This window comes from Chaetodon trifascialis, chromosome 3, assembly GCF_039877785.1.
Source record: "Chaetodon trifascialis isolate fChaTrf1 chromosome 3, fChaTrf1.hap1, whole genome shotgun sequence".
Classification (NCBI taxonomy): domain Eukaryota; kingdom Metazoa; phylum Chordata; class Actinopteri; order Chaetodontiformes; family Chaetodontidae; genus Chaetodon; species Chaetodon trifascialis.
The window spans coordinates 12,437,105-13,012,548 of record NC_092058.1 but is presented as its reverse complement, the minus strand read 5'-3'; the positions used below and the strand labels follow the sequence as shown (position 1 = coordinate 13,012,548).

General features: G+C 42.4%; 32 protein-coding genes and 1 non-coding gene across 41 annotated transcripts in view; 9 read left to right on the top strand and 24 right to left on the bottom strand.

Annotated features, from left to right (window-relative positions):
• glyctk (glycerate kinase) overlaps positions 1–3,392 on the top strand; it is a 4,878-nt gene extending 1,486 nt beyond the window's left edge. The window contains exons 3-6 of one of the 2 annotated variants that reach the window (XM_070959438.1): positions 533–919; positions 1,006–1,157; positions 1,243–1,418; positions 1,512–3,392. In XM_070959438.1, the coding sequence (XP_070815539.1) occupies positions 564–919; positions 1,006–1,157; positions 1,243–1,418; positions 1,512–2,396 (1,569 nt within the window). In that variant the 5' untranslated portion in view covers positions 533–563 and the 3' untranslated portion in view covers positions 2,397–3,392. Of the gene's footprint in view, positions 1–418; positions 920–1,005; positions 1,158–1,242; positions 1,419–1,511 lie in introns of those variants that run through there. The other variant, XM_070959436.1, reaches the window with a different exon arrangement.
• tcta (T cell leukemia translocation altered) lies at positions 3,127–5,573 on the bottom strand. Its single transcript, XM_070959439.1, has 3 exons — positions 4,342–5,573; positions 4,200–4,251; positions 3,127–3,994 (listed from the first exon to the last, which is right to left on the bottom strand). The coding sequence occupies exons 1-3, from the start codon at positions 4,550–4,552 to the stop codon at positions 3,952–3,954; spliced, it is 306 nt and encodes a 101-aa protein (XP_070815540.1). The 5' UTR covers positions 4,553–5,573; the 3' UTR covers positions 3,127–3,951.
• A 55-nt stretch (positions 5,574–5,628) lies between these two features.
• Positions 5,629–11,650, top strand: mon1bb (MON1 secretory trafficking family member Bb). Its single transcript, XM_070959663.1, has 6 exons — positions 5,629–5,785; positions 6,343–6,437; positions 6,527–7,108; positions 7,397–8,189; positions 9,351–9,498; positions 10,059–11,650. Exons 2-6 carry the CDS (start codon positions 6,359–6,361, stop codon positions 10,284–10,286), a joined length of 1,830 nt encoding a protein of 609 aa, XP_070815764.1. The 5' UTR covers positions 5,629–5,785; positions 6,343–6,358; the 3' UTR covers positions 10,287–11,650.
• Positions 11,651–12,267: 617 nt separating this feature from the next.
• On the bottom strand, positions 12,268–22,099 carry brpf3a (bromodomain and PHD finger containing, 3a). 2 transcript variants are annotated; one of them, XM_070958779.1, is made up of 13 exons: positions 21,753–22,099; positions 18,897–20,423; positions 18,451–18,607; positions 17,377–17,508; positions 17,109–17,237; positions 16,685–16,997; positions 16,229–16,582; positions 15,319–15,873; positions 15,184–15,241; positions 14,624–14,712; positions 14,354–14,451; positions 14,043–14,197; positions 12,268–13,946 (listed from the first exon to the last, which is right to left on the bottom strand). In XM_070958779.1, the coding sequence occupies exons 2-13, from the start codon at positions 20,402–20,404 to the stop codon at positions 13,763–13,765; spliced, it is 3,732 nt and encodes a 1,243-aa protein (XP_070814880.1). In that variant the 5' UTR covers positions 20,405–20,423; positions 21,753–22,099; the 3' UTR covers positions 12,268–13,762. The 2 variants fall into 2 exon arrangements, with proteins under 2 accessions (XP_070814880.1, XP_070814879.1); XM_070958778.1 differs by having other exon boundaries at positions 14,354–14,427; positions 21,753–22,089.
• A 2,223-nt stretch (positions 22,100–24,322) lies between these two features.
• On the top strand, positions 24,323–29,711 carry LOC139328910 (glutamate receptor U1). The gene is made up of 10 exons (XM_070958987.1): positions 24,323–24,523; positions 24,696–24,781; positions 26,648–26,679; positions 26,778–26,957; positions 27,150–27,373; positions 27,551–27,648; positions 27,791–28,008; positions 28,081–28,300; positions 28,527–28,771; positions 29,121–29,711. The coding sequence occupies exons 2-10, from the start codon at positions 24,697–24,699 to the stop codon at positions 29,223–29,225; spliced, it is 1,407 nt and encodes a 468-aa protein (XP_070815088.1). The 5' UTR covers positions 24,323–24,523; position 24,696; the 3' UTR covers positions 29,226–29,711.
• Positions 29,540–40,218, bottom strand: plch2b (phospholipase C, eta 2b). Its single transcript, XM_070957622.1, has 20 exons — positions 39,582–40,218; positions 38,543–38,689; positions 37,912–38,155; positions 37,617–37,746; positions 35,975–36,145; positions 35,123–35,216; positions 34,802–35,005; positions 34,574–34,694; positions 34,316–34,487; positions 34,082–34,228; positions 33,812–33,895; positions 33,543–33,637; positions 32,729–32,817; positions 32,443–32,628; positions 32,249–32,356; positions 32,052–32,176; positions 31,859–31,943; positions 31,637–31,783; positions 31,160–31,239; positions 29,540–31,077 (listed from the first exon to the last, which is right to left on the bottom strand). The coding sequence occupies exons 1-20, from the start codon at positions 39,931–39,933 to the stop codon at positions 29,974–29,976; spliced, it is 3,885 nt and encodes a 1,294-aa protein (XP_070813723.1). The 5' UTR covers positions 39,934–40,218; the 3' UTR covers positions 29,540–29,973.
• An 8,739-nt stretch (positions 40,219–48,957) lies between these two features.
• skib (v-ski avian sarcoma viral oncogene homolog b) lies at positions 48,958–82,058 on the bottom strand. Its single transcript, XM_070958853.1, has 7 exons — positions 80,622–82,058; positions 53,396–53,509; positions 53,053–53,156; positions 52,705–52,949; positions 51,554–51,828; positions 51,216–51,446; positions 48,958–51,090 (listed from the first exon to the last, which is right to left on the bottom strand). Exons 1-7 carry the CDS (start codon positions 81,513–81,515, stop codon positions 50,869–50,871), a joined length of 2,085 nt encoding a protein of 694 aa, XP_070814954.1. The 5' UTR covers positions 81,516–82,058; the 3' UTR covers positions 48,958–50,868.
• A 2,660-nt stretch (positions 82,059–84,718) lies between these two features.
• Positions 84,719–93,083, bottom strand: tmem51b (transmembrane protein 51b). Its single transcript, XM_070959317.1, has 3 exons — positions 92,917–93,083; positions 86,080–86,512; positions 84,719–85,172 (listed from the first exon to the last, which is right to left on the bottom strand). Exons 2-3 carry the CDS (start codon positions 86,496–86,498, stop codon positions 84,719–84,721), a joined length of 873 nt encoding a protein of 290 aa, XP_070815418.1. The 5' UTR covers positions 86,499–86,512; positions 92,917–93,083.
• A 1,221-nt stretch (positions 93,084–94,304) lies between these two features.
• On the bottom strand, positions 94,305–99,560 carry LOC139328512 (kazrin-A-like). The gene is made up of 7 exons (XM_070958231.1): positions 99,336–99,560; positions 99,112–99,230; positions 98,670–98,901; positions 98,347–98,448; positions 97,406–97,572; positions 97,188–97,284; positions 94,305–96,023 (listed from the first exon to the last, which is right to left on the bottom strand). Exons 1-7 carry the CDS (start codon positions 99,435–99,437, stop codon positions 95,862–95,864), a joined length of 981 nt encoding a protein of 326 aa, XP_070814332.1. The 5' UTR covers positions 99,438–99,560; the 3' UTR covers positions 94,305–95,861.
• Positions 99,561–100,592: 1,032 nt separating this feature from the next.
• kaznb (kazrin, periplakin interacting protein b) lies at positions 100,593–206,342 on the bottom strand. The gene is made up of 11 exons (XM_070958230.1): positions 206,204–206,342; positions 205,988–206,083; positions 186,574–186,731; positions 161,941–162,148; positions 126,312–126,419; positions 109,818–110,009; positions 107,498–107,634; positions 106,548–106,718; positions 104,784–104,964; positions 104,474–104,607; positions 100,593–102,340 (listed from the first exon to the last, which is right to left on the bottom strand). Exons 2-11 carry the CDS (start codon positions 206,061–206,063, stop codon positions 102,170–102,172), a joined length of 1,536 nt encoding a protein of 511 aa, XP_070814331.1. The 5' UTR covers positions 206,064–206,083; positions 206,204–206,342; the 3' UTR covers positions 100,593–102,169.
• A 6,872-nt stretch (positions 206,343–213,214) lies between these two features.
• prdm2b (PR domain containing 2, with ZNF domain b) lies at positions 213,215–224,790 on the bottom strand. The gene is made up of 7 exons (XM_070958863.1): positions 224,673–224,790; positions 223,484–223,587; positions 222,890–223,042; positions 221,844–221,970; positions 219,094–219,198; positions 214,421–218,952; positions 213,215–213,504 (listed from the first exon to the last, which is right to left on the bottom strand). Exons 1-7 carry the CDS (start codon positions 224,785–224,787, stop codon positions 213,487–213,489), a joined length of 5,154 nt encoding a protein of 1,717 aa, XP_070814964.1. The 5' UTR covers positions 224,788–224,790; the 3' UTR covers positions 213,215–213,486.
• A 14,791-nt stretch (positions 224,791–239,581) lies between these two features.
• On the bottom strand, positions 239,582–309,784 carry foxj3 (forkhead box J3). Its single transcript, XM_070958643.1, has 12 exons — positions 309,527–309,784; positions 279,731–280,233; positions 257,734–257,808; positions 254,672–254,755; positions 252,997–253,098; positions 248,511–248,639; positions 246,107–246,281; positions 243,606–244,091; positions 242,902–243,003; positions 242,150–242,341; positions 240,309–240,407; positions 239,582–240,217 (listed from the first exon to the last, which is right to left on the bottom strand). Exons 2-12 carry the CDS (start codon positions 280,049–280,051, stop codon positions 240,105–240,107), a joined length of 1,878 nt encoding a protein of 625 aa, XP_070814744.1. The 5' UTR covers positions 280,052–280,233; positions 309,527–309,784; the 3' UTR covers positions 239,582–240,104.
• Positions 309,785–313,867: 4,083 nt separating this feature from the next.
• ppcs (phosphopantothenoylcysteine synthetase) lies at positions 313,868–316,543 on the top strand. The gene is made up of 4 exons (XM_070959775.1): positions 313,868–313,961; positions 314,835–315,357; positions 315,442–315,545; positions 315,810–316,543. The coding sequence occupies exons 2-4, from the start codon at positions 314,838–314,840 to the stop codon at positions 316,134–316,136; spliced, it is 951 nt and encodes a 316-aa protein (XP_070815876.1). The 5' UTR covers positions 313,868–313,961; positions 314,835–314,837; the 3' UTR covers positions 316,137–316,543.
• utp3 (UTP3 small subunit processome component) lies at positions 316,404–322,711 on the bottom strand. Its single transcript, XM_070959774.1, has 16 exons — positions 322,517–322,711; positions 322,092–322,179; positions 321,105–321,161; positions 320,962–321,018; positions 320,765–320,876; positions 320,614–320,682; positions 320,396–320,517; positions 320,129–320,284; positions 319,966–320,037; positions 318,540–318,580; positions 318,356–318,452; positions 317,997–318,134; positions 317,754–317,890; positions 317,613–317,679; positions 316,835–316,942; positions 316,404–316,698 (listed from the first exon to the last, which is right to left on the bottom strand). The coding sequence occupies exons 1-16, from the start codon at positions 322,531–322,533 to the stop codon at positions 316,609–316,611; spliced, it is 1,428 nt and encodes a 475-aa protein (XP_070815875.1). The 5' UTR covers positions 322,534–322,711; the 3' UTR covers positions 316,404–316,608.
• A 913-nt stretch (positions 322,712–323,624) lies between these two features.
• fam83e (family with sequence similarity 83 member E) lies at positions 323,625–329,060 on the bottom strand. Its single transcript, XM_070957610.1, has 9 exons — positions 328,278–329,060; positions 327,692–327,838; positions 326,381–326,505; positions 325,870–326,298; positions 325,568–325,624; positions 325,415–325,465; positions 325,100–325,334; positions 324,806–325,021; positions 323,625–324,032 (listed from the first exon to the last, which is right to left on the bottom strand). Exons 1-9 carry the CDS (start codon positions 328,743–328,745, stop codon positions 323,838–323,840), a joined length of 1,923 nt encoding a protein of 640 aa, XP_070813711.1. The 5' UTR covers positions 328,746–329,060; the 3' UTR covers positions 323,625–323,837.
• An 847-nt stretch (positions 329,061–329,907) lies between these two features.
• On the bottom strand, positions 329,908–333,750 carry LOC139329185 (epithelial membrane protein 3-like). The gene is made up of 5 exons (XM_070959370.1): positions 333,630–333,750; positions 332,095–332,186; positions 331,812–331,914; positions 331,522–331,662; positions 329,908–330,592 (listed from the first exon to the last, which is right to left on the bottom strand). The coding sequence occupies exons 2-5, from the start codon at positions 332,170–332,172 to the stop codon at positions 330,417–330,419; spliced, it is 498 nt and encodes a 165-aa protein (XP_070815471.1). The 5' UTR covers positions 332,173–332,186; positions 333,630–333,750; the 3' UTR covers positions 329,908–330,416.
• A 1,427-nt stretch (positions 333,751–335,177) lies between these two features.
• Positions 335,178–344,285, top strand: LOC139329144 (coiled-coil domain-containing protein 30). Its single transcript, XM_070959308.1, is given in 22 exon segments — positions 335,178–335,473; positions 336,425–336,601; positions 336,711–336,831; positions 337,069–337,280; positions 337,780–337,881; positions 338,132–338,203; positions 338,328–338,493; positions 338,811–338,882; positions 339,390–339,505; positions 340,292–340,396; positions 340,459–340,489; positions 340,662–340,729; positions 340,891–341,007; positions 341,200–341,292; positions 341,436–341,533; positions 341,638–341,767; positions 341,932–342,044; positions 342,296–342,437; positions 342,838–342,974; positions 343,058–343,175; positions 343,896–343,957; positions 344,050–344,285. Coding segments are annotated over 22 exon segments (2,469 nt in total). The 5' UTR covers positions 335,178–335,458; the 3' UTR covers positions 344,252–344,285.
• A 2,029-nt stretch (positions 344,286–346,314) lies between these two features.
• LOC139327687 (alpha-1,3-galactosyltransferase 2-like) lies at positions 346,315–347,686 on the bottom strand. The gene is made up of 3 exons (XM_070957598.1): positions 347,613–347,686; positions 347,158–347,295; positions 346,315–346,999 (listed from the first exon to the last, which is right to left on the bottom strand). The coding sequence occupies exons 1-3, from the start codon at positions 347,684–347,686 to the stop codon at positions 346,315–346,317; spliced, it is 897 nt and encodes a 298-aa protein (XP_070813699.1).
• Positions 347,687–353,535: 5,849 nt separating this feature from the next.
• znf362a (zinc finger protein 362a) lies at positions 353,536–365,805 on the bottom strand. 4 transcript variants are annotated; one of them, XM_070959685.1, is made up of 9 exons: positions 365,593–365,805; positions 361,983–362,046; positions 359,651–359,891; positions 359,314–359,439; positions 356,952–357,279; positions 355,941–356,165; positions 355,226–355,304; positions 354,978–355,136; positions 353,536–354,890 (listed from the first exon to the last, which is right to left on the bottom strand). In XM_070959685.1, the coding sequence occupies exons 2-9, from the start codon at positions 362,043–362,045 to the stop codon at positions 354,771–354,773; spliced, it is 1,341 nt and encodes a 446-aa protein (XP_070815786.1). In that variant the 5' UTR covers position 362,046; positions 365,593–365,805; the 3' UTR covers positions 353,536–354,770. The 4 variants fall into 4 exon arrangements, with proteins under 4 accessions (XP_070815786.1, XP_070815784.1, XP_070815785.1 ...); XM_070959683.1 differs by lacking the exon at positions 365,593–365,805 and adding an exon at positions 364,970–365,336; XM_070959684.1 differs by lacking the exon at positions 365,593–365,805 and adding an exon at positions 364,970–365,336 and having other exon boundaries at positions 359,651–359,858.
• trnag-gcc (transfer RNA glycine (anticodon GCC)) lies at positions 358,691–358,761 on the bottom strand. Its single transcript has one exon. It is a non-coding gene; the product is annotated as a tRNA-Gly (tRNA).
• A 3,935-nt stretch (positions 365,806–369,740) lies between the features above and the next one.
• On the top strand, positions 369,741–372,813 carry LOC139329388 (uncharacterized). Its single transcript, XM_070959687.1, has 3 exons — positions 369,741–369,758; positions 370,344–370,493; positions 371,037–372,813. The coding sequence occupies exons 2-3, from the start codon at positions 370,346–370,348 to the stop codon at positions 372,143–372,145; spliced, it is 1,257 nt and encodes a 418-aa protein (XP_070815788.1). The 5' UTR covers positions 369,741–369,758; positions 370,344–370,345; the 3' UTR covers positions 372,146–372,813.
• Positions 372,814–377,701: 4,888 nt separating this feature from the next.
• On the bottom strand, positions 377,702–412,259 carry trim62.1 (tripartite motif containing 62, tandem duplicate 1). Of its 2 annotated transcripts, none has more exons than XM_070959022.1 (6): positions 412,202–412,259; positions 410,639–411,194; positions 389,543–389,638; positions 385,558–385,919; positions 384,252–384,367; positions 377,702–380,740 (listed from the first exon to the last, which is right to left on the bottom strand). In XM_070959022.1, the coding sequence occupies exons 2-6, from the start codon at positions 411,044–411,046 to the stop codon at positions 380,190–380,192; spliced, it is 1,533 nt and encodes a 510-aa protein (XP_070815123.1). In that variant the 5' UTR covers positions 411,047–411,194; positions 412,202–412,259; the 3' UTR covers positions 377,702–380,189. The 2 variants fall into 2 exon arrangements, with proteins under 2 accessions (XP_070815123.1, XP_070815124.1); XM_070959023.1 differs by having other exon boundaries at positions 385,663–385,919.
• Positions 412,260–413,105: 846 nt separating this feature from the next.
• miip (migration and invasion inhibitory protein) lies at positions 413,106–428,105 on the bottom strand. Of its 2 annotated transcripts, none has more exons than XM_070959865.1 (16): positions 427,737–428,105; positions 426,904–427,103; positions 426,060–426,165; positions 425,855–425,966; positions 425,669–425,748; positions 425,449–425,575; positions 424,894–424,990; positions 424,671–424,790; positions 418,997–419,102; positions 415,638–415,763; positions 415,359–415,517; positions 414,983–415,076; positions 414,611–414,900; positions 414,406–414,489; positions 414,157–414,215; positions 413,106–414,056 (listed from the first exon to the last, which is right to left on the bottom strand). In XM_070959865.1, exons 1-16 carry the CDS (start codon positions 427,969–427,971, stop codon positions 413,526–413,528), a joined length of 2,526 nt encoding a protein of 841 aa, XP_070815966.1. In that variant the 5' UTR covers positions 427,972–428,105; the 3' UTR covers positions 413,106–413,525. The 2 variants fall into 2 exon arrangements, with proteins under 2 accessions (XP_070815966.1, XP_070815968.1); XM_070959867.1 differs by having other exon boundaries at positions 426,060–426,162.
• A 12,067-nt stretch (positions 428,106–440,172) lies between these two features.
• Positions 440,173–457,633, top strand: mmel1 (membrane metallo-endopeptidase-like 1). The gene is made up of 24 exons (XM_070958227.1): positions 440,173–440,321; positions 444,525–444,699; positions 445,181–445,219; positions 445,486–445,545; positions 445,676–445,837; positions 445,930–446,010; positions 447,001–447,096; positions 447,636–447,754; positions 448,305–448,370; positions 448,704–448,838; positions 449,085–449,174; positions 449,600–449,736; positions 449,829–449,922; positions 450,015–450,143; positions 450,723–450,821; positions 450,912–450,995; positions 451,071–451,174; positions 451,943–452,001; positions 452,144–452,263; positions 452,440–452,573; positions 452,717–452,782; positions 452,917–453,012; positions 453,953–454,029; positions 454,831–457,633. The coding sequence occupies exons 2-24, from the start codon at positions 444,543–444,545 to the stop codon at positions 454,928–454,930; spliced, it is 2,304 nt and encodes a 767-aa protein (XP_070814328.1). The 5' UTR covers positions 440,173–440,321; positions 444,525–444,542; the 3' UTR covers positions 454,931–457,633.
• A 1,382-nt stretch (positions 457,634–459,015) lies between these two features.
• prxl2b (peroxiredoxin like 2B) lies at positions 459,016–466,211 on the bottom strand. The gene is made up of 7 exons (XM_070959189.1): positions 466,019–466,211; positions 465,413–465,617; positions 464,960–465,011; positions 464,487–464,550; positions 464,288–464,363; positions 463,029–463,147; positions 459,016–459,380 (listed from the first exon to the last, which is right to left on the bottom strand). The coding sequence occupies exons 1-7, from the start codon at positions 466,076–466,078 to the stop codon at positions 459,354–459,356; spliced, it is 603 nt and encodes a 200-aa protein (XP_070815290.1). The 5' UTR covers positions 466,079–466,211; the 3' UTR covers positions 459,016–459,353.
• Positions 466,212–468,565: 2,354 nt separating this feature from the next.
• Positions 468,566–475,213, top strand: slc45a1 (solute carrier family 45 member 1). Of its 2 annotated transcripts, XM_070958739.1 has the most exons (10): positions 468,566–468,770; positions 469,391–469,833; positions 469,947–470,039; positions 470,260–470,484; positions 470,641–471,542; positions 471,635–471,788; positions 471,886–472,062; positions 472,198–472,403; positions 472,940–473,165; positions 474,408–475,213. In XM_070958739.1, the coding sequence occupies exons 2-10, from the start codon at positions 469,413–469,415 to the stop codon at positions 474,434–474,436; spliced, it is 2,433 nt and encodes an 810-aa protein (XP_070814840.1). In that variant the 5' UTR covers positions 468,566–468,770; positions 469,391–469,412; the 3' UTR covers positions 474,437–475,213. The 2 variants fall into 2 exon arrangements, with proteins under 2 accessions (XP_070814840.1, XP_070814839.1); XM_070958738.1 differs by lacking the exon at positions 474,408–475,213 and having other exon boundaries at positions 472,940–473,357.
• Positions 475,214–475,533: 320 nt separating this feature from the next.
• LOC139328748 (prothymosin alpha) lies at positions 475,534–478,214 on the bottom strand. The gene is made up of 5 exons (XM_070958740.1): positions 478,014–478,214; positions 477,304–477,378; positions 476,846–476,909; positions 476,579–476,652; positions 475,534–476,465 (listed from the first exon to the last, which is right to left on the bottom strand). Exons 1-5 carry the CDS (start codon positions 478,062–478,064, stop codon positions 476,394–476,396), a joined length of 336 nt encoding a protein of 111 aa, XP_070814841.1. The 5' UTR covers positions 478,065–478,214; the 3' UTR covers positions 475,534–476,393.
• Positions 478,215–488,383: 10,169 nt separating this feature from the next.
• Positions 488,384–494,048, bottom strand: odad1 (outer dynein arm docking complex subunit 1). The gene is made up of 15 exons (XM_070959206.1): positions 493,940–494,048; positions 493,070–493,148; positions 492,887–492,983; positions 492,607–492,796; positions 492,376–492,501; positions 492,126–492,239; positions 491,964–492,031; positions 491,686–491,873; positions 490,881–491,015; positions 490,503–490,585; positions 489,997–490,165; positions 489,286–489,449; positions 489,086–489,189; positions 488,909–488,999; positions 488,384–488,811 (listed from the first exon to the last, which is right to left on the bottom strand). The coding sequence occupies exons 2-15, from the start codon at positions 493,134–493,136 to the stop codon at positions 488,707–488,709; spliced, it is 1,701 nt and encodes a 566-aa protein (XP_070815307.1). The 5' UTR covers positions 493,137–493,148; positions 493,940–494,048; the 3' UTR covers positions 488,384–488,706.
• Positions 494,049–495,536: 1,488 nt separating this feature from the next.
• On the bottom strand, positions 495,537–499,695 carry tas1r3 (taste receptor, type 1, member 3). The gene is made up of 8 exons (XM_070959592.1): positions 499,493–499,695; positions 499,056–499,362; positions 498,446–498,802; positions 497,917–498,330; positions 497,594–497,797; positions 497,332–497,452; positions 496,218–496,588; positions 495,537–496,130 (listed from the first exon to the last, which is right to left on the bottom strand). The coding sequence occupies exons 1-8, from the start codon at positions 499,693–499,695 to the stop codon at positions 495,537–495,539; spliced, it is 2,571 nt and encodes an 856-aa protein (XP_070815693.1).
• A 31,485-nt stretch (positions 499,696–531,180) lies between these two features.
• On the top strand, positions 531,181–537,749 carry errfi1a (ERBB receptor feedback inhibitor 1a). The gene is made up of 4 exons (XM_070959830.1): positions 531,181–531,366; positions 533,950–534,155; positions 534,327–534,409; positions 534,670–537,749. The coding sequence occupies exons 2-4, from the start codon at positions 534,004–534,006 to the stop codon at positions 535,782–535,784; spliced, it is 1,350 nt and encodes a 449-aa protein (XP_070815931.1). The 5' UTR covers positions 531,181–531,366; positions 533,950–534,003; the 3' UTR covers positions 535,785–537,749.
• Positions 537,750–541,483: 3,734 nt separating this feature from the next.
• On the bottom strand, positions 541,484–543,705 carry LOC139327683 (uncharacterized). Its single transcript, XM_070957583.1, has 9 exons — positions 543,471–543,705; positions 543,211–543,335; positions 542,977–543,041; positions 542,672–542,871; positions 542,350–542,515; positions 542,052–542,219; positions 541,854–541,924; positions 541,654–541,736; positions 541,484–541,525 (listed from the first exon to the last, which is right to left on the bottom strand). The coding sequence occupies exons 1-9, from the start codon at positions 543,703–543,705 to the stop codon at positions 541,484–541,486; spliced, it is 1,155 nt and encodes a 384-aa protein (XP_070813684.1).
• A 131-nt stretch (positions 543,706–543,836) lies between these two features.
• On the bottom strand, positions 543,837–550,470 carry LOC139352141 (uncharacterized). The gene is made up of 5 exons (XM_070957571.1): positions 549,837–550,470; positions 546,942–547,100; positions 545,706–545,837; positions 544,204–544,301; positions 543,837–543,851 (listed from the first exon to the last, which is right to left on the bottom strand). Exons 1-5 carry the CDS (start codon positions 550,468–550,470, stop codon positions 543,837–543,839), a joined length of 1,038 nt encoding a protein of 345 aa, XP_070813672.1.
• Positions 550,471–561,970: 11,500 nt separating this feature from the next.
• Positions 561,971–564,427, bottom strand: mrps16 (mitochondrial ribosomal protein S16). The gene is made up of 4 exons (XM_070958951.1): positions 564,265–564,427; positions 563,996–564,026; positions 562,819–563,085; positions 561,971–562,343 (listed from the first exon to the last, which is right to left on the bottom strand). Exons 2-4 carry the CDS (start codon positions 564,006–564,008, stop codon positions 562,207–562,209), a joined length of 417 nt encoding a protein of 138 aa, XP_070815052.1. The 5' UTR covers positions 564,009–564,026; positions 564,265–564,427; the 3' UTR covers positions 561,971–562,206.
• Between the last annotated feature and the right edge of the window lie 11,017 nt (positions 564,428–575,444).

Genomic DNA, 575,444 nt, shown 5'->3' with positions numbered 1-575,444 from the left:
TACCAGCGCTGAACTAACTTCTGGTATCGCTGATTCCCCCTTTGTGTTCATCCAGTACGGGGAGGGGAGGATAATCAAACAGCCTCAGAGACACAGCTGGGTGGTCAGTGGCTTGATGTGTCCTGTGGTCCATTCAAGTCAATCATTACACAGAGGGTACACAACTCAAGTCAGTATCTGACAGATTTTTGCGAGACTGCCTGACTGCTGAGCTGGAACTCACACAACAGGCTTCACAGGAATCCACAGGCTTTATATCCCCATTGCAACCTTGGCAGGTAGGCAGCCTCACGAGTCTTGAGAAAACTCAGTTTTAGAGGGACATGGAAGAAAGCTGCCATGGGCTGTTTGTTACTTTATTGCAAATCTCACAGACATTTTCATCTTTTCAGTTCACTCTGCTTTTTGGTAACATTGTGCCAGCACCTCACCTTGATATAATGTTGTTTTTTTAACAGCACTCACTACATCATGCAGTCTATGTGTTTGTGGCAACTGTCTCTCTAAACTATGTCTGTATGTTATCTTTCAGGCAATTTCTGCTCAGACCCACTGAACTGTCCATGGCCCGTGTTCTCTCCCTGTTCCGGCCTCAGCCTTTTCTGGCTCTTTTGGGTAGGAGAAAACCTACGTTATGCAAAATGTCAATGGACTCACGGGCACGTGGGGTCTTTGCAGCTGCAGTGGAAGCTGTGCAGCCAGACACTGTGGTCCGGCAGAGTATAGAGCGCAAGGAGGATTCAGTAATTATTGATGGTCATAAATTCACACTCAGACACAACCTGCACTTGGTGGGCTTTGGAAAAGCTGTGCTGGGTATGGCTGCAGAGGCAGAGAGGATTTTGGGGGATCACTTAGTGAAAGGAGTAATAAGCGTGCCACATGGGATTCAGCAGACATTACAGCAGCATGGGAAAGAGTAAGCAAACGCCTTAGGATGTAAACAACTCAAAGTATTACATGAACAAATAAGCAGCACACTAAAACTTTTCACTTTCATCATAGCCATCTGTTGTTAAAAGAAAACAGTCGCATCAAAGTAATGGAGGGAGCAAAACACAACTTGCCTGACGCTGATGCCCAGGAGGCCGCTGAAAAGATTAAGCAGTTAGCCAGTGAACTGACGGACAAAGACCTGCTACTTGTCCTAATTTCAGGTAAATCTTCTCTTGTTGCTTCTTCTCTTCAAAATCAGACCTTAAAATGTACATCTCTAATACAAGGTGGTGAAACTGTGTCTAGGTGGAGGCTCTGCCCTGTTGCCTGCGCCCATCCCACCAATCTCGCTGCAAGAGAAACTAGATGTCACCCGCAGACTTGCAGCTGCTGGAGCCACCATTCAAGAGCTGAACACTGTGAGACGAGCTTTGTCTTTCTTGAAGGGCGGAGGACTTGCGCAGTGTGCTCACCCTGCTCAGGTAATGTACTTTCCTTTAAAGCTTTTATCGAAGCACAGAACTCATTCTGGCTTTATACTGCTGAATATCACTCCTTTAATCACTTCTTCACAGGTCATTGCACTGATATTATCCGATGTAATTGGGGACCCTCTAGACTTGATAGCCAGTGGTCCCACAGTGCGGAGTGAGGTGTGGCCTGAAGAAGTTTTGTCAGTCCTCGAACGTTACAAGCTGTTGAACTCTATACCAGCCTCAGTAAAGGATGTCCTTGGGAAACCTTGTGCCCGGGAGAGTAAGGATGAATCTAGTCCATCAGGACATGCTCTCAACGCTGTAATTGGTTCCAACGGCCTTGCCCTCAAGTGTGCAGGTCGCCGTGCTCGAGAGCTAGGTTTCCGCCCTGTTGTGCTGGCACTAGGAGTGTGTGGCGATGTGAGGTCAGTCTCCAGACTTTACGGCCTCCTGGCGCGCTTTGCCTGTTCTCGAGTGGAACCTCCTCCAGAGATCGCTGCAGAGATGCTGAGGCTTGGGCCCGAAGTAGGTGTGGAGAGCTGGGACCTCTGCCGTACCATGCAGGTTCTGGATGAAGGGCGTACAGAGGGATGGGGCGCCACATGCGTGTTAGCTGGAGGTGAACCCACAGTACAGCTGACAGGCACGGGTCGAGGTGGTCGAAACCAGGAGCTGGCTCTGCGAGTGGGACTGGAGCTGAGAGGCCTGGAGCTACCACCTAATGGTCCTGTCTTCCTGAGTGGTGGAACTGATGGTCAGGATGGACCCACTGAAGCAGCAGGAGCCATCACTGATGGGGGGTTATATGAAGAGGCACAAGCACAGGGGCTGGACATTGACAACTTCCTAACCAACAATGATTCATACACTTTTTTTTCTCGTCTTTCTGCTGGACAATGCTTACTCATACCAGGCCTAACCTGCACCAATGTGATGGATGTGCACATGCTACTTATTCCACCAATTCCCATAAACATAAGTTAATTCCAGAGCGCACAAAATGATCCAAGTTGGGTGGATCTGACTTGGCGACATAGTACCTGTTTTTGTAACTTTACACAGACATTCTTGCTCAAATCTGCGAAACTCTTTGTGAATACATGAAAGAACGACTGGTATTTGTTAAATTCTAAAACCACAAAGTATAAATGTGGTGGAATAAAGAAGGTGTCGCCAGTTTTGTTATCAGCATTAAGATTTCAGCAGGGAACAAAACCCTAATAAATAGTGGACTTGGACTCTTTCTCTTTTTTTTTGTCATCGACTCTATATTTCTAAATACAACAAATTTAATATCAATCAAGCTATTTGCTCTAAACTTGCAGTTGTATTATCCTCCAGCTTTACTGCTGGTCTCTTCATGTACTTCATGGTAAAATTTTCAGATAATTTTGTCATTAAGTCATTAACCATTTCAGTAAAGACACACTGCAGTTAACGTATTGCAGACGTCTCTTTACCATTTCCACATTATGATAACTTCTCAGTTATAACAGCCAAGAATTACCAAGAAATTTACTTGCTGTTGGTCCTTTCAAATACACACTGTAAAATCATCTTCACATCTCGATCACACACGTGGTTTTCATTCAAAACGTGCACTTTAAGTGTGTCACAAACAAGGTAAATGTGCTTGTCATCAGTTATTTTATAATGCTACCCTACTTTGACCAGTTTGTAGAGATTTCTTTTCACTTTGACAGTTTACGGTGAGTCAGCATTGAACAAAATGAATGAAACATGAAGAAGTCAAAGGAGGTGAATATGTTATATGTATCCCCTATTAATGCATTTAAAAATTCACAGAAAAATCATGGACTGTGTAAGACATGAACTGCTTTTCATGCATCTGTATTCCAACAAACCATATGCATCGTTTATGAAACAGCAGTGACAGAAAGGACACTGTCCAGTGCAAAATATCTTCCTAATCATAACTAAGCACATGCACATCATTCACTTCTTCCTGTTGATGTGATTTAGGGTCACCATAAAAAAAAAAAATCCATCCACGATCCTGCGTGTCCTGGCTTGAAAAACACTTTCTTTTCCTTTCATACGTCATTCAAATAAAGTCCAATTATGTTTCTTTCTCGTGGTCAGAATGGATAATTTCATGTCTGCTGCCAAAACAATGTTCTTAAAGCATCTTTAATTTACACACGTTCATCAATATTTTTCCACATTTGTACTGAAACCTCTTTAAAGAAAAAAAACAAAAAAACATGGCAAAACAAAGCTGACCATGAAGTCAGGGGCATCATCATTTAGGTATTTATGCAGAGTGCGGTTCTACTCAATGACCAATGCTGACAGGTCAAAATAAATCTCTCACAGCACTACATTGTTGGTTCGGTGGACATCAGCGTGTCACTTGGTGTGCATGAAAAATAACATGTTTCTGCTGGCAGTCAACAGAAGGCGCATGCATCTCAAATTCACTGAAGATGCTTTATTATCAGCAGAACCAGTGTCTCTGGGAGATGCAAACTGTAAGCTCTCACTTGAACAAAGTCCGAAGTCCAAGGCCATTGTCCTGTTAATCTCGATGAGTCTTCAGGGTTTCTCCTGCTCGACTTTCCCTGCAAGAACAACAGAATGTCATTACTAATAGACAAAGTGCATTTAGGTAAAACATCTATAATGCTACCACACACTTTTTACTGAGCTGTGATTAGTGATAGATTAGCTTTACATGTGGCAGCTTCAGCTAACAACATAATGACACTGCATCCAGTCAATTGAGCTGGGGAGGGGTTGAAGCGACATGGATGCTCGGACACCTACCATCCACTCAGGTGAGGTGTTGCGTCAGGTGTGCCTCCGTTCTGTCCAGTCCCTGAACAGCAACACCAGAAGACAGACATGAAGCGAACGTGGCTAGCACTACATTAGCACGTGATACAGATATGGTCTGATCAAAACTCACCCTGTCGGTAATACATATCGTTCACTGTGTTCCCGTAGACTTTCCACGCAAAGTGAATGGCGATAAGACTAAAAATCAACCAGCTGAGTAATATTTTGAATATGGAGACTCTCATGTCGTTGGCAAGCCAGTCGTCAACAAATTCCGAGAGGAACGACAAGCAGCTGTCAGCGATGCGGGACAAAAACTCAAAATCCCACGGCTCCTCCATAACGTCCGCTTATTCAGCTCTACTAAAATCAACGGGGTGAACTCTTTAACCGATGGATGATATATAAAAAACACCACTTTGGCTATGTAACGTATGACATCCTGGCCGCCATATCTTTACAATATTTACATCACTGGCGAGGAATGAAGAATCGGAGATGACGTGTTTTACGTAGTTTACGTAACACAGAAATATTTCCTGTTTAGCTAAACTATTCATCTAATTACTGATGTATTATCACATTAATGTGTCTACAATACACCCCATTATTTGTAACGTTTTGCAGTTTCAAACGAACGCCACTACCAACGCAGAATAGTAGCTAACTAAGCTGGTTGCCCCGTTGGTGAGCTCAGTACTCCCGCAACGTTTCCCTACGCACAATTTGGGGGAAAAATCTAAACGTTGTATTTTAACTGCTGTTCAGCACTGGGTTCCATCTTCAGCTACATTTTCGTAATCCCGCAGACGTCTACTGTCTGTCAGGGGTGATAGACTACGCGCCCGGAATGAATTTTACGCTTAAATACAGCATTTCCACACTAGCTATAGCAGGCCGGGGACGGAGCCACTGCAGCTAAAGTGCGTGAGCCGAGTAAACAACTGCTCGTTTCGGATATATGGTAGACCTCTGTTACATGACAAAATCCCACTGAAAATCAAACTGGCTGCTGGATAAGAGATTAAGAATAACTTGGTTATCCTGTAAGGAACACTGTGAGACTGAACACACTAGCGTACTGAGTGATGAGAGCATTAATGTGCCTGCTTGCTCCAAGCTATATTAGATATATCAAATGTCGCTTAAAAGCCAAGCAGTCATCCCTGTTTTATATTTTTATTCTAAAAAGCGATCGTGTATGTTTGCTAGTGACGGTGTTAAATATATCTGGAAAAAAAAAAAAAATAATAATAATAATAAAAAATAAAAAAAATCACTAAAACAGCCCAAAACAATTTATATAGAGAGAAATTCCCCAGCTAAAATTTTACGTATCCGGTCTCACGCATTGCTGTGTATAACGTAAGATGAGGGGGCGGGACTATCAGTAGCCACCGAGCAGTCTGATTGGCCATTTGAACTTGTCATCAGAGATTCCGGATGTCTGCTGTGGTAAGAGGAAAATTTGTTTTCTGCTTCTCATTCTTGACAGCTTGTTTGCAGCCGGGCAGCCGATGAAAGTTGATGTAGCGAATTAGATATTCAACCCAACGCTTCGACGGTGCAAAATCGTAAGTATCATTCTTTGTCTTTATCTGTCTAATTTTAGTTGACCACGATTGCTTACACGCTGACTGTTAAGCCGAGGCCATGAAATTGATCTCTGTGTGTCTGTGTGTTGCTAGCAGGCAATGTTAGCCATGTAACTACAGTCAACATTTACAGAGTTGCATCGGAATTCACCGTCAGACACTTATCAGAATGGAAAAATAAGCTTTCTTGACCGCGAGCAAGTTAGCACACATGCTAACATGAGCCTTATAAGAAACTTATATAAAGAAATAATTAATCAAACGTTAGCTCCGTAGCTCTGGCGGTCAAATAACAGTTACCTCTTTGTCGTGTATCTGTAGTATCAAATTAACCTTGTTATCTTGGGATTGTAATTCTTCTCTGTTACCCTCTGTTATCATGTGACCTGACCATTAGTCCAGTATGAGTGCTCTTATTCATCAGACATTGAGTTGCACATTGTGTCAAGGTTCAAGCTACAACCACTGAAATACACTTGTTATTAAGCTGTTTGTCCTGAATTGTTAGGTTATAGTGTGCTTTTTTTTGTCTGCAGTGACTGGCATGGTATCATGGAGAGAGACAGTCATCAAGAAGGAGAGGCAGAGGGAGTGAAGATTTGTGATCCACCCTCTGAGAGCAATCTACCAGGTAAATTATTTAATCTTTCATTAAATTCAAAGCTTTAGCTCTCCTGTCTTCATCTTAATTTTTATAATGGGATTTTGTTTCCACCTTAGCTGACACCTTGGCTACTTCTCTCTCCCTCTTGGGGAATCACATGTTTCCTGATCGAGTGGAGAGAAATGACAGTATCAGTGTTAACAAAGAGGAGCCTGCAGCTTCACTCCCCTCAGCCATCACAGCGGAAGAGCAGAGTCTGGATGCGGACCCCCATTCTAACCAGGTAACAAAGCTAGATGCTGACGAGTGTCGGAACAACGCGTCCACCCCGTCGTGTGACAGAGAGACTGAGGATGCGAGCGCTGACAATGACCAGGGCGACTCTGGGGAGTTTGTCGTGACAATGCTGGCCAAGGCCAAGCTGGAGGAGCAAGGCATAGGCGTGAAAGGAAGGTCATCTCCCTTGCTGGAGGCAGGCACCCAGGAATCTCCTGCCTTTATGTCTCATCGTGATGAGGATGTGACGGCGGACAGCTGGAGGCAGCACAGGAAGCATGTTTTTGTGCTAAGTGAAGCAGGCAAACCCATCTATTCCCGATATGGCAGTGAAGAGGCTCTTTCATCTACAATGGGAGTCATGATGGCACTGGTTTCCTTTGTTCAAAGCGGAGATAATATCATCCGCTCAGTCTATTCAGGTGAGAGCATTAGAGAGATTTTTTTCTTTTGAACTTTTCTAACGTTTTTGTGAATATCATTTCCTATTTGCATAAATGACAGTCAGTGTGGAAATATCACAGAGGAGTGTGTGAGTAAGCAGTAAATGGGCAAGTTCATGATTAGCAATTGACAAAAAAATACAATGAGCATGGAGAAGTATGGTATTTATGTGAAGCACAACATTTTATTTTGGAGCTATCAGTCATTGCTCGTATGCATTCAGGGTATTATCCTTAGTGTTTGATGTGTTTTCTTTCTTTCATCAGAGGAGCACACCGTGGTGTTCTTGCAGAAGGGGCCCCTTGTGCTGGTGTGTGTCTCCAGCAGTCGTCAGTCTGAGCGGCAGCTGCGTGGAGAGCTCCTCTATGTGTACTATCAGATCATCAGCATGCTCACCCAGGCCAGCATATCCCGCATCTTTGAACACAAGAAAAACTATGACCTGAGGAGACTCCTGGCAGGCTCAGAGAAGATCCTGGACGGTCTTCTTAACTTGGTGGATTCTGACCCCAGCTTCTTGCTAGCAGCAGTGCACTGCTTGCCTTTAGCTTCCTCTCTCAGGGACTCTCTCAGCCAGATACTGCAGAAAGCGATCACCCCCAATCTGGTTTTCTCCATCCTCATTGCCAAGAACCAGCTGCTCACCATCGTCCAAGAAAAGACAGTCATCGAGGACACCAGGCTGGAGCCCGCTGACGTCCACCTCCTGCTCAACCTCATCGGAGCCTCCTCTGCCTTTCAGGCTGGAGAGATCTGGACTCCCATCTGCCTCCCCCTCTTCAATCCTGACTGTTACTTTTATGCATACATTTCTTACCTGGACCCTCCAGAATGCACTGTTTGTCTGTTGCTGCTCTCGACAGATAAGGAGGCTTTCTATGCTGTAGCTGAGTGCAAGAGGAAGATAGAGGAGGCCATGGTGGCTCATAACTCACTGAGCCTCATTGCCAAAGTGCAGTCATACAGCGTGAGCCAGGTGGGCGTCTCAGACCTCAGACACTTCATGTACAAGCCCTTTGATGTGCCAGACAACTACCGCCAGCTCACTCAGTTCACCAGGTGTGTGTTTGTGTATCTGTCATTATTCATGCACTTTGTGTGTGAAACCTCATCCAGAACATGGTCCAGACCAAACAGTCAAACCTTGATCTGATGAAAAGAGCAGGTGTCAGCCCAGTTCAAATTGAACCATAGTTTGGTTTGTTGCTAATGCGAAAACTTTTTTTTTGGATGCTTGTGACTTTCAGACCAATCACAGGAAGTTCTGGCGGGCTTTCTTCTGAACCGGAAAAAGGAAAAACAAAGCAACAAAACAAAATGAGCCGTGTTAGCACATGGGGAGAGGAGGAGAGCAGATGTTTAATTGACATTTAATCCGGCAACTTTATAAGAGGGAAAACCTGATACTTTTCAGTGATTTTCCAAGAGGATGAGAGAGAGAGGAATTGAATTGGCAACACGGCAACGTCAGATGCACATCTGTCTGCAAACCAATCAGTGGCCAGTATAGGGAGACGCCGCTCATGTTGATGATGGGGACAGTCTGAACCAGATCAATCAAACAAAACGCGAACCTTGATTCACACCTTGGTTTGGATTTTCAGATGTGAAAAGGACCTTAGTCTCAAGAAACAATAAATCTTTTACATGGAGGCCGTGGCTTGTGCACAGTATAAATACCTTTTCACAAGAGAAACTATAAATTTACTCTAAGAAAAAAAAAAACCATTATAGTGAGATCGGTATTAACAAATTAAAGTGTCCCGTTTTTATATTGTGTGCTTCAAAATGCAGAGGGTTTCTGAAATGGAGCTAGAGAGAAGGCACAGAGTAATAAAAAAATTCAAGTAGTCTTCCACTAATCCTGCAATTAACTTCACTTGTCTCCTAATGAGCTGAACTAAAAGCATTAGTGGCCTATTACATAAGCTGGCAGCCAATCAAAACCTTGAGAAGGAAAGAAAAATGATACAAATAATCACAGCACTGCACTTTAATAATCATTTTATTGACTTCTTAGAAGTACCATTATGTAGCACTGTTCACAATAATGTTCGAAAGCTAAAAGTGTCCCAGTGGATCTGTGTCTCAGTATCAAAAATCAATAGTTTTATTGATGAAATAGCCACAGTCCTTATGTTTCTGTACAGCACTGACTCTTTGTTTATGTTTGCCTTCTCCACCTGTAACCTTTACTCTGTGGTTTGTTGTTGCGTGTAGCCCAGAGATGGAGGCACCTTACAGCAGTGAAGAGGAGAAGATGAGACTGCTGGACCTTTATCGTTATATGCACAGTCGCATCCACAGCACCTCACGACCCCTCAAACTCATCTACCACGTCGCTGAGAGGGAAACTCTGCTAGCCTGGGTATGTAGCAGGGTTTACTTATTGTTACTACAGTGTACAACCTCTAAATACTGAATCCTTTGGGATGTTTTGGGAAATGCCTTTCTTTGTTTTTTTGCTTAGAGTGAGGTGAGAAGGTCAATATTGTGCTCACACATTCAGTATGAAGCTGGAGCAAGGGCATAGTTAGCTTAGCAGAAACAGTGGAAACAAGGGGACAGCTAGCCTGGCTATGTCAAAGGTCAAGATCTGCCAGCACCTCTAAAGCTCACTAATTAAAAGGTGATGTGTATATAGTCACTGTACACGGTCGAGAAACAGTCTAACACATAACTCACAGTAAAACCACAAATTGTAGTTTTTATACAGGTTAAAACTTTGGACATGGCCAGGCTAGCTGTCCCCTTGTTTCTGCCGTTTATGCTAAGCTAAACTAACTATGCCATGCAGGAAAGCAAATAAGCGCATTTCCCAAAATGTATTCTTAAGCTCATGCGGGCAGTGCCTAGTTGTTTCAGCGTCTTTTAGTATCAGCTACGATGTGTCCTTACCTAAAATGTCCATGTCCCTCTCTGCTGTAGGTCACCAGTAAATTTGAGCTGTACACCTGCTTCAGTCCTCTGGTGACCAAGGCGTGCGCCATCACTGCTATCACTAAGCTTCTGAGGTGGATTAAGAAGGAGGAGGACCGCCTCTTCATCAGATACCCCCCAAAGTATTCGACCACCCCAAATCCCAGCAAGAGCTCTCGAGGCGGCAAGTCTGACCAGCAAGACTCCACAGATAACGGCTTCTTATCTCTTCTATAGGACTGTCCTCGTGCTACTATGGTTGCTCTGCCTCATTCAACAATAGTTTGTACACTGGTTCCAAGATATTTTTGAACCCTCTTTTGACACTTGTTGGACTTGACAGACTTTGACTACTGGAATCAAACACTACGTTTTACACTATTTAAGAAGGAACGACCTCTTTCGAACTAGTATTATTTCTTTACCTTAACAAGAAAGCATGTCATTGCATCACTGCTTTCGATCAGAAAGAGTCAGGGCAAAACAGCATTAGTGCGTTTTAAATTAAACTGTGGTAGAAAATACTTGCAATGATATTTAAATGTTTTTATATTGTTTTATTACTGCAACAAGAGAGAAATTTTCCTCACGGACAGTGAATGTATCACACAGATGACAGTTCCTTCATATGCTATAACTATTCATCGCTTGCATAACTTAAGATGAGGAGTAAAATTTACTCAGACTAAATCTCACATAAAAATTTCTTTCAAGACATCCCAAAGTCACAAAACAGGATATGCAAGAAATGAAAGTATTTTGTTTTTTGGGCTCAACATAAACTGGAATAACAACTGGAACTGCCACAACAGGGATGGGCCGCCGTTTGCCATGCAGGGCCACGAACAAACAATATGTCCTCTATGAATCTGGTGACACGTCCCTGCGACTGGACTTGAAAACATGGTGTCGTTTCACATCTCACCAGTGTTTCCACTCAAATTGAAGTGATCAGGTTTCATTCATGTTGCATTTTGTGCAGAAGACGAGCCGAGAATCCCCGCCTGTCGCACCTGATCGCCTCACACTGCTGTCATCGTTAGTGTTTTCATTGTCAGGGGTCAAACCTCATCTGTTAAGCTAAGATGCCACTGAGCTCCTGCGATGTTTTCGTGCAGATACTTCTCGTACAATTGTCGGTCGACACTTTATGTAGTGACTTCAGGCGACTTCTCTTTTTGGATAATAGTTTTGTAAAGATGGTCTAAACACAGTAGCCTCATCCTTGTGTCCTTCGAGGAGTTTCCTGTCAATTCAAGTCTTAAGAGTTTGTCAGTAGTATTATGAAATAAATCCCAGGTTGCACATATCTATGCTTGTCCCATTGAAGTAGAGATGTTGTGAATAAGTTCATTTTTTCATCTACCAGGAAATGACAGAGTAGCATTAACGCTTGATTTTGCGGGTCTGTAATTTCTGTAATAATTATGGGAAAAGTAGAGGCAGTTGGTAGACTTCCAATTAATTGCTTGTGTAACCTTGTCGTCAGTGTGCTGAACATACAATTCTAGGAAACTTGTCCGCAGGCGAGCATTCAGTCGAACAGATATGAAGAATAACATTTGCAGTAATGAATAAATATTGACTTCAGTGGAGCCGTGCTTTTGATGAATTGTTCTATTCTTTCTGGGAAACATCTGGGAACATTATCAGGAATTAAGAGACCCATAAAATCAAGCATTACCAACATAAAAAGAGACTCTTACAGCCTGATGTCTGTGATCAGGGTCACTTGTGGATAACTTCAGGATGTGACCTGAAGGCCGACGGCTGATGGCCTAAACACCTGATTTATACAATATGGTCTCTTGATATTTCCAGAAATTACAAGTTAAATATGATCACATAAACACTGACGAGCACAGGAGGGATTTTGGTAGAATTTTGCCATTGAGAGGACACACATTCAAAAGACAACTGGAGGCTGTGTTTCACGGCCACATTTGAAGCACTGAAGTGGTTCAGGCAGTTTAACAGTTCTGGATGGATGAAGTGCGGGTACAGGTGCAGGATAAAAGCAGCATGCAAAAATTTATCAATGCAGTATCTCAGAGGTCTTTCTAAGAAGACGTGAATTGTTGCATAATTAAATTTTTTCAAGGTTGCGATATTCAGCGCAGATTATCTTGGGTCATCCTTGAAATGTGGACACCTCAAACCAAAGGTGGGACCTCCGGTCGTCTCCGCTGAGCTGGTGAAGAACGACGTACGCGAGCGCTTGTTTCAAACAGCATTTATTCTTGTGTGAGAAAATATTGTCTCAGGCAGATTATAGATCTTGCGGGACAATTCAAATGACAAGATCAAAAATCTCCTGCACCACCCAAGAAAAACCAAAAAAACAAAACAAAACTCGTAGACTACTGCGCTCACTGCTGCCTACGGAGCTCAGGTCTTGTGGCACCATCACTTCTAGAGAATATGTTCTGACATGTTGGTGATTACCATCACTATTACAAAGAGCTACTTAGCATCATACATAAATCTTTTCAATAGTTCACTTTTTAAATAACACTCTCGACTGCCACAAATTATAAATTAAAATCTAAATTTGATTTTTGCATTCCTTAAATTACTTCATGTAAGCCAATATAAACATACATTTACATATTTACAAAACTATACACATGCACCTTTACTACACTGAGGTTGTATTCATATACTGTATGTATATACTGTACACACACACACACACACGCACGCACACATTTTTGCCACATACGTGGCTCCCGGAGTCACCAATCCTACAAGTTTTTTTCCTTTTATAGACCGATTGTGCTTTTCGAGTCATTTCAGCCGGATTTGCAAACAGTTGCAAGCTCTTCACAGACCGATTGCAGTAGCCTTTGTCTGAACCACAAAACAATCAGTTTCACCTCCATAGTGGCTTCACATCTTACGAACCAAGTAGCTGCACCGGGTACTCCGACATTCTCGTATGATAATACAGTTTCACAATATGGAAAAATCAGTTAAGACCTCCAAAGTCCCACCGACAGCACGTCATAGCTGGACTAACAGTAAGAGAATATTTGCATTGATGGCCCGCCGACCCAAACGTGTCAGTATTCCTCCTCACTTCAAGTCCTTCGCTGAGTAAAAGTAAAAAGATATTACAGGAGTTAAACATAGAGCCAGTTATGCCCCACTTAGTTTCAAATTGATTTCTGAATACAATTCTAAATTTGATTCAATTGAAGGAGAATATGACGGAAAGTTTGATGCCTTTTAAATGTATATGGGAACAAAAGTTAAAAAAGTTGTTTGTTTTTTTTTTAAACAGCCAAACTTCTGATTTTTATTAGCAGCTGGAGTCCAGATATGACGCGAGCACTGAATGGGACTTTCACACTTCATTAAACACAGTGACATATCGATGGCAAATACAATCTAAATATGTTTTGAATCAAGACAATCCCTTTGATGATTGAATATTTACACTTTTCTCACGCACGTCTTGGCTCACTTTGGCCTAAAATAAAAACTTTATATGATCAACACATAGCAACAGTGGTTGTGTAAAATCTTTTTTTTTTTTTAAATCACATGAGTGAATGAACAAAAACGTCTTCTCGAGCACTTTTTCCTCTCCATTTTAAAAATCTGAGTGCTTTATACAGAAACCCTTCAAATGCCATCACCTTTTAAGAGCATTGATGAAGCTTCTATACATACAACCAGGCTGCCTGTTTAAGATGATAAAATCTAAAATTTTATATAAAATTGGAGGGAGTGAAGTTTAGATTTCCTCTGACGTGGTTTAAATGCACCATGGCCCGGTCATACGCAGTGTGTACGGACTTGCGGACGCTGGGCTTCTTGCCTTCCATTAAGCGCAGCTTGTCCACAGTGTCGTCCATCCCCATCGGCAGCAGTTTGTTCCGAGGGAGCCACTGCCTGAAAACCAAGAGGGACAACTTTCACACTGACCGAGACCACTCCCCGTTGTTTTAAAATTCAGCAAGAGCTTCAGCCTGCCTGTCTGAGTCTTACCACGTTCTTTTGGTGTCAAAGAAGAGCACCAAGAAGAGCTTTTTCCCCTCTTCCGTTTCCCTCCACTCGCCCAGTTTGAGCACCTCCACAGGAGGCACTGGAATGGGGATGCCGTTGTGAAGGAGCCCTTCCTGGGGCATGTCTGGGTCAACAATCTGTAACAATGAATGATGTCAGTTACAGCTGGCTGAATTATCGTTGCCTTCTATGGGATTCAATGAGGCCTTTTTCTGTGTGTCAGTCCTCAGACTTTGCACTACCAGCCAAAGAAATGCTACAGTGTGTGCACCATAGATGGAAAACATCCTCACCATTGCTGGGTATGATGGATATCCTCTGCATTTGGCCCAAACTAGGTCCAGAGGTGCGAGCTCAGTCTCACTATCTAAAGACAGAAGTGTAGACTTTCCTGTGAACAGGATATTCCAATATATCCAATTAATCTGTGTTCATGAAAGCTCCTGAGCCCAAATTGAGAATTTAATGGCATTTTGGTGCTAATGCTTACATTACGCATCCAATAAAAGCCATAAAAACTGAGGCATTTCACTCTATATTGATTGCCTTCTCATGATACACACCAGACCCAGAGATGTCTCCATTCTCACTGCTGGGAACTTTAGCCAGTGCAGGTTTACCGCGACTGCGCTTGGGTGGGGAGACACTGCAGCTGTAAACGAGAGGGGAGAAAAGCAAGAGAGGCGGGTGATTTTTCAGGTACAGAACATTGTGTGAGTAGACTACGACCGCACATCAGCACCTGAGAGTTTCAAAGACAATGGGCCTCACGCAAGAACATCTTCGTCTTCTCACTGTAAGCTTCTATTATTTGGATCTTAGTAGTATCATGATTGTATAAAGGATACTACATTCTGTTCTGATTTACATTTTAGTGTCCCAAATTTTCTAGAATCAGGATTTTATAGTTTAATTAAATCATATTTAAAAATTCATCCAAATTCATTCTTCAGTAAGGGCGTCTGCACACTCCTGAATTTCAGTCTTACCTGCAAGAAAATGACTGAAAAAACTGGTGAATGCGATAAATTGCCTTAAATTGCTCGTTCGTGCCACTGAGACAGTGACGTACTGTAACGGCGCTCTTGCATCAGGCCCATCGCCTCTGTGACTCCACACTCACTTTAGCTTTTGGTCGTCGTCATCATGTTCTGCAGAGGTGTGCTTTCCATTTGTCAGTCCTGGTGAAAACACAAATGAAATAGTGACGTATGTGGATTCTCTAGAATGTCCACAATCTCTCTGTGACTGTCCTCACCTCCTTCTCTGAGCGGTGGAGGAAGTTTGTCTGCTTCACTTTCGGAGCTGTGGCCTCTGGACCTCAGGTGGTGTGAGGAAGGAGAGGGGGGTGTCGGGGAAGCGTTGGGGGTGGGAGGTAAGGTGGTGATGTTGGTCACACTGGGTGAATTGGGGCTGGCAGGAGTGCTGTCCAACCCGTTAGTTTTGTCCTCGGATGTTTTCCCATTTTCCTGCGATGGGGACTTGTTTTTTGCCATTCGCGCCCCATTTTTAGCTTTCTTAAACAAAACAGACGTGCGACGCCCAACTCCAACCAAAGGTGGAGTCGGGGGTGTTCCCAGCGGAGTAACCTCGTGAACAGCCTCTGGCTGTGAAGATGGCGTTTCACCAACTTCGGCCTCGTCTTCCCCTTGGCTTTTGCTTCCGCTGCGGGACGACCTCTGACGCTTGTAGGACCGTCCGGGTGACCTTCGCCCTCCAGTGACGATTCCCAGGACCGGGGGCTCGAGAGGAGCGTCTCCTGGCAGCGGCGAGGACACTGGGCAGGTAAGTTCTAGCACAGGTGGAGAGTCGTCTGGATCAAAGAGGATGATAAATTCAGCTGAAATGATCAGGTGATTAATCTAATAAGCATTTTATTGATTTAAAAATGTAAAAACTTCTTAAAATTTGAGGATTTGCTGCTTTTCTCTGTTAAATATCTTTGTAAACTGAAGATCTTTGAGTTTTGGACAATCAGACAAACAAGACACATGAAAACATCACATTAAAAATTGTAATTGTAATTTTTCACAATTTGGCATCCCACAGTTAAAATAATTAATAGATAAATCAGAAATAACGTACCAATAATGTCATTACTGGCTAAGTGATAATAGTTTTGGCCAAAGGTCAAAGTAATTATATAATAGAGTAAAAATCGTCTTCACCTGTCCCAGCGTTGGACACTGCTGTCAAAGGTCCATTATCAATAACATTTGTCTTCTCCTTTTTCTTTTCCCTTTTCTTTTCCTTCTCCTCCTCTTCTTCCTCCTCCTCCTCCTCTTCTTCCTCCTCTTTTCCGTCCTCCTCCTTGTCATTACCATTCACAGACTGAGAGTTTTGCTGCTGCTGGTTCATCTTCTGTCTGAGAGTGTTGATCTCTCGGCGCAGCAGCCGGATGCGTTTGGTTCGTCCGCCACTGGTCTTCATGGATGCAACCATGTCCAGTTTGTCCAGTAAGGCCTTCAGCTGTTCGTCTGTGGTTAAGTGCACTCTGTTGTCTGGATTCAAGAGAGAGTCGACTGTAGAGAGTACAAAGAGAGAAACAAAAAGGAGGGGAAAAGGCAAATGAGATATGAGGGTTATGCTCACCAGCAAATAGCTAGATCCCAATCTCAACTCACCGTCGTCCCACGAACAGTGGTAGAAGCCATGCTTGTTCAGAGTTTCTGGGAGGTGCATCCCGGTGCTGGGGTCCAGGCCGATGCTCTGAGACTGCCTGTGGGCGTGACGGAGAATGGCTCCACCCACCTCCCGCAGTTGTAAGGCTGCCTTGTGAAACATGGTGTCCTTGGAGTTGTACTTGAGGCAGTTGGAGATCACGAGGTCAAAGTCCTTCTCCAGGTCGCCGATGGAGCAGTAGGCGTGTCCCTCCAGTTTGGTCCGCATGGTGGAGAAGTCCATGGGTTGGGAAATGAACTCCAGGTAATCTGGGACCTCAGTGAATCATGAAAATAAGACTGTTAGCCAAGTCAATGCAAAACCAAAGCAAATCCACTGCTGCTGCATGAAAAATGTGTATTCAGGCTGTTTTCTAACTGCACCAACCTCGGACAGATTGACCGGCTGAGAGAAGATCTTCGCTGTGTCCTTCTCCTGCAGTTGGTCCAAGGTGGACCGCAAAAGCACCAACGCAGGGGTCAGCTTTAATTCAAGGGCAGCCTGTTGAATTTTCATCTGCAGAGCGGTGACGTAGACACACAGGGGAGAGCAGAGGAAACGCAAGGTCACTCTTAAAGGTTAAAAATGAATGATGGAGGAGAGATGAATGACAATACTGATACACTAAATAATTCTGGCTTCCTCTGTAACGCGCCTGCTCTCTCTTTAGCCTCTCTCTCTTGCGGATGAGCTCCACCAAAAGTCGCGCTCTTTCCAGGTCTTGCCTCAACTTCTGCCAGTATCGTAGCTCCTCTCTTGCAGCACACAGCTTCTCATCAGGCTCCGTCTGAACACAAACGAACACAGAAGAAATCAGACTTCTGATTCAGATTTACAATCCACCGTAATTAGCATTTTCCAGAGCTTTTTTTTTTTTTAATTGTTTTTGAGACCCAAGTGTGCTCCTGGACACATTGCAGGGCAGGTTAAATAAAAATAATAATAAAATGAAATAATCTCATTATATAACCAAATTCAAGTTGATACACAATGCTACCATGTTCACATTACTGTTAAAATGCTGTCATAAATATCTTTCACAATCCCCTTCATTAACTCTAATCATCCACAGTAAATCTTCTTTTAACCTGCATCACATCGAAACAGCTTCAGGCCTCCCTTGCCATTTTAAATGAGATTAAAACCAATATCCACAACCTTTTAGCCATGTCGCCCTCTGCAGTTGTCAGACGTCTACAGCAAAGATGACAGAGCTGTGAAGGACTGCGTGAATCAGCCGTTGCAAAGTGTGATATCTGGGCTTATGTTTTGATTTCAGTGTGTGAGAATACAAACATGGTGTGAAGCGGTTTGTTTCAGTGACTTGGCTGAACAGACTTTATGGGTTCTGTGACAGCCTGACACTCCACTCACTGTAAATGTGCTGGGTTTAATATATATATTATGTATTTGACAGTATATATAGAACTTAAGTCAATCTCTGTGTGGATACCAGCTCTAAACAAGTCCAAAATATGAGCACAGTCACATGTGGGAAGGATGGTAATTCCACAGGTGCTTGGCCTGAAGTCATGTGTTACAATGCAACAAACACTTTAAGTGCTGACAGTCATTCCAGTAACTCAAAACACACACATGCAGAGGCCCTGCGTAGGAATATACTGACTATTGTGCTCCGTATGCTATAGTTATTTCTTTACCAGAGGATTTATTATATCTCTAATTTTCATTGTAGCGCACACACACTGTACATCAACTCTCTCCACACCTGCTCTGCAGTCTTGTGGGCCTGTAGGTGGGAATGAAGTCGGCGTATTAAAGGCATCCCATTTCGTGACTGTCGTTTCAGTAGCCAGTAGTTATGAAGCCTCTGCATGAACTGATTCTTCCTCTGGACTTCAACTCCTGTGCAGATCTTGTTCAGCCTGTGGACATGTAAAAGCTGTACATTAAAAGCTGCGTGGTAATACTGGTGGTCATAAAAACACCACTAACTTATGACCTTAAGATAAACTAGTTTTACTTATTTCAAGTTTCAGTGCACGTAAAAATATACTCCCATTGCACTGGATCAAAACCTGATTAGAGATGGCAAAGGTGTTTCTTATGTATCCTTGGAGTGACATTAATCATCTGTTGTATGGCAATAAACTCTACAGTATATTCATTTGATGTGCTGGGTATGTAAATTCAGACAGTATGCAAATGTCACACCTGTGAGAGGGGATCTGAGGCACGAGCAGCACAGGCACAGTTGAGCGACGCGTCGACCCACCAGACCCCTTCGTATTCTTCTTCTTCTGGCCCTTGGTAGCCTTCTTGGCTGGCGGTGAGGGGGGGCTTTGAGTGTAGGACCTCTGACCCCGGTTACCCCTGCCCCCCACCAGTCTCCCTTCCACAGACTCGTCTCCAGACCCGTCCCGCCGAGACCCAATTGGAGAATGATGCTCACAGAAAGCAGTCTTCTTCACAGAGAAGGTGGTGCCGTTGACACCGGTCTCCCGGACTGGATCTATCTTCATGAACAGGCCGGCCTTCTGGGCGCATGTGACATGAAAGGCCCTGTAACAGTTGGCTTTGTGGCACTGAATGGATGCTCCCCTGCCTTTCTGCTTACACAGATAGCAGGTGAGCTTCCAGCGAGCAGTAGGGATGTTCTTGACCCCCTCAACAGGCTCCAAAAACACCGTGTTGGCAAAGCACACCTCCGGGATCCATATGGCACAGACCACGTGGGCCCAACGTCCATCACTTGTCTGTTTGAAGGCACCTCCTCGGTTGGGACAGAGCACACAGTCTACAGGACGGGAGGGGGACTGGAGGCAGCAGCGGCACAGCCACTGACCCTCAGGTACATAGGGCACACCGTAACACTCCTGGTGGACGGCCAGATTGCAGATGTCGCAGAACAGGATGACGTTGCTGTTGAGACATTCGTCATCCAGGCAGACGCAGCAGAAAGCGTCCTCATCGACGGCACTCTGAGACAGTGCCTGGCTGCGGGACTCCAGGATGGATTCCCTCTCCAGGCGGTCGATCAGCAGTTCAAAAGTGTCAGGAGATACGGAGGCATGGCCGTCGGTCACCCTCTTTTGGTTCACCATCTCCAGCCAGGCCAGGTCCTCCTCGTCCATGTCGTACTCAGCCACGCTGTCCTGCTCCTCCAGTGATTTTTCTATGTAACAATAATAGGCTGCTGGGAGAGGAGGCGCCTCTGAGGGGCAAACTGAGCTCAGCATACGAAAGGTGGGCTCAGGCAGAGGGCTCTGGTGGGCCGGGTGCTGGAGGGAATTAGTAGGTCCCGTGTGCTGTTGCGAGCCAGACCGCTGGTTCTGGTGAGCCGCGTTTTTACCACTCCTCCTGTTTTTAGTGTTTGAGGGTTTCCTCCACGATCTGGTTTTACTCTGCGTTTGTTCACTGTTCTCCTTGTTGCTGTTGCACTCCGCAATGTCCTGGGCCATCATCTCATCCTCAGTAATAACCGGAAGAGAGTCCGTGATGTTAATCCGATGGAGCCTTCCATCTAGGTCCACTTCCACTATCTTCTGCGCCTGAGCATACGTCAAAGTCTCCCTGGATGGAGAGAGCTGCAGTCTGTACGGCGAGGGGGGCCGCAGCTGGCCAGACGATCCCCTGCCCCTTCCTCTCCCTCTGCCTCGACCCCTACCCATGTTGAGACTGCTAAAAACTGTGTCACATTCCCGCCTCCTCACCTTCGGCATGGGAGTGTACACCACCACCCTAACAGACACAAAGGAAGAAAAAGATTTAATGCAGTGATTCTCATTTCTGCATTAACACTTTATTTTTTGTGTTATTACCTGTTTTGTCATTAAGTTATTGTGTATGTTGTTTGTACTTCATACCATGTAACCATGTTGGTTAACACAATCTGAGATATGAATCTGACCTTATTAGGAAATCACTGTTTTGTTACCAGGTTAATACAACACCATGTTGACGCCCACAGCAAATGTTAAATTAATAATTAAATGAACTTTAATCGGCAGTGTTTGTGGTATTATTGTGCAATTAAACACCTACATAATGCCATAAAAAATGAAGGCTATCACCACTTACCCACTAACTGACAGGCAAAATAAAGTGTAGTTATTTTTTTCTGATACCCGGGTGTTTCAGATTATCATTTTAGTGCTGTGGCTCCTAATGTGTGTGCATTAATTCAGGCAACCCTCCCAAAAAAATAATAATAATAATAATAACACTGGGATAAGACAAAGAAGGCAAAACTAAAAAACATTTTATAACCCATTAATACTTAATATATTGGTTACAAAAATCTGTTATACATCCTATTTCATGTTTTATTAGTGTGCCTATCATTAATTTCTTGTTTCTTTCTTGTCATCATACTCCTTTACTGCTGCCAATATAGAGTGTCATCTTATTTTGCATTATTGATAAGATCTCCTATCTTTTTCTCAATCCTAGACACAACAGTCACTACGTGAAAGGGGTCAACTCTGGTGCTGCTATAACACAAACACAGCATGTTACCTCAAGTACTCTTGCTGCACAAACACTACTACAGTAAGTTGTACTGCTTGCATGCGTGCACCTCAGCTGTCTCTCCATTGGTCCGATCTGGAATCTGTAACGTTGCAATATTTCTCCGGGGCCAATCAAATGCCAGTATCCTCTATTTTTTTCTCTGTTGCTGTGCATAGTTAGGTTGAAGAGCGCTAAATACCAACCCGAGTATCTAACATCTGTCAGCCATTTTAAGCGCACAACAGTGGAGACAGCATTTGGGCTGCAAGTTGATTAGCAGCCCAATTACACATGCCAACAGCAACCAGAAAGCAGACGCACTGTATGCACCGTGCCTAAACGCATATAATACCTGCATGTATACATTAGATCACGACACTGCAAATGTGCAACGCTTCGGGTATTGCTTTGTGCTCTAGACCCCTGCAAAAAGACTGTCTCTTGCTGATGTGATAACGTTAACGTTACCCGGTCGGACAGGGCACACAGAAGTCGTTCAACAAAACGACAGATTTTCTACGCAACGCCGAAAATGCGGAACATTACAGGGAGGTTTACCTTGTAAAATCGTCCTCTGCAGTGCGAGTGCCAAACAGAAGAGCTGCACCTAGCTAAATGTCAGCTAGTGACAGACTACAACCGAGGCGGACATGCTAGCCGTTAGCTTAGCTAGCCGGTAAATTCAGGAGCGACAGCGTCATCTTCAGCACTTCAGTTCTCCGCCGTGACTTCGTTCAAACACACAAACTCGACCCGGTTTCATAGTTATGATTTAAACCTTTCAAACGATGCTGGTTCGCAACTTGAAGACAGCAAAATCCCGAAGAAATCAAATTAATGTTCCTTGGATGAGGCTAAATATTCAGTCAAGATGGCTTGAAAAATACGCCCCTTTGGAAAAAACCACCTCAGCCAATTGTAGGTCGCCGCTTCACCTCGCACTCAACGCGCACCGATTTGTCATTGGTCGTTGCGATAAACCGGATCCATCGAGCTCAATTTGGAGCTCACAACAGAAAAACCGGTGAGAAAAACAACAAGACATATATTGCGCGCCTTATGGCCTCGTCTTTATTTCCCATGCACCCCATAACATACATGTTAGGACACCTGCTTTTTATGGGAAACCTGTATTCTTTTTTAAAAGCTTTCAAATTAACTAATCCAATATCCAAATATAATGACCACAGAACAAAAGGAAACTAATTAAATGCTCATATACAGATTAGGCATAGTTATAGTGCAATTACAATTTAGGTTTACAATCTTGCATGCATTATAATACAATAAAGTATTTGAGATTTTAGAAAAGCACAAGTCCAATTCAATTCAAGTAATATTTAATTTATTAACCATTTTTTGTTAACTGTTCAATCATATTGTCTGTAAATTCTGTTCATAATTTCATTTGAAGTAGTTTACGAACAGTCTCAAAGTCTTTTTACTGGTTGTTGTTTTTTTTGTTTTTTTTTAGAGCTTTCAGTCATTTCATACAGTCTTCAATAGCAGATGGACATCCAAACTCAGTATGTTATGATTTCATCAACAGCACTTCTCATGAAAAGCATGAAAGTTCATTATTTCATTGAGCCTACCTTAAAAAGCTTTGCAGTGGACCTGGAATTTGGATTGTTATGTCAAACTGCTATCTCCAATGGTCAGCAATGAACTTCATGCTTGTTGACATCTGATATGATTTAATCACTGGTGAAGACCATATGATACGGCTGAAAGCCCTGGAAAAAACATTAAAAGAGGGCCTTGAATTGGATTGATTTTGTCAAACATGTAGATTTAGTTTCATCACCTAATTTGATTTAATAGTAAACTAATAGAACAATAATTAATTAAAATCATGTATTGTATGATTTACTACATTATGATTCAATACTATATAATCCAGTAGGCATGAAGAATTCTTTGAAACCGCATTTAGACCATAAAGATGGGAGATCACATGTATAAAAAGAATATAATTTCAAAGATAATTAAGTAAATGTAATGCAGTATTTCTCTGACTCTGTTAAATTCTTTATACTTCCATCAGCTGAGGTAACAAAATGACTCCATTAGAATAAGTGTAGCTAATCTTCCAACCTTCTTCGGTTCTGTTCTAGATTTGACAGTAATGTTCTGGGTTTCAGGCCAATCAAAGCCGACAATGTTTTTTGCTAAATTAAGTTCATCCACTGGCAGGAGTCGATGCACTTACTTCAAATTACAGGATGGTCATATGCCAGTGCTGAGACCCAATAATTTGACCATGCCAGCAGGCTTTTGTTGAATTCACTTCTACATTATTCCTCACTTTATAGTCTCCATGATCTACCTCAAACTGTGAAACGAGCTGATCGCTGGCTGACTCAGCTCTTTAGGTTACCAGTTTCCCCACAGGTGCTATAAAATGTCTGCTGAACACACACACGGTGACTAATCCAGTCCCCTGTCTCACTTTAGATGTCATTACAGTAGCTTTTCAGATATTAACTGAGCATATTGGAACTTGAATTTATAACAACATTTATAATCCATGACAAAATCATTTGTGAAATACTAAATTGTTATATATTATGTTGTTATATATTAGATCTCACTACCAGAATGTTTTTTAACCAAATAGCTTATTGATTCATATGTTGTTGATAAAATACAACCTTGTTAGTATTCCTGTCATTTAGTTTGCTTGAAAGAAAAAAAAATCATTCTCATGTGGACAAGAGTCATCCAGAGAGCCAATCTGACAAAGAAAATTGTATCAAATATTGATTTTGGAGCTGCACAGAAGAAGCTCCTGGCTGCCTGTGAGCGTTAAGCAGGCTGCTTGTTTTTATCTGAGCCCATGCCAAAATAAAATATTCTTAGTTATTCAGCTAAGCTAATTAACTAGCCTCCAACATCTCCCCGAGGACACATTTGAGCTATTTTCTCACAAAGATAACATTTTTTATGTTTCGCTCTCTGCAGGAGTTTGTGCTTTCTCTCTGTGTTGCAACATTTTGATTATTCGTCAGGGCCTCACAAAGTTTTAGCCGGTCAGTCATTTCTATGCAAAGATTTTTTTTCCTTTTTAAAATGCTAATGAAGAGCAGAGAGAAAACTGTAACTCCACATATTGTTTGTCCACAGAAGAAGCTATATGTTTGCACTTCATGCTGCTCCTCTCCACCCCTTCAAAACTCATCCACTTTCTCCACCCACAAAAACTTTGTTGGCATCTTAACACATTTGAATCTGAAAAACTTCAGTTCACGCTGCATCACAGTCGAGCTCACTGGGGTCTGTCTGAAGTCTGACACCATTCCAGCGCTCACATCTTGGACTCTTGTCAGGTAGTAAGGACATCCGTCGTATGCATTCTCCCGACTGATCTGTTTCACTCTTTAATGTGTTGATTTGATTTATATTTTTGCGTTTGTATCAAGAAAGGTATAAATATACATTTATTTTTATCTGTGTGATTCATCCGATGCACAACCAACCACTAATTTTATGACCTTTTAGGATGCGAATCAGGAGAATCATGATGCTGTTTGGCTTCTTTGTACTGTCTGTTGGGTTTTTCCTGGACATGGGAGCATGCACTGCAGGTAAGGAACTTTCTTTCTTTTCTTTTTTTTTTTTTTACAGTTTGTACTGGCAGCAGAAATAATACTAACACACCAAATCTAATATAGCAGATTTGACCAGGCTTGTTTGGGAACATGGACCAATTTTTAACCTCAAACCTTGTTGAAGGTGGCTTAGCATGCACCGAAGAAGAAGTTGGTCTGATTGACAACATTAGAAAATTTGGTTTTGTCTCTGTACAACTGAAGTTTGACCCGGTCACTGCATTTGTCATTCAGTGTGGTGGCAACTTGCTTTTTTTCCCTGCCAAATTCTCCATGTTTTCACTGCTGGATTTGATAGAAATTTCTCAGGCCTGACAAGACATAAATACATAAACAGTTCGGATCAATATCAAAGTGTAGCGCCGCATCCTGTCCAAAACAGAAATAGAAAGAACAGAAAGGGAAGCAAGCCAGTTGACACACTCACAAAAAAACGGTAATAAATCAACTGTATGGAGCAAACAAAAGCTCTATGTTTCAGAGGCCAAAAAGTGACAGGGGCTTGAAGAGCTTGTATACGTGTCATCTTTTGAAAAGGAGGATCTGATGGTTGTCAGGATCACCCTGTGGTGATGGATCCCCAGGGCCTTGGCCTGAATCGAGGCTTTTGATAGTCTTTGACTTCCCTCCCATCTCACAGTGCCGTGGCATTGACACTCTTTGAATTCAAAAACTGCGCTAAATAGATTGTGGTTTGCGAATCGTTCCGGATCTCTAGGATACCGGAAACCAGCTGCGACTAAAAGGTCAATACATGTGCCCCTGAATTCACCTCAGACATCTCTGCATGCCGGAGTAAAGTCTGAAGATGGTCACTGCACAAAGGGGCCTTTCATTCAGATAAATTTAGGGTGGACATCAACTGTGGAAAACATTTATCAGTCAAAATATAACAGAAGTCAGTTGCTGTTTTACAGTACTCTAATGTATGGATATTATTTGTTGTCCACTCATATCTTTCTGACTTTTCATAGTCAAGACAAATTGATCTCATGGCTCCCAAAGTGGGAATCAAGGCAGCCTGAGGTAACTTGAGGATGAACCAATGATGCCTTGATGCGTTTATTTAAATCATTTATTGTACATTTTTAATAATATTTCACCACATAATACAGAACAAGGCAACATTAACATAATCCGCACCTTACATTACATTTTCAAACATACCAAATCAGATGAACTAAGTAATAAAAATCAGATTAATGAGAATAAATGTCTACAGCTATGCTATCTGCTTTGTGGGGCTATATATAAGCGTGACGATGCTTTAAGCTAAATGCTAACATCAGGAAAGTCAAGGGATTCATCCTCTTGGAAGCATATTCATGCAGTAGATGTTGAGATTTTTCACTGGATAAAAGGAAACTACGACCTGCAGGTGAAAGTCAGAGGATCACCAAAGTCACTATGAGACATCCTCTGGGAACCATGAATGTCTTTACAAATTTTCATCTTAATCGATCCATTTATTGTTGAGATATCTTAGTCTGGACCGATGTAATGGACTGACACTGCATTCCCAAGAGCTGTGCCTTAAATCGAACCATTGTGGACTTGTGACCCCTCATCATGGGTTATGGCTGTGAGCAGATGAACCAGAGAGACATTTTTTTCTTCTTAATTTTGCCTCATTTAAAGGGTTTTTGGAGGCCTGCAGGAGTACAAATTTCCAGCATTTCACAAGAAAAAAATACACAAAACAAGAACAACATGTAACTGATCTTCCTTTCTCCTCCCTTTAATCATCTGGTGACCGTCAGATTTATCTTTTTACTGATTCATTGAACTGTGTCTAAAAGTTATCACACTAACATGTTCCTTACTTTTTCCTCTCAACATCAGTGCAATCAGAGCTGAGAATCACAACAATTAAGGTAGTTCATTTGTTTCTTTCAAGCCTTTCACAAAACTAAACGCACAATTTAATATAAAATACATTTCATTCATTATCTTTTGACATATTTCCTTTAAGCAAGAGCCATACACAATGTCCAAAGGCACACAGCTGGAGGGCTTTTGCATGGACCTGCTTTCTGAGGTCGCCAAGAAACTGGGCTTCAAGTACAGAGTGCAGCTGGTGAAAGATGGCTCATACGGCAGACAGGATGAGAGCGGGAACTGGAATGGGATGATTGGAGAGGTGGTGAGAGGCGTGAGTACATGCAAACTGACATTTGGAGGGGTGAAAGGACAGCAAACCACGCTGCAGAAGCTTGAATTACCCAGCTGGCATCTGTGACTCACAACTGATGCATTCAAAATAAGTGAATATGTGGTGTGAACAATATCAGCAATTAAAATCTCTTGAATTCTCTTAAAGTAAGTTTTTATTCATTCCCCACAGGAGGCAGACCTTGCGATTGCTCCGCTGACTCTCACTGCAGCTCGGGAGAAAGTGGTGGCGATGACCAAACCATTCATGCAGACAGGTGTCAGCATCCTGCTCAGGAAGGACATCTCTGAGGGAGCTGGCTTCTTTGATTTCCTGACCCCCTTTTCAGCTGAGACTTGGGTCGGCATACTCATTGCCTACCTGGGGACTGCTGCTTGCATCTTTATAGTTACCAGGTCGGTGATGCAAGTTGTTTGATTTCTCTTTAATGTGATGATTATGATTTATCTCTTGGAGTTTACTGATGTGCTGTGGATTTAAATATGAATTTATAGTATAGTCAGAGTTCTGCTGGCAGTGCAGTCCCTGTGAGTGGGGTCACATTAATAAGTCAGATTTTTATGCAAATTCAGGCTCAGCCCATTTGAGTGGAGTCAGCCTCAGACTGAGCAGAACAGATTCAGCTTCCTCCACAGCCTGTGGTACACAGCTGGAGCTCTGACTCTACAAGGTAAACAGCAAAACCTGACACCTTGTATGCCACCAAATAGAGAGGAGAATCTTTAAGCTCAATGAAATTTGCTAATTTGTTTCTGTTATGGACATTTTCTGTGTCTTTTTTCCTTTATACTGAGCTCTCCTTGTGTTGTCAGGTGCTGGCCCTCATCCCAGAGCTCTGTCAGGACGCGTCACCTGCTGCAGTTGGTGGTTATTTACCATCGTCCTCCTGGCTTGTTATTTCTCCAACCTCAGCTCCTCTAAGACCTCTGACGCCACTCACCTGACGGTGAAAGGGTTCGATGACTTGGCCAATCAGGACGTGATTGAGTATGGCTGTTTGGCTGGCTCCTCCACCCTCGCCTTCTTCAAGGTAGACATTAGATCATTTACGGACCCCTACATCTCACTGCTGTTTCTCTAATTTTTTTTGTGCTCCATCCAGAATTCAAACAATCCAGTGTACCGCAGAATCTACGAACACATGGAGAGGACGAAGAGTTTTGTATCATCTATGGACGAAGGGGTCCGCCGTGCAAAAGAGGGAAACTTTGCCTTTCTTGGAGAGTCTGTGTCATTGGACTTGGCAGTCGCACGCCATTGTGAACTGGTCAGAGCACATGAAGTCGTTGGCATGAGGGGATACAGCATTGCTGCTGCCCTTGGTGAGGCTATTCATTTTGAAAACTCAATGAAATGAAAGATTAAACCTATTGATCTCCATGTGTATGAACTGTCTTTGTCACGTCTCTTTGATGTATCTTCGTCTTTGTCACGCCATGTGCTTTGCTCTGACGCCAAAGATGAATTTTCTTGTGAGAGTGGACAATAAAGATGTGCTCTCTATTATCTATTCTTTTCAATTCTGTTCTATTCTTCAATTTCCTCAAGGCTCACCCATCATAAAGAACCTCAGTGTGGCAATCCTACAGCTGAGCGAAGCAGGGGAGCTGGCTTACCTGCGAAGCAAGTGGTGGGCCAGCAGCTGCGTAGCAGACAAGGCCAAGTCTTCAGCTGTGCAGCCACACAGCCTCAAGGGGATGTTTCTGGTTCTCTCTCTGGGCTTGGGGCTGGGAGCACTGCTGGCTGTCCTGGAGCTCACCTCCAAGAGCCGCAGAAGCGCAGCTGAGCAGAGGGTATGTGCAAGTGCAGTCACAAATCACATCACTTCTGTCAGGCGAAAAAAAAAAAACCATCCCCAAAGTGTCAGCTTTTCAAACAAAAACGAGACAACCCTTTCTTTTGCTCCACATTGCACAATTGTGTTTATTCAATAAGATTTTGAACTGTGTCATAAGCCTGTAGGCTGCCTGTTTGCTCAGCCATTTAAAGACAACACAATCTGTTTGTTTTCACATCAGCTGAGACGACAACGCTCAGTCACGCTCACTCAGCCACACGAGCATGTTTACGTTAAATTTGTCAGCATATATTCACAAACTGATTTGTGTCACTGCTGCTTCTATTCATGTGTCCCTCCCACAGAAATCCTGCTGCACCATACTGACTGAAGAGCTGAGTCTGCGTTTGAGGGCCAGCGATGCAAACAAACCTCAGGAAAATGTAGACAAGGATAAAGAAAAGGCATAGACGCATCCTGGAAACTGTGATTCCTTTAACTTTTAGTTGTTTTGGTTTGATAGCTGTTCATATTTGACAGAAACATTAATTCAATTGTAGGTTTTCTTACTTGTAAATATACATCAGTTAAAACATATTGAAGCTAGGAATAAAAAAACCCTCACATTTTATTAAAATAATCAATTTATTGATTTTAAAGTAAGAATGCTACAGTTTCAATGAAAAAGCAAATATGATAGTTTAGATATTATAAAAAATAATTATTGAAATGATCAGTGTTTACACTTAAAAACAGATATTTTGACTAACAAATAGTTTTCTAAGTTTACTGTTACTTTTTGATGTATGACTCTGCATCATGCTGTTTTGTACAGTTGGCAAAGGCATCACATGATGTCAACAATTTCTTTTCAAAAACTATTTCATGCATACAAACTGTGATGATTGTAAACATTACAGCAGGCCTAAAATAATAAAAACTGTCTAATTGTGTAATTCTTTGTCATGTCTCCCCGTTTATCTAGAAAGAAAATCATAAGTTCTCATCATCGTCCTCCCACACCTCGTTTTTGTGGTTATTACTCTTTTGCTTCATCTTCTGAAGGACATCGCTGTCGGTGGAGTCACAGATCTTAAATGTGGTCTAATGCAAGAAAAAGAAAAAAAAAAAAAAAGCCAAACAAAAGCCATGATTCAATACAACCGCTCAGCTTTTGTACCTGCAGTTCTTTTTATTCCACAAATGTGAGTCACTCATCTATGACTCATCATTTAGAAAGAGCGGCGATTTGCAGCGGATTTCTCTCATCCTCTGGTCGAAAAGGGCCTTCATCTCCCTCTGCAGGGTGCCCTCGCGTTGTTCTGCTCCGGCCGGCACGCAGGAGGGCACAAACTCCAGGCTGTCAGTGCTGCCGTCACTGCTGCTGGATGTGCTGTCAGAGAGGCAGAGGCCATTGGGTATGGGCCTCACCTGCCTGCTGTAGCTGCTGCTGTTCTGTGCTCTCTGTGTCTGCCAGTTGAAAGCAGGCTTGCGGTTCACCATCGGTGTCTGAGAAGAGGTAGTCTGTTTTCGAGGGCAGCTGCGTGAGCGCGCCTTAGTTCGCATTGGTGTGGATGGTCGGGGGGTGGCTGGAGCCTCTAAGGTCCGTCTCACCCTGGCAGGAGATGATGGGGGGATGAGTGGAGGGGATTTGGCTGCAAGCTGGAGTAGAGGGTGTGGCACGGGCTGAGGCTGAGGGGGTACGTCAGTCTGAGTTTCTGGTGGATGCTCAGGCTCAGTGGTTACGTCCTTGTCTGGCTGTGGCTCTGTTGGTAATTCCTCAGATTGTTCACGCTGCTCTGGTTCAGATGTCTGAACTGTCTCCTGCTCAGCACAGTTTGACTCTGGTGGTTCATCAGGTTCATTCTCCAACTCTTCCTGAATTGGATTTTGGCTGTCAGGAGCAGGACCATCAGGACAAGAAGCCTGGGGAAAGGTCTCAAGGTCAAAGCTATCTGCTTTCGCACAGGGAGCAAGCCACATGTGGTGGGAGTCAGTGGAGGACATCCGGCTGAAGATCCCTCTCCTTGTCTCTGGTGGTTCATGAATTTTAACTCTGTGAGCTCGCCTCACTGGCTCACTCATGGCCCCTTTGTGGATGGCAGCCTTGGCTGCAGGCCCTTGTACCAGAGGAGACATTTCCCCATTCCTGCTGTCCTGAGAGATGGCATCCAGATCCTTGCGGAAGCACAGAGCACGTCCGTCTTCTGAGGACAGGACAGAGAAGTCCAGAGAAGGCTGCCTTTGCTGACCCTTCATATGCTTCTGGGCTGCTTTTTGGATGTGTTTTCTGGCAGCTTGTACCGCATTTGTGGGTTTGATCTGTTTCACAAAGGACACCAAAGGTTTTAAGACAGAGTTGAAGCTGATATTCGGTGTGTGAGCTGTATTTAGAGTAGCTTACCTTTCCGGTTATATCATTGATAGCCACATGAACAAAGATGGACGACGCTGCCATTCCCTCCAGATATACATGCCGATAACCTAGAAGTTTTGCACAAAAAAATCATGTTAACCTAAATTTCATTCATGCCAAAGGAATAGTTTGATATTTTAGGACATTAGGCTTATTTACTTTATTGCCGGGAGTTTGCTAATTGATATCTTATGGCTTGTTCGTTTGATCTGCACAAATGTAAAATTTACAAAAGGTTATGTGTGGGACCATGTCTTGGCTGATAGAACGTGTTAAGTAGTGAATTATAGAGGTGCTGTTAGGCAGATTTTGTTATTTTTGGAACAAGCCAGGTCAGGTGTATCTCCCTGTTTCCAGTACCTATGCTAAGATGCTGGCTGGCTGTAACCGTCTGCAAACTGAACTTTTTTTCTTCATCGAACTTCAAAACTTGCACACACAGGGTTTGCATATCATGTGACCCACCTGGCATCATACTGGTGAAAGCAACAGTCCTCTGTCCAATGAAATCTCGTCCAATAGGATCATGATCCCACACCTGGAAACGCACTAGGGCGATCTGTGGCATTTGAATGCTGAAGACGAGGGTCTCCTCCCACATTGGGTTGAATCCTGAATGACAGTAGAAGGGAAGTTACAGTTGGATGTTATGAGATTTGTATTGCAATATGCATTTTGTGTACATACCATTATCATCCACCACCCTGGTCTGCTGCTTGGAACAATCAATCGGTAGACCGATTATCTCAACCTCAACAAAGGGATCGATTATCTGGAAATGCAAAAGCATGAGCAAACGCAGCATTTTAATGATGAGTCCTTTTAAAAGGTTTGTCAGGTGTATCAGTAATGGATTGTATCTTCAGTGTGTTGTTCTCACCTCTCCTCTGTCCCCAAACATGGAGTCTTTGGGTTTAGGAAGCTGTTGTCCACTGATGATCTTCAGCACTAACTGAGTCTTCCTGTGTCCCGGTAGAGGATCCTCCAACACGGGGTTAAAGGCAGCTGAGAAAAAACACGAAAAGTGACTAACCCCACACAAAGGGCCATTGGCATAATCTGCACATGTACACATACCTTTACGCATGCACTTAGGCTTCAAAATATATCCACAGTTTCCATTCGTTGAAAACTTGGCTCGGTTCAGCTCAAGCATACGGCCCTCTGTTTGATAATTCAGCGCAACTAGAATGAAAAATCAACACTTAGATAAACAAAAGGTTGATAAACGTGTTTCTCTGAAAGAAATACAGGCTCAGCGACGGTCGTACCCATGTGGCATCCTGCATTCCAGTATGGCTGTGGGTTGAAGTTGCTGGAGTCCACCCTGTAGTTGGACGGATAGACTCTCAGAAGTTGCCGTTGGTTGAAACGGACCAACTCACCCGGTTTCAGCTGTAAGATCTGGTTCATAACAGTCTCGTTGAGGGATGATACTTGCCAGCTGTTCGCAAACCCTAGCATTCAGAATTTTTTTTTATTCAACTGTAAGATTATTTGTGTGATAAGAAAATACAAAGACTTCAGGTTTGATGTAGAGAACTGAAGAACCTTTACCTTGTGTTTCTATGTCATGCACACGGACAGATTTCGTGTACTTGACCAAGTCAGACAGAGCTCGGGACAACCTCATTGTTTTCCTCTTTCTGAAGGAAGAGTTACAGACATACAGTTCAAGTGTAAACACTGAAACTAAGACCCTCTTTACACCCGGCGTCAACATGCATCTTGGGTGATCTGATCACAAGTGGACAGCCGAGAAAACATCACCATCCACACCTGTGCGTCTCCAAGGTGTTACTTACTGCCTGCGTCACTTCCACCTGACGGTCAAAGGGCCTTGTGCACAGTTAATACATGTTGCTTTGTTTGTTTCATATGGGCTAACAGCTAGCGAATTAAACTAAACTGTGTCAAGAACTAATATACATGTATGGGCTTTTCTGTCTGTTGAGACTGACAGGACAAAGTATCTTCCAGCTTGCAGATAAGCGCAGGACAAGATGAAAATTAACTTGTACTCCATGTGCATCAGTGCACCTCTCCATTTTTTTCCAGCGTTGGTGCGCTGTAAATAAAACAAGCACCACGTCCTGCACTGATGACGTATGTTCCTGTAACGTCCTTGTCAGGAACACATCAGGACACATTAGTGTTTACACTACAAATGACGTGGTCACATGAGTCCCAGACCACCTCTGCACGTGGTTTGAGTGATCCGATCACAATGCGTCTTGGTTGTCATTTACACTTGTATTTAGCGCTGTCCACTTGATGATCCAATCACCTGAGATGCATGTTTATGCCAGGTGTAACCAGGGTCTAAGAGAATTAAACAGCTGAAACTACTTAATTCAATTAGTAGCCTTACTTGGGATGGTAAACAATTTGTGTCCTCTCCCTGCTGCTGTGGTCTGACTCGCCATCAGATGCCGCCTTATTTTTCACTCTGACTCTCTTTTTCCTCTGAAAAAAAGGGCAATCATCTCCATGTTGACGCGTTTTTTTAGATGCTTCTTTCCTCTACACAACCCGTACAAACCAGTCAAATGTATTGTTTGCACTTGTTCTGGTGGTGGGGAAAGGGTACAAGTAGATGGGACGTGTACAAATAGGTTGAGAAAATGAGTAAAGGCTGACCTTTCGTTTGAAGCTCCTCATGATCGATCTGCCAAGTCGCCTCTTCTTTTTGGTCGGATTGGCAAAGGTAAGACCACTCCCATCCTAAAATAGTCAAACAGAACACGTAATTACACTCTATCTATCTATCTATCTATCTATCTATCTATCTATCTATCTATCTATCTATCTATCTATCTATCTATCTATCTATCTATCTATCTATCTATCTATCTATCTATCTATCTATCTATCTATCCATCCATCCATCCATCCATCCATCCATCCATCCATCCATCCATCCATCCATCTCATTTGATTTGCCTGTGCACTATCATCATCGTCATCATCTTCTTCCTCTTCCTCGTCACCAGTGTCTTCATCAGACACGTCACCCTCCTCTGCATCAGGATCAAGGTTTGCTGGCAGCTTTTTTCCCTAGAAAGCGACAGTTAATGATTGAATATTATATGTCCATGTGTGCTGTATATCAGTAGTATTTTGTCAGAGTCTCAACCATTTTACCTTCACTAACACTTTCCCTTTGAGGATCTCAGGGGAGGGCAGCTTCTTGCATTCATGTACGTTGACACTGGACAGATCCAGTTTGTCTTGTAGCACTTCTTTCAGATACTCAGCCATCTTCTTCTGCTGAGGCACAGTGCAGTGGTTCTCTATGGACAAGATCACTGGGTACCTGGAGGGGGAATGGGGGAGAGCTACTGAACCAGCAAGACACACAGGTGTGAAAGCCTAATAAAACACATCAGTATCAGCACTCACTGTGATTTTGTGAAGGCATATTTATTAATTGTTTCTATGACATCTTTGAAGAGAATTTTGGATGTCAAGGTATAGCCGTGATGAATAATTGGCTCCCCGTCAGGCCCATCCCAGCAGTCCACTGAGAGAAGAGAAAGAAAGAACAAGAGTCAACAGTGAGTCACCTTGTGCGCAGTGTCATAAAATCACAGTGAAGAGAGCTGAAGTTCTTGTATTGCAGGCTTTTACCCTCCACACAGCGACAGCCTGCCTGGAGAACATAGGCGTACATTTCCACTCGAGACTGAGAGAGCAGCTGGTCTCCTGTCAGGTAGGTGTTGTGTGAGGTGGAAATGAAGTAGTTATTCAGAGGCTGCGTCATGTCCTGGTTCACCTGGTTGTGCTCGGGGTTGAATATATCACCTGCAGGACTCCTCATGAAGTTTGTAAAGCCTGAAGGGACAAAGTGTCAGACCAGGTGTGTTATTTGAATGCTGATGATGTGTCTGGTCCAAGTGACATATGTGATGTTATTGATGCACATGTTCATAACAAGCAAATTCCCCATACCGTCAATACCCAACACCATTCGCTGCAGGTTCTCAGGACATGGCTCAAACTTAGCCACTATGTCAGCTAGATGCTCTCTGGCCAGACCTCGCATCTGCAAATCAGACAATATCAGAACGTCATTTTTGGTTTAACTGATTCAGTATTTCACACATATGTTGCAACAGCTGAATGTTTTTATTGTGAATTAGCAGCAGGAGGAAAAATTATATTAAGTTCTTTTTCATGAAGACTTAAAGGTCCAGTGTGTGAGATTTAGGGGGATGTATTGGCAGAAACTGAATAGTCATGAGTATGTTTTCATTGGTGTATATCACATAAACATGAGAATTTTAGTGTTTTTGTCAGCTTAGAATGAGCTCTTTAAATCCTCAGAGGGAGTGGGTCTCCTCCACTCCTCCACAGAGTCTGCCATGTTGCACCGCCATGTTTCAACAGTAGCCCAGAATGGACAAATGTCTATAGTTTTATCCGTTTTATTCAAACTTAGGTTATATTCATCTGAATTTTTTTCCTTGTACTGTTTTAAAATCCTGGCAAACAATGAGATCAGCTTGATAAAATTACAGACGTGCATGTATTGTTTCTCAGGAACGTGTGACGGCGACTTGAATCCTGTGTTGGAACAGCGGACTCCGCCACCAATTTACACTACTGCAAAGAGACTTAATTACAGAATGTAAATACAGTGAATGTCAATTGTTGAAAACTGCTGACCATGAATAGTGTCAGAAATGTCATCTAATTGAATGAAAATTTGAATAATTTATGAATACGATAAATACACACAATTGGGGAAACCTTCCTTCTAACGTGAAAGATTGACGTGAATCATTTTATATTTTGTTGTACCTTCTGTTCATTTTCCAGAAAGCGTGCAAGGTCATGAAGATCCATGACTTCTTTCTGATTGCTGTAGGAGATCAGTATCAGGTAGAGGTCTCTGCGTGTGGAAATCATCTTGTAGAACGAACAGAACTCTTCAAAGCCCAGAGAGCCCTGATTCTCGTCGGTGTCTGCATCCTACAGATAACAGCAAAACTATTTTAAGAGCAAGAAATAACTCTCTGTGTGTGTGATTTGAGATAACCGCCCCGACACAGAAAATGTGTACCACCATAGACCCATCTGAAGGACATATCTCTACCACCATCAAACATGATGGAGCCTGTTCACAGAGACTATCACCATCAGGAGGGGAGGACAGTGAACTGCTGAACTACAGCAATATTGCAGTGCAACTAAAGCCATCTGTTCAGCTGTGGCCATATGGCCTTCCTGTGGCAGTCTCCTGCACTGTCCTGCCAAAATACTGTATATACATATTTGTCTTCTAGCTCCATTTCCATGCTTTTGTCTTGCTGCCTCTCTGACTGAAATGATGTGAGGATCACATGAAGAATAGGAATCTTGAGGAAACATCCAAGGATTTTACACCTTTAACCACTTTTTTTCAGGCTCATTTCTTCTTCTACCAGTTTTCACACTGAGAAAGGCCATCTGCCCACAACATAGGTGCAAGTCATTTAATTACAGACCTGTCCTACTGTTGCTTTATATTTTTTCTGGCACAGACATTCTCTGCGACTAGAAGATGACTCCTGCTGATTATCAGAATTTCCCCTCACACCATCATGAAGCTGATAAATGCAGCTTTGAGTGAAATGTCTCACTAACCACTGGATGGATTGCCATGAAATTAATTTCTACATCTTCCCTTCAGCATGAAATCTAACAACCTTGATGAGCCTTTAAGTTTTCCTCTAGCGCCACCATCAGGTGTAAACTTCAGTTTGTCATACTGTAAACTTAAAGGAACAATGTGCAAGAATTGACCATCTGTCAAAGGTCAAACAAATAGGGACATGATATCACCAGAGTAGCTGATGGCATGCTGTAAATGCTAGCTCCTGTTGCCTAGTTCATTTTTTGAACATTGTAAACTAAAATTCAGGCCATATCTTACATGTTGTTCCTTTAAGCATTTGTTTAATTGAGAATGTAGATGTTATGTAGTTTATGACCAAATATCTGCAAAAATAATGACAATCCCATCAGTCGCAGTTGTAGTTTTGTACTAATTACCAAACATGAGCTAATATGCTCGACAAAGATGGAGAAGATGGTAAACATTATTCCTGCTAAACACCAGGTTAGCATTGTCATTTGGAGCATGTTATCATGTTGACAACATTTAGCACGTAGCACTGCTGTTGCTAACTACAGCTCCATAGAGCTGCTAGCATGGCTTTTAGCCTAGTTAGTTTAGTTTTCAGCCACTACATATTACTAAAATCAAGCCATCAATCAAGCCATTTGTGCAATCCCATTGAAGCTTAACACAAATGTGATTTATGTTTTGTCGCCCTGTAGCTACAACAGATTGAATTTGTGGTGATACTAGTTTATCAAACATACAAAGGTACAGAGATAGGTCTTGCATATTAAGCCTATGCCAACTTTCTTAATTAAACTTTGTGGATTTAAGTCTTACTTGAAACATCTGCCTGACTTTCTGCTTGGGTAAATTCACATTTAATTTGTGGAGCAGCTGGTGAACCTCTCCAATGCTCAAGGTGCCATCCCCGTTTTTGTCGGCCTCAGAGAAAGTCTGCTGTAACCACGTGAGGCTGCAGTTAAAGAAGAAACTTCACGTGTGTTCAGTCACATTATTCTCAACTTCTTGAACAAATGGATGAGTTAACCTCCACTTAATGTGTAGTGATTTCTTTATAAAAAATTGTTGTTTAGAGATCAAACATGCGCAACAGAGGCTGGATAAAGGATATTGATCTCGGGTCCTCTGTCTCCGTGCCAAACTGTCTTCATCGCTGATACCAGCCATGAGGTATTTCAGCCCAGTGACCCAGGTGCGGGCCTCTTCTGCGTTGGTGGAGACCAGGTCCAGGGACTTCACACGCTCCCCGTAGTAAATACTGAAGCAGCAGTTTGGATCAAAGCGGTTGTCTGCATACCTCCTGAACATCTCTGACTTCTTCCCCTCGCAGACCTCTTGGATGGAATCAATAGTTACTGAAACAGATGATCAGGAAATGTAGTGAGGGTCATTCAGAGATATCCATCATTCTAAATAAAGTGTTTTATTTTGATAAGTGGTGCCGATGATTGTTGATAGACTATAATACTGTTAATACAACAAATGTTTATGTGCACATGTTGCTTGGAAAAAGACATCAAGTGGGGTTAAAACCAAGCGTGATAGGTCGTAGGTGTGATGTGATGTGAGCTATTAATTATAATTACACCAATAGATGGATGTGCAAGCCTCACTTAAACAGGAAAATCAATTTATTTGTTAATTATGACAGTAATTGGTTTTACAATCGTCAGTCTCTTGCCATGTGATCACTGCAAAGTGCTGGAAAATAGATATTGAAAACTCGCTTGATGATGGCTCACTTTTGGCCTTGTCGTGTTTCCTGGAGGGCCGCCACCGGATGCAGGACTTGTGCTCGTCCAGGTAAAAGAATCGGACCAGTCCTTTCTTCTTCCCCTTCAGTTTGGTCATCTGAGTGCCAGCCTGCATGGTGCACATACACCTCTCCACTGCAGAGGAGCACAAGGAGACACAAATGCACCATGCTGGTGCCTAAGAGTGTCCGTCTTTCAATCTGATTTGTCAAATGTGATTATAGTGGCATATTTTGCTGAGACAGCTTGTTGTATAAGAAATACAGCTGTTCATGTGTTGTGATTGTGTGAGGGAAGACACGATGACAACACCAAAGGAATCCCCAAAGCAGCTGAGACAAACAGAGGTTTACCATCAAGCACTTGTTTATGAGATTATGGGCTGCGTCACACAGGGATTTAAGTAGCCGTATATGTGCTAATGAGGGAAATTAAGGGAAACATAGACAACCCTGAAATGATCTCTGTCTAACACGCAAACCCATCAATTATCTGTTGCCTCACAGTGATTCAAATTATTTCTCTTGACCTTTCTTTGCTGACATTTCTTGCCGTTCTTAAATGGCGTGTGTGTAGCGCTTGTACTAAAATAGCATGTCAGAGCCAAGAATTTTCCTGTCACATTCAGGTCATAGTGAAGTTGTGTGATTGTTTTGTGTGCTGATAGCAGGTAACCTTTGTTTGTAATCTGAAGCTCAGATACATGTGACGCAACTTGGCACATCATTCAGGCTAATCCTAGAGGATTGTCTACTGTCCATATGCCTGTTATCTACTCACAGGCTTCCCTGCGTCTCTGTTTTGTTGTGTAGAAAATTCATGCATTTTAGAGGCAAGAAAATAGCTTCAAACCCTCATGTCCTGGCTGTAAAATATAATATTAATATCATATTTGTCCTGTATAGAAGAATGGTTTGGAAATCTCCTCTTCAGCCTCTTGTAGGCACTTCTGCTAAACAACTTTCATTCTGCAGTGATTTGCGTGTTTGAAAGCAGCATTATTTAATGAGCCCTGAGTGAATCTTACCTATCTGACCCAGCCTCCATTTAGGCTGTGCGACCACACTCCCACCAATCCAGAAAAACTCCTCTGCGAGTCTGGAAATGGATGCTTTCTGCCAGAGTTTTGGAGAGCTCATAATGGATGGGGTGGAGGAATTCAAGGGACTTGAGGCCTGTTTTGCCTGATGAAAGGAGCCCTTGGCAAGCGAGGGGGAGAACATTCCTGCTGACAGAGATCCTAAAGACTGAAAGGTGGCCTTCTTGGGTGACATAGAGGAAAGCGTTGGGCTGCCGCTCAGCCCTGGAGACAGAGGTGCCATTGCTGGGGTGCTGGTCATCCCTGAACTGTGCATTTGAGTCCAGCTCTCCTGTCCCATTCACACTGCATGAACCCACCTCCCCGTCGCACTGCTGGGCTCCTCAGCAAAGTTTGTTTCTAGCACGGCTTCTCTCATGCAGATTTTGTGTCAGCATATCCTCTTCTTCCAGTTAAAGTCTTCCCACATGGGATGAGGGAACATTTTTCCCATCCTGATGGCTCATTCCTCATCATCCTATGTCCAGTGATCCGGTGTAGCTGCCATAGGTTCTTCTGTATTTATTTTTTTGCACTGGGAGAAGACTCGCAGAGAAAGAGAGTACAACATGTGTCAGTCACTAAATCTTCCTCAAGCTGTAATCCTGTAGTGAGGCTTCAGCCTTGCTTTCATGGAGGGATTTTCACGCAACCAGTAAGCCTCTGAGGAAAGAGGGTGGGATAGAAAAGGTGCAAAATATTCCTTGAGCTATACTTTTGGCAGTCATAATCATTAAATAATATAGAAATTCTAGTTAATTAAATGGACTGCTTTTAGGACAGACATTATCATGATTTTAGTTTATAGTCACAATAGTGCATTTGGATATTAGGCTTGAAGAGTCCACCCCTCAATGGTGTGCAATGATTCCCCCCTAGAGGTAAGTGTGTGACATACAATAAATGTATATGTACTGTATGCATATATGTCTTGTTACAAGGGGATCGGCAAATATGTAAGATAAAACAGAGCAGAGTTACTCCCAAAAAAGGGCAGATATTTGTGACTTCACTTTAAAGACCCCGCATACTCATATACTTTAATTTTTGCATGAACAGAACAGACTTCCTCACTCTATTTCTTCTGCTTTACGTTTTGTTACACCTATTAGGGTAGGACAACAGTTTATATCAGTCTGCTGACATAATATAATTCCTAGTTTAGCTCCATCTAATTTCAGCCTGCATGAGCAGAGATCTAATCAGCCAGTACAAGTGAAAACACCTGTGGGGCACTCTGAAGCCATCATCTGGAAAAGGTAGCAGTGTTACTAAACAACAGCTAATAAATACCAGGTGAGCCAGCTGACTGCTCAGACGCATCAATTTGGCTGCTGTCCCAACACAAAATTGTTTGTAAGAGAGGCCTTTTTCACAAGAACTTATGTTACAGAATAAAAACCATATGAAAACAATGAAGTTAATGATGGTTGAATCCATTTAACTGCCTCAGTTTCTGGGTTGTGGTGTTGTGCATGCTGGCTCACTGCCACACTGTCATGGTTTACTGGGACTCTTACACAACAGAGCCATTTTAATGTTATCAGTGACACCTGTGCTTTTCCTACTATGACAAGTCAGCATGTTGGCTGTGAAAATAGCTATTTAAAATCAGCACACATCAAGAACCAATGCTTTCAACACAAAATGAACAACTTCACTTCTTAGAAGACTTTTGATTGCATAAGAAATGCTTCACACCTTGTTTTGTTAAATTTTGTCTATTTTGGTCATTTGCAACTTATAAAACTCAACAACACATGTAAATAAATAATAAATCAAATAATCATAAGTAATTTTTTTTTTTTAAAAAGCAACAAATCAATGTTATACCGACTGAAAAAGTGAGATATACCCAAAAGTCCCAAAGTGTTCATACCTCACTTTTACATTCATTAATCATTTTATTTTTGAATCTATTTAGTGTATTGCACAGTTTAATTTCCTTTTCCAAACTGTTTCACAGATTAGCTCTTTTAACTGTTTCCATCTTTATTTTGATAACATGCAAATTCTTCTGGACTTCTTGGATTTGTGATTGTTTGGGGTTCCCCAAGCCTCCACACAGTAACCAATGTATGGAAATATTAGCAAACAGAAGAATTATGTTTTTGTTTTGCAATATTGCAATGGACTTCACATTTTTGCCTTTAAAAGATTCATGTGGTTGCCAGTAGAGTTTTTTTTTTGATAACTAAGCATTATAAATTTGGTTTTAATTACATTTAATGAAAGAAAAAAGTTTCCTCTGCATGCAGAAGCTTCTCAAAAACAAACTTTCACAACTTGTTGCAAATATCATTAATCAGCAACATAAAATTTGGACCCAGCACTGAACCCTGTGGAACCCCTCACATGACCCTCAGCAATTCAGATTAATCATTGTTCATTTCTACAACCTGAGATTACCAAGATAGTTACAAGCCATGAGTGTGTGAGCATCTGACCCGGGATCTACCTACCTGGGTCCGACCCGGAACTTTCCCGGATTGGTCTAGAACTTACCCGGTACGACCCGGGTCCGACCCGGGACCAGACCCGGATCCGACCGGAAAGAGAGAGGTGTTTCATGTTATGATTGGGCGAGATGAGTTCCGTCAAGTGTCAGTGAATTTAATAACCTATGTTCCACAGACCAAGTTGTGTCGAGGGCTGGTCGGTGGTTATGCACAAACTCTTGCGCTGACTTTTTTGTTTGTTTGTTTGTTTGTTTTTCGTATGCATTATGCCGGCTAGACCAAAGCGAAAGCACCCAAATAGCACGTCGGCCCACCGGGAAAATGCCCGCTATGTCAGATGTTCGGTCCATCCCTGGCCTCCACTGAGAAACCCGAGCCGGTAACATCTGAAAGGCCCAATCCCGGAATTCCCACAGACCCCCTAAGCACTTCAGCAGACCACCACACAGACACGGTAAAGTAACCGGCAGGAGAAGACGACAGACTAATATGTCGGACATTATCTTATCATGGTTGAATTTTGCGCACGAGGCTACGCGCTGTTGCTTTGTTTTACCTTTGTTTTTATGTCAGCCGCACAATATGAAAACTACAATTTCAGAAATTTCCTCAAGGAGGAGCTCATGTCCCTCACGGCTGGCTTTGGACTATTACGCAGCAGAGAGGTGGACGGAATCGATCCATTATTTGGAATTGAGTTTGCGCTTGCACCGGCTTCTTAGGGACAGCGTGAGATACTGCATGCTGCACTGTAGCAGCAGCAGCACACATGAAGAACCGTCCTTTGCAGGAAACCGGGATCTCCGCGTCTACTGACACGTTAATGATGAGAGTCCTGTCAGAAGAAGTGCAGAGCGCACTTCCCCGCGCTGCAGTTCCCTGTCCCCGGCAGACAGATCCTACAGGTATCTGCACTTTGCGCACTTCAGGGTCAGACACTCTGTTTAAGGACACCTTATATCAATACATCATACCCGTATCTTCATCATCACCCCTGACAAATGTTTTTAAAACTAAAATTATTTAAATTCTACACAGAACATACTGTACAGCACTGGTACCGGTCCGTGGCCCATTTGGTACCGGGCCGCACAGAAAGACACACACTAATGATGATAATAGTAATAATAATAACAACAACAACCCGGGCCGGGATCCGACCCGGGATCCGATCCGGGACACAGACACACTAATAATAATAATAGCAACAACCCGGGCTGGATCCGACCCGGGACACACACTGATGATAATAATAATGATGATAACAGCTGGGCCAGTCAGCTTGAATTAAAGGCATGATCTGGGATCGGGATCTGACCCGACACACACACACACACACACACACACACACACACACACACACACACACACACACACACACACACACACCAATAATAATTAATAATTAATAATTAATAGTATTAACAACCCGGCTGGGATCCGAACCGGGACACACACTGATGATAATAATGATGGTAACAGCTGGGTCGAGTCAGCTTGAATTAAAGGTATGAATCAGTTTTTCAGCATCTGACCCGGGATCCGACTCGGTACCTACCTGGGTCCGACCCGGAACTTTCCCGGATCGGTCTAGAACTTACACGGGTTGGTCCCAGCAATGTCCCGGGAAATTCCCGGGTCGGTCCCGGGTAAGTTCCGGGTCGGTCCCGGTAAAGTCCCGGGAAATTTCCGGGTCGGTCCCGGGTAAATTCCGGGTCGGTCCGGGAAAGTCCCGGGAAATTTCCGGGTCAGTCCCGGGAAAGTTACCCGGTCCGACCCGGGACCAGACCCGGATCCGACCAGGACAAGCACACACTAATAATAATAATAATAATAATAATAATAATAATAATAATAATAATAATAATAATAATGCGGGCCGGGATCCGACCCGGGACACATACACACACAACATTAATGATAAGAGAGAGAGAGAGAGAGAGAGAGAGAGAGAAAGAGAGAGAGAGAGAGAGAGGTGTTTCATGATATGATTGGGCGAGATGAGTTCCGTCAAGTGTCAGTGAATTTAATAACCTATGGGCCGCAGACCAGCGTGTGTCGAGGGCTGGTTGGTGGTTATGAACAAACTCTTGCGCTGACTTTTTTTGCCGTATGCATTATGCCGGCTAGACCAAAGCGAAAGGGGTTGGTGTTTAACGATGTGATGGGGCCGCTGATCGACTGTCTGGTATTATGGGCTGGTCAGACGAATATTTAATATAAATAAAAAGTGGCCGACTATCGGCCCAAATAGCACATCAGCTCACCGGGAAAATGCCCGCTATGTCAGATGGTCAGTCCGTCCCTGACCTCCACTGAGAAACCCGAGCCGGTAACATCTGAAAGGCCCAATCCCGGAATTCCCACAGACCCCTAAGCGCTTCAGCAGACCACCACACAGGCACGGTAAAGTTACCAGCAGGAGAAGACGACAGAGGAAGCAGACTAATATGTCGGACATTATCTTATCGTGGTTGAATTTCGCGCACGAGGCTACGCGCTGTTGCTTTGTTTTACCTTTGTTTTTATGTCAGCCGCACAATATGAAAACTACAATTTCAGAAATTTCCCCAAGGAGGAGCTCATGCCCCTCACGACTGCGTATGGATTGGCGTTGGACTATTACGCAGCAGAGAGGTGGACGGAATCGATCCATTATTTGGAATTGAGTTTGCGCTTGCACCGGCTTCTTAGGGACAGCGTGAGATACTGCATGCTGCACTGTAGCAGCAGCAGCACACATGAAGAACCGTTCTTTGCAGGAAACCGGGATCTCCGCGTCTACTGGTACGTTATGATGAGAGCGTCCTGTCAGAAGAAGTGCAGAGCGCACTTCCCCGCGCTGCAGTTCCCTGTCCCCGGCAGACAGATCCTGGAGGACTTCAGAAGAAGGCCCCCCTACAGCAGGGGCGGACTGGGACAAGAAATCGGCCCTGGCATTTTGGACCAGACTGGCCCGCCACATCTGATAACGTGCACCTTTTCGGTCTTTTGGGTCTCTTGAATGTGTATACCAACTGTGCAACTCTTTAAAACCACGTACCTTAAGCCATGCAATGAGTTAACGGAAATCAGTGAGAGTGGACACATTAAATATTTCCAAAAAGTATAATTTATTAACACTACAAAAAAAGTATATTTCACCACTCCATCACAGTAATGGATGTTTAAGCAGAATTCATCCTATTGGGTGTACCTATGTGTTTCAAGGAGGAAGAAAAAAAGAAAGAATAGAGATGAGAAATGATGGATCACATGCTAACTCTTCCAAGAGTAGTACTCAATAAACTGTGAAGTGACCCAGACCAAAAGGATGAATGTAGCTGAACTCCTGAATGAACTTTGAACTCTGTGTGTGTGTATGTTTGAGAGAGAAAGAGAGAGAGAGATTTAATTATTGGTCAGTCTTCAAGATAAAAACAGCAGTGTAGAAACTGAAAACTTAAGAGGGATGATGACACATGAATGAGGGAGAGGGCTACATATACAATGTCTTAAAAATACCTGCGTATACAGGTATTACAAACTAACTAGAATACAAACTAACCTGGCCATAGAACATTAGCCAAAAAGATGTTATTGACGTTTTGTCATTGTCAGATTACCAAGGGGTTGGGTTGCGTTACTCAAGTGTTCTGAAAGCAGTCCAGCTTACTGCAGGATTTACAGCATATCCCTGTGCAATGTCGCCACCACCACTGTCACGGTCACTGCCACGGGAGCTGATGAAGGCCCTGCTGTTGCAAACATAGCAGAATTTTTTGCGCATCTGCAGCGTTGGCTTGAAGAGCCAGCTTCTTCTTGTCTCGCAGTCTCTGCACCTCCTTTTCGTTTTCTCTTCATTCTCACAGATCCTGACAGAGTACGTTACCGACGAAAAAGAGGGGAAGTGTTTCATGATATGATTGGGTGAGATGAGCCCTGTCACGTGTCAGTGAAGAAAATAACCTATCGGCCGCAGACCAGCGTGTGTCGAGGGGCAGTCGGTGTTTACAAACAAACTCTTGCGCTGACTTTTTTTTTTTTTTCTTGCCGAATGCATTGCGCCGCAGGGCCAAAGCGAAAGGGTGTTTAACGATGTGATTGGGCCAGCCGAGTGTCAGTCGGGCCAGCCCATTGTCAGTCTGGCCGCTGATCAACTCTTTGTATGGGCCGGTCAGACCAATATTAAAAAAAAAAAAAAAAAAAAAAAAAAAGTTTTTCAGCATCTGACCCGGGATCCGACCTGGTACCTACCCGGGACCGACCCGGAACTTTCCCGGATCGGTCTAGAACTTACCCGGGTTGGTCCCGGCAATGTCCCGGGAAATTTCCGGGTCGGTCCCGGGTAAATTCCGGGTCAGTCCCGGGAAAATTACCCGGGTCCGACCCAGGATTGAACACATCTACATTACATCCCCACATATGAAAACCATCTAGTTGCCATTCGTCTTATCATACATATCATTGAATGTGTCAAGACAGGATCATGGATTTCTATAGAAAACAGCTTATCCACACTCCACATTTATTTCTACTGGCACACGTCATGATTTTCTATTGTTGCTGACATTCTTCCTGCTGTTTTTGAGCAGAATCATTGAAATAATTACTCATGAACAAGGCGACTCCTCTTCACTTTGTGTTTGTTCTATTGATTGTAAATAGCTTGTAGCCCTCAAGTTCCACATCTGCTCCTTTCTCTTTGCTGAGCCAAATCTCTGATACTGGAGCCACATTGTCTCACGCGTGGTGAATTGTCTGACAGAGTTGTGGATTTTTGTAAAATCACAATAAAAGCTTCTATTGTTGAAATGTATGTATCTTCCATTATTACATTGCTTTTGATTTGTTCAGTGTTTCGAACAGTTTGTGCTCTATTAAGTCAAAAATATTCAAGTTCAGCTGTTCGTAGTTCTCACGTCTTGTTATCCACACAGTCTGATGATACCATTTCTCCAAACTCACTTGTCAACCATGCCTTTGAATCAGTATCAGTCATTGTCTGTTCAAATATTTCCACGCAGAAATAGTCTCGTCTTTGCCTTTCGAGGTACATTTTATGAAAAATCTATCATCCTTCCAATCCATAGTCAGTTACGCTTTATGCTCAGTGAGCTGAGTTCAAGTAAACGCTCATTTTAAATGAGTAATGTTCAGTTGTTTCTTTGGTGTGCTGCTCTCACAGGAGTTGTCATCATACTTGTCCAATTCTGCAATCTCCCCGATGGCCAGCACTTTGCCTCCTCTGGTGACCCACTCGGCTTTATGAACACCTTGCAGTTTGCTGCCCACGTTGATTGGATCTTGTTCTTTTTTCTCAGGAAGTGTGCAATGCCAACATTTTTCTTTCACATAAATGTTGGATCCCTTCAGCTTTCTCCCTTGTCTGAGCAGTATGTTTCTTTATTTTCTTTTTGTTATTTAATGCAGGATTCTCCCCTTTGTTTGGTCAGGGGAGAGATGATGGCACCCCTCTGTCCACAGATATGAAATTGTAAGTGAGATTGTGTAAATGTAACTCCATCAGATTGTATAACTCCTTGTTATACCATGGTCTGGGTGAATACTCGATTCTGATTGGCTGCAGGGTGTCCGTTAAAAAGTGTTGTAGGACACCTATAAAAGGTCAAATAGCCTGATTGTTCTAAATTATTGCGCCGGCTCAAACGCTAGTTGGATTCTGTGCTTTCTATCTTGTAAAGTCGCTGTGTGACTTCAGTTTGGAAAGGAACTGATGCTTTGATTTATCCTTATTCAATAAAGAAACATCATGTTACTCTTTGATGTGTATTTATATTTATATTGAATGTGTATTTTATATATAGTCTGTGGGAAATTGTCAATCTGATGATTGCAACATCGTCTAAAATCATCATTTATCTACAATGATTGAAATTAATTAAAATTGAAATTAATGATGCTTATGTTTTGTGTTAATGTTTAAATAATGACCGTGGATCTAGTTGAATGTGATAATGTGTAGTGGTCAGTGGAATAACTATTGGTTTCTGTTTGTGATGACTGCTGACTGAGATAAGGGATGTGATTAAATAGATCCTGGAACTCAGCCTGGTCTGGAGCAGGCTAGCTCCACAGAATAAATCTCCATGGTAACTTATCCCATAACATATCCCACTTTCCGCTATCCTGCTTTTGTGCAACCGGATCTCGGATGAGCCAGGTTAACCAACATATCCCGGCTTAATCTCTTATCCTAGTTTTGTGCAACGGCCCCTGGTGTTTAATGTCTTTGCAGTGACTGCAGACCACTCTGTCCCCTTCAAAGTCATCAAATAAGCACGTTCTATTAAAAAAGTGACTCTCTCATACATTTATATGAACTTTTTACACATTTTCCAGTCACAATAGTAGCCTTGTGTGCAAAAAGAAGTGTTTTTATCCTCATCTGTTGAGATAACAAGCTGCAAGCATTCAGATCTGTGAGGCTGTACATACACAGCAGTGCTTTGAGCTCAATACTCATGTCAGCATGAGTTCAAACCGGTTCAGGGTGTACCCTGCCTCTGGCCCGTTGACAGCTGGGATAGGCTCCAGCCCCCCCACAACCCCAAAAAGGGATAGTCGGGTATAGACAATGGATGGACTCTCTTATTTTACCATGATCGTTTGCCAACATTTGCTAAAAAGCACTAAACACAGGGCTGATGGGAATGATCAGAATTTTGCAGGGAAGCCTATGTGGTTATAAACCACCTGATGGTGGCGCTAGATGAAAAGTCAGCGGATCACCAACGTTTTTAGGATTCATCATCTGGGAACCACGAATGTTTGCAGCTAATTTGATGGCAATGTATCCCCCCCGCCAACGCACACGCACACATACTGTGTTAAAAAGAAAAAAAAAAACACTTCATTGAACACCGTAGGATTGATTTCGATTTTAATGGATATTATACAAGTTTTCCGAAGGAAAAGAAAACATTGAAACAAGAGGCAAGTGAACCCCCGCTTCCAAACCAAAACTACAACAGCATCAGCTAACAAAATGGATATTGCTATTACACTGTACCCAACAAATACTGAGCGAGGGTATCATAATGATAAGACATAAAAGTGTTTCTTGTCTAAAATATACGAGAGCACCTAAGGATGAAACCACAAGGTGTTGCTTCTACTCTATCTGACGAGGGAGCTGGAGGTGCAGAGATTTCAAATCCATTTTCAGTTTTTGGTCTGTGGTGTAATATATACTCTATAATTCAAATAATAAAGATCTTTTCAAAATAAACAAAATCAAGGGGCAAATCTTAATATTCTGTTGGTGTGTCAAACCTAGAAAAACTCCTGTCACGACCGCTGATGGTTTCATTCTCCTTGTTTAAACCAACATCCATCCATTCTGCTAAATGCCCTGTGATTGCAATGATACTCAGGGACACAACTACGTAATTGCAGGTTTGCAAATCCAATATAACCTCTTTTTGGTTTCAAGTAAGAGCAAAAAATAATATTCATAATCAATTTAAGTCTGGAGCAAGCAAACATACCAACAAATATCTTATTTACAATATCATTGTATTTACATCAGAGGATAATGAAGGAAAGTGTGTTTAAATTCAAAGTTCATGTTAACTTGTGTTTTGAAAAATGTAACAGGGAGTACAATGCACAATGCAAGGTTCTTTTCTTTAAAAAGTGCAATTCCTTTTTTTTTAAGTAAAAAAATATATATCCATATTTTGTATATATGTAGAAATGTTGTTCATATAAACAGCATTTGTTGATTTAAGAGCCCTAACACCAGTGACTAAAAATGAATGCTTTCTTTTGATAGGCAGCAAATTATCATAGAATATAAATTATTTTACAATACTCAATAGAAAATCAGAAGTACCGCGTTTCAACAAAAACAGACAGATATTGAAGTTTTTTTTTGTTTTGTTTTTTTCTTTTAGGAGGGCATTTGTAGACTTATCTGCACTAACATGGGCAAGAATATTTGCTATATTTATCACATGGTTTGGTTGCGAAAACATTACTGGAAAACAATATTCAAACAACAAATAAAGTTGCATCATAATATTAAAAAGTAACACTTCCATAAAATATCTAAGCATAAAACAGTGGTGGACCTGAAGGCAGCCCACCTGTAACCTCTAATACTTCAGGTTTATAAAATACAAAAGGTAGACAAGCTGGTATACATGCGTACTTGTTTGTATATGGATGTTTTTTCTTGCCTGTGGAATAACAGTGCTGCGCAAGCAATATTTCTTAAAAAGTACATCCTCTACACAGTTATAAAAAGCAAGCTGATATTAAAAGTAAATAGTGGTAAACTGGTGTCTCTTGTTTCCAGTGGTCTGCAATGACACCTTTGAGTGTACCAATATTTTGTGGCACCAAGAGTTTCATCATCTGCTCATGTTTCACCAGGCGCAACATGTTTCTTCCCTTCATATTCAAGTAGTGTTATGTGGCTATATTTGCACATCTTAGAATAGCTTATACCAAAATAAAATCCTTGGACAGCGTCAGGTGTCTAACCGAGGGCTCTGATGTCACTGGAGAGATGTGTTCATCACTGAAGAAGTCTTTCTTAATTTCACGCTCTACAACATGCTCAGAGATCATGCTACTTTCCAGTTCATTTCATAAAATTCATATATTGTCATAATAATATTGATTTATGTCATATCATATTATATATGACAGAGTTTTCCTCTACAAAACTGACTTTTGCTGAGTTTCTTTTCCCTAACAGGAGGTGCAACAAAGTCCTGAACCATGCTCCTTTATACTGAGTCTTTTTCTCCAGTTGTGAATGTGCAACTTTAGGATCCATTGGTGTGCTGTGTGGTCTGTCTGTGTGCGTCTGTGTTCGCATCCTTGGGGTCTCCAGGATGGCTGCTGTCGGCCTGCATCGCCAGCTGGGTTTGCAGGTCTTTAACGACGCTCTCCAGGCTCTGCCGAGCTTCTCTCTCGTGCTGGAGTTCCTGTCTCAGCTGCTCACGATCAGCTTCTGCCTGCTGTAGCTGCACATGCAACTCTTCAATCTGCACAAAACAGGTCGACACAACAGTCAGTGTACATCAAACACAAATGAAGGACAGGATTTCAAAATCACAAGCTACATATGCGCGGTTTTGAGGACTATGGGCATCTTACGAGGACATCTCACCTGAGTGGAATACTTGACCCTGAGACGTTCAGCCTCACAGCCTTTGTCGCAAACTCGCAGCTGTCTCTCCCTCTCCAGCTCTCTCTTTAGCCGCCCACATGACTCCTCCGCGTCCCTCATCTTCCTCTCCCAGTCCACACGAAGGCGTTCAATCTCCTTTCGCAGGTTGCGCTTGGCTTCGATGGCCTCACGAAGACGGCCTTTCTTTGCCACCCTCACAAACTCCAATTCCTGTAAAAACATCACAATTGTTCCAAACTGTGTTCCTAATATTCATTCAGAGATTACTGTCATTTCATCTCCACCACATTGTATCTCACAAGAACAGGATGTGATACCTGCTGAAGGCTGCGTTTAGCTTGCACAGCGGCCGCCAGCTTCTCCTCCTGCTTCACTCTCACCCTGACGATCTCCTGCAGGACTTTCTCCCGGGCCTCTTTGGTGTCCATGCCTCCGTACAGCATCTGTCTCAGGGTGTCTAACTCTGGGCAAGCGGTCCCTGACAGCCAGGCAGGTGCCTCCTGAGGTCGAGCAACACTCTGAGAGGTCAGAGTCTGAGACATGCTGGTACAGGCTGACGGAGGAGAAGCCAGGGAGGAAGCTGGCACTGGACCTGAGGGAGAGAGAGTTAATTATTATTACAGAATGTGAACGTTGGCTGTTATTGTGATGAAGATGTTAGCACTGCGAGACACAACCGGATATATGGAAACTAATAGATTATGTATGTCCACCTTGCTTCTCTAAAATTTTTCAGTCTGATGTCCCCCCACAGCCCAGTTTCACGTTTACTCTTGTACTAATGCACTTACATACGCAGGACCTGGATATTTAAATTGTTTATTTTTTATATTGAACCATTTGAACCGTTTCATTACTTTGATCCATTAACTGTTTCAACATGTTGGTTTAGCTAACTATGTCAATGGTTTAGCCATGACTTTCAATTGGCTATTTATTGTAACAAAAATGTATAAAAAAAAAAAATTTTTTAATTTGCTGAGCTATTCCACAATCTCTCCGTGTACTGTTACAAGTTGGGAATTACTGTGATAAAGCATACACACGGGACATTTTTCATATCTGTATGCATCAACAAAAAAACGTGAAACCAAAACTAAAACTTAATTTCTGCAGCTTCTGATGCAAAAAAATAAAAAAACTATAATATATACATACACACACATATATATTATTAATTATAATGCATATAATATTAAGTAGAAGAATTGTATGTTTTTTTGTGGCTGCAAAACAGCAAAATCTGCAGACAACTTTTATCTCAAATGTATTTCTTCCTTTAAACACCAGGTGGCGGAGCTGCACAGGAATCGTCCTCAAGCTGCTCTTGCATGGCTTCTTTCCAGCAAGGCTCACTGTGTAATACAAGTTGTAACTGTAAAATCGGTGTCTTATATCAACTGACTCTTGTAGTGTTCAATTTGTTTCTCTGGATTATTCTATGCTCCAGCTGACGGGTGGTACTCACGATCATCACAGTCATCCACATCAATCTCTCCATCTGTGTCCATGTCGTCGGGTCGGTTGGCGGTACTAGGGGGGGCCGGTTTTGCTGCAGGTTGTGTATCTCCATTATGCAGCTCCTGTAGCGGTCTGGAAATGGCTGCAGGCCCCCTGCCAGGAGCGTGGCTGTCCCTGGGATGGACTGGAGGGGCCAGAGGAGCTACTGTCAGATTGGGAGCCGCCAAAGTCTCGAGACTCTTTGAGTAGGACCTGTGGAGGCAGTGCAGGTACATTTAAAGAATTGAACTGGTTGATTTAACACATATCATCTCTTTAAAACTGAAACTATCGCGGCTTTCCTCGGATGACTCACCTCTCCACCTCATTCTGAGTAGCTGGTTTCTCTTTTTCTGCTGCTTTAGGAGACCAGGGGCGGAAAGCAGAGGGCCTCTGTTTCAGTTGGACCTGCTTCAGGTCCTGGAAGAACAAACAAAACAACAAGCCTGGTTAAAGTCACAGTAAACTGCCACTGAGCATTAAACCATGACGAATACACTCTAAGGCCCCTCTTCATTTAACAAGGCAGAATGACGAGAGGTCGTACATTGATGATAATGTGATGTTTCAATAGGACAATGGCTTTTATGTCATCCTTTTGACCTTTGAGCTTAACAGCAAATCCGGTTTCACACTAGCAACAGGCGCAGCGTACAAACCTTGTGTGCAGACTTTGACAGCGATTGTAACCAGTCAGGTTTCCTGTCTTTGTCAGCTGCTGGAGATTGTAATTTGTTGAATTTGGACCTCTTGACTGGGACCGGGCTGGGAGACTGAAGAGAGAAGAGAGAATAGACGGTTAATCATCACGATCCCTGCAGAGATAAAGTGCAGATATTACATCATGGAGTACAGCGGATATTTCAAGAGCCCACAACTTCTAAAAAAGCTACTGTATGACTGTAAATGGCATTATTCATAAGCAACACACAGATTTGTCAGAACATGACGTGACCTTTTACACAGCAGAGAGTCACAGAAAGACAAAAAAAAAAAAAAAGACAAACAGAGAAGAAGCCACAGAGAAACAAGGAGGATAGAAGATGCATCTGTGTAAGCGTTCAGTCTCTGAGCTTGGCATGTCTGCATGTTTGTGTGTGTGTGTGTGTGTGTGTGTGTGTGTGTGTGTGTGTGTGTGTGTGTGTGTGTGTGTGTGTGTGTGTGTGTGTGTGTGTGTGAGCAGAGCTTTGAGCTGAGCAGACACTCAAGCTGGTCTGGCTGGCAGCCAGTAGGGCTACATTGCTCCCTGCCAGGCAGAAGAGGCGCCATCAGGTGGAGCAGATCGACTCCCCGAACCACAGAAATATTGCAATATAGAGACAGAGGGAGACAGAGAGGGAGACGAATTAAAGTAATTGCACTCAGATCTGACAGACGATTGAGTTGAAGTGTTCAGAGGGAGTTGCATGTTAACGCAGCGCTCCCGAGTCATGAAATGTTCGAGCTTAGAAAACCCGAGGAGGGAAGCATCTGCCTTGTTAAGAGCCATAAAAATCTGAATCTCCAGAGCCCCCGATTGTATATATTGTCTGTGTGTGTGGCAAGCTGCTGGACCATTTGTTGAGATAGCTAACCTCCGCAGCCCTCAGGTCTGCACTTGTCAGACAGAGGATATGTTTACCTGGGCAGGCGCAGAGGCCAGCACAGACCTGCCTGCTACTCTCTTACTCACTACTATGACATTCTGCCTGCAGGAATGGCAAACACTCCCATCTCCTCGTCTGCATGTGCGATTCAAGAGACATTATCGCTCCGTCTACCTTCAAAATCCTCAATGGAAAACACTCCAGCAGGGTTGCGTGTAGTTGCGAAACCTTAATCGCCGCTCGCTGTAATCACCTCAAGATGGAAATTAATGACAAACCTCATTTAGCATTAAGCGAGAAGCCCGGCTGGTAATGAATCACGTCTCACAGCTTTTCTCCACCAAGCCAGACGCTGCATAAGTGTGTGTGTGTGTGTGTTTGTGTGTGCGCAGCTATGAGTGGGTGTCGGGACGCCTGGGGAGGTGGGTGGGTGCGGGTGTAGACATGCATATGTGCGTATGTGGGAGTGTATGTGTGTCGGTGTGTGTGTAGGAGTGTGTGTGTGTCTGGTACAGTGTGCTCATGGGTGGAGGTGTTAGTCAAGTCTGGTACTGTACTAACTACTAACTATGGATACCGAAGTATCTGAGACAAAAGCAACAAAATTAAGCAGAAAACAGCAAAACATAAAATTTGTTGATAGGTCTACAAGAGTTTTAATAATCATTTAAATTTGTTGTCAGGTTGGATGGTTGGTTGGTGCAATTTCAAGACGTCACATTGGGCATTTTTCACTGTTTTCTGCCATTTTATAGATTAAAGTAAAAAATGAGTACCTTAAGACCCCTCAGATCTCCTGACCAATCGTTACTCTTCATTCCACACTCCTCATTATTAAACTTTGGCCCTCATGATCATATATCTTCTCCTTTATTGATATCTTAAAACCTGTCTGAAGACCCATCTCCTCTCTTTAGCGTTTGAAAGCCATTATGAGGATATAACTGCTTTGAATTATTCATTGGCTCTCTGTGAAATATGCCTTTTGAATATTCTCACTTGTATCCACAACTATTGACCGTTACTGTTATCTTTGTGTATTTATCTGATTTTGTATTTGTCTTCTCTCTGCGCAGCACATTGGTCAATGTTTGCTGCTACTATTTGAACAGTGGTGAAATGTAACTAAGCATGTTTACTCAAGTACTGTACCTGAGTAAATGTACACAAATTCAAGGTACTTGCGCTTTACTCAAGTTTTTACATTTTTCCATTTTTTAATTCACCACATCTCACCAACAAATGTACTTTTTACTATACTGCATTTATCCATAGTTACTTTCAGATTACAATTTTTCATCCCCTTTCTGTCCAGGGAAAGCCACGTATTTGGTGGTTTGGAAAACCCATGAAGAGTATTCTCCTCCTTCATAAACTACATTAACTATTTAAAAAGCCTCTTGGATTAGCTGTAAAACACATCGTGACAAAGCTGAAAACAGGCTGTTTTTAGAGATTCGTGGTTCTCACAGGACGGCGGCGCCACAAACATATAGTGATCTTGCAGAATATGCTGCATTGCTGTAGATTAAACTATCCCTCAACATATGAAGTAACTAAAATGAGCTCAACCTTAAACATCTATAGCAGTAAAATGCACATGCACATGAATGCAGCAGTAATGTTAACCCAATAACATCATATATATAGTGAAACACTGACAGGGGCCATTTTACTGCACAATGAATACTTTTACATTTGATACATTTTTTCTGATAAAATGTACATACTTTTACTTATGTAAGGTTTTGAATGCAGGGCTGTCTTGAGTACTTTCACAGTGCGGTTTGCTATTTTTACTTAAGTAAAGGCTTTGAGTACTTCTTCCACCGCCGTCTATGAAGCAGCATGTAAAGACTTAATAAATGGTTTAGATGTAGATGTGAGGATTTATGAACGTATCGTTCAAATGCTAAATATGATGTCTTGAAGTGAAGTCTTACCAATTAATCCATAACTAAAACAAAAGTTTATCATGCCGCCATCTCACTCTCTCTCACTGCTCTGACGCTTCATGCTGTTGGTTTTTTCATGAGATGAACACCACGTTTGTCTGGACACTCCTGTCATCCCTCCCTGACTCATAACTCTTTTCACCTGTCTAACCTGTAACCATAAAAAAACACACACCCATTCACACACACACGCACAGACACACACACAGACACGCACGCACATCGTGCTGTTCGGTTTTGCTTCTGTAGGTTAATTCTTTTAACCCAGACCTCCTGCTGACTGCGTCCCGCTCAGCAATGGTGACTCGACCCCTCACCTGCCTGACTCAAGGCCCGTGGTTTTCTAAGAACTGCTGCCCTGCTGTAATCAGACTCTGTAATTACTGACGTGACTGTTGTTTTCCCGACAAAGGATGTCTGCCTGTCTGGTACTATTTCTACCCTGAGGTTTGCAGCTCCAGGAAGGCTATGAGCGCTAGACATAATAGAGTCAGAAAACAGACACTCCCAGACACCACAAGGGACCTGCTGGCTAAATCTGACACTGACCTCACAGGAGAGCAGCCGCACGGGCTTAACTCACCACCACATCATAGACATAGCATGGCCACGGAGTCATAACACCCTCCTTGCACATCCTACTGCCTAGCAGGTCCCACCAAGCCAGATGATAGGACATCCCTCTCTCTCCCTCTCTCTCTCTCAGTGGTAGGAGAGGGAGACTTCCTCTGAGGAGTTTGCTTTGGCCGAGTCCCCTGTGGGAACTGAGTCTTGAGTGGGAGGGGGGTGGGCCAGGGGAGTGGGGCCACAGAGGAAGCACTGAGCTGAAGGAATGTATACTTGAAGGCCAAGTACAGCCTCTCCTTTAAGACTCCATTCAAGCATTGCCCTTTTCAACTTGCTATTGTATGATATTTCTTTCAGGCGCTGTAATGAGGGAGCGTTTCAAAGCAAACCTGTAGGCTAAACAGGGTCTAATAGCAGCTGGGCAAGAGCAGAAATGCTTTATTTTTTAATTAGTACCATATAATGGCATGACAATGCCAGGATAAGCCCCAGCTATTTTCAGGCTGGCATGGGAGATAATCACAGAGAAACACAACACATCGCAAACATATCAATATCTATTCTAAGAGCAGAGCGTTTGACCTGCTTGAAGAATAACTTGTCAATATTGAGCTAACTGGAGCGTGATGGGGATTGAACTGTTATTTCACTTGAACATGGAGCTAATCGACAATATTTGTTCACTGAGCCCTGATGTAGAAAGTCTGTGACCGAACTAGGGCTGCCGTTTGTTGTTATGCAGGCTTAGTTTAACAGCGATGTTTTCAACTTGTTGAGGTGGAAGTGAACTTCAATTGTCAACTTCAAATGGCCTGGGGAGACGACGACTCAATGTGGGGGGTCTTCAATCAGTCTTCTGGCTGCTGTGTTCGTTGCCTCGCCAGACTTTTTGTCAGAGATATAAGAAGCTGGTGTGCACATATTCACCCCTTGCAACGAGTTGAATCAGAAGCTTGATACCACTCTCACATCTGTACAGTAAAAATGAAGCTACAACCGGAAACTGGAAACAGCTGGCCAAAACTAAACAAATCAGATATAACATGTCCATTAGTGAGCTTCAGAGGTACAGTGGGTGGACTTTGTTCCCTCTGGACAGAGCCAGGCTAGCTGTTTCCCCTTGTTTCCAGTCTTTATGCTAAGCTAAGCTAACTGGCTGCTGCACACATGAGAGTGGTGTCAATCTTGTCACGCAACTATTCCTCTTCTAACTTCACCCACCTTTGTGTATTCTCGCCATGTTGACAAGTCTTTAAAATGCTCATGTTTTTGACGCGGGGAAGCCGATGACAGCTGGCTAAGCATCATTTACGGCGCTAAGAAGACTCAAATGAAACGATCGAGGAATGAAACATGGGGCAGCACTCATCTGGCGAGACAAAAATAGTTTCCCCAGCTGAACTTCCTCGGGCAACAGTCATACAATACCAACGCATGCTGCATGATAGCATGGTATTAAGAAAAGTGCACAGCAACAAGACACAACAGTTTCAGATTACAGCCTCCTTTCCCCTCCTAAACCCCTGAATGTAATCCGCAGATCGACATGTGCTTAGTGGGGCGCTGTCTCACTCAAGGGCACACCAACTGGCACAGCTCACTCGGGTAACGGCCTTAGTTGGAAGTGAGAGAATACTAGTTTTAGTAATCTGATCCCTGTAGTTTGGTGTGGATATTCACAGGGATGCCTCGAGCTTTCTATTCAACTCTCACTGCATAAATTGTGCGACGGTCCCTTGATTTATATAAAGCCCTGTGGTCACCTCGTAACAGCTGGGGGAAAATTATTGGTGTCTGCCCAGAATATCCCTGAAACTTCATCCCTGCACCACACAGACACAGCACAAGCTCCCATTTCCCCTCGTTAAATCTTAGCTTAATTTATCAATTTATTCTGTCTCCGTCGTGTCCAGTTTGAGCACATATTGTTTATGTACTGAGCCATGACAGTAGGGACACACAAAGAGAGCTGCAGGGCTTGGCATAAGGTCGGCATTACAGTAAAGCTTATTGGATTGTCCTAATTGTCTTTGGGATTGAGACTTGATGAGGTCTGAGGCGGACGCAGGGCGAGCTGCTGTCGCTAAAGGTGGAAAATATCCCATCAGGTCTGCACGGCTGGCTCGACACATACAAAACAGAGCGTTAAAGCAGCGTTCTGCTGTGTTTGTCCGCCATTCATAAAGTGAGCTGTGTGGAAAATGAATGCCACACGAGATCCAGTGACCCCAGTGGAACCAGCTAGGGTATTTCCAACATAACATTTTCATATATGCTTCTATTTTTTTCAACTTGTCATTTCTTCGTTTTGTAATGTAGTTGGCATTTCTGTCTGTGCTCGGTTTACGTCTATTGCACAGATGCCTGTCCTGGAAGTTTTTTTGTTTATAATTGAGTCGTTTAAGCTGATGTGGAGGAGGTATTCAGGTCCTTTATTTCAGTAAAAGTAGAAGTACTCACTTCATAACAATAGCCTGTGTAGCAGTGTATCATTAGCGTTATCAGCAAATTTCACCTATTTCATGTACTGCTGACGAGCTCCTCTGCACAAATGCACCATGTTTCTTCATTTGGGTGGTAACTGAATTGGAAATATCAAGGTAAGTTCAGTAAAGTACTGCAGTAAATGTGCTTGGTTACATTTCACCACTTGCTTCAGGTATTAATTATTAAAAAGTGTGCGGTTAAAGTAAGAGTGTTTTTCCATTTCCCATGCAAATCACATTGCTTTAGGTATTTTTTTAAAATTAAGTTTCTTTTTTTTTCAATTTCAATGTGCATTATCCCCTGATCACAGGACAATTCTTGAAAAAAATTGACATTAGATTCCTGATATCATATATCACTAAGTTTTTTTTGGCCACTTTTGAAGATTTTTAGGGCTAAAATATAGACAGGCTGAGTTGATGGAGACTTTATGCAGAGACATACTGTACATGTATTAAACTGTGTTTAATTTACTTCCCTCAGCATGTCCAAATGTGAATCTATTGAGATGAGCTAAACTCTCTGTAATCTTTTGATGACATGTTTCATTTCTAGTTTCTGCATCATGAAAAAACCTGTTCCTGGGTGAAGTGAATTCCCTGCGAGTGCATGAAAAGATCATCTCGCTGGTGAGAGCAAACAAAAAGAAAGATTACTGTACTACTGCGCGGCGAGAAATGAATTCCAATTCAGGTCCAAACATGGCAACCGTAACAACACGGACATGCCCGCCTGCCTTTCTTAGAGTATGTTGACAGCGGAGTCCAAATCACTCTCTCTCTCTCTCAGAGGATGACCTCGCAGTACAAAGGGCTCATAAGTTATTTCAACAGACACCAAAACCCTCGACTAAAAGACACAAAACAGACATCACCGCAGATTATACATTATTAGCATGAGCATGTTTGGTATGGTTGTTAGGTAAAGTTATCTTAGGAAATGAAACGTGCTCTGTGACTGGTGTAATTTTAGATGCACATGGTGACAAATTCAGCAGATAGTTGTCTGAGCCCCCCGCTGCAATATTGGAATAAGAGAATTAAACATCAGGCCACATGATCTGCAGGAAGACACAAGGCTGCGTCTGCAAACCAATAAAGGCAGAAATATACACACACTCTCCTGCACACTCACAGGGACATACCCCATACACACACACACACACACAAAGAGACGTGCACGCACAATGCTTTTATGCTTCTATTCACATTTAGCACACTTATAACGTAGGAGCAGCTGCAGTGCTAACCAGGAAGCTGGAGGGGATGAAGGTTAACGAGAAAGACAGAGAAAGAGAGGAAGAGCAAAGACAGACTATAGCTGACCTGCCTTCACAGGGTTTCATTTAGCGCTCCTGAAGGGTAAAATGAATTCTTACTTGAAACGTATTCATGCAACTTTCAGGAAGATCGTGAATAAAAGAAGAGAGGGTTTGCAAATTTGTAAGGAAATTAGATTTATACGCCAATTACTACTTTGGTTTTGGTCGATTCTGCATACAAAACAACTCCTTGTAATAAAGTAGGTTGATTTCTTCAGGCTTGAAGCCAAACAAATAAAATATTTAGTCATGTAAGTATGACTGCTTTTCTGCCTTTTTTTTTGCATCCTTTATTCAACAGTATCCTTTGCTCAAAGAATGAGCTCTGACCAGCCAGTTTTTGCCGCAACACCACTGGAATACACAGTAATGCAGATTGCCTGTGTGCTCTTGCACATAGACTCTTGTGAGAAAGTCCTTGTCGGGGTGACTAAAATGGTTTCCAGATAGGAATGAGCAAGAATATTTCCCACACCTAAAATAGAGAAATTCTCAATGCATTCCAGCTGTTTCCTGTGTCCTTCCAAAATTGCAAACCAGTCAATATCCTTCAAATTTCCTTCAGTTTAATGCAGCAGTGCAGCAGAAAAACATTTGTGTGGCCGTATCCTGACTTCAATACATGTGTGCGTGCCTTCACAGAACTTGATCTCTGTTGTGCAGCAGTGCCAACGCCATCTTTGCCATGCAAGCTTAATCCCTTGGCACTACACTGACACTCATCTGATTCTCTGCAGCTGATGCATCTATATGTATTTAAAGGATCTGTAGCTTACCTTTACTTGAAGTCATAATATGGGACACAATTATGATTCATACAGTTTAAAGTGATTCTATCATTCAAGGCTGTAAACATCAGCAAAGTGGCTTCCGCACAAACCGTGATGAGTAACGTCAACATTTGCACCTCTCAGCTACAACGTAACCAATACAGCTCTGGTTCAGCAGCAACACATCAGTGCCAGATTATTTGCTGCCATTGAGGAACAAGGAATTGATTTCAAAAATAAAATGAACACTGCTCAGTTTACTTTGATGAGATCAATAAGCAAATCTGACAAACAGATATTTGATTTTGGTTTAATCTGCAAAGTAATTCTTGCATTGTGAAAGAGGGACTGTAAATAAATAGGCCTATTTCATGACAGGGAGATGGCTCGTTTGGCTGTGTTGAAACCCATCACTGCAATTTAATTTCAACACAGACACATTTATATATACTTTCACAAGAAGTGGAACAAACTGTGTTTCAAGCTACAGCAACTACCACATGTCTGCAGCTATTAAAAGCGAATTTAAAGAGTTAAGTGACGGGGATGTGCACGAGAAAGATTAAAATAGAAGCAGCAGAGGGTGAGATATTTTAGTCCATAGTACGAGGAAAGACTAAATCCTTCATTTCCCATAATGCAATTCAAGAGCAACTTTCATTGGACCCTCTTTGTCTGTAAAACGCCCTCATGTTTTACACTCCATGCCCTTGGCTCCTACTGCAGTTTTCCATCTCATCATCAGGGTTATTTTTTTTTACTTTTTAAGGCTGAAAAATACTCTACATGAAGTGACATGACCTACAAAAAAAAAACAAAACTTCAGGAATAAAAGAAGAAAACGGATTTTATGTCTGAACACAGAAGTGTTGGAGTTTGTGGACACGACTGAAAATCGGTGCTTTCTCGAAGCGACTCTGAGACAGTCGTGTATGTTAACAAACCATCCTCTCATCAGAGGTCTCCAGGCTGGAAACCTTGGTCTGTCACTGATAAGCTCATCCCTGGCCGTACGCGGCGAAGTGTGTGCCGCCGTTCTCGCTGTTAACACGCTCCCCCTCTGCTCTACACCAAGACAGCAAGTCCAGTGTCTGACTGGCTGGGTTTTAATCCTGCAGATTAATACTAATGCCATGGCAAAGAAGGCAGAAAGACGATTAAAATGTCACTGGATAACCTCTCTACAACCCAAACAGTAACAGCTCCAAATACACAGACCATTATATCACCCGCAGTACCTGGTACTGGACGACTCCTCTGCGCCTCCCTCACAGGGCAGAGGCGGTGAAGAAGTCAGGACAGGAGGAGGCCTGAGGGAGACTGAGGGAGGGGAGGGAGAGCAACTGCATGGGTCTGGACTGCTAGTCACAGCAGTCTGGACTGCAGGGTCTAGACCTCCAGAGTCTGAGAGATTGACAGGCCAGATGGACAGTCAGATCTCCATGTTAACAACTGAGTACAGGGAATAAAACAGACCACCATAGTCAATACAATGACCCTCGACCCAGGACCTCAGACAAGATGTTATCTCAGGAAAAATCACAATATATCTTGTGATACTGGACTCTTTCTGGTCTGTGATTTAATTTTTTAAATATGCAGGCCGGCGTGAATCAAAATCCCTGCTGGGTAATGAGAAAATTAATTTTCCACACGTGATCCTCACGGGGGATTTATGTGGCCACCATTTTGCTGTTTTCTCATCCAGTTTTATCAACTAGACGAGAGCTGCAAATAATTCTTTTTTATTACTGATTACTTATTATGACAGTTAGTTTCTTGATTAGCGGTACAACAGTGCTAACGTCATTAAATTACTTATTTTGTCCTGCTAACAGTCCAAAACCCCAAAATATTCAGTTTCAATCAATCAGTTTACAATCACATAAGACAAAGAAGAGCAGCAATCTAGAAGCTGCAAATGGAGAAAGCTTTGCTTGGAAAATTACTTATTAATGATTAATCAATTATCAAAATAGTTGCTGATTATAGTTTGAGCCCCCAACCAGACCCTCTTTCTGTTTCTGCCTCATGAGCACATATTGCAGACCAAATATGTGAAACAGTTTCCGCGGATGTTGAGCTTTAAATAATTTAATTTGAGTAACAGTAACCTCAGCCCAGTTACACACGGCTAATTTCAGCCATAAACCAATCAGCAACAACCGTGTAACCAATGAGCCATCGAGGGACTCTCAGCAGTCAGCTGAGCTGCGGTTTCTGCCACCGTGCCATATGACCCCCCCCCCCCACCCCAGAGTAGCTGGCGGAGGGGAGGGCAGGTGGCAGGTTTATTTGGAAAGATGAAAATGGGATGAATACCAGAGGTTAAGAGGTGTGAGAGGACAGGACGGGGGCAGAGGAGGATCTAGGGGAGGAGGTCATAAAAGCTGTGAGAGGTTGAGTTGAAGTTAGGGTCAGTGCTCACTCAGGGTCCCATGTGATGTCACCTCACCAACACAGTATACGTCCTGAGAACTGCTCTGGAGCTAATTGGCTGAACCGAAGTAATAAATCCTGCTGAAATTTATAGATACCGTTCTGGTCATTCTGTTGAAATGCTGCCTCTCTGGTCACCAGGTTAGAAAACCTAATCTGTGCTCCACCGCTGTTCACTCAAACAATGAAGTGCTATTAAAGTTAATGCTACAGACACATAATGTGGCTTTTAGAGACATTCTTTTGATTTAATTAGCTTTGAACTTCAAATTTAGCGCACAGGCTCGAAAACTCATAGCATTTTATGCTGGATCATAGCCTTTTATGCTGCACCACTACATGCTGTAAGAGGCATTTTTCTAATGCTAGAAAGCAAGACCAGAGTGCTGCACTATTTGAAAAGTGCTAATGGGTCCATTCAGAAAGGCAGGAAACAGTAAGAATAAAAAGACCTCACATTAAAACGCAATAAGGAGCCTTGACGTAACTGAAGAGAATCACAGCTCCAGGAGAAATACCAAGGAAACCAGTGGGTTTTATAAGTGTTCAACCAATTAACTGTCAACACATTTTCAAAACTACACCAGGACTTATTGCCTCTGAAAATGTTCCTCTCTGGCAGAGCAACAATCTGACTCAAATGTACGAGGGCCTCACAGTGCGAGTGTGTGTATACAGTAATATTTGACAGAGATCAAATGGCACTTCACTTGTTTCCACTTGTTCAAGGAATTGTCTGTAAGGGAAATAGGGGATAAAACACCCACAACATCCGTTCCTAAGATCACACATTCCATCCTTAAACACTGGTTTTGTTTCCCTCCTCCATTCATAGGAAAACATATCTTCTTACAGAAGTAATTAGGTGAGAGGGCTCGAGCCTGGCAGCTCCCATAAAACGAATATGAGCGCTCTAAAATGGAGGGCTGAGAGGGGCGGGTGGTGGACCGCAGCACCTCATGAATTCTGCAATTTGCCGTCTGTTTCTTGACTCTGAAAAATTCTTGGAAATGTCTTTTCCTGGATGATTTTATTGCACAAGAGCCTGTGTTTTTCTCCATGGCAACCACATAACAGTAGAGCCCAACTAAGCTCTGACTCAACAAACAGAACTCCACAAAATACCCATTTCAGCGCCAGGGTTTTCCCCCCTCGCCCAGCTTTCCTGCAAAACCCTGGCCGAGACGGCTTTAAAACAGAGGCCGAATGATCGCACTGACCATGAACGAAGACGCATGCTGGGATTAATCAGGCCACATATGTGACACGCTGCAGAAGATATGTGCAGGAAAACCTGACGAGCCTCAGGTGCTGCATGGGCTCAGGCTTTTAGCGAGCCAGAGCCATGACAAGTACAGTACAGTAGGACAGGCAGCAGCTGGGCACCGTTAACCTGAGGGAGCTTCGCTTGAAGCAACAGCAGGTTCAGAACAAATACACCGGACAGAGCATTACATAAAAGTCTGTCTCTCCCTTTGTGGGCTGAGCTGTGGACGCAGGCGCTTTGTGGCCCTAACGTAGCTGCTAAAGGGGAAGGCCGGCCAGGGATTAGTGTTGCAGGCAGGCACAGGCCTGAGAGGAGGGCATGATGTGTGTAACTATGTAATCTCCACAGCAGGTTGGACGCTGACTATATATCCTACAACAGACTAATTACACTGCAAAAAAAAAAGCAAACTATCTTGTTCTGCAAATGCAAAAACTCTGGTAAAACTGTGCATAATCTCTGTCTTTATCCCGACGCTCATGCTTTAAAAAGTCAGTTTATTCCTGGCCGTCATTTACTGTAAAGACAATGTTATTTGAAGGAGACTGAAGGAGAAGTCGTCCTCCCACCACCTGTCCTTGAATCATTCTCATCACTTAGCGCGCCAGAAGAGGATTTAGTTCGCTGCTTTCTCATTGGTGAACTGTCAACCTTCTTGTCTTGACTAGTTAAGGCCATTCCTAAGAAAACAGGACATGTCTGCTAAACTGTAACTTAAGACTACAGTGAGCTAGGCCGCAGTTTCAGCTGCTGTCGAGCAGCTGTAAGGCTGTAAGGGTGTGTGGTTGCTCTCAGTCTTACGAGGCTTTCACAGGCTTCACCCTTGCAAAAACACAGAATCAAACAAAATTATCCTTTATTTGTTGCATATAAGGTCATTGCAAAGGGGCATGGGAGGCTGCCAACTTTTCCCTTTGCTTGTCCCGCACTCCCCGTCCACCTCGTAGTGAGCACAGAGGAGTATGCCGCAGGGAGGGGAGGCCCTACACAGGAACTCAATAATAACTTTCAGCAGTCTAGCCAGGAGGCTGGAAGCCCAGACTGCGGCTGTTCCCTCCTGTCCTCGTTCCTCCCTCCGCACAGCCCAACGCTCCTCCCTTCACCCCCCTCCTCCTGCTGGCCTGTGTCTGCTCCACAGGACTGATGCATTCTGCAGACAGGCCAGCGCTCTTAAAGAGACACAGGCCACATTTTTATCCCCTGAATCACTGCAGTGGACGGAACCACTAAAGCAAGAGCACAGTCCCTCGTTTCCAGCCTCTCAATCAAGGGCCTGTGCTTTATTTCACTCCTTCTCTTAAAGCTCGAGGCTGTGACATGACGCAAAATGTGGGCGAATAAACAGGCCGAAGTATGTTGAGGGGCACTCAGTGAATCCCTGGCTGGAGTCTTTCACTGTGGTTGCCTTTGAAGGTGCCTTTGATGCTTTCTCTAAAGTTTGTCAAGTACAATCAATGTTCTTGGCAGTGTTGGTATATTTAATACTATTGTCATGATAATTTTTGGAGGCACTCCAATAAGCCCAATAATAAGGACTTTCAAATGACACCGCCACCACTGAGGTTGCTGCTTTGAAATTGCCCCTGGTGTTACACTAGATTAAACTGAGGTACCCACCTAAAGGGTATCATACAAACTAAGGACTCTGAGTAACAGTAATACTAATCATCGATTTAGCTGCGGATTCAAATTTCTGTTCACGTCTCGATTAATCATTTTGTCTAAAAAAAATAAAATAAAATCTCAGAAAACAGAATTTGCAGGAGCCCAAAGAGCACCGATTATTTTGAATAAAACCCCCAAAATATTTTGTTTATTATAATATTAGATAAGGAAAAGTGACAAATTCTCACATTTTGGACATTCTGGAAGCATCAACGACAGATTTTCCGCTGTGCGACTCATTTATTAAGTCTTTGCAGCTCTAATCGAGGCACGTAGCATCGCTTTTAATCCACTCCTGCTGGCTTTTTCTTTATCAGTAAACCTACAATAAGAAGTGAGAGGTTGTCCTCTGTGTGTATAATATAATATTGCAAATCTTAAATCTTCTACATAATGGAGTAAGAAAACAGGCTGTTACATGAACTTCACTATTTTTTTTCTCTTTTTGCTCTTGCTGAACGTAAATCCCTACCTTCCACTGTCTATTCCTCCTTTTTATTAGATGAACAGATAAAATAGCGTGTGACTGAGCATGTTGAGCTCTATACCACAGCAAGGAAATGATTAAAAATTTATTAGAGTTGAGTGACACAGAAACCTACAAGGGCGTGCCTGCCAAACACGCTCTCATTCTTTTGCTGTCAGCACTTTTTCTCTCTTCATATACAAATTGTGCAAAGCGGCAGAGGGTCTAAAAACCCAACCCAAGACTGGCAAGAGAATGAGGCCAATACAACAAATTTATATAACAAACACATTGAATTTTACTGTTATTTTGAATGTTACGCAACTATTAAATGTACACAAGAGGACATGGCAGCGCTTTACTACATTAAAGTGGGTAAAACAGACCTCCGTAATCTTCCATTACCTAAATATCTTGAAGAGGCTAAAGGGTTAACACATCTCAGCTGCAGCATAACAAAAGATGAAATCTCTATGGGAGGTATCAGTGCCAGAGTCAGCAGAGCAGCCCAGTCCTCTGCAATGATAACCCCATTCTGGAAAACCTATAAGGCTGAGCATCCAGCTTCAGATGGACCAGACAGCTCCAGCTCAGGCTCTTAAAACTGGGAAAGAAATCTTCCAGGAGAACATAACTGAGCCTCTCAGGAGTGTCTTCATCACTGAAATCTCCATGAAGAATCTCACTGGCCTCAAACTCCACTTTTTTTTTTTCCATGGCTTAACTATGCTGTTACCCCCACTTAAGTCTGATGTGCAAACAAAATAAAGCCGCCACCTGACTGACTGTAAGGTTGTTTCTGGACAAAAAGAGAGCCTGGGTCTGTCGTCGCACAAAACAGCTTACTGTTCGTTACTCTGTGGTGTGCAGGGCGCTTTGAGAGGGTGACGCATACCCAAACAACACCAAGCCATTGAATCACCAGTGTTTACGCAGCCACATAATTCTGCACCATCTGTAGGACTCAGGTCTGATCTTCTACATAGCATAACAAGCTGACGGCAATGCAACAACAAAGGGGACACACACTCACTGTGCTACCGTCCTCTGAAACACTTGTAAAATGCAGCGAGCTCATTAAATCAAAACAAAGATCTCTTGCCCAGAATATATCTTTATTCACAGCAGCGATAACAGCTTCACGGTGACATCCTCCCCTTTGCCCTCGAACTCTGAACCAGCCGTCACCTCCTTCACCTTACAAGGCAGATGCAGGATGAAAAAGAAGGCAATGAACTTCTGACCTGTCATTCAGACTGCGGAGGAAGCTTTGCAGCTCGGGGGCAACCAGAGTCCACCATCCACCCTGTCTCTCCTCCCTTCAATGTCTCTCCCTACCATCCCATAAACCCCCACTAAAAACCTCCTGCTCCCCCTTTTATGGCTGCCAGATGGTGGGGAGGCCTCCTCGCCTCTGGACTTGCCTCTCCAGTCTAGTAAAACCAGTTGACCTCAGCAACATAAAAACTGCTATTTATGAAAAGCCTTGGAACAAAACACACAAACATCCTGCCACTGAAACAATCAAATGCCATCTCATCTCCCAAAGACCCCTTTTTACAAGACGAGAGCGGGACAGCAGAGACACCAATGGATGTGTACCCCTGCTCTGGGGTGGTGGTGAGGTCCAGATGTAGCGACTACACCCAGGTACTTTTTTTTTTCTCTGTGTGAAGGGGTTTTATTTGCGTGCCTTGGGTGTGAGCACAGGACTTTGGCAGCGTCTAAATTTCTCCCTGAGAAACGGAGAAGCAAAACAAACAGAGCAGTCTGCATTCAGGTCGAAGCTGAACCGCAGAACCACAGTCTGGCCTGCGGTTCACAACATACTGTTCCAGCACTGACTTCACCTAAAACAAACACTCTCAAGACACGTCCACCTCAGCCAGAGGGAGAGGAATCTGAGAAAAAGTTCAGATTTGAACTCCATTAACAAATCCTTTCTCTCAAACAACTTCTTCCACCACTTCTCTGACCGATGTTTTCACCAAGTGCCGGGCAAACTCAAGTCTTTTCACTCACTTGTCACTTGTGTAGGAGTTGTGCCCTTTGACGGCATGCTCGGACTGAGTCCAAGGTTTGTGAGTGTGCAGAACTGGGTGGGAAACAGGGTTAAAAGGCCAAAGATCGCCTTGTTATAAAAGAGTGGCCCAATCAATGGCTTCCTTTTACTGCAAATCAATTTAAGTGATTATCTGCTCTTCCAATAACAACTTTCTTCCCCCTCTGCTCACCTCGGACGTCCCCCCTTTTTTCTTCTTCCTTTATTTGTTCTACCGGTTGGAATCTACCATTTATGTCCTGCAATTCAACCTGACCTCCAGGCAACCCCTTGCATGGCTGCCTAAGCCATTAAGGTAGCTGTGACGGTGGGTTATTAGTGTGATAAAAGTTTACTGTCCCTCCAGCCACTCTGCACGGCTGCTGTTTAACGCCTCCGAGGAACAAGTCTATGGGACCTTTCACGCAGCAGATTGGCCATGAGGGCATTTGGTCAGTAGGCCAGCACACAAAACACACTTAAGAGTGAAACCTTTAAGTCAGACGGGCGACACGAGCAGCCAGGGGAATAAAGGACGACAAACAAAGTGTAAGAAGCACCGAGCAAACCAGCCTGCATCCAAGTCAGGATGATGAATCAAACTAGAGCATCCCCTGTGTGTCGGCTTTGTGGAAATATGTAGACAAGAGGGCTTAGGGGGGTGGTGGTTGTCTGTGCTATGTTTTTTCCTGTGCGGCAGAAGTTGTGGGCAGCCGAGCTAACTGCAGCCTCAGCACTTCTCTCCATATTCTCCTGTTTCAAGCCAAGAGAGAGAACAAAGGCAGAGAGCTAAGCTGCTGCAGAGGTAATGAGGACAGAGGCATGCAGCACAGGAGTGTGTGCCCTCAATAACGAGTGCTGCTGCAGTCTGTGATGGAGTCCTGTTGGACGGCAGAAATGAAAATCCATGCAGCTGCTGCTCGCAGCCACTCTGCCTGTAGTCTACCCACAGACAGTAACTGACTGACTGCAGCCCACCCCTTTTTACACTGCAGCTCTGTCTACCACAAAATGGAAACCACAGTGTGACTGGAATTTGCTTGGAGACACATTGAGATCCATGTAGTGAGACAGTAAAACTCCATTAAAGCTGTTTATTCCACTGAGATCCTTTAGCAATAAATTAAAGAGTGGCAAACTGTTTTAACTGTTGAAGTCATTGCAAACTGAACAGCGGTTTCATTACATTACAGAGGAAAAGACGTAGATGGCTCCAGCGCCATGGAATAAAAACTGTTGCCATAAAAAGTAGTCAACGTGACTGAGTAATTAATTCATACAAAGCGGATACTAATAATGCGCTGTCAAGAAATCATCGAAAACGTGTCAGATGGCAGAGCTGAGTTTTCACAAATGACACAAACTCAGATTCCTGAGAATGACAAACACTGCGAGCTGTGGTGTGAAGTATTTGGAGAAGAATGGCGCAGCAGGGCACACGATTGAGGAAATCCACATTATTGCTGAAGGAGAATCCCAATTAAACTTGAGGACACACCCTTCATCCACAGCGTGTGCCTCTGTACCCGACTCTCCGGCTCACCAGTTGGAATCAATAATGTGATTAAGAGGGAAAAAGCGTGTGAAGGGAGGAATTTTACAGCAAAAATAAAACTTGGAACAGAAGTAGAGAAACTCCAAAAGGAGAAACATGTCCATCAAGAGTTCATTATACACTTAATATTCTTCTGTAAGCCCAAACAACGCTCGGTCGTTTACTGCAGTTTCAAAGCGTCATGAATGACATGTTCAGCTCTGCTTTGCTGCTCTGTTTCGCAACAGAAAACATCTAGAACCAAGCAGTGCTGCCAAAACATGTAAACATCTTACATGCTCAAAAAAGTAACTAATTATAGCAGTAAGATATCTAACGGGTAAATATGTATATTCCAACATTATTTACCCCAAATGTCTTTAATTTGGAAGTCGGAGGCATTCCACAGAGAGGCTGTTTTGGCAGCTCTTGGCTGTAAAGCTGTGTCAGTGCTGGTCCATGCCAGCCCCACCCCATTAAGGCCGAACCCTGCACATCATGTGTTTCCACTTTACCGATAGGGTGGAAATGACCTCAACGCAGTAAAAGATGACAGGGGTGCTAGCGCTGTTCACCAGATGTGAGCAGAACGAGAGAGAGAGAAAGAGGAGGAGGAGGAGGAGGAGGAAGGGGAGAGAAAACCATTCGCCTGAAGAATTTACTGCAAACCCCTGAGGAACCCTGTGATTGAGGGTTCAAGCCGAGCTCCAGAGGTTCCTGGTGTATCTCAGCGGCACTCAGGGAGCACGTACCCTCCTGGCCTGGCCAGACGCACAACCGCACGCACACATGCATGCACGCACACGCAGGCGGCCATGAACGTACGCATGCACGTCCCAAAACTCTCATTCCACTGCACCTGCTTGCAACACAAAAGCCACTTCCTCCCACTGTGTCCGGCCAAGCCCCTTTATCCCATTTAGTACAGCCTGCACCACAACAAAGGCAGAGAAATTAGGGAGCTGCGTTGATGATAGGGCGACTAATCTCTTTGGAGGGACTCATTATATCAGCAGCCTGTACAGTTCGGCAGCTGAAAAGGGTGAATTAAAAATGGACATGCAGAGATGGGCGTCTTTGTGAAGATGAGTGCACCAACAATGCCCCGCCATTACCTCTGGAATAATTCATACATTCCATATGGGCCAGATGCCCCGACCAGACGATCAACTTTGCATTTGATTTAACACATTCAATTGATACAAGGTCACAAGTGAGTTGATTATCTCCAAAATATTGCTTGTTTTGTGAGATGGCCATATTCTCTCGCTCCAAACAGATCATGTGATCTGCATATTTTTATGCTCTTAAGGGGCCTCACCAGATCATAACAGGTCGCATGACCTTGCACTAAAACACACACTCCTGTGCAGCAGATTAAGGCTGTTGGCGCCAAAAGGAGAGGTGATTACTTAGTTTTTGATGATAATCTGAAAAGCAGCTTGACGTTTTTTAAGATGATGTGTGTACTCGCTTCTCTCTTGACACAGGCCATACACTGCTTAAGACACAAGGCCTATAATAGTACCCTCATTATAGGATAAAGGGTGGGCCTGCTCTATTTCAGGCCATGGCCATCTGTGTCTGCGCTCGTCGACGGGTTGGAAATAAAGCCAGACGCTTGTCAACGCCACAAGCACAAGGGAGGCAGGCGGCCCTGCTGGGCAGCCGGCACAGCGAGCACATTGCAGGGCAACCCTGTAACTATTAGACACCTGCAAAAAGGGGGAGCGGGGGGGCGAGGAAAGAGGTGTCCGCAGCATGTGAGCAACTGTGGCCCATCTGTACGCCTGTCTTCATAAATGTAGACCCTGCTACACTGATGCAGAGAGAAAGAGCAGAGAGTGAGAGCGAGGTGGGGCAGACGGCTAACACTTAGAGAAACGAAAGCAGGATGCATTTACAGAGATAAAGTCCACTCTGCTTTTCAGTGAAGTAATAAACAAGACTAACAAGGTCAAAGAGGGAGAAAGGTCCACCTGACCAGATGATGCTGTGGCAAACAGTGACCATGACAGATCCTGGGGTGACTGTAATACTGAATAAATAACTTTCCCCCCCTCACTGCAATAGAGGACAGCTGTGCTGAATTCATTTGATACGGGTGCCTGCTGACAATGCTGCATTGCTCCGTCTCTGCAAGAAAGCATGTCGAGCTGGTTTGAAGAGCACACAGGGGCTTGCAGCTTTTCACCGACGCTGAATGATTGTTCTGCCATACAACCCAAAAGCTCTGACCCCGGCCAAAACAAAGCTAAGAGAAATAAAACACGTTTGGAGGGTCGCCTCGGAGCTTTACGGTACGTGCAGGCGAGGACGCGTCAGAGATAAGACACAGTGCTCCTAGATCAGATTTTGAGATGCAATGTCCTGGCGGCGCAGCAGATACATGAGATGATAGGAGTCGGTAATGGCACACAGCAAAAGAGGATCTAGCCGAAAATGTGGATCCCACTCATTTGTTCATTTTGCGGGCTCTTGAAATGAGCCTGGAGAAGGAGATGGTTACGAGGTCATCCTGACAAAGAAGCAGCTCCTCTCCTATCTATCTATCTATCTATCTATCTATCTATCTATCTATCTATCTATCTATCTATCTATCTATCTATCTATCTATCTATCTATCTATCTATCTATCTATCTATCTATCTATCTATCTATCTATCTATCTATCTATTAACCGCAGATAGATGGTGTGTTTTCATGTCTTCAAACGAGACAAGCAGCCCTCACACCCCTGGAACAGTACAGTGATACATGTGCGGCGTATGTAGGCCAGTCTGAATACAGACTGATACAGCATGTGCTCACTACAGTGGAGGTGGAGATCTAAGTATAATGCAGTGTGAGGGGGAGTGCAGTAGGAGATCTCAGTGGAGGAGAGCCTGCGTCTGTGTGTCTGTGTGTGTGTGTGTGTGTGTGTGTGTGTGTGTGTCCTACAGGGTCGAGGAGGTGTCAAATGGAGGAGGTGAGTGATGGTGGCGGGGCAGAGGAGGTGTCAGACAAGGAGGTCTCAGTGATGGAGAGGGGAGCTTTATACAGTGCTGACCTGTGGGAGAAGTGCGTGTGATGCAGAGTGGAGGAGGAGGAGTTGGAGAAAGGAAAGCGGCAGCAGGAGGAGGAGGAGGAGAGACTCAACGAGTCACAGTGTGGAGGTCACACTGAAAGAGGATGGGCAGTTGAATGGAGGAGGGTGAGGTCTCTGTACTGTAAAAGGTCTATGCACTGTGAGGTCTGTGCGTACATATGTGTGTGTATGTGTGTCTGCGTGTGTGTGTGTGTTCTGGCGCGCTTCTTTGAGCCCACCAGCCAGAGAGCACGAAGTTCTTATTTAGCTCAGGAAGAGCAGCTCTGCTTAGCAACCACAGCCGCCCTCCAATCACAAGCGTACGGAGCAGACTCCAACTGAGGACGAGTGTGTGGAGTCTGACAGGGGCCTCTAAATGTTGAGGTACACGCCTTCCCACGCGCACAAACACACACAAAACGGGTCTTTAATGCAAACTATTTCAACAGAATCGAGCTTTTATGTCACCAGCAGACGAAGACAAAAAGCACGTTCTCTGCGTCTCCTCCGCTTCGCCGTCCCCTGAACCCAGCAGAGAATTCAAAGTTAATCTAAACCGTCCTAATCCAAAATATTAATTATGCATATCCCAAAGAGCAAGGCAGTCGTGTAAATCCCTAAAACATTCATTCTCCTTTTCCCGCAGCCGCACACAGCACTGTGCAGCAACTTGGCACCGCACCAGTTGCAAGTGAACCGATAGCGGCCCCGATTGTGATCTGCTAGCCATCAAAACAGGAGGCACGAACAAGATTTGGACCAAATGCTGTCTGAACACTGAGCAGTCTGTTTGGTTTAGCTGCGTGAGCTAATCCTTATGATAGCTTTGGAGGTGGTCGGTGGGCGGATTGTAGGCGAGAGCAGCATGCCGATTTGTCATATGGCTCCAGCAGGGCCTTCTTCTGCTCTGGCTGGAGCTCCATTAGCACATCTCCAATGTGGTCTAACAGTTATGCAGCTTAGAGCTGCCGGTCATTAAGTACAGACAGAGAGAATTTTTAAGGGGATAAATATTGCAATCCTGCTCGTGTCTCTGGCCTCTGAAGTCTCAACAGACAAGCACTTGAATTGGTATGTGCCTCTGCACTGTTGGTTTCTCTGTGTAACATACAGTGCTCTCTGCAGTATATCTAATTCATGCTCTAATTACAAAATTCCAGAGGGACTGGTTATAAACTGTGAGGATGCTTCGAGTGGGCCAAGAGAGGGAGGAGAGAGTCCATGGCTGACATTCAGTCTGTCTGAGTCTATCTATGTTTCTGAAGATGCTGTCCAGAGAAGACGACGGTTTTGATGTGCACTGTGGTCTCTGCATTCCAGGGGTTATGTAGGATTATCAGAGTTTAACCCCGCACATACACACCACCACCACCACCACCACCCCCACCGCTGACTGCAGCAGCTTAGTAGCTCAGCCAGCAGCAGATGCAGACTCCAGGATTTCCTGTCTCTGCACCAGATGGGCCTGACTCTTAATCACAGAGCTGGAAATCAGGAGGTGATCGAGGAGGAATTGATGATGATTGTGGAATAACACTAACCCAATACCGGCATCTGTTCTGCCACTAACGGACCGACTGACTGACTGGCTTGTTGACTGCAGTCACAGCCAGTGCTCATCTCCTCCCTCGTCTCATCATCACTGATCAACACTAATCATCCTCCTCCCTCACTCCATGAGTTATACAAGAAGTCTTTCACACATTAGCACTGTGCTGTGTCATCGAGGTTTAGAGAATGGAGCAAAACATGGTCCCCGTGAGATGATCAGAAATAGAGCCAGGCAATACACTATATTGGTATAATACTGATACTGCAAAACATGACACTAGTATTGTCTGATATTCCAGGGATTCTTTGTCCCTCCATTTAAATGGTTGCACGAAATAAAGTCATAACATCTTCCCTCTTGAAGTGCCTCTAAAAATCCATTTTTATGGAAAGACTTTTTTACTATCCAATTCTAACTTGCACAGACACGCATATGCATAGACACAGTGCATACATGTGTGCATTTACCTTTGTGTTTGTGCAGGCATATCCTGTATTTGCACAGTATACTGGTGGTACATACTTTCCAAACTTTGCTCTTGTCTCTGCTATTTGACTTTGTAACCACTGATTTTCATAAACTCTATATAAAGAAACTGACTTAAATTACAAGCTGACTAAACATCATTATTTACTTTTCTCACAAACGTAGAGTGTAAATATCTTCTTAAAGACACAAAAGTCATCCCAAAAATGGAGTGGTGAACTGTAACCAAGTACACTTCCTAAAGTAATGCACTCGAATACAGTTCTCAGGTGCTTTACTTGAGTATTTCCATTATACTCAGAGGGAAATAATGTGCTTTTGTTTTTATATTGTTGTACTCCTGCTTCTTGCACTGCTGCAAACGGTAATCACATTATCTTTATGGAGGAACCAGTGAAGGAATGTAACAAAGTACATTGATTCAAGTACTATGCTTAAGTACACATTTGAAGTACTTGTGCTTTACTTGAGTATTTCCACTCTATGCACCTTCATACTTGTACTCCACTACATCTCAGAGGCAAATATGGTACTTTTTAATCCACTACATTAGACTGCAGCTTTGGTTACTAGTTACTTTTCAGATTACAATTTTCATATCCTTTAAGTGAAAATCACACAATGATCTCTGTCTACGTTTTACACAGCATCCCAGCTTTTTTGGAATCAGGGTTGTACTTCTTTCACTCAAGTAAGGTTTTCACTGCAGGACTTTTACTTGTAGTGAAGTATTTTCACACTGTGGTTTTGCGAGTTTTACTTAAGTAAAGGATCTGAATCCGTCGTCCGACACTGGAAGAATTAAGTCAAAAGTATTTGCCAATAATGGCCATTTAAAAAAAAAAGAAGGTAACATGGTTAAAGTTTTGATAGAGCATGATTGCACATGCCATTAAAATCACATTTGAAATAATCAATTTGACTGAACAAACATTTCAATAACTAATTTTGTTAGATTTTAATTAGAATTTGCCCAGAATCATTATTTAGAACAACAGATGTTTGTGGGAGGATAAGATCATATAATTACAGAATGATTCTGCTGAAAGCCGATAAACACTAATATTGAACTATTGCCCAGCCTTATCTCTATCAGACATGCAGACACCACTGCAGGCTCCAATCTGTCTTTGAGCACGTAGCCAAGAAACCGATGACAGGGCAAACTCATGAGCGTGGAGTTCCCACCCTGGGAGAGGCTGGAGGTTACAGACCTATCCACACAGCACCTACAGAAACAAGCCACTAACAAAGAGAAATGGCTGCACTTCACAGCCTCTGAAAGCCTGGCCCTCAAACAAAGGAGGCAGCAGGTCTTTAGCACACATCACCCATGACAGAACCCCAGCTGACACCCTTTTAACATGGGGTCACCCCTGGCAGAATGAAGGCCACAACCCCTGGGAGCTCCTTTGCCTTGACACGCCGTCCCTGCTTTGGTCAAAACACTCTGTCCAGCAGTCACTGCGAAGACGGGGTCTTCTTGGGGGGAGGCTGGTCAGTGGGGAGTTGGGGGTTGAGGGGGGTTTGAGAGTCAGGCCGCTGCTCTCAAAAGAATGATGTTTCCAAAAGAAGGATAAGTGGGAGAAGGCAAATCAAACACAAGCAGAAACTACCAGAAACAGAAATATGGTGCAGCAAGAGTGAGATTAAAAAAAATATGCTGAATCTGAAGCGAATGTGACTGTCTCGACGTGTATCTGGATCATGTGGGTGGGTCGGGTATTAGCTGACTGGGTCATCGCTGGGCAGACAGGCCCATCAGGGACCAAAGAGATGCACCATGTCAGCTTTCAGGGCTTCCCAGAGGTCAGCAGACAGATGGGAATGGAAATGAGCCGGCAGAGAGCTCATTTTAATCTGGCTCGGCACAGCTGATCCAGTCATTACACTCGCCTGTTTACATGCAAACACACTCGAATACATAAAGACGCCCACATGCAAGTGCAGACAAACAGCTACCTGATAAAGAAAGGGGTATTTTCAATTCCTTCATTGACTTTTAATAACAGCTGATAACTGAAAACACACAAGCTTTTGCCCTTCGACGCACACTTGATTGGTTTGCCCCAGGTTTGAGGCTAATTTCACCGAGTGAGGAGAACAATGGGATGAGAAATGGCATACATTGGCCTCAGTTGAATGGCTTTAATATCCATTCCATTAAGTAGGGTCTACACGGTTCTCCAGAACCCCCGTTTACTCTCCACTCAGTCAGATGATTGATTGCGCTGCCCTTTTTTTTAATGCTCAACGTATTTGACTTTGAAAGGGGAAAAAAACAAGTTTTTGCAATTCCAATCCTCTTTCTTGAAGATTTTCATGCTAATCAGAAAAGTTAACATTTGAATTATTACACGCAAGGTTCAACACAATGAAACAAGTCATTTCCATTGGACTCAGAATTCAAGTTGCCATGAAATTTATATTTTTTGCCATTGCGTCAGCAAAATAATCACGCAGGATATGAAATAAAGTGCACCGTAAGCAGCACAAAATGGTGATGTTTCATTGGAAGCTGCAGCTGAGAGTAATGTTTGTTATCTGTCCGCTGTATATCCCTCCATCCTTTATCAGACAGCCATCTGGCCAGTGGACTGGACACAAGGCCATGTGATTGGATGGTGTGAAAAGATTGGGGGGAGGCTGGGTCAGTGTCTTTGGGGAAAAGGTCAGGGGTTATGGCCCTTTGACAACACATGTCAAGGCCTGGCTCACACACACCCTGCATCTTCTGAATGAGAGTCTGCAGCCTCCTCTCAGCAATCTGCCCTCATCTGCACATTAGGCAAAGGGCTAAATGACCAAATGCTGGATTTGATGCAAAACAGACACAATGGTTCACTGGTCTCATTCCCTCCTCTGATCCGGCTTCTGCTTTTTGAGGCTGCGCTGCGATGTTTCGCTCTCTGCATTCACAGCCTATCGAGAAAAATCTGGAATAACTCGAAATCACACTTCCCTCCGGCAAACACTTCAAAACTGTTCTTTAAAAGAAAGAAGAAAAAAAAAACATGCTACATCAGCAATTATCTTCACAGCAGTGTCTTCCAGCAGGGCTGTATCTGCACCAGCCACCACGTACAGGAGATGAGGTGGGAGTCTAGACAGATGATACGGGCAGAGGAGGTAACCTTCCAGGCTCTCTCTTATTAATAAAGCGCTCTGACATCAGAGGGAGGCTGAGGCAGACCGATAACATTGAGTTTTTGTTTCATGGGTAAGCCGAGCCAAGCGCGGTCTGCGAGCCCCCGTCCGGCCTTTCAGCAGCTTGGCCTGTCAGGCTGATGTATGGGAGAGCGCTGGTGTGCAGCTCCCTGAGGACCAGGCCTGTCTGCTAACTGGGACACGACTGACAGTGAACCACAGCAAACACGCACTGCCCCCTCTGCCACGCTGCCTCCATGATGCTCTGCCCCTGAGTATATCACACTCGCTGAAAGGCTGTCAGCGCACGACTCACCGTTTTTGAGGAAATATATAACTCACAGGCGATACGTCAAGACCTGCTGACAATTAGCCACAGGTGCAAGTCAATTTCTCTTTTTTTTGTGCAGGCACTTCTTGACCGGACTAAGATTTTGTCAGGAGCCTGTGTCCAATTTGTGGGAAAACATGACATAAATCAGCTGTGGATTCACCTTGGCGTGATTATTTCTAACCCGAGAGCCAAAACTAAAAAAGATGTAATCCCCATAATCTCATCTTTTCCATCACTGATAACCTTCCTCCTGCCGCTATTTCAGGCGTGTTTCTATAAGCCAAAGACGTTCTCCCTGAGTGTTTTTTTTTTTTTTTTTTGTAAAGAGAGTGCTGAGGTTTCCCTGTGAGACATCTCCTGGCTCCTGCTCGGGCTGGAGCAGCACCATGGTGATGCATACAGAGATGTCCACTCATTAGCAGAGTCCCACACAACAGCTGCTCTGTGACGAAGGCACAGCCACCTCGTCTCCTGGCCCTTTGTCCATACTAAACATCTCTGACCCACGCAAGGAGCCCGGACAGCCACACACGCGCACACACACACACACACACACACACACACACACACACACACACACACACACACACACTCATATCTTATCCTGACCAGCCACAACCCCATCTCTCCCTCACACGCATTTCCATATCCCAAACCTCATTAAACTCTTATCCCCTTCCCCACCTCGTGGCACTATAATAGCCTCCCCTGCCCCCCTCTCCCCTCTCACACTAATAAAATATATCATCGGGACTCCATTTATCATAATGCAGATGCCCTTGGGTAACCCTGGGGGGTGGACCTGGGATTTTAGAGGATGGGGGGATGCTCAGGGGTGTCAGCTGATAGTTAGAGGCTTCACTGTCACCTCTTCCTGACATATAGAAGGTGAGTGAGGGGCTTTATGTGAGGTGCAGGGGCAGAGGAGGCAGACACAGGAAGATGTGATGTGACATGTAGTTTGCATTATAACCCTGTTGGGGGTGCCTAATAAGACCGGCAGCACTTGGAAAAGATAAAAAACAATCAATCAAAGAAGACAGTGGCAGGCCTAATGAGAAGGAAGCCTCCTCTAAATGAATGTTAATGAATGCAGATGCTGTGGTAGGCCCAAGGCTGTTGAAACACACACATACAAACAACAGAAAACTCAAAGACAATACGTGATGCTGAAGAACAAGGTGAAAGAGAGCAGACTTACTCTGCAGGATATACTGGACCGCTTGCTCGTCAGATCGTATTTTCCTTTTAACTCTTTCAGCAGCTGCTCCAGGTGACTCTTCTCCTCTTTTCCGGTGTAGTCCGGGTCTAAGAGCACGTAAGCCCGCCAGTTGGCGGAGTCGAACCCCCAGTGGACTGTCCGGTTCTCGAGTCTCTTGTGACTGTGGACCACAAACTTGTGAGGTGGGAACATGAGTCTGCAGTCCATGCACTGGATGCAGGCGGCACTGGGGCCGGCGTACAGTTCCGGGACAAACAAACCTTTACACCGGCCGAAACATTCGTGATAGACTTTGAAGCTCTTCTCGGTTCGCTCCAACTCCAGGGAGCCTAACTCCTTGTTGCAGTGAGGAGGGTAAGTGCCACCGTAGATGAGAGCGTTGCAGAGGCGCTCAGCATCCGTCTGAGTGATCAGCCCGCAGGACGGAGCCGAGAAGGGCAGGATACCCACCACTTTGAGGATCTCCAGCTGGTCCGCCGTGCACCTGGAGCAGTAGATGTGCAGGTCATCGCACACCGAGTTGATCTGCTGGAGGGAGAAATCTCTCAGGACGCTGTTGAGGATCTGCGGCAGGCAGAGACGCTTTTCGCCGCCGACCACGAAGCACGAGATGGGCTCCCGCTCCAGGACCGTCTCGCATCTCTCCGTGGAGCGGTCGGACGGGATAAAAAGCGGACCGGACATTACCGGAGGTGTCTGAGCCGGCAGGGTGAGCATCATCTCCGCGGATTTACCATCTTTACCGAAGAGCGCGTCCTGGTGCCACCGAGCGGAGAACGCCGCCGGTCCGCCGAGAGAGCGCATGGAACTCAGATGAAACTGCTTCAGAGTTTGCTGAAGTCCGGGATGGGGCTGAAAGCTCGCGCCCTCCATGTTCGTTGCGGGCTTGAAAAGAGATTTCACAACTCAAAATGAAAGCTGAAATTGACTTATCGGATCGGGCGTGCTCAGCATCCGGCTACACGCTCAACAACGCGCATTTCCATGTCACCGGAGAAGCTTCCCAGCGCGTCCATTCAGAAAACTGGCTGCTGAATTCACAGGGGCTGTTCCCGTAAGCAGACGCGATTAAAGTCGACAACTCCTTGACTCAAAAGTCGTACTATCCAACGCACAATCACCGGTTACTGTGTTTCTTTGCGCTCCTGCGGTTTTACGCACTCCTAATGTGCGCTCGAAATATGCCTCGTCTGCTCAGTCTGGCGTACTCTCAGTCTGTCTCCCCACTCACTCAATGTGTGAGTCTCTCTCTCTCTCTCTCTCTCTCTCTCTCTCTCTCTCTCTCTCTCTCTCTCTCTCTCTCTCTCTGTTTGTTTGTGTCTGGTTCAGTCATTGAATCCCAGCCAGGAATGTGACTGACTCCCCGGGCTGGCTCTTCTCTCAGCCAGCTGTCCCTCCCTCTGCTACATGGCAGCTGCACATTAAAAAAAGAAAAAAAAAAAGAAAAAAAAAATCCCTCTGAAGCGAGGGGAGGGTGGAGCTTAGGAAAATAGAGTTGACACTGGAAATATAAAAATAAACTTGAACACGTCAAATGTTTAAGCCTCGCGGATACGCACGCTTGTCTTCATTTAGGGAACTGTTTTGAATGTGTAAATTTAAGCTGAAATGTAAAACATACGGTATATTTGCCAATGAAGATTAACCTGAAGCGGTAGACACAGGCAGTGCTGTGGGGGGCAAGTACGTACATTAATAGTCAATAGTGTATTTAAGTAAATATTCGAGGTACTTGTAGGCAAATATATCCAACTTATGCTTCCATAGACTACATTTCAGGGGGAATTACTGTATTTTCACTCTTCTGCATTTATTTGGCAACTTAAGTTCCAAAAGTACTTTACAGATTAAGATTTAACATACAAAGCAAAAGATAATCTTATCAAATATGTTGCAATGACATAGATAAAACTATCAAACAGTATATGAATCAGTTAAAATTAGCTCCACCTCCACCCACTACAACGGTAAAATGCCACTTGCACTTGAATGCATCGCCGTTGATGATCTAATGATATGTGTGATAGTATGACACTAACAGGATAATTTTTATTTAGTGAATACTTGTTTACTTTACTTTTGCTCTTTGAAGTTACTTTTCTTGATAATTTTTATTTACTTTCGCCTGAGGAACATTTTCACTATAGGACCTTCACTCAAAAATGACGTTAATGTCAGTGGCTGATTTGAATTCGTCCTCCACCAAAGAAAACATTGATCAAGACATTTTTTCGGGTTAATTCCACAACCTTAATAAACATAAAGCAAAACCCCAAGTTATCAGGGCAATGAAGTTTTTCCTACATTAACTAAATAGGCTATACATATGCAACCTATCAGGTATACACTATATTTTCTGGGTACTACACCTCAGCTGTCATTATTTTCGAACTTTTTCAAACACATTTAATTATCTCTATTTATTTATGAGTGTGTGTGTGTGTGTGTGTGTGTGTGTGTGTGTGTGTGTGTGTGTGTGTGTGTGTGTGTGTGTGTTATTCTGTGCATTCAATGTGTGTAAAATCAAATCACAAATAAGTATTATTGTACTCATAACTTCCAGCAGTTCTTGTTTGCAATTCAAATCCATTTTGGGTAAAATTATGAAGCCAGCAAATAAATAATGTTATTAAATTTCAATGAATTATGCTTCTAAGGGTTGTAACACCATTCACCATCACACCATTGATTACACCTGGCCTCACTCATACACTGACGGTTATTTTCTACTTAAGGCCACAACTTGCTTCTCCTGAAAAGCAAATAGCCTGTTAGATGCAAATGCACATAATTTGAAAAATCCTTCTTTTGTCTTTTACCTTTTCTAACCACTGGAGGGCGCTGAATATGAAGCAATGTGCGTAAAGACACATGGAGACTGATGAAAAAAGCAAAGATGGAAAAATAAAGAACAAACTAAACGTCTAGTTCTATTTTATTAACTGTAAAAACAAAGTCAATATTTATCTCTTCAAGAATAAATACAGCATGCAATCCAGAAAATCATCAGAAATTGGAGTGATAACTTTTAATTTTGTGTTTGAGTGGCACCAGAAGAGGTTCACAGGTGACACACGGCCTTTAGGTTTAGTTTGTATTTAATAGATGAACTTGCTTCTACTAATCTTGGCATCTTCAATGATGTCTGAGGAATAAACTCATTTGACATGATCCTGAATGAAATAGAAAACATTTATTTAACAATTTCTTTTTTTCCAAATATTACAAAATAGTTTAAACATCTAAACACCTTTAAAAATCCTATGAAGCAATGCATTTTTAATAGTGTCAAATCCCATACCAGAACATCTGAATCCTGACTGCTGGTTTTATTATTAGAGATTATAATTGATCCCAGTGTTACCAGTAGTGGACAATTCACATTGAACATACATACAGAAGCCATTTTCATTTTAAAGAACCAGTTTGTTTAAGACGATAGATTTAAAAACAACATGGAAAAAGCATTAAACAGATATTACATCAAACATTTTTGGCCTCAGTGCATTTTCTTCAGTTCTAAATCACAAAAACATTGTTCTACATCTGATGCCCGGTGCTTCATACCACTTTAAAATCCCCCAGGTAATTAATTCCCCTTTTCCCCCTTTGAAACTCAACATATAGTTTAAATCTTTCCACAATTAATCGAACAACTCATCTGAATCAACATACAGCGACAGCATTAATCCTCGATAAGGTGAAAAATATTCAGAGTTTGTCCATTACAGCACACAATTGACAATTAAATAAAAGTGAAAGGCTGTCACATGTTTGAAATAAGTTATGACGTGATGTTTAAAACAAAATCTCAACTGACAGCTGATCCTTTCACGCAGACTGAAGTACGCATTGTAACAGAATAAATATGCCAATCACAAGCTTCAGTGACAAAGAGATTCACTCCAAACGTTGTCACTTCAGGAGTGTGTTGCATGTCCTCCATCACTCTGCTTGGAGCCACATTTAACCTACTTAATGCCAACTTTGAAAGTAGGATCTCAAAAGTGTTATCATTAGTCCACTTAACACAGAGATATTTTTATTCATCAGGAGCAGGCAATAAGTGAGAGACACTACCCTAATTCAGGCATCTTATTGTCATACTGCGGTGGCGGAGTGATGGGTTCAATGGCCACTGGATTCTGTGTGGGACTGCGGATCTGGAGGCGGAAGTCCTTCAGGTGCAGTTTGTCTGACTTGATCCTCCTCACCCGCAGGGGCCGCAGTAGACGGCTGGCCCGGCTGCTGCTGCGGGCGGGCAGGCTTGGGTTTGATGTGAGGCCGGGAGGGTCGGCAGGGGCCTCTGCGGCAGGTGGAGTGGAAGCTGGTGTGGGATCATTAAGAGGGGTGTCCTCGGTGGGGTTGCTAGTGGGCTCCGCTCCCTCATTTTCCACGGCAGCTATGATGTCCTCGTAGGACGGCAGCTGGGAGGTGCTTTGGCGAAGGTTGCTCTGGCGGACGGGGTAGTCGGTGCTGCCGACGACCTCCTCGTAGCTGGGCACGTTGAATGTGGTCGTGTCTGCAGCTCTGCAAAAGGAGAACCTCGGTGAACCTCGGACAAGACACATCAGAAATAATCAATCCTGCAATAGCTCATTTTTCCCACTGTCCACTCCGGAGAAGCACAAAAGCTGTGAATGCAGCAATGACACGTGATCTCTTTTTACATTGATACTGTATGATGGAGGCGTTAGCAAACAGTTGCATAGTCAAACATTCACCAGACACACAGCAACATGATCATTCAGCTGGAGTCATGTTAAAGCCATCTGATGAATGCAAGTCCAATATTCTTTTTCTTAGCTCTGTTTTTGGTCTCCACCATGTCTCTGAGGGAAACATGTGGCTTTTCAGTTGCTAAATGCTCCATTATGTTCACTAGCTATGTCTGCTGTTTGGTGCCGAACAGGTTGTGAACAGTCGGTTTATCAGAACTTGTTGGTTGAAAACAGCTGTGATAAAAAGGGTACTGTGAGAGCTGTGAGACTGAACAAAAAATGGCCACTTTAGCTACTCTGCTCCGTATAATATCTCCTTATATATCTCATATATCTCTTGCTATGTGATGATTTGCTTGACGCTTTTTCTATGTGGGCATTATGACAGTGAGCAGGGCCACATGATTGCTTAGATGAATATTAATTTTTAATATCAAGTTAGGTGACAACAATTTGGGCTGTCTCATGAAGCAGGATTACTAATTTAGTTCGATCACTGCATTGAGTTAAATTAGCTCAGTTTACACAAATCTATGCTTGAGTCTACGACCAGATGGCACCAGAGAAATCCTACACTAAGTGACTTTAAATATGGCAGTTAAGCAAAGCAATAACTCTGTGTACCATACATTTCCAAACATTTTAGATTGGAGTTACACTGGAAACTGACAACACCTAAGAAAAAGTATAAACCAGAGATGAAAGTCATCACTCACGGCTCCTCCCCCGCCACGTGGTCCATGAAGAGGGCTCCTGTTGCCGCTGGCTGGTCACGCTGGTTACGTGCGTTCCTCTTGCTCCTCATGCCGAGGCAAATGGATAAAAGCAGCATAGCCACCCCAACTCCAACCAACACCATAGCCACTGTTGAAGACTTTGTCTTGCCCTTGTGCTCCTCCTCATCCTCATCATCATTATGGGGCACTGTGGTGTGGTTGCTCGACGTAGTCTGGGAGCCGCCGGAGCCCTCTCCGTCCATCGGTATCACAGTCCACACAATCATGACAATACCCAGGGCGATGAGTCCCACTCCCAGGGCGCACAGGGCATAGTGAGCGCCTGAGCCGCTGCCCGCTGAGCTGGAGGATCTGTTGGGACGGTTGTTGCCGCCACATATACCCCGACTGGAACACATCCCTGCAGGACAAACTGCAAGAGAAAACCCACCAAAACAGTGAGAAGAGAGATAAGGAGACATAACTTAATGGTGATAATGAAAACCTTGTGGGGAAACAGTGAATGGTGCTTCCAAGATTAGGAGAATGAAGGTGTAGTTACAATAATCTCTCAGGTTTACTGTAATATATTAAATATACTCAATACATTAAAAAAACCCCAGCCGAAGCTTAATTTCCGAATGGGGATTCAGGCAGGCAGAGAAGTAGATTTAAAGTCACATGCAGGGCTACAAATAATTATTTTCAGTTACTCTAATGTGTAGTTTCTCAATCGGTTTGTTTTTATTTGAGGATGTGTTTTTTTTGGGGGGGGGGGGGTCACAAGGCATTCTGGATTTAATGGGTGTAAGAAAAACTTTTTTTTAAAAACATAAATGAGGCCTGTGTCTTAGCATGTTATTCATTTCTGAGAAGAAAACTGAATGCAATTGTTATTTTGAAAGGTTACATTATTGTTTTTAGATATTATAACTTCATAACAATCTCACAGGGAAAGAGCACGGTGAAGACACACATGCACAAGCTACACACATCCACGCAGGCTTCGCTCTCTGCTGAACAGCCAAAGAGCTAACCGAACAATGACCAAGCATCAGGAAGAAGAAAACACTGAAAATGTCAAGAATGAAGTCTATTAAGTCAATTTTCACAGGGCATAATCTGCTCAAAAGAATCAAAAAAAGAATCCAAACGGCTTGTTTTACACAATCTCCCTGCATTTATTGAGTTCACTGTTTGAGTTAATTGTTCATGAAATGTCCCTAAAATATGCCACTTAGTCAGTTTACTTTAAGGGGTCCCTTAAGGAAAAAGGTTGGGAACAACTCAACTAATCGACGAATCGGCCATTTCAGCATAGTCACATGGTTACCTTTAACATGGACCTCTCTCTAACCGTCCAAATCACATTAGTTTGTCATTCTGTGTTCATGTCAAGTCGAGCCCCAAACGAAAAATTTGTCTCTGAGAGCTTTTCAATCAGTACAACCGACGACAGCCTCCTTCAGCAGTCTCACTCCCTCCACCTCTCAGCCTCCGTCTGCGTGACAGCTTTCAGTTTGAGCATGAGAACTGAGTCTTTCAATACGTTCATTAAAACGCTGTGTAATTCAGGCGCTGTCGGGGTGGATGTTATCTCTGGGACGGTCTATCAGGCCGGCACAGATACGCGAGCAGAGCCAAATCCCCAAAATAAGGAGCATTTTATTGCTGCAACAGATAGCTGCATCTGTGAATAAATTAGTTACTTTATGGTTTGTATACTCTTAAAACAGAAAAAAAGCGCAGAGTCTGCTAAATCTTCGAGCAGCGGGGGTGAGAGAGCAGGAGAGCAGGTTAACGAGAAAACATGGAGCGTGGTGAGAAAACTGGTTATGAGAAAACAACAAGTGCAATGGGAGGTCCACACATGTCTTAACATGACAAACACGAAGCTGAGCGAGCGACAGTACTTCTGAGAGGAATGACTCACGCTCAGAGGAATGGAGTGACAAAAATGGTCATGGTGATGATATTTGGCAGCGTAGCTGCAGTCCATGCAAGTATATTACTCATTCATTGCATTCACTGTGAAACATACAGTAAAAGACAATGGAGCAGATTGGAAGGGAGATACTTTAGACCCAGACACACAGGGGGTCCACAGGCTAGCATGAATGGGTTTTTTGTTTGGGTTGAGACTGTGTTAGAGAGGTGGTGATTCATTAAGCAGTATTCAACTGTTCCAGTTGAATACTGTTCCAGTTGAATACTTTTTTGAGGGCTGAAGACTAAGCAGAAATGGAATTTGGGAGGGTCCTGACCTGCCAGTTCAGGTACCACCACTGCCTCATCTGAAATGTGCTCTACTGAAGTGTCAGGTGAAGACTTGGGTGAACGAAAGTCACTGTCAAGGGTTTTGAAACATGCAAATAATGACATCTTGCAGGAAGTGTCTGTTAAAAAACAATCAGTGGACTGCGGCTGTAAAGGTCCTGCATCTGGTCAACACCTGGTCAGCAACGATGTATAGGTTGTGCTGTTGTGTTCACAAGATGCCACATTAGAACTGAAGGTGCTGCTGTGAACCAAGTCAACACTGTACTGTTCAAACAAAATTCTGACACACAACATAACGAGTTATTACACGACGAGACAACATTTTCCTCTCCTTAACTATTCACTGTTTGCGGTCATATGCACGTGCTGCTGTCATTCATTTCTGTCACCTGTGAGCTTCAATGTTTGAAGCATTCTGTGCCCTGAAACGGCCTCCACCATCAGTATCACTGCGGTCCTGAGCCAAAAATGATAAACGTTCATCGTTCATGTTCATCCATACAAATCCATCATGATCATATCAATATGATACATAATTTTGTGGTCTTAACCTAAGCGGGGTGACAATTACCACAAAATTCAAAGAAAAACATCAAAATATGTCCATCTTGATCCTTTCTGTGATGATCAGTATTAAACCTAAACCTTTTTACAACGATAGAGTTTTTTATACATTAACAAAGACATGTTCATGGGATAGTGAAGGGCAGGAAACGCTGTTTAAACTACAACTTCTATTACCTTTGCATTTCAATGCTGAGCTCCTATAGTGTTCACATTTGAACTGAGCAACATGAAGAATTAAAATGAAAGTTATCTATGCAGCACCTTCTGAACACAGTGCAGCTCAGAGGGCTGAAAACAAACGCATGAAAGCAGAACAAAAGTATTTGGAATGTCTTGAATAACTGTGTAACAATACAAATAATCTTTAACAATTGAAAGTGCTGAATCCCTCACAGTCATGATGCCTGACAAAGGTCTGTGGCCAACACGTCTACGTCAATAAACTGTGCAGAATTCAACAGCACCATTTGCATGACTTAATTTTCCCATGCATCTTTCCAACACGGGGTGCATTAGACAACAATGAATTTAAACAGCTTAGACATGGCAGCTGAAAATAACAGACACCTCATTACAACCCAGCCCAAAGAAGGCGATTTTCCAACCTGAGCAGATATCATGGCATACCGTGTATCAATGTGAAGACCCTCTCCACATATTGGCTACATTTGTTTACCGTGTTGCTCATTCTTGCTTCCCATTGCATAATACTTAGTAAAACGCAGTTCTACGTAGGGGTTAAAGGTCAAACATGTCACGACATATTACGATAAATGAAGCTACAGAGATGCTTCGGTGAACAAATCCTGCAGATGTAAGGGAAATGTGCTCGTTTGTTACAGAACCCAGCAAAATTATCATTATTTTCGACTGTTTTCAGTGAAAATGAAACATAAAAATTACCATTCCCACTGAAGCTGTGACTCATATCACAAAATATTCATTATTTGTTTTTTAAACTCTTGATTGCAGACTTATCTAAGACTAAAGTCTGTTTTCGGTCACCTCCTTTGATTGCAGGGCAGAATAATATGTGAACGCCCACTTTACGGCAAATATTTGATTTGACACAGATGATAAATGACACAGAGGGTTCGCTGAAAATACAAGAAATATGCTGTTCAAACCAAAGTATGACGCTTTGAGTTGAGTCTTTTGAACCTCTGTTCCAAAGCGGTTAAACTGCATCAAACTATTGTTGCTTTTGTTAAAACAAACATTTGTGCACAAGCGTTCGCAAAAAAACAGTCATATGGTTTTATCACAGAGCCATTCCAGTATGCTCATAAAACAGATCAAAGGCTCAAAGACCAGTGAAAGTGAAAGTTACTGCATACACAGCATCAGTTCAAGTTAGTAAATCAGAGAAAACCGCTTGGATCCATAATCATCAGGACCCCCCTTGCTGCTCTATTCTCAGCACAGGATGGACACAGGTGACCAATGCTGACACATGAACTGGTGTACTTTTATGATTTAAAGGCACAAAGGCTTTCAAGCATGTCACCACATTGCATAAACACTAATTAATTAGGCCAACCCTTCATACAAAAAAAAAAAGAAAAGAAAAACACACCCTGCAATTTAGCTTCAGTCACTTTGTCCAGACAAAGTAATGATGGGATGGGCAGGAAATATATACTGTACATACAAAAATAAACCACAGGAGTCCTGAATGCTCTATGTATGTATGGAGCCATTAAACAATTCAATCAGTTTTCCTCCTCTTCTGTTTAACTTTTAACATATAACTTTGCACCACCTCAGCTTTTACTCAAACTCATCACTTTTACAGTGAAATGCTGGCCTGCAAACTCTGTCTCTGTCACAAAGGATGACACTTAGCAATATGATGCATACTGCTAAATCTGAGCTGAGCATGAAACTCCTCCTCCTTAATTAACTAACTAAATACAGCAGTGATGGGGATAACTTGATATTACCGTCTATCAATTTTCGGTGGAATCATAATGTGGCGAGAGGATCACTGTTTTTCTTTTCTTAAAAAATGTTGCCTGAATGAACGATTTCATGCGAACTGTAAGTCAACACTAGAAAAATAACTTCTTGAGGTTGACAGAACAATCTCACCTCTAGAGGCGCTCCGTATTTTGGACTATTGCATTTACCATTATTATGACTCCAATCCCAATCATTTCATGAGCATTTACAGCACTTTTACTGATGTTATTATCTAAAGTGGAAACAGACAACTCCTCATCCCCCCCAGCGTTTCCATGTGGTCTTACTGTTGGAAATGAAAGACGACCTGATGGCTTTCTGCCTCCCTCAGAGCCCAGTAACTCCAAAAACACTGAATAAACAGCATTTGTTTCCAATTTGCCCGAAGAAATGATCAAACCACTTTGGAAAGGAGAGAAAGGAAAGAAGGATGTAGACTGAAGCTGTAAAGACAAAGTGCCATAATTTTCAATGGAGTAATAACATAGTTTGAGTAACTACAGCAGGGGTTGGCGAGAGGGAGTAGAAAAAAACATGAAGAGAAAAAAGCTTAAGTTTATTCATTCATTCAGTCTATAACAGAGACATGGAAGCAGATGGAAACGGTAACAGCCTTCACTTTCCTGGGAGATCATAGCCGGTGGCGGCAGAATTACACAGTGAAAGCAAGGCTTATATGGAAGCATTGCAAACACAGATGGTGTCATTATTATATAGCCATTTCACTGTGCAACCACCATTTACTTCATAATGATAAGTTAAAGCAAAAAAACCCAAAAACTTGTCTATTTCCAGTTTAAGTGACACATTTACATAAGTTGCTTATCCCTTTGCCTCGGGGCAATTTTAGTTCCTTCCTGCTGTGGAAAGTGTAACAGCAAAGTGGAGAGTCTGACAAAGTGAAACTGGGTGTTTCACTGTGCTGTTGGTGCAGATTAACGAAGATTTATTGGAAGACAAACCAGCCTGCTTATTACTCACAGACAAAAGTGACTGGAGAAAACTGACCACCCGCCCATGCTGCATACGTGTCGTACTGTAAGATACTACTGGGAAAATATTCTGACTGATATCGTGATGCTGATTGCAGACAGCAAGACGAGAGTATGAGATGTTGCGCAGAGGTACAGGGATGCACTGAGCTGATACACTCTGATCATCAGCTCTGACATGACTGATCCACGTTTAAAGGGCTTTCTTTGTCACTGCCATTAGACTGCCATGAGTCACATTCATTAATCCATCGACTGAGTTTTTAGTGCTACACTGATCCCTGGCCTCAGGTTAACTTACATAAAAAATGATTCCAGTGACACAGATTTTAAATGTGTGAAAAGGGGAGCACTGCTGTACCAGTGAGAGGAGAGAAAACAGCTTTATCAGTACCCTGTTTCAGTGCAGATGTTTCAATCTCAGATACATGCTGATTCCTGTCATTTAGGCACCCTAAATGTACTGTATTACCATCATTATCAAGGCCAAAACAATGTGGCGGGATGGCATGATGGAGCTGTTTTCTGCGCGCTGACCTCCTGTGCGTTTCTAATGGCTGCTTTTCTTCCTGTGCAATGAGACACACATCTTGAGCCTTTCTGCAGTGTGCTGGACGGTGTGCATGGGTGTGTCCTGTTAAACATCAGCACACTTCCACCATTACAAAAAGAAAAAAAAGGTAGCCTCGCCTATTACAGTCACAGGTCTAACTTATGCCTCTGTCAGCCTGTTGTGTGGGGATGGGTATATTAAATGCCATTAAATATTACTGACGCAGGAAAAGAGGTTCAAAATGTGTGAGTGTGTCCGTCCTTCAGCCGGAGTGCAGCCAGCGCTTTCATTGTTTGTAAAGTAGGAATGGACCTCAGAGGGAGGACCGGCCCCCTCACAGGAGCCCCGTCTGAGCTCAAACCCGCACACAGCCCCGATTAAACACCTCACAGAGAGACATTTACGGCCCATCTGCCGGCCCTGCTTTCACTCATAACTGGGCTTGGTTTCGCTCTGGAGTAGGAGATCTGGAGGAGGCCTTACCTTTTCACCGCTCACTGCCCAAGGACTTCCCTCTTCATCGGTAAGTTACCTGAATCGCGCAGGTGTTTTCAGGAAGATCACGGGGAAAAAGAGGTAGACGGCATAGACGCGACAACAGGACGCCTTGTTCACCTGAAGTTTCTGTTTGTAAAAAGCACACAAAGCGCTTTTTTGCTACCGGGACAGATATCAGAATTGTTCAGGGGAACTTTGCTCGGGTTCCAGCGGCGGGGACACCTCCTCTCTGCGGCTGGTAAAGTGCGTCTGTGACCTGTTTTCCGCTTGGTCCTAGCGCGGCTCAGGTGAGCTTCCTGTGAGGACAAACGAGCGGGGCGAGGACACACCCGGAAACACGGTTAACGCTGTGGTTGGCTTTCAATTGGTCAGAAAAGGGGACCAATGCAGGACTGCATGATAAAATCCTCAATTTACTGTACTTTTATCTTGATTTATTCAGAATCTCTCCAACAGAAAAAATATTGTTATTGTTATCATGGCTGGAACGATTATTTTATCGATAAATCAGTTTGGTCTATGAACGTGAGAAAACAATGGAAAAATGTCCATGAAACATATTCCAGAGCAGAGGGGACATCTTCAATTTGTGAAGAGTTTCTTTTCCCAGAAATTCAGTTTACTATCACATAAGACAAATAAATGGAGCAAATTCTCACTCTATTATTTAAACTGTCAAATGGTTTTAATCCATCCATCCATCCATTATCTATACCGCCTATCCCTTTCGGGGTTGCGGGGGGCTGGAGCCTATCCCAGCTACAATGGGCGAGAGGCAGGGTACACCCTGAACCGGTCGCCAGCCGATTGCAGGGCCACATGTAATGACAAACAAACATTCACACTCACACTCACACCTACGGACAATTTAGAGTCATCAATTAACCTAATGAGCATGTTTTTGGTCTGTGGGAGGAAGCCGGAGTACCCGGAGAGAACCCACGCATGCACGGGAAGAACATGCAAACTTAACACAGAAAGGCCCCTGACCCGGGGATTGAACCGGCAACCTTCTTGCTGTGAGGCACGCACACTACCTGCTGCGCCACCGTGCAGCCCATGGTTTTAATCAATTATCTGAATAGTTGTCGACTAGTTTTCATTAGCCGCATGGCATTTCAGCACCACTGATGATTGATTAAATGTTGTTAAATTAAAAATAAATGCAATCCCCTTTGCAAACAGGGTCTTTGATAGTCATGTGCAGCAGAGGAAACTGTTCAGGGTTTAGCTGAAATTGGAAAGGCCTTATAGGATCATCACAATCTCACCTTAAGGTGCACTCAGCAGCTGTTCTGGAGCTGTCAGTCGTGTCCCACAGTCTTCCTCAGCAGATGAAGTTGGCCAGTAGTAGCAGGTGTACAGTAGATGCTCATATCGAAATGTTCAATTTTTATTTCCCCACCTCAGTCTAATCCATCATGTACATGCAGCCCTTAAACTGTTCAGACAAGTAGAAATTTGAATACACATTTCTATGACAACCTGGCAAACTGCTGAGGAAGATCATGTGATTCTTTCCAGAGTCTTCATTGGATAATAGCTTAAGGCTAAGCTGATAAATTTTTTTCATCATGTGTTAATGTGAGAACAGATATTTCAATGCATTTGTCCTGATAAACAACAATAACAGGCATGTTTTGTATCTGGAAGTTGACAATAATTGCACATTTAATGTTGCCACACATGAGAAGCTCTGACAGGTGGGTGAAGAGAGACAGCAACTGTCAAATGAACACAAACATCTGAGTTTCTGTTTCTGTACAGGTTTGAACTGATCTAATCTTCCCGCTTAAACAACTTTGCTTTTGGTGACTGAAGGAGACGCCCAGAGAGAGGCAGACAAACCTGTTTTCTACTGTTTGGGTTGACCTCAGACTTTCAGCTGCGCACCATGTGTGTTTTCATGCTCAGGAACAGCAAAGTGTATCCAACTGTGAGTTATAAAACATGATTAAACTGTACAAAATATACCTTTACATTCTCTCCATTGAGCTCATAATATAAGTAGCAGTATTGGCTTTTTTTCAGTGCTTACAGTATAAACGTGTGGAATCCATTTGCTTGAATTTTTCACATTGTCAGTCTCAAACTCAGCTGGGTGTTTTATCTGCGGATCACCTACACAGGATGATTTTTTTCAATATCAGTATTTACAGTCAGATGAAAAGCGAAGTGCTTTAAATAAATGATTGTGTAGCACTAATGAGAGGTTTTACCAGAAGTACAGAATTAATGTCAAAGATTGTCATGTGTGCTCGAAGGGGCAGTACCATAAAGGTTGTACCTCTTGGTCATTGTTGTGACATGTTTAGCTCAGTCACATGTCCAAATTTCATCCATTATAATGTTGTCTTAAACTAAGGTCTATTAGAGGAATAATAACAACATTCAGAGGAGATATTAGCCAAAAACAACATCAGACATCAGTTCAGCTCCCCTCAGAAGAAGAATAGCAGATATGTGGCAGTTAAAAGTACATTTTTTTTTTCACTTCACCTCAAGCAGAATGAATCATGTGCTTACATGTGCAACAGCGAAAGGTAATTAACTGACACGTTAGAAACAGTTGAAAAAGAAGATCAGTAAACATCAGTGCTGCAAGACCTATTTCATATAAGGCATCAAAGGAGAACAACACCGTGTTCAGTTATATTTGTTGGTTATTCTTTAAAATAAAAAATCATCTTCCTCTTCATTATATTTACAACAGCTCCACCAGGTCTCTGTTCAGAGGATGTGTTATTCTTATATTGGCCAAAATAGTAATATGTTTGAATGATTAAATTAAGTGGTGTATGCCTTTAAATCAACTTCCTCTTCAGTCCGGCATTGCTGAGCGTAGGTCACTCTCAGGAGCAAACCGCTATTATACAATTACAATGTAAACAATAGTGACAAGGTGAGCAATGTCGATGGCTGAGGCCGGTTCACACGTTGGTGATTTCAACACTCTTGTAGGTGTGCACTGGGCTGCCTTTGGCCCGGGGAATGGCCTGAACTCTGGCCTCTCTGGGCAGAGAGCCGCAGCTGCCGTGGAAGCCCAGACCTCGCTCCACAGAGTGGCTGTTCGCACGTAACCTCAGGGGACTCTGGGAAAATGAAAATGTGTCAAACAGAGAGTGCGGTTTCTTTTAGGACTGCGAATCCATAATAAGACATTGACCTTTTTGAAAAGAGAAAATCAAACACAATCGGCTGAGAATACAGGGAAACTATTCAATTTCATGTTCCTGCACATACAACATAAAAACAACTTTTCAACATACACACAAGATTATATATTCACATTGTAACATCAACCAATCAAACAGATTTCTGAACACTGTGATCCATCTAAATTCCTCTAATTAAACTTTCTCTCCCTATTCAACATCATGTTTGACTCTTTTGTGTGACTGCTGCCTGTGTAACACCTCGACATCTCTTTACACAAAGAATCCAGTCACACTAAAGAAACAAGACTATCGAAAATGACCAATTATAAGAGCAGCGTAATCCAGAATAAAAGAATTATTCAGCCGCGGAGCAGCGTGATTGTGTCAGGCTTCATAACTACGGACTTTGAAGAGTTTTATTATGTAGAATAAGAGTGAATGAGAAGAATAAGAAAATCACACATGAGAAAAGTGCAGCACTGCATTTCAGCTGTTATTTGACAGGTTCAGACAGGCAAGTGGAGAGAGGGGTACAGCCAGAATCAACCCAGGGACACTGGACTTAAATATGGGACATGTCTCGGAACACTAGTCCACGAAGACACCCCCAGAAAGACATAGAAGTACAGTATATGTAGGCACAATGTCTGGTGATCCTGCGTAAAATCAATGTCTGCAATAGCCAACCAAGCACTGGCCAGTCTCCCCACAGTCTGAAACTTTGTCTAACTGTGTTTTGCCACATGTGCAAATGTTGAAATATGAAGCAATATGTTCCAGTAATTTATGATTATTTACACCTTCCTCAGGAGAATACTCCACATCTGGTGGGGAGACAACATAAACAACGTGGACACGTGGAAGAGAACAAACTGTATGCCACTGACGCATAAATTCGAAGGAGAAAGTGGAGTTGGATTAGACTCAGAAAATCTGCCGCATGTCCAGGCAGACCTGTCTGAGAAGGCTCAACTGGGGAGATCTAGAAAGAACCGGCCAGTGAGGTGAAGAGCATTTGTCAATGGCATGCGCTCCCTAGAGGAGCAAAAGGCTTAAGTAAAGCAATTATGTTGCATAAATCTGAGTGTGACATAATACCTTGACTGATCTTCTCATAGACATCCTCTCCTCAGCAAAGCGGTTAACAGCCACAGGTGAAGAGGAGCCAACAATCTCGCTGCTCTGCTCTGCACTGCTGAGAACACATATTCATTTATGTGCAAGACGTTAAATAACCACATTTACTTTTGCGGGACTCACAAGAACATGTCGCACTTAAAGACAAAAAAGGTCGAAGGGTAATTTTTAATCTGCACCTGTGAGGGACGGCGAGTGATTTCATCTCTTCATACAGGTGCCGGTGCAGCATGTGTTTGTTGCTGGGGATCCCAAGAGCTTTGGCCATGGCGTCTGTGTCAAAGGACGGGTCCAGAGCCATCACAGCTCCATGAATGCCTTTACCCTGAAGACTGTCTGCAAACTCCTGAAGAGCACAACACAAACGAATTCAAAAAGACTACAACAATAACTGTTTGTCTCCAGAGTCCTTGCTGCAGTGCCAAGGCACCAAAGCTCTCATTATTTCTGAGGCCTTTCCATTACACAGTTCCAGCTCTACTCGACTCGGTTCTACTCTACTTGGTTTGGTTGAGTTTCCATTACAATTGAGTACTTCATAGTACCTCCTCAACGTAGGCGGGGTCGTCATACCACGGCTGCGCTAATCTGCCATGACGTCAATTTGTACGCGACCCAAACAGAGCCGACAAACAATGGAGGACATCGAGGCGATGTTGTATTTGCTACTCGGTTTGTGGTCTGGAAAAGTCTGGACCTCGTCGACGGACCACGGTGATATTTTACGAGCAGCCATTTCCCTCGAGTGAGAATAAAGAATAAAGTCAGCGGTTGCTGTTGCCTGGCGTTACAATGGAGGGGGCGGGATTGTTTTTCCGGTGTTGGACGTCGCAGACCAGTGACGACACTCTCCGGCCAATCAGTGGCCGACAGGCTGTTGACGTCACACATATAGTATCGCTTCTACTCGCTTGGAACCTCGCCAGAGCAGGTATTAAAAATAGTATCGGGTACCAGGTACTAGGTCCCTAATGGAAACACAAAACAACCGGGTAGAGTAGAGTCGAGTTGAGTCGAGCCGCACTAGTGGAAATGGACACCAGTTGGGGGGGTATCTAGTTGCAGTCTGCCCTGGAAATCTCCTGAGCAAAGGTAATACCATCACTGACCTCCCACCCACCTTGAGGTCTATGTCTCTGATCCACTTCATTACTCTGTGACATGTCCAAACAATGGGGTCCCGGTCTTGGTGCTCACATTTTGCCCGTCGCAGCTGCAGGGCCTGCAGAAAACATAACACAAAGTTAACTGCGCAAGATCTTATAAGGCACAGAGAGAGGTCAGGGAAGGATGAGAGCTTGCTGAGATAATCCAGCAGCAAGGATTCTGTGTGCCTCAAGTGACGGTGCATAATAATGGACATCACATGCAGTTTTGTCCAGTCCAGTCAAACTTCGTGCATTGATTTCATCACCTCGTGTTAATGTTAACCTAGAATCTGACCTCTTTGTCAAAGCTGAGAATCTGCAGGAGCTGGATTCCCAGGAGTAGACTGGTCTGGTGGTACTGGTCACTGATGTTGAGGTATCTCTCTAGGTCTCTGCGGCTCAGAGAGTTCAGCACTCGCCCGTCCACTAAATGAGTCTGGAAGCTCTGGGAGTACTGGGGCAACCCCACGTCACTCAGCCATGACGTTGCGACCCAGTGATGGTCCATCTCTGATGCTTTTGATAGTCTAGAAGATGATGAGACGCCACCGATCAGTTTAGATGTTCTCAGATCCTTAATTGAGTAAAAGCAGCAACATCACACTATGAAAATAACTAATTACAAGCTAAAATCCTGCATTAAAAATATGACATAAAGTGTTATTGGCTACACGTAATTAAAGAGTAAAAAGTGTCAGAATAACAGTTTTGTGTGTGTCTTGGTAGCTGCTGCTCACCCTTGGTCCCCTTCAGCTCTTCTGTAATCCTCAATGGCCAGTCTTAATTTCCTGCGATGAATGGGGTTACTGATACCCAGACCCAGCTCTAAATCCTCATCAGTCAGGCCAAGCAGTACCTAAAGAACAGAAATCCATCATGAACACGCCCATCTGTGAAAATCATAGCCCTTCTCTCAAGCACAAAACAAACAGCAAAAGAACCACTTGTGCCAAAGGTGTACCTTGCCACTTTTGACGTTTTCAGAGCAGGCTCGGGTGTACATGGGCATTCCCATGACAACCTCCAGCCAGGCCTGGACTGCACCTGCCCTCCACAGCGACATGCATGTGTTTCGAGTGAGCTCCGCCTGCTGGAGGCGGTCCAGCTGCTCCTCTCCGTCAGACAGGCTCTGCTGTGTGAGGCTGTCAGAGTCTGGATTGGTCAGGAGAAGTTATGGTGCGGCATACAGGAGGGGGTTCAGGGTCAGAGGGATATGGAAATCAAAAAAATGACTTGTCTGGAGATGGATTAACATCAAAAGCAGAGGGTGTTTGCGCTAAAAATACATATACCTCCACATCAGGGTAACAACACGTAGCAGCAATTTAGATGCTACACTTAAAATATCAGAATCTCTTTAACACAAATACAACTTTCTGGCTTGTGTTTACTAATATAAAACAAGTCACCAGTTATCAATCAACTAGATGAAAAGTTTCAAGCCCTTCTTTTGTCCCCAAATGGGCATAAAATATTTTGAAATTGCACTATATGACCAGTAGATGGAGCCATATTAACACACTGGAGCTACACTTCCTGTGTCTGTGAACGGACTGTGGTGCAGTAGATGGAAAAAGCTAACAAGGTCTATTTTTAAAAAAAATAAGCAAAACTACATGGTTGAGTGCATCTAAACCTGAAATAGTGTTGAAATTCAGAAAATATACAACCCATTCATTTCTTCTCATGAGAGCGTCGCAGCCCGGTCAGTTTAAAATGACAACACCGTGTTTAGTGAAGCTGTTAAAAAACTTCAGTAGCTATCTGATGATTATGAGGGGACTTAAGACCATTAGGATAATGTATTAGAGACACAGGGATTATTCATAAAACATCATGCTCCTGCACATTAACCGCCCATCTCAACAACAGGAAAACACTGATTCATACTGAACCGACGAATCCAGGATGAACCCTGTGTGTTTACCCGATTCGTCCCCACATGCTGACAAAAATGCTGCATGCAAAGTCCACCATCTCTTTCAAAAGAGTTTCCACAAAAAAAAAAGGACACAAACTTGAATTTGTCCAATGGACTTGAGTGATATGAATAATCCCCCGAGTGCAGAAACAGACAGCTGGTAATCACAGATGAGGAGTTACTCACTGGCAGGAGAGAATTGCCATTAGAAATGGCAGGAGGAGAGGGAGAGACACGTTAGACTGGGACACAAGAACAAGATTACTCATGGAACAGAAAACTGCCACATAGGATGTATTCAGTTACTAGTTTTATTTTTAAAATAAGATTTCATTTCAATTATAATTCATTTTGAAAATGCTAGAACTTCCTCAACATCTGGCTGCAACAGCTGCAGCAGATAAATATTTGAAGTTAACTCTGGTTTGTCTGTCTTTTTTTTTTTTTTAAATAAAATACTTCAATAGATTTAATCTTTTATGCAACATCTCCTAAATTACAAAGCATTTAACATAGAATTATTAGAGCCACATTTGCAAGAAATGAGGAGGGATTCTACAGAAAGCAAAACAAAAACAGCAAAAAAAAGTCAAAATAAAAGGGACCGTGCATTCAAAATGCAAGGAGAGATAACTCGGTAAAGGGAAACACAGGAGCAACACAGGATTGCGGAGATTATTAATTTGACTGGCAATGAATGGACATCTAATCAAAGCAACACAGAGGGATCATGCACGTGTTTAATGCGCATTCCTTCGTCACATGTTGGCACATGTTAGATAGCTCTCAGTAAGAAATGAGTCAGACGCAGACAATGTTAGGAGGCTCGTGCTAACAGTGACAGAATGATACGCAGATTTCCTAAAGATGAGTGTTTAACCTTTGGCACTTGCACATGGTTTCGACAGCAGATGAGAAGTGTGCCTGAATATGCATCACTGTTCATTTTTTGTTTGTGCATTCAGGTCTGTGCAATTACATTTTTTAAGGAAGACTGACTCTAAAGCCCTCGTTGGCCAGTTGTTAATTATAGTAACTCAGTATATCGCTTTCTAGCATAAAATGGATGAGGAGGCCTTCAAAATGAACAATGAAAAACTACCTGCTGCCCACGTTGTCAACTGTTTTATCAGAAAATCCTGTGAGGCAGCAATTATAAAGTAAACATGATGACAAAGTATTGTTTTTCATATCAGCAAGCAATTTGAAACAACAAAATTACGCCAATTAAACTCCAAGAGATAAAGTGTTGGAGGCTGATCAGGTGATATCTCCTCTTTCATCATAAGAAACGGGCCAAGTAGGATTGGGAATAAGAAGAAACTATGAAATCAATGTTGCAAAGCATGATAGAAGCAACTGTAAAGTAACAAAAGCCAAATGACATTTACAGTAAAAACACTAGTTTCACAATAACTTCTATTTACATATGAACAGCAGTCCTTCAAGTCTCCAGTTATAAAAAAACATAAAACATTAAGACATTTGGAAGATAATACAGCATAAACATGTCTACACATAATAATAACCCCATGTATATATATTTATATGCATGTAAACATATATACATATGCATACATGTACATCTATAAATATATATCTAATTTACAAACATACAATTTAAGGGTAATATACTGTACATTTATGGGGATAGCAGTCTCTTGTAGGCTTTTCTTTTCAAATTTAACCCCCTCCCCCCTCCAGACAATCCCACACACAAAACACTCTTTACACACAGTTAAAGCCAGGTGGATATCCAAATTTAACACACAACACACTCACACACACACACGCACACACACACACACACACACACACACACACACACACACACACACACACACACACACACACACACGTTCACACTCTCAGCATCACCAGTCGGCATCCTCCTCTATGTAATAATCAGGGGTGGCTGTACCATCAAACAGGCCAGGATCCAGTGACTTGCGCTGCTTGCCCCGAGCAAACACCCGTGACAGGGATCCCAGAGTCATCTTCTCCTTCTTCTTCTTACGCTTCTGGTCCTCCAGGTCCTCCATGGACTGAACAGGGCAGAGGAGACAGGAAGCTTGGGTTTGTCCTCTATTACAGCTGAGTTAAAGCAGTAGTTCAACATTTTGGGACACATGCTTATTTACTTTCTTGCTCAGAGTCAGGTGAGACGGTTGATACTCTCATGATAGAATGGTAAATATGAAGCTACTACCTACAGCCATTTAGCTTAGCTTAGCATAAAGACTGGAAACAGGTGGAACAGCTAGCCTGACTCTATCAGAAGGTGACAAAATCTAGCTACCGCTCAGATCAGGGGCGGACTGGGACAAAAAATCGGCCCTGGCATTTTGGACCATACCAGCCCACCACATTCGATAACGCACAACTTTTCAGCCTTTTCGGTCTCTTGAATGTGTATACCAACTCTGCAGCTCTTTAAAGCCACGCACCTTAAGCCATGCAATGAGTTAACAGGAATCAGTGAGAGTGGACACATTAAATACTTCCAAAAAGTCTAATTTATTAACACTACAAAAAAAGTACACTCCACCACTCCATCACAGCAATGGATGTTTGAGCAGAATTCATCGTATTGGGTGTACCTATGTGTTTCAGGGAGGAAGAAAAGAGAAAGAGAAAGAATAGAGATGAGAAATGATGGATCAGATGCTAACTCTTCCAAGAGTAGTACTCAATAAATTGTGAACTAACCCAGTCCAAAAGGATGAATGTAGCTGAACTCCTGAATGAACTTTGAACTAAATAAATAAAAATAGCAGTGTAGAAACTGAAAACTGAAGAGGGATGATGACACATGAATGAGGGAGAGGGAAAGAGATATAACAGACATGGTTGATTGATCTGATTATCACTGTTTTCCAGACAGTGCTGAATAAAGAAGGCCTGTGAACTTGGGCAAATCCTTAAAAAAAAGACATCATCCTTTATGCGTGTGACAGATAGAAAGAGAATGAGAGGATCATCTGTGCATTTTCCATTACATTAACTGTGAACTTACCAAGGAAAAGGTCATCCCCTAAAGGACTCCTATAACAAACTAATGAAGGCATCCTGTGTGTGTGTGTGTGTGTGTGTGTGTGTGTGTGTGTGTGTGTGTGTGTGTGTGTGTGTGTGTGTTAGAGAGAGAGAGAGAGAGAGAGAGAGGTTATGAACAAACTCTTGCGCTGACTTTTTTTTTTTTTTTTTTCGTATGCATTATGCCGGCTAGACCAAAGCGAAAGGGGTTGGTGTTTAACGATGTGATGGGGCCGCTGATCGACTGTCTGGTATTATGGGCTGGTCAGACGAATATTTAATATAAATAAAAAGTGGCCGACTATCGGCCCAAATAGCACGTCGGCCCACCGGGAAAATGCCCGCTATGCCAGATGGTCAGTCGGTCCCTGGCTCAGATTTTAAGCCTCTGCAATAATGAACTGCATATTGGTTTTGTTGATTCAGTGTAAAAAATTGATGCATAAACAATTTTAAATATTGTAATATGAACAATGAATGTCAACAAATAGGTGCTATCTATAACTCCAAGTGGGCAGATGTGGGAAAGTGGGCCCCTGAACACAGACATGTAAAAAAAAACCTGATGCAGCTGCATTGTTTGTTGTTGTTTTATGTCTCTTTGCAGTTGTTTTTAACATCTTTGTGATCATTTTCTGTCCTTTTACAACAAGATGTGAGCAGTCACTTCATGCAGAGGTTCTGGTCCCCGGGCCCTATAGGCCTGTGCCTGGTAGTACCTGGTACCTTGTAACTAATCCATCCATCTGTAGATCTAGTACAAAAAGTTCCAGGTCAGAGGTGCTGGTAGGTGGGTTTTGTTACCGTTTGACAGAGTCTGGCTCACTGTCTCCTCCTGTTTAACTGGCAGCTGGCTGTAGCTTCACAACTTGCAAACAGATATGACAGTGGTGTCAATCTTTTCATCTAACTCTCAGCAAGCAAACAGATAAGCATGTTTCCCAAAATGTCAGACTATTACTGTACTTACACGTGACTTAAATGCAAAATAACATCAGCACCATCACCAAGCAGGCAGGCTGACACCCAGCAGGCCGACAGAACAGAGGGACAGACACAAACAGGAGAGGACAAAGAGGAGGGAGGTACTTATAGAGAAGTGTGGAGGTGTGATTACTTGGTCGAGGGGGCCAGGCAGCTCTTACATTGCAGAGGGAGTGGGTCCGGTGACGGGGTGAGTTGATGTCGCTGGGAGTGGATGAGCGATCCCCGTCGGCCGCCGAGGCGTCGGAGATAACAGAGGGTTGGCGAGAGTGGCAGGGGCTGATCCTGACCACAGCTGGATGTACCACACACACACAATACATACACACATATATATTCACACAAGTTGAGAATATGCCACGGTAAGTTCGAGAAACCTCCAGGAAACCCTCTGTTAGTATGTTGAGTCTGTAAAAGCAACACCAAGCAGCAGCGCGGGCACTGAGAGGCAGAGCGGATAAGAGAGCCTACCCTGTCTGTCCGTGGTGTGTCCGTGGTAGAGGGTTTGTTGGCTCTGACGGATGGCGGCAGTGAGCGGCAGGTCGGCCTGCATCACCCACTCCTGACTGCCATTCACCACGGGCTCTGTAGGCATGGCCAGTGAGTGGCGCTTCGGTACGTCTTTCGTCAGAGTGGCCAGAGACTGCTTCGCCTGGGAAACACACAGGAAACAGAAACTGAGAATGAGCTGACATAAACTGAAGAAACCTCCATCAATACACATGTTTTCATCTTAATTATTTTTGATTTGTGCTTTCTTATCTCTGTATTATAGCTACAGCAGGCATAATTATTTCATCACAATCTTGATTGAAATAAGTAATTTGACCATTGCGTGCCATTAACAACACTTAAAGGTCCAGTGTGTAGGATTTAGTGGCGTCTAGCGATGAGGTTGCAGACCGCATCACCCTCACCTATGGCAGCAAAAGGCACATTCTAGAATAGTGTTTGGTTTGTCCATTGTGGGCTACTGTAGAAGTGCAGTGTGAGGTGGACGGTTTTGCATTGTGCATACTTTCAGTTTCCTTTGTTCATGGAATTTGACATACAAATAAACATATGACTGTGACTCATGTAAGCACTGCAGGCATGCATGAACTCTATACAGGATGTTGACATGTGAAGGATAAGATGGCCGTTCTATTTTTCTTATTGCCAACAAATGCAGTGAAAAGACCAAAGCAAACAAGTGATCCTGCAGGTACCATCTGTGTAGCCAAAGCCTGATAGAGCTTATTACTTACAGAGCTCCATTGTTGTTCAAAAACTGAAGTTATTTTGAGTCGGTGCCACATTCACTGCCCTGCTGCTGTGAATGCTCACAAAGTAACGAATGTGTATTCATCCGCCACTGAATGTAGTTCCCAACAATACAGTTGGCTGAATGATGTTTGCTAAAAACTGCAGTGCCTGGCTGTTTTAGGACAATACTTGGTAAAAGGACAATACTTTTAAAAAAGCAAACAAAAAAAAACTGTATTTCAAGACTTGAGGAAAGTATTGAGCGATGGACAAACACATTATTGGCTTTGGTCTTTTCATGGGATTGTTGACAACAAAATATATTGAATAACAGCAGATTTACCCTTTGAAGTGGGCCAACAGCCAATTTTTTTGGACATCATCTTAAAAACTGTCCATTTCTACTTATTTGATGTTTTCCACAGGATTTTATTATTGGAAGCCTCTGAAAGGGCATTCAGTCATCATCCATTTAATGGCAGGGGAAACAGTTGGAAACAATAAGATTTTAAATAGAGACGAGAGACGAGAGACGAAGAGGCAAGAAGAATGAGAAGGTAGAAATATATTTTGTGGCTTGGTTGCTTGACAGCGATGCAGCTCTGGCACTGATGTACCAACAAATCTGATCTGTGATGCAGCTTGATGTGAGGATCTGTGGGTGGTTGTGACTTGCCAAGGGAGGAGAGAGATTAATGACACACAGACTGACAACTGCACCTCCGAGGGACGAACACAGCAACACAGAAAAAAGGCATGAATTTCTTCCTCAGCCCAGAGGAAGAACTGATGCTTTGAGAGCAGGAAGGGATGAGGATATGTAGCAGAGCAGCTTACTGCGGGTGTTTGAACTGACATGAATACAGCAGCAGGATTGCTAAACCCACACCCTGTTTGCATTTATGACACACACGCCAGATAACGACGCTAAGGTGACCATCGTGCTCATTCAACAAAGTTGTGACTGTATCCATGTGCAGGGTGACTCACCATGGTGAGCTCAGCCTCCAGCTCTTTGACCCTGTTCTCCTTCATGTCCATCTGAGATCGCAGGATGTTGGCCTGTTCAGTGGCTTCTTTGGTCTGCCTCCTCAGGTCCCACTTCTCCCTCTCCAGCATGTCCTTCTCCTTTGCCAGGGCTTTCACTGCATCCTCGCTCTCCTGAAGAACAGACAAACACACACAAACAAGGACATGGTTAATCCCTGCCAAACACACTCTGAATGATGAATGGAGCTCCACATTTGAGTCAGGGAGCATTTCACAGCTACTTTGTGTTATAATCAATGTCAGAACTACTATGAGACAAATGATTTTAGGGCTGGCAGTAAGAAACTGCTGCTGCAGTATTGGTTCTAAATTCAAGACATTGCCTGACTGATACTGGATTTCTGAGGCAGATACTGGTATCAATAGTTGCGAGTTTTTAAGAACTTTGATACTGACATATCAGCCCAAGGCTTTTATTTCACATCAAATTAATAAACTTATAAGTGTTCCTTTAATTTGTTTTTACTAACACTTTACACTTTCCCCCTATCCCCCTATTTAGCATTTATAAGCAGTATATAAATTAAATTAAGGGTTTATAATGTTTTTGTGCACAGATATAAAGACATTCCAAGTGTTTCCAAATGATATTGTCTCCTATGACGACATATATCATATAACTGTGTCATTATTTGTTTATACACCAGCGCTCACGTGTACATTATGGGTGCCTACAGTAAATTAGAGTACAAATACATCATACTGCATTATAAACAATATATCAAACATTACATACTGCTTGTAACTTTTTTCAGTGTTCTGTGGTGGCAAAATTAAATCACATCAAACATATCTTTTCTGCACTGACATTTCTTATTAGCCAGCATTTTTACTGATAAATACACAGATGCAATAAGCCCACACTGATCAACGGGCCGGGCCGGTGTTACCTTTCGGTGTTGGTCATAGTTGCGTATGAATTCTCTCAGCTGCTCTTCTCTGCTCTCCAGTGTTGCGTACAGCTGCTGCATCTGACTCACCAAGTCTGCCTTCTCCACTTTTAGACGCTTACGGTCAGCTTTCATGGCTGCAACACACAGAGAGACACATTCAGACGCGGCATATTACACGAGTAAAAACAAGGATCATTTTAAACAGCAGTTCTGCTGTCAGACTGAGGAAGACAAACAATATGTCAGAGAGAGTGGCCGCCTGGAAATCAGAAACAAGGCTTTGCCATTGCAGCAGGGAGCCACTAGGTGACACTGTGTCTTCTGTTAACGAGCGGCTACAGCTGGTGTTTTTCTTTGCTTTTCTTTTTTTTCCCAAAGAAAATGATGTAATCATCTCAAGAGATAAGTGGCACAGTGGCACTTATTCATTCATACATGGAACTGTTTCGACTGACATGCGGAGACTCGGCTGGCTCACGGCCGTGAAGACCATTTGGATCTGATTTCTTTCATCTTCATTCTCTCCCAGGGATAACAGCCATGATGCAACTGGTGAGGCTCATTGGAAGGAAAAATAATAGCAATGCTTTCCTCAGAGTCCTCGCTCAACAGAGGGGCAAGACTGGAACCTGTACTTTTCATAACTACACACATATATCACTCAGGAAGCATTCCTCCTGTCAACGCTCAGCCTCGTCATATTTTACTCTCAACTTTCAAACCTGTTTAGCAGCAGTTACACAACACAGTTTCAGAGCTTGCAGTTTACCACCTGCGACTCCCAGAGCAGAGCAGAGCAGAGCAGAGCAGAGCAGAGCAGAGCAGAGCAGAGAACCTCGCAAAGCAGTCCTGTTTATCTAAACTAAATGCATAGTTTTGCTTTTCCCTCCTATTTTTGGTTGCAAGCAATTATCCTTAATGTAGGACTGACTTTCCTTTACTTGTCTCCCAAAGATGGGACCTGTTGAGTTGCATAATGGCTGGGTTTGTTTTCATACAAGAAATGAAAACAATCCAGCACTCCATAATCAGCACAGCATTCCCGTCCATATCAACACCACATTAATATTTCAGACGAAAGCTTCTCTTCCATGATTGATGGATGTTAATTAAAATGAGGTGAACCTGGAGTCTACTTGGCTGCTCATCAGGGACGACGCCCATTTCTGAGACTGAATAGTGTTGAAACACATGCCCACACTGTATACTGTGTCTTCTCTCTGGAAATCACACTGCTGCCATTTGTGCGCACACGTCCCACACCTCAGGCACATACAAGAGAAAACACCTGCTGGACAGAAATGAACCCTGGTATTAATTTGAAAGACACTGCCACACAGTATCTTCTTTTTATTGGCACAACCTATCGTTTTTCTAAGATCACTGTGGGCTCATGTCATGTGAACTAAACTGGAACAGCGCACACGGTCGAGAGAATGAAGTTTAATTTATTTTTGAAGCAAAGATTTTCATGCGTTCACAAAAAGGCCTCTGGTGGTTTACCACTTAATGCTGAAACTGGATGTCATGTCAGGCTGCAGGAAGAAGGGCGGGTTTTTGTAATAGTGTTTTCAACAAATATGAAAATGTACATCATTTTGTTTTAGATTTTGCTTTTTTTCACAGGCAACAATACTGAAAACTGACACTGTCCTTGTAAAGCTGGTTCAGGAAAACATCTGCGGCATGAGTTTGATTTGCAAAATATGTGAAAATGAGTGAAATAGGTTTTAAAATTTGTTCAACAAGAACAAGACGTTGCAAAATGATGTGTTTGATACTAGTTGACGCATATCTCAGCACTCACTGAATTCAGAGAGACCGAGGGGGGAGCTGCTAGAAGTGGGACATTTGAAGGAGGCAGACCTAGTGGCCATATTTAGAGGGTAAATATTGAACATGTAACTATGAGGATGCATGAACTTCAATATGAAACACTTAAGTTAGCCACCTACTTGGAGAAAGCCAGAAAATCACGATGACCTTTCAGCTTGTAGCATTTCTTTTCTTTCATTTACTATTTGGCCGAGAATTTCTTTCAAAATGTGTCCATAAACATGTGATTTGACAGTAAACAGAAGTACATAATACGTTAGAAGTGATGCGTACTCTATATGTGTAACCAGAAGAGGTCTTGTTTGGATGTTTCATGCAATCCCATGTGGGAAATGTTTGAGATAGAACACATTCTTAAAGGGTGAAAATTCCCACTAAAAGCTCGGACAGCTGTGTTTGCTGTGTATCCGAGGAAGCTGTTGGAAAGAAGGGACTCTGGTGGATTAGGTGAGATGACAAGACCCCCGTGTTGACTCCTGACCTTGTAAGGCCTCCTTGGCACGGTCCAGCTCCTGCTCCTTGTCCCCCAGCTGCACACGGAGCTCTGTGGCTGAGAGCACATTGGCGGAGCAGCCTCCCTGGGTCTCCTCCAGGTCCTTACTCAACATGTCCTTCATTTGCCTGAGCAGGTGGACCTCCTCTTGAAGCTGGGCCACCTCCTCCCGCAACAACACTGAGGGAGAAGGAGAGAACGAGTTAGGGGAATTTAGAGTATGCAGAGGAGGAGGAACGAGGAACCTGAGAGTGCAGAGAATATGAAAGAGGAAAAAGACACAAGAGAGGAGATAAAAAGTAAGCGGGAAATGAAGGAAGTAGTATTAACATCTGGAATTAAAGCGAGAGAGCTTGATTGTGCAGCACATGATAAAAAAATCTAGGCTCCAATCAACACATCAAAGCCTCTCAAGACTCACTGCTCCTCCTCAGCTGTGGCCGCAGGTGTTTAAGGATTGAGATAAATGCTGAGTGACAGACTCCGGCAAGGGTTGTGGGCAAGTGAGAGACAGCAGTCTGATAAAACTTAATAAAATATCAGTGACACACGCTCCTGCCGTGCTCCTCGGTGCTGTGTTTTCCATCTGCTGTGAAACGCCTCCCAACCCTCAGGGTAAACAGCCAAGCAAACAGAAGCAGGAAGTTAAGGAGAGGACACAGCCAACTGAGAAGTGAACTAATGGCCAGAATGAGGACAGACAGGATGAAACAGATTAGAAGATGTCTTTCATGGTTTGAATTTTAGTCCATTGAGGGGAATCTATATCAGTACCAAAGGAACAACATGTAATAATGATTCATAGAGGGTCTGTCTCAGAAGGATGGAAATGTCTCATGAGAACAGAGACTAAAGACATACAAGCAGCCTGTGATGACACATTTGTAATTCAACAGCTAAAGCTATATGATACCTCAGTATCATACAACCTCAATTCCACACTGTAATGCTGTGCAAAACATTAATAAAAACAGAATGCAATCATTTGCAAATGAGCTGTGTTTACTGACAACAGTTTTACACCGTAGTAATAACCTTTATACAATCATGTGTTTACAAAGTGTTGAACCTCGCTCATCCTCACTTGTGAAAGACTGAGCCTTTCCAGGATGCCCAAACATGATACTATCACCTGTAACCAATGAACCTGTTTACCTGTGGAATGAACCAAACAGGTGTTTTTGAAGCATTCCACATCTTTCACAGCCTTTAGTCGCTCCTGTTCAAACTTGTTTTAAACATGTTGCTGCACCAAATTCTGAATAAACAGATATTTACAAAAATCAATGAAGTGGATAAGTTGTGTGTGTGTGTGTGTGTGTGTGTGTGTGTGTGTGTGTGTGTGTGTGTGTGTGTGCGTGTGTGTGTGTGTGTGTGTGTGTGTGTTTTCCATACTACTGGGCCCATCAACCCATTTCACTTTGAAACTGATTTCCATTGCTGGTGTTTTGGAAACTGCATATTGTCTCCCCTTCATTCCATTACTCACACGTAACACACTGGACACACAAGCTACACTGCACTCCCTGTTCTCCACCCACATGACCCCAGAAACAGCTGGCGGAGATCTGCGCTCACACACATGATAAGTGCACACCTCTAGTTTTGCATGTATTTGGTCATAAACCAAACTATTGGAGAAATCTAAATTTTACCTGAGGATGGTGCTGAATAAAGACACAGGGAGTCACCAAAGATCACAAAGACAGTGGATGCACCACATTTACACAATCCATCCAACAGTTGTTGAGACAATTTCACTCTTAAGCACCACTGACAACGTAAGGGTGACGCTAGAGCAAAAGTCAGGGGATCACCATAATCAGTGGGCTTCATCCTCTGGGGGCCATGAATGCCTGCACAAGATTTCATGACAATCCGTCTAATACTTATCGAGATATTTCAGTCTGGACCGAAGAGGGGAACTGAGGAAGCGACCAACAAACCTCGAGCCAGGCTGCTAGCAAGGCTGAAAAATACGAGTAAAAAGTAGAGTGCTCCCTTAATTTTATGCAGATCCCTATAAGACTATGTAAAATTCAAGAGCAAGCGTGCATGCAACAAAGTGTGTGTGTGTTAGTGCATGTGTGTGTGTCTCAGAGAGAAAAAGAAAGAAGGTCTCTGCAGGCCTGCAGCCAGACGTTGAGGGGCTGCAGCAGCTCCGATAAGAGAGGAAGGGACAGTCCATCGGTCTCTGTCGACTCAGGACTATGGAAGCACACTGAGCAGCTCTGTGCTGCATGTGACAGAAAGAGTTTGTTTCTCCAACAGAGCAATCTTTCATGGCCTTCTCGCAGCCTAAATCTGCTTATTCATCTGTTTACCTACAGGCTCTCCTATATTTGTCGCGGGGAGCCCAGCTGCTGCGCATGGTGCCACTGGACACAAGTGTGCATTTTTGAGGTGCTTTGCTATCTGTAACTCTAAACAGGCTGTTTGAATTATCAGCTGCTCTTGCTGTGATGTGAAGCTTGTCGGTCGCTGTCAACGCTGTGGCCAAAGCAGTTGTGTTTAGCAAAGAATTTTTCACTTCCAGTAATTCTCAAATGAATCAAATTGAGCCCTTTTCCCTTGTTTATGGAGAATCTATAAATATCTTAGCGGCATAATATGACACAGCATCACACGTACAACATTGTTTCATACACAGTCTGCTGTAAGTCAATTAAAAACCGTGTTCGAATTGTGTCTTGAGAAGCATTTACAGCGGATTTAGTGAGATGTGTATAATTCACAGAGAAATCAGGAACATAATTCTCCAAAACCCAATTTAGCGTTAATTCCCAGTATTATCCCCCCACCCAGTAACATACGCAGACCCACAAACAGACACACACAGGCTAAAATTCACACAAACACACTCACACACTGTTTCCCCTCTCAGGCGCTTGCCTCAATTTGTTGGTTGAAATCAAAACTTCCCTGAATATGTCTGGGAAATGTGTGGAGGGACACAAAAGCTGCTTCACTGACTGGACTTAAAGCTGCATCAATGGCACTGAATGACACACACCATCTACCTACAGATAATTTACCTCCGCACGCACTGTGTCGCGGGATCTAAAAAGCACTTCAAATTGACAGGGTTCACATAAACCATGCACCGCAGTGCGTGTGCTGTTATCGCTCAGCTCTGACCCTTGAGTGGTTGTGCAGTGAGCTTGGCCAAGCTATCAGTCCTCCCACAGAAGGAGAGAAGCCCACTCTTCTTCTTCGTATTCAGCAGTGGTCCATTCAATTAACTTCTCCTCCAAGCCTCCCATTAGTGTCCATCAAAGCTGGCCAGGACCAGGCCATCACTCCCTGTCCCTTTTACCTCGCATGGCAGAGCTGTCACAAGCCAGCACACGCACACACACACACACACACACACACACACACACACACACACACACAGAGCGAGGGAGGTGTGCACAGAGGCTGTTGGTGTGTGATTTGGCTCGAAAGAAAGCAGAGGCATCGTTCTCTGCTTGGAAAGGTGAAGTGGAGGCTGGAAATGTGTGGATTGGTGATCAAAGACTTGAACTAGTCTCCTGTGAACCGTATGCAGGATTAAAGTGGACCCCATTATATACATGAATGCTCAAAGATGCTTAAAGTGAGCTGTGTTGGAATATTGAGTTTGGATGAGAAGTTAAATTTAAAGATTCCATCCACACATATAACGTTTAAATGGCACCTACTCCTTCCCCCTCATTGAAAATTCCAGAAAATATGAAAACACAGATGTTTTTAATTCCACAAGTTTAATTGCTGGACACACTATGTCTCCCACTTCACTGGTAAGTCCATTGTGAGTGTGTTTGTGCACTGGAGGCTTCAGGTTCACATCACTTGTGTGTATGCTGAATGTTGGAACAGGATTTGCCTCCAAACTATTTGCGATGCCACAGATCATGCACCTGGGCCTGCCTCTTAAAATCAGATTTTTAATTAGCACAGAGAAAATGCACACTTCTGCACATATATGATTCTGCACAGTGAAGCTCAAACATTCAACTGTAGGAACAAGAAGAAAAAGCACATTTTGACTGGGAGGGGACTGTAAAGTTATTGCTCTTGTTGCAAAAAAAAAAAAAAAAAAAAATCCATTTTATTTCAAAAGCAGTTTCAGAATAACTTCTCTTAGTGCATCCAAATTGGTCTTGATTAGCTCTCATCACGAAACAATCATTTTCTAATTTTACAGCAGGTGAACAGAAAAACTCTTGCTGCCTGATCTGAACCAGTGACAGGTTTCTTACATTTAGAGTGCTGCAAGCTTTTCAGACTATGACGCCTTCAGTCTCATATTAATTCAGCAGTTTGAGGCTTAAAGGCTCAGTTCAACCAAATAACAAAAAATATTTGTCAATATCATACATTTTCTTCCTATTCTCTGTCATCTGGCTACCCTTGCAAATATTTTTGGTTTTATGCACAGGGCTGCAGCTAATGATCATCATTACTTTCATTTAAGTAATGATGAATATTTTATTTAGTCCAAGGTAACATCTAAAAATGTCCAAAACCCAAAAAGTTTACGAAGAAATAAAACTGAGAAAACCAGTCAGATATTGATAAGTGACAGTATTTGGAATATTTGCTTTAAAAATTACTTAAATGATGAATTAATTGTTAAAATAGCTGCTGATTATTTTTTTCTGATGATCACCTAATTGATTATTCAAATAACTGTTGAAGCATTAAAAAAATCTTCAGCATCTCTCTCTACAAATAATGTCCCAGTCACTCTGGACAGTCCACACACCTCACTGTCAACAGTGTGGACAGGGAGGAGGTCATCCTGCCGACATGCTGCTCTGTGGATTATCTGTCAGAAAATGAAAAATGAAAACTGTTTCTGCTGAACTCTTTAAATATATATTTCCAACAGTGTGAGTTCCACAAACAGCAGAAATTTCAGAAACAAGAATCTTAAAACCTGGACAAACAAAACTAAAAGTATCTGAAGTGATTGTGATTGTGATTTAGGTGAAACTCGCCGTTTAACTTAACTACGATTCCCTACATGATGAAAAACACTCGCTCAGTGGACCATAACCTATTTGAAAGCAGAAACCATGAAAATAACAAGGAGCGATTGAGAAAGGTGTCAGAAATCTCCTCAGTGACAGCAGCCAAGTGTTCTGCCCTGAGGAGAAACAACGTGCGTGGCTGGCACTTTTCCACCTCAGTCTCTCGACAATTCAAATCTGTGTAATTTTCGTCAGTACAGTGATTCCGCTCAGCTATTTCTGTCCGAGACAAAGCCAGGGGGCGGCGATGCTGCCTCTCCCTCTCCCCTCTAATCTCTCAGGTACAGTAACTGATAGTTGGATAACAAGGTCATTCACTATTTTACATCTTTACTACTGTATGTAGACACACAGCGCTGTCATAACTGTCTTCTTACAGAAGACTCCTGTGAACAACCGAATCATATTAACACTGTCTTGTTGGAGGAGTCAAGAGCATAAATATGAACACAATGAAATACCTGCTGAGCCTTCATAAGGCCTTAACAAATGATCGACCCGTGGCCTTTTTCAAACAGCTGCTCCACTTCTTTCCTCTCGTTGTAGTTTCCTCACAGATCTCATCTTATAACATACACACGTTCATCACAGTCGCATTGCTGTCTCCAAACCCAACCCAAACCTGACACACTTAAAATAAGCTGAAGCACTGAGTTTGTGTTACCCTGTCATGCAATTGTTGTTACCGTGGTTACAGCTTGCCTGTTTACCCTGATTACACATGTGTGGGCACCTTGTAAAAAATCCTCAAAGGGCATTGTCTTATAAAGGCCATAGGCAGATTGCTTTAACACACACACACACACACACACACACACACACACACACACACACACACACACACACACACACACACACACACACACACACACACACACACACACACACACACACGCACGCACGCACGCACACACACACACGCACACATTGCGCAATGTCATCAGCAGTTCTAAAAAGAAATTTGAATCATGCTGCTGATTGCATCGCGTCAAGTAAGCTAGAGGGACATCGTTTCAAAATTTTAGTCTGAATCGACTGATCCTAACAGGCTCGGGTCAGACATCCATCCTCTAATCTACATGCACAGCGTCTGTATGACAGGCAGGTCAAGGTAAGACAGGAGGGCTGCTCGGGCTGGTTTAACAGCTTCCATGTAGCAAACGTGTTGGCAAACCGCTGTCCAAGATATGATGATGAAAACTGCTGTCAGTGTGCTGCCTAACATAAGCTTCACCATGTTTGATCCGGTGTGATCTCCCTGAGCTTCCATTACACCGTATAACAAGCTCTGCATGCCATAAAAACAACAAAACACAGAGAGGTTTTCGTCTGCAGGATTAGTATAGAACGTTATCATAATCAGTAACATGTTTAAATATAGTGCAGTATTGGGAAAAAGAGCCTGAAGGAGTTTTTGTTTTGCTCCTGAAGACTTCTCACTCACTCTTTCCTTCTTCTCTTTTGGCTCCTGTGGTATTGGTGCAGAGCTATAATATGCTATGCTATGAGGTGGAGAGGAGCTGTGTGTATGTGAGGGGGATGTTCAGGGGAATTGGAGTTAAAGGATGAAAACAGTAATGGCTCTCTACAGAAAGTGCTGAGAGATTTTCTGCCGTAGCATTGCAGGGGGTGCAGCTAATACAGCAGGACATCAAAGCGATGCCATTTAATGGCGCATTTCTCACGCAAATTACTATGCAGCAAATAATTAAATCAGCAAACATGCTATATTAAAGTTTTCTTTAAACTAAATTACAAGCAATATGGCAAATGTTCACTGGGGAAAAAGCCGGCAGTACAACAAAAGCTTTTCTGCTACTTGCTGATATGAGCAGAGCTCTTTTAAAACAACAAGGTGTGTCTTCAAAATTCTTCATCAAAGCCTCAGAATAAAATACTCTCCCATAAGCTCCTCGTATTGATAAACTTTACCGAGAGTGAACCAATGAAAACATCAGAACTTCTCTCCTGCACAGTGGCTTCCTGTGAAATGGGAAACATTACGTAAGCGCGTACCTGCAATGCAGTTGATTGTGTTGACTCAAACTGTCAGCCTCCCGCAGGGGAGGCGAGGAAGCACCGTGTGTCTGTATCCACTTGTGAACTAAATGATATGATGACCACTGGCCCAAATTAGCTCCTGCTTATGTTTACCTGAGTGACACATTAAGTCACATCTTCCTGACGTTCATACCTCAGTGACTAATTTCTTCTTGAACATGGTTGAGTCCTTATGAACTTCCTACTCTGCAATAACACATATTACTACGTCGTGATCAGCATATTTTTTACTAAATTAATGTCAGCTTTTTATGTTGAGTTCTGCACAGGAAAACCAGCATTAAAGATGGCAGCCAGACCAAGTAACACCAATGAAGATATACCAACAACTGCAAGAAAAGCGCGGTACAGCTCATTCTCTTAATTCCTTTATAAGATTTACAAGTAAAATTCACTTACTGTTAATTGAACAGCATCATTGTCAAATGATTAGAGGCACCAGAGGATCCGCAGACTATGAAAATGCTCGTCTTCTACATGGTTCATCTACACTGTATATTGCACATTAGATTGCTCTGCAATTGCATCTGCAGGTCTATCACACTTTCATCTAATGGATTAAAATTCTGTCAGCTCATTAAGTGATGAAACTAATCAAGGTTAAACACTTTCTAATTCATCGAATACAGACAAGAGTTTAGGAAACTGAGTGGATGATGCAGAAAGGCCAATCAAAAGCCACTACAGCAGTTCATCACTGTGCAGTTTGGAAAACAAACACCAGAAGGCAAACAGCAGCTTTGGCATCATATATGTAAAATTATCTAATCAGTCATAAGCATATCATCATGTTAGTCCGTGGAGTGAAGTGTCTTCCCCTGTTGCTGCAGGATTACTTGATTTGGGTTTGTGTGGGCGTGCATGTGTATGTGCATACTTTTTCCTGAGCGTGTGTGCGTGTGCTGACAGCTGGCTATTTCTGCAATGTATTATGAGAGGAGCATATGTCTGCTGAGCTCTGGCCTCCACTAATTACAGTATAAAGATCAGTTGAGATTACTGTGGGAGAAGACAGCGGTCTGCTTCGGCTCTTGATTAAACTCATCATGCAGGTAACACTGTCGCCTTGACTGGCAGGAAAAGCGGAGCGTGGATTGACTGAAATAAAATCCATTGAGGGGCTGAAACGCATCCGTTTCCTTTTGCTGCCGTGCATCATTGGAAGTGCAACATACTTATTTGTGAGTGCTGACGACTTCATTTGCTAATTTTGGACTAAAAGAAATCAAGTTATGTATAGATGCAGAGTCTTTGACAAGCACATCCTCATATGACACTCTGTCTGTCTCATTTACAATGCACAGGAGAGCATATGTTTAATAGACTATAGGAACCACTTATTTGAAGATACGCACTAATGTCTCATACCTTATCTTTGTTTTTAGCCATGCTAGCAAGGCCCCAGGGATGGCTACTGTATGTTGATCTGTCAGTCCACCAGACTAAAAATATCCCACTTTCGAAGGATTGACACAGAACTTGGTGCAGACATTTGTGGTGCCTAGAGGATGAATCCCAATGTTTTTTGATGATCCCCTGACTTTTCCTCTTGTGCCACCATGATGTTTTTAATTTTATGGTATTAGTTGAAGGATGAAATCTAAAAGATCTACCATCAAATGAACAAACAAATATTTGCAAAGATACTGGCATTCCCATCAGCCTCAGATATACTTTGTTTTCAGTGCTCATTAGCAAATATTCTATTATTCTAATATTATATTTTTAGCATGCTAAAAATAACATGGCAAACCTTAAACCTGCTAAACATCAGCATACTGTATTAGCATCGTCACTCGGATTAAGTATTTACTAGCATTAGCATTTAGCTCAAAGCAGCGCTGTGCCTGTACAGCCTGACAGAGCTGCTAGCATAATTGTAGACTGATAGTCTTCTGACAAAAACAGGAAGCCAATCTAACAAATATATATATAAAAAAAACACAACTCTTCTCTACAACTAATCCAACTTTTGTGAAACTGAAAAGTTTTCTTGCAAGACCTCATATTGGAAAAATGTCTGTTTGGAGTTGCCCCAAGAAGACACATCCTGTGATCCTGGAGCACCCAGTTTACAATTTAAGACAAAAGGACAAGCCAGATACTCGATTTATGAAAGAATACCATCAAATCAGCATCAAACCTAAATCTGACAGAAAGACAGAAAAGAGGCAAAGAGAGAGAAAAGAAGACAGCCTGAGAGGCTTCACAAAGGCTTCCCTGCTGAGTCTCAAATCACAGCGAGGTTGGGTCAGTGGGTGGCAGAGGTAAGCCACAGCAATAAGGAGCTTTTCTGAAATCACTGGCAGGAATATATTTAACATCTCTATTGTTAATTTGTACTATAGTCACAGGTAGAACTTGCGCTGTAATGAAACAGAGGTTGAATGGACCTACGTGGCTTGTATAGTTTCCGATTCAACATACTTAGACAACTACAAAGAGCCGTAAAGACATTGACAAGCCTCCATCTCATACACCGGGAGATTGAAAAGAACACTGAGCAAACACTTAATTCCTGATGCCTCGACATGCCGAGACTCCGAGCACTGTATTTTCTGCATCCTGAAAAGGCCTTGCATGTAAGGGTCAGGTCAATTTCCTTCTCAGGGTATAACACTGCCTCTCTATAATACATATGGGCATAAATAATGCATGTTGCTGGCTCTCAAACTTACCGGAGTATTCACTCCTTAATAGTAATTCATCATGGTGTACTGCAGATGAAACATCTCTCTCTGGTTCAATACATCTATAAAATTCTAATATATATGTTGATGGTATTATTATTTTTCCCTGAGGCTATACAAAAATGCTAGTATGGTTGAAGTGTGTGTGTCCTGCATATTATTTGTTTATCTGTACATATTTGCTGATGTGTGTGCACACTGCATCTATGTGATTTTGCAAGTGTACTTGGTGGAAAGTGTATCCGTGCGAGTTTACAGTATCTATTGGGAGCAGCTTCCATTAATTAATTGCCTGTGGGTTTACATTACAACTGAGGTCAGTGCAAGGATGCCAAGTGCAGATAGCTGTAATTGATTCACACGTTTATTATGTGCAGATTAGGCACGCTGCCAAGGATGTGCCACTGGAAGAGCACCGAGAACTTGGACATGGCTGTTTAGATTTCCAAAACGGCTGTCGAGAGCTGCATTTTGCTTGACACCAGTAACATGCGCTCACGGGTTTGGTTTACATGCAGTGAATGAGCCAGTGATTAAGCAAATTAACCTGGCTGACATGACGGCTCTGAACGGGAAACAGCACTTTGACTTATTACTTTGACTTGTTAACAGAACCATGATAATGAGATGATTTTGTTCAGCATCGGATGTCTGTCAGTCGTGACTGACAGCCATGATCGCTGCGAAGCTCCACCCTCTCATTTCAGTGACATGTCTCAGGAAATCAAAGCGCTCAAGCTGGTTTGCCTCATGTATTGAGTCCTCAAACACTTCAACTGACTTACTACAGCCTGTGTCGGGTGTGAGGCTGATATTTCATGATTGAGTTTAAAGGGATAACTCAACATTTTGGGAAATACATTTTCCTGCTGAAAGTCAGACGGGAAGATCAATGCGACTCTTTAACTTGTACGGTAAATATGTAGCTGGAGCCAAGTTAGCTTTGAAATGGCTAACCTGCCACTGTCTAAGAGAAATAAAATCCACCTACTAACACCTCTAAAGCTCACTAATAAACAGGTTATATCTTGTTTACTTAATCCTTACAAAAGCCGAAGTGTCGAAGCATGACGTGGTTTTCGCAGGGGCTTATGTGTTGGACTACTTCTTGGTGCGGAGAAATAACCTCCTGAAGTCACTGTTTAATACATTAATAAGATTTGTTTTACCTTTGGATACAGTCATTCTAGACGAGTCTCCTTGTTTCCAGTCTTTATGCTAAGCTAAGCTAAATGGCTGTATCTTCATATTCAACATGCAGACATGAGTCATAAGTGGTATCAATCTTCTCATATAACTCCATCCACTGCATAAAGCTATTCCCAGAAAGCTGAACTATTCATTTAATTACTCAGAGTGTATGATGTTAATTCCACATTAATAAGTCTGAACAAATGAATATATTTGGAATATTTGTAACCATGTAAAGCAGGAAGAAATGTCTCAAAAGGTTGACCAGAGAGCCCTCAAACTCTTGCAGATTTCACAGTGGGATAGTCCTGAGCTCTTGTGGATTTAGCAGGAGCATGTGTCAAAGTCTGTAAGTCCATAAAGGCGAACACTGGAATTGGGCTTTAGTGTCTACATAACACTGGCTGATCAGAGCAATCAGCGAAGTGGTCGAGGTCCACGATGTCGAGCAACTTGTGTAAGCCACAGAGGAACAAAATGCCACAGGGCCTGTTGTCCTTGTTTTGAATGTGTAGCGGGGACTAAACATCTGTCAGAAACAGTAGGATCTGGTCTGTGGAGATCTGGAAATCTACACAATTTGATACACGACCTCCCTCATGTCCCGGAGCATTGCAGAATAATCCCCAAGCTGCAGGAGGCACCTGCTCTGCAGTTGGAGCTGCTACTGAAGCGTGTGTGGGAAACTTTAAAAACCTCACTGAAGAGTTTAAATCGTGTGAAATTTGGTAATAAATACCTGTTCTGAGCTCATTAATATTCTTCATCTTACATGATGATGATGATTAAGTAATGGTCCTCGATTAGCTCAGAGTAGCTACAGCTCACACAGAGACTGGAGAAAAGAGTATTAAAAAACAAAGACAACGATGTGCAACATGTTGTCTCTTATGTTCCTGTTGAAGGACTTAAGAACAAAACTGAGATGGTACCATCTGTTTGTTGCAGCGCAATCTGTCAAACTCATCATTTCTGCAGTTTTGAGCGGTGATCTCAGCGTGCATCAGGCGCAGTAGGAGTCACTCAAAACACAGTGAGATCGAACTCAACTCTATACATTCATAAATCACCATGACACACATGAGTACATGTGAGTGTGTAGATACACACAAACCTGCTCATGACATCCAAGCAGAAAGTAAAGATTCTCAAAGACAATTATCTCTCCCTGCGGATTCAGCAGACTTCAAATAGCTACAGTGTCTCCGAACATCCTCAATAAATCAACCAGAATGCATCTTCACACACTGGATAATATGTCTGCTTCCCACATTAATCCAAACACAAGAGCCAAAGTATATATTATTGTCCCTCAGTGATAGTTTCTCTCAGATTATTCAAGCTTTAGTATGTCTGCTGAGCTACTGAGGTCTAATACTGCACTGTATCTGACCAAAATACCCCTCCATTCATTTACAATGCTTATAGAAGATTAACAGATTACCATGTTATCCATATGAACATGTCGTATTTAGGTCAGCGTTTAGTTCATATACATCTTAATGAACAATAAGACTGGGATATGGAATAGATTTAAATAAATCAGCACTTACAGCGAAAGGCTTTGTCAAAGAATCGATGTACAAAAATAAAACATGTAAAATAATCCTCAGTAAGATCACTGATTATTGTTGTACACATATACATTACATCATGGTGACAGTACTAACAACACCATATACTGTGAAACTAAGAGCAGTAACACTCCTGTATTCATGATTTTACTGAAATGCAGTAATAGAATACTCCAAAAATACTCAACAGTTACATTATTATATGCTGTATATGTCATAACAGACTTCTATTATTGACACATTAACTTATTCTGTGAGCAGTGTTACAATGTTGCAGCCGATTGAGGTTGCACTATTTTTGACTGCTTCACACTGAAGATGAAACCATTAATTATTAGAGTAATCCATTAATCAGTTAATTAGTTGATTGCCAGAAACCTAATTGCCAGCTGTTACTGGAGAGTAGTATATTTTTCTGACTTTGTAAACAAAATGGAAAAAAATGATCTGGTTTGAGCTTTCAAATGCCGATAATTTGTGGTTCTTCTATCATTAAATGAAATGAAATGGAATATCTCTGGGTATGAGTTTATTTGCCCAAGAAAACAAGACTGTTTGAAGACATCAGCATGTGCTCGGGGAAATGGGCATTTTGTCACTATTTGCTGACTTTTTATAGACTAAACAATTCATTGACAAGTTGAGGACGTAACTGATTAATCAGTAATGAATGTAATAGTTTGTCACAGCCCTACTTCATATGCGGTTGGCTGGTTTAATCATAACAATGCATTATGTTTCATAAACTGAAATGCAGTGTGGTAGAAGTGTAAAGTGGCACCTTGAAGATGGACTTACGTGCAGTACTTGAATAAATGTACTTTCACCACTGCGTGTGTATCACAAACTCTTTCCATGACCAACATGAGGAGTTTCTTAACGAAGCATTTGGGTCATAACACTCAAATTACTCTCACACAATCAATGCAGGCGATTGCACACATACACACACGTGAACCTGAGCCTGCTCACACACCTCCAACTTTTACGGCCTATTCCTGCAGCACACACGAGCAAAGTCTTTCCACCCCTCTCTCTTCCTTTCCATCTGTCACTCACCGGCCTTCCCCTCCTCCTCCTCCTTCTCGGACCTCATGTCCTCCTTGGCACAGGCTCCGCTCGGCTCCACTGTCAACTGTGGTGTGAGCTCTCATAGCAGGTGGAAAAAAAAACGAAAACAGACACACATGTATGCGTACAGACCAGTGCACACACCATTCAAACCAATGCACGAAATGCACCACCACAGACGGCCGCTCCCAGCCCTGCTCGCTGAGGCTCCACCCAGACAGGTTACTAGGAAGTCGTCCCCTGAGAGCCACTCAGCTGCATTTCCTGATCCTTTTCTTCCTTCCTGTCCTCTGTCTGCTTTCTTCTCTCCCACTTTCTGTGTACCTGTTTAGTGACACGCCCTGTGGCAGATAGGACAACTTTCACCCCACGCCCACTCCTGCTTTTCATCTTTTCCCCTCCAGTGTACAGGCGAGGTGGAGGGGGAGGGGAATGCAAACTGCACCTCAGGTAATAAACCAGGTGAGTCAGTGGAGCTCTTACTCCATCTGATGGCCGAGAGCTAGCAGAGGACAGCGTGTGCACGTGTGTACGCTCGGCGACTGAACAGAGAACAATACACCCGTTTGTATGAAAGCTGTGCACTCCCTCTGAGCCCACAGCGCCTTTGTAGCCAGCATGAGTTTACATTACTCACTTCCTGAATCTGAATGTGTGTTTTGGCCGGAGGAGGCAGGAATGTAAACTCTGAATAAAAATGCTGCTTGTGTAAACTTCAATATACAAGCCTCAAAAAATGGATCACGACAGCACGATGACGTGATATGAAGTTCATGCTCCTCACCCAGCTGCCTTAGCTCTACACACTGAGATTGGCTCTCCCATGTTATCTTTAACCCTCCGGGGATTTTTGCATGGACTTCTTCTTCTGGTGCTGAGTAAGGACAGACCGTGTCAGGTTAAGATGGAACTTGGATGTGTGTGGACACAGTTACAGAGTAAATAAGGTTAAGGCTGGTCCACTTTGTCTGGCAGGGCTCTTTAGGCCTGAACCCCTGAGGCGGGTACAGGTGGTATGGGGAAAGCAGATATGGCTGCAGCTGAATTAATTCAGCCTGCAGAGCTCAGCTAGATATAAACTTATAATGGAATTTTTGGTTTACGAGCACTTGAGCAACATATCAAGCATACTAAAGCGCAAGTTTAAGCATAATGTGTGTGTGGGGGTCTTCTGTGCAAGAGTTTAAACCTCTTGCATTGAAAGACGTGACAGCAGTTCAGAGTAAGCATGCCATTTGTCCTGCCTGTCAGAGGTTGACGCTCGGCGTTTTGGCTCCGTCCAAAGATCAGATGTGCTCTAACCAGATACTTGTCACATGAGGCAATGGATCTGTCAATCACAGGCTGACACCTCAAGGATTACTGCCAGGCTCATTTCTCTCTGACTGATCAGCTCTGAGACAAAAGACTGAAACGATAGCTTTGCTACGGGTGCAATTAACACCTCATTGGAATGCGCGTATTGCAAGTGTTTTTCTGTGCTGGCCTTCGCTGTCGTATTACATCTATAAATGGAGCCGAAATATTAGACTCTGACAACTTTTACATTTGCTAATTATCCCCACTTAGATTCAAATCTGAACCCATCTGAAAGAGTGACAGCATTTCACATAAATAGGAAAATTCTGACCAAATGCAGCACTTCATAATTCCAAGGTCACGCTGCAGCCTGCCTCTCAGCCACACTGAATCGTATTCACGACATTGCTTTTATCCTGACAGTTCTTCAGTCTGAAATTTTCCACTCCTCACTGTCCTTATTCTTCGGCTTAACTCCCTGTATCACTATGTCATTCATTTGCTTTGCTCACATTAAAGCCAGAAGAAATCCTAAAAGCCTTCTTTTTCTGCCCTCCGCTCTCCTCCACTGCATTGCTCTCCCCTCTCTCTCAGCTGCACACGGTTTGACCTGTCAGTCTGCATTATCAGTGCTGGGGAGTGTTGATAGAGAGCCGGGACGGAGCGGCATTAAAATATTAGCTAGCCTTGAGAGAGAAGACGAGGTGGAAAAAAAAAGAGGAGCGGGGAAGGCAGTGACGGGCAAGGAGGGCGAATGAGTGACTGAGGTCACTGCTGTCACTGTCCATTGTTGATGGAAATGACGTGAGGCTTGTCTAATAGCTGCTGAGTCGCTCCGTCAGCCTCAAGTGGCTAGATTGGGTAGAAAGATTGGAATTGCAATTACAGCTCTCTGGTTTGGGTATCCGTGTGAGAACAATAGAGAATAACAGCAGTCATTACGATGAGAAAAAGAAATGGATACAAGGCTCATAGATTAAGCAACTATACATGCGATCAATAGACTTTACGATCAATACCTTTTGTGGTGCGTGTTATTACAGGTTGGTCAGTTTGATTACAACACAACAGAGATTGAGGGAGACTATTATCCCGAGCCACACAGGCCTCTCTTTAAAACATTTTATTTCTCAAACTGATGACAGTGATTGGCGAAAATAAGAGGCCTTGCTGCGACACAGTGATTGCACATTACAATACAACTGCAGTGTGATAAACTTAAATAAAGCTCCACTCAGATTAAAGCAATTTGCAAAGTAAAATGCTGTGCTCTGGTAAGAAGTCAATCTACTCTCACAGACTCACGCCAGCGCCTCTGCACTAAGTGCTGGGTGACAAAGCGGGTTATTTAGCTGTGATAAATCAAAGGCTGCAGTGAACGGTGAGGCCCTCGTGGCCAGGTACCAAGAACTGTTATCTGATTGTTCTCACACTCTTAGCCTGCACAGGCCTCTGGTCCAGTGTTAACCTCCCAGTCAAGCTGACAGCTCTGTGTCTTTTAACTGCCAGGATAAATCACTGTGCGCACTTCCTGCTGTCACCAAGGCAACACCTTGTATTTTTCGAGCAATGCCGTACCTTTGCCTAGAGAGCAGTCTGGAGTGCCAAAGTCCATCAGGCTGGATATCTCTGTCGGGTAGCACATGTCTGTCACCACTGTCTTCTGTCTGTGATGCACCGACGGATCTGCAGGGGAGAGACATGAACAATGAATGTAAGTTCACAGTCAAATGCTTCTTCTTTCATCAGAACTTCTTCACATTCACATAAACGGGTTGCTCTGCCGTCTTGGGCTCATACTAACGCAGTGTGTGCACGGTCGTGCAGATGTGGCACGCCTGTTAGATCAGCTGATTCGCTCTGACATGGTGTCACACAGCTTTCAGGCACATTTCAAACATCTCCTACAAATCACGGCAGTTGTGAATTGCCGTTTCAGAGCAATAATAACACACAAGCTGGATTTTCAATCATGTGTGCACATTCCTTTATTTTACAATGCTCGGCAAACTTCAGACTCCTTTTTGCCTTTTAGGTCAGCTGCTTTTTCCTCTTTCACACCTTTTCCCTTTTTTCCATCTCTTCTCCCCTCAAATAAAATCCATCCATTCACGTGATTCCATTATACCCCACTGACCCATTTTTGTGCTCTAAACATTCAGCTAATGACACTGATCAAGGACTTCTGTGAGCTCCGGTGACTGAGGCTCATCTACTCAACATCCCCCCCCCCTCTCACTTTGAGATTTCTTTGCAGGGTTCAAGAAGAAAATGAAGAAAATCACCAAGGTTCCTCTGTCCACTGTTTACCCTCCATCTCTTTTTCTAAACGTTTCACCGCTGTGTGTACCGCAGAGTGATTTTATAGGGCAGATACCACAGAATTACAAGAGGAATTATTCCCTCTTGAAGAGGGCTTCAGCCCTGCAATCGACTGGCGACCGGTTCAGGGTGTACCCCGCCTCTCGCCCATTGTAGCTAGGATAGGCTCCAGCCCCCCGCAACCCCGAAAGGGATAGGCGGTATAGATAATGGATGGATGGATGGAAGAGGGCTTCAGATCCTGGTATTCATCTGAAATCTTCAAACTGAAAGTGATCGTATACATCCTTCTGAGGCTCTAAATGTTAGAGTCCATGCCGGCGTGACAGACCTCTTCTGCATGTGCAATGCCGTGTTTAAATTAAACATATTTTCTCCCTTAACCATGAATCTCTTCCATGAGCACAGCAATTGGCATCTACCCTCAGGTGCCTTCTGAGTGGGACCATCTGCACAACCGCTCTTCCTCAACAATGATCTCAGCTTGCCTCCTAATCTGCATATTTTGACAGTTTCAATTTCATGACCGTATGGTATTTATCTAGATCACTGACCTTCCCCTCCCTGCTCCCCTCCTCCCTCCTCCTGACCTGTCGATAACTATTTAGGCATTGTTAAGCTGACCTTTTCCTTGATCTTTAATATGGAGATTTGACAGCGGGCAGGCTTGTGCTCAGTCCACTCTAAGGCTGCTTTACTTAGCACCAACGATAATGAGAGCGAGAGACAGAGAGGACAAGGCCGCTGGCAGTGGGACAAATTCACAGACAATGTATTCCAGCTCTTAGCTGAGGGTGTTGCGCTCTTAAAAGTAGATGTTAATACATACATTTTATGGCTATAAACAATTTGGGGAGTAATTGTTTAAAAATGTTGTCACTGCTAAATCAGCAGCCTGTCAAATGAGAAAAATGAACAGTGTCCCTTAATTATTACCATGTATTTGGATATGCGTGCTTCCCCTTGGTGCTCCGACATACTGGTTTAAACAACCTCCCATTCCCAAGGGGTTTTAGTAGCCAGGGTCCATTGTATTTCAAAGGGAAAACAGCCTGCCTGTGTCTGTGTCAGGGCTGTAAAGTAAGTGAATGTGATCTGCAGAGGTTTATCCTGAGGAGTGAGCCCTGTATCTGCCACCTCATTTCTGCCTGGTAGAACCTCTGCTGTGGGAGGTTAAAGGTTATGGAAATGATGAGGCCAAGCTGTGCAGGTCTATCTGTAATCTGACTGACTAAAGCAGGCAACACAAACAACAGGCTAACAACCAATACCAAAACCATCTGCAGGACTACAAACGTCTTTTACAGTTATTTCACGTCTCCATCTCTCAGTGAAATGATCTGATGGGACGGGAGCCAATTTTGCTCGGTATGCTCATAATAAACGGTAACCTACTATTAAAGTCAGTTGAAATGAAGCAAAATGGTTTTCTGATACATTCTGAAATGTCCTTTAGCCCGGAAACCTCTGGAGGGGTGAGCTGTTAGTGTGTTTGACTGACGTTTGAGCCGGTGGTCTAATATTGTGAGCTTCCCTCTCAGGCTGAAATACCAGCCAAAGAAATGGGCTTTAAATTGATGTGCCCCCTTCTGTCAGATGGGATATATCTATCAAAATGGACTCCCTTAAAAGTAACGTAGGGCACTTTGTATTTCTAGATTGATATCATCTTCTCTGATGGAGAACTCCACCACAAGATCTACTTTAATAGCGCTTTCACAGCAGACATTTTGACATGTCATAGGAAAAACACGCGTGTATTTAATAACATTAATGAAGGCTCCACTTAGACGAGGTCCTGGGATTGTGCATTCTAGCTCACTGGAAAAGCACATTAATACTTAATGGAAAAGAGCAATCACGAATGCTATTCATTCCACCTGTGCTCTTCTTGCTATAAGTCAAACAGCTAAATCTATATGATTTAAAAAAAAAAGAAGATTTCGAATGGCTATATGCAAATAAGGTCTCCATCTACAGTAGATGCATGGACCCCTTGAGGACCTCAGTGAGGTAAAAATGATTAAATAGAAATTTCTCCCTTTTGGTTATTATTTTCCAGCGAAGAGAAAACAAGATATATCAGATCTCTGTTACTGTAGAAAGAAATATGCATTTTTATATCAGTTGGACTGCAAGGTATTATTATAAATCTTAAATTAAAGAGGCTTCTTTGCAGAAGACAGGGGAAAAACACAGCACTGACAACCTCACAAGGGAAAACACCTACTAGTTATTAATGAGAATATGCTGAGAGTGTGTGACTGCAGAAACACCCCCCGGTGTGGTGGGAAGTCAGAGAGGCTATTCAAACATCAGACACAACTTCCCTCCCTAACTAACGCTCAGCTGAGGGATGCAGACATGTATGGGACATGATGGAAATAGGAGACAAATGCTCAGTGGGAGTCAGAGTGGGTATTCAAGCAGCAACAGGGACCAACTATCAATGGTGTGCAGACAGCTCGTCATTGCCCACCCTCAGCAAACCTTTAATTACACTGGCATTCAGTCCGTCACGCAGGCGGCAGACGCATTCATTCCTGTGTCAGTCATTGCACCGGAAAGGAGCATCACCACGCTCCTGTGGAGTCACAACAGACTGAAACGCAGCCCTGCTGAGTGCACGGCTGTAACAACGCTCAACACAAGGCTATATGCGTCGCATCAGTCTGAGACAAACCTGCATGGGTACCACTTACTGATAATTTACAATGGCTAGAAACATGCTGCCATCATCAGGTCGTGAATTGTGTGTAAAAGAGCAGGCTAGCTTTGAGAGGTGATTGGCGCTCAGAGCAGTCCCGGCAGAACAGAAGGTCACTGTAGTGTTCATTGTTTCCGCATATCCTCATCCACTAAAAGGGTATTGGTCTTTTTCAGGGGAGGGGAGCTCGAGAGCTGATTGAGGGTTGTGGTGCAGATTACAATACAGCAATTCAAAGCCTCGGCAACAGATACTGTGGGGATTTTTTTTAATTGCTTATTTTATATACTCAGCAGAGAGTGATGACAAAAAAAAGGAAAGCATTGGAACAAAAAGCTGAAGTAACACTGGGACCAAAAAGGGAGTTGAAACATTTTATGGGGAAAATGTCTTAATCCTAAAATGTAAAGCCATGAAGAATTTAACCATTTTCTGGGGTGCACAGTAATTATTCCCCATGGGGAAGACAATAACCATCGTGTTAAAATTTCTATTATTTCCCCTCATGCATTTAAATTGACACAACATAATGTGCGAAGAATTTGAAACACTATCTAAATGGAATTTCACAGCAGTGCTGCCAGTGAATGAATTAACAAAGCTAAATGATGAGATGCCTTTTGGGTTTCTAACCTTTGGCACAAGAGTGAGCCAGAAAACCTCGTCTGGTTACATAAGACAACGGGATTGAGTTTGGTTGAGATATTCAGTGTGTGAATATTTCACAAGGGGAGACTGCTCATGCGTGACTCCAACGCTCAAAGGTCCCTTCTGGTATTATCAGGCACACACACATGGGGCTCATTGAAATCCCAGCATACTGAAAGCTGACAAGGCACTCCCGCTTCACTCCGCCTCTCCACTGGCAGGTGTCATTAACATGGCACAGATGGAAATGATTAATTGGAAGTAAATCTCCTTCATGATGGAGCTAAACATGAAATCAGAACAAATGCAATGAAAATAATGTGTAAAACCAGAAAATGGCCAATTGAAGCCTCCATAAACACGGGCTGTAAACATGTCAAATAATTATTTAACAACAGCAGTGAAATACTTCGGGGGGAAATTATTCAACACACCCTTTACACCATAAGAAAAGCAACAGATAAATTTCTCCTCAGGGACAGACTGAAAGTGGAACTATATGCTATATATCGAAGGTCGGGCTGACACATTTCTATTATACAACCCAAACACGGAGCCAAAACTCTGCAGCAAAATGTCATTTCTCTAACATTTTACTTTGCCTGGAGCTGAAAACTTACTGTCTATTAATCTGTGTTTATAATCATACGTGACGTAGTGAATCAATACACCCACTGCTCACAGAACATTAGGCCTGAAAGGCTGCTCCAAGGCTGCTGTGATCCATAGCCCCTGGATGCTGTCTGTGTGCTGCCGTTAAGAGCACAACGGCAGCCTGGCCCGAGGAAACATGCACTGAAAAAAGCCCCTTCAGGGACACATCCATTACATCAATGAGGAGAAATTGCTTGGGAAGATGAGTGTCCAGGTTTAGTGGTGTTATGTTTGGTGTTCTTCAGCTGAGCAGTCTGCGGTTTTGTTGCATCTCTCTCGCTCTAATGATTTCTGAGTGAAAGGACAAAATGAGGGAAGGATTTTAAAAAGCGAAATGTAGAGAGCTGGAGGATGCTGAGAGGTATTTTCAAATCTGGGGAAGTCCTGTTCAGTGCTGTTAAACTGCAACTAGAGAACGCTCTGTATAGCACTTACTGCAGAGGTGGGTGAGAGGAAAACATATTCTGTGAGGACATACATTTTTCCAGTATCTCAGGATATATTACTCCTTTGTGACTAAAATTCTGTTTTTTGTTTGTTTTATGGCAGTTGTGGATTTTTGCATCAATGTGTGCAGTGAAGTTTAGTGATTTGTCAGTTATTTAATTCACTGGGTTAGAATAAAGCAGACTTTCCCATCTGTTTATTTCATCCATAAGGGGCTCGCAGAAAATGAGAGGGGTGGTGAGGGGGCTGAACCTTATTACATTTACATTTATTCAGATGCTGTTGTCAAAAATGACTCGGGCACTCTCTACGGTTATTAATGCTTTCTTTAACCCTCCTATTTAGAAAAAAACAGAACATCTTCCTCTTAATATCCTGAGGAAACTTCGAATGTGCGTCACCTGTGCAAACATTAATTAAACCTTGATACAGACACACAACAGCACATGGCAAAGTCCACCTTTATGAGCAATGGCACAAATGAAAGCTGACTTTTCAGTGTTATGCATTTATGTAACTGCTATGTATTATGAAACTATTCACTGTCTTTTGCCTTCTGCCCGAATCATTTTCATAAACTAAAATCAGAAGACACCCCTTCTAAGTCGTTCACGTGTCAGCCACACCTATTGATGATAGGTGCAGAAATACCAGCACATAGCCATGAAATCTCCACTAACAAACATTTAGACTCCAGAACGAGTGTTAAAGAGCTCAGTGACTTTAAAGCTGCTCTATATGGCTGCACCACCATAGTAATGCCAGTGGTTTCAGAATAGGCTGTCCAATAAGCTCATAGAGGTGCAATGTCAGGTGTCCACTGACTTTTGGCCATATAGTGTATAATGCCAAAAATTACACAGATGATAATAAAAGCTTTTACCCTTATCACACAGTTGTAACAGGTCAATGCAATTGAATTACATTTAAAATAAATTATGTCAGAAGAAAAGCCATGATTTTACAGTAGAACGCTACACTCATGTCAACTGAAAGGAGAAATTTGTGAGTGCTGCTGTGAAGGCATATCATTTTTGCTGGATATCTCAAATATTATGCCTCTGAATGAGTATCATTTGAATCACTAATTTCATATCTCACGCCACACCTGCTAAAAACAATATCAGCATTGCAGTGCTCAAGCCTGTGATTAAACTGAGCTATGTTGTTATGCTGAAACCAAAACAGCTGAAGGGCTCCAGAGGGCAGAAATTACCTCCGTTGATTATTCATAACAATACCATCAGGAAAACAAGGTTATGGGATGATGCCTAACCTTGGAGTCACAATGGGGTGATGTAGTTATGCATCATCCCATATGACTGGTATGATGATCTATGCGGGCTGATGAATAATCACAGTGGGGTTGACCTGCCAAACTGGAATAGAAAGGGAGTAGAGCTTAACGCTAAGCAATCTGTGTACAAGTATAAAATAAAATCGCATCATCCTTCATGCTGACTTCCTTATAGATGCAGACATTGGACATATGTAGGACAGTACGTCAACCATTTATAATCATTATCATTGTGGCTCAACCAGTGAAAAATGTGGAATCCATTATGGCCTACATAATACATGTTTCTGTAACCCTGGAGGATTAGCCACTGTCAGTGGTACACTTGATAATCCAACACAGCCTCTTTGAACAGCAGCATAGTGAGCTCAAGGTTCAGTTGGAGTCTGAAATGTGCAAATGTGGTTGTCCTCCGCCACAGTCCTGGGGAACAATTTTAGAACTTCAGGTTGGATTTCTCCCTTTATATCAGCACCCCGCTTTGGTTTTGTTGCCTGATACCGTCCAACAGGGACACTAGACAGAAAAGCTGCTCGAGTGAATACCAGATATTTTCATAATAAAAATCTTAAATATAGCATATTTCCAAATGCATAAGCAAAGAAGACTGTACGATAGTGTTGCCATGGGAGAGGTAGAATAATAGGCTGTTAAAATAAATAGAAAGAAATAACCGAAAGGAGGAGATACATCAATACCATGTCTAAATTGTTATAAATGCTACGACAATTTATGCCCCATATACACTAAGATACACACAAAATCCCTCTCTTTCTCACACACACTCACATACACACGTGTGAGCTTGTGCACACACTCGCACGCACACACAGGGCACGCACGCACACGCACACGCACACGCACACACACACACAGACTTTATGGCTCATCTGGTTGATACTGTGGGTCACAGCTAGGGCATCATCTGCCCTGCCATAACCCAAAGGCTTTGCCGGACCAGAACAGCTAGATGAGGACGGATTTAAAGTGAAGATTAAGCAGAAAAATCTGCCTGGAAGAAATCCAGCACTGACACAACTAAAAAAAAAAAGTCCTCCAGCTCCTTGTGCCAACGCCTTTCCTGCCTTTGGTAAAAGCTGCGATGATGGCAGCAGTGGGCCTGGCTCGGATCTTTAATATTGTCCAAGTGTACGGGGACATTTGGAAAATGTGAGACTTTTTGCTGACCTCTATCTCCTTATAGGTCTGGGAATTGATTTGCGCTCTTTTCACACATGCGAGTCAAGCCACACCCATCCCAGCTGGCTCTGCAGGATCCAGGAGGGACCCTGTTCTCTCTGGACAGCAGGACTGGGACAGAGGACGGGCTGTGCACCATTTGCCTTTCTCTAAAAGACACAGGAGGGGTAGTGCCAGCTGCAAGTAGAGAAGATTCAGCTATGTTTAGCTTTTTGTAAACCGGCCCATATTTTCCCTCTCCTGCCTTCACAACCAAAAGGTGAATTAGGAGTTTCTTTGTGAGGCAAAGACGAGTTTGGGAGGAAAGAGGAATAACAGCTCCAAAAACATCACCATAATGAAAGACTGAAGGGATCCAGTGGGAGAGCAGTACTCCTTCTCCGGGGGAAACCGACACTACTCATCAAGCCGAATAATACAACACAGTAACGCAGCCCTTGGAGTCAGTGGTGGGCGTAACACACAGAGCACACCGATTTTCTGTCGGGACTGCTACAGTATAATAGCTATAGTAGTATGTGAGCCATAGTTTGAAGTGCTGACCAAGAGAGAAGCTGAGTAAAGATGTGAATAATAGAACTAAGACTACCATGTTCCCTGGGCCTAGACAAGCCAACTACTGATGGAAGGATGGGAATCACCCACGCAGAAAGCCGCACTGCCAGCTCTACCAGCTAACATACTGTCTTCAAACAGAATTGAATATCACCTGCAACGTACAACAACTCAATACAGTGAAGCTTAACTCCAAGGTAGCGACTAATAACAGTCAAATCAGATGGCAGTATGATTTATTGATTTTCAAAAAGGCGCTATTGTGGTGTGACATATCTTGCTGTTGTTATAAGCAGTCCTTGCCTGCTGGAGTTGCCACTACTGTCTATTACAGTTGCTAATTGCAGGAGAAAAGCAGAAAGAACACAAATGCCACGCTGTGCTCCTGGCATCAAGTATGATATGAAAAAAAAAAAAAAGCCACAAGTGCTCCGCTGCTATCTTGGAACCAGCAACAAAGTCAAGAGCTATTAGTCAAAATTTGTTCTCCTGCTGTAATGATCCTCAAACTGGCAGGCACACAATGATCCTGGGAGTCTGAGAGATGTGAAAAAATGTGTTTACAGTAAACAGATTTACTAGCAGGTCAGCAATCTTTGTGAAGCACAAAGTTATATATATATGAATAATGAATTTATCAAGTAAACCCCCTTTAAAATGAATACATAAAATGAATGAATCCCCCTTATTTGGTATGAAAACTGCTCAGGTAATGAATGCATGAATGTCTGATTCAGACACAGTATGCTGACTTTCCCTGAGGGAAAACTCCAAGGGTTGATTTCACTGTAGATTATCTCCAATTATGAAGAGCCAAGTAATTAAATATACAGCACAAGGAAAAGAGAAAAATAATAAATAATTAAGTACATATGCTTATGCAAAACACACACACACGGCAGCACAAAAAACAAGGAATCTCATCCAATCCACTCATCCCCAACAGTGCTTTCTCAAGAGGCTCTGGAGACATCGTGCACACCCACTGCAGTCAGCACTGTGTTATCTTTATGTTAAGTGCCTTGACTGCCATGGGAAAAAATGAATGTTTATAATGATTTAGCTAATACTGAGGAACCCTAAGTGTTCCACCAGAAGGTAAAGGCTGCAATTTAGCACAACAGGGCCATCACACCTAAAGTGCAAATTCAACAGTGTGCAATGCCAAATATTTCCTAAATCAGGCTGTGTGAGCCGTAGCTGTCTACATATTTGCCGAAGTTTATTTAAATTGAACAATGGCCCGAAGTGAAAGCTAGAGCGGCTATCATAGTACTGTGGGGAAGAATGGAGGAAAAGTCAGTTTTGTGCATTTCTGACTCTCTGATCCTTCAATCAAACTTCTCAAGCCTGACAAAGTATCATAAAGGGTGAGAATACCAAGTTAGAAGAGGCATATTCGGGTCATTTACGATCAAATTAGCAATTTAGCTAGCTGCTTCGCTGCGTCACTCTGCCCAACATCTCATGTAACCTTCTCACTCTTGCGTGATGGTCTAAAACCATGGTGCTGGGTCACATGCCAGAGGAAGAAGAGTGTCCTGTGTTTCACAGTCCCACTTTACAGCACACCTCACAGGCTTCTACGGCTAATAAGGGAAAATCACTACAATATACTGCATATCCACAATAAACAACGCGCGCAGAAAATACATTCAAAACACTCGATGATTTCGCACTGCAGTGAACTGGACCCGGTCAGAGACGGAGGAGGTTTTAGAAACACTGAGAGCATTGCAGGAATCCTTCACACCGCTAGTCATTACTCATATTACTACACTTGAATTACGTAAGCTTATAGAGAAGGGATGTATGAGTGTGAGAAATAAAAACGTAAAGTCACTGTGTTATCCTTAGAGCAAGAAATACATCACACAGAATTACAATCGTCTGGTGAGGTGATGGATTACCCATTGTGGTGGCAAGTTTTACAGTAATGGTGGAAAATTCAGCAAATGAAAAATGACCCAGTAAGCTATCCACGCCGTGACTTCTACTCACAGCTAGTGTTACAATATATTCTAAAGCCTTTAAGGTCAGTGCCTTCCTCTTGCAATACCTTACAGTTCTATAAGAACCTGAATCAGCTTTTCACTCAGCAGCAGCACCGCTCAGAATGACTAATGTCTCAGTGCGGGCCCAATCTCGAGGAGTTGACCACTTACTCCTCTGCCGCCGCATCAAAGAGCAGCAAAGGGACGAGCTCCGTGTTCCTGCAGAGCATCCACACCTCCTCTCCTTCCTGTCAATGTTTCAGCCTATATGAGGCTGTAATTAGTGGGATAGCAGTGGAAGTGCTAATTAGCATCTCAGCTAAGTTTTAACTTAACCACAGTGTTTCATGCACATGTCATACACACACACACACACACACACACACACACACACACACACACACACACACACACACACACACACACACACACACACAAACACATACACACAAACACATACACACTACAAACTGGCTCTCTCTTCCTCACATGCACTTCACACATCTACCAATTACTGAAGATTTCATACCTGCAGCTCCAGTATTAACGTTGGGTTATTCATAATGGTGACCTCTAGTCAGGGTCATAGAGTTTCTTGAAATAAATAATGTCCTCATTTTCTCTACTAATATTGCCCCTTTGCTTTTAGATAAAATGAAATATGGCAGGTGTTCTGCTTTCGTGCAATTATCTGAACTTTGGAAGAACCCAGACTGAAGTAGCTTGTTCTTAATGCTGGCTGCAGCTAATTTGTGGAACAAAATGTGGAATGGTAATGCTTGGTCATTACACAAAGACCATTTTCTTGCAAATATATGCACTCTTTTTACAGCTGAGGTTCAAGCAACCACATCAGGCATTGACACGTGGTAAGACTTCATACTGAAAGCAATCCACTGCTGAACCTGAACCTGCTTTCAATATACTACATGTACATTTACGTTATGTGTATGTCGGCTATTTTGCATTAGGTGTACGTGTAAGTGCTGTACATGCTTGATACATGCATTACATAGCTTTTCTAAAGTGTTTTATATGAATGAATGTTGCAGGATTCATTATTCTAATGTTGATATTTTTATTGAAGGAAGCACTAAATTTAGAAATATTCCCAATAGTGTTGCTCAATATTTGCTTTATCGTAATTAGATGACTAAGAAAAGTGCATAAGTCATGCACTGTATCTATGGTATTTTACTGTGTACTTAAAGGCCATGCACACATGTGGTGAAGCTATGTGGACATATACAGGCTGTGTTTGATGGACACCTGCCTGACTCTTAGCTTTATTGCACCTGCGGGGGCGGATAACTGACACCTTTGAGTAATTCCCTGCATAGTTCTGCCTACGATCTGAACAGAGCTCTAATTGACCAAAGTAAGTGAAAACACCTGTGGGGGTGTGCGAGGCCTTTCTATCTGTTCTCTAAATGTCATCTTGTTATTTACTGTAATGGAATGGTACAACGTTTGTTGTATGGCAGCTCTGTGCAACCACGCTTCAGATCCAAATAGGTTTAACTTTGCCAGGAAAATAGGAGCAGGAATACACATCCCACTGTATGATGATGATTTTTTTAGAAGTCCTGTCTCTGTTGGCGTCCTCGCAATCTTTTCTCAACCAACTAGTCTGACCAGCATAGAAATTGTCTGATTCTCATGTATCTTATCATTAAACTTTACAGTCCTGGATTGAGAGTTATTTAAATACCCATAAGCTACTCAGCAGTTCGTATCTGATTTCTTCCTCACACATTCCTTGTTGCTAGCTGATATAACGTAGCCAATAACACTGTGGAAACAGAAATCTCATTAGGGAGAAAGGCCAGCCTGGAAACTGAAGCTAACTTCCAGCAATAGCTGTGGAATTCGAGGAGAAAAGCAATTTACAGACCCAGTATAGGTCATTTGTGGGAGATGAAAATGTGTGAATAAAACTGAAGTAGTCTAATGTGAAACTTTTATGTCCAAGTTGAAAGTACTCTTGTCTGATGTAACTATGTCTCAGTGGAAGACAGCACAACTTCCCCAGCAGCTGTCAGGACAGCGGTCTGATGCAAGCTGGTGTTGAAGATTTCTGTTCAAAACCCAGATAAATCCATTTTTTGGGGGGGGGGGGAAACCACTACAGAATTTTCATATGATATGGAGAATATGGTCTGTGAAGTCATTCTTGTATCATTACCCTGATGACTTTAGAGTAGTAGAGTTTGCAGATGGCGCTTTTCATCCTCATTCTGGTTGTTTCCCAGCACTCCTGCTGCAGGCTGCAATGATAATTACTGATAGGAAGCAGGGTAGGCAGCAGTCCAAAAAGCCCCCCCACCTGTCCAGGATGCTGACCTTTTGTGTGATACTGCATGTAAAGTGCAAACAATTGCCCACCGGCTGAGTGGTCCACTGAGTGATTGATATCATCTCATTAGCTGTAGGAGTTGAAACTGCTGAGAGCGACGCGGGCACTTTTTCTCCATATGTCAGTGTGTAAAGTCTTTACCCTCCCTGCCTTTTCGCATGTCGCCGCCAAACACTGCAACTGAGAGTCCAACAGCCTACCTCCCCCCTCCCTGCCCTCTCCTCCTGCATCCTCCTTCATCAATCAACTTCTTCCCAAAGTTTTAAAACCCCCAAATCCCTCAACTCATCTAGTTCTTTCTCTCTTAGGATTTTTTTCCTCATGATTATTAAGATTCCTCTCCTGTCCCTGCACTGTAACTCCTGCTGTGATAGATATTCTCTCTCTCCCTCTCCCTGTCTGCCACTGTTTCTCCCTCTGCCTTTAATGTCCCTCCGCCACCTCCCCCCGGTTGGTTCTGCGTCACTGATCACCATTCGTTCGATCCACCGAGGCTTCTTCCCAGGAGAGTAACTGCAGTAATAAGAGCAGAGAGGCTCTGAGATGCATACTGCCGGCGCCCCGCAGGGCAGCTCCTAACAGAGAGCTGTGAAGTCAGGAACACTTAAACGTAGTCAAACAGTAAGAGCAGAAAGAAAGTCCAACAGAAAAGAAATAGATTTATAAACATTAAATTCCGTTTTTGACAAATCATCGTGACAGCAGCGACTGCTCACTGACACCACTGCAGAGTATCAGCATGGCGGAGTCACTGCCATCAGAAACACTGAAACAACAATACTTTTCTGTTCCTGCGTCTCCCTGAGGCAGTGCACTCTCCAGGGACAGAGCGGGATTGACTGGAGACCTTCATCGGCTCCCTCTTCCTCCACAGTGTTGTCTGGTTAATTAACGAACAGTCAGCTCAGATTCTTGAGGCACCATTTTGTTTCCTATTTGCACCACATTTCTGTATGCAGACCTCCCAAGACACTCCTCAGCATCTGGCCAACCTCATACAATAACCATCTTTTCACTTTGAAGAGTCAAAGAAAGCTGCTATTTCAACACTGGAGATCAATTTACCATGAAAGTTACTGCGTGAGATTTGTCTGGGGGAAAGTATGCTTACTCTTGTGTGGAGCAGAAGATTACTTTAGAATTCACAGACAGGAAAATGTGTCTGAACTGCCTAAAGGAAATGGCACAACTTATATCAAACTGGAAAATGTGAAATGTAATTTTATGGGTCAGTGCTGCTCCTGTCTCACCACAAGTTAAATGTTTCTCTGTAATAATTCAGTTTAGTTACAATGTGGATTGTATTTTGGAGTTTCGGCCATTAATCTTATTGGTTATGATAACGTTTTCATAAGTGTTCCCGGATCCATTTCCGTTCAGCCTTTATTTAAAGTCCAAAGGCCTTTATTTACGCTCAGAAAGAAACATTAAGAAACAGGAGTCCTGTTTTATGTATGGCAAGAATTTGAATTAGTATCGAAAAACAAAACCACCACAAAAACCCACACAAACAGAGAAAGCAAAGGATATGAGGAAAGAGTCAAAACCAACCAAAAACCAATGTACACCCGATCTTAATCATGTTCACAGTGAGCCACGATTATAAAAACTTATGAGTTATCATAATTGTATCACTTTCTTATTCTTATTTTCTTGACATTTTATACATTCATTTAAACTCTCAAAGTCTGTTTTTTCTCTAAATTGAATCTCCACACAATGATCGACAGCCTGTTTCAATGCCAGGAGCACAAAGTCCCTTTATTTAAACAACTTGCTTCGCTTAAAGATCATAACATTTATGAATATTGACTCCAAACATGCCAGAATGTGCCAAAAAAAAAAAAAAAAAAATCACCAATTTAAGCCTGATTGTGTGTTGTGATGTAACCTCTGCTGGGCATCAAAGCCCCTAAATTGCCAGAGACAATAGTGAGGACATGTCTTGGTGTCCTTGATGTTAAGATACGGCCCTGACTGCAAATTATTCCAGGTGGATGGAGCACCGTATCTGAAAGCAAACAGTATATTTACTGTTGGAATCTGCAGCTGAAGCCAGTCTGCAGCACAGCTTTAATAAACTCCAAATCGTCTGGTGAGAGGTGAAGATAAGATATCAATAGAAGGTCAGCGGCGGTATGCATTAGGGCTGCAACTATAAATTGCTTTCATATTTACCCTATTGATTATTTTACTTGCTAACCAGACAGCCCGTCCTGTCTCGTAATACCACGTTGTACCTAAGGAGGCAATAGTGAGTCACTGTAGTGTCCAGTCTGCCCTCAAGTCCACCATGAGATGAAGAAACAGCACTGCCCTGAGACCAAGACCTGAGACCAAGTTTAACAGCAAAGAAAAGAAGTGACAGAAATAGAAAACAAAATTATCATCGGTGTTGCTTTCCACGACTGCCGACAGCTCTTGGAGAGTAAAGGGATGAAGTTTGATACTGAGCTCACAAGGTTTCATCTAACAGCTGACAATGCTAACATAGGCTATTTAGTGATAGCTTATAGAGGTGTGCATTTCCATCCATCCATCCATTATCTATACCGCCTATCCCTTTCGGGGTTGCGGGGGGCTTCACACAGAAAGGCCCCGCCTGACCCGGGGATCGAACCGGCGACCTTCTTGCTGTGAGGCACGCGCACTACCTGCTACGCCACCGTGCAGCCCTGTGCATTTCCCTGTTTCTTATGATATCAGAGGACACCTTAACTTTCTACCCCATTTTTCTCGAGCATGAATTTGAGAGGTGGCCAAGTCTTACAAACAGCTCCTTTAATGGTTTCAGCTCTGGTTCGAATAACCCAAACTATGGATGAATGAAGCTTTTTTGTGTCAAATTTAAGTCACAATTAATTTCATCTGATACTGTTTTCTGTTGATTGTTGAACAGGTCACACTTTAATGTGAACAGTATCCTAGAACCAAACAAAATACTGAAGTTTCTCCTCTCAGATTGACTGGAAGCCACTGGAGAGGACTTCACGTCCATTGTTACTCCTTGGCATGCCGTTCTACCAGGGTTGCTAAGAAACAGCTGTGCCGGCAGCCTTTGGCTTAAACTTTAATCCTCTCTCTAAAGGAAATGTAGAGGAACACCAGAGAAAGTGGAGCATCTGAATAATATGGTTGGTTGTGTAGATGATTCAGAAGACATTTTAAGAAAACATTCCATATGATACAAACTGCCTGTAACATCATTTGCATCTCCATTGTTCTTCGTGGAGCGTCTGAATATTTTTTCTGAAAACAGCAGAAACACATTGTAAGTGAACATTTTACTGAAATAAAAGTGTCATCACCTCTGCGACTTGCCAGGTACGTTAATTAACAGCATTTCTTCATTATGTTAATAGAAAGCAGAATTCAATCAGAATGTTTCCCTCGAAACATGTTTGCTGTTGCAAATTAGTAATATAAAAAGAATTCCTAGGAGACAGGGCTGCGATCACTAGACAAGACATGTGTCAAGATGTTTAAAGGTGACACTGAGCAGTGTCCTGTCCTGACACGGCTGTTATGACAGATATAAACCATCTTCTACGTTGAAGAGAAAAGACAAAAATGTAAGCTAAAAAACATAACTTCCTCTTTCTGTGGAGCTGATAAAGCCTCTCAGATGAAGCAAGTTCTGCAGACCGTGTAGTCTAGCTGCTCTTCTGTATAACAAAACAATAAATAAAAGACATAAAATATAAATAAACGGGTAAAATACACCATAAAAATGCCACAAGTGCATATAATTTGAAGGCGTAATTAAAAAAAAAAAAGAAAAAATAATTCTGCTTAATCTTCTCAAGCAAGTCTCTCCAGCACCTAAGTGCTCTGAAATAACAAAGTCAGTGGGTGGTTGGCCCTTCTTAAATTAACCATCCTTCATCTCCGTACCTGGTTCTGGCCTAGAAATGTCAGAGCAGCTGGCGGCTGTTGGATCACCAGGACTGAAGCTAAACAGGCTAATTTAGTGCTTAAGAATGTCATGAAATGGCAAAGTCACCAAATGCACAAAAGAAGAATATTTAAATGGGTGTAGTGAGCTCATTGTAACAGGGCAACAGAGCTGACAGACTCAAAATAATTGATAGTGTAAGTTTAGCTAATTGCTGGATTGCTTGATCAAGAAGCTGTTGGATCCACAGACAGAAGAAGCACAAAAAAGCCTCAGAAGACTCCTAGTTTATTGTGTCACACTGTTGTATCAGTACACTGAGCAGCGCCGGATAATGATTCACACTGATCCACTTCCTGTTTCATGTTGTGGCTGTGCCCTGTGTGACACAAACCTAATTAATTTGAAATGTATCATCCAATCATGTGCATTCGCCCATGCACAAACACACACATATACACACACAGGCATTGTCCCCTAGAATGGAAAAGAGGTCTTCGGTATCAGATGTCCATACATTGCTGATCACAAGGTTAAGTGATAGCAAAGTATGTGCTTAACCATGCATATCCCATTACGAGGCTGTAGAAACACAACCTCATAAATCAAGCGACTTCACCGCAGCTGTGTGACACTCACAGAGGTCAGAGGTGGACAGCAGCTGGCGCATCGCTGCATTTCTGACCCTGATATGAAAAGTAATACATTGCTGCTGTACCTTCATTCATCTCAGGTCCATGCAGTTCCCATGGTATGCAGCTGGGACGCAGCATCCTCTCAGGCCTCAACATGAAGGAAAAATCCATATCTGTCCTTCCTCCCTTGCATTCTCTCTTTCAGTACCTTCCCGCTGTTCTTGCAGCATCGGCTTACTGTTCTGAGGATCTCAGATGATGGATGGGACACAGATTATCATGGGGATCAGTCCCCGCCCTCCCATTATTTCCATCCCCCATCTACCCTCTTTACATGGCAAAGCTGACCCTGTGCCACCCTGTGATGGTCTTGCCCACCCCCTGATCCCAGTCTACTAGCAAACCCAGTAAGGCAGATGGGACATTCCTGTACAGGCCAGAGACACAGATGACGGCAGGCTTAGAGTCATATAAGCCGGGACCTTCACCTTCCAGCTGTGTAATCAGACAGTTTAAGTAGACTGAATTAGAAAGCTAATACTTGATAGTGACACAGAAACATATGTAAGGCCCGACACAATCTTGATTTAATCCTTTGATATCGGCAGTATTAAAGGATCGCATCCACTCCACTTAGAACATACAGTATAGCAGCAACAATGCCTGCCAACCAGCACATTTGCACATAAAAATGTGACACTCTTGTAGTCACAGTTTGCAATTTAACAACCAATTCAGTATCTCACACCACTGTCGGAGAAATCAGATGCCATCAATATGCTGTCTCCCGTGAGAGTACTTAACCAGCACTGTGCAAGGGCAGACATCAGATAAGTCAGCATGATATGTGCTGAAACATTGTAAACACTGTGAGAGATACTGCATCTCCCTGTGTTTACAGTATAGACACACCTTCACACGTTCTCCCATTTATATCTAATTATTCTGTTGGGCATTTTGACTGGAAACGCTTCAAATTCCTTAAACTCTTTTTAAAATGATAAGTCAACTTATTACACCGCTTACATGTTTACTCACATTTCAGCTGCAATCATCTCTTTCTTCTGAACTGACGTTTCACCTCCTTTCAGTGAAAAAAAAAAAAAGCCCACAACTTCCACTGTTCGTGCACAATTTGCTTCAATTACTTCCAGAGCTCGCAATTCAGCTGAGACGTTCACTGACACCGTCTTTTAGCGTATAAACTCCGACTGGCAATTCACATGAAACTTCCAACACACTTCTACACACTGATTGACATTTCAGCTCCTTTCGGCACTTTCACTTCAAATCATACTTCGAGACTGTCCTAGCCCTCTAGCGGTTGTAGTAATTATGACATGAGCAAAGGTGGAGATCAGGTATTGAGCGACGAAGTCCATGTACGAAAGAGGTCGAGGTGAACGGACGGGTCAACAAGCCTTGTTTCCCTGCTTCCAACAAACAATCGATGTATTTTTTATAAGCATGAGCCTTCTTTAACCATAAAGCAACTGAAAGGAGCTTTCTTTTTTGGGTTGAGTTTGGCGGCCCCTGTGACAAAAGCGGTAGTGTTGATCTGGCGAGCTCGTGCATTTTGTTTTGTTTTTTGAACACAGCTGTCTGCAGGATGCATAGAGATGAGGTAATGTATCTATTTGTGGCTATATAGGATGAATGACTGATGATAATGAAACAAAGCAAGCTTTGTTTTAGCACCGTTCATACACCCACAGTAGGTTACGAGTAAGCCTACAAATAACAGATTTGGCTTCTCTGTAATGGAAATGTTGTTATCAACATTCCCCATGTTACATACCTGTCTGAGAGGACAAGGGCCTCTTCAGGATCAGTGTTAAATCCTTTTACATCCTGCAGTTTTCTCCATCTATTGAATGATCGACCAAGGTTGACTTATGTTTTCGCCCTTGCTCCATCACTGTCCCTTTTAGCTTTTTTGTTCATTGCTCAATTCTTTTTTGTTTTTTCTTCGCTGATCCTTCCCCAGTATCACCCATAACCACAAAATATAACATAAAAAATTAAATCCTCTGAAGAAAAATCTATTCCTGCTTCCTTTTAACTGGCTAATGTGCTACTCACTGTGAGACGAGCTCCTTCTGGTCTGTGCGCTGTAAATCGTTTCATCTGATTCGTAGGGAACCAGACCCAATTACAGGCCTTAAGAATATCTACTTAGAAATAGCCAATCTTCTAGCTGTCTTGTTTGCTTACATAGGTCATATAGAAGCATCTGTATTAAGACTGTTTCATAATAAACAACAGTAGGCAAACAATAGATTTAATCATTTAATTTGTTGCTTCCACTTCACCAAGCACTCACACTTAAATTGACACTTCAACTCCTTTCAGGCGCTCCATGTTAACTTTCACATCAGCTTCTTCTGGTAATTGCACTATAATTGCCACTTAAACTTTAACTTCTTTCAGAATTTCAACTGAATGTCAGGATGTCAATTATAAATTTTCAGCAGCGAGCACATGCAAATGAGGCCCTCTCTTGTTAAAACAGACGGGTTCCAATGAGAAAAATAAGTAACGTTTGAGCATACAGAGAGCTCGGTCATTTATGAGAGCGAGCACATAGAGATCTAAACAATGAGGCTTTGGATTTGTAGCAACTCTCACCAACCGCGGTTTCTGTCAGCTACATGAGGAAAGACAAGAGCTGTGTCTGGAGGAGAGAACCAATTAGTCCTCTCTCCGTGGCTTGTCACCTGACAGTCTGCTCATCCACAGCCTGATAGAGGAGCCTCTCCAGCCTGCTCATTCAAACCAATTAGGGTCTGGAGGTGTATTACCACACACTCATTACCTGTCTCTCAGAGTGCTGTGCTGCTCTTCACATCGTAGCTCATTGGCCTGTTGAAAGTCTCAGAGTTTTACCCTTTCATATCATGTCTGTTCCATGTCATCTCTCTTTCAATTTTTTTTAGTTGTGCCATCCCCTCTTTATTGTCTCTTTCTTTTTATCTCTCTGTTACACAAATAAATACGCACAAAAATACCCTCCCAGACCTACAGAGACTGTGCCTGTGAATGATTAGAAATCACTTTGGGCAAACATATGTTACAGTTCAAGTTACAGTGAGGGCAAAGACGAGGAAAATTAAAGATGAGCGTGTTCATGAACATATGGAAATTAAAACTATGGAAATGCCCTACAGCGCAGAGTGAGACTTCAAAACATCCATAAATGCACAGACACTGACAAAAGGCTTGCTTCTCAACATTTCCCCTGTCTGCTGGCACACAGAACAATAAAACAAAGCGCTCAAATGATGGCACAAAGGGCCAAACTCATGTCACAGGCGGAGTGTTATGGTCTTGCTTAAGCTGTCCAAACAGTTTATACGCGTGAGATGGATGACATATTTGGAACAATTCACAATTCCCACATTCTCTCTTGCAAAACACGCTACAAACTATGTAACCATAAACCTCTGAGCAATGAGCTTTAATTTCGGAGCAGCACAGAGATGGTTGGAATTCCCCCCACGATGGTAGTGGTGCTGGGAAAAGCAAAGAAGGAGAGATTATTCCACTACAACAGCTTAGGGGAACAGGAGTGTGCGACAAAAACACACTCTCACTTTCACAACAGCACCTTATGGTCATTTCCGAATCAGAGGAAGACTTATGATCACAGCGCTGTAGGTCTATTAAGTAAAACCAGCCTTAATAATTATTGTACAGCTCTCCTGCTCCAGGTATCTCGTACCTTTTCATTTATTCATAAAGGCAGCGCAGTGTAAGTACCCTACTGGGCCTGTGTTAACTCGTTGAAAGGTCACAACATGACTAATAAGGAAAAGTTGCATCGATTAACAGGAATTAATGGTCACTTCTTGAGCTCAATAGTGAATACCAGGTCCTCTAATTGAGTCCAGATGGAGCAGCCAGTGAGTCCATTCAGCCAAGCAGAGAGCCTGTAGAGGGCCCCATTGGTCCTGCTGTTCGACATGTTGAGATTTACTTTCTGTGGCTTATTTTTATTGAACTGAACTCTAACTTCATTTGTCTTGCTCAGCTACAAGCAACATATTGTAACCATGAGGTGTGAGCCAGTGGCACATACAGTAACGCCTGTTTTGACAGTTTGCTTCTCCTTATGCGAGGTTGGATTTACACTGTGAAAGGTGTGCTTCAACAACTGTGTGAATCTTTCACACCTGGTCAGTGGGGGAAAGTAAGGGCATTTACTTACTGTAAGTATTACTATGTTTCATTTTAGGGTGAAATATTGTACTTTTTTACTCCATGACCATTGATTGTCATCAGTTTGAGAGCTTACATACAAAACATGATCATGTTTTAAATACCTAAAAGTGTTTAAAGTTGTTCATATTTGCTTCCCCTCAGCCAACAACAACATTCAAGTGCTGCTTACATGTTGACGCTTAATACAAATGAATACAACAATATAATAATATAGCACTCGCAGGAACCATTGTGCATAATGAGTACTTTAACTTTTAATACTTCAAGTGCATTGTTGCCAGTATACTCTTTTATTTGTAATGGAGCATTTTCAGCCTAGTTCTGCAGGTATGATCCTCTGATTGCGGCATATGCATGCAGGAAATGAACACATGAGAGACAACAAGGAGACTCACAATGTTCAAGTACTCTCCGAAGCTAACTGGCTAACAGCAGGATGACAGAAGCGCTCTGGCTACCAGCTCGGCCCTTTTCTCTTGTTCTAGAACAGCAGTTGTGTTTAACACACCTGTAAATTATTCCCACAGTCCTGCCGCCTCCCCTTTCTGCCAATCCCCTCCTCTGCAGTAATAACACCATAATGACACCACTGTTAGTACAGTGCTGAGGTAGTGTGCTTTATGGACTGACCTCAAAATCAATTCAGCAGCACACAGGGTCTATTAATGGAGCAAGGTCTGAAACTCCTCCTCTTCTCTCCTCTCTTCTCTCCTCTCCTAACCTCCTTTCTCATAACCTACGATATTTATCCCATTGCCTCTCCTCACCTCTTCTAGTTTTTGCTGCAGGACCTGGCTGCGGACAGTAAATTACATGCACCCAGCCCTTCTCATTCAGACCAGTCTTTTGACAGAGCAGTGGACGTTCTGCAGCCCTGTGGCACACATTAACCTCATAAAGGGAAAGTAATAGAGCCTGTCTCAGCTGACACACAATAGCCACGAAAAAAATGCATCATAGCAGCAGTGCCTGCCTCAGACAAGACCCACAGGTAAACTCAGCTCAGTAAAACACACAGGTAAGGCAGGTGTCTTGTATCCCTCCAGAGCAGATGCATTTGATGGTTCAAATGGGTAACGCCATGAAATAAACTGCTTTAGTTCGGCTCTCATTAGAGTCCCTGGTGCGCATGATTTGGAAATAAGGAGGGTTTGTGGCAGGGATGGAACAGAAGCATACTTGGGGGTTTGGGAGCACATTCCTGGACGGCGAGAAGAGCAGAGTCTCTTGCAGCGGTTAATTAGGGGAGTCTGTGGGAAACCCCTGAATCTGAAACCCGCCTCCAAAAACCCACACCGTTTCAAGTAATGGCAGCCATATTGAATGGAACTCATTGTTTGGCGGCCAGAACGGAAGATTCCATCACTTACTGTACGTCCAGTCGTCTGAGCTGTCATCCCAGCCATGAGAGGGCCAATACCAGAGAGTGACTGTGGTAATAATACCAGACGATGGAGGAGGGACAAGTACAAGGATGATAGAGGTTAAAGGGGAAATCCACCAATTTTACATGTCAAAGCGGTTACAAGGAGTACTACACACCCTGTGAAAACAGCTGCACAGCGTCCTCTTTGGCTCTGGAGGCTCTGTCAAGTCCAACTTTACTGACAAAAGGCAAAAATGAGCTGTGAGCCCCTATTGGTTAGTGTTTCAAATATTTTGTCCACCCTATTTATTTAGACAAAATATTAGAAACTACTCCAATTATAACTCACACTAAACACTATGGCCTTCAGAATGACCATTAAGTTGAAACAACACCTCTATATGACCTTCTTGAAGGAGGGATTTATTGCAGCGTTGCTTTATTAGACTACGTTAGTTTTAGCCGAGGGTACATAATGAACTGGGAACTGAGTTGATACAGCACGATTTTAATTTGGATTTTTTGTTGTGGTGTTAATGAGGACCCCAGGAAGACTAGCAACCGCTTTGTGGAAGCTAATGGGGATCCATAAAAGAATAAAGAATGAGTGTGTTTTGCCTTGATCCTCCTCCCCCAAAAAACAACAAGCGCTTCTAAAGGCTGCGCTGAGCCGAACGTGCGCACGGGTCATTTGGAGAGGTATTTAAGCATAGCATTATTGTGTTTTTCTTCACCAATCATCTTGTTTTGGCACATTAGGAAGGTGTGAGTGAAGTTGATGTGTATGTTTGGAGAACCATAATCGTTTCATTGATTCATATCCTGCCTCAGATGTCAGTTAGTTTGTAGTAAGTGATTCAGCACACATTTACTGAGAAATATGAACGATGACATCAACAGATACAGTAAAGGCATTAAAACAAGATTTGATGCAGGCCCTCAAAAGATGTCAGATGTCAGCGTTGACATTAGATAAAAATGCAGAGTCACCTAAAGGCACTCATCATTTCATAATTTACTGTGATTTAGTGGTCAATATTACCACACAAAATAATTACATTAAATTTATTAAACAAATGTCTAAGTCACAATCTATCACTGAATGAGGTAACACAATGGTGACAGAGCAGATGGCCTACTGATGAAAGTACTGCAATATATATTTATTCGCTATTAGCTATTACAAACTCTGATGTGTGTCTCATCATTCCCGGACGAAATACTGCATTAAGTCACTGCTAATGCAAACTGAACATTTACTGCTGCAGCTTCACATTAACAGCATTTAACTGGCGAAACACAAGCTGCCTTTTATTGTGAAGTAGTCACAGGAAATGCAATGTGTTCGTCTGTGAGCTTTGCACTTACTGCTACCATTCATCAAAAATGTGTCTATAAAACATGGTAATGGCCATTCTCAGCATTTTTGACAGCCGATGGGTTTGAAATATTGCAGGGAGTAATGGAACAAGAAGGAGCAGCCTCAGTCAGCTGTTAAATGAAGGGCTGCAGGCTGCACACCTCCAACTTCGCAGCAAGGTAACTCCTTTGACGGAGCCCTGCTGTCTGCAGACTCATGCTGTGCAGCATTAAATCAGATCACAGTTGCTCATGTTATTTCCTTAAAACACCAGCTTTGCATGGGTATTTACCAAGCAGGGAGGGCCTGGCTTATAATACAGCCCACTTGCTTTATGGGTAATATAGAAACAGCATATTCAGAGCTGGACCTATACGAGAAGCTACAAGTCAAAATATCTCAGCCTCTGCTGCAACATGCAATACTAGGTACAAATGTTGGCAGTGTTCATACATGAATAATAGCATCTAAAAATCTGTTTTAGCCAGGACACAAGTGTTAACATTGATGTTGCTGTTGTATTGTTGTGGTGAAAAATAGCAAGATATAAAACACTGATAGCGAGAAAAAAGCATAGATATCAACGCACAGGGTAACTGGTGTCTAAAGGCTGAAACAAACAGTAACATGATGATGTGTCACACAAAGAGCTATTAAGTTTTTCACTGCATTAACGACACACTCTTGTTACTCTGATGACAACCTTAAGCACGTACTTTTAATAATAAAAGACACTGAACAGATCTTTTAAACCAAAAAATCAAATGTTGAGAGTGACCCATCAGATGAGAAAATGAGTAGCATTCACACAATAAAGTGAATCACTGCAGCACGGAGCCCTACAGATTAATTTGCCTTATTCTATGCATGAAAAATGAAATAATGTGGATACAAATGATGAGTCTAACTCAGCAGCAGCCTGCTGGGAATGTAAATGCGCTTTTCTATATACTTGGTTTACCCTATTAGTCATAATGGGAGCCAGATACAGAACAGCTTAAAAGAAATGCTGAACAGAACAGAAACTGCTCATTGGTTTAATTCTTATTTTTAGTGCAGTTTGCATATTTCTGGATCAAACGACCCATGGCAGTTTCACTGAGTAGCCTATGCAGAGATGTATAGTCAATTTAGAATTATAGTTCCATCATTTTAAATGGCTTGGCAGGTTTATTTTTGGTGTGTTTTTATTGAAGATGAAGATATATCCCAATTCTAATGGGAGCAATTAATCCATGCATATTGTGAGATTAACACATGGTAGGCAATCAGATCCTTTTATGTGGAAAATTGAGGTTGAAAACAAATGCTTTTTAGACAAAAGAAAGCAATCTCTCTGGCCATTGATCTGACTGCCTGCTAGCTGTGAGCAACTTTAAAAGGCCTGGTGATAAAGATGCCTCTTTGAATTGCCTCCTCTACAACAGGAATGCACAAACATGCTTCGAACAACACACGTAAACTTTGAGAAACACAGCCCTGTCTCCTGGGATGTGGAAGACATATGGCTTGAGCTAAAATTTAACCAGACACTTATTGCAAATGATAAACAAATTTATAGGAATGCATATACAAGAGCTTCTCAACAGAGCCCCGGTGTGTTTGTGTGTGCATATGCCTGAGCACACAGGGTACAGTAATTGGCGACCTGATAAATATTTGTGCAGAACCTCCTCAGCAGGAGAAAACAGAAAGGCATGCTTTCAACACTAATGCCTTCAGGCTGCAGACCAAAAATAATTCAGGGATGGAGCCCACTTACATGCTTCATGTCAACATTTCAGGGGCCTGGAGAGATGATGATGATGATGATGCGTCAACAGAAACATTAAAATGTAATGGGCTGTTTTGGAATAACTGGTTGTGGGTTTTCACCTAGGGGAGGACTTGATAAAATAAAAGGCATAAATAAAAGAAATTTGCACAAGAAAGAAAAGCAAACAATAAAGAAGGTGAAGTCACAGGTTTGGGTCAATAACGGCTTCACAACAAGTAGCTTTAATCCAAACAGAAACAACCAGATAAAGTTTTGTCACATCCCATCCAACTTTAACGGTGCTTTGTCAGGAGTATATAATCTCATTTGTGAAATCCGTGTTCTCCCTAATGATGAATTCAAACACTGAATTGATTCATTTTAGAATAATTGGAAATAACCTGAGCAGCGGTGCTCAGTGGAATGCCACTACAGTAAACAGTGAGAGCCATCTGTCGCTCTCTGAGAGAAACAGCATGGAGACGGAAACTCAGCCACAACTAAAACATATATTCTGACTAGGGTAGCAACTAATGATGATCTTTTATTGTCCATTAATCTAGTTTTTCATTTCTTTACAATCTGTTATCATTTACTCAACAAAATGCCCAAATTCCCAAACATCTGTTAAGTATCTGTAAAAAAAATCCTTTTCCAAAACCCAAAGATCTTCGGTTAGCTCTCACAGAAGACAAAGAAAACAAGTTAGCACTCACGTTTAGAGAAGATATAAACTGTGAATATCTTGACATAGCTGCTTAAACAATGACCAAAACAAATAATCGGCTATCAAAATTGTTGCTCGTTAATTTTCAGTCGCTATCAAATGAAATGCTTTTTGATTTCAGCTCTAATATCTAACAGAGCTTTGTGAGCCAAATGAACTGGCGGGACAGATGAGGGATAAGACAACATCCTGACTTGACAGACTGCATATGTAGGCCCTACAGTACGTACTATGTTTGGTTTCAATTAATAATTATTGAAGACTCAAGTGACAGTTTGACCTCCAACTCCTTCTGCACATCCTGAAAATGAAAACGCAAAGTGCTTCCGAGAGTATTTCCCAATGTTCAGGATGCTTTCAGCCCATCATTCATGTAAGAGGCCTGCGTGAGCACGTGACTCGCAGAAGAGGCGATGAGTTCTGCTTATCCTCCGCTCTACTGGAATGTCATGCTTTGAGTCCCCTGGATACAGGGAGGTGTTCTGCACTTCCTCAAAACTCATTTTCCTCCATGCCTCGTCCATTCTCTTCTGGGAGTGGGTTTATACTGCAACCAAGGCAACAATATGTACCAGCAACAAAAAAAAAAAGTCTCCGCTGCTAAGGCAATGAGGCATTTTAATAGGATGAGCTGTTGAGGAGGCAACCAGGCTTCCTCTCTCTGTCTCACTGACTGTCTCTTCCTTTGCACTTGTGAGTTGCACTTGTTTGAAGTTTGGACTCAACAGGGATTTGAATGATTTTAGGTGAAAATGAAGGGTTAGATGTGTAGAGAGGAGGCACAGGGGAGATGGGGGAGCTGGGTTCTTAAAAGTCTGATCATTATCTGCGCCTCCTGTTGCGAAGCAGGCACCACAACACCCAGGCAGTGGCCTTGAAACACCCCACTTGGGAGAATTATACTAAACACTCTGTCAGAGCTCATTTTTTGTCTCGTCGCAGACGCACAGTAAATCTTTTTCACTCCCGAGCCCAGTGTGTGTCATTAATGGAGACATATATCCTCCATCACATGAGAGTCTGCTGTTTCAGGCTTCAGTCAGACACCCTATCATCAGACCTCAACGTAACTCCATCCAAGCTTACGGTGTCTTGTACCACCTCAGCCAGAGTCGAGGAAATCCTCTTAAGTGAGTTGCTTGTTGCAAGTACCCCAATTCTGAACCTACAGTCTGATCCTCTCCAGATGCACATGATGCAGATGAAACCTCCTGTAGGTCCATAAAACACAACCAAGACGCAATACTTCACCCAGTCCATAACACAAATTCTCTACTCTGACATATGGTGGTGATAAATACAAGAAACCCACTGAAGACATGCAGAGTTCTTATGGTCTAATTCCCTACAGTCCATTTCCTTTTCTGATGGAAAAAACAATAGAGTACTTTGCTGCATGCAAAGTTATGATGAGGGGCCCACGTGAAGGGAAATGGGGGAGAAGAGGACTATAAGAGGGAGCAATAATAGTGAGGGATATCCTCATTAGCCAATTCCTCTCTCGACTCCCCAGCCAATAAAAGCCAGTCTCATAATGTGCTCTTAACCCAAGTCATGACCTAGACATAGGAAATCCATATTTAAATGGCATCCTCATCAAAAATCATCTGGGAAACAAAGACGGTTCTGAGCCAGTGGGAGGGAAATAGTTAAATGAGCACTTTGGCTTTCATGAATCTAATTGGCATACAGAGGCATACCAGTCTCACTGATAGGAATAATATCATCTCAGAGGCAGAGTGTCAACCCGGAAAGCAATTCAATGCTTAGTGTCATGGTTAAAGTACTCCTCAGTTCTCCTTGAATTGGCTTTCACTTACTTGCTCTGTGAAGTTTCATTCAGATAAAGCTCGCCTGGAAAATTTAAGTGCAGAGGAATGTCGGTTTGAGATGTAACCTGTCTTTGAATTGGCATCTTTCTTGCAGCTCCCTTTCCTGGTTCTGCTCCACTGCCTGTCTGCCCATATACCTGCCTGCCCGCCTTTCTGCAGGCTCATTCTGTCTGAGGAGGCAGTTTGCATCGGGGGCCGCACGGTGATGGCACCGCAGCCATCTGCCACCCAAACTGAAGGAGTGCCATAACCAGCTGGTGTCCGAGGCAGCACTTCTGTCACCTCTGCTAATAGACCTAAGACACACAGAGGTCAGCTGTCATCTGTCAACTCTGACCCTGAATGAATGCTGCAACATGAAATCAGAAGCACACCACGATGCCCTCCTGGTGAACCACAACCTTGGAAAGATTTCAGAGGGATTTAAACAATACGGGCCAGCTTCCTCTGCCCCTGTATGGACATGAAAGTGGATACGTACCGCCCAGCTGTACTCGCTGCACTCTGCGCAGCCAAATTCAGGAGTGGAAACTCTTTCACAAGTCAAAGTCCACGGGACTTCTGCACCCGCTGACTGCCTCTGTGGCTCTGTCAGTTCATTACTGGAGATTGCATTCCATTACAAAGCAAAACAAATAACCAGTCATTATTTATTTATGGCCATTACCAACCACTATAGAACAAATGCCGCCAATGTGCCAGTAAGTTCCTCTAAGCTCAGGTCAGTTATTAAGTGCAGATCGACTCAACTAAAATTCTACAGAATACAGAAGACAAAATAAATCAAACACTGTAAAAGGACCTTGGTTGTGAAGTTCCTAATTGCAAACACTGCAACAAACATGGGCTACATTACTGAAGGTTGTAAAGCAATTAGCAGTATTTATTTGCTCTTTACACTATATGCATCAGTCATATCTCTTTGAGCTGGTCTCAGTTTTCTTTTTCTGTCTGTTTGTTTTGATTTATCATATTTTTTCATCTTTCCTTAATCTATTAATCCAGTTACACGCTCAATACAATGATTAAACGTTCTATATTAATCTACAGCTAATCTCAGCTGTGTTCCAAAAAGCAATGTCATAAAAATGTTGTGAATTCCTAATTTGCAAGTGAGCACTGTGGGCTATTAGTATACCATCATTTGAAAGGATAATGAGGAACTGTTAGATCCCTGCCACTGTCTGTGGAAACATCACTGCAGCGTGCATCTTCTCCAAATGTAAGAGCAAATCCTCCCACCCCCCCGGCACTGATATTTTCATCTGGTTCTGGAACCCCAGGAGTCCTTGCCATACCATGATTAGTTCTTTTACTGGAGGAAGTCTAGTGAGGAAGAGGAAGAGTGAGGGAGAAATGTGAGGGGAGTGAGGGGCTGCCTCTCCCTAGCTATTGTTTGGACACAGTTCCTCTCACGCTGCATTGACCACAGACAGGGCGTGGCAGAGGGAGGCCAGGCGGGGAATGGGGGTGGGGGGTGGTATTCGGGTGGTGATGGATACAGGGGGAAGGTTACAGTGCATTGCATACTTTCTCTGCGTGTGGACAGGGAACAGGAAGGCGGGTGGTCCCTGGAGAGCGTTACAGAAAGGGAAAGAGCTGGAGTGGGTGGGATTTTGCCCCTGTAGTTTGGCGCTCTGTTCCCAGCCCCGCTCATGTGCACGATGAAGTAATGAGAGACCCGGGGCCTCTGACAAACTCAGGCCAGATGGGGAGAGGATTCTTCCCCGCAATTACTCTGCAGCAAAGAGCATTAGAGCCAACGCAGCTTCTCCTCTACAGAGAAAAGATAATCACTGGGTCTTTTAGGAGAATACTTAATCAACACTGTTTTACAGCACACTGTACAGGATGTCTTTAAATTTTTCAGCTGTGTCATCTTCCTCTACCCCTGACTACAGTATCCGAGTACACCTCTGTGCCTCAGTAGCACGTACAATAGCGTTGCAAAGTTGCTGATCCTGGAAGTACTTTTTAAAAATCCATTGGAAAGCTTCCTTTGAAAGATGTTTTCAATGTGCCTCGACTGAAGAAACATAAAAAAAAGTTGTGCATTTTTCTTTGTAAACACAAGCTAACCCTAACCTTAACCCTAACCCTTTTTTTTTGTCACACTCAACAAAACTGTTCTCTCTGAGTATAGCAAAAAGCCTTTAATATTTAATGGCTGACACACCAAACAATCTGACAATATCATATGGCCAACAGTGCTAATTCTTTAAATTTGTTTATCATTTTCTCTCTGGCACGCTGTGTAAAACATAAATAAAACAGAATGTGATCATTTGCTAATCCTTTGTGACATAAACTCAACTGAAAAAAGTATAAAGTCAATAGTCAGTAAGTCTGACCTCATCAGCTTCATTGATTATTCTAAATATTTGCATATTCTGAATTTGATGCAGCAACACGTTTCAAACAAGTTGGGACGGGAGCCACAAAAGACTGTGAAAGATGTTGAACGCTTTAAAAACACCTGTTTGGATCATTCCACAGGTAAACAGGCTCAATGGTAACAGGTCATAGTATCATGGTTGGGTATGAAAGGGGCATCCTGGAAAGGCTCAGTCGATCACAAGCGAGGATGGAGCGAGGTTCACCACTTTGTGAACACATGAATGTGTAAAGGATTTTACGGCATGAGCTCAGCTTCATAAAACTGTTGTCAGTAAATACAGTTTCCCAACCTTTTTTGGAATCAGGGCTGGACAAGAATAACAATGAAGAAGAATTTTACAGGCAAGAATCAGAACTGTGGCTTATTTAAAACACAGTGCAACTGGAAACAAGCGCACAGCTATGGTTGCCAAATTCATCCAAAACTGACCCCTAATCCAAAAGTGCATATTCACATTTCCCTAAGGGGATTAATAAAGTAGTTCCTCTTCTTAAACTGCTGAATGTTTCATTGGGTTTTAAAGGATAACCTTTAGCTTCCGCTCACTCTTTTGGCAGCACACATAACAGAATTGTCTGCTCTGAATTGTCTCCCTCATTGGGGTGGTAACTTTTCTATCTTATATCGAGGCTTCTCTGACTGAACCAGACACTTTAAAACACAGTTGCTCATCTTTTGTTCAGCCTAGCGAATTTCGTCCCATCTAAGTCCTGGAAGTTCTCCAACTGCAAGTCACCAACATTGCCAAAAATCACTTTTACTTCCATAACCCTCAATGTCCCAAATAACTTCTCCCACCACGTAAAGCTACGATTCTCACTTTAAGGCCCTTATTTTCCCTTGACCGCCGCCAACTGTGATGCTTTGGTAAATTCATACACGTATCACTACTGTCTCCCCTTGTGTTCAGCACACAGTTCCTAGCATCACCCTTCATGCTGTATGACTCTCCAAACAGCTGCTTCATGGTTGTGTTTTAGAGAGGTTTATGGATTAGTATTGGCAGACTCCCATGAGTCCGTGATGAGCACTTTCTCACCGACCAACTGCAGGGCACTGATCTAACAAGAGCATAAATAATGTAATATCCCATAAGGTTAGCTTACATTGATTTTAGAGGACAACATATTTTCATACAGACTCTGATCCCTCAAACAAATTGAGTGCAAGCTGGATTTTTTTATTTTTTTTTGCTCACAAGTCAGATGGACATGAGGTATGGCAGCAATGCAGTCGATTGGTCAATGTCGTTTAAGAATGTTAAACAAGGCCTTGACATCAATGCGATGGATTAAGAGGAAGGACCAATAATAAAGGGGTGTCATCGCCCCGGCAATGAATACATTACTGTCAGTGGCTTGAATAAAAAGAGGCAGGTTGTTTGTAACAGTCAGCCAACGACCTTTCCATCATCATGCTCTAAAACAAAGATAAGACAGAGAATGGGGGAAACAGAGATACAGTATGCTGAGAAAAATTACAGAAAATGCACAAGAGCCAAATAGAAAAACTGGAAGTTGTCAGGTGGTTTAATCTCTTGCTCCTCGCAATTAGTTTAGTAAGAAGGACAGACTCCAAGGCCAACAGGAACAGCAGGCTGAAGTGCTGCGTTTATAGCTTTATTGGACATCTGTCAGATGTTATTGAAGCTCCACAGGGAAAGAGCACGAATTCTGACATTTTGGCACAGTACAATATATTTACAGGAAGTCACTTCATGCATATTAAAAAGCGTTGTCTGTGCGGCTGCTTTGATCCTGCACAGGGCAGAGCCAACAAATGGACTAACAAACAGCCTGGCCTTGAGAGGGATACACACCTAAAGAACACTTAATCTCCCTAAGCCACTGGACGCTGACGCTGGTTCATCACACACCAAACCGCCTAACCCGATGGATCTCTCAGACGAATCATCTTAAACTTAAAATCTTAAAAAAAACATCCTTAAGCTAGGCGTTTCTCAGCCTCATCCCTCTTTATGCAGGCGAGGTGAGGGCCCGGCTGTCTTAGTTTGTCAGTTTGAGGGAGAAGAGAGTGGTGGAGGACTGTGTGGCTGTGTTTGGTTTGATCAGTCACCTGACTTCTGGCCTGGTCTCTGGGAACAGGAAGTATGACATCACTGCTCTGACATTCAGGAATGTGGGAATGTCAGGCTGCCTGTTCACACTGCTGGAACGAAGCAGAGCAAGCAGGATGGACACAACAGATAACTCACTGCAGCTGCATTATTCCAACAATAAAGACTAAACACTGAGGCTGTTTTCAGACCAAGTTCAGCCCTGTGGGGCCAAAAATGCTAGCACCCGTTTGAATGAGGCCACTCCTTTGACGCAGGATGGTCCAGCAAATAAGTTGAACCTCACCCAACTTTTGCTGCAGTGCAATGCAGGGCGATGCATGGGTCAATCAAATGCATGCAAGCTTCTAGATGTAGCCTGCTATCCCCAGAGATTTAATGATTGCCGTCAAAAACATTCATCTGTTATTCAATCTGAACATGCTGGATCATATTTTAATGTCACACTGGTACCCAAAACATGCCCCCAACAACTATAACAGTAATAAAGTCCATACAGACATTTCAAAACGTAGCTTTCTCATTGTGGCTTGGGCATTTTTGTCCAGACAAAAACGCAGTTTACAGTAAGGTCACTGAAAATGCACCTGTCAGAGAGGGTGAAGATATTCAGGCTTGTGATGACTCTGTCTTCTGCTTTGTTTACATGAGATCTTGGGCTTGTGTGGACAGGATTTTTTGGAGAACGAAGGAGAAGTACCCTTGTACGTGTGGACTTGGCATAAGAGCGGAGAACCTCCGGTTACTTCACCATCCCCACATCTTGTGATTTACTTACTTTTAACAGCACACAAACATACACAAGTGACGCAAGCTGCCTTGCTTTGTGGGTACCTGGAGACTAAAAGGTATATCGACTGCGCAGCAGATGAGGGCCAAATCAACCGTGGTCGATATTTGAATACCTTGAACGAGAGCTTCCAATTTGGACAATATAAACATAACTAGACACTCATGGGGGTTCCTTTATTGTTAATGAGAGCAGTGGCTGAAAAGCAGAAGCGGTGACAACCTGTATTCGACTCTAATTATTTTCAGCCATTGTTGTTGTGATTTGCTCACTGTGTGCTGCTCACCTTGGATCACATCCTGGTTAACTGCTCCACTGTGCTGCAGGACTTGCAAGACAATTTAAAAAGGAATTTATGGATCCAAAAATCACTGTATGCTACGTTTCCCGTAATGTAACTTGACATCATTATTAAGTGTTATTTTCTCAGCAGACCTTTTAGAACTGATCATCGTGTGTGAAATCAGTGGAGTGCCCCATTAATTGCATCTTGAGGACACACCGCATTAATTCCTGAGAACGTGCACAACCACCGCTGTGGGGGAACGCCGGATCAGCCTCGTCCCCATGATTCACATGACAAAGGCGCAGTTAAAAACAAGTACATCAGTGCTCTAAGGCCAGATTTCACATACATCAGCCTTTAGGGCTAGCAGCTGATATGAGGAATCACCTGCTGCTAAACTGCATATGCTCAATACAGGAAGCCTTTTAATGGACCCTGAGAGCAAGCTGCTTGGTAGGGTATGATCTCAATCACCCCCAGGCCTCTAAACATATCCAAGCCAACTGCAGAACACAGACACCTTGAGACCAAAGACCCGCAACATGGGGTCTTTTTCCAGTTGCCTCTCAACTACTTCAGCAAGCCAAACTTTCAGTATGTGCAGGTGATGAAAAGATTAATCTGTCATTATCTCACATGCTGCTGTAAGCTTTCAGCTTGCCATGGCTAATTAGTTGCTCAATAAATTGATCTGATCATAAACATTTTCTGTTCCGTTCACACATCAGGGCAACAGGCACGCAAGATCACAGGGACTTTCCCCTCCACACTGTTGTTCCAATCATGAAATAAAACCCATCATTAATGAAATCAAGATGTCAGCTATATAAAAGTAGTGAGAAGGTTTAATTAGACACAGGCCATCGTCTTACACAAGCTGAAGCAAACATAAAAAAGCTATAAAGGTTGCAAGTAAGCCTATTTAGGCATGAAACAGCTAAATATAGACAGTGTTTTTAATTAGTCTTTAGGTTATTACTTAAAGGAAAAGTGAAATTCAAAAGTATCTGGTTTCATGACATTTTTAGCTAATGAACCCAGAACGCGACAGTTTGAGTGGTCTCATCAAAACTTCAGGTTAAAGCTCATTTCTCGTTCAACACATCTCTCTCCCTGTTAAGTGATGGTGCCATGGTGTCGCAAGCCCCCGTCAGAGCTGTTGGCATACAGTTCCTGGGCCTAGAGCTCAGTTTTGAGACTCTGTGCCAGACTCGGGGAGAGAGCTGAGAAGGAGCCAGAGCTGGAGGGAGCGCAGCCCCAGAGGAGTCCAGCTGCTGCCTGGGAAACCAAACGTGGACCGGCTCTGGCCCTCGTTCTCTATAACCTCAACCCCTCCCCTCTAATAACAACACTCAGTCTGCCTCTTGTTCTCTTTTCCCTTTTCAATCTACTGCCTGTTCCACTGTCATGGTGTGGAGTTCGGGGATGAATAAATCAGTGGAGGAACGGTGGGATGATACGAGCCAAGCCGCTGCACATTCCCAGAATACTTGCCACTTTTAATTTCAAAACACTCACACATGTTCATGTTCTCACTCTCACACACATACAGAGGCAGGGGATTAGGTGTGAGTGTGCACAGAATCACACACACACACACACACACACACACACACACACACACACACACACACACACACACACACACACACACACCCACATACATGCACATGGTCTCACTCACCCCGGTAGTTGAGGCTGTCATCGTGGTGGTTGTGCTGGTGGTGGTTCTCCACAGCAGGGGGGCTGCTGGCACCCAGCTCTGCCAGTCTGCGGCTGGTGGCAGAGAGCTCGGACCGGAGGTTGGTCACTTCCTGACTGGCAGACTGGATGGCCCCATCAATCCTCTGTGCCAGCTGTTTGTTGTCTTCCATCATTTTAAGGATTTTCCCCTGAGGACCAAATCCACACAGAGCAGCATGATGTCAAGTGGAGCATTAGAGGGGGTGAAGCTAAGACCCTTTCCTCTTCCTCCTCTTATCCCCTTCTTCTCTTCCTCCTCCTCCACCTGTGCTTCTTCCCTCACAGTTTACTTCGCACATATAAAAAAAAAAGAAGCCAAAAACGCCGGTCCCTCTTCTGTTCTCCGCTGAGCAGCACAGAGATGTTGTCTACCTGTTACTGCATAAAGAATAACGTCTGTGTGGCCGAGCACTACACAGTCAGAGAAAGCATGTGTGTGTGTGTGAGTGCAGGGCAAAGAAGAAAGAGAGTGAGCGCAGGAGAAAGAGGAAGAGGAAGGGAGAATGCAAAGAGAGCAGAGAGAAAGAGAAAGACAGAAGAGGAAAAGAGATGCAGCCCAGCAGGCGGAGGGGAAAGTGAGCGCTCCCGCCGAGGAGAATGTGCTGTGAGCAGCTGCTCTCAGAGAGGACCCAACACACACTGAGATGACATGCAGCCTTTTAAATGGATTGTACCATGTGCTGGAGGACCAGGGGAGAGCAGGGGGGACGCAGTTGGACTGAGCTGCTCTCCAGCAACTCTCTAACTACAGAGTGTGTTGTGTATCCCACACCCTATGGAGTCTGTAATGAGTTCGCAATCGGGTCTGTAATGGGGGGAAAGTAGAGATTGTTTCTCTTTACTTCTTCCTCTCTCCACGTCCCTGCACTCAAAGCTTGGCAGTCGTATTGAGCCCTTTGACAAGCACTTGTCAAGCCCTGTATATCTTTTCCCTCCTGCTCCCACAGTCCCTTCCTCCCTCTCACTCACACACCCGCTGTCTCTTTGTCTCTCCCACCCCCTCTTTTTTCACCCTTTATATATTCATCTCTTTGTCCTGGGAACGTTCACCCCCACATCGGTGGAAGGGGAAGGGGGCTGGCTCAAGGCGCCCAAGGGGAAAACATTTCAACTCCGAGAGCAAACTTAGCAGAGGACAGAGGCACAGCCCTCTAATGGGCTAAACACAAAGAGGAGAGGCCCGGAGAATTACAATTGAGCTGTGGCGAGAACATGGTGGAGCTTTACTTTGATCAAAAACAGTTGGAAGGATTATATTTCAGCTTATCCATGGGCCCAGAAAACAAACACCACCACCATCAATTCTTATCTGTACAGCTGTAAAATTCCATCACACACAAAAGGTTAGAGACGGGGGGGTAGGCCGTTCATCTTAACTTAAAACAATCCCGGATATTGCTGAGCCATCACAACTTCGAATCTGCATTTGACATTTCATTTCCCAAGTAAGAAAACACATCCTGTCGCCTGCAAGAAACTGAGGCAGATGAGTGATACATCACTCAGATGCTGTCATCTGAGGCCCTAGTGATAACAGCTCAATGCTCATTGGTATTCACACAATGGCAGACAGAGACAAACAAAGATGGGACCGCAAGCAAGCGAGACTGATGAGCGAATGAGACACACGACTTGTTGGTTAGGCTGGTAGTTTGTTCACCACGCCTTGCTGTACGATGGAGTCCGTACAGCGACAGCATTACAGATCAGATGACGTCTATGACCATCAGCCCATTAGTGTGACCTCGGGGACAATGTTCCAGCTTTGGCCTCAACTTTAATCTCAGCTGTCAGAGATAATAGAGATGAAAACAAGAATGCATCATGGATTTTTCTGAAACAATATATGTCAAGTAAAGATCTCTGTAACAGCATGTCCAGGCATGCACTAAATTATTGTATTTCCTAAAATTACAAACACTGAATTGTGATCTAAGTGCTGAAATGATTAATCAAGTAATTAGTCAGTCAACAGACTAATATGACTAATATGTTTTATATTGTTGTAAATTAAATATCTTTTTGGGTTATGGACTGTGCATCAGACAAAACAAGCAATTTGAAGATGTCACCTTGTTCTCTAGGAAACTGTGAAGGCATTTTTTACCATTAACTGGCATCTTATAGACAAAAAACTCACATCATGTTAACATGCTCACAATGGCTATGCTAACTTACTGATGTTTACCATGTTCATCATTTGAGTCTAGCATCCTAGCTAACATTTCCTAATTAGCACAAAACACAAAGCACAACTGAAGCTAATGGAAATGTCATTAGTTTCGTGGTTCATAAAACAAAGTGTTGGACAAATTAAAATGTTGACATTATGATGGTGCTAGATGAGCAGTCCAGAAATCACTGATGTTATTATCAGCAGCTGGGCAACGTGGATCTCTGTACCAATTAAACAGCAATCCATCCAATAATTGTTGAGGAATTTCACAAAAAGTCAAAAATGTCAATGATGACCAAAGACTACAGGGTTCATCCTCAGGAGACCTTGATTGTCTGTACAAATTTTCATGGCAAGCCATCAGTCCAATGGCTGTCCAGATATTTCAGCCTGGACCAAAGTGGTGGAGCGACCGACCGACTGAGAGCCACGCTGTTAGCATCATTAGCTGCAGCTGTAGATGAAAGGTGATAACCTCTCGTGCACCACTTGAACAGACACGGTATCATAACAATGCTTCTCCTGTTGAATGCCTCTGTTTGTTCCTCCTTAATCGATCTGTGACTTCTATCAGCATCTTTGCTGGTCAGCTCACAACCAGTCATACACAAACATCACATGTATTACAGTTACTGTGGAAGACTTCTACACCAGGAGTGGTTTGGTTCTGTTTGGTCACATCACATGTTAGCAGATCATTATCACCGTCTAGACAGTCACATCATTGTCCCCGATTAGTGCGCTGGCCCTGATTTGTAGCTGATTAGCAAAGGACAAATGTAGCACAGCCTGCAGCACAAGGCAGGGATGAGATCTGTCTCAACTTCTTTCCACAGAAGGATCCTGCTTTTCCAAACTTAAACACTTAACTTCAACAAAATGAAGGCTTCCTTCATGTGGAACCACAACCACAGTCTGCTTTGAGCCGTGAGAGACAGGGCTTTCATACGCTCAACTGTGGAATGCAAGAAAATTAATGATTTTTCAGGTCAAGGGTCGGGACGTGTCCCAGATACACATCAATAACCAGAGAAATAGTTTGAGGATACATAATCGTGTGCGTGTCCAAAACACACAAAGTCCTCCCCTGTCTCCCCAACTGGACTGAAAGCATGTACAGTAAGGCCATGACAGAGACCTTAGGCCAGTGCAGGGACTTGGCTGACTCCCTTAAATAAACCAGTTCTCCCATCAGTGCTCCTATGGATTTGGTTCACTTTTCCAAACTCGGCCGAGTGTTTGCGCTGTTAGTTTGCTCACTTGTTTGATGCTATTAATGGGAAGTTTAATTAAGTGTGCCAAGGGTGTGCAGTTAAAAAGAGCTATTGATAAACAGTCACCATGACTGTCTGCCTGGGTTAATTGAATATCGACTAATCCTCCGCACACTGAAATGCTTTCCATTTTTTCCCAATAGCAAAGTGATATAATGCCCTGCTCAACTATTTATACAGGTCTTATCAGGGGGCCTGGGGAAAATATCCACTCCACTCCACTAGACCTACTAATGTCCATCAAATACATCAAATAGTATGAGAAAAAGAAGGCTCTATGAGTTCATAGGAGGAGCTGGGTCAGGTGTAAAATTAGAGAAACTAGAGAAAAATTAACTCAGCTCTCAAAAACAGAAAAAAGCAATAAGAAGGGGTAAATATTACTTAAAACAAGCAAAACTATCTGCCAACAGAACAGGACATGTTCACTTATCAAGATTTTTAAAACAAGTACTAAAATCTAGTCTAAAAGAACCTACAGTTAGCTTAAAAGTAGTGCAGCCGGACTAAAAACAAGCACATTTATCTGGATACAAAGAAATTGTAGCTTAGACAAACAGTTTTGTTCTTATCAGTGTTGATCAATCAGCTTTGTTATTCTGAAAGTTTCAGCATTAAGTTGCTAAGAACCAGTAATAAAATCTCAGTAAGAAGTTATAATATCACATTACGATAATTGAGAGCAAGTGAGAAGCACTAACATAAAAATAAATAAATCTTATCAGGAAAAAAAACAAGCATTTATTGTCTTGAGTGAAGATATTTCATCTTACTTAGATTTCACTTTTGCAGGGCAGGAGATGTGTTACGTCACCTGAATGATGTGTTTATTACAAGTGAGCCACAAAGAAATCAGCAACAATGTTTCATAGAATAATTTCCACCTGAGTGACGATGTGAGAGCAGGAAGATCCATCACAGTGTGAGGGAATGCTTGACTCACACACCTCAGCGCTGTGCTGGTCAAGGACTCTTCCTGGAGGCACACAGCGCAGAGTTAAGGCTTTCACATCCACAGCTGCACATTTGGTGAGGAGCGATGCTTGAAAGAGAAATCGAATTGTTGAAACTAAGACGTGTGGTGCAACCAGGCTCACTCAAGGGAAACTCCCATGAGTGAGTGCAGACTGCAGGGTCTAAACGCAGAGTAACACCTCAAGTTGTGGCTGTCTGTTAGGACTGAAGCAGAAACGCACGAGTTACAGGGTAACTACAAACTTAGCCACGTGATACTGAAGCCACAATGTCATAACTGTACTCCGATGCAGATTTACTCCAAGATAAAAAGACAGGAAGCTAGAAGACGGTGTCCTTACATACTGCATGTTCACCTCACCTTAATTACATTACATCAACTCTTAATTTAAGGGGTAACGCAACTCTGACTTCTATTACCAGCTTATAAAGTTAACATGTGTTAGCAGACAGCTCATGAAGCATGTCTCCTTTCTCTATCTGGTCTTGTGAAATAAATACTTTTTATTTGATTTCCAAACAAAACCTCATCCTTAATGATTAAGACAGATCTGAAATTGAAATATTTGGGGTTCATTCCATGGTCAGGTAATAACAGGCCTCTTTGCTTAATTGGCACTGGGAACGACAGAAATTCCTCCACTAGGAACGAGGCCCCTTCACCAGGCAGGAATCATCTCCGGAGGGCTTCATCACAGCCCACTGCTGACGTTATGGCTCTTTATATATTCCAGCGAGATGCTTTAGAAACATGTCTTAGCCTCCATATACAGTCGAGCTGCTCTGAATCCAAAGCCTTCACTGGAAGCACTTCTGAATTTCTAAATCGCTGTATGTCAAAATGTTCAGTCTGCTGGGGACTGAAACACAACAGCAGGTTTCACGACATTTTATTCTGGAAATAAAGGCTGTCTGGATATACACAGCAAACTGTCTGCCAACATCAAAGAGTACAAGAGCTTGCCTTCTTTACTTGTAGACAGGTTAATTGGCACCGCATTCGGATTTTGCTTTTGTCTGTGCACCATGGGTGAAATGCGTGCATGTGTGCGTGTAACCAAGCAAATTAAAAAAACAGAAGTAAAGCGTGAAAAGCCAGAGAGTTTGAGCGTCCTTATCAAAGTTACATATTAGAACAAGTGTTTTCTGTGCCACTGCACTCCCTCTTGCTTTCTTTTGCTGACAATCGTGACAAACAAGACACTTCGGACAGAACTGGCCTTTGCTGGTCGATTTGAATATAGCACCGCTTTCCCTCAGCAGAAAGGCAGACCTGACACATTCGTACATGTGCTAACACGGTGATTGATTTCATGGACTAAAGGAAAGAAAATGTGCTGATTTAACATGAAAAAGGTCATCAAGCATGAATTTCTTGACAGCGACAGAAAAAAGACAGAAAGCAGAGTTTCTGTCGCTGTGGTGAATGTTCACACAGAATGCAGATTTATAAAATGCAAATGTCACAGTTGGAGGAAAAAATTTGGTATTTATGTCTGTGCAAGTGACGGGAATAGAAAGCCTTTCGCCCCGAGTGGCGACACCCAGGAACAGAGGGTCATTGATGGAGTAAACAGTGAATGGCAGCGAGCGGAAACTCAACTCTTTTGCTTTGTCTGTGTTCTCTCTCCCCTTCTCTGCCCGTTTCGATCTCTTTCTAACTCTCTTGCTTCTCTAGCTTTCAAGTTAGTTTGTTTGTTGTTTGTTTGTTAGATCTAATGTCCATGACGTGGAACATTTGACAATATAGAAATCAGCTGAGTGCAAAAGCGCTCAGAGGCAAGTAGGGAAAAATAATTTTTCTAAATCTGATCTAAACTGGTTTCTCTCCTGTTTATGACTTAAGAACAGGTGAGTTCAAGTCTTAGTTCCTTAAATTAAACAATTAAATGAAACAAAACACGGGAGAGAAAACAGTTTAGATCAAACTTAAAAAAATGGATCAGCAGAGATATTTTCTCCCTTGCCTCTCAGGGCTTTGATTTCACCACACAGCAAAAATTAAAGCTGCTTTAATCAGCATTTTTACATTAACAGTGGGCCACATGATTGTGTGTAATCTGAAAAGTGTCTCTTACAGTGACGAACCCGCAGGGAATTATCACTTTACTCAGTTCCTCAACTCAATATTCTGGTTTGAATCCCCATAACTTCCAGTTTTGCTTCACTCTCACTACTCTCAACAGTGTTGTTTTCGGCAGCAGCACGCAGCGGTTTCCAGTGAAAAATCTCTGATAAACCCACTTATGCTACCTGCCCAGCACCAAGCAGCAAACAACATTAGCAACTAGCTGGTAATCAACATTTAGCAGCTAAAGAGCCAGTTATTTCCTTCAAATCAGAGCTGAAATAAAGGGAATAAGGGACATGCATTCATCAGGTAGTTGGAAAAAGGACCCCAGCTGAATGTTGAAAAGTGTTGGCTGGTTGTGGAAAACAATTTCATAAGGTGATGATATGCCAGTGTTGAGTTCACCGCTTGTTTCTGCTGCTAGATAATGCAGGTTTAATAAACAAGACAATTGAGTGGGGACAGTCATGCAGAACAAAACACCAACAAACAGGTTAAAAGTTTAAAAGTAAAAGACAAACAGCAGATTCAGTTTCAATAAGTAATTAAAAATTGCAAAGGAGCTGGGAGCAAAGCGTAGTTTGTGAAAGAGGTAAAAGAAAATGCATTAAGTGCTCTTGAATAACTGCTGGAACAATTTGCTGCACACATTTTTGGTCTAGAGCACCTCCCTGAAGTTAAAAGGGTGCAAAGAGTATAAAGGATCACTTATAATCTGGTCCTTGTGTTTAAATTATTCTCATCTAGTTGCATGTGGGGCTTCAAAGTCAGAGAAACTAACTTATTGAGTATTAATAACAACGAAACAAGGCACTTGATCATAAGGAGTTCTTGTCATCCTTTTAAAGTGAGCTATCAAACGCACCTGTCGACAGTCCAGTCAGCTTCTGACGTCGCTGTAAGTACCGTGGTCTTTAATCTCTGAGTGCTCATTGATAGCAGGGTGCTATCAACAGGTTGCTGAGCAGTAGAAAGCAGCAGCAGCGCCACTGCAGCTTAAACTCAGGTTTAAAGGTAAACTCCTACCCCAGACGCTGGCCTATAGAGGCCGAGATAAGCCCGGGAGAGAAGCACCTATTATCTGTTGTCAAACTCAGCACGTCTGCCACCCAAAGGCCTCACCAAGTTGCACTCCAACGCCTTGCAGCCATGTCCTTCTCCCATCTCTGATAGCCTGGGTCATAATAAACAGTTTGACAGCCTCTCCACTTGGAGATAACAGTCGACAGGGTTGCGGATGAAACACGGTGCCAGATGCCTTGATGAGTATCAAGATAAAGGCTTGTCTGCAGGACTCCGGGGGGAATCGAAGGCAGAGAGGATGCAGGGATGAGGGAGGGGGGCTATGATGAACTTCAAGACCTGGGGGATGGGAAATATACATCTGATGACGGAAAATATAACTGCAAAAAATGACATTCCTCCACCGTTTCACATGCCTTCCCTCCACCGAGACCCATTTCTCTTCCTGCCTCATTTCCCCCTGATGTCTCTTCTGCTCCCTGCTGGCTGTTTTTTGACAATGCAGCTCCTCCCGGTGGTGCTAAGAGACCATTGCCTGGCCTCAGCCCATTATGTCTGCTCAATTCCAGTCATATTTTAGTCTTGAATGTGTAGACATGCAGAGCCGAATGCGGCAGTCATCAATCGTGACATGTAGATCGTGGCCAGATCACATACAGAGCCGGCGTTGATACAAAAGGTGCATGTTTTGCACACTGCATTACACACTCAGCTACTTTGCTGCTGCCTAATTGAGTTCCTCACCCCTGTCATCGTTCTCTGCTCTCTTCTGCAGGAGGAACAATTACACGGTGATGCTGAGAGAATGGGAATTGTGCCTATAGCTCGCAGGGGAGATGAGAAAGCTAGCTGACACTTTTATAACTATCAACATAATTAAAGTGTCATTTGAATGAGTCCAAGTAACATGGACTCATTGGAGTAGCTATCATGGCAGCTGTATCACAGTCCTGATCCTACAAAACTACAGGTTACAATGATTGACCAGCTGTTCAACAGAGCAAAGGAGCTGTCTGTGGATAATGCTGCTGCAGAGGATATCTCTCAAGGTAAAACATTTTCTACAACACACAGGGAACTTCATTCATCGCCAACCTTTCCTCAATCCATCTCTCTCTTTCTTTTCTCAGCACAGCAGGGTGATTTTCACAGGGCAACTGCAGTGGAAATCACTCTGACAGAGCTCTCCCTGTTGATTTATGATATACGTTTAGTTATTTATTGGCTAATCATGGCAGACTGCTGAGAGCAGGTAAGAGTACACCTCCCTAGACAACTGGGCAAGCCTCGGATGAAGAGATGAAGGGGCCGGGCCGCTGTTGAGCTGCTCTCTGTGAATAGCTCAGAGTTTAGGAGATGTTTCATTTTGGGCTAAACAATTCATTTCCAATTAATATAAGAAATGGAAATCATTTAAAGGAAAAGTCTGACATTTTGCTTTCTTGCTCAGAGTTAAAGGAGATGATTGATAGAAACATGGGGAAACAGTTAGCCTGGCTCTGTCCAGAAGTAATACAATCCATAACCAGCAACTCCAAAGCTCACAAATAAACACATTATATCTCATTTGCTCATATTAAGGGTACAGACATGAGGATAGTATTGATCCTCTCAAGAAAGTGTATTCACCAAAATGTCAAACTATTCCCTTCAGTGACCAAAGCTGATGAACAGCATGTAGCAAGCGATCCCATGCAGGCCATAAACGCTGCAGTCTGCAGAGAAAACACTCTGCATTTTAACAAACAGGAATTTTCTGCACCAAAGCAGACCACTCCCAGGTACACTGTAGCACTGCAGGCAAATAACTGACAGGTTTAGGGAGAAAAAAGCTGTGCAGTACTGAAGACAGAATAATCCATATCTGACGGAGAGCGGTTTCGGTACAGTGTATTGATAAGGAGCTTATCCCCTTGTCGGCGTGTGTAAAGGCACATCTGCTGAGCCTATTGATTAAGAGACTCATCTCACTATCGTTCGTTCCCACTCTCGAGGACAGTTCCAATGAATAATAACACTAGAGACAATAATCACTCCATCATGGCTTTATCGCTGTCCTCACACATCTGCTTTGCTTCTTATCAAAAATGCATATTGCAAATAGTTGCACTTGTCCAGCTACTCTCCCAGGAATGTCTTAAAGCTTGACAGTTTTTGCACAAGAGAAGAATCTCAGAGAGAATCGAAACATCTTAGAAAACGGCAATATAATAGAAAAATTCCTTTTCTTTTGTTCAAGATACAATAGCAATCTTGTGGCACCCAAGAGAATTTAAAAATGTTCCCAAGACCCACAAGTCGCTATGTAATGGGAATTACTTTCTTTATTTGCTAAAGCTAATACTACAAGATATGAAACTTGTTGGAACATGTTGAAAAATGAGCAACAAGGGAAGCGGAGAGGAAGATAAATAAGGCAGAGAAATTGAGGGGCACTGAGACAGTGTGAGGGAGACAAGGTTGGAGCCAAAAACATGTGAAGTTGCGAAGTCATTTATTATATTTCAACATTTATCTCTCCGAGAGAGAGCCGAGTTATCAGAAGGACTAAATTGAAAGACATTCAAGCGTGCAGTAGAGAGTCAGTAAAAGGAACACTGACGACCAGACCGGCAAAATCTCTCTCAGTATTCTGGGCTTAGCATACTGTTCTGCATAGAAAGCCTTTCATGCACATATATGCACCACACACACACACACACACACACACACACACACACACACACACACACACACACACACACACACACATACACCTGTACTTGCATACATATGCACACAGAGATAGCTCAAACATTAAAATGCAAAAGCAATTAAACGCAAGTCACAACAGTGCTGAGGAAGTGCCAACCTGACAGTAGGACTTTGATTATTTTAATTAGAGCAATATGGCTGACTCATCTGTGAATATAATTGAAGGAAAAGGAGGATCATTTTCCAGACTGCAAACCTGTTTTAGACTGTGACTACAGTTAGGAGGGTACGACTGCTTTACATATGCTTTAGTGCAAAAGGCCAAAGCACTTATGCAAATGTGTTTGGAGAAACAAACTGTGCTGATGAGATACTTTTGTATTGTGTCTTTTATTTAATGGCTCCAACTTATTCTAATTGTAAATGTATGTGATTTAAATTTGTTTAATAAGCTGGCTCCTGCAGGAGCTGAGAGTTGCATTAATCTGCATGCTAAATTAGTTTGTCTGAATCCAAAACTTGTCTGGCTCAGGGAGTTGAGCTCTTGTAAGGGATTATAACAGGGCATTAATACTAAGATCCATGGAAAGCAAAACAATGTAATGTTCCTTTCTGTTTCTAAAAGTTTGCATGTGGGCAAACTAATTACCACAGTATCATTTTACAGTTGTTCTGAATAGATAAACCACGCTCCAGAGTATGTACCCAAGCAGTTTCCTGCAGACATGCCCCTGTGTGTTTACCGTCCTCGGTGTTTAAAGCGTTTCTAGTTGTAATTTGTTAGTACATCTAATACAACTTTGTTTGTATGTGTGTCTGCTGTCTTTGCATGTGAGATTCTGTCAGGGAGACAAACACACAGTCAAATGAAATAAAGAGGGAGTGAAGCAGGAAGGTGGAGGACAAAAAGAGTATTTGTTGATCACTATAGCTTAAAGCCACAATCAAAAGGCAGTTTGTTTGCAGAGGATAACAATCAGGCCGTAAAAACCGCCTTTCATTAGACAAGCCTTTGAAAGCTTAATGGTCACCCTGCTTCTCCCTGAAGAGACACCCCATGCTTAAAGATACACCACAGATGGGGTGGAGAGTACAGTGAAGAGCTTTTACACTTAAATACACAGACACACAATTGGTAACCTCTGTTTGCAATTGCATCACTTTGGATAAATATACAGAATGTTCTCCGCACTTACATTGCTGAAATGCTTAACTCTCGTTCTGATGTCAAACAATGCGATGGAACAGACATCATGCATCACGCAGTAAAAACTCACCTATTGCATATTTGCAAAACAGGTGTATTATTCATAGAATTGCTGAGCTGTTGTTGAGGCTCATTTTCCGCTCTACTGTAATATTTTTACCTCATATTTTCCTTTTCTCCCATCCCTCTCTAACCATACCACTAAACTGTTTTGCCGTATCGATTTTGAAATAAATGTTACTGCTGCCTGGATTATGTTCCCCAAGAATGTTTTTCCAGTTCTGTATCACACAGACTGTTGGGAGGTAGCTGGCGTGGATGCAGGGTGTACAGAGAGCACCAGAGATGAGTGTCATCTCTGTCATGTCTCAGACTTCCAGTCAGTGTCAACATTTCAAATAACAAATAACCTCAAAAACGTTAACCATGCTTACTTCATGACAAGTGGATGTTGATAACAAGACTGCAGCCATGCCAGCAGCTGTCTGAGGCTGCACAGTGGTGTTTTGAGCTAAATGCTAATGTCAGCATGCTAACATGCCCAGTGACAATGGTAACATGTTCGTGTTTAGCATGTTCACCATCATAGTTTAGTTTGTTAGCATGTGCTAATTAGCACCGAAAACAAGGTGCAGCTGAGGCTAACAGGGAGGCCATTAGTTTTTGCAGGAATGTGCTCATGAAACACAGTAATGGATAATTAAAATGTGCCACTAGTGAAAAAGTTAGGGGATCATTAATGTCATTGGGATTCATTCTCTGAGGGCCATGAATGTCTGTGTGTCTGAGCATCCAATAATTGTTGCCATAATATGGCATAAAATGGTAGAGAGACCAACAGAACCATCCATAGAAATGTGTGACAGCTAAAACATGATGCAGGAAACATTACAACATGTTTACAGTTTTAAATCATTAGAATATAAATGTACTTTTCAGGGTACAGTTGAAACTATACTCTGATCGAGAGCAACTATTTCTGCAACTATTTTGATAATAGATAAAATAATAATTTGCTGGAGCTTCTCAGATGTGAGAATTTAATCTTTCGTTTGTCATATGTCAACTGAATATCTCTGGATTGTGGACCAATTCCACTGCTTGCATAAAGCCAAAATATCTGTGCTTTAAAATGTAAATGCACGCTCTGACTTCAGTGTTATTCCAGGATTTGAATGTTTGACACGGTTTGATGTGAAACTAAAAGAAACTAAACTACTAAAACTAAAGGAAGCAGCAAGTTGGAGGGATTTTGTTTAGAGCAACAGCTCTCAAGCTGTTCCAGAGAAACAAGTTTCATTACATTTTTCATGCTCCAGATCAAACATGGCTTTAGCATGCTGCCATGCATGTTAAACAGGGACAATTGAACTGATTTCAGCATAACTGCAAACCTGCTGAGCTCCACTTTACAGGAACCAGGGAAGGTTTTTGGAAACATGAATAAAAATGTGAATGTCCAGACTAAAAAATGACTTGCACAGTCCGTTAAATAGCATTCTGGGTTTAAAAAAAAAAAAAAGTATATATATATATATATATATATATATATATATATATATAATTTTTAGGACTGTCATTGTCAGTTGCCACACAGAAAAGGAAACCTTTTCTAATGCTGTGAGTGACATTTTAATTCATCTTTAAACAATGAAATTAAGTGAATTTAGACCTCAGAAGTGACTCCGAGGGTGATTTACACAGTATAACAGAAATATTAAACCTCACCTGGCCTCCAAAGAATAATAATTACAGCTTTTTCCAAAAGCACCTGCCTGGCAGTTTATGTCAGGGTTGCAAGAGGACAAGCATCACATTAAAATATCTTCTGTGAAGTTCATTAAAATACCATCTGTCCCCCCAAAAAATCACAAAGATTCATGACAGAGCAGAACTGTTCTCCAGGGAATGGTAAAAAAAAAAAAATAAATAAATTTAAGATTCAGTAATCTGGCAACAGCAGTATTACGATGCATGATTATGCATGCTGATAGGCTTTCAGCTGAGATCCCTGGAAACACGTTCACACTGAAGCAGCCAAACTGCAATAAGTGGAGCATCCAGGCAGAGCAAAGCGCTGCAACCAGCCGGCACCACACACTAACAAATTCATACATGAAGAACCGCAGGAGAGCGTAAGAGGATTGAGAGTAGGAGTCGAGGAGAGCAATACTCATGAATACAAACAAGGCTGGGAAAGAACAGTCGCACATTAAGAACATGATTCATTACACAAGACGACGTTCACAGCACAATCAAACCAACTGCTTCCAGTTTTAATATAAGGCTTATAGAAACACACTGAAATTGGGTTTTCAAAATGAACATTTGTGTTTGACATTTCTGATCCAATTTCCTGCACTTACACAGTAAATTCTTCCGTTTTAATATTTATGCATTTAGCATTCCCTTTTGTCCCCAGGAAGCGCTGAGATGAAGTGGAGGAGTGTTAATATATGATATGAATATGTTAAACTGAGTGAGAAGCATGTGGATTAGGGCCAATATACAGCATCATGCATCCGGAGCTCACACTGAGCACGTGCTACATATTTGTCCATACAGAAACCCACATTAAATAAATAAACATTTAAATGAAGTGTATAAGAGAGTCCGAAGGAGAATCCCCACAGATTTAAGCATTCAAGTCTGCATTTAGACTTTCAGGTGTTACCGTTGCATCTCGTAGCATTGGGAAACACAGGTGATAAGATGCACAGCTTACTGTTGCAGCACAGAAAAATTGTGCACCTGAGGAAACTTAATTATCTACAGTCGACTTTGTGATATGGAGATGAGACTTATTTGCCTTGCTCTGCATAGCAGAGTGTTACCCTGCTACATACCCACTTTCCCTCAACCTGCTCTACTGTTCAAAACATCTGCACCTTAAAACACTTGTTTAGTCTAAATTCTGTCATCACGCTGAAAATATTTTGCTAGTTTCTATGGCAAATTAACATTTTTTGAGAGTTTGCTGGATTCAAATGTCACTTTCCTAATTGTGTTGTAAGCAATCGGCCTCACTCTGTCTTCTTTCACAACACTAATGCTCATTACCATAAAATTCCCAGACTAAACATCTCATTAAGATGATTGGTTTTTGTCCTCACAGTCAGAAAACACACGATACCAGCAATGGAAACAAACATACAAGAATATACAAAGAGATTAAGCCATTGGAAGCAGACCGTTCACTAGTCTTGCAGTGTCTGCATGACATGTGCATGTAAAGCTGTGGTTCACAAAGGGCCTGCAGTGGCCCTCTGCAGACATCACAGACACCTAAAGAAGCTGAGACCATGATATTTTGGCTGATAATTCAATAAATCTGCATAAACATTTAGTGTAAATACTGGTGTGAGTACAGTAAACTTGTTAAATTCATAGAGAGATGAAAATTATTCTGTCACCAATTTAACTTACAACAAAATTACAAAACTTGTTTTCATGTATTTTTATGTTAAAATGCCATCAACACCCAGTGGAATGGCTTATCTTCATAGTCTTCAGCCAAAAAGTGTAAAATAAAACTCCAGTCTATTGGATTGCCCTTCAGCCTCTACCATCAAAAATGACACCCCATTAATGGAACATTGTGGCTTTGCATTATTCCTTTCCAGTAAACCCATTCTACAAGAAATATATTGAACTGCATCAGAGGAATGCTTTTAGCGTATATAATGATCGATTGCACAGAATTAGCAGAGCGAAAAGGGAAGACCACTGAACCAAAACTGGGCAGACAGGAAAGCACCGACCTCAGAGAGCACAATATCGCCCCAGACATCAAGCAAAGTTGAGCAAACACAACTGGTAATTCCAACAAACCAAAACAAACTTGGCCATGTCTGATGGGTTTTAGCACTTTGACTTAAACTAAAGGGAGATTTCTTTTTGTTTGACCACCTGATGGCGAACTCTTCGCAGGGCAGCAGGACAGTGAACCAGTCCCTCTGGACCCACGAGACAAGTGTAACGATGGGCCTAATCCTGAGGACCAGTACTGATGTCTGGTGGTCTATAACACTCGGGCTTGATTTACATGGTGGGATTACACCCAGATAGCCTCTTTGTTTAATGGCATTAGACCAGATTACATGACCAGATTACAGGATTGTATGGGGGAGACCATGAACACTGTGTGGTGTACCATCAGAGGGCGCTTCAAGATCCATATGATGTGATTTCATGTATTGTTTCTGGTTATTATATTTTCAGTTACTGCATTTGCATTGTTTAATAGCATTTTTTTACGCCCAAGGCTCATAAATCCAAAACATGTCAGGTTTCACTATGCAGAGCCTGCTCTCTTAAAGTTAGGTCTCCTACTTATAATTGCTTTCACACTACCTCTTAAAGAGCCTCTTTCCCCAAATTTCTTATTCTAATCTGTTATGATACTTCCTTTATCTTTGGATTTGTTTATGTTCAAACAACAATATGAGCAAAACGGATTTAAACATCACATTTTATGCCAAAAGCTAATTTGATTCTGATTGTACTCTGTCGTGAAACTGAAGTTAGTTGACAGCAAACTGAAGGAATCCGAAAGGAAGGCAGACAGATGAAGATATTTGGTTGGAAAATCAAAGATTACTGACAAATACACAGTCAGATGTGTGTTTGTGTAGCTACAGAGATTAAATAATTGGGCAAAACATTATGAGCTAAATTATGAGCTAAAAATGGATAAATCGCGGGATCTTAATTAGACTACAAAAATACAAATTCTACATTTTTGCAGAATAGAATAAAGACACTTAATCACAACGCCAAACTGTCTCCCAAAGGTGCATCATATCAGGACGAATCAAAGTTAGAAAGAGTAAAAGAGGATGTTTTCAAAGGAACAAGAGAACTAATGGAGCTCCAAAACAGTCGAATCATCAGTGGCCAAATGAAGGTTGCAGCCAAGTCAAAAAACCTGGAAGTGTGTGCTAAAAAAAATTTAAAAAATGGTCATGTGTGAAGCAGCTCTGGGCCAGATGCCCACCTGGCCTGACTCCTCAGAGCGATTGCTTCTGGCAGGGAATCAGATAGAGGGAAGAGTCATTTATATTTCCTGCACCTCCCCACAAGCTGTGGAGGCAGGGAGCATTTAAATCTCGTCTAAGGTCAACAGGGAACTCAATGGCTTTGATAACAAGCATCCCATCTTTGATTCCACACTCCTCTCGCCTCCGAGAAATTCTGCCTTTGATGAGGGGTTGTGCGAGAAGGATTTAAAGTAAACAAGATGAGGTGGACAACGGCGAATAACTGTGTTTAGGACACTGAGGTGACGTGGAAAAAGGTGAGATAAGGGAAACAAAAGGCATGCCAATGTCGCTCCATGACACATTAATGTCCCCACTCGTGTGTGCTGTGTACACAGACGCTGATGTTTTCTCATGAATTATTCACATGTCAGTCCGGTGGAGGCGACTCCAGCAGCCACACCACAAGGGAGCTCAGCTGAGGCTGACTGCTAAATAATGGACTAATAGATCAGTTTGCGCTTTCTTTTCTCCGCATGAGTCAAAACAGAGTAAAGCGAGAGGTGGGCTCACATATCTGATGTGAAAGTCTCTCCGGGAACTTTAAGCTGTCTGTGGTTGGCATACAAAGTCACAGGAGGACAGGTAGCCGCCTCCACGCTGACTCCTCCATAAGCAAACCAATCCTAGACATTTATCCGCATCAGCCAGACACAAACAACCCCACAACAAAAGGGCTGCAAAGAGTACAAACACTGTCTGTCACTCAAGAGGAGATTGACAGGGAGACGGGCCCTTTCATATCACCCAAACTCCCACTGAAATTGAGGTGAACACCTTTGATCTGAGGTAAGATGCGTGTAGTGATCCAGATCAGCTTTGTGACAGTGCTCGGGGGTTTCCATAGAAACCTGCCCCCCACCCCTGAACATGGCAGACTTAAACATCCCGAACCGCATCAACAGATGGTTTCCAGTGAGACTGAACGATGATGAAGTCTCACAATCTGGCATGCATCATTTCACCTGACGGAGGCCATATTGCCATCTTAAAAATATCCAGAGTGAGCGATACCTCCTTTATTTACAGAACCAGCGTTTGTTTGATTGGATGAGAGATTACCGTGTGCACAGAATGATGTGACAGGCTTTGGGAACGACACAAAAATGAATGCGTCATAGCGTTTCAACAACAATCTCATCTGTCATGCCGTACCAGGAAACATAAATCCACGCTGTCATTTTATCCCTGCACTCAGGTTTGCCTAATCATCAGCCATGACAGACGTGTTCTAAAATCTCTTGTGCCGTCAGCGTCAATATGGTCATTTTTAAGTGGACTCATTAATCTTTTTTGTTCCCCTGGTGTTTCTGAGTGGGTAGAAACGTGGAAACCGGTGGGAGACAAGTATCAGCTGAAAGTGCGGTTGTTAAAAAAGAGCAAGCCCAGCTCTTTGAAAGTCCAGCCCACTTCAGCTCACACTGTAACACAAAGGATGTAACATTGGAAAAGATGACAAGGATTAGAGGTGGACTGATTTCCATACAATAGAGCAAGAAGAAAACAAATCTCAAAATGAAGCCTGAGAGGAAAGCTGTGGTTTTCCTCCAACACGTTCAGGCAATAACGGCTAATTCAAACATCCAGATACTTACAGAACAAAGACAGCAGCACACAAAGAGGATCCCACAAAAGATAACCCACCTGCTGCAGGCATCGAGACTCAAAGGGGGTGAACAGAAATAACAGAAATCATGGATCGATTTCAGGATAGGGCCGACATTTTTGCCTCAGTCCCTGGACCAACTCTGTCCTACTTTTCTCTGAGTGCATCCCTGTTTCTCTTTCTCTTTCTCAAATAGTTTATTAGTTCATTAGGTACCAGATCTGAACTGATCCATTTTCTCACTAACAACTGCAGGACAACCCAAACCACACTGGATCATTAATCTAGCCTCCCAATCTATTTTACTTTGAGCTCAGGCTCATATTGCTCCTTTAATTCTTCTGTGGTCAATAATGAATTAAGGTAGATCTGCCAACATTGTAATTGAAATGACTAAATTGGCAGCCTGCTGCTCCGCCACAATCAGCTATGATTTCTGGCTCATTTGAAACTTTTTCAGTTTCACTGCTCCACATAGGCTGCTGAGCTTTCTCGTGAACCCAGTGACTCTATATAAAGATTATGCCCCTTTCAGACTGTGAGGCTGCAAAGTAGGAGAAAAAGATAAACTGCCAGTTGAAGTACACATTGCAATGCTGAGTATGAAGTATGCTGTATGAATTATAAATGTTAATATAAATAAATAAATAAGGTAGTTTTTCACTTGACTTAATCTGAGGAAAAGGAAGTTTGCAGTGAAGGTGATAACGAGACTTAGTCTACAGCCGCACAAGCGGCTCTGTGAGATAAGACATAGAGGTGCTTTGAACTAAATGCTAACAGCAGCATGCTAACATTGCTCAAAATGAGGACGTTAACATGCTCATGTGGAGCAAGTATAATGTTTACCATGTTCACCATCTTAGTTTAGTCTGTTAGCTGTGACCCATTGGAAAGGTATGAACTGACTATTTATTTCTCCTGAACAAGGAAGTGGAAGTGTGTGTGTGGACACTGTTGGGCACAGACTACTCCCTGCCTCTCCCTTACCCCCCTAAAGTTAGCCTGAGAGGACGAAGCCTTTACGAAACAGACCGTTAGTTACATATCATAACTCCAGATTCTGTGAATATGGGTGTAGCTCTCTAGGATGTGGGCACCACCAGTTTATTATACTTGTTGAAGAAGAAGTTGTTTTTCAGAGCTGATTGTCCAGCCTCAGTCCAACTTACACACATGGTGAGACCGAGCTGGGGCCCACGTGGTAAATGGACATTGACTAAAAGTCGAGCGCTGACCCCAAGAGTGATAGTAGGCTGTGCCCATACTCATAGACTCTGGAGTTACAGTATGTAATTAACATTGGTGCAGAATCGTTTTGAAAGAGCAATAGTCAATACGGAAACACCAACAATCAAGCTTTAGGTGTATGGGGCCCTGTTTTGCTCCACTCAAACCAAAAACTAAATATCCCTCATGGCTGCACTAAAGGAAAGGTCAGAAAGATGCATCACCTGGGGACCAAGAATGTCTGTAGACAAATTTAATGGCTATCCCTCCACTAGTTGTTGAGATACTTCAGTCAGGACCAGCGACAGACTGTCATTACCATCCCTGGAGCCAAGCTGCTAGCAAGGCTAAGAAGCCAGGTTTTCACTTGATTTACACAGTAAAATGTGATAAAAAGAGGGGGAAGAGAGGTGAGCAGGGTCTGCTGATTGTTCCATTTCCAAATTTTCAATCAATATTATTATTACTTAACTCGAATCTAAGCTAACGTCCAGTCCACCAGTCAGAACCAGTCAGTTCTTCTCTACCGAGGACGTCGTCTCAGTGTTCAGGTAAAGCACTTCTATTTGAACAGAGTTTCTGAGGTCCTGTTCTGTTTGCGGTGACTGACCTGCACAGCTGAGTATTTGCTGTGAACTGATCCACTCTCCCAGGGCGGGAAGGGGACTCCAACTTTTAATAAATAGACGGGTATTTCTGTGCATTTTTAGAGAATAACAGTGAGCAATGTCTCCTCTGTAACGCCATCATCAGGCCGCTTTTGTAGCCCAGCTGACTCCTCGACCAAAGTAGCTAATGCAGTGCAACGTTCCACTACATCAATTCACAGCTTCCACACCCACTGAAATGCATTTGATTAGTCACCCCAGCACGGCAACGGGGACATAAATAATTCATCTGTGCAAGTGACAAATGAGGCAATCAATTCTGGGACAGCATTCAAAGAGAAACTATTCAAATCCCCTCTAAATTAATTTTCTGCCTTTTAGTGGCCATGCACTTGAAATTTTAATGCTGAATTCATCAGATGATGTTTTTACTCTGACTTCTATAAACTAAAACACTTGGTGTCAGAGAATGCTTTCAAAAGATATACGTAATGTAGAAAACATCAAGGTTTCTTGACTGACAGTAAGCCGAGGAGAGTTTGCTATTCTTTCAGATCAGCAGTAAAAGTCTCACCAGTGGCAGCACTAAATACTGGACATCAGAGCATACTGGTAAGCTTCCTAGTCTGAATTGTTCAGAGAATAGCAGGCGCTTTGAAACGGGAGACCAGACATTAAAAGAGTAGAAGAGATGGAGGGTTGGACTCATTTCATATTCCATCTGACAGCAGAAACACTACTCTCCATGAATGCAAAACCCTCTGGATGAGATGAGCTCCTCTATGTGGGATGAGCTCACACTTGACTTTGACCTCTGGGACTCAGAGAACAAAGAAATCTGATACATAATCTGACCACAATTATTTTGGCCGTCTATTGTAGCCCGAGTGAAGATAAGGAGCCAGAAAGCTCAATCCTGCTGCTCAGATAAGGTGAATTAAGCACAGAGACAAGGGTCGGAGAATTGAATCTGAATCCAGTATCAAATGCAGTTATTGAATCTAAATCCTTTCATAACCCTTATTGTGTCTAATTAGGTTTAGCTTCCAACATTTACAAGTAAATAAAATTATAAACAACTAAAACTCAAAGGTCTCTAATCGGTTTTTGTTGTGTGAGAAGGCAAAAATGAAAGAATCCGTCATTTGTCAGTGCTTTCTAGAATCTGTTTCCTCATCTGACGCCCCTGCTGGCGAGACAGCATAATTTATCTGTTCCTTCCAAAAATTCATCCGTTGTATGATGTGACAACGTTGTAATTAAGGTTTGGTTTAGGCACAAAAACAACTTCAGGTTTCAGTGGCAGCGAGTCAGCAGGTATTAATGTATGAAAGCAGAAGTATCTTACCTGCTTTTCAGATCCATTAAGTTGATCATCTTAAAATACTGATAATAAGCTGTCCACTTGTAGCTGTAGTGTAGTGTTAGTGATGTTTCTCTTCCAACCCTTTTGTTAAATTATTCTACTGTTAGCATACTGTGTATCTTGCATACATCTCCTGCTGTACTACATGGCAAAATTGTGATATTATGCTGTGCTGCTAGCATGTATTTAAACACTCACCATGTCCTTGATAGTTTGAGAATCTGTAATTTTGCAGCATTTATCTGCACTTTCCTCCGAGTTTTTTTTTTTTTTATTTCATTGTGCTCCCACTCAGCTCCAACTTTTCTCTTACTCACCTTCTTTCTGCATTTTCTCTCCACATCCTCCATCATACTCAGACATGCACAAACTACACATTGAGAGCGGAGTTGGGGGCTACAGTTCTGAGTGACCGTTGACATGCCATGTTAATTTCTCTTTAATTTACCAATTTCATTTTGCATTTTTAAGACTGATCTGACACTTTGGAACAATCAGCTGGCCAGGCCACTGGGAACTCTTCCAGTGCTTCCAATGGCTTTGTTGCCTGTGCACCAACCAGCCAACAGACAAATTAGCTGTTGGAGAATTAGCATTAATTAGCTACATCTGATATGGCGTAATATGACCTGATATGTCTGATGTTTGTCATTTGAAATGAGAAGCCTGCCATCCAAATATTTTTTACACTACTTAGAGCGAGGAGAGATAAAAGGTGTGTTAAAGACTTGTTAGTATATTAGCTTAGTGGATGCAGACATTTTGCTAATGCTAGTGTGGTGGTGGATTTGTGTTTCCTCTCTTCTTACCCCTCAGACCACACAGCTGTTTTCTACAATTCCTAACCTACCAGAGTGCCAACCACTTACCTCTGCTGCACCTAACCATAAGTCAACAACAGGGGAAACACTGTTTGTAGAAGATTGAAACAGCAGTCAGGGGGGAACAGACTTCAACACAAGACCGGATCCAAAATAGAACAAGCTATCAGAACCCAACCCTGGCAGAGACTCCCAGTTTGGGACAAAGAGTCTCTCTTTTGGAGTTGGTTGTAGCCACAGAGTAAACAAACGCATTGCTACAGCAGCTGTCAGTCACACGTCAGTATCCCCTGCTGATCTGTTTTGTCCTCTGACAGTTGAGAGCAACAAGCCCCCCCCACCACCACCACCACCTGACAGAGGCCTCCATTTGACACTCCTTCCAGGAAAAAAAAAAAACTGTATGTAAAGCTTGTGTATGTGTACCATCTGACACAAACAAGGCCAACAGGCAGACAAATCTGTCATGCTGACTGGTGTCTGAGCGCTTCACTTAACACTGAACTACCGGTAAAACTTTTTTTTTTCAACTACAACTTCTGGGGGAGATAATCGGCACTCCATCTGCAGCTGAGGTTCCCGCTCATCCATCACCTCCCAACGCTATATTCCTGAGTAACAAAAAAAAGTGACTGCAGGCTAACAATCTTTCACTCCAGCTTGCATAAACTGAGCTGAGGTGAAGGCAATGGCCTTTTGTTGAATTACCTTCCCTTTAATCAATGACACTGTGTCGGAGAAAATATCTCCAGGAGAATGGCGGGGGGACTCCATATCCATCATGATGCTGCTAATGGATGACCCAAATGCATCACTGTGTCAAGATTCATCAGACATTCATCAAAATGTAGAGAGGGATATAAATAAAAGGACAAATGGTAGCAACATAACAAGGATGAATTATCATCTCATCTGAAGCAGAGAAGATTGTATTATTTTTTTCTTAAAGGGAAACTTGTGGAAACGCATGTTTTGCTTTACTCTTAAGACTAAACGAGTGCAGAAATCTCTGCATGTCATTCTAATCCAGGATTAACAGGAAACAACGCTGCTCAGTTCAGCAGTCAGATGTTCATAACGCTGCTGCGATTGCCAAAGTTTTCAGTGTTGGACTGTTTGAGCTGTGGGCGAGGGAAAATATTTCACTTCAGTTAACACTGTGGATTCAACCTCGAGTCACACCTTCACACTGACACGCTGTGGGGAAGGAGACATGTCGGCACATCTCTGCGTTTCCTCACTTCATTGGAAAGTTTGAAGTAAAAGATATGCACATACATAAAAAAGTGTTCAGGTATGACGGTGTGAGAGGAGGAAGCAGTCACGGTAACTACAGCTCAGTGAACGCCTGATTATGACAAACATGGGTCAAAAATGAAAAGCTGCAGTTGGTGATACATTCAGGAGTGTAGCCAGGATTTCAGCAAACGACAATAACAGTGAAGTTTTGTGTTTGCTGTCTACTCACTGACAGCACTGAAAGTTTGGAGAGAAACTACCAAAACATTTATTCATTTATTCAATTGTTGGTTGATTGTCTTGAAATCGTTGAAATTTAAACAAGGCTAAAAAATACAATTAAGGGACTGGCTGGACTGTTTTGTTTTTGTTGTTGTTGTTGTTGTTGTTGTTGTTGTTGTTGTTGTTGTTGTAATGAGTCTGTTTGGTATTTCAATGAGAGGTATTGATTTTGTATAATAACAATTTTGTGCTATAATGAGATAAATATGGATATGTTGTTCTAGCTAGAAATATCTCTGTTAATCAGAATAATTGGCTATGTAGTCATGATGAAAAAAACATCTAGACAAAGATCTCATGAAAAACACTCGAGTTATAAGGAGAAACTGAGCATATAAAAAGCATTCATTTCATTTTATTTAATTTTAGATGTTTACATCTTTCCTTTTGCCATAGTTGCATCAATATATTCAATTGACCAATCAGTGAACTGGTTTAAAGAATGACATAAAACAAACTACTTAAGACAGTATATTGTCATGGATTCTTTCATCAAATTTAAAACAACTAATTCAAATAAACTAAATAACTGATAGCTTGAATTGCAAAATTAACGCGTTATGTTACTCGTTAGAACAAAAAAGTAATCTGAGTACTAACACCTGCAACACTGACAATAACTGATAACAACCCTCAACCAGTAAATTCTTATTCATCCTCAGCCGACCACACTGTGCAATCAGTGGGCGGTCTGTGGGAGGCCGTTCTACCTCTGTAAACCTCCTTGTGCTAAAACCTGTGTGTCTGTAGAGATAATTGGGGAAAATTCCTCTTGTAACACTAAGTGACTCGTCCTGCTGTGTGCATCTGTTATCCATCTGCAATTAGTTATCTCTCGCAGTGGCGCTGCAGTAATATTTCTCCTCTGGGCTGCACGTTGTTTGTAGTTTCTGTCTAAAACTGACCTCGAGCAGAGGGACAAGCATGCACTGAGCGACCTTGCTGGGAGGGCAGAGACTCTACCTGAGCATCCACGAGCAGGTGTCTCATCAAGGTCATGGACTTCTTCAAGGTGTCCCTCTCCCCCGGGATGAAGGCCTGGTCCTGGTCAGCCAGGCTACAAGGTCTGGTCACCATGAACTGAGCGATCTGGTCGTTCAGACTGTTGAGAGACTGGACGGCTGCAAAGGAGGCAAAAGAGAGTTGGGTTGGTGAAGAGCAGAACATCGCGAAAACACACAGAAACAGAAGAATTCATGACAGCCGATCTCCGCTTTCCGCTGCAGCCCAAGAAGCTGCACAGTTTGATTCCTCTCTGTTGGGATTTTCTGGATCAGACTGTGACTTCCTTCATCCACAGCCATGGTCGAGTCTATTGTTCTCCCCTTCAGATTAATCCCTCTTTTGGCCAAGACGGGCATCATTAGGGTAAATCCATTATCAAGACACTCACAGTCAACCCATTATATAATCCATTTTTATGGAGACAGCCCCAGTAATGTCTATTTTGTCCATTTTTCTTCAGTCACTGGCTACATCAACATAATATGGAGCTCAGAAATGTCTTTGTTTCTTAGAGTTCGCTCTGAGGTTTCCATTTAGCTTCTTGGTCAGAGCCTGTGGGTGGTAACATAGAAATATCTGATCAATACTGAAACATTTCACTCTAAGTTAACAAGCTTGAAACCAAGCAAGTAGAATGATCGATGGATATTTTGTCAGAGAAGGCCAGCAGACATGGAAACAAACACCAATAAGTACTGTAATATACAGCTCAGTTATTTGCATGATCAATTATTCGTTGAGTTCTTTTTCCAATTAAAATCAAGCAGCAGCCTACCAGTGGGCCAGAAATGACTCAGCAACATGGAGTCAAACACTCGCTCTAACCCACAGACTGGCATAACTTCTCCTTCAAGTTTGAGACTGACTGATTGATAGTTGGAAACCTTTATTTACACAGGGGAAACTCACCGAGGGCATGCTCAGTTTGGCAGACGTGCCCTGTTTGCAGCGACATACACAATAAGTGTGACAAGTCGTAGTTGTACATAGTTAAATCACTGGTTATCAACGAAAGGGTCACCAAAGCTTCAGTGGGGGGTGTCCTGAGGCCTGCTTGATTTAAAGGGGTGTAACAAAGGTCAGACCTGAACACAAGCTTTATTGACAGAGGATTCACTCTTTACTAAACAGCCTCATTCTGCATTAGAAAAGCACACATCTAAAACAACCAAAGAGCTAGTACAACATGGACAAGTGTCAGGGAGAAGAATGCTGTAAATTTGTCAAAAAAAGAAGCCTGTCAAGTATAAACAATTGTTAAAAATCTAAATAACAATAATAATAATGATAACACAGACAGTAAATTGTATAAAGAGGAAAACTCATCTCGATGCAATTTTCACAGGAAGAAATTTTGTCCAAATCACTCACTTTACACAAACTTCTGTCTGTATTTGGGTTAACTGTACAGTTTATCAGTTGCTCTGTAGTTTTATTGTTATGTGTTGAATATAATGTGAAATACCCAGAAAACATGTCACTTTGTCAAAGTGTTTGTCAGTTTACTCTTAATGACTTAAGGATAGAAAAGGAGTTTCTGCAGGAACAAGGTTTGGAACAACTGAGTTAAAAGATTAAACACAATGTTGCCACCAAGAGTTAAAAATAGCTAGTCAAGATTAGCTGTAATGTCAAGACATTAATGAAAAGAAGGCAAACTGTGAGTCACTTATTAATGTGCAAAGATACTAAATATGGCAGGTTGAATTATGGGAAGATGTATACAAAATGAACTTATATCTGAAGTGTGGGTGCAGACATGGAAAACAATGAGGTTGAATATTTCACTCAGTGTAAACATAATATGGCTTCAATGAAGATTTGGAAAAAGCAGCTAAAAAGTACATCATGCTGCCAGTCAGGCAATGTGGACTAAAACGATTTTTCCAACCTCGAAACAACTCAAAGAGGAAACAAAATGCGAAAATGTATGTTAATTCTTAATTGTTTTGGCTTTGCAGTGTTGGAGTGAAAACACCCATCCTAATTTCACCGAGACAGATGACATCTTGCAATCAGCTAAAAATGATAGCAAACAGAAAAAAGCAGCAAATTCTCCCATAGGAGAACCTGAAACCAGCAAATGTTTGTCATCCTTTTTGCCAGATAACCAAATTAAACAGTTATCAAAATTATTACTGATTCATCTTCTATGAGTGGACCAACTTTGCCGACAGCAGTCAGCATGGAGAGAGCATGTCTGAAGGAGGTCAGGACACCGGCTGCGAGGCAAGCATCACTTTCTCAAACACACACCGACGAGCAGGCCAAGAGGTCAACCCGGGGCTGAGAGTGACAGAGCGACTGAGGCGACGTGTGACTCACTGACGACAGCCAAGGTCGACTTTTCAGCAGAACCATCAGAGATTTATGGCCACACCTTCCGGTCTTCTCTTGAAGTGCAGGAGCATGGCAAAAAGAGGCATGTTTACGAGCACAGAGCAGCCCTGCAGGCAGCGCGGCGTACATCAAACCAGCGCAGGGTGGGTGGAGAGGGGGAAATAAAATGTTTATGACAGAGGTTGACGATTGGATTCTAATTTCACATTCAACATTTACAAGGTGTACCTCTCGGCCCCAACGACGGCCGAACACGCTGGGGTAATGGCACGCTGCCGCACAAAATGACATGCTGTCAAAGCCGGAGAGCAGACACACCCTCTTCTCTTCTCTGCTCCTCTTTCAGTTTTTATTCAACGTGTTCTGTCACCTCCTGTGATACATGATGGAGCAGACAGGCGGCTTTCTGCAACACCAATGTTAGTTTGACCACCCTGGATATGCACAGAGTCAAAACCCCACAGTGCTGCAAATCCATAAAGCATCAGAGTGACATGACAGACAACACATCCGCTGATTGAAACTCGTTTGTGAAATTACAACAGAACGCTCAACCTCTCCGCTGCTGACATTGCCGATCAGCGTTTGACAGCTATGAAGGTGTGTGCATCTGCAAGTCGCCAACACCTGCATTAATATTCTTCTGGTTGGAGGAAACCAGATGAGGCAGCAGCACGGAGATGATGGCACGCCCGTGTCTTTTGCTGAGAATAAGTAAGTGAGGAAATGTCAAACCTTGTTTTCACATCGCTGATCAGATGCAATAGCGAGTGCAAGAATTCAAAATGGCCCGGTGAAGCTGACCGTTTGTGAACTCCAGCATTTTAATAATACAGAGACGACGTCAGGAGAGGAATCCTGATGAGAAAAAATCTGTGAGATGATGGAGAAAGAGCTGTTTACATGAACGCTTGTAAATGTAAAGAATAAAATGACACTTAAAAGGACACCAGCACCAACAAACACTGTGAAATCTTGGGTGATAATCGCTAAAAATATTATTAAAACAGCTCAAGGTTGTAAAAAAAAAATATCGTGTCACTATTTCTCCACATAAATTCAGCAGAAACACATAATAAAATTATACTACAATACATTTTCCATGTAAAATGATTTTATCCCACTTGTTTTTTGCTGCTGTTTTCACTGAATGTATGCCTGTAAATCATTGAAAACATGAATAATTCAACATTTAAAAAAAAAAAGCCTTTCAAAAACTGCTTTTATGGTCCACAGACAGAAAAGAGATAGTGTGTAAAAGCCCCTCATCAGCACTTTCAACTGGTTTTCTCAGCTTGTCGCAACATGATGTATAAGTAATGTGACTGTAAATGAGAAATGAATGGATAGACTAATGTATAACTGCAGACAATGTCTCCATCGCTGAATCTTTTTATTTCCCTCAACATTTCATGGTTAAATGCTTTATTCTGGAGCTTTTTCTTTAAATGTGCATATACATGATCCCCCTATTGGGCTGCTATTTCTCCACTTGTATAAGGAGTGAAGAAAATGTAATGTGTACAATCATTTAAATCAGAGGGGTATTGTATATATTTTGTGAAGCACACCTCCCACACACAGGTGCCCCGGTGCTGCCGGTGACTGTGAGATGTGGACAGCTCATTACAATCTTTGTAGCCACCCACAGGAGCAAAACAACATCAACAATGAACTCTAATGAGGCATGCTGGTATTTTGTCAGCATGTACAAGCCTTGTGAAAGGAGAATATAATGTGCATAGGGAAGAAGAAAAAAAAAACAGCTCACTCATAAAATATAATTCCTCCTCCAGGAAAAATATCTGTTCCAGTTCCTGTATGTGATGGTTGTTAATTTGTGAAATCACACAAAAATATGATCAAGGGAGGGTTTTAATGCAGATGTGCGGAATACAGTAAAATATATTCAAATGGGTTCAGTCAGCTGTCCCACCAGGACGCGTGATGGGAATAATATTAAAACGGCTCTTTTGCTTCGGCTCACTTTGGGGGCCTAGAGTTACAGTCACAGCAGCCAATCAGCCTCTGCCAAAGCAATCTGAGGAGACTCCAAGAACTTCACTCTTCGAGCCCCAGAAGTCAGATGAAAGGATCGGGGAGTGTGTGAGAATCTGAGGCAATCCTAAGAGAGAGCGCTCGGTCACATTTCAATTACACCAGAGCCAGATAAATACACAAGCCAATCTTGTTGTGGGACAAAAGTCTGTATTGAACGTAAACCAGGGGTATAACACCATCTCCCACACTCAGTGTGGAAGAGGGTGAATGCTCATTTTGAGGCTTTGGAAAACATGCCACTGCAAAGCTAACTGCAAGTTTGTTCAAACGCGGGGATTTGGACAGATCAATTATAGCTTAGCGAAGTTTGCTTTGCATAGAAATAACTGAATCCCCCTCCGCATCTGATAGTATCAACACAAGCTTGTAATTTTGTTGTCTGCTTCATTGTTCTGCATCGCTATCTGCAGGATTGTCCAATTCACCCGCTGAGAGTCTGCGTGCTGCAATTCCCCTGAGAAATTGGACGCTTTTCCCTAAAGGAATACTCTGAAAGCATCTCATGTCAGGATGCATCGTCCCTGAAACACAGAAAGATCAGAACGGGATTAATTTGAGAGAATTTGTCTTTTGTGCGTTGCGAGCATATTACAGCATGCTCCACAAATCTTTTTTATCTTCCTGTGTGGCTCACACACATTTCAAAAATGGCAGATATGTTGAATTTCACTCCAATGTCATGCTTCCACACCTCCTCAACAAGCATTTGATCCTTTCCCTCTGGCTAGTGCCCACCAACGTCCAATGCGCAGCAGATGGAGGCTTTTGTGTGTGCAGGGCTTTGTCTGGGAATATGTGAACACGGAGTGCATAATTGTAACAGTGGATTTAGGAGATTGACCTCTGTGGAAAACAGACTGCTCTGGTTCTGTGTTTCTTTGTGTTGTGGTGTTCCCCGAGAGCTGAGGCTGAAATCAGAGAATCTGCCAAAAACAATGAGGCAGACAGAGGCTGAGGCAGACTGCCAGGCATCTCTCCTCTGTCCACAGCGAGTGCGGGGATCCCTCCAATCCACATTTCACTCTCATTTCCACAGTTCCAACAATGCAACAGGCATGTTTTGGCTTGTTTAGATACTAAACTGTATCTGATCTGATCTGATTTGCATCAAGACACTTAACTCTTCAGCCAGTTACAGGAAAGAATATCACACGTCTATATTGCATACTTTGTATCCTGCTTTACTGCACGTAAGCAAGCATCAAACTGGTGGCCAACGAATAAATATGTGTAGTATGTATGAAAAACTGATGCACAAAATGCTTTTGATTGCATTTGTCTTGCTTATAGGTTGATCAAGAGTGTCTTCAAACTGGAAAATAAGGCACGTTAGCAGCGTTGTGCAGCTTCTTTTTTGAGTTTTTCATGCTAACACTCGCTAAAATTAAAAAAAAAATTACCTGGTGATGGCACTAGATGAAATGTTAATGGATCAATGATCAAGTGTCATTTCATCCTGAGGGGGACATGAATGTCTGGACTAAAACTGGTATTGCATCTTCTTCTACTGTCTAGTCAAAACAATGCAAACGAAGTGTAGCTTAAACATAAGAACAAGGAGTGGTTGCTGCCTGCTAGTGGTTGGAACTGTTATCGCTGCAATGTTTAGTTTTTTAAAATGTCTGTCAACAACTCATGAAACATAATCTGTGGTCTCTGAATATAAAATACATAATACTATATGTAAGTATTTTATTTTATTAGTTTATTTGTTGGGGACAGTGAGTATGATAAATCTAAACTCCAGATGAGCCAGAGTTTGACTAAAAGGCTGATTTTTATCTGGTTTCATGGGTTAGAATTTAAATTAGAATTAAATACATAAATGCAACATCTGTACGTTCTCCAGGGAACGGCAGATTACCTCATTTCTCCTCAAACAGGTTCTTAATTTTTCTTGTATTACATTCAGTAAGATAAGACAGTAAAGACCTCGAGGGCAGCCTAGAGGAAAACATCCTCACAATGAGGCCTGCAGGGCAGGAACATCTTTCAGCTCTCCCTGCAGATTCTCCACACTGCATTTTCACCAGCAAACAACAAATCAAAATTTATGATCGAACGAGAAGAGCACAGCCTTCCTCCTGTAACTCACATTTTCATAAGCATTTTCTCATACATCCCAAAACCGCTTTAGCCGACCAAATCAAGGATTCAATTCACCTCCCTGTTTCAAGTCTGCTAACACATATAAATATAGTAATTCACTCAGTCGATCTCACAGTGCATAAGCATACTAATTAACAGCAAGACAGACCTACATGAGAATGAAGACGACTCAAGGGACCACAAACCACCACAGGATACTGTGTAATCTGTAGCTTCTTAAGACTGTTGGGAGCGGCTTGTTGGCAGTTAAAAAAAAAACAAAAGAGAAATCTTCTGTCTAAAATGTTAAAATGTATTATGTGGCCAAAAGTATTGGGACAGCTCAAATTACACCTGCGTGGGTTTGTTGAACATCTTAAAAAAAAAAACTGGGCATTAATCTGTTGCTATAAACAGCCCTCATGCTTCAGTGAAAGCCTTGCTGTGGAGACTCCACCGTTCACTCAAAAGAGCATTTATGAGGTCGGACGCTGATGTTACAGGAATTTCAATTTGTCCCAAAGGAACGGGGATGGGGTCGAGGTCAGGGCTCCGTGCAGGACAGTCAAGTTGTTCCTGAAAGCCATGTTTTTTATGGACCTCACAGAGGTATTGTTAGGCTGAAGCAACAAAGGGCCCACCCAAAGTGCTGCCACAATGTTGGATACACACTATTATCTAAAATGTCATTGCATGTTGTAGCTTCAGCTCTCCAGCAATTTAGTGTTGTACTGGCATCAGGTTGAGGGACTCGTCAGAGACAGATTAAAAAGTTTTCCTTCTTGAAGCAGCATATCATGACTTTCAGTCTCTCGTATGGATCAGCCCTACATTTCCCATAATGCAACTTAATAGCAAATTTCATTAAACTGTCACTGCCCTGCACACGCCTACATCTCTCAAACCCCTCTGCTCCTGTTAGTTTAAAAAATGTCCCAAAGCCTTAATGGAGATGATACAGTTGTCTCAGTCTTTAGAAAGCTTCTCCAGAGCCACACAAGGCAGTAGTTTCAGTCTGTATGTAAAATAGTGTCCTTTCAAGGTTCAGTGCTTGAAACCATGAAAAACAGCCCCAGACAAAAGTATGGAAGCATGCAGACAGGGTTATGGCTGATCTTGTCAACATGGGCACAGACTACATTTCACATGAATCTCAGGTCCTGATATTATGATGCAATTTGTGTTCTGCATGTCTGAAAATATCAGATAACAGATCAAACGCTCCTCTCAACTCAGGACCTTAATCCTGAAGGTTTCACTCTCAATAGTTGGCCGTATTATCGTTCAAGACGTCTCTGATGTACAAACGTATGATATGCAATGGAAGTTCAAGCTCAAGAGAGGCCACAGAGAGTCAGCTGAGGTCAAATCCTTTAAGACCGACTGCGATGGAAAGAGCCGCATCTCACCGTGTCATCCAGCTCTGCATTAGAGCATGAAGCTCCGGAGTGGAGGCAGAAACTGCAGGAGGGATTTCATTTTGCCCACAGCAACATTGCCACCACCTGGTAGCTTTGATAGATGCTGCAACAGCGTGAAATGAAAATGTACCTCTCTTAGCTGTCAGGTGGCCTGAACAGCTGCGAGTGAAGCGGTGACAAAGAGAGGTGTGAATACACAATGTGCGACCCCTCTAAACTTCTGCCTCTGCCTCCACTAAGTGACTCAGAGAAACATCAAACATTGTATTAAATACTCCATTAAAGCCAATGAAAAAAAGTCTGTTTCACTCATTATAACCATTAATCTATGTAACAACTCCACAAACTGCACTTTCAACAATGAAAGTGTCATTTTCTCCAAAGAATAACGGGTTTTATCACAACAAAAGGTTCATTTTTGAGCTCTCCAAAAACCTGTTAGTGATATATAATTAAAATATGGTGCTTAACAAGTCGAGAGAAAGCCTGGGTAAAGTGCCCTCCACTGATTTTTCATATAACTTTGATCAGTGTGCCACCTAGTGAGAAGTACAAGAGATCAACACGGAGCGATCCAGGTTTCTCTTTCTTCCTTTGACTCAAAGACTTTAGAAAAACAAATCTCAGGGGGAGTGCTGAACCATTGACTGAACATAAAAGCCTGCGATGGCCCTTTGATAATCTGCCTGAGGCCTCCTCTTCAACACCTAATGAAACCACTCGCAGAGGATTGTGACTCTTGCTCAAATTCCATCACTCAGCCAAGACACACAGGTAATTAATTTACAGATAAAGAGCAGCTCTGGTTTTCATATCAGGTGTAATGATGTGTGTAACAGCGAAAAGGGGCAGGTAGCAGTCTGCTTTTACAAAACGTCAGGGGCCAGGAGAAGGACCCTTCGAATGACTTCAACTCATCATCAGGGTGAAAGTTAATGTTAGCATCCATGACACGTCTTGAATAATTCAATTACAGAGCCGGAGCAGCTAAAGGCAGCACAGAAAGCAGTGAAATCCTTTAACAGCCGTATAGCCTATAAAGAAAAAAATCCACCCTCGGGTCTTCTTACATAACAACGCTTTGTTGTTGTTCGGTGCATTTAGGAGTCACTGTGTTTCAATTTATTCACTTCGTTGCAAACTACCTCATCTACTCCTACATCAGTTAGTAACTTCAAATATTTCCCCAAATCACTTTGATTTGAGCACGTCGCATTGAGCTGTGGGTAATACGTGGAGGTGGAGGAAGACAGCATTAATGACAGCGACAGCAGCAGGAAAAGACAAGAGCTTCCTGTAAACAAAACATCGCTCTGCGTTTGCATTGTGTTCTTTATTGTTGGAGGAACATTTATCTTTACCTCTCATACAATGAATCTCAATCTGAGCTTCACCATCAGCAGCAGATAGTTAAAGAAAAAGTTAGTTTCAGTCTTTTGTCTTGCAGCATATCTCACCACAGTGTCACAATGTCAACATTTGGCTGTTTATCCACAGGAACAGAAAGTATATTCCAGCCTAAAGTGGACCCAGCAAGGCAAGACGCATCGCTACGAGCTGTTTTCAGCAGCAACCATGAAGCATGAAAATGAGATTAAGGAGAAACTTTGAAGATACAACTGGCAGACATCGGAGATGAAATCTCACTGCATCAGATGAGATAAGGAGGGGAAATAAGGATCCTCTTGTCTTTTCTCTGAGTCGGGGTAACACTGCTTGTTAGAGCAGACCTGTGTGAGCTCAAACATGACATTTTAAAAATCCAGAGGCTGCACGCTGGAGTGCCTTTTGAGAGCCAGGGCCTACAGGCGGCACTGGTGACAAGGCTGCAGCCCAATTAGGACTGTTTGTGAGCAAGTGTCTGCGCCTGTCTTTCAGGGTGGATGAAAGTGGGTCAGCGAATCTTTGTACCCGAGCACAATGGCAGGTAGCACGCAACTCACAAACCTGAAATGAGACAGATGGGGATTAAATAGCTGAACTTCAAATTTGCTCTAATATGCAGTGACAGTTCTGAATCCATTATCTTTATCAGTCACTTTGATGCTCGAAAATTCAATTTCAGAGCAGGTTTCTAATAGCAGATGAGCCACTCTGGGTTCAGGCTGCAGGTATTACCCACTATCATTCATTAACACTGTGCAGGTAAACAACTATGTGCAGTTCAAAGGCGCATCAATTCCACATATTAGCAAGTTAGACACTCCTGTGCAGAGAAAACCATTGCAGCCATATTTCGTGGGCTTTTTCGCTTCCCTTTCACATCAAACACTCCACAGACTGCGCTGGAGAGGAGAGAGCTGAGCGCTGTTTAATGATGTTGAGCGTGCCTCTCCAAGCACACATCTCTGAAGCAGAAAGAAATGACATCAGAGTTGTGATGCAAAAAAGCCCTCGCGCAATTGCTGGTCTGATGCGTTTGTGGACCAGGATGGAACCTCTGATCTACAGTCTGTGTTCAAGGTCTCCACTCTGTCCACATGTTGAAAATAACATAAAAAAATCATGACAAAGGCTTTTTCACATCAGTGAAGCACACTGTGCTAATAAAGTCAATTATGCTAGCTTACAGCAGTTTTTTCTGTATCTGTCAAACCCTTTTAAATAAATTACTACTTAGTTTGAGCTTATGCCTGCTGTTTGTGTTGGATATGTTCCAGACCGGCCCCCACATCATTTCAACCAGGTAAAATGAACAGCAAGGTGGACAGAAAAGTTTTTAGAAAATACGTTTTAGGGCTGAAACAATCAATTAATCTATCATAAAATCTATTTTGATAAGCATTTCATTTTTCAGGCAAAAATGCCCCAAATTTGTTGGTCTCAGCTTCTCAAACATGTGGATTTTGCTGCTTTTCTCTGAATATCTTTGGGTGTTGGACTGTTGGTTGTATTATTTGCAGCTCTAATAAATATATTTGACATACAGCTGTGCACATCTGTCTGATGGAGTCTTGTCTGCCTTGTTTTTGCCTCCTCTGTGGCAGTTCTACCCCAAAAAGTCATGAAGTGCACAAAGCGTCATGTCCTTTGTGCAATCAATACTCAATTTCTCTGTTGACTTCAGCCTCAAACTACAATATCGCGTTACTGTATGTTCTCTGTTTTTTGTTCAATTGTCTTTGCTCATGTTTTGTCAGGTCTGTGATGTTGTCTGTCTGCCGTTTGCACGAATAAAAGACAAAGAAACGCTCAGGGGTGGAGGTGGGTCACGTCAGTTGCAGCCTGAAGTGACAGATTTCAAAGTTTGTTGCCAGCAAAATGATTGGCTCACAGGGGTCGTGCCAAAATGTGACTGACTGAAGTGAAAAGCTGTCAGTAAGCTGATGTGAATGTAAATGAATCATAAGAGCAAGCGTGAACTTACACTAAGCTTGATTTTGTGGGGCTGATGCACCAGAAATGGAGGAACAGATGTTAGTTATCTTTGTAGCTTCTAAAAACTCGTCTACCAAGATGCTAATTGCTGAGCCTGATTCTTATTATTTAACCATTAAAGTAAACTTATTTTGTTTCTACCATATGTCAAACCTTACTCCACCTAAAATTTTCCTTTATTTTTGCAGTGCGGTCTGTTTAGACTGGTGTTTTTAGCATAATACATAAAAAATAAAGTCAAATTAGCCAGTACTAAGGCTTTACTGCACTTCATACTCCTGGTAATGAGGGAGGCATCTGTTTTTGCACTAAAGTGTGTGTTTAAGTTACTAAGTGGAGGATGTTTTATCCTGGGATTGTATTCTAGTGGCTAAAAGGGCAAAGATGAAGACCGTGGAGCAGTGCTGCTGTGCTCAACAGGTGCTCCAGCGCATTCAGAATCACTAAAGCGTCCTCGTAGCGCTGCAGACTTATGTAAAATTCCCCAGACATTCGTAAGAGCATTAAGTGTTAGATGTGGGACTTCACTGAGCCATTTGCTCTGGTGAGTTCGATGTCAGTAACAAATCCTCAAACAAAACTAGAATGTAATGTAATGTAATATGACAAACTAGTGACTCCATACCCGCCTTAAGACGTATTACCAAGGGGCATGAGTACAAAGCAGGCATTGAGCCTGATATCACTGCAGTGGGGTTGACTGGTTGGTTCACCCATATGGACACACTCACACTTATCTGTTGTGATGCACATCTCATTTCACAACCTCCTTGCAAAAAGAAAGATGGATCGTTTCACAATGAGCCTTTTCTTATGATCATGAGCTCCGGCTGCTTCAGCGCTCTTGTGATCTCTCAAGTTGAATTAAATTCAGCTCCTCTCTGACATCCACGCTCTGTACACATCTTAAGACACTCTCGGCACTAAGTATATTCCTCCCTTTGTGCTAAGCTGGTAGCAGCGTATAGTCAAGCTTCTCAACTTGAGAGCATATCTGATTTACAGTGCATGTTCAAAATAGCTCTGCTCATTAACTTTTCCACTGTCAAAACATTGTTGAACTTTATGTACTTTAACAAAAAAAGTGTGCTGTTGTTTCTTATCTATAATTTGCAGAGATAACCTTTAAGAACCTAACATATACAGGGTGTCTCTTTCTAAATACAGACATTTTTCATGGAAACAGATCACTCCATTTGAGCTAAAACTAAATGCTTCTGGAGCTGTTAATATTTTCCAGTCACACGCAGTGAGTCAATCCAACTGAAACTCTCATTCTCTCATTGTAACACTGACGTGCACACAGTGTGCACTGTCACTCCCATCCGTGCACGGCGTGCCCTGCATGTTAAGAAGAAGCACCCGGGAGAATAGGCCATATTTCATCACCACAGGAGCGCCTGCACTAACTACTGATGCAAATTTATACAGACTCACAGCACACCAGATTCTCCTTAGGATTGCTTTTGCATCACAGTGCCGTAGTGCAGAGAGCGAAAAGAGGTGGGATGTCTGATGGAATAGCATAGTATTTACAGTCATGCTGAGCTGTATAACAAAGCTTAAACGTTTTTTCAGCTCTTGTACTTTATGTTAGCTGCAGTACAGTGACAGTTTTGCAGATCAGGACTTTGAAATTTATTTTCTACAAATGTAAATTCTCTTAAAGTTCTCAATTGGTGTGCTGACTGTCATCTGGTCCCAGCCTCCTTCTCCTCCTCTCCCTGTCTCCGTCTGCTTTGTGGTGTATTGTAAGATGAACACTGGTGTTTCGGGAAGCAGCTCACAGCATGTGGCTGCAGAAGGCTGCACAGTGTAACTAAGGGGTTTAAGGCAGGCAGAGAGGGAGAAAGAGGCCAGCAGTGCTGGGCACGGTGAGGCAGATATGCAGAGTCAGCAGACAGTCAGGCAAGAGGGGTTCAATGACGCAGAAAACACGGCGGGGACGTGAACAGCACACTGCAAGCTGCTCTGGAGGTGATGAATTCATTAAGAATAGGATAAGATCAGGATAAGAATGTGTGTGTTTTTGCTGTGGAAGAAAGCAAACTGCTCGCACAAACTTTCACCACAAAGTCAAACAATTACACAAAACCGGACAGATCCACACGTTATTTCACAGACACCAAGATGAGCAGGATTAGCCCTCCCTGTGAAAGCTGCTGTTGTTCATACCTTAAACTGCCTTCCTGGCAGCTCGGTGTGGAGCAGATCGAGCAGTGACAAATTTAGCTGCTTTAAAGTGGTGGAGATGAGTGAGTATTAAATCCGGGAGATGTGTTCGCTGAGCGCACAGTGTTCAGCTTCTGTGCATCCACTTAAAATTTTGCAGTAACCTCACTTTTCCATGAGAGTGTGTGTCAGAGAGAGACAGGAAGAGAAAGAGAGATTAAGAGAAAGAGCAGGCACAACAGTTCAGAGTGTTAGAAATTACTACAATCCTTTGAAACAATGCAGCAATGTATGAAAAGCCTTAGAAAGAGCAAAGCACTTCATCTTCAATAAATCCAGGAGATATAATAAAACACACTGAGTTTGGTGGTGGCTGCGGCAACAAATTGCCTTTTGTGGGACGCAGCATCTGTCAGGTGGAAATTGGTTTTGCAAAACATAGTGAAGCATTATGCTGTGTCACCTGATCAGAAATATAAAGCATAAATAAACACAGCTGAGACTGAAAGCTCAGTCTTCACAAAAAAGCTGGGCAAACTCCACCTGCTGAGGAAGATCATGCCATAAAGCTCCAGCACAGCTACTGAACAGCCCTTGTGGTGAGACTGTTTTGTCAAATGAATGCATAAATATTGTAACGTCATCCTCAAATTCTCTCTTATAACAGCAGACGCATTGACCATCTTCACCTTGTATTAAACCAGGTTTATCTCAACAACTCTTGGATGGATTGTGATTAAATTTGCTACAAATGTTGACGGTCCCCAGAGGACGAACCCCAATGCCATTGGCGATCCTCTGACATTTTCTTCTAGCGCCACCTTGAGGTTAACATTTGTGATTTTGAGTGAAACATCTCAGTATTGGATGGATTGTATTGAAATTTTTTTTACACACATTTATGTCCTTCTCAGGGCGGATTGTAATAACTGGTGAGCCTTTAACTGCTCCTCCAGCACCACTAGGAGGTCAAATACTTTGGTTCATTCCAAAATACTGCCCATCAGCCTCAGCTTTACTTTGTGTTCAACACCAACCAGCAAATGTTAAGGTGCTAATGCATTAAACTAAGATGGTTTATGATACATAAACATTGTGCCTGCATGTTAGCATTGTAAGTATGTTTACAGCAAGCTGCATTAGCTTAAAGCATCATTGTGTCTAAGTACAGTACAGCCTCACAGAGACAACTGTAATAAAGGGCTCTAATAGCAAAACTATAGGAAAATTCAAGAATAATAAACATGTATCAGCGAGGATGGACATGGTAGTAGTCCATGCTCAGGAGCTGCAGCCTTGCTCATAAACCCCACAGTCTGCTAGCAGCTCCATCATGCAGAACATGTTGTATCGCACCACCCTAGCCGAGCATCTGTCTCGCCATGCTGCGAGTTAACTGCTCAGGAGTTCATGAAGCTCAACATCTCCTCAACACAGTCTCTCCAGTCAGTCGTGGCACTCCTGTCAGTTAAGGAGAAGACGTTGATCTCCTGTCAAAGAGCACACACGTTGATTCTGAGAGAAAACACCGAATTAGCGCAGTCAGTGAACTCCCATCGGTTTATTGATCATCCTGAGGGAAAGTGTGCTAATGAAGATACATGTGATCCCCTGCCACGAAGACGAGTGCATACAACTAAATGCATGTAATTATGCACCGCAAATCAATAAAATTTACCACGCTATCCATTAAAACACTGCTCATTCATGTTTTTCACCAACAAGCAATTGACTTTAAACTGAAACCTTCTATTTACAGCATGCTTTTGAGGAATTACGGGGTTGGCCTGAGTGGCCTGAGGCTGTCGCTACGCGACTGGATATGCTGACTGACAGGCACCTGAGGTCCGCCACTCTCAGCACTACTGCTGTACTTAAATCCAATATGGGGATTAGAAGAGAGAGGGGGATCTAAATTAGGCCTGTATCTACTGTGGTGGAGTGATTTTCAGTGCTGTGGGGGATACCAAGGAACTAGGATCAATAATGTAAGTGAGAATGCATAAACCAGTGTGAGGGATGTACAAGTCCAGTTCAGCAGTGGCTATGGATATTATCTGCATATTTAATACATCTGATTAGGCCTTTACTGAGAGATGGAGGAGGAGAGATGATCATATCTTGCATCAGTTCTGTCAGCTCCAGTGGGATTAGTTTCAGTACACACCTGCTCTGAAAACGACTCAATTAAAGGAGCACTTTAAAGAGCATTTCTCTCTCTGAATGATATTACTATTAGGTTTGATGGCCGGCAGCCCGGGAGACTAATAGGGATGAGAACATTGGCCATAAGCCAGCACCTTGACCTCTCTGAGCAGAGACATGAGGACAGCTCTACACATATGGGAGATTGAAGATATTCGGAGTTATAGGCCTCTGTGGACCTCCCGGACTACACTGCGAACAATCTTACACTGCGCCTATTCTCACATCACATTGGTCCAGTGGAGCAGAAAGGTGACTGAAACGGCTGCACTGTCAGGGCCATGGTCATCTGGGCAGGAGGAAGCAGAATCTGAGCTTGCAGGGGATTTTTGCAAGCGTAGTGTTATAACACGAGGGGCTTTTTTTCCCATGTCGCTGTAAAAACTCATGACCTTTTTGTTGCCGCAAGCAGTTTCAGGGCAAGAAGTAGGACAAAATGTTAGTAAAATTAAAAACAAAGATAAAGAGTTGGGAATTCAACCAGCGATGAGGAGGCAACAAAGAAAGTCAAGATGTAGTGAATAATGCATGTGGTTCTCAGAAACAGTGGTTTCACTTGCCATTTGCTCGGGGCTAAATTACAGTCACAGGAAAGATGTACTAATGAAAAAACGCTGTTAGAACAAGAGGACACTCTCGGTACAGCTTTGCTTAATACTGTATATGTCGTCAATGGAAGTATTAAACTAAGCACTTCACACTTCTAACGCTGAAAGGCTGCAAATTATGGAACACATCTATAATTTTTAGATGCTGTTGCACTTGTGTACTAACAGCTCTCGGCTTCTCATCATAAGTTCCTTTGCTCATAACATTTTTCCCTAAAAAAACAAAACAAAAAAAGAATGTCAGTCACTTAGCATAAAACCCAATTTCAGCCAAATACATCAAAAAGCAACAGCCGCCGAACTGGAACTGTGATTTGCATATCTGTTAGATTTGCCCCTCTTGCTCGTGCATCCACTCTGACAACTAACCCGTTCATTGTGGAACAATCAAACAGAATTTGCATGAGGCAGATAGTGTATACACATCGCAGCGCACTTTCATGAGGCCTTTCATGATAAAACAAACAGACGCAGTGGGCTGGCTGAAAACAGATAGAGGATTTCTAGAAATTAGTTAGTGTCATGAGCTGAGAGGAATAGCTGTGAGGCTGTGCAGGGATTCATTGTTCCTTATGAACTTACAGTTTCACTTCAGGAATAAGAGACATACACCAGTGGCACTCATCCAGGTGTCACAGGATCAATCTGAGGATTAATAAGCAAAGAAATATGAGGGGGAAAACAGATTTCTGCTGAAAAAACTATGTTTAAAGCTCAAATCTTTCCTTTTTTATAATGAAATACTAAAGCACTTTAGAGGATGTTGTTGGCCATGCTGTTTAACTGTACTGCATTACACAGACAGGTGTTTCCTTTATTTAGCCTGGGACAAACTAATGAGGACATATGTATGTATAATGCTATATAATTCAACAGGGCCACAAACTGCTGCCTCCAAAATGATTAGAAAGTTGAATCAACAGTTTCCAAAATTCTAACCTTCATGATTTACTGCAGCACTGTTGCATTGGACTGCTTTAGTTTTATCTAGGTGTACGTCATAAACTGCCAACTGAGTGCATATTGGATTTTGTAGTTGTTGTTGTTCTTCATCTAATTATCCCCCTGTGTATTTTGATAAAGATTTTCAGGTTTCTAAAACAGTCCCACTTTTATTTTGAAGGGTACACTGGCTCAGCTATCAGCCATGATGTGACACGACTCTCCAGCACCACCACACCCTCTTCTTGTTTTACCTCCCTTTTATACGGTGATGCCCTCCAGACAAACTGACCCAGTCGCACATACAGGACAGGACTGTGGTAAAACGCCAGCGCACAGATGAACACAAGGTCAGTGTATGTGAAGAATTCTGCGTGTGTTTGAGTACCTTGCATCGTATGTTTGACTTCCAGTTTTTGTGTTTTGCGTGTGCATTATTTGCATGTAATTCCTGAGGGGACCACGCCACAAAAACATGAAACCAGTGAGACACACAGCAGATCAGCAGCACTCCAACGCCGCTCATTTAGTAAATATGTTTCCAGAGTGCCGCCTGTCTGAAGCAGAATATTCATCAGGGCCCTGCAACCTTTTAGCAGCACAACGCTCTTATCAACACATTACTGAGCCCACTGATACATTCAAACAAAGTGCATTATTTATAAAAGGGTGCTCGTGCTCAAAGAGGGGGTGAAGAACATCAACAAAGACAATATCTTCTCAAGCAACTCCACATATAAAACACGTGAAACAAATCCCAACAGATGAAATCCGGCAACACAGCTCATTAAGAAACACGTGTAAAGAAGCATGAGTTTTACAGCTCAGGAAAATGACTGACGTGTTTCCATTATTAGCTACACAAAGTGCTGTCTTAGCAGAGTTGTCGTTAATGACACTGGCTTTGAAACTCCGATACTCAGATGCATGTCTCTCTCTCTCTCCAGGTGGTGATGAAGGGAAACACAGGGATTCAAAACTGATGAGGCAAAGTTAATCTATAAGATGCAACTCTACAGGCAGTTTTATTTTGGTATGTGCCCTGGGCGCTCCTCATTATCCATCATAGCACTATGTGAAGAATCACTTTGCATTTATGGGCGAGTAGAGGCATCAAAGGCATTGACTAACAGGCTAGATGAGGGAGGATGCAGCGGACACTTTCATTCTGGAAGCGAGTCAGTCTCCTGTTTTATGTTCCCTCCCGGTAGAAATATGTATTCTGACCATGTGCATTACATAATAAGATATCACAGAAGTGTGTTTCATTTGCAGAGCTCCAAGGTTGTCTTGAATGTTTCTGCACTCCTGAAAATCTTGAGTCGGTTTTTAATAATTTAGCTATCAGTCTGCGAGCATCTCTGATAGTCTCTCAGCCTGTCAGATTCAGCCTCACTAACGCTGCACACCTGCATTATGCACATATTTAAGGTAGAATCTGTGTTACTGCTTCAATACCTGACAGTAAAAGGAAGTCTGCGACTTCAGGATTCAATCAAATTACTGAAAACATGCAGAAATGCTCTTTGCTAACAAACCCCTAAAGAAAACAACAACAAAACCACAAAGCAGCCAGTTCAGATTTATCTGTCCATATCCAAGTCCCCATAAAGTGCCACGCTTTTACTAAAATGCAATCCCAACACAGCCGAGCCACAGCCCCAAGTTCAACCTGAATGCTGTCCGAAAAAGATGTGCTTTTGTAGCTCCCTCCCTAAAATGCAATACTACACAAGTTAATGCATCCAACCTGCTCCTCAGCAACTTGCCGCACTAACATAAACATCAACTACAATCACAATCAAGCTGTTTATTATGAGACACAAAAACCCTGAACTGATTATATCTCCTTGCCCTTTACATAAGCACACAGATCTCTGACATCCTCCCCAAAAATAACCCAGTGGTGCTTTTTCTCCCTCTAAAAACTCTCTGCTTTGTCACAGCAGCAGCCCGGAAAGGTTTTACCTATGATACTGTCATCTTTTTGCACCTTAAAAAGAGATTTGTTGCGCCTCTAAAGCTAAATTAAAACGTCAATAAGACTGAGGATGGGACCGGGGAGAAATGCTGAGGGTGGAGATCAGTTATGCTGACATGCGGGACATGCAGCTGGCTAATGATGAGGAGGCAGGGGGTGTAATCGTGGCTACTCACTGGCTTGCATGAGCTGCCCCTGGCGTCCAAACACCTGGGAGAAGGTGGCATGGCTGCAGGTGAGGGTGTCCTCCATGGCTGTCCCACTGGAGCGCGCTGAGGAGAAAGAGAGAGGAGGGGGATGAGGGAAGGTCAGCCACACTGCGTCACATCAAGATGGAAAAAGAGGAGAAAGGGAAAGAGAGAAAAAAAGAAGGGGGGGAAGGGGGGGCTTGCCTTCAGTTGTAGAAGCTGGCGTGTGATCTCTGGTGATGACTGCTCTCTCCTGTGGACGCGTCCTGCTGCTGCCGCTGCTGCTCCTGCTGCTGCTTCTGCTGCTGCTGCTGCTGCTGCTCCTGCTGCTGCTGCTGAGAAGTGAAATACAGCCCCTCGTTGCTCACACCAATATAAGCAGAACTGCTCCCCGCACAGATAATGGGAGGGGGTGTGTGTCTGCCTGGCTGCCTGCTTGTCAGCATGTAAGTGTGTGCGTGCAAGAGAAAGTTCTCTGAACGTGTGCCTGTGAGAGCATTTTGGTGTGCATGTGAGAGGGAGAGTAAAACGGGGTGGTAGAGCAGGTAGCAGAGCTGTAGGCACAGTTGCTCTGCCAGCACTCTGATCTTGTGCTTCGTCTGTACTGGCTGACAGTCCTCTGCGGCTCCAGACAGGCTGGGTTGAAGGGAAGCGCAAAGAAGAGGGGAGGCGAGGGGAGAGTTGCGGCTTCTTCGGCAGGTAAAAGTCAATCCTCCCTCCTCCCCCTTCACTCTCTGTGCGAGTAGACGGCAGCGCCTGTCCTCTGGGCACAGGACGGGACTGTTGCTTTCTGATCTGTGTGACTGTGCCCCCTTTTCTCTCCTCCCTCTCCCTCCTCCCCTCTCTACAGCCCTCATTTGCTGTAGCAGCAGTAACATCGCCCTCTCTCTCCTGCTCTCCTGTTCTCCCTCACATCTCCCTTACTCTCTCCACCCCACCCCATGCAAATCCCCTCGATCCATCTTAGAGCTTGGGCCGCTGCTGGGAAACAGATTCTAGCAAACCCGAGTGCTTCATCTTCCCCCCGTGCTGAGGGAAAAAAAAAAGGAGGATGAGAAAGTGGAAGGGTTGTATAAAAAGTGAAAAGTAGGGCTGGTACAGCTAGTGGTTTCCAGAGGCTTCATCTTGAAAAGGAATTGTAGAAAAGTGCTGAGTATAAAACAAAAATTAGCTCATACTCTACAGAAAAATAACTCCTCTAAAGTCCTTCTTGCCTCTCCATGTAGTGCAACAGCTCTGGTTAAGGAGAGAGGTAAAAAAAAAAAAAAGAGAGAGATTTACAGGAATGTGTGAAAAGATGCTTCAAACACTGCAGCAAAAAGGTGCATGAAGGTGTTGTAATAAAAAAATAACCGTGCCATGAGATCAAATGAGCACGTTACTAGATCTTAAAATACCCTCTCAGGCCTTGAGGGCACAGTTAACTGTATTGTACCCATTGTGCAGCAGTTGGCATGGAGACCTTCAACACAGTTATTCCAAGACATTATCACACTCTGGCCATCTCTGCACTGTCTAAACTCTGCAGCATGTAAAGCAGCGTTAAACACCCGATTTCCTCCAGAGCAAAAGAAAAAAAAACTTTGCCAGGAAGCTCATTGTCACGGAGCCATCCCTCACACCGCTGCTCTGCAAGGCGAGCTCACCGGGGACCTGACCGCAGCACTCACATCCTCGCATCACATCCTCCTGTTTTGAAAGGAAATGGCAGGACGCTCAATGGGCAACAGTGGGAGCTGGGAGGAAGGCTCGGCCAGCGGGTTGACTTAAGCAGGTGGTTCTGCAGGTGAAAAGATAATGGCGAGACATGAAAAGCATGCATTGAAAGCATGAATGCGAACAACTGTGCCATTACGTATGTTTGCTTGGGAGAAGGTTAAGCAGCTATTCCATCGAAATCACAACGTCACACGCAGTATCAAACAATGTGGCTGCATGCAAACACGAGTAAAATCTGCAAAATGCTAAGGTCAAACTGAACGCTGGCATTTCACAAACAATGAGAAGACGACTCGAGACGCGTCTTCACTTTCAAGTCTGAGAGACTAATGCCCAGCAGAATAAATCTCAGCTCCGTCTTCATCAGCTTTAATGTTATTCTCTTTGAACAGGAAGTAAGGGCAGAGTGAGGTTTTTCAGGAGGCTGCATATTGTCATATATGAGCAGCTGTCATTCCTTCCTACTGTGTCTCCCGTCAATGGTGGCTGTCTTTATCTGGAAGACGAATAGCTGTATAGTTCAAAACCAGCGGCAGATTCCTCATACGTAACCAGATCAGTTGGTAGAAAAGCAAAACACTGGCTCACATATTAAAATTTGAACAATGCTGTTGACACTAGAGCTGAGAGATTATCTGAGGCAGAAAATGAATTGGCAACAGTTTCAATAAATCAGTTAATCGTTCAAATAATTTTGCAGGGGAAATAAAAAAAACACTGGATCCAGCTGCTCTAACATGAGGACTGACGAAACAGGCAGAAAGAAGACTTCAGGGATTTGTGGCGGACGTATTTGACCATTTCCTAACATTCTATCAACATCACATCTATAATGCAACAGAATGATTATTGCTCCAGAAACATTAGCAGGTTAACCGATAATGAAAATAATTATGTCTAAATTGTACCAGAGCTAAATGTCCTGTGGAATAATAGCCTCAATGTAATCAAATTACCTAAAAAGAACTATATGGGGAACATGGTAAACATTATACCTGCTTAACATAAGCCTGTTAGCATTCTGATATTAGCATTTAGCACAAAACACCACTGTGTCTTAGTACAGCTTCCCAAAGCCGCAAGCATGACTGTCTTCTTTAGGTAATTCAGAGGTTTACTCAGCTCAAAGATTAACATACCTGAAAATCTTGTCTTTGCTAACCTCCCGTGGTTGAACTTTTCTCCTGCAGTGATGTGGACGTGCATTTTGAGTCCCAGTGACATCACCATCAGGTGTGGCTGCAGGTTCAACAGAGCACACTTTTCAAGTTACTCTCAACTTGTAGTTTCTGTAACAGTATAGAAATCACCTATTCCCAAAAGGTTGCTAAAATGTAATAAAAATGGAACAAAGTCATTTGCAAATGAACTCTGTTTACCTCCATCAGCCTTGACGACTGAGCCTTTCCAGGTCGGCCCTTTCACACCCAATCATGATACTCTCACTTGTTACCAATCAACCTGTTTACTACTGTTTGTACTGTTAAATGACTGTATGTCAAAAAGAATTAGCAAGTTATCACATTCAGTCATATTCATATTTTACACAATGTCCCAGTTTATTTGGAATTGGGGTTGTAGTTTCCAATTCTATATTATATTATATTATATTATATTATATTATATTATATTATATTATATTATATTATATTATATTATATTATAAAAATTCTGACATATATAAGGTTTTCACTAAGAAGAGGTATACTGCTAAGCAGAAAAGTCAAACCCAAAATCCACTTACATCACTGACATCAAGTTATGTTGTGAAATATTTTGTGATATTTGATTCTGTTAGCGGATACTAGCCCTAAGTTTAGCCTTCACGGATAGATACTTGTCCAGAACCTTCTGCATGTGGTAATTGAGTGCCAATCCCCTGAAGCGGCTTCTGTGCTCTACATCTTAAATCTGCCTCTCTGGTGCATCGTAGTATATTTCGCCAAGCTGGGCACAGAGCTGCATGGAATTGCATTTTTATGAATAGGGCTGAAGCACCGTACACAGCAATCAAGAGAGAGTGCAGTGATATTTCACACTGACAGCATGAGCATGGTGCAGCACTCCTCCAAGCACCCACCCCTCGACAAGCACACACACACACAGAGCTGAACACCCATAAACTACATCCAGTCATAAACTACAGCGTCATGGCGCTGGGGCAAATAAACACATCTCCCCATCTCACTGAATAAAGAGAAATCTGGCATGTGGGTCAAATCCAACACACAGATTGCATTTAATTCATAACCCCATCTATCAACATGACAACATCCCACGTGTTATGTGAGGACCCAGTCCACGAGACGTCCCAGTTCTTTGAGTTTGTTGCACTGCCAGAGGCACATTTCTGTTACACACCGTCCATCCGGTGGGCTTGATAGCTCATTAATGTACGCTGAGTGTGATGGATGGGGTCCAGACAAAAATAATCTCAGCAGATGAACACGGGCCAGATGAGACCTTGACAGGTATTCATGGTGACAGATGCACCATCAGTGATTCTGAGGCTTTGGTTTTCTATCCGGGTTAATAAAGCGGGTGGTGTTCCACACAGTGTTGTATTATTAAACTTATTTTGGTTTGTGGGTTGTTTTTTTTTTTGAAGCTGCTACAGTGGAAGCCATGAATATGAATCAATTCTGAAGCTTTCTCAAACTTTATTTTATGTGGAGGGATTAATATCAAACAAATTATCCTTAAAATTTCAAGTTGAGGAGTTCATTGTAGTAATCATTAACAGCCGATATTTACTTCTAATGCTTTTCCTGAGAGATAGTTAATTTCCCAGTTGTCCACATAATAAAGCCATAACTTTGTCGGATTTATGATTCTTCTGCCCAGTTTATTTTGAAATATGCGCTTGTGTTGTTTGGCCTGGTGATAAATGAGCTGTTTTTATGTATTTATAGGCTTGAGTTGGTGCTTTTGTCTGCTGTTATGGGATTTTGATGTTGCTGTAGGTTTTCTGTATGTTTTCATGTGGTTGCTACTGTTCTGTAGTGCTTTTTTCTCTGAATAAAAAACATAAAACGTGATGCTGCCACACACACACAAGAATACAGCACACTGAATGGTTAGGAATAATTAATGATTGTGTGCACAATACAAAACAAGATAGTCTTTTCATTGCTTTTGTGACATCCATCCTACTGTGATTTATGACTTTAATATATGAGAGCAACCTTATGCATAACAGTGACCAATGAGAAACTAAAGATAAAGCAGTCAGACTTAAACAATATGGTGCTTAGCCAATAAATACAAAGATGGGAGATCGCCAGGCCTGACTTCATTCACAGAAAATTCAGCATGATGAAGTTGTTTGAAGTATAACTGATCATTCATTCATTAAAATCTGCCTCTCTGAATGTGATCTCCTTACAGAGCTCACAAAGCAAATCCCAGCAACAAACTACTCTTGCACAATTGCTTCCCTTTTCCATGTCAAGCCTCACAAACTTGGGAACACAGCCCACGTCAGAATTTAAGGTACTGTATGACTCACACATCAACCTCCCTGACAAGTGCACCGCTCCCAAAATAGATTCAGATCTCGCAACAAGCGGCAACCTGAAGATGGCCGTGGCCCCCCCGGTAGCAGCTGGCTGACCTGCAGAGTAAAGGCAACAACTTCAAATCTGATTCATGTTAAGTGCTATCTTCTATCATATTCCAATAAAATGGAAACTAAAATTCCTTTTTCATAATCCGCAAGCCCCTGAAAGGCTGTAAGTGGAGAAGGCAATCAGCAAATGTAATGTGGAAAACTTTATTGCGTCCATAATGGCAGGGTCATCTATTATATAAAAAAAAATACATTAAAAAAAGTCTCCATGAATGAAATCGCCCGCGAGGAGTCCGACCCACTTCTGAGCGCAGTTAATCTCATGTTCATCCACAGTCATTCTTGATGTTCATATAACCAGTAAACTATAATAAAGGAGAAATACACAGAATATTAAAGCTGAAGGCTTGTTTTCTGTTAAGGACAAAAATGTAATAGGTGGAAATAGTCTTGACCTCAATCAGCGTTACAAAACTATTTCCTCCCATTCAATTTCTGTCCCATCTACTTCTACACACATCTGGCAGAGCTGGGCACGCCCATAAGCAAAAACAAACACTTAACACAAATTGAAAAACTTTTTGTTTATTATCATGTCAATTACAGCAATGTTTTACTTGAGGTCATTTTGGGATTTTTGTCTTTGTTCATCCTTAAATACATAATCTTGATGCTGAAAGGCAAAACATGAAGATTTCTCGTGGAAATATAAATTAGCTTCAAATCATATTGTTCAATTTACTTTCCCACAACATGCTACAAGCGTTTAAGCACTGCCTGCTGTCTTTGTCAGACGACTGGATATGGTCAAGAGTGAAAAGGTTGCGGACTTTCAACCCAAAGTAAGAAACTTTTCATTGGGAGTCTTGCTAAAAGTGTTAACTCGCGGAAACAAAGATAACTTTGTCCTTAGAAGAAAAACCTTTCAGTTACGTTACTGTGACATGGCTCTTGAAGGAAAAATGACACATGAAACAACTTCCCACACGTCCACCTACAACGGACAAAATATTCGTTTGAGGATTGGAGTTATCATCATGCACTTTGGCATATAAAATCAAGTTCATGTGTCATTTACGTGCTAAAATGCTTAACGGAGACAACCAATTTTGAGATTTGTTGGCAGAAAGGCTGGAAACGAATGATTTGCACCATTTTTTACCAATGTCTGCAAAGTGCTACAGACCCGAATACATTCCATTATTAAGTCGCCGTTTAATTAAGCCAATCTTACCGATCCAGCTAGAAATTTTGGCAGTTGTTTTAAAGTGCTGTATGAACACTGGGCTGAATGAATGATACAAAAAATTCTTTTCAAGACGGACATTTTAAGGAGACTACAACATAATTCCCATCATTTTACAACTGGAATTACCTGCTAAGTCTGAGTCTGAGAAAAGCAACTAAAAACATGAGGCATACTTGAGATTTAGACCAAAGGAATAGCTGTCAGGCCGCACATCTGACCGTGGTCACACACATACTTACCACACACATATACAGTGTTCCTGAGGACCAATTGTTGCTGTAGACAACTGCCATTTTCATTTTTGTTTCCCAAACAAAAATATGCCAATAAGATATATTCTACAATATAATGACTACAGAAATTTAAATCAAAACATACATACTTTGCAAATCATGTATAAACTGAAGTAGGTGCCCGTCGGGAGAGACATGGAAATTGGCTTAATCTAGTTTATACTCTATTCAGCACATGCATTAAGAGACTCTGGAAACATCCAAAAATCTAACCAACCAAATGGGGAAAATACGGAACAAAAGAATAAACAAGTTTCCCTAACCCTAACTGATACATGATTGCCATTTGCAATAGATCAGCTTCCCAACATAACGGAGCCCTAATGTTACTGTTTTGGGTCAAGTAATGACTCATTTTGTATATATTAACTCATTGTCATTTACAGTTTCTTTTTTCCTTTTTTTGTTTTTGTTTTTTTTGCAAGGCTGGCTAAAATCGAGGCTCAGTTCAGTTCATAATGGAGATGGAAGATAAAGAGTTCCCTCCTGAAATGCAGCAAAAGGCAGTTGAGATAAGCAGACTTCACTTGTTTTGAGTGAATGAGCCCACCGCAAAAGATCAACCTCAGTGCCGTCAGTGCCTTGTTTCGTCCAGAGCGTTGCCTGAGAGGTGAGCACTGTATTCCCAGGAAGAAGAGCTCAACAATGTCCACGCGGCTCACTTCATCAGCACCTCCTGCAACGCGAGACACACAAAGGTGAGCAACACAGAGATGCAAAAACTAATCCATTAATCAATTAGTTGATAAGCAGAGAATTTAACTGCAAAACCCTTGGTAATCAGATAATCGTTTATGTGAATTTGGAAACAAAATTGCCACAAATTTAAAATCAACTGAAAATAACCTTTTAGTTGCAGCCCTCGAGCTGTGAGATCTGAAGTACTATCACATAAAAATACTAACTCATAGCATATGAGTACTTGGGCTGTATGATTTGTTCAGAAATTCAGAATTCAGATGTCCAAGAGCACTTTTATAAAACAGGATGTTAAGATTAGAGCCCGACTGTCACTGGATTTTTGAGGACACATTGGCATCAATATTTGAGAGAGTTGTAATGATTTATGAGCCGATATTCAACTTTTATAGACACATACACGTCACTGTTACACGATTCAAAATGTTCACTTTTCATGAGAAAAATATAAAAAACAGACCTGCTTTTAGCAGCAGTGCATTTTTTGTCAATATTCCAGTTTTTTCTATAATTGTTTATCCAGCTTAAAACATAGAAATATCAACTGACAAAGAAATAATCTTTCAGTTCATCAGATAACAGCAACAATAATCAACATTTTCATGAGGTGCCTCCTCATGACCAAGACAGAAACTGAGCTGGATATTTTGCTGTTAAAAAACAGAGTTGTCCGTCTCTTTTGGTGGATAAACTATGTCATGAAGTTGTCTCAAACATATCTTTGGCAATTCTTTGCTGCAAATTCCTGTCCCCTATCAGCTGGCACATATAGTGACACAGGTATATCTGCAATATGTTAATATTGGTCTTGCTGATGTATCTGTCAAGCCCCAAGATAGACAGACAAGACAGAAGAAGGGAGGCAAAGAAACAAACAAAGGGCAATGGCTCACCTGAGTGTCTTTTGGCTCTTGAGTTGGTGGTTCCTCAGTTTTCACCTCAGCAGAAGGAGCTGCATTGGCCATCTGTAAGCTCCTGGTGACTGGACCACCTACTCTGTCCCTTGTTCGAAGGGAGAACCGCTCCTCTTTCTTCAGCTGTAGTGCCGGTGGTGATTTGGCCTCTGCTAATCTCTTGGGTGCTGCCTCTCTGCCCATACGCTGCATTCTCATGGCAGGCCGTTGTTGTGCAGTGTCACTGGGAGTGTCCGGGGCTGATGGGGTGGGAGGTAGAGACTGAATATGGCCCTTCTTAGTTTTTTTGCTAGCAGCAACTGGTGCTGGGAACGATGCAGGCCTCTTTAGTCGGCCCAGCGAGGCAGCGGTTTTTCCTTTGCTTGACTGGGAGGGCTCTGGGTCTGCTGCGCCTGAGCTGCGAGCTCTGGTCTTTCCCAGGGGTTTAGGCTCGGTCTCCGTCTGCTGTATTTCACAGTCTGCAACTTTCTTCCTAAGATTCTTGTTTTTATCTACCGCAGACACTGCCACCCTTTTCACCTCTGCAAGACCCTTTCTGCCCTTTTTAACAACAGGCTTCATGGGACAGCTGACTGCCATATGTTTACTGAGACTTGCTGGATAAGTAAACTCCCGACTACAGTGGGGGCAGACGTTAGAGGGCTGCTCTTCTTCAACTTTAACGGTAGCCTTCTTTGCAAAAGTGGCAGCTTTATTTTTCTGTGAAATTGCCTTCTGGACCAGCTGGTTTTTCTTCTTACTGAGGGCACTCATTTTTGTTTTACCAGTATCTTGATTAAAGTTAAGTCTCTTTGGCTGACCCATTCTCCGGAAAGCACTGTGGCCTGCATTGGCTGCTGAGGGCGACACCGCTCCATTCTGAGTCTTCACTATTTGCTTGAGGGGGATGGGGTTTTTCTTGGGAGTGTAACGTTTCTTATCACTAGCATTGGCACAGGCCAAAATGTGCTGGTGCAGTTCAGGCATGTTGTCAAAGCTGTTGCCACACTTAGTGCAGCGAATGGCAGTGCTGAAAGTTTGTGGTATGTTGTGGGTAGTGAAGTTAGTAGCCGAGGCCACAGAGCCAGCATGGGAACGGCTATGATAAGGAAAAGGGGGTGGTTTATAACTGGGGTAGTGTTGATTAATGCCAAGGCGCACATCTGGGCCTTTAGGCTTCGCTCCCTCTGAGGCCATGATCTTTATTGTAGTGTACAGCTCCTCATTGGGGTCTTCTGCATGATTACCATTAACATCAGGATCATCTTTTGCTAAATCAGAGTCACTGTGTGGAGCAGCTTCATCAGTTTTCTCTGGTGCTGGTGATGAGGGACTGCTTTCCTCTTTGGCTCTGGATGGATCTGTGTAGTTTTGTGGCCTGAGCTTGCCACTCTCTACAGTGGTATGTGAACACATCTCGTTTGGGTGCAGATCCTTTTGGTGCTGCTGGAGATTACAGAGAAATGCAAACTCCTTGGAACACACTGAGCAGACAAAGATTCTGCCCACTCCATGTAGTGTTGTCCGGTGAGCCAGCAGCGCTGGGGCATCACCAAACAGCTGCACGCAGAATTCACACTTGAAAGGCCAATCAGCAGCATGCTCTGTGATATGTCCACTGAGCTCTTTGATAGAGTTGAACGGCTCCTCACAGACATTACACACAAAAGTCTTGCAGTATGTCGAGTCAACTTCCTCCGCCTCAGAGGTTTTATCAGATGGTTTATCAGGAGCAGCAGGGTGAGGTGAAGACTCAACACCATCCTGAGGTGCATGACTTATGTCTGACAGCTCACCTTCACAGTGCTGAGGCTCTTCTTTTATCTTAATCTGAGGGCAGGACTGTGAAACCAGCGATGGGGATGGATCGTGTGATGCAGGAGGAGGAGATGATGAGGAAGATGAGGATTCTGGCTGGGACAAGAGCGTAGTAGAAGATTTCTCTGTCACCAAGTCAAGGTTTTGGTTCATTTTTCCATTTAGCAGACTGCTGCAAGCTGCAGTTAGAGAAACATCTTCTACCGTGGGCAAATCTACTGATTCTGGCTCAGGAGACCTTGATGTCTCTGAAAAATTATGGGTATCTATAAGGGGAGTCTTCAGGGACTCCAGCGGCTCAGCGATATGGTCCTCTTCCTCATCTTTGTTTTCTTCCACTGACAAAATCTCCTCCGAGTCTGACAGGGACTTGTGTTCCACTGATCTTGGAGACACTTTTGGCGAGAGGACAGGAAGAGGTCTCAGTGCAGAGGAATCCGAAGGCTGAGAAAGAGGAGAGCTAGGCATATTCGGTGGAGAGGGTATGGTAGGGAGAACAGGGGGTGGTGGTGTTGGAGAAGTCACACTGGAGGTACCGGGGGAACTTGGGTTCATGGTGACAGGGGTCAAAGAGGGTGGAGAGGGGTGGGCAGATTCCAATGCAGTGTTCGGAGACCGAGAATGAAAACAACTTATGTTCGACAATGCAGCGGGGCCCTCCTCTCCTGGCAAGGGTAGACCTACATACTCATTCATCAGCACCTTTTCAAGCATGCTGGTGTTAGGCTTTCTCTTTTTTATGAGTGACTGTGGTGCAGGACTTGCCTTTAATTCAGACTCGACGTTGCTCTTCCGATGCAAGCTTAAATCAAGAGCTGAATCCCCAAGCACCTTGTTCAAGCTGTCACTCCTCCTACTGACAGAATTTGACAGATCCAAGGGCTGCTGATTACAGGAGTTTCCACCACTATTAGAAGACGTTTGGCCCTGCATATTGTTTCCAGAAAGGCTAAGGCTGTCTCCATTTTCCTTGTCCTGTAGGCTCCCAGGAGGTGACGCACTGTGGCTTTCCAGCTTCGGTACCTTAAGGGTGTACGAGCTCACCACCTCGGCTTTACAGCTCTCTGTTTTACATGTAGGACTGAGCTGTGGAGATGACGGGGGAGAGGCTGTTCTTCTTTTAAACCTGCCTGAAGTCCCCTGCAGTGGTGTGACTGACAGCGGCGAGGCCAGTCTATGGCTTTCTGTTATCAGGGTAATGGTTGATTTCTGAATGTCTTGTGTCTGAAGGAGCTGTTTGAGCTTTGGCGAGAGATAAACTGTTTTCTCCCGCTGAAAAGCTGATGAATCTGCAGCTTGTTGGAACAGTCCTCCCACCAACAAGTTAGATGAGGAAGATGTTGAGGATGATGAAGACGATGAAGGGGCCGTGAAAGATCCTGTTTCGGTCTCCACTTTAAGGCTGGGAACAAGTGGAGGTGTGGACGTTCTTCTTTTTGCCGATGGCTGGCCAATGATGGAGACTTGCTTCGCAGCACTCGTTCTACCCTCCACCTTCAGTGCCTGACCGATCTGATTTGGGCTGATGATGACGGTGTCCAGACCAAACAGAGCGGCAGATCGGGAGTCCACCTCTATCACCTCACAGGTGCTCACTGAACTGCTGGACACAATCTTGCCATCAATGTAGAAGCTCAGATTCTCAGAGATGTTTTTGGATATGTCAACTGCGTAATCGTCCCTGTCTGCCTCATCTTCTGTGTCCGCACTGGGCACATAGACAGGGGGAGGGCTGGTGCTGGGGGACTCATCAGGCAGCTGACGTTGCTGCACAGAAGCCTCTTGCAGCAGCATGCCTTTCCTGCGAACTCCCTTCGGTAACAAGTGCCGCTCGTGTATTCTGCGTTGGTGTCGGCGCATGTTGGTGTGTGTGCCAAATGCTTTATTACAGTACTTACAGGGATGGAGTTCCTTAGACTCTCCATTTTCATCCAATATAAAGGGACGGTCTGCATGAGGTCCTAACTCCTTTCTCTGCATCTCAGAGTTGTGCAGAGGCCCTCCTGTAAACTGGGACCCTATGGCTATATAGTGACTAGTCGGGCTTGTGCAGTCAGGACTTGAGCCATCAGTTTGCACCACAGGACTGAGTAGACTGGCAGTCCCAGCCAATGAGCCTGGCCTTTTCTTAGGCCCACTCTCATGCCTTCTTTCATGCCGCCGCCGCCCCACCTGTGAACCAAAGGATTTACTACAGTACCGGCACTTGAACAGCTGTGATTGCTGGTTAGTGATGGCATGAATGTGATTGTGACGTTCCAGACCCTGTCTGGTTGAGAAGTGGCGCTCACAGTGCTGACAGGGATACGACTCTCCGTGGGGATCACCCTCGAGGTCACCATCGGGATCAGGGTCAAGGTCAAGATCTGGATCAATCTCCGGTTCTTGACATGCAAGCGAGGAAGACTTCAACTTTCCCTGTGATTCTGTATGGCTTTCTTTACCACAGGTCAGTGATGGTCCAGGCTGCTTATTTTGCATTGAGTCAGCCGTAGGTGAACGCTGAGCAGTTTGTTGCTGTACTTCACCTGATTCCTCCAATTCATCAGCATCCTCCTCCTCTTCTTCTTCCTCCTCCTCCCCATTTCCTCTGTCTGTCATCAGATCTGACTTGTTGTCCACATTTCTATGGTCAGTGTTTCCCATTAGATGGGTTTCCTGGACTTCCTGTGAGGGCCCTAAGGTGGGTGGCTTCTCATCCTCCTCCTTCAGACCTATAAACAATTTATTAGAGTGTTTCATCAAACAATTTCAGAAACTGCAGTTAATACTCATAAATATTAAATACCTGGGAAATGTTCATTGAAAGAGTGGGTGTAAATATGCTCATTATCCACAAGATTGAGTCAGCTTACCTTCTTCCCCATCCCACATCTCCTCGACAGTAGGTTTGGTTCCACTCGTTTCCTTGAATCCACCCAAACCAGCCTGTCTGGCTCTCTCCAGCAGCTTTCTTCTGGCTGCAAGTACAAATAAACACATAACTTTGTATCAGGCTTGTTTAAAAGCAGGTTTAAAATTTTAAAGCACATAAAGTCAACATCAGCCTAGCATTTTTAGCCAGTTAGGATTTCCCACAAATATTTCATGAGCAGAGATGTCAACAATGCACCAATAAAATGACAACACAAGTAGACGTATTAACATGATAAAAACACGGTAAATGTTTGTTTGATCATTATTATTTCTGCCACTCACATACATCTTTGGCCAAATAGCAGGCTTTGGTTAAATCTTGCAAATAAATCCCAGTAACCAAATGGACTTCTGGAGGAATGCAAAGCTTTATAATGACTTCAAAAAATATGAATGGATTTGCAAGATACAGCTATTTCTTTATAACTGATAGACCCATAAATCTGCAGTTTAGACTTTAAAATCAATTTTACTTTTTCATCTCATGTGTTCAAATTGCTACAGGAAAATCTGGGTTGGCACCACACATACTGCAATTCAAAAACACAGGAAGAAGTAAAATTACTGCTTTGAAATTCAAAAGGGAAATGTGAGTCAACCTTGCAGTCTATCCTAAAGCAGCCTCACGTTGCATTCATAATTAAGGGCTTTCATGCATCCAGTACCATAAAGAGGACAACTGATAAATTAGATAAGGCAATGCTTAACATGACACTATTTTGAATTTCAAAGCCTTGTCTGAGTCAATAGGCTTCCCTTGCACCTCCTCATCACTGGAGTGTGTCAACAAGGTCACCTGACCTGGCCTACAAAGCCTAATTCATACCAGAGAAACACATGCTGCAGGTCAGTCATCTGACCAGCATGGTCCGAGGCATTCTGCTAAATCTACAGCAGCAATACAACTTTAACTGCGCTAGCATTTAAGAGCCGTAGCCTTTTCTGTCAGGGTTTTTTTTTCTTTTTTTTTAAACACAGCAGCTACTGGGCAAGCACACCAACTCTGACATACATCAGTTAGGTAACATGCATAGTGTTTGGTATTCAGATGAAGCTAGCGGGACAGGTAGGATAGCTTCATCAAGGCTGACTTTGCAGCACAGTCCAGGGCTGCCAAAAGCCCTGTACTGTGCTGCAGTATAGAGAGCTGGTGTGCAAGAGGCTACTGCCTGTAAGGTCACACAGAAAATTATATTGTTTTTTCTAACAAGAAATGACACAAATCATATTTAACACTAGCTTGTACAATTAAGGGCAATCTTTCAAAAGATTATACTCAGGATATGTGGCTAACTGTCCATGTATTCTGTCTCCATTATCTCACAGATATTTCAGGAGTTACAGGGATGGATTTGACTTTCTGTATGTTGCCTATATTTATGTGTTTGGTTTAATTACATATAATTAAACAGTCTCTAATTCACATTTGCAAGCATCTAAGTGGCAATTATCTACACAGGACTATTGTACTCATGTGGTATTACACTACAATATTTCAGCAGGATTTCTTCAACATATATTCGCATTACAACACACTACATGATGTCCCTTAGCCCCCATGGTAAAGACAGATGGGTGAAACAAGATGCATCAAAATCAGACCACAACAGATAAGGTCAGATATCAGACACCAAATATATACATTTAATCAATTTACCCTCTTCTTCATGGTCTCACAGTCAAACACCCACATAATCCAAAACATGGACACACTATGTCCAAAGTTCATACTGACCAGTGTAATTGTGTTGTTATGACTGTTTTTTTTTGTTTTTTTTTTTAACATCTGATCATTGACACATCCCTACTACTTTGTGTTGTTTTCATGATTTTATCGGCAAAGCAATTTCCTAAATGCTGTTTCTGTCATTACAGTTACATCGATTCTGTTTTGATGTCTTCAACGTTAATGCTATCAAAGCCCGACCTATTAGAACGACTGCCACGGTGTTAAGTGTCTCTGCTCCACATCGATATGATCACTTTTTAATAATAATTTACTGCAGGCAGTTATCTATGTGCTTCTGTACACCGAGATGTCCGTGTGTTCAGACCTAGCCGTTTAGCATCATGCTAGCATGCAACACCAAGTCTGACAACTCGATGAACTGGTTATTCTGGACCCAGAACGACGGGAAAGGTAATTTTGAACACTCTCCACGACGTATAACAGCTATATTTTAAGTTGTTATACAATACCTGCGCTCTAAATTAAACTGCAATTGGATAAGGAAGCTGGCTAGTTAGCTAACCTGCTAGGCCATCATCAAGTAGAGAGGCTCGCCGATGGATGGCTTTCATGCTTTAGGAACTCAAGGAAGGTCACATCCTCGACAACGTCAGGACCCAGAGGAGGAAAAGCAGCTAAAAAGTTGCTCATATGCTCGCTTTCCAGCTAAACGGGGTATTTTGACGGCAACGAGTTGGCTAATTGGTCGTTATTTAGAGCCAAATCTGTTCGCAGCGACGAGTTTGAGGTCGGGTATGAAAGTAGAGAGAAGCCCCACACATCGCAGCCGTTAACGTTAGCCACCGCTAGCCTTCCTTCGTTTGTAGCTAGCTAGCTCGTCAGTTACAACTTCGACTGAGCTGCCAAGGGATCGACTGGTGGCCGTTTTAGCGTGGCCAGTCACACCGGAGATGAAAACCGAGCACATAATGTCATCTCGGTTGGTAAGTAAGGCCTCACCTCGCTTCGCCCTGGGTGAATTTTTCCTGTTCAGACTGTTGGCTCTTTCTTCCTCCAGTGCAGCTGTTATCTCAGGGTTGTCTTCCACAGTGTACCACACCAGCAGCTCCTCTCCCGGCCCGATAGGCTGCAACAATGAGAGATGAGGTCGGCCACCAATCACAGCCCGGCTTGCTGAGAGGCAAGGGGGATATTTGGGCCACTGTGCATCTTATCTGTCTAAGGGGGGGTATGGAATTTAACAGTGTTTCCACCATAGCCTGCAGTATATTCTCTAATGGAGAAGATTTGATGGAGTTAACATGACTCTACGTTTTAGACTTGCATGAATGTTAATGAGCTGAGGGATGAGCTTCATACACCACATCACAGTTAGTCAATTACAACTGATGCATGTATGCTCCACATTAGACAGTTTTAACCAGTGGTGGAAGAGGTATTCAGGTCCTTCACTGAAGTAAAAGTACTAGTACAACAATGAAAACACAAGTCCTACATTCAAAATTAAGGCTGGGCGACACTACAAAATAATGTCAGGGTCAGAATCACCAATAAATTTTATTATTAAGAGCAGCTAATGTGACATGGAGGGGAGAGAAATGGGTCATGATTCATGAGGTGACTGCATCATTCATGTCAAATCCCTGGCCACTTTATTAGGTACACATCTACAACTTAATGCAATCTGTCACAACAGCTCAGCCAGAAATTCTAACTTTAGAAAATGATGATAATGTTCAGTTTTAAGTCAGTTTTCAGTCTTTATTTAGGGATATGATTATTACTGAGGCTATAGTTTGTGGTCAAACTGGACTATGTTATATTGTGAGGGGTTTCTAAAAATTTCCAAACATGAGAGGGGGTATTTGAAACGCTTTTCACATGCACATCGAAAAAAAAAAAAAAAAATCTCAGACCATAACAACATTATTTAGTGCCTTGATCCCAAAATAAGACTTTCCATTCATTCACTTATTCATTACACCTCAGTCCACGTGCCCTTGGTTGTAGGACCTACAGGCTGTATGAATATATGTTTGACTTACCCTTAACACTTTGTAGTAAATGGCTCTGTTAATCTCCAGGGGGAACAGATTCTGCTCTTCAGTGGAGCGAGCCCAGTTCACGTACCGCAGCCAGTTCCCCTTCATGGGGTCTGTGGCGTCAACACACATCCAGCCCCGCGCTGGGAAGTAAACCTAGAGGACACAAGCACAAGGACATTGTGGTAAAATATATACATATATATATGTGTGTGTATGTATGTATGTGTGTGTGTGTGTGTGTGTGTGTGTGTGTGTGTGTATATATATATATATATATATATATATATATATTCCTCTAGAAGAGCAGGACAGGAGGACCACCAAGCTAAAAGATAATCAGCAGCATTTGTTTGGCAATATCATAACAGCAGCTTTATCCTCAAACAGCTGCATGCCTTGAAATGTCTGTGTTAATCTTTTATACAACTTTTACAGCCAGCGACACATTTCATGATTATAAAAACTCTCTCCAACTGTTCGGTGCTAAGCTTGATGCAGAATGTAGTTGGGCTCGTTTTCGGTATGAAGTGACTGCCACACACGTGGAGAGGAGTTGTTCAGGTATAGAAGCCAGCAGAGCCGCCTGGGACATACCTCCCACATGTAAACATTACTCGTCACCTGGGACCTTTTCTTCTTCTCTCCGACAAATGGGCCAAACCTCTTGCCTTTAGGAATGACCCGAGTGGCCCAGACGCCTAAAAGGATAAGAAGAGGAACATCTTATTGCTGTTACATCTGAGATTATATTCTTTAATCAGTTTAAGTTTTGGGGAACATGTGCCCCAAAAGCGATGTCCTGTCTTGTGTTTAACTTTAACAATATTAAACTTTGAACTTAACCTTGAAATCGAGGATATGGATCTTCAGGATTGGCGTGGTGAGGTTTACAATAACTAGAGCTTATTTAAGACAGATTTTAGTTTTTAAAAATGTATTTTTTCTTAGACCCGTGTGGAACAAATCTGTCTGAAGTTAGCTTCAAAGAAGAGATACTGCATGTCTGTGACTATGTTCCAGCGTGCTTCATGTCTGACAGGAGGTCAAGGTGATGAGTATCATTATATGTTAGTCTGCAAACGTTTTGACGGCAACAGAAACAGATTCATTAAATGTCACTCTGTGGTGAGTCTAAATGCTGTTAAATTTGAATCTAAAATGATCAAAGGGTTCCAAGATGCTATTACTCTCTCTGTGGTGAGTATGAGTTGTTACCATGCACTGAGACCCTTTATACCAGGAGTACCCAAACTTTTTCCCTTGGTGGGTCAAAGCTGAACCTTAATGGTGGGCCACAGGACAAAACCAAACACCCATTGTAGTGTACTGTTAATACACAAAATGGAATTAGGATCCCAGTTTCCTTAACTGACTGACTTCCTGCCCACTGTGTTCACATCTTACATCTCTAAAGAGCATTTTTTCCAGATAAACAATAAAACTGAATACACAGTAAGTTCTATTCTAACTCTTTAAAATTAATTTAAGTGTGTCTGAGGTATCATAGAAAATACTGAAAGCCTTTGGACATAACGAGCGCTCTAATCCACTTTGTTTGCACCATTAGATCCTCCTCAAATGTCTTCAAAGTGAACTGAAACTCTCAAGTTCTCCATTTTCCACCACAGCCTGCTCTCACTGTGGTCTATCGCTGGCTACGCGAAGTCACTTTCAAAGTGTACATCAATGAAATGCAAATGTGAAAATCAGCATGTTGGTGGTCTTTGAAGATGAGGTTAAAGTTCCAGTTGTCTTAGCAGAGCGGACCCTGTCATGAACTTACCGATACGGCTTTGATTTATAGCAGAAGGTCCGAGACTCAAACAGTCAGGCAAACCCTTCCACACATGAGCTGGGATTTCTTCTAGAGTTTCCACTGTCCCTCCAGTGATGGCCATGATCTACAACACATGAAAAAATGATTTTATTTTTAAACCAAAAAGCATCACACCCAATGAAACTGTCAAATATAATCGTGCAGGACATTGGACACTGTATAAAGACATTTTACCTGTTCAGGCAGGTTTCCACGAGACAGTGGGCACCGAGTCTTAACAGAGCGTTACCGCATGGACTGTAAATGTAGAATAAAGTCAGAGATTAAAAAAGCAGCAGCACACTTGAATGGAGGCCCTCAAAGTGAATTCATTCCAAACTGCATCTCAGCGAGGGCAAACTCACAACTGTCTAATGCAGCTTTCTTTTATAGTTGAGGGGGGTTTTGCATAAAACTGAAACATGACACCAAACAAAATTTACTTTGACTTATTTCCATAGTGGTTCAGAACAAGAGGTGCTGTGTCTACGCCGCAACACCGAGTTTCTGAAAGTTGTGACGTGCAAATTTAATCACAGGATGGACAGCACAGTATTTCCCTTTCCCTTGTTGACCTATGACAAAGACCAGTTTGAGGCCCCTGTCTTAAATAAGAAGCGTCGCCTATCAGTTAATGCAGGCAGATTTTTAGGGCTGCAACTGGATTTGTTTGCAGATTTATCACTTAAAAAACAGATTTATCAATAAAACACACATGTATAATTCTCCAGAGCACAACATGGCATCTTCAATTTACTTGTTTTGTCTGAAAACCCCCCAAATACGCAATGAGATCAGCCAAGCACAGCATCAGACAGGGATAAGGGTCTTATAATCACGCAGCTCTTTCACATTTTTGATGAATGCATGTCGTGTACGTTACAGTACGAGATGTGAAATGTCTTTGTCGTGACTGCCAGATGATCTCTGTGGTTTTAGAGCAAGCAACAACATCATTTATTCATTCATTACTCGATTATCATGAGCACAAAAGAGGAAAAAAGCCTCACATCAGACGAGGTGGAAGCGGTGAATGCTGCTTAGGAAATGACTCAAATGACAGAAAAGTCAATAAATTGTTGCTTAAATTGACTGTTTTCTTGCATTTATGGAAAACCTAAATGTTCCCATCACAGACAGACAGTTGCTATGCTTTGGTAACTTGCTTTTTGTCCAAAGTGGCAGAAAAAGCCAATTGTTCAGGAGCACAATGAGCTGACCGTGTGTTGTAGGGCTGAACTCACACATCAAACTGACTTCATTAACAATAAATAAATATATTCCACATAATTTATTATCAGATCTTTTGACGTGAACGGCTCTAACTTGACTTAATGATGAAGCTCTATTATCTTAAATGCAGACAGCTGACAAAGCTAAGCCAATAAATCTTATTGTCTCCAGATTTGAGGCGCTCAAGCTTTACCATCCCGTTAAAATGAAGGATAGAAAGCGTGAACTTTTTACTGGCCGGTTCATTTCATTTCAATTTTTTTTGTCTTCACTATGACCCGCTGGTGCTGGAGTTGTGATCAGACATTTTTAAACCCCTTCTGAAACTGAACTTCAAGCAACAAATGGAGAGATTTCACTGTGGGTGTGTGCGTAAAGCGGTTTTTAAAGCGTTCAGCCTGTTCATCCCCCAGAAAGTTGACAAAGACAAATACAATGAACGGATATGTAAACCGTGCAGCGCCTGAAGGATGCAGTTTATTGTTACCCTTGTAGGCAAAGCGTCCGCTCTCCTTATTCTTCCGATGCTGGCCGCAGTAAGGTGTTTAGAGCCCTTTCCTCCCTCACTGCTGCCTGCCGTAGGCTGCTTTTTGGGTTTAGGCTACTCACACGCGCACTTACCTGCTTTATTTGACCGGGGGCTTGTGATTTTTGTGCTCTACCTGCTTTCAATCTGCCGAAAATGGCGGATGGAGGCTTGAGTCGAAAAGCCTCTTCTGTAACTCGGATCGTGGTGTTGTGTAGTTGGGAGAGGCAGCCTGTCAGACTCGTGCACACACACACACACACACACACACACACACACACACACACACATGCACACACAAGCAGCGGCGGGGCAACAATGTTCAGCAAGGAGGTTTTTGCAGACGACAAGGCTCCCCGGTCTCCTCTCCTGCAGGCAGCGGCTCCAGCCCTGTGCACACTGCAGCCTAACATGACACCATGCCAATTAAGTACCTTGCTCAGATTCATCTGTGAGCATAATGGGCCTGTAAGCTGGCACCATCTGTGCGTCCACGATTTGCTAAGAACTCATGAAAGCAGGCAAACGCAAGCTGAACGGTGTTCAAATGTCTTTAAGTTCAATAGTTTTGTATGAAATGTTGTACCAGAGGCGGGTGTGATGTCTGAGTGTGAACTGTTTTCTTCGTCCTTTACATTCTTTAAAACATCTGCCAAATGATAACTTAAAGTGACTTAATTCAGATTTAATGATTTGATTGTTTACCTTTATTTCAACAGGATAATTCACTTAGGGCTGCTGGTGAAGTTCACAGTTTGTGTAATAAAAAAGAAAGAATAAGACAATTTAAAAAAAAAAAGATCACACAGTTGTTACAGTTAATTGAGCGTGCTGTGTCCAAATGATCTGTTCAGTCCCTGAAATGTGACAACAACACTAAAAGCAAAGATGTGTGTCCTCTCAAAAATGTCAATTTTGCAAGCAGGTTTTAGGATTTTAGGGTTAGTTTTATCAAATACTACATACCTCAGCTGCCTTTTTATTAGGTACAGCTATAGCTCAACATCCCGCTGTCATTAAGGCTATAATGTTCAGTTTTTATGCAGTTTCTTCGACTGAATTAGTATTGCCTGAGGTGTACCTAATGAACTGGCAGTTGAGTGAAGGCAAATGGACATGAAGGTCAGCAAAAACACTGTGCATTGTATAAAAGTGGCTCTCTTTATTTTAGACATTATGGGAACAAAGCCAATATAAAATCCCCTGTCACAGTGTATGAAATTTTATATTCAATGTTGTTTAAAAACCAAAGACCTGACAAATGAACAGTCCTTCAATTGTCCACAACAGCCTCATAGAACCAGAGATGTTAAAGGGACGCTGGAGCTGCCAGGATGCAAACAGTAGACTTATATCTTCTCATGGTGTGTGTGCTCGTATTATCCAACATGGCCTCAAAAGAGAAAAATAGAAATTATTCCGAACTCTCTGATTACATGGAACATGAAATCTCATGTTTCAAATGAAACAGGGTCTACACTTGTCTCAGGCCTCCACATGTGTGCAGATGTGTATGCGGCCGCTGTTCTCTTCAGTGTGCGGGTGTTGAAACCTGTGTAAGCTTCAGTGGTCCTCAGTTCCTGTTTAGATATGTTGTTTTTTCAATTCCCACATCCGTTTGTCATATTGGTTCTCAGTCAGCATGCTGGATAATCATGGCTGTTAGCAGTACTTGTGCTGTCTGTGGCCACTAGAGGCTGCTGTGCTACCATAAACAGACTGTGCCTGAAGATTTGAGAAACTAGGTAAAGGAGGACTGATACACAAGTAATTCACGCCATGACTGTGTATCTGTCAGAGCAGCACTACAGCTGACAGGAAAGTGCTGCTTGTAACAATTGTGAGTGGATGTGTGATCAGTGTGTTTGACAGGACATCTTTCTGTGGCAACACTTAAAACTGCGTGGTGGCAATCATGCAACAAAAAGTCTCTGTACCTATTTTAGTTGTGCTTCCTGACATAAACCCTCAGGAATAAAAAGTAACACTATTCCTCTTGTTAATTATTATAAAAGCATCTGTGTTATGCTTACTGGAGGCGTGACTTCATGCCACATTAGGACACACAGTCTGCAACCTCTTACTCCACAAGTCTGGCATTCAGTACACCAGAGGGTACTCAGCCAGGGTTTTTACATTAACTGAATCTCCTGTTTGGAGTTTTCCATTTATCGTCATTCCAAAATATCTCAGTAATTCATTCACACAAGAGGAGCCGCACTGTGGGCCCGCCATGTACCTCATCTGCTTCTATAATGTCTGTGACCTCAGCGCTTAAAGCAGATGTGCTGATTCCTGTCGCCCTTTTCACAAGCTTTCACCTCTTACTGCTCAAGCAATACCAAATTCCTCCACCTTGCTCCACCCTGATGACCTTCCCACGTCCATCAGGCTGACAGCTGTCACAGGTCCTCCTGCTTTTTATGAGAGCTGTAACTCCTCGTCTCCCATATGAGGATGTCCATCAAACACTTAGGTTCTTGGACAACAATTTTTCAAGTCCATCTTAAAACCTTAGTCAGGTGCACTTATGAACACTAATACAGGTTTTGCTCGATCTGATCATTCCTCCTCTTTATACTGGCCTGTAGAAGATCCCTTCTTGACATGATTTCAGTTTAAGTGATGGGGGACACAATCCAAAGTCCTCATTTTGTGAAAAAATACATTGCGCAGTTATTTGAAGCTAAAGTGAGGCTTCAGCAGTCTGAGGCAAATCAAGTGGGAATCTTCCAAAGTTATGCCTCGTCCACTGAAAACTGAGCTTTTCAGAAAATTCCTTCCAGGGTGAAAATGTTCAGAAACTTTGCAGCGTTGACGTGTAGACAGGAGTTTTGGGCTTGTGATGACAGAGCGTGTGCCATTTTCTCATTTGTTTACGTGAGGCAATTTTGTGCAATAGCCGATGTAGCCAAAATAGTGCTGGTGCTAACCTTGTGAACAGGGCGTATTATATATGAACACATAAATGTACAGTTACTCTTCCACTTTTATTGAGGAACAGAGGCGAGGTCAGCGCTATATAATCCAACTCCATTCTCCATTCACCACAGTAGGATCAGACCTCAGGTGACCTACTAGTAAAATCTTTTTTCCGGCTTCTGATTGGCCAATGTGGCTTTATGGTTTCAGATAAACTTACAACAGGAGCAATTAAAAGTGTGCAGCAATTACAATGGAGTATGTTTACTGTACTTGTGTGCAGTTTTAGAACAGAACACACTTAAAAGCTTTCATTTTTGGAACACCACGTCCCCCTCATCATCCTAAAAATATTTACCGAGTGAAGGATGAGCTGTGGACGTATAGCTGGTACTGCAGCACACCAAAGTGTGACTGACAGGCGGGCTCTTCATCTCATGCATGACAGAATGGGAAAAGTGATAGGCCTACTTGGCTCTTAAACAGTATGTAGGAGGCATGCGCTTTTTTATTCACGTGCTGCATTGAATGAGCCACGAGGCCGATGGAAATGTACACGTTGTACACAAAGAACACTTTGTGGTTAAAGGCTGGACAGTGTGTGATTGAACAACCACAATAAATATTCAGTAAAGCTGCACTGACCATCACCACCTTTAATGAAGTTTTCATCGTCCATAAATGTCAAAATCAAAACATGATCACTGAAATGGATCAGGACATTTGAAAATCCTTACAGACAAACACACGTTATGTTATATAGAGCATGACCACCATCTTCAGTAAAGATGGTCACATGTTCACACTGCTACACCATTTATACTCGTTATCACAAGTAGAAAATCTACATGTAACAGACATTTCACTGCTTAAATTATAGTCAAGACAGTTTTAAACTGGAGGTGGAAAATATATGTTAGTGCAATGTGGATATACTGATACTTTATTTGAGTATTTCTATTTTGCTACAATACTGTAGCAGAATATTATACATATATATACTCCACCACATTTATTTGACACCTTTCTTTTACAAACAAAACCTACAATCAGCCTGTAAAATATTATGGATTGACATAGATTAAACGACATGCTTATAAACTTTGAAAAGAAATGCAGGACTTAAAATCACAAATGTTTCATGGGGATGGATTCCCCTCAAATGGGCCGTTAGACCTCAAGGATACACATGATGCTCGCTGAATGTTAAAGGTCCTGTGTGTAGGATTTAAGGGCATATATTGTCAGAAATTTAATGAAATATTCACAAGTATGTTTTCAGTGTATAATCACCTGAAAATAAGAATTGTTGTGTTTTTGTTACCTTAGAATGAGCTCTGTAGCTACAGAAGGACCAGGTCCTCTTCCACACCACCATGTTTCTACAGCAGCCCAGAACAGACAAACCAAACACTGGCTCTAGCAAACACCTACTGAGTTTTTACAGCCACCATCAGGGAAGGTGAAGGGAGGGGATTCATTTGGTTGCAATCAGCAATGTCACCACTAGGTGCCACCAAATCCTCCACACTGGACCTTTACCAAAACCTTTTGTTTGTTTACAAGAAAACTCCACAGGGCACTTTAACCTGATCAAAATTATAGAAAATAGGAAACATCAGCTCCACTTCAACCAACAGGAAAATGCTGCTGACCCATTAATACATCAGCGGCTGTTCTGCAGCTGAATGAATATTGTTGGCTTTTAAGTAAATTTTGATGATAATTCTTCGATATTTCTTCTTAAGTAAAACATCTTTTTTTTTTAGTACTTCTATATTGAGGTTTTGCTGCTTTTCCTGAAGTAGAAGATCTTCCTACCTCTATCACCACTGGTTTCCATTATTATAGTGACTCTCTGGCTGTCCAAACCTCATAGAAACTGGAGAAATTCATTCAGTGGTCCAAGATCCAATGCAGAGGAAGTCGTACTGCGCAGTGTTTCAAGGGTCCATATATCATCAAACAGCTAGTTTCAGTCAGTGGATCTTTAATTCAGCATCCTATAACAGGGGAAATAACTGTGCAAATCGTTGACCACACTGTAAGGAGTGATTTGAATACCAAACAGTTTTAGAATTAATTGTGGATTCAAACAAATTGGATTTGGTGACATTAACATACTCACATGCAGTCAGTGCAGCTTCTTGGAGACAGTCATCCAAACAATGCCAATGATGATGAAAGATATCAGGATGAAAAATACTGCACCGAGCACTGCCCCTCTCTTCACCAGAGCTGGGAGGCCAAAATTGTCATCAATGAAATCAGCACTCAAAACTGCTACAGCAAATGATGTTTAACTTTTCCCAGTGTGAGCTCTTAAGTGGACAATTGCTAACTATTATATCATGGGATTTTTTCATTGAGTACAATGAAAAGTTCAGCTTTTCAGGTTTTCGATCTATGATAGAAGACAACATTTGAAACATGACAAAGAGACACATTTACAGACACACTTAAGGTTTTAAAAATAGCTCAGTGTTGGATTCTTACCTGCAGGTTCTTCCTTTGTCAATATAAGTGCAGCTTTTGAATCTTCACTGTGTGTCTTCGTGGTACCACCACCACAGTGTCTGCCTGTTCATCCGTCACAGCCGGTGCAGGAGCTGTGACAGGTTCTGTGACAAGTGTTGCAGCTCGAAACTCTGTTGCAGCCACTGGAACGTCCTCACCTGGATCCAGTACTTTCTCGATGGTCTCAGTCTCAGATGGGGTCTCAGTGACAGATGTGACAAATATCTCTGCATCCCTGTCACCTGCTTCATTCTCCTGAGGAGCTGTGCCCTCTTCCAGGCCTGCTTCCTGTGTGACAGGATCTGGTTGGACAACTTCTTCTGCCGTGTCCTCTGCAGCATACTTGTTTAGGTCTTCCAGGGAAAATGATAAGGATTGGGTAGTCCAGAGCTGGTTCTTCACTAGTAGGTCCCACAAGAACAATGACAGCAGGTTTTTCTGGGGTTGTTTCCCCTGCACCCTCTTCCAAGAGACCCTCAAGTTCTGCATGGACAAGGACAAGTTCCTCTTCTTCTGGTGTACTAGGAAGAGGTTCTTCACCTGAGGTCGGGTCCTCTTGGACTGTTTCTTCAAGAGCATTTGGTGCAAATGCTTCTTCTTCTTTTGGACGTTCCTCTGGGGCGTCTTCTTTTTTTTCTGACAAAATGAGAGGCACCGTTTCTTCTTGTTCCTCTTGATCCAGCTCCTGTTCAGTAGGATCCAAGAGGACAATGACTACTGGATCTTCTGGGGCTGACTGTTGTGATGCCGTTTTCCTTGCATCAGATGCCCCTTGACCTGCTTCCACTGTCTCCAGTTCTGCAAGGATGAGGACATCAGATTTCTCTTCTTCTGGTGTCAAAGGGAGAGGGTTAGGTTTGAACCACTTTGACTGCTGCAATAGAAGTTAGAGATTCAGCAGTATAGCCATTTGGTATCTTCTTTAAGTTAGTCAACAAAGGAAACTTAGGAATGTATTTTTTATAGTACATTTTTACATTTTTTAGCATTCACAGAATAAATTGAAATAAAGTTTATTACTTTTGGATCACTAAAAAGTCCCAAATATCTTTTTTAAATTAGCACTTTTGATGTTGTTACTTGTCCTATATTTTTTTTTTCCTTTCATTCCTTCCTATTCTATTTTTTTACCTTGGTTATATGGCCCTATGGAGTCTCACATTTCGAAAAATAGTCATAAAAAGTGTAATAAAAGTTCAAATATGTCTGTTTTTTCCATTTTCATTCCACTAAGCCCAACTTCGCATCATATATACTGTATTAGTTTGTACTTAAAGGCTACTTGTAATTGAAAAGCTTCTGAGGTTAAGGTTTCATTAAGTGAAGCCGGTTTCCACAAAATAAACCTTTAGTACACTGTAGCTCTGAAGATAACGATTGCTGATTATGTAACAGTTAAGAAGATCTCCACAAAGAGGGTGTGTAGTGATCCAAGTTTAGTTCAACAGCCTCACAGGGTATCCTGTATGCTAACAGGAGCAGGTGTGTCATTGAACAGGCCATGAGAGTATTTTGAGATATATTTGGTTGTAACCAACGCATTCAGGAACTGGAGCTTTATTCTCGATTTACGTGGGTGACCGAGGTCAGTTCCCAAACTGAATGCAGGTTTTTATTATTCATAGCTAGTAAAACACCTAAAGCAATATTTGCCTTTTGCGGTCTTAGATTCTGTTGGTTCACAATCTACCTATTATGCAACACCAAACACAGATTTATCTTTTTAAACAACATGTTTATGCACTTCTCTAACATTTTTCTGAATTAAGTTGGCAGCCTATTATGTTTTATAAAGCCTACATTGTTTTCCAAAGAGGCAGTGCCTTGGTAATACACAGAAGCAGCTTTGCAATAATTTGTCAAATCATGGATCTTTGACCATTAAGGGAATCCTTTCTAAGGATCAATAATTATTATATGAAAAGAGTTTAGAAGAAATGCATGGCTTACGTATTGGTACTGCTATGCATAGCTGAACGTTTAGGACCAGGGTCAGCAGCAGCAGACAGGAAGCTTCGACCATGATGTCCTTTCATTAGAGTCAAACAACTTCCAAAAACCCCAATACAGCACCCAGACTGGTGTCCTGACTGAAGGGAAATCCTTAAGGGGTGAAGCCCACATGTAACGTGTCAGCATGGACACATGTAGTGAAGTGACACACCATACGGGAATATTAGGGGGGGTGCTTGGAGGGATGGGTGGGTAAAAGAAAGAAACATACTGTGAGAACACATGGACATCCTCGACACACCGGCTGTTCCTTATCCTCGATCAAACATCCAACAGTTTGAATACTCTCTTAAAATGGCCAAAAAGGTCGCCTAATAGCTCTGTAAAAAACAGACATATAGACAGATAGTTTTGACAGCTTTCTCTGTTGTCAGTTAAGGTCTTCGCTCTGTGTCCCAGAATTACCCACTCATCCAGCCCATGAAGTATTTGCCCATCTCAAACTGCACTGGTATAGAAATGTTTAGAAATTCTTGTTATCATTTGATAGTTTGCAGACTGGATGCATCTTTTAAAAGTGCAGAAATTGCCCCCTATAGAGCCAAAGTTTGGTTTGTCCATCCTGGGCTACTGTAGAAACATTGTGGTGCAACATTGCAGACTCTGTGAAAGAGGACCTGCTCTTAAATATGAAGACCTCATTCTTAGCTAATGAAAACACGACTCTTAGTTTCAGGCGATTATACGCTAATGAAAACATAAACATGAATATTATGTTCCATTTCTGCCGATAGATCCCCCTAAATCCTACAGAATGGACCTTAAATTAATCCTATTAATTGGATTTGAGCTTGAAATAATATTACATTTTCCTATATCAAGGCCACCCATCCTTTCACAGAGCTTATTGTGCTCCTCATATTTATACTAAATTACTTTGTTGCCATCTCCAGTGTGGTCTATGCTCCAGGGGTCGTATAGGAGGGAAATATCACATGGTTTTTGTCTGCTAAGAAGTCTCAATGGTGGGCATGGGTGTATCTATTATAAGTAATAATTGCTGTTTACCAGCTGACCTCCTTCTAAATGATGACAAAGCTCAAACAGCACATTAATCCACAGTGAAGTTACCATATTTTATTTCTTTAAGTGCCATTCATGCATATTGGGGAAGGGGGTGGGGTGGGCGGTGGTATCGACAATTCTAATAACACTTGAGTTATTTTACAGCACTAAACGAATACAAAGAGTAGCTGTGTCACCTCATTGGACAACAAAAGTAATAAACCGTGCAATAAACAAAAAAAAAAAAGGACAAATAGAGGAGAAAAAAATACAAGAAATGACAAAGACATAATCAAAACAAAACAAAAAAACAAAAAAATAAAAATTAAACACAAACCAAATATATATTATCAACACTGAAACACTGAATGTAGAACCATAGTACAGGTAAAAGGTAGTGTCACACAAAAAGCCAACGCATTTTCATCACATATATACAATATAGATATATACATACTGTCACCCTCTGATTGGACAATAACAAAATACTCTATTCCTTTACCTCCTCTCTTTCGTGAATAAGACCCACCCCCTGCCTTGATACCCCACCCCCAAGAGGAAAAAAGGGATGATTGAAAAGACATATATGTACAAGCACAACAACACACCAGCACTGAATAAAATAGGCCCCAATCAGCAGTACTTGTTGGCAGTTCTCTCCCACACTGTAACAAGGCTTTTTTTTTTTTTTTTTTTAATCTTTTCATCTTTTTAACCACTAATAGTAATCTCTCTGGCAGGTACATGTCCAGCGGAATTTAAAAACTTACATCGTCTTTTGAAAAAAAGAAATTAAACTCACACGAGCAAACGCACAAATACACACATGCGCGCGCGCACACACACACACACACACACACACACACACACACATACACATACAGACATGATGTAAAATTGTGATTGTGATCCAGTCATTGTCTTCACCTTTTTCCCTTTTAGCCACATCCGTTAGCTCATATCTTTTGTTTCCCCCCGGGCTGCTGTGCTCAAATAGTAGCTTGTGTGTTCATGGTCTTCACCTGGAAGAGCTGAAACACACGTCACCTTCACGCCAACCAAGGACTCGCAGGATGTTCTCCACTGTAGGTCCATCGAGTCCTAATGAATACACACTGATGCTCTTTTTCTCTGCTGTGTTCAGTTGCAGTCCTTTGGCCCACTCTCACCTAAAAGAGTCACTCACACTGATTTGGGTCACTCAACTGACTAAGCATTCGGTCTTAGCACTGATTAAGAAACTCTGGCAGTCGAACACAACTTTAAAAACTCATAGTCGAGATCCACAGGCGAGGCGATCCTCCACACAGAGCCGCCGTTTGATACACAAGGACAGACAAAACATTGCACAGAGAAGCAGGAGTGGACAGGTATGATTGGCAGGAAAAGAAAACACAAAACTATCAGCTGAAAATATCAAAATGAATGGCAGTATCATCAGTTGAAAGAAGAGAAGTTCACTTCATCTGCACAGCTGTGAACAGTTTGACAGAAGATCTACAGTATAAAACCGGGCTGGTTCTTGTTTCAAATTGCCTTCGATGTGTTCAAATGTAGAAACATATGGGTCTGTTAAATCCAATGAAACCACCGTGTGAGACTTGAAAGTGCCTTTTCTCACCATAACAAAGATATTATGCAATATCATAAAAAAGAATCCATGATTGTCATCCAAATATGAAATCAAAACTACGGCGACCACTGGAGTCCCTCCATGCTAAAGTATCTCCAAGGAGCAGTTTGACACTTTGGGAAAAACACTTGTTTGCTTTCTTGCTGAGAGTCTGATCGGATCAATCACGCCTCATGTCTGCAAGGTACGCACAAAGCTACGACCTGCACTTAGCTTAGCTTAACACAGACACTGGAAACAAAGCCTGGCTCTGTTCAATGGTAATAAAATCCACCTACCAGCATCTCTAAAGCGCAATAATAAACACATTTCTTCAAACAGTGACTGCGAACAGCCAAGAAATAATCCGGCACATAACCCCCATAAACAACAACAAAGTGTTGTTTTTGAAGAGGTGCTTCCAGGCAGATTTTGTTACCTTTGGACAGAGCCAGGCTGGACGTAGCTTCATATTCACTGTACAGACGTGAGTAGTTCAATCTTTTTTTGGCATGAAAGCAAATTTCCCAACAAGCTGCACGATCCCTTCTGGCGAGGACACACAGCGTCATAGATGCAAAGCACCGTACACAGTTCAGCAGTATTGCAGAGGAGAAATAATCCCGATAATTGTCAACTGTGGACAACGCCTCATACTAACTGTGAGTGAATGACTGGATGAGTATGCGAGGGACTAGCTTTTGAGATCCAGGAGGTGCTTTGCATCTTGAAAACGGTCACGATCAACCAAATCTGTAAGTGTGCAAAGGGCTTTTTTTTTTTTTTTTTTTTTTTTTTTTTTTTTTAAACATAGTGTCTCTAAAGTTCAGCGCCTGTCTGACTGAGGAGCAACTTGTTTCAGGACACAGAGGACAGGTTTCCAGAACCGCTGATCTCCCTTTTCTGTGCTTGAGAAACCCTTCTCACAATAAATGCATGTCTCAAATCGTGTCTTCCATCACTGTGTGCATCTGCTTTTGTGCTTACAAATAGCATAGAGATGATTGCAGCAATCAATCATAGCCCTAAAATTACAATAAAACCAAAGCGCGCGCACACACACACATCTTCAACCAACACTTACGTGCACTCACACACACACTGTATGTACTGTATCATGAGTCACATTTGTCATGTTGTTATAATTGTACAATAGCAAATTCTTTCACTATTGAGCCATCACAACATTGGGCAGTTAAAAATGAAGTATAGCTCCACAATTTAAACGCCAGAAGTGACAATAAACACTGAGTGTAGCATCGAAAACTCACTTTGATGCACAACAGGTGGAAAAAGGCATGAATTTGGACAATCGAAGAAACAGAGAAGCTCATCCTTTGTTGCGATTTTCAAATGGAAAGTTCAACATCTGATGAAAATCCTACTGATCATTAATCAGTCAAAGTATTCAGGTATTTAAGAAGTTTTCACGACTATTTCTTTCTCTTTGGGAAGCGAGTATGAGAGCCTGCTTCAAGCTTTTTGATTTATTTTATTAGTCTATTGGCAATGTTTCCAGTCAGTGAAACCTGAGACCATAACGCTCAACATTGCAAACAAACTTCTTACTGTCACCAGTTTACATTATTTTAATATGGTTTGTATACAACTTTAAGAGGAGTCTGTACAGTAAATAGGAAGCCAGCTCCAGCACACAATTAGCATAGCTTAGCACAAAGACTGCAAATTGAGGGAAACAGCTAGCCTGGCTCTGTCTAAGTGTAATAAAATCAGCCTACCAGCACCTCAAAAGCTCACTAATTAGCGCGTTGTATCTCCAGGAACACAAAATCCTGCATAATACCACAAATTATCACTTAGACACTTCAGTTATTTTATGGGTTAAACAAGTGAGATGTATTGTGGTAATTAGTGAGCTTTAGAGGTGCTGGTGGGCAGATTTTGTTACATTCAGGTCAGTCAGGCCAGCTGTTTCTGCATTTCCAGTCTGTGCGCTAAGCTAAGCTAATCATATCCTGCCTGCGGCTTCATACTCTATTTAAGGTACAACATCTTTATCTAATTCTGGACAAAACACCAAATGAGCATATTTCCCAAAATGCTGGAATATATCTTTAATAAGACCCAACCCCACTGACTGAGCAGTTCATTTAAACAAAAACTTGCTTGCAAAGCAGAGACTGACTGATACTGGATTATTAAGGCAGATACAAATATCAATATTTGAATGGTGACCTTGATCAGATAATGATAAATGTATTTAATATATATGTTATATGTATGTATTAAGTTTCTCAACAACAGTTTTAAAGAAGTGTGACCACGAGTGCTGAGTGGGACACTTAAAAGTTTGAAAATCAACTTTCAAAATCAATAAATCAGTTATCATTGACTGCAATTCATGGCGACTTATTTACTGGCTGACGTTAGCGCCACGACCGACACACTGGTGATGAGCTCAGACCAGCCAATTATACTGCTCTGACCAATATCATTCTGAATGATGATGACTTGTTTAATGATCAATAGGCGACTCATCGAAAACTGATGAACTGTACCATTAAAACAACCATGAAATGTGAATATGTTTGCATTTAACAGCTTCTGATTGGTAAAGCGATGATTGACCGACACGATGCACACAGAGAACCTAAACCTCAAGCTACTTTGGGTTGAACTGAATTTAAAAAGACAAAAAATGTCCGACTTCCCTGCTTTCACCTTCCTCTCACACTCATCGTCATCACTCATCTTGAAGTGCTTGAGACGGAGAACTAAGAAGAAGAAAAAAAACGTTGTTGTACTCCCATTATTGGTCTGTTGCAGTGAGCCTGATCACATTGGTTGGCTATGAAAACAGATCACGGTACATTCTGTGATCTCTCTCTCACTTTCTCTCGAGTATCAAGCCTGCTTAAACGTTTAACACCCTGTTCCTCACTTATTGTAAACCTAACTTCACCACCAGCTCGACAACGTGGGGCCCACTTTCTCCCAAAAGTGACCAACGAGCACCATCACATTACTCACAGAGACGGCCTGTGTTTCTTAAAAACAAAAACAAAAGAATTTTTTTTTTTTTTTTTTAGAGAGAGATAGATGATAGATAGATGAGACGTAAACTCATCCAAGAGGCAGCTGAGGCCAATGTCAACACGAGAAGAATTACAAGCTGAACACGTCGCTCAAATCACATAACAGTTACGGAGCAGGGGGTCGGGGGGAGAGGGGTTCAGACTTTGGAAGGCTGCTGGCTAGGGACGGGGGGAGGGCTGGCTGAGGAGCTGAGGAGCATGTGGTTTAGACGTGAATGTGGTCTACTTGTCTTTAGACAAGTACATAAGCAATCGCTTTAACATGTCCGACTAAATATGATTGTCTTCAAAGTAACATTTTCTAGTTATGTTTTGCTTTTGTAAAAATGTCAGGACTCTGAAGTCTGTCTTTCTCCAAAGCGTGTCAAATGTTCTTCTGCATCCCGCCCACAGCGGCCTCCTCCTCCTCCTCCTCCTCCTCCTCCTCCTCCTGCGGCCTTTCAGCTCAGCCTGGCTTCCTCTGGCTTCCACCTCCTCTCCTCGCTCCCTTTTGTTTGCAAAAGGAGGTCTACGGGCTACACAATGGAGTCCCAATCAAAGTCATCCTGGATGTCATCAGCTGGCATGCGATGCATCTGGAAGTTTCTGGCAGGTATCATGTGCTGCTGGTTCATCTGTGCATGGTGTCCTGGAGAGAGAGGGCAGGGAGACGGAGGAGTCAGATTCATCAATAAACAGCTAATAGAAGGTTCCACAGTGGCTGTTTTCTCTGTGGTCACCTGTCATTGTGGGTCCTGTGCTGCTCATAGGGGGCATGTGGGGGTATCCTGGAGGACCCATCATGGACATGCTCTGTCTGGAGTCCATGTAGAGATTTCCTGAGGAGAGAAGCAGAACAAAACTTGACTTTCGGGCTTAGTTAAATCAGGCAATGCACCTCAGATCCATTCATTCATTCATTCATTTTCTATGCCGCTTATCCCTTTCGGGGTCGCGGGGGGGCCGGAGCCTATCTCGGCTGTCAACGGGCGGGAAGCAGGGTACACCCTGGACCAATTGCAGGGCACAAACACACAACCATTCACACTCACACCTAGGGGCAATTTAGAGTCACCAATCAACCTAATGTGGGAGGAAGCTGGAGTACCCGGGGAGAACCCATGCATGCACGGGAAGAACATGCAAAAGGCCCGACCCGGGAATCGAACCGGTGACTTTCTTGCTGTGAGGCACGCGCACTACCTGCTGCGCCACCGCGCAGCCCACCTCAGATCCAATTCAAGTGAAGCATGAACAAAACATTGTGGTCTATGCTTTTATTCACACGGCTGGAGGCAGACACGTGTCTGCTTGGAGTAAGAGGACGAGCTGTGTCACATTAGGGGACACTCCCTAGGTTTGAGGAGGACGAAGAATTCTGCTTCACAAAATGGTGTTTATTCTTTCCAGACATTCCTCTGATCTTTTGTTGTTTTTTCCTTCTGAATTACTGAATAATCTCTTCTGGCGTCTAAAAATTATGCAAATCGATCAAGGAAAAGAAATCATCGTGCCTTCCAGTTGTGAACTTGTCACAACTGGCAGGCACGTGCAGCCGGTAACGAGGGGTTGTTGCAGCTTTAGGGGTCACAAACAGAAAAATGTGGGAATCATTGGCATAAAGAGGGAGCAGAGCTCAGAGTGTGCAAAAGGGATCAAGACTGTTTGTACGTTCAGACAGAGGGGAATGTAAACGAGATAAACTCACCAGACAACAGGCTTAAGCATGAATTCTTACAGACTGACCTTGACCACGCTGGAATCTATCGTGCTTATTATGACTCCATTTTATGTTTCTCTTTAGTGTCCTGGTTTGGAAATCTATCTTTAAAGAAGAGAAAATCTCTGAATCAAATTTTCAAACGGTCTAGTAGGCTGATTGGTGAGTCACATCTAAACTCAGCGTCCCTGTGCACCACGCAGTTACAGCGGATAACCAGCTCGGTTTAAAAACGACAACCCCCACCATTTGCACAGTGAATTTCAGCTTCTTCCTTCCGGACTGAGGTTAATCGTAGCAGCAGCCATCATGGTGAACAAGTCATAGCAAGACTGCAGAGGTGCTGTCGAAGCAATGTTTATTTATCTAGGTTTTTTTTTCCCTTTACTTACATTTTAGCTTATTTATTCTAGTGGTTATTTACTGGAGCGTCTACTTTCATTCATACTTATCTGTCTTTAAGTCTTGACGATTGGAGCCTTGAGTACTTTTATTGTGTTTGTCTACTGTCAGTGTTCTTTGTGAAATGTGTGTCAAAATGGAGGCCTTGTCTTCTACTGCAGACCAAATCTATTTATTTATACTGCACTTATTTTGTACACACTGTTCAATTACACGATCTTTCCCAGAAAACTAAACCAGAGAACAGAGTGACAGTGTCCATGTGTAAATGCTTAAATCTCTGAGGGTGCATGATGTCCTCTATGATATAAATATCACTTTAAAAACAACCTTACTGGAACTAGGAATGAGTCCAGAATCTGCCCTCATGCCAAAACAAAAGCTACTCTCCACAGCTACACAAATTCAATCAAACCGTGACAAAAATAAGGTCATAGGGTTAAAAAGCGGGTGCTTCACCTGCGTTGATGTGCTGGCTGGGTTTGTTGGGGTGCATGGAGCCATGACAAACGGGAGGCTGCACTGCCCCTTGTGGCTGGATTACACCGGTGCGGGCAAAAAATTGATTGATGGATGAGCAGAGGTCTGCAATCTGGGTGGGTTCCAGGGACCAATTGTTCAACTCCGCTTGTCTCATACTCTCTCTTAATCCTTAGAAACATAAAACACAAATTTATAGACAGAACGACCAGAGTGAGCGATAGTATCTGTCTCTGCTAAAATGCCTTTGTGACAATGAAATGCACGAAACTCCACCAGCTGAATGTCCAAAGAATATAAATTTTGTAAAAGAGAAACTAATCTAATAACACGAAGCAAAAACTTTGGTTGCAATATGTATTCATTATGTCAGTAACCTTCAGTGGGTGATATTTAAAAAACATCCTACCTTGCAATCCTAGACTGTAATTGGATAAACTGACCTGCTGAGCTCAGTGTTTTGGTAATTAAACTTGAAGGCAGTGCTATTTAATTGAGGAGCTCAGTTTAATTAAACTCGTAATCAACTCCACAGTGTCAACACTTCAGCACTCAATCAAAAGCTGGGGCAGTACTGTACTATCAGCTCCTGGCTTTCAATGTTTGGTTCTTCTGCAATCTAGAAAAATTTCAATCTTCAAAAAATATATGGAAAATGCTCCAGAACTGTCATTTATTTCACACGTGTCCAGTACATGCAATAAGCTCTATCTGTCGTGTCCAAACTGCACCTTGGAAAGGTGAAAGGTCGACATCAGCCCAGTTATAGCTGCTAGCAATACGACAGCTTTCTTTCAGTGCATCCAGATTTGGGTACCAGTCAGACAGTAAACCTGCAAAACACACACAGGACGCGATCTGTAACATTATAGGATAAGACAATTGAGGGATACGGGTCATTTTGGTTCCGACACGAAGTTCACTCCTGGGACAAAAACAGATTTAGACCTAATTACATCAGTTATGGACAACTGCACAGTAATTGCTGTAGTAATTGTTATTTACTGTGGGTTGGGTAATTTGGCCAGATGATGCATTTTCATTGGAGTCACCTTTTATTAGCTGTGCAGGCAGTCTTCTAGTGCCAAATGAATGAGAAACTAACACCAAATAAAACAGTTAATCAGGCTTTTAAACACTTCAGCGCTGTGTTGTGGCCACTAGGAGGAGCCAGACGACTCTGTAAAAGCTGCACAAGTGGCTGGATGCAGCATTGCTTTGTTCTCACCACAGATAATAAATCAGATGATGATTTAATGTTTACCACATACACCAATTTCTCAGTGATTTATGACAAAAAACAGGACTGATACGAAGCCGTATTTAGTTGAAAACATTTGTTTTTGTTGCCGTGTCTGTGTGATGAACAGGATGAAGAGAAAATAACGCGGCGGTGCTGGGTCAAAGGAAGACAAGGACAGACAGAGCGTCTTACCTGTGTTGCAGGCCATCTGTTGCTGGGTAGGATGGGGCTGGTGGGAGAGGCTCTGATGCTGCTGTCCGTGTTGAGAAGGGTGCTGGCTGTGCTGCGTGTGTTGGGAGGGGTGTGGCGTGTGTTGCTGTGGGTGCTGGCCGTGGGACGGGTGCTGCGATGGGTGCTGCCCGTGCTGGGAGTGCGCAGCGTGCTGGGGGTGCTGACTGTGTTGGCTATGCTGGGTGTGTTGGCTGTGTTGGTTGTGTTGGTTGTGGGGGCCGGCGTGCTGCGGAAGGTGCTGTGCGTGGGGAGAGCCGTGGCCGGGGTGGGCTTGGGCAGGGTGAGAGAGGGGCACCTGGCCGCTGTTGGCGGAGTGGCTGTTGGGGTGGCTGTTGGGTTGGTTGTTTGACAGGCTGTTCTGAGTGCTAATGGTGCCACTGGGGGAGTGCTGATAGGAGCAGGAGGTGTGGGTCTGCTGGGAGGAATCTGACGGTATGCCCATCAGACCTGGGAAACAAAACACAAACCTTGAAACAATGCTGAAACAAATTGTCAATGGCATAAAATTATGCAAACAACTATTCTGAGTGGTGCAGTAACTCACTTTTAATTATCAATTAATTTGTAGATTATTTTCCAAATTAAGCAATGTGTAATTTTGTCTGTAAAATAATGAAACATGCCCATCACATTTTTCCCCGGAGCCCAAGGTGATGTCTTCAAACATCTTGTTTTGTATGAAGACGCTGGAACAAGTGAATGGCTTGGCAGTTGCTTAAAAAACGGCTAAAACGATAATTCGATCATTAATTTTCTGTCGATCGATTAATCGTTTCTCAGGCAAAAATGCCAAGACTCTCAGCAATTTACAGACATCACTTTGGGCTCTGGGAGTCAGAGAGTCTAAAAATAACTGACAAATTAATTGATAATGAAAATAGCTTTAGTTCAATCCCTTGCTGGTGAAAAGAGACGACTAATTTTAACACACGCGTCAGTCAGACGGCTTCAGATCGTTGATCGCTGATGTGAATTACACTAATACATACAAACTTAAACAAAAAGAGAGCCAGGGTCTTCACATGTAAAACCAGACACTTAAGGCCTTGTATCTTAACATCTTACAATAATGGGATGTGGGCCTCCCGTGTTTAAGTAGTTCTGCACTTGAGACAGACCAGCTGCCATTTTGTTGTATCAGGGAATGACTCAGCATTAGTTGTGTCTCTGAGGTTCACGAGCCGGAGCTGCCGTCGCCTCTCCTCTCCAGCTACACGGCTCTGGATTGTCTTTGACAAATTCATTGTGCTGCTGCACTGCTCTTCAACAGACATGACTGGAGCATGAACATCTGCACAACCAACTGCAATCATCTGAGTGGCAGGGAGTGGTCTTAAGAGGCCCTGTCCTTCACAGCTTTGGCACAGTAAACCTATTTCACTGGAGTGCTTTTAGAGCTGACTCTGACCCTGCACCTCCACAATCGGCACGTAACACTCACTGCAGGGGTGACAAAGGTGCATCTCTTATCAGCACAGAAAGCCCATTGTCCAACCAGGGAAATACAGAAAGCAATTAACGCGGCACCAGAATAATAATGCGAGCTCATTACCTATTATCAAAGCCAGTGAATTAGCTCACTGTCTACAGCGGCAGAGTGTGAAATCCTCTAGCTCGATTATTTACGCTTTTTAATTGCCAGAGCTTGTCTGACTAAGAGATTTCACTTTTATGCGCATAAAAAAGGTAACAACTTTCAACTAATGAAACATAGATGATAGATTAAAGGAGAGGAACTCTTTGAAAACATTAGCATGAAATGCATTTGATTTGTGAAAGTAGGTTATACACAGAAAGCTCAGTCTACTTTGCTCATAACCCGCTTGTCAAGTGCTCTTTGTTTATCAGTCAATCAGATTACAAGCAAAAATGCATTTTGTTCTTCGGGGACTCACAGGCTTTTGGAAAGCTGTGCTCTATCCACCACTATTTATTATAGCATACAAAGTCCCCATCATTATGACAAATGAACCTCAAATCCAACAGATTTACTGAGGACTTGGGCTTTCACTCCTCTGGTGAAACACAGCCAACATAGGAAAACATTTCAAACATGACAAGGTGCTGAAAACTTTCACGTAAAATGGTGGATTAATTCTGAATTAACCATTAAATAAATGCAATAACATCTTTTTACAGGCTCTAATGAAATATTTAAGACATGAACTCTCAGACTCTGTGTTTGAATATGAAATGAGGCCTTTTTCACATCGCTCCAGCAAAAGACCGTGAAAATACAATTCTATAATACAGTACAGAGTTGCACCATGGGGTAGTCAGCCTGTTGAATACCTGCTCACTTCTCAGCGAACCTAATTAGTGCCTAAAGACTTTCTATAGCCCCAGCTATTAAGAACAAATCCACATTAGGAAAATCGTTCGGAGAATCATCCTGTTCCTTGATAAATTAAGCTTTGGCTCTCTATTAGGTTGCCACTTGATGCTCCCGTGAGACCACTCACCTTGTTGGCTGAAGGACTGCTCAAAAACAGACTTGTAAAGGCTGCGGAAGGAGGCACTGAGATCTTCAAATTCAGAGAACAGGAGCTGCTTATCCCTGTCTGGCATGTTGTACTGGGACTGGGGGGGCTGCTGGAGGCTCATAGATTGGGACACGGGCTCTGGGTGACTGGTCACCTGCGAAGATGAAGGGATAAAGAAAGCTGAAGATTCACAAAAGTTAAGAGCAGTACTGAGTGCAAAACAAGATCATGTTTAATGTTTAATCCGTGAAAGATTTTGTGAAAGTACGCTGTCTACATTTATATCTGCGCCACAGACTACAGGGACTATTGATGCTAAGAGGAGCACACTATAATGTTCAAACATACACATCAATAATATACATACTCTTCATAGATATCCCGCCATGCAGCCACAAAAACAGAAAACAGAAATCCTCTAGAACATTTAATACCAAGTGGTGGTTTATGTGAATGTATGCAGCAAACACGACCTCAGTCATAAACACGGATGGTTCGGTTCTTCTGTGGCGTCACTGTGAAATTGTTGTTTCTGTCTGCAGAGTTGTCACAACATGTAAAGAACAATTACACAAACTGCACCAATCTGGGTCAGTGCTTGCCGCCTTGGCTGACATAACATTAAGAGACCAACCTGAATGGACACGAACCCAATACTCAGGTGGTCAAGCAAAATGTATTTAAAACAAAATCAATAGCAATACCTTGTACAAATAAGCAACCATTTTATCCATGTATTTGTGTGGGCAGTCAATGTTATGCACTGGCCCTGGGTGTGAGACAGAAAGCATTGTTCCCCTCCAGCAATGAGTTTGTCGACAAGATTCTTCACAGCGAGAGCAGCGATGTAAAACCATTCCTATTTCACAAAGCAGGACCTGACCTGTGTCCACTGTGGGCTAGCATTACAAGAGAGGTCACGTCCAATTTTTGATCATAACATCTTCCTCTTCTATGTGGGCAGGCTGCTGAAGTGCATGGCTCACAGTCTGGCTTGGGTAAGAGTGAATAGGTGATAATAAAGCCAGAGTGTTTACTGTGAGCTGCTGCTTTGGCTGTGAGAGAGAGAGAGAGCACATCCATCAGGCTGAGCCGATCGATGCCCAGAGCCTGGAGCAGGGAGCACTCGAGGATGCGGGAGGACCACACCAAAGAGGGGGCATCTCTGGTGGGAGGACATCAGAAGAAGCGCTTCTCTTTGTCTCGCTTCCAGGAGCGTGCACATTTTTCTCTGTTTCCCTTAACCCCCTTCCTGATGTTGTACTCCAGCGCATGTCCACCCTGAACCTCGGTCTATTGCTGTCTACGGCTGAGCTCCTCTGAAGAAAGCCTCCTGGGGCTTTCTGATCAGATGAAATATGGGATACAGTACACTTTCTAAGTCTGGCAGTGTTTCATTTTCATTCATTTAGTGACTCTGGCTCCCCCACAGTTTGAGAAATGTGAAAAAAAAATGAGAATTTATCATTTGGCCTTAGCGCTCAGTGCAAAAACAAATCATCAATTACAACACATTTATATAAATATCCTGTTATAAATATCCAACTAAGAGACTTTCATGCAATATCAACAGCTAGAATTATCAGCATCCTACACTCTATTCACTCTTTAAGGAACAGCAAGACCACAGTATTTTTGTGCAAAGTTAACCAAGATGTTACAGCAGGACCTTATTTGTTCTGTCTTTGTACCAGCAGTGCATAATGCAGATCGATACGAACAAATGAACCACAAGTCTTCACGGATCCACGCAGTCCAAGTGCCTGGACTCACCATGGGACTCGAGTTGGACGGGGTCCAAATTCTGTGCAATCTAAACAGATCTGGTAGCCTGTCTGTCAATATGAATATGGATCCAGGTAAACTGATATTAGCTCTGATCGTACGGAGCATCATAATCATATGATCATCGCAGGAGAAATGTGCTTTTTGATACAAGACACACAAATGACATTTATCGCGCCTCTTTTTCAACTGTTTGTTAATTAGTGGCACTTCATGCTGCTGCTTGTGGCAGTGCTCTTTTTATATTTGGGTGTGTTCAGGTCCATCCGTGTGATGGATCAGAACTCATCATCAGGCGCTATTTTGGACTGGACTGGAGATTGAATTTATTTTTGGGGCTTGATATGCATTTTTCACATAGCGTACAGTAGAGAGATAACAAGAAATGAAGAGATAGGGAGATGGTGAACGACGTACAACAAACGTCCCCAGCTGGACTCAAACCGGGTTCACAATCAATGATTTCACTAATTAATTTAAGCACGTTGAGGTTTTCCATAGATCAATTTCAGATAGCGTCCAGAATTTTCCATACGTGAAAACCTCCAGAATGTCTCCCATCAGCGCAGAGTTGTGTCCCTGTGCTGAGCGGTCTTACCGGTGTATAGCTGTGCACGCTGCCCACACTGTTGAGATTGACAGAGGCCAGACTCTGATCAGACAGGCTGTTGTTAAGGCTGCTTCTTGGACTATCGCTCCCTTCCTGGTCTGTGTTGTACAACGCCACCTGAAACACATACATGTACATTAGCTTAGTCTCTCACAAACACTCACACGCACATATGCACACACACACTAATGTCCTCTCCACTCTTGCTGATGGTAGAGCCTGTCAGCATTCCTCCGAGATAATGGGTATGAAAGGTAATGTGGGTCTATAGTTAAACAATGTAATTTAGAATGGAAATGTAAAGCCTGAGCATGTGTGTGCTGCATGCAACGGCTTGTCATAATAGCAGAGTACTTTGTTTTCACTTTATTGAGTGTGTGTGTGTGTGTGTGTGTGTGTGTGTGTGTGTGTGTGTGTGTGTGTGTGTGTGTGTGTGTGTGTGTGGCAGACGCAGGGTGCTGCTGAACACCCACCACAGTCACTGAGGGGTTCCAGCTGAATGTGTAAAGGGGTCTGGAGACAGTGGAGACATTCCCATCACTAAAGGTCACACTAGTGGCGATGTCAGCCACATCTGCTCACCAAGCGCAAATCCGTTTGGGACAGCTAACAAAGGATTTCAGTGCAGCCGAGACACTGACCTTTCAATACAGCAGCAAAACTAGCCGAACTACTTCAGGACGACAATCTTAATTATCGTCTAACAAGGTTTATTCCTCCCACCCTTCCAAAATAAAGTGCGCCGTCAGACAATTAAGACAATAGTAAGAACAACGATCCAGATAATGAAATTAATGACACCCGCAGAGAACAGCCCATGTGTTGAGTTTTGTATTGTGAGAAAGGAATGGCAGTAACGCACTTATGGTGTTGCAGTGGAAGACGGGCCTGGCATTCTCAGATTGGTGCTGTGCATGTGCTTGTGTGTGTCAGTCCATGACTGAGTGCAGCATGGTGGCTTCGGCTCATCACTGTGAGTGGAACAGAGTGGGCTCTGTGCTCAGCACAATGAGACGGCAGTGGCAGCAGCCTTCAGGCATTCAGACTGGCCCGGCCCTGCCCAGCACCCTGCCTCTCAGCAGCAGCAGTGGACTGAAGCCTCTTGTCTTTCTGCTGAGGCGCAGCGAGCTACCACAGAGGCCACAAGGAGGCAAGGAAACCCAGGCAGCTCTGACTGTCTTCCCTGCTCTGACTGATTGGCTGGCTGACTAACATGCTGGTATGAATCCAGGACCCACACATGCAGATTGAGAGCGTCCGATCATATTAAGCTTTTAATATGGAGCTTGGCTCCTGAGCTGGTAGTACGAGTTAGAAATACTGTGATTTCAAAAAATAGTGCAAATGCTGAATCCAGGCAACACTGTACAAGGAAGAGGGGTGAGGCTGAGGGAGAGGAGAATAGGGGGGTAGTAAGAGAAGCTCATTAGGCATCTCTAGCCTTCCTCCACTCAGTGTGGGCTTGGCTCCAGTGTTCATTAGCGTGAAGGGGAACTCAATGAGCAGCTAAGACTGAAGGCTTAAGCACGTCCACAAAATCAGCCCTACAATGCTAATCAAAAACAGCACGCCACAGAAATATAAATGTTATGTGTAATGAAGTCATAAAACAGCCTTTTAGCCTTAAGTCTGTCACCGCAATCTATTTTTACTCCACTCACCCATAAAGTGTGATGATTTTAAAACCTCACTGCTCTGTGGTTTACGCAGACCCCAGAGTCCCATGAGTGAAGACGCCCACTCAAGCACACACCATTGCAGACGAACACCCAGTCACATCTCACCCACATACGTAGAAGTATGTACAAACATATGACACACATACACAAGAGCACCCATGTCTACAGCTAGGGATGTGCACAAAGGTAGGATAAAACAAACACACACACACACACACACACACACACACACACACACACAAACACAAACACACAGACAGGCATGCTCATACAGGCAGGAGCGACTCCCCAGTAAATACTGTGTACGGTGTTAGCTAGCAGGCAAGCGAGTCAGAGTTCTATTCTTAGCAGTGAATTAAGTAAAAAGCCAGAGGTGTCTTTTACATGGGGGCCTAATCTGGAGCATGAGACACAGATTATGAAATCAAAGCAAGATTGGCCCAGGTGTCTCCAACAATGCCAGCTAGTGTTCAGCACAATCCCTGCATGCAGGATTGAACAGACAGAGAGAGGCTGAGGAAGAGAGAAGGAAGGGATGAGAGAGAGAGCAAGAGAAGAAGAGAGAGAAGGGGGGGGCAGACTACTCGTCAGCAAACACACTTCCAACAATCCCCTCTTTCCCGTCATCATCACACTTCAGTGCCAGAGTTTCATCACATTCATGCCAATGTTTAGGGCTGCCTTAGAACACAGCCTTTTTTTTTTCTTTTGGGGGGGGGGGGTCTGAGTCTGGTGTGAGAAGGGCACAAGAAAAAGGGGAGGGGGGAGTTTGTGAGGAATGTTCGACAGGAGAGAGAAAAGAGATTCTTGCTGGTTCAGTAGTTGTCTTGCCAGCGTCTCCCATTGGTCTATCTGAGAAGGCGGGAATGAGGGAGAGAGACTGGAATAGAAAGGGAGAGAGAGAAAAACAGAGAGAGGGAATTCCTGTGGCTTGGCACACTGCACCGAAAGAGGCGTGGCCTGTCGTGTGTTTACAGTGTAAGACAGTGAGAAACAAGCTCTCTCTGAGGAGTTCGGGCCTCAGATCTGTTGCTATTACACTTTGTCTTCTGCTCACTTCACCACCGTAACAGGTTTTGTCACAGCCAAGTGAACAAAAAGAGACAAATCAAAACTTCTTTTCATCAGCTCTTCGTGAATCGCACAGCAGCTGTGTTTTGTGCCGATTTTACGTTTTCTGCTTGTTGCTCTTCTGAGTTATTTGACTGGAGGTATTTGATGGCAGGAGTCCAGACTGTGAACTGTCAGCTCTTTACATTAGGGCCTCATTATGCTGTCACTGCTGGAAGAGACTGGTGCTGTGGCAAGTGCTTGTTTGTAGCAATCATGGAGGAAAAGGGGTCATCTTTCTCCACACTTAGGCCTGTGAATCTGTCTGCGACAGCAACGTGGAAAACTGCATGCTCTCCATAGAAGCGGCCCCTGGCTACTCGTCACTGACTGCTCGTCAAAACAAGCTGAAACACTCTGTAACATACTCTACATACATGCACACACAAGTTAGACCACACATTGGTATATGCTCAGACTTTGGAGCCCCCATCACAGACACACACACACGCACACAAATTCCTCTTTCCTATCAAAACCCCTGTTCACGTTAAAGTTTTTTTAGATTTAAATGCTTGCAGCAAATGAATAAGCCACTCTTACAGGCTTTTTAAAAGTACACCTGAGAGCTGCCCCCACTGGGCTCAGTGGATGAGAGCTTAAGGTTAAAAAGCCTATTTAAATTTCAGGGTGAGCGGCACACTCACAGCTAACAGCTAGCAGTCCCTGTAGCTTTGCTCTGTGATGTACAAGTGTTTCCCAGCTTTTACACGTATTTTATATATATATATATACACACGGGCTGCACGGTGGCGCAGCAGGTAGTGCGGGTGCCTCACAGCAAGAAGGTTGCCGGTTCGATCCCCGGGTCAGGCGGGGCCTTTCTGTGTGAAGTTTGCATGTTCTTCCCGTGCATGCGTGGGTTCTCTCCGGGTACTCCGGCTTCCTCCCACAGACCAAAAACATGCTCATTAGGTTAATTGATGACTCTAAATTGTCCATAGGTGTGAGTGTGAGCGTGAATGTTTGTTTGTCCTTGTATGTGGCCCTGCAATCGGCTGGCGACCGGTTCAGGGTGTACCCCGCCTCTCGCCCATTGTAGCTGGGATAGGCTCCAGCCCCCCGCAACCCCGAAAGGGATAAGCGGTATAGATAATGGATGGATATATACACACACACACACACACACACACACACACACACACACACACACACATATATAGCTTTATTTAAAAGCTGCAGAGAGCAGACAGAATGAGCAGCAGGAATGGTACCTCGTGTAATGTGGTCACAGACTGAGAAACACGACCATGCACGTCAACCTCCACTACAGGTGCGAATACAGAAACAAGGATACCCCATGCAGCGTGTGGGGTATCCTATTACAAGTCTGCATGGGTCTGCATAAGGTCTATCAGGTTGCAAAGGGCTAAGTATCAGTGTGAGCGTCGTATTTCCGTGCTGAAGATAACAAGAGCCTGCTGCCTGTTGTTGTAGAGGAAAAAGGTGCTGCAGTGCAGATAGTTGTGTATTTTGGTGTGGGTTGCATTGCAGAGAAGCTTTAGGCATATGAGCATGTGCTTTTGTGTGTATGTGTGTGTGTGTTTGTATCTCCCCTCCACTAGAGTGCTCCTCTCTCTGTGGGGAATAGTGCTGTAGGTGGTTGGAGAAGTGGGTGGGGTCAGGGTGCAGCCGTGTAGCCAGGTGTGTGTTGGAGCTGGAGGCTGGATGGCTGGTTGTAGTACCTTGTTAGTCACAGTGTTGATTGCCAGCGTTGGAGAGGCACTTCCAGAGATCATACACTCCATCCCCAAAGACTCCGACTCCAGGCTGTACGGCGTAGAAGCCTGTGGGGGTTGGGGGCGGGGTGTGGAGGCAGACAAAAAAAATAAATAAAAATTCAACACTATCCAATTATTAAACACATGAAATCCCACTGCGGGTTGCAAGACCTGTATTATGTTTGTGACAAATCTTCTGCTCAGACCAGATACATATCCATCAGCACGATGAAAAAAAAAACAAACCCCCCCCCCCCCCCAAAATAAATAAATAAAGCAGAACTGTTGTCATATGACAGAGCAACACCTTTATTTAGGTCACATTTGAACTGTGCTTTCTGAGAAGATGGAGGCAGCCCCCATCCCCACCATCATCACCATCACCTCCCACCCAAACACACACACATGCACACACATACATCTTGCTGTATAGACACACTGTTGTGCGAGATAACTCTGCCATGCCTGTCTCCCAAAACTGCTTACTGTAAGAGGATTGGCTGCCAACAATACCATTTTTAATTCATGATAAACATAAATGAGATTTCACAAACTCTCAATTTCAATGTCTGAGACTCTTAATGGAATGCCTTGTAGGCAGACACTGTCTGGGGTGGGGGGGGGGGGTGGGGGGGGGTGGGGGGGGGCAGGGTGAACACAGCGCATGTGTCCTACAGAAACACACTCCTCACTTGGTGCGTTCTTTTGTGTCATGCTCAAATGAACAGAACTGCATCAGGAATGCTTTACTTGAAACTCTTGGCAGCGCTGCATATTAAAAACAATGTACTTCTCCTGTACCTTCTCCATTTGCTGTAAATAAAATCTCACACCAGCAAAGAGACGCAGTTTGTTGAATGAATGTGATAGTATTTTAATGCTGCAGGCTGCCTATATTAACAGCATGTTAAGTTTCATGTAATTTGTGTGTGTGCGTGTGTGTGTGTGTGGGGTAGAGACAATGGCATGTGTTAGCGTGCGCACATGAGTCTGCCTCGCCAGCCTAACAGAATCCTCCTCTCCTCGTAGCCTCTGGTCAGCCACGTTGTGGGGAACGAGGAGACAAGAGACCGCTGCGTTGAGATGCCCCAGGGCCAGGTCAATCTGAGCAGCTCACTAAAACCTCTACAGCTGTACGTAACGCTGGACAAAACTCATCCATAATTAAAGACAAAAGCTCCCGCTCAGAATAGCCGGCGCGCACAGCTCTGCATTAATTGATGTTTGTTAAAAAAAGTGAGTGCAGAATGTAATGTATGTAATGGCTGCCTGGGGCATAGTTTATTAATAAGGACCCCGCTTCATGACAGGCTAGCAAAGCAGCATGGAAAGGCAGTTACATAAAGTCTGGATATGAACTCCTACTGAGTGTGTGTGTGTGTGTGTGTGTGTGTGTGTGTGTGTGTGTGTGTGTGTGTGTGTGTGTGTGTGTGTGTGTGTGTGTGTGTGTGTGTGTGTGTGAGAGTCTGTGTGTCTTTGCGTGTGATAGAGAAAGAGTGGGAGAGGAAGCAGGGTTAACAGAAAAGAAAGAAGCAGAGACTCTGAGGCGCAGATGAATCCTGAACCAAGTAGAGATGGAGACAGAAGCTTTAGCAGAGGAACAGCATATGCAGAAAGTGTTTTCTCTCATCACACTCACCCGCTCTCCAGACCTCGGCCTCTTCTTTGGCCGTGTAGGCAAGGCGTCCTCCTTTGGGTTGGTGTCGATGGCCCAGTAAGAGCCCTGCAGACAGAAGAAAGACCTGTGAGCTGATAAAACAGATCACTTTTTCATGTGACATCCCAAGGATGTTCACACAGGACTGAGACATTTCCCCTCTGACATGACAGGACACGAGCATCAGATGTTTCTTTGGCACTGCGACTTACCCGCTTTGGAACAACACTATTTAAAAATCAGGAGGTCTCATCTGCTCTGCTAAAGTCTGTCCTATCAGCCTGAGCCTTTATTTGAGTTGATAGCAGTGAGTTTGTGCGGCGTGTGGGTGGGCTTTGTTAGTAAGAAAGGCTTGGCTTTTCCTCCTCTGCGGCTGCTCCTCAATGAGAGGCTGGTGAGGGCAGCTGGTGGTGGTGAAATGCTAAGCCTTTCCTGAAGCTGTACTTCCTCAGCCTCAGGTACTGAGTCAGAGCGCTGTTGCCAAGGATGAAGGCTTCACAGTCTCAGCGCAGGAATCGAGGCAGCGCTAGCCCTGCCGTGTTGCTTTCTTCTAAGGTCTGAGCGAGGCTAATCAAGGAGAGAACAGTTGGGGCTGGCTCTGGGGCTGCAGCAAGCAATTCCACAACCAGGCTGCATTATTTATCTTTGCATTCGGCCCCATTTAATTTATTTTTCAATGGTGTTCCTCCTCGAAACAACAGGAAAGCAGCTTACAGTACAGATTTTTACCCTAAGGCCCTGCAAGTTCTGAATTTATTTTTAATATTTCATATGGCCCCTGATAAAATCTCAATTGTCAAGAGAAAGTGAGATCAGGACCTTTAAAATTACTTCCTTAGCAGAGAGAATAATTGTTATTTCCATAAGAAATTCTCTGAACAACAGGAGAGGCCATGGAACAAGCTGTATCTCAAGTATCTATACAATAACTGCTGCATGCACAATGGCCTGCTCTTGTTAAAGCCAGCAAATTTGTTATTTTCACAGCTCACACACCACTGCCGCAATTGTTAAAATGAAAAGCCAAGGTTGGCCTATATTCGTCAGGGGGTTAAAATTATAAGTTTTAATATGTGCAAGGCTTTGGGGTCAATTAACGTTTTCCTCAGAGGGAAGAATAATTCACAGCACAATCAACCAAAGATGAAGAAACACCTCATATTGATGTAGGCTATGGAAAAATGCAGCAGAAACCTCATTACACACTTCATGTTTTCTACAAGAAGCTTCACTGAAAAATGTATGCAAAAAGGTGAGAGAAAAAAGCGTCTACATATGATCCATCTCCGTGTTCAGATGCAGGGGTTAATTGCAGTGGTACAGATGCAGATGTTTCAAAATTAGGAGTCACAGAGACAAAAGCCAGTCTTGGTGGTGTTCCTTTTAATTAGAGGGAAGGGGGGGGGCACATTAAGTTAACCCTCATGGGAGGGGAGTTTCTGCATTTCCCTACACCCACCCCAAGAGAGTTGGCAGGAAAAAAGAAAAACATATAAAGAGTCATTAAATTATTCACAAATATACTGCAATATACTGTAGCAATGCCAAGTGAAGTGTGTCCGTGGAGTCTGGGCAAAAACATAGCAAAGCCACAATATTCTCTGCAGCCATAAAACAAAGGCTGCTGTAATATTTTCTTTAAAAAAAAAAAAAAAAACGGATCCTGATAACAGATGTGCTCTCTTCCCATAAATGATGCAGCTCATTTTCATACATCAACATAAATTATGTCATCTAGTTCCCCTTTTGTGTGTAAATATTGGAAGGACAAACATGACAAGCATACTGGTCATCTTTGAAACTCCACGCCGAGACACGAGAACAATTAAAATAAAGATTATTAATGGAAGCGTTCGCACGCTGCATCTCTACCTCCGAGGTAGGCAGGGTGTATGTGAGTGTACAATACCAACTGTCATCTCTTACACCATCTCAGAGAGAGAGAGAGACAGACAGAGAGCGACATGACTCTCCTATCTCATCCAACCAGCAGTTCTCATATTCCTGCCACATTACAATATTGATGCAACATATCAAGAGCGGCTAGCGCCTCTTTGAAGTTGTCTTCGGGGGGGAAGGGAGTGAGGAAAATTCCAAATTAAACATTAAGGATGCGAGCACGTTGGCCATGCATTTGGAATGGGATCCATACAGCAATAGATTATTTTGTATTTAGTGGAGCAGCTCCCAGGAGTGTCAATATCAGAGGATTACAGCAAAACATGAAATTAGCATTCAGTCCCCATCCTCTACACAGCTAGGCGTAGCTCTTCATGCATGTGTCGGTGTGTACGTGTGTGTGTGTGTGTGTGTAATTATTTGTGCGGTTCCCTAAGCATATGTAGCGTATGCTCTGACAGTGCCGGGATGAAATCTGGGTTAGGCTACATATGGTTAGACCTATGCACGCCATCATACTAAATATAGGCTCCTTCTTCATGAACCACTCAGTGGACCAGGGGACACTATTTATCAGGTTGCTACAGATTGTGAAGTAAACCGGGCCGAAAAAGCAACGGTAGGTGGTCCTACGGAGATTCAAATGTCAAATTAACATGATGGACTTTTACAGAGGAGAAAAATGGGAGACAGAGCTGAGTAGAGAGCAAGCGAGGTCTGATCTTTTTCGTAGGTTCAGCACCTTGAATAAACACTTCAGGGACGGAAGATTCTGGAAATGACCTGACTTCTACCCTGTTACGGCCCCATCTCTACCAGTCTTTGACTTTTTTTCCCCTCACCAACATCTGTGGTGTGTGCCGGTCCAAGAAACTAGACTCTCCTTATATTTGAAATGCAATTCTGCGGGGGTGGGAGGTTCATAATAGATTACGAGCATGCCATGCATTTCCAGACTGTCAGAGTCCTGGCAGCCGTTCAAAGGTAACATTTTTCTAGCAGAGATAGCATGATACACTGCAAAAAAATGTAACAGTAAATTGTGCCAGCTGAGAAACTAAACACATTCTTGTATTTGTTTTTCTTTTTAATAATAACATGCAATCCTCACTGTTTCTAATCAAATTCATGTTTAAAAGTCTCACCTTTCCTGGGTCATCTTTGGAGCGAGGCACTTTGAGAAAACACTTGTTCAATGACAGATTGTGCCGTATTGAGTTCTGTGGGGCAAAACAGAGAGAGAGAGAGAGAGAGAGAGAGAGAGAGGTGGCAAGGTGAGTGAACACATAACAAAAACCAGAATAAGCAAATAAGTCTGCAGTACTTTAGTGTGGAGAGCATCACAGCCAGCAGAAACAAAGGTATTCAACTTGTTGGCATGTATCTTTTAGGTTTAGTCACAGCTCCTGTCATCAAGGTCAGCTGGTTTCAGTCGCATGAGATCTGGCCTATAACTGCATCCAGATTTCGTTCCGCACGCACATACAGGAGCTCAATCTGTGTAGAAAGCCACCAGGAAGCAATATCTTTCATCGACGTCCAACAAGATGCATTCTGGTTGCACAAATATATAGTGAATTCCACGGGTGCCAAAAGTAGAAGCCAGAAGGAATCCCACGCTGGGACAGTTGCTGATACCAGTGCCTGATATTAATTAATGCTTCAGCGAGCTCCTGTGGGGGCAGGAAATAAATTATGTAGATCATTCTGAAAGTTAACTCATTACAGTGTTACAAGCTACTCCACGGCAGTGAAGAGGCAGGTTCATTCAGCTGCCTGATTGGGGAGGCGAGGTGGGCTGAAGTAGCCACAAGGGCTAGGGAGCGATGCTCCAGGCCCAGGTTAACCAGCTACAGCAAGGCCCTCAGAACCAGCTGGAGGCAGGCCAGCGGAGGGCTTACAAGAGCCAATGGATGCACACGTTTCTCCACTCCACTTTATGGAGTGGTATTGACAGATGGCCACACTGAAAAGCTGTAGGATTCTCTGATGAGTTTAACGGATGCAGGAGACGAGTAGAGAGAGGCACACAGCGAGAGGAGAGGGAGAGAGAGAGAGAGAGAGAGAGAGAGAGAGAGAGAGAGAGAGAGAGAGAGAGAGAGAGACCCCCAAGTGCAAAAGATGGGAGCTGCTTGTTCAACAGTATAGGCAATTATACCACAGGAGGGATGATAATGGCAGCCTCGTTGTAATGCTGTCAATCTCCATGGTTAAATCACTCTGAAATGCCAACGCAATCCAGAAGAAGTCTAACAATGTTCCCCAACACAAATATATAGAGGGGGAACCTGGAGCCATAGTCAAAATAATTCTGTTCTTGTGCCAGAAGGGAATATTTTCTGAAAGCAAAACTCACCCCAAAATCTATCTTTTGAGCTCAAACAATTGTCCCTGCAGGCTTGAAAGAAGGCTGCAGTTTGCTCCCTTCACAAAGAATTCACATTACAATGGATCCCCCAAAATCTGTTCACGACATTAGATCTCTGCTGCAGCTCGCATCGGGTTCGAGTTGAAGACTCGCCTGCGGGGCAGTGCAGTTAACGGCTTCTTCTGACCTTCAAACCTTGGCCAAACCCCTGCACACTGGTGTGACCACTGCACAAAGGAGCACTCACCTCAGTCACAGCGCTCCTCTTTTGTGTCTCTGCTGTCACAGCCCGAAAACCCAATGTTTCAAACGACACCTGGACACACAGTGCCAGTATGTGTCATTTCGTATTATTGTCCTCAGCGATTGTACTGTAGCTCTGAACATGCTTTTAGTTGTTTGTTTAAGAGGGCTGCACTTACGGTAAGCGCACTTGGGGTAAAAGTGTCTGCAAAATATGAAAGTAATGTAAAAATGGCAAGTTTTCAGGGCGGAAGAAAAATGTCCAATGGAACCACTTAACACACCTGAATCATAATCCACTCCCTGCTTTGCCTATGCATGTGAATGGTAAATGGACTGTATTTATATGGCGCTTTTCAAGTCTGACGACCACTCAAGGCGCTTTTACAACACAATTCTACATTCACACATACATTCATACGGCGAATTATGAGCGTTATCCATTCATACACACTCACACACTGATGGCACAGCATTGGGAGCAATTTGGGGTTCAGTATCTTGCCCAAGGATACTTCGGCATGTAGACTGTCGAGGTCAGGATGCACCATCGACCGATCATCACCGAGGATCGAACCACCGACCTTCTCATAAGTGGACGGCCACTCTAGCAATAGATTATTTTGTATTTAGTGGAGCAGCTCCCAGGGGTGGAGGAATGTGCACCCAAAAATTATGGTTAAAGAAGATCCTTCTATGTCACAACATCTCCTTTCCTGAAACTGCAAACCTCTACCTGAAGTTGCATAAACAGCTTCACAACATGTGCTTGCAACATACGGAGGATGAGTATGGACAGCAGAGAAGAGGATTGTGGTAGGAAATTGGGAAAGCAGGAAATTTTGTCACTTGTTGTCTTGCCACAATGTTAAAGACACTAACTCAAGATAACTACAGCTGCTTTTGTTTTTGAAGAAGCAAAATTTTAACAGTCACCTTTCAAGACTGCAGGGCTGAGTGTTTGATATGCACCCAAATATCACCCAAATATCTGAACTGAGGAAACTGAATCCTTATAGAAAAAGAACAGCACAAAATACAATAGTTGGGGTAATAAGAGACACAGAGTCTCACAAGTCATAAACCAGCAAGCTGTCCTACACCCACACACCCCAATATTTAAGTACTCAAAATAAAACTCAAAACTGTAAAAAAAAAAAAAATCCCTGCACAAAACAGAAGAATCTCAAATTTAAAAATGCATAGTCCACCCTACTGATGATCATATTCATCTTCAATTACTTTTTTCTTAACCGATTAATTGTTTGGTCTATGAAAAAAAAATAATTGAAAACTGGCCGTCACTTCTTCAAATCATCTTCAACCCAAAGATGCTCAATTTGAAATGACATAAAACACAGAAAAGAGGAAAATATTAAATATGTTATAATGCAACATATTTCCTTGAAACTGCTTGATGAATCGATTATCAGTTTATTCATTTTCTGCTGATTCATTGTTTTAGCACGTTTCTCTTATTCTAATTGTATAATTCTCTTATTATTACCACAAGCGAAACATTATCGACCACTTCAGCTTCTGTTACGCACCAGTATGCATTTATGGAAAGGTCTCAAACCATAATATATTTTGGTCACACTACAATCAGATCTTCAAAACTAGATATGGAAGCACTCAGGCTTGCACTGTGATCAGGACCCTCTGTGGTCTGAATGTAATACAGCCACAAAAAGCCAAACTAACACAGTCAGATCTGAAACATCACATAGACTTGACATGTGTGTCCAATCGCTACAAGCAAGCAATAGTGATCTGGTGGCCCTTGGAGTAAGGTCCTTACCGACTGACCCCAATGTTGAATCCACAAACATCCTGCCTACTCTCAGGCTCGTAGGTGCTTTTCTTTGTCCAAGGCCCAGCCAGACTACTTTACACTGGCTACAGTGACAGCACCATTACACAAGCCTTGTCCTTTTAGCCACACTCTGTCCCTTGCCTTGTCACAGTTCAACATTAATTCAGATGAATAAAACAATGTGAGCGCAGAATGTGATCATGTATAGTGGATGGTGACAAACAGATACAAGGCTCTCCATTTAGCCAGCATTTGCTACTTGTGAGACATGTCCAACAGGGGAACGCCTGAGTGGAGTGTGTGTGATGCAAGCTGCACAATGCCATCCACACTTAAGTACTTAAAACCAGAGTGTGTGTGCCACTTGATGCCAGGAGGACAGAAGCAGCTGAACTTGCACAGAGAGGTGGCTCCATCCATTAAGGACCTTCTGCTGGGCCTAAATCATTGATACAGCCAAGCAACCAAGGCCTGCCGCTACATTAGAAGTTTATTTTTTAATGAACTCTGCCCGCCTGCTCTTTTCTCCTCCTGACAGTCCCTGTGTCCTGCAACGTCCCACACTGTGTCAGATAAACTCTTTCCACTGCTTCAGACACATGTGTGCTCTGAAACTCACAGGCTGTGGGTCATTTTGCAGGCAGAGAGATGAACCAGAACAAAGGGGGACTTGAAAATATTACAACAGCAGCAGGGGAAGAAAAAGAAAAACATGATGACAGAGAGAGTCGCCGCATTTGATAGATCATGGTGTATTTGCTGAGTAGGAGAGAAAGGAGAGAGCAAGACAACGATGGGCTGATGAAAAATTAGGGCCAATTACTGCTGTGAATATAAACAATATGTCAGCATTTGAGCAGCAGCTCCTTAGATTTACCATCTAAGTCTGTGTGAGTACAAAACATTTGTTTTAAGACAGTGGGCTAAGTTGGTATAAGGGTATAAGTGGACCTACAGTACAGAGGGAAGTGAAGTAGGTAGAAGAGGTCAGAGGGTGTGAACAGTGGTACACAAAGTGAGTCAGACAGAGCTCACTGCAGGGGCCCTGCCCAAGTGCTGCCCAGCATCTACCTGCAACCCCCACAGAGCACTTCATATCCAACCTCAGCACAAGCCTGTGTGTGCATGTGTCTGTGTATGTGGGATGCCTCCTACACACCTTAAAACACACACACACACTGGAACGTGTCTCCTAACAAATGGCGATGATTTAACACACCAGGACAGCAGTGGAGGCGTAAGCAGCTCCGCCCTCGCTGCCCCCCCGCTGAGGAGCGCTGCAGCTCAGCAGAAGGGCCGCCAGGGGAAAGTAGGTCAGGCTGACCTCTGCGCTCGACGTGTCAAACGTTCAGAGTGAGCTAAAGGGACAGGCCATGTCAGAGCCCTGCTCCTCACAGCTGGGGAGGAGGAGGCACCCTGCGCACACGGTCAGGGACACAAGGAAACGAACTCGGCATGCTGGGACAGACACATGTATGCACACATACCGGTTATGACATAGGAACGAACACCAGCAACCGAGGGAGAGGAAGAGTCACACTGTGGTCCAACGTGAGTAAATCAATGCCCCCGTAAGGTACTGGCCTTCCCACATTCAAACCATCTTCTTTCAACTATATGCCTCTAGACAAAGCTAAAAAATAAAATAAAATAAAGGAAAGATAAAATGTGCGGGGGCCCTAACAAACCAACACACGGCCCACTCTTATATTTCCCACAACTAACAAAAAGCAACAAGAGGCAGCAGTCCAGTTGCGAGTTTACTTGAAACATTCCTGAGACCAAGTGAGAGTCTGAGATGACCCAGAGGCGCTCTTAAAGTGTTAAGAAGAACTTAAATGCTTCTGGATTTGCCGTCTTTGTGATCAAAGTGTTCTCCCTAGCATTTCAGCGTGTGGGAAAACAGGGTGTGGCGAGCAGTGTCAGGAACCAGTGGTTAAACACTACAATGACCTCTGCTACAGGAGCTTTTCACAAAGGCAAATATTCCAAGTAAAAAAGATTCACGAGTTAAAATGACATTTCTAATAGAGAGCAGGTCTGGGAAGAAAAGCAAAAGGAAGCACAGTTTAAAGCTCAGAGTACGGAAAGGTTAGTTTAGGTGACACTGCATACCCAATCAAACAAGTTTATCCCATTTTGTATGAAATCAACATGTCTTTTCACATTAACAATGAAATAGAAGACAGAATGTACCACAGGGCGTTTAGAGTGGGAAAAAAAAACAACCATGTAAAAATATTATGCAGGCCTGTGTTGCCACATCTAATATCTTGTATGGAGTTGTCTGTACAGACGAGGGGAGAATGACAAATCAGACAAACCAAAGCAAACATTCTTGCAAGTACCATCGCTTGGAGGATAGGACCTCAACCTCTAATTGACCTGTCAGCAAGTCTGAACGATGGAGAGATATAAAAGATGAGGCACTGCTGAGAAACACGGTTCAGATCTGTTCAAAAATACAGATATCTCTTAGAGGAATGAATGGTGAGAGGGAGGGAAAGAACTGGTCATTGAGTAGGCGAGTGAGCGAGTGAATGAATGAGTGGGTGAAACAACAGCCAAATAAATGGAAAGAAAGACCTTTGGGTGAGTATAATGAACACGACTAGTGTTTAAAATATTGATGGACTGCAGGTATTACTAAAAAGAGATGTCACAGTAGACAGCAGTGTGGAAATTATTTCATGCATGGGAGGAAGTTCGTCTGAAAAGACCACGCATTTGCTGTTGCATGTTAGAAGAAAGAAGCATTTTAGACATCCCAGTCAAAAAAATACGACACAATTTTTCCCTTTTTTGACCTTTCAAAAATAAAATAAAAAATGGGAGCAAAATCCTGCTGAAAATAAAGGAAATAAAAGGTGGATTTTAACATATTTAGCCTTGTTTTCTTATTCAACAATGTGCCAAAATCAAAACCACGATACAGTGTCATAGCAACTCTAAGGTACAGGCACTAAAAAAGGAAGAGAACAACAATAATATTGCGATAATTGTTCAAACATTAGAGATAAGTTATTTTTCAAAGGCAAAGTCTCCAAAAATTCTTTCCTTCTGTGAAAGATTTTAGGAAAAATAAATTCTCTATCTCTCCAACTGACAAATTTATTGATAAATATATTTCAGACAAGTCAAACCAAGAGAAAGAGAGAGAGAAAGAAAGAAAAAAAATAAAGAAAGACAGAATCAAAGAAAGAACGAACGAACAAGGCGACAGTAGAATCGGTAAGAAGTGAGTGCAGCAAGGCCCACAATACAGGAAATGGGAAGTGAATCAGTGTACACACACACACACACACACACACACACACACACACACACACACACACACACACACACACACACAGGTAGATTACTGTATTTTTAGGCCTTTGTTATTTTATATGGACCCAGTGACATGCCCACCAACACAGAGCGTACTCCTCAGCCTCGGGGATCTGCACCGAGGCCACGGAATGTAGCACCTTCGCTATCTATTTGTAGTGGGTGTGGGAAGGCGTGTGGGATGCCACAGCATTCGCTCAGCAAGGCACTGCTTAAAAAAATAAAAATAAAATATTGGACACGCACACACACAGGTAGAGAAAGGTAAGTTCATTGAGGTGCAATCACCAGATGATTTAATCCTGTTAGCTGTGAGAAGAGCTGTGACCTTAAGGCCATCAGTACGAGGCTCTTCTGACTGACTGGATGAAAACCTGCAGTGTGATGACAAAGGAGTGTCAGGCCGCAGCATTTTGAGCACTTAAAACCACCTCCTGTTTGACCACACGCATTCGCAACATGTACACAAAAAATCATGAGACAAACTTGCCTTAAGGGCTCAAAAAGTGACTGCAAAGTAGGTTTTCCTGAGCTTCAATGCCAAAAACAATTACATTAAGCACATATTAAAGACATATTTAATTCTGTTTAGCCATACTTAAGCTTATTCACTACAGTGACCCCTCCCCCGCTGTCAACACACTGTCAGACTCCAGAAGTCTCCCAACACACATCACAAAGCTCTCTTGCATTGAGGAAAGCTACTGAGAGACCCAAAGCCCACACTCAAATACCAATGAAGTCAACTATAACGATTTTCAACTTGATTTTTTTTTCTAACCATCTTCAAAGGCATTTGATCTGCCTCCCCTGCCATCTAGTAGTAATATGTTGGCATGCTAGGTTTTAAACCCTTAGTCTGTGATCTTTACTCACTTGTATGTAGTTTTAATAAAACATGAACAGTTTGCTTGCCTGCCACAGAAAAATACATACCAAGGTCAAATCTGTCAGACATATAATAACCTGTTATTCAGTGCTAGGAGAGCTCTTCGTCTACATCCATAATGCAAAGACAAAAGAAAATGAGCAAACTGTAAAAATCTAAATGATCGCTAACTTTTGCCATATAGACCCAGGTCATCTGGTGTAGCACACTGAGGTATTATAGTAATTAAAACTCAACAGCCACTTCTGCAGAAGGAGATGACACTATGGGGAAATTGTATTTTTCTCCCTCTCGTCCAACAGTGAGCATTTGCCTAAATTAAACCCATTTTTCACTGGCAGGCTAATATAATGAGGGCAATACATGCAAGAAAGAAATTAGCTTGATAAGCGATTACATGTGTGGACTCAAAAAGAAAATGTTATCAGGAGAAGTGAGAACAGTGACAGGGACAACAAAAAAGCTTTCATTTGCAACAGTGAGGTACTTGGACTTTATTATTAAGGATTTTTAAAAAGCCACAGAGTGCAATTAATGAAAATAAAAAACAAGGAGGAAAGAAAGAAAAAAAGAATCAAAGCTGTCAAAGTTCCCCTACACTACAGGGGAGCCAATTGAGATGACAACTGAGGTCACTGGTTTGCATCAGCCACCACAGGTGTATTGTTTCCAGAGGCCAGCTCCATACATTCAAACTGCGGGAAAGGTAAAGAGGACAGACAGGGGAGGCCGCAGGTAGAAAATGTGCTTCATCAGTGGAAGAGAATCACCCCGGACAGATGTGTAAGGAGACACGTTTATTCTAGCAAGCTAACAGCTGTACACAGCAACACCAGACCGTCCCCAATAACTATTAGACCAAGACATCTCCATTAACCACCATGAGATTCACATTAACCAAAGACGTCTGCAAACATGCTGTAAAAGCACACGATGAGCTTACCTGCCTATTCTGATTGTGTAGAATCTTCCACAACACCAAGTAAGCAAAGCAATCCAACTTTATTTGCCAAGTAATTTTGTTGAGGGTAATCCAGGGATACTGCATCCTATAGAGCTCAGACAGTAGGCCGAGCCAAAACAAAAACCCCATAGTTCTCCAGTGGCATATAAGAAGTTTATGAATGCTGCACCAAGGATGTTCTCTTTTCAACAGAAGCAGTGGGGTTAGAGACCAAAAGCTCCAATATAAATGTTCTGAACTCAATCTCACTCAGGCACATGCACCCACATTCCCTTCCCTACCTGCTTTGTTGCTGTAAGGCCAACCTTGGAACGGACCTGCAGAAAAATTCAAGGGAAAAAAAAAAAAAAAAAAAACAACAAAAAAAAACTTCTGCATTATTTTCTAGGTGCACTTGAGGTTACAGCCCTGGCTTGAATGCTGCGTTTGAAATTCGAGCATTCCCCTTATAAATTGGGAGGCAGTCACTGCAGATTTCAAAAGCTGTGGGGGAAAAATTCACTTAATGCAACACTGAATGGCAGGTCACACTACAACAAAAGCCCTGAGCCACTCATATGAGGCCTATTTGATCACAGTCCTTCAGAGAGCTATCTGTCTTTGTCTCTCTTTCTCTTTTGCTGATATTTGCGTCTCTCCCACTCTGTCTCACTCTCTCGCTCAGAGCCAAACTGCACACAGTCAAAGTGCTTTGTACAACCTCTGGTGTTGCTACACTTGTTATACTACTGCACAGTGCGGCGTGCCGAAGTGTAGCATTATTCCATTAAGTGGATTATTTCAGAACGTCTCTGACCTTCCACAGGGTTGTCATTGGCAATGAACCAAGAAGAATTGGGGAGAAATGATGATGGGCACGGACCTCTTTGGAAATTGGCAGGATTGAGTGATAGATAACACTACTGAACAGTAAACCTGTCAGTACAACACAGTAAATTCGGCTGGAACGAAAAGGTTGAGGCCTGGCAGGACTAAAATCAAGTCAGGAAAATAAAACAAGCGTGCAGCAGTCACTGCAGAAAATCAAGAATCATGCTAAAAGTTAACCTTAAAGAATTTATCCATATCTACAAAATCAGACCAATTTATCATCGCTCACATTTAGCGACAACAGCTAAATTATTGCAAATCCTAAAATGATCTTTTTGCGCCTTGAATCATTTAATACATTCAAATGTGGAATTATATTTAATGATGATGGCTCAGTAGTATTCAATATCATGATGTTAGTTCTCAGTCTGCACTTCAGCTGCTGATGAAATATTAGCAAACATTAGTTAACAAGCCATCTTTGGCTGAGACACCAGTTCACAATCAACATTTCTAGGTAACAGACAACAGTGTTCTGTCAGTTTGGCAAACGCACACAATACATGTTGATGCAGCTTACAAAATGAGAAGCCTGCAAAAAGCAGTGGTCTGACCTTGAATTTACAGAGGACGAAAGGACATTTGTTCTGAGGGGGTCATTGTCGTAACTACGCACTCTGACTGAAGCCCTGTCAATTCACCTACTCTCACACACTCAGCGCGTAAAGTCATCACAAGTTATATCAGCCTTGAGGAAACAAAAATAATTGACAGATTCTCAAATAGGGAAAAAAGACGTACTGTAGCACATACTGTGTGCTTGGTCACCCGAGACAAACTGGGAAACCAGTACAGTACGGACTGACAATATCAGCAAAGAGAGCCGCCTTGCACAGCGCTGTAAATTGAGTCTGGTTCTCTGAGCGACGCGGGCTCACACTTTTCTCCTGTGCTACACAGGGTGCATTTTCTCTCCACTCCTCCTCCACTGCAGAGGCAGCACAAGGCCATGAAAGATTGGAGGCAAAGTGACGTCCTCTGGTTTATCCTCCCTGAAAGCCTTCGCATGCTCTCAGTTCCACATGAGGGATCTGATGAAAGCCGTTTGTCAGTACGCCACTTAATTATCAGCCAGAAGAAGAGCCTCTGATGCTATCCTCTGACAATGGCTCACAGCAGCCTGCTGACTACAGTGCCCACTAACAATGAAGAACTGACTGCAGCTACTAATGGTGACGGGGTAGTGCCAACTGTCCACTTAAGAGTTAGACAAATTAAGTAATGGCACAGAAAGCCTTTTGTGTGCTCCTTCGATGTACTGTGTATCCTTGTCTTTGTAAGGTTATGTAGAAAGGAGAACATTTTACACCAAAATACCAAGACCGTAAAACGTGCTGTTTGGGAGAGAAAATGTAAAACAGACCTACTGAAAACACACTATATCGAGCTGAGGAAAAACTAAGACGTTTTGACCTTTTCTATTTCCTGCATGTCTACACAAACATTATCGAGCTTATGCAGCTGCTCAATATGCACATTACCATCAGACTACAGTAAATACAACAGTCACATGCACTCCTTAACCTTCTGCCTTTGCATAGTCATTTTCTTTTGACTGCTGACGGTTGAAAAACAAACAGTGGCTATAGCCATCTACACCATTATTTCTGTGCAGAAAAAAACGATCCCATTAACTTTGATATAGCTAAAGAAACTCTTGCATCAGCCTCAATATGGCATATGGAATGTCATACAGAGGGACGACTAGGGCGACTGGAACCTCCTTTTGCTTGGTGTCGCTGAATCTTTTTCCAAAATAATTAAGGCAAATACATGTTAAAAAGGTTGGGTGGTCAGTAGCAAAAGATGAAAATGTTTGATAAAAGGGTTTTATTTTCTTATTCGGCTATGTTCTTGTCATGCAACTCACTCCTACATTCCCCAGGCTCTTGAGTACACGTGGCCTGAAGGCTACTACAGTAGCAGGGAAAAAAGTAAGCCATTTACCATCATCTCTATTAATCTGATCTGATACTTAGCTTTTCATTAGCAAAGTACATTACTGTACATGTCCATGACAGAGACAGGGCGATGACTCAGTGTAACCTTGGACTCCCCACAGTAACCTGTCAGTCGGGAGCAAATCCACAAAGCAACGGCAAGAAGCAATGGCTCATTTTAAATCACTGCTCAGCTCTCACTAACAAACTCAGAAAAAAAGCCTAAGAGAAGCTTTTTTTCTGTTATATGTATTAGATTTGATTTCCTTCTGAAAGGGAATCACAGACCCACCCTACAGTCCATTAGCCAAGTTAATGCAGAGCTGCCAGACTTGCTGACCCATTAATAATACATTGCAGTGGTCAAAAGAGGCCAGACACCTCCGTGCACCCCTTCATCCCTCTACACGGCCACATTAATGGACTAATTCAGATGCAATTAACTGGTGGGGAGAGGCTGTGGCCTTGCGGCTGGTGGAGCACAGGCTGAAGGGCTTACAGCCAGGGCTTGGATTATAATCACTGCGAGCACACACATGAACACACACGCTCACAAAACAATTTACCTACTCCTAGAAAGGAGCCAACACATTTGTAGGAACACGGAATGTAGCTTTCACTACTGGATATCAGAAGGAAAAAGAAAATTAATATCATTTATACTATTCATCATAGTCATCCAGAGAAATCATGTGTGTAAGTGGCCCTGGGCTAAATATCAGTTTCAACCTAAAATTCAGCTAAAATACTGTCCACTGAAAGCAATCGATACACATACACATATACATTAAACATACACACACGCCTATGTTATCCATCCATGTCATGTGTGATCCATGCGATCCATTGTTAATATAAAAATATTGATTATAGCTGAGTTAAAAAGCAGCAATGCTTTTCCTGTGAAGACCTTATGGCAAAGTGTGAAATGCTTGCGCTGCCTGTGTTCCCATTTAATTTCATCAGCTTCTTTTCATGTTTGTCCATTACAGCAAGTTTCATTCAATAACGTGGCTGCGGAAACCTGCTCTTTGAGAATGTGACGTTGACAAATGAGCAATTACAGGAGCGATATTCACGTGTCACATCTGTGGCCAGCATGACTCGCGATTAGCCCTACTGATGCTGAATGTGAGATGCGAGAGCTAAGCCTGTCAACACAGGCGCCTGGGAAGGCAGCGTGGCCCATTCTGGCATGTCATCCATCACCGGTTCCACTTGGCTGCCACAGCTGTGTCACTGTCCCCCTCTCACAGACCGCTGACCCCACTGAGGACGCACCAGCAGGATGATCAAATATCTCTCTGGGATAAGAGACAACCATCCTGTTTCCCTGACAAGGCAGAGGACAAAAAAAACCCAATTCCCTACATATCCTCTGCCACGATGACATCTTTATCAATAAGCAGCATTTAATGCCAGGCAGCAGCAGCAGCATCGTGTAAAGACACACCGCTGCTCGCCTTCCATTCCAAAAAAAAAAAAAAAAGCAGGGATTGTGAAGAGCAGAGTGGAGCCATTAGCCGCGGCAGGCTGACACAGAAGGTGAGGGGGGTTAAATAATTGCCAGAGAAGAGAGAGCGTGGATTGAAACTAGGATGAAATGTAACAACATCGGCCAGACGTACTCCCAAGATAATTACTTGCCATGCAGATTTTATCAACATGGCAATCACCCGGGCCGGTCTACTCCTTTTAAAAAATTCTATCAGATGTGAATGACCTGCAGTCGGGATGTGAGGCGGCATGGCAGAGCTCCCAGTCGCTCTAAGTGGATACTCAGTGGAGGGCTTACCTCAGTCAAGCTACAGACCTTTGACCCTATCAACAGTCCCAGGTTGCTGTAGACTGTTTTTAAAGATTCTTCTCCAGCCTCTGCTAATTAGTCCTGCAGCCTCTTTTCCTTTCATTTCCAAAAAGGAAACGCTGCGTGTACACCACAGTGCTGGCAGATAAATTAGCTGCACGCTTCACAGGAGGCAACCGTTCTTCAGGGAGAGCAGGCTACCTTAATTATGAATATTATTAATTACATTTTAAAAAAGACCAGGAGAAATTGAAAAAAAAAAAAAACAATAAATCAATCAATCACACTCCTACTAAAAGATATTTGTATAAATATTTGCTTAATTAAATCACACCTTGATTACTCGAAATAGTTGTGAAAATTATATTTTATGAAGACAGAGCCAGTGGCAGCAGTAGCCAGTCTAACGCAGCTTAGATGAATTTAACAGGGCAGATTCAGTGTTAAAGGCGGATTCAGAGGACTGTGCTCTATTTATAGCGTGCAGAATTCATCAGCGTACCCCTCTCCTTTCTCTGCCTCCTTGTCAGGGCAAAAATCAGTGCACATACAAGAGGCTATGTTAAAAGGCACCATCTGTGATCGCAATGTAAACAAAGGTAGCCTGATATTCAGACTGAACGGCCATTATGGCACTGCTCCATTATTCAGCCTGACATTGCCATCTTATTAGCAGTTTCCTGGAGGGGAGGATTTGATTTTACCCTAACCAATCACTGAACTAATGCATCCAGATGCTCTGACTGTATTAGGCTGCGTACATTTAGCGCAAGTTAAGCACATTTACAGAGAGCAGTTGATACTGAAAATACCAGTTTTGCCAAGACAATTTGCTTCTAAAATATCAGACAGGGCGATGCGTTCAGGTACGGTAAAATAGCAGACAAGAGCTGAATATTTTCACAGAGTTCACTGAGTGCACTGTTCACTTGTTTTAGGACACAGGAAGGGAACGATCACTGTTACATAGTACATGTACATAACATGGGCGATTATCAAGACACAAAGTGTTCATTATCTTCAGATAAACTGCTGAGGCAGTAAAGTTTTATTGAATACTGTGCACGCTCAACCCCACTTGTGTGTACTGTACCCTTTTAGCAGCCTGAGGATGCTTACATTTACAAAGTTGTTAGCCAAGCTAGCCAACTTACTACAACCGTGAACATGTTTAATTTGTGTTCATACTGTAGTAACTGGAAGTTTAATACTGATGCAGCTGGGTAACGTTACCAACTTTAGGCCCACCCTCAAAGGACCTGATGACTCCAGTTTGGGAAAGCTGTTTAAAGAGCAAAGCTTCTTTTTTTTATTATTTTAAATACAGACACTAACAATGGATGTCACCTGATGTCTGATGCTGATTAATGTTTGTTTTTACCTGCAGTTATTGTCAGCTCATGACTGATTATCAGACTGATTTTAGAATAATTATCAGGTGAGGAAGAAAAGTAGTGAGTAAAAGTATTTAAAAAAAGGACAAAAACTTCCCTTTTCCTTTTCAGAAAATCCATGATGGGGTGGCAATATTCACAGACATTCACAGCAATTAAGCTCTTACTGTACGTTACATTCCACAAAGGCGACAGCCAACTAAGTAGAAAAATGATAGAGGGCAAAAGGCCACTCACTGGGAAAACTAAGTTAAAATACAGGGAAAGCAAAGTGCTATTTTTGTCTATATATTTCTGGCCATGGAACGATGACTAAAGGGTTTCTGAGCAGCTCCCCATGGCCCTTCATCTCCCCCTCTGAAAAATCTAAGAACAAGCTAATGATTTTTCCAGTTATGGGTTGTTCTGAAATGTGCTTCAAATTCCACGCAATTCACAACTGTAACTGTGACACCGACGCTGATTTTCTTGCCCAACTGCACATCAGGCTACAGATTTGTGACAAAGCAAGGGCACTGCCTACTGGAAGTGATGATCTCAGTCGCCACATAAATAAATGGACTGCTCTGGAAAAGACATAGAATTACAGATTCTGACCCCTTCCCCAGTTATTAAATAGTCTTTGTGGCTCACTAATGCAGTCATCTAAGGAGAGCAGGGGACAAGAGGAAACTGGCGAGCCAACAGACCTGACTACACTGACAGATCCTACAGCCTTGGCCTCTCATATTCCTACATAATTACAAACTGAAGAGCATGCCTCAACAATACAAACTGATTAACATTTTTTCAAAGGCCCGAGGCTGTGACTAAGAATGTGTGCAGGGATCAACAGGCCATCATTGTCCACTGTTATCTGCATTATAAATGATTCTTAGGAAGAAGAAAAAAACGCAGCCGCACAAATGGTGTGTCCCAGCCGGTGAGTCAGGCATCAACTTCAACAGCTCTCATTATCGCAGAGGAGGAAGTTCACTGAATCAACTGATGACCATAGTCAACAGCTTTTACAACTGGCTGCTGTATCACAAGTCTGAGCAAAAAGAGCAGATGGGAGGGAGCTGTTAAGGGTTAATGACTGTTTAAAATGATAACAGAAGTCATATATGTAGGGGATGAACTGCGAGTCCATGGCCATGACTGTCAAAAAGACAGCTACAGTTTCAAGTAAAACTGAAGCCAACATTTCTACACAGGCCTGCAGGCCACAAGAGGAAGCGATAGAAGCCTCAGGCCTTTTATGTTCTGCACTGCAGTCAGCACTTCACTCAGTGGAGTGTGGGGACAGCAGCTCCTGCCAAAATGTATCCGTGCCAAGGCCTGCCAGCCTGCTCTCCCCGCCCACTCGAAGGGCCAGAGCGTGAGCGGTGGGGCGCCGGTAGGCGGGTGCAAGGTGAGGCTGGTGGGCGGGTGGCCAGGCTGGAGCTTCCTGACACGGGAACCCGCCTCACAGCAGGATCAAACTGGCTGCTGAGTGAATCACTACCCCTCCCACCACCCGACAAAGTCAGCACGCAGCCACTTTTGCTGTCTCTACAATTAAGAAGGAAACCAGGATGAGACAAAAGTGCTAAAAAACACCTCATCATTCATCAGACTGCGTCTTAGCCAAGGTTCATGAGACTCTGGACTGAGAAAGAGACATTTATGAACTCCATGAAAAGGATCATTTTGGACTCTGGGTTGGTGCATGAGTTACAATGGGAACAGAGTGGCCCTGTAAATATGTATCAGTGCTGCTGAAACATTCAGTATCACCAAAGTGCTTAAAATTTAAAAGCTTGCTTTACGGTGTAATGGTGATACAGGATGAGGAAGTAGATGAAGGTATCAGAGAGCCTAGCACCGAAGCAATTTTACACTTTCAGATTTCAGGCCCTGCAAACCTAAGCTTGAGGTACGAGATAGGGGCAGGAAGCACAAATTCTCATACCTGACCAATCTTATTCAAATAAGCAACAGGAGCAGGGATTTTCTGAGCTGTGGCTAGTCACTAGTCAGAAGCAGGAACATTATCTCCAAAGTAAATAATGTCCTGGAGGACCAGCAGCTACCCAAATCGCTTCTTAAAAAATAGAAAACTGCTCCAGGCTGCTATTATTAAGCCTCAGATCCAATGGGAAGTTGAACCTTTGATCTGTTTAGGGTACTGTGTATTTGCATTTTATAATGAGATCAAAGCAAGGTCCAGGGCCCCTGCAGAAGTCAGCTCTGTGCCCCATCTCTGCACACTGGACGATTTACAGACCAAAGCTATACTTCCCTGTTAACAAGATCATGTAAGAGCTATGGACCTCAGTGAAAATGCAGTGGGAGATTCAATGTTTGTTAGGAAATCAACAGTAGCCAACATTCTCTTCCAGCTAATTTTCTCTCCTGTACACAGGTGAGGAAGAGATAAAAAAAAAGAATAAAATAATGCCAGTAGCAACAATCTCCTCAACAGTTAAAGTTCAAGAGCAAACATTTCAAGCATTTCTAAACTGGTTGAGAATTGCTCCAGATTTTCTTTGGCATTCTTCACCTGGAAGAAATGCAGAGGGGAATTTACACACTTTGCCTGAAGTGAGCCTACGAGGAGCCTGCAGAAGGTTTGAGATGAGCATGGAGGTCAACATTTGAGAGTGTATGCGGAGTCTCTATTCAATACTGTTCCTGACCAGTTTTTTAACAGAAAATATACCAGAAAAGAAATCGTACACACTGTCACTCTGTCTTTGGCTGAGCTGAGGTGAGCAGAGTCTTGTATTTTCTGACAGCCTGATGAGAGCAAGAGAAGGACTGCGTACAGTTCAGACAGACATCCATGCAGATCAATTAGGAGCTCTGTTTGCTTAAGTGAGCCCATCCAGTTTGAAGGTATTACTGCACCAACACCTGAGAGCTTACACGCTGCTGTAAATCTGAATTCAATACATGTATCTGCAAATACCAATAAAGTAGATAGTTAAATGTACAACAGACATGTGTAAACTTGTAATAGAATATTTTCTCAAATGCAGTATATATACTGTTTGGCAACAAATACTCCTCTGCTAACAGTGGCTGTGGGACCTATCTTCAGAGTTATTTAATAAATCACACATGGGTTTCACACATTTTCTGGCCATTTACAATCCAAGTTTCAAACACTCAGCCACTAATTTATGTAAAAACTTAATAAGATGAAGTACTTAAAGGTTTTTAATAAACTTTAAGCATTTATCTTAAGATGCCCATTTTGATTTGGTTAGTTAGATTTTGGCAACATCTGATATGTGCATTATAAATGATTCTTAGTGTGTCCCTCAGTCAGTCAGGAAAAATACTGCAAAAATTACAGTCACAGGTCGTCCCTTGACACTGGTTCCACATCTCTCCAGGATCCACTAGAGTCCTTCGCATACCCCAAAAATGACCACTACTAACTGACAAAGCAACACTTATACTAAGATCAATAAAATCTTCACCTCTATGGTTTGCTCAGATCGTTCCACCAGTCTTCTACCAGACTGCCCATCATGCCTGATGCACGCAGGTAGAGGCACACAAGGGGAATACCCCCTCCCTTGCACCTGTCTTGGTGAAGTGTCCTCAAGCCACGCATCTGCAAATCATTTATGCAACAATTGCCCCACAAACAGTTGTAGCGAAAGTGAGAGAATGCTGATACGCCATTCATGACACGCGAGACAGCAACCGAGAAAAGACAGAGCACATTGAGAAGTTGTGATAGCAGACCAGAAAATTAAATTCAGCTGCTGTTCCATTCATTCGATTACTGATCACACAAAGAATCCACATTTTAACATATTAATCTTTCAATTTTTTAATTTTTCAAAATTTCAACATAGATTCATAAATACCTGAACTAAACTATCAAAAGTCTCATCTTTGTGAAGCGCTCATGATGGAACTAAAGACATGTTCTTCTGACCTTGAAGTACCTCTTAGAGGAGTCATCTGGGCCAACTTATACTGCCTGTGATGGCTTTAAAATAGACGACTAATATGCATTGTGACCGGGAGGACACAGAAAACTCAGAAGCTCATAGAAACAGCATACTCCATTATACAAGCAAAACCCTATACTCTTTTTAGAAATACGTGTATTATAGTGTATGAAATAATGTCTTTAAGGAAACTGGCAGCTCTTCAAAAAGCCATGCTGGACACATAATGAAGAGAAGGACATGGAAGCACACATGCTGAGTCGTACAAAAGACTGCTGAGACAAACCTGCAAAATAAGAATACCTCAGAGAGCTGGAGAAAGTGTTAAGAAAAGCACCATCTAATGGCTTGCTCATAGATGCCAAGCACATATTCTGCACTTTCGAAGGCAGCGTTCACATTTTTTGACCTTGATGAATTATCTGTTTTTATTGACAGCACTTATTGATATTTCTTAAAAGCGCAGGCTAATGGAGTTCTATTGAGATGACTAAATGAGTTGCTGGTGCCCAGATTAGCCTGGTCTCATCTCGCCGGCACAGCTTGCATTATCATACAGAACAGACGCATGCGTGCGTTGAGTCCCAAATTCCTGCGACTGACATCTCCAGGGGAACAGAGGAGCGATGACTACATCCGACCTACATTCACCCCACCCAGGCATGCTTGCCTCCAACTAATTACACAGACAAACATGCATACTCAGTAACACTATAGGTGGATTCATATCATATTAATAGTCACAGTGCAGGGAAACATTACTACTGCATGCATATTACAGATTACTACAATTTCAAATAGCAGTCCATGTGTTTTAAAGCCAAAAAACCCACAGGACCGTACAAGCTCCTGATGATTGGGAGAGAAACTTTTCCCAGGCTTTAGTGCAGGCTTAGATGAAAATATCATTAGTGTGATGGCTTGTGAAAATTCTCTGCGCACAAAAACATTAGGAACAAACCTAAGGCTACTGGAGCTCGTTCAAATGCCCTCGGCATGGAGACAGCACTATTGGATTTCATTCACATGTCTTATGCAATGAAGAGGTTTTACATACACTCTATACACATTATTTCAGTTGTTTAGATTCTCAGAAAAAAACTTTGGCAGGGAAAACACCCTATTAACAAGAACTGAGAAAAAGATTGTGACGCAGGCTCTAGCCTATGAGCACATCTTCAAACTGCTTTTTCAGTGTTTCCTGTGCTGTACAGCATCCTGGTTAGAGTGATGTGGTTTTTCACACTTTTAAATGTGAGGGGTATTTCTACAGTTGCAGCCCACATTCAGGCCAGAATCTGTTGATCTATGCAAGCCTTTACTAAACTAGAAAGTACTTGAAGAGCGTCAATCTCCACCAGCGGTGACTAATTCTACACTTGCTCTTTATAGCAAAGACCTCATTCCATTACACCTGACACTGAAAAGAAACCCTGTCCTTTCCAACATTATATATTTCTGTTAGTTTCATCTGTGTGCATACAAAACAACAACAATGTAAGGGTAGATTGTTCCTTGATCAAAGGCCTGTCACTCCACTGAATTGCTTTTCACAATTGTCTTTCACTAATATTACATATGATGCAACCTGTACAAATACTGGGGCATTGAAAATGTTTGCTGTGAAGTAAAATTTTTTAGGGTAAATGCTGTGAGTTTTAAGAAAACATCTTCAGTGATCTCATACTGCTTTAAACTGCATGCCGACTTCAAATATTGGAAATTTGCCTTGGTCAGTTAATCCCAAAGAGGGTTCAATCCGTTCCTTGGTTAGCTACCAAGTAGGTTGCAGACAGACATGGAGAAAAATCCGAAAAATACAATACAGCAGCTGCATTTTAGGAACATTTTCAAAACCGCTCCTGAGATCTATTTTAAAATGTAAACATTTTTAAAGCCTGACATTAATTAGGATTTCTTGACATTTCCAAGTCTTGAATGCTATTCATTAGACAGGTATTACACAGCAAAAACCCCCTTCACATTTCCTGACCATACGAATCCTGAAATAAGCACCTGAGTTCATGATAAAGCCACACTTGACAACAAAACAATCAAAGGCACATTAACAGCCACACACATTAGCTGAGCTTAGGGGAATTAAAATCATGTAGCCCTTTCTGCTCTATGGACAGTGGGACTGTAACTCAGTGGGTAGAGCAAAGCTTCAACCTTGCCAGCAGAAACGATTTGATTCCCACTGAGGCCACCCACTCTAAAATGTATAACAAGTGTATGCAAGTGTCGACAAAATGTTGTGTCTTATCTACAGTTATTTTAGTTGGGCTAGTCAGTCACACCCTCATATACAAGAAATAAAGTCTGTGGATGTGCATTTGACCTCACCAAGTCCACTTCAACCCACCTACATGATGATTTACTCATAACTGCTCTCTAGACACAAAGAAATATGAACAGTTTAGCATCTCAATGGATACAGACTGAGCAATGAGAGCTACACGCTCTGCAACTAGATTTGTTAACAACCTTAACGACAGCAACAAAGATTGTGGAAAATGCTGCAGCAAACTTGCACCCATGTCTGGAGAGACAGATCGTTAGTGTGCAATGAATGGTTAAATTCAATGCCAACGAAGGTAGGCGGTATACAAAATACAGAGCTGACCTCAGTGTTGAGTGAAAATGGCTGTAGCTCAATGCAGGAATACATGCAGACTGACAGCACACGTGCAGCTATGTTGCTGACAACTAAATAAGACACGATGAAGGTAAAAAAGGAAACAAAGGTTGCATAATAATACAATTCATTTCCTTACAATAGGCCTTGCAACAAGAGCCTAAATCAATCCATTTACAATAACACATGCTTTCTCATCTCTCCCTCACCTACACACATACACACCTCCATGCAGCCTGTGCACACGCCAGATCTTGTCGCCCCAGGAAATGGGCTTCATACATCTTGTCTGACTGCAATAAAGCAGTGCCTAAGATTCTATTTCCAATAAACGTCGTCTGATTGGAAAACTCATTCTAATATCAATTTCCATCTGGGCCCTTTAAAAGGCAATCAGCATGGCTTCATCTCGGTATATCATGGGCTCCTTGAGATGATGACACAGCACTGGCTCTCTCCTTCTGCATAATGGCCTTCTCCTATCAAGGCATCTGCAATGAATAATACCACCCATGAATGGGCTATTTAGTCTGTGTTCACACAGATAGGGGCCACTTCTCTGAATATTAATCCAGGGTTTTACACTTCATATGGTTCTCTCAGGGCTGCACCATTTTTCATTCGGAGGAGTAAGGCACTTAGTGTGATTTGGTGCACTCATAGTTTCCCTCTAAGCTTTCTCAGAAGTGACAATGGTGATTACCAATGGCATCTCACTTTGTTTAAGATGCCCAGCGACCACAAAACAATGATTTAAGTCGAGGAATATCAACATCAGCTCTTCAACAAACGCTGTCCACGGCTTACTACAAAATATAAAGTCAAAGAAAAATTTCCAGAAAAAAAGAAAACAGAAAAAAAGCTCCACTATAACAAGAAAGCAACTGGCATCATCGCCATGATAACGAATGCGTCGGCTTAAACTAAAGGCCAGATGTGTCTTTTTCTCACCTTCCAGCCACTGCCCGCCTCCCTGTAGTAGGGAAAGTTATCACAGATCCACTGGTAGATCTCGCTCAGTGTCATCTTCTTCTTTGGCGAGCTGTTGATGGCAAATGTGATGAGGCTGGCGTAGCTGTAGGGCGGCTTGCCGTCCTTGTGCTGCTGCACCTCCTCCTGGTCCAGCGTGGTGTTAGGATCCAGTAGGGCACTCTTCTTGCCCATGCCTGGCCCATGAGCATTCTGGGCATCCGCCTTGCGGATGGCCGCCTGCATGGTCAGCTGAGGAAGCCAATCCATGGAAGTCAGGCTGCTCTCCAGCTCCGACGTCATGGTGACGACAGGCCGGGCAGGAGGGGGATGGGGAAGAGGTGGAGGTGGTGGTGGTTGCTGTTGGTGCCCGGTGACTGATGGAGAGCAGACCAGGTGTGGAATATCAAATGGAGAGGAGTGACAGGTCGAGGATGGTCTCCCTCAGCTCAAGACATCAGCATAACGTCTCCTGAAGGTCAACTCTGGAGAAACAGGAAACAGACATGCCATCATTAGTCAACTTGTCATAACGAGCAACTAAACACTGGAGATAAAAGATGTGCACATCAACAGTCCTGTAGAGAACAACAAGCAATGTTAGCGGGAAGCAACTCTGAACCGTTTGCCTCACATCAAAAAGCGTCTCTGTAAAATATCCCTATATTGGCTGTGCAGCAGATCACAGGCCCACCACTTTCTCCACCACTTGCTGCTCTCAAAGCTGACTCATAGCTCGGACTCCATCTGCACGGAGAGAGTAAATGCCAGGCAATTGTTTTCACAACTGCCAGCCAAATGGGGGAATGGCTCAGGAGGAATTCCGACTCTCTTGAGGGTAGTAAACCCCCTCTCCCTTCTTCCCTGCCTGCCAGCTCTCCTGCCTCCCCCGCCCCTCCACCCCGAAACTGAGCCTCTGCCGTAAACAAGCCAGCCAGCGCCGTCTTGCAGACTGTCCTCGGCCCTGTGCGCGTCGCCCGTGCTGTGCAGAGTGCAGCCCACAGGAGCCTGTCTTTCTGTCCCTCTTGGCACACTGCCCTCCCTGTCTTAAAATAGAGGGGCAGACTAGAAAGGCCTTAAGTTACATAGGTAGGTGAACACAGGCATGTGAGGGGCAGGGGGGTGACCCTGATTAGGATGACACTGCAATCTGGCTGAGGGGAAGAAAAAAACAAAGAGAGGACGGGAGGGAGAAATCCTCACCAAGTTGTGGGATTTTTCTCTTGACTAAGCATGCTTGCACAAGAGTGTTTTTGTGTGAGTGAGTCTGAGTGTGCACTCAGGCTGTCAGGCTGAGAATAAATACAGTCTTAAGGGCACTCAATAGGTCAGATACCTTATCTTTCAAAAACAGTATGTTTGTAATGTGGAATTATACTCAATTATTGCCACTTAGCCCTTTTTTTTTTTTTTTTTCCAAACGGTGGCTATGATATTTAACTTCTTCATTTCTGTTGGATGTAACTGATCAAAAAGGCATTTCATCCAAATCGTGTCCTTTTAATGATTCTAATCTTTGCCTTTATCAAAAACATTTGTAGTCATTTAATTTAATAGTAATTTAGTTTGCATGGTATATGTGAAATCTCACATTTGTTTCAAATCCATCTTACTTTAAAAACATGGCAAGGAATTAAAAACAGGACCTAATTTTATGGGCCTCCGCTGTCAGTGTGAGATGCAGCAGGAATATAAGAAATTCCTAAATTGGGCAAACTGCTTTAGCGGCAGTTGGTCAAAAGCAGTTTGTGGTTGTCCCTTTCAATTGATCTCTCACAGCGGGGTTTAGCTAGTGCCCAGCAGCCAATTCAATATCTGCTATCAGTGAAGACGGGCAGAGCCAGATGATGAAGGCGTTTTTCACACATCCAAACAATTCTGAGACAGGAAAAACTAAATCCAGTTGGGGAGATCATTAATGGTGGAGCACTGGTCTTAAATCTTCCCTTATAATCAGTGTTGGGCCACATATGGCACTGCAAAGTTTCTAATCCAAGTTTTTCGGAGCAAAATAAAATTTACATGTATTTCATTTCCTGTGTTTATTTTTTGAGTGATACTCTATCAAACATGTGTCGTTTGAGGATCAAACGCTTTCTCTTTTGAAAGGTGGCTGTGATGGAGAACAGCAGCTACGGTCACCTGGAATTCATGTCAGTAAATGCGCTTTTATGGGAAAAGAGTCATAACAAAGGTCAGAATGAGCTTCTCAAACCACTCCTAGAGCATTATCCAATCCTGCACCGTCCAGCTGCATGATTAGCACGTCATACTTTCACCAAACTATGGCCAAATGTGCTACTTCAGGTTGAGCTTCGAAGCTTTGAGAAGGGCAACAGGACAACATTACAGCAGTGTATTTAGCCATATTTTTGGCAAAATGGTGAATGTTTGGAACATAGTAAACCTGAAGGTGGATAACAAAGAAACAGATTATGTTGCAAGGCTGGTTTTAGAAGTTTTTTATGGATGTTTTGATACTTTATTCCTTTAAGTGAATATGCTGCCTTTGAAATCTATTGTAACTGTCTGAAATCAAGCTGCCCGCAACTTTCCCAATTCGATGAGAAGAGCACAACAAATGTTTTACGGCCACCTTTCAAGTCTTTTGATACTCAAAGATAGATTTTGGGTAGAGTTTCACTTTAATCTGTTCACTTGGAAAAGAGCTGGTTATTTACTATTCCAATGCGGCTTTTTATTCTTCCTAGATGAAAACACAAGGCCTTGATGAAAACACCAAAGGCTTTGAGGTAACTCTCCCAACCTCTGCAGTCATGAGCAGACTGATAGATGAGCACACTTGCTGACTGACTACTGAAAGGTGAGTCAGTCTAATGGGGGGGGAGAGTTCCTCATCACTGAAAAGACAAACAAATCATAGACAACATATCTCCACCCTGTAACTGAAATAAAGGTGACTCACAAGCTCCTAATGGCAGTAATTTTCCTCTTTGAATGGCAGCCTATTGAAATATAAAACAAATTTGACTGAATATTTATCTACATATTGTTATCCATTTGAATATCCGCAGGACCACTCAAACGACCTAAATACATTGTTAGTGTCCATCTTTCAACCAAGACTTTAAGTCAATGTCATATCATCAGTACAACTAACCTGTACAGCTCCCGTTCTGAAATATAGTTCACTGATCTCAGGTGAATTCAACCACTGGCATGGATGAAATGCTCATATTTTAGTTCCAACCACTCATTTGAGCCTATACTGCAATGAGTACAAGTACTGAGACAAAATAAATGAAACGGTTGACAATATAAAGTAAATACAAAAATAAATGCTTTGTGTTTTTGCTCATGAAGACCACGTACTGTACTGTTGATGCAGAATGCGTCACACCCTTTATTGAATGTTGCTCATATTTTGTCTACCACAAGCGCTTTAAATATAATACTAACAGAGATGAAACACTGGATGAGTCAATCAAGAGAAAATTAACTGACAACCCTTTTTATTCTTGATTAATTGTCATGTTTCGAGCAAAAATCCCAAGACAACGTCTGGTTCAAGCTTCTCTAAAGAAGAGATTTGCAGCTTCACCTTGAGCTCTGAGCAACTCAGATTTTTCACAATTGTTAGACATTTCATAGACTAGATGATGAATTGATTAGTTCAGAAAATTGGAATATTGCTACTTCTCGCATTCAATAAGATCTGAACAAATTAATTTTTGGTGGCCCTGATACAAATGATCCCATTCATACAGACTTGGCCCCCCATTCATACTGAGCCCCAACACTCCGTATGAATGGGGGTAGCCGAGAGGAAGAAGCAGGCAGAGCCTTCTGGTGGACGCCGGAGGTGAGCTGACAGAGATGGGGGTTGATGAAAGGCGCTCCACCCGCTACACGGAGACGCATGCCATTTGACCCTCTACGCTAATGATCCAGCTGCTACATAATCTGCCAGGCCAAGTCGATGTCTTAATTAGAGAACCTTGGGCTGTGGCAGGAATGATGAAGCGCAACACAGGGGCAGGCAGTAAGGCGGCCCTCCTGCTGCCTTCATTACCCTGCCAGGCTGTGCGACAGTCAGAGCAGGGACATGCCCCAGCCTGCTACCATGTCAGAGAGGACTGTCTGAGTATGTTCACCAACGGGTCTAGGGGTATAAGAAGGAGAACTGAAGAGGTGGGAAAGATGAGAAGAAAAGCCAGGGGAGATGAAGCAGTAGGAGAGGGTGTGAAGGACACCATGATGCTGGCATCAGGCCTGGCAAAGAGCAGAAAGTGGCAACAGAGTCTGCATGGAAGAGGTCTGAGAGTTCAGGCACTATTATTATGAGCCCAAGGGAACAGACTGCGATCCCACACACGCAGAGCCACTTTGATCTGGCTCTAGGAAAATGAGGTTCAGTCACTGTCACAGCCAAAAAAAGAAAAAAAACTTCTTTCTCTTTCTCTCGACTTTAATTTGTTTTTAGAATGGAGGACTGAGACTATTTTCCAAGGCTGAGAGGGAGAAATGGATGGTCAAATTCATTCTCTATTCAACACTCAAAGTTTCTTTATCCTCCAGGGATTAATGGCAGATTTAGTTCTGAATGAGAAATTGAAAGCGTTTTTGAAACATCTTAATTTACTAAGTTCTTGACAGGACTTATCAACGTTCCTGCTGCCAACAGAGCACTGACAGCAAATCAGTGATTGTGTTTTGTGTCTCAGCTACTGAGTCTGAAGAGGCTCAATCAAACTGACAGCATGGTTATTATACATGTGCCAGGCCCCCTTTTATTCAAGAATCTCCAATGAGGCAACAAGCTGACTAACAACCAGGGATTACTCAACACAACATAGCAGATTACGTCAACTTCATCATGTTAGGCAAGTACGTACGGAGATGCAAGTCAGCAACTGCGTCATAAAATCAGCACTGTTCCCCATCTCCACTATTGCAAAATTGATGTCTGTACTTAGCAAGCACTTAAAAATTTCAGTAGCACCCCTAACAATGCATGGCCCAGGATGAAATGAATATTTCAAGTGTGATTTGCTACAATGAATGGCACTTAACTGCCTTCAACGTTTTGTACAATGACAATAACCCCCTACTTAATTTCAATTCTAATTTAGAAAGTATAGATGTTTTATGAATGTAACATTTTAATAATGGCATTACTGTAGCCTACTTCATCAGGCACACCTTATTTTTCAGGAGCTACTTGATGCAAAGACTGGAGGTCCTGGTGAAAAATTACTGCTGACATGATGAAATGAGTGAAAGTTAACGCTTACCATGGTCTTATACTTGGTAAATTGTAAATATACAGCAGAACAAAGCATCCACAAGGAATTTTGTTATCTGTTGGATAACATATTTTGGGTGATTTGTTGGGTGAGCCACTTTTTCTCAGCTGGCAACATCTGGTGTTACTGTTGTTGCCATGACCACTTCCACGTAAATGCTATGTCATTTTTAAGGATAGCTTATCATTTACTTTGCCTACAGTTGGGGGTGGAACAATACCGCAAAAAGAACCTGATGGTAATTATACTGTTCCACATTTTAATTATGATTTCATTGCATTGAATAATCTATTGTCCAGCAGTGACCGTAATGGCTTCATTGTGAGTGCGAAGGTAATTCAATCAAAGATAAACACCTCATGTGTGTCAGCTGCATGATTACAGTTTGATGTTTTATGGAAAATGTAACATAGTTAATGTTTATTCCAACAGATTGAAGGTATAGTGTTTTCACTTTACTGGCTCCCAATGATTCCCATTAAAAGGAATAGATCAGGTTTTCACCTGAATTTAATGCTCCGTATCAGAGACATTTTCCCTGTTTCCTGCTGTAAAAGTGTTCACTGAGTAGTCTGGACCCTCTTATAGTGAGGAAGTTCAGAAAATGCCCACACTATTGGCAAAGTAGGATATAAACCCAGATGAGCTGCATATCCGCCAAAGTCCCTCAAATTAATAATGAAACAAAACAATAAAAATTACACTAAACTACACCACACAAATGCACCACAGGATTTACTGCCTAAACTAGTTTTTCAAAGCCTGCCCTCTCAGAGTGAAGTAACACTACACTGTAAAACTGCTGAGCATTTTCCAAAGAACAGTGCTTTATGTATTCTATAGTACGGTTTGAAAATAACCTTAAAAAGATGTGACACCTGCCAAGGGAGGCAATCCATCGTTCGAAAAAATGCCCAATTTTGCTTTCATCGAAATTATGTTTTAGTGCACGTAGTTAAAAGCATTGGAAAACTCTGCTCAAGTACTGTTGTGAAGCTCTGTGAAACAGATGTTATTACTTCATACCTCAAAGAGATAAAATCACAAGAAATATTAGACGCCGTCACATCTTGCAGTATCCTCCTTTCATATTGAATATTCGGTATTAATTCTTTGAGCTACTTGTGATTCAAATCTGTACAATGACAAACAGATCTATGATTGCTGACAGGCAACAATTTTAAACCACCAGTTTCAAGATTTGAGATAAACTACCCATAAAACACACAACATACTCCAATAAGCTTGCTTCACTCTTGTCAAATGCCGCCTTCAGTCTAATGAATGAAACTATTACGCTTTCTCTGGTTTAGGCACGGCATGCTGCTAAACAGAAGGAACCACTGACCAAAGCAGAAGTACAAGAGGCACACAAAAGGGAAGTAGGTGAAACAAAATAGTGAATAAAACTGGTTTTACTATTTGAATTACAGTCCAAGTGCTCTCAGTATAGTATAGTAGTAGGAATAGCAAATGAGCGATAATCAGGTTGCTGTGCATTCCCAGTACGGAGCAGTATTTAAAGACAGATTTAGAGATCTCCACTCTGGGCTTCGTTTTTTGTCGTTCTTGTTGTCTGGTCTGTCTCTCATTGCGCTGTTTTACACTGTATTGCATTTTTACCTTATTTGTTTATTAATTTTTATCTTTTTGTGTGTGTGATGCACTTTGTTACTGTGTGTATTAAAAGGTGCTATATAAACAAAGCTTTACTTACTTGCTTAGATAACAAGACACCCCAAGGGGAAAAGTTAGTGAAAGATAAGAAGCCAAACTGAAGCAGACAGCATGCACACTTAATGTTTTCATCTGCCATTTCTGTTTAATGATATCAGGTCAATAAACCTGATGAAATACTTTGTCAGTTTACCTGTAAGCTGAGTGGGTATAGGACCACTTTTGCAGGGATGACAGCTGTGTATGCAACTGCAAGCAAATGCAGAGAGGACAGAATCAGATGTAGTAGTTACTTTGAAGTGAAAATGGGCATTTTGGGGAAAAAAAAAAGTCTTTGGTTTGAATGAGTCAGCATGGACTATTTGACATGGTTTCATGCTCCTGCTCGTGACCAGTGTTTTACATAGGTCTGACAGTGTTCGAGCTGAAAGCAGGAAGACCTGTAAAAAGGGGCTTTTGTTGCTGAGCCGGTGTTCACTACAGCCACCACTGAGCACCACACAAAGGCTTTTCTCTTCAACAGATATCAGTGGTTACTTGTACTCTTAGCCATGATTCCCCCTCTTCTGCAATGGAAAACACGCTTGACCACGACTAAAACGCAGAAGTTTAACTAATCAAGGTGAACAGTGGATCAGTTCATCTTTTGGAGAAATATGGTTATTTGCTCCCTTTCTAAGAGTCTGAAAGGAGGACTGATACCAAGGCCGGAAGCAGAGGGACCCAGCTAGCCTGAGATAAAGGCAAATAAAACCAGCCTAACTACCCCTAAGCCCACTAATAAAATGTTTATATTGTTTGTTTAACCCATACACACACACACAGATTAAAAAAAAAGAAAATTGTGGTTGTAGGAGGAGTTACAGTCTGTAACTATTTCTTGGCAACAAAGAGTGTGTATCCCGTGTATCCCTGTTTCCCCAGAAGTTAAAGCAACGAGAGGAGGTAAAGGGGACGTGACACCGCTGACATCTGACAAAATATAAGTATGTAATTCAACAAAATATATGACATAGGTCTAGTCTGTTCTAGACATTTTAATGCAGAAATGTTACATATGACACCTTTAGGAAGACCTGGTTTAATTATAAAGCACAGTAGAAACTATTGCTTTGGGATTCATTGTGACTGACCGAATGTCAGCGAAATCAAAGATTTTCAGCGGTGATGGATGATTTCTTTACCGTATATTATTTGACATACTTTTGTGAGATATTTTAAATACACTAGGACTAATATCTGCACCTATAAATGGCAAAAACAACTTTTAGTGAACGTGCATTGACGGTGGCAAACATCCGGAGGGATTGCATTGCAGCTCGTTCCGGGGCCGTCGGCTGCGGCACTCTCACTCAATACTGGGAAAACTTCAAAGACTGTTGTCTCCATTAGTCACTTGGACACAAAAACATGGGATAATAGGGTCCATAATCAGATAATATGTGACTGAATTTCTCCTGTTTGTTCTGGGCACCACTGAAATCTTCCAGGCCACGTGGACCGGCACCATATGGAAACTCTGCACACGTCACTTTCATTGATTGAAAATGAAATGTAGGTCAAGCTGATACAAGTGAATAATTTAACAGCGCGGTTTTGGAAATTATCTTATTTGTTTACTCTGTAATGTCTAGGCATGTAGATCTCTTTAAAAACTTGTTTATGTTGAAATAATAGACAAGAAGTATGTTTCTCATTGTATTGGTTTCTCTTCCCTCTTGGACATTATGTATGAGAAATAGATATTCAAATGGTTCTAACCTAATAATTAAATGAGATAAAACAATTATTGTGACATGTTCCATTTTGCTATGATGCTCTCATCTGGTCTTACATTATAAATACAGCGCTCCCTTTTCCTTTAAAGCAGTGCACTTCCATTCGTTCCTAAAAGCCCAAACTCACTCTCAGCCAGGCTGAGGCATGTTTAGCTCAGCTTGAGCCAAGATGACGGAAAGAGAGCCTTTGGTCAACAAGAAAGTTAAAATCATTTCAGCTGTTAGACAGGAAGATATCACGTGGCACGTGGGTGTGCACAGCAAGCACACTCTTACACAGTGAGCTTAAGTACGGAGAGCAGGCAGGGACGGTCGTTACGCACCGTGGAAGTCCCAAATCCTCGTACAAATAAGTTAGAAAAGAACATAAGCATATGACAGCTTGCAGCTAATGTATCAGCTCTCTACAAAGATGACTGTGCGTGCAGAACGTGTCCAGAGCTGACAGTATGTCACTGGTTGCCAAGCACGCTCAGCACTGAATGACTTAGAGAAAACTTGTTGATAATACATATCACGCAAATAGAAGCCCATGATGCTGCAGTACATATTACATTTTTTATTTTTTTCAATTCAAGGAATTCTAGTGCTAAAAAGTTTTTTTTAAGTTCAATAAATGCAAGATGTTTCAAAAGTCAATGAGTAATCATGTTAAAAAATCATGATCTCAGTACTAAGCAAAATAATCCTTATTATAATTTTTGCCATAATTGATTAGCCCCAATGTGGGTTGTTATTTGCCATCATCAGTATATGGTTTCATCTCTCAAAAATAGACAGAAATGCCTTTATATTATTATATAACATTCCACCACTGCCATCTTATTTCACCTTCTACCTAGAACACCTAGCTGCCTACCTAGAACAACTTCCCTTCAAATGCCTGCGCATTACTGTCATCATTTCCTCTCTGAGAAAAGAGGAGGCAATTCAGCTCACATTCTCTCTCCCACTTGCAGACACAAGACTGTTGATAGGTACCAGACCAGTGCTCTCCTGCACTTATCTGCAATTTCCGCGATTAATCCCCTTTTACTGCAGTCATGCATCCATCACGGGTAGCACTCCAACAGCATGTGCCTGCTCAGCTGCACAGACACAACCATTAAGACCTGTGATGGCTGTACGGCCATATATGCTACCTCAGAACTGTAGACATGATGAATGCTGCATTAAAAACAATGTCACAAGGATTCAAACAGACCACAATAAATATTTACACCGCTGCTTGTTAAATGCTGTCCAGACGTTGGTGTGTGTGGAGAGAGAGAAAGAGGGAGAGCTTATAATGACAAGAATCTTCCTGTAGTGTGATGGCAACTTGGCAATAGGGAGGGGAATCACTAAGCGTGCTCCCTCTGTTATGCCTGAAGATTTGGCACATGCAGTCACAACAACAACAGTGATGTAACCTGGTAACAAGCCTTTGGCATCTTTACTCTCGACCGAAACCCGGGTCATACCTTCCATATCAACAGCTTCATATCCAGCGTGGGAGAAGCCCTTGTTTTCCTAGCAATTGTAAGGGGGATAAACAGGGAGGGGTGGGAACTCTGCTCACCTGCCCTTCAGTCAAAGGGAGACTCCTCACTTTTTCCAGCCCTGCAGGCAAATGACTTAGTTCAGAGTTATTTTTGAGATCCCTCAAACTAAAATAGCAGTCAGCCTGAGTATTGTGATTGCATGTGAGCTCTGTAATCATGCAGTGAACTACCACAAGCCCCATCTTCATTAAAAAACAAAAAGTAGGTAACGGCAATGCCAAGGCAACAGCTTTTAATGTCAGTCTTCCTTCTCAATTAAAGGCTTAATGGTTCAGCTAAAACCACCCCCAGGAAGAAAGCATTAATAACCCAGTCCTTACTTGCATTTTTAGGATGTGTCAATTATCGCTTCACCGCTCACGCGACTGAGCACATTGTTCAGCTTATTGCAGCCTACAGCTGAGCCGGGTGCCAACGGGGGCCTCCTCACTGCTAACAGAATGTGCAAGAGTGTCTATGTTTTATAGTGCAATCTATGTGTCAGTGTTATTAGTGGGCTACGTTGTGTTAAAGTTGGTTTTTAAGGAGCAGGCAAGTACACCTCTCTGCTGTGCTCTTAAAAAAGAAAAATGGTATACATGCTCTTTTCTGCTCCCCAACTCCCTCAATCCCACTTCGCCTGTGGTTGAACAAATCAAGTCCATAATTATTCTGCCAATCAATCGTGAGCGCAACTGTGGCTGTGGGGCAGTTAAAACGCTGAGGAGAGAGAGTCTCAACAAAGCAAAGCGAAACCTTGAGTTCCTTTAAACCCACTGAACCTTAAAAAGGAGAGAGAGACACCTTTGTCTTATTAGACAGTGTCAAACGAAGAGACGGCCTCTAAGTGAGTGGTAAAGAGAAAAAGCATTCAGCTGCTGCAGATGCACAAGAAGACAGGCAGGCAGACCAGGCAGAGGGACAGAGGATCAGAGTAGAGGAAGATCTGGGAGTTGGCTGTGGATCAACTGAGCTGCTTCAGGCTGTCTGGAGAGGCCACAGAGCAAGCAACAGGGTTTGTGACCCCTGAATGCAGACACAGCCAAAACCAAGAGAAAAATGTGAAAAGATGCAGCAGTGTTACATATTAGAGATATTAGAGGGATGCTCTCAGCAGTTTTGCCACTTTCCATGTTAATGTGGGTTCAGTGGGCTGGATGTATATATAGACAAATGGACGGAGAGAGATCTAGGCAGATGAAGGGAGCATACACACAAGCAAAATACCCTCAGCTCATTGCATAATTTGCAGGTCAATACAAAAAAAACATACAACATTGCCGTAATTGAATAAGCCTTTCCAGTAAATCAGAGCAGTGATCAGGAGGGGGTTTGTCTCTCTGTCCCCAACAGCTTGCCTGGGAGGAGGCCTTTGTTTTGGAGGTGGCAGGGGTGCCCCGACACCGACCATGTGAACCCAATTACCCTGGTCCTACGGCCTGGGGGCCCACATTAACACACTCCCCCTGGGAGGTTGACTCCATGCCAGCCTGGCAGCCAGCAAGATGCTGCTGCTGAATCACAAATAGACCACTTAAGGCACTGGCAGGCCAAGCGTTTTGGTGGCAATCTTGAGGGCCTATCCTCATCTGCATTCACTCAATGCAGTGCAACGTCAACGTTAAATATTGAGCCAGTCTCTGAGGTGAGCAGTGAGGTAAGGTGAGCTTGGGTCCGTCTGCCCAGAATACAAAAGCTATCCATTGTCCATAGAAAACTCAGAGCCAGGAAAGCAATGGTCCACCTGAGGGTACAGCTTATCTCCAGAACTTATCTAGTCATCAACAGAAAATTTTAAAATGCCAAACATTCATTTGTTCCAGCCTCTCATTCTTGAGGATATGCTACTTTTTCTTTATCCTATGTGAAACTAAGATGAATAATTCAGGGTTTTTCAGTTGCCTTTTTTCCTCTATTTTATGACATTCTAGATGTCAAACAAGCCATTGATTGAGAAAATTATTGGGGGTTTAATCATTAACAGATGACTAATCTGAACTGTGAATGAATATGTTCAAATACTCCCAATGTGATGAGAATGACAAAAGACGGGTTGTTCCAATGAATAACTCACACTTAATCATATACATAAACACAGTATACAGTGACTCTTAAAAGAAAACACTTTCAGTTACGAAATATGAGATTTTTCTTGTCCTCTTATTCAACTCAGACATAATGTGGGATGGTTAAATGTGTCCATGTCATCCCGCTCAAAAAAAAACGTGTACGAGCTTCATTTTCAAGTGCAACACAGACATGTTAAAAAAGAAACCATGCTAGAATTACCCAAGCGTGATTTAAAGGAATTACCTGGGTGGGCAATGCATGTTCTGAGAGTGCTGCACAGAGCAGGAATCAGGTCATGAATTTCAAATTTAGACAGTGGATCAGCATTGGCAGCTCTGAAGCTGGAGCTGAGAGAAGGAGCTGCAGCACCGGTTACACCGAGACAGAGCACTCACTTTCAAACCCAGAAAGTACAAAGTAAAAACAAAATTCAAACGGAGCTGAAATAGCTTGAGGTTTGGTAGATTTGTTAGATGTTCACGTAAAGCCTAAAATCGTCTTCATTTAGGATGGCTGGAGCTGGAGTTATAATTAAAACCATTTTGCTTTTTAATCAATATTCAATCTCTCAGAAATAATTAACAGCATATTAAAGAGTTTACTGCCTGACAGAGCTGGATGCCTCTACATCATTAAGCTGTTGAAGCGCTGCTCTTTGACTCCTCATGTCCCATTTCACTGGTTTACTGCGCCTCCGTACAGGCTCTTTAAAATGCTGCTGGAGTCATACTGTACCTGCAGATAATAACACAGCCCACTGATAACATGCAGTGTGTATGCTCTCCCACTCTCACTGAGACATGGCTTTTAACATGTAACACAAACACTTAAGGCTACATGAGTGAACATGTACATGACAAACGTAAGGCTTATACAAGTCTGCCGAATCCAGGAAATAGCAGCAAACTAGGATCAAGATTTTCAAGGCATATTGCTGAGGGGTGGCCACCTGCCATAAATCCACGCACCTTTCCCCCGAGTGATAATGCGGCTTGAATTGGAAGTTGCACAACAATATAGCACTGAGCATATTAGAGGGATTAGAAGTCACAGGTCAATAGTTTCATATTTTCTTGGTGCTCCATCTCCTGCTTCACTCCTAGTGCCATGTTGTTGACCTCCGGAGTCACTCTGTCAAATACATAATGTGCAGGTGACACACACACACGCTAACAGCCCACATGTACACACAAATACAAAGCCAAGAAGGCTATAGCCTAACTGCTCAATCATCGAAAAACTTTACATACCTGAAGAGACGTGCAGACAACATTTTGTACAGAGCCACAGCAGAATACAGTATGAAAGCACTCCAATCAGCTGTTGAATTTAACCAGAGCCGTCTTACGTCACCAGGATTTGTCTGTGTTTATACAAGCTAATAAATTCCTTGGGCATTCTCCAGATGACTTCCATGGTAATTTGGGCAGCTTGGTTTTCGTCTACTGCTGATTAAGGAAAGAGCAGCAGAGTAAAACATGAAACCGAGGCTGTCTGCAGCGCTGTATGACAGACCGGGAATTTGTTTTCAGTGGAACGGACAGCTATCGGTGTCTATACCTGTTCGCTTCACCCTGCTCCGTCACAGATAAATTCAATTAATTTGGTTTCCTGGAGACAATGTTGCTATTTATCTGGGTGTGGATGAAGGGGGAAGGTAAAAGCAGTCATTGTTGGTTTAAGCTCTGCAGTCAAAATACCTCCTGGCAAATAAACGGATTCATCACTGAGTGGTTACCGCCTTACAAGAGTCACAATGGGTCATCACAAAACCTGAGGATTTACCATGACAAACAGCAGACACGTGAGTTAGGCCTAGAGTCAAAAGTTTTTGGCTTCTACTACTTAACTGACAGACAAGCTTTAATGGTAAAAATAGAGGCAACTCTGAAGAAAGGCTTTTAGACAAATGACGGACTTGCTAGTGCCATGATTTGGGCACGGGTCACGAATTAACTAATACCTGTGAGAGTCAGATACCGCGGGGTAACCAAGGTAAAGCAAAAACATAAAAACGTGACTTATTTGAGTTTGATGTGTGCAAATTCCAACAATATATAGCCTTAATTTGCACATGTTTTATGAAATCTGTCATGATTTTGGTTACATTTTCCACACTGTAAAAACACCACAATGTTATGATGTATAAAAAAATGTTGATTTTGGAAGTTGAATGTCAGCCTTATGAATGAAGCTTCAAAGCTTTGAACTAGTTGGTACAGCCTGAAAAATAACTTCATCAACATGTAGAAAAGTTGTTTACGATGTTTAAGAAAATGCACTTTTTTTATATAAGTGAAGAGAAGACAGCATTGCTAAAGAGCAGCAGCCTAATGGAAAAAAGAGCGTCACATAAGAAAAGTGACAAAAATTTTACATTATATATTTATAAATACACTTACTTTGCATTTGCCAAAAATTGAGACAGTAACTTGGACTGATGTATGAGCAGTAGTGATCTTTGTACAAGGGGAAGAGGTGCACAGTAAACATTACTGATTTACTCATTGCAAAGGTGTCTTATAATCCCATGAGGGATGGGCTACAATGTGGTATGACGCTTAAATTAATGCATTCATGAATTTAAAGGCTTTTAATGTCCAAAAAAAAGGGTTGCTGTTCAGCAGCCGACTTTCCCACCAGCACATGAAGGCACCGTATTGTACCATTGAACTACAACATTCAAAACACTACGTAGGTCCTTAAACCTTATGACTCCTTTCAGAAGTAGTCCGGCAGCAATCTTAGAGTGTTTTCACACAGAGGGAAGGAGCAGAGAGAGACACTGTGCGACTTGTGAAACTGGCTGTGGTGTTTCCAGTGGGGAACTCTAATTTCAGAGGAAGAAGGTGAGGGCGCTGTGTGGGCAGCTGACATTTTATTCTGCTCTCTAGCATAATATTGGCCATGATGGGTCAACAGCTCATTCCCAACTTGTGAAATAGCTTGTTTTTATCATTGGAAAATGTCAGTTACACATATACACACGGACAAATAAAATGTTCATAAAAAAACACTGATCAGTTTATCGTCCAGTCTGTCTAATACTACTTTCATGGGCCATGTGCTGCATTAAGGCTGTAACTAATTATTATTTTCTCAGTTAATCAATAAATAACATGTTTCCATAAAATGTATGCAAATATTGGAAAATTGCCCAATTACAAGTGTACAATTTCTTATCTGCTCAAAATATAGAGGATCTCCTGAGGTTATTTTTCTTACATAAATACAATAAAACAAGTGTCAATTAAAGTTTGTCTGTCCAACAGTCCAAAACCCAAAGATATTCCCCATGTCACCAATTCACCAATCAATCACAATTACTGTGGTCAATACTGAGGATTCTGATTATCTAAAATGATTACTTATTGGCTTGGGAATCATCAAGCATTTACTGAACCTTTGAAAAAGAATTTGATTAATTGCCCATCCCTACATCACATCACAAGAAAAGCAGTAACTAATTAATGAATTCAATAATTATTGCAGCTCTACGTCACATACAATAAAGCACTTGAAAATCTGACAGATATCAACCTGCAGGCCTTTTCAGCTGCAGTGACGCAGTACTTCTTTCTAGCGGTCCAAAAACTCGGCATAGAGTTTACAATTGTGGAAGGACAGAAAGTCAGAGTAATGAAACTGAAACTTAAAATAAATTGTTTCAATGTAATTATGTAAGAAAAATAACCAGAAAAAAGACCCAGGAGACCCTCTTTATTTTGGAGGCGGGTGCCGAGCTTTTCTGGCATTTTCTCGTTCCACTTCTGCACACTTCCTTCCCAACATGTCATACACCAGTGTATTACAAGGAAAAACACGACCACTCTCTGTTGTTGTCCCAGACATAGCTTTTTAATTCTTTATCAGTTTAATTTGCCTCATCGTTATGGTTCTTGAAATGTGGTGGAAAATGCATAAAAGGATTCGGAGTTAGTTCCTGATTTTTAGACCTTGGGGCTTATTTTCAGTGTCTATTGGGGTTAAAAAAAAAAGCCCTACTTCTATAGTCCCTGAGGAGTTAAAGATCCCATGACATAGTGTAGATCTCAGCTTATGTGAAGTGGTTGTTAACCTCATATCGATTCACAGAGCTCATCAAAAGTCTTGAGTGCTTTACATTATTGGATGGAGACAGAAGCCAAACCGTCCCTACATTGACTGGGGATTTAATTCTTTATGAGTGAATAAAATCACATTTTCACAGCTATTGGACAGCCCAGCACAGACTAATGGGGTTTGTGACAGACTTCATGGACTGCAGTGTGGATGGCAGGTGAAATATCCCTGCTGCATTTCAGTCAACGTGCCCATGGCACTGCATTTACCCACCTTCATAAATCCTTAGACTAGTGTCCAGTTTATGGAGGGTTAAAGAAACTACCGACGGAAAACTGAATCAACCTGCTTTGAGGTTTTCTTCAATCACATGATTGCATCTTGAAACTATTGGTGTGATCTTTCTCATCAGAAACTCAAAATGTTTTGTTGCCGCGCTAAGTTAACATGTTACCTCTTTGTAGTAAAACTGTAAAACTCCAGGCATTCACAGACCTCGGAATTATATCAACAACAAGCATTAGGATGCTACACTTTCAGCAGAATCCATACAAAAGCCTCATTACACTTGCTAACAGTGATGATGATGATGACGCACTGTTTTTTTTTTTTTGTTATTTTTCACACCACGTCTTGCTGGTGTAAAAGATAAGGCTAATTAACGTGGCACCATTTGCATCTTTACCACAATGTTTCAACAGTGAAGGGAAGAAAGCAGCCACAGCAGGCTAATGAATGTTTGATTTGAGAGGGAAGACTTCCTGTCACTTCAGCGCTCCTGACATAACCCTCTCCTAAACCCCTTAAATTCTCATGCTCTGCTATCTGGCACGGCTGTCGGCGTCTCACCTTTTTCCTCCACCTTCCCTTTCTCCACTTTAAATTCCTGAGTCCCCCCACCCAACCCCCACCCCACACACTACCACCACCTCCTCCACCACACAGGCTGCGCTCATTACAGCGGATTTGCATGTCTGCTCCAGAGCAGTATGAGAGGAGATGAAACAGAACTCCCAGTGGCTGCCTCTGCAGAGCTTCACTCATCTGACAGAAAGAGCTCCACCTTGGGCCCCAGACACAGCCAGCAAACAAATGCAGGCTCCTTAAACAGGCCACACACACACACACACACACACACACACACACACACACACACACACACACACAATACATACATACATATATATATATATATATATATATATATATATATATATATATATATATATATATATATATATACACAAACACAAAGATACTCTACCAGAAAGAATTTACACTGCACAATATTCAGTTTAAATATATCTATATGCAGGAAATAAATTGAAAAACAGAAGTCTACCTTCCAGCACATTGCTCCCCTCACAGCATATTACCAATTAAGCCTGCTCAGCTGAGAGGGACGAGACCACAAATTATGTTACTGTGCCATCAGTCTCCATTCTCACTGCGAGATCACACGCCTAAGACCAATGACAATCTCTTTTACGTCCATGTCATGGTCTCACACCTCGTCCTTTTGCCTCTTTCTTTATAATTGTATTATGATTTGATTCTCATAATGAGATAACGCCGGTAACTTCATCTGTCCACGGCAGCAATTTGAATTCATTTATGAAGTTATTTTTTTGTTTTTTTGTGCTTGTTCCAGCTCTTCAAATTCGGGGGTTTGCTGTTTTTTTTTTATATAGATATTTATATACATGTATATCTTTGGGTTTTGGCCAGCTGATCAGACAAAATAAGCAACTATTGTAGATAACCATGTTATCTACAGTATTTGCAACCCTAAAGGTTAGTGCTCTTGCATAACAATAAAAACATTTTAACCCAATAAACAAACTTTTGTTTAACTTAATACTGTGATTCTAGACGTTGAGATGAGACGATGATAAAGCTTCCCATGTTGTCCTGGACCTTGTGAAGGGCTCTAGTTTAAATAGCAGAGCGAAGATCATCATCGTCTTCATTTTTAGGATAACTTGGACGAGTATTATTCTGCCATGCAAATGTGAGGATGAACAAATTCTGTTACTGTCACAGCTGCAAAATTAACCATGGTCTATCAGCTTCTTGGTCAGCAATGAGTAAATGTCATATATTTGACTAAAAGAAACAAACCACAGAAAAAGGGGGGGAAATGTGCACGTTTCGTTTTTGGCCCTCTTCAAATTAGGTGCTTTTGTTCAGGATTACTCTCATAATGAAAGTGGTGCATCATGCCATGAGTCACTGTGGGCAGAGAGACACATACCGTGCATTCTTCTGACCCGACCTGCATTGTTTCCCACTGACCACAGACCTCACTTAAGTAGAACAGCACTAAGCCTCGATAACCTGCCTCGATAACCTGCAAAAGGAAAATTCAATGTTTAAAAAGTGTAACTTACTTACATCCTGGCCACATCCTTTTTTGAAATATAAATCAGCACACACATGCTGCTGGTACAAACGGTCTAATTTTGCAGTTTTTTGCATCACATCGACAAGGAAAATCCTACTCAGTCGACTGTGACTCATAAGTATATGACGGCTTACTAAGCAGACACATAAAATAAAGAGAAATTAAAAACGAGAACTTAGGCATTATTTTTGTTTCAAGACTTTCAGATCCATACTCTCAGAAAGCTGCATTGTTAGGTTGAGATTAGATACATTTATAGAAATTTATTACTAGCATACTGTTAGTCTCAAGCAAAGTGACTTAATGTTGATTTTCTTGACAACCATTCATCCTGTTGACTTCACATTTGGAGGGTGTTTTGCTGAGGACCCAAGGAAGTACAGTATGGGTTAACACTGTCAACAGTGCTGGTTACACCTAGCAAGGCGTCAGCTAATTTGAGTTTTAATATTCATGTTTTGATCACCCTATGCATTGGTTAACTTAGTGTTAGAAAGCCAATATTAGCTAGCTCCCTTCAATGAATAATGTCAACCTGTCCTTTGTCATGTCCTGGGAACCAGCTATAATTTGGAGTAGCTGACTAGCTTCAGCATGAAGTCATTCATTTTATTAACAGTATTGATGAACTAGTGGTAAAGGTTTCATTAATTCACTGATATGTCCGGATGAAAAACACTGAAATTTCTATTTCAATAGCAGGGCTTTTCTTTCCCAACATTAGCCAATAATCAATTTGCATATTTTGACAATTTTTATACATAAAATGACTGTGCATTTTATTTTTCATGTGTGTTGTTCTGCAGGCCAACATTGAGTAAATTAAATTTAACGAGGTAGAAATAACAATGATTATCATTAAATTATCATTGTTAAAAATTTTGGCTTGGCTCGTTTTGGGAAAACCTCAAAAAACCATCAAAAACTGGTGCCATATTATAATGGTACTCTGTTAATAAAGTTTAAAAAATAAAAAAAATGCATGCATGTGTCTGAAACTGCTGCATCTAGAACTGTGGGGGCTCTCTCGGTCTGTAGTTCGCTGATATTGATAAAGCTGCAGGCAGCAATGCCAGAGAAAAGGAACCGGTCCATCTCAAAGAAACATGTTTTTAACGGGCACTGCACTAGTTTTGCAATAATCACGGCAGATCATACAACCACAGCCAAAAGCTCAAGCTTCATAAAATGAAGCATACAGTAGAAACTTACTAGGATGATAGCACCCTCTCCAAATATGTCTCCAAAGCCTCAAATAAAACTGGATCAAACTCAGATGTTGAGCTGCCATCAGAGATGATTCTAGTCAAGAGGTAGAAAAGGAAACACTGCCATTTGCAATTACATCGAGTTGCATTCAATTAAAAGCGGTCTTGTTTGTGAAATACTACGGGTAAATGTCACTTTGTGTTCAATGTGCAGCATTGCGTGTTACCTCTACTTGAAATGCATTTAAAAATGAGAATTTAAAATTCACTGATGCAATTTGTTCCAGCTTTAAAATTGCTTTGCATGTCCTGTGACTGAAAAACATATGTGTGGTTCTGTGGCAAATGATGAGTGGTGCCATAGCCCATTTTTGGGTGTGACCAGATTTTGTGCAGGAGCCAGTAGCAGGAAAATTTAACTAGCATCAGTACCACCAGTGTTGGCCTGCTTCTTGGTCCAGTAGCAATATTCTAGCAAACCACACAATCAGTAAATACAAGGACATGTTTTTGCAGCAGACTGAGCAAATAGCATATATAGGAGTGCCACTGGACTGAGAAATTTCATGTTTGATCTTTAAGAAGGCACCAGGAGGATTTCACTGAAAGCAAAATGTTTGATAAAACAGAAAGGGAAATCAAAATGCCAGAGTGGTGGTCAAAGTGGTTCACCACTGGGACCTCTTAAAAAGCAGCAAAAACATGACAAAATTCATTGGAGAACAGACAAGATAAAAAAAAGGTTTCAAAAAGGCAGTCATTTTGGATGACTAAATAGGGATTATCAGGCATAAACCCAAGCAGCAATCAGCATTAACCAAAGACTTAATAATTTGTTCCTCTCCAATTATAGTCACTTTTGTCAGAGCATCATTTTGACTTTCTTTGACTGGACTGACACAAAAAGGCAGAAATCACAGCACTGTGAGCTGCTTGCAGAACTTAGCTGGAGTGTGGCCAGGCTGTACAGCGCACATTAAGTCATTAAAGCCCCCATGCTCACAGTCCTTCCGTAACCCCCCACTGTACACACCAGTAAACCCCCCAGCACCAAGCCTTTCAGGGCAAACGCTGCCTTCTGCATCTTAATAAGAGGAGGGAAACTAGAAGGGAAGTGAAGGCATGGCAGTCTTTTAGAGGAAGCCGAATAAATGACTGAACACACACCCTGGGGCGGGCATGCCGGGGGGTTTCCAGGAGGTCGGAGCAAGCGGGGCCAATCGTGTCAAGACGAAGGCGGCAGACTAAAACAAAACTGACATATCAAAGCAGCCAAGCCTTGTAGAAGGGAAAAGAGCAGCCAAGACACCACATTCAACTGCACAGCTTGTTTCTGCTTCAATGAGAGACAACACAACCAAAAACGGCAATTAGCGATTAAAGTGGAAATTCTATCCGCCGCAAAGCGGCATCTTTTCCCAATCAAGAACTGACTGAAACCATCAAACCATCTGAATGATCCTATGGCCTTTGATCCCATCCGTGTTTTCTTTTCAGAGGTAGGCAAACTAAACCAGGAATTTGGGAGACTGCTTCTGTACCCAAACTTTTTTTTTTTTTTTTAAATCTATCTCTCATCGTAATCCACATAATATTTAAGAGCAACTGTTCAAACTTTACCTTGACAGTACAACCAAAACTCTATCATTACCAAAACAAACGGAGTAGGCCCTGAGGCGACTTTCACCGATTCATGTTGATAAATGCTTTGTCTACATGTAGAAACCATAATCTCTAACAACCTGGATAAACTGGGAATGAGCAAAATAAATAAAGCACACAGATACTGCAGGATTATGAGAGCACTTAAATGAGTTATATTTTTGAATTGGCTTGATGAAAGCCAACGTGGCCTTAAACTCAGTTTACTTCTAATGAGATATCAAAGCTCAACTGTTTATTATGTATCTTCTCTCTGTGTGATAATGAAGGGAATCCTCTGAGGTGGCTGCCATGCTGACACTGCCTTTAGGTGCTTAAATCCAAAAATGGGTGCATTAAGTGCATTTTAATTGACTTATATTTACCCACTGTATTGTCTTGCAAATAAAAAAGATCTTCTGGCACTCCTAGAAGACTTAAAAAGTAGGTCACTCAGTCTCCAGTGAGTCATAGATTTTGGCAGGGGACCAAGCAGAGCAGGTATGAGAGAGGGAGCTGGAGCTGACAGGGCCCTAATAGTATACTGATACAATTTCATCAGTGTTATAAGCATTATGAAGATAATCAAGTTTACTTAGGGCTCTGTGCATTTTATGGTACAATGCGATATTAAGCAAAATTGGATGTAGAAGTTTAGGGAATTAAAACCAGAAAACTGGGGTGTTACACACTTAACTGTATCATAAATTTGCACACACAGTTATATTGTAGTCAGGCCTCTTGAGGAACGTATAAGCCGACTAACTGCATTCAAACTCCTCTACAGTCTTTTCATTCCACAGTATAAATTTCCTTCAGTAACAGAGACGGATTTCTCACACTGCAGGTGCAGTCTTGTTCCCTGGGCATTCCTCCCAGGGCCACAGCACCTTGGCAGAGTGGCTGACTTGTAGGGTCAAAGCTGGGCCTGAGATTTCCAAGCACTTACTTTTTGAAGGCGGTGACTCAGCCTGGTCAAAGCCGTCAAGTCACACAGCCACTAAAGACAATCACATTTTGAGCTGGCCCTGATGTGCACGACTCAGGTCCTGTGACCAACACACTGATATTTTCTTAATTCCATTGAGCAACTGGCACAGACCGCGTCCCCTTAGCCATTGAGCCCCTCCTCCCGCTAACCTCTCCGCCCTCTCATTCATCCACCCTGAGGGAGAGGCATGCAGGCCAGAGGAAGTATGACTCATCTGAGTAACAAGATGCATTCTTCTGAATTCTCCACAGACGTGTTGTTTGCTAAGTGAAGAGCACAGGAGAGTATGGCGCACAGAGAGATAAAGAAAAAGAAGTGAGGACACAAAAAGAAACAATCAAGAGACCGACTACGTGTGAGAGGAAGAAAGAGGGATGTGGTGGGAATGATGGGGCAAGAGCGAGTCATCATTTGTGTGGGTTCCCTGGTCCACACAGATCAACATTTCTTCCAACTCCACAGAGAGAATCCTTGGCTTCTGTTAGGGGTTTTCTGAATCACAGATGGAGACTCCAAGTACTACATCTAAGGCTAATCCATCAGGTTTCACAAAGGGAAAAAAAGTGACAAATGACAACAACAGAGAGATTTTGACATGCGATTCTGCTGAGCATGCAAAGGACTGTGAGGCATAAGAAAGAGGTGTTAAATCAGGTCTAACAGATCCACCGCAGCTCCTTCCCAGCTAACACCACATCTGCTTGACTTGGCAGTCGCCCCTACAGATCATGAGCCTCACACACCACATCACACACAGTCTGCAACTTCTACATCAAGCTATATCTGTACTGGCCCACAAAACAAATGAAGAAGCTGCACACAAAGCTGTTGACATGAGGCCTGTCTTGTGATTTCATGATAAATAATCAGTCTTCCACCCGTCAGCAGAGGATAAACTTGAGTGATGTGACAGTAAACCACATCCTCAAGACTCCACCATTTAACCTTACTAAGCAGGCTTACAACTAAGGACTTAATTAAACCGGCCCTCTTTTACTTTCTTCTCCGAGTCTGCAGATTGACATTCAAACACGTGGAAAGTTCTTCAGGGTTACTGCATTTCTGCACAGTGAACACACAGCACACAGTAATACGTCAACAAGCCTATATGAGGGCTGACATTACTGCAATTTGCATAGCACACTTCTTTCATGGATACTAATACTTCCGCAGCAAGCGAGCAAATATATTTAACAAAAGAGATTATCCCACCAAACACCACTGACCATCTTCTACTGATGAGTTAAAATCTCTCTAAGAGAACTTGATTCCCTTTGGGGAACTTTTAAATCAAGAGTCAGTATATCTTAAGTGCTGAATTGTACACAACATCAAGTGAAGTGTTTACTTACGCTCGTACGCATGCACCAAACACCACCTCACAGAGCAGTGAGATTATCATATTCAATCAGTTCTGGTTTATTAATCAGAATCAGTATTATTGCCAAGTAGGTTTTTACATACAAGGAATTTTCCTTGGTTTATCACAATAAATATAGTATGAGGAAAAATATAAATAAAGATGAAAGCATGTACTGCAAGTCAAAAAACGTAAATAGAAAATTAACATATAACAAATGAAAAAAATATTATAAATACGATATATACAATGTGGCCATTATTATGATAGACCTGTACAGTTTCATGCAGAAATGTGTAAAAATTGACAGCATTAAGTTTAAGGAGCATTTGTAATGCGAAAGACAGCCAGACTCTACTCTTGTCATTACAATGGTATCACCTCTATATTACAGTTAAATACATGCAATCCACAGAGGGGAGCTGGGAATATAATGTTTTCAAATTTTCATTCCTCAATGAAATTTTAGTACAGGAGCGTTGCCCCTTTTTGTATGACCTGTCACACATAACAGCTCTGTGGCTGCCAATCTGCAGACTGAGCAACGCTGTTTAGCCTGTTGTTGGTGCTATCATTTTTAGTTTTAAATTTTCACCATTCAAAGCTGATATCTCCTCTATATTAAAACTGTCTCTGGGTATTCTGCCGCTTTACCTTGGAGTGAATTTTGTATCTGCCACAGGAACTACTGTAATGATTAAAACAGATACCAAATATTACGATGAAAAACCTGGTTCTTATTACTTAAGCTGTGTCAGCTTAGCGAGCTTCTCTTCCTGCACACAGCTCAAAAGTCTCCTAAGAGCGTGAATCATATAAGCATATCAATTGCTTCTACTGAGTAAAGAACAAAAAAGCTTAAGAGAAATATGCTGATACGGAGGGCCTATCAAAATGCAAGGACAAAGCGCACAATATGATGAATTAATTATTAAATCCTTCAAGGCACTGAAAAGTCGGGCCAGTTGTTTCATTGAGGACTTGGTTATTCAATGTAAAATCTCAAATGGCACAGCTATGTGCAGTCTAACACATTTACTCTTAAAACTTTTGTTTTGCATGTCATTAAGTAGCACGTTCACTTCCCTTTAATGGAGGGGATTTGTAGGGCCTTATTTCATTTGCACATTTCGTGCACTACAACCACCGAACACACCTCTGTTCATGTATACCTCATTCAGCGCCTTGACTTGAACGTCATTCAAACATAAGATCAAACTGAACACTCATAATAGACTTGCCACAAAATTCATTAGTCTTCTTGCTACCACAAAGCTAGAATGAGTCACAGAAACCACCATGCGCTACAGGAGCCGCCAAGCCCCCACCAACCCCCACCCAACCCTTTTCTCCTACACTTTCTAAACTTACCCAGCAAGCTCTGGTGTGGGTAGTTACAGTACTTCCCCTGTAGAGAGAAGGGCCCTGATTAGTCAGACTGGGGAAATAAATGGCTAAACACTTTCAGATAAAACATGCAGCTGAGCAAATGCGCCGATAATATTAGGCAACGAACCGGTTGAATTAAACATCACATACTTCCCTCACTGATTCATGTCCACATCCAACCCCAACCCAGGACGTGGATTGGAGCATATAGGACTAGTTCACTGACAGATTCAACTCAATAGACTGGGAGGAGGTGGGATGAGGAGAACTCGGCAGTGTATTGCTGGATGAATAAAAAATGAAAGTGTAGTGCTTCAGTAAATTCGCTCTCTCCATCCCGTGAGGAGGGTGGGTGGTGAAGGGGTGGGGGTGATGGTGGAGTAGAGGCTCGTTTGAAAACTGAACCAGTGCTGCATTCCCACATCCACCCATATCCAGCGAGGGGCTCTTTAAAAATTCATTAATTTACAGCAAAAATAGATTAAAGCACCCAGCTGAGCAAAACTCAAAATTTGGCTCCTGAATAACATTAATGATAAAACATCTCCCTCAAGCTCAGGGGGTTTTACCTGAAGAAAGAGTGTTGGCTTTTTTCACCTTACAGCACCTTGAGAATAATTTATTTTCAATCATTACTAAAATAATGCATTTCTAATTGTCATTTTTAATTACGCTTTCCTCCGGATGAAAAAAAAGGAGCTGTGCAAAAACCTGCATAAACTAATTAAAATCCATCCAAGGATCTGCCATTCCCATGATGCCATGCCAATGTCATTCTATTCACCATTTGATATCTCAGCTACAGAGACTCAATGACAGCTGCTCCAGGCCCCAAAAAACGCCTAGAACTGCAGTTACAGTAATTGCTCTGGCCAGCACTAAATGAGGTTCACTTAAGTGCAATTATCCCCCTCTGATCTCTCACATAAAGAGACTTCTTTAACATGGAGAAGTGGGCTCACACAATGTGACTGCAAACAAGATTCAAATTGGAATCAGGGAGGCATTTCCAGCAGATGAATAGCTTCATAGCTCATCTGCATTCTAGTGATGCACGGCATTGCTAATGAAGACTGAGCCAGTCCCTTCTCACCATCACGGCTTCCATGAGAGCAAAACTTCACACTGGATATAAGCTGAGTACGGGCAGAAATTTCGAACAAAACTGTCCAGTCATTTGGCCCGAGCTACAGTAGAGGATGGCCGAGCCTCCACGCAGAGTAAACAGCTGTTGAGAAGAAAAGGATGATCCCGTTTTTTTGGCCAATCCAAGGTGGAAAAAATGCACTGAAGGACTAAATGATGGCTGATGAAGTGAAGAGAACGAAACTCCAACTAAAATAACTTCACATTTCCGAGTAGAGAGGAATTGAAACAAGTCCTCCTTGGATTCAGACCAAAAATAAGTCATCATAAAAATACTGAAGGGAGGCCTTTGACCAACAGCATTACCACTACACCACGCCAAAAAAATATATCAGCCATCCTCATGAATAAATTGCCATCTGCCAATCGAATAACACAATAGGTTTTGAGCCTGAGGGGTAAGATGTGGCGGTCTAATAGGGGTTGCTACAGAGGGTACCTGTTGGGTGCTGTCCAACTAAAAAGGGTGGTGAGGAGGGGGGCTGTGATGGGCATTCATGTTGCCACAGGCTCAACTACCACCAGGAGTCTGATAACTGCATCTCACGGATGGCCATTTGAATAATCACTTCAACAAGGGGAGAAATTAAAAAGCCTCTCAGTGAGACGGGGCTAGGCACAAGGCCACATCCTGAATTCCAAATGAGGAGCTTGTGTTCAAAAAGTAGAAACCTGCTCTAAATTCACTCTCTACACAGGCTTACTGACCCCTGACATCTATCCAAATTAGACCCATATCATGTCATTATTCTATTTAATCTATTAAATTATACACCATCACCCCAAAGCTGAACATTATCTGTGACACAATGATGAATTGTCAATATCTATTTACATGTAGACTCCATGTTCCTCACCTTTTACATGTAACGAAAAAGTCATTTTTCTTCAGAGATGATAGACGAAGGCGCTACCACTGCCAAAAACACGTACACAGCCACACAAAGACCTTGAGGAAGTGTTTTTAAACCATTAGGCAACACACTTCTCAAAAGACGTGCAGGCAGAAACCACCATTAAGGAGAAGCTACAGGACATCCAGCCATTCATACTTTCAAATGGTTACTGTATGAATAAACAGAGGTGTAATCTTCTCGATACTTTCTTTACAACTATTTGGTCCATTCATCAAATTCCTGTCATTTTTAAAAAAGGATCAATAAAAAGTCTCTACCTCTGCTTAATGCAAGATTTGAAGTAAAACAGCAAATAACAAAGAGTCATCATATCCCTAAAAACACTTGTAATCACCAAAACATACACAAACAGCCTGCAGAGCACCTTCAGTCAGGAAGAAAACTGAACAACCACATTGCTCATTAACTAACAACATTTGATAGATGCAATAGTAGCGCTCTGAGGAACGGATTTTACAACGTGTGTGCCGTGATGCACATTGCTGCACGCAGTCTGTAAAAAGCACGCACTGCCTGCACTATTCTTTAGCAGCGAGCCAGCAAACAACAGTAAAATGTCACTTCCGCTGTCTCTGCCAATTATTCTGCTGCTGTGTTTCACATAGTGGTTTCAATTGGCATAAGTTATTGCTTGTAAAAACAACATTCCTTCTAAAAAGCTGAATTTCATGAACAGCACCAGGGATCAGCGTATTTCTCGTGGAGGAGTTAAGTGTTAGATCGAGCAAGGGACACTGCAATAAAATGCCAATCAACATAAACTGCACATGGAGCCTCTCTGATGCAGTTTCTTGAATAACTCCACACAGTACAGTAGCACGACAGCTGACAGAAAAAGACTGAGGAGTGGAAAAATACTCATTTCTAGGCAATATGACGAATTAAACTACTCTGGCGCTGCTTACCTGGATGGAGTAGCCTCAAAACTTAAACTCCACGTGCCCTCTAAAGCTGCATGCACAGAAAGCCTTGATCCAGACAGCTCGCTGTAGGCCTGCTATTTAAAGGATGGCTGATTAAGAAGCAAACCAGGTCTGACCTTTGATTGTGGGTGCTGACTAATGCTCTGGGCATTTTGTTAGTTGAAGCAGAAGGTCTGGCAGGGTTGGGGTGTTCAGGGGGAATTTAAAATGTTTTGTTTTAGTCATAATTTCGACCTCTTTGTGCTGGCTTTAAGACAAAATAAACTTAAGTAAGGGAGTATGTGAGGATCAGCTCATAACTTGCACCTCGATCGTGGATATGACAAAGTAAAACTTGCACACGTTGACAGCGGGGAAAATTTAGAGTTCAGTCATGCATCCACTAATAAAGGCCGTCAGGATAAAGCAAGGGCACTGTTTTGTATACAGCTGCACGCAAATGCCACAGCTGTTTAGTTTGAAGTCGTAGCATTAACTAATCAGCGTCCTGAGCGATCACACACCAACTGGTGAAACATCAAAGCACACAGAGGCTTGCCCTGAGAAATGTCTTGCACACAGGACCGAAAATTGAACTGCAACACCGTCTGTGACATCTCAGGGCAATCTGCAAGGGTACACCACCTCCAGAGGCGAGACACAGTCCCGGGAGCAAATTCAGTTGCATAAAATTCACCTGATACATGCTTTGCACTTGTTGATTGTCCACCCACATGACAAACCTGCGCCTCCTCATACAGATCGGCTAGTTTTAACATACCATTATTTTCGAGAGGAATTCATTAGCCGCCTGAGAAACAGACGATTGACAGACGAGAAAACACACTGCAACAGCTGTGAGTCAAATACCATCAGAGCACGCAGGAAAGCCAAATGACACTGGGTTCATACACACACACACACACACAAACACACACACACACACTTCATGCTGGACACAGAGCGTCTCACATACCAAACAGCTAGCTAACCATAGCTGTTGGGGGGCTGGGATAGGTCATTATATCCATCTAATGCGAGGAAAACACCGCACACACCTATTAGTGCTGGCCCGGGAGAAAGCGCCGACAACGCTCAGCTAAAGTTAGCTGGCTACCAAAACTGGCTAGCTAGCTGTCAAAGTTGCCCTGTCAGTTGTCACCGGTTGCACGGCGGTGCTAGCAGGCTAACGCAAGAGCTGTCAACTTGGAGAGTTACAGCAACACGGCCAGGGTGTACGACCACTGACCACGGGCAAACACACACTGGCTCTCTCAGAAAAGAGGTGTCCCCGCACGCCCCGCCACAGTGAGCGGAAAAGCTGTGTGTCAGGGCCTGTTCGCCGGGCTCAATCCCCAGAACTTCAGTGCAGCTCACTTCCCCGTTAAAGTCGTCCATTTCGTGGGCCTTAGTTCAACTTCCATGCCCGTGTAGCTCACTTACTCTGGGTGAAAGCTGCTGTGACGCTGGCTCCCTGTAATCCTGATGGTAGTTTCTGAGTAACTGCCCCCTCCCCTTCTTTCAGCCTCCTCTTCTTCAGCTACCAGGGGCTCCCCGGGAGTGTCCTGTGCTCTTGACGTTATCGTCCTGTGCAAAGAGCCGCCGTAGTCGTAGCTTCGCCGGTGTGCCCGCGGTGCCGTGGCGTCCCTCCTCAGCTTCTCTCCGCCTTCTCCCGTTTGCCTTTCTCTCGGCGGCCGAGCCAACATCCGGGACTCTCCCCCGTTTGGTTGAAGTGCCCGGAACTACTTTCACATACGACGACGCACATGAAGGTGTTTTTTCTCTCTCTCACCACCCCTGCCGCCACAGAAACTAGCGCGCGGTCAAACGCACGAGCCCGCGGTGGAAACAGCAGCGGGAGCGCCTACACATGAACTTGCCTGTCAGTCAGTTGATCAAACCAGCTTTATTTACAGAGCACTTAAAGTGAATACAACCCGACGTGCCTCCTGGCGTAGCACATAACATACTAAATGAACTGAAGACAGAAGTCAGGATCACAGAATAAAAGCAGAACATCATCATAACCACCAGAAAATCATCCAAATGAGCAGCACGGTCTAATAAGTCACCTTTTATACAGGGCTTATAAGTTTCTGTTAATGGCCTTATCTATAAATCATTTAGACCTTTAGATCAATTAGAAGCCATCAATGTGAAGAACTTAAGGGTTGTCAGGATTTGAAAAATCCCATTGACCGGTGTGTATTCTCTGTATTTGGTAATATTGAAGTTATACATCATGGTAATCTATTAATAGATACTTTTGAGCTTTACACTTTCTAATAAGCCTTTAAGCGCGCAGCTAAACGTGTTAATACATTGTTAATAAATGTTTTTCATCCAGATTTGCTGATGTTTTCTCAAGAAGTGGAAGTCATCCATTAGTGGACCTTCCTGATGAATTACAGAGCTTAAGAAAGAAAAAAAAAACTACATGGCCCTGCTGGTGGATAAACACCAGGGGATTTTTTTTTCAACCTGTCACACTGAAAGTTGTTTTTATTAATAGATGATAACAGGTCTAGCATTAGTTACTGATCTAGGCTACTAATCCAAGCAATTTAAGGGTGCTTTATCTTAACCCACAAGAAGATAAAGAACAGGGAAGCTGATGGGGTTAAAAATATCAAAGATTCTAGTCCATGTTTAAAATATGCATCTTTTGTGAAAATATATTTGAGAGAAATAAAAGAATCGGTAGATTTTAAATTTATATGCTGTATAAGTTGTCTTTATGCTCTAGAAGTGCCTAGAAGACAGGATGCATAGGCTGCTACATGCAAGGTTACTGCACAATTCTAGCAGCAGACCCCTTTTGAAAAAGACATTAAAAAAAAAAAAAAAACCCAATCTCCAAAGTTAACCACAGTCTAAATGCTGTCTCTAAATTCTAGTGGTTGAATACTGAGCTCATTCATTCATTCATTCTTGTTTCATGGCTTAAAAACAGTCCCATTTAAATATAATAAGGTTTTTTTTTATGGTTTGTATCCGCCATGTCTAATTCTCCACTGTACAATGTAAATGGTACTTCAGGTGCTTAATAAACCTCTAAATCCCCCCCCCCCCCCCCCCCCCCTTAAAAAAAAAAAAAATCCAAGGACATGACCTCAGTGCCCTCAACAGTATCTGAAGCCCTGGTGCTCAGTTGTCAGTGAGTTCACGTTGACCTTATTATAATTCTCTCTTCCTACCTCCTGTAATATTGCTGTAGGTGTTTTTGTGGTATAACTGAGGTATATCATGTTTTATGATTGCTGTGGTGTGTGATACAGAAAGAAGAAAGTCACTATAAAGGACGTTTCATTTACGTCAACTTATTATTTTAGGAGTTCTGATGACAAAGTTTTGAGTCAGGCTATTGTGAGGTTTTATGATTAGATTATGGCTGTACTCATAACCAGAGGTTGTCTCATATGGCTCAAGTTTCCACATGGCAGCCTTTAACATAGGCAGTCAGAAGAATGTCAGCATTAGAGTCTCTATGGAAAACAGAACATAACAAAAATGCTCCATAAAAAACCCCACACAGCTCTCTGCTACTAAATATTTCATTTATACTTTTCTATAGGTCTGTGTATTCACTTGAAAATATTCTAACATCTGCTGTTTTGTATTGCATTGACTTTTGACGATTTTTAGATTTTTTGCACCTTTTCCATTTCCAATCTAAAGCGCCTGACCGAGCGCCTCTCAAACACACAGGAATCCAAGTACGGTTTTATCCCAAACTGAACCAATTCGTAGCTCACCTGTTTAACTGGTGGTGTCTCAGGAAAAGAGTGAGCCTTTTCATTTTTAGAAACGTGAACATACACACACTCACCAACCACTTCAGTACACTGTGATCAATACAACAGCTTTGCCATAAAGTTTACCTTTACAACAGTCCAGTTTTGACTGACACTGGCACAGAGGTATTCATTTAACATGTTTATTACTGAGGCTGCAGTTTGCTTTCTATTGAGAGCTGTTTCTAATAGTTTGTCCATACACAAGAGGGGTGGAATATTAGTAACACCTTGCAATTCAATGCACTCCAGTACAACAGCTCAGTAATGAACATCAAGTAGAGTTAGGCCTCCTTGACTGTGTCAACAAAACCTGAAAAATTCAAAGCTTCGTTAAAAGAAGAATTCACGGCAGAGCTGCCGTATTGGACCACATCAGGTTGTGCAAGTGTACCTACAATGAAGTGAACAGTGAGTGTTCATATCGACAAAATGTGCGGAAACTTAAAATCAACACACTCAAACATGTATGAAAGACAGCAGCCGCGCTGAAGCGTTATGACCAGCGGGGCAACAGCGCCTCCTGTGGGTTGATCTGCTGCTATTACTGCTGTTCAGAAAATGTGGGGTAAAATGCAAAATCATTTAAAAACAAAAACATCTACAGACCTCTGAGCCTGACCCTCTGTTCAAGGTGCCGCTTTAGCCTGAAAGCAGAATTAGAGTTTTCTATACAGACATCACCAACGTTGATTTTATGAGATAATATCAGGTGGAAAAGTTTAGAAAATCAATCAGTTATTCAAACCACAGCATTTCCAATAATACTCTGCACAAATACATATTTCTGGAATAAGTAAACATGTTTAGGTGTGCATATTGTTTTGTTTTTCTTTTATTCTATTCTAATTCAAATATTTGTACATGTGTTTTTATGTATGTAACATGAAGGGACTACAATTTATATTCCATTGTACAGCCCTGTGTTGTGAAAATGACAAAATGAGCTCTAAATGAGCTCTTCTACTTTGGTCCAGGTTTTTCAAACCGGCCTGCTATTTCTTTACAGAAGTTCATTCAACAAAGCAACTTTTTTTAAATTATTTTTTATATTATTAGCAAATCATACATATTAAAAAACGCCCTTCCTTGACGTCTCTGCAAGGGGGAAATGCTGCATCTTTTCAGGTCATATCAAGTCATCAAGTCATATGCAAAAGAATATATCGACATGAAAACATAAGAGATAGGTCGAGAAAGTTGTTCAATTACTAGTAAATGTTTAGCAACCTGGTGCAGATCAACTTTGATTTCCAAGCAAATGCAAACCGAACTTTGACGACCAACGAGGCCTAAATTATTTTTTTATGAATTTTCATTATTTTTTTTAGGATGTGTAACAAACCATTTTCTCAATTAGCTCTTCCTCACTTTGTGTGATGTTTCAGGAAAATAGAAATCACACTAACAGAAGAAATTATACCGAGTCCTTCTTGGTATTTCAAAGTGATTCAGTCCCGTACTGCACTTCCTTTTTGTACCTGCATTTTCAGATATGAATCTCGGTACAGTGGAGACCCTAATACACTGAATTTCTCCCTTCAGAAAGTGTACTGCATAAAATGAAACTGTATAAAACTCACCAGAAATTAGATGTAAAAGGGAACATCCAGATCCCATCACCATGTCTTGAGAAAATCAGCTTTATTCCATGACAACTTAAAAAAAAAAAAAAAAAAAAAAAATTACAAAAAGAAAGAGTAACAGGAGACTAAAGCGAACATCTGATGAGCACCATCCATTTTAACGAATGTAAAAACAATTTTTTTTTAAGAAAAAAGTTTCTTTGTCACGACACTTGTTGAGTCAGTGGGACAGTCCGGTCCAAAAGATCCCCTTGAAGAGAAATCCCCCCCTGCAGACTGTGTGTGCGCCGGCGGTGATGCTTGTGTTTACGAAGTCTGACACCGCATATGAAAGTGAGAAAGTTACTGACGCACGACTGCAGTACCGCTTACGGCCAGTGGGGGCGCTGACGGTTTTCCTGTGTATTAATAAGGACCAGAGAATCAGCTCACTACATTCAGGAAGTGCAGAAGTTGTTCAGAAGCTTCCTCTGACTCAGAATAACCTCGGAATCTGAAGTAGGACATTTTGCAGTTTCGTCCTTAAATACTTCGTTAAAAAATGTATTGTTGTCGTTTTATTCAGGATATTTTCACTGTGGCAAATTATTGTCTAATAGGTAACGTTACGCCGTGATATGTGTAATTTTTTTTTATTTTTGCAAGAGTGTGATGAAAACCTGTCCAGGTCTTTTCGCCTGTCATATTACTGAACATTTCCGGGCAAATTAAAAAAGTGTCCATATCATTTGACAGCATGTTTTAGAGAGTGGGTTTCCTGTCGTGACGCAGCAAATAGACAAGCTTCACCTGTTAAAGTTCATCGAGTGTTACAGTCATTTATGTGGTGGAGCTTAAGTCTGTACAAAGGTAGCCTGTGTTGATATGACGCAACACTATGGTTTAGTGAGGTCCTTAGACTGTTGAATCAACATCTCCAAAATAGTAAACTGGACATTATAACACTCACCATAATTGCTGTGTTAGACTGTATTAGTTTTAGCTATAGGTGTACAAATTGGCAGCAGATGTATGTAAAACTGGATGTAGTAGAAAACAGAATATGCAGTTTTAGTCCCCAGTATGGATCAGGGTCCAAAATCCCTGGATCCTACACTTCCCATAATTCAACCCAACTGTCTTTCATGCCCCCATTTGTTTCTTGAACCCAAACTGAGCACATTACCACTGGACTGTCCTCAAATGTTTGTAATTTGAATTGAGGATTCAATGCCACGTTTTACTTTGCTGCAGCTGTTCTGATTTCTTCGACTCCATATCCCTCATTCCATCATCAGGTCATTTTCTCTAAAGACATTATACAACTGGCTTCAAGGGCATGTCCATCTTTACTCTGCTGCCCTGAATCCTCTTTCCTCTCTGTTCCTTCAGGTGATGGCTGAACCCAGAATATCCTCCATTGATGGGAAGTTAGCCGAGGAATTCGCTGTCCCCTCCCATGTGGAGGAGGTCAGGGAGAAGATGGCCGCTTTCGCTGAGCACCACGCGGCAGCAGGTCGCAGGGTGGTCCTCATCACATCAGGAGGCACCAAAGTTCCCCTCGAGTCCCGCACTGTTCGCTTCCTTGACAACTTCAGCAGCGGCAGACGAGGAGCCTCCTCAGCAGAGTATTTCATAGAGACGGGCTACGCTGTGATCTTTCTACACAGGCACCGCTCGCTCTACCCCTACACACGTATGTTCTCAACCATGAACATGCTGGATGCCCTGAAGTTCAGAGGTGGAGACACCGGTGAAGTGGTGGTTAATCAGCAGGTTCTTCCAAACATTGCCAAAGTGCTGAAACGATACCAGGAAGTGAAAGAAAACAGACTTCTTCTGCCCATTGAGTTCAACACCCTGTCAGAGTATCTGCATCTACTCAAAGCAGCAGCACAGGCGCTCAGCACAATAGGTACAAATGAACAAGTTATATGTTACAGCTGTGGTTCTTATGTTGCTCATAACTTGTCCTCAAATGTATTTATTTTGCACTCAGGATCCAAGGCCATGTTTTACTTGGCTGCAGCGGTGTCTGATTTCTATATCCCAGCATCCGAGATGCCTGAACACAAAATCCAGTCTTCCAACGGACCTCTTCAAGTGAGTGAAAAAAATAGAAATTCTAGCAAATGCTGCAGAATTTATGATGTTTTTCTTTTTTCATGGTAATGTTGACCTGGTAGATGGTCCAGACTGAAAATATGTCACTACTAGTTGGACAGCATTGAATTTTTTACTTAGTGCTAACTGGAAAATGTACATATGCTAACACACTAAACTGCCGTGCTGAACATGGTAATCCACTTTAGCATCACCTTGCTAGCGCTTGACCTAATGAGAATATATATTTTTTCCCCTCTTCAGCTTAGCATGAACATGGTCCCAAAGATCTTGTCCCCTCTGGTGAAGGACTGGGCACCTCAGGCGTTTGTCATATCTTTTAAGCTGGAGACAGACGCATCCATCCTGCTGGACAAGGCTCGACGGGCTCTGGAGACCTACAGGCACCAGGCAGTGGTGGCCAATGTACTAGACTCTAGACGGGGTTACGTGGTGGTGGTGACCCCTGAGACTCAGGCTGAGTTGATCCTCACAGAGGAAGATGAGAAGAATGAGGTGGAGATAGAGGTCAGGATAGTGAGCAACCTGACATCAGCACACAACAAGTTCATAACTCAACAAGGGGGCTAATGATCATCATCTACACTGCATGTCTGAGTCAACAGCGCAGCTGCAAGCTGCTGTGTCTGTGCTTTCCTGATCCTGAGCATGGCTTAAAGTTATACTTGCCTGTTCTGTTGACATGTTACTGAATATTCAGGATGTTGTATGTTTGCATAACCTGACCTAACCTAACTATACACACAACAAGCCTTGCCTGGTCTTTTAACATGCTCTAACAACAGATCTCTGAGCTTATATATGCTGTCTCTGTACAGGGACGATATACAAGTTACTACAAGTTTCTAAAATGTTTATTCACATTGCACAGTGATCTAGTGCAGGAAAACATTTTGATGTCTTTTCTACAACAACAGTTGAATAATTCAGTGATATGCTTTACTGCAAAGGTCACCTACAATAAACAATTACAAGTACATGCCACTGGTGTTTCTTCAACCCAATGGTCTCATTGGGCGACATATTTTGGATTCTCTCTTGGTTACTTAAGTTTGATGCTCTTCTTGACACCAGCACGAATACCAGACATCTCTCCGCTGTATCTCGTCTCCTCCCGACGGACCTCACGGACCTGGTGAATATGAACATCAAGTATTGATGTTGGAAATATGCTTGAAATATAAACATACATGCAACCAGTGCCTTGAAGCTTTATGACACACTTCAACAGAAACATAAATGTTCACATCAGCGTGTGGAGTACAAACCTGGCCCTTTCTGCGGATCTTGGCCCGTCTGAACTTCTCTCTGTGCTTGACTCTGGGATTCCGGTCAATTTTCTTCCTCTTTGGTGTGAGCCCCTTGTTCTTGGCCATCTGTGGAATTGATAGAGGTAAATAATTAGAATAACTGCTCAGACGTGATAGAGTTTAACATGAAGTGAATAGAGTACGACAGGCACCATATGTGGAAATGTATTCAAAAACTATATTTTTAAAGATGTATCTAAAATTTTACAAATGCCTCAATGGCAAAGTGGCAGGTGTTGCCAATAATAAATACTCAAAGACGTGAGGGAACATTTCCTTTGATCTATTTGTAGTACATTTCAAACATTAGCAGATTTGTTTGAAGATGCAGGGTTCAAACAGCTGAATATCTGCTGTAATCCATGTTAGGTGGCGCCCTCATATGACCAAAAAACGATGAAGAATACATTTTACACTATGAGATTTGTTTTCCCAAAACAATACAGAAGATTCAAACTGCTGTGAGACTAAATGCTACATTTAATCCTGTTTATGTACTGCAAGCCCATGTAAGATTAGAAATTCAGGGTTGTTAGTCCAGCATAAAAATTGACAACTCCCTGTCGTACATCCTGCGCTTACAGCCAATCATTAGATTCAGTTGCTGGCAAATGTCTGTTTTCACCTGATCTGATGGAGTGCAGTTAACAGTGAATACTGAGCAGCTCTTCAGATCACTCTGGGTGAGAGCATCTGGATGTAAACACTAATATTTCAGCGTGTGAGTGAGTGTAACCTGGTAAGTGATTCCTCTCTTTGCATCTGGATCGGGCTCTTCCTCCTCATCTTCACTCTCCTCCAGCCTGCAACAAATTCACAGTCAGATCTCCCAGTTGATTTTGTCCAAACTGCCATTAGAGACTTAAATCACACTTACTCCTCAGCCTCCGGGTGATTGCCCTTTCTCTTCAACTTCAACCGCTCCTCCACGTCTCTGTAGAAAAGCAAAGCCGCTTCCTCATCCAGGTCAGAGTCTGAGTCCTCTTCAGCCTCAGGTGCAGCTGCTCCTGAATCCTGCAAACAAATGTGCACTCATTACTTTTTAAGCTCCACAATGAACATCACAAACAGATTCAAACTGAGAACGCCTTTCACGTCTGTAATCCTGGAGAAAACTCACCTGTTCCTTCTTGCTGGAGACTCTGCTCTTCTTGCCCTCTGCTGGTCTGCTGGTGGCCTCATCTTTGTCGTCTCCTGCTAGCAGCTTGCGAAACTGTGGCGCAAGCCGAGCATCTACTGAACCAAGTTCATTGATGAGCTGCAGGCGAGAATTGAGAGTCAGGAAGACAGAGGCTGCAGCTAATGTAGATATGGGTGCGTAAGTGAGACGTTTCATAACCCGTGTCCCACGAGACATTAAAGGATGCTGTCCAAAATAAAAGGCTGTTTGTGCAGTTTTCTTGACTGCTGGACATACAGGGTGAAAATACATTGGCTGTCCCACTGGCAGCAGGTGTTAACATGTTAACGTGAACTTACATTTCTGTAGGTGAGCAGTCTTTCAATCACAGGATGGTGATGAGCCGGGATTCGTTTTGCTTTCAGCACCATGTAGAAACTGATGTTTGTGCAGTAACTGTGGCAGGAAACAGTCACGAGTCAATCGGTGAAGGAGTGTGGCTTGATTTTTGAAATGTGTGATTATAAGTTGATTACAACTTACTTGAGATAAAGTTGCTGTTTTGTCTGGAGGTAGTCGGCACCCTTTGGAAAACAGGATGAAAATTGTTCAGACTCACATACTTGATTTCTATCTACACGACATTATTTAGAAGTTTCATGGTTCTCCCCGGGATATATCCACACTGCAAGCTTACAACACGGCACCACGTATCACACTTCTCCTTTATGTACTCTACAGCAAATTGCAAAACGTGGATGCTTCACATGTTCAACGCGGCAGCACACATCTTTACAATCACCACAGGTGAACACTTAAGATTCGTGTCACCGTTCTGATCCACGTAGTGCCTGACAACAAGCCTCAGCTGCTCTAAACTCACTGCAAACCACAGCCTCTTACTGCTTTAACAAATGCCTAAAATCAAGAGCAATGGCTCGTGCAGCCCCAGGTTAAGATGGTTATGGGAACGGTAATTTAGCTTTGATGATGAACAGGGTGTAGATTGTCATATAAGAAAATTCTGCTGAGTTGACTGATGCTCTAAAGCGGACTGAAGAAAATGAATTCACTTGTGGCCGAGTAAAAAACACTTAACACCAAATTTCCTGGGTTGCCTTTAAAGAAGCAATGATGAACCTAATTCAAGAGCTGCCTCTGGTTTGCCGTTCTGCTTCAGCGAGCAAGAAACAATAAAACTGTCACAGAAGTAAAAGGAGCCTCATTGTTTAATGGTCTGTTCCATAAATGCACTTTTCATAAATGCTAAAATCTGCAAACAGATTTATTTGGCCACCTGGGGGCAGTGAAAACAACACTGAAAGTCCACCACTTCTTAAGCTCATATGGGAAATTTGTTAGCAAACAGCTGCTGATTTACACATCCAGCAGGAGTCGTGTTTCTGGCCACTCTGTAAGTCCAATATTCACTATCCTTTTATCTGTTTTCAGTCTCTTCCAACCAGCTCATGAGGGAAATATCTGGCTTATTAGCTGCTAAATGTTCCACTGTGTTCAAGAGCTATTTGCTGTGTCTATCTGCACTTTGGTGCAGAGCAGGCAGAGGCTTTCAGAGCTGAAAATGATCACTAAAAGAGTGAATCAAAACAGTAAAGCTGTGGACCGGAGAGCTAAACGATGAGCTCAACACTCAATTTAAAGCTCCGTAAAGCAGGGGGAGTGCAGGATACAAGCGATGTTACTCCACAGGTTCATCGAAACAAGCGACCTCTTTCACACCGTCACATTTTCATTTGATGTATTGTTATTCTGTGGTTTTATGCACTGACTTTATTCTTATTTTCATCCTTTTTATCATTATCATGTGGCTAATTTTACATTGATTTCTTTCTTTGAGCAGCAATCCCTGTATGAAAGGCGCAATACAAATAAAGTTTACCATTGTTATTATTATCATAAAAATATAGACTATAGCCGCTGGTGGAAACATGAAGCTGAATGCCCTCACCTTCCCTGGTGGGATCTTTCCGTCCTTGACCATCTGCATGAGGGGCTGCAGCTCATCCTTCAGCTCAGCGAGCTGCACACATCGTACAGAAACAAAATGAATTACATGTGATAACTGCAGTAAGCAAATGTCTTTTTGCTTACGAAATCTGAGCTTGTTTTACCTTTGCCTTGAAATCCTGAATAAGTTCAAGCAGCTCTGGTGACTCCTTCTTCAAAAGCTTCATTTGTTCCTTCTGGGACATCTGCTTCAGGTCTTTCACGATCCTCTCCTCCTTTTCTACGGTCTTGTTTTCATCCTTCTCCTCCACAGCAAACTCCTACATTCAGACAGTCCCATAAAACAACCAAAGTAAACAAAAAGCATTTTTTTTATCACAACACGTGGCGTTAACTGCAGGCGTTGAAGAAAGATTTACAATAAAAAATACCTGGAAAAGGTTTAAATCATAATCCTCCTCGCTCAGATTCGCAGCTAAACGCTTTTGGATAGTTTTAGCCTCTTCTTCTTCCTCTTCTTCCTCAGCGTCCACCTCTTCTCGCAGTTTCCCTTCTGTGATAACACAATTAAAATGTTGCGTCAGCCTCACAGACAACAAAATCATCACGAATTTCCTTCATCATTTTGCTGGAGATAAAAGAGGCTTACTGATGGTCCCATAGTCGGTGTCGTAGAACATCTTCTTCTTGGTGCCCCACGCCATTTCATTCGGAAGATCTGGGACAGACAGCGGACAGTTAAACGGACGAGTATGACAGTAAACCAAATCCTGGACATAAACTGTTGATTGTACATGTACCTTCTTCTTTTTTCTCCTCTAGATCACTCTCCATGTCTGTCCCCTCTTCTTCTTCCTCCTCCTCCTCCTCCTCCTCCTCTGACTCAGAGTCGTCCAGTGCCATCACCTCCTCCTGTGAAATTCAGATGAGCCTGAATTTATTCTTGAACTACACTAATTCTCTGAAGGTAAATCCAAGCAAACACATGAGGCATCACCTCATCGTCCAGCTCCTCTGGGTCGCTCTCCATTTGAACACCACTGGCGAGAAGTTTCTGCAGCAAAGAGAAGAAAAAAAGTTAACAGAACAATAAAACAGCACAATACACTGAGCACAGAGCTGCTAATGAGGTAAACATACTGCAATCTTCTCATCGTGAAACTCGTCGATTTTGTCCTTTGTGTACTGTGACGATTTCTGAAGGGAAGAAAAGAGACATGTTCAAATCAGGAGTGTTGAAACTAACAACCACAACAACAAAGCAAAGTCAATGTGGTGACAGGCGGCAGATAAATCATATCAGTATCACAATATGAGAGAAGAAGTATCATCAGATTGTGGTTTTTATAGGAAAGTTACAGTATTAGAGAAAAGTGGTACAGCTTTCTGAATTCTGATTATTTGTCAGTTTTAACTGCTTGGCCTCTCATTTCCACGTCACTACTGATTATTTGTTTTCTTAGACATAATGCCAGCCATATGCAGTTAACATTTAATACTGGATACCAGAACAATCAGTGGATACACTTCCACATTACTGACATTGAACTACTGATGAAAAACTCGACAAAAACATAAAGTAGGTTTCAGCGGTATAAAACGTGGGGATACATTTCCCCCCAAAAAGTGTGCAGTCGATACATATTGGCCTTGTTTTTAATATTGTTGCCACAATAACAAAAGCTTTTTAACTTTTGACCATTTACAAAGCAACGAGTCCTGAAATTTTGTCAACATTTATAAAAAAATATTGCAGTATTTAAATGTGCAAATATGACTCATCTCTGGATCAAGGTACATTTAGAGTTCAAGTTTAATATGAGGTTTTATTTTGGGCTAATGATAAATATAGTCAACATGTCTTGGATGCAGAAGGTATGTCCTTATTTTAATCTGAGTACGCTGAACCTCTAACACTGGCTATTTTCCCTGGGCTTTCGCTTTGTGTGTATCAAAGTAGTAATGAAATAAAACCTTCAACTCAGTGACATATTTTCAATCCATTTATGTAATGCAACTCTGGAAGTATTAAGGCTTACAAGAGAAGCTGACAGGGCCTTTCTATCAAACTTGCTCAGGAAAACAACAGCACTGTAGCCAGAAAGACCTTCTGCTGAGTCCTCTTACCTTGTCGGGGACAGGCATGTCCCTGTGGGCCTCAGGGTCATCTTCATCATATTGCTCTGTCTTTTTAGGCCTGTGTACAGGCTTTCCCCTGAGCAGCAAAAGAAAGGAGACACAGGTGTGTTTGAGGATCCGCAGCATTCAGAGGACGTTTACATCATTGGAGTATCTTTTAATTTCGTGTAGGTGCTAATGGGAAATGGGTCTGGGTCTGGGCTGAGGGCTTCTAAGACTTCGAAAAGATAAAGGTTTCCATAACGCGTCCACTCAACTCTGAATGAACACAAGAAAACACAGAAGTGTCCGGAAGATAGTTGTTCCAATGTTACAGCGTTACAGTACAGTTAAGCTAGGTCTGTCGTTAGCATTACACATTACAACATGCAAACGCGCAGACTGTGATTTTAGCTAACTTTAGCCAAACTCACCTTTTTGCTCGAACCATGACGGAAATGAATTAAACCTGCTTGCTGCACCTTAGCAAACAAAACAGGACGTCGCAGTGATAAACAAACAACGCCAGTTCTTTAGATTAAAACGAGAGAAAACTGTAAACATCCAGTCGAGTTGAACACTTTCCCCACACCAACATGTGCTTCCGTGATTTCTTCTTCTTTCCTTTTAATGATGGGCGACGTGAATACTGCCACCTAGAGTACTGGAATATATACATCATTTTAGCGTGCACGTTTTAAATAATTTGTTTATAAGTTAAAATCAAAGAAATGACATGCAAATGATGATAAGAAAATAATGTGCAGAGAGAGGAAAAACTACTTAGCAGCTTACTGATGATCTCTACTTGAATAATAGTAAAGAGTTAGATAAATTAGGACCCCTGTACCTGACTAAAAATTGACATTGTCAGATTGTTCATATTCTTCTGCGTATCAAACCGGTTTCCTGAAGATTCCCACCTCACTCCTACTGTTTGTCTCCCATATTTAGCAGATCTTTAACTGGTCTGTCCAACCCATGCTGATAATTTTTAAAGAGATACTAAAAACCCTGTTAAAGAAGATACTCTCATTATGGTTTAAAAGAGTTTTTGCCACTATGCCAGGAATTTATTTTCTGATGGGGAATCAATGTATCTATCCATGTCTGTAAAAAAGTATTGGTATCAATATTCTGATCCCCCAAAACTCTGAAAAACATACAAAATCATAACCTCTTTGTCTTTCATGTTAGCTACAGGCCTTATGTCTCTTTCTTTCATAACTTATCACTGACCTATGAATCGGTGTTGCTCTTCTTACCAGTTTATCAGAACCATTTCCCTTTACTCTGTCATGTGCCAGTATCCAACACGGATGTACATCGATTGCCACATGCTGAAGGTTGAATAAAATCAGAGCTATTATAATTTAAATCAAAAAGGTCCTTCTGTAATGTGTCCTAGCTAAGAATCAACTTAGATGCATATGCAGCTCTATCACAGCGCTTCATGGGATAAAAGAGTTGAAAATTTTCAAGGTGAACAGCACACTTGTATTTATTTAAACACACTTTAAAGTAAAGCATTGCTTCAAACACGCTGTATCTAGCATACAGTGAAACATGTAGTCATCAAATTCAGCAGGAAATCAAATTAACAGAGAAAAGTGTTATATACATCCTTAAAATGGTTTTATAAAATGAGTCGCAGCCTGTTTTGGGCTTAGTTTTGGTAATTAACACTGCAGAGGTCATTCACTGCGTTTCCTCAGTGACAGAAGATGTTATTACAATTACTGCTCATGTATTTTCTTATTTCCATGCTCCTGCTTCGTGTTCTCCTTCCATCTCTGCCAGTGACCTCCTCCAGTCCAGGGTATAACTGGAGCTTCGAGGCCTCTCTCTGGGCAGAAAGTTTTTTGGAGTTCTGAACAGTAGAGGTTTCAGTTCATCATTCCTCTTCTTCATCAGGGCAAAAGCAGGTGTCATATAATCTGGTTCAAAGACCTGCTAAGGAAACAGAGATCAACAGAAAAAAAGAACATTAAAATCATACAGCGCTTTGGATCAATTTTGAGGTAAAGGCTCCTGATTATTGCTCCTCATGGACTCATGCATCAATAATTTAATGCTAAGAAAGAAAAAGATATTTCTGTTGTACAGTACAAATGATTATTTTTCTGACATTTCTCAAAAAGTTTGCTTTTTTCTTCTGAAGTACTGGATAATTTCTCTTCTCATGGCTTCCACAAACCCTTCAAATGAAATATTCCGACAAAAAATATTCCCTTTTTGCTAAAACTGTTAACATTTCAAATTATAATGGCCACAACATATGATGAGGGGTCACAAATGGTTGAGAACTACTGCTGGAGAGCCAGTGCTTTTGGTGCTCATGTTTCTCATACCTCCATTTCTTTAATGAGTACAATTTTAGCTGGACCACACTTAGCAGCCTACCAGAACCAGGATCAGCCTACGCAACCAATGGAGGTCAGTTTGATAACAGGAAACACAGTACGGAGGTGAATTACAACAGTTGTCACCAGGACTCTGACATTTTAAACATGACAGACAGGAGGCGAGAGGCGGGAGAGGAGCAAGACTCCCGCACTTGTTTTATTATTATGGTACTTTTACTTGATAGTGCTTCTCCAACTTCAGTGAGCTAAAGAGTAAAATCTATGGAAATTGTGAACTTCTTTCTGTGCGTCTCTTCCTCCATCACTTCTTCTTCACAGACATATACACTGATAAATATGACGAATCCACACACTTACTGCGGCCTTGAACCTCGGCACCGGGGTTCCTCCCTCATCTTTTGTATCTGTGTTGTGCACGCTCAGTTCGATCATGGACTGGCTCAGTTCTGACACCGCACCCTTTGATCCTCTGTTCAGCTGCCCGGAGGCACTCTGCTGGGGCTTAAGCCTCCTCATAATGTCGCTCAGAGAGCTGAAGCTCTCGGACTGCGGCACCCTCAGGATTAAAGGTTTCTGTGAGGAGAGAAATGCATCTCAGTTTTTGTATCAGGGTTAGCTCTAATGTTTTCACGGCACAGGCCAGTTACTTACTCTAGAACATGGCGTGTTCTCCACCTTGGAGCTTGTTTTATTGAAGCTACTCTCCTCTGCCAAAAGGGGCTCCCTCCTGGAGGGCTCTCCTCTCTTTGTGGAGGAAAGTAACACCATATTGTGTGTTGGCTCTGTGGCTTTATCATCAGCTCTCGTTGTGGTTCTGTCATCTAAATCAGTGCCCTTCTCCCTGGAGAATTGCCTGGAATAGGATCTCTCTATCATGTGTTCCACCCTGCAAGAGAAAATATTTCTTTTGGCATAATATTTTAATAATAATTTATTCAATGTGTTCCTTTGTATTTTGGGTGTTACCTTTTCATTACGTCTGCACTTGCCAGGTCATTTGGCAAGAGGTGTGTGTTGCTACGAAAATAACCAAGATCCCAAAGAATGATTTTAGTAAAAAAATGACCAGAAATAAAAAACAATACTCTTAATGTCAAAACTGTCTGTAACAAGACTCACCTGAAAGTTGATATATCTGGCACATTGTTGATCACCGGAGACGTGTTTTCATACGCCCTGTCACATACAAGAGGAGATCAGCAAAGTCATGCAAACAGTCTGTGGCTCAACATATTAACTGTGCTGTCCATCATAGGAAAAACCACTTGAAGAATCATAAGAAACCTTTTGGTGAAAGTTTAAAAACTAATATATAGCACAAAATAACAAAAACGTCCTGGACAGCATCCAGCAAAGCTAGTTTTGAGTAAATTACAAATGTAAATATGTACACTGCATGCATAGTTAAGTCAAGATATTACCTTTTCTTATCCACAAAATGGTTTCCACTGTAATTAAAACTGTCCATAGCTGGTCTTTGTTTATCAAACAGCATGTTGTATTGCATATCCTTCGCCACAAAGTCCTCATACTGATTAACAGGACTGTTGGGGAAGCAGTGGTCTCTCTGGACAACCCCCATGGCTTCCCAGTCCAGGTGGGACTCAGCAGGTGGGGATGGAGGGCTGGTTATTTCGGGCTCCTGAGGGAAATGTTTTTGAAGCCTGAAATTCGAGAAGTCTTTCAGCTGATGAGTCACATCTACATGAGTGCCAGCAACCCTGCCTGTCTCTGGGACAGGAACCGAAGCAGCAAAAAGGATCCTGAACTCCCTGTCAAATGAGTCAACTACTGGGCCGCAGAGAACGGTGATCAGCTGCCGGTGCAGGTGAGCGTCTGTCCAGGTGAGGCTGCGGAGCACAAAGACAGCGTGACATCATTCTCAGGTGTGTCCAATACATACAAAGGCAATGAGTTGACATAACAGCTCACCTGTAGCTGCCGTGAATCGTTGTCTCCAAATCCACCAGAAGGAACTTGTCTTTCATTTCCCCGATCACAATTCTTCCTGTTCTTGAACAGAAGGTTTTTCCTCCAAGAAGACGTACCCGCATATTCTGCCAGACCACAGGCTTAAATTCAAACTCAAGATTGAGTTACACTTACAAGTAATCCTGAGGAGGATCTACCCAATGGTCAAGACATTTCACGAAAAAACAAAACAAAACAAAACATCCATCCATTTTCTATGCCGCTTATCTCCTTTCAGGGTCGCGGGGGGGCCGGAGCCTATCTCGGCTGTCAGTGGGGTACACCCTGGACCGGTCGCTAGCCGATCGCAGGGCACAAACACACAAGCATTCACACTCACACCTAGGGGCAATTTAGAGTCACCAATTAACCTAATGAGCATGTTTTTGGTCTGTGGGAGGAAGCTGGAGTACCCGGGGAGAACCCACGCATGCACGGGAAGAACATACAAACTGCACACAGAAAGGCCCGACCCGGGAATTGAACCAGCGACCCTCTTGCTGTGAGGCATGCACACTACCTGCTGCGCCACCGTGCAGCCCCAAAACAAAACAAAACAAAACAAAACAAAACAAAACAAAACAAAACAAAACAAAACAAAACAAAACAAAACAAAACAAAACAAAACAAAACAAAACAGATGTCAACCTCATGGTGGTGCTAGAGGACAAAGTCAGGAGATCACCAAAATCTTTAGGAACCAAATTTTGTGCCAATCCATCTTTTAGATGTTGAGATATTTCACTGGATAAGTGAAAATCCACCAGAGTCATTTGGGTTCATCCTCTGCACACCAGTCCTGTTTTGCTATACAAGAAGTGTCGCCATCCCTGGAGCTGCACCACCAGCATGACTAAAAATAGTGCATCAGATTGTTATAGCCAGTATAATGAAGAAAACATCTTAGATCTTGCTCAGGATTTTCTTCATTTTGTTCCAAACATCAGAATGATCTTGAAAAACAATGCTGAATGCAGTGCAACCAGTTTAAGTACGTGTTGCTGAAGCCCATGTCACATTCCTAACATAAGCACACCGAAGTAGAAAGACTCAGCAGCAGATTATGACATGCCTCTCCAGAGAACATATGCAGTGTATCAGGGTTTTAATTATAATGATGCACATTGACTTTCAGATGTGACCCATCACACAATCTGCTGATCTGTTAGACTGGTGGTGATAATGAATAAAGGCTCTGGTTTATGCATTTCCATGCCAAGCATACACGAGAGGCTGCTAGGTGTGTGTGTTGATTTGCATGAAGTGACTCACCGGATGCCTGAGCCTGTTTAGTGTGAAGTTCTCCTGAATGGACCTTTGGTTGAGGATGATGTAAACAGGTACACCGCGGGAGGCAGCATTATGTAAATCAGCAATTATTACACCATCTGTCAATCTGTCTGTCACAATGGCAATTACCTGCATAACACACAAAATGCCTTTAATTGACAGAATTACTCAGAAAGTGGCTTTCAAAGAATCAAACCTGCCTTTCCCTCCTACATTCCTATCATGATAAATTGAAAATAATCGTATCTTTTACTTTGAGGTAAAGTAATGAGGTGCTTTATATAAGTGAAAGTGGACGAGTAAAATGTAGTAACGTAAAGCTTCTCATTCAAATGAATGGTTTCCATCTGTGTTAAAATGTACAGATGCATACACCTTTAAACGCCATTTACAGTGCTGTAGCTGGTGCAGTTTGCTTCATGTCTGAATCGTTCTGAAGCAGCGCTTTATACTTTTTAAAGTAAAATCCTAATTTGCAAAGAAGCGATTAACTAAAATAATCAAGTAAATTACTGATTTCAAGTACTGTATTCATCTGTAAAAATTGAATCCACATATATGTGCGTACTTGGCTGGCCTTTTGTAAGTGCCGTCTGATGATCTCTCTGACAGGAGGATCCCCTTCAGCAGGAGGACTGGTGTGGACTGTAACGCTCCCTTTTGGCCTCCAGTGCCTTTTTCCAGGCCAGCCCAGATCCAGGTTCGGAGTTGGTGCGTCTGAGTAGCAAGGAAAGTAGGTGGAACAGAAGTTCTTGATCTCTGAGCTGCCTTCTTCTCCATTCGCTTCTCTTTGCACCTGTATCTGGTTGAAGTGATAGTCCTCAGCCCAGCTGCTTATCTGGCTGACCTCTTCACAGGACAGGAAGCAGCCGGAGCGCTCTGTGCCGATGGAGCTGTAGAAGGCCTCTGGTCCTTCGCTCAGGAGTCTCTCCACTGCTTGACGCTCCTTCTCACAATGGAGGAACTCTGGGGAGGATTCAGTCACGGGCAGGAACACGACATCCTCATCCAGGCTCTGCTCTTGGGAGTTTGACATGGCCGTGGCCTGGTGTGTCTCTGGGATAAAAAGCTAACTATCAGTCTCCTCTACTGACTCCAGTTGCGTGACGGCAAGACTGGCCTGGGCCAGCTCATGTCACTCTTCAGTGTAGTCAAATCATCACTTCATTTATCCCTCTAGCAGGAATCACAATATTTCCATGTTGGCAAACGCTGCCCAGAACACATATGATGCCTCGATGTTGCTGATAATCTCGATGATGAGCTTGGCTTCGCTCTGGGCTGAGATAAGAATCAGTTCAGGGTTCACACGTTCAGTCCTGAGCGTAGTCTATGTTCTGCGGCAGCCTGTTTCCCCCAGCTCGCGTTGACACAAGAAAGGAAGTAGAATATTAAAATAGGCAAATGAAAAAGTTGTTTGAACACGCATGAAGCAGCGTTTTATGAAACTCACCTCCTGGGCAGCACGTCTCATCTCTCAGACACCAGTATCACTCAGAAGCTCTCAGGAACGGCAGCTCTTCATGTGTTCCCTCCCATGCATGTCATCTCACTCCTCTTAACCCTTCCACTCCTTCTTGTCACAGATTCCAGACATTCTGTGCAGTTGCCTCATGCCTTAGCAGCTCAGTCACAATCCCATTTTGCCTCTCTCTCACCTTCACAGCCCACTTTGGATTGGATCAAGGTCTCTGATGTTCTGGTTTCAGTTCGTAACACTTCCTTAACGTGTGGGAGGTGTGTGGTGAACAATATTATGATATATACTTTCTTTAAGATCCTGCCACTTAGTGCACTTTTCTGTTTAGACTGGTCCAGCCTGACAGGTAGGTTTGCAGGCAAGTGTGACACGTCATGCTGTATCTGACTATCGACCTATCTGAAGCTGTTAAGCTGCAGTCACAGAGCTTCTTTTAGATTTCTCTGGAAATATCATGTACTGAAATAAACTAATACACGTGTCACGTTCCTCAAGCTCCTCTGCTATTCTGCAGAAAGCAGGCTGAGCATTTCACAAAGTAAACAATGAATGGCACGAAAGAATGAGTAATTAAACGATGAAGATGGCACACCCTTTCGCAACCACAGTCCTGTGCCAGAGGATTGCGCTCGCACTGTGTCACACATAAACACTTAATACAAACAAAGCAGGTCTTACACAGACTTAGCTCTTTATATAAAGGGAGACAGAACAATGCTTTCAAAGTGCTTGCTTTTTTAATAAGTAACCACAAACGTATAAAAAATGCAATGAAGTCACTGGAGCTCTGTATTGTCCTATTATGATCACAATCATACATTAAACAAGTTAAGCATTCATGACCAAATGTTTGTTTATCAGAATCCTTAATGTAACACAAGTTTTCTACCTTAGAGCGAGACTGAGTTTTCTTTCTTGATCTGGAATTGAGTGAAAACAGTTGCATGAAGGTAGTGGATGGAAACAGTCTTTCATTTGCATGTTGTTTTGCAGATTATGTCGAAATTTGGTTCAAATTTGCGACACATTTGGAAGGAAACCCAGCCATTGTGTCTCACAGACAGACGTGATGACGTAATTGTCTAGTCGGGTGGCTCTTGAGTCAGGAAGACAACAAAAGGTCTTTCGTTCTCAGTCATCGTATTTCCTCATGCATGCTTACTGTTATCTGGGAAATGGTTGAAGTGAGCGAGGAGCATCACACTCTTAATAAGAGGTTTTTCATCCTCACTGCTTCTTGCGCAGGTGGACATAAAGGACTGCGCTGATGAGGAGGAGAGGGAGACACAGCCATGCCAGGATGAAACAGAAGCCAAAGCGCCCTTTGCTCACGTCTCTGGAGTCATTTAAGATCTCCTCTCTGTGGAAGGTGAAGATGAGGCAAGCGGCAAAGTCCGTGAAACCTGCAAGAGTAACACATTGCAATGTTTTACTTTAAATTCTCTTATCACAGTCATACTTTTTTATGGTATGTAATTAACTACAGTATGTATTGTAGATTCATGAGACTGAATACCAAAATATTCAGTTAAATCTGTTCAGAAGGGATGAGACTGACATTGCTGTGTATCATTCGTTTTGTGATTCAACGCCACAAAATGTCCAAAACCAACAATGCATCAGTCCGCTTCTCAATTTTCCGACTTCCCTAAACTGTCTGTGGCACTGAGCCTCAAGCCCACTGGTTCTTACTGAAGATGGAAATCTTTAAATGTGGGCCAAAAATATGCTGTTTAAGTTTTTTTTTAAAGGCTACAGAAGTTTCTGAAACAGCTGGCCACTGTAGATTTTAGCAAAACTTATTTAAATAGGAGTAAATAGTGAAAATGTGTAGGGACTATTTTCAGCTGTGGATTAATACACATTTGGTGCTCCATTGAGCGGTTACAGCAGCAGTGGGACTGACTGAAAATGAACCACAGTGTCCACGTGCATTGTAATGGGGGGACGCATCATCCAGTGCAACATCATGGTTCATTGATGAGTTTTCAAATCTTCATGAATGACAGTGATTCTTGTTAATGGGATAAATGTGTTGTTGGTTTTCATCTTCTCGTGAGATTTATTGACATTAAGAAAAATATAGAATGTAGTCAGCCTTACCTTTTAAATACCAAATGTAGGTTAATTCCCTCATTTAATAAATATGAGCACAATATGTAGACATGATCCATAAAGAGTAGAAAATAGCAAAGAACATGAGCTACATTTAAAAAAACTCACTATCATTTACTATCATTTCTACTATCATTTAAAAATGTGAAGTGTAAATGTGAAGTTTATTTTCATTTACAACATTTTTATGTGACTTATGGAATGAGTCTTCAAGCACCTGCAAAGGCCTGACAGAAGCCTGTGAAGTAGAAGAGTACTCCTTTGGACAATGTGAGCAGCTGACCCAGAAAAACCAGGAAGGAGATGCAGGAGAAGACCACAGAGAGGACCATGAGGGCCTGGACAGCCTGCAGCCAGTCTGGGAGATCAGGTCAGAGAGTGAGCATCAGACCCTGACTCACAAGCAAAACTAAAAGCTTCAGGCCCTTAAATATCCAATCATGCAGAAAATCAAAATATGAGCACTAAATAAACAAATCAGCATGTGCATGCAGACAAATACTTCACCGCTTTCACTGGTAGTAGCACACAGCCAGGTGTTTGTGTCGTTATTATGGAAGCAGTTATACCAGAGGTCTGTGATTTCTGAGTCAGTCCATACCCACCAGGACTGCAGAAAGAAAGAAAGAAAGAAAGAAAGAAAGAAAGAAAGAAAGAAAGAAAGAAAGAAAGAAAGAAAGAAAGAAGAGCACAGTGCACATCCCCACAATAAGTATGTTGGTGTGCAGCATTTTTGTGATTTTTTGGTCGGCTTCGTTGTCATACAAGGTTTATCTGCTGTGTGTCTCACCTTCTCCAGGGTGGCGATGAGGAGCATGGCCAAGGTGACCAGATGCAGCACGGTTATTGATATGAGCAGGAGGACCATGGCTGTCTTGTCTCCTATGTACAAACAACCCTGTGATGTTATTGTGATCATAGGATGACGTCTTTACAAGAGAAATAAGCCTGTAGCATCCATCTGTATTAAGACTGGTGGTTCTGCTTAGAACCAAACAGCTCTGTGGTCAGGGAAACACTGTTAACCCCTGCTAAACACCATCTCTTTCCTGCATGTCTTTCAAAGTGTCCGTCAGATTTCTGGAGGCAGTGGCCTGAAACAGTGGCCTCTCTGTTTGCCTCTTGAGGAAACTCTGACCACTTTCATCATGCATCTCAACATCTGCACTGACAATCTCTGCCCATTTATCAAGCCACAAGCGTGCCAGACGGGGAGGACTTCTCTCTGAATTCAGAGCATGTCCAGTCTCAGAGGAATATATCAGCTCCTTGTAACCGTTGTAAACAAACTTGTAGTCGGAAATATCCACCAACGGTCTGACATACCGAATCTAAATCTTGGTACAAACCTTATAGCGACAGGATAAACAATGACAACCTCAAACACTTCCACTAATGATCCACACCACAGACAGCTTTTGTGAAACAGCTTTTAGTTCAAGTGGCAAAAAGCAATGAATTACTCATTCATTTATTTAAATCAGTGTCGTGACTCCATCAGAAACATCTGTGAGGACGCACAAAAAATGGGAAGTCACATTATGAAGTAACACATTTCTTTTGGGTTTCAGTTCCCCCAGATGTAGCTGTTAAAATAAATAAAAAAAAAATTGTATTGCAGCCTATTTGGAGTGAGATTAATGAGAAGTAATCTGTGAATATAATGCCCTCTGCTGTTTTTCTACCACATTAGATGTAGCTAATTAGAAAGGGCGTAATGCACGGGTGAAAAGTATTTCATTTTCCAATCAAAAGGTGAAATATCTAAACTGTGCATTTGGTAAATTTGCTTCTGAGGCCAGAAAGTGAGACTGCTGCCTGGTTTCACAAATCATTGATTTTTAAATAGTGCCAGATGTCGATGTCCCCTTTTCCTAAATGACCAACCTTCAACTCTACAGACCACTTAGACATTTAGGAGTGGGTATTACGCCTTGTACATGTTTGTCTTTCCCACCCAGCTCTGCCCACAGAAGGAAATCACTGTTGCTATTAGAGTGTGGACAATCCTGAGAGGCATGTGTTTGATTACATACTGCTACATCTGGTTTACCTAAGAGTGTGAGGTGCCAGGCGCAGACAGAAGAAAGGTCATGGTGACAGAAGGTACAAGCATGTCACGTGGAAGAAAAGTGTCTGCATAAATGTCAAAACAACATCATTAAGGACTCTTGTCAGCATTAGATCACATTTGGGTGTGACCTGCATCTCATTTGGCAATAGTTACATCATACTAAGCTGTATGTGTCAGAAAATTAAAGAAAATCCAGACATACCATTTCTGTTTAATTCAACAGAGCCAAGATGTTTTGAAGATGTTCTTACCCTTCAGCTTCAGTGCCTTTTGAGTCAGTTCAGTGGTTTTCTTTGATTTTTTCCCCCCCAGTTGCTGCTATCCTCCCTCTGTGCTCTCTCTGTCCGCGACGTTTTAGATCCAAAACTTGGACAGAAGGGTACAAAGAGGAATGTGGAGTTAGATAGGAGGAGTTCTCAACACCCATTTCCTCTCAACTCTCCCTGCCCTCCCCCTCAAACCTGTGGTCTGGACCGGCTCAGCACCAAAAATAACATTTCTGTCATGAACATTTTCTCAAAAGCTGCACTGCAGACATCCAATGTGCATTAAAATTTGGAACAAAACACGATGAGGTAGTGTGTGCCATCATTCAGAGTCTACTGAAGGACAAACAGAATCATGCAGCTGGACATATTTGTCTTGACTAACAGTGATGTGTGGGCTGTGCTGTATTATTAAAGCCACACTTTTGTGGCAGTGCTGCACATGTACTCTTGCCGTTCATCCAGCTGTGCAGCTTGGCATGTAGACCACCACGGTATTTCTAGTGCAGTAATTGAACAACAGGAAATAAGGGCTGATTACTGCCCACTCTTGATTGTAAATGTGCAGGAAGTGTCAGACCACCCAAGACACAACACACACAGTTTAATCCTAAATTAAATTCTTGGAAAGTGTAAATGAATTTGTATAAAAATTCAGTTTCATATGGGTTACTGTAAAACAAATAAAACAAACAAACATTACTGTCCCACCAGATGAAGAAATCTTTTTAATCAACAGTACAGTATAGTAAAAACAACACAATGCAATATGATGAAAACTTAAATATAGAGCACAGATCACAAACTATCAACAGTCAGCAGTAAGCAGCATCAGGCAGTTTATGTACAAGAGTTGCTGCATCTTAAATCTCTCAAATGGACAGATTTTAATGCTGTTTGTTCATTATATTCATTGCATTTACAGTTAATTTAATTTGCACCACAAAACAATTTATGTTATCATTTGTATAATCAACACACTTTATAAGCAAATTGTTGGCAGCTGCAGCAGCAATGGATGCCTATGTCAAATTATGAGTAATATTTTGTTAATTAACCAGTTATCATTAGTGGAGGGAGTATGCAGGTCCCTTATTTAAACAAAAGTAGCAGTACAACACTGTATAATAACCCATTACAAGTAAAAGTCCAGCATTTAAATTGCTATTCAAATAAATGTTCTTAAAACAAATGATATTATGGATTATTGTGAATGTTGCATAAAGGAGCATCAGCATGTTGTGTGCAGCGTTGTAGTCGAGTTACTTTTATCTTTAATCGATTCTTACACGAAGTATTGTTTTTACTGACGTTTGCCAGTGACTTTAAACTATTCATACAGTTAACGTTCCCTCAAGACTCCTTCACGGACCCAGTGATTTCCCACAATCACAGTGCACAAGAGCCTCACGAGAAATAACAGAACCTCGCACTACCACAAACCACAGACAGCGGGGTACCACTGAACATTCTTCATCCTCAGCCCACATCGTGTTTTCACTCTCTGTCGCTGGGTTTGACGAGAAAGTTTCGAGTGTCTGTTAAATCCAGAAGTTCGTGGCAAGTCGAGCGCGTGCGCAACCGTTAGTAACGTACAGTTCATAACCGTGGAACAACGGAAAGACAACAACGGGCCACTCGCGCGCTCGCTTCACGTCCCCGTGTTGTGGAGCGCGAGGCTGTTTTCTGTCTCAATGCCTGTGAGAGTTTTCGGTGTTTGGAGTCCATGTCGGACATTTTCGGAAAAGAACAAAAGTAAAATGTGAGTGTAAACCACGAAGAAGAGAAAGTTTTTTTTTCTTGCCGCGGCTGTAATGGATCAGCGAGAGGTACCGAACTCATTCCACTTTTTGTTCGTTTAGTTAACAGCTGACTTTAGCTAAAACCTAAACTTTATCCAGCTAGCTAAAATCTGCGACCAGCAGAGTCGTATGAGCCAGATGTGACATTTAATGAACTGTAACGCTGCAAAGCTGACGATGGAAGTCACTTAACTTACGCCACTAACATATTGTTTCTTCATTAAGTTAATTTCAAGGTTAAAAATATGATTTTGGTTCACACTGTAGCACACAGCATCACTATGATGTGAGCATTTGTTGTTGTCGGTTGTTGCTGTTTTTATGCCTGCGCCATACCAACAAATGGAAATGTTGTAGATGTGTTGTTCATCATTTAGCCAATACACAATTTCCCATTAAAATTGTGACACACTTTGCATCCTTGGAAACTTCCGGGACTTTGATTTAAAACAAAGTTATGTGGATTACAGCAGGTGTGGCTGCAGAGCATGTGATTATAATGAAGTTTCAGGGGTTAACGTTAGCATATACGATGAAGTGTGGAAGGAGCAGCACAGCAGAAACATACTGGCAGTGCCAGCTGTCTCTACTGACGGAAACAGCTGTTCCCCAAAATAATAGCTTCAGCCACAGCTGAAAGATGTGCCAGTGACCTCCTCCAGTGCAGAGCTGGGGAGCATTCAGTGAAAGATTGTTTTTGATAAGCATCTTGACATCTTGAGATGCAACCTGTGTGTGCATGTATTATAAGTGTAACTGTAATCAGTTCTCTCACTTATCTGAAGTTGCATGGTGACATTTTAAAATAAAATTAACAACTTTTAACAGTGATTTCCCATCCACACGGGTGAAATTACATAATGCTCACAGTAGAGACTTAAGGGAAAGATGTAAGATGCAAATAGAGGCATTTAGCCCTCTCTAAGTATCAGATAAGATGGTTTGGCCTTGTCCACATGTCACTCATCCTGTCTTCAGGAAGAGCTGGAGCAGATTGCCACATGGTTAAGTGAAGAGGGACTTGCCCCTGACTCCCCTCAGGAGGCTCAGCTGTGTTGGCTATGGCGTGCCCTCCAGCGCACAAGAAGCTGTCTAAGCAGTGTGACGTGGGACCTGGACACCCAGCGCTCAGAACACTCAGCGGAGATGGCTGAGGTATCACTGCTGAATTATCAGTAAAAATTTTAAAGAAGAACAAGAATAAGTGAAGGTCTGAGTCCATTAGTGACCAAGTTCATTGGTTTTTTGTACGTTTGTCTGTAAGGTACGCAAGTCCTTGGAGCAGATCCGAATCTTTACAGAGCACAAGGATGTTTTGGCTCAGGAGATACAAGATGAAAACGACCAGCTCAAGGATCAGCTGCAACGCCTAATATCCCTTCAAGGTTGGACATTGTTGCCTGTATATCGCCTACAAATAAGATAGGCACACTTCTTAAATACAGTAAATTAGCAAATTGTTGCATTCTGTTTTAATTAAATCTCATCTTTGTGAGGCTGTTGTGGTTATCTCAGGTGACTTTTTGGACCCCAGACACACTTAGTCAGCAGAATTTCAGATTTTAAACCATTATAAATCCTGTTTTGTTTTTTATTTTTTTTACCATTCTCTGTTGTGATAGATTCCCAGATAAGTGAGGTGGCTAAAATGCTGTACCAGCAGGGTCTCACAGAGTTGATCCACAGCAGCCCCAGTGAGCAGGTGGCCTACCTCTTGGTGGAGAGAGCCTCCTTACTTGAGACGAGTGAGCTTCCCGACAACCTGAAAGGTGATGGAAACACAGCCAGCTTGCTGGGGACCGAAGCCCAAGTGCTGAGCACCAGTCCACACCAGGTTAGAGGAAGAATATTGTAGACTGAGATCCTTGTGTTCGTCCTTTAGATTCTGGCATTTTCATCTTTATTTGATCATTAACAGTTAAGCGAGATGGGAAGTTGGTGTACAAGTGAGAGACGAGGGTTATGTTTAGTAGTTTAAAAAGTTGAAAAGGATTATTTTTGGCTTTGATGCTTAAAATAAAAAGACCCCAAAAGATGCAAAGCTCTCAGCACTGTTAGCACTGAATGTACAAAAGGATGTAATTTCCATTATATGAGAAGATGAAGGAAACACCAGAGTGAAGTTAGACGGACATAATGCCTTCTTCTTCATGCTTTGTTAAGTTTTCTCTTGTGAAGCATGTGATCCCTTTTGTGTAATATTTCATTTTTAATTGCTCCATAGTTAAGTCAGATTCATTTTTTCCACTTAAAAGGGCATGCCTTATACATTTCTCTGTGGTCAAATGACTTATTCTCATAATGTGATTCTGCGATCTGATGTTATTCCACAGTTTTCCCACAAGGGGGCACCACACCATGGCCAAAGCCCATGGAAGAGACTCTTTGGGCTCCACAAAGAGAGAGCTTCCCAGAGCAAACATACTTTTATTCCTGTATGTCCTTTTATCTACAGTAACATTCTGCATTACCAAACTAACAAACACTAAAAACTGCACTCAGGTCAGTTGGAAAATCACAGCGCAATCAGTGACACTGTCTTTATTTTGCATATCCCATGGTGCATGTTTGAATGTGAGGACCTTTTTGCATGTTTTCTGTTCAGAAACCCCTCTATCACCCACATTGACTGCAACCTCTTTTTCCGTTGCAGTGTTACTGAACACTGTTACCAGCACATGCTAGGGAACTTTGCATGGCAGAGGAAATTCAAGATACCACACCACTGATGCATTTTGATGCAGAACACTTCTCAAGGTGGCTAATCTGTTCATGCATGCATTTATGAACATTCTAGTTTGTATTCACTGGTTCTGTTCATAGCATTGCTGTCACTTTGATGTTGGTCATTTGCTCAGTTGCTCTTTCCCTCTCCCTTTAGGCGGAGGCCAGGCATTTGGCTGGCAAGGCAAGCAGTGTGGAGAGGGAATGTTCCCGCTTGGAGCGAGACCTGGAGGAGGGCTCCCGTCGGCTGGCCATGGCCCACAATGAGATCCGGCGTTTGACTGATGAGTTGGAGTCTGCTCATTTGACTCAAAGAGCTTATGGTGAGAGAGAGTAATCATAATGATAATGCAGTAGCCTGCTGTCACCACTGTCACAGTGCTTCCTCTATTTTCATTTATCATTAAATGAAGGTGGCCACCACTGCGAGAAAAGAAAACAAACACACAAACTTTCAGCGGAATCATTGATAAATGTTGTATATTACGAGCATTCAGAAGTTATGTTACCATCATACAATATCCAGAAATACTGAACTAAAACTGACTACCAACTTCCACTGCTCTAACTTGAAAAGGAAACTCTGCCAGCAACTTTGTGAAGAGCACTATGTAAACATCTGTGTTTATGTTTTTTCTAGAGCCTGAGCTGCAGGCTGCACAGCAGGAGGTAGAGCAACTCAGACAGGAAGTAGAAAAACTGAAGAAATATGGTGAGAATTATTTTTTCATGTGTATTTTTTAAGCTATTTTAAAAGAGTTGCCAAATATTGTTGTGGGTATATTGACTGTAAAAGGGAGAAAATATCTGTTGCATTCATCAGACAGCTCAGATTCATCTGCTCTGTGTACATGCTTATGCTGTTCAGGGCCTTGAGATTGTTCCAGCATGCACTGGGTGAGAGGCAAGGAACACCCTGGACGGGTCACCAGTCTATTAAACACATTGACACACATATTCATATTGTAAGACAGTTTGCAGTTGTCGCTCACTGAGCCATCCTGCTACCTTAGATCTCATCCTCACAACTTAGTTTACATTTTTTGTAAAATCACATAAAACAGAACCCTAAAAATTTTGAGTATGAAAGAACTGTTTGCACTTTCAGTATCCATCATGTTAGAAGACTCAAAATCGGCATTTCACATTTAACAGTGTTATCCTCTAATATGTATTATTTATAGTCTGATGAGTGTTTTATCTCACTTTATTTGAAAAGAAATGGTGGAACTGCGAAAGGCCAAAGAGCTGAACGATCGTCTGGACCTTGAGATCCGAGCCTTGAGGAACAGGGTACGCGCATTGGATGCTGAGAAAAGCTCTCTGCAGCAGACGGTAAGATACCTGCTGGGATAAGGTATTTTATCAGTAAATGCTACACCACATTCAAGAATTTATATTTTCCACATTTATTTTGCAGCAAAGGCTTTTGAGTTTCATAAGCTCACATTCATACAACTGGTCGGCATCACATGCTCAACCCTCTTCTACCTTTTTTCAGACTGTGGGCACATATATATGGTGGAGGTGAATTGTACTTTCGGGAGTCTGTTTGATCTGCATGCGTAAAGCACATTTACAATAAGCTTGAACATAATCCAATGAATGTTGCTGCCTTTTTCTACAATAAAATGTTTATGAATCAAATTCTGGCATCATGGCTTGTGCCAATAATGCAGCTTTGTGTGCAAAATAACAAAGCAATGGGGTGAAAGTGTTTACAGAGCATTAATTCTGTTTTAGCTGAGACTTGTGTTTATTGACTACAGCATCTGTTCATTGTGGATTCTGCAGCTGAAGTACACCAATGTGTACTAACCAACTGGTACTTCTGTCGACCACATGGCTTTCCTGTTTGCTCCATCAGTAGATGAGAACACTTTACAAATGACACACCTCTGCCAAGGGTAGCTAACTGTGGTGTCACAGTGCACACTTCTGAGGAGGAAAGTTATTGAAAATTAAATGTTCATTTAAGTCTGAAACACATAAAAAAATTAATGTTTTGGGGTTTTGGACTGCTAGTTTGGCAAAATGATTCATTGATTAATAGAGAAAATATCAGCAGAATAATCAGGAATAAAAATGGGTCGTACTGTACAGCATGTGTGTTTGTCTCAGGTTGTATCTCTGCAGGAGAAGCTGGAGCGGCTGGAGTCAGCCCTGCAGGAGCAGCAGCTCCTCACTGTAAAGGTTCAGGCCAACCAAGCTAATGAGTTCTCTAAAGTGAGTCCCATGACACAGATCCCTGAACATTACATCTCACACTGAAAGGCTGCCCATTCTAGAGTCAGTCCTATAACTCTGAGCAGGCTAACTGTAAGATTTTTATCATTATCACCCTTATTTGCATGCATTTTAAAGGAGAGATCCCACTTTAATTTGGGAGTACAGAGTGTTTTTCTGCTAAATCGCCAGTATAATTCTCTTGTTCTTGTAATGCTTCAAAATGACACACCCTTCTTGTTTCTTTTTCAGTCTCAAACAGCAGAAACCTGCAGACATCTACAGAAGGAACTCACTACTCAGATAAAATGCCTTTTGGAAAAGGAGGAAGCTGTGAGTACATATAAAAAGGAACAGACAGTAAAATAATGCACGTTATCATGGATAGTTTGAATGGCTGTCAAACAGACAATGAAATGCATTGTGAATGTGGACCACCCTGTACTGAGACAGATGTTTGGAGCATACATTGATCTGTGTGTATTGTTTCTCAGGTTGCATCTCTGCAGAGGGAGGTGGTGCGGCTTGAATCAGCACTGCAGGAGCAACAGCAGCAGGCTGAGCAGCAGCTCCTGATCTTGCAGGTTCAGGCCAAACAGGCTAATGAGTCAGTTGAAGTAAGTCTCACTGGATAAATCCTTGACCATTACATGAGAAAAATAAATCTGCTTCAACTGCTATCACCAAATCAAACAGAGCAGGACACGATAAAACAGTAAAGGCTCAACACAGTTTGGTAAGTCTTAATGTGCATAGCTCTGTGCACAGTGTCAATGTTGATCTTACTATGTTTCCAGTCCCAGGCAACTGAATTGATTGAGAGCAAAAAGATCTGCAGAGATTTACAAAATAAACTCGGCACTCAGTCGAGATGCCTTTTGGAGAAGGACTCAGAGGTGAGTGATTCAGTATATTAGAAGATTATTAAGATGTTTCACATAATTACATTAAAGACAAACTCATTAACAGCTACTGTAGTTTATTTTTTCAAAGAAATGTGCTATGTCCTTATTACAAGATGTTTTTCTTATCCTTTCAGATAAATTCCCTTAAGAAGCAGCTTGATAATTCCCATAAAGATCTGGATAAACTTATAGCTATCATCTGCAACAAAGAAAAGAATCTCCAGCATCAAAAGTAGGATATTCTACCTGCAGACACTGTCCTGCAACTACTGTATGTGCATGCCACTCAGTGTTGTAGTATCACGTAGGTAAATAAAGGTTTCTGTGTGTTTGAAGGCCGTGGAAGCAAAAAGAGGCAGATGTACGGAACACTCGCTGTCAGCTGAAAGACTCCTTTGCAACTGAGGATGCAGAGGTACAGACACAACTACAGCTGCTGCAGAACGAGGAGGACACACTGCGTAAGGTAATTTATATATATATTTATACTGATTGGTAATTTATCAGGACTGTGTCTGGTTACATGTTATACTGTCCATTCTGTGCAGAAGGGCAGAAATTGTTGTTTTAACAGCAGTGTATGAATCATTCAATCCCTGTTCCTGCTGATGTTTGTGCTTTGGACTGCAGGAGTGTCCCGATTATCAAGAAGCAGTGAACAGTCTGCTGGCCACCCAAGACAAGTGCGAAACACTCAAGAAAGAGATCTGTGAAACCCTCAAATGCCTCGACAAAGAGCGGAGGTAACAGCCCCGTTATTTCGCTGTCAGCTGAGAAAAACAACAAAATGTGAACTTGACAGACACACAAAGCACAGTATGAAGCTGTGATTGAGGCCAACGAAATTTGTATATGTGAACTTTTCTTCATCTTGTAGACGACATTGAAACTTATGACAGTGTACCTTCATTGCATATCTGTCAATGATAATGATAAAAAAAGGTGCATAACATTTTGCTGAAGTAGTATCATGTTATTTTTGCCCATTTTACAGTAAATACCACGAGATGAAGGAAAAGCACAAGGCAAAACTGTGTCGAGCCAAACAGAAATTTGACGATGAAACAGCACGTTGTGATGAGAAGATAAAAAATCTGGAACGGGAACTTTCCTTGTGTTCACATTCATTAGCAAAGGTAAATCTGTGGCTTTGTTCCCCTTTACACAAAAGAAATCAGGATGTTTGAGGTGTAACTTCTTTAAAATTCAGTTTATTGTTATTTGTATTCATGTGATCATGTATCACCTGTTTACCTGTGGAATGATCCAAACAGGTGTTTTTGGAGCATTCCTCACCTTTCACAGTCTTTCGTTGCTCCTGTCCCAACTCAAAAATGAAATGAAGCTGACAAGGTCAAACATTAAATACATCGTGTTTATACTGTTTTAAATTGAATATATTTTAAAAAGGATGATCAAATCTTCACATTCTGTTTTATTTATGTTTTACACAGCATAGTCTCTCTCCAGAAACAGTTCTCAAATTCATTAGATTATCTAAAATTGGATGAATAAATTTAAAATTGTCTTTCCCAGGAAAAGGAGCTCACCCAAAGTATAACTGTGGAAAATGACAAACTGCTTGTTGAGAGGAGAAGGCTACTACAACAGTTAAATGAAGAGGAGCACAGCAAGAAAGACAGCAATCTAACAGCTACTTTGTCCAAATGCAGGTACTGAACTAACACAGTCAACACTTAATACTTATAATGCTAATATGTGTTCACTGAGAAGAGATGTTTGTTTTGACCTCAAGGGTGGATTTTCTCGAGATGGAAAACAAGAAACTAGGAAACAAAATACTCCACATGTCCAATCAGCTGGCTGTCCTTGAACGCAGCCTGCAAAACATGCAGTCACTTCACTTTGCTGAGGTACCAGTCACAGTTGAGTCTACTACACAGGCGATGATCTGGAGTTGCTCATGTTATTGTTGTAGTTTGGCCCTTGTAAAGCTTTTATACATCAACTGCCTTCCTAACTAGGGACACAACTGAAAGTCTGCAGTCATGCTAGCAACCTTGTTAAAGTGTAATGCCTCACAGACACCAGAAAACAAAGTTGTTGGATGGATTAATAAGACTAAGTCTACAGCCATGCAGCAGTGTCAGCATTGCTTTGAACTTAATGCTAATGTCAGCATGCTAACGTATTCATAATGGCATTGCTATCGTACTGATGTTTAGCAGGTATAATGTTTACCATGTTCACCAACTTAGTTTAGCCTGCTAGTATGCTAACATTTAGCACAACACAGCTGAGACTGATGGGAATCTCATTAGTTTTACAGGTATTTGGTCATCATCCGACAGTTGTTGAGACATTTCGTAAAAAAGAAAAAACACGTCAACCCGCTGGTGGCATTAGTTGAAAAGTAAGAGGATCACAAACGTTACTGGGATTCATCCTCTGGGAACCATGAATGTCTGTACCATGAATTTCATGGCTAGCCATCCACTAATTTAACTCTAGACCAAAGTGTTTGACTGACAAATACTGATGGACCCATGTTACCAGAGAACCAAAGAGAACCATTTTAAAAAAAAAAAGATATGTATTATTAATCTAACATATTTTTGCTGCTGTTGTTTTAGGAACTGAAGAAAATATCTCATCCTGCTCAGGTTTTTACATCCCTCCCTGCACCAACTTCTAGGTAGGTCTGATCCTGGTTAAGAACTTCAGCACAACCTGTTTGCTTGCTAAATAAAACAAGTAAATGTCTGTGAACTTTGACCGGGTCCCTAGTGTGATGATGCCTGAGCCGTCAGAAATTCAGGGTGTGTTGGACAATACTCAGCACAAGCAGACAGACGTGACTTCTTCCCCTCACTGCCTCATCTCTGGGCCCCTGTCTCGATCAGCAGAGATGGGCTACCTGAATCTGACCTCCGCTCAGAGCCGCTCAGCTGACCCGGCCACCCTCAGCTCAGACAGTACGTGCTGTTGAGATTTTCTGTCTATCTGCAGCATATTTATACTGTACAGAGAGAATTATATTTGTAAGTAATTTAAATTAATAAACAAAATCACAGAAGAATTTCCCTATCGCTGTCTTTTTCTTCCCTTTCAGTTTTTTAAACTCCATACGGACAGAGCACAATAAAAATATGGACCCTCCCAGATAAAAACACCAACTTAGCAACACTGTCTCATGTACAAATAAGTTATAAGTTAGTTATAAGTTACTTATACAAGAAGTTTGGCTAGCAGCAGTAGTCGATGGTCAGGGCTCCCTTTGATCAAGGTTGAGTTTATAGCCCAAGAATGTACCAACTTCTTTAGGAGCGCTGATGAAATGAGAGGATCAGATACATAGAGAAGGACATAATCTGCGTATAATCAGATTCTGCATTTCCGATGTTGGATGAATGAAAAGAAAGAATATTCTGAGTCGGATCCAGAGATCACTATGGGTGAGACATCGCACATGACTCTGATTTAGTAGTCACTCTATCAAAAGACTGATCCAGCAAAGGGTTAATCACACAGTTCAAATTCCCACATAAGATCAGCTGGTGGATGTCTGCAGGTGGAAGAGATGACAAATTTCTTCACAATAGCAAAGCATACGTTAGGATCTGAAATGATTTCAGTGGTACTGACTTGCAAATCAAAAGCACTGCCCCCCTCGGCCTTACGCTGAAAACATGACAAATATCTGTCAACCCAAGCCCACCTCAGAGTAATATATTCTGAACTGCACATGTGAGTCTCAGTGAGGAAGACTGTACCTGTTTTAAATCCTTAAGGTGGGCAACCACCTGGTACATCTAACAGGATGATTTAGCCCCTTTATATTCCAATCAATAAGTTAATTGACAGCCTGCTTCCATTCAAAGGCATCCCTGTATCGCCAATCAATAATAAATGTTAATAGGTGGGCATAATTGAGCGCATTATCAAGTGGACTCTGTAACTCAAGTGGAAGGAGGAAGAAAATAAAACGGACAAAGCCAAAATACAACACTGAACAAGAAAAACACGCTCACTGCTTCCAGCATAAACCTCAGGGCAGAACTAAAGACTAACCAGCTCAGCTCCGCAAGCAAGCAACAAACATGAACTGTGAGTAGATCTTAATAAAAAGGAGAAAAACGCAGTCAGCCCTCAAACACATGATGTTGGACAGTAGCCTCAACATACAAACACTTAGCTCCACCTACTGGGTGCTGCTGCGCACTGACCACACTTACGAAAAGAAAGTTCAAATTCAACAGTCATTTTCCAGTTTATTCAAATGTCAAATTCAGATGAAGTTTAAACAAGATTAAACTGGTTTCATCACAGTTTATTATATACAGTATATCAGGGCAGTGCTCTGCTAGTTGGAGAGTTTAAATTAGGCTGTTGCCTTGGCTTGATAGCCATCACCTGGTCATGGTTTTGCTGGGTACCTCTCTGCCAGCAGTAGCCGTAACACTGGCTTGGCCACTCCTCAGACTTTTAAGCTCATCATGAGTGGCCATTATTAAAGGATGAGTTACCTTGCAGAAACTTCCTCCCATCCTCTAAATTGGTGGAACAAGGATAGTAAATGAATAACAATAACCAGCAGACAACATCTGCCTTACATTTGTGAAAGGATGATATAAGAAGCAAATTAACAGTAATTATAAATATGCAGCAAAACATGCATGCTGTTCAGCAAAGTCATAATCACGAGTGCAAACTGCAAAGCAAACGAACACTCAGTTTTGACGTCAATCAAACCCAAAGAATTCCTCTTTGTCCCACCTAGTTCAAAATGACTGAGAAGGACCCAACTCAAGCTCAAAAGACACAAACGACCACAACAGTAAATCAAGGCTAATGAAAAACACAAAGTCGTAACACAAAGTCCCAGACTGAGAGGCAGACCAGCAGCTAAAAGCCCCTCTTCTGCTGCTGCTGGCACTGGAGCTTTTAAGCACTTCATGGCCCCAATCAGGTGCACCTACCTTTTCAAAAAGTTACAGCTCCCACAGTTTGGATCTTGCACTTGGCCATATTGCACCTTCATTCCAAAACAGGCTAACCTGTGCGGAGTGTGTTATAATGTTTTGGCGCCCACAGTAGCCGTGTGACTCGTATGTCACTCCTGTTGCCGATGCTGGTGTCCCAGCAGTACTCCGGGGAGAGCACCCTGCTTGGTTTATGAAGCCACATGTACTTGTTGAGGTGACTCTCATCGTGCCACAGAGCCTCCACATTGTTGTGTTTGTCCTCCATGATGCTCTGATAGCAGGCCTCAGTCAGGGCCTTCACGCTCTTCCACGAGCCTCCAAAGACAGCAGCATGGTAGTAAAAATCCCCGCTTTTCATGTACGCCTTGGAGTTTGGGTTGCGGTCATAGGTAAACATCACCTTTGGAAGGTGGTAGTAGTGAGCGTGGAGCAGAGCCACGGAATCTCCCAGAGCCTCCGAGCCAAATCTCCCAGCAAACACCTGGTCCACGTCAAAGCAGAAGACGTGCGTGCAGCTGTGGCGAATGTCCGACTCGATGACCTCTGATATCGTTTTCATTCGCATCATGGAGATGTCTTGCCACCTGGAGTGCCTCTCCACTTTGACAACCTTCATGCTTCGCTGAGGAGCGAGCTGGATCTCTGGAATCTTCTCTGGCTCGTCCGTAAACACATAATAAGTGACGGGCAAACCCAACATAAAGTGCCGCTCTGATGAGTTCAGGAAGGCCTGCAGGTAAGCATCCAGGTACCTTTGGTGGAAGAGGAAGCAAGAAGAGGAGGCAAGAGCAATGTCATGTGTCATTTTTCCATCTTAACAGTTACCACAGTTCAACATTAGTGCACTGAACACAACAGGATGTGTTCAGGTGTTTGTCCAAACACTTAAAATATGAATGTGGAGACAAACCTGCCCACAGCGAACACCGTGAGAGCCACAGAGGATCCCTCACTCTCGTGCATCTGGTCGTAAAGATCGGGGTCAAACATGCCGTCCCACACGATGGGAGCTTTCCACGGTGTGCAAGTTTGCACATCAGCTCTTGACCTGAAGTAGAAGAAGACTTTAAAGTTCAAAACACCTGCATCAGGTTCAGACAATGACTGCCAAGAGCGAGGAAATCTTCAGTATCAGCATCAGTAGGCTTCAGTTTCCAGCTGTGCTGCAGATGTATCAGAATGTAGCATTTTCCTTGTGAATTAAGTTGATTCCTCTGTGGTCAAAAATTATAATTACACTGACACATAAAAGCTGCATTCTTAAAAATAATAATAGGAATTACTCAGGAAGAAAGAGCCTCGTGTGGTGACTAAAAGGAGAACATGACCGTGCACAGACAGAACCTGAAGTCTTAATGGTCTCACCCCAGATCGAGCCTGGCATCCACGCTGTTTTCCACCGACAGCATCGCTCCACTATCCACCGGGCATTTGTCCATCGGTAGGATGCCTCTTAAAAGTCTGACAGCAGAATATAATAGAAATATATTGATATGAATGGATCTACACTTAGTTGCCGATTTATTAGGAACAGCTAGCTTTAGCTAAGTAAGTTGATTTTATTCAGCATCTTCTTGATTGTCTTTTTTTTCACTTGCTCTGTTTTTCTTCCTCTCCTTGTTTATTCTGCTGCTGTAACATGAATTTGCGTGGAAAATATAAAGCCTTATCTTATCTTAAAGTTGTACCAACAGCTCTCTAAAACAGTTGGACATTGTGACCTTCATGGAGGCTTTATTGTTGCACTCTCCTATCAGAATGCAGCATTTTTAGCTTGGTGTACCTTAAATTAGAAAAAGGCAACTGAGCGCAGGTCACATCTCTTAATTCTTAAACATGAACTTGTTTTGGTATTCACCTCAAAGACGGGGCCGTAGAGTAGAGAACGCAGAGCACAATAGGAACGCAAAGCACACATTTCAAGCCACTTTTCATCTTCTGAAGGCATCTGCAGGAAGACATTAGAAGGTAAAAAATGGCACATCAGTGTACGCAATGAAGTCATTTTTTAAACGCTGTGAAATACCCCATTGTTGAAAAATGCTGGTGTCCAAGTTCAGTAAACCAAGAGCTCTCTTGGCAAAGAAAGGGAAGCCTGTTGTAGGTTTAACTGCAGCTCTGAGAAAAGAGATGATAAATAATTCATTTTGAACCACATGGCGCAGCAAATTTATCAGAGCATCACAGCAGTAGGTATGAAATTTTAACTGTTGTTACATTTTAAAATAAGAGAACTTTATTTATTTGGGGGGAAACTGTTGTACAGCAGTTGCAGCATGTGTATATTAAACTAATGAACGCAGCAGCAGTTCACTTTATCCGTTATGTTTGTTTTCATTCAGGAAACCACATTTTATTAAGTTTAATCATATAAAACAGGGTGAGCCGATGGACAGCAAGTTAGAATACAATGCAACCCTCTGGCAGCCAGGAGTGGTTTGGCAGTGGTGGGGAAGTAATTAGCAATTATGTTGAAATGCTGCAGAAATGTCTTCAGACTCGTGTTGCAATGATTGTGAGATGTGTGTAATATGAGGCGGATTAAGCATGTTTGGCTCTTTGCATTAAGACTTCTGCACGCTGAAGGTCAGCTGTGAGCCAAAGCGATGGAAAAATAAATCACAAACTGCCTGATCAGTGAATGAAAGAGACCGAAGGAGTCCAGATATTTGAGGTGAGCTTTCAGGGGACACGTTTTGGTCTGAACCAGGAAGCGTTTAGTTATGGAGCGCTGCCTGTAAGAGTGACGGCTGAGTGTAGTGTTACCTTTGCTTATGGTGAACCGTGCTGGCAACCTCAGGGAACTTAAATTTAAGATAAGGAACATTTTATAGTATGGAACAAAACTTCTCAGCTTCATCGTATGTTCATGACCGAAGAGGCCGCATTCAATTTCTCTTCATACCAAACAAAAAGATAAAAACGGGCCAACAGTCATTTCTATTCCACATGCTTTGTCTGCACATCTGAAATGTGTTTTGCACACTGTGGTCTCAAATGCTGGATGTTGGTAAACCTGAATAATAAAAGATTTCTTTCAATGTTCTTTTTTTTTATGACTTAAGTTTTTATTATGATTTTATCTTTACAATACAAAAACAAACCACCTCCAACCATAAGCATACAAAGAGCAGGGGGCACAAAGACCCGACAGAAACACAACAAATACAACAAAACAAAACAGGGGGCCCAAGGCAGTGTTGGTGTGACTGAAGTAGGAACATCAACATAAAGGTTTGTCCAATTTCCACTGTACCTCTGCTGCATGAGGGATCATAATCCTGAAACATTCAAATAGTGTCCATATTATGTCTATGAGCTCAATGATAAGGCGCCATCACCACATCATCCCACCTACATTGAGAAATCATAAATGTTGCAGGTCTTTTTTCATTTTTTAATGTTTTGCTGGGTTTTCCTGCTCTCTTCTGGTGAGTTAGCTTGTTTAAACTAATTGGAGAAATCAGATTAGTTAACATAGTAATTGCTGTAAAATGTGATTTGTTTCTGTCAGTATGAAGACTGAATGTCATAGGCCGCATCCAAGAAACAGACTAAAACAGTTTTCTGTTTTTGGCTAAATAATCTTAACTGTGTTAGAAATTAATCTGTCAGTTTATAAAGATTTTTTTTTCAAGTGCTCAGCGCTCTAAACTTTAAGTAAACCAAGCACATATGAACCGCTCAATGCAGTTTGTGCACCGCCTGATGAGCTACAAAAGGTCAAAACTGGCTTTAAAGGTGCTGACAGCCTACCTGTCAGTCGCTGTCACCTGATGACTCGTGCAAAACGCTCCAATGATTGAAGTTTTGGGAGAGTTTCGCGCAGATGGGACAAAGTGCAGCGCAGCCTCGTCTGCAGCGTCTCTGCCCGCGTTCACAGCATCAGTCAAAAGGGAGTGGCCGCCTGCAAAGCCCTCCTGGGTTCACGCTTAATCTTATGTTTGAGCATCGCTGCTTCTGCCTGATCCAGCTGTCAGCCGGTGAAAAGCCCACCCGGCAAAGGCCTGCCATTGCGCAAGGCTGCGGCTGCATCTTCAGCGTTTCATCACACAGAGCCGCGAAGCATCGGAGAGGTCCCAGCCTGCAAGGATGCAGACTTGTAGAGCAAGAGATTAGTAAGTGAATGATCTTAGGAATGAATGATACTCATGCTAATTAATAAACTGGATTTGTGTTGCAACGAAATCGACATGCACCAAGTGTTTCACATGAAAAAGACAGAGTGAGCATAAAGAATAAAAAGAAGGTCAATATAAGATGGAAAACAAACCCTCTGATTAAGAGCGATAAGAGGAAGTTAAAAATAGAGTAGAAAGAATAGAGCACTGTAAGAGAGGTGCATATCTGTGAGTAGTGTGATGCTTTATTGACAAAGGCTGAAATAGCACAATCAATGAAAAGATTGACAAACAACTCAAAGAGTTATTGAAGAAACAATGAACGAGCCTTATCTTTCATCTGCGGCCTCATCACATCATCATGCCTGCATCAGCCTCGGTGTGCTTTGGTGTTCATTTTAATCGTGCAGCTTTGGTTTGTGTGAGAAGTTGTGGCACAATAATGTTCATGTGAGGAAAGGGTTTGTTCCTAATAGTGTCATGACTCACATGAATGTGGAAAAAATGAGAATGGCAGCAGAGAAGCGCCTCTCTTTGTCTTGCTGCCTCTTTATCTCCTTTTATCTCTCTTTATTCTCTGGTCTGCAGATGGATAATCTCTCCAGAGTCTCACCATCTGGCAGGAATACAGGCCAGTTCCAACAGGCAAATTTAAGAGCCAGATATTTTTCACATGAGTTTGAGACCAAAACAGCAACGCAGCTAAAACCTGAGTAAATATTACACTTAGATTCCTCAGGTGGTCAGATTTCTCTTAGAGGTGGAAAGTGAGTAAATATGTTCTTCTTCACATGAAATTGCTTGTTCCATCATGTTTTGTACAACTTAACTCCGTTCACATTTTTCAATGAAGAAACATTAAAATCCTCAATTTGGACATTATTGCTATTCATTTTCTCATATTTTCTGAAATATTCAAGGTTTTCCAGGAAATCATCTACATCAAAATGGTCAGATTGTCACACTTTTTCAGGCTTTTCCAACTCTTGTCTACTCATTCATACAATCAACTAGAAACTCAAACATTCACAACACTTTGGACCTTCTTGCATTTATTTAACTTTTTTATGTTGTTGATATTTTTTTTTTTTACACATCGCAGTTTTAAGCTTCATGTCATTTCCAGCCTCTGTCAGACTTTCATGCTCAGAGCGTGAGTGGGTGACATCAGTGTCAGAGTGGAGAGGAGCCGGAAAGTGTCAAGAACTCCCCTGAACACAGAACTGGTGGACACAACTGCACAACACAGATCTGGCTAGAGCAAAAGGCAGGTTTAACACCGGACAGGGTTCGGTACACGGGTGATCAATCAGACAAGCAGAGGTATCCAAAAAACAAGAGGCAAAGGCAAGGTCGAAGGCAAAAACGAGGCCGTACACAAAACAGACTATGACTACAAACGCTGGAACGAGGACTGTGAAGTGCAACGAACTGGCGACGAGACTGTGAGACACACAGGGTAAAATACAAGAGGTAATCAGGGGAGATGGAAAACAGGTGGGGAGGACAATCAGGGAGCAGGTGTGATGAGACAGGGGAAGGGCGTGCAGGAAGTGAACCTAAAACAGAAACACAAAATTAATGATAACAAAAATAAAACAGGAAGGACAAGACATGAAATGTGCTCAAAATAATACAGAGACTAGACAGACATGACAGAAAGTCTCTCTTAAAAGTCTCTCTTCAACTTTCTCTTACTCCCACACATCTCACTCATTGTGCGTTATTTTTACATCAAAACACGGGGAAATTTGTGCAGCCTTTTGACATCACAGTGGAATCAAACTGACTCACACTTTTGGCACTGTGAAACCAAAGCAGAAAAGTTGTAGACTGACACCTAAACGATCAGCTGAAAGTCAACATAAAAGCTGAGGGGAGCTGCAGATTGAGGGTTGATCCCTTTCACGTTATTATTATTGTTATTATTCTAAAAACTGATTATAGGAAGGGGCTGCATGGTGGCGCAGCAGGTAGTGTGCGTGCCTCACAGCAAGAAGGTTGCCAGTTCGATCCCCAGGTCAGGCGGGGCCCCCCTGTGCGAAGCCCGCATGCTCTTCCCGTGCATGCGTGGGCTCCCTCCAGGTACCCCAGCTTCCTCCCACAGACCAAAAACATGCTCATTAGGTTGATTGATGACTCTAAATTGTCCATAGGTGTGAGTGTGAGTGTGAATGTTTGTTTGTCCTTGCATGTGGCCCTGCAATCGGCTGGTGACCGGTTCAGGGTCACCAGCCGTCACGTAGCTGGGATAGGCTCCAGTCCCCCGCAAACCCGAAAGGGATAGGCGGTATAGACAATGGATGGATGGATGGATTATATGAAGTAAGCCATTATGGAATATTTAATCACAGTGTGTAAACAATGATAACTAATGATACTATTATGACCTATTATAGCAGAAGGTGTGTGTAGTTTGTCATATTATATCATAAGCCCCATCAGCCAACTTCTAGTTTATAGCCAGTCAAGAGCATCCATAAGACACCATCCATCCATTGTCTATACCCGACTATCCCTTTCGGGGTTGCAGGGGGGCTGGAGCCCATCCCAGCTGTCATGGGCGAAAGGGAGAGTACACCCTGAAACGGTCGCCAGCTGATCGCAGGGCAACATATACAGACATACAACCATTCACACTCACACTCACACCTAAGGACAATTTAGAGTCACCAATTAACCTAACGAGCATGTTTTTGGTCTGTGGGAGGAAGCCGGAGTGCCCGGAGAGAACCCACGCATGCACGGGAAGAACATGCAAACTTCACACTGAAAAGCCTGACCCGGGGATCGAACCAGCGACCTTCTTGCTGTGAGGCACGCACACTACCTGCTGTGCTGCTTATAATTCATTATAAGTCACATCTATAACTTTTCATTTTCTGGTGATAAAGTGCATCAGAAATCATTCTGAAAGCATAACAATTCACTATGAATGCCCCCATAATGCACGAGAGACAAGGGACATGTGGGCTTTTATTCAGCAGCATTAAAAAGTTTGCTGAATGAACATATTTTTTTTATCTGATTTCTGAGGAGTGACTCAACATTTTTGAGAAATACTTTCATAACAAAGCGTCAGACGTACTGCGATGTGAAAGCACTACAGAGGTTTGACTTGTTTATGCGCAGCCAGGAAAACTAAAGAAAAGCTTTTCACTATTGCATGTAATTACAGAATTGTTTATTATAAAACAGTTGACAGTTAATATAGTTTATGTACAGTATATATCGTGCTATGACATAAAAGGCAAATGTAAAGTGATTAAACAAGTGTGGACCCTCCAGTTGTAACAAAGTTAAGGCTTAAATGCACGTAAAATGGAAAGTGTTCATTTATATATATATAAAAAAAGAGCATTCAGTGCGTGTGTGACGCTTCAGTTACATTTTAGAGCTGAAAACTCTTTAATGTTTTCCAGTAAAGTAACATCTGTCTGTGCGGCAGCAGCAGAGTGGTGGTGTAATGTCTCAGTCTGGATACGTTTGTAATCAAATACAAAGGGGACAAAGAAGGCCTGTGAGTGCATCATTCAACCTCATATTAACACAATAATCATAAATATTGTGTATAAATAATTTGATTTTCTGGGGGGGTACCAGTACCTTTCATTGCATTCATGAACATTTTAACTTAGCTTCAGACTGGTTTGTGGGGTTTTCTTTTCGTAAACCAGTTTTTAGACTCATTAAGCTCTTGAACATATTTTCTAACATTACAAAACGTCAAAGAAAATATATCCACCCATCCAATCATGAGTCGCACGTCCTGACCAGGGTCATGTTGGCAGTAGGGTGAAAATAAACTGGAACAAAAATGCAGACACATGTTTTGTGTGTGTGTGTGTGTGTGTGTGTGTGTGTGTGTGTGTGTGTGTGTGTGTTACGGCCACATGAGTGATGAGACATTGCAAACACGGACAGAAAAAGTGGCACAATATACATGAATACACTTTATATAAGCATTCACCTTTATGGCACCTGGCAACCGAGCTAACGGAAGACTATTTCTGATGCAAATGTTTGATCTTTTTTTTGCAAATACTTGAGTAAAGAAAGTAGAGGACCATATAAAAAAAGACAATGAAAAATGTTGCAACAAAAAAAGTTAAAAAGATTTTCCATGTAGCTGCCCGGAGCAATTTTTTTTTTCTGTGAAATCACATAGAAAATGAAATTTTTAGACCTGTCATTTCAAGGTCCGAAAGTGCTGAGAAGTCATCTTTGGATGTCCCCGATAATACTATCTGGTCAGCAAGAAAGGAAAGGAGGATACGCTCGTTGAGAGAGCACCTCTTCACAAGATACTTGTACAATCTGGCACATTTTTTTGGAACCCGTCAGTAGGTTCAAAGTCCGTCAGAAGAGCAGATATCACAGGAAACGTCTCTGATGGGTTAGCTCAGATGAGGGAGATGCGTATAGGGATGGTGGGAGACTCTGTCCTGTGCTGAGGGGAGTGATGGGACACCACATGTTCCACCATTGTGTGTTTAGACATGTGTTTCATAAGGTACGTCTCCTGGAAAAAAAAAAGAGAACAACACTTGAGCACATCTCCGCTGTAGTGAGGTCAGATCTTAATATTTCTCTTGGATCTCGAGCTCACCGAGGTGTACGCCCTGCCGCACATGCTGCAGCAGTACGCCTTGGCGTTTTTGATGGCGTGTGCAGACAGGTGGATCTGCAGCGAGGCAGAGTCCGAATAGGCACGGTAACAGTTGGAACACTTGAAGGGCTTGTCTTTGTTGTGCTGCCTCTGGTGAGACTTCAGCAGGGAAAGCAAATCAGAAACACACTCAGTCACCTTCACGTAGCACTGCGACAGGTGATGGAGGAAAGCAGTTAAATGTTTACCTGCAGATTGGAGAGCTGAGTAAAAGCTTTTTCACAGCCGGGATGGGCGCATTTATACGGCCGATCGCCTGTGTGGATTCTGAAAGAGGGAACGTGATGCGGACATCAGCAAATATTACTTCAAACTGGTCAGAAAAGATGCTAAAAGGTAAAAAAGAGGACTGCATTTATACAGTGATTTTCTTCCTTAATGGAGAAACAGCGTTATCCTGTTCACACTCACACGGTCAGTTTCAAGCGTAACATGTTTTACACTTTTGTCACAGGTGAAATTTGGCTTGTCTTTGTGCTCAGTGACGTGTGCAAAGCGACAAAAGCTGGTCAGCAGAGGGTAAACAACGAGCGCCACAACAGATGACAGGAGCTACTGAGGTAACATGCCCCTCTTCTCACTCTCGGTTTGTAAATCCTCGATTCCTTCCCTCGCCTCCCCTCCTCGCATCTTAGTCCATCCCACCTGAGATGCGAGCGGAGGAGGAAGAAAGGAAGAGACACAAGGAGAGAGAGGAATCGAGGCATGCTTGTTTCAGAGCCAACTGACGTCAATTAAGTTAGTCAAATTAAATTAATCAACTAACAATGTGAAGAATGGTCCTCAAGCAGGCTGGATGCTGCACAACAGAATATACTTATGCTCGCCTTAGCTTTGGTGGATGACAGGAAAATGAGAAAAACGATTGTCATGAACGGGCTGTGATGAGCGCAGAGATCAGACCTGGTGTGCTGCTGCAGATGGGAGAGCTGGCGAAAGCTTTTCTCACAGTAGGAGCAGCGGTAAGGTTTGACGCCCAGGTGTATGCGCAGGTGCTGAGCCAGGTACGATGCATTCGCAAAGGACTTAGTGCAGTGAGGACACTTGTGAGCCTTTGCCTCTGTGTGCGTCTTGGAGTGAATCTGCATGTCTGACTTGGAGAAGAAGGTCAGCGGACAAACTTTACACCTGGAACAAGAAGACAGCCAGAAGACACAAATGAAGACGCAGAGGGACAAGTGGATGCACAGGACACTGTCTGTATATTGCAGTAGCAGATTTGTCCTCCCAGTGGCATTACTGAACAAGACCGAGAGTGGGTAGTAACTCCTTTGACTTTGACTGTCCTAAGATTGAGTTTTTAAAGGTTTGCGCTTGCTTTGGCTTTGCACATCTGTACATTTTCAATTTTGAATGTTGAACAACAGTGGAAAATCAGTGAGATGCCACAATTCAGTAGGGTAGACAAAATAACAGCATTAATCCATGAAAAAGAACTTTAACATTAAACTAATTCAGAGGTCAGAGTCAGGGGTGGGTAATTTAAGGCTCCAGGCCTATAAGCAGTGTTTATAAAGTCTATATACTCCATGTACGTTCATTTTGTGTTATTTTGTATTGTGTCTGTCAGTAGTGAAAAGTACGTACATTAAGTCAAGTGCTACTATCTCTTGAGATACTTGTGCCTTTGGTATATAACATGTAAAGATACTACTTACCCTACAGATAAATACATTTATCTTATATATTATTTATATTTCGGAGGACAGAGGGAGCCTGAAACCTGCTGTATCTACTGGACTCCTTATTATCTGGAAACAACTGTGAGCCATGAGTCTGAGGCACCTCGGCACCTCGGGGTACTTTGGTCTATGCATCTGTCTATAAATAACACTGGTTAACACCATAACTACTGAATAAGAAATGTGAAACTATCGAGTGAGAGCGGCTGCATGACAAAATGTCCTTTTTTACCGGTAGGTTTTTCCCTCTTTGGCAGTGATGGTGACACAGGACTGGTCGTTGCCTGAGGCGAGGATCGGGTAGGGCACCACCAAAAGAGAAGACCCATTCTCCGCTTTGATCTTCTTACGCCCTCGTTCCTCCTTTGGAGGAGGGCCGAGGAGTCCTACGAGGCCCCCGTTGTTTTTCCCAGGCTCCATCCCGTGGCTGCAGGCTAGCCCTGAGATGAGATGAGGTGTTGGGGCCCCGCCAAGCCGGCTGTGGCTGCTTGAGGTGGGTGTGGTGGGGGTGATGATCTCTGAAGTGTTGAGGTTGCCTGTTCTGGATGCCAGCGCCACACCTGACGGGTGCAAAAGTGAAGACAAGGACATGTCTGCTGTAAGTTATCAGCGAGGGTTGATGTTTTCAAAGCACTAAAAATTACCAATAAAATACAGCAGAAATAAATATTACGTATAAATACTAATAATAACAACTAACAACAATGCTTGGGTGTGACGTCATTCCCAGCTCTGACTCCTGAGGTAAACTGAACAGTCTTATGACACTCTGCCCGCTTTAAATACTACTTTGTAAATACTGCTTTGATTAATGGATTGTCACTCTTGACACAGGAAATGTACTCCTACCCTTAAAGACAGATACAGGTGTTGATGTGACTGTCACCAGTGAAAAGACATTCCTGACACTCCCTAAAGGCTCATAATCCTGCAGACACACCTTTTGTTGGCTCACAGGGTAAGCTCAGATGTACAGGCTGGGTCAGAGCTGACACTGTCTATAGAGGCATAAATATGTATTCCCCGTACTTGTGATCAAAGGAAACAGCAGAAGTTGTCCAGAGGCAGTTAAAATGGGTCTAGTGAGGAGAGTGGAGCATGTCAGCACTGTGTTCAGAACCAGTGGCCTGATAAAATCATTCGCAAGGAAGGTGCTCAGTGCATGCTGATAGACACAAACCACTGCCACCACCTGGACGAGGAGGGCATCACTGAGAGGGTTACACAGCCCTCTGAGTGGTGTGCCACTATGGTCCTGGTCCTAAAGCCTAACATAAGAGGTTAGTGCTGTGCAGACCGAAGACTAAATTGTGCAGTGAAACGGGAAAAGTATGTGCTAACCACAGTGGAGGAAATCATGCCACCGCTTTCAGGGTGGACAGTATTCATGTCATGTCATAGCTGCAAATGAAGCACTTCCACCACTCCTTTGGGACACATGCCTTCTGCTGATTCCCTTTGGGATAACACGTGCACCAGGGAAATTCCAGCAGAAAGCTTACAGGGGCTGAAAGGAACAGAAGTCTGTATGGATGAGAGCCTTGGTCATGGAGAAACCACAGACGGATGATGGATGTCTGGAGCAGGTACTGAAAGTGATCGAGGCAGCTGGCCTCCTGTTGAACAGACCTATATGTAAGTTCAAACAGCAGCACATTGGCTTCCAGAAGGGCGTCTTTGATGAGAGACCAGACCAAGAGACAGCGGCTGGGAGAGAAAATTCTCCCACAACCTCAAAAGGTATAATATAAGATTAGACTTTATTGATTCCACACTGGGGAAATTAAGTAAAGATGTCAGGATGGACGATTGTTCAAAGGCACTGCAGCCTGGTCACAGTGTCCCCTGGAGGTGTTGTTGGACATAGTTATTACAACTATGCACATTATTTAAGGCAAAGGCATTATGTGTTCATTGGGATGATATTCCGTGTCTTTTTTTGCTGATACATGACAAAGTTAAAGAAGTTGCTGCATTGGCCGGGAATTGAACCCGGGCCTCCCACGTGGCAGGCGAGAATTCTACCACTGAACCACCAATGCTGCATATACCACATGATCGGATTCATCCGACAGATCTCTACAGCGGGACGGCCACACTACATACTACATAGAATGGCTGTGGTGGCTGGCACAGTGGACTCAAGTTTGCCTCAGCATCTTCACCTGCACCTTCCTTCTATGATGCTACCAGGCCCACCGTGGTGTTATGGGGTTGGAGGGGGTCCTGCAGCAGAATGGTGAGGACTGGAAACCTGTGGCCTTCTGCTTCAGGACCCTCAGGGAATCAGAGACCAGGTATGCTCAACACTGCATGTGTTCATTCTCAAATGAATCTCAGAAATCATCATGATAACAAGATGGTTGGCAAACACTGATTACTGCCATGCAGGATATTGTAATTTTGCTCACTGCGAAGTAATTTTGCATTAAGTGTTTAGATTATTCTGTCTACCTATCACTATGTACAACACATAGAAGTCCTAATTCCCCAATGTTATTTCCAGAACTACCGATGAATGAAACACACACAATGAGACCTCAACAACAAGGAGCACCGCGCTGAGAGCTGACTGTCCAAACAGTGGTTAGTACCTGACACATGGTTCGTCCTGGAGGGATGGTCTATAAGTTGACGCAGATGCCAGTCTTCCCATAATCCTCTGGCTTTTATAGCTGCCTTATCGTCCAGATTCAAATTCACATCCCCCAGAATACGACCTGGTGAAATATACAAAATACATACATCTTTCATCATCCTGATCAGAATCTGTTGAGAGTCATGAAGTATCAAGGTGACAAAACAAGTTGCTCAAGAGTCTAAAGCATTAAAGCCAATGCAACAAAATGGCACTGACACAGAGCTGAACCAACTGTGTGTGGACATCAGCAAAAAGAGTGGACTGGGCAGGCAGGTGAGGACTCAGAGTACCTGTGACTGAGCTGGAGGCCGGGCGGGCGTGCAGGGCGATGTCAGGCTGAGACGGGCTGTGGCTGTGAAGAACCGGCATCTGCTGGGCCTTGGACATCCCGTGCTGGACACCATCTGCCTGGCTGTGGGGAGCCAGTAAGGGCTGTTGGGAAGGGGCTGAGGCAGCAGGCAGATGATGCGGCCTGATCTTCTCTGCCATGAGCTGCTCCTTGATTTTATTGATCAAGACTAGGTTATCCAGCTGACAGCCAGGAAGCAACATTTGTGACAAGAGAACAGCCATCAGTTCAGTCAACGTCACTTTATGAGGCGATGGTTCCCTCTACTGGCTGATTTGTGCAATTGCACCCATAAATTTCTTTCTGCAAGCAGCTCTGTGAACCAACAGCTAACGGCTGTATTAAACAAGTTCCCGAACGTTTTGGCTTGTGACCCCTTAAAATGAAGCAGTGTGGGTACAAGCTGTGAGTTCTGTCTTTCTCTGATTTCTCTGAGGAATTTTTTTTAGGCCAAAATAGATTGTATCTGTTATTTCACATGCAAAAACTAGAATTTGCACATGCATTTCTGTCCAGACTATATGATATTTGCAGTGAAGACTTATTTTCTTGGTAAAATGCAAGTTATCACTATATTAACATGTATGATTCCAGTGATTTATTTCAAGGAGGAAATAAAAGAAACAAGCATAAAAAAACAAGAAACATGCCGCGTTCACTTAGAGAGCTTCATCACATGGTGCAACAACAGTCACCTGAAGCTCAATACCAACAAAATCAATGAGCTAGTGGTGAACCACAATGCCTCAAATATGGACGCTGCTGCAAAGAAGCTATTAATTGTAAAACGTGGATGCTTCACACACCTCTTCACCGCAGCAGCACAGACGTGAAATGAGGTCACAGTCTCCCTTTTTGTTGCTGAGTTACGGTGTTGATTGATGGCCAGAAAAGTGTTTTTGCAGAACTTCATGATGTCGTAGTGAAGTTGACCTTTGACCTTTTGTATATAAAATGTCATCACTTCATGATTTTATCTTATGAGACATTTGGACATACTTGGTCAGTAAAATTTTGTGTGGTCACAGCGACTTTTGACCATCAAAATCTAATCAGTTCATCCTTAAGTCCAAGTGGACATCTGAGCCAAATTTGAAGAAATTCCCTCCAGACGTTTCTGAGATATTGCGTTCACAAGAAAGGGACGGGCATACGTACAGATGGACAGACAACCTGAAGACATAAAGCCACAGCTGTTTAGCTTTTACAGAGGCATAGAAAGCTAAAATTAGAGAAAAGTAAGAGAAAAAAAAGTCACAGATTGTTTTAATGTATCCCTGTAACCATCTGGTGACCCCTCAGATCCATCTTGGGACCCCTAGGGGGTCCTGAACCCTAGATTGGGAACCACTGTATTTAAGGCAAATACACTTATTTCTGTTCTGCTGAGATTTGGATGAGAAAATTGATACCACTGTCATGTCCGTAGGTAACTATGTAGCTGGAACCACTTAGCCTAGCTTATCTTAGCTTAGCACAAAGACTGCACACAGGGGGGAACAGCTAGCCTGGCTCTGTCAGAAGGAAAAAAATCCACCTAGGACCACTGTGGTATATTTTCACAGGGCATAGACGAGAAAAGGTTGTAGGTCAACACTTTATTTTTCAAGTGCACTCAGCCATAGAAGGTTTAGACTGTATGCCAGTCCCAGTGGAGAATGCTAAGGCTGTATAGCCGACAGAAATAGAGATATCTGTGTGCCCTGTGAAAAACTACAGGCATGTCATATGAAACACCGTGTTTGACGTGTATGATTGTCACCTTTCAGCAAGTATCAAGTATTCAGGATTACAGGCCTGAGGTCTTTTATTTTATGAACATACCAGTTTTTGTCACCATCATGCTTAAGACTGTAGATTGGACCAGTGCCAGCCTATGAGGTCATGAAGTGAGGAGCGCCAAGTCAACAGAGAGCTTGAAGTTAATGGTAGAAAGCTCCCAGAAATGGTTGTAAAGGCACGGTACCCTGGAGAAAGACTGTCAGGGGTGGGAGCTAACCAGGTGATATAAGGCGATGCTCTCAGTTTCATTGTCTGTGTTCATGCCTCGGTTTTGATGTATTTTGCTGAATTTACAGGAAATCCTTCATATTTTCCTCACAGATTAGGAGCGGTATCAAGTGAATTGACATATTTCCCAAAATGTCAAACTGTCCCTTTAAATAGTGCATCTTTGAGAATAATTAAAAAAAAAAAAAAGCCTTTACACAGAGTATTTATAGTACAACGACCTTACTGCCTCAGGTTTAAGTGTGAATACCAGAATCACTCACCTGGCCAGGCATAGTGGGAGGTGGAGGCCAGAAATAGGGATTGTTAAAGCGAGGTTCAGCCATCCTGAAATAAATACACAAGAGTCATAAGCAACGTGAAGACAGCTTCTCCATCTGTCCATCAGTGAAATACTGGTCAGTACGTGTATGGAGTACACATTTATAAGCTCACAAGCTTTGGGGTCGAATAGGTGAGTGTTTTGTTTTTTCTTTGATCTCTAACATCCAGAGTGGTCATTTACATACAAAGAGGCAAAATTAGAGGAATATTTGAAAGAGGAGGGATAACTTTGTACAACAGAAAAGACATTTTTTCTAACTTCCTCTCCTGTTAATCATGTTGCAAACGCCTCAGGTTAATTTGTTTATCCCAGGTTGAGAACTGCTGCTGTAAAATATTCCAAAAAACTGCCTCCAATAAATTTATGTGAAGATCAATTGTTAGTGTGCAAAGCAGTCGTGTCAGTGGCTCTCCAGCGAAACAGCAGCTGACTCTTCGATGTGATAATTTGAGATAACTTGTCCCAGTCTTGTGATAGAGCATTTTCAAAGACATTCTGTATTAGCTATCCTCCTTTCCCAAAAGTGCAAGCGGGAAATGTGCCTTTCCACTTTCTCCACTTCATCAGAGAGAGCACAGAGGAAGTTTCTGAGTTGCTGCGGTGAGTGAACTCAGCAAGAAATATTTTGAGTGATCCAGAGTCTGGCAGCTTTTTCTTCAGACTTCCAACCACAAGATTTCATGATGTGCATGCTGCCTGAGAGATAGGCCCTCTCATGGTTACAACAGCTAGTTAGAGAACTCTCCCAAACGGTTATCAGAGCAAACAGAAACGCTACAAGTGATGTGGCTCAGATCCTAATCTGTCCTCCTCGACACAAGGGGCCCCAACTGGTTGAGGGTCTGACGGGAAACAGGAGAAAACGCTGCACAGTCTCACCTCAGAATGATGTAGCCGACGTCAAAGGCTGAGACGCAAATCCAAAGAACATGGAATAAGTTAAATGGGGATGCTGCACTCTGATTCGTAAGTGACACAGCTTTAGTCATTTCTTCCGTTTTTTGTGACAAAATAAGAGCATGACATATCCTCTTTTAAAGGGGAATATTTGATTTTCATAGGCTGCAACAGAGCACAACGCTTGATCAAGCTGCTCTTCATGCTGTTTAGTCAGATGGACGGAAACGGTCACAGTCTTTTATGGCGGACAGAGCTGCATGCTGTTGAAGTTATGATCTGAGGGTCTTTCTTTCCATAGCCTCTTCTCTCAAAGTCATATGAAGTTCCTTTTTAAAACATTTTGCATTGCGTGCTTTGGCACACTTCACCATTCCTAAGTCTGTTTGGCTTAGCAGAGGCATAACACAGCCCCCATGTGCGAGCCAAGAGAAACAAAAACGATACGTCCAGGGGTACGAACCTACAGTAAACCACACAAAATATTTCTCTAATGATGCCAGTGAGGATCAGTTTCACTTCCTGGAGGCTTTGTGCCTCCAGGGAACAGGCTCAGGAGTTTGACTGCTGCTGGACATCTTTGTGTCAGTATTTGAGATGACATGCTGCACGGAGAAAATATTCAATGGCAGCGAGTTCCTGTGTACTGCTGTGCATTCATATTGCATACATGTCAGGTTAATTTTGGCAGCCTGTAGAGACAGGTCGAGCATGTATTGCTTTTGGACTTACATGTGCCACTTTTTTCAAAAATGAAGCTGAGTTTCTATAGGGTTTAAATATTTATGCCTGCAAGTGACAGGGTTTTAAGTATTTGCAGATACACTAGAGATGAGCTCAATATCTTTAAAAAGAATCCTCCACGCTGCTGCAAATAATGCTTTTCATTCTTAGTTCATCTGCAAGTTACTTTCTTGAATAGCAGATTATTTGAACTGTCAATGAAATGCCAGAAAATAGTGAAAAATTACCATTATAACTGCTGTCTTTATCTGACCAAGTCTAAAATCCAACAATTTTCAGTTCATGATAATATCTGACAAAGAAAAGCATCAAATTTTGAAATTTAAGAAGCTACAAGAAAATCATGTTTGGCACTTTTGTATTATTATTCATTATTATTATTCTATTCCGCTCTTTCATTGAATCAATGCATCGAACAAAGTTTTGGTCGTTTCTGACAAAAGTTTTAATCACTGAGAAGTAATTCATCAAATGCGCTGCAGCAGTAATGGTAGTTTCTAATAAATCGCCCTTTATAAAGGGCTCCAAGTTGCAACTAATGGCCTGATTAATGATTAATAAATCATTGACTAAAGCTTTATAGATCACTTAAGCCATTTACAACAACCTATGGGTGGTCAGGTTGTGAAAAAATCCACTGATTTATAAGCATAGAACAGCAGACTTGAGGGACTAAAAACCCTTTATTAAAGACTTTTATAACTGGAGACTTTATGGCCTTTTATGAAGTGCAAAATTGATGAGCATTAATCAATGGATTACCAAAAGTGTAACTAATAACATTCAGAGAGTTTTCACACAACTTGGCAAACCAAAAGATCTGATCCATAAATCATTGGTAAATTATTAACTTGTAAAAGCCATTTGTTACAACTTATGAACTTGTAAATGAGATTAGAAAGAGTCACTGAAGTAATGTAAGAAGAACTTGATGCTGTTCTGTTAACCAGGCAGAGCAATCTGTATCTACGCTCTCCTCGGTGCTATAATAATCCTCCAGATGACCAGCAGTCGGGGTCAAGTGTCACCAAAATCATGTGCAGCTAGCACATCTTTAGCAGCCCGGAGACTATTTTTACATGTCAACATTTCAGCTTCAAAAGCAGCATCAGAGCATTAAAACAGAAGGCAGATCATCGCTGTCAGAGCACCTGTAGAAAGAAGCACAAGCCCATGTCTGACACAAAAGTTAGGGTCAACTTTACCCCCTTTTTTTGTACCTGCTGTGCTGAATTATCCCTCCGTTCAAAAGCCCACAGAAACAGAAGCTTTAAGGTGTACAACCTGAAGGCGAGCAGCAGCTTTCTAACGAGAGCATCTCCTCCAGAGAGAGACGATCCTCCGCAGCGCCTCGCTCTGTCCGCCGCCTCTCCCACATTCTCAGACAGTTTATTAAAAAATTTCAGACAAAAGGAAAACAAAAATGGCAGCCCGGTCTTATTTTTATAAGCACTGGACGCCATATTCTGCAGATCCGAATAAAATAAGGAGGTGATTCTCCAGATGTCATGAAACGCTCGGGCGATGCGGCGGGATGTGGCGTATTTGCATTAAGCGAACGAACGATTGTTTACTTTGATTTGCAGGTTTGAATAGCCCGGCTTGAGGAAGGGGAAAAAAACGCCTGACACTTCCTACAACAATCATGATGCCTTCGCTGAAAGCTCTGCAGCCGCTGAGCCGTAGAGCCAAGCGTCGACGATCATGCAGGCGCGTAATGAAAGCTTTTATTGGCGCGGCAGAAGAAAAGAAATGGCTCTTTATCGCTGCAAAGGCTCCTTTTAGTATCACAACTTTTGCATGACTTAAACAGAAACGGCGAGGAGGCGACACGGGAGAGCTGAGAGAAGAGAGGAAGAAGAAAAAAAAAAAGCAGGCAGGGATTTTGCATCGAGCGGCCAACATACCTGAACCAGCAGAGAAGAAATATTTTATAAAGGGTTTCACTCTTCTTTCTGCTCGCTCTCAGGCGGACTTCAAACCTTCCGGGTCGCCTGCTGTTCACTTCTGGGTGCTGCAGGCGAGCGATTGTTCAGCGTCTAAACGCGGAGCCGAAACTGAATTTTAACCCATTTTGTGGTTTCTCACTGAAACGCCGCATGTGCGCTGCAGCGTCAGATGAAAGCGCGCGGCTAAAGTTCACGTTTAACATGCTTTTATTGTGAAGTGGTACTCATATGTTATTGCGTGTGTGCAGACTTTCTCAACACAGTCTCACTTCAACGCAAATAAGGCTGCAGCTGAGCTCCAGTATTAGACATAATTTGCTGCATGCAGGTGTCATCTTTTTCTCTCTCTCTCTCTCTCTCTGTGTGTGTGTGTGTGTGTGTGTGTGTGTGTGTGTGTGTCCCAGGTCATGACGGTCAGGTACGGTATACAGTGTAATCCTCTCAGCAGCAGCATGGCAAGCTGCTAATATGCTCTGTGCTAAGCTCAGCAGGAAGATGGCACTGCTGCCACAGACAGAGAGCTTCAGCTGCCTCATGGCTGAGAGTATGAGGAGACAGAACTGATCTGCCCTCACTTTACATATGAATATGAGACATAACAAACCACACGTGGTGCTCAGATTATCTCTAAGTATTATCTCAGCAGGCACTTTGAGGGGATTTTGTCTTCAAATAACTGGATCAAACCCCAATTGGGTCAATTTAATCATGAGGCTGAAACTTCCAGAGGTATTGGTTTACTTCTAAACCGCATAGTTTTTGGTCTTGTTGTATTTGATTGAATATGATATTTTGTGCGCCTGTTTGTGTCAATAAGGATGGACAAAATGCCAGAAACCTCATTGTGTGGCTTTCTTGCTCAGACCTGCAGGGAGGTCATGCACTGCATCACTCTGCAGAGCTCACGCATCCTTTTCAAGTCACTTGTTTGCTGCCTTATCTTTGAAAACATAATACAATTTAACACCACCACAAACACTCGCCTCCAAAATAATGACGGAGCTGTATCACCATATCCAACAGTTTCAACAAACCTTCATGCATCGGTTATGCTCGGCGTAAACTGAGCGTAAACAGCAACAGCTTTTTATCCACCGTGTCATTTTAAGTGACAGTATCGTTATTGCTGTCATGAATAAGGCTTTAACCCTCTGAACAAGCTACAGTTAACCACGGCTCAACCCTGCACACATGGCTGCTCTCCTGCCTCCATCATCACATACAAAGTAACACACACACACACACACACACACATTCAAATGTATGCTTGTATGTCCACAACAAATGCAAAACTCCCACACAGGACTCCATCTCATATCTTTGCCACGAGTCAGACTGACGCTTTAAAACACATTCAAATGTGGCAACCGCCAATAATGAGAGAGGTCGAGAGGAAAGTGAGAGCAGGACTAAGTGTGGATATTATTATTATTAACACTAAATATAAGAAGTTTGCATTTATGCTGCTAGATGGTGTTAACTATATGTCATGATTCTCATAAACTTAAACATGACCAGATGACGAGTTGAGGCTTTCAAAAACCAGGACAAATCTCCCTTTTATCAACAAAAAAGGCATTATTGTGTCAGCAGAACATACAGATGTGTCCATGAGCCTCATGTTTACAAAAAACTGATTTATGCTGGTCTCAAATGATCTCCCCATCAAACTGTTTACACTCTTAATTCGTTAATTAGTGAGTTACTGCTTTATTTTACAGGGTGAGTTCATAGAAATCAATATCCCCTTTTATAATAGTCTTGTGTACGACAGTAAAAGCATAAAAACATGGATGAACACTGCTACACACCCACAACAAAGGAGCTGGCGCATGTTCAATAACAGCAGCTATAGTTCCTCATAGAAGAAAACAATTACTGGCTTTCAGAATCTGTGGAAGCCAAGAACGGGCGTGCTCGCAATTACCATCATTTTAAAGCCATTATTTAATTATCTCGAGAAGACAAGCTTTGTTATCTTGAGATACTGAGATAAACAGAGGAAAGCTTGTTTCCTCCTGCCATATATCATATATATTGTTTAGTATTTTATCGGGGATCAGGAAAGTCGTGCCAGCATGCCTCGACGGCATCTTGACAACTGATTCGGGGTGATAAAGTCAGATCAAGGATACCCATTATTGATCAACACATCAGAAGTGAACTTTCTGAAATATTTTGCTGTCATCATTAATCTTTAGCTGTTTGGAAATAAATCTTTCATCTCCTCAGCGGGTGGGGGTGCGATGCCTTTTCATTTGAGTACATGACATGCCTCTGTCTGTAAAAGTCCAGGGTCACAGTCAACAGGTGTCTGTAGGCTATGTGTGGGGGTCACTGTGTGTGGTGGGGTGGGATCGCAAGCCTCACAGCAAACCAGATGGCCTTAATAATGTCTTTACCTCTGCCTTCATAATATGCTTTATTTGAGCAGCTGTCGGCTGAAGCAGGAAAAAGTCGTTTCTTGTGATAAATAACCTCTTGAGAAATCTGCCTTTTGTTTCTCAACATAACGAGATGAGTTAACCTGTTATCACGAGAAACAAGCTTTTTGAGATAATGAAATAATGATCTTGAGAGAACGACATTTAAAAAAAAAAAATTGCAAGCACTGTTGTGGAAAACCTCTTCAGACGGGCCAGTGAATCTTCAGATCCTCCACAACACTTTATTTTACACTTAACTCTTTTAGAAAAGTTCAAAAAGGAAATAAGACAGGAAGAAAGGCAGGAAGAGTCGGGTGCAATTCTTAGGTTTCCTGTAAATTCAGCAAGAGCAACCAAAGCTGGTTCATGAACACAGACACTCAAACTGAATCAGAAAGCATCACCTATATCCCCTGGTTAGCTCCCCCAGCTGTGAGGTCTCCCTCCAGGGTACCACACCTTTTCATTTCAGGGAATCTTCTACTATTAGCGTCTGATCATCCCTTGGCTTGGCCTTTTGCTGCCCAATGACCTCATAGGTTAATTGAATCTATGTTCTTAAACATAATGATGACCTAAACTGGTACGTCTATTATATAAATATAAAATAAAATAGTTGCCCTCAGGTCATCATTCACACACATTTGGCTGTGTGACAATCATATACATTTATCTAGTTATCTATATGACATGCCCGCAGTTATCACAGGACACACACACACACTGACAGCTCTTCCTTCACGTTCTCTTCTGGGACCAGCATGCAGTCTAAACCGTCTATGGCTGACATACACCTGAAAAAGGTGTTGAAAAGTGTTGGCCGATAACATCTCTTGTGGCTGTGCTGTCTAAAAATATACCACAATGGTCGTCCTCAGCTTCCATAGATTTCCTCAAAACAATTGGACAAAACAAACTCATGCCCAGGTCCATCGTGTTTAAAACCCCTGACGTCTTGCTACCTGACAGGTCTCACAAGAGGAGAACAGAGGGAATGAGGCAGCTTTCCCAGGAGGGCCTTATGGATACATGATGTACAATACAACTGCTGTTAAATAGGTCCATCCCACCTGTCCAAACAATGTACACTGGCTATTAAGTGGAAGCTAAAGCGACCATCATGATTTCTCATTCATAAGCCCTGAAAAGCATGAATGAATCACATTTCCAAACCTGACATTTATCTTGTATTGTCTAGATTACAGTTTCAAAAGAACACCTCCAAGACATGGCATCATTTTCGTCACAGTTCTGTGATCAGTCTAATCCTGCCTTATGAAACACCCTGTCTGTGTGTCTAACCTTTGAAATAACATACAGTAGTTTGGACAAGGTGGTGTCGCATAGCTTGTTCATTCTCTGTGAAAATGTCAATCTAAGACATCATTTTCAACTTAATTTCGACACACACACACACACACACACGCGCTTTGCATTTCTCACTGCTATATAGTTAGTTGTTAGACAGGTTTTCCAGTTTGTACAAACAGGGACACACCCTCTGCGACGTACAAGTTCTCTCACCTCACACAGGCCAGGTGCAGGGAGCGCAGGAGGTGAGAGGCGAGGGGGAGGAGAGAGAGAGAGAGAGAGGGTCATTATCCCCAGGAGGGTGGAGCAAAGGGGGAGGTGAAGAGAATGGATGAAACGTTTGGAGCTCATACTGACATGCTGCTCTGAGGGCTCCTGTGAGTCCAGGTAAGAACTCATGAACTTTTTGATCTGGACTCGTATTCTCCTGTTACATGTAGTGAGAATGATCGTGTGATAGAGATGATTGGACATTTTTCAACAGGTTGAACCAGTCTGTGTATAATATCATGGTCCGGGGGTGGAAATGTTTACAGTCAGGTGATAACAAAAGAGTGTACTGTACATGTGCATGTGGTCACATGACTGAGGAGTTTCATGGCATTTGTTTCTTGCTGTTGTTAAATATCATTTTAGAAATGGATTAAAATATAATGCATGTTGACTGCAGAAGACAATTGAACTTATTCCTGAGTTTCCCCTTTTTTATCAACTGTAAATGTCTGTCTGGTCCAGGGTTCACTACTAAAGTAAACGATGAAAATATTGATCTGCAGCCACAGGGCAGAACATTCCCCGAACGATTACTTAAAAACATTAATGTGAGTGTATAAACTGTATCTCTAAAGTGTTTGACACTCTCAAGGGTTTAAGTGGCAGCAGAGTGCCAAGCATTCCTGAGTTCCTCCACCCTGAGGCAAAAATGTTTTTCCTACAAAGTGTTGACCCATGTGTTGTGTTGCTTTATTGCAGCCATGGATGGCGTGTTGGAAGAAGCGGCGGTGTGGTGTGTATGTAAACTGGTCTGCAGTGTCCTCTTCTTGCCCTCGTTGGCTAACTCCCACAGTCCCGTCAGCTTCTGCTGCTGTTGCCTCCTGATCTTCACCGACTTCCTGGTCACAGGTAAGTGTCAGAACACAAACAGGTGCACTAGTCACCACCACCGTTTTTGTCGACTGATGTGCCTCCACATATATTTTTGGGGTTTTGACAATTGGCTGGACAATACAAGTAAAGATGTCACTTTTGATTTAAGGAAACTGGTGGGCATCTATCTATATTTTCTGACATTTAAGTTCTGACTGATTATTCGATTCAGTCATTCGATAAATCATCTTTAGTTCACATATGCACTGTGACTAGGCTTTCCAGTGAAGTAGGAGACATGAGCAACATTTGCGAGAGAAGGAGTCGATGCAATTTTAAGAATTTCTTAGGTAACTGGAGGATTTTTGTGAAAAAACCATGTCAGACACAAATTAATATTCCAAGCAGAGTGTTTTTATACATCTTAAAAGATGTCTGGAGAGTATCTTTCATTTCATTTTTTTTTCAAATAAACTGAGCTGCTGCACAATCTTTGTCGATGCCCTTGGTCGGGAATCACTGCTCTAATCCAATCCACTCACCTAACTCTATAATACTTTATCATTTTTCCTTCCACAGTTTTTCTGAGTTTCCTTTGCATCTTTGAGTCGTGGCTGACTGAGCTGAACCCACTCGGTGATGTCATTGGCCTGCGCTTCCTACTCTTTCTCAGCCACACATATGGTGTGGTGTTGCTCCTGACCACACCTCTGATTGCTGTGGAGGCTCTGACCAGACTGCTGTGGCCTCACTCTGTCGCTCACAGGACAGCGAGTAAAACAGTGACGGACTCTGATGGACAACATCGTTATGTTGGGGAGGTAACTGTGGACGAGGACGAGGACGAGGGTGACCCAGACAAAGGAAAGAGGTTGTCTCATGTTGTCAGCTACCTCTGCTGCCTGTCAGTGTGGGTTGTCGTCGCCCTCAATGTCAGGTGGCGATGGAAGCTGGAGGAAGTGTGGACTGCTGCCTGCTTGCACACAACCAACTCCCTCATCAGGTGTTTGCCCAACCTCTTCAGCCCCATGTCCAGCACTGTGAGTCCCTGCTGGGTCATGGCCTTCCTCTGCCTCCTCCTGCTCCTCCTGACCACGACCACAGGTCTGCACAGGGCCCATACACAGATGGCAAGGACACAAAGAGAGAAACAGGGAGTTGACAATAACAGTGACAGTTGCTGGCAAGACCTCGTTCCAGTGCTGCCTGAACCCTCAAAGTCTGTGAACCCTGGGATGTCGGTTTCAGCGGCAGTGCAGTGTGTTGACCCAGAGAAAACAGAGAGCAGCTGCAATGCTCACAGAGCGTGTTCCTGGAACAGCGTGCAGATGTCGGTGCGTCACCATGGAGACTTTGTCCTCATTTCCCCTGAGTGTTTGTCTGCAGGACAGGAGCGCAAAAGGACAAAGACAGGTATACCACTGACATTTATCATGGAGGACCATGTGGACTCGCAGTGCAGGAGCCGGTGTGGGTGGCGACAGTGGGGTTTTCCCTGCCCGGGGGTGAATGTAATGATAGGGTTTGTGGGTGTGCTTTCTATCTTTGTGCTACCTCTAAACCTCAGTGTGAACATTGCTCTGATCAGATCTATAGAGACTCTGCTGGAGCTGTGCATCAAATCTTTAATTTCATCTGCAGCAAACACAAGCGACACATTGACCTCTCCCAGTGAAACACTTGCGTAAAACCAGACGGGTGAGAAGCACATGAGGACACTGATTGGAGGCCTTTTGCAACAGGATCGCCAGATTAATATTGCATGTGTGCAGACAGCAAGTCTGCCTGTCAACATTGGTTTGAATAGAGTGCAAACCATTTCTGAGTAGCTAGTCACATGCAAGGAACAATATGTGGAAACTGCTGAAAGGTGCTGAGGAGGCAGGTTGAGACGTGCTTGGTAGAAAGACACTAAACCTGACTGAGACAGACGACTGGAAGGCCTGCTTTTATTTAGTGTTCAGAGCCTTAAGATCTACAGTGATTTGTCATTACACAGTGGGTAACAGAACAAGCCTCTCCAGTTTCAATAAGACTAATCCAGGGGCAAACAGCGTTTTGAAAGAAGTAATAAGAAGTGTGCCGATGCTGCATCACATAAAGCCTGCATAAAGCAATGTATAAATAAACACTGAGTGACTTGAGGGTGTGCCACAGATTTTGCTTTTCTTCTTGGTAGTTTTGGCTCTGTTCTTACATCAGCTGGTTTCAAAGGATTCTGCTACTCTTCAGAGGTGAAAGGTAAATAAGGACATTTATTCAAGCACTGAACACTGAGGTAAAATTTTAAGGTACTTGTACTTTACTTGAGTATTTCCATGATACGCTACTTTATACCATATCTTTTTTTTATGTGAAGCACTTGTTGCATGTGATTTCTTTGGTGTAAAACACTTGGTGCTTTTCAAATAAAGTTTAGCATTATTATTTATACCTCTACTCCACAACCTGAACCTCTGTCTATATACTGTAGAGAACCATGTGTACTATAAACAGTAGAACACTACTTACATACTGGTGCATCAGAATTAATCAGCTAATATTGTACCAGCCTGCATATTAGTGATAAGTATTTTTTCTTTTGATATTTTAAGTACATTTATCATAACACTTCTTTCCCTTTGCTTTTAGGCAAGCAGGGTTTTGAAGGCTGGACTGTCACTTGTATTGGATTTCTAAGACTGATACCACTCTCATGCCTGTCATTATATGTACTGTTACAACTACAGCCAGCTAGCCGAGCATAACAACAGGAAAAGGGGAAACAGCTAGCCCGGCTCAATCAAAAGGGAACAGCCGGCCAGGCAGTACCTACAAGGCTAATTAACACGTTATACCAGTTGTTTAATCCATTGTTTAGTCCGTACAAAAACCCTGTTTCTACACTTTGAGCAGGCAGTGACTTCCTGAAGTCCCTTCTGGTTGCCTGGCAACCGCACTGTAATGGTATGTTTCCAGTAAGTTAGCTAAAGCTGCTGCAGCTGCAAGAAAACAATGAACTAAACTACAATTTGTCAGTTTTCCACGTGTTTTTAATGAATTAAATAAACTAGCTATAACTTATTAGTGAGCTTTAGATGTGCTGTAGGTGGATGCTGTTATCTTTGGACAGAGCCTGTTTCCAGACTTTATGCTAAGCTAAGCTAATCGGCTGCTGGCTGTAGCCTTGTATTTATTGTGTAGTGACTGGGCAGACACCAGCGGTATCTTATGACCCTCATTTAACTCTCTTCCTAAACCGTATTAATATTTCTTTAAAGGGATTAGTGTCGCTGTTAAAGGACACAAAGAAATGCTGTAGTTTTTGTGAAACTGGACAAACTGAACACTGAAGCAGTCAACTGCTTTGTACTCACATGCAGAGACAGACACGCACTCATCAAGCCTGAAGACACAGGTGTTGCAGCTTGTCCAGAGTTCAGCAGGGACACACATGTCGACACCAGAGGGCACTCCATTACAACAACAACCACTCAGCGGCTGACACCCAAGACCTTGAAGCTCCTGAAATGTTTGATATACGAGCTTTGGGCAGTAACAGGAGAGGGACGAAGATGATTCAGGACACAAAAGATGGCTTTTTTTTTTTTTTTTGGATATCTTCGTTCACTTGTTGGAGCCAGAGGGCTGAGTGAACCGCGTGCACACCTTCCTCCACAGAGACGTGTGCAGACAGAATTTGTCTGCACACATACCTCGACCGCAGCTCGCGCTGACTTTGACAAGCTTGAACGTGAGGGCCGCGTGCGCGTTGATGCTACTTAAGGACAGATGGAGATATTAATGCTCTGATGCACCCAGAGGCAAATTACTCCTTATTAAATGTAAGAGGGCGTGTTCTGCTGACATTATGGACAGATAAAAGGTGAATGAGTGGGGTGGTTTTGTGTCTTTGAGCATTTTTTGTTTGTTTGTTTGTTTGTTTGTTTCATCAGAGCATTAAGAGGAATTTCAGTGCAGGAAGTGTGAGAATGGCATGAAGAAATTTAAGAAGCTACAGTACTTGACAGTGCAAGTAATTTCCTTCGTAATGGTGATTCATTTTACCGCTTCAACTGAACACACACAAGTGATTTAACTGCTCCCAGTGAGATGAATAATCTCCTGATTCACCCTCATGTGACTTTTTTATGTTTTGCTCTCTGAAGCAACTCCCACGTTCACAATTTTGGAGACTCCAATAAGTTACACAGCAAAGAGCTTATTTTCATTTCAGAAGGTCTCCAATGCTCAAAACAAACAAACAAACAAACAAACAAACAAAAAGCTGAGGTTGCAACAGACTGCTAAGTAATGTAGGTATTCTTGTAATTGTTCCAAAGTTTGGACGTGTTTTTGAATTAATGTAACATGAAGGAAAGAAAAAGAAGTGTAATCTGATAATTCCGTCATTAATGTACATCCTCCAGGACATCTGAGAGTTTAGGCCTGCATGAAATAAATCTTGTTCAGAATGAAGAATGAAGTGGAAAAATCCCTGTCACAAGTTTCCAGAAGCCAGCATGACATCTTCAAAACAGCTCAAAACTCAAACATACCTTATTTTCAATGATACTCACATTTGACAAGCTGGAACCACAAAATATTTGGTATTTTTCCTTAATGAATGACTAATCAAATACCAGAGAGATGATTAATTTTCTTTCCCTCACTTAATCCATAAATTGACTTGTTATGTCAGCACTAAGATGGCTCAAAAACCTGTTTGTCTAAATTGTTACAATTGTTACATAAGCAATATGTAACCTAATACAGAATCCTCAAACAAGTATAATGAGCGATGAGAGATGTGTTCCTGCCAGCAGCATTACAGCTGCAGCTCATGTTCTTTAACAGTAAGGGATGGGAGAAGTCAGCCTTCATTTCTGCTTTTCCCGTCACTTACAAGATTAAAAACCTTACACTCCCGCCTCAGGAGGGCCACATCAGACTGGAATCAGATACGGGTCTCTCAAAGGAGAGCTCAGTGACTTTTTAATGGACACTTTCCCCTCGGGTAAAAATGTCGATTACAGGATGGACACCTTCTCCTCGGATAAAAATGTCTCTATCACAAGAGCGAGAAGAGAAAAGTACCTTGAATCAAAGCTGTGGATATGAAGCCACTTGTCCCGGGGGGTCTGCTGTGGAAAAAAAAAAAAAAGCACAAACTGCACAGTTTGTTGTGGAACAGCTGTAATCATGACGCAACAAGACTCAATTGCTTTTGAGTGTGAAATAATAAAGCAGCATGGTGCGACAAAGTTCCACAAAAACCACAACTTTCTGGGTTTCAGAAGCAGAGTATGACTCAAATTTAAACTGTCTGTCAAACTGTATGACAACTCATTCCCCCCAGCCCAACAAGCAGTCATTAAACACGTCACAGATGGCAAATGAAGAGGACCAATTGAAAGCTGCGGCTCACCCGCGGCGAGGGAACACTGAACCCATGCATGCATCTTTTTTATTCATTATGTCACACGCCTGGGCCTCAGCCTATGCCAAAATAGGGAATAGTAATAAAAAGAGTGCACAACCTCCCACCTCCCTGCTGGATGGCTTAGCGGGGCTGAGAGTTTGGCACATCTGAACTAAAATGTCTGGCATGAAACTGTTGCTGAACTAGAGCAGGTATTGACAAGCAGAGGCAGAGCTTTGCTGCATTTCAAAGTGGATTCTTCTGCCTCCCAGATATGTTTCGAGACTTTCATTTTCAACTATGTTGATATTCCTGCTGTCAGTGTAATGTGATAGATCCTTTTCACATCAAACCAATGCTAGTATTAAAGCAGATTGCCATGTAGGTCCTCTACAGCAGCGGTTCTCTACCATTTTAGCCTGTGAGCCTTTAAAATGAAGCAAGTTAATCGTGAATCCTAGCCAAAGGTTACGTGTTTTTATGAGCTGTGAGCACTTCAAGAGTGTTTTCTACCCTCTCAGATGGATTTAGCCACGCTGACACAGTGGCTGTCAGGACAGCAGTGTCAGTCAGTCCACCACTGTGGTTCAGACTGAAATATCTCAACAACTATTGGACGAACTATCTTGAGAGTTTGGTGCTAAATGGGTTAGTTCAGATTTTGTGAAGTGGGGTTCTTTGAGTTATTAGTCGGTGTATCAGCAACAGTAGATGGTGATCTGCATGCCCCTAGTCAGAAGAAAAGCTTTATAATGCTGTGGACGGGGGCAGCAGGAAAACATGTTTTAACCCTCTCAAAAATGCCCATCTAAAAAAATCAATATTAGTTTAAGTGTGTGCTATATTTAGAATATTTTCACTGCTTTATCTTGAGCCTTTTCTGACAGCGAACAGAAGCAGTTATATTACTCTCTTCAAAACCACTAGACTCCTCTGACAATAACTAATTTTTCCGTGCAGAAGATGAGAGTTGCCAGTCTACCACTGTCTCAATTGGTTAGTTTGTGTTATACTGTTTAGTTCAGATCCAGAGTATTGTGTAAACTAACCAGTCAAGGCAGCGAGAGGCCATTAACTCCCATGTTCTATCAGGTAAAATTGCTGTTTTTGTCAAAGGAGTCTGGCGGCTTTGAAGAAAGAGATAAAATGGCTTCAGTTCCCCATCAGAGGGCTGTCTGATGGAGAGGTAAAAGGGAGAAAACATTTTAAGTATAGCTTACACTTACACTGATTTTATATTTTTTTCTTTTCCAGGTAACCTGACTGCGGATTCTCACTTTTATAGGCCTGAGGAGGCAAACCCTCTCAGCACTTCAAAAGATATGTCTGAAAACCTTAACACATTTTATATAGCAGATAAATGATTTTTTTTTCATCTTTCTTAATCATCTTGTGAACCTTCAGATTGATCCTGTGACTCCTTGCAGATTATGAACCCCCAGGCTGGAAAATGACAGCGTACAGTATGCACCAATCTGATATGCCGGATTGGTATCTGCCCCATTAAGGACTTTAATAATTGGATCAGCCACCAGCTGTGACATGACCTCATCCACATTAAATATAGTACAATTCACTGTTTCCGCTATCAGTTACAGTCATTCAGTCATAGCTGCTGTGGACTCCGTAGTGCAGAGAGCAATTTCTGGCTCATGTTACCTACCTAAAACTGATTCCAGAGAGTTACACACAGTTCGTGCAGAGTTTAAATTTAGTAAAAAGAGAGCACTGGTTTTGGATAAGTTTTCTGTATCAGTATCAGGGGAGAAAAAAAAGTTGGACTGGTGCATCCTTATTGATGCTCTACAGCCTTGTCTTGACACACAAAGGTAAAGAGACTGGCTGACTTTAGCAGTAATTTATTGTACATTAAAACATTTCCCACAAACCTCCAGCAGCAAAAGCGCACTAGAGTGTGTTCACACAATGATGGGCGCACAGCTGCCATCATCAAAAGACACAATCATCATTATAATCATCAAAAGTGTCATAGTCATCATCATAATAATTTTAACCATTAGCATCATCACCACCACCAGTAACCCGACACCACATCACAATAATCTCCTTCTTTATACTGAACCAGAAAGTCTTTCATGAAGCAGACCACACTGAAGTCTGCAATGCAGCAAACTGGGGTCAAATTTAAGCATTTGTTTTAATTGGCATGAAGCACCTGCTGGTTTGGATTTACTTCTTCTCGAGGGCAATTCACAGAGTGTCAATCAGAGAGAAGTAAAATGACGAAACGCTGTCCTGATTGTCTAAACTTTCTGGTAATTATCCTCACACATATTTATAGAAATCTTGCTCCACAAAGCAGGCTCACTGGGGCTTCTGGATACATTTGCTGTAAATCCCAGAAAACAGACTGATGTAAAAATACCTATTCCGGGTTTATTTCAGCAGCGTTATTCAGAGAACACAGTCGCTTCCTGAAACAGGCTCCCGCAGATCTGCGTTAAGTTAAAACAAAGACCAAGAATAACGTGCAGATGCTCACAATCTGACCCCCGTTTGTTTCATACTGCAAATACTGGAATCACATCCTACGAAAACAAGGGCACTGCCCCAATTTTCTTTTAAAACAGACAACACAGACGACACACATACAAATGCAAAGATGTACAGTGGCAAATGAAGGGTGAGGGGAGGGTTTTTTTGTTCTCGTTTACTGTTGCAGATTTACCAAAGAAAAAATCTTCCTGAAAGTATTTTGTAATAATCACTTTTGGCCGCTGCAGGGGCACGTTTAACGGCCAGATGGGCTTTATCAAGCACGACCAAAGCTGGATTTAAAATTATAGCTGAACCAGGCCGCGTAAACATACCCGTGCACGTGCCCATCCACCCGCAGACAAACACACACACTCTGAGTATGCTGGACGTGGCCGAGCGACCGCAGCCTCTTAGAGACGACTCTGCAGGACTTGTGTACAACTGCTGATAAACAAGAGCACTTGAGGCACGTGGGGCGAAGAGAAAAACATGGGTGAGCCTCAGAGGAATTATCAGTGATTTTGTCATTATGTAACACAGTAGCCACCTTGGGGACGCCAGCCACACGGGGATAGTATATTAGTGCTAAAGTCCATCCATCCATCCATCCATCCATCCATCCATCCATCCATCCATCCATCCATCCATCCATCCATCCATCACCATTCTCCTTGATGACTTTACATACAGTTTGACTTCATTTACATCGATGATATGATTCAAAATAAGAACAACAGTTGGACAATAATTCATCTTTAAAAGCTCTCAGATTTTCACATCTGAGAGGTTTTACTTAAACAGTACGATTTCATATTCTTTCGATGTGAAAAGAACGACTGGAAACTTAAAACTCACAGGTATAATGGATGCTGAAGGCGGGCGTGTTTGTGGTTTTGGGGAAAGAGCGGAAACTTAAACGTGAGCCAGCAAGATGGCAGACTTAATTTTTTTTTTAATTTGATAGTCTATATACAAACATGCATGTTCTGACTCCACTGATAGCAGCATATTTCTGGACAACCTCCAAACAGACTTTCCTACCACAGGTGGGGACTACCGGGCAGCTTTTCAACCGCTTTTTAATTCATTTATTTTGTTTTAGGTGTCAGGGATAATCGCTGGTGCACATGGAGCTTTCCTCGCTAAGACAAGAGACTGAGCAGGCGCATGTGGATGTGACCTGCAGGGGGAACCAAGACCGTGGTCTCAGACAGAAGTAAAACAGACTTGACAAGTTCAGGGTGGATTGCTGGACGAACAAAAGCCAAAAATGGAGCCGGGTGCTGTCAATCACGATCCACACACAAAGCTAAGCCAACTGTACAGCACAGAGAAGACAAGTGACAGTCTTCAGTGTCCGCTTGCCTGGACAGGGAGGGGACATCAAGTCTGACAGGCCTGGAGCTTGATAAGGAGAGCGGCGCCCCCTGGGAGTGTGCAAGGTGGGCCTGGGACAGTCACTCTGAGAGGGGAAATCACTTCTATCCTTTTCGTTTTTTCTTTTTTCAACATCACTGCCACAGACCCCAAAGGAGCCCAGGGGTCCCTCTGTCTCCATTTAGTGTCATCTTTTCATTCAAAGATGTGGAATGAGGCTCAAGTGCAGGCCATTACCGTGTGGTCGTTTCAAGTCACAAAAAACAGCGCAGGTTTTAAGAGCAACATCGAGCACAATTCTTAACTGAACGGAAAGAAATCAACATTTCAAACACCCTATTCAACATTTTTTTTTAAACGGATTTCTTGAACATCTTTTGAAACCTAAGTCCTGTGAATTCAACCACGATGGCTTCATCTGTCAGGACAAGCGCGACCATAGGTGTGTGTGGCTCTTAAAGGCGAACAGTGTTGATTCGCAGCGGCTGCACGTTCTTGCCGTTGGCGTGGCTCTGACCCGGGCTGAAGTAGGGGAAGACCTTGGCGGGGAATTTCTCACGGTAGGTGTAGAGCCAGGACATGTCGTCTGCATTGTAGAAGATTAGCAGGCCTTTGGGGTAGTCCAGGTACACCCCCACCTTCTCCAGCTTGCTCTTCACATTGAGGCGGGTCCAGGGCTCGGTGCAGGCGCTGTACTGGTTCCCGTCGTGCATAACGATGCAGTAGAAGCCGCGGCTGGGCTGGATCTGGATGCTGCCCTTGCGGCTGACTGTCTCGTTGGCTACGCCGATCATCCACTGGGTCTTCTCCGACACCATCACCTCCCAGTAATGAACGCCCGACACGAAGCCCTCTGCGCCGAGAACAGACACCTCTACGTCAAAGCGGCGCGGGGAGTCCTGCAGGGGCTGAGGATGGAGATTCCCATAGGCCACTATGGTACAGTCGTCTGAGAGGATCAGTCTTTGGTGGGCTGTGATGGGGTCGAGGGTCAACGCTGCGGGCACTGAGGAAGACAAGGGAGACGAAGGGAGAGACAACAGTCAGCATTCATTTCACTTTTCCACTGAACACTGTGGAGAGAAAACAGTCAGTCTAGATAAACAGGACGGTCATGGATATAAGTAAGTAGAAAAACAACAAGACAAACACATCAATATGTTATGACTCAGCTTGGCCAAACAGAACAGCGAGGACTGCAGTGTCATTCTCAGCGCCTCATTTATCTTTATCATTGCAGATGCTGTGTGAACAGTTTTGTGCTGAGGCAGTAAGTAAATACATTCAGGCTGCTCAGGCACTTTACAGGACAGGTGGGGTCAAGGTTATGAACCGATATCTGAAATGATCCCAGAGAAAAGATTTCATCACAGGCAGTGCATCACAAACAGAGGACGCCGTCTGGATGGAAACATGCACTGAAGATTTTATGTTTGCACCAGAAAGTCACCGAAAATGAACAAAATCCCAGGTTCTGAAACATAATGTACGTCGCTGAAGGTTTCTGCCTCGACCCTCAAGAGTAATACACATCATCCAACTCAACTCAAGTCAGCTTTATTTATACAAGCCCAATATCACAAATCACAAATTTGCCTGAAGGGACTTTGCAATCTGTACAGCAGATGACACCCTCTGTCCTCAGACCCTCGGTTCAGATGGAGAAAAACTCTCAAAGTTATCAGTCCACACTGACTACATTGGGAAATAAAATCAATGAATAACAATGATGCTGCTGTCTTCCTGTGTCCTCCTCATGGATCCTACCTGTAAACTATTTTAGCTCAGGACATTTTGCTGTCAGTCAGCTGTCTGGTCCTCTCAGCGTCTCAGGAGCCGCACAGCTGACAGGGCAATGGAGGCGGTGTCAGCAGCACTTACGTTCCGCTCGAGTCTGGATTTTAATGTGGAATTCAAGTAACGCCGTGAAGGTGAATCAAAGTTCATTTTGTGGTGTTCAAAGAATCTGACAGTTCTGACATTAGGGACAGACAGAAAAGGTGGGGAGAGACCAGGGGTCCCCAGCCAGAATTGAACCAGGGATGCACCCTAGAACGGTAGATGCTATAAGGTGAAAACAAACAAACAAAAAAATAAGGTCGCCATCGTATCTCTCTCAGGTGTTTCACAGAGGAGTTGACAGTGTGCGTCACTGTAAACTAATCGGTCATCTGTGGTATTAACACCATGCAGTAAGAAAGTAGTAGCAGTATGTAAACACTTTATCAGAGCAGACATAGATTCCTTTGAACAATCAATCTACGTAACGCCGCGTTACATAAACAGAACTTAGGGTAGTTAGAGGAGACTGCTGCTGTCCCTGCAGCTGCAATGCTGCTGTCAAACACAGTCATACATGATCTCCAGCTCAGACAAGCTGGCTGGGAGTTTATGCCAATCTGATCAAGGCTCATTTGTAAATTGGTCTACATTAGTTAACCCTTTACAGACTGTGTCTGACACTTCCTTTCAGAGATATCTGCTGTGATTAATTGACTTCTCGACTTCTTTTTGGGAGTAGCTGATGAGTACTGAAATGTTGTGAATGACCTTTCCAGGTTCCTCTGGATGAGTCAGCTGACAGTTGATGGACAGTTTCAGTGGAAAATTCTTTCAAGGAAATCCGATATTCCCCCTGTGCATTATCCAGAGCAAAGGCATTGTTAATGAAAAGAGATGATGCTGAAAAATCCATTTACCTCCATTGTTTTGGAGTGGGGGCACACATGTCAAATGATACAAGACAGATCTCTTTAAAGCTGGACCAATAAAAACAGCTCCTTAAGGCTCAGATCCCAGAGCCGAGATACCACCAGAGGTAAGTGAGAAAATGTGTGTTTTGTAATTGGGTGAACTGACCCTTTAAGACCAACAACCTTGTGGAGATATTACAGTAGATATATCACTCCTGCCAGAGGCAGAGGAGGTGATCAAAGCCATGCCCCGTGGCAAAAGATGACTGATCGCTTGTTATTATATGGCGCACCCAACTGCAGCTCCATTCTTATTTCAGAAAAAATTACACATGGAGTTGTGCAATGACTGTGACGGCGAGCACAGCGCAATACATTTTTTACCTTCACGCATAAACCTGTGTCTTCAGAATCAAGTGCTCCAGAGTCTGATGGGGTAGGTCAATTTCAGCAACATCAGACCACGCGAAGAGCGCAAACAATGCGGCGAAGCAGTAATTACAGCGATGGGGGAGCTGCAGCAGCTCGCTCCACAGGCTCCAGGCCGGGAGGAGGCTGTTTCTCTGCGCAACTATGTGGTATTAGGGAGGGAGAACCTGCACCCATATTTGCTTATTAGGGAACCATATGAGGCTGAACAATAAAGGCTTGTTCTCTCTGCTCTCTTTCAGCAGACTCAGGAAAGAATGGGAAAAGGGCATTTTTCCAGAGCCTCTGTATTTATATCAGCTGGAATAAATGGAGGTGAAATGTCTGGCAGCCGGCCAGTGGACAGGACAATGCCTTCTCGGGTCAATGATATCTGCAGTGTTTGTTACAATCAAGTCATTAAAATTTCATAACCTGAGTGCCTCTTTGTGCCGTAGAGAGAAACTAGCAAGCATACACACACACACACCCACCCACATCGGCGGAAAAAACATTTTTCTGTCCAACAAGAGGGGGAGAAAAAAAAAAACAAAAACACAAAGAACACAGGGTCTAGCACTTATTCCCACCAACCCATCAGTGACAGCGAGGGATGAGGGATGATGGGAGGAATGTCTTTATTTCGGCTCTGGCAAACGCTGGTGATGGATCGTAACCAATTGTTCCATTTGGCACCCAGTCAAGGGAGGCCAAAAACATTGCTTGGCCTCCCTTCAGCCGGCAGCAGGCTGAAATGGGAGAATTGATTGAGGGAGTAAAAAATTCCTCAGCACATTATTTTAAATAATCTCCTGAGAGTGAGTGATGGCTGTAGGGCAGAGGGAGTAGAGCTCCTCTTGGCACTGTCAAACACAGAGGGGCATCGCCGCCTCCAGGTATGAACACAATTTCTCATCCGAGGAGGGAAAAAAAGCTGAAAGCATCCCAGAAATCCTAATGCAGGGCACGACTTGCTCAAGCACTCCGTGTTTCAGCATCAAACGTTGAGCTACTGAAGCAAAATTAGCCAAAACGCCTGTTTTAAAGGAACAGTGACACGTTTTTTCTCTCGCTGAGAGAAAATTTACTTTCATCTCTGGAAAGATGGTTAGCTTAGCTTAGCATAAGGACTGTCAAAATGCAACAATGTGCAATATGTAAAAAACACACTGAACAGTAGAGATACAACACGTTAATTAGTGAGCTTTAGAGGTGCTGATAGACAGACATTGTTACATTTGGAGAGAGGTATGCTGGCTGGTTCCCTGTTTTCAGCCTTTATGCTAAGCTAAGATAACCAGTTGCTGGCTATTAAATTATAATAGCTATAGTTAGCTTTTAAAGGATAGAGGACATGCTGTTTATTTGCTATCCAGTGTATTACAGTGATCTCATGTTCCAGTCATGTTCACATACCTGGTGAGATATCCTGGAAGAGCAACTTCCATATTGTGTACTGTAAGGGCCCCATATACTTGGATGTTGGGAAGTCTTCATACGTCAGATTGGTCTCATGTATCTTCCCTTTAATCCTGGGACAGAAAAAAACGATCAATAACAAGTTTCAATCCGATCTGCCTTTTATAAATGCCTCTTGTTCAATCCATAACGTCGACGTTTCCAGTTATTATCCTGGTCTGTGTCTTTAAAAAGTGCCATTATTGACGTTTTAACAGCTGACAAACTGCTCCATGAATCTCCAGCCACACAGATGAATGCATCAGCGAGAGGGAGGGGGCCGAGGGGGCAGTTCAGCTCTAACACCATTACAACATGATTCAATATAAACCTCCACATGAATCACTCAGTGCACTCCTACATGTAGTCCAGAGTTCAGGCAAGACATGGAGTGTGTTATCACTGAAATCCTGAAAATAACAGCTCAGTATGTTGAAAAAGGGACCTTACAGGTTTGTGCAGAAACATCAGGGGCCACATGTATAAAATTCAGAGTATATTTAAGTGTAGAAACACAAAACAGGAGACATGCACAAACACAGTCTTTTCGGCAGATTTCTAAATCTCTATGTACGCCTGTTCCAACATACTGACGTTAATTTAACCTGATCAGAAAAAAATAAAAGAACAAGAGAACAGGACTAAGAACTGACTGGGCATTCGACTCTTGACAGTTTTCAATATCTAAAGCTACATATGCTGCATTTCAGTACTCAAAAAGTACTGGGACTTGAGGCAGAGCCCTACTTATCTCTTGGGACTGCTCTAGCTGAGTGAATTGCATTGATCGTACCTGCTGGTCCATCTAATCTACATTTACAATCTCTACTCATCCATCACCATTCACCTCCAGTTTAGATTAAGTAATACTTGTACCCCAAAAATAGAGTTAATATTGTAACTTTAATCACTGTGGTATTCTATAAAAAAAAAAGTAGATGCATAATATTTGATTATGTCACTCTTGCCAGCTCTGCATTCAACCTCATTAATCTGCTCTAAGATATTAAACTGTTCAATTAAATTGTCCTCAAGTAGCCCTCCCAGATTAAACACTACAGCTGGTTTATTTCAGGCCTAATACACCATCTGTTCAGGGATTAGCTGCTGTTGCTCAGATCTCAACTTTCTCCAAAACTCAAGCAACCTCACATTCAGCATGAGCAGAACACACATTTGACATGCTATGAAGTTTTTTTTTTTAAAACACTCAACATCAAATATTTTATGGTAAAGTGTTGATACTTCAAGAGTTGATAAAAACCTGATCCTTCTTGAGGCAAATGTGTTTACAACCCCATTTCTTTTCTTATTGGACTGCAGTGAAGATACCGGGACTGTTTTAGCAAACTCGGGGCAGGTGAAGCACCTCTCGGATGTGACGGCTACGCCCTCCAGGAAGTCGTGTCGTCCCGTCTCGTTGAGGCGCTCCTGCAGGATCTGGATGCCCTCCTTGACGTCGCGCAGCTGCTGGCTGTAGCGCTGGATCTTGTGCTCGATGTCGGCCAGCTTGCGGGCCGTGTCCATCTCCAGCTCCTCCAGCATGCTCTTCTGACGCTCGCGTAGGAAGCGGTGGAGGCGCTCGAAGGCGTCGCCGATTGTTGCGCGCAGACTCTTTGCTGAGGACTGAGATAGAGGCAGAAGGCGATTCACTTGAGAAATAAAAACATAGCACATCACCCTCAGCTGGGCTATGAATATCTGCCATTATGAGACTGTGAAATAGACTTTGTACCGTAGTTGTTGAGTGTTTCGGTCACAATAGCCTGATGCTTAATTAGACACGGGTCATTAACTCAAGGGCTCACAAAGTGCTCTAAATTGTGTTAATATTACATTAGCATTCATTCATTGATTCAGCTTGCACACGCATCGATTTTCAGCGACTCTCTGAGAAGAGTGTGTGTGTTCAACCTTCCTCTGAGATAATAAGATACCTAGGATGAGGTATCTAACCCTAACCCCAGAAAATAAGGTAGCTTTTACACTGTTTCACTGAGCAGAAACAAATGAGTTCAATTAAATAACCCAAAAGAGGAGCTTGCAAATGACACCCCATGTGCTGATTACAAGACCAGCGGACAGGCAGAGATGCTGAAGCTATCCGTTTGCAGGCGACAGCAGGCTGGGAGCTGAAGAGCAGAAGAAACTGATTTGTAGCTGAGGAGGAGAAATGAGAAGCTGGACATCAAAGAGAATGAATCATCTGAGTGTTAGCAGTCTGAGTCTCAGACAGACCGAACAAAGGGGGCGCGATGTGAAAACCCTGTAACAATCGCACAGAGAGAAGCAGGAGCCTTTCAATTTGAAGCTCCTGAGGAAAGCAAAGACTGGGCTTCATTCAGACATTTTGTAAAAAGTCCCCCCGTCCGTCCTTAACAATCATCGCTTTACTGAGAAAGTTGAACTCGTGTTTGTACAGACTCAAAAATAAATCTATCAAAGAGCATCTCGGAACAAGAGAAAATTAATAACTACTGACTCACAGCGAAATTGATCTAAACAAGATTTTCAGATGAAACTTGTTTATTTTCTCTGCTGGGAACTACAACCACTCCTCTGATCTTTTCAGGAGGAGCTGGATTTAGGAACTGTGATCTGAGCTTTAATTACACAGCGGGCCCACTGCTCCTGTTCTTTCAGACACCAGGGGGAAGGTATTCTCACTCAGCCTGTGAGAACCCATTCGCATGACCATTTCAAGCAAGCACGATGACATTAGGATGAGATGTATCGCAGCCCTCCTTCCTAGTTAGGTATTGAAAACTGATGGCATGGAGGAGGAAGAGGGGGAGGACTGCATCAGCCCACCTATCAGTCACTCAGTGACGTATCTGCTGCTTTGGCCCAGCAGGCTGTGATGGCACTGAGAGGGTGTCTGCAGCCCTTAGAGACAGGAGGCTGGCTACCTTTCAGGGAGGCATGTGATTATCAAGCGAATCCCCGGTGGGCATGTGAATAGGACACAATGCCTATCCTTCAGACGGAGAAACACACACGAGCCAAGGACTCAAATTGGAGTGCGAGGCAGACACATTCAGTAAGAATGAAAGCCGGCCTGCTGCAGCGATTCTTTCACAGTCTGAGTACAAGAACAAGGAAAGAACAGTAAAGGAGAAAACCAATGATTTTACACATCAGAGTCTGTTTACAGGTCTTGAGGAGTGCTGCTGTACATGGGGAAGAAGTACAAAGGCTTCTGTGGCTCCAGAGGGAGCTGCCTGAAGTCTGAGAAATCGCCTCAAGTGATGTCACTCAAGTCAGCATCAGTTGCTTCTGAAGTCTGACAAGGAAAAAAAAATCTGGAGGTGTTGCGTTAAAAGGAAGCGAGCTTATCAAAACTCTGCAGCCCACTCCTCATATCTGCTTTGGCTCGTGGTTCAAGGCAACATTAGCGGCTGCTAACATAACACACCCGAATCTCCTGCCGAACTGTCAGCGGTGGAGTTGCACTGTGGGTAACTGATGTTGAGTCTGATGTTATGGGAGTGCATCAAGAAACTGATGGAGTGCTCCACATAAATAAGGAGAAGCAAAGAAGAAAACCAACTTCACGCAAATTCAAATTTAGCAAGATGAAGACATGTGGGGAGACGTTTCATTATCAGCTACCTAAAGGAATCAGAGCTCAGTGAAGTCACAGCGTGGCCCTCTTCCAGACAGAGCACTCTGTGCAAATGGATGTAAATCTAATGGGATAAGCTCACGTCCAGTGAGGAGTCGGGGTGGCTGAAAGGCCTGCGTCAAGCAGTCAGAGCGAGTTGATGGACGGGCAGAGATGGACGGGGGCCGGGCTCTGTCAGGCAGCGGAAGGTCCCGCAGTGCAGAACTCAAGAAGAAAGATGAACGATGCTGTGACATCGGACAGCAGGTAGAAAAACAGGAGGAAGAGGAATGTTCTCACTAAATGACAAATAACGCTGACGGCTGCAACGCCGTCTCCGCCACAGGCCTTTCCCTGGTCAATAGCTTCAATGTCACCACAGGACAGAGAGGAGACGTCTGTGTGTGTGTGTGTGTGTGTGTGTGTGTGTGTGTGTGTGTGTGTGTGTGTGTGTGTGTGTCTGGGGTGGTTGAGGCCTGACATATCGAGCGGTTGCTCATGGCTCGCTGATTAAAACAAAGTGTCCAGATGAAACGCCCGCTCAATAAACCATTTCACCTGTCGGAATTGAACCGTCAGTCCAGATCATTTTGGAAAAAAGACGGATAATCAGCGAGTGCACATGTTCAACAGACCAGTCCTTTATGTCCTGACATTTTGATTGATTTGCATTACATTAAGATGAAGCAGTTATATTTGATTGCTTAAGATGCAGACAAGGATGTATTGATTCTGTCCATGTGCACATGCTCTGTTCTGAGTGATTCTCGAAGCCTTTTGTTCTGTCTGTAAAATGTCAGCTTACTTTCATTAAACCCAAAATGACGTCCTAAAATAATTTGTTTTGCCCAACAAACCAAAACCCAAATATTAGAGCTGAAACAATTAGTTGATTCCCTGTGATTTTTATGATGAATAAATATTTAAGGATGTTTTTTTTGGAGCAAAAATACCCAAAATTCCCAGGTTCCTGATGTTTTTAATATTCTATGATAGCAAAGGGAGTATCTTTGGATTTCAAGCTGTTCATCAGATAAAATAAGGTTCTCTGAAGACATAATCTCATTTTCATTACCAGACTTTTATAATCAAAGTGATTAATCAACAGTGAAGAGAACGGTTAGATGCACCCCGAGAGATATTCAACAAAAATGCAGCAGATGTTCATAATTAAAAAGCTGAAACATGGAAAGATTTGGGCATTTTTGCTTGAAAAATGACAAACAATAATTAAAACAGTTGCAGGAAATTAAATCCTGTCAATCAACTGATCAATTAACTGTCAAATTGTTTCAGCTCCAGACCTGAGCGCTGAAACAGTTGATTCATCTGTCATCATCAAGTAAAAAATAATCATGGCTCCAGATCCTCAAATGCAAAGATTTATTGCTTCTCTATATTGTTAGAAACTGCATATTGTTTGCACTGCTGGTGGGATGAAGCATGATTCCACCTTCAGCTCCAGGAGACTGTGAGGGCCATTTTTCATTATTTTCTAACATTTTTATGAACTGCATAGATAACAAAAACTATCTTTAGTTGCAGCCATATTCACCTGATTGATTGCTGCAGGCGCTGCTCTAAATATGAGAGTTGTTCTTTACTTTTTTTTTTTTTTTTTTTAAAAGGTGAAATGTTGCAGTACCTTGGTCTCAGTCAGTTGTCTTTGCAGGAGCTGCAGGGCCTCAGTATGTCCCTTCTCACTGTCCTGCAGGGAGGCCAGCTGCTCCTTCATCTCCCTCTGCAACACAACAAAACAACAAACAACAGGTCAGTAATTTGTTGTTGGATGTCCATAACAGAACAGAAGAAAACTGTTCGGAGGATTTCATTAAATACTGTATGACACTCTAAAACGCTGCAACTTCTTTGCTCATATAATGTCTTAAAAACACTGTCAGTTACTTAAAAATAATCCCAGTATATCTGCCAGGCAGATATTTTTGCAAGCCTAAATTGCATTATATCTACTTTAATTGTATTATTTGTGTAACAGCTCTTTTTGCTCAGCTATGAGGCAGAAAAGCTTTAAGCCTCAGCTACAAAACAAGCAAGGCAGATGGAGAGCGAGATATGAAAGAGATAAAATGAAGTCTCTGGAGATGTTGGGCTGTGTCAGAGAAAACTGGGTCTCATCTCTAGTCAGGCACACACATGCACAACCTGCACCGCTCAGCCACCTCCAAGTCTCCCCAAGGCAGGAAAGAGGCTCTGGAGGAGCTGGCTGGGACGCTGCTGTCACGAATGGCACAGAGTTTTTATGCAGGTCCCATGTGCCAACAACAGCGGCGCACTCAGATTTAGGTTTTAGGACGGAAGTGGTTTAGCAAACGCCAGCCTTTAAGTAAAGACTCATTTGTACAAATATGCAAAGAACTGTGGATACAAGGCTCAAGGTGCCGCTCTGCCCTCGGCTGATGCTTTCATACTGAGTAAATAACAAGGAATGAGATGGCAGAGAGGTGAAATTTAGCACACAGTGGTGCTTTGAGCTAAAAGCTAACAACACATGCTAACACGCTCACAATGACAATGCTAACACGCTGATTTTTTACAGTTGTAATAATGTTTACCATTTTAGTTTAGCATTTTAGCATGCTCACTAAATACAGCTTAAGTTGATATGAATGTCATTAATTCTGCTATTATTTAGTCATAAACCCGAGTATTGGACAAACAGCACGCCAAAACCACACACGCACATGCAAAATCTCAATACTATTTCCTCTTTTACTACTATTTTATTTCTTATGCTGATGCATTTTGGCAAACAAATCTTCAACAGACAACAATGCAAGAGCGGTATCTTCCTCCTTCCTACAATCGTGCCCAGGCAGGTATGGTGGAAGTACTAACTTCTGTTACTAAAATGAACAATAACAAAATACATTTTTAATCAAAAGGCCACAAAGATACAAACTGTTCAGAAGTTTTGAACCAACAAAAACAGCCTGAGGTGGTTCAGTCAGATGGCTCGGGACGACTTAATACTTCTGAATGATCTTTCATGGTTCCAGGTCCTCTTGACAAATACATGGTATTTTGTACGGAGGGTTTGCAAACTGACGGGTCACACACGCTTTTCTGAACTGGACAGTATTCTCTCCTGTCATGCAACACTTAACTAAAAGAACGTTTTAATCATTTATTTATTCTTCTTTTGTGGCCAAAACTCTTTCAAATGTAAATAATATTGTCTGAATTATCTTAAAATAGCCACTATTGAAGCAAAGAAGGAAAACATCAATCCAACAGGTGATTCCTAACATTTGACAGGTAGCATACAGCCTGAACCTACGCAGCATTTAATGAGTTAACAAGAATACTAAAACCTGTATGTCTTTCTGCAGGTACAATAGCACTCTGGTGACCATCTAGTCTGGATGGATTATTGTTCACTGAGAAAAGCAGGGGGCTGAAAAAAACAAAAAACTGAATAATGATCCCATTGCAGTCAAATGTAAACAAACGAACGGGCCTAAAGTACAAACAGCTACGAATGAAACAGAAACTGTGCATTAGACAAAAGCCTCGTACATAAAATGACAAATTATGTGTAGCTGTAAAAAATGGCATCATTTCATCTGCTCTGGAATTTTTTCATCAAAGGAAACAACCCGACGCAAGCCTGATTTATTTCAAAGCCCTCTATTAAGCCACCCCTGCTGCTGGTCTCTTTGCTCAACCTGTGTGCCACCGTCTCTGTGATCCACAAAGTGTCACCTCCCCTGAACACCGACTGCAGCAAAAACAAAAAAAACAAAAAAAAACACCAAATGGAACTGTCAGCTTAGCGGGCAGAGAAAACAACCATCAGTCAGCTCCCGGGCTGAAATAAATGCCAGAATAGATCTTCACCGACGGGAAAAATACATAACAATTTAACCATCTAGTCTAGGAACGAGCAGAGGGAACCAGTAAGCCAGGCATCAATTTGTGCTGTATTAGAAAATCCTTGACCTCGATAATTAGCTGACAAATTAAAAAAGAGCCAATGTGGGCCGTTGAGGATGAAGCATGTTTCTTCTCAAGGACAAAAACAGCAGAAAACAATGGTTGGTGCAGTGGGGGAGCGTGACTCTCCATGCTAATGACAGGAGTGCGGCAGGCTCAGCAGGCTCTCCGCCTCATCGCTACACGCTTGTCTGCAGCAGGTCAAAGGCCGTTCCCACACACACTGAAATAGACCAACACTGACGGACTGGCAGAGAAAACATGTTCCTCTGCTCTGCTGCTGCACATTGTCTGACTGACTGGTCAGAGAAGGGCAGCTTTAACTGTTGCCAATAGATGAATTTATCAACATGAACCCACACACCTCCGAAAACGCCTCGGCAGAAGGTGACTTTTAATAAAGAAAGTTTTAGATTTTAACTGGGAAAGTTGTGGAATGCTCCAAAAACACCTGTTTGGATCATTCCACAGGTAAACAGGCTCACTGGTAACAGGTGATAGTGTCATGATTGGGTATGAAAGGGGCATCCTTGAAGGCTCAGATGTTCACAGGCGAGGATGGAGCGAGGTTCACCGCTTTGTGAACACAAGATCGTATAAAGGATCAAATACTGATTGATGTAAACAATCTGTTTGCACACCATCCAAACCATTCTTGAAATCGGGGCTGTAGCCGCTCTGTTCCTGTTATTGGACAGAACTTGACGCTAAAATTAATCACACTGGAGAGTGTGTACAGTACTTAAGTTGAACTTGAGCAGGCATCTTCACACACCATGAAACCCCCACAACATGCAATTGCATAATCCTCTTTAATCTTCCTGGAGGCAAAAAGTGTCCTTTGAGTTTCCTACAGATGGAGATTGTCTGTGATGACATTTGCAGCAGAAACAGAAAAAGCCACAGCGGTAGTGTCCATTGCTACACACGGGTAAGGAATAAGGAGGTAATTCATCGGCATCTAGAGGAAGAGCGTGTATGACGGCAAGCAAACCGTTATCATGCGACCAAACACAAAAACAAATGAATGAACACTGGTATCAGCAGAGATGCTGACAAGGAAGCTTGTGTGTGCAGTGTGTAAGTGTGTGAAGGCGTCTCTCTCCTGTCCATCGTATCTGGCCAACACAAGTCTGACATGACATTTCCCCAGGACGTCGAGATGCAGGAAATGGGGGTCACGGCTGGGGGATTATAAATCTAAAACTCATTTCATCCTGCTGTCATTCCCATCTTCCTCTCCCGTCAGGTCAGCAGCTCTGGTGGATATTTACAAGGAAATAAATGAATATAATAATAAACTCTTGAAAAATGCGCATGGGGCTGAAAAATTCCTCAAACTTTCCTTACAGCTGCGAGCTTGATTACATTCAGCGGCTCGTTCGGGGTTTAAAGAGCGGCACCGGCTTCAAACTGCCAGCCCTGATGAAGAGGCGAACAAAACAACATGCAGTGTCACAGCATGAATAATAAAAAGCCTACAGGGTGGAGAACTTCCTCTCACACAGACGGGACCAGCTTCCAGTGATTTCAGTCACATGCACTGATGACAGGAAGAACATAAACAGGGAAAACTCGCAGCTCATCTCCTTACTGGAAGAGATGCAGAATGCAGAATCAAAACGCTACTTGGGCTCATAATTAGAGTGGGAACGCTTTCATCTGCCCGTCATCAGACGGATCGGAGAATGCAAACCCCAGCAGAGCCCGCAATAACTCAACGTGCCGCGAGTGGTTTTCAAAAGGACAGTTTGGCATAACCTTCGTCGAGCTGAGGGTGTAATTCTGTCAGGTAGCAGACAGGGTGGGTAAATAGGACGCCAGCCAATGACAGAGCAGTCAACACGCTGCAGCCCTAACAGACAGGCAGGAAGCTTTATAGACTGGTTCTAATTCAACATGAATTGGGTCTGAAATATGTCACCCACACCAAGGTACAGAGTCACAGGGGCAACAGCGTACTGCGAGTTCAAGGATTGGAAGGGAGGAGTGAGGCAAGGGGTTTTCAGTCACTGCTCGATGCAACTCAATCCTGCACCCCAACACCTTTATGGGTGCTTTGACACCAGAGCTGTTTGGTTCAGTACAATCAAACTCTGATGCATTCACCAGTGTGGTTTAGGTTGTTTGGGCTGGTTTGAAAAAAATCAGTCTAACTCTGGTGTAGTCTTTAAAAAACACAGGCCAAGATCTGCCTGAAAGCAGGGTCTCGGGCCGGTTGAAAGGGGTCTCCGGTGCAGAACAGACCAATCCCAGGATTTTGTGCTAAACTACTATTTAATCCATCTGCTAATTTTCAACTCTAAGAGAAGAGATCTGCCGATCTTTTGGCGATAAGTGACGCATAGCCTTGATTTATGCGAGAGCATTTGGTAACCATGGTAACCCTGGTCACCACAGGAGTGCGGAGCTTTCCCCCGATATGTCATTAAGTGAAAAGGAGGAAACCAAAAGGTGTTTTAAGCTGGTGTCCTACCGCACAGTACCTACCCCTCCATTATATAATGATACAAAATACCTGTTTCTCCCCGTTCATCAATAACTCTCACACCCATAATCATATGTCTTCGTGAGCTCTTTGTGAAGGTCCAGCAAAGTGCTGCATGACATGCTGTCATGACATCATCAAAACTGTCCAATCGGTGAGTTAGGCGTTAGGTGCTCACAGCTCTTGGTTTGTCTGTAATGAGTCAGTGTGAGCATGAAGTACATGGCAGCCATGTATCTTGTTTTTTCTCAGTCTGGACTGAATTAATTGAGTGAATAAAGTGCTTAATCTTTTAATATTCCCTCCTGTTCAGCCGCATGTGAAAATAATGCGATTTCTGATGGCAGGAAGAAAACAATAAATTATTAAATTTGCAACAGGAAAGATGAAACGCGAACACTCACCTCATTACTGGATCTCGCTGAGAGTAAACACGGCACAAGCAGGTAGAAATGCAAAGAAACAAAACAGTAAACAGAGGAGAGAGCCAAGACAAATAATCTGCTTGTGCGCTAAAGTAAGTGGAATTCTACAAAGTGCCGCATTTTCTAATTGGGACACAGAAGCCAGGAGTGACTGAAGACGCATAAATAAAACCAGCAGTGCACCAAGCAGGCCGCTCATCAGCAGGTTGACCCGATGAAACATGATGACGAGCGACTTGCCTGTGCGTGGTCCTGTCCTCGCAGTGCGAGGACCCTTTCTCAGCACTCAATGCCAAACCGAGTGCAGCCTGAAGACACTGACACAGGCAGCAGAGAGGGAGCTAAGAGCACAGCTCCACAAGCAAACAGCAGCCACTGATGCCACAAGCACAGAAATACTCGCCGTGATATGAGCTTCGTGTTCTGAGGTGCAAGATTTTCTAAATCTTTTCATTTTTTCTCTCCTCTCTGACACACTGTTCTCAGCAGCCATTCAGTGCATCAACAGAAGGCAGGCCGATGATCTCTGGGAATACAACACACTGTGTGAGCACACAGCCTTTCAAAATGCTGCTTTATATGGTATAAAATTCTTGGTTTTCATGGATAAGCCAACAGGCTGATTTATTTGAGCTGTGTGCAAAGTTATGATGAACTCTGGGCCAAACAATTTCAGGCCAATTACAGAATTGTTTCACCTGTCTGTCTGGTGTGACGGCAGCCCCCCCCGCATCCCCTCTCTGGCCCGCGAGCGGCTACCAAAACAAAAACTTGTGAGAAGAAACAGAAAGCAGAACAATAAAAGTGCTGTTTCAGGCTGCAAACTCTGGTGTATTTGTTCCAAGACATCAAATTGAGCTCAAGCTGCGCCTTACATCCCGGAGCCTTGTTTCCTCTGGCATCAGCAGAGCCTGCAGCCTCTCCAGGGGGACGAGTGCGTCCCCGCAGCCTGAGCTCAGCCAGCAGAGCAGCAGAGGCCAGCTGAGCTGACTGCACAGGACTGACTCAGAAAGCTGCAGGACAGAGACACACTATTCACCTCCAACATCTGTCCTAGTGAGACATGGGCAGAACAGCCTGTGCAGCACGTGGGTATATGTGCATGCACTGCTCAGGACAGGCTGAGGGGCTGCTGAACTGTGCTTCACACATGCCAGCCCTCCTGCGAAGTCCACTCCTCAGGTATTGTTCAGTGACAGTTTTTGATCATTTTTATTAGGGCTGCAACTTATTTTAATTATTGATTGAAGCGAAGTGAAGTGCTTAATGCCAACGGCTCCACCTTCTCAAACAGAGTTAATATAAATTTTATGACTGTACATTAAGGGTGGACAGAACACTCGTTTTTGTCACCGTCACAGGTTTCTCATTCTGCCACGACATGGATTTTGCATTTTGCATCTACTCATAGAACTGGAGTTGCATCCAGTGACTATTTTCCTTGCTGTGACTCCGACTGCACCAACACAAAGATGTGGAAGGTAACATTATGAGCAATGCATGCCGATGTCTGTGTCTTTGGCCGCGAGAACCAATGTATCTAATCCCACCACCCAAGGAAGTGGAGACCCACTGGATTAACTTGATGGAAATGTCCCCACAACAACAACAACAACAGCAGGAAAGCGGCTTGGCTATATGTGGGCACTAATCATTTTTCTTCGGACTGCTTTAAGGGCCAACACAAAGCATGATTTGCTTTAAAACTGAAGCTCAAGAATGGACTGATATGACTCTTCGGTCATATCAACCAGCCCTACTGTAAATATGTTTTGTTTTGGACTGTTGGTCGGACAAAACAAGCAATTTGAAGACGTCATCGTAGGCTATTTGGGTAAACTTGCGATGGACACTTTTGACTATTTTCTGACATTGTATAGTCTGAACAATTAATTGATTAATTAAAAAAATATTTAATGAATAATAAAACTAAGTTAGTTTCAGCCTTAAATTAATTGATTGCTCAAAACATACAAAAGATACACAGTAACAATTTCTGGGACCCAAAGGTGAAATTGACCAAAATCTGTCAGTTTTGTTCAACGTTTTGTCAATTTTCTGCTGATCAACAAGTATTTTTATCCACATCAACGCTTGTGAACAATTTAGCCATTAAAGTAAATTTAGCTGACGCCTTAAACAGGTAAAGACAAAAGGTAAACTCCTTGTTACCGAGCGCTAAAAAGATCTATCTGCCTCTGCTACAATTTCAGCACAACTGTCCAATATTTGACAGAAAAAAAGACTTTGACAGATGAAACAGGTCTGCTGTGACTGATCCTGCGTTTGAGCATCAGACCACAACTGACCCCCGCGTCTACAACTTCTACTTTAAAGGAAACATTTGGTAAACGCAGTGGGGATGGAGTAGAAGCTCTGATGCTGGCGGCCCCCTCCAGTCCTCTGAATATAGGGCACGTCATGTAAATGATGAATGCTCAGAGGCTGCTGCTCCACTTCCTGGAGTGAGGAAGGGCACAGAGTATGCAAATGCATTACGCCGAGCATGAATAGCTAAGGAAAAAAAACAAAACAACAAGACTGAATGTCAGTTTTAATATCCCCGTCCTTAAAGTGAGAAAGATTCATGATGTTTGAATTGCTGTAGCTCTGCAGTCTGCACGCCGAGCCGAGGGAGCGTTAGCAGGGCAGCACGTCTGAGGGTTTTAAGGCAGAGAAAGAGCTCTGAAAGCCCTTCACTGTTAAGTTTGATGATCTACACAGTGCAGGACGAGCTATTTAAGAGCAACAAAGGCTTTGTCTTTGGCACAAGAGTGGAAATCTGAGGAGTGTCGAGCAATAAGAGCAAGCCTGCGGCTTGTAAAGATTCACCACCTTCACAGAAGCTGCTTGGTGCTTCACCACCAGTCCTGAGGCTGCTTTCTCCTGCCTGCTGAGCACAACTTGTTTCTGCAGAGCTATTCAAATAAGGAGTCCAAGATATACACACAATTTTCACAGCTGACGTGGGAAATCTATTTGACAGATAGCCAGTTTAAATGCTTTCGGGGCTAATATGAAATTTCAGGATAATATCACTAAAGCAGCCAGTTTCAAGCCTCCTCTGAATTCTATCAATCAACCCTGTCAAGAGCAAGATGCTAATCTCAGAGTGGACGATACATCATCTCAACAGGCGACTGATGAAAGAAAAAAACAATTACCGTACAAAAAACTGTACTTCCTTGAGGCCAGTGACGTTACATAAAATCCAAGACAAACCACAAGCTTCTCCCATGAATCACCAGCGTCTATAATAAGTTAAAAAGAAGGGGATCATTAGTAAAACTGGTTTAAGCAGCTGTGTTTGGGAACGCCACCTGGTTGTGCAGCAACTAAAATCATCCTCTTCAGACCTTTTCAGACTTTTCTGCATAGAAATGCAAACTTCCTGGTTCCATCATGGCTTAAATAGACAGAGTGGAGGGGCTGCGGTGGGTTCAGACATGTCCGTAATGACAGCAGGACAGAGAGGAGCCAACAGTGCAGAAGCTTTTCAGAGAGCTGAGATCACAGCTGGAAAGTTCGGTGCTTAAGGCTGTGCTCTGTCTGCGTGGGTTCTTCCTGGGCGCTCCGACTTCCTCCCACAGTCCAACGACGTGCAGGTTAGGTTAATTGGCAACTGTAGCCTTTTGTAACTTTGGCTAGCTGTTGTACCTCTGTTTGATTAATACTCTTACTGATAAACAGGAAGTGAGAAGCCAAGTCATCAGCCACACATCTACCTCTAGCACATAGCCGGGTCTACTCTCCTGCTGGGCTGTATTAAGGGTAAATCAGTCACTACATGGTTAAAGCTCCATGCCGTCGCCTGTCTAGTGATCGACATCTCAGGGGAGTGCTTTCATAAAGATCTCTCAGCCACTATCACCCTTATTTTTCACCTTTTCTAGTTTCCAAAGAAAAGGGCCAATAGACAGACTGGTTTCAGTGGCTTTATATGGAAGCTCGCCATTCTGTGCAGAAACCAAACACACACAAACCAAAGTAATGCAGGCATAACAACACAGCTCTGACGAACTATCGCATTATCTCGGCCTGCCACGCGGTGACTTCACTCTGCGGTCACACTGAGTAAACACCCTGAAAATGACCCTTGGATATGTTTGACTTCCAGCTGATTTTCACAACCAAACACAAGCTCGTGTCGACTTTTAGAAAAAGCCTCTTAGGATTAGTGAAACCTCTAATAGTCAGCATGCTGTTAATATAAAACCATGTCATATGTGTCATAAATCACGCATAAATCACCTACTGGAAAAACACGCCAGCCGGCACGACATGAACACGGCAGGGACAGCACACAGATCTGTTTGCCCCTGCTTTGTCTTGGCGGCATGGGTGCAGCTGGAAGCTATTCTGATGTAGCTGCTGTGTGTGCACGACGCGGGCGTGATGGCATTAGCTCGCCAGCAGCTCTATCTGACCAAATAAAGTGTGCGCCTGCTTCTCTTTGACTGAGTCGCCTGACATCAAGTAAATATTTGGGATGTATGCCTCTTTTGTCAAGTCACAGCGTAGAAAATAACAGACTGTTTCTGCAGACACCGGCAGTACATTTCCATGAATTTTAAGTACAGCCTTCGGTCAGGTCCAGATTTTATTAAATCCCTATGATTTCCAATAATCTACATACTGTAGCCTGGATCATCATATTAAAAAGAAAAAGAAGGCTCAAGCACAGAGCAGGAAAAGAAATCTGTTTAGAGCGAATGTATGTCTGTACAATATTGACCAGTTTTCGACCCGCACAGGTCTTCATCAGGCTGTCAAACCTTTATATACTGAATATGTTTGAAATCAATCCTCAACAACATGATACCTTTGCTTTACTCCCAGTTACAGGGGAGTCAAGGCCGAAGTAAACCATTGTGTGCTGGGCAAACAAAACAGACAACGAACAATACAGAGTAAATTATTAAGCAGTCCACTTAAGTAACTGCTACAGTATAGAGAGCCAAAGCCATTCACCTTTTTAAAGCTAGTGTCTGTTTCACTCGCTTCAGCCAGACAATTCAATTTTCCGTGCTGGATTGCTTTCACTGGGCTCTTGAAAAAGCTGCAGCAGTGGACACCGACTGAGCTTGAAATATGAACAGAAAATCACAAAGCAAAACTTCTCCATCAAGCTTCTCCACAGAAGCTAATCAGAGAGTGGCGAAGGACTTCAGCTCTCCGTACGGCCTCTTGAGAAATTGCATATCCACACAGCACGGCTGAAACGACGGCACGCCCGCACACATTTTAAAACACTGTTGAGGCGTTGAAACGACGTTTGTCCACACCGGCACGTTCAGGTCAATGCGATCATGAAGTCGTCTCGTGGCAACACCCGAACCGCGTGACTGACGCCTGGATTGACATTTAAAATGAACGTGGATTAGAGACAGGCAGTCGTCTTCACAGGGCCTCCAATCAGATTCAATCACTGTTCAAACTGTTTTCAAAAAGCTTCATTTTCAGGTGTCAAACACATTGAAAGAGTGTGTGTGCAGCCAAAATGAATGTAAATCCTAAAAGAATCTAATTTCTGAGAGACATTCTTAAACAGCTCTGCTCTTTTAAACAGTGCCTGTTATTAAAACTACCACCTAGACAAAAAAGGAAATGAGCCTTTGACGGGAGAGCTTGTAAAAAAAAAAGAAAAAAAAAAAGTAATGACTTCATATTTGCACAGAGGACTTTTCTCTGGATGAGACTGCCCATCAGATGGATGTTCTTACTTGACTTTTCCTGATTAAAGCTGCGACGCTTTTCGCAGCCCTCTAAACTATGTGACAGCTTCCACTTTTAACGCTTGACAAATGCTCACTTGTTTCACAGCTGCAGTTACTGCAAGTCACACTGGAAAAGAGCTTCTGCTAAACGCCCAAACTGTAAACAGATGCTGGAGCGGGAAACCTCTGTCAATGTGCGGTGAGGAGAGGAGGAACCAGGGCTGAGGACAGACAATACAGCTGGCCACTCCCCACTGATTAGCCTGACCCCAGATGCACGCTAAATGCATTATGGGAAATAAACAAGCTCTGAGAATACCTGGGCAGAGGATCTTGAACTGGATATGCATCACATTAACGAGGAGCTTCTGAGTTATGGTGTTTTAAAATGGCTAATGAGGATATCAATTACTATACAGGCCAAATCAGAGCAGTCATGCAAAACTTCTATTCACTTTCACCGGGTGATTTCCATTGCACAAACACTCCCTGAAACTGATTATTTAACAGGATTTTTTTTCCCGCTTGAATGATAATTACACAATTTTTTTTTTTGCAAAGAACTGCTGTTTAATTGGACGCCATTTCCCTAATCCCGCAGCTAAAAGCAGGCTGAGCACATGAGAGCTTTCTGAGCACGTGGCTGCCTATCAATCATCTCCTGTCCCTCAACACCTGAACTGTGGGCGAGAACCACACGCTTGTGGGTAAAGAGAAATGCAGCTTGACTCTCCTTTCAGACAAAAGAGGCATTTTAGAGGTAAACATCTTCAGGCTCCCTCTCTCTGCCTCCATCCCAGTGACTGGTCAGCTCAGGGAGGGGAGGGTCAGATCTGGCTGATTGGACGCTGCACTGTATATGAGGACTCCTACCAGCGGCACGTCTAATTAAATCATCTGCAGCAAATCACGGAGACAGGGCATTACAAGAGATTACAGCCCGGTCCGGCCCTGCCCAGACCCCCGAGAACAATGGCCTATAATCTGTCTTAATTCCCCAGCTAATCAAGCAACGCAGGGCTCAGAGTCTCAAGGCTGCAGCGACACAGCAGTTCACATCCACCCAAATTTCCAACTGACAAAACTAAAAGGCAGAGAAGCTGAGTAATGGCTGCTCAGCGATCACTCGCCCCTCATGGATTTTTAACATTTACCAAGCTCTGCAACTGTGTTCCTCCAACTTTCATTTCATATTCACCTCTTTTTAAAGGCTTTTCGACCTCTAAAGGAAAAAAAGTGCCCATTTATACAACATCCTTCTGTGCCTGGACTTTCTGGTTTTAATGAAACCTTCATGGCGGTGTCACTGGTGTGCAGGCTGCTCTCCCTGCTGATCTGCCTCACATTAGAGAGGCCTGGGCTCAGCATTAAGCCCCATTTTAAGCTGCAAAACTTTAGGGACAGCACTTCCTCTTTCATTCACTAAGATGTAGTAAATCTCCCCTCTCTCCCTCTCTGGCCTGCCACACCAGTCGCAAGGTTTAACTGGCAGACAGCTACGATTCTGGTGTAATGCAACAGGTACCATGCATTCATTTACAATGAATCACTGGGAAAGAGTCATGTGTGGGAGTTTGTGTACTGCTGCAGAAAACGAATTACACTTCTGCAGAGCACACCTCTTCAAAAAGTGGCTATTTTTGAGGTTGCATAATTTATGATGTTGCTAAGCAAATACGCAGATTAATCGAAACAAAAATCGAAACAAAAATCAATCCAGTCCAACACAACAGCCCTGCAATCACTCCTGCCTTCATGAGTGACAACGCCGTGACCGCTGAAGGGAAGCGTTGACTCAACTTTATAGTCATTTCAGAGTCTGCAGTTTGGAGGCTGAGTGAGAGGTGTTTCTAATATTTGCCATTTGCATGAGTCCATTTACTGGATATTAGAAACACCTTTCAGTGTAATCCAACGAAGCTCAACAACAACGCCAACTACATCCTCCAAAATGCTCATAAAGTTGAACCAAGAGGACTATAAAACTGTTTAAACACCAACTGAACATGATAACCTTCATAAAAGTAGAATTTATTGCACGACTGTTGTTTTAAAATACATCAGTTTTAGCTTTGTGTACCTCGTAAACTGGCTGCTGAGAGTATCAGTGCTGATCTTTGCTAATGCAGCCTTTCTGTGATCCGTATATGACTCTTTTTTCCCCTACCAGCTGTTCCTATATCTGTATTACACCAACTGTACATAACACATTGTACACACTATGACTAAAGAGAGGAGAAAATATAGATACGCACAGTGGGGCAGCAGGTGGTGCGCATGCCTTAAAGAAAGAAGGTTGCTGGTTCGATCCCCGGGTCGGGCAGGGAGCTTGCATGTTCCTCCCGTGCACGTGTGGGTTCTCTCCGGGCACTCCGGCTTCCTCCCACAGACCAAAAACGTGCTGAATAGGTAATAATTGGTGACTCTAATATCATCCTTAGGTGTGAGTGTGAGCGTGAATATATATGTCTATATATGTTGCCCTGCGATCGGCTGGTGACCGGTTCAGGGTGTACCCCGCCTCTCGCCCGCTGACCCCAAAAAGGGATAGTCGGGTATAGACAATGGATGGATGGAGAAGAAAGAGGATGATGATGATGATGATGGCACAGATCAAATGTTCAGTTCATTTTGTGTGTGTGTGTGTATGTGTTTGAGTAACTTCTGTTATTGCTTGTTCTTGCTTGGTTATTTAAACATCATAACTGAACCTTCAGAAGGTTCATAAAATGGATTTTACAATCATCTTGGATACTTTCTGGAAACGAGACCCTCGCTGAAAAACATCTTTGACCTACATGCTTCCTGCTCTCTTTAAAAATGAGCATTTTTACATGCAAGAAAACATACAGCAAATTGCAAACAGACTCGTCTTTGCAGGAGGCCCACGTAAACATTTCTAATGCAGAACAGATGCACTGTCATCTGACTGTCTTAACTTAAGCGCAAGCCAAAGTAATCATCTAAACAAGTGAAAACGTTCTGTCTGATGGACGCAGCACCAACTCCACTTTCTCCAATCAGTGCAGCTGTTCGTGTGCTAATCGAGCAGCAGCATGGGCTGAAGTAAACAAGCAGCCCGACTCTGTCCCGCCTCGAGCATCATCAGTGGTATCAGTGGTAAGTGCAGTACGAGCCACTGCCTCTCTCTGGATGAGGATATTATGCCAGCACTCCTCTAATGGAACATGACTGTTCTGTCTTTCCCCATGGCTCCATTTCCGCATGAGCGCCGCCTCTCTGCCACACCAAGCTGACTGACCGCCAAGCTGGACAAACTCACTTGTCTGGGAGGTGGTGTGAAACCAGCGGGGTGGGGTATCGGGAACTAGCTTCCTCAAAAGAATCGGTTACCAAACAAGATGTGTGGCATTTAATAAAGCCGCACACCTCAGAAACGAGGGCTGAGAGGGAAGACGGCGCAGGAGGGGTTGAAAATAAAAAGAGAGACGGAGAGAGATGGAGCTGCTCGAGGAAAGGAGAGCAGACTGAGGCGAGCCACAGGGGAGATGGCAGCCGTGGGTGCCCTTGAAATTGCCTGACTCATTACTGCAGCAGCACGGCCATGCGTGGTGATGGCATGCTCAGAGAGAGAGAGAGAGAGAGAGAGAGAGAGAGAGAGAGAGAGAGAGAGAGAGAGAGAGAGAGAGAGAGAGAGAGAGAGAGAGAGAGAGAGAGAGAGAGAGAGCGCTCTTGGCTGGGCTCTGACAGTCGAAGAGTGAAAGACAAACCTGCTTTCAAACCACCAGAGGAACGCTTCAGAAGGCCGGCCTGCTCGTTCTGCATTTTCAAACACTCCATGGCCTTGAAGTGAGGCGGATGAGAGATGCGCAAATACGTTTTCAAGATTAACCCTCGTGTTTGTGGCCCGATAAGGGAGAAATAAGTAGTTACAAGAAAGGATTATTCAAGGGCAGCAAACAGGTGCATCTGGACACTTTGAGTGACAGGTCTGTGTGGGTGACTCAACACCACAGTAATGATTTAATTCCTCAGCTGCGTGGGCTTTAGTCAGAGCAGCATCACGGCACAGCTGCCTGCTGCTATACCATTTACAGCATATAGTCTCTGCAACAAAAGTAAAGTCCCCCAAATATGCACTGATAACCAGGAGCTGCAGTCTTATTTCTCCTCTTATCTGGTCTTACACCGCTGTCAAGTGGAGCGGAAACGTGTCCCCAGGGCAAGGAGACAGGAGGAAGAGTCTGTCTCGCCCTGCAGCCAACTGACAGTCTTCATCATCACAATTAAGGCACAGTGGCTGCTGCCGCCTCCACTTTGTCCTCTGCAGGAGTTGACTGCCAACTTTAGGCCACGGTGGTGTGATAATAAGTGCACAACTTGGTCCAGCTCCGGTCAGGGTTACAGCGATCCAGCCAACCTCTATTTAAGATGGCGCCAGCGCTCCAAGTGTAGCATGACTGAGGGAGGGAAGTGTAATCTCATCACCATTAACCATGTTGCCTAAAATAAAAGGCATTATTTCCCAGATCATAAAGCGCAGACTTTACAGGGTGAAGGATGTGGCTCAGTCGATAAGAATGTCTGGCAGTCTGGTTCTAACCTCATTTAATGAGTTCAAAGCAAAAGCAAAAAAATAAAAAAAAGGATTAAGATGACGAGAATCTGGAGATTTCCAGTGCTGATTGTGGCTCCGTTTTAGCTCAAGAAGTTTGAGATAATTTTGCATTAAGAGTCCTTTCTGCTCTTGTGCATTACATTTAAATTGTGTTTAATGTGGACTAATGTGATCGGTGGAATAAAACCCCTCCTAATCAGAATGCATTAATACCCTGCGAAATCTGCACTCCCTGAAGCAAATGGCGGGGCTGAAGACAAATCCTCCCCGATCCCACCTTAATATCCTCTATGTTGAGAAATACGTGCAAGCAATTATGTGTTTGTCAGATGTGTGCGTGTGTCACGGTGTCTGCAACGCACGGGTGCTGGATGTGTTTGTGCATTACAGATCTGGCTGCAGGAGCATTTACGGGAGGGGGGAAGGATGCAGATCAGCAGGAGGTAAAGCTCTCAACGCAGCGGCAAGACTCAGGGCCTGAGGTCAGCCGAGTGACATGCCAGGCTAAGGAGATTACAGCCTGCCGCAGACCAGCGAAAGGACTGCCCTCGTCACTGGCCAACCAAACACACTGTCAACAGAGTTAAGGCGGGTTGTGCCATGACATAACACAAATGCTGTTTATCTGAATCCTTTGGGGATCCGGTCCGTTTCAGAACATCAAGTCAAAGGCTGCGAACACTGAAATGTGTTGTAACACTGAATGAAAGCCATGAACGCGTTCATAGGGTCAGCTTTTGCAGTTCAAGTGCTCCTCATTACGTGTGCCACCTAAATGTTTGCATTCAGCAGGTCTCATCAAGATGCAGGTCTCAGGTCCTGAGAAGGAACTCGCACAGCAGTTCTCGGTCACGACGGACTGTTTTATGTTTCTTTATTTCATCATGTTGGCTCGCTGCAGCGGCTGGTTCAGAGTATCCAGTGGGGATGTTGAAATTACATTTTGTCATCTCTGAAGCTCCGATTGTGAAATGCGCTCATCATCAGCGTTCTGCCAATTGAAGACAGCTGGATTAACAACAATAAGGTGATAGAGGACGTGTCTGCGTCATCCCGCTCCTCTAGCGAGCGATGAGGTCAGAGGGTGACGCAACCTCGCAGCAAACACTGCTGGGAAAGCGGACTATAGTAGTGAACTGTTATTACTCATTGTTTTTTTCCCTGAGAACAAAATCATGACTCCTCACAGAATATTTGGTAATTCTAAGCAGACTACACAAACCCTGCTCCACCTCTTTGTGAACTCCTCTCACAGAGGAGTCATTCACCACGTTTACATGCAGTCAAGTAACCCTTTCACAACCGGAATATCAGCAATAACCCGGTTGCGCATGGCCATGTAAACACCAATAACCCGTTCGAAAAACTGGAATATGCTCATATTCCGCTTTTTAGAAACCCGAATATGACCCCTGGGTTACTCCTTTTCTAACCTGAATATTTGGTCATGAATGCGCCCATCGGAATATCCCCATCGAACGGAACATTAATTTGTGTTCTGCGCATGTTCTATTCACAAGGAATCTTGGTCTTTTGAGTGCAGGTAGCATGGATATGGATGGCACAGCTCCGGCTCCATTTCCTATTTCTTCACGTTCTTGCCTTCCATTAATGAAGAAAGTGAGACAGAATAGTGTCAAGTACTGGTGGTGGGTCAGCACCAGCACCAAAGTGCAAATGCGCTGTTCATTATCTGCCGTGCTGTTGTTGTTGTTGTTTTCGGATACAGGAAGAAGAAGCTGAAATGACGCGCATTGCGTCATGACGTTGTCCGGGCGTCGACACGTTGTCCGTGCGTCGCTGTTTTGATCGGGATATCCCAATTGATCACCCCTGTTTGCTCACGCATGTAAACAGGTTATTACGAATGTTTCAGAAACCGGAATATTGACCATAACCCGAATACTGACTGCATGTAAACGTAGTGACTGTCCTGCAGAACCACACAAATGACGAGTTGCATCGCGCTAACAGAGGCCGAGGACAGAGCGACATATAGAGACACGGCAAGCAGGAAAACGTTCGAGCCAATCCCAAACCCCATGTGCCAAAGTGCCACTTCAACACAAAAAGACCAAGCTTTGGCTCTCGACCTACCAAATCCTTTCCCCCTCATCTACAAACTTTCCCACCCTACAAAAACTCTAAGATGCACTTTAAAGGCGGCCACCAAGCTGGCACGACATGTGCCCCTCTGGGCCAGGCAGTCAAAACACTGGAGCTGATTGCTGCTGCACTTTAACACATCCTCACCATGTTGTTTTGGCACTTTAGTGAAGCATTGTTGAGCCTCACGCTAAAAGTGAAGTTTGCTCGCACGCATTTGTGTGTATCTGACACACAGCTCCTGTCTGCTCGCTGCAAAGACAAGAGACTTGTGAGTTGAGTGATATCAGTGTGACTTACATGGGCTCTATACTACAACAAATTCATTCACAGAGTGAAGTTCACAGTGACAGAAGAGACGTCTCTAATAAAATGTACTTGTGATCTCAAATGAATGTGACACCATCTGCTGCCTCTTTCCGACGTTTGTGTTTGTCTTGAAAGGAATGGGACGTCACGTAACAAACCGCCCCACTTGTAGATCTGAAAAGGCGAGTATGCCAAGCTCATCATGAGACGCGGTTGTTTTCCGGTGGGGCCTCTGTGCGCTCATACTCTCTTTCAGTATTGTAGATCTGGGAAGCCTCCAAAGCTCCTGCCAGAATGCAAAATGCCAGATCGCCGCCTTGAAAAGAGCTCGAAGCAGAGGGACAAGCGGGCATCCAAGAAAGGAGAAACATCTTGTGCTGGGCCTAATTACTTCTGCTCCAAGATTACACAGTTTTGACCTTTCTCAGGCTTCCAGCGCAGAGCCTGATTGGAAATTAAGCAGGACAGCATTGGTGTTCACAGGGCTGTTAATTACATTTAATGCAGAACACAGAAGGGCACGACTGTAGCTGCGCACTCCCCAATAACTCCCTTTGTTTACATGTGATCTATTCTCTCCACACAATCAATGGAGTTAATTGCTTATAATCCAATTAGGACATTCAGGATTATTTCCTTCAAAACAAGTAATATTTACAACCCTGATAGCAGAAACAGTTTGGACATAAATAAAAACAGAACGCAATCAATTGCTAATGAACTGTGCTTACCGGTTTTACAAAGAGTTCCTGAGCTCATGTGTTAAAATCCTTTATACAATCATGTGCTCACAAAGTGGTGAACCTTGCACCATCCTTGCTTGTGAAGGACTGAGCCTTTCAAAAATGCCCCTTTCAGACCCAATCATGATACTTAAACCTGTTACCGATGAGCCTGTTTACCTGTGAAATGTTCCAAACAGGTTTTTTTGGAGCATTCCACATCTTTCCCAGTCTTTTTTGTTCGGGAGGGTTTTTGAAGTTGCATTTACTGAATCACAATCAGACTTTATTCACCAGGCACAGGAGTATAAGCAATTTGTTTTGGTGCAAGGTGTCTGAACAGCAGAGTGAAGAAATATGATGGCAGTGAAACAGAAAAATAAAATAAGATAGCAGAGGAAGATAAGAAAAAAAGCACTGCAGGCGATAATTTACAAATACACAAAAGCAGCAAATATTAGAGAGCAAGTCGGGTTCTGTGAGATGGGTCAGATGTACATGGTGTGCAAAGATGCCGGTAATGCTGTCAGATAAGTCTGGTGCAATCAGCAGTTTAGATAAAAAGCGAGTGCAGTATCTGTCCTGCCACTTAATTCTCAGTCAACACAAAAGCTGTTGTAACAGCTGCTGTGAGCAGTTAACTTTAATCTTAACAGTTGGAGGAGTTTATTGGAGGTCAACTCATAACCTGTGTAGCTGCACAATCTCATCCACGCCTGTTGCTATTTTCATGGCCATTTTTCTGGCTCTGCAATAGAAAGATAATGTCCAAAAAAGTCTGATCTGCTCAGTGGTGTTTCAACATCTGCCCATCAGCACAACACTAGACCCACATTGATCTGACGTCTGTAGCCAGGCCTGCAGACGATATGACCTTAACTCTAGAGGAATAAATATAGATTTAACAGAAATATAGTTTGACAAGATTTATTTGGTTAAGAAATAAATGTAACATGAGCTTTTTTTTCTAAATAACTGCAGCATATTTCCTGAGTTCTAAAGCTTGTTTCCATTAATTACAGCATGATAATCTAACAATGGGCTGTCAGCTGATCGGCTGACTGAGCTTCAACTTAAATGCCATTGGTTGTTGTGGATATTCCCATCATAAATATGTGGGATATAGTCTGATAATTCTGATATGGGTACAAATCAGCCATTCAAAAAAAAAATGAATGAAAAAGACAAGTTCATCAGTTTTGTCTCATCATTTCTCCGTCAGATGGAGTTTATAATTCAGATGCAGTCTGCATATAAAGCTGCTCATTGATTCAGAGCACTGAGGGCAAAATGAGCTTGCCGGTGTCAAAGATGCACTTTCAGAGGAGCGCAAGAGGTCAGTGTAATGAATAGTCAAAGGCTGAGGCCATCTTATTGATACAGTTTCTGCAGCAAGGCAGGAGACTGCATAATAGAGTAACATCCAAACTTAAAGAGTCTGTGGCATTTTAAGCACATGGACAGCCAGCAAAGAGTTTATATGGCATTGTTGGCATTGCTTGTCTGAGCTGAAAACCCTTGAAAACTGCTTAACTGAGTGTTAACCTTCAAAACTTTGGTGTGTTTCTTATCAGAGAGTTCACTTCGCTGTCTCCCGAGACAACTGGAAACGAAATGTCACATAGAGCAGGTCAGATATCGCTAACAGCAAATTTAAGAAAAGAGGCTGACTACAGAAAATTAGACTGGAATGTGATTCGCTGCATACTGGAGCAAAGAAGGAATGGGATTAGGAGCTTTGTTTCACAGTTATTGGATTTTGCTCTTTGCTGGGAATTGAATTATCCAAACAGTGAGAGGGAAGCAAACACCGAGCCTTTCCTGTTAATGTGGAAAATATGAGTCAGCGTAAACACATATGACACACTGCCAACAGCTTTGTGAGGAATCTTCAAAGTTGCTGGCACGAAAAATATTCTTGTTCTAAACTTTTCAACATTCTCACTTTACATCTGCTCATGCACTTACTTGCAGAGTCAAAATCCTGCTATTGAGACAAGCAGCAACTAAAACACTAGGACACTCTAAATCAGTGTGAAATATTTCCAGAATTTAAATGTGGAATTTAAAATAACCCTTGCAGGCAATATAAAAGCAGGTCTGATATCTACTTATGTGTAAAAAAAACCAAAACCTTTTACTTCACCCACCTGAACTCACAGGTAATGTGGGCATCAGGGAGGGAAAAGTAAATTAGATATATTTCAGTCCTCAGCACCTCCTGCACCAAAAGTACTCATGAGCAAAGCACTAAATCCCCAAACTGCCAGAGCGGAGCTGCTCTGTGGCAGCAGAGGGCTGAGGCTGAACTGTCTGGGCAGCTCCCACGGGTTGAATGAGTGCCACTGCCTGAATGTGTAGCGGAGTGCTGATGGATTTTAAGAAAATGTCAACCTCACCCTTACTAATGAGCTGTCAGGGCGCTGTGCGCTATGACTGACCTGTATCTCCTCGTAAGCCTCGTCAATAGTGGTTACTTGGTGCTGCTCGTGCAGCGCCGGCTCGTCGCAGAAGAAGCACACCAGGCTTTTGTCGGTGAGGCAGAAGAGCTTGACCTTCTCGTGGTCCTTGCAGGGGTAGGAGCTCCTCTGAGCGCTGAGGATGGCGTCCAGCGGGAAGGCCGAGTAGCGCTCCACAATGTTGGACAGCTTGAGACTCGGCGAGAGGAGGGGGTCGGTGAAGGTCCTCCGGCACTCCGGGCAGTCCCGCGTCCCGTGAGGCTCCTGCCTGCTCCAGTGCTCGGTGATGCACTTCCTGCAGAAGTAGTGCTCGCAGCCAAAGCTGACGGGGTCCTGGTAGATGCTGAGGCAGATGGAACAGAGGAGCTCGTCCTTCAGACAGCAAGCCATTTGCAAACGCGGAGACTGAGCGGCATCTAAGTGGGCAATTCTCTGGAGCGGAGTATAATTGGTTTAATCTTCAAGTGAGTGGTTCAGTGCCATGTGGGAGTCGACTGACAAGATCTTCAGGAATCTCGGGATTTCACTTTAATCGTCTCTGTTGAAATACAGAAAATAACAACAATAAGGGGCCGCAAATCTTTTATTACACACCAAGTGCATGGTCTGATACATTTATAACAGGTAAATCATCAACAGGAGCAGATTCCTTTGTTTATACATTAACAAAACGGACTTTATCAAGAGCCATTTATCTTCCAGCTTCATGCTTAAAGGTTTCAGTGGGCTGTCACCGTTAACAATGGCTAAACCTGGGTTTGATTTGAACAATTAGTTGTTAAATCCACCAGCTGATCAACAGACAATTGTTGGGCCACAATTTTGATTATCTACCAATTAAGACTCAATTAATTTTAGGGCAATGGAAATAATACTTAGCTTAGCAAAGTATTAAATCCTTGCTTTCGCTTGTAACCTCTCATTGTCTTAACAATAAGATTATGCCATTTTATTGTGCTTTCACAGGAGATCAACTGCAATCTACTTTCACTTTGTTGGCTTCCTCCTCACCTGAGGACACACCTGAATATTTTGATGCTTCTTTCGCACAATACTTCACCTCCACCTTTCTAGTTCCTTTTTCCTTGTGGGGGATTTGTTGATTTCCACAGCTGACTGTCCGCACCAACCAGCGGGAAACACCTGCAGCTGTATTATCTCTCTTGAGAGGAAGCTTCCTTTAAACTCCCTGACGAAGAGGGTTTCAACAGCCTAGACTGAGCTTTTTAATTATTACCATCTACCGCTGACTGTCGGCCCAACATCTGTGCTGTATCTGAGCAAACATGCTATTTAATTGGCTTCCTCCACCTTGCTTGTAAGCTGGATTTGTAAACACAACCAACCAGGACCACGACACCACCAACCGCCGCGGAACGATGAGAGGGGGCATAGACACAGAAAAAGGGGCGAAACACTCATTTACTAAGCTACAGGTTAAAACATTTTATTACTGGGGAAGCATATGAGAGTTATGGACGTGTGAATATTACGAGTCATAATCAAAGAAATGGATGGGAACAGAGATAAAAAGCCTTAACTCACCAGTGTCCGTAGCGACTTCAGCTGCTCCAATGCAAGTGTCTTTCAGGAAGGAGAGCAACACACAGCGGCAACAGACGCAACCAACTGTACTGAGCGATGGGGGGGATATCAAACATAATTTTTTACAAATAACTGCGGTTCGTCTCTAAATTCGTTATGAAACACAACAGAAGTTCATTCATATAAAATTTCAAACTTTGAGTGGTTTGGAAAGTGAACACGAGGCGTATAAAATGACAATATAAAGTTTTTTCTCTCTCTAATAATGTAGTGGCTCAGACTTCCTCTCCCCTCATTCTCCCGGTTAGCATCGCTGCTTAGCTACCTTGAGTACAACAAACAAACACACTAAATACAACCGCAACCGGATCCGTATAAGAAACTGTTTGACTTAAGACAAAGTAAGTGTAGGGAATGGTGTCAAATCGGTCTGCTATCGTTCACGGAAACGGTTTTATGAGCCGAGAAAAAGGGGCTTCCACAGACTGCAGTATCGGCCTTCAACCAGCAGGGGTCTGCAGCGTCCGTAGAAAACACCATATTCTTCCCTGTACAGGTGGTGAGCAGGAACACGTCCATGGCGTCAAATAAATCCACCAAACTCATCACTCAGACATCCAAGTGATGGAGGCTCCCTTATAAGAATAACAGGAGAATCACATGTAACTCGTATATCACTAAACTACCATCAGTGTTATGCATTTACCAAGTAAATCACATAGTATTTTACCTGAGTATTTCCATTAAAATGCTACTTTAAACTATGAGCACTACATTTCAGAATGAAGTATTGTTGATTTTACTCCACTACAATGTGCACGACACCATGATTATGTCTTATTTTCTACATAAAACTACCCAGAAGTAGACCTACAGCTAAAGCAGTTCAAGTTTTTTTTTTTTCGATACTTATTTAAGTCAACGATCCAAATACTTTTCTGCCACACGCTACACACATATTGTGCATTTTACAAAATGTATGGAATTTATTTTAAATGAGATAAATTGAAGGTTGGGCTTATGATGACTGTAGGCTACATCATAATTTATATTTTTAATTTGCAACTACTTGTGCACTGCATCACTGAAGGACAATATTCACATCCTTATTTACAGCGTACTATATATACATATGAACACACAAAGTGGCCGGTGATGACTTCGATAAGGAAACAGAATAAAGGTTTAAGCTTGTGTTGTTGTCCTCATGAAAATGTGCCTTACGTACAAGTACATTTTGTATCCAGACAGATTGTTTTCAATATTGTATTGTGACACAAAGCAAAAACAAATGTTTTTATAAGTCTTTCATGCAGGTGACTCTTCATGTGCCGTAACTCGAGCTCTCCTGCACTGACATCAGTGATTGCTTGCCATCTTCTTGCTGTGGGATGCTAAAGGACTCCTCCTCCTCTCCAATGGGGAGTTTAGAGTTTACATGCATAACGTCTGTGGGTATGATAGACGGTGTCCCGCCAGACCCGTTTCCTATGTGGAAAGTGATGTTGACGTTGACCTGTGGACTGGTGGTCACGGGGCTGATCACCTGTGGGCTGGTGGGCTGAGAGGAGCACTGTGTGGTGACGCTGGACTGGGGAGCAACAGGCTCTGTGTTGGAAAGTAAAGTCATGGGCTCCGACAGAGCAGAAGGTGGACCTTGAGCTAGGGTGGATAGCAAAGGGCCGATGGACTCGCAGCTGTTGTAGTCGTCTGCTCTGATGAAAGTTTCAGTATTGCTACTACCACACTGACTCTGGTCACTGCTGCCGTCCCCTTTCTCCAGCAGACACTGTTGTTCCGCTGAGGTTACTGTGAATGACGTCTGCTGGATTTCTCCCAAATAACTCTGATTGATCTACGGTGGAAAGACATGAAATGGTTAATTCTCAGTATTCTGTAAAGAAGCCAGAACTTCATTCAAAGGTTTTCAAGAAGAAAAGCTGTGGAAAACTCACTTTATCGCCACTCTCACAATTTCCATTTGCATCTACTTTAGGATGAAATATGGCAGCATCTGGGCAAAAAAAGCAGAGGGAACATGCAGTAATGATGAGTACAGCAGTGAAAATGTGCAAATGGTTCTTGACTGTTTGAAAGTATCATATCATTCTGGATTTGAAGGTGAAGATGAATATAATGTACATACAGTCATAGCTTTTCCACAAGACAGGAACATGAATAATGGCATACAGGCATACAGTTACCTTTCTTCACTGTTTTCCTACGGAACAGCACAATGATGGCGATGAAAAGAAGTACCACTCCGATGCAACTGACGAGGATTGCAGCTAACAGAGAGGGAAACAACAACACAAAGCAAAGGCAGAAGGAGGGAAACGTTGAGACACTGATTAGATCTCACAGGCTTCTCATAATGACTGCTTTGAAACACAGAATCAGTTTCCGTACCCAGTCTACCATCAGATACTGTGCTAGGCGGTGGGCTTTTTGTTGAGTGGTTGAATGCCGCCTCTGAAACAGAGCTGAAAGTCAGTGTGGAGTCTGTCGGTCCACGTGGCGCCTTGGAGTCTGAGGCTTCTGAGACTGTGCTCATCATTGTACTCGCAGTTGTGAACGCGATCTCAACGTGAGGCCATTTTGTTGACTTTTGAGATCGTGTGATGGATGCAAAAGCCTCGGAGTCACACTCCGTGTCTGAGGTAGCGTCACCTTTTCTAACAACAACCCTCCCGTGACAGCTGCAGAGACAGAGATAGAGAGGAGGTCAAGGATCTCTGCTCCCAGAACAGCTGGATGCAGATGTGACTGTCCTTCACTCACTCTGTATGAGGCCGACAGTGGTCCATGTGGGAGACTGAATCGGAGAATGTCCCATCGGGGCACCTTTGACACTTCACATCTGAGTTAGCCGTCCCTGCAACAACACCCAAACATGCTGCCATTTATTAACATTTCACTGTCAGACATCACATTTCGTTTAATATGTGTGTCACATGTTAAGCTTGCGATATAGGTGGTTGATGTAGACATTAGAGACAGATAGTTATTACATAGTCAATGGGAAAGCCTTGTGAATCGACCTTTGCCACATACTTTTCAAGGGTTTATCCTTAAATTTCAAAATAAAACAACTAAGAATTACATGTAGCTGTATGCTAAACACTCAAAAGCGACTAATGGAAAATAGTTGCTGTACCTGGCACCAACACTCCATAACCAGCTTTGCATGGCTTGTACTTGCTACATGCTGAGCAGTACGGGTCATCAAATCCCATGATGCAATACATCCCAGGCTGGCACCCGCACTTGGACCTTGTGGTAGGGGAGCAGTTCTGGACTTCCCTCAGACCTTTGACTAATTGTATGTTAAAGAAATAATATTTTGCTGATGTTACAGGGACAGTTGTGTAAAAAAATAAACAAAACATAAATAATTCACTATTTTTTAACAGAGATTTATGGCTCAGTTACTGACCTGATTTACATCTGTTACACGAGAAGCAGTTAGGAGAGTAGTTCCTGCCCTCCATGTACTGGCCTGCTGGGCATTGTTCACACACAGTCTCAGTAGTTTCGGTGCATGTTTGTCTCAGTCGCTGTCCTGTTATACACAGGAATTAATACATGTCAAATCACATGTCAGCCGCAGACGAAAACACAAAGATTAAAAGATACATTATTCCTCATGCATTTTATACCATAGTTAATCTGTACCATTGCATCGTCATCCCTAAAACAGTGTCAGTGTCATCGCAGTCCAAAATAAGATGGTGATATGACCTATATGTATGTTCTATCTGGGGAGGTTTTTAATTCATGAAATGCATGTTGAAAGTCATTGAGTACTTACAAATTTTTGAACAATGCAATTAGAAGTGTTACTTTTCCACTTGGGCGCTTGAGTGCACTAAGAGATTGCGGTTATGCACTTTAGTACGCACATTTTCAAGCTAAAAGGAATTCAAATAAGTGCTTGCTGCTACCCTCGCTCGCTGCATAGTAGAAACGTGGGATGCAAAGCAATTAACTCCGCACTGAGTGGGAGAGATGAGGTTAGCAGGCACATGAGATCAAATTATTGCTTGAGCACATCAGCAGCCTTTATAGGCCGAATCTTTACAAGAAGAGTGGGAAGGTGTGGGGAGGACAGATCTGATGAAAGAGCTTCCAAGGAAAATTCACACTGAGAATATGTCTGTACATAATGTGACCATATTAAACATATCTGCAACTGTCAAGCATGCTGCACTGCTGCCAATAACTTAAGCATTAAAGTCATGCTTTTCAAAGCCAAACCGCTTGTTGTGCCTTGTAAGCCACAACTGGTACAACTGTGCCAATTTTAAGTAGAAGTCAGTGAAGTAGAAGAAAAAGAAAAAGTAATTGCTGTGAAATCCCCAGGAGTGTGGACAGAAGGGCACCCTGAAAATTTGAACATGGAGCAATGTTACAGCAGTTTTCTGCCCTAAGCTGCTGTTAGCATACGTGGCTAACTAGCTTATGAACCAGGGAGGCCAATTAGTGCATTAGTAGCTAATTACATTAGTTTGTGAGTTATAGGTCAGGTTAAAAAACAAAAGAAAGTCATGTTCCTCATTATTATTATCCACTGTGCAGTATTTCCACACTGCATGGTACAGAAGCTGGTCTTGAAAGCTATTAGGCTGATGTTAACAGCTCTATTGTCTCTTTATTGGAAGGTAACACTCCAGCAACCACAGCAACACAACCCAAGATGGTGTTAATTTTGCCAGCACATTGTTCAGTTGTCATTTGAAAAGCCTTTTCCGCTCTAACTAAAACATACTGTTTGAGCTGAGAACAAGCATGTGAGCTCAGTATTAGCATCACTAACTAGACAATTTCCCCTGGGGAAATTTTGAAAAGGCCACGGGGGCTACTGCCAGTGTACGTTATGACAATGCTAACAGCTGCTAATGCTAAGCTAGCATTAGCATGTGAAATAACAAATTAAAAAGCTCTGAAACACCTTTAGAATGCATTTAAGAATCATTTTGCTGTATGTTAGCATTAGAATGCTAACAGTAGCATATTAGCACAACAACCTCATATCAAAGTCAAACCTGTTCATAGGACCTTATGTTAGCATTAGCCACAATGCTAACAGTGGCTAATGCTAAGCTAACATTAGCATGTCAAGCAACACATTGAAAAGATCTCAAACACCATTAGAATGCATTTAAGAATCATTTTACCCTAGGTTAGCATGTTAGCATTAACATGCTAATCATTAGCATATTAGCATAACAACCCGATATCAAAAGTCAAACCTGTATGCACCAACAAGTTCATAGGACCTCATGTTAGCATTAGTATCTTAGCATTGTGGCTAATGCTAGCAGGCCAACATCACTCATTACATGACTAACATTTCAAACTCACCAGTAATAGTAAGTAAAAAAAGAGGCTGGTTATCAAGCCACCGCAGAGTTTGATGATGAGTCAAACATCGTTAGTCCTAACGTTTAGCCAGGCACATTGAGAGAATCAGCACAAGCAGCACTACAACTCTGGAAAATTTCACACGTGTAGAGTGAAATTTGTGGTTTGGAGGAGCGTGGAAAGAAAAAATTTCAGACACTTTTCAGAACATCTCTCCACTCTGGAAGTTGGTCTCCTCCACTCTAGCGTGAACATTCCGTGCAATACACACCCATTATAATCTCAAAATTTTTCCCAAAACGATCATGGTCATTGAAGAGTGATTGATCAAAAACTATACAACCTATCAAAACGTGGAATAATACACCAATGCACAAGACTTGTGTCTACATTTCAAAGTTTAAACGGCATCTCTAGGTGAAAGTATGCCGGAGCAGTAGGCAGTAGAAAAAGTCCAATGATTTGTTCGTTTTTTTGACCTCCTCCCATTAATTTCTTATGGGAAATTTTTGTATTCTGTAGAGAAAAATAACAGCACACCGATCAAGACGCATGTTTTGATATATAATTCGCCTGGGTGCTCTCAAAACTGTAGGACTAGTAGCGAATCGAAATTTGACACGGAAGAGGAATAATAAGAAAAAACACGCAGTATAACAATTGGCTTCGCCCCCTCAGTGCGATTGCCCCGTGGCCCTAATAATTTATAATCCTGAAATGGGCCTTTCTGCACAATGAGTGCTTTTATTTTGGTATTTAAGCATATTTTGAGGCTAATAATCATGTACTAACATTGTGAATGCAGGACTTTTGGTTGTAATAAAGTATTTTTACACTGGTATTTACTGCACTGCAACTTTCTCATTACTTATACACAAATACTGATACTGTATGAAATACGCTAATATGAGCTGACTGGCGCTGCTGATTTCTCAGTCTGGCTCTACTTTAAACATATAATTTTCCCTTTCTCTCAAGCTGAAACAAGGAACATGATCAATGTCTTTGGCTACAGCCGTTGCTGTTTATCTTCTTTCACACCTCCGCGCCCAAGCTTTTACCAAAATGTTTCACACCTGTGTCATCAAATAGCTTTTATTCAGCAGTTTTATCTTTCAGTGCCTTGCCATGTCCCTGCTACTGTCTGTGGTGAGAATGTGTGTGTGTGTGTGTGTGTGTGTGTGTGTGTATGCATGTAGTTGAGGGTGGGTGTTTGTACATATGGAGGGTGGGAGGTATGGGTTTTTAGTGTTGTTCTATTTTGATTTATATTGTCTTTAACTCTTGGGAAGCACTTTGTGTTGCATTTTATTATGTATGAAAAGTGCTATATAAATAAAGTTTGATTTGATTTGATCCTGAGCGTTCATACGAGTCTGTGTGATATTTAAGAAACCGCAGTCCTTGCCGTGTTTGCAGGACAACACTTACCAGGGTTGCATTTCTTGCAGCACAGGTTAGAAACATCTGACAGGTACTCTGTTGATGAGTTTCGGCAGTTTCCATCTGAGTCTGCCTGATAGGGCAGAGAGCAGACCTGGGAAAGAGAGGTGAAACTTGAGGGCAACTCATCTTCGGCTGCTCAGATGAGGACAGTGAAAAACATAAAAGTATTTTCTCGTAATCCTCACACGTAAATTAAGACGACTAGGGGCCTTGAGCTTCAAGGTGAATTTAGTAATTTTGAAATTAGGGGAACATATTTGCATCCCACGTCTGTATCAGTCAGGCGTTTGCCTTGAAATGCACCTGTTCTGAAGTAAATCATAAGCCTAAATTTTAGTCAACCAATCAGTGAAGATAGTCATTTTAAAATCAAGAATTTAGTCATTGACTGATTGAGGAAACGGACAAGTTGACCAATGACTGGCAAAGTTTATCTCCCCCTTAAGTGGTAGCTTACGACCACCCACACCTGAGCCCACTTTTTCCCCTCTGGTTTTCCCGCTCACCTGAGCTGCAGACGTGGTCAAACAGCAAACAGGCAGCCATTGTTCTGAATTTGTAAGAGGTGCATTTCACCTCTACAACTGCTCTCCTCTCTGTGGGGCCCTCCACAGTGACCAGGCTTTGGTCACTGCACACATGCATGCAGTAACTCAGGTACAACCGCTCTCTTATATATAAATCTCACAGAGACAGCTACTATAACAACCGCGCCGGTGTGCTGAAGAGTCGCGACACAGTTGCTGACACACCTATACTGTGAATTGAAACCTTCTTACCACAATGCCATCCAGTGACAAGCAAAAGTTAGAATGTGCTGACAGCAGCAGCGTGTTTCTCGTATTACAGGAAGCAGAGGCGACAACCTAGAAGAATTCAGTTCAGGAGCGCAGACTTCTGTTGTGGTGTGACCACCAGTAACACAGAATGTGGCGATAAAGATAAGCCTCTGTGAAGCTTTGCGTTATTATTCACTGACAGTTTATCAAAGAGAACATTCTGTTTTTTCCTTTTTCCCCTGGCTGCTTGCCCAAAGACAGTCGAAAGGGTTGCTGCATCATTTCATTACCGGCTCTCTTTAACAATGGGACGCTCAGTCTGAAACTGCATCAGATGCCAAGAAAGCGAAACCAAATATTCATACAGGTTTACCACACCACAGCTATGTGTTTTTCTCTACAGTACGACTTTGTACTGTAATACAGCTTTGTAAAGCTCCTATTGGGTATTGATACAGAAAAAGGTTTAAGAAATGTTTTAAAAGAAATGAGAAATTCTTCTCCTGCTGGCTCCATGACAGGTGACAGCGTGAGAGTTAGAGAGATATTTAAAAGGCAAAACGCATTGACATTTCAGAGTTGTGACACAAAACTCATTTTACACGTTTTCAAAAGTTTAAATTTGAAACCCCCTTGAATTAATCCAAGTAAAATAAACTTTGACAATTCTCATTGCGTTTAAGCAGTGTTTTGGTCAGCGGCTGAATCCCAACGCTGGCTGATATCCAACCTGTCCCTGATAAGCACTGCAAACATGCATGACAGACTTCCAGACAAACACACACAAAGCCTACCTTGGTAGTTTGGGCATTCAGCAGAACCAGGATGACAAGTATGTCCTTCATTGCTTCTTTAAGGCACATTATAGAGTGTAGAGGACACGGCTGCCAGCTTGTGAACTGTGCTGATCATTTCATTAAGGCGGACCGGCAGTCTGTGCAAGCAGGAGCAATTTCCTTGAACTGAGCAGCGTGTTTGAAGGAAGGAAACGAGCAGGCAGGCTCTAACCTACATTCATTGGTCTCATGTGAATAAACATATTTGGTGAGCCAGAGTTCAGATGATCGTAAAAACTGAATACCTTCTTTGTGTATGCAACATGAAAATACAATTGACCTTTGCTCAACCTGATTAGAGGACAGATACACAGCGCCTGTGTTTGGAAGCTTTTATCTTTCATTGTTTTAAAGATTGAATGAAAGTGGATTTAATGTGACTATTTTGATGAACAGAAGGCAGAGTTTCACAAAGATGTTTGCATTTGTACATATTCACACCCTTTAACAGGACACATCCAAAGCATCACAGGCGCAGCGCATTCATTTTAGTCATCACATAATTCATTTGTTAAATGGAGATCAACCTGCGTTTAGTGAAGGGGGTTCACTCTGGAAGTTCCAGCTTTTGGCGAGTCAGTGTTGTTGCAGAACCTGCAGTATACAGAAATCCTTAAAATCCAAAGCCTAAATCTGGTCTGACCATCATTCAGTGCTTAGTTGCAGAAAAATGAACATGAGTTCATTTTCTAAACTGCTCCCTGTGTGATTCATGCCATTCGTACGAAATGGTAGGAAATTTGCAGCATTTTTTTTTTTTTTAGAAGATCACAAAAAAAAAGTCCCTACCGAAACAGGAAGTGGGCTCAATTAGGTTTTCCCTCATTGTTTAAAGACAGACAGGTCCAGGTGCAGTGCAGTCCCTTGAAGCCCAGCTTGGTGTGTGGCATCCAATTGTTTCGGTTATCGCAGAACGTGAGACAGGATGTCGATGGAATTTACCAAAGTGTTTTCAAGAACAACTGGTCTGTGCTGCGGGGTGTCCGTGCTGTGGCAGGATATTGTAACTGACAGATGATTAAAGCGAGGCCCGGCTTGAGCTCTCTGCGACTGCTCACATTTGACATTGCTGAAGAAGGCACGGAGGCCCTAAAACATCGTGTCCACCTTTACGCTCTGGCCTCCCTGTGGAGATGTAGGGCGGAAAACATCATGTCTTTATGTCTTAAAATGAATTAAAATGGTCAGTTTGCCTCGTTCTCATGAGAACCAGGTCAAGAAGAAGGAAGGGCGCCGTTCTTATCTAAATGCTACAATCTGGTCAGAACCAAAAATATCTGCTTTACATAAACATTTCAGTCATTTTCTCCCACAGTTGTACACTACCTACGAGTGACTTCTCTGCTGTAGTTAAAACATGCCTTCTCATACGTCATCCACAGGCTGTGTACATGCTGATATCGTGCCCGGCATAATGCCCCTGTGTTTCTCACTGTTTGTTCCTGCGTGAGACGTTGACATTCACTGTAGAGTTTCCCCTCCCACATACTCAACACTTCTCTGGTACTCAAGTACAGCAGAAGCAGCCCTGTTGCCCACTGTGGTCTTGTTGTGTTTTCTCTGCTATAGTGAATTGCTTCGAACATGTTGAGCCTTTTTAATGCCATACCTTAAAAACGTGACTAGCAGAAGTGAAACCTGTTATAAAGGTTCACAGTGGCTTTTTTTTTCTTCATCTTTGGCCTACTTTCGTGTTTTGGTGCGGTGATCTTGGATACTGTACTTTACTACTGAGTCATTTCCAAAAGCGCAGCATAAGACTTGATACTTGCTTCAGGCAGGAACACACACTCTGCCTGTATTTTTTGCTGAAGTTACATCCTTAAATTCTTACTGCATGCAGTGCAGACTTTCACATCAGTCTGTTCTTACACCACAATTACCGAGCAATGATGATGTATATGTGAGTCAAGAGCATGTTTGCTGTGATGTCTCATTAATCTCAAGCAAGTTTCAGATCCTGGTTTTGCTCCATACCGTGTGAAATGGAAACCAATGGCTGCCCAAAGGTAGAAAACTATATTAAATTTGAAGCTAGTGGGCTGAAGCATGGAAAATAAACTGGTGTGCTCATCTTCTGAGGACTGAAGTAAATCACCTGTTTTGCCTGATCACTGCTAAGTGTTGGATTAGTTTATTGATGAAGAGCTGTCGGTAGGATGTTGTAGTGTGAAGTCAACCTTGCATCATAATAGCTGTCCAATGAGCAGAGCGTGAAAACACATGTTCCATTTGAGAATTTGAAGATATGATGAAAGAATGAGCTTCTGAAGCATTATTTCCCTTAACAACTGCGTGTGGTGAAAAATCAAAAGCACTATCTCAAAGCCTCATCTTACACAAAGCTTTACTCCTGTGTCATGGCAACCCCGTTCTCAGATAAAGATCAGCAGTCTGCCTGTCAGATAAGTGGCACATGCCTGACGATTTGCTTTGAACAGGGCTGCAACAAAACATCAAAGTATTGCAGCTTCAAGACAAAACAAGACAAGACGACAGAAACTCAAAAAATCGTAACTATATTCCTGCTGAACTCGAATCACAAAGAAAACATAAGAAGAAAATTACACTTCCTTTACTTCGAGTTCATCCCATTGGTCATTTTTGTTGGTTTCAATGAACATGCCCTGATTCATTCGGTGTACACGATCTAATGTCTTCAAATACATTAGCATGCAAAACACAAAGTGGAAAGTGTCATAGGTGGGTTCGCCACATGATTTGACATTAAGTATAGGTGGCTGTGGTTTCCTGTGAACTGCAACCTGCGTACAGTACATCAGCCTCAGCCTTTGCTTCTATGCCATTTTCAGCCCCGCAGTAAGGAAGTGTCGAAGGAAGTTAAAAACAGAAGTATGCGTGAACCTGAGAGCCAAAGCAAACAGTTGGAGAGGGAAATACAAACTTGTGCCTGAGCAACAGAGATGACTCAAAATGACTTCAATGTTGCGAAATTGACAAAGCAAAGTCAAATTTAACTTAAAGCATGTGTTTAAGATCTTCCTTTTTCACTGTGGCGCAACCGTATGATCTCTTGCCACACGTCCACGAGGCTGCTGACAGTCACATTTGTAGTTTAAATCTGTTCAAGCTTTATTTCAGAAGAGAACAAATGAAGAGCAAATAAAACCTGCTGTTCTGTCATGTAAATGATCCCCATTTCATGACGCTTGCATGCTTTTAATCACATTATGCACAGACAGAAAACAACTCAACATGTTGCTTTTCATCATCTAACTCTAATATGTTCTTGAAAATACTGATCTCATCTTTCAGATTCATCCATTTCAGATCAGGCACTTACAAAGATGCCAATGCACTCCTGGCATTCTCTGTTGAGATCATTGTTTGTCTCATATTGAAAAAAACTACTTGTACAGTGTAGTGCAGACATTTAGCGGAGAATCAATACAGAAATACAGAAAATCATCACTGAGAGAAGCATTTCTGAAAAAATACCATACAGATTGTTAAAAACATGAGCATAAAATAAAGGAAATCGTTTTGGGTGGCATCTGATGTCTTACAGGAACTGCTATAATCACTTAAAAATAGACTTTTGATGGTTTGTCAGTGCAAAGAGTAAGATGTACTTCCTAATTTTCTTTTGGGAGAGAAGTGCTGGAAGTTGTGACGAGCCAAGCGAGACAGATCTGCGGTCCGGTCAGAGATCTGTTTACTGGGCACTTTGGCTGTAGAGACATCCTGAAAAATATTTTTTTATGTTTTCACTTGATGAAACACGAAATGTCTTTGCCATTGTTGCTACACATCCTGTCAAATTTGAGACAGTTTGACGCGTCACCGTAGGAAAAGCAGGGGTGTAACCGATAACATTAATAAGAACTCATTTCATCGAGATAAGCCCGTTCCTGAGCTTTGTTATTGTGCATGCTGGTTCACTGTCATTGCTTACTGGAACAGATGATGGATCGTGCTATTAGTCCCATCTGTGCGTTTCCTGCTATAACGAGTCAAAATGTGTGCCGTGAAAAGATCTATAATGTTTTAATTTGACACAGTAGGAAGCCTGCAGTGTCTCACCTCTAGCTCCTTGTCACGTGACCCAGTGGAGCTCCTCGTATTCAGACTGCTCCGCAGATCGAGGTTGCTTGGCGGTGGCGGCCTGCTCTGACCTTTGTTCGACCAACCTGAGAGACAGTGCTGGAGGAGAGCAGACACCAAGACCATGAAGCAAAAGCACACAGGGGAAAAAGCCACAGCTTGGTAGTCAGAAATCGTGTTCCTAATTCAAACACTTACTCACCGACGGTAAACCCAAACTATCCGAGGGGTCAAAACTGCATCGACGATGAGCTTTGTGCTTGTAAGGTGGCAAGAGGGCGGAGTGAGGGATGCTGACCCTTCCAAAGGAAACAACAAGAAAAGTCACGAGACAACAAAGACGCTGCTGCAACGGTAAAACGTGATGATTTAAATAGAACTTAAGAGCAACAAAAACTGATTATGGATTGTAAGAGTTAAAAACACGAAAAGAAAATTAAGTGAAAGTTACAGACACACAAATTTGTCTCATCGATCTCTCATGTTGTTGTTTTTTTTTTGTTGAGAAGTATTACACTAAGGCAGGAAATGCATTAGTGAGTCTCAGAAACTTTTTCTCATTTTTCCTAGTGACTCCTGGGAATCTCGGACAGCGCCTGAACCCAGCGCCTTGGTGCAGAGCCCTTTTATTCTTAGCGATTCATCAAGCAGGTACAAAGTTTATTGAATTAGAAATGTCTTTTGGCTGGTACCGATTAAGTTCTCTGCTGGTCCTGAGCGGTCGTAAAAAGGCAGTCAGAGTGCACACCATCATTACCTGACAAGAGCTGGTTCAGCGGCAGTGTGTGGGTGGGACGATTTGTGCTTTTTGCACACCGGACAGCACTCCTGAGAGTGAAGTGGGACGGGGAACAGTCTGCTGTTAATCCTGTAAGAGAATGTACCTGAACAAAAGGTGAGCAGGCAGAGAGGAGAGTTACTTCAGCTATCATGATGAGAAAAAAGAGAGTCACCTATAAATAAATGATCCCTCTTACACTGATGAATATCCATGTTAGCCTCTGGGCTGTCGTGGTCCGTTAGCAGAGGCAGGCCTGAATGCATCTCCTCAGAAAATCTATGATGAGAGCCAATGAGTAGTAATTTAATGTAGCCATCATCAATTGCAGGAGGGCTTGGCACACATAATAAGCTGCAAGTGCAATCGAGCATGACACACTCACTCTGCTTGTGGGCTGTGGACGCACTCGTCTTTATTGAGCAATCGAAACACGCGCAGGTCATTGTAGAACTCATCAGAGTGCTCTATCAAGGAGCCCTCAGCATCCAGGACTCCTTAGAGGGAACGATCATCAACTGTTAGGGCTCCATTAGATGATTACGTGTATGAGAAAGAAACAGGCAGACAGAGAGAGCAATAAGGCGTACCTGCTATCCAGTCGTACCCGAGTAAAGGCTGCAAACGATGCCTGTCTGAGGCAGGTATCTCGTCGCGCTCATCAGACTGAAATGTGACCCGGCTTGGCATCTCCTTCTGCAAAAACAAAACAAGTAGTGCAGAGCATTCGCGGTCAGCATGTTCTACTTCTACTTTAACAGCTGCTAAAAGAAAGAATTCATCTACTACTTCTGTAAACTCTTACAAAGCCCACACACAGGAGAACAAGCAGCATTAGTCCTGTTGTTCTATCTGTCACAAGTTAAAAGCTCCCAAAAGCTTTAAAATGTCCATCTTTTATTCTGAGCAGCTCAAGCAGCTTAATTTACGCTGATATGGACAAATCTTTGCACTTGTGGGTCCAAATACCAGCACCACTGAATCATCTCCTTCACTTCCTTACTGGTTGGCTACACCCCCCACGGTGCTGTGACAAATGACCAATGTAGGGTGTGTGAGTGACCAGTGCCAGTAAGGGAAATATAGAAGATAACAACAAGAATATTGGACTTTTAGGCGCTCAACGCAATCATTTACCCTCAGAGAAAACGAATTATGTTGATTTTAGGCAGCTGATGAACATTTTCTGTGTCTTTTAAGGTGTAAAAAGACAGCTGAGACTGGGCCTGTGAGTTTCCAGCGGCATGCGAGTGAGTACCTTGCAGTTTGAGATGAATGACTCCCTTAAGCCAACTAGGTTATACAACGCTTACTTCATGAGATAAATGAGATTTAGGGAACAAGACTGGGGTAGTACTGGTGTTCTACTCGACACTGTGCAGCTAATTTTAAAATGAGACACGAACTTGAGTACACGCTGTTCTTGTTTCTTACCTTTTCTTTGCTATTTACTAGACAGGACTTGGTGCCGGCTGGTCTCGTACCCTGCAGCCTGTCTTGGACTTGCGGATGACTGTCGCTGTCTGTGACCAGGTGTGATGGTGTTGAATGTTCAGCAGATCCGCCTCTGTCTTTGGGGGTCTCAGATGGTGTTGTGACAGAGCTCTGGGTGCCTGTTTGTCCCTCACATGTATCTGATGGAAACATAGTGGATCAGATATCTCCATCAGTGATGACTGCAGGATTCTTTATCCCTCACATGAACGCTTGCAGTGATAAACAACAGAAAACAACGAAGCCCAAATGTGCAAGTAAAAGGTTTTTCAATTTTTGGAAATTGTGTGCAGTTTGGCACAAAAAATAAAGCCCTCGAGCTCTTTTCCCCTTTCAACCCTAAACACCATCTCAATATGTGACCAAAGTTCCATACATATCTCCATTAAAACTAAGCGTTACTCCTTCTGATGAGAACAAAAGCTAGCAAGTGGACATTTAGTCAACTACCTAATTGTCTTTTATATAGTACTTCAGCTAAAGTACTGTGTTAATTTTACAATAACATTATATTTTACATACGATACAGTATTAAACCAAACTCTGATGTTAGCTTCGGGCTGAATGTGATGAAGTGTCTGGGTCGAGTTCAAAGTTGACTAAACAGTTTTCACCTGCAGACTTTAGTGCAGAGATTTACAAAATGAGGCAACTGAGGACATCCTGGACGACTGGCACGGCCTGAAACAGCAGCATTATCTGCTAGCTAACTTAGCTAACGCCTGCGGGCTTCTCCGGTGTCTTCGGCCTCTGGACACAAACTGTTTCATTACCCGCAAATCTCACGGTCGGTTTGGCAAGGGCTGCCCGGGCAGGACCGCGGTCTCCATCGGTCAGGATGAGGATGTCCGCAGGGTCTCTCTTTTGCTCAGCCTCGTCCTCTCTCTCCCTCTTGCGGCTCTGACCGCAGCCGTACAGCCGCTCCACTTTCTCTCTCTGCTGCTTCAACTGGTTCAATAAATCTTTGTTGCGCTTTCGTAAGACGTCCAGTCGGTCGGTTGCGGACATTTTTCTTTACTTCACGCAGCGTTAAAATCACGTTTTTCTACCTGAAGGTGAATCAAGATTTCAGATTCTTTTGTGATTTAAACCAGACTCCACCAGCTCCATAACAACGCGTTGACAACAATGATCTGATTGGCTGGGAACCTTCTACCCATCATGCTGTGCGGGGTTTGTCTTAAAGTGACAGAAACACATTTGATTGAAGCTACAGGACATGAGTTTGAACAACAGAGGGCGCTGTTTACTTAATTAGTGACATTTCAAGCAGTTGGCGACGGTCAGCACACAAAATGCAGATCATGGATGTGAAACCACAGACAGGAACCAGGACTAAACCGATGTTTGCTTTGGTCTTTTTTGTTGTTTTTGCTGATAATAACAAAACGTAGAGTATTGCCAGCCTTCTTCTTTTAAGCAGTAAATAAAGTCCTGCATTCGAACAGAGATGCCAAGTATACATAGCCAGAATTTCCCGGTGTGAATTTCTTTTTTTCTTTCTTTCTTTCTTTTTTTTTTTTTGCAATATTATCAGGTGCATGTATGTGCAGTTGGTCAAGGTGGAGTAAAAGTAATGAATTTATATACTCTTTTGTAGTTTACTTTATAACAATACAACATCTTATTTCAGGTGATCTGAATCTGCAGAGTAAACTACAGCTGTTAAAGAAATGCAGTGATTTAAAAGGCGGTTGTGATATTTTTCTCTGAAATGCAGTTGAGTAGAGAGTAACATGTACTAAGCATTGTACTTCGGTATAGTAACTGATTAATGCCAATTACTACTCATTCAATTACTTTCGACTGTTGTTTAAGAAGTAGAACTACTCTTAAAGATAAGAATTTCTTCACAATAACAAGATCGTCTGTTGAAGACATAACAAGCCTTCAAAGCCACAAGAGACAGGGAGAAAATACTCCCAAGAAAACCATATTAGGTAGAGCGAAGGAATAACATCCAGGCCAGGCAGTTCAAAGAGGAAACTCCTACGAGGAGAGCAGCAACAGGCGCCAGGACAAAATAATGAGTCCAGCAGTGACATAAAAGTATGAACAGATATCTAGTCAACAAGGTTTACAGCAGCAACCTTTACACCGTATATTCCCATTTCATGATATACTGAGGTTAAAATTGTGAGAGGCTTGTGAGCATGTTGAAACTCCACTTGTATACCCTATCAGGAGACAAATGCACATGGCCAGAAAGCTAAAATCCACATCAGGGTCTGACATCCTGCCTGTCAGGATGGAGGACGAAGGTCATGCGAGAAAGAACTCAGACTTGAACATCTTGAAATATCAGATGAGCAGTACCAAATCCCAAATGCACAAACCTTTAAATGACATTAAATTTACATTTTAACTTTTACAGGTGCAGACTTTTGAATTTTACTCCAATTTAATAGGCACACCTGTAACATCTAATGCAATCACAGCGCCGCCATAAATTCTACTTTACAAAGATAACAACGTTTAGTTCTGATTGTCTCAGAGAGGTTATTAGTTTTAACTGGGACTGCATAATTCAGAGAGGTGTTTCTATTATTCTGTCCATCCCAGACAGTCCTCGACAGCACATCACTAACAATGACCTCAGTACTAAATATAAAGCTGAATTGACACCTCTCTGAAAGTTTGAACAAAGATTGCCCATTATAAGCTCTGTAAAATTACAATATGTGATAGAGCTTTGAATTATTAATTACATTTTACAGGGGTACCTAATAAAGTGTCCACTGAATGTATGTCTATGAGTCACATCTGATATTTCCGTTTTCAATCTACGTAGGAGCAGCGTGTTTTTGTGTTTTTGGTCACAATTGCTTTAAAACCACTGACATACTGTGGTTACTGTGTACCTTCTGAAGCTGAACGTGTGAACATGACAGCAAACAGGCAGTTATTTATACATTCGGCAGAGATGGCGAGATTCATTCTGAGTCATGTGTCAAAAGACCTTATGCATACAACAAATTTCCACCAACTCCTGAAGGAAACATCTGTCTCTCTAAACGCTCCACCATGTTCATCATCATCTAACATTAGTTGCAGACTTTTTTTCTGTCTGTTGTTTGGTGCTGGGCAACAGTAATGTTGTGGGCCATAAGACCAAAAACAACGAGCTTAAAAAAGGCTAACACGCTCCACAGAGTCAGGTGATAAATCTTCATTATTTATGGTTATTTGATCCACTGCAAAAAACATTGATTAGTGCAGCTGTAGTGAGTAAGTACAGTCGAAACTGAAGGCAAACTGAAAATCAATAACTGAGTGTGGGTTGGCTCTAACGTCCAGATTTTCCTTAGTTTACACAACTACCTGTATTTTTGAGTTTCTTACATCAGAAAAAAACATAGTTGCTACTTTTGGGGAAAGTTTTATTTGTTTTCACCTTTGTGGGTTTCAAAAAGTCTGCGTGAACACCCGATATTTCTATATACAGGTCTACTGCACCAAAAGCTCGTTGCTGTAGGGGAAACTCAGCATGGGGCCCCGGCTAACTATTTGTACCTGTCATTCTAGGACATCACCACCATTGATAGGTGAACTGCAGGTAACTGAGGAAAACGTCTGCATTTCATTGTCTTGGTGAATTTGCCTGCTATTTCTACTTGTATTTCCATATGTTTATACTGTGTGATTGTGCATATGACTCTCTTCTGCACATACAGTAATGGTAAATGGACTGTATTTATATTCATATACTCAAAGTGCTTTTACAACACAAGTCTGCATTCACCCATTCACGCACACATTCATACATTGTGGCTAACGAGCATTAACTACTCACACACACTTGCAAATCGATGGCACAACGCTGGGAGCAATTTAGACTTCAGTATCTTACCCAAGGATACTGGGCATACAAGGCTCGAACCACCGGCCTTCTGATAAGTGAATGACAGCTCTGCCTCCAGAGTCTCAGCTGTGCAGGAGCTCACTACCTCCATATGCAGATGATACAGATGGTGTAGTCGTGTAATAAGACAGCTCAGACAGTTTTGTACGTCATATCTGCATCTGAACTTTTTCAAAGGTTCTAGTGCTTGAGAAGCACATGTGCATCTCACCGCTGTAAGTTAAACACATTTTACCAGATGCATTTTTGTGTGTTAGAAGCCGGAGTCTGGACAAAAATTTAGAAATGATGTTCAGGTCAGGTTGGGTCACGTCCACTGGGTTAGCCTGCTCGACATGGTGCAATCAAACGGTAAGATTTTATTATAACTGCTGATGATAATGCGTAATATGTGTGTGTGTTAAAATAATCCTTAACCTATAGCCTAGATGAAATAAGTCTGTGTAATCAGGGTAAACAGGCAAGTTGTAACCATGGTAACAACAATTGTGTGACAGGTCAGTGCTTCAGTCTACATTCACTGACATCAAATCCCAGCGTGCCTGTGAGGTTCGGCTCGGGCTCGGTTGCTGCTCTCTAATGCATGTTGGTATCGTAGTAGAGCCAGGCAAAAGTCATCATTTCTTGCTGAATACACATTGATGCCACGTTGGAAATTATCACCAGCCAGCAGCCAGATGCAGGTAAAATGTGAAAGTTGCTTGTAGATTTCAGAAATGAAATAATGATTTCCTGTTGAGCGGCTGGTGAATTTGAACGTCTCTCTGTCAGTGGCTGGTAGATGTTCACCTTTTAAATGTGATTAATTTCCCACTGACACATCCACACGTTGAACTTCTGCCCATTGTATCAAAGGACAGCCTGTGCTTGTAAGATGACATTACATTATTTACATTAAACCTGTCCATCCGTGGTGGCTCTAATGACAGTGTTGCAGGTGGCGCGGGGTCACAGCCATAATCATATGCCTGATCCCCCGTGGAGCGAATGGTGTGGAACAGCGTGGGCGAGCTGCTCTTCAGTATTCCAGTCACGGCTCGTTTGCATTGAGAGCTGTCCAGGCCAGTCCAGTATGATTAGTTGACCACAGTAGTGTGCAGTTGCACCCTATTATCATTAAACGGTGCCAGTCATGAAGTCATATACTCCTCCCTGTCTCTCTAATTACACCCCCACTGTTGGGCTCCAAGCAATTACTGCCTGCCGCCAGAACGCTTCATCGTTCATTAGGCACAGATAACGGACACATCAACAACAAAAACAAAAGAAGAAGCAGAATTACTCAAATTTCTGCTGAACGGCAAAATATGCATAAGAACATTTATTTTGATGTCATTATTTTGAGGAAAGCAAAGGTGTGTTTGGGAGAAAGGAGGCAAAATTATTGGAAAATGAATCACGTAAACCAAAGAAACGAAGCAGCAGACTGATGAATGTTGTTGTATTTGTTTTGATTTGTTGAGGATGTGTCATGTGGATTTGTGTCTTGTTAAGCGTAATTCAGGATCATGCCCTGCGTGATGATGGTCTAATATATATTTAGGTGGCTGACCTCATTTGGACACTTTTTAAATAGACATAATGTACGCCTGGTTGAGGTAGACCTACAGCTGACAGAACAAGGGACTGATCGTCTTCATCCAAATACTTTTAATGCTATTTAATCACAATTTATCTCTGCATCTACTAAAGAGGACGGAGAGGCAGCGATTTACACTTTAAGAAAACTTTATTCTGAAATAGTTGACCTTTATTGACGTACAGCCACTCAAAACTTGCTTTCAAACCCTAAATATTTCCCTGTTCCTTTAAATATTCACAACTAAATACGCAACAAACATTCATGTGTATTTCTATGAGGAAGCTGTCACTTAATCACTTAAAAACTCTAATCTGCCTCATGAGGACTGTGTGTGCACAGTTTGATGAGCGCTGATTGACTGTGACCCGACAACGTGAGCACACATCTCCACAGCTGTCAACACAGTTTCATCTAAATGTTGCTAAATTTGGGACTGATGCACGAACGTACATGACATCAACTTTTTCTATTTGATTATGTGTAAATGTCAGGCATGGGTCCCGTCCTGTGTCCTTACAGGTCATGGCATTAAACAAAGCGCAGAAAGAGCTAAAAAGAGCAAAGACACAAGCGCATAAGATCATTCATCAAAATGTCATGCAGCGTAATGTGAAAACATGGGATTATTATACCTCCTATATATTCTCATTTAGAGAATTGTTGGTTTAGTATTTACACGCTTTACAGGGCAGAGCTCAGTGTTAGCTTATAAAAGTGGCTGCCAGGCTGGCAATGAGCATAACATATCATGCAGCTATGTGTCATCTTAATAATGAAATGTGACATAAAAGACGTTTTAAAAGCTTTATTACGGTAACAAAACAAAAGTCTTATGTGTTCCCAGTTAACATGTCCTCCCTCTTTTCCTGGTACCAGTAGTGCAGCTGTTGTCATGTTCTTCACAGATCCCTGATGACGAGTCTAGCTAACTCTAACGGGCTCGCAGCCTCCACCTCGTTATGTCGCTGAGCAGCCTGTTTGTGTTGCTCCAGTGCTTGTTTAGCCCTGTGGATGTGTGTGTTATAGAGGCTTTGCGGTATAATTTTCCATCCAGCTCAAAGATACTTTGCCTCCCACGTCCTTTTCTTCATCAGATCCACGTGGCTCGTTGTCAGTTTAATCAATTTGTACATTCATTTGTGATGTTGGTGGGTTACAACAACTTCATCTGCTTTGCCATCTTCTCTGAAACAGAAGCCTGCGTGCATGTGCGCAAACTCACCGACACACGCGCAGCATTGTCTGGTTGCAGTTCTGACTCCAACAGCAATGTTTAAATATCAGTATCAATGCAACAAATACTAAATACATGTTTATTCCGGGGTGCGTGTTTCGCTGTTTCCTGTACCTGTATGTTATCTGTATAAAATGCCACTGATGGCAGCCAAAGGCCAAGAATTGGTTGCCAGTTTCTCAAGATGACTGTTGATGCAGTGATAAATGGTGATCAATTGGAAATGGTATTCATGCCCGCAGCTGACACACTGTTTTTTCTGGAGGCAGATTTGTCAAGTCTGCTTTCTGATAGTTGAGGGGAAACAATGTACTTCATGTATGAGCTTGGAAATAGTTTTTAATTCATTTATGTATAAGTAAAGAGCTGCTCCAGAATGTGGATAATTTAACAGCTCCTGTACAGTACAGTTAAGTCAATATGCATCAAATCTTATCTAAATCATTAGTAATTATTCTACGGAGTCTGCATTGTTAGCCACAGCACAATGGTTCTCTAATAGTTTCCAGTGGAGGACAAAGAGAGAGAAACACAGTGGGAATTATAAGACAAAGGAGTGAAATCAGTGTTTAAGCTGAGCGGTTTTATTTACCTCAAGTGAAACAAACTCCAGACACAATCAGTCAGGATCCATCTGAATAAATGTTGTTTTAAAGGAGAGCACAATGAGTTCCATTGTTTAAACGGCACAGAAATAAAGTTTGCCATGACTTTGACAGGTCTGCCTGTTAAAACACGATCTCCACACTCATCTTGAGTTGAGCAATTGTCCGGGGACGGCAGAGTATGTGGTTAAACAATCCACACTGTGTGAGGGCTTTGAAATGAAATCTTGGTGTCACCATATGGTCCACCGCTTGCAGCTATCTCTGCTTTTTTCTTAAATCTGATCTGAAAAGTCTCTCTTGACTCCCTCATTGCAGAGTGGCCCTCGATCGTCACAGTGGGAATACGAGGAGGAAAAAGAAAACAACCCGAAGGCCAAGGCACACAACTGCTCTGTGTATGAGCCTGTGGTTTTGTCGAAAACATGGGCCATTTCTCCTTTTCAGCAGTCTCCCAACAAGCATTTCAGATTTTCCTGGAACCGGGCATGGCCAAATAAATACGAGTTAGGTGAGACTGTGTCAGAGCACAGCGCGATCAGGTAATATCAGAGAGTCAAACACCAGCTGAGGAGCCTGATGGAAAGGAGGAGGGGGCCGCTCTGACAGACGGGGGTGACCAACAGGATTGGTGAGGGAAGTGGTTTTTGCTGATAAAGAAAGGGAAAGGGTCGATAGTCCCCACCACTCTAGCGATAGTGGTGGATGCCATTAAGATAAGGAGGATTAGACCTGCCACATCGCTGTCCGAGCTGCTGCAACCTGACGGGCAGGTGGACGGTAAAGGACTCCATCTGGGGGGGTTGTTGTCACGTTGCCTGTCAGTGACCAAACGGACATTCATGTGCAGGTGATGATTTGATAATAATGTAATGTTTGGATTAAGATGAGTCCAAGTCACAGACAACCAATCAGTGATGGATGAAGTATTCAGATCCATCACCTAAGTCAAAGCAGTAATGCTGCAGTGTAACAATACTCTATTAAAAGTAAACATACAGCATTCAAAACGTTACTTAAATAAAGGTTATAGGTGTCAAAATGCCCTGTGAGACTTATATTTGTACATATTGTATGACCGATGTATTCATGTCTGAGTTGCACTGCTGTAGTTGGCCAAGGTGGAGCAAACTGTACCTGTTTGGTACTTTAATTTTTAACAGTGCTCCGAATTTCATTGCATGTTTTGTATGTAAAATCTAACTTGGAAATTATCTCTAAAACGCTACAAAGACAATAAATGTAATGTTTACCTCATCAGCTTCATTGACATTAAATATGTAAGATAGAAATATATGCTTATTCTGAATTTGATGCAGCAACACGTTTCAAACGGTGTCAATCAAAACTGAGCGTCGTTTTCTTGTGAAAGTAGAATTTCATGGCTGAGCTGTCGTACTGGATTACATTAGATTTTGCAGACGTAGCGAATAAAGAGGCCACTGAGTGTAAAATTTAAGCTGAAACTCAAATGTACTTAGTTACTTTCCACCATTGATTTTCATTAGTGATGCCCTACAAACCATCTGTCTGACTGTATTTTGAAAAGTTTCTGTGCTTATGTTGGCTGCTCTCACCACACAACCTTTTATTATTATTTTCACGTTATTTCTGTGGGCCTTTAAATCTGTTTGACAAAATAATTTGAGCGGAAAACTATTTGTTCCTCTTAGTGTCCCTGCGACGCTACAGATAATATTCACAAATGGAAACCAGACTTCGGAAAAGGCTTTTTAAAAAGTTGATTGCTGTGCTTTTTGTGCTGTTGTAACAGCGCCACATTAACTGAGAGCAGCAAGCACGGCACGCATGCACACAATAAACACGCACAGAGAGAAAAAATGACACTAATACACACTTAACATGTTCTGTATAGCAGGCCCATGAATAAGCAGATTACTCTTTCCTTTATAAATGTCTTCACTTCTTTTACAGAGTTATGCTCAGCCACGCTCAGACTTTGCCCGAGTGAGAGTGAGGACACCACTAAAAGTGTCCAGACTGACCCCAGCAATCACACTGTGGTCGCCCGTATTTCAGCGTATTACACCTGGAAACGGTGATCTAATGGATGCTGATTTATGAGACGAGGACGGAGGTTTGCTTCAGGTTCGGTTCCTCTGAGTTTGTCAGCAGTGGGACCTCATATCAGGGCTTTTATGTCACTGCTGTGCTTAATGACCTGTGTGCTTCTCTGAGGCCTGTTAAACACATGCAATAAATCAACAGAGCAGGAGCAAACCAGTTAATCACAGCCTTTGTTTCGAGGCTGAGGGAAGACTAAATCTAACTGAATGCCACCGAGCAGACAGAGAGTGTGTGAGGACAGCTAACGCTGTCAAGTCAGACAGACGGACGGCCAAATGTGTCAAACAACAATCAATGCCGCTATTTCTTCCAGTCTCCACTGCTGTCAGCGGAGCATCCTTACATAACCGTGACGATCGCATTGTTAGTGTTTGTAAGAAGAGACGAGATAGTATCACCTCATCACAAAGTCACAATAAATAAGCCTCCTGCTCGAAAATGGCTTTAAGCGTTGCAATTAAAAACTCAAATATTCTGCTGTGGTTAAGCTCGTGCTGACTGCAGGCCTAATCCGACAGTATTTAACATGGGACGTGATTAACAGGGAGAGGAGAATGTAAAGCAGTGATTAGTACTATTGTCAAGCTGTAAGCTACAAAATAGAGATTTCAGGCAAAACCAGAAAGAGTAGAAATGAAAAACGATTTGCTGATTAACAAATGTTGCTCCAAATAAGAGTATTTTCATATGGAAGTGTGTTGCAACCAGAGAAAAGCGCATTACCATTTGCACCCCTGTTACACAACCTGTAATTTGATAGCATTTTTAGTTTCTTCTTTTTTCTTTTATACCAAAATCTAAAAACTGTCTTCCTCCAACAACAACAATCCTCTCTCCTGTTTTTGCTGTGAGAGTTTCCAAGCACGCATTTCATTTTCTACCACAGGCTTTTAGCAAAGTTGAGCAGCCTTCTCCATCAAATACAGTAGCATTCATCAACAATAGCCTAATTAAAAAGCTTTCAAGCTTGTTTTTCCAGATCCACTAATCACTCAGACAGTCCAGTATTTGTTTATGGCCTGCGTGAAAACAAACATACAGCTAATAAATCTCCAATAATCGAATCTGAGGTTCCCTACTTGAACATAATTGACTTACTCTTGCAAAGCCGAGGATATTGTCTTCACTGAAGTATATAGCATGCAATATCCAGACCTGAGACTGCCGCAGAGTGAAGATTTGATGTTTGCAAACAGCTTGGTTGAAGTTAGGCAATGATCACGGCAGAATGAAACACGGCAACACAATAGCTGACAGTGCTGCAACACAGAGCAGGATGCACAGACACAGCTGGCAAAAAGCAGAAGGTTGTGACTTGTGGAAATGTGAGAAAGATCTTTAATAGCGCAGCATCGCTGTGAGAGGAAAAGGGGGAAGAAAAGAAAACGCTCAACCAGAAGCCACCAAGCCTTTAAAAGCACTGATGTTCATTTACTTTGGATGAAAGCTCAAATTAGCAGAAATACATTAGTCAGAGCAGATGCTCCTCTGCAAGCGGGGACTAAGATAAAGCAGCTCTCTTTGCGGGTATTCAGAGGCATAAATTTAACTTTCATTTCATGGCTCTTTGAAACACTCACATGGGCAGATGTATGAGTGTCCTGTTTGTAGTGCACCTATGTGATGACTCCATAGTTCAGAAGGACAGAAAGAAGAAACTCTTTTATGCCTGATTGCATGTTCTCTCTCTCTGATTTCTGTGAGTAAGAAGTACATCTCCGCACTTCCCTGCAGGAATAACATGCAGACCTTAACCAGTCACTGGAAACAGTGCTCACATGTGACCAATATGCCTTCCCATAGAGGATGAATAATCATGAAGAGTGAGGAACAGGATGCAGATTAGATTCATGGTAGCGCCTTGTGTTATCTGCAGGATTAGCGAACCCTACAAAATGACATATACTCAGTTGAAGACAAAACAGAGACAACATATTTCATGTTTTATCTCATCAGCTTCATTGATTTTTGTAAAATATCTGCTTATTCTGAATTTGAAGCACATTTCATTTCACATTTCCCACATTTCAAACAAGTTGGGACAGGAGCAACTAACGACCGGGAAAGATGTGGAATGATCCAAAAACACCTGAAAACAGGCGAACAGGCTGATCGGTAACAGGTGAGAGTATCATGATTGGGTATGAAAGGGGCATCCTGGAAAGGCTCAGTCGTTCACCACTTTGTGAACACATGATTGCATAAAGGATAAACACAGATCCTTTGCAAATGATTGCATTCTTTACAGTCACGTTTTACACTGCGTCCCAACGTTTTTGGAATCAGGGTTGTGAGAAATGACTAAAACCTGTAGGAATTAGATGACACACTAATCCTGGGGATCAGTCTATGAATTGTAAAACTCTTTATGGCCCTTCGTCACTGAGGGGAGAAAGAGGATCAAAGGACATTCAGTGAGGGACACTGGATAGAGGAGTTTATGGTATAGTATAAACACTAAAGAAACAGGATGAGTGAACTCCCCCAGGTGGTCATTGTTCTTTAAGGAAAGATTTATGATTACCAGGTGTGTGTGTGATAACCAGTTGTCCTTTTCCTGCTAACAGTATAAAAGCCAAGACATTGTGGAGATCTGCAGAGAACACTCTGCATGAGTCTTCCCTCCATGCTGCATGTATTAAAGAGACCTGATTCATCACACCGAGTCTGTAATTCTTCAGAAAATTAGCAACTCTCAACGAGCAACACGGAGAATTTCCCTTACAAACCTCAAAAAGATTAATATGTTTTTACCCCGTCCACTTGAATATTTACTCCCTGACCTTAAAGAAGTGTAATTAACTTCTCATTGAATGTGACCCCGAACATCAAATTCAAGCCCTGTGGAAAGAAATTAAATTGCTCTAAATGCAAAATACTTAACACGGTGACGACATGAGAGGAAGCATCCTCTCCGCTAAATAAAATCTATGAATAAATTATGAACTCAGTTGCAAACGTCGCCTCCCCGCTGTGTTGCACTCCATCAGTCATGTTGTTAAATAAGTGCAAGCTTCCTCACTTCTCCTCCTGAGTAAACTGAAGTGATGCTGCATGTGAGCAATAGAAGGGATCTTTGACGTATTAGTGGGTCTTAAATGCATGTTCAGTTCTGGGTTTGAACCGCTAAATGTGTTTACTTTCTTGGGCAGCAACAGCACCTGAGCAACTGGGTGCCTACGAGCATCAGCCAAACACACTGCGGCCCCCACTTTCTTTTTATTACCAGCTAATTAGTGTGGTTAATCAGGCTGATAATGAGGCCGGGCGCCATGCCATTTCAATCTGACACCAGGCCAGGGTTCACTTCCCCACCAGGCTCACCGTGGGCGTCTCCCTGAGGACGAGTCTCTCCTGGACACAGGAGGAGGAGAGAGGGATGATGGGGTAACAGCAATGAGCGGTGTTTGTCCTGATGATAACAGGAGGGCATAAATCCGTACATTTATGCCTGCAGGGATGATAAAAACAAAAGAGGTTAAAAGAGGTTTAGAAACTGTGCTACTAGATTATCTGTCTGCAGAGCGTTTTAAGACCGTTTGTCTTATCTCTCTGCAAGCTCTCCAGATTTTTCTGTCCTTTTCCACTCAGCAGCTGGGGACACTTCACAGAGCAACAACACATCCCGCTGACCCCTCAGACACATATCATAACTTACCTCAAACCCTCGTGTCCCGAACATTTCTTTCTTATCAGCACTGTAGTCAAAAACAATCCAGTATTATCACCTCCCATCTGCCTCCTCTCCTCCCTCCCTCCCTCCCTCCCTCTCTCCCTCCCTCCCTCCATCTCTTGCTCTCGCTCTCTCTCTGCTGCCTCACTCGTTCCCTGAGCAGCACACTGAACTGGATAACGTCTCCTTCAACCCGCAGCACAGACTCATTTCTCCACACACCAGCTCTGAGTGGATGCTCAGCAGGGGTGTTTGAGATATTAGCCCGCTGTGGGGGAACGGCTCAGGAACTTCTACCATCCAAACGTACAAAGGTAAGCTCTGAATCCTTTAGATTAGACTCCTGTTTACTGCCAAAGTACCAAAGTGGAGGTGGCTGAAGTTAAAGCCACATGAACCTGCAGCCTTTCGGTGACACGCGTGTCAGATTCTCAGCAGTCCCAGGACATATTTGCAAAAGTGTTTTATGAAGCCGTGATGCAATGTTTGGACATTTCTACATGTTGTCGTTATGACCAACTTATGTATAACCAGTGGCTGAGTGAATAACACTGAACTGGAGAATGTGTGCAGATTGTTGGCAGTTTGACCTGTGAGTTAATCCTTGTTTTGTTTGGAGCACTAAGTTTAGAGAAGAACAGTACCAGTCAGCTGCATATAATCTTAATGTGCTTAAAACAAGGAGACCTTAAAACATTTAGTACAGATTAGTCTCACTTTCAGAGAAAGGATTTTATTTTTGACACACTGAACCTCTGACCTGTTAGATTACAACACGTCACTGGTATGTTAACGCTTTGTTTCATGCATCATATAATAATCTTACTTGTCTTGTTACAGTTAAAAGGTGCAGTAAATTTACTGCATGGTACATTTGCATATTCAGCAAATTGTTATTTGAGGTCAGGAAATGTTCAGCACATGAACAAATACATTTTTAACGGCGAAGCCCCGAGCTGAACTGAACTGAGCTGAACCTTCAGTGTCCGGATCAGAAGCTTTTAGAGTTGATGCTCCTCTCACAGATGACTGACAGTGACATTGTGTTTTCTCTATAACTCTGCTCTTGTCCTGGTTCTGCCTCACCTCAGCACATACAGTTAATAGGTAGACAGGAAAGTTGGTAAAAAAAAAACAAAAAAAAAACTTTTAAATTCACTCCTCTTTCTCCTGGAACAGCTGATTGCTGCTAATGCTTTCGGTCACTGTGTGTTTGCTTGTCACAGCTGTCTCATTCTGCTTGTGTTGTTGTATATTTATTGTTTTAATGCTGCCCTCTTGTGCAGACCTCTAGCTGGGGGGACGGATCATCTGCAGAGGCCTGCGCCGCACTGTGATGCATGAAGCTGGAGATGCTTGTGTAGAGCTGTGAGGAAAAGAAGCACATTTTTACTCCCTGTGCAGCTTCTTGCTCTGTTGCCGACTGTCTATCTGAGTTGATAGGAATGCAAATACACTCACGGCGTTACCTTGTGCTCACAGCATTGAAGAGGAGAGGGTTTTTTAGCCCTGGGTGTTGTCTCTTAGGCTACAGAGGCGGTCTGAACCATCTGGTTGGTGGACGACTGCAGAACAACACGTTGATTGATAAATAGATAGATTCAAATCAATTTGAAAGCAATCCATGTAACACTAAACCACTGCATAGAATTCATGTTACTCTGCTGCTTCCAGTCAGCACTACTGTAAAGCAGTTACATTTTAAAAAGTCAGCCTTACATTCATCCACCGTTTGTCCATCTAGGATGTTGAACCCCTAATATTTCTTCCCATTACTTCTCAGATTTGGTGAGGTTTTGTGTCATGATTATCCGCTCGGCACCTCTCACTACTTTCACTCGTTCTGATTGACCAAAGGGAAAAACAATAGCCTCATTTACTGAAAGGGCATCGGCGCATGCAGTGGGTTTAACTATTTTTTCCCCCCACATTTGAATGGTAATTCAAATAAAAAGTGACAGCTCTAATGTGTTCGTAAAATACAGCCACAAAGCTTCACTTATGTAAGTTAGTTAGAATGATAATAATGATGAACAAACAAGGTTACAAAGTGGCAAAAACACAAGGTAAAAGTAGGTAAAAGAACAGTTTCTGATAGAAAAAATGACGACATCAAAGAATAAAACATAGAGCATCATCAGGTAGAAATGCAGTAAAGGAGAGCGCTAATGAAACAGGGACTGATTTTTGACTAAAACTTTATTTCAGGCTGTAATATTGTATTTGTTGTCTTAAGTCTTCATCAGTTAAACAAAGCATGATGGTGCATTAATAATGCAGCGGCCAGATTATTTATTTAATTTCTAAAACTGCCAATGTTATAACAAATGTGAAGACCAGTATCATCTCTCAGTGTAAATATGAGCAAGAAATGACATTAGCATAGATGTGCTCCAAACTCTGATTACTGACAACCTGCGTGATGATTGTATTTGGCCGTGACAACAGTTGCTTTGCAGCACTGTGCACACTTTTATCCAGATTCTGACTAGTTTTACCTTGAAAAATAACTCTATAGTGTCTAAGAATATGTTAAAATAGTTCCATACTGTTTGATGACATAATGTGCTAGCAAAATGCAAAACTGACAGCATTTACCAATCTAAATTTGAACTGAGTCTGACTTAAAACATTAAGATATTATTTATAGCCTTACTGATCAATTCATTCTGTCTTTCTGTTGTACTGAAATAGAAGTGAGCCACGTACTTAAAATTCATAGGTTTTGTTCAATATGATTAGAAAAGCACTTAAGAAAGATATTTAATCAAACTGCTGTATTCTGCCTGTATCCTATCCTGAAGACTGGGGGGAATTACACAGAAAGGCAGTACAGCTATCTGTAAATATCTCTTCCCATTGGACAACGAATCATGCACTGACACAGTACACTGCACATTATTGCATAGATTTCCATAAAGTGAGGCCTGTCTTTAATGCAATATAATAGGATTTTGCCTCAGAGACAATTTCTATGCAGTCTGATGCTGAGAATGTCAGTACAGCTCTAACAAGCCCCTGCCTGCTCTTCATCACTGTAGTGCCAGATATGTGCCCATGAGTATTCATCAGGAAGGGCTAATGGGGCACAGCAGTGTGAACCTCTGATTTACAGCCCGTCCCCTGTCAGGCCTAATGATAGGGCAATGGGGCTGGTTATGGAGAAACAGGTGCTGCAGAGTGAATAGATGTGAAGTAATGCCGTTGAAAGCCACGGGTGATTGTCGTTTTGTCCCCTGCACAAATGCTCATTTGCAATATTGTGTTCACACATACATAATTATTGTGCATAGAAATTAGCTCTGTGGAAGTAGGCTTATGGCTAGCGGTCTGGTGTGTGTGTGTCTGTGTGCGTGTGTGTGTCTATGTGTACGTGTGTGTGAAGGTGGGGAGGAGGCATATATTTCAAACAACAATAGTGAGGGAAAGTAAGTTTAACAGTTAATGTACCACTACTAAACTGTTTCCAGAATAAATGTCACGTTCAGTATACACAAAGACTCTGTTCCAGACTATGTTCGCAACAGATGGAGCTCGATGATAGAAGTGAGAAATAATGTCCTAAATGAAGGTAATATATTAAACATGGTCACGTTTTTCAAACAGGTGGGCTGAGCCCTGGAGAACCATCTTTATTATAGTAACCTAATCACTTCAACAACCCGAGGCACCATGTGGCATTAGAGCTGGGCCATATGGACTAAATGAAATACCAGTGTTACTGGGAGAGCTTTTTCTGCTTTATGTGAATTTAGTGCAGATTTAAGCATCTGCTTCAATTACAGCATGCAAACATGTCATATTGAGTAGTGCCACAGCTCTGCGTGAAATGTTAAAACCAGATATATTGTTAAGTTAGATAATAAACCTGTGCAACATTACACACACACACACACACACACACACACACACACACACACACACACACATACATATCATATATATATTTGCAAAAAATAAAGGAAACCAATGACTTATGGTGACCTTTTCAGCAATTGCAGCAAAGTAAAGCAAAGCAATGCATTCGTAAAGGCATATTTCAGACATTTGCTTTCTGAAAGTGCAATAAATAGATACATCAAAGGGACTGTAGATCCACTAGCTATGCAGTTTTCATCAAGGCTATAAAGGTGAAAAAGGAAAGGACCAGAGGCCGGTTTTGTGGATTCAACAGGCATAAAAACGAGTAATGTAAAATCTATAGAAATACAATGTTTTACCTCAATTAATAAGCTGCTGAGTGACAAACAGTTTTCATGCAATGAGACCCAACAGTTCAGTTTCACAACTCCTGTCAGTGAAGTTGTTGTAGGTGTTCAGCAGTTGAAGCTCCCTCACTGCAGGTCAGCTGGCACAGTTTACCGATGGATCACTGCACAGCCCACACACACACACACACACACACACACACACACACACACACACACACACACACACACACACACACACACACACACACACACTCGTAGCTCTCTGCCTGGACCATCCCACACTCCAACGGTGTCTTTCCCACAGAGCTGGCAGTCAGGAGGAATATGGGCAAATCCGAAAGCCAAATGGATATCATGGAGAAATCAAGTAAACCTGGAAAGCGTCGTTGGACTGTTGCAGAAATCGGTCTGTCCGTGCTGCTGCTGTTGGTCAGCTGCGCCTTGGCCGGGCTGGTAGTCCTCTACACATCGGTTGTGAAAGGTAATGGCTCTGTCAGGCTCACTGTGGAAAGATCCAGATATTACAGATGGCAGTAATGACAAGCGTCTCCCTGCTCTGTTTTTGTGTGACTGCAAGCTGGCATCGACACAGGACATGGTTTATGCAATATTGATGCACATATGTCATCATTTAACCTTTTCAGAGATTTTTAAAGGTTAATGTTACTCACCAAAATATGCAAAATAAGGGCTTTGCCTCATAATACCATATGCACTGCACACAGGCCTAACCTTTATGGAGGGAGCTGCAGCTCCAGGCTCTTTTTTGGAGTTTTTCTTTGGAAGAATGAATGATCTTTCATGGACTTACAAACACAAATTCAATGCTGCATAGGACATCATTGTATTTTCCTTTGCTTAGATATACCAGTTGATAAGAGCAATCACAATTATGATGCAGAATAAAGTGGCCTTGGCTGTGTCTAACGTTGTCTCAACTCTCTTTCTTCCAACCAATTCAGAGCAATCTAACAGGTCAAGTGTGTCAAGGAGCTCAACAGGTGAGTGTCGGTGGCTTTAAACTTGTTAACAGAACAGGGGATGCACTGTGGGAAAAGTGGGCATGCGTCATATTGGAGCCCGCACCTCTGATCGTCACTGTAATTCCCTTTACTGCCTGATCAGCAGTGCCACACAAAAGTCATTGCTGACATAGACGCTGTCCATCACACAGACTGTTCTCTGGGCTCAGGCTATTTGGAATCAACTCTATATTTCACACAACATCCTCCTGCACATGCTTGCTCATAACTGTTGATCTTTCCAGACCAGCTGTTTCGCTCCAGCATCAACAGTGTGTGCACAACCGCGGACTGTGTTACTGCAGGTGAGGGGGACTGTTTTTTCTTCGCCCTCCTGCTGCTTCATGTTACAAAGTCAAGCCCCGTTTTCTGACTGCACGTGAATCTTCACCATTCTGCCTCTCTTTCCTCCCTCATCTCTGTGATGCCTTACAGCCGCTCGGCTCTTGCAGAACATGGATAATTCTGTGAAGCCTTGTGATAATTTCTACCAGTACGCCTGCGGGGGTTGGCTTGAGCGACATGTCATCCCAGAGACGAGCTCCCGTCACAGCGTCTTTGACATTCTGAGGGACAAGCTGGAGATTGTCCTCAAAGGTCAGCTTAATCTTTAGTGGTCAGTGGGCTGCAGCATTCAGAGCTATGCGTGGGCTTCATTCAGAATGTCTGCATGTGTTTTGTTGTTGCAGGTGTTCTCGAGATGGAAAATAAACAGGACAGAGACGCCATCAAGAAGGCCAAGATCCTTTACAGCTCCTGCATGAACGAGAGTGAGGCTCTCTCTATACTGTTGACGAGAATAGTTTCTGTTGGTGGAGCTGTTGATTGTATTGGATGATCTTCTTCAGTCAGGGTTTCTGCAGGGTTCAAGTTAAACCTAAGATTTAAGATCTTTTCAATACCTCACAGAATACAATTTGTTTCATGGTCACACTGGTCAAAGTATGAAAGTATTCAGTTAGTATATAGTATAGAGAGTTGGGACACTGCATGAAACGCAAATAAAACAGAATGTGATCATTTGCTCATCCTTTTTGACAAATACTCAAATGAAAACAGTACAAGGACAACATACTTAATGTTTTACTTCATCAGCTTCATTGATTTTTGTAAATAGGGACAGCTTGTACTTCACAACTCAAATGTCAAAAAAGTTGCTGGGGATGCTGTCTAAAACATAAATAAAACAGAATGTGATAACTTGCAGATCCTTTTTGTCAAATACTAAATGTTTCAAACAAGTTGGGACAGGAGCAACAAAAGACTGGGAAAGATGTGGAATGCTCCAAAAACACCTGTTTGGATCATTCCACAGGTAAACAGGTTCATGGGTAACAGGTGATAGGATTTTACTGCATGGACTCGGGAAGACTTTGTAAAACACACTTCATTTGCAAATGATTACATTGTGTTTTTATTCATATTCACAGAGTCCCAGATTTTTTGCAGTCAGTGTTACAGATAAAAAGGATGGACGGATGCTTTTGTCTTCTAACGTCTTTTTGAGGAAACCAAGACCTGCAGATAACCTGCTCTGCAGACGGAGCTGACAGCTTGTCATGGAAAAGTAGAATTTCAAATTCCCATAGTTTCTGAAACCTTTAAGAACTTCTCATCCATGTTGTCTTAATGTCCATTCTGATGCTGAGACTGATACTGTCAACTTCAACCTCAATAATGCATGCTGTCTTTCAGATTGAATAGTCGAGAGACTGTGGGTTTGTTGTTGTGTTTTATAAGTTGTGGTATATCACCCGCAGGCCTCATAGAGCACCGTGACTCCCAGCCCCTCCTGAAGCTCATTGACAGTATTGGAGACTGGCCCGTGGCATCAGATGACTGGAACACCACTACAGGTAGAAAAAAAACCTCGAACCACACTCTGAATAATGTTTACAGTTTGTTCTGTACCAATGTGCACACGCAATACATCCACACAAACAAGCTCTCACATTCCTACTCAAATACATGTGCTCACACAGAGCCCGTGTAGCTATATTTACCATCAGTGAATTGCTGAGTACGAGCTTTGTTGGCGGGATCAAGAGGCCGGCCGAGGCTCTTCAGATGAGCAGTCAGGTGTGGAGTTTGGGAGCGTGATGAGTGGGCAGAGGAGCAGTCCTCACTCAGGACTGTGAAGGATGCTTTAAATAGTCTACTCTGCTCTTCCCCAAGCTCCTGGCTCTTGCCACTCTAATTAAATGTAATCATGGACGGTGGCTCAAGCAGATTTAAGCACACATAGGCGCATCTGCACACACAGATTTACACAGAGAGCCCAGTTAAATGAGCAGCAGAGGCAGAGAGGGAGCTTAATTTTTGCAGCCTGCTGCACTGAATAGTTCTTTATGTCTAGAAAACGGTTTGAATTGTCTGTGTTTTCCTGTTATTGCAGAGGGAGCATGGAGCCTCGAGGATACACTTGCAAAACTTACTGCTCGTTTCCACAAGAAGGTTCTGCTGGACATGTACGTGTGGACGGACGACCGTGACTCTCGGCGCCATGTCATATATGTAAGATCACTTCTATTATATAGCAGATTACATTACGTCATTGTACAATCATTATACATACAGCTGGTGTTATTCTATATTTCTATTATTGTCAACAAATCCTATGAAAATACCAAATTCAACTTCCCTGCCCTGACTGTGACTCTCAGCCCAAAGCCCATTCATTTCAACTGACGAGCAAAATCTTTAAAGATGGGTTACAATTATATGGTTTCATTTTCGAAACAGAATGAATAAATTACATCTAGTAGTAGTAGTTTTTAGCAAACGTTACTCAAACAGGAGTAAATAGTGTATTTGTTAGGGACTATTTTCAGCAACAACAGTAAGCTAACAATAAGCTAACAATAAGCTAATAAGCTTTGGCTACATAGGCTTTGATACTTTAGGACCAGTTCATTGCTGGGTTTGGTCTTTTCATGGGATTTGTTGGCAAGAAAAATTTTGTCAGCCTTATTGTTTAATAATATTATTAAAAACACACACTGAGATGTAAATGTTATGAAAAGATTATGGACATGCAATATTGTAGTTCTTGTATTCTGATTAGATCGACCAGCCGGGACTCGGAATGCCATCAAGAGATTATTACTTCAACGATGGAAACTACAAAAAGGTGAGGCCTGAAAGGATCAGTTCACCCAAAAAACACAAAACTTAGTTTTGTATTTTCCTCCTCTCAGATTTCTGAATCCAGCCCAGTACAATGAACATGAATGGGATTTCTTTAAAAAAAATGAGCAGCAGCATTTCTTCACAGAAACAGCTAGAGCTGCATTGGATCTGCTTTCCACTGAACAAATAGTCCAAATGAGTTTGTTTTAGAAAACTTTGATGTTGAGTTTTCTGGTGTCACTTTATTTGACTGATACAAATATAATTCCACTCAACAACTGACACCTTAATATTGTTGTGGGAACAAGATTTATTGCTTGTGACTGTATCACAGGTTCGCGAGGCCTACCTCCATTTCATGGTTTCCATTGCGAAGATAACCCGAGAGGACAGGAACTTGACTCAGGATGACGACCACGTGTGGGAAGAAATGATGCAAGTGCTGGAGCTGGAGACAGACATCGCCAATGTGAGTGGAAGCCACAACAGGAAATGGAATTGTGGGAAGAAGGCTGAGGAAAATTAATAATGACAAGATGAAAAATGAGCACCTCCTCTCTGCTTCCAGTGAAAGAGAGAGCAGCCAAGCTTTCAACCTGTTTTTTTTCATGCCTGTCAAGAGCATGACGAATGAGACTTTGCTGATGAAAGGAGAGCAAGAATGTGAATATATAAACAAGCATCAGTTTATGGAGGTTTTTTTCTTGCTGGACAGGCCACATCACCAGCAGAGGAGCGCCAAGATGTCACCGTTCTCTACAATAAGATGACACTTGGAGAGCTGCAGAGCACGTTCAGCCTCAATGTAAGCGTGACTTCACTCCTTTCTTATGTGTTACACAAAGTGCAAACAGGTCACTGGTTGGAATAACTGCAGTATCTGTCTCCACAGTCTGAGCGGAGAAACTGAATGAGGATGAGAGTGCTGTTGTTTTCACAGTGCACCAGCCTTTTGTAAGACAGACACGGGCATTCAATGTTAAATTCACTATCTAGCTTATTCTATTCCATGGCACAAATATACAGACAGAGATCTTTCCCCATTTTAAACTTGAATCTATAGATATTTATTATTGTGAACCACCTTCTTGAAGTAATTAGAAAAGTAAAATCCATGTAATCCATCTTCCATGTAAAATCATGTGATGCGCATTAAACCATAAGGTATTTTAACCACATTCAGTAAAACGAAACATGTTCAAAATATATCTCCTGACTTTTGTTTCCCAGGGTTTCAACTGGACACGGTTTATTCAAGGTGTGCTGTCCAGTGTGTCCATTGGGGTCCAGCTAGAGGAGGAGGTGGTGGTGTACAGCTCTCCTTACCTTGAGAAGATGAATGACGTTCTCTCCAGACACAGTGTCAGGTCAGTCTGCAAGTGTCGTGCAAACAGTCCGTGAAAATGACTGCAGAATGTCTACATTTCAGCACAAGGATTTATCAAATGCATGTTTGCAGAACTATGCAGAACTACCTCACCTGGCAGCTCATCACTGACAGAGTTAACAGCTTGAGCCGCCGTTTCAAAGACGCCAGAGCCCGTTACAGGAAGGTGTGATGAGCATGACGTAAGAGAACAGCACATATTAACATGAGCTCGTTCAAAAACTGAAGTGCAGCGTGTGTCTGTCTGTGTGTGGTCAGACTCTCTACGGCACCACTGTGGAGGATGCTTGGTGGCGAGAATGCGTCCGTTACGTCCAGAGCAGCATGGAGAACGCAGTTGGAGCTCTGTATGTTCGTGAGACCTTTGCTGGAGAAAGCAAACAAATGGTGAGTCTTTTTGGCCTTTAAACCCCATCCATCCATCCATCCATCCATCCATCCATCCATCCATCCATCCATCCATCCATCCATCCATCCATCCATCCATCCATTTTCTATACCACCTATCCCTTTCGGGGTTGCGGGGGGGCTCGAGTCTATCCCAGCTGTCAACGGGCGAGAGGCGGGGTACACCCTGGACCGGTCACCAGTTGATCGCAGGGCAACACACAAGACAAACAACCATTCACACTCACACTCACACCTAGGGGCAATTTTAGAGTCACCAATTAACCTAATGAGCATGTTTTTGGTTTGTGGGAGGAAGCCGGAGTGCCCGGAGAGAACCGGCAACATTCTTGCAGTGAGGCACATGCACTACCTGCTGCGCCACCGTGCTGCCCGTGCCTTTAAACCTCCCCTGAACAGAAATATTCAAGCATGGACACCAGTTCATAATACAAGTAGTTTAAGTCAAGCAATGGATGTCTGTCACATGCTGTATTGTATTCCTTTGGTGCCATGAACAAAATGCATTTCATACACAAAATGCAGCGTGTGTTTATCATGTGTTTACCCCATTCACAGGTCAGTGACCTCATTAATAAGATCCAGAAAGCTTACGTGGAGACACTGGAGGAGTTAAGCTGGATGGACGCTCCCTCGAAGGCGAAGGCAAGAGAGAAGGTAAAGTGTGCGTGGCCAAGCTAAGAAAAAAGGGTGTATCTTCTCTACAGGTTAGTTGTCATCACACTGATTGTTCTGCGTCTCTTGTAGGCCTTGGCAATCAAGGAGCATATTGGCTACCCAGATCATATTCTGCAGGAAAGCAACCAGAAGCTTGACCAGGAGTACGCTCATGTGAGTAAGAAATGCTTCCCTAAATTGTAAATGACACAGGCACTGATCACTGATATGTCCTCATTCTCTTTCCAGCTTAATTTTAGTGAAGAGCACTACTTTGAGAACATCCTGGAGAACCTCAAATCTGAAGCACACAAGAGTCTGAAGAAGCTCAGAGAACCAGTTGACCCGGACCTGTAAGCTGTCGATACATCTGTTACTACATCCCCCCAAAAGTCGGGACGTTGTGTAAATAAAAACAGAAATGTTCCCGAGCCCACGTACTAATATCCTTTACACAGTCATGTGTTCATAAAGTGGCGAGCCTCGCTCCATCCTCGCTTGTGATCGACTGAGCCTTTCCAGGATGCCCCTTTCATACCCAATCATGATGCTATCACCTGTTACCAGTGAGCCTGTTTACCTGTGGAATGATCCAAACAGGTGCTTTTGGAGCATTCCTCATCTTCCCCAGTCTTTAGCTGCTCCTGTCCCAACTTGTTTGAAACATTTAGTATGTGTCAAAAAGGATTAGCAAGTTACCACATTCTGTTTGGTTTATGTTTTACACAGCATCCCAGCTTTTTGACATTTGAGTTGTAAAGTACAAGCTGTCCCTGGTTGTAAAACACAAGCTCTTGTACAAGGTGGTGCAGGACATAAAACTTCATCAAGGGTGACAACACAAACCCGTCCTTTAAATGAGGTTGATTATTACAGTCTCTCTTTCTCTAAGCTAGTAAACAGGAGAAGGACATGGTGCATTCAATGCCCTGTTGCAAATTTAGTGACAAAGAAAGACGCTCTGTGTCCTCATCTAGAAGATTAAAAATAAAGGTTTAGATATTTAGTTTCATGAGGCAAAAGAAGCTCTGTGCTTGGATTTTGCAGTATGGTAGCTTTCACTGAAAATGCAGTTTAGAGCTGTTGTATCAGTCATAAACCGTCAACTGATCACTTCTCAGGTGGATCATCGGTGCTGCTGTGGTGAATGCATTCTACTCACCCAACAGAAACCAGATAGGTAAGAGCTTTTTGAGAATCAACGAGACTACCAGGAGCCTCTGTGACAAATAAGAGGGTTTTTTGATGGTAAACACAGTCATTCCTGGTTATAATCCTTTTTACTAACTGTTTTTTCACTCCTGTTGTTTTTGTCTGTGCAGTGTTTCCAGCTGGAATCCTGCAGCCGCCGTTCTTCAGTAAACAGCAGCACCAGGCCCTTAACTTTGGTGGAATAGGAATGGTTATTGGACATGAGATCACGCATGGATTTGATGACAATGGTGAGACATGACTGATTCATTACAGATATTTTTGGAAGCCTAAACTTATAAACGTAGCTTATCATTCACTGTCATTATAATAACAGTTTATTTTAAGCTTGTTGTTGACCGTGACTGGTTACATGCATCATGTTTGGTAAACAGTACTTTACTCAATGCATTTTGTTTCCTTGCAGGGCGTAATTTTGATAAGGATGGTAACATGCTAAACTGGTGGAGTAATTACTCTGCTGAGCATTTTAAAGAGCAGTCACAGTGCATGGTGCAACAATACGGCAACTTCAACTGGAAGCTAGCAGGTGGACAAAACGTAAGCACCCAGCGGCATGTGCTGCATGAAATGAGATGTTTTGCCTTGGCTGGAATCCCTGACAATGTAAACCGCATATTAAGTGACCACCAGAATCAGTGTTTTCATGTCGGTGTGTTCATGGTTTGTCTGTGTGACTGCAGGTCAGTGGAATCAGCACTTTGGGGGAGAACATTGCAGACAACGGAGGGGTTCGTCAAGCATATAAGGTTGTTAGCTGTGAAAGTACAAAACCATATGTTGCTATTTCAGCAGCAATGACAAACTCTGTGATGCTTTTAATAAACTCTCTGCGCGGCTAAAATCTGTTTTTGAGTGTGTGTCTGTGTGTGTGTTTTTACAGGCTTATCTAAAGTGGGTGGAGATGGAGGGTGAGGAGCCTCGTCTACCTGGTCTAGACATGGATCACAAGCAGCTTTTCTTTCTTAACTTTGCACAAGTAAGTAAGACTAATGAGGGAACTTGTCATTTCTGAATGTTTTATTTCAGCAGACAATGACTTCTCCATCTGGAGCTGAGAGCCAAAGCTCAGGAGGCGCATTTTTCAGGAGATGTTTGGCGCTGAGAAGTAAACACTGGGACAAAGGCAGAGGGTCGGGGGGTGAGACACTGAAGCAATACCAGAGCAAATGAGCATGCAGCTATGCTCAGAGGGGACGAGAAGAGCTGCCAAAGTAAAGAGCTCCATCGAGGTCTTGGTGCGAGGGAATGCAAACCATTAGTCATTTTTACAACAACAGTCCTTACGAAGCATTTTCAGGAGCCACAAAAGCTCTCCACCAAGATGGGGAAATTTACAAGTTTACAGGGGCATTGAAGTGTGTCAATGAACAGTAAAACTTGTGAAAGTTCTTTTTTTTTGTTCATATACTCTGCATGGCATGCAGCCATTATTCATGTATGGACCTCTACATTTTAGAAGGCTGCCCTGCCTTCCCTGCTGTAGCCAGAACAGCGCCCATCTCAGTGCAACGCCAAAATGTTTCACAACGATCATTTTTTAATGATTTATTAGGACACAACTAATTAATTTAGTTATTGGTTATCTAGTTCAGTCTATATTGGGAGGCAAACAGGACAGCTTTTGGGATGCAGGACAGCTGCTCATAACTCAGGACTGTCCCAACCTTTTCAGGACATCGCCCCATACATTGGTAAAAAAAAAAAACCTGTACCAAACTTTTATGTATAAAAATTGGGAATTAGAGGAATTAATAGACACAAAGTGCTCTAAATGTACAAACCAAAGAGAAGTTAAGAGAAAAGAGAGAAGAAGAAATACTAACTATTTTTGCAGTCTGCACAGACCATAATTTAAGTCCTAATGACAGCTTCTAAAACTAGACTACTGTCTGCTTATGCAATAATTTTTTTTCCAGGTGTGGTGCGGTGCTTATCGGCCTGAGTATGCCAGCCAGTCCATCAAGACTGACTCACACAGTCCCTTAGAATACAGGTAAAGAAGAAAAATAGGTAAAATAAGTTTCAAAATATGATCCATGTTGATAGATGTGTTCCTCACACATGTAAGAAAGATTTCAGGTCATTGATGGATATAAAATTCAGTCCATTTGTTTTATAAGATCCAGCTAACTAATTTATTTATTTATTGTAACTTAAAGAGTCAAAGTTAATAGTTTTATATTAAGAATGGATCACATGACGACTGTGTGAAAGGAGTCGCTCGTATTGATGAACCCACAGATAATTATGATCCGACTCCGCAGTTTCCTTCAGCTTTATGGTGCGTTTTACTGTTTTTCAGTTCATTGTGTTGGTTTTTTCATTCCCCTCAAATTTACTGTTTTGGTTCAGTCTCACTGCTCTTATGTTTTTGTTTTGGGGCACAACAGGAACCTGTCAAGCTCCAAAAGCTTGTCTTTGCTGCCCCCACTGTGGCCAAAGAATAATCAGTTATTAGTTATGGTCTTTCCCTGAAGTAATTGTCCTCATGTCAATTTTACCCTCTGCTGTTGTTACTCGTCTGTGGATGGACAAAGAGTCTACTCCAGTCTCGGCATAGCCATACACCTCAGCTGGAAGCAGCTGGCACGTTGCCTCCCAAATTCAAAGACTCACCATGGGGTAAATTTAAACTCAACCCTCCTACCGGAAAAAAAAAAAAAAAAAAGTATTTTGCTTAAGTACTAAAATCAGTGCAGCTCCCCTCACTGATCCAAAGAAGAGGACTTGGGAACTGGACTCACACTTAAGCTTTTATTACACTGACTTTTCTTTGTTCTTCTTTTGTTTTTAGGGTGCTTGGCTCTCTCCAGAATTTCAAAGCGTTCTCAGAAGCTTTCCAGTGCCAAAAAGGCAGTCCAATGAACCCTGAGCTGAAGTGTCGCGTCTGGTAGAAAGCTATACCCTTGAGATGTTTATTTCTTGACATGGGTAACTCAAATCAAAAGAACAAGTTGTACTTCTTAAACCCGCCGAGACATCCTGCTTTTTCCAATTTATTTGGGGCAGAGCGATGACACAGATATTTGCAAATGTATTCAAAATGGCCGACATCCTGGACTACACCCCAGTTTCAAAACTTGCACACGTACACGATAAAAAAGAAACTTGCTTGAGTGTCTTAAGTTTGAAGTGTTGTCTCTGGATGAGTAGGTCACTTGTTCTTTTTTTGCTGTGTCCCACGGTAGATGGCACGTGGGTGCGTGAATAAAAAGGCTACATAGAAAACTAACACCTTGTGAAAAGGTAAAAGCTTACTCTGCTGGCTTTAAATGCTTCGCCAGCCTTTCTTGAATTAATCCTAAACAAATCTCTTGTGCAGATCTTTGTGATTTATCCGTTATCATTTGGCACGGAGTTGCCTTGGTGTCTTTCCTCTGATGTATTGTTTTCTCGACATTGTGCCACTTCAGAAGAAACAATAGTGAACCAATCTAAGTCTGAGTGAAGAGCACGAAGCAAATGAAAGCTTGGGGCTTTGCTGAAGTAAAGCTACAATAGAATTAGTCACGCTCTGACAGTTTGGTCATTCACTGTTACATTAAACAAATTATCTAAAGACTTTAAGACTGTTAAATCTTTGCAGCTTTAACCTTAAATTACCATTCTGAGAGAGCTGTGGCTTTCAGCGTTTTTACACGTACAGAGTGGATAAATATTTAACATTTACAAAGCTATTCAGTATTTTTTTAAAAGTTTCTTTATCACACTCTGCCGATTGTTGCTCAATGCTCACTGCAGAAATGTATACATATGTCACAACAGTTTTCTGTAAGGAACCACATTGCAGTTGTTTTGAAAAATATTGCTGGCCTACTACTTATTAGCTAGTGAGAAAACACCCGGTAATGATGAAAAGCGAAAGAATATATCACCTTATCGCATCATTTGTGACTGCCATGTTTAGATGCAGGTTTGGATATGCAGACGGTTGCTAGCTGTGCTGAGTGTTTGAAGCTCCCTCCCTCTCCCACTTTCCACCTTTTACATGATCTCTATAGGCTCAAGTGCTCATACAGGGCTGATATATCAAAACTCCTAGCGCATCAGTTTGTAGATGGCATTTATTCAAAATTATCTGCTTGTATAATATCTGTACGTTTACAATTAACTCGACAAGCCGATCAATTTGTAGGTTTTCCCTTCACAGTATGACCTCCTGATAGGAGACGTGAACACACAGTTACTGCAAGACTTTTAGCCTCAAGGCACAGCTAATTACATGCTGAAGGGGGGGAAGGAAGAACAAGCCCCCTCAGATGCACTCACACATGGACAAGCAGCAGATGAAGTGGTTTGCCCCCTGATCTCGCATTGATCAGTGCTGTGTAAGATGAAAGGATGGAGTGTGGCGTGCTGAAGCGTGGTGACCGCTGTAGCTGAACCACAAGCCCACAGGCAGGCACGATGACGAGTGGAGCTTGTCATTAAAGAGATGGTCAGGGCCAGGACTGTTATTTTCTACTTTTATTAACAAGTAATGACAGGAGAATCAAAGCAGAGCAGAGCTCATAAGAGAGGATGGAGGCAGTGGCTGCAGGTAGTTTTTTTGTGCTTTCGAACAGCAGAAAACAAACACGCACAGCTGGATTTGAATGTTTGCTCGCCATTGGTCACATTCAGGATGCCTTGGTAAACTGAACACGACTTTTTATTGAACTGAATGTGCATACCGAAGCTTTACACTCTCAGCCTGTCTCTCAGTCTTCACATACTGGCAAATGCTGTTGTGTTTAGCAGGGGAGGACACATTAATGAAAGACTGTTTTACTCAGAATGCGCTGAGAGTTAAACGTTTTGAGAAATACACTTCTTTGCTTTTTCTGGTGGAGAGTTAGATGAGAAAATTGATACCATGTTCATGTTTGTGTGTTAAATGTGAGGCTGCAGCCAGCAGCCGGTTAGCTTAGCCTAGCATTAAGACAAACTGCAAACAAAATGTTTAATATGTACAAAAAGCAAGATGTAAAATCAAAAACTTGCCATTTTAAAAGGGTTATGTGCTGGACTTAATCTTGGCGAGAACCAATAACTCATAGTTACTAGCTGTCTCTTTGAGCTAAGCTAAGCTAACCTGCTGCTTACTGCAGTTTTACATTTAACAGACGAGCAGGAGAGTGGTATCTTCATCTCACTCTCCCCCAAAAAGCAAAGAAGCATATTTCCCCAAATGTCTGATGGCTGATGTTTGGAGTAAAGCGAGTAAAACGCTGAACATGAAGGGTACATTATATACAAAGTGTTATTGTAGATGCTCGATGTTCTATACTGCAGTATTTACATATAAAGGATTTCAACCAGGTAAGAAAGAGAGCGTACATTTCTTACCTTAGTTCTAGCTTCACATTTACTTAGATGGTGAAATTGTGTCGTTTTGAAACTACCAGCCAAGTACAAACACATTTTTGTTATCTATGAACACGTTTCATCTGTAAACCAATCAGAGGAGTTTATTTATCTACATGAATATTAATGAAATAACATTGTTGCTTGGCGAGAATAGAGGTGTTAAAGATGTTTTATGAATGTTCCTGCTGCTATGTAATTATCTAGATTGCCATTAAAGTGACTGTCTCGACTCGTATGATCTCTTCTTCATATGGAAATGTGTCATTTTCATTTTATGTGTTTATATAAAAACCTGACTGGATCATGTAGGATTCATTCTCATCCATGCGGAGACAAAAAAGGTCAAGTGGATCTTATGCAACGTATGCATCTGTGATCGTGTTAAGCACTAAAAGCACTCAAAGACATTTTCTTCATAAATACGTGTACTGTTGTCCTCTTACTGTCCTGTGAGCCACGGTGGCTCAGTGGGTCCAGTGCAGTGCAGTCATTGGTCATGCTTCGCAATCACTCATTATAAACACTTCGCACTAACAGACAGTGTCATTATTAGGATGGATTTCTTCATTAAATGCTACATTAATACATTTGGAGCTGTTAACTTTTAACTTTGATGTATTACAGTTGAGACACTGACTGTACTAACACATCACAAAATCACTTTAATGGCTTTATAGTTGTTGGTCATGATGTCTTTATGGGGGAGATGCAGGTTTTATTCCTGCTTTCTGTCGGTCGGGCCCCCACTTTGGTGCAGAGTGAAAAATCTTTACAGTTTGATGGATTGTTGTGAAATTTTGTGCTGACTTTTCCTTTAGCACCACCATAAGGTTGACATTTGTGTGTTCCCCTCAGGATGAATATTAATCACATTCCTGTGATTTTTCTTTTTAACTCTGGCTAATGACTAAATACTGCAAACAACACACATCATGCCTCCAAAACATCAGCATGTTAGCACTGTCATTGTGAGCATGTTTTCATAGTGAGGTTAGCATTCAGCCCAGTGTCATGGAGCTGCGCGGATGGCATGTCAACTCTTTGTCTTAGTACTATTCATTTCTGATTAACTTCTGAAGAATTATTTTATTCAACTGAAAAAAAACAAACAAAAAAAAACAAGTAAAAGATTTATGTCCCTGCATCTTTAAATTGTGTGTACAGATATTCAGGAAAATCTTTCATGAAGCAACATATTCACTGATAGCAGCTTTCAGCTAGCCCACAAAGTATCTTTAGGTACATTTACAGTTCAAATAGGAAGGATGTTGAACTATGATGGTAGGTAAGGCTGAATCTGAACCCATATTACAGTTTTGGGAAATGTGTCCCAAGCTCAGAAGCACATTTCAAGTTATTGTGTGACACTGAAGTGTCACCATCACACAGGTTAGAGACATGGACACTCTGCAGGTGATCAGCTTTAGTCAGGTCAACACAGTGATGGAGAGTGGATATAAAGCGAAGATGACTTGTTGAAGGAGTGTAAAAGAAAGCACTATAATGGTGATGTGCAATCCTATGATGGAGCTTTAAGTGTTCGGAATTATTCATGCAGTAAACAACCAATCTTTCATATAGGCAGGGCACCTGTTTGTTGTGTTAACAGGTTAGATACCAAGCAAAGTATGTATTTTAAACTTTTATTATTATAATTAGAAACTTACAAACATATTTTATAAACTGTGAGTGTAATAAAAAAAAAAATCATCCTGATCGCTACAACTGCAGGTTTAAAATTCAAGATATTTATCAAATTAAAAGGTAGTAATACAAAGGAATGTCACTGCTGCTTTCACTGTACACAAAAATAATAGTAATAATAATAATAATATAGTGTCACAAAGAAATTACAGGGATATTAGCAGTAGTTTTAAGTTTACTTTAGCACTTTGATTACACTTCTTAAATCTTAATTTCCGCTTCCACCGTGAAGGCACCGGTCAGGTATGATGGGAACTTCTGTCATCATCGAGTACAAACATCATCGTTGCACTAGAACAGAAAGTGCAAAGGTTAAACATTAAAACGTGAGTGAGAGGCTTGTATTAACATGGTGCTGGATGAACAAGTGACAGCTGTTATTCAAACTTAAGGTTTATAAGGAGTGTCTGTACAGAAAGAAAAATGTTGTGTTATCAACACCTAAATGTGACCTGAAGTGTATTTTTACACTTTAAGTGGATTTTCTAGCATCTTTATACACATAACCACAGTAACTGTGTGTTCTGATTCTGCCAAAACTCGAGTGACCTACACTCAATACTGTGCCTGAACGCATCATGCGAGGACACAGTGTAAGTCCCATTACTGGCAGTCAAACTAATCTCCCACGAATCCGGTTTTGTGGAACATATTGATGAAAAACAGCTATTGATCGTTAATGTCACCACAGCTGAAGATAAATGGTTCAAAACTTTGAACTAGGTTCACTTTCCAGAATGGAAAAATGGCTTCTATTGATGTAAAAATGTAATAAACCACAAAAAAATAAAAAGATTTCCATATCAAGAAGAAATATTTTTACGATCCCAAACAAACCACAAAATGATCATAATCTGTCTGCAGAGGGCCAACAAGGGTTTTCATAACTATTGCGATTCATCAACAGTTTCCAGCTTGAATCAGAACAGAAACTTCCTGTCTTGATACACCCTGGGTTTTAATAAATCAAACATTACATTGGTCTAATTAAGACCACAAGTGTTTTTTTTGTGCTGGAACCTGCTCTCATGCAAGCATAAAAACATTTCAAGCCAAGTACGGCAGCTAAGCACCGGCTAACATGCTTCCATTCAAATTCAACAAATCCTGCAGCTACACAACTGGGTCAAATGACTTTAAACAGAAATCCCTGTGAACCATTCCACACATTGTTTCTTCAGACAGATGTGAAGGGCTGTACACAGCCTGAACACAGAGGCCAGTCAGGTACAGTTACAGAATTCATTTAACGACACATATATCCAGTTGGAATAAGATCAGAGTTCTCGGGCTCATTACTTGATCATCTCAGTTGGCTTGATATTTATTGCTGAGCTGCAGTGATTAGTCATTTAATCAACTGAGACATTATTCAAGCAGAGATTCCCAACAAGCTTCTTAGATGTGAAACGCTAGAACTGTAAACAAATTTTCTTTGGGTTTTGTAACTCAGTAATTTAAAAATATCACCTTTGACTCTGAGAAATTTTCACTACTTTCTGACGTTTAACAGACCAAACTGTTCATCACTGAATCAAAAAAAAATAATAAGATCTATCTATGATGAAAAGTTGCAGCACTAATTTACTGTTAATGCTAAATTGGCAATTAATAGCTAAAGCTTACTGCACATGATATGCATGTGATAAAGCAGATGTTGCACAGGTTTTACTTTAAAATGCAAGAATATAAGGGAAAGAAGTTATGTATTGACTGCTCATTGATCACATGAAAAAAAAAAAAAAAAGAAGTTAGCGTAAAAGGCTAATTTTCTGTTGTCCCTGGCCACATAAAGATAAAATGCTCCTGTAACAGGATCATACTGAGGATGCTGTGGTTCAGTGATAAAGTACGTACTGACTTGGCCACTGCTGTTGACTGTTAACTACTTATCTGCGAGTTACTTACAGATAAGGCGAGCAGCACTCCAATTTTCTAGGATAAAGGCATCTGTAGGCAGCTACATTCATCCAGATTGTGCATTAAACAAGTCTTGTTTATGGGGCCTCAGCATCATCGTGCCTTAGCTGAGACTCTTCGGGGAAATCTAGCTGAAGGCTTTCCATCTCTAGACACAGATAAGAGAAGTAAACACTGTCTATCAGCTGTTTGAGCAGGACAGGTTTGAACAGAACACATTACTTGGTTTTATCCTGCTCAGTCTGTGACCTCGCTCCGCTAAGAAAGCTTCAACTTCTGAGCCTTTTTCACACATGCATGTCAGATAGCTTGCGACTCGCGCTTGTCTCTGCCCCATTTTGACCCCTCAGAGAAAAGAAGGTCTATTCTGTTCCTGGGCTGCAGAGATGACATCTGTTGGCCTCAGACAGGTCATGGGGAAGCCTGGTGTAAATATCACAATCTGACACGCTGCGCTTTGTGGCAAGCAAGCCACAGAGTCAGGGGCCAAGGGCGAAGACGACCACGTGCTGTGAGGCTGTGGGCTCTGATTTTGAGATATTATGTGCATGACCCCTGAGCCATTTGAATCTGAAGTATGTTTTATTTTTTATTTAATAAAAAAAATGGTTTTCTATTTTATGATCTATAGTAAATATATAGTGATTGGCCGCACAGAACCAAAATCAACAATGTAGCTCATTCTCCCTTCTTAAAGATCGAAATTTGGATTTTAGTATTTATAGTGTTTTCGTATTGCAGGCATGAATTGCTGTGTGCAGTGAATACAGCCCTTTAAATGTTTGCATACTCCCTGAATCATTGCAGTTCTAAATTTAAACCCCTTGTGCACCTTAAAACTGAAACTCAACAGAGGTCTGCTAACAAGTTCTGCTAAAAAATGCGGCCTGAATATGCCTGAATATGAGATATGAGCTGCATAAAGTCCTTAGTTGTAAAAACAAACAAACAAAAAAAACATTTCTCACAGACTCAATTAAGCGCTGACAACAGAACAGGGTCATTTTAGGAAATGTGCTTTATCTCTTTCTTGACAAGAGTAAGATATTTGATACTACTGAATATTGATACTACTCTCATATCTGTCCATTAAATATACTGTAAGGCTACAACCAGCAGCTCGTTAGCTTAGCTTAGCATAAAGAGGACCTGTAAGTGGACAGAGCCAGGCTAGCTGTTTCCAGTCTTTGAGCAAAGCTAAGCCCACCAAGGCCTGGCTGTGACTTCAAATTTTACATATTTAAGCATATTTCCCAAAATGTTGAACTGTTCCTTTAAGCTTAGAAGTACACAAAGCGTTTGCGTTAGCGTTGTACAACAACAACACTAGTCATTACATCTGTGACCAGCACATTCTACCTCACACACCAGAATCATTGTGTAAGTACCTGGCTCCTATGTGTTATGAGAAAAGACTTTCCATTGATGTAATAATAACAGTAATCAGTGACATGATAAAGCCATTAATTCCTCCGTGATATACTTGACATGTAATTCTGTGGCGCACTGCTGAAGCTACATGAAAGTCACATAGAGAAAAACAGAAGAATATATTTCATACATTTTCAGCGCGGCTGCCAATAATACTTTTCCATGTGAGACTACTTGCCTGATATTTGTATATTATCACCTCTGTTTGTGTTTACGGAGCATTTTTAAGTACAATTCATGTAGTACAGCCTGAGGTGGTCACTCAAGTTTAAAAGGTTTTGTGGGCGTGTGACACTGATGGACCATGAAGATGGAGTAATAAGTGTGAAATTGTCTTTGAAGAGGCTACTGTGATGCGTGTGTTGCTACTGACGTAAAACAGAGTCTGCTAGAAAAAAAAAGGCTCAGTGTGCTTTGGTGAGCACAACATCATTCACATCTGTTTTATTTAACCCTCCATGAAGCAGGTGTGAGTGATTTCACTCTTGAGCACCAAGAGAAAATTAAGAGGGGGAGTAAAGATAACAGTGGGAGGAAATGGATCCAGAATGTCTTGTATCTGTCTTGTATGTCTATGAGATGTCTTACCACTGGCCTCTGTCCAGCTTTTACTTTGGCTGAGATACCCAAAGCCTTGGAAATATCCTCAAGAGGAAGGTGGTCTCCTGGTGAATCCTGAATAAAGTGCAGGAGGACCTTTTCTCCACCTTTGGAAAGCAAATTATAGTCAGGAGGAATCATCACGTGAGACGCTTGAGGACTTGATCCACTACAATCAAAGACTGTTATGAATTAGTTTTGGTGAACCCATGACTCAGGTCGACACATAAAAATAAGATACAGCACAGAGTTTGATTCAATATTTCACATCCAGGTATTTCTGATGATAAAAACAGATACTAACAAAATACACAGATTAAATTATATTTATATGTAAGAACAGAATTAGCACATGGTACACAAGTTAAAGTCCTCCAAAAATGTGTAATACGGGTTTTACGTCAAAGCTTCTTTAATAACTTTGAGTATTAAGGAACTAAACTGCTTCCTAAAACATTCAGATTTAAACCTAAACGTCCTAAAGAAGCTGTGCGGGAGCTTTCACCCAGAGCGACAGGAGATGTTTAAACTGAGGAGTCAGACAGGACAGAATGACCTGTGATCTACTTCCACCAGCTCATTCCTTTCCATAAGAACAAGCTGACCATACCACACATTTAGCGTGGGAGAGTTAGTGAGACCGACTTGTAGATCTGGAACGTGTTTTGTTTTTTTTATACACAACATGTATTAAGCTCCCTAAAAAATGTCTTTGCTCTTGTCTCTCACTTCTTTAACTGCCTCACCTGTGAATTCCATGAAGGTGACAGTCATCCATCCTTTCTAAAAGTGTTGTCTTTGTTTTCCTAATGCTGAGCTTTAAATTGCTTTGGACTGTACCTCTCCATTCTACCAAAAAAAAAAAATCTGCTGTATGCAGAATTATTAAGACAGCACACAATTTGAACAGTTACACTGATGTGAGGTAAGTGAGGAAACAGTGAGGAAAGTCAGAAACTCTGGAGAGCACTGGCGTTGAGGATGAGTGGTTTGGAGAGCTTTTTGTGAACAGCCATCTGCTCCACAGTAATGTGATGCAACATTGCCCTCTAGAGGACAGACAACAAAAATGCATTTCTGTGACTATTTATTTACCTTCAATTAAATGACAGGACAAGCTTCACTCTTATCAATGGTTGTTTGCTTCATTTCATATTTTGAACCATCATTGCTTTTCTCCATTCACTTACACATCTTCACAACACAGACCCTTACTACTATCTCCCTCTGGTGTGCACTGGTCATACCTTTAGCCACAATGAGCATTCCTCCACTCTGGAGCAAATCTCCAGAGAAGTTTCCCTGGATGCCGTCAGCTTTGGCCTAGAACAGCCAATCAGAAGTCAACGTGTCAGTCTCATCACCTTTACCCCTGCTCCTGTGACCATAGGACATTCAATATGGAAGTAATCACATAACCATGATGCAGATCGATAAGATATCTACCTTTGCAGCCACATCTCGTACTTTCTTGCCCAAGGCAGCAGGAACCACACTTAGAGTTGTGTACCTGAGTGTGAAAGACACGGCTTCTCAATTAGAGATCATCATGATTCGGCTCATATTTCTGCAAAGGAGAGATGAGTATAATTTCCCACAGCCCTTAGATTTACTGAAACATTTTATTTGATCAGTCCGAAACCCAAAGATATTCAATATACGATCACATATTATGATGAATAGCGTCTAATCCTCACTTTTGAAAAGCTGGAACCAGGAAATGTTCAGCTTTTTTGCTTGAGAAATGGCTGAAACAATGGATTACCGTAGTCGCAGATGGATTATCTGTTGACTGACTGATCAACTAATGATTGCAGCTCTGAAATATGAAAGCAATTCATCTGATGGTCAAAGAAAACTGTCAAATAAAATAAAAAGCTCCTCTGTTACATAAGGGAACATGGACTTATTGTACTCACCTTTTGAAGCCCAGATCCTTGTAGCTTTTCTTTTGTTCATCGACGTATATGGCTGGAAGAGAAGATGGTTGATGATTATTTCCAGAGAGAGAGAGTGATCCAGTCTGTCTGTTTCACAGGTTTAGCTGTGAAAGACTGACACTGCAGCTAAGTAAAGCAAAAACTTTGGGCCAGTTCGTGTTTGTTTTACATCCAGTGTAACTGCTTGTTTCAACATTACCAGAAAAAGGGAAAATAGATGGATTCTAATCTGTTCATTCCTCATGAACAGGCAGAAAGAAACTGAGCAATTACAATTGTAGTGTAAAAAGATTCAAGACTTTTTCAATTCATCCTTGTGTGTCAAGATATTTTCCCATAAAAGTTAAAGCATCAAATATTGCGAAGTTGTGTCAGCGCAACACGAACATGAAAAAGACCCGTGTTTGTATTGGATGGGTAAATGCTTCTTACATCCTTTGAAAAACCCTCCCTCCTTGAACTCCTTCAGGCCTAGCTCTTCTGGTCCGATGCCCACCAGCGCCACGCCGCTGGCTGTCAGGTCCGGCTCCAGTTTGCTGATCTCTGATGCCATCCACCGACACACCTGACAGCCAAACCTTCGCAGGAAGAACAAGACCGCCGGCCTGTCTTGCCACAGAGACTGGAGCTCTACACTCTGAAACACAAAGAGGGGAAACTCAATACAATCACACAGTGAAACAGCAACACAGGTGACACACAGGCAACGTATGGGGCATGGGTGTGGGTAAATTGTGCTAATTATATCGGTGAAATCATACAGCAAAGATTCAGAAAGTACAACATCAGCATTCATTATCCCATGTATTCCCCTCAGATCATCATTATGTCACCCTGGAGCCATCATTTGACAGCAATTATATCAATGCTTGAGCTAATGGCAGGTTTAGTAGGTCTCAGCAGGGAACACGGGCCTCTGAGGGGGACATGATGACCCAGCAGCACGGCTTTATATTAAAAGAGTACTTTAAAACACAAACCGATCAATGTGACAGAAAGACGAAAGCTCGCAGCTGTGCTCAAACTTAACAAGCTCACCTCTCCAGTTTCGCTCTTCAACAAGTTCTTTCCAACTTGAGCCAGGTCAACGTTTGCCATTTTCTAAACGGACAATAAAATGTAAACACACTTAAAAACGCAGTCAAAGTTGTACAGAATATGTATTCCGACAGTTATGCTAACACCCGCACCAGTGTTGCGAAACAGCTACATCCTGGTACGCCCACTGAATGCTGTAATCCAATCAGATTGTGCTGGTGCTGCAAAGTTGGCCAATTACAGCGCAGCGTGTAGGGAGCGGAGGCGGGGCTTCGTCAGGGTAACTTACAGCACGTGCATCTAACAGCTGCATTCAACTGTGTAAACGAGTAGTTTTTCTGAAATGCAGTAACAGTTTCTTTATATTACTGGTTTCTGACACCTTGTACTATACCTGAGGCACTGCCTCGCCAGCTTAACGTGAATTGTAACAAAGTGGTGACTGAATATTTGGTAAAATATAGGCTTTCATAATGCAGGTTGCGTAATTTCTGTTATATGTGAGTTCAAGGGTAGAGAGACTTATTGCATACATCTTCCGCATTTTATTGCCCATCTGTCTGTTTTCTATTAACCACGAGACAATCAAAGTCTTTCTGTTCTGTCTCACCCTGAACACTTCACTACAGTTTTGATGTACCACTTTATACCTCTACTGCATTTCAGGTGCAAATTTTGTAATTGCAATTTTTTTTAATTTTTTTTTTTACTGTACTACTGACATAAAAAAACATACATTTTTCAGTAGCTGTTCATTACCCAAAACAGAAATTATTTAAGAAAAAAACGTTACAAGGACATTATGTCTGAGGTTCATTGACACTGAATTCAATACACAAGTGCCTCTGAGGCTCGTTACATCCGTCCCACCTGAAGGCCAGGTGTTATTACAAGTCAATTAGATGTAATGAGCCTGCTATCAGAGGTGGCCCTAAAATCACTTCAGTATCTCTACAGGGACCGGTACATGATGATTTAGTGTATGAAAGGGAATAAGGTATCTACCCTTTTTTTTCTGTTATTCTGCTATTTTTATGGGATATAAACCTAACATTAGCTTCAATAGACTGCTAGCAGGTTTTTACATACATAGAATATGGCTTTGTGTTTTGTAGCATAACAGTAAACATAGTAATGGAAAAATGAAAATACAAAGATGAAAAAGGAAGTAATGCAAGCCAAGAAGCATAAATATACAACATAAAATTAACAAGAGAACATGCTTTTGAAAATAAAAAAGAGCTGTACAGCTTTGTGCAGGAATGGGGGAAATGAACTTGCTTGTGGATTTTTTATCATTGCCTGCACAGTATTCTACCCAGGTAACGTACTATTTTTTTTAAATCCTTTATTTAACCAGAAAGATCTGCAAAAGGATAGAAAACATTGTTAAAACATATCAAATCACAACAGAAACAAAACAAACAGGGATGGTGAGCTAAACAGCATCATGGCAAAGAATGGCACTTGTAACAATGTTGGTCTGTAAAAAATGATTTTAAATTTTGAAACATTTCAAGAGATGTAACAGATTCCAATGTGCAGTTAAATGTTTTAGTCAAAGCAAACTCAGTCCACTAGCTCATTGTACAGCATACTAAAGTACCCACATGCATCTATCTTTCTGTCTGTGTGGCCTCTATTTTCAAAAATATTAGTGAAACAACAGAAAATCCAACATCTATGACCTGCAGCCTCACAGCAATCTGCTGTAACATTAAAGAAGACAGCTCTTTTTTTAGGTGAGCCAGTTCCTATGGACAACAGTCCTGGTATGGTGCATGCTGGCTCACGGTCACAGCTTACTAGGACACTTGATGGAACTGAGCCATCGTTAATGAAATTTGTTTCACCTGTGCTTTTCCTGCAATGACAAGCATAAGTCTGCATAAAAAAAAAATATCTGATCTCTTCCTTTCACACACTCACAGCACTGTCCCTCACTGCTAATCAGGGACCTAATCATGCACACTTGCTTTCACTTTCGCTGACTGAACAAAGCATCTGCACCAATGTTACAAGTAGAATTAACACTGTACACCTTTTACCACCATCTATAACTTATTTACTCAAATTAGTTGTTTTTTATTATTATTATTAAAACATGCGTGCATTGAGAGAGAAAAAGGGGATTGCACTTGATTTAACCTCTTTGCATGCAGTTTTCCCTTTTCGTCTCAATAAAGCCGATTCTGATTCTGAAATTTTGAAACTTAAGACATCATTTTATTCTTCATGTAATACATATTTCTCCAAAATTCAGCCTGGCATATTTGATGCTTCTGAACCACTGAGGGAGTTAAAGTTATAGGAACTGAGGACCCTCCAATCTGTTTATTTTACTGGAGACATTTCCCCAATAAGGGAAACTTGTCTAGTCAGTAGCATCCCTCCATGCACCCACAAATCATTGGCTGATTCTCACCTCCAGTACGCTGCATGTATACTGGAGAGGAGAGGATGGATATGTAGACGGATGTGGGTTTTTCTGTCCACGGTGCTGATCTTGCAGGGAGGGGCGTGACGTCACGGGAGAGACCGGGAGGAAGAGGCGACCGGGGGGGGGGCGGGAGAGGGGGCAGGAGAAGGGACGGAGGAGAGAGCGGGGGGATGACTGCATGAAAAGGAAAAACAAAACAACAATCATGACTCCTGTAATCCATCCTACGCTTTTTTTTTTCTTATAAATCATAATGATTGGTCTGGTTACCTGTACAGTGTGCCGCAATAAATGACGAGCCTACCCGGTAAGGTAATTATCATCTTTCAATTTGCACGCCTGCTTCATTTTCTAACACAGTTAAGTCGATGGTGTGAACAAATGTCAAATCGAGGGAAATATCGAGGATCTTTTGCCGAATGAACAAAACAAAAACAAAAAAAAAACAAAAGGAGAGAGAGAGAGAGAGAGAGAGAGAAAGCAGTCGATCGGCTAAGGGGTTACATGTAGGATCATTGTTGGTCAAACGTGTAGTTTGAATTTGAGCGACGATGATACGTTTTCCTGGTAACTGTCCTGAAAGCCGTCATTAACCCCCCTCCAGCGGCTGCATTGTGTCCGATTTGAGCTTGCTCCATGAAAAATTAAAATGGAAACAGGCTTCATGAGAGCGCTGCCGCATACTACACTGCTGTAGTCTGCCACGCCGAGCACATGGGCTTTGCGCACACCAACATGCGCATTGGTTGCAGTGCGTCGTGCCCATCATTGCTGTGCCATCGATGCCGTATGCTGATGACTGCAGTGTCCTCTTGGTAGCACCACACAACCATTAGCAGCACTAAGTTACTCACATGACTTAAATGCTACACTGTGATGATCTTGAATGACCTCTAATATCAAAGTGTTTGTTACCCTGTTACACTCTGCAGTGTAAGCTGGCGTGAGAGAGAGATGTCATCTCCTGGCATGGGCACTCCCAGTGACCCCCTTTTGGCCAGTCCAGGAGGGAGGTTTCCCACAGCTCAGGAAGGTATTTGGAGGAGCTCTCTCCCCAAAACTGCCAGCTTCCCAACATCCACCACTCGGCACCTCAGTCACCGAGCCAACAATTTCCAAAGACAGCCAAAGCGTCGGAAGCTGATAAGACCTTCGCCACCTCCGCCGCCCAACACGCCCTGTCCCCTGGACCAGCTGGACCTCAGTGAGCTTCCCCCGAGGCGTACCTTCCAAGAGCTGCTGTTCAATGGCTGCATCCTGTTTGGTATTGAGTTTAGCTATGCCATGGAAACAGCTTATGTGACCCCTGTGCTTCTACAGATGGGCTTGCCTGATCAGTTCTACAGCTTGGTGTGGTTTATCAGTCCCATACTGGGTAAGTGAGATGGCCACCTGGTGGACAGGAATATTTGATACATCATAATATGATTTCTTTAGTCGCGGCCATCTCCTTAGACTCTAACTCTGTCTTCTGTTGTTGTTTTGAAGGATTCCTCGTTCAGCCTCTCATCGGAGCATGGAGTGATCGTTGTACATCCCGGTTTGGGCGAAGGAGACCTTTTATTTTTGCCTTGGCTATAGGTAAGAAATGTATTATCTAAGTGCTACTTGTGTAAAGTGAACAAAGACAGAATAACAAGAGAAATGGTCAAAACTGATGCAACAGAGGCTGAGATATCCTGTAAGATGCATGGAGCAGCCCTTTAATGATCTATACATGCATGATTTTTTTCTCACTTAGCAAGATGTCTGTTGAACTCTAGCACTGACGCTAAGAAACTCCTGCTTCTCTCCCTCATAGGGGCTCTGTTCGGTCTAACCCTGGTGCTGAACGGGCGGGACATCGGCGGGGCACTAGCTGACACAGCATCAAACCACAAGTGGGGAATTGTCCTAACGGTGTGCGGTGTGGTTCTGATGGACTTCAGCGCTGATTCAGCCGACAACCCGAGCCATGCCTACATGATGGACGTGTGCAGCCCAGAGGACCAGGATCGGGGGCTGAACATCCATGCATTACTGGCAGGTATGAAAAAACTTTGCAGTCACAAACTCAGGGTTACTTTATCATTATATAGTAGTAGAAATGGCAGCTATGACTTTGGAAAACATACTTAAAACAGCTTTAAGACATTACAAAACATTGCAAAAGTTGTTTTTTTTTCTTAATCTTGCTGTGCAGGACTAGGAGGTGGATTTGGCTACATTGTGGGTGGCATCAACTGGGACCAGACACAATTTGGACGGTCCATGGGAGGTCAGCTGCGGGTCATATACATGTTCACGAGCGTCACTTTGGTGATCGCCACAGCCATGACTCTCGTAAGCATCCCCGAACGGCCCCTGCCAAAGAGCCAGCCAAACAAAAACTCCAGCAAAAATCATCTAAAAAGCCCCAGCCTCCCTCTACCTCCGTCTCCCCCTGTTCCCCCAGGATCAGCTTTGGGGCTGGATGAGGAGGATGAGGACGGTCTCTACAGCTACAATTTCTCCACAAAGTCTCACCCATATAACTCTGACCCTCTGGCCCATTCATGCAGTGCCAATGCACGCCTCTGTGCTGGCCTCACTAGCCCCATATCACCCCTAAGTCCCCTCACACCAAAATATGGCAGCTTTATTAGTAGGGACAGCTCTCTCACTGGCATCAATGAGTTTGCCTCCTCATTAGGAACTTCCTACATAGACAGTGTGCTCATAAACTGCTACACAGGTCAGCAGACACCACAGGCCTTGGCCTCCAACTCCACCACTGCGCCCCTGCCTCCAGGGGACTCCCCTCCTCCTGACGAGTCAACACAGGAGGCAGGGAGCCACCCTGAGGGACAGACCCAGGCCGATATGGTGTCTCATCCAGCCGGGGAAGCTCAGGTTGCCGAAGCGCCACAGCCTGAAGGAGATGCACAATCTCACGGAGCATCTCAGGTCACAGCTGGGGCGCAGCCAGGCGCAGGGTCGCATCGGGGCTCTTCTGCTGGTATCCTGAAGCGACCCCAGAGTCTTGCACTAATGGAGGAGCCCATGGCAACCCATGTCGTTGGACTGGAGAATGGACGCAGGAGAACAGTGACCTTCAGCCAGCAGGTCAGACACATTTTTTTGAAAATGACAGAAGCTGTTTAGTCTGTAGCTACCGCAGCATTTTTATCAACGTTGTCTGTCTTTCTCTGATGAAGGTTGCAAACATTTTGCTGAATGGCGTGCGCTACGAAAGCGATCTGAGTGAGAACGTGGAGACAGGAGAATCCCAAATGTCAATGAAGCTTCTGTGTATAGCCATCTACAGGATGCCTCCCTCTCTGCGGAGTTTATGCACTAATCATTTTTTGGGTGAGAATACTATTAAAATTTTGTTGCACATAAAACCCTGCAGCACCATAAAAACTGTCCTTTTTTTGTATTTAACATTAGCTGTTGGTTCCTCTAGGCTGGCTGTCCTTTGAAGGCATGCTGCTCTTTTACACTGACTTCATGGGGGAAGTTGTGTTTGAAGGTGACCCAAAGGCACCCCATGACTCCGAGGCTTACCAACGCTACAATGCTGGTGTTAGCATGGGCTGCTGGGGCATGTGCATCTATGCATTCAGTGCTGCTTTCTACTCAGGTAAGCTACAACATGGCTGGGATGTTAGTGCAGCTCTGCCCAGGGAGGAGTAATTTGACCAGGAATTTGTCTTTCTTCCATGAACTTAACATGCATTCCTCTTGTTTCTCTCTGGGTTTCTTCCTCAACTTTCAGCCATATTGGAGAAACTGGAGGAGCGTTTCTCTCTTCGCACTCTATATTTTTTTGCCTACTTGGCGTTTGGTTTGGGCACAGGCCTGGCCACACTATCCACCAACCTCTACGTGGTACTGTCTCTCTGTGTCACCTATGGGGTGCTCTTTTCCTCTCTATGCACGCTGCCTTACTCTCTGCTGTGTGAATACTACCAGAGCCCTCAGGTCAGTATCTAGATATGGAATCTACTCATTTGTAGGAGTAATTTGTAGTTGCGTGATGTTTTGCAGGAATAGTTCAACATTTTGGGAAATGCACTTTCCTGCAGAGACTAGATGAGAAGATTCATTCATTCGCTCTTTAAGTAAATATAAAGGCCAGCAATCGGCCGGTTAGCTTAGCTTAGCATAAAGGCTGGAAACTGTCTTTCAGCACTTCTAAAGCTCACTAACTGTGTTTGTGTGTGTTGCAACAACACTTTTGTTTTACAGGGAATTATGTGTCTAACTCTTTGTTGTGATTCAGAGGTGCTGAGAGTCCGATTTTGTTGCCTTTGATAGAGCCAGGCAAGCTGTCTCTGTTTCCAATCTTAATGCAAAGCTAAGCTGGCTGTAGCTTCATATTTACCCTACAGATATGAGAGTGGTATCTTCTCATCAGTGAATCCCAAAACGTGGAGCCATTCCTTTAGTGCTGCAGTCATTTTTGGTGCACCACATAGATCGATCATATAACGAAACTATTCGCATATGTTCCTCAGTTTTGTGGCTCGTCAGAGGAGGGGACCAGACGAGGGATGGGGGTGGACATCTCTCTGCTCAGCTGCCAGTATTTCCTGGCTCAGATCCTGGTCTCTGTGGCGATGGGGCCTCTGACCTCACTGGTGGGTGGGGCCCAGGGAGTGATGTACTTTTCAAGCCTGATGTCATTCGTGGGGTGCCTGTACTCCTCTCTCTGCGTGGTGTACCAGCTGCCCCCCCCTGAGGGTGAGCCCCCCGAAAGCGAGACCCAGCCACTATTGGTGCACATTTAGGGAAAAACAAACAAACAAACAAAAAAAAAACGCCTCTTAATTTACTTTACCTCATGCACACACCCAATGGGACACATGCTCTCACGCTGTCACTTAGTGTCTGAGTGTGTTGACCTCAACGGCACTGATAGGACGAACACGCTGCACACCCTGCCGCACACTGTACAGCATAATTCCATATATTGTTTCACACTAATCAGCACTGTTCTTCTCAGAGCTAGACAGACAGACAGACAGACATTGGCCACTGCTCTAATATGTGTATACATGACCCATGTGTTCATACAGTGTGTGTGCCCATGCATTTTTTCCTCACTTTTGCAAATGAATGTGTGACCTTCTTGAATGTGGGAGACAGCGTGTGTGTATGTGTGTGAGAGAGAAACTGTGATTGACCTCTTTTAGTATAGATAAGCTGTTCCTGTGTCTGATTCTTTGCTGTAAAATCTTGCATCATCTTTTCTTGCTTGTTGGTGTCTAGAATAGAAATGTTGATCACTTACATACAGGCTAACCACAGCTTTCCCCCCTTTTTCTTCCTTTTATCAGTTGCCTAACGTATGCATGAGCTGCAATGTAATCTCTCAAAGCCTTGTGTTAACGTTTTGTTTTGGTCATACGGCCAAGGGAATGTCTACCTGCCTGTTTCTCTGAGTTAGCATATTAGCATCACACCTTGGGATTTTCTGACTAAATGAATGTGCTGCCAGTGAGCACTCACACCCACCGTTAACATGTCTCTTATTAATTCAAGAGCTCTCCTGGCATCATTTAGCACACACACACATACTTAATATTCACATGAATTTAAACGACCCTTAGTAACAGTTACAGTGTCAAAGGGCTTCACATTGTCCATATTTTTAACAGCAAATAAAAACACTTTCCACACAGTCCAGTCATTATGAGACTTACCAGTGTGCTATCCCCAAATTTCACAGATAGGTGCTGGGTGACTCTTAAACAAGTCCCAAGTATGACTAGAATGCCAATTAAGCACTTAATCAGCACAGAGTCATGACTCATAGGATGACACGTATACACATGCTCGTACACAAACTGTCAAAAACACAGAGAAATGTGTGCTGGTGGCAAATTCTGTCTGGGCCCTCACTAAGCCATGGACAGCCGTGCGCTGTCACCCTGCTCCTGGCCATGCCATTGTAATAATGACAGTGATTCTTGTCATTATCAGGAAGAGGAGAAGTTGAAACTGGGGTGTGAATCAGCATTCAGTCGGAAACCGAACAAAACAGAAGAACAGCAAACAGGGAGAAGACTCATGTGAACCATGGGTACCCCTGAAGGTGGACAACATTGAAAGGAAAGACTGTGGGGGCTCATAGAGCCAGCAGCAAGTGCTTATTGTCATCATTAGGGCGCATGCTTAAGGTAGTAAGCTTCTGCTCCACCACGCTCAGCCCATCAACTCGGTGTAGTGATGACCTTACATTTGTTTGCCAAGTTCCTCACAGGAAGCATCAGACTTCATTCCTTTTTCCATCCTAAAGAAGCCATCTTCATCAGAAAAAATGGTACATAGAATTTATTTTTTACATCTGTTGTGCCATGGCAAACAGTGCTTGGTCTGTTAGTCTTGACACAGGCACCAAACCCGACTTCAGGGCCGTAACAAAAGGTTAATTTTAGTGTATAACCAGTTTTAAGGCTACCATTGTGATGGTTTCATTGACTGGCTCACACACTCAATACCCCAACATTATGGTGCCAGTCATAATTGCTGCCTCAGCTGAATGTCAATGATTGCCTACTATTAAAGCCTCCTGGACTGACTGGAGGCCCGCCATGCTAATGTTTCTGAGGAAACAGTAACTGTGTGGATCATGCTGTTGCAGCTTGCTTGAGAAGAAGAAGAAAAAAAAAACACTGAGTTTTTGTGTTATATGGTACCACCTATTGCTCAATATTAGGAGTGTAACTGTAAAAGCTACTTTTATTCAGGGTTCAGTTAAAACTAAAATGATCATTTTGCCATTTTTGACTCCTGTGTCAATTATTGTTTTCGCTGATTACCACTGTGGCCCACACCAGCTGTCACCCCGTTTGACTTGTACATTACTGACGTGCAATCTCAAAACCCACCACATGGGGGAGCCAGGAGACACGAGACAGCGATCCATTGATTCTGTGCAGCCTTTTCCATTACTAAATGAGTGAGATTATTCCTGTTCCTTCCTGCATCTCAGCCAGCCATTTTCCATGTCAAGTAAAATTGGGTCAAATGACATCATCTACTTAGAAAGCCATGGTTTTAAGAAGCAGTAATGATCTATAAACAGGCATCAAACACACAAAATAGATATACTTAAGTAAAAAGACAATTTATTTGTCAGTCAGAATATACAAAGCAGTGGCTGAAGTAACCGAATGTCATTCTGGTTCTGAAAAAGGCAGTCTTGGACACAAAACTGGGCTACCCAGCCATGACATAAAACTCATTGGAAACGTAAGAAAAACAAAGTATAAATGGTACAAACTTGCGTGGAATGCATACAGAACAAATGACCAAAGCTTTAAGATTTAAGAGGGGTTAATTAACATTGCAAAAATCCTGCCTCCAAAAAACAAGATCATGTAATCTTATCATGGAGGCGCAAAACAGAGCCCCTTATTCATTTGCACCATCTGTTATGCTAACAGGGCAGCCAAGCCAAGGATTAAATAGCAGCTCAACACAAAAAATGATGCCTCAACTAATAATGCTAACAACTGTCCATTAGCCCCTGCTTAAAACTTATCTTTGGTCCTTTAAGTAAATCTGAGAGGTCAACATGAGCCTTGGAGGGAGTGAGCAGCTGCCTGTATGAAGGAATCATCTGGTCAGCACTGACATAATAGAGATTGTGCTTCTAACATACCGATATAAAACCTCAAGAAATGAAAAAACTGATCTCATGGTGTGGCCCTATTTGTACAAGTAAAAAAAAAAAAAAAAAAAAAAAAAAAAAAAAAAAGAGAAGAAGCTCATTTTAAAGACCAATAAATAACATTTCATAAAAAAGGATGCAGGGCCACTCTGTTTCAGGACTCCAGTGCAATGTGATAACATGGGAGCAAACAAAAAGAAATATTTCCCAAAGGTACAGAAAGCACAAGCTCTACAACACGATGTTGACCAGGCTGGTAAGACAGTGCTGCAAACAGGTAGCAGGGCAGAGACCTAAGCCTCCACTTCTGCCTCTTTTGAATCTCCATTTTCCTCTGTCTTCTGCTTTTTTGTATCCACCTTTTCCTAAAAAAAAAGGGAAAATATTTCAAATATTAGCAAAAGATCAAAATTCACAAGATTAGTTAACACATTAAAAACCGATTGAAATTGTACACTCTAGCCGGGTGACAACGCACCTCCTCCTCCTCAGCTGCACGCTTTACAGGCTGTGCATCAGTCTCCTCAGCAGGGGGCGCCTCCTCTGCATTCTCTGCAAGGACAGTTTGTCAGTTCAGAAAATACATATCTTACTTTTGAGTGTAATTACAACAAGCTCCATGGAAAATTTACTCTCATCAAAATGGAATTTTTAACTCAAAGTAACAGCACTGTTGAGGTGAATTCAGAGGCAACAAAGTGAGAAATGTGAATACTTTAACTAATACAGCTTTATATGATCATACCATCTCCATTCTTGTGTTTCTCCTCTGCTGGTTCTTCCACTTTGTCACTGTGATCAGCACCATTCTGAATGGAGAGAGAGAAATGTCAGCCCAGTAACACATAATACATCAAGATCAGGCTTTTTTAACAAGATCAACATGGTAAGGAAAATCAAAACTGAATCCCAAGCATATCTGATATAATCCCCCCCAGACTGTTGCATGCAGACTCCTCAGGGGGACACTTAAAAAAAGACATGTGTGGAGGTCTTATTACTCCCCAGAGGATTAGCCACCAAGCTAGACACCAATGGAAACGTCCACAGACTTGCTAACTAACATCTGTGCCATTTCACAACCCAAACAATGCTCTGTGTGGAGAGCAGCTGAACAGGAGGGGGAGGCGGGTGCAGCGACACCTGCATGATGAGGGGTGCTAAGACAAAAGGCCATGAGGCTGGTCCTCGTCTCCAACTCACTGTGCCATTGGCAGGTGCGTCCCCGTTGTCGGTCTTCTCCTCCTCCACTTCTACTTCTTTCTTCTCTTTCAGCTCCTACAAAATAAAAGCACGTCCCCTTGATCAATGTGACGTTCGGCAAAGAGTTTATTCTGAAGTGCCGCACGTTCTTAGCACGTCTGGTTTTAATTAAAGAAAGCTCGTTTACCGTATCTGTGAGAAAGTCTAAATCGAGGAAGATTGTGTTAGAAATAATGAGTGGCAGCTGAACGTTTTTGTCCTGACTGGTAATGCAGCGTTTATGTTAGTGTGGCTTCCCGCCCACAGCAGCAGCTCCGCTCCACCAGCTGCACCGTTTCTACCGCTTTGTCTGCTCAACAAGACATTTTTAGCTAACCACATCACACACGTTGGACTTTTCCAGACACAATATTTAGCTGTCGACGCTGAAAATTACAAATAAACCACCTCTGTAGTGTATGGCTGTCGACAAGAGGTATTTCAATATTACAGTCATTTAGGCAATGGACATTTTCCCCCGATTACTTTTTTTCTTTTTACTAGAAATAACGTTTACTGCAAACACAAAATAGCCCACTGTTCATATTCAACCCGAGCAAGCTAAACCAAGAGTTAAAACAAACAATACAACTTAAGAAAAGTTCCTCAAATCTTTTACCAAGACAGTTTAACAATGAAATAATAATTAAAAAAAACTGAATGAAACGCACCTTGGCTGTAACCTCTGCAGTTACGGTCGTGTCAACAGCTGTGTCGGCCATGGTTAATTTGGTGACTTAATGTAGATAATAATAGTCCTGTTTAGAAAAAGATTTTTTATTTCTTGGCTCTTCGCCTTCGCAAGGATAGTCCAAAGACGCTGAGAGAGAAATGGTGTCTACTCGTCTCCGCTTTTCTCTCGAGCTCGTTGTAAATTCACTCTGGTTGGATACAGCGAGTCGATCCCGCACACGATTGGACAATGTCGACCACAGGAGTATTCCATTGGAGAAATATTTTATCAATCTTGACAAGACGGCCCGCCTACCGCCTATCTCGTCGATGATTGGTCAATTGTTTTAAAGCGCTGCACTATGACACCAGAGTCCTTTTTTGTAGTACCCGTCAGTATGCGTTTGTCTTTTTTAAACCTAAATTTGAACAATGGACTTAAGTGGCCCGTCGTTAAAGTTGCAATGATCCGCTCGAATCTACGGACGACTGAACGTTATCTTGATTAAACGGATTCTTAAAGTTTACATATAATCAGGGCATATTTCATCTTGGCGCTCTTTCTCTGCAGAGACGAGATCTCAAATTACATGCAAAAAGGAATAATGTGGCGATGTGAAAACCATGCGGCCCCTCCTCCTTTCTATATTTAACTCTTAGCGAAATGTGTTCCTGCTTAAGTGTGCTTACACTTGAATTATTTTACAACCCGGGTAAATTGAGTCAAACCAGTTATAGTACAATTTGGACAGTTAACACCCACATCCCAATGAAGCATTTTATTATTGTGTTACAAAACTATATAGGAAGCACAACATACTGTGCGTAGCCTGAGAGGCATGCATCCATTTGACCAGTTCAAAATGCATTCAAATATTAGTTGCACAATGAAAAATTGTTTGAAATCAATATATATGAACTGATATATGCAAGTTATACTTAATTATTCTATTTTTTAAGTATTTGGATAGTAATTGGTGAACAGTCAGTAAGGGAAACAAGTTGTTTCAAGCAATCTTTAAGAAAAGGAAAAATGCAATGTGCCACACACCGTCTGAGGATAGGCTCAGCAATAAATACTCGGCTTTGTGATTTGTGAGCCAGGGACAGTAATGGGGTGTGGTGTGTGGTACAGTAACTGTGTGTGTGTGTGTGTGTGTGTGTGTGTGTGTGTGTGTGTGTGTGTGTGTGTGTGTGTGTGTGTGTGTGTGTCTGCAGTATTGTATGGAAATCTTCACAGTGTGCATTCAATTACAGCTGGTGTTGTTAAAGGTGATACTGATTTTTTATTCCCTGGGAAAGTACAAATTTCCAAAGCTGATACATACATATCTGAGGTAAAGTCTGTAATAGAAGTGACCTTGCAATAAGAAGTAATACATGCACATGCTAAGAATGAAAAAATATTACTACAGTATTGTCTGTAATACACTTTTCAGCTGTAACTGCTGAAACATGATTTAAATGTAATATTTCTGCAGACACTTCCTCCTACAGTATTCCTGTTAATTGAAAACTGCTTGGTCTTGTTGTTAGATTGTTATCTGATGTCCCAAACTGCCTTTCTTCCTGCCTCAGAAGTTATTTGAGGTGAACTTTCTTTGCTGTCACTGCACTAACTCATCCAACTGTTAAACCAAAGGAAGTGGCGACACACAACCCTCTGGGCCCTGAACTCTGTAATTTAAACCTGCACATGGTCCTGCCTCACTGTCACAAACACGTTTTTATCACAGGTAAAGTCTTCATATTTTGCTGGGTGCCACTCACACCAACGACTGAATTCTTCAAGTGTCAACAAAATCATTCGACCTTTAACAACCTTTGTCACCACACCCGTCATTGTCTCTGCCCACACACACAGCTATCATCCATTTTCATAAAAAATGTTGTAGTCATCAAACAGTCACAGTTTAATCCCCACTTTAAAAAAAAACACACACACACATTTGCATGTGATCCACACAGTATGTCACCAGTTTGATCTGGATTTCAAATATCTCTAGACAGTCTCGCTAATGTTTGTATCCTGAACTTGCCCCAACACACCCAAGGAGGATATCTTGACACAAGTAGTTTTTCGGCCTCTAATTTTAGGGCTTCCCAGGACCTAATCCTACACCGCCTCAGTTATCTTCTCCATGCCATGCCAGCATTCAAGCCGCTGATTTTGTTGAAGCCTTCAGGCCCTCTTTAGTCATTCACCTCACATTCAGCTGAAATATAATTATGAAGACTGTAATTACATGCAGAGATCAAAGGGTTGTGTGTCAGTGCACTAGCTGGTTACTTTGAGATTTATTTTCTGTCTCACAGAAGGATGCTTTTTCACTTAGGATGAGTCTGTTGTTCTACTATCACATATTATCTGGTAACTATACCAAGAACATATTAAAATAGTCTCATACCAAAGCATCTCATACATCATGTGAAAGACAAAAAAACGAATCATCTTGAACAACAAACAAAAGATAATCACATTGCATTATGCAGAGCAGTAGTTTTATATTGCGTGGTTGAAAATTAAGACACAGAGCAGCAATGAAAGACATCATGACACTGCAGTTGGAGATAAGGGCTTAACTCGGCATTGCATAAACTGTTACCCTTCTATCTGGGAAATGAAGACCATGTGGAGCCTGCAGAGCACTGAAGCACACATCCACGCTGTAATGGCCTCAGTGTGTGCAGAAAATTCAGGAGATCCACGGGAGGAACAGAGGAGCTGACTAAAGAGCAGGCATTACTCACTGTTTTTCTGTAACTGGAAAATGGGAGCAATCAGAGAGAAGGGGAGTGTTTGTGAGATCATTTCCTGTCTTTTTCTCTCCCCCTTATTTGCCTACCTCAACATGTTTCCATGTGCCACCAATCTGTTACAAAGTAAAAAAAAATCCATCTATGGGCAGCTTGTTTCACTCCGCAGGTGAAGAAGTGAACCAAACTGCTGCAGCAAGTAGGGCAGTCAGGGAAAAGTTGAAGAGCAGATACAATTCATGTAGTGATTTTTATAAACCTCTTATTTGCCAACAACTGGAGTGTTTACAACACTTTCCACAAGTATGAACTGGAAAACTTTTTTATGTTATTCAAAGTTATGGAAACACAGAAAGCAATACTGTATAAAAGAAAAGCCTCTTTGTGTTCACAGTGACACATGTTTTAAAGTAAATCATACATTTTGTGCCAGTTCCCATAGGCTGGGCAACATTTCCTTGAACGCTAAACTATTCTCCGTCAGAGGATATAGGACATAGGATGGGAAGTGCAGCACCTTAATTTCACCTTTATTTTTTAAGGAAAGAGGACTGACCTGACTTGAGGAATGTCAGTGCCCGGGGGGGTTGAGCAAAGTGGGGCCCATCAAAGAGCGAGGGTCAGGATTAGGCGGGGGAAGGGTCCCGATAATTGGAGGAATTGGTGGGGGCAAACTGGGCTCTTTTGTTTTGAACAGCAGTGTCCTGCGTGGTCTGGCTGGCTTTCTCTGGCTTTCAGGCGAGTTGTGCAGAACACAGGGACAACATAAATTTGACTTCTCACTGGGACTCTTCAGTCGAACGCACAGCGAGGGAGAAAGCATGCTCGTATTATTGATCTATAATTAACACAATTAAGTACAGCCATTACTGACGATAATGAAGTCATATGCACCAGTGCCGCCATGAGGCCTCCAGAGGCTCGTACTGTATCACCAAATATAAACTGCAGGGATGCTCCCATAGTAACTCTTAAATGGCTCAGAGTCTTGTATAATAACTTTTCTGTAATTTAATACAGTGATAGAAGAAAAAAAGCTTAATTGATTTTGAATGAAACAACAATGAATCTGAATGATGGGTATTGTCTTGAGATGTCTTTATAGTTGTGCAATTAAAACATTCTTTTGTCTTAACGAATTCTGTTTGACAATGTGAAAACAAGAATCTGTATTCTCATCAATCAATAACAATAAGACCCAATAAATAGAAAACTAAATAAACCAGCAGTAACAAAGAATAAAGAAATAAGAATATAAATGCATGGATGGGTAAATTAAACAAATTAAGTTTACATCCAGGGGTCAATAAAGTTTCCACTTCAATGTGATTAAATAACGGAAATTAATTGTTGTAGCATAAACTGTTAACGTAAAGAAGTAAAACAATAAAGAATATATTTATTACATCCATTAGGTCACTGCAGCAGCCAATAGTAACAAATAAAAAAAGGAAAACAAGAAAATTTAGAATAAAAATGATCAATAATCAATCACGAACACTTAATGTTTAAGTGTTCGTGAACTGATACATATACAACTACATATATTCCACTAAACAGTAAAGGTACAAACAGAAGTTAAGACAAAACAGACAATACATGTACATGCAGACATTAATATGAAAAACTGTATCTGAGTTAACAGGGACACTCGTAATGTAAACCAAAGCTCCTCAGAGGAGCAGTGCCAAGAGATCCTGAAATCCTGCGGCTCTGGATATTGTTGGGGCTGTTGTGGTTGACATGTCTCCTCAGTGTGGCATGGATTAGTCTGTAGGTGCTTTGAGGATTTGGAAAATGCCAGAGTTAGTGTTTCCCACTGCTGCCAGTCTTTTGGTCTCTGTAAACTCTGGATTTAAAGCAGTGTTTGCCACTATCTCCGGCTAGTTCAAAACGGGTCTTTAATTTATTCAAGGATGTGTGTTGACTACTTCCCTGTTTGTGACAATCATGAGCAGGATATCAAGGTGCAGCCAGAGTCTGGAGAATGTTTTTCTGTTAACATTGGCTCTAGTTCTCATCCACGGGGCCAATGCCACTACGTGTAAAGTAACTGGGAGGAGGATTACGGTCTCCTAAACCGAGGCTATGAATTCTCTCCAGTAAAAGATGTCTTATCCCATCCAGGTGAAGGGAAGACAACCACCTTCTGTAGAGGAGTTAAGCTATTGCAGGATCTCATTATTAATTAATGTGTGTACAAGGGATTGTGAGATGAGTGATGGTAAAATGCACCCGCTGCTGTAATGTAGCTGATGCTACTTTACTGCAGCTGTGGTGCTGACGGGGGGAGCTAAACCATTTTGTATGCTTTTTGGCTGTTTTGACCCTCACCTGTAAGTAGTAACCAAAAATTATGATGTGAATACACGCAGCTGAAATCCTGCAAAACTTCAAAGTCTATCCTGGAAAGGGTGCCTGAAAAAGAAATCCAGAACAGACGAGGACATACAGCAGGGACAACATGCCCAGCTGGCATTGGATCAAGTACTGGAGGTGTTTGGAGGAAACTGCTGCAGAAAAGGTCACCTGGGGTATTGTACTTCTGAAAAGCTGCAACAAAGGAGATGGATGACGTATGATGCGTAAATGTATCATGCATTCACATTACTGTGCAGAAGCCAAGATACTGTACATATTCTGTAAATTATAAAAAAAAAAGGTAGCACTTAAATGTGTTACTTCCTCGCAGGCCAGATCAGGAGCTTATTCAAAGAAGGATGCAATATAAAAGAATCTATCATAGACTGGATCAAAATTCAACACATGTGCATAGATTTATATTGCATGTCTCTATTGATTGTTAAAACACAACAGTAGCAAAAGACAAGCTTGTTTCACTCCTTGACTGTAAACAGTGTCCGATTGCAGTGGGAGGCAGCGCAACACATCATCTATTAGTATGCACTTTGTCCCTCCTAACTGAGAAATAATACATTATACACAGTATTAAAGCCAATACCACGCATGCATTATACATTTCTCTGTGAAACATGCACAAAGAAGAAGAGGAAAGAACCCCATCTATCTATCTATCTATCTATCTATCTATCTATCTATCTATCTATCTATCTATCTATCTATCTATCTATCTATCTATCTATCTATCTATCTATCTATCTATCTATCTATCTATCTATCTATCTATCTATCTATCTATCTATCTACACCCACATAAACAGATGCAAACCTGAAAAACACCACTGTCTGAGTTTTCTTTATGATTTTCCAACATTTAGCTCTGATTCTTGGACTCTTGAACATTCAAGAATTATTCAACAGCTTCTTGCTGCCATGCCGGCACATTTCCTTAGTAGTTAGTTAAGGGTGCATAATTGAACAAACACGGTAATCCATAATAGAAACACAGATGTCGGTGCAAAATGCATGCATTCATGCTGAATTTCTTATGGTGTTAATTTAATCAAAGATAAAAATGGACTCTAATTAATGAAAAGTTTAATGTTTTTTAGATTTCAGAAATCTAGTGGTTAAGAAATACATGAAAGTTTCCCCTCTGCACTGCTTCACTGTCAGCTGTGCTACCTTATTTATTTCACCTCTTAGCTCCACCCCTGCCACTGCCTTGCCAGAGAAAAGTGGAAATTTCCAGTAATTCCTACTGCTTTGCAAGAAATGCTCCTCCTCCTTCTAGTTTCCCGCCTTTTGCTCTACCTGCTCTTTCCTGCTGGAGACCTCGTGGCCCTCTGCAGCTGAAGCTTGTGGTGCCCTGCAGACTTTGCTCTCACAAAGAGAGAACTACCCTTGACCACACAGACTAAACATTACATGTTTTTATGCTTCTGGCATCATTATGGGTCTATAACTCAATGTACAAAGCCACAGAAATGTCTTGTATTGAACATGTTAAATGTAAGAGTGTAATCTCTATTTAATTTGGAAGACAGCCAGACTAGTAACACAAAGTGTATTAATTAAGTGAAGTGCTTTTTTTAATGTGCAATTTTCACTGAGAGAGCTTGTCTAACTGTTTCTTTGGTTGCTATTTTGAAAGTACATACTATCTTGTTATCCTCTGAATAGCCATTAAGGATTAAACTATGTGTAACTATTACATTAGCCCTTGAATGATGAGTGAGGGTTGGGTTGGGATCACAGAACAGATGGTGGATTTGCATTTCTATTTCTCTGGCTGATCTGACATTCTGGTGTCTGGTTTGTTCTGGAGATGTCGCATGCACCAAAGGTTGCCTAACTGACACATCTGAGAATCAAGAATCAAGAAACGTGTCAAGAGTTTTGGAGATGAAGAAGGTGTGGCTCAGATATGTAAAACAAGATGACATCTGCTACCGTTACGGCCTGAGAGGTCCAGGGTACCTCTGCGCTATATCTGTGGTTTCATAACTTCCTCTTAATTCAAGACCACTGCATAACCATGTACACATGAGCAGCCCTGATGCTTGAGAGAGAGTCATTTTAGGTAGACTGCAAATAAAGCCACGAGGCAGCTGGAGTGGAGAAGTTTGAGTGTGCTGATGGCATGAGGCACACTGACCTTAGACCCATTGTGGAGCACCAACAAAGAGCCATCTGCACAGCAACCAAAGCTGAGATGAGGGACTCACACACAGGGGGACCGAGGAGGGGGGAGGGACACAGGGACCTGCAGGGTGTAAAAAAAGGGAAACAGATCAGTGATAAAGAAACCTTTAAACAGGACTTGATCAGCCGAAACATCACAGCGGTCGACGCTAATATCTCAGAGGTTCGTACACAAAGGAAACAAGGAGCAGCACAACATATGAACCCAGAGTGTACGCGGAGCTCTCCACTGCTGGTGGAGTGGAAGACAGGAGCTGCTGGCCTAATCGCTCACGAGCACATTTCCTGCCTCCTCGCATGATGAGATGAAGTCAAGTGAAGCTGTTCGAGGCTAATATTTAACCCAGACCTGCATCTCAAACACGGTGGGTTTCTCATTCACTCCTCCGACAGGCTTCGCCTCTGCGCTGATCTCAGCTGTAACAACATCTTGGTTAATATTTTTGATGTGAAAAGGTTTTTTTTTATCGTGCAACCAAAAATCTCGTTGTTTTCACATGCAAATATGGTGCATTTCAAAATGGTGAAAACAAAGACAAAATGGTGTCAGGGACATCTGTAAAAATCACAAATGTTTCACAGGTAGGACATGAGAGTCAGGATTGCTTAGCAACAGCAGTGAAAAAAAGAAATAAATAAATAAAAATCTTGCAGCCTGTGTGGTAACAGACAAACTGATCCTGCTGCCACCCAGTGGTGGACAGCTCATACATGTTGGGGACGAACCGGCACTGAAAATGAAGAACGGCTCACTTCTCCAAATCATGTATGTGCAGTAAGACAAAACAGGCACGATTACCTGCCAGGTGTAAACCCCACAACTGAAAAGGGACGTGATAGGAAAAGAGCAGTATCCTCTTTCCTTCCTCAACACTGTTCGAAAAATACGTTCAGTCATTTGATTGGCTGGAAAACGCACCAGCTCTCATGGCTCATGGCGGGTGGTTGCTTAGCAACACTCATGGGAGGGTGGGATGTGGGCAGGAGGGTGTAAGTGTTGGTGGTGGTGGGGGTGGGGGGGGTTCTGGGTGCAGGCAGACTGACTGGGGAAATACCTGGCACTATTCCCAAATAAACAAACAAGAGAGAGAGAGAGAGAGAGAGAGAGAGAGAGAGAGAGGAGGACGGAGCGGGAGACAGAGGACAGGGGTGTTGTCCAGATAACAGTCTTGAGTTGAGATAAAGGGAACAAGGAATTTTATAAGAGCTAACACGGTTTGTTCCCAAAGCGGAACAAGACCGGGGACAGGAAGTAGACAGCACTTCACTGAAAACTTTGCCTACAGTGAGATGAAAGTTGACAAGAACTTTGCAATCCACAATAAGCTGCTGGTTGCTTTTAACAATAATGGACTCCAGCATTAGTTTTTGCAGAGACGCAGTGGAGCTGAGGGAAAGACTGGTCTAACAGGACACGGCCTGTCTAACAGTTTGATGAGGAGCAGATGAGTCGGCCGCACAAATGCGTGTAGTTCCCAGACAAGAAACGCTACCTGTGCTTGCATGTTTTCGTGCGTGCGGTCGGGTGTGTCTCTGCCTGGATTATATCTTCTTAATTAGGATGAGCGGAACAAAATAAACATTCTCAACCGCTTGCTGTGTTTACAAAAGAGTGACAAGAAGGCCTAAAATGTCAAGAGATGAGGTGTGAAGCAGAAGTTGTGCTAGAGAACGGGGAAACTGTTGAGCTGAGGGAGGAGAAAAGGTGGAAAATGTGCTTATATGGAGAGGAGGGGTGCTGCTGCTGGTAGGTGCAGCCTGCAGAAGGAGGTGGGCCTTGGAAATGGCTGATGCAGGCGGTCTCTACAGGCAATGAGGACTCTTTGTCAGGAGCAGGAAATGAGGTTTCTGTTGTGATTAAAAGGAAGGTTTCTATGGCAATGCAGAGAGCCGTGTGCACAGAGAATTTGCTGGGAGTGGAGGGGGGCTAAGTGAGAGTAGGATTTCAAAGAAAGCAGCCTCCTCCATCTCATCTCCCACCACCGCCACCCCTCTGCTTTTCCACAGCGCCCTTTTATCTCTGATAATCTGTTTTCATAGCCACACAGTTGAGACTGCAAGGGGGATTATCTTGAGCAAACCAAGTCATTGGCCGATCAGTCATAAATGTTTACAGAGTAGCAGTTTCACTTCCTGAAATTGCTGATGTCTAAACCTGGGTGGGAAAAAAACCTTTCACAGATAAGCTAATTAAAACCTTGCAAGACAGATAATAAACATAATGAATATGTCTTTCTTATTTTGGCAGGTAAGCACATGTCAAATCAGCCCCTTTCCTTGTACAGCCCATAATAAAAAAAAGTATGATGGCATCAGTGTGAGCTTTAAAACCTAAATATAGCAACGCGCTTTGTTAATTGTTTCACTGAGCTGTGAGTATAAATATGCTTCTTAAAATAAGTTCCATCCTGACGTTCTCTTTGGTACAGAGGAAGTTGCTCTGCAGCAGTGACTGCCATCTCTGCCCCAACACGGGCTTGCTCCAGGATGTTTGGATGACATTTGAAACTCCTGAGGATCAAAGTTAAGTTTTCTATCCTTGCACGTTGCAAACTACAATGACTGTTTTAGAAAAAAAAGACCCACTGGTGCACATGGGAATATCTTCCTGGCATGCCTGTGCTAAAACGGGATATCTGACTGAGCATAAATATGGACTGGTGTTAATGATTGTGGTGTACATGAACAGAGAACTCTTTTAATGGAAAGGTAATAAAATAATGATGCTGATTTTATACCAGAACCTGAATAAAAGCGTGGTTCACCAAATCAAATGGGAATAGTCTTCATTATTCCACCAACAAAAATTGAAAATCAGTGTGTACGGTGAAGCACTAAAGGCTCCTCACCTCCTTTTTGGAAACAGAATCAAGGTCTCAGCATGCCAATTACAATTACAAAAGGTTCTGCTGCCCCCAACCTTTCCTTTTGAGCATAGCAGCAAGTATCATGTAATGAAATGCTGCCAGCGAGGGAGGGCTGTACTGAGACCAGATTGTATAGTCGAAGCCAGATGGCAAGTCACACATCAAAAGGACAGCTGGTTACCAGAGTCTGAAAAGGCATCTTTATAGCTCCAAACCTAATTAGTTACAACTAAACAAATCACACCAAGATATAATATACAGGCCATGCCAATGATTCATCATAAAAGGTGACGTACACAGTGCATAATTGAGCTTTAAATGTTTATGTGTTCAAGCTGCAACATTTCAAAATGTCCAGTCAAGCTGATTCCATCAGCGGTCATGGCCACCATTGATCTTTATTACATTAAACAATGAAAGCAGGCCCTTCCACTGCAGATGATGCGGATGAGGATCCCATTTTTAATATGCGTGCATTAGCAGCACTGATCAAGTCAATATGTCAGATCAGTGCATCTTCCAGGGAGCGCTGTCTGCCATCAGACTGCTGGTTAATCTTTGAGGCTTTGGTTGCTGCCTGCTGGACTGAACTCTCTTTCTGCAGAACCTGTAAATTATACCCAGGAAAATCAAATAAACAAAACTCTTACTGTTCATGACGTAAATAATAATAATAATGATAAGTGGAGAACTGTTGCACTAACCCCTTTCATTATTCTTTTGCGAAGCTCCTCCTGTGAAAGTGGCCGTTCTTCCTCATCAGTGAGAGGAGACTCTTCTGCATCGTAGTCCACACTGAGGAGTCCAACAGACACACTCGTCAACCTGATGTGGTTCAATGTATGTACAGATGCATAAAAATGAACAGACAGGAGACTCACCTCTTGATTGCAGATTGGATGTTGAGATTCTGCTGAAGCAGTTCTGGATTTTGACCCAGAAGAAATTTGGGCAGGTCTTTCGGATTGTAGTCCTTTTCCAGATCCTGTAAGAAGAGGAACAAAAGAAAGTACCGTGTGTTACACAGGCGTGCATGTAAGAGAAGGTTGTCGTACAGAAGTACAGAAAGCTGAAAGGTTACTTTTGAATTGAGGAAAGCTTGTATGGTGAGCAGCTCATTGGTCTTCTGTTCCACCAGACCCAGGTAGGACATGATGTTGTTCTCGCTGATCCCTGTAGAGGAGCCCAGCATATCCTCTATCACAGAGCGGTCGCACTCCATTTTAGAGAAGATGCTGTTCACTCCTGTGAGATGGAAAAGACAAGAGTCAGGAGCACCTGGAGCTGCCTGTGCGTTCTTCTGTGTTCTAAATATCCAGTCTAACCTGCAGAATGTTTTATCTTAATCGTAGTCATGAGGTGTGTGTGTATGCAGACACTCATGCATTTAAGAAAAATCTTTTACAGTCTGTAATTTCCTGATAATGTCAGGGGATGTTTGCTGGGAAAAACAACTTAACATGACACCAATTTTACAAAGAAAATAGGTTGTCCTTGAAAAAAACTACTGATGATTCATTAACTATTGGACACTGCTCTTCGTATGTGATGAACTGTATACTTGCCTGTAGACAAATTTCACATTTTTCATCTGAACTGCTGTGACAAAAAGACTCCAGGTTTTGTGTGTGTGTGTGTGTGTGTGTGTATGTGTGTGTGTGTGTGTGTGTGTGTGTGTATACTAACTGAAAACCGCCTCTATTTCTCCCATAATTAGTACAACTGACATTTTTCTAGGAAACTTCTGAGGAACTCATAAAGTATGGACCTGTAAAATAAATCGTTCCCAAACCTGTTTTAACCTCATCCAGGATTTTGCTTATGATGCTGGCTTGTTTTTCATAGTCCTCAGCTCGGGACTCGGTTTCCTTTCGTTGCTCATCAATCTCCCTCAGCAGAGAGCGATGATCTTGCTCCTGTTGCAAACCTGCTACTCGAAGCTGCTCGATCTCTGCTTGAATCTGCAGATTCACACATTTCAGCACAAACACATAAATACAGATTACTGATATGAACTAACAAACTACATGCTCCCCTTCATTCGCTCTAACTGCTGTCAGAAATGACCTCCTTAGCTTTCACTTCATTTGCTCAAACTTAATAGAATTTTGTGAGAAGTGGACGACCCCATCCTTTGAAGTCACTGGTTGCTCATTATCTTTGTGGATGAGGAATTAAATCCATTCCACTGTTGCACCGAATAAGAATATAGACAAACTCTGTAAAGTTGAAAATGGAAGAAGTTAACAATGAATGTGTCCACAGGCAAATAGAGTCAAATAGAGGAGACACTCTCACCTGGCTGATTTGATCCCGCAGTGCCTCGGCCTCATTGTTTTGCTCATTTACAAAATTGAAGAGGGCAAAGTTCCGGTCTTCAACTATACAGGGAAACAGTGAGACGGCAGTGAAACACATTTAAATCTCCTGAGCTGAGATTATTCTCGCTGTCAAGGTGGGACCTTAAATTGATTTTGCTTTAGTGTTCGTCCAAAGGTAGAGGAACGTGGAGAAAGAGGTGGCTGTAAGTATGGTGTGATTGTCTATAAAGCAAATCCAAATATATAAAATAAGAGACATTTCTGCAACACAAACTGAACAGATCTGAAGAAAAAATGACTGTAAGAAGCATTGTCTTTGTGTATGGGTGAGTCACGTCAGCTTGGTCAGACTTACCCTGCATGAACCTGATGACCAGCATGTCCAGGTTGTCCTCCCCTGTCACAATCTGGATCTTCTCCAACACCTCCTCTAGAGCATCCAGAGGCTCTTCCCCCGAGTCCATCCTCCTCTGCTCCTTCAGCTCTGACACTGGGACAAACAGGCACCATTACCTTTATATAACAGCAGCGCTGTTACAAAAGGCCCAAACAAGCTAACAAACAGTGAAAAGGATCCTCTTATTTCCATCACAGTGTTCAAGGACTCACTGGCAGGACTGACTGTGCTGCACTCTTGTTTCTAAGCCAACAGGAGCGTTGCCACTCTTTTCTTTCTGCTACTTTTTCGTTTCATTGATTGAATGTGGGGTAATGACACAGTTACCGTGGCTTCTGTCTGATTGTTTCTGCTGTAAAATCTTGGGAATGTAAAGAAGTTATGATCCTATGAGGTCTGTACTTTTGTTTCTCCACAACGCGTAGTTCAGAAGCGGAAAATACACCATTATGCCCCCAAAGCATTGTCAGTGTGGCTCTAGTGGGCTTTTTTCCCACTGTGTCAAAATCATTTTATAAGAACCTTACATCTGTGCTACATGGAGACCAGATGGGATTCCTCTCTCTAGCTTGTGGGATGTACTGCATTAGACTGTGCCTTGGCACTCATAAAGCACAAGCTGAAAACTGGACTGGATGAACACAGGATAGTCACTGCCAGTGTTATTATCATCACGATAGCATAAGAAACATGTTTGCCATTATAATGATTATTACTGTGTCAAAGCAGCACTATCAGCTACAACACATTAGGTGTGGCTTACGCTGCCTGTGTCCGATCTCATGGCCGTCTTCCTGCCCGCTCCTCTCGCTGCACTTGGTGGTCATGAACTCTTTCAGGCTACACTCATGTGCAATAAGTCTTTCCAGTTCCTTCATCTCGGCGTTGTACTGGGCAAGGTCCTTCACTGCCTTCTCCCTCATCATGGTCATCTTGGACTGAGCCTCCACTCTGAAGTAGAAAGCTTTATACATAAGACATTCAGCAACCAAAATCACAGCGTGGTTTTTTACTACATTATGCAACTGTCTCAAATCTAACCTGGCATCATAAGCTGCAGTGGACAGGCCGACAATTTCCCCGATCTTCTTACGGACATTGTGGAGTTCCTACAACACACAAGAATAACACGGAGACTAAACAGAAAAAGTTAAAAATAGTTGGGTGCCTCGTCCCTGAATGATCTACGGTGTGACCTCTGACCTTGTCCAGCCTGTTTCGTAGCTGCTGGAAACGGATACGCTCAATATGGAGAGTCTGTAACTCTTCTCTCAGATGGCTGTTTTTGGTCAGTTGCTCATTGAAGCGAGTCAAGGCCTGGACGGGATATAGGCAAACTTTAAAATCATATACTGAAATACAACATAATAATATGTGAACATATGTGCAACTGATGAACGAAGAATGACTGTATGTCTATTTTCTAGGTAGCTTGTGGTATTGAGTGACTCACTCTGTTCAGCTTGTATTCCAAAGTGCATATGGCCTTCTGAGTCCGCCGTACCTCAGACCTCTGGGTGACACTGGTACTGACCTCCCCTTTTCTCACCTCTGCCAGCTTCAGCTGCATGTTTGTGATCTGCCCACATTACAGATGCGTGACATGAACTGTGATGTGCGACCACAAATATCAGTGAACATGAAACTAGAATAAGTGTGATATAGTGTAAAAGACTTCATTCACCTCTTTCTTTAGCTCTTTTTGACACTGCTTCTCTTTCTCCAGCTCCTCCTCTAGCACGTCTCTCTGCTCCAGCAGACCACGAAGACTCTGGGTGTGCTCGCTGTCCTGCTGCTGGCGTGAAACGCTCTTACACGCACCGAGGTTTCGATGCAGCTCCTCCTGCTCCTTCAGCAGCTTTTCTATCTCCTGCCTTCATCCACATCACATAAACAGGCGATCAGGCAAACAAAAATAAAACACACACTGTTGAAAATGTGCTGTGGGTGTCGCTGTTATTCACTGTTGTTTGCGTATCTGCTCTCGGGCCTGAAGATTGTAGGCCTGCCGATCTCCTTCCATGATCCTGAACTGTCTCTGCAGTTTGGCTATCTCTGATTCTGCAGAAAAAACAACACATGCACATTGTGGATGTTTCATTCATACAACCTAGACTGCATAAACTAGTTAATACTAACAACTTTACCTGTACCATCAGTATCCAGCTCACTGTTGTCTGAGCGGGCACTTGTGGCCGATCTTCCTCGAGGCATGGTTTCACTGGACTTCACAGGTTAAAAATGAAAAGTAAAGTGATGCTGTTATCAGAGAATACTGAACGTGTACTAGTGGAAATATCATCGATCTCTGTCCATCAAGTTAACTAAAAGCTAGATTGAAAGCTGAATATTCAGCATTCAAAATTCAATACTTTATTGCCACATCAACATGGCCGACTGGAATTTAAGTTATTAATAATTGATCTTTTCCAGTGATTACCTGGAAGCAGCATTTGATTGGTATCCTGTCTGCATATTAGATCATTAGAATAAGACTTAAGAAGGGACATTAATCTGTATACATTAGATTAGTTTTGAAGTGGAAGTTTATGTGATTTTATCTGAATTCTGTTGACATGCCTGTCTTTGAGTCTCCTTTATTTACCTGAAAAATGTATTTAAAAATGCATGGCTTTTGATTTGACTGTTGCATTTTGTGTGATACTACATGTAAAATAATGCAGAACATCAAGTTTTGCATTAAACAATACACATTTTTTAATCACAAACATTTGGTGTGTACTGCTGCAGGTTGCTTTTATTTACAGTACATGTGATTAATCAAACCTAGATGTTAAATTGAGGCTTAAAATCATCAACCAGGACAGTTAATCCAAGGCATCATATTCTAGGGCAGGTCATCAAAACAACAGCATCGAGCTAGTTTAAACAAACACCGCCGCCATGCTTCTTTTTGCTGTTATGGAAGACTTGATATATTGAGGATTAGCTTGGAAAGAGTTCGGTAACATTTGAAAGGTGTCGAAAAAGTGTCCGTAAATAAGTATTTAACTCACCAGCTAAAACTTTAAAAAGTAAAACAGCGTCACCTCCCACGACAGACAGTAAGCTCACCGCAGCCTGGGTTGTTAGCAACCGTCGCTATGTGCCGGTCCTTCCGGGCCCTGAGTTTGGTCTCTCAGGCAGCAGTGAGGTGCAGTGAGGTGCAGTGAGGTACACGATTTCCAGGTAACAGATCATACTACCCCACAGTGTTTGTTGTTAAGATAAGCTCCACCTTCACCAGCCGTGATGATAAAATCATAAAAGTGTTGATACAGTAAAATAAGTCATGCAACGACGAAAAGGCAAGAGTGCCTTTACTCTTTAAACTTAAGTGCATTTTGATTATTGTACTTATTTTAAATGCAGGAAATTGCTAATTTTAACTTATTTATCTAAAGGATCTGTAAGGGCGCAAGTCGTATAAAGAGCGTCTTGCTGAATGCAACCAGGGGAAACCTTAAAGGAAAAAAAAAGTTTAAAGAAATACTTCGATTCTTCTGTTATTGCCCCTTTATTGATATGTATCCTGTGTGTTAGCAATGTCACATAAGAAAACGGATAGAATATAAAAAGTGTTTTCTATTACAAAATCAACTACAAGAATCAGCCTACTGTGGTCTCTTTATCATAATGGAAAAAAGAGACAATGTACATTTAATTTGAATAACGTACTGTCCCTGAGTTTGTGTTTTTCATGATTATCGATTCATATTTCATTATAGGTCAACTTATTATACCAAATGTACAGTATGATTTGTAGCTTATACTGCAGGCCTAAGCTAGGTAATTCACAACCATTATTTGTTAATAATAATAATAATAATAATAATAATAATAATAATAATAAAGTTTACTTGTATAGCACCTTTCACACAGGTGTTGCAGCTGAAAATGCTTTACAAGAAAACAATCACATGTACCAAGTGGGTTCTTTACATAACATAAATATAATACAAAAATGGACATAAAAACAGACTGAGTAAGATTGAAAAGTATAAAAAGCAAAATAAAGACAATGCATAAAACCACACAATAAAATAACAAAATATAGGTAAAAATATAGTAGAATATGGATAACAGGATGGACACAAAAACAGATAAAAAAAAACAACCAATCAAACAACATTTTCATAGAGATGCAGCAGTGTGTAAGCGCAAGGCAAAGCACAAAAGTTTCAGACCCTTATCAGGAAGTCAAAGTTAGTTAAAAGGTTAAAGTGAAGAGATAAGTTTTAGCTTTCTTTTGAAAATATTCTGCAACTTTCTTTCAACTGTTGCTGGAAACCCCCAGTAAACCAGCAGCAGATGATAGCAGTGTTCTTGAAGGCAAATAATAAATTAGTTAGCAATGTATCTTGGTCCAAGTCCAATCAGGGCTTTGTATACGAGGAGGACCTCAAAATCAATCCTGAATGTTACAGCAGGGCAGTGAATCAGTTTTTCAGCCTCTTTTTTGTGTAGAAATGGTCGCTACTTTATCAATGTTTCTAAGGTGAAAAAAAAATGCAGTTTTAGTCACCTTGTTAACATACAAACCACGCAAATGTAAATTTTACACAAGAATCTTGTATACTCTTTGAGTTTTTATCCTTAAAACTACACTTTTGTTTATTGCTCTGACTGTGTCTGTGTTTCTGGTTCCTTCTGAGCTGGTGTTGGTGGGACACCCTCTAGGAAGGTACAGAAGTGGTCTGCTGTGTTGAGCTGAGGTCTTCTCAACAGCAAATAGCATTTTGGGAAGTAGTAGGCTGCCATCATTCCGAAGTTGCTTATCAGTGTAAAACAAATATGAACAATAGACTTGCTCTTGTCATCTAAGCCTATGTAGATCGGAATAAAGGTCACCCAAATCACGCAGTAGATCAGCGACGAAAAGGTGATGTCCCTCGCAAGGTTGTACTGATGAAGAGGCTTCACCGCCATGAAGGTGCACATGAATGATGTGAGGGCCAATGCTCCGTTGAAACCTTGCATTAAAGCAAGTCCTGACAAGGGTATCACTGGACATGACAGAAATGCTCTCACAAAGATTATTTTCTTATTTGCCATGTATTCAGAAAGCAGGGGCCCTTCTTGAACAAACCAGCCACAGATACCAGCCTGTACAGCGCAGCAGATGAGCAGAAACAGCCAGCTTCCAGGACCTCTTAATACATGCAGGTGAGAGGCGGCCATCTTTGGGAATTCTGACACATAGACTATCTGTTTGAAAAGAGGAATTTGCAGCCTGATTACAACATGCGCTCTACGATACAGTAATGCATTTTACATGACATAATCCTTCCTCACCTGTAGTGAGATGGATGTGATAATAGAGAGGGCCACTGTTTGGAAAATGGAGGTGAGGGGCAGCTGAAGACGGCACACCACGTCCCCCGGCTCCCCCAGGAAGAGCAGCAGACTGAGGCAAGCTCCCATCAGACTTATCAGAGCCACAAAACTCAGGGGTCCCCCTGAGGCCTTTACCAATGAGGTCCCCCGATGCATAAGGAACACAACAACCACTGACCCCTGACATATCAACAGCAGCACCCCAGCCAGCATCATTTCCAAAGCTTCAGATGTGTCCCATGCCAAAATGTCAAAGGTAGGATTAATGCAATTAGTGCTGCGGATCAGAGACCATTGACCCTCAGGGCACTTACTGCACTGAATGTCATCTATGAGTGAGAAAGAACAACAGGAAATTTGGCTTCATTAAAGCTGGAGTCGGTAATGCTGGAGAAACCAGCAACAGTAAGATTTCTCCAAACCCACTCCCAAAACACATGAACTCACACTGCCTTACTACTGCTGGAGGAGGAGTCCACAAGAGAGCGTTACTCTAGCTTTAAGCAATGGACAGTATCTAGAAATTAAATCAAACCATGGCGGCTGGTGATGCATGTTTGACTGAATCACCATTAAAGTATTACTTTGACATTTTGGGAAATGCACTTATTCTTGCAACGAGAATCAACACCACAAGATATGACCTGTTAATTCATGAGCTTTGAGGTGCTCGTATCAGGACCGCAGCACAGAATTCAGGACTCTGTACATAGGCGTTCTCCATGGGTGCCTCCCCGCATCCACAGCTATTCATTCTAGTGTCTTTGTAGGCCCTTTTCACATTAGAGATCCTCGCATTAGGGCTTTTTCTTCTGTCCCCTCCTCCCTAGGGCCATGCCATGCCATCAATAGGCAGATTTTGTTACATTTGGACAGACCCTGGCTCGCTGTGTCCCCCATTTCCAGTTTTAATACTAAGCTAAGCTAACCAGCTGCTGGCTGCAGCCTTGTATTTACCATGAAGACATGAGAGTGGTATTAATCTACTCTCAGAAAGAAAGTAAATAAATGTACTTCCCAAAATGTTGAACTACTTCTTGTGTTTGAGTTGAGAGAAGTTTGACAACTTTACCCTTATTTTTCTGGTAGGTGCCCGGCAAACAGTCAATACAATCAAAACAGCAGGAATGGAAACCTTTGACCCTGCGGACCTGGCCTGTTTTACAATCTGCTGAACAGGTGGACACAGGGACCTGCGAAAGTTATGGCTAAGTGAGGATTGTTATGGTAAAAAATGCAACATTTCAGGAGCTCAAACTGGATTATGATAAGGTGGAAATTAATAACAAAGCTTAAACATTCATATCAATTTTCTGACAAATTGGAGATATTACCTTCGAGTCTTCAGTGTGCCATTTGACGAGGGACTTGTTGATGAGCAGTTCTTTTTCAAAGTTTCCAACATTCCTGAAGTTTAAATCACTGTCTTCCCAGACCCACTGAACCAAATTATATCCTATATTTGGGTTTCCATCACTGTCATATATGAGATGTGTGCCATTTATGTCTACAGATGTGTTCCTTAAAACATCCAACAGCTGCAAAAGAAGAGTTTATTCATTATTTAATTTCAGTGTTGTACATAACACAACATAACTACAAATCTTCTACAATATAACAGACCAAATAAATAAATAAATAGATCATTAAAAATCACCTTCCAGGGGTAGATTTTGGTTTCAGGTCCCATCTTACAGGCAGTTGAATTGCACCCCAGCAGGTTGTGCAGTGCCTGGGCCACACTGTAGACGGCAGCATACACACTGAAAGCTGTGCGCTGCACTGAAGGATCTGTCACCAAGCTAATATTAGCACGTGACAGGTTCCAACACTGTGGGCAGGGATTGAGAGGATTGTCGGTAATGGACGCTGGAGGGGACTTCTTCGCATTCCCCTCGCTCAGTTTCAACAACTCCTTTGTGTAGGCGGTGAGCTGATCCAGGGTCTGCAACTTGTCAGTGAATGCCAGGACTGTGCCAATGTCGTTGATATTGGGGAGAGAAGTCACTCCATTATGGATGGCCCAACTGGTGGTGGCTATCCACACAGCCGTTACATTCCTCCTGATAACCTGCAGTAGATTGTATTGGATGAGTGGCACTAAAGTCGACAGAATTATCCACTAATAACATGTAACACTTGTCTGAAGTGCTGTCCCACATCTCATAATTGTCTGCTTCACTTACCTCTTTAAAAAAGACCTCGGCCTGCTCTGGGAGAGAAAAGACCACGACCACTCCGACGTTGGTGTCGATGATATTGTCGATGATGGTTTTGACCGTTGGTTCAGGGTCAGAGTATACTGGAATCAGCCCCTGATAGGCCACACAGACAGATTTATTTTCTGCTAATTTGGAGAATTCCTGCACGCCTCGTTGTCCGTACTCCTCTTCACTGCCCACCACCACCACCCAGTTCCATTTAAACTTCAATAGCAGTAGCACGATGACTTCCACCTGCCATTTGTCACTGGGCACCGTACGGAAGAATGACGGGTAGAGAAACTTGTCACTGAATTTGTCACTGGTGGCACCGAAGCTAATCTGAAGTGAGAAGATTATTAAGATTATACCACTTTTGAATTTTACCACACTGATGTTGCAGGCCTGACAGAATAATTTGCACTGCAAGCGAGAAGTCTTTTTTCTGTTTAATTATATTGTAAAAAATGTAAAAGCCAAACAATTAATGACTGACAAAATGAATGAACAAAAGAATATTTTCCTTGAATACAGCTTGTTTTGTAAAAATATTTTTGGAGTAAATTTCAAATCAACCACACACGACCAGACAAACCTGTGGCACCAGAAAGAATCCCAGGAGTTTTCCTATGACTGACACCATTTCAGAGGTATATGGACCAATCACGGCTGATATGCTGGTTTCATAATTGGTGTAATTACACTCTACAGATAGCACTCTGTTTGATTTTGATTTTTCAGCGAGGAACGAGATGACAGGCTTCACGATGATGGCAGACTGCGTGCATGTGTCATAGATTTCATAACCCAACTTGATGCCAGGGAGCAGAATTTGCTTTGCATTAATCTCGTCCACGGCATATTTCATAACGAGAGCGAGGCCAAGTCCACGGTCATTTAGGCTGTGAGAACAAAGGCAGGAAGAAACAAGGCAGAAGCCTTATGAGTCAGGTTAAGCATACATATCGGTGCAGAATCTCAGATAACAGGGTCATTATTTCCCCCCATATTCTATTTTTCATAACCCATTACCTGTCACAGCTGATGTTGTCAGGCTCCCTCCTCTGGCTGAGGTTGCTGGTGAGCTGGTTAATGGGAAAGAGCCCCCCGAGCTTAATGTCCCCAGACAAATTGAAGAGATTGGTAGAAATATTGTAGAACCATTTAGGTGTACCCGCACTGCAGCTCAGTCTAAATGCACAGCACAAAACCATCAGCATGACAGGTGCAACCATGATGCAGAGATGGAAGCTGGAGTAGTGAGAGCAGAGTGCCAGTGCATCAGGAAATATTGTTATATGCAAACTCACCTGAAAGCCCTAAAGGGAACTGGTGTGGCTGGCCCCTCCCCTCCCCGGCCACCTGAAGGTGTTCCGTGGTAGAAACTGCAAATCATGTGAAATGATGCGTATTATGCTGGCCAGCATTTACATTTGTGGTATGAATAGACACGAAATGTAAGACCAGCACCCCTCAACTTTTAAAATGAAGACATTTTCTACTCGGTATTATCAGAGAAAAGCAGCAGCTGTAGTATAATTTGCACTATTATTGTGATTTTGTCTCAACTAATTTCAGGACTGTGAATGGTGGCATCTTATTTGACAGAATTAGAAAGGCGCTCCTTGTACCTTGTGTGTGTGTGTGTGTGTGTGTGTGTGTGTGTGTGTGTGTGTGTGTGTGTGTGTGTGCGTGTGTGTGTGTGTGTGTGTGTGTTGTGCAAGTGGGTTTCATTTTTCCGGACCATTTTCCTGACATTTGCCTGTGGCTTGCTATTTGATTCTCTTTGGTGTAACTATCTGTCAAGATGTGAGCACAGAAGTACACTAAACGCCTTTTTGGCTTCTCACTCTGAGTCCTTATCAGTGTGAAATGTCACATTTGCAAAATGTTAGTCTTGGTGTCTGTTGTTTTTGTAAAAATGCATACTCCACTTACTGTGCCGCTGCAACCAGTGTGCCGTTATGAACACCAGCAATGATTATCAGCTTAGATCCTGCTAATGCCCATAATGCCACCTATGTTAAGACCATTTATTTAATGTTTTTATGTTCTTGTTGTCATGTTTTGCATTCACCTCAGTGTTAATTTTGCATATACATTTGCATGCAACACGATGCTGGGTGTTTATAATCCATACAAGCAAACTGACATATTCCCTCCCTAGATGTTTGCATAAACCTAGAGTAGAAATAAGCTATTTTAATTGGTCTGAGCAAATACTGTCGAAGAAACAGTGTGTGACACATACAACTGGAAGGGGATAAGCTTGACTGAAGGCAGAGAAACACCAAGGAAAGGCTGCCAGTCAATATCTTGGATGGTGTAAGAGCCTCCTGTGGGAAGAAACATGAGAACCCCGACAAAACCAGTGTGAATACAGGCAAACATGAAAACACCAGTTGGAAAACGAGGTGAAGAGGCAGCGCTAAGAGCCAAGCAACTGTTCTGCCTTCAACCCGTCTTTGCACTTTTCTACCCAGTTTCTACCCTGGTTTCCATAGATTTCAATTTGGTTGCTCTGAATGAATACATAATTTAATTATTATCATTAAAAGTCATTTAAAATATAGAATTTCTCACATAAAGGGTCATGTGTTGAGCTATGTGCAATATACGCTTCTAAAATGTTTCCATTGTAAGCTCTTATTACTTTTCTATAGTCAACAAAACATTTCTATGATTGCACGTTTGTCAAATAAAGCAAACTAAATGAATCATTAGTCTAGTGCAGACATGAAGATATAAGAGAAATGTTTCAGAATCCTTCTTGTAAATGACTTCAAATCAGCAGACAGGACAAGAGGGGGAAGGTAAAAACAAAAGGAAAACTGATTCACACAGTTTTGCTACAAGGAAGAGTTTGGTGTTGTCAGTCCAGTTCCTGACGATGTCTCTTTGATGTCTGCATACTCACCTCCATGCAAAGCCAGTCAATGGAGGGAGTGGTTTCTTATTTTACCCACATGGGCAAAAGTATTCCTCTGAATCACATGTGAACACCTGATTCTCATTTGATTAACAGGTGGAGAATTAGTTGCGTGACGGGGCGCAGAAAACCGCAGTGCAAAGCAGTTGCCATCCACACCTTATAATGTTACTGAAATGTACAAGCACTCACACTTCTAGCTGTTATTCATGAATGATTTGAGCTCAGCTGAAGTGTGTGTTGGGTTGTGACACCTGACAAATTGAGTAGTGATAAAATGTCGGGTTCAATGTTGACTTTCTTTATCCACTTTCTACTTTCACTTAGACAATGACTAGGTTTTCCAGTGCAATTGATACTTATGAGATCTGATTTTTTCCTTACATTAGTTTTGAAGTGGTTGTTTATCTGAAAAAATACCTCATGGACGTGTCTTTTTGTTTCAATTATTTACTTGGTAAATACATTTCGCTAACCCTTTAGATTAAGTTATACAAATATTTACTATTTGCTCATGAGCATGCATATTAACAGCATATCAGCTCTTTATTAGTCATTTTACAGCATGTATTAATTAATGCCTTATTCTGGGGATTAGGGCTATCCATCCATTTTCTATGCCGCTTATCCCTTTCAGGGTCGCGGGGGGGCTGGAGCCTATCTCGGCTGTGAACAGGCAGGAGGCAGGGTACACCCTGGACCGGTCGCCAGCCAATCGCAGGGCACATACACACACCATTCACACTCACACTCACACCTAGGGGCAATTTTAGAGTCACCAATCAACCCAATGAGCATGTTTTTGATCTGTGGGAGGAAGCCGGAGTGCCCGGAGAGAACCCACGCATGCACAGGAAGAACATGCAAACTTCACACAGAAAGGCCTGACCCGGGAATCGAACCTGCGACCTTCTTGCTGTGAGGCACACGCACTACCTGCTGCGCCACCGTGCAGCGGGATTAGGGCTAGATTATTAAAATCGTAATTCATGCAAAACAACTTCCTCAATATCAAGCAGTGATTAATTTTATATAATGTTATGTTAATGTGAAAATATATAGTTTTTAATTGATTGTTGCCTGTTGTATGATTGAATCTTAACAAGTGTTAGGTTTTTAACAAACCTGTAGAGTGCGCTGCAGCAGCTTTTCTTTATTTCCCTTGACTGCAACTTTTCTGCAAATGTCTTACCATTTTTTCATGAGCGCTGATCTTTTGTGATGAAGGAGTCTGATTTGAAGACATCAGTTACAGGAAGCGTTTGTTCAGGGACATAAAGGAGGTATTCTGCTGCCTATCTTGTTAGTCATCTTGACGTAAGAAGGCCGGTGATGAAATTGAGTGTTTTTCTTTCTTACAGCCCATCTGATCATTCCACCTACAGTTCATTCTTCTACTACAGGCTGGCATTGAAGGTTTTACCCTCTCTGCGAATAGTCAGAATCACCGTATTTGCAGAAATGTTTCTGCACTGCTTGCATGTCTGGCTCTTGTGTGGGATTAGTGTGGGCTCTGTGTTTGGGCACTGCTCCTGTGTGCAGACAGTGGATTCAGATTAACATCTTGTTTATGTTTGAGCAGCTTTCTTTCTCAACCGTGAATTTACCTTTTGCCTGGTTGTGCGTTGTAGCTACGGAAAACTTTCATTGATGATCTGTGCCAGCGTGGCATGCATGCACACACATTTTCTGCTTTGTTTCCAGGTATTAGATAATTTCTCAGTGGCCTGACGAAACACTTGATCCAGATGGAAAATCACTATCATTACTGAATTGGACAAATGATGGTCATAAAAGTTACCTGCATCTGGGTTGTTCAGAACACTAAATGCTTGATAATAACAATGTAGCTCAGATGTGGTCTTCGCTAGGATGAGTGCCTGTTAAACCTCAGATTACAGGGCGCTTTTAAAAAAAATACCATGCAGACAGTTTCAGTTATTTGTCTGGTTTTTGTGAGATTGGTTGGATATTGACCTCAATCATAATACAATGGAGGTGAATGGACCTTTGTTGGCTGGGTGTCAGCAATGAAAAATTACAACAGTAGCCTTTTTCAGAGGCAGTTGCTCTGCATAATCCACAGATTTTATTGTGAACTCATGCAAACTACCTTCTACTGAAAAGTAAAACTGTGAACAGCGTGTTCTGTGGAGAAAGTAAAACCACTTTTAGATACGACTGTCATTTTGATTTTCCATGTTGTGATGTCACTGTTGTTATTTCGGTCTGTTCTGTGCACACATCTATTGCATGTTTGATCTTCTCTTCTCTTGCTCCTCCTGAGGTTTCTTTTTCTTTTTTCCCCATTAAAGGTTTCTTTGGGGGAAACGTTTTTACATGTCAGAATCGAGGGTCTAAGGACAGAGGGCCTATTTAGGCAAATTTAGGCAAGTCATTTTTATTTTTTATTTCACCTATTTGGCATTGCACTTCTACAACAGCTAACAATGGACTGTGGAAAAAAAGGATGCAGCAGAACCAGAAATATCATGGTTTTTTTTTGTCAACACATTTTTCTTCCTTGTAAAAGCCTGGCGCCTACATTACCCACAACGTAACTTGACCACAGACAGTTCACTCTAAGATTTGGGTGTGTTGTGCTAGTAACAGCTAATGTAGCCTCAAGCAGAGATGAGGAGTGAGTTCAGCTAAACTCACTTCTTTCTAAAATCTCACCCCCACATAGATTTTTTTTTTTTTTTAACGAACTTTCTAACTTGTATTCGTCAATACCAACCAACACTGACTCATAATTTTATGCAACTGCACCTCTTGTACCGGGGCTACAAAAGGTTTTCTTTTTGTATTTCTCTTATTTACATATGCAGTAGTACTCCCCAATACCTCAAAATCTGTTCACAGTTTGGGCTGTAAAAAATCAAAAATGTCCACCCTAGTTTCCCCAAGTCCAAGATGACATTTTTAAACATCTTGTTTTGTCTGACCAACAGCCCAAAACCCCAAAGATATTAAGATCAATTACTTCAATGTAAGAGGCGGCAAAGTCACCCACGCAACAACTGTTTAGTGTCCTGATTCTGTCTGCACAGTCTATGTTGATGTGTTGAGTTGAGGCTTCCTGAGTGTGAACATTTACACAACTCAGCCACTAGATGTCAGATGTGTGTGTTTTATCATACTCACCTATAGGCCTCACACTGTCTGCCTTGCCTGTAGGGCTGTTTGAAATCTGGCTCTTTACTTGTACGTACAAAATGTGGATATTTATGTTATGAGGAGCTGGAAGCCTGAGGTGAGAACACTCAGTATGAGCCGTATCGTGTTGCCAGTGATGGAGCGAAGGTGGAGCTTCCTGCATCTGTGTGGGCAGCAGGCACATTGTGTAGCACAGAGCTGTTTGAACAACTGATAACAGAGGGGTGTCAACCTGCGTAAATGCTGAAATGATTTTCTTGGTCCCAATGTTTTGAATCTGAAAAAACATGTTTTGTCCTGCAGGTCTGAAACCATGTTCCCCCTGTTTGTCTGTAGATTTCCATGGGTTAGCCTTTTGACCTGCATAGGAGGGAACATTGTTGCACAACATCTCTCAGTTTGAGAAAACATAGACATTCTTTGCATTAATGGAGCCATTAACTTAACATCATGCATGCATCCTGATGTGAAGAAATAGATGTCTCACATTAGGTGGCTTTGTGCCTTTGTGCTAATGTGCTGTTGCTGGCAAACATAATATGCCACTAGTGCCCCTTCTGTCAGTCCTAAATACCCGTGACTTTTGGAAAACACAGTCTGGGCAACATTCCCTCTCTGAGACTCTGAGAGAGACCCAGGAATACCACCCTCTCTCCCTTGCTTCCTTTTGCCCCCCCCCCCCCCCCCCCCCCCCCCCCCCCCCCCGCCTGCAGAGCGGCCGGATCAGCCTCGCTCTCTAATCTCCATTGCTGGCCTGTGAAACACTGGGCCTGTTGTTGACATGCCGGCCTCATACCCCACAGGGGCTGACAAATTATTAGCCAGCCTCTCTGTGCAGAGTGAGGACAACCAGCCAACGAGTCCACGCAGCCAGGCAGCAGAATACTAAACTGCTGCTGGACATGAGACCATCTGTCTTGATCAGCTCTGTGGCCATGATGCTGGAGAAAATGTGGGAATGACGAGATCCTGTTGTGCAATGGCGGGGGCGGCTGGTCAGGGTTGAACCAGCGGTGGTGGTGTAACATCGCTCGGTTTACAACATCATGCAGAAAAGCTTGTGTGTGTTATCACAGCCTGAACACATGCATTATGGAGGTGTTTTTTTTTTTTTTTTTACCTCACCTCGAAGGGTTAAATAAAGGATTTACCCCCCCTCAGCAGTAAAACTTGTTCTTCTTCGTGTCTTCAGCTTGTGTGTATGTGTGTGTGTGTGAGTCTCACAAGTGTGTTGCAACTTGTATTTGTGCATACACTCACATGTGCAGGGATATATAAACAATGGAATACATGATTGTGCATTGTTTTATTGTTCCTGCAGCCACTTGACTTTCTTTGTTTCACATCTGAAAGTGCTTGCATTTATCACACTTCTCTGTGGATGTTTATTCATGGCTACATTTAACATTTTACTGAACTCAGGAGTGAGAAAACCATGATAAAATTCAACAGGAAGTATTTACAAATCAACCCGATTCTCAGAACAGTGAGCACTGTCCAAGGACTGGAACAGTGATGTTTGCACACTGGACTGACTATCATGCAGGTCAGGGGGGAAAGAAACTTATCATGTACAGTTCAAATCAGGGACAAGAGTGTTTGGCTTCATCTCTGCCAGGCTGCTACTTACACGGCAGTGAATGACTGACTCACAGCAGCTCATAGGCTCAAAGCTTTAGGAATTTTATGAGCTTGTTGAACAATCTGAGCAAGGAAGAATAAAAGTGTTTCACGTTGTTCTGGAAGCTTGATCAGTGTTATGGAATGAAATGAAAAGGGATTGGTGAACAGCTGACTGGCACAGTTGTCACGCAAAAAGTAGAGTTCCTATTTTAAGTGTCAGAAATGTTGTGTGATTCATTCAGACTGTGAGGGCAGAAAGCTGGAGATGGGCAAAGAGATAGCAAACAAATGACCAAGGACCTTGAATTTCAGACATCTCTAACGATTGATTCAGTTATCTTTCAGTCTGTGCAAACGCACAGTGTTTGTAGATCCAGGTGGTCATGGCTGTGTAAACTATTGTGACATTATGTACGAGTGAAGTGGAGATTAGGACAGTTTGTGTTATACAACCAATGCCCGACCTGCACAGAGCTAAAGTTGAATATATGCACTTACCGTACACTGTATGTGTTAAATAGAAAAAGAAAGATAAGCTCAATTTTGTTACCTTATACATACATGCACAACATTGGTGTTATTTGGTGATCTGATACATAATCATATCACATATTCAGATATGACGCTTAGATTAACAACATTAATAGAGCTTGGCAGATGTCACAATTTCTGTTTTTTTCCTTCCGCTCCTGTGTCTCCAGACACACCGTCTGTTTGTGGATTGCATCAGCCAGGATTTGTGTAACCGATCCATTTTATTGATGCTGCACTTTGCAGATCTATAGATTTCAAATGGACATGAATTCAGATTCAGATTCCTTTAAGAAAGTACTTAATATATTGACTTTTATAAATGTCCTGTTTAAGTGTGTGTGTGTGTGCGCGCGTGTGCGTGCACCCTTGCCTGTGAGCTGGTGTCGTGTTACGTCCTAAAGCTAACTGATAGGTCTCATCTGTCATCCTCCGGTCGGTGACTCATCAGACGAGTTATCTGTGATCTGTGATTCTCCTGCTGCGGTTTTTACCAGCTGGAACTGGTGATGTGAGCCATCTTCTAAAGAATCTGTTTATCTGTGTAGCAATTCAGAATTGCTGCCACTTTTACCACAATGGTGGTTAAGTGAGACTAAAAATGTTCAAACACAATCAGTATTTTTTTATTATTATTATTCTTATTGTAATTATGCATCAAACAACACCATGAAAACATGACACTTTTATGTAACTTTATTGTGAAATTCAGCTGATTGTTTCACTGTCTGGTCCACAGCGTCACTGTCCTGGTTGACTCCAACTGCTCTCATTGTGTTGTTATGCAGCAATGAAGCTCTGAAAGTCTACTGCACGCGACCTGTCAGCACCAAACAGCAGACAGAAAAAATTAGGAACTCGCTGGCAAAGACTGTGGAGTATTTCACTGCTCAGGAGACAGATATACTCCAGAGGAGCCGGTGGAGGCCAAACACAGAGCAAAAAGAGAGTTTCGTCAGGTGGCCAAACAAATAATTGTAAAATAAATTAGGATATTTTTTCCTTCACTGCTGGATGTGTAAATAAGCAACTCTTTGCTAACAAGCATGTCCTGTCAACTTAAAAAGTGACAATTGGTCAATGTTGTGTGTTCATAACTTGTTTCAAAGTGTCCAAAAGCATCTGTTATTGAAGGTTTAATTTGTACTGAAAGATTTTTTTTTATCCAACAGAATATTGTTTACACAACAGAAAATGTAAGATTTGTACAGAAACCTAACAAACAAACAAACAAACAAACAAACAAACAAACAAACAAACTGTACATAGTAAAATAAGTACAGATAGTATTACTGCCAAATCAAATACAGCATCTGATGCTCACTGTGTGCACATTTAGCTGAGCGTAATTTAAAATTCCCTAAAAATAAGAGTGCTGTTTCATGTCCTTGAAAAGAGTGGCAGCCAAAGCGCCCCCAGTTCACATGAGTAGCTTCAGGAGACTCTCCAGAGCGGGAGCCGAGACCACTCACAACAATGACACATAGTGTTTTCAGATGATTGACTCTCTTTAAAGTAAAGCATCCCCTCCATTCAAGCCTCATTTGAAGTGAGGTAGCCTGTTTGTGAGCAGCTGGAAAAACATCCTATGAGTGGGCGGCTGGATCCGAACAGTAACAAATTGTTGTCGCTACGGGGTGAAACACTTGGAAGTTAGAGCAAGCGAGTGCTGTGGAATTTTACCAGGTCAACCTTATGTAAGAGGCAGAAGTGACATAGGACAGAGAGTACGAGTCATACAGTTGGACAGACAGAGAGAGAGAGAGGACAGCCAGAAAGGCAGGGGAGACAGTAAGAGAGGTTACACCGCTCGAGTGGAGGAGGGAAATGCTGTTTGAGGAGAGACTGTAGGGGGATGAAAGCTTGGGATGTCTGGTGCCTGGAGCTCTGTCCTGGCTGCATGACTCTGCCTCTCTTAAGACCTTTAATTCAGTTTTCTCTTTGTCATTGTTGAACCTTTTCACTCTCCGTTTCCGTCCAACATGTGAGTCACGCTCTGAGGCTGTCAGTCATCAGATGATTTGATGTGGGTTTATTAAAAGGAGGTGCGTCTTTCCCTCTGACTCAGTAATTACTTCCCTCTGAAGACAGACAGAGATCAGCATCTGCTGTGAAGAACAGAGGAGGAGGAAGGGGTTTGGGGTGGGTGGGTTGCCTGTTTTTAGAAACATAGCAGCTGCCAGAGTCTAACCCTCAGGGTGTCTGTCCTCCTCAGCACAGGTTAGGAGCTGCCCCATGCAGCCACATGCCCAGTCATTTCAGGTAACCTGAATCTGTCCTCCAGTCATAGTCCTTTTCATGCTTCACACCACAAACATAAAATGCTTTCATATATTTCATCATTGCTAAGTGATTGAGGTAGGGCATGTGCTTTAAGTGGCATTTTCCTTGGTAAAAAGAGGGCTTTAGATCAATTTAACCGTTTCTCTTGGTAAACAAATCCACTATCATCAGCAGCACCTGAAGATACAAGCATAGAATAATACACTTTACTGTTCATGAGTTTTTCAGAAGAAGTGGCAATATGAAATACATACTGTCAGATACATTGCATGGATTTAAACCCCCCCGTTTAGCATTTGTAAGCACTATCAAAGGTCTAGTGTGTAGGATTTAGGGAGATCTATTGGGAGAAATTAATTATAATATTATTCTTTCACTGGTGTATAATCACCTGAAAATGAGAACTGCTGTGCTGTCATTGTCTTGAATGAGCTCTTTATATCTACAGAAGCAGCAGGTGCTCCATCATCTTCATGTTTCTACAGTAGCCCAGAACAGTCAAACCAACCACTGCCAACACACCTTTTCGTGTTTTTTGCTTTTTGAACAGCCGCTGTAGGGGAGGGTGAGCTGAGAGGTGTTTGCTCCCTCACTGCTAGATTCCACAAAGTCCTACATACTGGACATTTAATGAAATAATAATTAACATTTAGTAATTAATCCATTACACACATACATTACTTATATACATACATTCTCCTATAAAGACATATTTATAGGACATACTGTATTGTAATTCATTAACCAGGCTCCAGTTATGGGTGACCACAGATGGGATTACAGTTATAATAAACACTTATATCTGAATACAACTGCACAATAGTGTGTTATAAACCATACATTAAATGTTTATATACTGCCTACCAATGCTAACTAATTAGAAGTTGAAGTGTTACCATTACACGTCTCTCCAAATTAAAAAAAAGGAACAAGTCATTTCGATTTGGACTTTTGCCAGCCCCTTTTTTCACATGTAGTGGAAACACAGCATCACTTTGCAACATGAATAGAAACACTGGCTGCTGGTTACCTGCTCATTAGCAAGCAAAGCCACAAACTCTGAACATCGTTTAACGAGAGCAGCCTTCACATCACTGTTATCACTCCATCACTGGCCCATATTTTCCAGCCATCACTGATGAGTTGCAGATGAAGGCAGAACCTCTGCAGCTTCCAGCTGCTCATTAAGGCTGCTTAACAGTGTATCACTATTTCAATTATTTTTAGTGCCGCCAGCCCAAGGGCAGCTGCGTGGGAGAGTGGAAGGGGGAGAAATGACAAAGTCAGGCATGAAAGAGGGAAAAAACAGTAAAAAAAAAAGAAAAAAAAAAGAAAGATTTATTGTTTCAGGAAGGAGGAAAGATTCCAGGTGATGTGTTCACTGTATCGAAACAGATGAGTCTACTTTACAGTTAATTCTAATTTCCTTTGAATTACCTTCTCTGGCCAATTATAGTTATATTTAAACCTGCAATAGCTGATTTTTTTAGCCTCCTTGGAACAGTGGAAACAAGCTGTAAACAAGACACTGACATATTATCACCTTTAAGTTATGGCAGACTTGTTAGCAAACAGTTGCGTATCGCACATCCAGCGATACGGAGCAGCATTAACATTAATTTGGAGTCATGTTTGTGTCCATCTGGCAAATATATAGATCCAAAATTCACTGTCCTTTTAGCTCTGTGGTTTCCACTAACCCCTGAGGGGAATATCTGATTCCCCTATTCCTACGCTGATAGATGTTCCTCTATGTTTGCTCGCTAGTGGTTAACTTTGTCTGGTGTTTGTTGCTCGGCAGGTAGTGTGCAGCCTGCTGCAGCCAAACATGACACTATGAGAGCTGTGAGGGTGAATCGAAACAGGCCAGAAAATGAAGCTGAAAGACTCCACAGCCATTGCTTTGTGCAAAAGTGCATTTGAGATCATCTTAAATCAGGTGGGTGTCTTCCAAAGTTTCAGCCCCATGACTGTTTGCTTGCTGAGGTGCCGCAGCTGCGCAGTAAAACAAGAAGGGGATTTTGCACTAAAAACACTGTAACTCCAATTAAAGATTCCACAAACTCAAACTGCTAAACTTTAGGATGCACTTTTACACAGAATGAGGACAGTGGATGGGTACAGAAGTAAGACCATTAAAGGTGCAACGTGTAGGATTTAGTGGCATCTAGCGGTGAGGTTGCAGATGCGACCAACTGACCACCGTCGCCTCACCCTCCCCTACAGTGGTCGTGTTTGGTTTGTCAATTCTGGGCTATTCTAGAAACTTGGCAGTGCAACATGGTGTAGCCTGTGGAAGAAGACCTGCTCCCTCTGTAGATATAAAGCTCATTTTAAGGCAACAAAACCACAACAATTCTTATTGCAGGTGATTACACACTAATGAAAACAAAAATGTGATTATGATTATACATTTCTGCCAATAGACCCTTCTAAATCCACCACTTCTGGACCATTAACTTTTTTATGCACACGTACCTTTCATACATATGGGCATGTTAAAATTGTTTTAATACAGAAAAATGTGATCTAAAGTTTAAGATGGCTTCTGTTCTGCAGTAGTTCATGTATGAGCTCTCTTTTCTTGGCATATTGTTGACGATGTGATACAGATTAGTATCAGTTCATCTTACTTGTGGGAGGAAAACCTATAAGGACAGATCATGTAAAGTCCAGTGAGGAGACAGCATTAACCACAGAGCTACTATTATTTTACAAAACTGAATAATTTATGGCCTGTAAAAGGTCATCCACATGAGCTGAAATCCTGTAGACGACGGCTGCTGCTTGGCATGCTGAGTGTCCACCAGCTTTGACATAGCTATGTTTCAAACACAAGGTAATAGACATCTGAAAGTGCTGCACTCACACCAGGTATATTGTACTTTTATTTGGATAGATGACTCAGTTTGTGCTCTTGAGACATTTGCTCTTGGGTTTTGCGTCACTCTGGTGACCTTACAGGAAAATCCACATTGCATTACTCCAGGTAAGTGACAATACCAGTCATCACCATTATCATGCATTGGTAATAGCCCTCATGATGATATAGGGCAGGGCTCTGGATTGGACAGAAGACCCCAGACTCTGTTCAAACTACTGTTTTTGTGTCCAGAAAATTCTTTATCTCGTCAGTGTGTGTATCTAATCTGAACACCCAGTTTTAGCTCTGTGTCTCTCTATTACGGTGCCCAAAACAACCTTTATCAGTCGTTGTTATCCTTAACCACAGTCAGTGCAAATTCTACCTATTTCTGCTATCATCTCCTCCCACATGAGAGACATCAGTCATATCCAAGCTTGGTCTAAGTCTGTCAACGTGTAAACACAGGCACCCCAGCTGCAGACCCTCCAATTGTCTGCAGTGTGATGAATGATAACCTGCACGCCGCCGCTCCTCCTGACTGACAGCAGGCTCGCGTGTGAAGATGCAGGCTGCCTCACGACTATAAACCTAAAAAAACTGGGGAAGGGGGCGGTGTTGGAGGCCTCCCTCAAATTGCAAAACACCTGTATCTGACTCAAGCAGAGTTAATCACACACCTTTACGGCACAGCAGAACAGCCCTGCGCTGATCCTCACTGAGAGAAGAGAGAGAGGGAGAACAATGAGACGGACACAAGCTGATCTATATCAGGCTGTCAATTTCTGCTTTAAAAATAGTATTTAATCAGTCATATTATTATTATTTGGTCACCACACAAAATAAAATTCTGTCTGTTTTTTCCCATTGCAGTCTTTTCTTTCTACCAGTGTTATTATGTTATAACTACTGTTGCAGTTACAAACTCACTTTTCTTTTCTTTTCCTTGATTGTTTCACATTCACTTATTTGCATATACAAGAATTATGTCAATATTTTTACAGTGCTTTGGCAAACACTCAGACATCAGACATCAGTCATTCCATTGAATCCTTTTAAAATTATTGATTTTTTTTACAGAGAGAAAGAGCCAGAAAGAGATTCAAGTACACCATCTGTCCAAAAGTACATGGACACCCCTATCCAGGACAAACTTTCCTTCAACACTTTGGGTAATGTCATTTCTTGTTTAAGTATGGCGCCATGTTAAGTGGAAAGCTTGGTGTGTAACTGGCCTGCACATAACCCTGTTTTCAACCCCATCCCACACCTATGGGTGTAACAAACTGAATGTACCTACCATTTCGAACATGCAGTTTAGCTGAGATTTAATAATGATGAAAGACTGCACAGACATACCAATTTTTGCAGAAAACAAAACTAAGCTTCATGCCGTTTCCTAAAGTAAGACTGACATGACAGGGGATTAGTGTGCAGGGCAACTCCAGACATCCGTTAACAGCTGCATGGGATAAACTGTACTGACTGTCAAGTCCATAGAGATGCATTTACATCAGTTTACAGGTGAGCAGTCGGCCTGTCCTGACTGCTGCTGTGTGGCTGGTGTTGGTCACTGTGTGAGGGAGAGAGACAGCAGCGAGTCAACCACCCAGCTTTTGCAATTCACTACTGGACCTCGTCATGGGGCAGCTCTCTTGTACTTGCAGTTGGCCCCTGACTTCACCAATGTGTGTGTACGTGTGTGTGTGAGGGAGAGAGAGAGAGAGAGAGAGAGAGAGAGAGAGAGAGACGAAAAGAAGTTCAAGCTGAGTGGACAAACCAGAAGGCTACAGTGGAAAAATGAAGGGAGGAGCAACTGTTCGTATCTAGAAGATCTCAAACCTCATATGTTTACATTTGGATGGCAGCAACAAGACTGAGGCAGTTATAAAAAAAGAGATATGTGCACTGGATGTACATTATTTCTGCACACATGAGTAAAACAGACTGTAGGAAGAGATTTATTAGGGTAAAGTGGATGGTATAAACCTACCTGTACAGTGTACAGTCTGTTTATGTGAGCAAGAGGAAAAGAGGGTACAAAGAGTGTGTGTGTGTGTGTGTGTGTGTGTGTGTGTGTGTGTGTGTGTGTGTGTGTGTGTGTGTGTGTAGAGGGGTGCGTGTGCTGAGGGTAAAGTGGATGGTTGACTCCACTGGAATGTGGCGCTGACTCAGTCCGTCTGTCAGCCTCGGCCATGTTCGCTCTGTGGACTCATTCACACTCTGCGACCCTTTCAAGGGGGCGGCCTGTTGCCTCATGTTGGATTTCCGGAAACTCTTGGAATTTCAGGGAACAGAACTCCAGCAAGCTCTGGTATATGGTCTTGTTTAGGTTCAGGCTTCACTGCCCTATGGTAAATCAAACATGCCTCATGTTTTTATTTGGCACAGGTTAGGTTTCTTCAACTGGTCTATAAAGTTGAGTAGAATATATCAAAGTTGGGACTAATAACCAGATTCATTTTTTGGTTCTAGTAAATATGTTTAAGTTTAAAGCCTAACAGTATGATGGATAGGATGGGCACGAAAGGTAAGAGACAGTAGGTCTGGTCAGTTATATCAGAAATTTTGATTTCGTTCACTTGTAGGACAGCAGAAGAGTTTTAACTGCAAAAGCACTCATATTATACAGGAAACATTGGAAAGAGACATAATATAGCATTTCTAAAGTACTGATGGACACACTGTCTCTATTTCTATGCTATTCTTGGCCTCATAAATGGATATGGAAAAATTATTCATGAGGTCTGTGTTTACTTTTGATTTGATAGTCAGATTCCATTGCAGACATTCAGCTCGTCTGTCAGTCCAAATTTTGTCCATGATGAAGTAACACAAGTATTGGAGAGATGAAATGTGATACTAACTTTTAAGGTACCCAGATGATAAATCTGAATGACTTTTATTGGTTGTGACTGGTGACTTTTATTCTAGCGCCACCAACAGGTCAGAATTTCCACTTGTCCAACACTTCAGTTCATGACAAGATATTGAAACTGATGAGGACATTCCTCTTGTCCTCATTAATGGCAACATAGCATGCTAATATGTTAATGTTACCATAATACACTAACAAGTTAAATGTTCACCTAGCTAAATGCCCTTTCTGACACAACGCAATTTGATCTGTGCCTCCGGTGGGTTCAGCTACTCAAAATTATTATTTCAACAACCCCAAATGCTAACATTTTATAATCTAACCTTTCGCATTTCAGCCTGTTGATTTGTTAGATCATACATGTTAGCTAGTAGTTTACATAAATTTTAACATGCTAACTGAAAGCATGCTAACATGCTAATGTTTAGCTCAAAGCTATCTGAATTCAATAGAGCTGAGCCTGACAAGTCGAGTCTGAGACATCCCAACATGCACAATAGTGTATGTAGAAGAAGCCAGACTTCACATATTTGCTCCTCTGGAGGCAAAGATTTAGGTTACTATTAAAGAGGTCTCCCCAGTTTTCATCAATTCAATCTTTTTCTTTTTTGGTGTGTAATAAGCATGACAGCCTTGTAGCACTGCTAGCATGCTCATATGTCTTTTTCAGTGATTCATTTAATTTTAAAATGTAAAATACTGGAACAAGTAGAATAAAAAATATATAAAAACAAATTCATAGCTTCATAGAGAGCCTGATTTTCAAAATCGGCCTGTGTTTTTAAAAATTGATCGTTCCACTAAAATCAGTCTGTCACCTAACAAGAACCCTCTGAGCACTGTTTGTATTTATCCTGTCTGTAGCAATCAGACATGTCTCATGTTAGTGAATGACTGGCATTGTCATGTAATCACAGTTGTTGCAGGAAAAAAGGCTTTGTCTTGGCCTCCCACGCCCCTCGTCCCACCCTCTCCAGACAGACAGAGATCTGCTGTGTGTGTGCGTGTATTTATGTGTGCGTGTCTTCTTCTGTGGGCTCATCAGATGGCTCCTCCCTTTCCAGATGCTGGCCAGAGAAGACAAGAGCAGACCAGAACAGGGTGTCTGTCATCTCGTGATTACCTGGGCCTCCTCTGCCTCACTGGGCTATCAAAACAAACATGTCAGTTCTGAGGAAAGACTAATTTCTGAGACTGTGTGTGTGTGTGTGTGTGTGTGTGTGTGTGTGTGTGTGTGTGTGTGTGTCTGTGTCTGTGTCTGTGTTTTGGAGAAATTTTGCTTGACTTTTTGCATGTTTCCAGGAAAGGTTTCTGAATATGGATAAGTTGCAGAAGTACACTTACTCAAGTATTTTAAATGAGTGGTTACATTTTCTGCTACTTTATGCTTTTAATCCAATTTTTGTCCAGTATACATGGGCTCCACATTTATGTAACATTTTTGCTGTTAGTAAGTTTACAAATTAAGATTTTACATGCAGAGCATGCGACAAACCCTCTAAAGTGGAATGCATCATTGAAGATTGAACTGTCCTTCACTGTGCAAGGTGGTTACTTACAGCTCTCCCTGCACTAGCTTCAACATAAAAATACAACTTATATCTTATGTATTATCAGTAATAATAATCCATGCATATTATAGATAAAAATATCAATGTGCTTGGGGCCATCGTGCACATTATGAGTACTTTCACTTTGATTTGTTTGATATTACATTTGTTCTTTCACTAATGCTGAGATGTTACTTAAATTCAGTATTTTCATAGTGTGGTTTTACTACTTTTATTTACCTAAATGATCTGAAAAAAAAAAAAAAAAAAAATCAAACCATCTCTGAAACTGGTTGATTATGCAGTAGTCCTACACTCTATGCAAAACAACATGTTTATTTCGTAAGTCTCTGCTTCTGGTGGCTCTCTATGACTGGATTTTTTAGCTGCCAAACTGTGTTGAATTTCTCACACTGAGTCCTGCGCTGACTTTCTTCACTTCCGTCGGTGTGCTCAAGTGTCAAGTACACAGAGTCTAAATCAACAAGATAGACTTAAAATACGTCTATCTGCAATTGATCCTGAAGGATCGGTGTCTACCCCCGAGCAAACAGCACTTTCTCATAGTGCTCACCTCCCAGCCAAACAGGACTGTTGAAAGTATGTGTGGAGACAGCCACATTAATCACACCCCTGTATAACATGTCCTTTTAAAGCTCTATATTTCAAATCCAACCTCTGTGTGTGTATGTGTGTGCTCCTCTATCTGTCACCAGAGCAGAACTCTCTTGCAATGCCTCTCCTCTAACAGAATGCAGTTTGTGGCATGAAAGACAAACAGCTCATGCACACACACCACTCAGACACACATGCGCACGCACACACTTCCACACTACTTGAACCCTGGGGCAGAATGCCAAAGAGCTGGAGGAATGTGACCCGGTGACCTTGGCTTGCAGACTTCCACATGGAGACCGGACACTAGGATGGTGTGCATCGGAAGACGAGGCCAGAATAGCTCCGGTGTCCGGTAACGGGAGACAGACTCTGTTTGTAAACTGTGACCATATGACACACTGAGAGCCTGCAGTGCGTATGTATATGCACAGACCCACAGGTGATGGAAACATATGTACTCATGTCCAGAGGTTAGGAGGCGGGTGATGAGAGGTAGCATGAAAGGGGGGTGCTCACTTTGAGATCGGTACGTACTTTTTCTCCTGTACAACACTGGGTTAACCTTGCAGCCACAAATTTTTCTGCTTTCATAAATCCTGCCTTTCCTGTTTGACGTTTTTTCTTTTTCTTTAAATACATGCTTACAGTACTGAGAGAGGCCACGTTTGACTCCTTCAGTAGTACTTCAGCCTGCAAAATATGTCCATATAAAACACCTTTTAATGTATTCCAGTAAGAAAAAAGAATCCTACATGTGGGTGGACACAGAATCAGCAATGCACATGTATGCACGGTTCGATTGCAAAATGCAGTTGTTGCATGTGTTTCTGCACACATTTATTTGCATGACCTGACACACAGCGATCTCGGTGCCAAATGGTTGCACAATATGCTGACCTGTTTTTTTGCTTCCTTCAGTGAGTGCATGCTAGATTCAAGTCATGCATCAAAGATGGTGAAGATTAAGTGTACCACAGCTGCTAGAAATATATGTGACACTTTTTATAAACTACATACCAGTAAGTGTATTGTCAGAGCATCACAAGAAGCTATATCATAGCTTTAGTGATATATTTTCATTAGTTACACATGCTGCATATTTAACTTCTAATCTCAGTTCATTTTTCAAAAATCCATTTGCTGTGGGGAAGTGAGGAGACGCCATGTTTTTTCGAAACAGAACAGAAAATGCTCAACTCTACGGACAGAGACATTGTGTAAACACTTTTTTTTTTTTTACTCTTCTGCATAGACAGGCCAGGGGTAAACCCCACCCTCTGTGCTCAGCGAGAGGACAGAGACACATGTGACAGATCAGGTCCGACCAGTCACAGATGACAAACGTTCAGTGTTGCCCCACGATTATCTGACAAACATTTGAGCCCTCTGCAAGAATCTGTCTTTGAAGAAGTGTGATTTCTTGATAATGCAACCAAAATTTTCACTGTCTACAAGTCCCAACTTATTTGAACTTCCTGCATTATTTTGTGAAGTAGTTTGCTCAGCACAGATGATTTGTCGCCAAATGCATGGAACAGGGTGAAAAACTATTAGGCCACTCTGTAATGTCCTACTTTGCCACTAAGAATATTTATGATCCTACTGTCAGCACAGTAGCAAATTCACTGTTCCAAGGTGTGACGATAGTATATAGGTTCAACTGATTCCCCATGCTGCACTTACTCATAAAGGACCTGACTGGTCTGACTCAGGAAACAGTCAGCTTTGAAGCCTCAGGACACCGTCTCCAGACCTGTGTGCAGTTTATGCTTGTGCCCTATTAGTCTTTCTGAGGACACAGGTGCAGATCCTACCTGAGACAGACGGGCTGGTGCCAGTGGGCTGTAAAGCAATAAGTCTGCGGTAATATATCCCTGTGCCTATCAAATAGCTAACAGAGCAGGAGAGATACAGCCTGTTGATCCAGAAACAAACAGCATATAGTGGCCCCCCCCATCTGGCCCAGGATAATCTGCTTTGGTCTCTCTCCATCACTGTCACTCCAGAAACAGACTCCCAATGCCACATACAGACACTCCAGCCTTCCTCCACGCTGGGTAGAGTTACCAATCACACACTCAGCACTGACAGTGACCAGCTAATTTTGACAAAGCCTTGCAGACAGCAGCACTGTTAGTGTATATCAGCAACTGACATTCAAGCTCAACAAAGAAGACACTGATGCTACCAAGAGCAAACAAACCCAGCATAATGTATTCCCCGGGATTGATTTCCATTATAGGACGCTACTTTATGTCTGACGCATTTCTATTCTCATAAGTTTAGCGGAAGCAAAGCCAATTAAGTTGTCCCCTGCGCTACCCCCACGCCATCTATTCAGGTCAACTATTGAGGGATGCCACTATCGCTAGGGCAACAAGTAAAACAAACAATGTGTGGGTTCAGTATGAAACACTAGACACAAAATGCATTTAGTGGGAACAGAAGGTCTGCACCCATTCAAACTGTACTCCCAACCACGTCCTGCCTTTATGAGACAGTGTGGGTGGGGGGAGTTTAAAAGCTGTCAGACTCTTTTTAATCCGTGTTTACCACAATGGCAAGGTCTGTAAACACATGGGTTTGCCACAACATTATTTCAACAAACCGGTGTGCTTGGATCCAGGCCTCATTGAGGTCTTTCCGACGAGGGGCTGATTTGACTCCAGGATGAGCTGGCTCCGTACTGTTTAACATTTCCCAGGCTTTTGGTAACATTGTGGCATGGAACAATGACAGGTCATGATAACTTTGAGATGCTAATTCAGTAATCTGTTGAAGCAGGCCAGTCTTTGAACCTTTTTGCGCAGGTGTTTAAATTCAAAATATGTACGTAATGCCACTAAACCTGCAGTGTCTTACAGCGCCTGTCCAGTTGCCTGTCTGTCAATAGTTTTCTGCATCTGGCCAAGCTGACTAATACTAGAGCTGGTCTTAATTCAATATGGTGGTGACAAACATCGCTTGGTCCCTGGGCTGTTGAGTAATCATGTCATACACAGACTGCACTCCAGGAAAGTTTTTGCCTTGTGTGTCACTGTGTGGCTTCCGTAGGCAGAGAATATTTCAACAAATTGAATCAGGAAACACCTTAAGCCCTGGGAGAGCTGGTAAGAACAGATTTATACGCACCACATGTGTGTCATGCCCCAGTAAGAGTGCACGCTAACTAGTCTACCTGTCGTAATCACAGGCTCTTATCTTAGTGTCCATAGGAGGGAGGGTTTTATCAGTTTGGCTGTACAAGCAGGAGGGAAACAGAGTGTGCACAAAGTGACGAGGGTAACAGTGAGGTGAAAACAGGAAAGAGAGGCCAGGTGCTAAAAATAATAAAACATCAGGTGTTACATATGATCACAACTCATGTTGATAGCTCTCTTGGGACACGAACAGTAAATACTCTCAGAAAGGCGATTGCACCACAGCTCATTTTCTTGATGTTCTCATACATCTTACTTTGGCGAGTGAAGGAAATGCCTGTCTAATTTTTCAGACAGTCACACAGTTGAACAACTCTGTTTTGCAACATGTATATAAGTGATTAGAGATTGCAGAAAAAGAGCAAAAACAAGCACATGGTGTGCTGATCAGTGTGTTGTCAGCACTGTATACAACTACTGTCAAAACAGAGTACAAAACATTCTCTGGAATTGAGCTATACCTCTTTCTTCACATAACAGATCATCTTTTAAATGAGCAATATATCAGAATTTGTGCTAAAACACCCCCCCCCCCCTAAAATTATCAACAGAATGTGAAGAAATAAGATTTTTGATGTCATGTCAAAGATGTCTATGTATTTTGTTGCAGAGATATCTACTGAAGTTAGCATGCTAACCAGCTAGCTCCAGTCCATCCTGTCTCACAATACCACTTCGTAGCTCAAGAGGTGATAGTGAGTCACTGTAGCGTCCAGTTTGTGTCCAAGGTGGTTCTCTTTCCTGGTTTGGCTCCGTGGGCTCACCGCTCTTCATCTCCTGTCCCCCTCCTGAGCATGCCGTGTCTTTGTCATCCCCACTATAAATCGCTTCGGTATTGTACTCTTTGTTGTCAGACTGTCCTCAGCTGGTCTCGGAGGCTGTGCTCGGTCTGGTGCCACGTTCACTTGGAGGCTGCTGAGCACAGTCCTGTGCCCACTTGCTCGGATCTGATGTCCATTGGGCAGATTCAGCTAGGACCATTAGCTTCATGGCTAACTGAGCTAACTGCAACTACAGTTAGCAGCATATGCTGCTGATATGCTGCTCCCTATTGTTTGGAGCTTGAATTTGACAGGTAGCCATTCATTCTTACCTATTGCACCTTAAATATGAAAAAGGAAATGATCAATCCGACAAAGAGACTAAAAAAGTATTGCAGATCTCAGTTATTTGCCGCTAAAACTATGCTACACATCCTCATTATAGTAGGAGTGACAATCTTAACAAAGTGCATGACCTCAAGCTCTGACAGTGTTCTCTCTCCATTGTTGTATGTCATGATTTAGATAATTGCGAGTCTACTCTGAGCAGCCGCCAGTCGCTGTGGCTCCATTTGTTGTCAGTGAATTGGACGCTCCACTCTGCTCTGGCTCAGGGAGCCGGCAGCACATCCTGGAGAGGAGACCCAGTGCAATGTCAGGGACATTAGACTGGGTCCCTCCGCTGTGTGCACAACCATGTGCCAACCAAACCGCATGACTCAAGCCTTTGTGGTGAGTGTGGGTGGCTTCCCTCCTGTGACTACTCCCTGACCCATCTCTCTCAAACTCCCTCACACTCTTCCTCTTCCTCTCTAACTTCTTTCCATGTGAATCATCAGGCTGATTTCGGTTTATCCCCAGAAATTCTTCTTCGCTTCCTGGTCATGATTTGACAGAAGGTCTAAATTTCACCAATACTACACTGGCTTTGAAACAGCATGACACAGCTCTGTTTGCCGTGCTACGGCCATGTCACATGAGAGATCTGCATTACGTCACATGGACACGTGCCTATGCAAACACAAAAGGCCAGTAGACAGCAGGGAGTGCCGTTTGTGCTCTTGTAAAAGTAAGGTGTTCAGTGCAGGCCAACACGTCCATCAGGCTTAAGTCTTACCCATTACAAAATCCATTCCTCTTCTGCGTGTCTGCTGTTGTTCTGACTAACAGGCAGCCAGGGACGAGGAAAACACATCTAGGGTCATGTCTGCTTTTCCTCACAGAGTGCTAACAACATGCTGACATACTCCCATGAAGTGCTGCCTGAGCTCTGCTGTTCATGACGTGTTTACGTTACTTGCCTCACTCTTACGCTTGCAATGACACAGAAGCGAGTGCATGTGGACATACTTTACATGCATGTGAGTGCTCATAAACACAAACTCAACACATTCCAGTTTCCAAGATGCCTTATCTACTTCCTATTATCTCAGCTTCCCGGGGCAGGGAAAAGCCAGAGGAAGCAGAGCTGTTGTTGTCTCTCTCGGCTGGGTGCTTCCTGTCCTGATAGAGGGCCAAGTAGAGATATCCCTGAAAGGAGCTGTTGGAACAGGGCAGGGAAGAGCTGGGTGTTTTGGACCCCTTTCAATGACGTACAATCTTATCTGGCTTGAGTTTGGTATGCATCCACTAGCTGGGCACCGTTTGGGAGTATGTGTTAGAACCTCCCTGCTTTGCCTGTGGATCGCAAGTAGTAAATAATTTGCAAGAGCTGCAGATAGCTCTTAATCAGCTGACTTTAATATAAAAACATCTTTACAGGCTAAATTTTGTCACGCTTTCTCACCATTCAGAGAACAGGTAGCCATTTCAACCTCTGACTGCTTTGTTCTTCATCTGAGAAGACTTCAGCTGAATCATTTCATAGGGATTTGTTTGGTGTTTGCAGCATTCCAGACAGTATTTCAAAGGAGCTACTTTCAGCACTTTAATGAGCATGAACTTAATAAGTGGGTCCCAGTGGGAACACTTTGCGAGCTTTGCAGGATAAGCTCAAAGCACTCACTGTAAAGCAGCATCTTGTTTTAACATCAGAAGTCTATAATATTCCACATGTTCATGTGCCAAACATCTGTTTAAAACTTGCTATTTTTTTTTCATGTAAACCATCTTCATGCATATCACAAAGCATTTGCTATGCATGCTTGCGTGCATGCCCTTAGTAGCGTTCTTTACTCTGTTTCTCTCAGTCATGGCTAGGTAGATTTTATTACTCTTGATATCATTGTTTTTTGATGAAGTCAGTCTCCCATCTTGTTCTTCTGAGGACTTCTGCTGCATTTTATGCTTACTTTCAGTTTGAACTCTAATCTGAGGAGACATTCAAAGACAGGCTACCTCCCCATCTGTCTAATCTTTCGATCACTCTGTGTCCTCTCTCTTGTTTATGACATAACGGTGGCCTGAGAGGCTCAATCATTGGGAGGACACAATTGTGTGCACTTGTGGTTTGGCTAATGTAAACATTCGTCTCCTCTTCCTCCGGTCTCCTCATCCTGTGAGCAGATAAGAGTTACGGAAATGGATATGATTAAATAATGTAGGTGGGGAGCAGACGAGCCAAGGCTGTCATTGGTCATCAGGACAGCCGAGCTTATCCTTGTCAAGGAAACATGATTTGTAATTGGATGGCCAGCTATTTTCGCCTAGAAATGAAGGACATAGATACTGATGTCTCAGACGTCACAGACACACGCTCATGGAAAATTACCCACGCTTTAATCTGAAGCTTTGTGCTCAAGTGTATTCTGTGCAGAGCTATTCCAGGGTATTATGGCAGCATTTTAATTAGGCAAGGCTAATTATCAGGCTGTAGTAAGTCAGACAGAGACATGCTTAAGGGCTTAATAGTCTGATGTCTAATATGTTTGATCTTCCTGAAAACTCATAGTGGAAACTTTCCTCAGGATGTTTTTGCAATACTTTCTCTTCTGAGGAAGTTGTCTTGCTAAGCACGCTGTATTAAACGGGATCCCATTTCCTTTGCTATTGTAGAACTGCAGAAATTGCACACACCTTTATTCTTTTGAAAATGTCTTCTGAAGACAGATGTGTTCAGGGCCTGGTTCAGGTCACAAGAGATAACATAAAGGGCTCTTTAACACAGAGTGTCACAATGTGTATTAACCGCTTCGACATGAGCCCCTATTTAAAGGCAGTCCTTCAACAAAGGCAGTCTGAGGTCAGAGGGACACATATGTGAGAGCGATATCTCTTGGAGATGTGTAAAATGACACTGTTTCCCTGTGTAGAGGATTTCTAAGAATGTGTTTCAGTAGAGGGATCCAGGGAAGGCTCCAAATGATGGAGTAATTATGTCAGGAGCTTTACGGTAAATATAGTTTCAGAGGGAGATTTGTGGGAAAGGGTGTTAAGTATAGGCTACTGCTCTCAAAGTGTTCTTTGGAGAGTGGAAAAAAATCAGAAAATGTTTTAAGCACTTGCATGTCTGTCTCTCTGTCTGTCTTTTGCCTCTGTGTAAACTCAAGAGTGTGCAGGTAGTGATTCGTGCACGCATTTTTTCACGAGTCAATATGAGTTTATGTGTGCGCCTGCACAGTCTGTTTCTTTACTTGATGAGGAAGTAATAAGCACATTGTGCCCAACTGAGCTCGGTGCGCACCTCCCACTCGCCTACAGGCTCCAGAGGCCCTTGCAGTGTTTGGTCTGGGGCGGCTCCCTGGCTGATTTACTTCCTGCCAGGGACCACAGCAGTGCATGGAGGACAGCGTCTGCAAGGTTCGCCGGAAGGCAGAAAGGATAAACTGAGAGTTTTCTTCAATTTATGAGGCATAACATCCGTTAATTCTACATTTCATCACCACTTTGAACAGAAGCTGCCCGCCTTAGTGACCCCACTGTTTAGGAAACTGCGTGACCTGTGTTTGAGAAGCTAAATCATACTTGCACTATTGTACTAAAGTAATCAGACCTCGAGAACCATCAGCTTTACTTCTTACACGATTTAAAAATAGGTTGCACAGCAGTGATAACCCATTATTTTTCTGCAGAGCTTAGAATAATCTGCTGGCTCCGAGATAATTACAGTCCTCATTTAAACTTGATTTTGAGTGTTCTTTCCACCCACAGCTATGTTCACAAATCAGTGAAGGTGGCTCCTTTGTAGCCTCTCTTTTGCCATCTGTTTTGTCTCTGCAGTAACAGTGTTATATAAGCCACTCACGATCATTTTTCATTGTTTAAGAGCACAGAAGTACAATTAATATGATAACATGTGAGGATGAGTAAGAAACTGAAAGATTTACCAACATCTCTTGGTAAAGTGTTAGATGACAATGAGTCTGAACAACAGCTTAAAGGTCTGTGTGGCTCTACAAGAGAGATGAACACCATAACTCCAAAAGGTATTCCCTCATTTCGTGTTTTTATGATTGTGGGGAAGAGTGCGGTCTGAGATGTTGCAAAGGCTATTAGCATACTACAATTTGACATCATCTTCATACTAATCAAATCTTTGAATGGCCGTCTCTTGTCTTGTGTGGAGGCATTTATTTGTTATGTTCTCACCTCATGTACTCGTAACACTTTTATAGCTGCAGCCGTGAGTGTACAAAATTGTATAGTTTGCCTTCCATTTGTGACATATGTACCCACCCACTGTACATACCTAACCAATATACATGCATTTTAATAATTATATTCCGTACAGTTACAATGTTTTATCTTTTTATAATTCTTACTTTTGTTGCTGCCATCTGTATACTATGCATGAATAAGGTGTTGCCTATGACACCATGGGTTGGTGTGATTTTGCATTAACTCCTGAGAAAACGTACACATGATGCTGTGGTGTAGAGTAGATGGCTGTTTAGTTATTCATCTAGCTTAGCTTTCAGCATGCAGTCTCAAGGCCGTTACAGTCCTCACACCCTCACAACTGAGTTCAGGAGAGGACTGCATTTTCCACCCACGCACGGTTCTCTCCCCGGAGGGCCACATTTTGCCCCAAACATATGTGTCTGCACAGCCAACTTGCTCATAAGGGATGGAAAGTGAGAGCTGGACCTCATCTGCATCCTCCTGAACCTCTAAGCTCGCTCATTAAGAGGCTTGTGTGCGCAGCCATCCAGAGCATTTCTGTTGTGAGGAATTAATGTGGCTGCTGCCCAGTGCCGAATCAGGTAGTCTGGCTGACTTCATCAGAGAACCTAAATCCATGTGTGAATGGAACAAAGAGCACACTGACAAAGCACATACTCTGCCCTGAATGACTCAGTCCCTGTCATCGGGCCCTGCCACATGCACTCATTCATACGAACTCATACACACACACAAATGCGGAAACAGGATTTGTTCAGCTCACTGAGCGTAGATTATCTGTGGACTCCATCCTTCATTACACATGTGTTTTTCTGTCCTCTTAGTGTGCCTAGAGAGCAGTGCTTTCAAAACCCTGTTTCTACTGATTTATACCTTACTCCATTACAAGTGCCCCCCCTTTGATGGCAAGCCTGTTGATCTCCTTGGTGGGACAACATCTGAAATCTTTATCAGCAGAGCCAGGGGCCTTGGGTCCTGCTGTCTGCTGTGTTTCTAATATCCCCCATGAGTGAGCCAGGACCAGGAAATCAGGGGAAGAGCAAACTCCCTCAGCAATCAGTTGTTACTTAAGATTAATAGATTGCTACATTAAGCAAATCCTAGACCTTCTCCTCTACAGGTTGACATCAGGAACACCGGAAACCTGGGATACTCATTGGCTGAATGCCAAAAACTCCTGTTTTGGCCGTTTGAAATACAATATGGGCATTACACTGGTGATGTATATCTTCATGAGACCCTTTAGGATTCAATAATATAGCCTGAGCAGAAAAGGACAATATAGGAAAAAGATAGCCGTTGGTTCTATATGCTGAATATTAGTTATGAGGCCGGAAACAAGGCATGTTATGAGCCGGTTTCCATCTGTGTCAATCAGTCCTGTGGAGCTCCAGCGGTCCAGGCTGCGAGCAGAGTTGGCTCTGAACCAGCGGCTGGAGAAAGTCGAACCAGCGTGACGTTCTCCATCGCACCACAGCTGTCGTTTTCACAGCTTCTCCCCAAACACCAAGCACAAATTACAGTGTTTGTGTGGGTGTCTGTGTATCGGATTATGTGTGACTGTGAATGTAATCTACAGTATGTTCTCATTCTTTTTACTATTTCCCAACCCTCCCCCCCAAAAGAATTAATACAGTATGTTAGCCGCACTAATAACCAGCCATCATAATTGCTAACATGTCTTTGATTCAGTCTCAGTCATAGGACGAGCTCGCCAGTAACTCCCCCGGTCTATGTCTAAAGAGATCCTTGGGTCATGGAGACTAAACACACCCTGTCATCATCAAGGAGGCGGACTGGCTCGCTCCACCCATTACTAACAGCAGGCTGTGGCTGCACTTGAACCACTCAACATAACAATGTCGAGGAGTGATGCAACAATGACTCGTTATTGCTGCTTTTCATTATAATGCGCTCCAAAAAAGAAAATACCTGCATGTGAGGCAATTTTCTTTAGAATCCCTCCATTTCCCAGAAGTCTTTGTACCAATACAGGAAGTGATTAATAACTGAGGCAGCTGGAGGACCCTCATGACTTTGGTATGGTTAACAAGTAGAAGTGCTTTAATATGGTTGTATTTACATTGTAGTGAGAGATGACAGCCCGTTGCCTGGGGATTTGTGTTTTGTTTCCACGGCAGGAGCCAAGTGTGTGTGGGTCTGCCAGACGAGACCGCGATCCAGCAGTAATGCACTGCGATGTGTCAGCCTGGGCCTCGCTGCGGTGCTGGCAGCTGCAGCCAGTGGACTCACAGCTCATCTGCAGTGTGAACCGTGGGGGCAGGACACAGTCATGTTGAAATTAAAAGTGTATTCTTTCTCTCAGCTACTGATGTGTTTCACTTGGGATGATTTGGGATTGACTCTTTGTATGCAAAATAGGCAGTTACTTATTTAGCACCTCTCCAGAGCCAAAGTCACAAATTGTTCTGCAATGAATAAATACAGGAAAACACGTCGGGTCAAATCAGTTCACCCCAAAAGATTTTTTTTTACTTTATTTCCCAAGGTTTTGAGACTTCATTGCCTTCAAAGGCATAGTTTGACTTTGGCTTTCTTGCCAAGAATTAGATGAGATTAATCCTGTTCTCATATTTGTGCAGTCAATATGATGCCACAGCTACCAGTTAGCTTAGCTCAACATAATGACTGGACACAGGCGGAAACAGCTAGCCTGACAGAGTCTACCTACAGTACCAGCACCTCTAAAGCTGAGTAATTAACCTCTTATATCTCACTTGTTTAATCCATACAAACAGTCTTAAGGACATTAGGTGGCAGACAGACTACTTCTTGGAGCCCTGCCATCACCGTGAGGTTGCCAACATACTAGTGAAGACCTGCGAGAAGTCCCTACATCCAGCCAAGAAATGGTCGGGCACGAAAGATATGTACGTACGTAACACTGCGATGTTTTTCTCCTGCCTTCAATGCTAAGCTAAGCTAACTGGCTGCTGGGCCAGTTCGCTGCTCAGCTGTGGGATGTCACTAAAAGCTCTGGAAAAAACAAGAAAGTGGAACTTAACACTTTTACATATTTATACAATTAAATAATATGTTGTTGGTGGTTTATTTTGCAGTAAAAAACTCAACTTCAAGTCTTTCCACTACTCTTGATAGCAGCTTTCAACTGAGGTACTTTTTTCCCTCAGTGTTCACAGTGAGATTTTGAGTAATGAGGACGCAGTTTCTGGAAAGACACATTACGATTTAATTTTTTTTATGTTTTTTCAAAGCTTTGACCACTAGAGACAAAATTACACTCATCTCTATTGTATTCTGGAATGCATAAATTGCAGAGACAGATACTTCGCTTCAAAACGTCTGCGAATAAAACAAAGAAAATCAGCATGTCTGAACACCACATGGGTTAAAAAGAAAAATATCTCATTTTGTTATGTGGGTGAAGTGACTCTTTAAACTGCTTTTTAAAGAAGATCGCCACAACTTGTGTCTAAAGGGAAGTTGCAGACTTCGCTGGCCACAAAATGCCTACAGTCACCTTTCAATTTTACACCCAGACAACCTTGGTTTAAACCAGAGACAGGGCATAAACAGAGCAAAAACAAACACAAGTTTAACACCGATTCAGTGGAATCTTCTACAGACTAAAGGCTTGACGTCACCTTACTACACTGAACCTTCTGCTGCTGTGTTTGTATCAGTGTGACCTTTGAACGAAGTCTAAATATGCACAGAATTTCATTACCTAAGCAGGCAGGGGCAATCAATGCTGTGACCTCCATAGTGAATAAATCATTGACACTGATGATACCCCCTCCCGCCGATTTCCAACTAAACTCCACCCTTCCTGTTGGTGAGGGATTCATAGTAATAAGTTCAGAGAATGAAGCGTCACTTCTTAAGTATATCACTATGTTGGAGTGTGAGCCACAAGGGGAAATTCCTTTCTGCTCTCAAGTGCAGCTGCAAGGAAAAAGAGCCGAAGGTGTCATTTTTTTAGCAGTTGGTGTTTCTGGATGTGGTGGATAAAGCTCAGTGTGAGTCATGAAGCGGGGTCATTTTTTCTGAGAAGGATATCCTCTTTGACATGAGCTCTTTCATCTGCCATCTCAAACTCTCATCAGAGCAGCCTCTGCTTATCTCCCTCCCTTACTAACTTTATAAGGAACTTCCTGTGAGTGGTGACATCACAACGTGGCACACAAGCAGGGAGGGGAGGGCGGAGGGGGCGCTGAAGTGGGAGGAGAGACAGTTTGGACGTGAAGCCTATTTATCCCACTGAATGTGTCCGTTTGGTGGAACATGGAAAGAGTTTTAATGGCAGATTCAGAGGTGTAAAGCAGGAAAACACACAAACACGTGCTTTCCTGAGCTGGATTTGGTTATTTTTCATCTCTCTCACTTTTGAAAATGTACATTCATTGCTATAGGCGAGTATTTCCTGCACCGTCCATCACATCAAACCTGTAAATCAGTTTAAGTCCAAGCTCTGATGCTCATATCATTCATGTGAACTGTAAATCTCACCTCACCTCCGCTGGTCACAACAGGGGAATCCCAAAAATGTGACTGGAATTATAAAGGCGGATTAGCAAAAGCCTGGTCCATGCAGGGGCCAAATATGTTGTGATAAGCCTTTTAGGTTCAGGGGTCCCCATGCCTGAGCTGTAAAGTATTTACGAACTCAGGCACAAGAACACTCTGTTCTCTCTCCACACACACCTCTGCTTTCTGCCACTATTGATTCAACACAAGAGATGTTTGTAGCCTTTGTGTCACTGTGTTTGGTTAGTGTGCATGTCACTGCTGGGTTTGTTTAGCCCAGGTTGGTGAGGTGACACCACTTAAGGCCTAAGTAGGCTAAGTGATGGAAAACGGAGGGTGTGAGGGATTGCACGTCGAAAATGATACATTTATAACTCTGAACTGAAACAAAGGGAAATCTATGTATATTAATCCTGTAGCGTAGGTTTCCTATTTGCACTGTTTTCAAGCGAACATTATGTCAGGTAAAAAGAGAACAGGTCCAGCTAAAAGAAAATGGTGATCTGATAAGCAGGAAGCTAAGCAATCTGGGCTCCGTTCAGTTAGCAGCAGAATACTGTGCAGATAAGAGCGTTTCTCTGCCTGCTGTCTGTGTTGTCTACCCCAGAGCCATCCCTGTTACAGCCTCTGTCTCCCTGCAGATCTGTGCAGTTTACTTTTGACTGCAGCCAGTGTGCTTGTTCTTCGTGAGACCACACAGGAGACACATTTGAAATATAAAATAGGTCATAACATGCACAGTTTTGAAAGGCTGAACACATAGGATGAGGTTTCACTTTACAGTTAGTTCTTAAACTGCTGCAAACAAGACTATACATTTAAGAATAAACATCACTGTATCAACCAATCTCCTTGAGCTGTGCTTTAATTTATGCACAGAGCAGCTGCAGGTCTAATTGCTGAGGTGTTTACTGTATCCTGCATGTCCCCCATCCCACTGGAACAGTAGATCAGCTGACTCTGTATCCTTGTGTTCACACCTGCTCCGTCCTCTAAGCTTAAAAGCAGAGACAAATGAGGCTCTGCAGACTTTGATCACATCAAGTGAACTTGTGCTTAAATTAGCCCCGTGTGTGTGTATGTTCAAGGGTGATTTCTGCAATCCGTGCGCGCTCAGCCTGTCGTGTTGCACGTACGCTGCAGAGAGCTGCGCGCACAGGAAGACTGCGCCTTTAAGGGCAAGTGTGCGAGGCGGAGCCAGCGCGTCTCTCGTGTGGTGGAGCGTATAAGACACCGCTCACTACAACACAAGCCTTATCTCAAAGTGTCACATCGCTGCAGGAGCGTCACCAGTATGCTGGCGTCCCGCTCCTGATGCAATCAAAATCAGAAGATTACAGACTCAAACCGAACCCCCCTCCCCAAAAGAAACCGAGGAGCTATATTTGACCAAAGAGGAGTCTAGGAGTCAGTCCGCGGAGGAGAGCAGCGAAGTTATTTAGGTGAGTCCAGAAAGTGGTTTGATATGTGTTGTGTAGGCTGCTGGAAGAACCCATGTCTTGCCTTGTTTTGTATGTGGGTGCCAGCACGGCAGACACCGCTGAATGATGCAGCTTCACGTCCTATTGTCATCATCTCCATGCTTTATAGCTTCTTCTTATTATATCCTGACGCACAGGGGAAGTCATCCGGAGGAGCAAGTTGCCTTTTAGCTTAAATCAGGAGGATTAAAAGACTTCTGACTAACTTAAACGAGGAATTTGGAACGCATTTGTCAACTTTTCCAAAGTGTATATGTTTGTCTTTTATGACAAGAGTTCTGGATCCCTTGCATAACTTTTGTCCAATTGCAACCTATAACCCAGTTTCCTTGAATTAGCCACGATATCTACTTGTATCTTTTCATCTTAGACAAAAAGGAAATAACAAATCATTCTGCATCATCATTACCTGGCCTCGCCAGATAGCTGACTTGTGTGTTGTGGTGTGAGTCACCTGCCTGCTAGAGGGCTTTTAACCATTATTATCTCAATCCGGTAAAGTGAGGGGGTGTGCGCGCTGTTTGCTTGCCGCACAGGTAGAGCGAGTATGGTTGCTCGGAAACTGCTGCAGGGGTGTCATGAGCGGGGTGTGACCTCCTTCTTTCAAGGTCTGTGTGTGACTACTACAGTTCTGAATCAAAGGCGAACTATCTGCTGGTGTTTCACATCACTGGCAGCCCCAGCAGACCTCCTCTTCTCCGGCACCCATGGGCCCTGTGTTATCGTCACACTCACACTGGGCCTGACCACCCATTGTGGGAAGAGGCTTGACCATAAAAAGCTCCCATTCTCTGCTCAAAGTATCTGAATTAAGTGACTTAAAAAATTCCTCCTTAAGCAGGTTAATGCTCTGCATGACTACGCATCATTTGTTTAATCCTGTTGCCTGTAAATGCTCCTATGGTTAACTGCCAGGATGAACCGTCTTTGCACCTGTTGCAAGAGGAAGCACAAGCCCCTGGGGGTTCATTATCGGGGATCATGTTGCTTCCCATCCCCGCCGAACCGAATCGACGGCCCTGGGCAGGGGGATTGCATGCCTTGTTGGGCAGTTTGGCTCAGGCTGATGCCCCAGGCTTCCTGTTGTTTTAGAGCTTTGTTTCTCACCAGCTGTCAGGCTAGCACATAAATATGGCTCACAGGAGAGCCGGAACGAGGGGGCCGTGTTCTTCTCAGTCATCACTCCTACATTATAAGGAGGACAGCGTGTCTGTGGCTATGCACACACCTCATTTACGGTCTCCAGAAGACATGACCACCAACGCTATGGATGCACCTGTTTTCATACATTCTGAAGAACAGGGTTAATGGTTGAGACTTCTGAGAGAGCACTGAAGTCATTAGGAGATTTGCTGCAAAAATGCACGGCTGGTGTCACAGTGAAGTCAGATATTGTGCACAGCAAAGACATCTATAGTTACCCACGATGCACTTGCCTGAAAACATAAAGGCTCCTCATACTTTAATGCAGCATGTAGTGACTTTTTAAACTTATTTCACCAGACATACTGAGCAGGTTAGGAGGGGGGGTCAGATTTTGCTTGCAGTGTATTGCTAACCCCAGAAATATGAATATGCTGCAGCTTTTCCTGGCCTCTGAATATTGTATTCATTGTTTACTCAGCCCTGACACATAGTTGACATGACACGAACATTCAGGTCATTTGACGTGAAGAGTTCTTGCAACATCAGGTATATCTCTGGTAACAGGAGGAGCCCCTTCCTCTGCTGTTCAGGACCAGCGAGATTGCAGCACCGGAGTGTAGCACAGTCAAGTTTTAAAATAAACTGTAAACTAGAAGTCTGAAAGTTGGTCAGAGAGTGAGACCTAAGACTGCTATTTTGAATTTAGACTCTGCCTAAAGGTGAAATGTACAGATCACTCAGTGAATATTTAAAAACTTAAGCTGATGAAAGGTAACAAATGTATGTGTTTATCAATCAAAGCATTTCAGGTGTACTGCCACATAAGTGAAACCTTTCATTGCTCTCAATGCTTACGCTTTATAAAACTCAATTTTCTAATTAGGCGAGAAAAGATGGTTTGTATGTTTGGTTTGATATCACATAAGTAATGTCTCCACTTCCCCATTACTTCATGCCAGTTGTCAAATAAAGTTGACTGTTCATGCTTTTTTGTCTGTCTTCTGCTTTTATGCATCATGAATGACAGAGTGCTTTGTTGTCATGGCGTGTTGGGACACAAGTGTCCTAAAATCTTGTCAAGCTGAGCTTTTGTCATTCCTCTGTCATAGAGGATTGTTGTCTCGTCTTCTTAGAGGCGAAAAAAAAAAAAAAAAAATCACAGCACAAGGCCATAACTAAATATTTGGCTTGGTGGGCAGCAGAAAGGGGAAGATTTTATGGTATTTGCTCCTTCTAATATCAGGATTGTCTTTCTTTCTTGGCTTCACCGGAGGATGTTGGCTTTCCTTTTAGAGAGTATTTTTCAATGTGCTGCCACATATTCTGTTTCTCTTCATCTGCTTTTGCTTTCAAGCTCCTTTCACTCTCATTCATGGCTGTGTCTTGGTTGTGTAACAGGTACACCAGAGGCAGGGGCAGCCATCCGGGTGATCTGAGTGTTTCCTGGCTTTGATGCGACCCGAGTGTGCCTGGAGCATGTCCACAGTGGGCCTGACTGCCCAGGAGATCTCTTTTCCCATAGAAGACCCCTTCCTGAGGGGCAGCTACTGTCACGGCATGGCTGGATCCAAACCCTCTTGGAACTATCGCCATGAGCCGGACAAGTGAGTATTGTCAGGACTAGCAGTGCATTTTTTAAAGAAGGGGACAGTTTTTCAAATCTGCATGACATGCTGAAGTTTTATGATTCAGATCAGTATGAGATTTGGATTATGTTGAAATGGAATATGCCTTATTTAAACTGGCACTAATCGCACTTTTTTTTTTTTTAACAGCTTCTACTTCAGCATGGACACTGCACACACAGATCATGGCTCTCGTTCCCAGCAAAAGGGGCCACCTCCACCAAGTCATGAAAGTAAGTGCATGATCTGTCATCTGTGCAGTGCCAGTCATCTGGAATACACAAATACTGCAATGCGCGTGTTGTGCCCTCAAATCATCTGTTGCATATTGGATATAGTAAGTGGTTTTCCAGAAATATAAAGAAAGCTAGTCCTTTATTTACAGGCTACAATATGTTTTACTAGGACCTGGTGTTTGCTGTTAACCAGCCTTACTCATTGAATACCGTTTCGTTTAAGTGATGCTAATTTTTACATTTTTCCTCTCTGTCAGGACATAAACACAGTCCCAGCTCACAAAGATTGCCACCAAAGAAATCCCGGCCCTCCCATCTCTCCCTGTCTTGTAGTGCTGAACCATCCACCCCAAGTCCTGCTGATGACGACCAGGTGGTCCCCTCATTCCAGAGGCTCTCGGTGTACGAGTGCAGCAGTCCACCACAGACACCAGGCAGATGCTCAAAGCCCCTGCCCCCCATCCCTCCACAAACAGACATCTCCCCTGAGCAGGCTATGGACAATGAGGTAGAATTTTTCACAAGTTCAGACGACAGCTGCTGCCTGGTGTCTGATCAGTGTCCCAAATCGTCCCCTTTTCGATATGGAGTCCCAAGTCGAAGGAGCTTCAGGGACTGCGGGCAGATTAACTATGCTTACTATGATGGTCCATTAGGACCGCAAAGCCCGAGGCAGCCCCAACAGCAGCATCAGGCAATTCCTCCACAGGAAGTGCGGGAGCAGTATGAGCAGCAGCGACAGGAACCACCTGAGCCAGTGGTCTGTCAGAGACAGCAGGACAAAGCTCAGAGGAGGCTGCGGCGCTCACACTCCGGCCCAGCTGGATCCTTTAACAAACCCTCGCTGCTGCGCCTCACATGCCACAAACGCCACACCCACAGTATGGATAAGCCCGAGGTGCCACCTCCTATCCCTCCACGAACAGTCAAGACAGGAGACTACCGCCGCTGGTCAGCAGAGGTCTCGTCAGGGGCTTACAGCGATGAGGACAAACCACCCAAGGTACCCCCAAGGGAACCTTTGTCCAGAGGCAGCTCCCGCACCCCCAGCCCCAAGAGCCTCCCAACATACATTAATGGGGTGATGCCCCCAACCCAAAGCTTCGCACCGGACCCTAAGTACGTAAGCTTTCGGGGTTTACAGAGACAGAACAGTGAGGGCTCACCCTGTATCCTTCCGGTTATGGAGAAAGGCAAGAAGGCCAGCACTACACATTACTATCTCCTGCCTCAGCGGCCTGCTTTTGTGGACTCACCTTGTGTAGAGAAGTTTCTTCGGGTCATGGACAGCCCTGCAGTTCGCAATACAGATGCATCAGACTCAGACTGGGACTGCCACACCAGGAGGAAAGCACATGTGGATTTAGTTTGAAAAGTTTTATTGAAAGTAGCAGAGGATTCGACTGTACATGAGCAAAAACCCCTTGAAAAAATGATGAAACTGGACGCTAACAACCCTCAAACTGCTGCTTTTATTATTATGTTTTTAACCCCTTATGTATTCTGAACACACAGGGTATGTGCGCACTGTATTCAGTTACTGGTAATGTTGGAGTACCTATCACCACAAAGATACTTTATGTAAAAACTGTATCTCTGACCATAGATTGTGAGCAAAATTCAACATCGTAGATCTTATTTTTGATATGATTTTTATTTCATGACATTCAAAATTGTGCTGTTTTTGCTAATGACGTGGTACAGTCAGAAGGTACAAGCGGGCCTTGAACCTCATGTGCTCAATGTTTTCTCTGGAAGTTTGAGGATGTTTTGTGAGATACATCAGTGCTGCTTTTGTATCTCACAGGGGACAAAAGGTCAGTAGTGTAACCGTGTATCACTTAATATATGAAGTCTAAATACAACAAATACAGTACAACAAATTTTTAACAAAAATGAAGGATGCTCGTACACAAATCACTATTCTGTTTGCTGTTATGTATCAACATTGATATGGTTTCCCTGCCTTGATGAAGTTTCAGTCTTACTCAGGCCACTATATCTGTGTAAATTTGTGTTTCCCACATGGCACATTGTCATGGTACATTACGTACTAGGAGGTGGGTACATTACTGGTAGCTATGCATGTTTCCATTGGAATGTCTAGTGCAGCTTTTATGGTGTTAGTTGTCTGTTGATGAGTGCGTCTTTGTGTATGTATGTATGTGCATGGACGGGTTTGTGCACACGTGCATGTGAACGGCAGTTGGAAAAGTGTTCTGGTGATAAAATTACTTTCTACACGTGGTAGAAAATTGTCAACCATACTTGTTACTGTGCTCTGCTTGTTTGCAGTGCCTGCTTTTGAGTACGGCCCTCTAAAAAGTGCACACATTTGACAGCTTTCTTTCAGTGTCCAGGCCTGTTTTGTTGCACTGAAATTGGCCTGTTAAATATTAAGTGAATGTATGCTATTCTTACTGAAAATTCCATCAAACAGTTGGAGAAGCTTATTTTTGGTCAAGCTGTGAGTTATTGCTTGGAACTAATTTGCCTCAAGTACTACCTCCCTTTGATATTAATCCTATATTTCACATACTCCCCACTAATAAAAGCAAAATCTGAAATTATAATCTGGAAAAGATGAAGTAATCAACTCCATTTGTGACCTGACACAAACTTTTACTTTAATTCAGTTACACCTCAGTTCAGGGTAACACAGAGTCACTTCTAACCGGATATCCTTAAATAGAGATTTTAGATCACGCAGGTCTCAGATCACAGAGATGTTGGGCTAACCTGTTAATACAGACGCATTACAAAGACAGTGCAGGGTTTACCTACCTGACACAGACTTTCCTGTTCTGCTCATGCATTCCTGCCTTACATGATTGCAGTGGGTGTGGTCTGAGAGACTTTGGCTGCTGGCAGCCTTGAAAATATATGAATTTTATTGTTGTAGATTATTCAAGAAGCGTCAGGATGATATGTTAAATGTAGCACACATATTGAAGTAACCCCTGCTCTTGAACACAGTGTTCAGTTTGGGAAACAGATAACTGCTAAGGTCAAACAGTCATTGAAAGATACTTTCTCCTCTCCCTTCTGCTCACAAAATCTTGCCAACACAATGTTGCTTTTGACTTTAATGTCTGAAAAATGTTTACATCATACACTGATACTATTTAATCTTAAGGTATTCACATGTCTTATTAGAGATAATAAAACTGAATGAAGACTAGTTTATCAAGAAATAATTTCTCTGCTGTGGTGAAGACATGCACTGGGAGAGTACAGTATGCTGTGTACAGTATTTAACAATTCCATTTGTTGTTATGAATAGTTGATAAGTATATAGTCTTTGAAAAGAAAGCAAAATAAAATGACTTATTTATGATCCTGCTTCTTTCTGTGTCGTGAATCTGTCAAGACTAAAGTCTCAACTCAGCTGTTTGGCCTGTTTTATCACCCACACACCCTCATGCTGTGCCTTATTGTGACTGGCCTCTATCCAGAGAGAGAAGAGTGACTTACAATGGTCGATTGACAGGTGTACAGTATATTGCCTTCCTCTTCCTGGTTATAACACGGTCTCCTCCTGCATGACTACATAGATGCTCCGTGGCAGCCAGCTCTGCGCCCACAGGTTCTTAAGCATTAACAATGTTGCAAGTGTTTTACTCTTGACTTGAGTCCATGTGGAATGGAGCCGAAGCCACAGTGAGCCACACGGTGCGTGTAGGTTTGCTGTGCTGATAGAAATTGTTTTTGCATTACCCTTTTCAAACAAAAGGCGGTGGTTTGAACTCTCTAAGGCCACCTGCAAACCCTTTCACCTGCTTCACTTTTAGGTGAGCTGCTAGGCGACAGCATGGGTGGTGACTATAGCAACTAAAGACAGGGTACTCATTTCAAATATCTGTCGGGGAAGAAATCACATGGCAGATGAATTAACAAGGCGCGTGGTTTGAGATTAGCCTCTGAAAAAAAAAAAAAAAGCTATTGCACTGATGTGGTACTAAAAGGCATTGTTGTGCTCTAAGCCAGAGCTCAGACATATAACTTGCTCAGATCCCACTTTCACAACTTTCATGACATTTGATGTGATTTGTGAAACTTTCTTATCAAACTTGGCCAAAGCTCAAGGGATTATTAAGATTCTCTGTGAAATTCAGTCACTTTGTGTCCCAAACTGTTTCTGTCCTCTATCTTTGGCACAATTACACATAAACCTTTATGTTTCCTGACTAAACTTTAGTCCTAATCTTACATTTGGGTGCTAGCCCTTACTTGGGTTCAGATCAGGCACTGAAAATGTGGGACTTCCAGTTTTAGTGCCTCAACTACATCACAAATATTTTTTTAGTCCTTGGCTAACAGACTTGAATTAATGATAAGACTTATTACATTAATTATGATTACTACCTCATTAATTGCTATGGCAACAGATTACAGTTGATTAGTCTGCAGTTGCTGAGTGGAAGAGAGCTGTATTCTGTGTCTGGCTCACAACACATGTCTGCAGCGCTGCAAAGATCTACACTGTACGAAGAAAACAAGAATCACTTCTACAGATGAACTATCAAATGACATCGAATTCTGCCATAAAGTTAGGAAGAACATGGCTTTTATTCACACACACAACAAAAAAGTAAGTTATTAATTGGTCAAATGTAAATTTTGTCTTCAATACTAATGTCCTGTGAAATGGCTCTGGAGGCAAATTTAAAACAATGGTTTACCACCTTTAACAGACAAAGTATCTTCCTCTGCACATGAGATTAGATTTCTTTTATTATTTTGTTCTGAAATACTCAGCAGGATAATCTTCTTGTTTTAAAATAGTTAGTACCAAATCTTATGTCTAATTTGTATATAAAACATATATATGTATGCACGTATTCTTAACAGTGAATCCAAAGTTACTATTCTTCAACCGATTTCTGAAGTTACGCCTGCTCATATCCGTTACAGATAAATATCCTTTGGTTAAGCATGAAAAAGAACATCAGAGGCAAGAGAAGTTTATTTGTGAGATTTTTCTGGATATTCTGATTTATTTCCTAAAATAACATGTAGCTAGACTAGAAACTCTGCTAATTAATTCCAATGTGTGCACCAACTCTTTGTTTTGGTGTAAGTTTTCTTATCATTTGCCGTGAGGGGTGGACTGAGTTGTCAATATTTAACTTAGACCGAAGTGCTGCTGGTTAAATTTTACTCAGGTCACCTACTTGTAAAGAAAATACAGTACAGCAAGTGAAGGTAAAGGAATTGGTCACACGTGTGTTTTCTGAGTCAGGAAGTAGGGGGACACAAGCAGCCATCAATGGTTCTGATGAAAAGACATCAATGAACTGTGTATTGCTGTTGTGGGCGAGCAGCAGGGATGTGCACTAACATTTTGAGGTACAGTGCTCCCAGTAAAAAGCCATCTCACTGATGCCAGAATCACATGTATTAAGATTAACAGCAGTAATATTGTACTGTTACACTGCTGATAAAGCTACCTGATTCTGACAGTCTACAGTCTCAACTCTACAACAGGACAGAATGGTCACTGCTGAGCTTGATTAAACAGTGAAGCATTTTCAGATGACTCTCATTCGCTTTAAAGATCACAACAATTTGTATGAAACTGCTGCAGTCTCTGTGCCTCTCTTCACATATTGCAAAGGCAAAACATGATTAAAATGAGCATGTGTACGCCATCTAGTGACAGTATATTGTACTGCCTTTGAGAGGTCTCAATGAGAACCCTCTTAGGCATTGGAGAAATAACCAACATGGTTTACACTGACGGACACAAATACAGAGACCCCAGATGCTAACTTAATAAAACAACACAGACATCGTAGCATATTGCATGGCTCCTGCAGTGGATTGCATAAACTTAAACAGATATTTGTACCCTCATGCGTTCAAATGCTGTCAATGCCATCAATTATAGTATGCTACTATGGCTATGGCAAGTGCACATTGCAGGTGCTGCAGGCAAGACATCTCAAAATTAACATGCTCCAAAGCCCATGTCAGCTATGATAAAAGTCACCTACACCACCTTAAAAACATTTCTATTTTATTTTATCCCTTGTGCAGGTCTATTCCTGGTTCTGAGTGCATTCAGTTTGGTGTTTTGGGAGAGATAGGTGTGGGGGTTGTGTTTCCTGTGCCTCCTTTTTTGGCACAGTCTGGGCGTAGCTCTCCAGGTGGCTGGGAGCTGGCTCCTACTCAGCTGAGACTCATCATAATCAGCATAGTATAAAGACTGGACTGCTGAAGACTCATTGCCAGATTGTTACTGCTGCTCGGTGGTATTGCTGGCCAGTTACCACACACCAGAGTGTTAGTTTCTCCAGTGTCCCATTGTCTATATCTGATTAATGAGTTCACCTGCATTGATCTCCAGCCCCAGCGCCCCTGCAACCACGCAGCCTAGCCTCTTGCCTCCACCTGCCCTAAGCCTCCAACCCTCTACTGCTCCTTTTGAAACTGCAGCCCATCTCTTTACCTCATGCCTCACCTGTTCTCCCCTGGACTTCCCAGCTACAAGTTACCTCTCACATTCAATAAATCCCTATTCACCATCATCCCGTCTGTGTGTCTGCTACTGAGTCTAATTCCTATTTGAAGCATAACATTCAGAGCATTTCCTACAGTTGAAATGATTTTGTGCACTCTTAGTAAATGCAGATGTACAATGCTCGTAGCAAAAGCCACCAAGTCAAAAATGTCCTCATCTTGTATGATGAAGACAGCAGTGGTGAAGCAACCCCTGAGTTTTAACCTTCTCAGTAGTGCAGGGGATTATTTCTCATTGACAATAAACAAAATTAAAGCATAATGTTCAAAATGAGGTTTAAAAATATGGAAGAAAAAGGCCATAAAAACAAATGACTATAGTGTTATGTGAATTAAACAACACTGGAGTCTGAATTACGTGCTCATTTTTATAAGATAAAAGTGACAACAGTTAATTAAAATTGATACAAATAAAATCATAAATATTACAACAACAAATTACTAGTACATTATTCATGTACATTTAGTAGCTCGAACTGATCTGTAATTTTCTTAAGAGTCAGCATGGAAAATATAATTGAAACTAAATCTGCCAGTCTGTGTCCTTCATCAAGGGCTGATATTCAAAACTTCAGGACGGTTTGTTGTGACCTGGAAATACACAGGACACAATAATATATCACATGTTAATATCAATATTTCTTACATTTATCTGTCCTTGCTCTCAAGAAGACTTCCATACATTCTGTATGTAATACCACAATAATAAACAAGAATACCTGCAATTGGGTGTCAATATTTTGCAGATGCGGCCTGAGACCCTCTGATGTGTATGTGCCTGCAATTCCCAAGTTGTGATCTCCTAGGGAAATAAAATTAAAATGTTGAAACTGCAAATGTTACAATCCAAGCTGAGGAATGTTTTAAAGAAATTTTACAATTGACAAAAACAAACAAACAGAAACAGACCAGGACAGACCTGTATCAGAGAAGTCAAAGAAATCTTCCTCAAACGCAGACAGTCTTCTATTGTGGGAGTTTCTAATTTTCCTAAAACAGATAGATGGTTTCATTAGTGTCACATGACAATGTTTATAACTCTATGATTATAGGCAAAATTTGTTGACCATTGACATATGACTATATAGAAAGACACCTTTTCAGTATCATAACCTACCAAATACTCATATGTCTCTTTTTCAAAATGACAGCAGCAATGACAATGATAATTATGAGCAGGAGTGCTCCTGCCAGTGATCCAAACAGAGCCCCGTAGAAACCCGGACCATAACGGAAGAGGTCACACTGCGGGCCATAAAACTGTTCCAGGCTAGACTGGAAGCAACTGGGTTGAAGGGCCATGAGAGTGAATTATGTTAGTACAATCAATAGTACAAGCAAGCATATTAAACATACTTAAGCTCCTTGTAATTAAATAAATAATAATAAAAAAAGAAAAAGATGTCTTCGCTTACCTGCAGGTAGGCCCTTTGTAAATGTTATTGTAACATTCCCCATGCTGGTGACAGTAATCAGGGATTTTTTTGCAAGGTCCAACACACTGCCATTGACCATTACTAATCTCAGCAGTGTAATTGGCAAACCGAGAGCAGTTAACAAACGATTTCAGTCCTGTGATATCTGAATGATAAAAAAAAGTGACATATTTTTCATTTTGTGCAACGACCATAGTAAAAATATAGAAATACTGACAAATTTTGAGTGAAGAAATACAGACAGTGCAAAGTAGCAGTAAGTAACATATGCATGTTTAAAACTGACATAGAGTACACTCACTTTTAATTTCAGGGGACTGGAAGGTGAGTCCATTTAACTGCACACTTGCATTAAAGGCCTGAGAAATCTTATTGAGTTTGCTTGTGTTATTTAAGATATCGGTCAACACTCCATCAAGTTGAGTGTTGATAAACTGGATTTGAGTTCCATTGTTTGCATAGGTGTACTCCGCCACACTCTCTGCAACAACACTTCCTGGTCTACAGTAAAAAAAAATAAAAAAGATTTGACCAAAATAAATCAGCTTGTATTTTATCAAAAAGAAATGAAAATTATTTCATCAATAAAATTGAATGAAAACCTACGTTAACTTGATGACTTGTACTTTTTTATAGCTTTGTGGATCTGCTTCTTTGCATAGGGTATCAAGCTGGAACATAGGACAGATATTATAAAATGGTTATGGCAATATATTCACATCAGTTATTGGCTGGTAAATAATTATTAAACAATATGTTATACATGACTAAATGCTCTGACACTGGATCACATATTGAGTAATAATCATAGGCCATGGAACAATGAAAAAACTGATCTACCTCCTGTTCCAATGTCTTGATGAATTCTAATGATTCAGGTGAGCTTAAATCTTTAAAAGCTGCCTGAAAAGTGATCTGGATTTCCAAAGTAATATTTGCTTTTCGAGTTGGTATTGCTCCGGTGTCTGCAAAAAATAATGAGACTTTTATATTGACATTTCAATAACATAAAAGACACTAAAAAGCCCTGACATTGCATGAAAAATATTAACAGTGAATACAATATTTTGAAAAAATATGTTTGAAGTTAAAAAGCTCACCAATTTGAGGAGAGGTGTCATTCACTCCAAATACACATACATCTCCAAAGACAAACTCTTGGCAGATGCAGTGACACCGCCCAAGTGTTGTGTTGAATGTACAGGTGCCAGCACACCCTGGACAGTCGTTATTGCTACACTGTGAAGTTGTGGATGGGGTTGTCACAGTGATGGTGGCATTTGAAACAGGAATAATGACAGATGTTGACTGACTGACTATTGGAAGTGTGTTCATGGTGATGATTTCTGCTGAAGTTGAAGTCCTTGAAGTTGGTGTAGTTGGGGAAGATGTTTGTGGACTGCTACTTGATTTTTCATTTGTTGTTGCTTGACTTGTGGGTGCAGCAATAGGCTGTGTCAAAGGCGTCATGTTGGAGGAGACTGTAGAGGGTGTGCGGATTATGATTGTAGTAGTTGAGCTTGGGTTGACAGTAGATGTAAGTGTAAAAGATGGTTTCACCATATTAGTTGTGATTGTGGAGATGACAGTTGATCTAACAGTCTGTGTTGCATGCTTTGAAGTCATGGTCAATGATGTGGAGAACTTAGTTGGTGGATGTGAGACTAAGGATACAGTTGATGGAGGTGTAAATGTATTGGTTGATGTAGAGAGAGGCGGGTTGGTGGTCAAAAGAGTGGGAACTGGAGGGATTGCAGAAGTTACACTTGATGTTCCCCGACTACTGATTGGAGTTGTGGTTGTCCCAATCGACATTGTTGTTTGAACACTGACAGCAGATGCTGATGCATTTGAATTGGTAGATACTATAGGGCCAGTTAAGGTGACTGCTGAATTTGACACTGATGATACACCTGTTGCTGAAGGTGTCACTGGTGATGTTGAGGTAGTCACTGAAAAGCTGGGAGAGGATGCAGTTATTTCTTGGCTGGTTAATGGAAGTTGAGTTTTGCCAGAAGTTATTGGTGTGATTTCAGTTTTGTGTTCAGCAGATGTTTGACTGAAATGAGTAGTTATTGGAGGGAATGTAGAGGGTGAACCAGATGGAACTTTGGTGGTTGTGGAGGAATTGACAATTGTTGTGGAATGATCACTGCTGGAAGTTCCTGTAGCTCCAATTGTTGTCAGTGTAGACTTTGACACCGTTGACTTGGTTTGTCCAGTTGGTGTCACCGTTGTAGCAGGTGTAGATTGTGGCTCTGTGGGTGACAAATTTATTGTAGTGGATATTTCTTGGCTGGTTAATGGAAGCTCAGTGCTGCTGGGACTCATTGGTGTGGTTTCAGTTTTGTGTTCAGCAGATGTTTGACTGAAATGAGTAGTTATTGGAGGGAATGTAGAGGGTGAACCAGATGGGACCTCTGTGTTTGCGGAGGAATTGACAATTGTTGTGGAATGATCACTGCTAGAAGTTCCTGTAGCTCCAATTGTTGTCAGTGTAGACTTTGACACCATTGACTTGGTTTGTCCAGTTGGTGTCACTGTTGTAGCAGGTGTAGATTGTGGCTCTGTGGGTGACGAATTTATTGTAGTGGATATTTCTTGGTTGGTTAATGGAGACTCAGTGCTGCTAGGACTCATTAGTGTGGTTTCAGTTTTGTGTTCAGGAGATGTCTCAGTAATAGACGTAGTTACTGAAGGGAATGTAGAGGGGGAACTGGTTGAAACGTCTGTATTTGTGGAGGAATTGACCGTTGCTGTGGAATGATCACTGCTGGAAGTTCCTGTAGCTCCATTTGTGTTAAGTGTTGACGTTGACGCTGTTGACTCTGGCTGTCCAGTAGGTGTCAGTGTTGTAGCAGATGTAGATTGTGGCTCTGTGGGTGACAAATTTATTGTAGTGGATATTTCTTGGCTGGTTAATGGAAGCTCAGTGCTGCTGGGACTTGTTGGTGTGGTTTCAATTTTTTGTTCAGGAGATGTCTCAGTAATAGATGAAGTTACTGAAGGGAATGTAAAGAGGGAAATGGTGGAAATCTCAGGATTTGTGGATGAATTGACAATTGTTGTGGAATGATCACTGCTGGAAGTTCTTGTAGCTCCATTCGTGGTGGGTATTGAGGTTGAAGCTGCTGACTCTGTTATTCCAGGAGGCATCACTGTTGTGGCAGATGTTGATTGTGGCTCTGTGGGTGACAAATTTATTGTAGTGGATATTTCTTGGCTGGTTAATGGAAGCTCAGTGCTGCTAGGACTTCTTGGTGTGGTTTCAGTTTTGTGTTCAGCAGATGTTTGACTGAAATGAGTAGTTATTGGAGGGAATGTAGAGGGTGAACCAGATGGGACCTCTGTGTTTGCGGAGGAATTGACAATTGTTGTGGAATGATCACTGCTGGAAGTTCCTGTAGCTCCATTTGTGGTAAGTGTTGACATTAACACTGTTGACTCAGTTTGTCCAGTAGGTGTCACTGTTGTGGCAGATGTAGATTGTGGCTCTGTGGGTGACGAATTTAATGTTGTAGATATTTCTTGGTTGGTTAATGGAGACTCAGTGCTGCTAGGACTCATTAGTGTGGTTTCAGTTTTGTGGTCAGCAGATGTCTCAGTAATAGACGTAGTTACTGAAGGGAATGTAGAGGGGGAACTGGTTGAAACGTCCGTATTTGTGGAGGAATTGACCGTTGCTGTGGAATGATCACTGCTGGAAGTTCCTGCAGCTCCATTTGTGATGGGTGCTGAGGTTGAAAGCATTGACTCACTTATTTCAGTCGGTGTCACTGTTGTAGCAGATGTAGATTGTGGCTCTGTGGGTGACAAATTTATTGTAGTGGATATTTCTTGGTTGGTTAATGGATGCTCAGTGATGCTGGGACTCGTTAGTGTGGTTTCAGTTTGGTGGTCAGCAGATGTTTGACTGAAATGAGTAGTTATTGGAGGGAATGTAGAGGGTGAACCAGATGGGACCTCTGCGTTTGCGGAGGAATTGACAATTGTTGTGGAATGATCACTGCTGGAAGTTCCTGTAGCTCCAATTGTGGTAAGTGTTGACATTAACACTGTTGACTCAGTTTGTCCAGTTGGTGTCACTGTTGTGGCAGATGTAGTTTGTGGCTCTGTGGGTGACAAATTTATTGTAGTGGATATTTCTTGGCTGGTTAATGGAAGCTCAGTGCTGCTAGGACTTCTTGGTGAGGTTTCAGTTTTGTGTTCAGCAGATGTTTGACTGAAATGAGTAGTTATTGGAGGGAATGTAGAGGGTGAACCAGATGGGACCTCTGTGTTTGCGGAGGAATTGACAATTGTTGTGGAATGATCACTGCTGGAAGTTCCTGTAGCTCCATTTGTGGTAAGTGTTGACATTAACACTGTTGACTCAGTTTGTCCAGTTGGTGTCACTGTTGTGGCAGATGTAGTTTGTGGCTCTGTGGGTGACAAATTTATTGTAGTGGATATTTCTTGGCTGGTTAATGGAAGCTCAGTGCTGCTAGGACTTCTTGGTGAGGTTTCAGTTTTGTGTTCAGCAGATGTTTGACTGAAATGAGTAGTTATTGGAGGGAATGTAGAGGGTGAACCAGATGGGACCTCTGTGTTTGCGGAGGAATTGACAATTGTTGTGGAATGATCACTGCTGGAAGTTCCTGTAGCTCCATTTGTGGTAAGTGTTGACATTAACACTGTTGACTCAGTTTGTCCAGTAGGTGTCACTGTTGTGGCAGATGTAGTTTGTGGCTCTGTGGGTGACGAATTTAATGTTGTAGATATTTCTTGGTTGGTTAATGGAGACTCAGTGCTGCTAGGACTCATTAGTGTGGATTCAGTGTTGTGTTCAGGAGATGTCTCAGTAATAGACGTAGTTACTGAAGGGAATGTAGAGGGGGAACTGGTTGAAACGTCCGTATTTGTGGAGGAATTGACCGTTGCTGTGGAATGATCACTGCTGGAAGTTCCTGTAGCTCCATTTGTGTTAAGTGTTGACGTTGACGCTGTTGACTCTGGCTGTCCAGTAGGTGTCAGTGTTGTAGCAGATGTAGATTGTGGCTCTGTGGGTGACAAATTTATTGTAGTGGATATTTCTTGGCTGGTTAATGGAAGCTCAGTGCTGCTGGGACTTGTTGGTGTGGTTTCAATTTTTTGTTCAGGAGATGTCTCAGTAATAGATGAAGTTACTGAAGGGAATGTAAAGAGGGAAATGGTGGAAATCTCAGGATTTGTGGATGAATTGACAATTGTTGTGGAATGATCACTGCTGGAAGTTCTTGTAGCTCCATTCGTGGTGGGTATTGAGGTTGAAACTGCTGACTCTGTTATTCCAGGAGGCATCACTGTTGTGGCAGATGTTGATTGTGGCTCTGTGGGTGACAAATTTATTGTAGTGGATATTTCTTGGCTGGTTAATGGAAGCTCAGTGCTGCTAGGACTTCTTGGTGTGGTTTCAGTTTTGTGTTCAGCAGATGTTTGACTGAAATGAGTAGTTATTGGAGGGAATGTAGAGGGTGAACCAGATGGGACCTCTGTATTTGCGGAGGAATTGACAATTGTTGTGGAATGATCACTGCTGGAAGTTCCTGTAGCTCCATTTGTGGTAAGTGTTGACATTAACACTGTTGACTCAGTTTGTCCAGTAGGTGTCACTGTTGTGGCAGATGTAGATTGTGGCTCTGTGGGTGACGAATTTAATGTTGTAGATATTTCTTGGTTGGTTAATGGAAGCTCAGTGCTGCTAGGACTCATTAGTGTGGTTTCAGTTTGGTGTTCAGGAGATGTCTCAGTAATAGACGTAGTTACTGAAGGGAATGTAGAGGGGGAACTGGTTGAAACATCCGTATTTGTGGAGGAATTGACCGTTGCTGTGGAATGATCACTGCTGGAAGTTCCTGTAGCTCCATTTGTGTTAAGTGTTGACGTTGACGCTGTTGACTCTGGCTGTCCAGTAGGTGTCAGTGTTGTAGCAGATGTAGATTGTGGCTCTGTGGGTGACAAATTTATTGTAGTGGATATTTCTTGGCTGGTTAATGGAAGCTCAGTGCTGCTGGGACTTGTTGGTGTGGTTTCAATATTTTGTTCAGGAGATGTCTCAGTAATAGATGAAGTTACTGAAGGGAATGTAAAGAGGGAAATGGTGGAAATCTCAGGATTTGTGGATGAATTGACAATTGTTGTGGAATGATCACTGCTGGAAGTTCTTGTAGCTCCATTCGTGGTGGGTATTGAGGTTGAAACTGCTGACTCTGTTATTCCAGGAGGCATCACTGTTGTGGCAGATGTTGATTGTGGCTCTGTGGGTGACAAATTTATTGTAGTGGATATTTCTTGGCTGGTTAATGGAAGCTCAGTGCTGCTAGGACTTCTTGGTGTGGTTTCAGTTTTGTGTTCAGCAGATGTTTGACTGAAATGAGTAGTTATTGGAGGGAATGTAGAGGGTGAACCAGATGGGACCTCTGTGTTTGTGGAGGAACTGACAATTGTTGTGGAATGATCACTGCTGGAAGTTCCTGTAGCTCCAATTGTTGTCAGTGTAGACTTTGACACCATTGACTTGGTTTGTCCAGTTGGTGTCACTGTTGTAGCAGGTGTAGATTGTGGCTCTGTGGGTGACAAATTTATTGTAGTGGATATTTCTTGGCTGGTTAATGGAAGCTCAGTGCTGCTGGGACTCGTAAGTGTGGTTTCAGTTTTGTGTTCAGCAGATGTTTGACTGAAATGAGTAGTTATTGGAGGGAATGTAGAGGGTGAACCAGATGGAACCTCAGTGTTTGTGGAGGAATTGACAATTGTTGTGGAATGGTCACTGCTGGAAGTTCCTGTAGCTCCAATTGTTGTCAGTGTAGACTTTGACACCATTGACTTGGTTTGTCCAGTTGGTGTCACTGTTGTAGCAGGTGTAGATTGTGGCTCTGTGGGTGACAAATTTATTGTAGTGGATATTTCTTGGCTGGTTAATGGAAGCTCAGTGCTGCTAGGACTTCTTGGTGTGGTTTCAGTTTTGTGTTCAGCAGATGTTTGACTGAAATGAGTAGTTATTGGAGGGAATGTAGAGGGTGAACCAGATGGGACCTCTGTGTTTGCAGAGGAATTGACAATTGTTGTGGAATGATCACTGCTGAAAGTTCCTGTAGCTCCATTTGTGGTAAGTGTTGACATTAACACTGTTGACTCAGTTTGTCCAGTAGGTGTCACTGTTGTGGCAGATGTAGATTGTGGCTCTGTGGGTGACGAATTTAATGTTGTAGATATTTCTTGGTTGGTTAATGGAGACTCAGTGCTGCTAGGACTCATTAGTGTGGTTTCAGTTTTGTGGTCAGCAGATGTCTCAGTAATAGACGTAGTTACTGAAGGGAATGTAGAGGGGGAACTGGTTGAAACGTCCGTATTTGTGGAGGAATTGACCGTTGCTGTGGAATGATCACTGCTGGAAGTTCCTGCAGCTCCATTTGTGATGGGTGCTGAGGTTGAAAGCATTGACTCACTTATTTCAGTCGGTGTCACTGTTGTAGCAGATGTAGATTGTGGCTCTGTGGGTGACAAATTTATTGTAGTGGATGTTTCTTGGTTGGTTAATGGATGCTCAGTGATGCTGGGACTCGTTAGTGTGGTTTCAGTTTTGTGTTCAGCAGATGTCTCAGTAATAGACGTAGTTTTTGGAGGGAATGCAGAGGGGGAACTGGTTGACATCTCAGTATTTGTGGAGGAATTGACAGATGTTGTGGAATGATCACTGCTGGAAGTTCCTGCAGCTCCATTTGTGATGGGTGCTGAGGTTGAAAGCATTGACTCACTTATTTCAGTCGGTGTCACTGTTGTAGCAGATGTAGATTGTGGCTCTGTGGGTGACAAATTTATTGTAGTGGATGTTTCTTGGCTGGTTAATGGAAGCTCAGTGCTGCTGGGACTTGTTGGTGTGGTTTCAATTTTTTGTTCAGGAGATGTCTCAGTAATAGATGAAGTTACTGAAGGGAATGTAAAGAGGGAAATGGTGGAAATCTCAGGATTTGTGGATGAATTGACAATTGTTGTGGAATGATCACTGCTGGAAGTTCTTGTAGCTCCATTCGTGGTGGGTATTGAGGTTGAAACTGCTGACTCTGTTATTCCAGGAGGCATCACTGTTGTGGCAGATGTTGATTGTGGCTCTGTGGGTGACAAATTTATTGTAGTGGATATTTCTTGGCTGGTTAATGGAAGCTCAGTGCTGCTAGGACTTCTTGGTGTGGTTTCAGTTTTGTGTTCAGCAGATGTTTGACTGAAATGAGTAGTTATTGGAGGGAATGTAGAGGGTGAACCAGATGGGACCTCTGTATTTGCGGAGGAATTGACAATTGTTGTGGAATGATCACTGCTGGAAGTTCCTGTAGCTCCATTTGTGGTAAGTGTTGACATTAACACTGTTGACTCAGTTTGTCCAGTAGGTGTCACTGTTGTGGCAGATGTAGATTGTGGCTCTGTGGGTGACGAATTTAATGTTGTAGATATTTCTTGGTTGGTTAATGGAAGCTCAGTGCTGCTAGGACTCATTAGTGTGGTTTCAGTTTGGTGTTCAGGAGATGTCTCAGTAATAGACGTAGTTACTGAAGGGAATGTAGAGGGGGAACTGGTTGAAACATCCGTATTTGTGGAGGAATTGACCGTTGCTGTGGAATGATCACTGCTGGAAGTTCCTGTAGCTCCATTTGTGTTAAGTGTTGACGTTGACGCTGTTGACTCTGGCTGTCCAGTAGGTGTCAGTGTTGTAGCAGATGTAGATTGTGGCTCTGTGGGTGACAAATTTATTGTAGTGGATATTTCTTGGCTGGTTAATGGAAGCTCAGTGCTGCTGGGACTTGTTGGTGTGGTTTCAATATTTTGTTCAGGAGATGTCTCAGTAATAGATGAAGTTACTGAAGGGAATGTAAAGAGGGAAATGGTGGAAATCTCAGGATTTGTGGATGAATTGACAATTGTTGTGGAATGATCACTGCTGGAAGTTCTTGTAGCTCCATTCGTGGTGGGTATTGAGGTTGAAACTGCTGACTCTGTTATTCCAGGAGGCATCACTGTTGTGGCAGATGTTGATTGTGGCTCTGTGGGTGACAAATTTATTGTAGTGGATATTTCTTGGCTGGTTAATGGAAGCTCAGTGCTGCTAGGACTTCTTGGTGTGGTTTCAGTTTTGTGTTCAGCAGATGTTTGACTGAAATGAGTAGTTATTGGAGGGAATGTAGAGGGTGAACCAGATGGGACCTCTGTGTTTGTGGAGGAACTGACAATTGTTGTGGAATGATCACTGCTGGAAGTTCCTGTAGCTCCAATTGTTGTCAGTGTAGACTTTGACACCATTGACTTGGTTTGTCCAGTTGGTGTCACTGTTGTAGCAGGTGTAGATTGTGGCTCTGTGGGTGACAAATTTATTGTAGTGGATATTTCTTGGCTGGTTAATGGAAGCTCAGTGCTGCTGGGACTCGTAAGTGTGGTTTCAGTTTTGTGTTCAGCAGATGTTTGACTGAAATGAGTAGTTATTGGAGGGAATGTAGAGGGTGAACCAGATGGAACCTCAGTGTTTGTGGAGGAATTGACAATTGTTGTGGAATGGTCACTGCTGGAAGTTCCTGTAGCTCCAATTGTTGTCAGTGTAGACTTTGACACCATTGACTTGGTTTGTCCAGTTGGTGTCACTGTTGTAGCAGGTGTAGATTGTGGCTCTGTGGGTGACAAATTTATTGTAGTGGATATTTCTTGGCTGGTTAATGGAAGCTCAGTGCTGCTAGGACTTCTTGGTGTGGTTTCAGTTTTGTGTTCAGCAGATGTTTGACTGAAATGAGTAGTTATTGGAGGGAATGTAGAGGGTGAACCAGATGGGACCTCTGTGTTTGCAGAGGAATTGACAATTGTTGTGGAATGATCACTGCTGAAAGTTCCTGTAGCTCCATTTGTGGTAAGTGTTGACATTAACACTGTTGACTCAGTTTGTCCAGTAGGTGTCACTGTTGTGGCAGATGTAGATTGTGGCTCTGTGGGTGACGAATTTAATGTTGTAGATATTTCTTGGTTGGTTAATGGAGACTCAGTGCTGCTAGGACTCATTAGTGTGGTTTCAGTTTTGTGGTCAGCAGATGTCTCAGTAATAGACGTAGTTACTGAAGGGAATGTAGAGGGGGAACTGGTTGAAACGTCCGTATTTGTGGAGGAATTGACCGTTGCTGTGGAATGATCACTGCTGGAAGTTCCTGCAGCTCCATTTGTGATGGGTGCTGAGGTTGAAAGCATTGACTCACTTATTTCAGTCGGTGTCACTGTTGTAGCAGATGTAGATTGTGGCTCTGTGGGTGACAAATTTATTGTAGTGGATGTTTCTTGGTTGGTTAATGGATGCTCAGTGATGCTGGGACTCGTTAGTGTGGTTTCAGTTTTGTGTTCAGCAGATGTCTCAGTAATAGACGTAGTTTTTGGAGGGAATGCAGAGGGGGAACTGGTTGACATCTCAGTATTTGTGGAGGAATTGACAGATGTTGTGGAATGATCACTGCTGGAAGTTCCTGCAGCTCCATTTGTGATGGGTGCTGAGGTTGAAAGCATTGACTCACTTATTTCAGTCGGTGTCACTGTTGTAGCAGATGTAGATTGTGGCTCTGTGGGTGACAAATTTATTGTAGTGGATGTTTCTTGGTTGGTTAATGGATGCTCAGTGATGCTGGGACTCGTTAGTGTGGTTTCAGTTTGGTGGTCAGCAGATGTTTGACTGAAATGAGTAGTTATTGGAGGGAATGTAGAGGGTGAACCAGATGGAACCTCTGTGTTTGTGGAGGAACTGACAATTGTTGTGGAATGATCACTGCTAGAAGTTCCTGTAGCTCCAATTGTTGTCAGTGTAGACTTTGACACCATTGACTTGGTTTGTCCAGTTGGTGTCACTGTTGTAGCAGGTGTAGATTGTGGCTCTGTGGGTGACAAATTTATTGTAGTGGATATTTCTTGGCTGGTTAATGGAAGCTCAGTGCTGCTAGGACTTCTTGGTGTGGTTTCAGTTTTGTGTTCAGCAGATGTTTGACTGAAATGAGTAGTTATTGGAGGGAATGTAGAGGGTGAACCAGATGGGACCTCTGTGTTTGCGGAGGAATTGACAATTGTTGTGGAATGATCACTGCTGGAAGTTCCTGTAGCTCCATTTGTGGTAAGTGTTGACATTAACACTGTTGACTCAGTTTGTCCAGTAGGTGTCACTGTTGTGGCAGATGTAGATTGTGGCTCTGTGGGTGACGAATTTAATGTTGTAGATATTTCTTGGTTGGTTAATGGAGACTCAGTGCTGCTAGGACTCATTAGTGTGGTTTCAGTTTTGTGGTCAGCAGATGTTTGACTGAAATGAGTAGTTATTGGAGGGAATGTAGAGGGTGAACCAGATGGGACCTCTGTGTTTGCGGAGGAATTGACAATTGTTGTGGAATGATCACTGCTGGAAGTTCCTGTAGCTCCATTTGTGGTAAGTGTTGACATTAACACTGTTGACTCAGTTTGTCCAGTAGGTGTCACTGTTGTGGCAGATGTAGATTGTGGCTCTGTGGGTGACGAATTTAATGTTGTAGATATTTCTTGGTTGGTTAATGGAGACTCAGTGCTGCTAGGACTCATTAGTGTGGTTTCAGTTTTGTGGTCAGCAGATGTCTCAGTAATAGACGTAGTTACTGAAGGGAATGTAGAGGGGGAACTGGTTGAAACGTCCGTATTTGTGGAGGAATTGACCGTTGCTGTGGAATGATCACTGCTGGAAGTTCCTGCAGCTCCATTTGTGATGGGTGCTGAGGTTGAAAGCATTGACTCACTTATTTCAGTCGGTGTCACTGTTGTAGCAGATGTAGATTGTGGCTCTGTGGGTGACAAATTTATTGTAGTGGATGTTTCTTGGTTGGTTAATGGATGCTCAGTGATGCTGGGACTCGTTAGTGTGGTTTCAGTTTGGTGGTCAGCAGATGTTTGACTGAAATGAGTAGTTATTGGAGGGAATGTAGAGGGTGAACCAGATGGAACCTCTGTGTTTGTGGAGGAACTGACAATTGTTGTGGAATGATCACTGCTAGAAGTTCCTGTAGCTCCAATTGTTGTCAGTGTAGAGTTTGACACCATTGACTTGGTTTGTCCAGTTGGTGTCACTGTTGTAGCAGGTGTAGATTGTGGCTCTGTGGGTGACAAATTTATTGTAGTGGATATTTCTTGGCTGGTTAATGGAAGCTCAGTGCTGCTAGGACTTCTTGGTGTGGTTTCAGTTTTGTGTTCAGCAGATGTTTGACTGAAATGAGTAGTTATTGGAGGGAATGTAGAGGGTGAACCAGATGGGACCTCTGTGTTTGCGGAGGAATTGACAATTGTTGTGGAATGATCACTGCTGGAAGTTCCTGTAGCTCCATTTGTGGTAAGTGTTGACATTAACACTGTTGACTCAGTTTGTCCAGTAGGCGTCACTGTTGTGGCAGATGTAGATTGTGGCTCTGTGGGTGACGAATTTAATGTTGTAGATATTTCTTGGTTGGTTAATGGAGACTCAGTGCTGCTAGGACTCATTAGTGTGGTTTCAGTTTTGTGTTCAGGAGATGTCTCAGTAATAGACGTAGTTACTGAAGGGAATGTAGAGGGGGAACTGGTTGAAACGTCCGTATTTGTGGAGGAATTGACCGTTGCTGTGGAATGATCACTGCTGGAAGTTCCTGCAGCTCCATTTGTGATGGGTGCTGAGGTTGAAAGCATTGACTCACTTATTTCAGTCGGTGTCACTGTTGTAGCAGATGTAGATTGTGGCTCTGTGGGTGACAAATTTATTGTAGTGGATATTTCTTGGTTGGTTAATGGATGCTCAGTGATGCTGGGACTCGTTAGTGTGGTTTCAGTTTGGTGGTCAGCAGATGTTTGACTGAAATGAGTAGTTATTGGAGGGAATGTAGAGGGTGAACCAGATGGAACCTCTGTGTTTGTGGAGGAACTGACAATTGTTGTGGAATGATCACTGCTAGAAGTTCCTGTAGCTCCAATTGTTGTCAGTGTAGACTTTGACACCATTGACTTGGTTTGTCCAGTTGGTGTCACTGTTGTAGCAGGTGTAGATTGTGGCTCTGTGGGTGACAAATTTATTGTAGTGGATATTTCTTGGCTGGTTAATGGAAGCTCAGTGCTGCTGGGACTTCTTGGTGTGGTTTCAGTTTTGTGTTCAGCAGATGTTTGACTGAAATGAGTAGTTATTGGAGGGAATGTAGAGGGTGAACCAGATGGGACCTCTGTGTTTGCGGAGGAATTGACAATTGTTGTGGAATGATCACTGCTGGAAGTTCCTGTAGCTCCATTTGTGGTAAGTGTTGACATTAACACTGTTGACTCAGTTTGTCCAGTAGGTGTCACTGTTGTGGCAGATGTAGATTGTGGCTCTGTGGGTGACGAATTTAATGTTGTAGATATTTCTTGGTTGGTTAATGGAGACTCAGTGCTGCTAGGACTCATTAGTGTGGTTTCAGTGTTGTGTTCAGGAGATGTCTCAGTAATAGACGTAGTTACTGAAGGGAATGTAGAGGGGGAACTGGTTGAAACGTCCGTATTTGTGGAGGAATTGACCGTTGCTGTGGAATGATCACTGCTGGAAGTTCCTGTAGCTCCATTTGTGTTAAGTGTTGATGTTGACGCTGTTGACTCTGGCTGTCCAGTAGGTGTCAGTGTTGTAGCAGATGTAGATTGTGGCTCTGTGGGTGACAAATTTATTGTAGTGGATATTTCTTGGCTGGTTAATGGAAGCTCAATGCTGCTGGGACTTGTTGGTGTGGTTTCAATTTTTTGTTCAGGAGATGTCTCAGTAATAGATGAAGTTACTGAAGGGAATGTAAAGAGGGAAATGGTGGAAATCTCAGGATTTGTGGATGAATTGACAATTGTTGTGGAATGATCACTGCTGGAAGTTCTTGTAGCTCCATTCGTGGTGGGTATTGAGGTTGAAACTGCTGACTCTGTTATTCCAGGAGGCATCACTGTTGTGGCAGATGTTGATTGTGGCTCTGTGGGTGACAAATTTATTGTAGTGGATATTTCTTGGCTGGTTAATGGAAGCTCAGTGCTGCTAGGACTTCTTGGTGTGGTTTCAGTTTTGTGTTCAGCAGATGTTTGACTGAAATGAGTAGTTATTGGAGGGAATGTAGAGGGTGAACCAGATGGGACCTCTGTGTTTGTGGAGGAACTGACAATTGTTGTGGAATGATCACTGCTGGAAGTTCCTGTAGCTCCAATTGTTGTCAGTGTAGACTTTGACACCATTGACTTGGTTTGTCCAGTTGGTGTCACTGTTGTAGCAGGTGTAGATTGTGGCTCTGTGGGTGACAAATTTATTGTAGTGGATATTTCTTGGCTGGTTAATGGAAGCTCAGTGCTGCTGGGACTCGTTAGTGTGGTTTCAGTTTTGTGTTCAGCAGATGTCTCAGTAATAGACGTAGTTTTTGGAGGGAATGCAGAGGGGGAACTGGTTGACATCTCAGTATTTGTGGAGGAATTGACAGATGTTGTGGAATGATCACTGCTGGAAGTTCCTGCAGCTCCATTTGTGATGGGTGCTGAGGTTGAAAGCATTGACTCACTTATTTCAGTCGGTGTCACTGTTGTAGCAGATGTAGATTGTGGCTCTGTGGGTGACAAATTTATTGTAGTGGATGTTTCTTGGTTGGTTAATGGATGCTCAGTGATGCTGGGACTCGTTAGTGTGGTTTCAGTTTGGTGGTCAGCAGATGTTTGACTGAAATGAGTAGTTATTGGAGGGAATGTAGAGGGTGAACCAGATGGAACCTCTGTGTTTGTGGAGGAACTGACAATTGTTGTGGAATGATCACTGCTAGAAGTTCCTGTAGCTCCAATTGTTGTCAGTGTAGAGTTTGACACCATTGACTTGGTTTGTCCAGTTGGTGTCACTGTTGTAGCAGGTGTAGATTGTGGCTCTGTGGGTGACAAATTTATTGTAGTGGATATTTCTTGGCTGGTTAATGGAAGCTCAGTGCTGCTAGGACTTCTTGGTGTGGTTTCAGTTTTGTGTTCAGCAGATGTTTGACTGAAATGAGTAGTTATTGGAGGGAATGTAGAGGGTGAACCAGATGGGACCTCTGTGTTTGCGGAGGAATTGACAATTGTTGTGGAATGATCACTGCTGGAAGTTCCTGTAGCTCCATTTGTGGTAAGTGTTGACATTAACACTGTTGACTCAGTTTGTCCAGTAGGTGTCACTGTTGTGGCAGATGTAGATTGTGGCTCTGTGGGTGACGAATTTAATGTTGTAGATATTTCTTGGTTGGTTAATGGAGACTCAGTGCTGCTAGGACTTCTTGGTGTGGTTTCAGTTTTGTGTTCAGCAGATGTTTGACTGAAATGAGTAGTTATTGGAGGGAATGTAGAAGGTGAACTAGACGGAACCTCTATGTTTGTGGAGGAATTGACAATTGTTGTGGAATGATCACTGCTGGAAGTTCCTGTAGCTCCATTTGTGGTAAATGTTGACGTTGACGCTGTTGACTCTGGCTGTCCAGTAGGTGTCAGTGTTGTAGCAGATGTAGATTGTGGCTCTGTGGGTGACAAATTTATTGTTGTAGATATTTCTTGGCTGGTTAATGGAAGCTCAGTGCTGCTGGGACTCATTGGTGTGGTTTCAGTTTGGTGTTCAGGAGATGTCTCAGTAATAGACGTAGTTACTGAAGGGAATGTAGAGGGGGAACTGGTTGAAACGTCCGTATTTGTGGAGGAATTGACCGTTGCTGTGGAATGATCACTGTTGGAAGTTCCTGTAGCTCCATTTGTGGTGGGTGCTGAGGTTGAAACGGTTGACTCAGTTATTCCAGTACGTGGTATTGTTTTGACAGAAGGAGACTGTGACACCGTTGATGAGTATATTATTGTTGTATATGTTCCCTGGCTAGTCAATGAATGTTGACTAGTGCTTGCACTTGTTAGTGTGGTTTCAGTTTTGTGTTGTGCAGATGTTTGACTAAAATTAGTAGTTATTGGAGGGAATGTAGAGGATAAACCAGATGGAACCTCTGTGTTTGTGGAGGAATTGACAATTTTTGTGGAGTGATCACTGCTCGAAGTTCCTATAGCTCCATTTGTGATGAGTGTTGAGGTCCAGACTGTTGACTGTCTTTTTCCTATGGGTGTCTCCCTTGTAGCAGATGTAAATTTTGGTTTTTTGGTTGAGGGATGTATAGTTGTAGTTGTTTCCTGGCTAGTCAACGGATTCTGAGACACACTCGTATGTATTGGTGTTGTTTCAGTTTTGTCTTCAGATGATAGTGTTGTGCCATTTGTATGAGGCTCAATAGACATACTGACAACCATGGTTTGTTTTGATTTTCGTGATTGAGTGGTATTTTGTTGGTCTGTGTCATTCAACAGTTGTGAAAGTTGCAAAAACTCTGATAATTCATTTCTCGCCATATTTCTATTTGAGAGATTCTTTTCTTCATGGTTGTCCACCATCTGTGGTTTCCTCCATGTTTGGTCAGGTTGATCTTGTTTGACATTTTCATTTCCTGTTAAATGAGACAATATTTGTGTATGATGAATGTATTTGTTTTTGCACCTCACAGCATGTTCCACCAAAATGTAAGTTTCAAGTTTAAACTAACACTCACTGGGGTTTGTCTTCTTTCACAATGTTTCCTTGAAACTATCCTCAAAGCCTTTGTCAATTCTGTTCTTGTTAAAGTTAACAATCATATGATGTTGTTGAATTAAGTTAGTTTTTGTCAGTGTCAGCTTTGTTTATCTTCAGGTGTGCAGAGACTCAGGCTTAATATAATAATAATTTTGGTCACATAAAATGAAAATCCTTTCCTCCAACATTGAATGGACTGCATTTTACTTATCTCAAACACATATCTAATGTCAGTATGTTTTTATTCTTACACCTTTTAATTTCTTCAATTATGAACTCAATATGCTAGTGAATCTGCAGTCAATATCATTATTTCCCCTTTATGTAAATTATATTGTTTAAACAGAACTTAGGTTGCATAAAAAAGTTATCATCCAAGATTGAGATGACGCGTGGTTGTTAGAAAACTAACTTCAAAAATTAAGTACCATTTAGGTATAAAAATTAACAGTTTTTTTGATTGAGCTTCTTAAAAAGCATGCAATAAAACATTAGTCCAGGGGACTTAAAGGAAAATAACTAATAAATGACTAACCAAAATAATGTTCACATTTTCTGTGAACATTTATGTTCCAAGAATAACTCGTATATTGTGTGAGGATTGGTACACATGTTAAAATTGGGCAGTCTTTCTGCATTAATTGCAATTATTCTTGAAGGATTGTCCAGACTAAAACGAATCATGTCGAAATTTGTTTATTGATATCGGTGTTTAGAAGGTTAAATTTAAAATAATTCTTGAGTGTGGCTCACCTGATTATGCAAAAACAGAAAACACAGACTTACCTCTTTTTTGTGAAAAGAACACACATAACGCAATGAGAATGATGATGACCACAAAAGAAAGGATTATAACAATGGTGGAAAGCCTCTTCCAATTACAGGATGCCTGAAAGACCCACTTCTTCATTTTCCTGAAAATTCAGGTGATAATCCAAAAGATGAAATGCTGAAATACGTCAACTGCTGCACTTTCTTCCACTTCATGAACAGGTATGCAGTACAATGAAGAATAATTTCGATGTTCTGCAACTTTCAGTCTTGCAGTAAACTTCCTATGATCTCCCTGATAATCGCTTGTGAATTGACAGTTAAGTTTGAAGCTGGTGGCAGTTGTAGGTCATATAAACATTTGGCTATCAGAATCAGATTGACTCCATCTGTCATCAATCATCAACTGGTAGGTTGTTACCGATGTAGTGCCCTCCCTAAGCAAACATTTCTGTATAGCAGCATGGCACTGTAGCAATTTGTGAAGTTCCCTGAAAGTACACTCACACCCTGCACATGATTGTTTACAAATGTCCAGATCATCATGACGTTAAAGTGGACAAGGACTAAGGCATTGAGTTCGAGAGGTTTGGGTGGGACAGATTCTTGTAAGAAAATACTTATTACCCAGTGTTCTTTACTTAACCATTGACACTCAATGGCACCAGCTCATATACACTTCACTTTTGCCACAACTGCTTACATTTTTCAAGCAACAAGTGCAGACTAAAGATCATCGTGTATGAACCACAATGCTCACTATGACTACATATCTGGATCTATCTATCTATATGCATATATATTTACACACACACACACACACACACACACACACACACACACACACACACACATACACACACACACACACACACACACAAATATATAAATATATACCTGTGTGTGTGTATGAGACAGAGGGAGAGAAACAAAAATTTAAAAAAAAAGAAAAAGAATTAGTTTTGTTGTTGACAATCTTATATAATGATGTCATATAACTCTACATGTACTGTTTTGCTCTTCATACACATTTATTTTATTTACATTTCAATAAATCTGGCAAGTAGTCTTTTATTTGCTTTGCTGTTGACATATGTGATATTTCAATCCAGTATTTCTATGCTGTGAGATCACTGGACACGATGGAGGAGGTCACGAGTGTAACTTAAGGGACCTGACACTGAGCAAAATATTAACAACACATTTGAATAGTCGTGCTATAAATAGACTGTGTATTAACCATGATTGGATCATGGCTAATAATCTCAATAGCACCAGGAAAGGTTTAGCACAAATATTTCTCTTGATGTTGAAACCATAAGAGGTTTGGATAAAGCTCGCCACACCTGTTTGCTTACTAGATAATAATTTCTGAAATGCTACGCAACAAAAGCAGATTATTTCCTGATCACCAAGTCATGATAAATTGGAATCATTTCATAACAGTGTTGAAATTATCTGGGGCAATTTTTTTTATTAGTTTTATCTACTATGATCTGTTATTTGATATTTACTCCAAGAACATATGTAATGGTAACTTCCCTGAGTGGAACTGCTGACCAGTTTCTCAGCAATGCCCTGCTGCCTCATAATATTTGGGAATACTCTGAATACTCTGTGCGCCAGTATGCTCGACAATCAAACTGTGAGTATTTATTGTGTGTATGATTTATTGTGCATTTTGGTGGTCATTAATACAAGTTTGATATGACTTCAGTCCGTAAATATTGATCCTGTAACACCGTCACAAAGCTGTTTCCTTTGAAACATGTGATTAACTGTGTTATAATTCATCTCATCATCATCATGACATCTCTCTGTGAACAGTAATTTTCCAGTTTACAAAGGTTTCCTAAACACACAGTACAGTATACGTAAGGAACAGGAATTTGCTATTGAGCCAAAGGGGACCTAAGTGCTGAAAAGCTTGCCAGTAATTGTATCAACAAATCCACCCACTTCTCATGTCTTTCTTTTAACATTACTGACGTTCAACATTAATTCATGTGTGCACATTCCAATATATGCTGGCCAAAAAAAGAAAGAAGACAGACAAAAGGTGGAGGAATGGTTGCCATTGCGAAAAGCAAACAAAACTACTTCATTTCTTGACAGTCTTGGTCAGATCATCTGTAAAGGTCAGAGTTACAAAGACGACAACAGAGAAAATCTGCAACTTAACCTCAAACAAATGCATAATATTGAAATACTTTATTTAAGTCAAATAAAATACAAACAATTGCCTTGTATGGCACTCTCAAAAACATAACCTGAAGCTACTGAATGTTGTCAGGAATCATTTTTAATATGAACTGCTCATAGTTACTCCTAAAGCAATGAGACATTCAATAGGCCACGTCTGAAACAAATCGATCTGCTCTTTCTCCAAAGAACTGACACACTTTTGTTCTGGACAGTCACAGCTTTAATTCTCACACTTCAGCCTCCTTCTGTCCCTCCTCCAGACCATCCTCTGTTCCTGCTGCTGTTTCTGTCAGCACAGTTTGGGCTCGTCGACGCTCTGCTTCTGTTATCGTCATGGGGTGCAGAGGGAAAAATCCTGCCAATCCTGCGGAAACAGAGGGGAGAGAGGAAGACCTCATCTTTCACTACAAGGATTCCCAATAAACTACGGCAGAAACATTGCCTGGAGCAGATGATACACCATAATTTTATATCATTTTAATTACTTGTAGACAATTTCTGGAGAACCAGCTGAGTAACACATGAGTGTCTAATGACCCTGAAAGGCATATTTAATCTGTATCTGTACAATGCTTTAGGGCATGCATGAGGTGCTTAAAGAGACAGTCATCACATAATAGACAGTAGTCATCATTTATGATAAGAGACGATATGAGTAACAAGTTTCAAAGAACAGTCAGTACAAGTTTGTATGAGGCGTTGCTGCTCATAAAAGTAACAGATGGACCTCCTTGATCAAACAAATCAATGTAACAGCACAGTTCCCTGCACAGGCCACAGTAAAATTGAGCAATGTTGATCCACCATAAAAAGAACATGCTTATAGAATTAATACACACCTAGAAGTTTGGCCACTGGATTTGTAGGGTGTGCGCCGCAGCCGATCCAGTACTTGATTCGGTCATAGTTGAAGCTGACAAGTTTCTCGTTGTAGACATTTGGGAGGGGGTCGTAAGAACCCAGCTGCTCTATGTATTTACCATCTCTTGCCCTTTTGTTGTAAGCTGCCACAATGCGAAAAAAGGGTCTGTTTGCTTGTTTGTGGCCAGCAAGAGCCAATCGGATGACAACATAACCCCCGTGGTACTTCTTTAGCAGGAGTGATGCTGCAGAAGGAAATAAGCACAGCTGTATTGTCAAAGAGAAACCAAATCTGTGATGTTTAATTGGTGAGGGGGAGATAACCCACATTCTGCAGTACAGGCTGCACCACCGGAGGTCTTAACCACCCTGTGCAAATCATTTCCTGAAAAGTATCATGTATCATGAAACCTTGTGTACACCACACACTGGCATCCTGTCTAACCCTATGTTTTCCACATCTCTGATTGCGTCCTGCCTCAATCAAGGGAGGGAAAAGAAACAGTCACCAAACCTTCACTTCCTGCTTTGGTTTAGCATATTTTACTTGTATTTTAAGGATCAATCTTGTGTCTGTTGCATTTCTCTTCTCTTGTGCAATACTTTCTGACAGTTGCTCTGTAAGGGGCTCCACAGACACTCAGTAGCCAGAGTACTGTAGTCTAAATCCTACTTTTCTAATGAATGGGGTGGACAAAATAAAAGAAACATCTCTCAGCACATAACAATGCAAATCAAAACAAAAGCACCTGAAACAGTCTCATCTATAATGACCAGAATTAAACTAGATTACTTTTCACTGTTTGCACCAAACAGATTGGAAAATTGAGCATATTTATGTCATCTGACAGAAAAAAAAGGGTAAATATTTTCTAATTCTTCCTTCTGAACAGCAGAGATTAGTTCCTTTTAAGTGTTTCATATAATATTTAATTGCACATCTTTGTGTTTTGGACTGTTAAGAGAACAAAACATCTGAAGATGTCACCTTGAGTTCACTGAAGATGTGAGGGGGCATTTTTCACTAATTTTGGTATTTCATAGATAAAGCAATTAGCTTATGCTAAATGTAAATGTGAAACGTGTGACTACACGTATTACAAATGTTACATTTGCTTGTCCTGCCACAGGACAATGTTCACACTGTATACTCACATAAATGAACCATGCTGTTGGCTGGATTATCCTGCAACACAAAAAAGTCACCTTTAAACCGAAGTATACACAACGTGAAGTGACTTTCTCCCAAACAAAGCCAGCAGTGAGGCGCATACTGTTACACATTTAATCTATTTCATATCCGATAACCCTGAAGATGTAATTAACGTCAACAGTGTAGCTATGAGGCTATTGCTAACAGCTAACTAACAGTACAGAACATCTCCCTTGAAGAGTTTAGAAATGAATACAAAAGAGCGAAATACCTCGGCGGACGATGAACAAAGTAAAGCTAAACCTTCCCAGATGTCGCCGTTTGTATTCGCGGTACATGTGATGTAATAAATTTTAGTAACAGTATGTTTTCAGCAACACCACTAATGTGACATTTGCCAGTGCGCGGCCATGTTTGAACAGGAAATGACGTACAATCTCAGCGTCATTCTATGCTCGTGACGCAAGATGGCGCTGTTGCACTGCTCTCTGATGTACCGCATGAAGCTGAGGGCTTAAACTACTTAACTGCACAAGAATGTCAAAGTTTGTGAAGTGAATGTGTTCTGACACACTAAAAGTATTCTAAAATAATTTATGTTGGCCTTGCAAATGTCCTCAAATTAGAAAAATATGCTATCAGATATAGATAGACATTGTAGTTTTTACACATTATGATGTATTGCCAGTTTTGTGTAGAAGTGGTGGGAGTACTCCAGCTCTTAAGTAAAAGTGCTAACAACACACTTTAAAATAATCTGTTACAAGTCAAAGTCCCACATTCATAATGTTAAGTTAAAATACAGAAGTATGCTATATTATCATGAAAAAGTGGACGACAGACATTCAGAGGTAAAAATTGTCCTATGCATTACACAGAATCTCTACTTTTCAGTGTGATAGGCTAATACCATTTGCTGCTACTACTGCATTATGTTATTGTGTTGTTATTACTGATGCATTAACATGTAAGCAGCATTTAAATCTTTTATCTGATTGAGGTGGAGATAATTTAAACCATTTTTTTATACTGTTGGGTAGATTAATTTGTGTAATATTTTATAAACAAATCTCATTTTAAACTGATAATTACAGCTGTCAGATAAATATAATATTTATACACTATATAATATTATCCTAAATGTAGTAGGTGTATTGAGTAACATACAATGGAAATGCTGTGCAAAATAAAGATTTTGCCACTGCTTCATCATGATAAATGAAACACAGATGTTAGTGTGTTAGCAAGTCTCAGTTGTCGAATACATGTATTATTGTATATACAGTGTATACATACATAGCTTTCAGTGCAGCTAAATGAAATGTGGGAGAACGTAATTATACTCAAACGTTCATAATGCAAGGCTTCAAAAACATGAACAAGCCAGTTTCTTGTCTTCGCAAAGATAATTAACCAGGGATAATAACGTAAGTGACAAAACCAGCTGTTTCATTTAGAATTAGGATTTTGTAAATATTATGATGTCCTCTTGAGGTTACAGGCTCTCTGATTACAACTGTGCTGTCAGTCATGTCATCCTTCACATTCTGGTTTCTGTCATTTCTATTCTACATGTGTTGTGCGTCTTACATTGGCAACACATTGAATTTTAAATCAGTGTCCACTGTTGACCCCAGCAGAGATGAAACCCTGATTTCCTGAGAGCGTTCATGAATTCAGGGGTCATTGCCTTGCCTGATGTCGTCCGAGTGCACAGAGATTTCTGCCCACGGGCAGCATAGCTACCCCTCCCAGTCTTGGAACATGGTGATTTCACACTCCTGTTGTGTTCAGCTTGTTTTTCTGTGTGTGTGTCTGTGTGTGTGTGACAAACACATGTTTTTCTACGAGGAGAGGTCACTGAAGACACGCAAAAGAGATGGGTTTGTAATTCTGGAAATATCCAACTGTCCCTGCGTGAGTCTTCATACCTGAAGCCAGTAATGCCTTTTAACTGATACAAAAAGATAAAGGAGATATTACCAAAGAGTATTTGTAAAATACTTATTTTTCATTTAATTGTTTAAACCTCTACCTCTACAAATGTATTTAAAACGCTTTCAGTAAAGGATTTACACAAGGTTGCCACTTTCAATGTTAACATTTTCTTCTGTAAGGTTGTCTAAGTAACTTACATAAAAATGTACCATTAATACAATAGTGTTGCTGTGGTCATATTGCAAAATATTTAACCATTTTTCAAGGGAAACATGACAAATGCTAAAGGCAAAACGCCTTAATTACCAAAATGAGACGTACTTAATAGTAAACCATATTTTGAACAAATTCAATTGACTCATTTCATCACATTATCCATCCACTCACACACATCTTTAACTGAAAAATAAGATTATGAGATTTGAAAAGTTTGGCTTGTCACACAAATCACATCAGCAACCAGACAAAAAATGTAAAACAAAACATTCGCATCTCAACAACCAGGGCTGAAATTTCAACAGAAATTTGTCATTACTGAGTTGACCACGTTGTTTTCTGTGAAAAAAATCAGAAAATGAACAGAGGCTTTACACAGTTAGGCAGCAAACAAAATGCATCTTACATGGTGAATCGGCAATGCGTGATTATCTGAACGGTGACATTGATTCTGGTTGTGGCTCACTCTCTCGTGAGGACCTCATGCTCTTTGGGATACCAAGACGAGTTGTTCTTCTCTAATCATCTGTGACAGTTCAGTTAGAGACGCTCAGATGACCAGATATTTTACTTGAAGAAAGCAAGAGGAGTCTGCTTTAAATGAAGACAGCTGCCCCAGACGTTGTAGTCAAAGATGTGTGAATTTCATTAGATTATGTGGAAGATGCTGCAAATATTTTTGGAGCACTGAGCTCGATCTCACATTGTGCCCTTACAAACACCTCTCGCTACCTCTGTAAACTGAGTTAAAGCAACATTTAAAGTGATTTGAGGTCATGGTTTACTGTATCGCCCCAAATGTCTTCATATATTTTTTGTGTCACATAGTTTGTTAATGTTGCCTTACATGGTGAGGATTTCAGGTAAACTGACAGCAACTTTTTTCTCTGAATGACATAATGTAATAAACATTTGCTCATATTGAGTAGATGGTAACAGCTGCTAGCTTGTACATTTAGCAAACAGGTTAAGGGTTAGGCTAACTTGCCATTTCCAGTGTGTAGGCTGTTAGTTCAGAGGTTGTTGTTTCCGGTACTGACGGGGACTTTGAAAACAGTAACAAACACATAGCTCAAGGGGAGAAGAATGGCAATTGAAATAGTCAGCCAATCGCAGCGTCACTACCCGAAAGAAGCAGCTCTCTGATCTAAGTAGTGCGTGTGTATAGGTATCACCTGAAGCTAACCAATCCAACCAGCCCAACCACACTTGCATTGGGTCTTCTCAGATCGGGCAGTGACAGGCAGGATTATACGAACAGCCGACTTCCAGTGAGTCGGACGAGTCAGAACGAAGCAGAGTCCGTCTACCAGGACCTCTTAAAGTCACCAACAAGTGTTAGATCTTGTTTGTTTAATTCATACATAAACCAAAGTGTAAAAAAGACAAGTCATTGTTTTATGGGAGTTATGTGCTCCCATAAAACTGCATCTTGCAAAACCTTCACTTTCTAACGTGTGCTGCCTTATTGTCAGGCCTATAGTCAGCTTGGATCCACTTGAAGTATATACATGGAAGGTAAGAAGATACCTTGGACTTCACAACACAGAAATAGTGTGTAGACATACATTTCTACAAGTTGAGCGATGCTGACTGTGGTGTGATGAAGCCATTAGAAACCCACATGAACATAGGCCAACACTAACATGCACTATTCAAAATGGTGCAGGAACACGTCCAGATCCCATCGTGAACCAGATCACAGAACAAGGGAGGCAATGAGAAATTTCTCTCAAGTAGACACAGAACAAATTAATTTTCATTTCCTGCATGGGGAACATTGAAATACCACATAAAAATCCCGCACGGTCTTGTGACAGTTCATGAAATACACGTGAACACAAAGCTTTCATTTTTTTCATGACAGTGACTGACTTTTAGGTACCAAAACTACTTGGTAAGGTGTAGGAATAGATTTTTGTTTGGGTTAGAACTACTTCCTTAAAACAACCAAAGATGTCTATTGGATTTACGCAAGAATTGAACCCCAGTCTCCTGAGTCATGTCGTCATACGTTTGACACATCCATCCACCCGACCACATCCCTCTGTGGACTCTCACTCTTAAATGCTATGCTGAATGGCTGAATAAACAGCAAACCTGGTCTTTATGCTAACCACTGAATCACTGTGTCACCCCAGCTTCTTGAATGGATTAAACCATTTTATGCTTCTTACTTCTGACCACCATTTCTGCACCAAATAATAACATTTTCTAAGGTAGATTATCAGGAAAGCAGCCAGCCAAAGTGCTCATTTAGAACAAATGACAGTGAAGTTTTCTCATTGCCTTTTGGTAATTGGTTATTTTATTTGTTATTTTTTGTGACTGAAACCTGCAGTTCAAGATTTCTGCATAGAAGTTACATGTCATTGATGTCCATGTATCTCCAAAGCATCAGAGTTTCAGTCTTATCCAATGGGCTTTTTTGATACCACTCACTATAATGTTCAGTAGACCTGAGTAGATTCTGCATAAGGACATTTTGAGCGCATTTCAACAATTATAACTGTTTTATATAATTCTAACTGTGTTATGTATGTTGCCATTTATCTCTTTACATGCCAACACACAGTTATGGATGCTTCACAAGGAAAGTTCAATTTGTTGACAACTATATCAATAAACAGGCTTATTTTAAACAGTAATTTTGTAATAGAGTAGTACTTTGATGCTGTGTTGCAGGTATTAGTCTAAACTGGTACAAACTTGTGATGCTGTGTTGGCCTGATGTTTACAGAAAGACAACGTAAATTCATATAGAGGTTCAAACTTGTGCATTTTCCAGCCGCGTGGCAGTTTTATGTTGATGTTTTAAGTTTGCGTTTGAAAGAAAGAGCATATGCGTAAGAATCTTCAGCACGGTTAGTTAGAATAATGGATCCTTTCAAACGCAGGCACCGTGTGACTTCTAGTCTGCGAGCACTTCGTGATGTCCTCTGCTTTTTTAAGCATCTGTGTCCAGCTCGAGCAGAGATAGGCGTTATGGTTGTGGAGAGCACCTAATGGAAAGACAGGATTTGGTCACAGATGAGGGGTCAAGTGATCTCCCTTCTCTAGAAGGATCTTTCAGATCGTTTTGCTGAGACTAATTGTAATAGCATGCAAAATGGGGGCATTACTTTTATCTTCATTAACAAAGAGACTTTTTCTTTTTCTGCTGCTTTTCCCCCTTAGATTTGTCTGTTCCTGCAGCCTCTGATTAAAGCAAAAAATATGTTCTTCTGCTGCGTTCTTTGGAATTGAGAGGCATGTGGTCGCTTGCCTCAGCCAACAAAGTTGTCAATGTTGTGGGTGATACACAATCCATTTCATTAAACAAATACGAAAAAAGACCTTATATGCTGTGTTCAAATAACTAGTTATTTAACTAACCAATTACATAGTAACTGTTAATTTACCAAAGCAAGCAGTTGTGTTTCCAAAAAAGGTACTTTGTCACCTTTTCATACATAGAACAGGCGGACACTGCATTTCAGTCTCGAGTAACATGTTGTTCTCCATCATTTACATGTTGCACAGCACAACTTCAACAGTTTTTAATTTGAGGAAACAACTCAGTCAGAGCCTTATAGAAAGGAAAAGCAAGCTAGCGCACATGTGACTAATACCACACTCCAGTAGTGAAATGCATACTTTAACTCAAGTTTTGAGGTACTTGTACTTCATTTGAGCATTTTCATTTTCTACTACTTTAAACCTCAACTGCACGACATTTCAGAGGGAGAGATTGTTACTTTTCACATCACTAAGTTTATTTTGCAGCTATTGCTACACTTTGTTTCATATATAGATCATGTGATCTGTACACAGCACATTAGTATATGGTTATATAAAGTATTTCAAATTAGAATCTCAAACAGCTACAACATCAAAATGCTTCTTATATTTTTAGTCTGTAATATACAGTAAGTCTGACAGGAGCCATTCAGCTCCAAAATTATTACTTTTATTACTTGAAGTACATTCTGCTGATATTACGCGGACTACATTTTGTGATTTTTCTACTTTTACCTAAGTGAAGGAGCTGAATTGTTCGTCCAGCACTGAAAGTCCAGCAAGCACAAAAGGAGTTGACATACCAAAAACAGGCAGCATGCTCTTTCATTTCAATTCATTTATTTTTACTTAGTTTCTGTGTGCAGCAGAGGGGAGAAAAATGCACTAATTTCAGTTATGTCTGTGCTACAGTCAGTAAATTATTTATAATAGGGACTGGGTTAAAAAACTTTGAACCTTTACTTAAAAGAATTCACATTATGAAATATTAATTGGAAGCCAGTGAGGGCAGATGAGGTAAATGCAGCTAGTTAACGGTGATATTCGGCCGCATTCAGTCAGCACATCACATTGTGATTTCTGCTCTACGGGGTCGTGACCTGCTTCCTGTGGTGCTGCTCTCCCCAGACCTCTGCTGGCAGAGCTGAAACGGCAGAGCCGCACTGGTAGGTTGTGTGAGAGGACAAGTGGATTTGACATGCACATCAGAGCGTGATACCCAAGCATTTTGGTCCTATCACATGCCACACACACACACACACACACACACACACACACACACACACACACACACACACACACACACACACACACACACACACACACACACACACTCACACAAGTACAACACACACACAGAGCATTCTTGGTCGTGTAAAATGGATTGTAACACTGTCCACTGTAATGAAATGATGCCAGCAACCCACAGCATTCCTTTACAGCCAAACTCACTAAAGGTTCCAGTGTACTCGCAGTGTCCAGTGTTGTTACAGCATAAAAAGAAGTTTTAACAACTGTATTTTTTTTTTTTTTTTTTTGGGTGGGGTGGGGGGTTATTACAACATAAATAATCTGTGCAGGCGAATGTTGAAGCAGCCACACTTCATTTTCCTTATGTTCAATTTACTGGTTTATATTTGACAAACTTAAAAGCAGATTTCAGATTTTAATTTGACCAATTAAAAAAAAAAAAGGTTCCAATTAATAGAAAACCTTCTGGTTGTTGTTCCAGTCAAACCTTTGAAGGAATTCTGAGCAGAGTGACAAATATCATCAGGGACAAATTCTTCCCAAGTGTTCGTTCACTGATTTAGTCTCAGTCATATTCATCCGTGCTTCAGGGAAATCAGTTCATCTGTGATCTTTCACTTTTAGGTGTTAGGGTAACCTGTTTATTGAACACCCAGTAGCGACACGGAGTTGCCTCTTGTGTAACTGTAATGATGCCCCTCTGTGAGGAATCTGACACTAAACCAAAAGCCGCCTTATCTTAGGGACATCGTAGGCGGCCATGACAAGTTATACCCCTTTTAAAAATGTTGCGTTATCTCAACGCGTTTGTGCCGGTCTGAGGCGAATCATCAAAGACACGAGATCAGCGGTTGGCTATGACATGGTACCATGTTTATGCACTACTCGGAGAAGCAGGCATTGCGTTACCCTCTCACGACCAACGCCATCCTTGCATAAACAAATGTTCAGCGAACTGGTGTTGAAGTGGAAGTGTGATTTCATGTGACAGAAAAACAGAAAGAGGTGCTTTAAAGGGTTTCTGTTGTGATAAACAGGAGAGGACAGGTGAGCTCTGCTGTGGAGTGATAAGAGCCTCGGGATATCCAGACAACAGGTCTCTTGGCGTATTGTGTGCGGAGGATAAAGGAGCACTGTTGCACTTCCCCAGACGTAGAGGAGGAGACAACAGTCATCATGGTTGCTTTGTCATGTGCCTTGTATTTTCTGCCTATTTGTTCCCTGTTACTTCCTGGCTTCGCTTGAAGACTTCAGATTGTACGTCTCTGTGCATTGTCCACCATCTCTATTATCCTCCACCTGGTTCCTTAGTGATCAAACCACATTTGCATTCTCTTTTTGTCCTCCAGAAAGATCTATCTCCAGTGTAGCATCGCTAGCTTGTACTGCTCGTGCCAAATGAAGGTGTTATTGAGGACACACAGAATTCACACTATAATGAGCAGTGACAGGATGTCACCCACTCTGCCACAGATCAACCCCCAGCCCGCCGCTGCCACCCCTGCACCCAACTGCACCCATCCAGCTGAGTCCGCCTGTTTGTGTGATGTCACCTGCACACCTCGCTCTGTGGTTGTTGTCTCCACAGAGCCGATCGGCCTGTTGATGCTGTTGCAACATGGAGGCAACGCTCTGTGCCTTGCTCCCCAGCTTGGGCTGATGACTGTGTTGTCTTCTCAGTTTTACCGCAGTTGTACCATTCGTTGGTGTTGTCTGGTTTGTCCTCCATCTGATGCCTCTGATCTTGGAAGTGAGAGCTGCCCTCTCTAAGTGGCCTTTGGCTGTGTTTGATCATTGGTTGAGTTATAGATGTCTCCATGACTCATAACTCAGACGCCAGACTCAGATGTCAACGTAACATATGTGGTTTTCCCATCTCCCCTACCACACATTGTGTGTGAATAGAGTACATGGTGATGCAGGGAAGAGTAAGGTTGTGGTGGGATGTGTTACTCGGATCTTTCTCACAATTAAACAATGATTGTCTGTGAGATGAGTTGATCAGCTGGAGTGATTTTCTCTCCTCTGACTGCTTCATTTGAAGTCATTTTGAGGCTAGATTTTAGCCAAGTTTTGTCTAACAGATCTTTTATTCCCTTTCATTCAGGGTTGGGAACTGCTGCTTCTCTAAAGGACCATCTCAAAAAGTCCTTTTTCTACACACTGTAGAGTCTTTACGGTTGTATGAAGTGAGGTTCTCTTATGCACTTTTGAAAATTTATTACATTTTCCAACCTAGCTTCTTCGCTTTTGCTGACTTTATTTTATTATACCTCTGTGTTTCCTATATGTACTGTATAGAGCCAACTAGGTGGAGACTGAACAGCAGGAGTTCAAGCAAGGTTCACACGTATGGCTAACATGTTCCAAATGAGTGTGAGGAATGCCGTTGTCCTTGCTCTCCCTATTAACCAAACATCACCTTGTCAGACCCTACATGCCTGTTCGGAGCTCCTCCCTGTGCCACACATAATGAGATGAATATCTGAAATCAGCTTTCTTTAATTAAAGTTACAACACAAAGTAAGCTTTTCGCCAGTCTCCTCCTAAGAGCACATTTTATACGCTCTCGCTCTATCATGATCAAATAATTCCCATAAGGAAGTGATTACACTTTTGGATAACTCTGAGCAGATGTGAAAATGTCTCAACAAGTTAACAAGGCTGTGGTGGAAGCACGGACCTTGTCACCGCTGAAACAGCGTGCCGTGGCATCCAGAAAACGTCTCCAGAGCCTTGAGCCCAGCAGCATGGAGGCATGGATAGAGGATGACGGTTAAATATGATCAATTGCTCACTATTTTTTGAGCTTTGTGCACTCAATAACTTCCTCCTTGAAATCTTTGGGCAGCAGTTTATCATAGTGACCACTGTTTTGTTGCATGCAGGCAGATTTTGCACGCAGCACTTTCAAATTCAACAGAGCTGAGGCCTGGGAGAGAAAAGGCAGCTTTTGATCCATGGATTGAGAGCTAGTGCAGATGTAAGAGTATCTTTAAAAACATCTGCCACATTGTCAACAAAGAACAGAACTTGCCTTTAGCATTAATGTGCCCACAAAATGGAAAAAAAAAATGTCAGGAAACTATTCAGTCAGATTTATGAATTTAGTTTATTTTTACTATTCAGGCCAGCAAGGATCACAAGACTGCTGGAGCTGAAGTGTTTGTCTGAATATTTAGTGTTTTCTTTTTTGCAAGCACTAAGCTGTGTGTTGTACCTGTTTAATGTCCTGTTATTTAAACACTTCTGTCCCATTAGAACATGGCCCAAATGTGAAATAAAAATTATTCCTTCTCTTTATTCTAAGGAGTTAACAGTATGCAGACAGCAGAGGTCTATCAGCTCTGACAGACATCGTTCAGCAAAACATCATCTAAACACATTCTGCACACCGTTCATGAAGACAAAAGGTGTTGTTTGGTTGCGCTCAACACTCCGCCCTCATTTCAGCAAGATAAAAGCAGTGTTAAAATTGAAATACAGTCAGAAAAATAATGTTTATATACACTTAATGCTTGCACTTCTCGCCTTTGTTCAGCTCAGACAAAGATAAAGCCTAAATTGGCGACGCCTCTCATCAAAGGTGTTTTCTCTTTGTGCTCCTCAGTGTGAGCAGCTAGATGTTGTGTATAGAGGAAGTATATGTAGATGGGGGGGGGGGTGGGTGTTCACCTACAAGCAAAAAAGAAACTTTGGTAATTGCCATAACACAAATAATGAGAGGCTATGTAGGAAAGTGTTTGAAGAGCGGTCCTGATCAAGATAAGATTGGAGACAGTATCGAGAGGGAGAGGAAGTGTTTTTCTGTCTGCTGCAGCTGAAAGGAAACTTAAGTGACAGAGTTTCTTATATGAGCCAGACGCTGAGCTGAACCCTGCAGAAACAGGCAGACTAAATTTAGGGTGTGACGAGGACGAGCGGGATTCAGACGCCACTTGTGGTCAGAAACATTGCGCATTCATACACGCATTAAGGCTACAAAGCTGTGGTTTGGAGCAGCATACAGGTCACAGAAAAGGTGCATTTTTTTATAGAATTCAACCGATGGAAAGAGTGCAACAGCAGTCGCCCACTAGTGGACAAGGACTCAGGAGGGAAAAGGGGTATTCAGAGCCCTCATGTGAGGAGGGTCCATGAAGATACTGGCCATGGATGCAGGGAGGGGCCCACAGAGAATACTCATGTACGGGGTCCAGAATTATGTGCTACGCCCCTGGACATGGTGCTCCAACAGTATGAAAATACTGCAATCCTAAAAGTAAAATACTAAAAAAATGAAGAGGCCAATACAGGCTTTTGTAAGATTAAAATCGGCTGTTTTTGCTGCAGTCTTGAATCTTACTTTACTGTTCCCAAAGGTCTATTGAAGGTAAAACTGACTTATAGACCAAAACGTTTCATGAGGAGGCTGCAGTAACAAGTTTTTCTGCTCAGTGCTTCCAGATTCAGTTCACTGCAAGCTGAAGTTACTAAAAATTTAAGCAGAATTATGATTTTTAATTCATCATCTGGCTATCTTTGAAAAAGCACAAGGTGTAAAAATTTGTACACAAACAAATAAACAACTTAAGTACAGTGCAATGAAAAAAATAAACGAAAATCTGGCAGCTGATCTGCAGTAAAGCCCACTTAACCTTTCATGTGGATAAAAATTGTAGAGGCTCAGCTTTCTTGACATACCTTAAAAGATATACAGGACATGCAGCAGCAGGCACATTTCAGTCTAACAAGTAAATAAAAAAAAAAGAAACTTGTTCGCAAAAT

Bases quoted from the DNA above. Each gene is read 5' to 3' on its own strand.
- LOC139328512 (XM_070958231.1), bottom strand. From the start codon at position 99,437: ATGTCGCTGTGGAGGGCAGGTGCAGTCCAGGCCTGGCTGGAGGTTGTC. The intron at 98,902-99,111 runs GTGAGCAGCAGC...ATCATCTTCTAG, and splicing joins AGAGCTGAAGGGGACCAAGG to ACTATCAAAAGCATCAGAGA. The intron at 97,573-98,346 runs GTGGGTGGGAGG...TGTGCTCTTCAG, and splicing joins TCAGAGACATAGACCTCAAG to GAGTTTGCAGACAGTCTTCA.
- ppcs (XM_070959775.1), top strand. From the start codon at position 314,838: ATGGCTGAACCCAGAATATCCTCCATTGATGGGAAGTTAGCCGAGGAA. The intron at 315,358-315,441 runs GTACAAATGAAC...TTTTGCACTCAG, and splicing joins ACAGGCGCTCAGCACAATAG to GATCCAAGGCCATGTTTTAC. The intron at 315,546-315,809 runs GTGAGTGAAAAA...TCCCCTCTTCAG, and splicing joins CTTCCAACGGACCTCTTCAA to CTTAGCATGAACATGGTCCC.
- prdm2b (XM_070958863.1), bottom strand. From the start codon at position 224,787: ATGGCCATCACTGGAGGGACAGTGGAAACTCTAGAAGAAATCCCAGCT. The intron at 223,588-224,672 runs GTAAGTTCATGA...TTATCCTTTTAG, and splicing joins TATAAATCAAAGCCGTATCG to GCGTCTGGGCCACTCGGGTC. The intron at 221,971-222,889 runs GTAAGTCAAACA...TCATTGTTGCAG, and splicing joins TTTACTACAAAGTGTTAAGG to CCTATCGGGCCGGGAGAGGA.
- slc45a1 (XM_070958738.1), top strand. From the start codon at position 469,413: ATGTCATCTCCTGGCATGGGCACTCCCAGTGACCCCCTTTTGGCCAGT. The intron at 470,040-470,259 runs GTAAGAAATGTA...TCTCCCTCATAG, and splicing joins TATTTTTGCCTTGGCTATAG to GGGCTCTGTTCGGTCTAACC. The intron at 471,789-471,885 runs GTGAGAATACTA...TGGTTCCTCTAG, and splicing joins ATGCACTAATCATTTTTTGG to GCTGGCTGTCCTTTGAAGGC.
- LOC139329388 (XM_070959687.1), top strand. From the start codon at position 370,346: ATGGATGGCGTGTTGGAAGAAGCGGCGGTGTGGTGTGTATGTAAACTG. The intron at 370,494-371,036 runs GTAAGTGTCAGA...TTCCTTCCACAG, and splicing joins CACCGACTTCCTGGTCACAG to TTTTTCTGAGTTTCCTTTGC.
- plch2b (XM_070957622.1), bottom strand. From the start codon at position 39,933: ATGGGACAGGAGAGCTGGACTCAAATGCACAGTTCAGGGATGACCAGC. The intron at 32,629-32,728 runs GTAAAGGTTCTT...TCTGAATGCTAG, and splicing joins GCATGACATAGAAACACAAG to GGTTTGCGAACAGCTGGCAA. The intron at 31,078-31,159 runs GTAAGCTACTCT...TTTGTGAAACAG, and splicing joins TCAATGATATAACCGGAAAG to ATCAAACCCACAAATGCGGT.
- mmel1 (XM_070958227.1), top strand. From the start codon at position 444,543: ATGGGCAAATCCGAAAGCCAAATGGATATCATGGAGAAATCAAGTAAA. The intron at 449,737-449,828 runs GTCAGTCTGCAA...GCATGTTTGCAG, and splicing joins CTCTCCAGACACAGTGTCAG to AACTATGCAGAACTACCTCA. The intron at 452,002-452,143 runs GTAAGAGCTTTT...TTGTCTGTGCAG, and splicing joins ACCCAACAGAAACCAGATAG to TGTTTCCAGCTGGAATCCTG.
- LOC139352141 (XM_070957571.1), bottom strand. From the start codon at position 550,470: ATGCCTCCTGGAATAACAGAGTCAGCAGTTTCAACCTCAATACCCACC. The intron at 545,838-546,941 runs GTTCACCCTCTA...CTGCCACAACAG, and splicing joins AAACACAGAGGTCCCATCTG to TGACACCTACTGGACAAACT. The intron at 544,302-545,705 runs GTTCACCCTCTA...CAACATCACCAG, and splicing joins AAACACAGAGGTCCCATCTG to TGACACCTTCAGCAACAGGT.
- tas1r3 (XM_070959592.1), bottom strand. From the start codon at position 499,695: ATGGTTGCACCTGTCATGCTGATGGTTTTGTGCTGTGCATTTAGACTG. The intron at 498,331-498,445 runs GTAAGTGAAGCA...AATCTACTGCAG, and splicing joins CCGAGGTCTTTTTTAAAGAG to GTTATCAGGAGGAATGTAAC. The intron at 496,131-496,217 runs GTGAGGAAGGAT...CTTTTCAAACAG, and splicing joins TCACATCCATCTCACTACAG to ATAGTCTATGTGTCAGAATT.
- LOC139328910 (XM_070958987.1), top strand. From the start codon at position 24,697: ATGCGAATCAGGAGAATCATGATGCTGTTTGGCTTCTTTGTACTGTCT. The intron at 26,958-27,149 runs GTGAGTACATGC...CATTCCCCACAG, and splicing joins TTGGAGAGGTGGTGAGAGGC to GAGGCAGACCTTGCGATTGC. The intron at 28,009-28,080 runs GTAGACATTAGA...TGCTCCATCCAG, and splicing joins CCACCCTCGCCTTCTTCAAG to AATTCAAACAATCCAGTGTA.
- brpf3a (XM_070958779.1), bottom strand. From the start codon at position 20,404: ATGCCGAAGGTGAGGAGGCGGGAATGTGACACAGTTTTTAGCAGTCTC. The intron at 17,238-17,376 runs GCGCGTTACAGA...ACCGCTCTGCAG, and splicing joins AGAGGCTAAAGAGAGAGCAG to ATGAAAATTCAACAGGCTGC. The intron at 14,452-14,623 runs GTGTGTATCATG...TCCTGTTCACAG, and splicing joins TGGAGACATCTCTGGGTCTG to GAAAGTCTACACTTCTGTCT.
- foxj3 (XM_070958643.1), bottom strand. From the start codon at position 280,051: ATGACGTCGGAGCTGGAGAGCAGCCTGACTTCCATGGATTGGCTTCCT. The intron at 248,640-252,996 runs GTACTACAACCA...TATGTGTTTCAG, and splicing joins TCAACACTGTGACTAACAAG to GTGGCGTTGTACAACACAGA. The intron at 244,092-246,106 runs GTGAGTGGTCTC...TTTGTTTCCCAG, and splicing joins GCAGTCCTTCAGCCAACAAG to GTCTGATGGGCATACCGTCA.
- utp3 (XM_070959774.1), bottom strand. The intron at 321,019-321,104 runs GTATGTTTACCT...TCTTTGCTGCAG, and splicing joins TTCACGATGAGAAGATTGCA to AAACTTCTCGCCAGTGGTGT. The intron at 318,135-318,355 runs GTAAGTTCACGT...TCTCGCCTGCAG, and splicing joins GACTGCTCACCTACAGAAAT to CTCATCAATGAACTTGGTTC.
- odad1 (XM_070959206.1), bottom strand. From the start codon at position 493,136: ATGCCTCGAGGAAGATCGGCCACAAGTGCCCGCTCAGACAACAGTGAG. The intron at 492,984-493,069 runs GTAAAGTTGTTA...TTTTTTCTGCAG, and splicing joins GCTGGATACTGATGGTACAG to AATCAGAGATAGCCAAACTG. The intron at 489,190-489,285 runs GTAACCTTTCAG...CTCTTCTTACAG, and splicing joins AAGCTTTCCTCAATTCAAAA to GATCTGGAAAAGGACTACAA.
- LOC139327683 (XM_070957583.1), bottom strand. From the start codon at position 543,705: ATGAACACACTTCCAATAGTCAGTCAGTCAACATCTGTCATTATTCCT. The intron at 543,042-543,210 runs GTAGATCAGTTT...CCTATGTTCCAG, and splicing joins TCAAGACATTGGAACAGGAG to CTTGATACCCTATGCAAAGA. The intron at 541,526-541,653 runs GTATTCTTGTTT...GTGTATTTCCAG, and splicing joins ATATTGACACCCAATTGCAG to GTCACAACAAACCGTCCTGA.
- LOC139327687 (XM_070957598.1), bottom strand. From the start codon at position 347,686: ATGGACAAATGCCCGGTGGATAGTGGAGCGATGCTGTCGGTGGAAAAC. The intron at 347,296-347,612 runs GTGAGACCATTA...CTTCTACTTCAG, and splicing joins GATGCCAGGCTCGATCTGGG to GTCAAGAGCTGATGTGCAAA. The intron at 347,000-347,157 runs GTTTGTCTCCAC...CTTCCACCAAAG, and splicing joins ACGGTGTTCGCTGTGGGCAG to GTACCTGGATGCTTACCTGC.
- skib (XM_070958853.1), bottom strand. From the start codon at position 81,515: ATGGAGGGCGCGAGCTTTCAGCCCCATCCCGGACTTCAGCAAACTCTG. The intron at 53,157-53,395 runs GTTTGTACGCTG...TTGTTCTTCCAG, and splicing joins TGTCAAAGTCTGCACACAAG to GACCTGAAGCAGGTCCAACT. The intron at 51,829-52,704 runs GTGAGTACCACC...TCTCTCCCTCAG, and splicing joins TGTGGATGACTGTGATGATC to GTCCAGTGCCAGCTTCCTCC.
- kaznb (XM_070958230.1), bottom strand. From the start codon at position 206,063: ATGGAGGACACCCTCACCTGCAGCCATGCCACCTTCTCCCAGGTGTTT. The intron at 126,420-161,940 runs GTGAGTGAGACC...TCTCCCCTGCAG, and splicing joins TGACAGCCTCAACTACCGGG to ATCCGTCGGTGCATCACAGA. The intron at 106,719-107,497 runs GTAACACCGGCC...TCTGTTCTTCAG, and splicing joins ACTATGACCAACACCGAAAG to GAGAGCGAGGATGCAGTGAA.
- prxl2b (XM_070959189.1), bottom strand. From the start codon at position 466,078: ATGGCAAACGTTGACCTGGCTCAAGTTGGAAAGAACTTGTTGAAGAGC. The intron at 465,012-465,412 runs GTAAGAAGCATT...CTTCTCTTCCAG, and splicing joins GGGAGGGTTTTTCAAAGGAT to CCATATACGTCGATGAACAA. The intron at 464,364-464,486 runs GTAGATATCTTA...TGGCTGTTCTAG, and splicing joins TACGAGATGTGGCTGCAAAG to GCCAAAGCTGACGGCATCCA.
- mrps16 (XM_070958951.1), bottom strand. The intron at 562,344-562,818 runs GTGTGTATTAAT...CTGTTTCCGCAG, and splicing joins TCCAGTGGCCAAACTTCTAG to GATTGGCAGGATTTTTCCCT.
- LOC139329185 (XM_070959370.1), bottom strand. From the start codon at position 332,172: ATGGTCCTCCTGCTCATATCAATAACCGTGCTGCATCTGGTCACCTTG. The intron at 331,915-332,094 runs GTGAGACACACA...TTCTTTCTGCAG, and splicing joins TCATCGCCACCCTGGAGAAG to TCCTGGTGGGTATGGACTGA. The intron at 331,663-331,811 runs GTGAAGTATTTG...CTGATCTCCCAG, and splicing joins TGCTACTACCAGTGAAAGCG to ACTGGCTGCAGGCTGTCCAG.
- LOC139328748 (XM_070958740.1), bottom strand. From the start codon at position 478,064: ATGGCCGACACAGCTGTTGACACGACCGTAACTGCAGAGGTTACAGCC. The intron at 477,379-478,013 runs GTGCGTTTCATT...TTTATTTTGTAG, and splicing joins CTGCAGAGGTTACAGCCAAG to GAGCTGAAAGAGAAGAAAGA. The intron at 476,466-476,578 runs GTGCGTTGTCAC...CTTTTTTTTTAG, and splicing joins GTGCAGCTGAGGAGGAGGAG to GAAAAGGTGGATACAAAAAA.
- trim62.1 (XM_070959022.1), bottom strand. From the start codon at position 411,046: ATGGCTTGCTGTCTGAAGGACGAGCTCCTCTGTTCCATCTGCCTCAGC. The intron at 385,920-389,542 runs GTACTGCAACAT...CCTCTATCTCAG, and splicing joins GACAACTGACTGAGACCAAG to TCCTCAGCAAAGAGTCTGCG. The intron at 384,368-385,557 runs GTTTTTATCAAC...TTTCTGTCCCAG, and splicing joins TTTGCCTCAAGAAGGATCAG to GATTAAAGGGAAGATACATG.
- tmem51b (XM_070959317.1), bottom strand. From the start codon at position 86,498: ATGTGTTCCAGTCGGGGTATATGTGGCGGCAACAACCGTCCCAACAGA. The intron at 85,173-86,079 runs GTGAGTGATGAC...CTCCTTTTGCAG, and splicing joins CACGTGGCGGGGGAGGAGCC to AGCTGCAGACACGACCACAT.
- znf362a (XM_070959683.1), bottom strand. From the start codon at position 365,148: ATGGCGTCCAGTGCTTATAAAAATAAGACCGGGCTGCCATTTTTGTTT. The intron at 355,305-355,940 runs GTCTGATCTCTG...TCCCTCTTTCAG, and splicing joins CATCTGCAGCAGCACACCAG to AATCCACACAGGCGATCGGC. The intron at 355,137-355,225 runs GTAAACATTTAA...TCCCTGCTGAAG, and splicing joins CTCAGCTCTCCAATCTGCAG to TCTCACCAGAGGCAGCACAA.
- miip (XM_070959865.1), bottom strand. From the start codon at position 427,971: ATGTCCGCAACCGACCGACTGGACGTCTTACGAAAGCGCAACAAAGAT. The intron at 425,576-425,668 runs GTAAGAGGGATC...CCTTTTGTTCAG, and splicing joins TAACATGGATATTCATCAGT to GTACATTCTCTTACAGGATT. The intron at 419,103-424,670 runs GTGAGACACTGC...TCTCTTTCCCAG, and splicing joins CACGTGACAAGGAGCTAGAG to GTCTGCTCTCTGCCCTATCA.
- tcta (XM_070959439.1), bottom strand. From the start codon at position 4,552: ATGGAGGAGCCGTGGGATTTTGAGTTTTTGTCCCGCATCGCTGACAGC. The intron at 4,252-4,341 runs GTGAGTTTTGAT...GTTGCTGTTCAG, and splicing joins CGATATGTATTACCGACAGG to GGACTGGACAGAACGGAGGC. The intron at 3,995-4,199 runs GTAGGTGTCCGA...TTGTTCTTGCAG, and splicing joins ACACCTCACCTGAGTGGATG to GGAAAGTCGAGCAGGAGAAA.
- errfi1a (XM_070959830.1), top strand. From the start codon at position 534,004: ATGCGACCCGAGTGTGCCTGGAGCATGTCCACAGTGGGCCTGACTGCC. The intron at 534,156-534,326 runs GTGAGTATTGTC...TTTTTTTAACAG, and splicing joins TATCGCCATGAGCCGGACAA to CTTCTACTTCAGCATGGACA. The intron at 534,410-534,669 runs GTAAGTGCATGA...CCTCTCTGTCAG, and splicing joins ACCTCCACCAAGTCATGAAA to GACATAAACACAGTCCCAGC.
- mon1bb (XM_070959663.1), top strand. From the start codon at position 6,359: ATGGAGAGAGACAGTCATCAAGAAGGAGAGGCAGAGGGAGTGAAGATT. The intron at 6,438-6,526 runs GTAAATTATTTA...TTTCCACCTTAG, and splicing joins CTCTGAGAGCAATCTACCAG to CTGACACCTTGGCTACTTCT. The intron at 9,499-10,058 runs GTATGTAGCAGG...TCTCTGCTGTAG, and splicing joins GGGAAACTCTGCTAGCCTGG to GTCACCAGTAAATTTGAGCT.
- fam83e (XM_070957610.1), bottom strand. From the start codon at position 328,745: ATGTCAAACTCCCAAGAGCAGAGCCTGGATGAGGATGTCGTGTTCCTG. The intron at 325,466-325,567 runs GTGAGTCTTGTT...TTATTTTCGTAG, and splicing joins CCAGATATATCAACTTTCAG to CAACACACACCTCTTGCCAA. The intron at 325,335-325,414 runs GTAACACCCAAA...TTTCTCTTGCAG, and splicing joins AGTGCAGACGTAATGAAAAG to GGTGGAACACATGATAGAGA.